At 46.5% G+C, this 535,229-nt stretch overlaps 168 protein-coding genes and 2 non-coding genes across 170 annotated transcripts in view; 78 read left to right on the top strand and 92 right to left on the bottom strand.

The window, feature by feature from the left end:
- JR316_0006888 (Cell surface mannoprotein MP65) overlaps window positions 1-887 on the bottom strand; it is a gene marked incomplete at both ends in the record, with an annotated part of 1,275 nt that extends 388 nt beyond the window's left edge. Inside the window, 5 exons of the mRNA XM_047892633.1 lie at window positions 47-158; window positions 216-264; window positions 323-401; window positions 456-487; window positions 543-887. Coding sequence (XP_047747915.1) covers window positions 47-158; window positions 216-264; window positions 323-401; window positions 456-487; window positions 543-887 — 617 coding nt within the window. The remainder of the gene's footprint in view (window positions 1-46; window positions 159-215; window positions 265-322; window positions 402-455; window positions 488-542) is intronic.
- A 5,202-nt stretch (window positions 888-6,089) lies between these two features.
- On the top strand, window positions 6,090-6,983 carry JR316_0006889 (uncharacterized protein; the record flags this gene model as incomplete). Its single annotated transcript, XM_047892634.1, has 2 exons — window positions 6,090-6,200; window positions 6,663-6,983. 2 exons carry the CDS (start codon window positions 6,090-6,092, stop codon window positions 6,981-6,983), a joined length of 432 nt encoding a protein of 143 aa, XP_047747916.1.
- Window positions 6,984-7,157: 174 nt separating this feature from the next.
- On the bottom strand, window positions 7,158-9,861 carry JR316_0006890 (Transcription elongation factor SPT5; the record flags this gene model as incomplete). The annotated part of the gene is made up of 5 exons (XM_047892635.1): window positions 7,158-7,896; window positions 7,945-8,017; window positions 8,303-9,344; window positions 9,409-9,704; window positions 9,777-9,861. The coding sequence occupies 5 exons, from the start codon at window positions 9,859-9,861 to the stop codon at window positions 7,158-7,160; spliced, it is 2,235 nt and encodes a 744-aa protein (XP_047747917.1).
- Window positions 9,862-19,513: 9,652 nt separating this feature from the next.
- Window positions 19,514-22,981, bottom strand: JR316_0006891 (uncharacterized protein; the record flags this gene model as incomplete). The annotated part of the gene is made up of 15 exons (XM_047892636.1): window positions 19,514-19,776; window positions 19,830-19,992; window positions 20,054-20,390; window positions 20,465-20,566; window positions 20,618-20,704; window positions 20,771-21,031; window positions 21,088-21,279; window positions 21,339-21,422; window positions 21,475-21,612; window positions 21,659-21,958; window positions 22,039-22,131; window positions 22,204-22,326; window positions 22,398-22,448; window positions 22,660-22,824; window positions 22,887-22,981. 15 exons carry the CDS (start codon window positions 22,979-22,981, stop codon window positions 19,514-19,516), a joined length of 2,454 nt encoding a protein of 817 aa, XP_047747918.1.
- A 1,018-nt stretch (window positions 22,982-23,999) lies between these two features.
- Window positions 24,000-25,130, top strand: JR316_0006892 (uncharacterized protein; the record flags this gene model as incomplete). The annotated part of the gene is made up of 5 exons (XM_047892637.1): window positions 24,000-24,104; window positions 24,167-24,300; window positions 24,354-24,731; window positions 24,794-24,932; window positions 24,987-25,130. The coding sequence occupies 5 exons, from the start codon at window positions 24,000-24,002 to the stop codon at window positions 25,128-25,130; spliced, it is 900 nt and encodes a 299-aa protein (XP_047747919.1).
- A 3,592-nt stretch (window positions 25,131-28,722) lies between these two features.
- Window positions 28,723-29,320, bottom strand: JR316_0006893 (uncharacterized protein; the record flags this gene model as incomplete). The annotated part of the gene is made up of 3 exons (XM_047892638.1): window positions 28,723-28,889; window positions 28,942-29,109; window positions 29,161-29,320. The coding sequence occupies 3 exons, from the start codon at window positions 29,318-29,320 to the stop codon at window positions 28,723-28,725; spliced, it is 495 nt and encodes a 164-aa protein (XP_047747920.1).
- Window positions 29,321-30,360: 1,040 nt separating this feature from the next.
- JR316_0006894 (uncharacterized protein) lies at window positions 30,361-32,915 on the top strand (the record flags this gene model as incomplete). Its single annotated transcript, XM_047892639.1, has 6 exons — window positions 30,361-30,444; window positions 30,495-30,546; window positions 30,595-30,657; window positions 30,711-30,727; window positions 30,787-30,824; window positions 30,881-32,915. 6 exons carry the CDS (start codon window positions 30,361-30,363, stop codon window positions 32,913-32,915), a joined length of 2,289 nt encoding a protein of 762 aa, XP_047747921.1.
- A 2,901-nt stretch (window positions 32,916-35,816) lies between these two features.
- JR316_0006895 (uncharacterized protein) lies at window positions 35,817-37,865 on the bottom strand (the record flags this gene model as incomplete). Its single annotated transcript, XM_047892640.1, has 4 exons — window positions 35,817-36,047; window positions 36,305-37,071; window positions 37,153-37,382; window positions 37,606-37,865. 4 exons carry the CDS (start codon window positions 37,863-37,865, stop codon window positions 35,817-35,819), a joined length of 1,488 nt encoding a protein of 495 aa, XP_047747922.1.
- A 5,379-nt stretch (window positions 37,866-43,244) lies between these two features.
- JR316_0006896 (Protein SOK1) lies at window positions 43,245-46,112 on the bottom strand (the record flags this gene model as incomplete). The annotated part of the gene is made up of 3 exons (XM_047892641.1): window positions 43,245-44,540; window positions 44,632-45,263; window positions 45,386-46,112. 3 exons carry the CDS (start codon window positions 46,110-46,112, stop codon window positions 43,245-43,247), a joined length of 2,655 nt encoding a protein of 884 aa, XP_047747923.1.
- A 575-nt stretch (window positions 46,113-46,687) lies between these two features.
- JR316_0006897 (Vacuolar ATP synthase subunit B) lies at window positions 46,688-49,114 on the bottom strand (the record flags this gene model as incomplete). Its single annotated transcript, XM_047892642.1, has 9 exons — window positions 46,688-46,899; window positions 46,976-47,105; window positions 47,172-47,359; window positions 47,488-47,638; window positions 47,793-48,094; window positions 48,172-48,315; window positions 48,458-48,728; window positions 48,825-48,844; window positions 49,027-49,114. 9 exons carry the CDS (start codon window positions 49,112-49,114, stop codon window positions 46,688-46,690), a joined length of 1,506 nt encoding a protein of 501 aa, XP_047747924.1.
- A 409-nt stretch (window positions 49,115-49,523) lies between these two features.
- On the bottom strand, window positions 49,524-51,268 carry JR316_0006898 (Tubulin-specific chaperone D; the record flags this gene model as incomplete). Its single annotated transcript, XM_047892643.1, has 9 exons — window positions 49,524-49,590; window positions 49,654-49,744; window positions 49,811-49,899; window positions 49,959-50,039; window positions 50,097-50,323; window positions 50,377-50,512; window positions 50,583-50,952; window positions 51,016-51,100; window positions 51,164-51,268. 9 exons carry the CDS (start codon window positions 51,266-51,268, stop codon window positions 49,524-49,526), a joined length of 1,251 nt encoding a protein of 416 aa, XP_047747925.1.
- Window positions 51,269-51,360: 92 nt separating this feature from the next.
- Window positions 51,361-54,206, bottom strand: JR316_0006899 (Tubulin-specific chaperone D; the record flags this gene model as incomplete). Its single annotated transcript, XM_047892644.1, has 12 exons — window positions 51,361-51,624; window positions 51,696-51,821; window positions 51,882-52,035; window positions 52,099-52,199; window positions 52,264-52,488; window positions 52,558-52,815; window positions 52,873-52,991; window positions 53,050-53,266; window positions 53,323-53,404; window positions 53,453-53,735; window positions 53,790-53,985; window positions 54,039-54,206. 12 exons carry the CDS (start codon window positions 54,204-54,206, stop codon window positions 51,361-51,363), a joined length of 2,193 nt encoding a protein of 730 aa, XP_047747926.1.
- A 384-nt stretch (window positions 54,207-54,590) lies between these two features.
- JR316_0006900 (Protein bud22) lies at window positions 54,591-56,404 on the top strand (the record flags this gene model as incomplete). The annotated part of the gene is made up of 5 exons (XM_047892645.1): window positions 54,591-54,647; window positions 54,797-54,885; window positions 54,937-54,997; window positions 55,054-55,886; window positions 55,993-56,404. The coding sequence occupies 5 exons, from the start codon at window positions 54,591-54,593 to the stop codon at window positions 56,402-56,404; spliced, it is 1,452 nt and encodes a 483-aa protein (XP_047747927.1).
- Window positions 56,405-59,680: 3,276 nt separating this feature from the next.
- On the top strand, window positions 59,681-62,705 carry JR316_0006901 (Lactose permease; the record flags this gene model as incomplete). The annotated part of the gene is made up of 18 exons (XM_047892646.1): window positions 59,681-59,881; window positions 60,023-60,156; window positions 60,217-60,261; window positions 60,384-60,400; window positions 60,477-60,537; window positions 60,651-60,718; window positions 60,864-60,963; window positions 61,026-61,119; window positions 61,185-61,234; window positions 61,300-61,448; window positions 61,517-61,591; window positions 61,713-61,830; window positions 61,885-61,892; window positions 61,958-61,965; window positions 62,019-62,203; window positions 62,260-62,364; window positions 62,424-62,458; window positions 62,518-62,705. The coding sequence occupies 18 exons, from the start codon at window positions 59,681-59,683 to the stop codon at window positions 62,703-62,705; spliced, it is 1,641 nt and encodes a 546-aa protein (XP_047747928.1).
- A 3,647-nt stretch (window positions 62,706-66,352) lies between these two features.
- Window positions 66,353-68,445, bottom strand: JR316_0006902 (NudC domain-containing protein 1; the record flags this gene model as incomplete). Its single annotated transcript, XM_047892647.1, has 2 exons — window positions 66,353-68,082; window positions 68,172-68,445. 2 exons carry the CDS (start codon window positions 68,443-68,445, stop codon window positions 66,353-66,355), a joined length of 2,004 nt encoding a protein of 667 aa, XP_047747929.1.
- A 795-nt stretch (window positions 68,446-69,240) lies between these two features.
- Window positions 69,241-70,590, top strand: JR316_0006903 (uncharacterized protein; the record flags this gene model as incomplete). Its single annotated transcript, XM_047892648.1, has 2 exons — window positions 69,241-70,030; window positions 70,112-70,590. 2 exons carry the CDS (start codon window positions 69,241-69,243, stop codon window positions 70,588-70,590), a joined length of 1,269 nt encoding a protein of 422 aa, XP_047747930.1.
- A 1,097-nt stretch (window positions 70,591-71,687) lies between these two features.
- On the bottom strand, window positions 71,688-73,627 carry JR316_0006904 (Alpha-protein kinase vwkA; the record flags this gene model as incomplete). Its single annotated transcript, XM_047892649.1, has 7 exons — window positions 71,688-71,735; window positions 71,810-72,199; window positions 72,284-72,591; window positions 72,742-72,780; window positions 72,841-72,921; window positions 72,985-73,370; window positions 73,593-73,627. 7 exons carry the CDS (start codon window positions 73,625-73,627, stop codon window positions 71,688-71,690), a joined length of 1,287 nt encoding a protein of 428 aa, XP_047747931.1.
- A 517-nt stretch (window positions 73,628-74,144) lies between these two features.
- JR316_0006905 (ERMES complex Ca(2+)-binding regulatory GTPase gem1) lies at window positions 74,145-78,457 on the bottom strand (the record flags this gene model as incomplete). Its single annotated transcript, XM_047892650.1, has 15 exons — window positions 74,145-74,349; window positions 74,443-74,567; window positions 74,664-74,735; window positions 74,811-74,942; window positions 75,019-75,316; window positions 75,423-75,571; window positions 75,677-75,761; window positions 75,954-76,183; window positions 76,329-76,430; window positions 76,576-76,695; window positions 77,220-77,321; window positions 77,742-77,884; window positions 78,122-78,203; window positions 78,314-78,372; window positions 78,421-78,457. 15 exons carry the CDS (start codon window positions 78,455-78,457, stop codon window positions 74,145-74,147), a joined length of 1,941 nt encoding a protein of 646 aa, XP_047747932.1.
- A 211-nt stretch (window positions 78,458-78,668) lies between these two features.
- On the top strand, window positions 78,669-80,557 carry JR316_0006906 (uncharacterized protein; the record flags this gene model as incomplete). Its single annotated transcript, XM_047892651.1, has 3 exons — window positions 78,669-78,776; window positions 78,824-80,302; window positions 80,543-80,557. The coding sequence occupies 3 exons, from the start codon at window positions 78,669-78,671 to the stop codon at window positions 80,555-80,557; spliced, it is 1,602 nt and encodes a 533-aa protein (XP_047747933.1).
- A 3,015-nt stretch (window positions 80,558-83,572) lies between these two features.
- JR316_0006907 (Cell division control protein 25) lies at window positions 83,573-87,778 on the bottom strand (the record flags this gene model as incomplete). Its single annotated transcript, XM_047892652.1, has 7 exons — window positions 83,573-83,681; window positions 83,750-83,870; window positions 83,948-84,073; window positions 84,160-84,283; window positions 84,363-84,455; window positions 84,516-87,206; window positions 87,257-87,778. The coding sequence occupies 7 exons, from the start codon at window positions 87,776-87,778 to the stop codon at window positions 83,573-83,575; spliced, it is 3,786 nt and encodes a 1,261-aa protein (XP_047747934.1).
- Window positions 87,779-88,641: 863 nt separating this feature from the next.
- JR316_0006908 (uncharacterized protein) lies at window positions 88,642-90,951 on the top strand (the record flags this gene model as incomplete). Its single annotated transcript, XM_047892653.1, has 1 exon — window positions 88,642-90,951. The coding sequence occupies one exon, from the start codon at window positions 88,642-88,644 to the stop codon at window positions 90,949-90,951; it is 2,310 nt and encodes a 769-aa protein (XP_047747935.1).
- A 1,386-nt stretch (window positions 90,952-92,337) lies between these two features.
- On the top strand, window positions 92,338-92,696 carry JR316_0006909 (uncharacterized protein; the record flags this gene model as incomplete). The annotated part of the gene is made up of 2 exons (XM_047892654.1): window positions 92,338-92,520; window positions 92,574-92,696. The coding sequence occupies 2 exons, from the start codon at window positions 92,338-92,340 to the stop codon at window positions 92,694-92,696; spliced, it is 306 nt and encodes a 101-aa protein (XP_047747936.1).
- A 235-nt stretch (window positions 92,697-92,931) lies between these two features.
- On the bottom strand, window positions 92,932-93,876 carry JR316_0006910 (Opioid growth factor receptor; the record flags this gene model as incomplete). The annotated part of the gene is made up of 4 exons (XM_047892655.1): window positions 92,932-93,248; window positions 93,311-93,531; window positions 93,618-93,671; window positions 93,731-93,876. The coding sequence occupies 4 exons, from the start codon at window positions 93,874-93,876 to the stop codon at window positions 92,932-92,934; spliced, it is 738 nt and encodes a 245-aa protein (XP_047747937.1).
- Window positions 93,877-112,178: 18,302 nt separating this feature from the next.
- JR316_0006911 (uncharacterized protein) lies at window positions 112,179-113,679 on the top strand (the record flags this gene model as incomplete). The annotated part of the gene is made up of 2 exons (XM_047892656.1): window positions 112,179-113,445; window positions 113,498-113,679. 2 exons carry the CDS (start codon window positions 112,179-112,181, stop codon window positions 113,677-113,679), a joined length of 1,449 nt encoding a protein of 482 aa, XP_047747938.1.
- Window positions 113,680-133,574: 19,895 nt separating this feature from the next.
- JR316_0006912 (Vacuolar protein sorting-associated protein 45) lies at window positions 133,575-138,180 on the top strand (the record flags this gene model as incomplete). The annotated part of the gene is made up of 20 exons (XM_047892657.1): window positions 133,575-133,664; window positions 133,738-133,933; window positions 134,017-134,096; window positions 134,151-134,378; window positions 134,430-134,633; window positions 134,688-135,008; window positions 135,065-135,223; window positions 135,278-135,385; window positions 135,442-135,572; window positions 135,621-135,785; window positions 135,839-136,073; window positions 136,387-136,467; window positions 136,537-136,579; window positions 136,641-136,799; window positions 136,856-137,142; window positions 137,200-137,422; window positions 137,481-137,659; window positions 137,723-137,834; window positions 137,892-137,973; window positions 138,048-138,180. The coding sequence occupies 20 exons, from the start codon at window positions 133,575-133,577 to the stop codon at window positions 138,178-138,180; spliced, it is 3,216 nt and encodes a 1,071-aa protein (XP_047747939.1).
- Window positions 138,181-138,666: 486 nt separating this feature from the next.
- Window positions 138,667-140,421, bottom strand: JR316_0006913 (uncharacterized protein; the record flags this gene model as incomplete). Its single annotated transcript, XM_047892658.1, has 5 exons — window positions 138,667-138,789; window positions 138,884-139,711; window positions 139,782-139,958; window positions 140,024-140,044; window positions 140,131-140,421. 5 exons carry the CDS (start codon window positions 140,419-140,421, stop codon window positions 138,667-138,669), a joined length of 1,440 nt encoding a protein of 479 aa, XP_047747940.1.
- Window positions 140,422-141,565: 1,144 nt separating this feature from the next.
- On the bottom strand, window positions 141,566-142,606 carry JR316_0006914 (uncharacterized protein; the record flags this gene model as incomplete). The annotated part of the gene is made up of 5 exons (XM_047892659.1): window positions 141,566-141,663; window positions 141,715-141,871; window positions 141,929-141,995; window positions 142,052-142,322; window positions 142,384-142,606. 5 exons carry the CDS (start codon window positions 142,604-142,606, stop codon window positions 141,566-141,568), a joined length of 816 nt encoding a protein of 271 aa, XP_047747941.1.
- A 314-nt stretch (window positions 142,607-142,920) lies between these two features.
- On the bottom strand, window positions 142,921-144,392 carry JR316_0006915 (Citramalyl-CoA lyase, mitochondrial; the record flags this gene model as incomplete). The annotated part of the gene is made up of 8 exons (XM_047892660.1): window positions 142,921-142,983; window positions 143,042-143,151; window positions 143,215-143,275; window positions 143,347-143,525; window positions 143,603-143,618; window positions 143,685-143,912; window positions 143,973-144,062; window positions 144,132-144,392. 8 exons carry the CDS (start codon window positions 144,390-144,392, stop codon window positions 142,921-142,923), a joined length of 1,008 nt encoding a protein of 335 aa, XP_047747942.1.
- Window positions 144,393-147,366: 2,974 nt separating this feature from the next.
- On the top strand, window positions 147,367-151,097 carry JR316_0006916 (putative di- and tripeptidase DUG2; the record flags this gene model as incomplete). Its single annotated transcript, XM_047892661.1, has 20 exons — window positions 147,367-147,400; window positions 147,449-147,588; window positions 147,640-147,748; window positions 147,808-147,824; window positions 147,880-148,410; window positions 148,470-148,646; window positions 148,699-148,770; window positions 148,822-148,962; window positions 149,018-149,123; window positions 149,176-149,312; window positions 149,366-149,475; window positions 149,512-149,740; window positions 149,807-149,841; window positions 149,906-149,981; window positions 150,036-150,106; window positions 150,271-150,431; window positions 150,487-150,629; window positions 150,682-150,804; window positions 150,856-150,930; window positions 150,984-151,097. The coding sequence occupies 20 exons, from the start codon at window positions 147,367-147,369 to the stop codon at window positions 151,095-151,097; spliced, it is 2,601 nt and encodes an 866-aa protein (XP_047747943.1).
- A 2,707-nt stretch (window positions 151,098-153,804) lies between these two features.
- On the bottom strand, window positions 153,805-154,925 carry JR316_0006917 (putative arabinan endo-1,5-alpha-L-arabinosidase A; the record flags this gene model as incomplete). The annotated part of the gene is made up of 7 exons (XM_047892662.1): window positions 153,805-153,816; window positions 153,868-153,906; window positions 153,964-153,989; window positions 154,056-154,116; window positions 154,180-154,261; window positions 154,323-154,572; window positions 154,874-154,925. The coding sequence occupies 7 exons, from the start codon at window positions 154,923-154,925 to the stop codon at window positions 153,805-153,807; spliced, it is 522 nt and encodes a 173-aa protein (XP_047747944.1).
- Window positions 154,926-156,723: 1,798 nt separating this feature from the next.
- JR316_0006918 (Medium chain reductase/dehydrogenase ucsI) lies at window positions 156,724-158,018 on the top strand (the record flags this gene model as incomplete). Its single annotated transcript, XM_047892663.1, has 4 exons — window positions 156,724-156,887; window positions 156,941-157,571; window positions 157,623-157,815; window positions 157,876-158,018. The coding sequence occupies 4 exons, from the start codon at window positions 156,724-156,726 to the stop codon at window positions 158,016-158,018; spliced, it is 1,131 nt and encodes a 376-aa protein (XP_047747945.1).
- A 319-nt stretch (window positions 158,019-158,337) lies between these two features.
- JR316_0006919 (uncharacterized protein) lies at window positions 158,338-159,139 on the bottom strand (the record flags this gene model as incomplete). Its single annotated transcript, XM_047892664.1, has 4 exons — window positions 158,338-158,442; window positions 158,512-158,852; window positions 158,913-158,965; window positions 159,018-159,139. The coding sequence occupies 4 exons, from the start codon at window positions 159,137-159,139 to the stop codon at window positions 158,338-158,340; spliced, it is 621 nt and encodes a 206-aa protein (XP_047747946.1).
- Window positions 159,140-159,860: 721 nt separating this feature from the next.
- Window positions 159,861-161,014, bottom strand: JR316_0006920 (uncharacterized protein; the record flags this gene model as incomplete). The annotated part of the gene is made up of 4 exons (XM_047892665.1): window positions 159,861-160,581; window positions 160,639-160,787; window positions 160,839-160,916; window positions 160,967-161,014. The coding sequence occupies 4 exons, from the start codon at window positions 161,012-161,014 to the stop codon at window positions 159,861-159,863; spliced, it is 996 nt and encodes a 331-aa protein (XP_047747947.1).
- A 308-nt stretch (window positions 161,015-161,322) lies between these two features.
- Window positions 161,323-163,762, top strand: JR316_0006921 (Vacuolar fusion protein MON1; the record flags this gene model as incomplete). The annotated part of the gene is made up of 10 exons (XM_047892666.1): window positions 161,323-161,728; window positions 161,904-161,967; window positions 162,031-162,220; window positions 162,296-162,410; window positions 162,464-162,606; window positions 162,658-162,739; window positions 162,797-163,128; window positions 163,203-163,387; window positions 163,454-163,565; window positions 163,622-163,762. 10 exons carry the CDS (start codon window positions 161,323-161,325, stop codon window positions 163,760-163,762), a joined length of 1,770 nt encoding a protein of 589 aa, XP_047747948.1.
- A 176-nt stretch (window positions 163,763-163,938) lies between these two features.
- Window positions 163,939-165,276, bottom strand: JR316_0006922 (uncharacterized protein; the record flags this gene model as incomplete). Its single annotated transcript, XM_047892667.1, has 1 exon — window positions 163,939-165,276. One exon carries the CDS (start codon window positions 165,274-165,276, stop codon window positions 163,939-163,941), a length of 1,338 nt encoding a protein of 445 aa, XP_047747949.1.
- A 526-nt stretch (window positions 165,277-165,802) lies between these two features.
- JR316_0006923 (Protein FYV4, mitochondrial) lies at window positions 165,803-166,461 on the top strand (the record flags this gene model as incomplete). Its single annotated transcript, XM_047892668.1, has 3 exons — window positions 165,803-166,125; window positions 166,192-166,281; window positions 166,380-166,461. The coding sequence occupies 3 exons, from the start codon at window positions 165,803-165,805 to the stop codon at window positions 166,459-166,461; spliced, it is 495 nt and encodes a 164-aa protein (XP_047747950.1).
- A 382-nt stretch (window positions 166,462-166,843) lies between these two features.
- JR316_0006924 (uncharacterized protein) lies at window positions 166,844-167,924 on the bottom strand (the record flags this gene model as incomplete). The annotated part of the gene is made up of 2 exons (XM_047892669.1): window positions 166,844-167,723; window positions 167,776-167,924. 2 exons carry the CDS (start codon window positions 167,922-167,924, stop codon window positions 166,844-166,846), a joined length of 1,029 nt encoding a protein of 342 aa, XP_047747951.1.
- A 787-nt stretch (window positions 167,925-168,711) lies between these two features.
- Window positions 168,712-169,868, bottom strand: JR316_0006925 (Smad nuclear-interacting protein 1; the record flags this gene model as incomplete). The annotated part of the gene is made up of 5 exons (XM_047892670.1): window positions 168,712-168,770; window positions 168,824-168,918; window positions 168,991-169,042; window positions 169,114-169,224; window positions 169,292-169,868. 5 exons carry the CDS (start codon window positions 169,866-169,868, stop codon window positions 168,712-168,714), a joined length of 894 nt encoding a protein of 297 aa, XP_047747952.1.
- A 1,530-nt stretch (window positions 169,869-171,398) lies between these two features.
- Window positions 171,399-172,679, top strand: JR316_0006926 (uncharacterized protein; the record flags this gene model as incomplete). Its single annotated transcript, XM_047892671.1, has 1 exon — window positions 171,399-172,679. One exon carries the CDS (start codon window positions 171,399-171,401, stop codon window positions 172,677-172,679), a length of 1,281 nt encoding a protein of 426 aa, XP_047747953.1.
- Window positions 172,680-172,959: 280 nt separating this feature from the next.
- Window positions 172,960-174,781, bottom strand: JR316_0006927 (uncharacterized protein; the record flags this gene model as incomplete). The annotated part of the gene is made up of 3 exons (XM_047892672.1): window positions 172,960-173,346; window positions 173,400-174,336; window positions 174,399-174,781. 3 exons carry the CDS (start codon window positions 174,779-174,781, stop codon window positions 172,960-172,962), a joined length of 1,707 nt encoding a protein of 568 aa, XP_047747954.1.
- Window positions 174,782-176,930: 2,149 nt separating this feature from the next.
- Window positions 176,931-178,220, top strand: JR316_0006928 (Prohibitin-2, subunit of the prohibitin complex (Phb1p-Phb2p); the record flags this gene model as incomplete). The annotated part of the gene is made up of 8 exons (XM_047892673.1): window positions 176,931-177,096; window positions 177,150-177,183; window positions 177,238-177,286; window positions 177,336-177,414; window positions 177,466-177,650; window positions 177,701-177,889; window positions 177,941-178,118; window positions 178,174-178,220. 8 exons carry the CDS (start codon window positions 176,931-176,933, stop codon window positions 178,218-178,220), a joined length of 927 nt encoding a protein of 308 aa, XP_047747955.1.
- A 1,708-nt stretch (window positions 178,221-179,928) lies between these two features.
- Window positions 179,929-182,074, bottom strand: JR316_0006929 (uncharacterized protein; the record flags this gene model as incomplete). The annotated part of the gene is made up of 4 exons (XM_047892674.1): window positions 179,929-180,052; window positions 180,122-180,285; window positions 180,341-181,342; window positions 181,484-182,074. 4 exons carry the CDS (start codon window positions 182,072-182,074, stop codon window positions 179,929-179,931), a joined length of 1,881 nt encoding a protein of 626 aa, XP_047747956.1.
- Window positions 182,075-182,694: 620 nt separating this feature from the next.
- JR316_0006930 (Cytochrome P450 monooxygenase 98) lies at window positions 182,695-184,841 on the bottom strand (the record flags this gene model as incomplete). The annotated part of the gene is made up of 11 exons (XM_047892675.1): window positions 182,695-182,770; window positions 182,836-182,948; window positions 183,002-183,035; window positions 183,092-183,214; window positions 183,270-183,294; window positions 183,353-183,599; window positions 183,655-183,846; window positions 183,905-184,169; window positions 184,224-184,412; window positions 184,463-184,592; window positions 184,643-184,841. 11 exons carry the CDS (start codon window positions 184,839-184,841, stop codon window positions 182,695-182,697), a joined length of 1,593 nt encoding a protein of 530 aa, XP_047747957.1.
- A 1,815-nt stretch (window positions 184,842-186,656) lies between these two features.
- On the top strand, window positions 186,657-188,851 carry JR316_0006931 (Cytochrome P450 monooxygenase 98; the record flags this gene model as incomplete). Its single annotated transcript, XM_047892676.1, has 12 exons — window positions 186,657-186,879; window positions 186,937-187,066; window positions 187,123-187,314; window positions 187,366-187,633; window positions 187,694-187,790; window positions 187,850-187,863; window positions 187,927-188,173; window positions 188,223-188,247; window positions 188,301-188,432; window positions 188,494-188,527; window positions 188,590-188,705; window positions 188,767-188,851. The coding sequence occupies 12 exons, from the start codon at window positions 186,657-186,659 to the stop codon at window positions 188,849-188,851; spliced, it is 1,563 nt and encodes a 520-aa protein (XP_047747958.1).
- A 175-nt stretch (window positions 188,852-189,026) lies between these two features.
- JR316_0006932 (Putative epoxide hydrolase) lies at window positions 189,027-190,647 on the bottom strand (the record flags this gene model as incomplete). Its single annotated transcript, XM_047892677.1, has 8 exons — window positions 189,027-189,189; window positions 189,249-189,426; window positions 189,484-189,740; window positions 189,805-189,872; window positions 189,931-189,959; window positions 190,022-190,064; window positions 190,118-190,275; window positions 190,329-190,647. The coding sequence occupies 8 exons, from the start codon at window positions 190,645-190,647 to the stop codon at window positions 189,027-189,029; spliced, it is 1,215 nt and encodes a 404-aa protein (XP_047747959.1).
- Window positions 190,648-191,741: 1,094 nt separating this feature from the next.
- Window positions 191,742-193,385, bottom strand: JR316_0006933 (Putative epoxide hydrolase; the record flags this gene model as incomplete). Its single annotated transcript, XM_047892678.1, has 8 exons — window positions 191,742-191,904; window positions 191,966-192,143; window positions 192,200-192,456; window positions 192,518-192,585; window positions 192,645-192,673; window positions 192,742-192,784; window positions 192,848-193,005; window positions 193,067-193,385. 8 exons carry the CDS (start codon window positions 193,383-193,385, stop codon window positions 191,742-191,744), a joined length of 1,215 nt encoding a protein of 404 aa, XP_047747960.1.
- Window positions 193,386-194,368: 983 nt separating this feature from the next.
- JR316_0006934 (uncharacterized protein) lies at window positions 194,369-196,685 on the top strand (the record flags this gene model as incomplete). Its single annotated transcript, XM_047892679.1, has 12 exons — window positions 194,369-194,419; window positions 194,482-194,609; window positions 194,669-194,675; window positions 194,725-195,138; window positions 195,190-195,258; window positions 195,309-195,382; window positions 195,444-195,732; window positions 195,786-195,857; window positions 195,915-195,958; window positions 196,010-196,025; window positions 196,111-196,227; window positions 196,281-196,685. 12 exons carry the CDS (start codon window positions 194,369-194,371, stop codon window positions 196,683-196,685), a joined length of 1,686 nt encoding a protein of 561 aa, XP_047747961.1.
- A 105-nt stretch (window positions 196,686-196,790) lies between these two features.
- Window positions 196,791-201,135, bottom strand: JR316_0006935 (putative beta-galactosidase C; the record flags this gene model as incomplete). Its single annotated transcript, XM_047892680.1, has 20 exons — window positions 196,791-196,932; window positions 196,990-197,043; window positions 197,099-197,369; window positions 197,421-197,440; window positions 197,500-197,605; window positions 197,660-197,690; window positions 197,750-197,852; window positions 197,916-197,970; window positions 198,020-198,105; window positions 198,165-199,064; window positions 199,128-199,345; window positions 199,397-199,460; window positions 199,511-199,616; window positions 199,673-199,717; window positions 199,772-199,890; window positions 199,943-199,962; window positions 200,021-200,157; window positions 200,273-200,419; window positions 200,548-200,765; window positions 200,819-201,135. 20 exons carry the CDS (start codon window positions 201,133-201,135, stop codon window positions 196,791-196,793), a joined length of 3,159 nt encoding a protein of 1,052 aa, XP_047747962.1.
- Window positions 201,136-202,945: 1,810 nt separating this feature from the next.
- On the bottom strand, window positions 202,946-205,064 carry JR316_0006936 (uncharacterized protein; the record flags this gene model as incomplete). Its single annotated transcript, XM_047892681.1, has 15 exons — window positions 202,946-202,999; window positions 203,160-203,292; window positions 203,623-203,682; window positions 203,738-203,838; window positions 203,911-203,950; window positions 204,031-204,046; window positions 204,140-204,151; window positions 204,207-204,231; window positions 204,288-204,322; window positions 204,375-204,400; window positions 204,458-204,483; window positions 204,537-204,554; window positions 204,610-204,619; window positions 204,672-204,754; window positions 204,975-205,064. The coding sequence occupies 15 exons, from the start codon at window positions 205,062-205,064 to the stop codon at window positions 202,946-202,948; spliced, it is 729 nt and encodes a 242-aa protein (XP_047747963.1).
- A 719-nt stretch (window positions 205,065-205,783) lies between these two features.
- On the bottom strand, window positions 205,784-207,679 carry JR316_0006937 (uncharacterized protein; the record flags this gene model as incomplete). The annotated part of the gene is made up of 19 exons (XM_047892682.1): window positions 205,784-205,807; window positions 205,859-205,930; window positions 205,982-206,154; window positions 206,213-206,270; window positions 206,324-206,351; window positions 206,405-206,464; window positions 206,521-206,621; window positions 206,681-206,720; window positions 206,776-206,791; window positions 206,852-206,863; window positions 206,921-206,945; window positions 207,001-207,031; window positions 207,086-207,189; window positions 207,241-207,258; window positions 207,317-207,326; window positions 207,378-207,422; window positions 207,477-207,536; window positions 207,586-207,599; window positions 207,653-207,679. 19 exons carry the CDS (start codon window positions 207,677-207,679, stop codon window positions 205,784-205,786), a joined length of 918 nt encoding a protein of 305 aa, XP_047747964.1.
- A 73-nt stretch (window positions 207,680-207,752) lies between these two features.
- On the top strand, window positions 207,753-208,744 carry JR316_0006938 (uncharacterized protein; the record flags this gene model as incomplete). The annotated part of the gene is made up of 3 exons (XM_047892683.1): window positions 207,753-207,922; window positions 208,182-208,300; window positions 208,701-208,744. 3 exons carry the CDS (start codon window positions 207,753-207,755, stop codon window positions 208,742-208,744), a joined length of 333 nt encoding a protein of 110 aa, XP_047747965.1.
- A 2,421-nt stretch (window positions 208,745-211,165) lies between these two features.
- Window positions 211,166-212,543, top strand: JR316_0006939 (Pectinesterase; the record flags this gene model as incomplete). The annotated part of the gene is made up of 7 exons (XM_047892684.1): window positions 211,166-211,196; window positions 211,287-211,486; window positions 211,538-211,834; window positions 211,893-212,013; window positions 212,068-212,154; window positions 212,227-212,236; window positions 212,294-212,543. 7 exons carry the CDS (start codon window positions 211,166-211,168, stop codon window positions 212,541-212,543), a joined length of 996 nt encoding a protein of 331 aa, XP_047747966.1.
- A 789-nt stretch (window positions 212,544-213,332) lies between these two features.
- Window positions 213,333-213,988, top strand: JR316_0006940 (putative pectinesterase A; the record flags this gene model as incomplete). The annotated part of the gene is made up of 2 exons (XM_047892685.1): window positions 213,333-213,584; window positions 213,653-213,988. The coding sequence occupies 2 exons, from the start codon at window positions 213,333-213,335 to the stop codon at window positions 213,986-213,988; spliced, it is 588 nt and encodes a 195-aa protein (XP_047747967.1).
- An 857-nt stretch (window positions 213,989-214,845) lies between these two features.
- Window positions 214,846-216,690, bottom strand: JR316_0006941 (Elongation of fatty acids protein 2; the record flags this gene model as incomplete). Its single annotated transcript, XM_047892686.1, has 9 exons — window positions 214,846-214,896; window positions 214,946-215,114; window positions 215,169-215,233; window positions 215,293-215,617; window positions 215,672-215,802; window positions 215,855-216,007; window positions 216,057-216,107; window positions 216,163-216,336; window positions 216,400-216,690. The coding sequence occupies 9 exons, from the start codon at window positions 216,688-216,690 to the stop codon at window positions 214,846-214,848; spliced, it is 1,410 nt and encodes a 469-aa protein (XP_047747968.1).
- Window positions 216,691-216,968: 278 nt separating this feature from the next.
- Window positions 216,969-218,429, bottom strand: JR316_0006942 (uncharacterized protein; the record flags this gene model as incomplete). Its single annotated transcript, XM_047892687.1, has 4 exons — window positions 216,969-217,084; window positions 217,153-217,605; window positions 217,661-218,095; window positions 218,150-218,429. The coding sequence occupies 4 exons, from the start codon at window positions 218,427-218,429 to the stop codon at window positions 216,969-216,971; spliced, it is 1,284 nt and encodes a 427-aa protein (XP_047747969.1).
- A 565-nt stretch (window positions 218,430-218,994) lies between these two features.
- On the top strand, window positions 218,995-220,241 carry JR316_0006943 (m7GpppX diphosphatase; the record flags this gene model as incomplete). The annotated part of the gene is made up of 6 exons (XM_047892688.1): window positions 218,995-219,249; window positions 219,320-219,412; window positions 219,473-219,573; window positions 219,630-219,913; window positions 219,965-220,062; window positions 220,128-220,241. 6 exons carry the CDS (start codon window positions 218,995-218,997, stop codon window positions 220,239-220,241), a joined length of 945 nt encoding a protein of 314 aa, XP_047747970.1.
- A 943-nt stretch (window positions 220,242-221,184) lies between these two features.
- On the bottom strand, window positions 221,185-221,841 carry JR316_0006944 (Dual specificity phosphatase ibp1; the record flags this gene model as incomplete). The annotated part of the gene is made up of 5 exons (XM_047892689.1): window positions 221,185-221,244; window positions 221,305-221,403; window positions 221,460-221,478; window positions 221,532-221,737; window positions 221,809-221,841. The coding sequence occupies 5 exons, from the start codon at window positions 221,839-221,841 to the stop codon at window positions 221,185-221,187; spliced, it is 417 nt and encodes a 138-aa protein (XP_047747971.1).
- A 406-nt stretch (window positions 221,842-222,247) lies between these two features.
- On the bottom strand, window positions 222,248-223,522 carry JR316_0006945 (Aquaglycerol porin AQY3; the record flags this gene model as incomplete). Its single annotated transcript, XM_047892690.1, has 7 exons — window positions 222,248-222,257; window positions 222,293-222,669; window positions 222,728-222,865; window positions 222,920-222,970; window positions 223,029-223,121; window positions 223,177-223,300; window positions 223,359-223,522. The coding sequence occupies 7 exons, from the start codon at window positions 223,520-223,522 to the stop codon at window positions 222,248-222,250; spliced, it is 957 nt and encodes a 318-aa protein (XP_047747972.1).
- Window positions 223,523-224,387: 865 nt separating this feature from the next.
- JR316_0006946 (Intron Large complex component GCFC2) lies at window positions 224,388-227,424 on the bottom strand (the record flags this gene model as incomplete). Its single annotated transcript, XM_047892691.1, has 10 exons — window positions 224,388-224,489; window positions 224,713-225,009; window positions 225,078-225,341; window positions 225,406-225,948; window positions 226,001-226,364; window positions 226,421-226,529; window positions 226,587-226,787; window positions 226,835-227,031; window positions 227,085-227,158; window positions 227,221-227,424. 10 exons carry the CDS (start codon window positions 227,422-227,424, stop codon window positions 224,388-224,390), a joined length of 2,355 nt encoding a protein of 784 aa, XP_047747973.1.
- A 184-nt stretch (window positions 227,425-227,608) lies between these two features.
- JR316_0006947 (uncharacterized protein) lies at window positions 227,609-229,487 on the top strand (the record flags this gene model as incomplete). Its single annotated transcript, XM_047892692.1, has 6 exons — window positions 227,609-227,876; window positions 227,931-228,051; window positions 228,108-228,284; window positions 228,349-228,595; window positions 228,658-228,805; window positions 228,862-229,487. The coding sequence occupies 6 exons, from the start codon at window positions 227,609-227,611 to the stop codon at window positions 229,485-229,487; spliced, it is 1,587 nt and encodes a 528-aa protein (XP_047747974.1).
- A 381-nt stretch (window positions 229,488-229,868) lies between these two features.
- Window positions 229,869-231,803, bottom strand: JR316_0006948 (mRNA-capping enzyme subunit beta; the record flags this gene model as incomplete). Its single annotated transcript, XM_047892693.1, has 5 exons — window positions 229,869-230,051; window positions 230,300-230,418; window positions 230,605-230,953; window positions 231,106-231,155; window positions 231,446-231,803. The coding sequence occupies 5 exons, from the start codon at window positions 231,801-231,803 to the stop codon at window positions 229,869-229,871; spliced, it is 1,059 nt and encodes a 352-aa protein (XP_047747975.1).
- A 252-nt stretch (window positions 231,804-232,055) lies between these two features.
- Window positions 232,056-233,042, bottom strand: JR316_0006949 (Mitochondrial outer membrane protein porin; the record flags this gene model as incomplete). The annotated part of the gene is made up of 3 exons (XM_047892694.1): window positions 232,056-232,529; window positions 232,579-232,953; window positions 233,007-233,042. 3 exons carry the CDS (start codon window positions 233,040-233,042, stop codon window positions 232,056-232,058), a joined length of 885 nt encoding a protein of 294 aa, XP_047747976.1.
- A 598-nt stretch (window positions 233,043-233,640) lies between these two features.
- On the top strand, window positions 233,641-238,820 carry JR316_0006950 (CBL-interacting protein kinase 6; the record flags this gene model as incomplete). Its single annotated transcript, XM_047892695.1, has 14 exons — window positions 233,641-233,739; window positions 233,794-233,945; window positions 234,006-234,110; window positions 234,259-234,381; window positions 234,478-234,601; window positions 234,685-234,855; window positions 234,928-235,120; window positions 235,250-235,546; window positions 235,599-236,564; window positions 236,663-236,764; window positions 236,923-237,129; window positions 237,388-237,501; window positions 237,560-238,129; window positions 238,192-238,820. The coding sequence occupies 14 exons, from the start codon at window positions 233,641-233,643 to the stop codon at window positions 238,818-238,820; spliced, it is 3,852 nt and encodes a 1,283-aa protein (XP_047747977.1).
- Window positions 238,821-239,850: 1,030 nt separating this feature from the next.
- Window positions 239,851-241,581, top strand: JR316_0006951 (putative tRNA-splicing endonuclease subunit sen54; the record flags this gene model as incomplete). The annotated part of the gene is made up of 6 exons (XM_047892696.1): window positions 239,851-239,978; window positions 240,081-240,230; window positions 240,299-240,629; window positions 240,682-240,916; window positions 240,978-241,149; window positions 241,215-241,581. 6 exons carry the CDS (start codon window positions 239,851-239,853, stop codon window positions 241,579-241,581), a joined length of 1,383 nt encoding a protein of 460 aa, XP_047747978.1.
- A 385-nt stretch (window positions 241,582-241,966) lies between these two features.
- JR316_0006952 (Pepsin A) lies at window positions 241,967-244,165 on the bottom strand (the record flags this gene model as incomplete). The annotated part of the gene is made up of 12 exons (XM_047892697.1): window positions 241,967-242,067; window positions 242,121-242,269; window positions 242,331-242,476; window positions 242,539-242,685; window positions 242,742-242,853; window positions 242,907-242,917; window positions 242,970-243,131; window positions 243,189-243,296; window positions 243,356-243,383; window positions 243,454-243,757; window positions 243,829-243,881; window positions 243,933-244,165. The coding sequence occupies 12 exons, from the start codon at window positions 244,163-244,165 to the stop codon at window positions 241,967-241,969; spliced, it is 1,554 nt and encodes a 517-aa protein (XP_047747979.1).
- Window positions 244,166-245,247: 1,082 nt separating this feature from the next.
- JR316_0006953 (FAD-linked oxidoreductase OXR2) lies at window positions 245,248-246,816 on the bottom strand (the record flags this gene model as incomplete). The annotated part of the gene is made up of 9 exons (XM_047892698.1): window positions 245,248-245,300; window positions 245,369-245,402; window positions 245,457-245,783; window positions 245,844-246,205; window positions 246,259-246,346; window positions 246,403-246,456; window positions 246,514-246,554; window positions 246,611-246,674; window positions 246,730-246,816. 9 exons carry the CDS (start codon window positions 246,814-246,816, stop codon window positions 245,248-245,250), a joined length of 1,110 nt encoding a protein of 369 aa, XP_047747980.1.
- Window positions 246,817-248,343: 1,527 nt separating this feature from the next.
- Window positions 248,344-249,821, top strand: JR316_0006954 (uncharacterized protein; the record flags this gene model as incomplete). Its single annotated transcript, XM_047892699.1, has 3 exons — window positions 248,344-248,452; window positions 248,600-249,258; window positions 249,399-249,821. The coding sequence occupies 3 exons, from the start codon at window positions 248,344-248,346 to the stop codon at window positions 249,819-249,821; spliced, it is 1,191 nt and encodes a 396-aa protein (XP_047747981.1).
- A 437-nt stretch (window positions 249,822-250,258) lies between these two features.
- JR316_0006955 (N-acetylglucosamine-induced protein 1) lies at window positions 250,259-251,309 on the bottom strand (the record flags this gene model as incomplete). Its single annotated transcript, XM_047892700.1, has 5 exons — window positions 250,259-250,318; window positions 250,376-250,707; window positions 250,771-250,968; window positions 251,020-251,108; window positions 251,167-251,309. The coding sequence occupies 5 exons, from the start codon at window positions 251,307-251,309 to the stop codon at window positions 250,259-250,261; spliced, it is 822 nt and encodes a 273-aa protein (XP_047747982.1).
- Window positions 251,310-251,687: 378 nt separating this feature from the next.
- On the top strand, window positions 251,688-253,061 carry JR316_0006956 (uncharacterized protein; the record flags this gene model as incomplete). Its single annotated transcript, XM_047892701.1, has 5 exons — window positions 251,688-251,935; window positions 251,994-252,045; window positions 252,102-252,201; window positions 252,266-252,322; window positions 252,376-253,061. 5 exons carry the CDS (start codon window positions 251,688-251,690, stop codon window positions 253,059-253,061), a joined length of 1,143 nt encoding a protein of 380 aa, XP_047747983.1.
- A 147-nt stretch (window positions 253,062-253,208) lies between these two features.
- On the bottom strand, window positions 253,209-254,506 carry JR316_0006957 (Ran GTPase-activating protein 1; the record flags this gene model as incomplete). The annotated part of the gene is made up of 2 exons (XM_047892702.1): window positions 253,209-254,246; window positions 254,309-254,506. 2 exons carry the CDS (start codon window positions 254,504-254,506, stop codon window positions 253,209-253,211), a joined length of 1,236 nt encoding a protein of 411 aa, XP_047747984.1.
- Window positions 254,507-254,911: 405 nt separating this feature from the next.
- On the bottom strand, window positions 254,912-258,354 carry JR316_0006958 (High affinity potassium transporter; the record flags this gene model as incomplete). Its single annotated transcript, XM_047892703.1, has 22 exons — window positions 254,912-254,945; window positions 255,011-255,056; window positions 255,110-255,219; window positions 255,285-255,394; window positions 255,454-255,506; window positions 255,569-255,653; window positions 255,722-255,759; window positions 255,818-256,130; window positions 256,187-256,293; window positions 256,349-256,682; window positions 256,738-256,768; window positions 256,824-256,966; window positions 257,035-257,065; window positions 257,117-257,195; window positions 257,248-257,349; window positions 257,404-257,473; window positions 257,525-257,636; window positions 257,687-257,703; window positions 257,756-257,913; window positions 257,964-257,997; window positions 258,044-258,192; window positions 258,255-258,354. 22 exons carry the CDS (start codon window positions 258,352-258,354, stop codon window positions 254,912-254,914), a joined length of 2,256 nt encoding a protein of 751 aa, XP_047747985.1.
- Window positions 258,355-260,100: 1,746 nt separating this feature from the next.
- On the top strand, window positions 260,101-261,088 carry JR316_0006959 (Maintenance of ploidy protein mob2; the record flags this gene model as incomplete). Its single annotated transcript, XM_047892704.1, has 5 exons — window positions 260,101-260,123; window positions 260,178-260,419; window positions 260,485-260,578; window positions 260,628-260,755; window positions 260,817-261,088. The coding sequence occupies 5 exons, from the start codon at window positions 260,101-260,103 to the stop codon at window positions 261,086-261,088; spliced, it is 759 nt and encodes a 252-aa protein (XP_047747986.1).
- A 594-nt stretch (window positions 261,089-261,682) lies between these two features.
- Window positions 261,683-262,655, top strand: JR316_0006960 (CBK1 kinase activator protein MOB2; the record flags this gene model as incomplete). The annotated part of the gene is made up of 4 exons (XM_047892705.1): window positions 261,683-261,935; window positions 262,034-262,127; window positions 262,189-262,316; window positions 262,384-262,655. The coding sequence occupies 4 exons, from the start codon at window positions 261,683-261,685 to the stop codon at window positions 262,653-262,655; spliced, it is 747 nt and encodes a 248-aa protein (XP_047747987.1).
- Window positions 262,656-263,182: 527 nt separating this feature from the next.
- On the bottom strand, window positions 263,183-264,177 carry JR316_0006961 (uncharacterized protein; the record flags this gene model as incomplete). Its single annotated transcript, XM_047892706.1, has 6 exons — window positions 263,183-263,546; window positions 263,603-263,639; window positions 263,690-263,813; window positions 263,872-263,887; window positions 263,955-263,996; window positions 264,062-264,177. The coding sequence occupies 6 exons, from the start codon at window positions 264,175-264,177 to the stop codon at window positions 263,183-263,185; spliced, it is 699 nt and encodes a 232-aa protein (XP_047747988.1).
- A 502-nt stretch (window positions 264,178-264,679) lies between these two features.
- Window positions 264,680-265,517, top strand: JR316_0006962 (putative thymidylate synthase; the record flags this gene model as incomplete). Its single annotated transcript, XM_047892707.1, has 5 exons — window positions 264,680-264,793; window positions 264,848-264,961; window positions 265,018-265,146; window positions 265,210-265,381; window positions 265,432-265,517. 5 exons carry the CDS (start codon window positions 264,680-264,682, stop codon window positions 265,515-265,517), a joined length of 615 nt encoding a protein of 204 aa, XP_047747989.1.
- A 194-nt stretch (window positions 265,518-265,711) lies between these two features.
- JR316_0006963 (uncharacterized protein) lies at window positions 265,712-266,830 on the bottom strand (the record flags this gene model as incomplete). The annotated part of the gene is made up of 7 exons (XM_047892708.1): window positions 265,712-265,765; window positions 265,829-265,957; window positions 266,025-266,090; window positions 266,156-266,185; window positions 266,277-266,474; window positions 266,595-266,624; window positions 266,687-266,830. 7 exons carry the CDS (start codon window positions 266,828-266,830, stop codon window positions 265,712-265,714), a joined length of 651 nt encoding a protein of 216 aa, XP_047747990.1.
- A 143-nt stretch (window positions 266,831-266,973) lies between these two features.
- Window positions 266,974-268,968, bottom strand: JR316_0006964 (uncharacterized protein; the record flags this gene model as incomplete). The annotated part of the gene is made up of 3 exons (XM_047892709.1): window positions 266,974-267,231; window positions 267,263-268,310; window positions 268,502-268,968. The coding sequence occupies 3 exons, from the start codon at window positions 268,966-268,968 to the stop codon at window positions 266,974-266,976; spliced, it is 1,773 nt and encodes a 590-aa protein (XP_047747991.1).
- Window positions 268,969-269,691: 723 nt separating this feature from the next.
- On the top strand, window positions 269,692-270,513 carry JR316_0006965 (Acetylxylan esterase; the record flags this gene model as incomplete). The annotated part of the gene is made up of 3 exons (XM_047892710.1): window positions 269,692-270,027; window positions 270,083-270,179; window positions 270,254-270,513. The coding sequence occupies 3 exons, from the start codon at window positions 269,692-269,694 to the stop codon at window positions 270,511-270,513; spliced, it is 693 nt and encodes a 230-aa protein (XP_047747992.1).
- A 556-nt stretch (window positions 270,514-271,069) lies between these two features.
- Window positions 271,070-271,926, top strand: JR316_0006966 (Short-chain dehydrogenase; the record flags this gene model as incomplete). The annotated part of the gene is made up of 3 exons (XM_047892711.1): window positions 271,070-271,100; window positions 271,154-271,256; window positions 271,323-271,926. 3 exons carry the CDS (start codon window positions 271,070-271,072, stop codon window positions 271,924-271,926), a joined length of 738 nt encoding a protein of 245 aa, XP_047747993.1.
- Window positions 271,927-272,817: 891 nt separating this feature from the next.
- Window positions 272,818-275,300, top strand: JR316_0006967 (Aldehyde oxidase GLOX; the record flags this gene model as incomplete). The annotated part of the gene is made up of 4 exons (XM_047892712.1): window positions 272,818-272,928; window positions 272,983-273,077; window positions 273,138-273,709; window positions 273,763-275,300. 4 exons carry the CDS (start codon window positions 272,818-272,820, stop codon window positions 275,298-275,300), a joined length of 2,316 nt encoding a protein of 771 aa, XP_047747994.1.
- Window positions 275,301-275,543: 243 nt separating this feature from the next.
- On the top strand, window positions 275,544-276,961 carry JR316_0006968 (60S ribosomal protein L4-B; the record flags this gene model as incomplete). Its single annotated transcript, XM_047892713.1, has 6 exons — window positions 275,544-275,586; window positions 275,644-275,718; window positions 275,777-275,919; window positions 275,995-276,560; window positions 276,614-276,807; window positions 276,867-276,961. 6 exons carry the CDS (start codon window positions 275,544-275,546, stop codon window positions 276,959-276,961), a joined length of 1,116 nt encoding a protein of 371 aa, XP_047747995.1.
- Window positions 276,962-277,228: 267 nt separating this feature from the next.
- On the top strand, window positions 277,229-278,246 carry JR316_0006969 (Esterase LipI; the record flags this gene model as incomplete). The annotated part of the gene is made up of 3 exons (XM_047892714.1): window positions 277,229-277,243; window positions 277,322-277,396; window positions 277,449-278,246. The coding sequence occupies 3 exons, from the start codon at window positions 277,229-277,231 to the stop codon at window positions 278,244-278,246; spliced, it is 888 nt and encodes a 295-aa protein (XP_047747996.1).
- Window positions 278,247-278,398: 152 nt separating this feature from the next.
- On the bottom strand, window positions 278,399-280,492 carry JR316_0006970 (uncharacterized protein; the record flags this gene model as incomplete). Its single annotated transcript, XM_047892715.1, has 1 exon — window positions 278,399-280,492. The coding sequence occupies one exon, from the start codon at window positions 280,490-280,492 to the stop codon at window positions 278,399-278,401; it is 2,094 nt and encodes a 697-aa protein (XP_047747997.1).
- A 403-nt stretch (window positions 280,493-280,895) lies between these two features.
- Window positions 280,896-282,084, bottom strand: JR316_0006971 (G patch domain-containing protein 4; the record flags this gene model as incomplete). Its single annotated transcript, XM_047892716.1, has 3 exons — window positions 280,896-281,735; window positions 281,789-281,864; window positions 281,924-282,084. The coding sequence occupies 3 exons, from the start codon at window positions 282,082-282,084 to the stop codon at window positions 280,896-280,898; spliced, it is 1,077 nt and encodes a 358-aa protein (XP_047747998.1).
- A 1,374-nt stretch (window positions 282,085-283,458) lies between these two features.
- JR316_0006972 (Lipase 1) lies at window positions 283,459-285,832 on the top strand (the record flags this gene model as incomplete). Its single annotated transcript, XM_047892717.1, has 14 exons — window positions 283,459-283,616; window positions 283,679-283,869; window positions 283,926-283,990; window positions 284,044-284,056; window positions 284,120-284,147; window positions 284,216-284,290; window positions 284,342-284,415; window positions 284,475-284,544; window positions 284,595-284,862; window positions 284,913-285,018; window positions 285,071-285,122; window positions 285,180-285,433; window positions 285,489-285,526; window positions 285,584-285,832. The coding sequence occupies 14 exons, from the start codon at window positions 283,459-283,461 to the stop codon at window positions 285,830-285,832; spliced, it is 1,641 nt and encodes a 546-aa protein (XP_047747999.1).
- A 205-nt stretch (window positions 285,833-286,037) lies between these two features.
- JR316_0006973 (Protein MSP1) lies at window positions 286,038-287,788 on the bottom strand (the record flags this gene model as incomplete). The annotated part of the gene is made up of 9 exons (XM_047892718.1): window positions 286,038-286,154; window positions 286,203-286,382; window positions 286,440-286,596; window positions 286,648-287,029; window positions 287,088-287,141; window positions 287,197-287,308; window positions 287,369-287,392; window positions 287,446-287,468; window positions 287,530-287,788. 9 exons carry the CDS (start codon window positions 287,786-287,788, stop codon window positions 286,038-286,040), a joined length of 1,308 nt encoding a protein of 435 aa, XP_047748000.1.
- A 3,272-nt stretch (window positions 287,789-291,060) lies between these two features.
- JR316_0006974 (GDP-Man:Man(3)GlcNAc(2)-PP-Dol alpha-1,2-mannosyltransferase) lies at window positions 291,061-293,053 on the top strand (the record flags this gene model as incomplete). The annotated part of the gene is made up of 9 exons (XM_047892719.1): window positions 291,061-291,269; window positions 291,324-291,459; window positions 291,521-291,692; window positions 291,744-291,927; window positions 291,977-292,255; window positions 292,307-292,487; window positions 292,543-292,665; window positions 292,714-292,795; window positions 292,857-293,053. The coding sequence occupies 9 exons, from the start codon at window positions 291,061-291,063 to the stop codon at window positions 293,051-293,053; spliced, it is 1,563 nt and encodes a 520-aa protein (XP_047748001.1).
- A 2,669-nt stretch (window positions 293,054-295,722) lies between these two features.
- On the bottom strand, window positions 295,723-297,384 carry JR316_0006975 (putative lactate 2-monooxygenase PB1A11.03; the record flags this gene model as incomplete). The annotated part of the gene is made up of 7 exons (XM_047892720.1): window positions 295,723-295,889; window positions 295,950-296,126; window positions 296,181-296,235; window positions 296,296-296,710; window positions 296,767-296,975; window positions 297,044-297,168; window positions 297,222-297,384. 7 exons carry the CDS (start codon window positions 297,382-297,384, stop codon window positions 295,723-295,725), a joined length of 1,311 nt encoding a protein of 436 aa, XP_047748002.1.
- A 2,541-nt stretch (window positions 297,385-299,925) lies between these two features.
- Window positions 299,926-302,913, top strand: JR316_0006976 (uncharacterized protein; the record flags this gene model as incomplete). The annotated part of the gene is made up of 4 exons (XM_047892721.1): window positions 299,926-301,599; window positions 301,655-301,771; window positions 301,831-302,188; window positions 302,240-302,913. The coding sequence occupies 4 exons, from the start codon at window positions 299,926-299,928 to the stop codon at window positions 302,911-302,913; spliced, it is 2,823 nt and encodes a 940-aa protein (XP_047748003.1).
- A 992-nt stretch (window positions 302,914-303,905) lies between these two features.
- JR316_0006977 (Beta-hexosaminidase 2) lies at window positions 303,906-306,175 on the top strand (the record flags this gene model as incomplete). Its single annotated transcript, XM_047892722.1, has 11 exons — window positions 303,906-304,433; window positions 304,508-304,545; window positions 304,604-304,655; window positions 304,719-304,868; window positions 304,929-305,046; window positions 305,117-305,275; window positions 305,324-305,471; window positions 305,533-305,695; window positions 305,749-305,809; window positions 305,882-305,964; window positions 306,023-306,175. The coding sequence occupies 11 exons, from the start codon at window positions 303,906-303,908 to the stop codon at window positions 306,173-306,175; spliced, it is 1,653 nt and encodes a 550-aa protein (XP_047748004.1).
- Window positions 306,176-306,533: 358 nt separating this feature from the next.
- On the bottom strand, window positions 306,534-308,608 carry JR316_0006978 (ENTH domain-containing protein; the record flags this gene model as incomplete). The annotated part of the gene is made up of 8 exons (XM_047892723.1): window positions 306,534-307,222; window positions 307,275-307,595; window positions 307,646-307,861; window positions 307,917-308,055; window positions 308,106-308,187; window positions 308,309-308,347; window positions 308,401-308,471; window positions 308,534-308,608. The coding sequence occupies 8 exons, from the start codon at window positions 308,606-308,608 to the stop codon at window positions 306,534-306,536; spliced, it is 1,632 nt and encodes a 543-aa protein (XP_047748005.1).
- A 643-nt stretch (window positions 308,609-309,251) lies between these two features.
- On the top strand, window positions 309,252-312,389 carry JR316_0006979 (uncharacterized protein; the record flags this gene model as incomplete). The annotated part of the gene is made up of 6 exons (XM_047892724.1): window positions 309,252-309,756; window positions 309,901-310,622; window positions 310,723-310,768; window positions 310,866-311,483; window positions 311,569-312,234; window positions 312,295-312,389. 6 exons carry the CDS (start codon window positions 309,252-309,254, stop codon window positions 312,387-312,389), a joined length of 2,652 nt encoding a protein of 883 aa, XP_047748006.1.
- Window positions 312,390-313,234: 845 nt separating this feature from the next.
- On the bottom strand, window positions 313,235-314,104 carry JR316_0006980 (DNA-directed RNA polymerase III subunit RPC9; the record flags this gene model as incomplete). The annotated part of the gene is made up of 4 exons (XM_047892725.1): window positions 313,235-313,519; window positions 313,594-313,752; window positions 313,817-314,029; window positions 314,099-314,104. The coding sequence occupies 4 exons, from the start codon at window positions 314,102-314,104 to the stop codon at window positions 313,235-313,237; spliced, it is 663 nt and encodes a 220-aa protein (XP_047748007.1).
- A 1,635-nt stretch (window positions 314,105-315,739) lies between these two features.
- On the top strand, window positions 315,740-318,161 carry JR316_0006981 (General negative regulator of transcription subunit 2; the record flags this gene model as incomplete). Its single annotated transcript, XM_047892726.1, has 7 exons — window positions 315,740-315,752; window positions 315,809-316,716; window positions 316,845-316,946; window positions 317,000-317,006; window positions 317,064-317,451; window positions 317,506-317,715; window positions 317,825-318,161. The coding sequence occupies 7 exons, from the start codon at window positions 315,740-315,742 to the stop codon at window positions 318,159-318,161; spliced, it is 1,965 nt and encodes a 654-aa protein (XP_047748008.1).
- A 1,862-nt stretch (window positions 318,162-320,023) lies between these two features.
- Window positions 320,024-320,557, top strand: JR316_0006982 (Geranylgeranyl transferase type-1 subunit beta; the record flags this gene model as incomplete). Its single annotated transcript, XM_047892727.1, has 3 exons — window positions 320,024-320,155; window positions 320,217-320,322; window positions 320,385-320,557. 3 exons carry the CDS (start codon window positions 320,024-320,026, stop codon window positions 320,555-320,557), a joined length of 411 nt encoding a protein of 136 aa, XP_047748009.1.
- A 1,106-nt stretch (window positions 320,558-321,663) lies between these two features.
- JR316_0006983 (uncharacterized protein) lies at window positions 321,664-325,035 on the top strand (the record flags this gene model as incomplete). Its single annotated transcript, XM_047892728.1, has 9 exons — window positions 321,664-322,019; window positions 322,075-322,290; window positions 322,440-322,750; window positions 322,803-322,862; window positions 322,921-323,007; window positions 323,307-323,333; window positions 323,392-323,703; window positions 323,754-324,329; window positions 324,383-325,035. The coding sequence occupies 9 exons, from the start codon at window positions 321,664-321,666 to the stop codon at window positions 325,033-325,035; spliced, it is 2,598 nt and encodes an 865-aa protein (XP_047748010.1).
- Window positions 325,036-325,353: 318 nt separating this feature from the next.
- On the bottom strand, window positions 325,354-326,026 carry JR316_0006984 (uncharacterized protein; the record flags this gene model as incomplete). The annotated part of the gene is made up of 3 exons (XM_047892729.1): window positions 325,354-325,553; window positions 325,615-325,896; window positions 325,954-326,026. The coding sequence occupies 3 exons, from the start codon at window positions 326,024-326,026 to the stop codon at window positions 325,354-325,356; spliced, it is 555 nt and encodes a 184-aa protein (XP_047748011.1).
- Window positions 326,027-328,278: 2,252 nt separating this feature from the next.
- JR316_0006985 (uncharacterized protein) lies at window positions 328,279-329,071 on the bottom strand (the record flags this gene model as incomplete). Its single annotated transcript, XM_047892730.1, has 2 exons — window positions 328,279-328,934; window positions 328,987-329,071. 2 exons carry the CDS (start codon window positions 329,069-329,071, stop codon window positions 328,279-328,281), a joined length of 741 nt encoding a protein of 246 aa, XP_047748012.1.
- Window positions 329,072-329,816: 745 nt separating this feature from the next.
- JR316_0006986 (WD repeat-containing protein 7) lies at window positions 329,817-335,062 on the top strand (the record flags this gene model as incomplete). The annotated part of the gene is made up of 20 exons (XM_047892731.1): window positions 329,817-330,673; window positions 330,727-330,883; window positions 330,938-331,136; window positions 331,187-331,551; window positions 331,601-331,708; window positions 331,762-331,853; window positions 331,903-332,165; window positions 332,221-332,428; window positions 332,482-332,637; window positions 332,691-332,873; window positions 332,923-332,999; window positions 333,052-333,277; window positions 333,329-333,453; window positions 333,514-333,636; window positions 333,691-333,789; window positions 333,844-333,949; window positions 334,007-334,349; window positions 334,401-334,534; window positions 334,589-334,902; window positions 334,956-335,062. The coding sequence occupies 20 exons, from the start codon at window positions 329,817-329,819 to the stop codon at window positions 335,060-335,062; spliced, it is 4,242 nt and encodes a 1,413-aa protein (XP_047748013.1).
- A 169-nt stretch (window positions 335,063-335,231) lies between these two features.
- Window positions 335,232-337,584, bottom strand: JR316_0006987 (Beta-hexosaminidase 2; the record flags this gene model as incomplete). Its single annotated transcript, XM_047892732.1, has 13 exons — window positions 335,232-335,402; window positions 335,458-335,540; window positions 335,600-335,660; window positions 335,710-335,746; window positions 335,804-335,844; window positions 335,897-335,981; window positions 336,038-336,086; window positions 336,145-336,508; window positions 336,563-336,583; window positions 336,636-336,785; window positions 336,838-336,889; window positions 336,942-336,979; window positions 337,030-337,584. 13 exons carry the CDS (start codon window positions 337,582-337,584, stop codon window positions 335,232-335,234), a joined length of 1,707 nt encoding a protein of 568 aa, XP_047748014.1.
- A 1,067-nt stretch (window positions 337,585-338,651) lies between these two features.
- JR316_0006988 (DDB1- and CUL4-associated factor 4) lies at window positions 338,652-340,188 on the top strand (the record flags this gene model as incomplete). Its single annotated transcript, XM_047892733.1, has 10 exons — window positions 338,652-338,668; window positions 338,723-338,807; window positions 338,870-339,010; window positions 339,056-339,090; window positions 339,147-339,200; window positions 339,260-339,336; window positions 339,386-339,486; window positions 339,541-339,717; window positions 339,767-339,862; window positions 339,919-340,188. 10 exons carry the CDS (start codon window positions 338,652-338,654, stop codon window positions 340,186-340,188), a joined length of 1,053 nt encoding a protein of 350 aa, XP_047748015.1.
- Window positions 340,189-342,247: 2,059 nt separating this feature from the next.
- JR316_0006989 (Anthranilate phosphoribosyltransferase) lies at window positions 342,248-343,692 on the bottom strand (the record flags this gene model as incomplete). Its single annotated transcript, XM_047892734.1, has 3 exons — window positions 342,248-342,967; window positions 343,037-343,452; window positions 343,569-343,692. The coding sequence occupies 3 exons, from the start codon at window positions 343,690-343,692 to the stop codon at window positions 342,248-342,250; spliced, it is 1,260 nt and encodes a 419-aa protein (XP_047748016.1).
- A 489-nt stretch (window positions 343,693-344,181) lies between these two features.
- On the bottom strand, window positions 344,182-346,917 carry JR316_0006990 (Aorsin; the record flags this gene model as incomplete). Its single annotated transcript, XM_047892735.1, has 16 exons — window positions 344,182-344,237; window positions 344,295-344,320; window positions 344,370-344,388; window positions 344,444-344,507; window positions 344,565-344,712; window positions 344,764-344,886; window positions 344,945-345,069; window positions 345,123-345,169; window positions 345,225-345,309; window positions 345,368-345,523; window positions 345,577-345,653; window positions 345,715-345,840; window positions 345,896-345,951; window positions 346,007-346,058; window positions 346,117-346,398; window positions 346,455-346,917. The coding sequence occupies 16 exons, from the start codon at window positions 346,915-346,917 to the stop codon at window positions 344,182-344,184; spliced, it is 1,905 nt and encodes a 634-aa protein (XP_047748017.1).
- Window positions 346,918-348,273: 1,356 nt separating this feature from the next.
- On the bottom strand, window positions 348,274-351,148 carry JR316_0006991 (Aorsin; the record flags this gene model as incomplete). The annotated part of the gene is made up of 17 exons (XM_047892736.1): window positions 348,274-348,329; window positions 348,385-348,410; window positions 348,471-348,489; window positions 348,547-348,610; window positions 348,685-348,794; window positions 348,856-348,872; window positions 348,933-348,964; window positions 349,020-349,110; window positions 349,158-349,282; window positions 349,331-349,377; window positions 349,437-349,521; window positions 349,578-349,706; window positions 349,842-349,918; window positions 349,975-350,141; window positions 350,216-350,267; window positions 350,330-350,614; window positions 350,689-351,148. The coding sequence occupies 17 exons, from the start codon at window positions 351,146-351,148 to the stop codon at window positions 348,274-348,276; spliced, it is 1,842 nt and encodes a 613-aa protein (XP_047748018.1).
- Window positions 351,149-351,871: 723 nt separating this feature from the next.
- Window positions 351,872-352,929, bottom strand: JR316_0006992 (ATP phosphoribosyltransferase; the record flags this gene model as incomplete). Its single annotated transcript, XM_047892737.1, has 3 exons — window positions 351,872-352,254; window positions 352,378-352,733; window positions 352,910-352,929. 3 exons carry the CDS (start codon window positions 352,927-352,929, stop codon window positions 351,872-351,874), a joined length of 759 nt encoding a protein of 252 aa, XP_047748019.1.
- Window positions 352,930-354,060: 1,131 nt separating this feature from the next.
- On the top strand, window positions 354,061-355,459 carry JR316_0006993 (uncharacterized protein; the record flags this gene model as incomplete). Its single annotated transcript, XM_047892738.1, has 3 exons — window positions 354,061-354,361; window positions 354,423-354,832; window positions 354,893-355,459. The coding sequence occupies 3 exons, from the start codon at window positions 354,061-354,063 to the stop codon at window positions 355,457-355,459; spliced, it is 1,278 nt and encodes a 425-aa protein (XP_047748020.1).
- A 1,161-nt stretch (window positions 355,460-356,620) lies between these two features.
- On the top strand, window positions 356,621-357,132 carry JR316_0006994 (uncharacterized protein; the record flags this gene model as incomplete). The annotated part of the gene is made up of 4 exons (XM_047892739.1): window positions 356,621-356,685; window positions 356,745-356,966; window positions 357,022-357,053; window positions 357,104-357,132. 4 exons carry the CDS (start codon window positions 356,621-356,623, stop codon window positions 357,130-357,132), a joined length of 348 nt encoding a protein of 115 aa, XP_047748021.1.
- An 878-nt stretch (window positions 357,133-358,010) lies between these two features.
- Window positions 358,011-360,981, top strand: JR316_0006995 (Aorsin; the record flags this gene model as incomplete). Its single annotated transcript, XM_047892740.1, has 18 exons — window positions 358,011-358,476; window positions 358,533-358,814; window positions 358,873-358,924; window positions 358,980-359,035; window positions 359,096-359,221; window positions 359,291-359,367; window positions 359,422-359,449; window positions 359,516-359,631; window positions 359,693-359,777; window positions 359,825-359,871; window positions 359,929-360,053; window positions 360,103-360,199; window positions 360,259-360,290; window positions 360,344-360,360; window positions 360,418-360,548; window positions 360,601-360,664; window positions 360,725-360,743; window positions 360,801-360,981. 18 exons carry the CDS (start codon window positions 358,011-358,013, stop codon window positions 360,979-360,981), a joined length of 2,001 nt encoding a protein of 666 aa, XP_047748022.1.
- Window positions 360,982-361,861: 880 nt separating this feature from the next.
- On the top strand, window positions 361,862-363,230 carry JR316_0006996 (uncharacterized protein; the record flags this gene model as incomplete). The annotated part of the gene is made up of 5 exons (XM_047892741.1): window positions 361,862-361,888; window positions 361,966-362,316; window positions 362,365-362,466; window positions 362,522-362,587; window positions 362,640-363,230. The coding sequence occupies 5 exons, from the start codon at window positions 361,862-361,864 to the stop codon at window positions 363,228-363,230; spliced, it is 1,137 nt and encodes a 378-aa protein (XP_047748023.1).
- A 254-nt stretch (window positions 363,231-363,484) lies between these two features.
- Window positions 363,485-366,032, bottom strand: JR316_0006997 (Peptidyl-prolyl cis-trans isomerase cyp15; the record flags this gene model as incomplete). Its single annotated transcript, XM_047892742.1, has 11 exons — window positions 363,485-363,701; window positions 363,762-364,118; window positions 364,173-364,288; window positions 364,350-364,465; window positions 364,515-364,845; window positions 364,897-365,043; window positions 365,096-365,201; window positions 365,257-365,344; window positions 365,400-365,596; window positions 365,667-365,769; window positions 365,828-366,032. The coding sequence occupies 11 exons, from the start codon at window positions 366,030-366,032 to the stop codon at window positions 363,485-363,487; spliced, it is 1,983 nt and encodes a 660-aa protein (XP_047748024.1).
- A 307-nt stretch (window positions 366,033-366,339) lies between these two features.
- JR316_0006998 (Thiamine thiazole synthase) lies at window positions 366,340-367,501 on the bottom strand (the record flags this gene model as incomplete). Its single annotated transcript, XM_047892743.1, has 5 exons — window positions 366,340-366,494; window positions 366,550-367,015; window positions 367,068-367,145; window positions 367,203-367,308; window positions 367,365-367,501. The coding sequence occupies 5 exons, from the start codon at window positions 367,499-367,501 to the stop codon at window positions 366,340-366,342; spliced, it is 942 nt and encodes a 313-aa protein (XP_047748025.1).
- Window positions 367,502-368,727: 1,226 nt separating this feature from the next.
- Window positions 368,728-369,889, top strand: JR316_0006999 (putative chorismate mutase; the record flags this gene model as incomplete). The annotated part of the gene is made up of 5 exons (XM_047892744.1): window positions 368,728-368,953; window positions 369,025-369,046; window positions 369,103-369,392; window positions 369,473-369,762; window positions 369,812-369,889. 5 exons carry the CDS (start codon window positions 368,728-368,730, stop codon window positions 369,887-369,889), a joined length of 906 nt encoding a protein of 301 aa, XP_047748026.1.
- Window positions 369,890-369,962: 73 nt separating this feature from the next.
- Window positions 369,963-372,566, bottom strand: JR316_0007000 (Neuronal-specific septin-3; the record flags this gene model as incomplete). Its single annotated transcript, XM_047892745.1, has 7 exons — window positions 369,963-369,976; window positions 370,438-370,552; window positions 370,606-371,288; window positions 371,365-371,660; window positions 371,715-371,761; window positions 371,821-372,132; window positions 372,189-372,566. The coding sequence occupies 7 exons, from the start codon at window positions 372,564-372,566 to the stop codon at window positions 369,963-369,965; spliced, it is 1,845 nt and encodes a 614-aa protein (XP_047748027.1).
- Window positions 372,567-373,134: 568 nt separating this feature from the next.
- JR316_0007001 (Septin-like protein spn3) lies at window positions 373,135-376,303 on the bottom strand (the record flags this gene model as incomplete). The annotated part of the gene is made up of 8 exons (XM_047892746.1): window positions 373,135-373,481; window positions 373,577-374,155; window positions 374,341-374,668; window positions 374,751-375,465; window positions 375,528-375,565; window positions 375,639-375,897; window positions 375,935-376,124; window positions 376,183-376,303. 8 exons carry the CDS (start codon window positions 376,301-376,303, stop codon window positions 373,135-373,137), a joined length of 2,577 nt encoding a protein of 858 aa, XP_047748028.1.
- A 564-nt stretch (window positions 376,304-376,867) lies between these two features.
- On the bottom strand, window positions 376,868-378,352 carry JR316_0007002 (putative transcriptional regulatory protein; the record flags this gene model as incomplete). The annotated part of the gene is made up of 3 exons (XM_047892747.1): window positions 376,868-377,268; window positions 377,336-377,704; window positions 377,761-378,352. 3 exons carry the CDS (start codon window positions 378,350-378,352, stop codon window positions 376,868-376,870), a joined length of 1,362 nt encoding a protein of 453 aa, XP_047748029.1.
- Window positions 378,353-378,529: 177 nt separating this feature from the next.
- Window positions 378,530-382,728, top strand: JR316_0007003 (Putative dihydroxy-acid dehydratase, mitochondrial; the record flags this gene model as incomplete). Its single annotated transcript, XM_047892748.1, has 11 exons — window positions 378,530-378,652; window positions 378,696-378,772; window positions 378,823-378,837; window positions 378,890-379,143; window positions 379,276-379,478; window positions 379,534-379,728; window positions 379,992-380,181; window positions 380,269-380,443; window positions 380,770-380,963; window positions 381,520-381,613; window positions 382,476-382,728. 11 exons carry the CDS (start codon window positions 378,530-378,532, stop codon window positions 382,726-382,728), a joined length of 1,773 nt encoding a protein of 590 aa, XP_047748030.1.
- Window positions 382,729-384,375: 1,647 nt separating this feature from the next.
- On the bottom strand, window positions 384,376-386,532 carry JR316_0007004 (Serine/threonine-protein kinase rio1; the record flags this gene model as incomplete). The annotated part of the gene is made up of 5 exons (XM_047892749.1): window positions 384,376-384,474; window positions 384,533-385,427; window positions 385,483-385,763; window positions 385,814-386,247; window positions 386,304-386,532. The coding sequence occupies 5 exons, from the start codon at window positions 386,530-386,532 to the stop codon at window positions 384,376-384,378; spliced, it is 1,938 nt and encodes a 645-aa protein (XP_047748031.1).
- A 129-nt stretch (window positions 386,533-386,661) lies between these two features.
- Window positions 386,662-387,350, top strand: JR316_0007005 (uncharacterized protein; the record flags this gene model as incomplete). Its single annotated transcript, XM_047892750.1, has 3 exons — window positions 386,662-386,746; window positions 386,808-386,907; window positions 386,963-387,350. The coding sequence occupies 3 exons, from the start codon at window positions 386,662-386,664 to the stop codon at window positions 387,348-387,350; spliced, it is 573 nt and encodes a 190-aa protein (XP_047748032.1).
- Window positions 387,351-388,755: 1,405 nt separating this feature from the next.
- JR316_0007006 (MutS protein-like protein 5) lies at window positions 388,756-393,202 on the bottom strand (the record flags this gene model as incomplete). Its single annotated transcript, XM_047892751.1, has 21 exons — window positions 388,756-388,966; window positions 389,024-389,119; window positions 389,180-389,492; window positions 389,612-389,723; window positions 389,838-389,875; window positions 389,930-389,973; window positions 390,025-390,032; window positions 390,244-390,397; window positions 390,450-390,613; window positions 390,894-390,973; window positions 391,031-391,112; window positions 391,169-391,276; window positions 391,323-391,382; window positions 391,437-391,514; window positions 391,566-391,813; window positions 391,862-391,938; window positions 391,988-392,023; window positions 392,081-392,193; window positions 392,244-392,527; window positions 392,583-392,686; window positions 392,994-393,202. The coding sequence occupies 21 exons, from the start codon at window positions 393,200-393,202 to the stop codon at window positions 388,756-388,758; spliced, it is 2,619 nt and encodes an 872-aa protein (XP_047748033.1).
- A 564-nt stretch (window positions 393,203-393,766) lies between these two features.
- On the bottom strand, window positions 393,767-395,480 carry JR316_0007007 (Serine/threonine protein kinase, AGC; the record flags this gene model as incomplete). The annotated part of the gene is made up of 10 exons (XM_047892752.1): window positions 393,767-393,807; window positions 393,856-393,955; window positions 394,014-394,255; window positions 394,308-394,382; window positions 394,432-394,592; window positions 394,643-394,705; window positions 394,756-394,824; window positions 394,880-395,073; window positions 395,124-395,412; window positions 395,464-395,480. 10 exons carry the CDS (start codon window positions 395,478-395,480, stop codon window positions 393,767-393,769), a joined length of 1,251 nt encoding a protein of 416 aa, XP_047748034.1.
- Window positions 395,481-395,648: 168 nt separating this feature from the next.
- On the bottom strand, window positions 395,649-395,948 carry JR316_0007008 (Serine/threonine-protein kinase YPK1; the record flags this gene model as incomplete). Its single annotated transcript, XM_047892753.1, has 1 exon — window positions 395,649-395,948. One exon carries the CDS (start codon window positions 395,946-395,948, stop codon window positions 395,649-395,651), a length of 300 nt encoding a protein of 99 aa, XP_047748035.1.
- A 3,331-nt stretch (window positions 395,949-399,279) lies between these two features.
- On the top strand, window positions 399,280-404,521 carry JR316_0007009 (ABC multidrug transporter atrD; the record flags this gene model as incomplete). Its single annotated transcript, XM_047892754.1, has 23 exons — window positions 399,280-399,485; window positions 399,549-399,621; window positions 399,690-399,858; window positions 399,913-400,086; window positions 400,143-400,326; window positions 400,379-400,593; window positions 400,653-400,691; window positions 400,751-400,834; window positions 400,888-401,589; window positions 401,640-402,071; window positions 402,127-402,238; window positions 402,296-402,423; window positions 402,477-402,505; window positions 402,562-402,718; window positions 402,774-402,814; window positions 402,870-403,178; window positions 403,241-403,545; window positions 403,607-403,655; window positions 403,714-403,922; window positions 403,975-404,030; window positions 404,098-404,156; window positions 404,215-404,339; window positions 404,407-404,521. The coding sequence occupies 23 exons, from the start codon at window positions 399,280-399,282 to the stop codon at window positions 404,519-404,521; spliced, it is 3,972 nt and encodes a 1,323-aa protein (XP_047748036.1).
- Window positions 404,522-404,839: 318 nt separating this feature from the next.
- Window positions 404,840-406,522, top strand: JR316_0007010 (Vesicle-associated membrane protein-associated protein scs22; the record flags this gene model as incomplete). Its single annotated transcript, XM_047892755.1, has 6 exons — window positions 404,840-405,062; window positions 405,112-405,203; window positions 405,390-405,494; window positions 405,561-405,707; window positions 405,769-406,413; window positions 406,482-406,522. Coding segments are annotated over 6 exons (1,253 nt in total), but the record flags the coding sequence as incomplete, so codon positions are not given.
- Window positions 406,523-409,082: 2,560 nt separating this feature from the next.
- On the top strand, window positions 409,083-409,906 carry JR316_0007011 (Superoxide dismutase [Cu-Zn]; the record flags this gene model as incomplete). Its single annotated transcript, XM_047892756.1, has 5 exons — window positions 409,083-409,208; window positions 409,263-409,399; window positions 409,460-409,657; window positions 409,715-409,736; window positions 409,793-409,906. The coding sequence occupies 5 exons, from the start codon at window positions 409,083-409,085 to the stop codon at window positions 409,904-409,906; spliced, it is 597 nt and encodes a 198-aa protein (XP_047748038.1).
- Window positions 409,907-410,367: 461 nt separating this feature from the next.
- Window positions 410,368-416,993, bottom strand: JR316_0007012 (Chitotriosidase-1; the record flags this gene model as incomplete). Its single annotated transcript, XM_047892757.1, has 29 exons — window positions 410,368-410,655; window positions 410,706-410,840; window positions 410,906-411,257; window positions 411,329-411,395; window positions 411,456-411,845; window positions 411,898-412,334; window positions 412,391-412,458; window positions 412,509-412,535; window positions 412,587-412,646; window positions 412,721-412,777; window positions 412,830-412,838; window positions 412,891-412,983; window positions 413,045-413,089; window positions 413,151-413,531; window positions 413,583-413,751; window positions 413,956-414,221; window positions 414,277-414,380; window positions 414,432-414,620; window positions 414,676-414,753; window positions 414,805-415,092; window positions 415,152-415,451; window positions 415,508-415,630; window positions 415,681-415,741; window positions 415,801-415,986; window positions 416,050-416,244; window positions 416,296-416,595; window positions 416,646-416,800; window positions 416,858-416,936; window positions 416,961-416,993. 29 exons carry the CDS (start codon window positions 416,991-416,993, stop codon window positions 410,368-410,370), a joined length of 4,935 nt encoding a protein of 1,644 aa, XP_047748039.1.
- A 1,840-nt stretch (window positions 416,994-418,833) lies between these two features.
- Window positions 418,834-422,110, top strand: JR316_0007013 (LysM domain-containing protein; the record flags this gene model as incomplete). Its single annotated transcript, XM_047892758.1, has 5 exons — window positions 418,834-419,188; window positions 419,291-419,657; window positions 419,715-420,358; window positions 420,415-420,674; window positions 420,728-422,110. 5 exons carry the CDS (start codon window positions 418,834-418,836, stop codon window positions 422,108-422,110), a joined length of 3,009 nt encoding a protein of 1,002 aa, XP_047748040.1.
- Window positions 422,111-422,475: 365 nt separating this feature from the next.
- Window positions 422,476-424,119, top strand: JR316_0007014 (uncharacterized protein; the record flags this gene model as incomplete). The annotated part of the gene is made up of 4 exons (XM_047892759.1): window positions 422,476-422,783; window positions 422,840-423,131; window positions 423,191-423,478; window positions 423,538-424,119. The coding sequence occupies 4 exons, from the start codon at window positions 422,476-422,478 to the stop codon at window positions 424,117-424,119; spliced, it is 1,470 nt and encodes a 489-aa protein (XP_047748041.1).
- A 173-nt stretch (window positions 424,120-424,292) lies between these two features.
- On the bottom strand, window positions 424,293-428,746 carry JR316_0007015 (Ubiquitin conjugation factor E4; the record flags this gene model as incomplete). The annotated part of the gene is made up of 21 exons (XM_047892760.1): window positions 424,293-424,408; window positions 424,463-424,612; window positions 424,667-425,313; window positions 425,365-425,446; window positions 425,504-425,548; window positions 425,607-425,727; window positions 425,786-425,903; window positions 425,957-426,049; window positions 426,111-426,313; window positions 426,363-426,523; window positions 426,578-426,701; window positions 426,757-426,855; window positions 426,919-427,035; window positions 427,092-427,193; window positions 427,249-427,669; window positions 427,723-427,841; window positions 427,897-428,014; window positions 428,069-428,144; window positions 428,203-428,281; window positions 428,350-428,628; window positions 428,705-428,746. The coding sequence occupies 21 exons, from the start codon at window positions 428,744-428,746 to the stop codon at window positions 424,293-424,295; spliced, it is 3,312 nt and encodes a 1,103-aa protein (XP_047748042.1).
- A 217-nt stretch (window positions 428,747-428,963) lies between these two features.
- On the top strand, window positions 428,964-429,346 carry JR316_0007016 (Putative mitochondrial ribosomal protein new15, mitochondrial; the record flags this gene model as incomplete). The annotated part of the gene is made up of 2 exons (XM_047892761.1): window positions 428,964-429,158; window positions 429,212-429,346. The coding sequence occupies 2 exons, from the start codon at window positions 428,964-428,966 to the stop codon at window positions 429,344-429,346; spliced, it is 330 nt and encodes a 109-aa protein (XP_047748043.1).
- Window positions 429,347-429,674: 328 nt separating this feature from the next.
- JR316_0007017 (2,3-bisphosphoglycerate-dependent phosphoglycerate mutase) lies at window positions 429,675-430,811 on the bottom strand (the record flags this gene model as incomplete). Its single annotated transcript, XM_047892762.1, has 5 exons — window positions 429,675-429,902; window positions 429,954-430,499; window positions 430,550-430,557; window positions 430,614-430,659; window positions 430,716-430,811. 5 exons carry the CDS (start codon window positions 430,809-430,811, stop codon window positions 429,675-429,677), a joined length of 924 nt encoding a protein of 307 aa, XP_047748044.1.
- Window positions 430,812-431,064: 253 nt separating this feature from the next.
- On the top strand, window positions 431,065-432,196 carry JR316_0007018 (AN1-type zinc finger protein 2A; the record flags this gene model as incomplete). The annotated part of the gene is made up of 4 exons (XM_047892763.1): window positions 431,065-431,272; window positions 431,341-431,516; window positions 431,576-431,889; window positions 431,938-432,196. The coding sequence occupies 4 exons, from the start codon at window positions 431,065-431,067 to the stop codon at window positions 432,194-432,196; spliced, it is 957 nt and encodes a 318-aa protein (XP_047748045.1).
- Window positions 432,197-432,766: 570 nt separating this feature from the next.
- Window positions 432,767-433,816, bottom strand: JR316_0007019 (MRG/MORF4L-binding protein; the record flags this gene model as incomplete). The annotated part of the gene is made up of 3 exons (XM_047892764.1): window positions 432,767-432,885; window positions 432,950-433,445; window positions 433,580-433,816. The coding sequence occupies 3 exons, from the start codon at window positions 433,814-433,816 to the stop codon at window positions 432,767-432,769; spliced, it is 852 nt and encodes a 283-aa protein (XP_047748046.1).
- Window positions 433,817-435,334: 1,518 nt separating this feature from the next.
- JR316_0007020 (uncharacterized protein) lies at window positions 435,335-436,060 on the top strand (the record flags this gene model as incomplete). The annotated part of the gene is made up of 3 exons (XM_047892765.1): window positions 435,335-435,422; window positions 435,480-435,678; window positions 435,730-436,060. 3 exons carry the CDS (start codon window positions 435,335-435,337, stop codon window positions 436,058-436,060), a joined length of 618 nt encoding a protein of 205 aa, XP_047748047.1.
- A 1,869-nt stretch (window positions 436,061-437,929) lies between these two features.
- Window positions 437,930-438,641, top strand: JR316_0007021 (uncharacterized protein; the record flags this gene model as incomplete). The annotated part of the gene is made up of 3 exons (XM_047892766.1): window positions 437,930-438,017; window positions 438,073-438,274; window positions 438,332-438,641. The coding sequence occupies 3 exons, from the start codon at window positions 437,930-437,932 to the stop codon at window positions 438,639-438,641; spliced, it is 600 nt and encodes a 199-aa protein (XP_047748048.1).
- Window positions 438,642-439,466: 825 nt separating this feature from the next.
- On the bottom strand, window positions 439,467-442,366 carry JR316_0007022 (putative E3 ubiquitin-protein ligase hulA; the record flags this gene model as incomplete). The annotated part of the gene is made up of 10 exons (XM_047892767.1): window positions 439,467-439,494; window positions 439,567-439,881; window positions 439,942-440,232; window positions 440,286-440,579; window positions 440,631-441,747; window positions 441,800-441,862; window positions 441,925-441,995; window positions 442,047-442,191; window positions 442,254-442,288; window positions 442,350-442,366. 10 exons carry the CDS (start codon window positions 442,364-442,366, stop codon window positions 439,467-439,469), a joined length of 2,376 nt encoding a protein of 791 aa, XP_047748049.1.
- Window positions 442,367-444,060: 1,694 nt separating this feature from the next.
- JR316_0007023 (60S ribosomal protein L17-A) lies at window positions 444,061-444,904 on the bottom strand (the record flags this gene model as incomplete). The annotated part of the gene is made up of 6 exons (XM_047892768.1): window positions 444,061-444,255; window positions 444,308-444,435; window positions 444,489-444,617; window positions 444,669-444,740; window positions 444,800-444,841; window positions 444,901-444,904. 6 exons carry the CDS (start codon window positions 444,902-444,904, stop codon window positions 444,061-444,063), a joined length of 570 nt encoding a protein of 189 aa, XP_047748050.1.
- Window positions 444,905-445,791: 887 nt separating this feature from the next.
- On the top strand, window positions 445,792-445,880 carry JR316_0007024. Its single transcript has one exon. It is a non-coding gene; the product is annotated as a tRNA-Pro (tRNA).
- A 93-nt stretch (window positions 445,881-445,973) lies between these two features.
- JR316_0007025 lies at window positions 445,974-446,058 on the top strand. The gene has a single exon. It is a non-coding gene; the product is annotated as a tRNA-Pro (tRNA).
- Window positions 446,059-446,391: 333 nt separating this feature from the next.
- JR316_0007026 (Target of rapamycin complex 2 subunit ste20) lies at window positions 446,392-451,689 on the bottom strand (the record flags this gene model as incomplete). Its single annotated transcript, XM_047892769.1, has 28 exons — window positions 446,392-446,788; window positions 446,841-446,986; window positions 447,039-447,183; window positions 447,233-447,339; window positions 447,386-447,566; window positions 447,620-447,708; window positions 447,764-447,842; window positions 447,895-448,133; window positions 448,183-448,234; window positions 448,287-448,391; window positions 448,440-448,555; window positions 448,604-448,738; window positions 448,789-448,968; window positions 449,018-449,135; window positions 449,186-449,334; window positions 449,386-449,514; window positions 449,561-449,688; window positions 449,745-449,832; window positions 449,885-449,967; window positions 450,020-450,125; window positions 450,176-450,342; window positions 450,392-450,612; window positions 450,658-450,789; window positions 450,845-451,088; window positions 451,144-451,221; window positions 451,283-451,364; window positions 451,415-451,495; window positions 451,546-451,689. 28 exons carry the CDS (start codon window positions 451,687-451,689, stop codon window positions 446,392-446,394), a joined length of 3,921 nt encoding a protein of 1,306 aa, XP_047748051.1.
- A 151-nt stretch (window positions 451,690-451,840) lies between these two features.
- On the top strand, window positions 451,841-452,740 carry JR316_0007027 (NADH-ubiquinone oxidoreductase 21 kDa subunit, mitochondrial; the record flags this gene model as incomplete). Its single annotated transcript, XM_047892770.1, has 5 exons — window positions 451,841-452,195; window positions 452,246-452,396; window positions 452,453-452,526; window positions 452,578-452,593; window positions 452,647-452,740. The coding sequence occupies 5 exons, from the start codon at window positions 451,841-451,843 to the stop codon at window positions 452,738-452,740; spliced, it is 690 nt and encodes a 229-aa protein (XP_047748052.1).
- Window positions 452,741-454,081: 1,341 nt separating this feature from the next.
- On the top strand, window positions 454,082-458,341 carry JR316_0007028 (CSC1-like protein; the record flags this gene model as incomplete). The annotated part of the gene is made up of 9 exons (XM_047892771.1): window positions 454,082-455,410; window positions 455,470-455,592; window positions 455,643-455,973; window positions 456,028-456,072; window positions 456,387-456,409; window positions 456,623-456,701; window positions 456,757-456,773; window positions 456,826-456,920; window positions 456,979-458,341. The coding sequence occupies 9 exons, from the start codon at window positions 454,082-454,084 to the stop codon at window positions 458,339-458,341; spliced, it is 3,405 nt and encodes a 1,134-aa protein (XP_047748053.1).
- Window positions 458,342-459,120: 779 nt separating this feature from the next.
- On the top strand, window positions 459,121-461,245 carry JR316_0007029 (Glucan endo-1,3-alpha-glucosidase agn1; the record flags this gene model as incomplete). The annotated part of the gene is made up of 7 exons (XM_047892772.1): window positions 459,121-459,572; window positions 459,636-459,695; window positions 459,765-460,044; window positions 460,096-460,467; window positions 460,522-460,705; window positions 460,757-460,908; window positions 460,973-461,245. The coding sequence occupies 7 exons, from the start codon at window positions 459,121-459,123 to the stop codon at window positions 461,243-461,245; spliced, it is 1,773 nt and encodes a 590-aa protein (XP_047748054.1).
- A 1,604-nt stretch (window positions 461,246-462,849) lies between these two features.
- Window positions 462,850-464,971, top strand: JR316_0007030 (Glucan endo-1,3-alpha-glucosidase agn1; the record flags this gene model as incomplete). Its single annotated transcript, XM_047892773.1, has 8 exons — window positions 462,850-462,893; window positions 463,109-463,324; window positions 463,391-463,450; window positions 463,508-463,787; window positions 463,846-464,193; window positions 464,253-464,439; window positions 464,494-464,645; window positions 464,705-464,971. 8 exons carry the CDS (start codon window positions 462,850-462,852, stop codon window positions 464,969-464,971), a joined length of 1,554 nt encoding a protein of 517 aa, XP_047748055.1.
- Window positions 464,972-465,153: 182 nt separating this feature from the next.
- Window positions 465,154-466,466, bottom strand: JR316_0007031 (V-type proton ATPase subunit d; the record flags this gene model as incomplete). Its single annotated transcript, XM_047892774.1, has 5 exons — window positions 465,154-465,764; window positions 465,817-465,995; window positions 466,054-466,225; window positions 466,281-466,380; window positions 466,446-466,466. The coding sequence occupies 5 exons, from the start codon at window positions 466,464-466,466 to the stop codon at window positions 465,154-465,156; spliced, it is 1,083 nt and encodes a 360-aa protein (XP_047748056.1).
- Window positions 466,467-467,178: 712 nt separating this feature from the next.
- On the top strand, window positions 467,179-469,111 carry JR316_0007032 (putative transporter; the record flags this gene model as incomplete). Its single annotated transcript, XM_047892775.1, has 14 exons — window positions 467,179-467,276; window positions 467,332-467,379; window positions 467,436-467,456; window positions 467,516-467,534; window positions 467,587-467,670; window positions 467,775-467,890; window positions 468,016-468,080; window positions 468,132-468,192; window positions 468,249-468,336; window positions 468,399-468,578; window positions 468,632-468,678; window positions 468,734-468,852; window positions 468,912-468,941; window positions 468,999-469,111. 14 exons carry the CDS (start codon window positions 467,179-467,181, stop codon window positions 469,109-469,111), a joined length of 1,089 nt encoding a protein of 362 aa, XP_047748057.1.
- A 658-nt stretch (window positions 469,112-469,769) lies between these two features.
- Window positions 469,770-473,140, bottom strand: JR316_0007033 (uncharacterized protein; the record flags this gene model as incomplete). Its single annotated transcript, XM_047892776.1, has 16 exons — window positions 469,770-469,946; window positions 469,999-470,064; window positions 470,124-470,495; window positions 470,552-470,671; window positions 470,728-470,828; window positions 470,878-471,007; window positions 471,067-471,396; window positions 471,445-471,819; window positions 471,881-471,905; window positions 471,960-472,076; window positions 472,125-472,234; window positions 472,286-472,378; window positions 472,441-472,461; window positions 472,513-472,623; window positions 472,676-472,855; window positions 472,931-473,140. The coding sequence occupies 16 exons, from the start codon at window positions 473,138-473,140 to the stop codon at window positions 469,770-469,772; spliced, it is 2,538 nt and encodes an 845-aa protein (XP_047748058.1).
- Window positions 473,141-473,446: 306 nt separating this feature from the next.
- On the bottom strand, window positions 473,447-474,314 carry JR316_0007034 (NADH dehydrogenase (ubiquinone) complex I, assembly factor 6; the record flags this gene model as incomplete). The annotated part of the gene is made up of 4 exons (XM_047892777.1): window positions 473,447-473,575; window positions 473,631-474,050; window positions 474,102-474,200; window positions 474,258-474,314. The coding sequence occupies 4 exons, from the start codon at window positions 474,312-474,314 to the stop codon at window positions 473,447-473,449; spliced, it is 705 nt and encodes a 234-aa protein (XP_047748059.1).
- Window positions 474,315-475,298: 984 nt separating this feature from the next.
- On the bottom strand, window positions 475,299-476,420 carry JR316_0007035 (uncharacterized protein; the record flags this gene model as incomplete). Its single annotated transcript, XM_047892778.1, has 3 exons — window positions 475,299-475,747; window positions 475,815-476,201; window positions 476,258-476,420. 3 exons carry the CDS (start codon window positions 476,418-476,420, stop codon window positions 475,299-475,301), a joined length of 999 nt encoding a protein of 332 aa, XP_047748060.1.
- Window positions 476,421-477,505: 1,085 nt separating this feature from the next.
- On the bottom strand, window positions 477,506-478,259 carry JR316_0007036 (54S ribosomal protein L4, mitochondrial; the record flags this gene model as incomplete). The annotated part of the gene is made up of 3 exons (XM_047892779.1): window positions 477,506-477,697; window positions 477,752-477,921; window positions 477,974-478,259. 3 exons carry the CDS (start codon window positions 478,257-478,259, stop codon window positions 477,506-477,508), a joined length of 648 nt encoding a protein of 215 aa, XP_047748061.1.
- Window positions 478,260-478,535: 276 nt separating this feature from the next.
- Window positions 478,536-483,642, top strand: JR316_0007037 (DNA repair protein RAD50; the record flags this gene model as incomplete). The annotated part of the gene is made up of 23 exons (XM_047892780.1): window positions 478,536-478,922; window positions 478,975-479,150; window positions 479,199-479,539; window positions 479,589-479,767; window positions 479,820-479,990; window positions 480,047-480,151; window positions 480,202-480,515; window positions 480,567-480,656; window positions 480,715-480,842; window positions 480,893-480,992; window positions 481,048-481,180; window positions 481,235-481,447; window positions 481,506-481,711; window positions 481,768-481,969; window positions 482,027-482,196; window positions 482,255-482,576; window positions 482,641-482,760; window positions 482,812-482,864; window positions 482,915-483,000; window positions 483,053-483,120; window positions 483,171-483,367; window positions 483,426-483,533; window positions 483,585-483,642. The coding sequence occupies 23 exons, from the start codon at window positions 478,536-478,538 to the stop codon at window positions 483,640-483,642; spliced, it is 3,927 nt and encodes a 1,308-aa protein (XP_047748062.1).
- Window positions 483,643-484,790: 1,148 nt separating this feature from the next.
- JR316_0007038 (Adenylate-forming reductase 03009) lies at window positions 484,791-488,781 on the top strand (the record flags this gene model as incomplete). Its single annotated transcript, XM_047892781.1, has 17 exons — window positions 484,791-485,352; window positions 485,405-485,458; window positions 485,519-485,607; window positions 485,665-485,851; window positions 485,907-485,965; window positions 486,023-486,249; window positions 486,303-486,332; window positions 486,389-486,452; window positions 486,504-486,545; window positions 486,605-486,777; window positions 486,829-487,404; window positions 487,468-487,606; window positions 487,661-487,819; window positions 487,870-487,966; window positions 488,018-488,110; window positions 488,169-488,555; window positions 488,612-488,781. The coding sequence occupies 17 exons, from the start codon at window positions 484,791-484,793 to the stop codon at window positions 488,779-488,781; spliced, it is 3,108 nt and encodes a 1,035-aa protein (XP_047748063.1).
- A 2,377-nt stretch (window positions 488,782-491,158) lies between these two features.
- JR316_0007039 (uncharacterized protein) lies at window positions 491,159-493,020 on the top strand (the record flags this gene model as incomplete). The annotated part of the gene is made up of 5 exons (XM_047892782.1): window positions 491,159-491,545; window positions 491,614-491,783; window positions 491,849-491,920; window positions 491,988-492,445; window positions 492,599-493,020. The coding sequence occupies 5 exons, from the start codon at window positions 491,159-491,161 to the stop codon at window positions 493,018-493,020; spliced, it is 1,509 nt and encodes a 502-aa protein (XP_047748064.1).
- Window positions 493,021-495,181: 2,161 nt separating this feature from the next.
- JR316_0007040 (putative nucleoside diphosphate kinase 5) lies at window positions 495,182-497,112 on the bottom strand (the record flags this gene model as incomplete). The annotated part of the gene is made up of 4 exons (XM_047892783.1): window positions 495,182-495,657; window positions 495,729-496,603; window positions 496,712-496,803; window positions 496,885-497,112. 4 exons carry the CDS (start codon window positions 497,110-497,112, stop codon window positions 495,182-495,184), a joined length of 1,671 nt encoding a protein of 556 aa, XP_047748065.1.
- A 915-nt stretch (window positions 497,113-498,027) lies between these two features.
- On the bottom strand, window positions 498,028-499,477 carry JR316_0007041 (Phosphatidate cytidylyltransferase, mitochondrial; the record flags this gene model as incomplete). The annotated part of the gene is made up of 3 exons (XM_047892784.1): window positions 498,028-498,149; window positions 498,208-498,775; window positions 498,860-499,477. 3 exons carry the CDS (start codon window positions 499,475-499,477, stop codon window positions 498,028-498,030), a joined length of 1,308 nt encoding a protein of 435 aa, XP_047748066.1.
- A 92-nt stretch (window positions 499,478-499,569) lies between these two features.
- Window positions 499,570-502,250, bottom strand: JR316_0007042 (Dolichyl pyrophosphate Man9GlcNAc2 alpha-1,3-glucosyltransferase; the record flags this gene model as incomplete). Its single annotated transcript, XM_047892785.1, has 9 exons — window positions 499,570-499,869; window positions 499,922-500,051; window positions 500,104-500,619; window positions 500,672-500,834; window positions 500,889-500,973; window positions 501,029-501,203; window positions 501,264-501,426; window positions 501,531-502,033; window positions 502,087-502,250. The coding sequence occupies 9 exons, from the start codon at window positions 502,248-502,250 to the stop codon at window positions 499,570-499,572; spliced, it is 2,199 nt and encodes a 732-aa protein (XP_047748067.1).
- A 120-nt stretch (window positions 502,251-502,370) lies between these two features.
- On the bottom strand, window positions 502,371-503,437 carry JR316_0007043 (Putative esterase C31F10.02; the record flags this gene model as incomplete). Its single annotated transcript, XM_047892786.1, has 6 exons — window positions 502,371-502,430; window positions 502,479-502,516; window positions 502,574-502,639; window positions 502,694-502,861; window positions 503,098-503,161; window positions 503,408-503,437. The coding sequence occupies 6 exons, from the start codon at window positions 503,435-503,437 to the stop codon at window positions 502,371-502,373; spliced, it is 426 nt and encodes a 141-aa protein (XP_047748068.1).
- Window positions 503,438-504,665: 1,228 nt separating this feature from the next.
- JR316_0007044 (uncharacterized protein) lies at window positions 504,666-505,615 on the bottom strand (the record flags this gene model as incomplete). Its single annotated transcript, XM_047892787.1, has 3 exons — window positions 504,666-505,199; window positions 505,252-505,480; window positions 505,530-505,615. The coding sequence occupies 3 exons, from the start codon at window positions 505,613-505,615 to the stop codon at window positions 504,666-504,668; spliced, it is 849 nt and encodes a 282-aa protein (XP_047748069.1).
- A 109-nt stretch (window positions 505,616-505,724) lies between these two features.
- On the top strand, window positions 505,725-507,144 carry JR316_0007045 (uncharacterized protein; the record flags this gene model as incomplete). The annotated part of the gene is made up of 7 exons (XM_047892788.1): window positions 505,725-505,938; window positions 505,994-506,028; window positions 506,079-506,142; window positions 506,198-506,317; window positions 506,378-506,475; window positions 506,528-506,623; window positions 506,677-507,144. 7 exons carry the CDS (start codon window positions 505,725-505,727, stop codon window positions 507,142-507,144), a joined length of 1,095 nt encoding a protein of 364 aa, XP_047748070.1.
- Window positions 507,145-510,805: 3,661 nt separating this feature from the next.
- JR316_0007046 (protein transporter tim9) lies at window positions 510,806-511,231 on the bottom strand (the record flags this gene model as incomplete). The annotated part of the gene is made up of 4 exons (XM_047892789.1): window positions 510,806-510,831; window positions 510,885-510,966; window positions 511,021-511,116; window positions 511,166-511,231. 4 exons carry the CDS (start codon window positions 511,229-511,231, stop codon window positions 510,806-510,808), a joined length of 270 nt encoding a protein of 89 aa, XP_047748071.1.
- Window positions 511,232-511,601: 370 nt separating this feature from the next.
- Window positions 511,602-512,989, top strand: JR316_0007047 (Phospho-2-dehydro-3-deoxyheptonate aldolase, Phe-sensitive; the record flags this gene model as incomplete). Its single annotated transcript, XM_047892790.1, has 5 exons — window positions 511,602-511,705; window positions 511,767-511,859; window positions 511,910-512,405; window positions 512,458-512,577; window positions 512,753-512,989. 5 exons carry the CDS (start codon window positions 511,602-511,604, stop codon window positions 512,987-512,989), a joined length of 1,050 nt encoding a protein of 349 aa, XP_047748072.1.
- A 659-nt stretch (window positions 512,990-513,648) lies between these two features.
- Window positions 513,649-514,545, bottom strand: JR316_0007048 (Cytochrome P450 monooxygenase mpaDE; the record flags this gene model as incomplete). Its single annotated transcript, XM_047892791.1, has 1 exon — window positions 513,649-514,545. The coding sequence occupies one exon, from the start codon at window positions 514,543-514,545 to the stop codon at window positions 513,649-513,651; it is 897 nt and encodes a 298-aa protein (XP_047748073.1).
- Window positions 514,546-514,842: 297 nt separating this feature from the next.
- JR316_0007049 (Cytochrome P450 monooxygenase mpaDE) lies at window positions 514,843-515,733 on the bottom strand (the record flags this gene model as incomplete). Its single annotated transcript, XM_047892792.1, has 1 exon — window positions 514,843-515,733. One exon carries the CDS (start codon window positions 515,731-515,733, stop codon window positions 514,843-514,845), a length of 891 nt encoding a protein of 296 aa, XP_047748074.1.
- Window positions 515,734-517,284: 1,551 nt separating this feature from the next.
- Window positions 517,285-521,488, top strand: JR316_0007050 (Sterol 3-beta-glucosyltransferase; the record flags this gene model as incomplete). Its single annotated transcript, XM_047892793.1, has 17 exons — window positions 517,285-517,920; window positions 517,973-518,201; window positions 518,253-518,399; window positions 518,458-518,907; window positions 518,959-519,701; window positions 519,760-519,798; window positions 519,855-519,876; window positions 519,932-520,024; window positions 520,073-520,112; window positions 520,166-520,231; window positions 520,347-520,473; window positions 520,528-520,580; window positions 520,640-520,809; window positions 520,861-521,123; window positions 521,175-521,245; window positions 521,304-521,349; window positions 521,408-521,488. 17 exons carry the CDS (start codon window positions 517,285-517,287, stop codon window positions 521,486-521,488), a joined length of 3,276 nt encoding a protein of 1,091 aa, XP_047748075.1.
- A 242-nt stretch (window positions 521,489-521,730) lies between these two features.
- Window positions 521,731-522,171, bottom strand: JR316_0007051 (uncharacterized protein; the record flags this gene model as incomplete). The annotated part of the gene is made up of 2 exons (XM_047892794.1): window positions 521,731-521,886; window positions 521,947-522,171. 2 exons carry the CDS (start codon window positions 522,169-522,171, stop codon window positions 521,731-521,733), a joined length of 381 nt encoding a protein of 126 aa, XP_047748076.1.
- Window positions 522,172-522,644: 473 nt separating this feature from the next.
- Window positions 522,645-525,565, top strand: JR316_0007052 (Protein artemis; the record flags this gene model as incomplete). The annotated part of the gene is made up of 6 exons (XM_047892795.1): window positions 522,645-522,992; window positions 523,052-523,152; window positions 523,205-523,439; window positions 523,492-523,620; window positions 523,671-523,961; window positions 524,012-525,565. The coding sequence occupies 6 exons, from the start codon at window positions 522,645-522,647 to the stop codon at window positions 525,563-525,565; spliced, it is 2,658 nt and encodes an 885-aa protein (XP_047748077.1).
- Window positions 525,566-525,999: 434 nt separating this feature from the next.
- On the top strand, window positions 526,000-526,413 carry JR316_0007053 (uncharacterized protein; the record flags this gene model as incomplete). The annotated part of the gene is made up of 3 exons (XM_047892796.1): window positions 526,000-526,066; window positions 526,116-526,157; window positions 526,208-526,413. The coding sequence occupies 3 exons, from the start codon at window positions 526,000-526,002 to the stop codon at window positions 526,411-526,413; spliced, it is 315 nt and encodes a 104-aa protein (XP_047748078.1).
- Window positions 526,414-528,373: 1,960 nt separating this feature from the next.
- On the bottom strand, window positions 528,374-530,618 carry JR316_0007054 (uncharacterized protein; the record flags this gene model as incomplete). Its single annotated transcript, XM_047892797.1, has 8 exons — window positions 528,374-528,703; window positions 528,759-528,972; window positions 529,028-529,126; window positions 529,183-529,454; window positions 529,507-529,636; window positions 529,693-529,819; window positions 529,875-530,406; window positions 530,472-530,618. 8 exons carry the CDS (start codon window positions 530,616-530,618, stop codon window positions 528,374-528,376), a joined length of 1,851 nt encoding a protein of 616 aa, XP_047748079.1.
- A 691-nt stretch (window positions 530,619-531,309) lies between these two features.
- On the bottom strand, window positions 531,310-532,701 carry JR316_0007055 (uncharacterized protein; the record flags this gene model as incomplete). Its single annotated transcript, XM_047892798.1, has 7 exons — window positions 531,310-531,533; window positions 531,586-531,638; window positions 531,694-531,754; window positions 531,807-532,104; window positions 532,160-532,357; window positions 532,408-532,538; window positions 532,611-532,701. 7 exons carry the CDS (start codon window positions 532,699-532,701, stop codon window positions 531,310-531,312), a joined length of 1,056 nt encoding a protein of 351 aa, XP_047748080.1.
- Window positions 532,702-533,981: 1,280 nt separating this feature from the next.
- On the bottom strand, window positions 533,982-534,697 carry JR316_0007056 (uncharacterized protein; the record flags this gene model as incomplete). Its single annotated transcript, XM_047892799.1, has 5 exons — window positions 533,982-534,034; window positions 534,090-534,125; window positions 534,177-534,309; window positions 534,363-534,492; window positions 534,540-534,697. 5 exons carry the CDS (start codon window positions 534,695-534,697, stop codon window positions 533,982-533,984), a joined length of 510 nt encoding a protein of 169 aa, XP_047748081.1.
- A 366-nt stretch (window positions 534,698-535,063) lies between these two features.
- Window positions 535,064-535,229, top strand: part of JR316_0007057 (Ribonucleases P/MRP protein subunit POP1) — a gene marked incomplete at both ends in the record, with an annotated part of 2,924 nt that continues 2,758 nt past the window's right edge. Inside the window, one exon of the mRNA XM_047892800.1 lies at window positions 535,064-535,229. This exon is cut by the window's right edge and continues 47 nt beyond it. Within this exon, the coding sequence (XP_047748082.1) occupies window positions 535,064-535,229 (166 nt within the window).

The raw sequence follows: 535,229 nt of genomic DNA on the forward strand, positions 1-535,229 counted from the left end.
GATTAGAGTATTAGATGTGTCGGCTTGAGACAAATCTTATGCTTACTGTGCATTTGCCCCAACAAAGTCGGCACCACACAGGGCGGGATTGTTTCGAATGTCAACCCAAGTGTGTACAGTGGAAACGGGGGTTGTAACGCCCACCGATCCGAGGTACCCTATTCCAGAGCATTAATGAACGGCATAAAGGCTTCATAAATTTGTATAGGAGTTACCTCGGACGTCGTATACTTTTGCCATAATGTTACCAACAGAATCTTGGACCTATAGAAATGGTTAACTTCTTAGATCGCAAAGAGCTTCTATCAATGGTGGTGCCGACCTCATTTCCAACCGTCAATCCGACATATCGGCCTGCTCCATATTTAGTGTATGCTGCACGGAATGTTTGCACATCATTGCTACAATCAATGAACTGTTAGCGCAAATACGCTAAGATAGAAATGCAACTGTACTTGATTTGGGTCATGCTAGCTGCAATAGTTCCCTAAAGACAAAGAAAGGTTGAGACCAAGGCATAGAACATCGTACAACTCATTTACAGATTGTGCATAGATTCCTGCCATGATTTGGAGGCCTGCAGAGGCTGCAGCTGAAGATGCAAGGTCAAGAGCATTGCAATCGAACCCGATGATACGTATTATCTTGAATCCCTGGCTTTTGGCATCGTTGGCCAGTTGATTCCACTGAATGACTTGGTTACTAACCGGCATCGAGTTGAGCAAAATACATTTACATACCTGAGCTTGAGAACGGCAGCCATAGGTCGTCGTTCCTCCTGGACTGTTCGAGACAGCCAGGCCTGACATATGGTTAGTCGCCAGTACAGGCGCCGTGAAGCTGAGAAGAACGGTAATTGCGATGGCGGTGAAGGTCCTGTGGAACATCTCGAAAGCTACAGTACATTTACATTGACTTACCCTGTATTTATAGGGTTCGAGAGGTCGAGCACAGGCTTGGAGTGATTCTTGCACGGATCGTAAGTCGTAACAGATGTACTGATGTAAAAAACGAGACAGTATGTTCGGACCGAAGCATGTGGTCAAATTATGAAGACATGTTAGACGAGGGCAAGGCCATTAGTGCATTGTTGCAAAGAATCCATCAAAGCGGAGTCATTGAAAGATCCATCCCATGCGGGAAACCCGAATAGACGCATCTCATGGCTAAATGGTAGCATCGTTGATGAGCTCGTACTATGCTAGCCGCACTTGTACAGGATCGACGTGAAAGCGTTCGACAGGTACGTCGTGTTCGTAGATAGCAAAAGTTTCTTCACAAACTTGGCTTGGAAGAAACAGTCAATGTTTAGAACCCTGCCGATACCAACACTCACCACTTACCACGATTGCTACCTTGCTACTCAACAGTTCCTAAAACAGCCCATAGGTTGCCAAAGTTGCAGGTATTGGCGTTGGCCATATTTAGATCTACTCGGGGTCGTCACACATGATCTAACTTGAGTTGAGGGCCGTTGCTTCGCACGGCGATACGAGTCCTTGATTTCCCTCACCCTATGATAAGATTAGATACTGATATCATCATATTGTATAATATAAATAAGAACATCATAAACATTACGTAAATATTTATGTTAAGTTGCGTGTACTGTAAACGCCAGTTCAATCGTCGAATCTAGGCTGCTTCAAATTACTCCAATCCCATCTTTCGCGATCCCATGAAGGAGGCCTGGTGATAACGTCAGGATGACATCGTACAGTATACTGATCCATCAAATTCTGAAAATCTGTATTTGCATTATAATTAGACAGTGTAGAGTACGAATTCGTGTTTGGGAAACCTACAGTTGCCTTTGCTAGTTACTATCAGCCTCGTTGACGGTAGTTGAAATGGCTCTTTCATCGATAGTGAAGTTGATGAGGCTGTCTCTTGAATTGAGTTGCTTGAGGTTATTGGCCGTGGAGGCACTGATTCTGTCATCGACCTCGCTGACGACTTTGCCCGACCGTTGCAGTTACTCTTTTTCCGTCTGTTGATTTGAATTTTTGAACGGCTCTACACAATGTATGTTAACGAAAATTAAAAGTGTCCTTAATGATGGTTCGCACTCACCTTGTGGTTATTCGAATGTCTCGTAAAATCGCATCTCTTGAGATGCTTTGTCCAATGTTGAGGGTCGAAGGGCCATTTCTTCGACAGTAATATGCTCTTCCCGCAACTTTTACACTCCACTGAGTTCTCAGTGACCGATGCTGCCAAGGGGTCACTCAGTAGGGCGTTACGCCTTGCGATAGCTCTTTTGTAGGAACTACTTTCCGTAGCGTTGTCGTGCAAGACGTCCATGTAGAAGTAGAACTTCGCTAACCAGATGTTTGGTCGTTGACATATGCAAGCACGTGCTACGTAGGCTTTTGAAGTCCGACGCGATGATATCGTTGCCTGCACCGATGGGGCGTGCATACAATCGATGTTATGGAGCGGTCGTTAGTTTGCGCGGTCGTGTTTTGGTATACCGTTGATGTAAGGCAGTGACAGTTCTCCTGAATTTTTTTTTTTCAAGGTTAACGTGGAGGCGTTTCAATCAACAAGACAGCGAGGAGCAATTCACCTCGCCACGATATTTTCCCCATATCTGTTAAACTGGGTGGATGTTCGAAAGCATGATTTTGTCAGACCTGTGTCAACAGATGTTGAGATAAGCTGTATATTATATGGGCCGAGGTTAGCACGTAGAACAAACTTCGTTTTGACGCCTTCAGTGAATGCAAACGCACATTCCGTTCAGGCGTGCAACAATCCTCCCGTTGCCCGTTCAACTCATTAACTTTCTGTTAATTCGTAGTACAGTATATGTTCTGAAGGATAGACAGCCAACGTGCTGTCAACCGGCTTCGGTGAGGGTCCGTTTATTTTCGTTCGTTCGATCTCAGTCCAAGCTCGTCTACAGTCAGGAGTGTGAGTATACATCGACTTTCACCGTGCAATCGGTCTCTCACCTGAATCAATGTATTCCAGACAACTAATATCGATTATACCCGTTGTACCGTATTCTCTCAGTAGTGCATCGAGGGGATTCGGTCATGTTATAGTGTCTCATACCACTCGATACAAGTTTGACCGCAGTAGACCGTTGACGGAAATGAAGAAAAGTGACTGGTATCGCATGGTTTCCACCCTAAAAGTTGCTTGAGGTTATCAGTGGCGCAACAATCTAAGAGGGGGAAAGTTGTTTGGGTGCTACTTACTGTCAGGATTCTTTTGTATTGATAGAGAGGCGTACCGCCCAGACCGTCGAGGGCACTTTGAAAATTGTTGATCACACTGCATTTATAAGTCAGTTGACTCTCAAATACTTTGGCATAAAACTAAACGACTTCATGTTGCATTGCGTCAGAAACCACGGAGTGTACGGAAGAAGATCATAGCAGGATGTGAATGGAATATAGGAGACATAGAGGAGTGTACGCAATGCACACAACAGAACCCCGGAAGCGGACTGAACAGGCATGTGATCTACCAAAATACCTACTGTCCACTTCCGTTACTCAGAACTGCTTACAGGTGTTACCTTTGTTTCACATTTGCTAATGGCCGTACAATTGTGTGCACTAGAGGAATGTGCGTCTTCAACAGGCAACAGTGCCCTCATCAGCACGCAGTCCTTCTACCTCGCACCTTCAGTACACTCCATCCAATGATACTCTTCACCACAAAAGATTCGCCCGCTCCCTCATCCTCCAACTTCTCCAACCATAGTTGATCAACAGCTCGTAACCGTATGAAGAGGATGGAAGAATGTACCGTGATGCCTGTGTTACCGTGAGTGTCAATGTATCCTCTGAAATATACTTTCATTTGAGTGCTCGTGTCTCTTTGCACCATCCATCCACCTTGGTCAACGTCTTTACGACAAACGAACGGATAGGTGCGAGACTGTGAGATTAATTGCCGTCTGCTAGGCGCTCGTGAGTTTCACCCTATATTGTCAACATAGCATGGCACTCACATACAAATAGAGATCCGGGTTCGATCAACCAGTCCGCAACACACTTACTCATACATTGTCGGTGCACACCTAACTGGGACAACGTCAATAGACGCACCGACATATAGCATAGAAAATGCGGTCCGACGGACGTTAGCGCGTGTATTGGTTTGGAATTCAGCAACCGTGCAACCTCAAATCACCCAAACAGAGATGGATCAAAGTTTCTTTGTACACCGCCTACTCTTCAACCCATCCAGTTTCCGTAAAAAACTGCTTAAACGGGAGTCGGTGTTTGCAATGTGGCACGTCGAGCGTACTGTCGTGAGTTTCAATGTGTTCATAGACCTTCGTCCGAGACATGCTGAAAATGGATGGGTCGTCTAACTTCAGCAAAAAAACACAAGACATTTACAACGCATGGGACGCGAGATACGGATTAAGACGGCGTCTGGCCAACTGTTAAACGCTAAAGTCTGTATGACTTGCTGTGTATCCACCGTATAGTTTCGCACTCACAATAATAGGTAGTTCCAATAAGAGGTGTATACAACACGATACGACCCGGCATGTTGGAGAAGTTGAAATTCCTAGATCAAAGTTGTATTCCATGGTACGTACCCATATTTGAAATGTCTAAATGCGGTGGCTTAATGCAAAATCTGCAGATGTTATTAGTTGGCTTCGTACGTTGTCAGTTTTTTTTTTTTTACGTGTTCGTGAAGGAATCCCAAGTAAGTCTAGAGAGGGTGATACAAATAACGTGAAAAGACTTACCTCTGTGTCAGTACTTCAACATGATAGTCCGCCTCTTGACTATGGACATTTATTGGGGTCTTTGTATCTGCGGTGTAACGTCAGGCAATACAATTGCGCGCAACAGGGCACTTCAATGGACCAAAATCATTATGCCACACCTATGAACCATACACCAGCATATAAATGCGCTTAAGAATAAACCATACCTACGTCGTAGGTTTGTTTCGAACAGGCTATCCGAGCTGAACGAGTATTCAAGATGACCTATATCAAACAAAGCGTTTCCGTAGCACCTGCACCGCATCGAGTGTGACTGATATGGCTTGTAGTGGTTCGTTCGGATAAATATTCGTTTGGAGGTCGATGCAGAGTCTGAGTCTGTTCATGTCGGTATCAAGATGGCCTTCGTATCGATGACCTGGGCGATTCGGGTGAGTCTTCGACACCTGGCGATACTCTCGATTATGACACTTATCTCAACTCCTAGCAACGGACACCATATACCAGAATGCCGTTGTATATTGGACAACATCTCAGGTAGGTCGCCTGGTGTAAAGTTAAAGTTTATCATGTCCAGAGTCATGCGCGTATGACATCGTAAGCTTTTATATCCTGATTATGTTTGAAATTTACTCACCATCGCCTACAAGAGGGCGTGATATCTGTCTCGGCTTTCATTCAATCATGGCTTCTCATGGTCTACAGCGTCTGAGTCGCTGATTCGATGTTGTAGTAGCCCGTAAACAGCATTATCAGCCAATGTTCGCTTGTCCGATTTCCGTTTGGAGCCCGCGCTCTGAATGCCGAACAATCCGTGACCAGCGACGAAAGTCCATATATGGTGGCCTTCCCATTTTCCATTTGCCACGTAATTTGTATCCCGCCAACTTCTTACCATCACCTGCATCTGCGGCCCCTCAAAACCAGCGAACAAAGAATGGACGTAAATATAGGTAAGGCAGCATTCTTCGTAAACCTTTTCTAACAACAAACTAACGAACTTATTTGTTTCCTCTTTATTTTACAGTCGCAGCATACGGATTGGCTTTCAGCCATGCCTTGGCCATTTTTTTGGTCGTCTTCAGGCTCATTATCAGGCGGTGCGACAAACGGTGTTGGTACGACGATGGGCTGGCGGCTGTGGCTGTGGTTGCAGACTTTGTCATTGCCCTCACATTGTTTAAATTGGGTGCGTTGTGATACTTTTTTTTTTTTTTTTTTTCTTTTTGTAGCCAGTCTTTTTTTATTTTACATTGATTGACATATATCATGGGGTTGCTATGTATAGCCATCGACACACCTACCGCCCTTCCTGTTTCCTACCGAGTCGAACTATTTGCGTTCTTTATAGTTTTGTGGTGCGTAGTCACTTTCCACAACAAGCATGGCCACTTATTACTACGAATGCGCTGTCCAGGGTCTCCCGCGCCAGTATAGTGCTATCACCGAATCGACTGCACAAGGCCAAACAACTCCGTGTATTATGGGGCTGGCTGTACGCTGTCATATTCATCGCAATCGGCATTATCTTCTCCACTTTCGCCATATTTGTGTGCAAGGTCAACACCGATTGCAAGTCGGATACTGTGTGTCCATGCCAACCACCTTACATTCTGCTGTTGTTTTCTCTTATAGGTAAGTCACACTTCATCTAATCGACTGCCCATTGCTGACTGCTATATAGCTGAACTCATTGCTGATATCTTGATTATTCGACGAAGCTGGACTATACTAATAGTAGAAACCCGCGTGTCCTTTTTCAGACTGACGCACCGTTGGCGTGCCGTCGCGTTAGGTTACAACAGCAGCGTTTTCATAATGCTGTCCAGCGCCGTGTGGTTCGGGATTTACGTCAAGTTAGCTCAACAATATCCAATGTTAGTTGTGTATGCATTAAGCGCTACTGTGAGTTCTTTATCTACACCATCATCTACAACATTGCTTCATTCTGCCTCAGGCCCTCGTGTCCTTATTGGCCATCAATGTGCCCGTCATCACGGGACCTCCAAGCAACAAAGGTCGTCGCACCCGCCTTCCAGTTGCGGGGCAAGACGTCATTCAACTAAATCGTCTCCAACCAACCACCGCTGCAGGACATGATGTTATTCAACACAATCGTCTCCAACCGATGACCGATGCGGTAAATCACGAAACATTGGCAAATATAGCAGAGGCAGTGGATCGCAACGCTTCCAAGATATACAGTGACAAAGATTCAGGCAAGGACATACAGTTTAGGGCGCCCAATAATTCTGTGGAAAGTTTGTTCGACGACTAGTAAACCGTATGCCAGTGCATGGTATCAATCCACACAATTAGCGCAGTCGATACATGAATGTTCAGTGTTATATAGATAGTTGCATGCTATATATATATTTTATAACTCGTTGATGAGGATGTCTGTATTGGTTACATTGTAGAGCATACAACACATATGACATACAGTAAACAATTATGGCAAATGAGTACTAATGTAAATATCGTGTTCGTGTCTCATCTGATTCCGATTAGCATTCTTTCTCTTTTGAGTTTCATAGGCCACACAACAATTTTCGGTTGGCGTCAATAGCTCGCCATCCACTATTTGATCAGCTCCTCGATCAGTGGGCAGTACTTGTTTGACCACCAATACCACGCCATTGGTATCCTTCCTAGAATGCACACGTCTGACGCATTTACCCGCGTGTTCTCCTTCAATGATGGCTAATAACCCAAAGTCGTGCTTGATGGTAGGATGTTTGGGCTTTATATGGGTCGATTCAATCCGTAACGTCCGCTTCGAATTGGGTGTAAATCGCATCATGCACAGCTGCCCATCCACGTCCTCCTGAACGATTACAAACAACGGAGAAACGTGTCCATCGACGGTTGCCTCTTCCACCGTCAAAGGAACTCCAATCAGCTCTCGTTTCAACAAAAGATTACAAGGAGTGGTTAAAGATGCAACGTTGGTACCGTCGCTTGAATTTACGACGACGGTTCCTATGCTAATGCTTGTTAAATCTTCTGAATGGTCAGATGGATCCCACGCAGGCGAGGTGTCCTCAATAGTATCAGGCAATGGTGTATGTCTGCCACTGTCAGCGCTTTCAGTTCCTGTGGTTATTATGATCGATGGGTTGGCGAAGTTACGAGACTGGTGGACAGCGTTCGAATCATACGTCTTCGACAGGCTTAGAGGCTCAAAGGTACTACAAGCCGTGAGCGCGAGTACAAATCGGTAAATGAAATACGCTTACCTGTATTCCAGTACGTCGTCTCTGTTCAAAACAATTTTCTTGAAGGGATTCGACGGATCATATCGAGTCGGCTCTACAACTAAACGCAACTCAGGTTGACCTGTTCTTGGGCTTACGGACTGTAGTACCTCGGCGACAATGCCGATTAAGCCTTTGAACGTATGATGTACCTTGCTCACTATCACAGTTACACCTTTCCAACGATGATATCGGGTCGTGTGTGATGTTGGGATAAGCGCGAGGAGCGATGAAGGCTGACATGTCGTCGCATCTCCCAGAGAAACGAAATTCCTGTGCATATATATAATCTGAGATGTATGCATGAGCCAGAGTATATATACGGTTAAATGACAAATACTTGCCTCCAACATCGAGTCGGCTGTATTGATTTGCTGGTCTTTTGTAGTGCCTTGCTTATCGATTAGTTGTATTTCATCTCCCTTGATGTCCACGACCCAACCCGATCGTCCAGCATTAACGCCAGCGTCAACCCCTACGTAATCCCCTATTTCGAAATGTTTTAAGATGTCACTCCATACGGTGCGTATTGTTGTCAACAGCTGGGTCGTAGTTGTATCAACTCTGTGGATTTCAGTTTCGTTGTAATGTTGACCAGTTTCGTCATGGTCGCAGCCTTTGTTGTATATATCGACATCGACCATATTATCGTCGTCGGCTTGCGCAATGACTCCGAGCCAACCTGTAGATCTCATTACCACCCATTCCATGGTTCGCATGATCCATTCCTTTGGCTTTGGTATCGGCGCGTGATGGAGTGCGGGATGCCCACTCATACAAAATGATGTATACGTCACGTAACTCAGACCTTCACGACATGAGGCAACGTGTCTGGGATCGTAGTCCACCCGGGCCAAACCATGCTCAAAGATCAGATCACCTACGCGATAGACAGATGCTCTGCCTGATTCTATGTATAAATGAGAGTTACGAAGGCCTGTCGGATCGAATAGCTTAGGCGCGGGCACCGCAGTGTATGTCTTCCGTTTACGAGATGACTTCGTTTTGGTGGACACGTACTCGTAACGGGGGATCATAAGCATTGACACCCCCCACGATCCTTTCGAAACGACAAAGCCTACATCGCCTTTGTATACACCTCGTTTAACCTTGAGCCATTTTCCGACCGATAGGTTCGTAATGTCCCCTCCCATGTACAACAGTTGCTGAGCCTCATTCTTATCGATCGGACTCAGGAGCACGTCCGTAGTTTTTACGATGATGCCGGGCGATCTTTTGATAAGGTCAATCATAGGCTGATCCATCAAACATTCCAAGTATATGTATCCATGTACAGAACTGCGTGAAAACGCGGACCGAATATGATGTTCTCGGCGCGAGTTTTTGAGTAAAGAAGCGACCGCGATTTCTTCGTATCCGACCTTACGTATTGTTCATCGATATGGTTGGCAACACACAAATTTAATTCGATGGTATTAAACTTACTTTACATCCAATCCTCCATGTAGGATAGTCCGTGGGCAGATTTTCGAAGCCCGAATCAGTGTTTCCGTGCGGTGACAAAACAGTAGGATTGTCAGCGTTTGAATACAATGGTTCCACACCCCGGTACATATCAGAGGCGGGCAGTGAGTGAGATCTACCACGTGTTCTCTCTTCAATTTGTTGAATTACGAGGGCCAGTCGGTCTCTCTTTGTAACAGGAATGGGTTTGTCCATTGCCACAGATGATGAACCGTCACAATCTTCATGGGATTGAGTTCCGTCGTCGATGAAGCATTCTGCGAGTAAATTTGGTTTATCTCGTATGTTGGAATGACATGAGACTGAGTAAAACGAAATATTATGCGCACCAAATTCGTCAGATTCGGCTGAACCATCCTCTGAATCTCCGTGATCGACATTCGCTTCTAAGTCCAAGAATGGGTTGGGAGCCATAGGTAGTCTAAAAAGAAGCAGAAAAAAAATTAAAAATTTGCCGTTTATATGTATAGCATTGCGTGAGTAGATATAGACATACTAAAGCAACGACTCTGCAAAGCAGTCGCTGACAGGTTTAAGGTGTTCTTCAAAATGAACTATCGATTTGAACACATTTAGAATACCATCAATATTTCTATCATATATCGTAATATAACCTACAGCCTAACAAATATTGTATATTAGCCTTGAAGATACGAATACTGGTACGATGTGGCAGCAAATGACAACGTCGAAAAAGGTGTTCAAGTCGGATAGGCACAGTTCTTAAACAGAGCGGTGAACGAAATTTCGGCAAGTTCCGATATCCCTTTGATGCGAAGGTATTAAAGGAACATGTACGACATTCTCCCACGCTTTTGGATCGTCCTTTCAACCACACGATGCTCGATGCAATGTAGTCTATGGGTTCAGATTATACAGCTGAGTCTAATAGACTGATACGCTGCGACACTATCGAACGATAAATACCATACTGATATGAATATAAACAGTTGTTATCTGAGCATGTATCAACTGAGGCCTCCATAACCATAAAACACTTTGGATAAATTTTCATCTTATTCCCTCGCGTAAATAGCATACAATGCATGTTTCAAGTTTCCCCCATTTACGGAAATGCGTAGCCATTGAGATACATCATTAACAAGGTCATGAACATTACCCTCCTTTACGCATCTATTTCCAGTAGTAATGCCGTCGTGGAACCACACGTCCCCTTGCAGGTCAACATACCGAGAAACAAAATGATGTTGCCCGCCGTAGACAACCCCAGTAAGCTTATACTCTACGTTGAAACTATCCGATTTGAACATAATATCAGGGTTTATAGCAAACCGTGGCGAGCATATATCCACTGTCATAATGTAAGGTAATCGTTCAACCTTATGGCATAGCGACATATATACGATATGCTGATTTTGTGCACACGAAGGGCAATTCTTCGAACTCAATCGTTGAGCATCGCTCAGGTTAAAACCTAAACTGTCTGAAATAGAAGACACCTCCTGGGAGTCGTCGTGGAAAACGCCAGTGCGTGCCACACTTATATATTCGCCTAGTCGCATTACGGGTCTTTGGTCATTGTAGCCGCATTTACTGCACACGAGAACAGACATTCCAGAAGATCGCTGGCCCATCACAGCGGTCATAACTCTGTCAATGTATGTCATATTTGGACCCATAGGAAAATCAAGCGGGCTGCGTGAGTGCATATCGTTTCTGACGTCGTTTCGTGCGCTCTCTAGAGAAATTGATCCATTCTGCACAAGTGCGAATTGTCCGCTGAGTCTGTCTAATAACGGTGTCAAATCACTGAATCTATTGGTCCACATCTCAGGTGCACTTATCCATAGGTTATATAACACGGTAAAGATGGAGTCGTAACTGCAACTGTAGTTGTCCGCGTCCCACTTTGTACCTACAGGTAGGACCGCAAACTCGGAGGGTGTGCTTAGCAACATTCGTTTCCTCGGTCCTATACAGTCTGAGCGAATTGGTTGGCGCTTATTGCGCTTATCTTTTGCCCTGTCGGTGACAATTGCCTTAACACTGTTGAGAGACCAGGTGCCGTCCTTTTCCGGAGTTCTGATAAGCTGCTTTGATGAAGAGACTGCCAAGGTAGGATGCCAGTCTGTACCAATGGATTGCGATACGTCGAGAAGCATGAAAGACCGAATTGTCGGATTCCTTAATCCATGCAACACGCCGTCTGGAAGCTGTCCATTGTATTTCATGGTGGTGATATGATCTAATATATTGAGTTCACGGAATTCCTGGCGCAGGTGCCCACTAATACCCTTTGTAATCTTAGACGCATCGAATCTACCGAGTAAGATGGTACCACTGGCGTTCGAACTTCTAGATACACAGGTGTAATAAGACGAATGATCCTTACAATGATCTAAATGTATCAAGTTATAATCTCGCGTCTTACCTTGAGACGAATAATCGGTCATGGCAAAATTGGGCAGCACTAATACCTGCTGGCGGTTTACATTGATTTTTGTGCCAGACTTGAGAGTACATGTTACTCGAGACGACGTTCGCGTAAGTGGAACAACATTAACAGGCAAGTCAGCTAATGATACAGGGTTCGGCGGTCTGATTAATTCCACGAACAGCGTATCAAGTACAGGTCTACCAAACGCACCAACAGAAGATTCCCATCCTACGACGACAGCCTCCTGTCCTTTAGTGATACACAACTCTGTGGCGTCGTTATGCCGTATCATAACTGGCAGACCTACGCACAGAGAAAGTTTTGCTGGCACTTGTTCGCTAGAACAGGCGCTGCGACCCCATAGGGCTTCCTGAAGACGCTGGGACATCTTTGTCTGTTTGGTTGCTTTAGACGATCCTGATGGTCGTCCGCGAGGCCTGCGAGTTTCTCCTTCTTGTGTACCCAGACTATCGACAGAGAAAAAATGATGCAATGTACGTCCGCTCTCTTTAGCGTATCTTGCGATGCCCTGCTCATTGAACCTATCCTTTTGATTATTCCACGCAGTGATAACAGATACGTTGCGAAAAGCAGGGTCAGTCAATATAGGTTTACCTTCAATAGTCGTCAGTTTAGAAGCTAACCTTGACTTGAGGAACGATATATCAGCGTCTGTACAGGCGGCATACCGCATGTTTTCAAGTGCAGTGCGCAACTTTGCGTCTTCCTCAGTCTGCGTTTTTTGTCTCATGTTTTGTTTTAGAATAACGACAGTCGTGAATTGGTGCCAGAATATCTTGCCTAGAGTAGCTTCTTGCTCGGACACCTTCATGCGAGCGTCTTGCGTATGTTTAATGGAAGGACTATAAAAGGGGAGATTACCTACCGGCGGTAGCTGAGCGAAGTCACCAGCTAAGATCATTGATATACCTCCGAACAGTGTATCGTCGTTAAACACTTGTGACAGACGTCTACTAATGGCATATAAATCCCTCGACGACAGCATAGATATTTCATCAATAAAGATATACTTGACACCCTTTAATCGAGCTCGTACGTCATTTATTACTGCGACTTCGTTTTTTGAAAAGTCTTGACCACGATCCGACTTGGACCGTATTCCTAATACACTGTGATAAGTAGATCCGTTGAGGAGTGCAGCAGCGGTACCTGTGGGTGCGAGAACCACAAATCGGTGAGATTCGCCTCTCGACTCAAACATATGAATGATAGATTTGATCACTTGACTTTTGCCAGTACCGCCCATGCCACCGAGATGCATCCTCAGCTGACCAGGCGACAGCAAACTAGCGTGATTGGCAACAATACGGAAAGCCCTTTCCTGTTCCGTATTCAAGGTGAAATCGGCGACTGTAGAATCTACTAACACATTATGTTCCATTTGCTTTGCCTTGTACGACCTGAGCAGATAATCCGAAGAAACTACTTTGACGTCATTAGTAGACTCTTCGTTGGAAATATGAATGTTTGTTATATCATCTGAGGGATCTGAAGGCACGTAACCGGACAACTTCTGTTTAAACAGTCTAATTTTTTCAGCTTTTATTAGAGATGCCCAGCTCGTATGCGTCTTGTATTCAGCAGGCCTGAACATGCTGACTTCTTGACATGTAACATCGCTAGAGGCGTTAGAAAACAATCCTGCAGATTGTATGATGCCATCTACTTCTCGCTTTAACAACACCTCTCTGCGGTATGCCTCACCAATCTCTTCATAATCTAAATGATCTTCACCGAATTCAAGGCCGACAAAGTCGTTGTATTGATCGTCGAGACCGCAACCATCAGGATAGAGTTCATCCGTGTAAACATCTTGTTGTTCTCCGTCTTTCCTTCTTAACTGTGCGTGAAAATCGTCTCTGTCGTCTAAACATTCATATCGCAGATTAAAGTTATCCATTAGTTTCAACTGTCGGTCGGAAAAAGCGTAAATGGTGAATGCATGTTCCCAAGTCTGATGCAATGATTTCAAATCTAACCCAGACCTCCAAGGTTTGAACAAGGTCAGCATACTGCAACAATAATACTCTCTGTCGCCTTTGTCGCGCCGTGGAAGGGGACCGCCTAGAAAATTGGGGACAATATTGTGCGCTCGGGATGAGTCACATTTGACTACGTGAGTGGAATAAAGAGGGTGCTCCTCAGTGAAACGTTCAAAACTTCTTTTGTTTATTTTAATATTTTTTCGCACACCGTCATATTTAACACGTTGATCAGAATCATCATCTGCAGGTATACCAAGACATGCATCAATGAAATCTTCCATCCCCCCGCCTTCACGTATGTCGGACGCATGATCATCTTCGAAGGTGAGTGTTTCACTACGCAAACGCTCCATTTCATTTTTAGTGAGCTTACGGCGCTCATAAGATCTAATCCAGTCGAATAGAGACATGTCTTCTTGAGTGACTGGGCGGTATTTATAATCATCTACATTACTAGAACCTACATAATGACCGTCATGTCGAGCTAATATAACTTTCTGTTCTTCATCTTCAGCATTTTCTAGATCCTCTACGGTAGGTAGGTGGGCGGCTTGGTCATCAGTGATACCGGATTTATGACTGCTCCTTGCGTCACTTACAAAACTTCTCCACCAAAAAGGTACAAAGGTATGATCAGTGTAATGATCAGGGTTGCCCAATAAATACAAGGAGGCCATCGGAGAACCTATCTCCATCTTAGAAGACAGAGAGTTGACAATTTTAAGCATCAACCTTCTGCCTGCGTCTTTACCTTCAATCTTGACATCGTCTTTAACTTTTTTTTCTTCACGTTCAAACACGTCATACATAGAGGTAAATATCTGATACGTTTTCAATGCGGGTTTGCTAATATAGTCTGATATATAATATATTATTGCTTTTATCGAAGTACCCGACAACAGACATGTCACGTCGGTATTACTTCTTGTGAGGTACGACAGCGGAAGAGTAAAGGTATTTAACATCGCTTCCAACTTTTTCAAAAATATGTGACCGTCGACGTGATCGACTTGAGACTGTTCGTACAGCCTTCGCGGAAATCGTGCTTTACAATTTCCATTCCAATCCAGGCAACCTTTCGGGCCCTTAGGCATATTTTTTATACCTTTTGATCCGTCAGGGTCATCAATTTGCTGACCGTATGAAACAGTGCATCTGTGCACATTGGACTTCAATATGATATCATCGACTGTAGTTTCGTAATTGTCCCACCATTCAGCATTAGAAATGCATGATGTGCAGTGGTCCGGACCATTGGAATCTTGACAAGCATGTTCTACCGGTATAGGGAGTGTTAGAGTCGGATCTGCGTAACTGGAATTTACAGCCTCGTCATCCTCTTGTATAATTGAATGAAGTCCATCAATTTCTTTGTCGTAAATATGTGGCACGCGAGTCTTTAACAGTCTGCATGTTTCCTGTAAGAAATTCGCCTTGATGACAGCCTTCCAAATATGATAGAAGGCTCGCCTGAAATGCAGAGTCGTTGTTCATAATACGGTCACGGATTTGCTGTGGAGACAAGCAATTCTCAATCCATAGTAACATATGCAAATGTAAGGTGAGTCTTCCCTGCTGTTCTACCGTACCATAGTACGCTGAAGTTTTACCATACAAACCTCGATGAATATTGGATCCGACGCCTAGCACGTGTTTAATAAACAATTCAATTATGAGATGAAAAAAACGGGCAGCCGATACGGGATTCTGTGCAACCAGTCTATTCCTTTCAGAAGAAGGTAATATGTCTGGTGTAAAGGTCAGCTGTTCTTTGGCATAATATATTGATATAGGATGTCTGTTATCGGCAGGTGACAAGGTTATAAACCATATTGGGCAACCTTTGAAAGAAAGCAAAGACCATATCTCATTGCGCATATACTTTTTAGACGTGATTGACCCTTTAACATATCCTCCAACGTGGTCAAGATCATCTAAAAGTTTGTAACAGTCTTTCTCACTGTCTGTTTCAGGTGATACATGGTCCCCATTTACAAGACGAGAGGAAATGTCTTGAAGAACCGTTTTGTCTATAGAGAGCAATCTTTTAGATATCGCATCAAAATTACGGCGTTTTGCAACAAGAAAGCTACCAGTAACGCCACCTTTCAGTTGCTCGTGATTGAATGCAATAATAGGAAAATAAAGGTCGCGCTGGAAACGCTTATCATGGTGCATAAGCAGTATTCGCTTATGTTCTGACTCTGAAAGTTTACGCTTATGACAATGCTGACCTATTCCACCATAACCGTAAGGAAATAGCCAAGGGAACATCTGCGGATAGGCCTGAGGATTATCGTACATAGACTGCGGTTTTGGATCATGCCCAATAGCTAGCATTTTGCCTTCATTTTCTATGTGTTGCAAGGCTTTTGCCTTCAAAGCTTGTATGGACATATTGCCATAGTCTGTTCCACTCAAGCCATGGACAGTAAACGGACAAGGTCCGTCTACAGTTCCTTCATCTTCGCCTTCGTCGTGTAGACTCATTGTAGACTCCATACGATTAGTACCGTTGCGCTGTCTGTAGTCTACAGCTACGGGGACACCTATCAGCGGGTAAGACTGGAGATTTTTCTTGGATATTTCAAGATCAATATAATCCTTATGGTTAAGTTTCAACCATTCCAGAGCATCTGCGACCTTATTGCGACGCACTAGCATTGGACTACGCTTGAACTCTTCTTCCGTGGGTTGGGTTGGTCCTGTAAATATAAAGGCAAGTACCTCGTCAAGTTCTGGCTTTGAAGGAGGTAATTCATGATACACTTTCAGCGTTGGATTAGAGTACATGATGACATTTGCTGTCATTTTAGCCCGCCCAGAGGAAACTCTGACCAGACAGCGATTATGCCGAATGCGAGCAATCATCATGCGCTCTGCAAACGAAAGATCTTGCAGCTGAGAAGGTATTTTACCTAACCACAAATGATTTGCAAGCGAATGTCTCGGCACATGACCTTTTTTCAACGCAGCAGAGCAAGTATCGCATACATGGTTACATGCAGGATCGATCACAGGGCCCGGGATGTCCTTCACCGGGTCGTCAGGATGTAATCTCTCTACACGGGTAGCTCCCTCAACTGCGAGTATGTCAAGGGGATGATCAAACATAGACAAGTGAGTTAAATTATGCAAAGGCTGCAGCAGACCGCAGACCATGCAGCCTGCTTCCTCCAGTAGAGATGCAGATGAATCAGCGCAAAATCCATTGATGATTTCCTCTATCAGAAGCTTTGACGGTGGTTGTGGCGGAAACACATGGTCGTTTGAAGTGTGGTCAGAGTCTGATGTGGATACAAAAGCATCACCGTTGAGCATGTCAACATCGGAATTAGCAGATTCTGCGCCTGCCTGCCTCTGACGTTCTCGAGATGCTCGTTTATGTAGAACATTTTGGTTACGATTATGCATGATTGACTCTTCTGAATTGACTGTACTAGGTATTGCCTCAAAGATATATAAATGAGTGGAACATATACCACATTCATGACCATCTGTTAATTTTATCAGAGCAGATTTTTTGGTCTTGGAATTAAATGATGTAATACCGTGTTCTTTCAGTACATCCCGAAGCTCGCTTGAAGTGAGCCATTTGGTTGCACTTTGTATAGAAAATCGACAAAGAACTAGACGGCGTTTGTGGGGTGCGGACGCTTCGGCAGAGAGAAATGACTCTAAATCACGTATGTACGGCATATACCTAACGAACTTGTATGTATCACTATAATTAAACGATGCTGTGCCACTATAGGGTACAATATGACTTTCTATTAAAGCAGATGAAACGAAGCGAGAAAAATTTACAGCACTGTCTGTAAGTTCAAACTGCCGATCTGGATTACAAGAAGATGAATTGCTCTTAATTTTTCTATCTGACACTGATACCACACGTTCAAAAATACAGACATTACGAAGGCAAGTTCCGCACACATGATCACGCAAAAGTTCAATGGCATTGCCTCTATTTGTGGTTGAATTGATGCCGTACACTCCATGTAAACTTGCAATAGACCTAATTTCAGAAACAGACAGCCAACTAGCAGTGTCAAAGAGAGAGAACCTAGCAACTATTAAATCAGATATATTGTCAATGGAAGTTGAAATGTGAGCGTCTGTAGCAAGGTACTTCACAAATCTGTATTTAGTTTTAGCTTGAACGGAGGCACATCCCGTATCTTGTACCACACGGTATCGCAAAATCTCTGAGCTGACAACCTTTGAAACACCGCCACCTCCGCCTTGCAAGACATCGGAAGGATGATAGTATGAGCATTCAGAAACATTAGCAGTAAATGAGATGTAGTGGAAATAGTTGAGACCGAATAACCAGGAACACTGAAACGGATACATTAGAACGCCCTTCGATACTATATTAATGAAGGGATATTTCTCTGACCAAAGACGAGGTTGCGTGTAATGTCTGTCGAGCGTGAATTGATGCAAGGCGCATCTTGGCAAAATGGCTACCAGGCACCTATTATATTCCCACTTCCTGAGATGATTACGTTGGAGCAACAGAGATACTAAAATAGAAACTCTACGTGTATACGTTGCAGGCGTGAATCTTAACCACAAATAAGCCGACATTGAATGACAATCAATATATATGAAGCGGCGAAATTGCGAGTGCAACAAACGCACATTTCCATACGAGTGGGACTGTTTGACGGGTATCTCAGAAGCGGACGTAGTAGTACGATTCAAGCAATGCATAACATGAACTAATACTACAGTAAGACGCACTCTACAAACTTTGTGCCCACTTGATACGCTGCTAGATCTAGTACATGTACGACTACGCAATAGATTATTGCCAGGAAATCGAACATCGTAGGTTGGAAATTCCCCACAGGGTAAGCAAAAGTCTATTGACCAATTATTTGTTTTAAACAACTGTTGATTGACAGCTATACAACTACTAAGCATCGATATTGTTCGAGAATCACCAGCATAATTGGATGCGTTCAAGGAGTGTACATTAATGCAACATTGTATGTGGCCACATAGGATTCCTACAAAATAGCGACAAATGTCAGATCATACACAGTACACATAAGGAGAAGATAACTCACCCCAACCAGAAACTAAAATAAAAAGAGCGTAGAAATGAAGTGATGCGGCGAGCATATATAAAAGAGTAATGTAAGTTTCAAGGTAAATAGATATGTTCACTAGTCTGATGGATATGAGTGTGAGATCGATCAAGGGGGGGGGGGAGGAATGTGTAGGAATAATTAAAGGAATCGCATCGAGGACCCTCGATTTATATAAGTAGACACTGACAACAGGTAACACCGGGTAACTCTGTGTAGCGTACGATTATTGACAACGGGCGCTTAAATTTTGGCAGAGGGGACACGCAAAGGAAAAGCATATGTCCAACTGTAATGCCATGATAATATGTATGTATTATTATATCGGGAGAAATTTGTACGGAAGACAAGTAGAATATGATACGAAGCAGTTGATAAGACAGAATACTAACTGGATATTCAAAGATACAGGAAGCAGAGTACAAATGACACGAAGAAAGAACAAAAACATTGAAGTAATAGACTACGCGACGTATATGATACCAAAAAATAACAACAGATAGCAAGGAGAATGTAAATAATACCATAACTATGTGTATTAAAAGACATTAGGTTTAATGAAATATTCAGTCTTCATCAAAACCTGCAAAGGACTCCTGTTCTGCCTCTATGTCGCTGGTATCGTGTTCCGTACCGAACACAACGGCATACTGTATGTTGGTACACAGATGAAATGACCGTTCCTTCTCGTATTGAGTCATAGTGTACGCCACCATAACAAAGGAGTTAGGTGGAATCTCTCCGCGACGCCATCTAGGTAGCAATTCGTCTAACCGGTCGAGGTCAGTGTTGAAATTGAAGGCATGGTTACGTGAATCATATATGGGAACTAATATATGACATTGTCAGTGGTTTGAAGCACATACAATGTTGATAACTTACTAGTGTCGGTTGAATCCATCATGGTCTTGAACCTGGTGCTTGATTTAAGTGCTTTTCGGCTTCCTCCTTGGAGTTTGGCATCTTTCTGTCCAGAAAGTATGCCGGGTGTCCTAGGAGGTTTTGAAGGAGAGATTGATTCCCGCTCCGCTATTTGAGTGAGTGTCTGAGTGAGTACAAAAAGAAAAAAAAAAAAAAGTAAGCATATGTGCCCACTGACATTTAACTCCCATAGTGCCAAAGGTGATTGCCTTATCACGGATAGAGGCTACCATAACCTGATGTCCGAACGCCATGCAAGCAAATCCAGCGAAGCGTTCCCACTCCTGGTGCATCATGTGACCAGACAAAAATTTGTTACACAGTCCTTTGGATATCGGCTCCAATAGATACGAATCGCGGGTGAGAATTGCACTCAGGCAGATAGCAGGCACCGAGTTGCACTGCAAAGTGGCACGCTTACGATCGTTTCCCATATACAGGATGCTGACGTCCAGAGGCGAAACCCGCGAAGGATTGATAAAGTTCTTGTTCCTTACAAAAGTCACAGCGTCATAAGCGTTTCTATATAACATAGTAGAGAGAGTAAGCAATACGCATCATTAAGTAAAGTATAGCAAAGGCTTTACGAAACTCACTCAAAATTCATCTCAGGGAAATTCTCACCGCAGAGAGAAAAAGAAACACAGTCGACTGGTGCCATGACATTAGGCGAGTTCCATTGCTTGAGAATACCATGCCTTGAAATAGTCAAAACAAAACATCGATTATCTTAGAAGGTAAAAACTTACTGAAGATTGGGAAGGTCAACGTAAGTGCTTTCTAAAAGACTATCTTGTAAATCTGTCTTCGTAACTTCGCATTTCTTCGGCAGATGTCTTAAGGTCAGACACAAATCAAGTCAGACAACAGATTGAAGATGACATATGGGTACGTTAACTTACTTGACCGAGAAGCGCATGGTATCCTCCATCAGAGCCGGCCCGTTCAATCCAAGACTGGGAGTTTTGTTCACAGGACCGGCAGGCACAACATCCTTGAACTTGCGGGGAACTCGAACTGGAGTGACAGGTGTAGGGGGAGCTTCAACAGCGGCATTGATTGGAACAGCTGTCAAAGAAGATTGAAACTGCACTTGTCGAGTTTTTGGCTGTTCAGAAAGACTGGCCATAACCACATCAGAATGCGCGTCGATAGATTTGGCACTGTTGAATAAAGGTAGATAAAGACGATCACATATATTGGCATGACGGATATTTACCTTATTACAGACGCCTTAAATTGAACAGGGGGGTCCAAAGTCGAATGTTCGGTTTTAAGAGCATCTGCTTCACTGTACTTTTCATACGCATCATCGAGCGCTTTGAGCAACTTGCTAGAGGAAGGACCGCTGGGGAGAGCATTGGAAGATGGATAAGTGGTCTGATGCATTCGACTCTCTCTGACCGCGTGCCTGATCAAACCCGATTAAGAAGTGATAAAAGAAAAACACCACAAATGAACATTACTGACGCAAACATCATAGCTTCATCTTCGTGAAGATCGATTGGACCGCTGGGAAGAACAATGCGAATGGATTTGCCTTTTCCTGGAATTCTGTAAATCAAGTTAAGTGATGCTCACGTAGACTTTTAGAGCATACACATACTTGGTGCCCAAAATGACTTCAGGTGACGGCAAGAAGGGGTTGATATCAGAATCAGCATCACCCTGCAAAGTAATGGGTGGAGACAAAACAGCAGATCCAGAAATTTCAGACCCAATCTTCAGCGGAGACACCGACAGACTAAGAGCAGGACGTCAGTCAATCGCAATGTGGAATAAAAGAGAACGGTACTCGCTCGATCGCAGCTTCCGAACGCCGAGCGGATCTACGAATCCCAACAGAGCCCTTCTTTGAAACGGATGATTTTCCTTTGTCTTTCTTTGTGGGGGTGGACGCAACGTTATCCGGTGCAAGAGGGATATGAACATCGACAGACTCTTTCTTAACCATAACTTCAGAGGGCAATACGGACGTGGGACGAGCAGATGCTTCTTGCTTTATGACAATGCCAGGCTCTTGTTTGATACGGACCGTTTGGGGCATTGTCTTCTGTGGCTTCTTGCCTTTCTGTTTATTCGGTTTTGCTCTGACAGGAGCACGAATTGTAATACGCGGATGTGAGAACGTATGACATAATAACATAAAAGATGTAAATGATAAACATACCCGCTGGTAGGATGAACAGAGACCATTTCATCCGCGGATGAATCATCGACTAATATGGCATCACTAATACCCTTCTGATATCGGGCGTTGGCTCTGTTCAGAGTATCCAACGGTATTAAGCAGAACGAAATAATGGCGAGATTTGATACAAGCAGTAAAACTTACGAATTATCGACGACTCGAATGACTTCGACCGAAGAATCACTCGAGTAAGATACGTGATTGACAGTCGCATCAACGTTCGCGCTGACGGATGTACGACTCTTCTTCGGAGGGGAAATTCGGGCTCTGAGGTAAATATATAACAAAACCAAAATATCAGCATAACATAAGGGTTATCAGATTGCAATTTCACTAACGGCAACTCCTCATCGGAACAAACGAGCGCAGCATCTTCGATATCGCGTTTCCTATAACGACAATAAAGTAGTCAAAACAAAAGAAAAAAAGTGCGGAATGTGCAGCTAAAATCATACAAGCCACTTGTTGACCTGGTCTTCCTAACAAAATTGTCCAACGCATCTGATCCGCTGCAATACAGAGATAAGAAAACGGAAGGAACGCATGTAAACGACGTGCGTGATTGAAGACACAGGGTAAGATAGTATGGGATACACGTACGCAACAGTCTTGTTCCCCGGTTTGACGACCTTTGCGGCAGCAATGCGAGAGGCGACGCTGTCTAACGGTCCGTCATCAGAGTCAGTGGCAACAGAAAAAGAATCTTCTTTGTTGTCGGGTTTGACGTGGATTATGACGTTGCGAATGCCTTTTGCAGGACGATGTCTGTTACAACGCACAACGTTTAAAATCATAAACTGTACATAGAATAACATGGAACGGCTTACTTGTATTCAGCAGAGGGCGAGCGATCACCAGCAACCACATCGGCATATGTAGGCTTGGGAGAAGCAGGAGCATAAGCAGAGTTGATGGAAACCATAATGTGATTGAAACGATAAAGAGACTTAGGAATACTGTAGATGATAGAGCTCGAGGCAGGTAGAGCGTCGAAGATGGAAAGCACTAAACAAAAAAAAACCAAGGTTTTATAGAAAAGGTTATGAGACAGCATCACAAGAATTCAACATGATAAATACTACTTGGAGAAACATGAAAAACAGAGAAAAAGGATAATAAAATCCATGAGTTGATACGGAGTAGAAAAATGCAAAGACTAACGCTCGGTACGATAGAAAGCGATGAGTGGAAACGCCTTTAGCGAATACCATACACACTCCCGAAGCCACTGAGACAAGCAAGTCAGCACGAATAAGATATTACGCGTGATGAGCGTACCAAGAGCAAACACCATTGTACAGGAGCGATTGCCTTAAGGGATTAAAGACGCCAAAAAAAATGATGGACCAAAATTTGATGTAAAAAAAAAGCCGACAGATGATGGTCGCACTACGCATAAAAACACGAAAAAGGTGAACTAGGCGAAGCGACACGTTGATGAGCAAAGGCAAAGAGCAAGCAAAGCAAGAGGAGCTCCATGAAACGAGAAAAGTAGGCACTCGGTACACCAAATCAAGTTAAAGAACAAATGCAATTTAATGAAGCGCGTCATATGAGGAGACGACAACACCATAGATGAACAACCGACCTAATGCCGCGGTCGAGAACAGGAACACCAGGGAAGAGGAACATATGAGAGCGAAGTAGACAGGGTCAAAACGGCGCCGATAGCGAATAAGCAAGGAGGAAAAATATATGAAAATTTTACAAAATGATCGGTGGTAACAACAACCGGAGAGGAGACAAAACATTAACAACCAGTACGAACCAAGCACGACGATGAGAACGGAACAGTAGCAGATTTCGGACAGAAACGGAAAGATTACACAAGAGGGACACACGAATACGAGTCGGAAAGCGAGAAACATCATAAAACCAAACGGTCAAACAAGGCCAAAAAAAAAAAAAAGTGAAACAGAATCCCACCCTCAACCAATTGCATGGACCCAAACTATAACCAATACGCTGCGCAGGCCCTCATGGACCAAGGGTACTGCGACGCCCGAAAATCGATACACGATGCTATGCCGGTGGTAGACTTTCAGGTATTTTACATATTCATATGGATGGACGAACATACTGACGATTCCAAAAACACGATTGACAGCTCGAAGATCATAGAGTGGTCTACGTAGAACAACCTCGCTCGTGGAGAATTACACGAACGAATTCCACTGAAGAACAAAACTTCTACGTGTACGGCGCAATATGCAGAAACGAATTGCCGCCTATTAAATTAAGGTAAATGATATAACTATATATACAAAATGCATACCCAACTGACCCAATCGTAGTGACGCAACACCGTCTATGAAGAAGAAAGCGATATATCTTCGACAGGGAGTTAGAATTACCGGACTGCGGAGCAACGGATTCAACGACGATGCGGTTAGTATAAAGCATGTACACGAGATGATGAAGACATACCTCAAAAAGGAAGACATAGAGGTAAAGCCGTGGAACTTAAGCATGTACGAAGGTCATTGGGCGGTCGACGCAAGTACGCGTTACTTCACACCTAGAAAGCATGCGCCGACAGAAGCAGGACTGGCGTTCGATATGGGTGTAGATCCAGACGGCGTGTTGGCGCACATGAGAGGAGACGATCTCATACACACCATGGACAACAAGGTCGACTATTTGCGAGAAGTCAAAAACGATAACGGTACAAGGTGAGCTTTGTGGTACATCTCATACACAGCGGCATACTAACAGTATCCGATCAATGACTCAGCACATCGCGTGTGGTTCCCAGCGTGTTCAAAGTTGGAGACATAGTCCGAGCGACCATAGCATTCATAGGAGTGATGCACAAAGACAAAGCTGTCGCGATGACCACAGTTCTGAGAGCGCTTACGCTCATACATGATGTGGTTAGTGAGGCAAGCATGTTCAGGGAAAATGAATAACACTGACCTCACAAACAGCAAGACGTACGAAATGGCCCAGCAGAGTTCATAGAGAATGACGCAGAAATCGCGAAGATACCCGTCATGAAGCGCCGTCGAGTGTATGACGAAGATAGAGAAGTAAGACAAAAGATGGAGGACATGACCATACACAGAGAATAGAAGAGAAATGAATATCTTATATTAAAAACATTAGTTGTTAGTATATAACTGCACATTACGCTGACAGAAAGACATAAACAGTTGAAAGACTACATGGCTATCAGGATGGAATCTTCACATCAACATCATTTAGAGCGCGATAAAGCAGATAAAGCAGTAGACATATCCACGAGAAATAGACGGCCTAACAGAGACGCATATTGAGGCAGCTTATGCACAATAAGTACAGACAAGTACATAAAAATATGGTACTGTAGCGAAAACAAAGGAAAGGAATCAAATATAACGACAACGCGCACAGACGGCAACTAACATAGAGGATGAGGAAGAGAGAGAGAAAAGGGGAAACAGTCTCACGGTGCGGCATAAACGAGCAGCTCGCGAAAAAATTTCGGCAATAAGCGAATGAACAAAAGATCAGAATACATAAGCAGAACATTCATTTTGGGAAATAAATTCCCGCGGAAACGCATACCTGACATTGGCCACCTGAGAAAGGCCTGGGAAAAAGAACGAGTCTATACTCCGTATAGGACTCGTAACACCGAAAATATCATGTTTACTTGGCTGCTAGTAACGTAACGCCGACTTGAAGCGAAGCGCGCATAGCACACAAGTAAGTAAGCAGATCACTCATGATCAGTTGATGAGACTTATTTGCCTCATGAGCCTGTGTAAATTCAATTTGTATACGAAAAAACAATTATTGCAGTGCAAACTGGAAGGAAAATCAAAGGAAAATCTGAACACCTCCGAGTCGGTTAAGCTGGGCCCTACTCAAGCGCGCTCGGCCCTTATAAATCTTCAAATGATTGTTCAAAACTCGGTTTATTTAAATTTTATAGAGTCGACATGTAGCGTAGCCAGGACCAGGACTGCCGCCGGGGTCCGCCGCTCTCAGCGGCGCGTTGAATCAGACGCAAACAACAGAATATTCTGCGGGAAGGTTAACGCGTATTTTGATTGGGTACACCCAGTAGTGGGACTGGGAAGTGGGGTCGGAGATCACGGTATGTTCGGGAGAGACTTCAAACCAATCATCGAATGAGAATACAAATAATGCGTTGACAGGTTAACAGCCAATTCCTGAACATCATGAACCATGAGTTATCATTGGATAGTCGGCTATTATCCAGCGGGGTGGTAGGCAGGTACATGGCCAATAGTGGTCTCCCCTTCAGCTGAAAATGTTTACTTATTGGATTACCTTAAATTACCCCGAGGGGAATTCAAGACGATTCCATAACATAACATAACGTACACCTAAGTTACACGCGCAGGATAACGAAAGTTCCTTAACCCATGTTCTGATCATGATCACAATTATGATCATAATTAACCCTCTTTGACCCTCAGAAAAGCTTGAGTGCGGTGGGAACCCGTTGAGCGGTTCAGCCCTGCTCAGCCGGAACCAGGCGCGCTGTCCGGTGTCACCCCTTCGCCATTTGGTCTACGCGATTTCGGAACACGGAGGGTACGTCCGAGGCTCAGGGCTGGTTTTATGTACGACTGCCGTATACGAGCTGGGAGAGTATTATAATATACTGTTAATACGCGTTTTTTGTGATGCATATGAGGGTTGGAGGTTTGGATTGAAGGTTAGATTTTGAGCGCCGAATGGGGGAGTGATTTACATAAATTCAACCTTAATAGCACCCTTCATGATCATTTCTTTTAGATTTACATCTGTTAGTATCTAGTGCATGGAATAAAGAATAATGGAAGCACTGACCATGATTGAATTTTCCTGAGTCTGCGAGCTTTCACTGACAATCAACTTGAATAAAAGCCTGGCTTGTGATGACTACTATGCCAGGGATCCGAGTCGGACGTTCCGTTTCCGACGTCTTGCACGAAGTTGAAGCGTGAAGTGCATCCGTTCTATAGTATCTATCATCAATATTTACCGTTTACTTGGAGCCCCCGTCGAAGCGAAGCGCATGCATCATAATACTACGCTCATGATTTCATCCATGACGATGACGAACTATCCAATATCGAAATAGAATCATTCCAGATTATGTTGATATGATATGATATGATATTATTAACAACTCAACATGAACAGACGCTGGGGCTGTAGGCTGCAGGCTCCATTATGATAGGACTCCATCATCATGTGTTCGGAATTCAGAATACAAAAATCAGAATTGAGAACCAAATTAACAATAACTAGTACGAGCTTTAGAAGTCCTTCCATGCATCTACCATCTACCATCTACCATCGACCATCGACCACCTAACAGTACTAGTAAGTAAGTAGCAATCAGTAGCACCAGTAACAAGCACTAATACTAATACCAATACCAATACCAATACCAATACTAATAGCAGCAGCACATTACTTTAGTTCAAGTATCTGTATACCCGACCCAAATCTAACATTCTAATAATACAAATTGAAAAAGTGCGATTTACCCGGGCATTCAAGAATCGAAGTTAGCGTCGTGTATGGATTCCGTTGACGGTTGCGGGGTCTTTGGCTGGAGCCCTGGGTAAGTTCTAAGTTCTAAGGCAGGTGCGACTCCGAGGTATATATAGACGGGGCTTCTTTGATGCATATGACAGCAGTGTGCTACTTTTAGAACATGGAAAATAGTAATAATATAGAGCAGCCCGCGTTCAAGTTCTGCTCAGGCTGAGTTTGGGTTTAGCTGACTGACTGCCAGATTACTAAATTACTAGAGCACTAAAATACTGGTTGGTCTAGTGATGCGCTGTAGAATATGTTGGGTATTGAGGTATGCGCCGCCTTCAACAATTTCAAGTTCAAGTTCAAGCAAGTACGAGTTCAAATTCTTTTTTTACTTTCTTTCCTTTCTTATCTTTCCAACGTTTGGGGATAACATGAGACACCATTTGGTCCACTCAAATACAGATACAGACACAGGCGCAGACGCAGACGCAGAGAGACCTGGAACCAGAACCGTCTGGGCAGCCAGTGGTAGCTGACCTACATCACTACTAGTATTATGAAAATGTTAATTCTGGGCTGGGTTTCTGGCGGTACGCTGGCATAGTACGCACGGTACGAATGGCGTTTTAATTTTAATTTTTAATTTTTAATTTTGTGTGGGTGCGTATTTCATTTGTTCGAGACTTCGAGACGCTCGTGATCAGAGGCTTACTGGCACTTTCTTTCTTTCTTTCTTATTACTTGATTACTTCCTTGCTCTGAAAATGCAGTTCTAATTTCATGGCCGGATATCACGCTATCACGTCTCTTCTGTACCTACTACCCTACTACCACTACTCCCACCACACGCCATACCATACCACGCAGAGCCCGCAGACACAGAGCCTGTACCTGTACTAGAGTTAAAAATGAATGCTGACTATTTTTATCCACACTGACACTCATCTATTATTATCAATTCTCATAGAACCTACCTAGACCTAGACCCCATGGCCATTGTCATTTACAATGTTACATACATACATACTTCAATACTTACTACATACAAACTAACTTCTTCCATGTTGTCTGTCCTGTCGCTGTTTGTATGGTTTATATGGTTCATGGAGTGTAATGGGGGTATCTCAGTAGTTGCGCGTGGGTTTTGTTATGCCAGCGTACGCCGTATGTACAGTACTATCTACTATCGGTACTTGAAATTGAAGTATTAACGTTGAAGCCGTCGTCGTCGTCGTCGTCGTCGGGGAGCAATGTGATTGTTCTCAGCTCTGCACTGCTCAGCTGTGGCGACGACGGGACGGTGGTGCCTTTACGACCCGTTCGAATTTGAAGGAATTTCATACCTGCATACTTATATTATAATTAGGGGTCATCGTGGTAATGGATATAATGGACGTGAGATGCACGAGGCCGATGCGCGATGTGCGAGGTGTAAATTCATATTCATATTCATATTATAATAATCATAATCCGCCGAGTCGTCGCTCAGAGCTTCAGACTGCAGGCTGAGGTAGAGGTAGGGGTAAGGGTACCTAACACTTTTCTTGTCTTGTCTTGTCTTGTCTTGATAGAGATAGAGATAGAGACAGGGGTAGTATGTGACTGTGCACTTACTTATCACAAGCGCCAGCACTGCAGTCCGTCCGAGTACCTGCATATAAATGAGCACCACAAAGGCACTAGCCCATTGATGGTCCCCCAAGGCCCAGTCCCACGCACGCGAGAAAACATTGTCCATGTCAGTGCGTTTGCGTTTGTGGTTTAGGCGCGCCATCCTGTAGGCTCTGCGTAAGGCCTAAGTGATAGCCGCCGTGAGCGTGGCCTGTATACTTGAACTTGTCTTAGACTTAGCCTTAGCCTTCGCGTGGGCGTGGGTGTGCGAGCGCGTTGCGGATGAAAGTTTGACAAGTAAACAGAGCTCAGAGGGAGACGGCCCGATGTACGGTACAGTATACGAGAGAGTAAACGACTTGCGAGTCGTGGACGGCACAGCTTGGCGTTGATGTTGAATCCGTTGAATCGCTGATGTGCATTGGCGATGATGATGTTAATGATGATGATGATGATAGACTTAATGCGCCCGGAGCGAATCTGCAACTGCATACTGCACGCACCGTTGGCGTTGCCTGCCAACTTTGAGACTAAATTACAGCACGCAAAGCAGGTCAACTCTCGAGCGAGCGGAGATGGCAGAAGAGACGTGGACGTGATAAATGGCGGTTGGCAAGAAGAGTGAAAGGCGAATTAGTTGCGGTATACTGGATTCTCCTGCCAGTGCAATGGTGGAGGTAGTATACCTATACCTATCTTTACACAGTGCGGCGGCGGGAGTGAAACGCCGAGTCGCTCGCAATAAGATTAAGACTCAGAGCCAGGGCAGGATTGAGGGAAGCTCGAGGCTCAAGGGTTAGCGCAGGCAAAAAGGATTTTTGCAGACGTTGAAATGAAATGAAATGAAGTGCCAAAGCTAAAAACGTGTTGTGAATGGAGGGAGAGCGTTGTTAAGGAATTGACGATAAGGAAATATTTGGGAGGAAGATTGATGGGATGTGGAGTTGACAGGAGAGATGTATCGGGGTGGATTGGGAAAGGACAGGCAGAGACCTTGACGAGATTTTCATTGATGATGTGATATTTAAGCTTTAAAGCGATTCACAGGGAAAAAGAAAAGGGAAAAGCAAAGAGGGGAGCCGAAAAAGGCTAGCTCGCTTCGGTCTTCGCTTCAATCCAACCTCTTATTATGACCCTGCCTTGGCTTCTCCTTCCTCTTTTTTTGGCCTTCCCTCTCCCGCCATATCCCTCCCCCCGCCATCCATGTCCTCCAGGATTCACAAAAAGTTTATACATACCCAGCCAAAGACCTACAAACTCACCCTCAACGCCGTTCTCTCCTTTCCTGTCCGTATCTCCTCCCCCTTTCCAGTGCCTGTCCTCACTTTCACTTCCAGTTCCGTATCTGCAATCCGCCCCCGGCTGTGGGCAAGGTCAGATCATGCAGCGGTGAGCACCGACCGTTCTCATCGCGTTGCGTTTGCTTATCGTTCCCAGTGACCCCCCTGCTACGGGTGCGCCTCGAAGATGTGTTGGACAGGAAACATCTGCCCCCGCTCGGTCAGTTTGATCTTTATCTCGCGTCTTCATATCCACTAAACGCTGCTCTCCAGGCCTCAAGGACTTTGAGGTAACGCTAAGCGATACATAGAATGAATGACGCACGAGTTAATAAAACACAATTACTAGGAATGGCTTCTTTTCGTCGAATTGAGCCCGGAAAATCTGTGCGTTCATTAACCCATCTCACCTTGCTTGGCCCATGTGCTCATCATCGCCAAAGCTACTTCATCCTCTGGCTGCGCGAGTACAAGCAGCGGTACAACCAATGGAAAGCCCAGTCCGCGTTCCAAAGCAGAAACGCGCCGACGGACGACTGGTCGCAGCAGCACTCCTCCCACCTCGCCATGTTCTACACCCGCGCCAAGCAGACCTTCCTCACCCCAGGCTCCGAATACGAGCTCAACCTCACCTCCAACCTCCTCGCCCCTTTCCACACCCCGAACCCCTCCTCCCCGCACCCGGACCCCGCCCTCTTCCTCGACGTCGAGCTCGAGACCTTCCGCACCCTCGAAGAGAGCCTCCGCCGCTTCGTCAACGCCCAGCTCAACAACGTCGGCAACAGCCGCGTCCTCTGCGGCATCATCGCAGGCATCGTCTTCTCCCTCGCAGGCGCCGTCCCGCCCCTCGTCGTCAACTTCACCCGCGGACACTCGCGCTGGTCGCGTCTCACCGCCGTCCCGGGCCTCTGGCTCGGTCTCACCATCGTCCTGGCCGCATTGCACGGTGTGTGTCTGGCGGTGTACATCTTTGGCGATCTCCGCCAGCTGCGCAAGTTTGAGCTCGCGCGCCCGCCGATCTCGAAGCCGAAGCCGCTGCCCGCGTTCAAACCCAACTCGTTCATCCCCGCCACGCGCCCGCTATCCTTTGCCGACCCCTCGACGCTGCCTATGCAGCAGCGGCCGGGGACAGGAACGACACCTGGCGTGGTCGTTCCGACGCCGATTACAGACATCCCGCACCCGATCGTGGGGACGCAGACGAGCAACATTGCTAGCGCGCAGGGCCACACGCGGTCGCGTGTGACGTCGACGACATCGACGCGCGTGAGCGAGGAGAGCGCGCGGACGGAGTCGACGGACGACCGGATCCACATCTCGCCCGCGTACTACGACGAGGAAGACGACGACGACAACGACGAGTGTCTGTACTACTCCGCGCCCGAGGAGAAGGGCGGTGCGTCCGCGACAACGGCGGGGGCGGCGGGTGCTGCCGCTATTACACCGGACAATGGTGGGTTGAAGGAGGGGGCGTTCAGCGCGACGGCTGCGTTTATCCGCCCGTTTGAGCCGATGACGGATGATGAGTATGAGTTGGACAGGTCGCTTGCGATGCCTGCGAAGCATCAGGTTATGACCTCGTTCAACTTTGACGCGCTCCCTAGCAGACCTTACTTTCCCGACTCTGACGACGACGACGACATCCATACCCACCCCCACACACGCAGCGCAACCAGCTCCAGCACCACCAACACAATCCCAACTCCAATACCATCACCATCATCACCCGCAGCAGCAGCACTACCCCCCTCACTCTCGCACTCCCGCCCGCCCCTCCCCCACATCAACACCTTCCTCCCACCCCAGCACACCCACATCGCAATTTCATGCCCCCCAGAACCAGCCGCATCCCCCAGCTTCATCGCGCGCATCCAGGAGCGGTGTAATATACCCAAGTGGCGCTTGCAGACGGGGTATTTGGAGCCGAGTTCGCCTGCTAGTGTGAGTAGTTCTAGTCGGTGGACTAGTAGAGGCGCAGGGAGGGGTATGGGGGCAGGGAGGGGGACGGGGACGGGGACAGGGGGAAGCCCGCTGCCGCACTCGAGCAGCCCTTTTTGGACGCAGACGCATCATAGAGCGAATGCGTATTCGACGTCGTCCATGTCCATGTCGATGTCTGCGTCCATGTCCATGTCGTTACCTTCTCCCTCCCCACTCGTGCCTAAATCCGAGTCTGACTTGGATCCCACCGACGAAAAACTAACACGCAAATCCAAATCCAAATCCAAAAGCAAAGAGAAAGGGAAAGGAAAATCCAGAGGCCCAGAAAAAGAATCCAAAGTACACCGCCGCTTCCGACTCATGAACGCCGTGCCGGCGTTCGCGGTCCCGCTGACGCGCGTGCTGAGCCCGGTTATTGTGCGTGGGCAGTGGGAGATTGTGGTGAGGTCGGCGGTGGTGGCGTTTGTGGTTGCGTGGGTGCTTGTGGGGAGTTTGTTGGCTGTGCCGCCGGTTGGTGGGGGGAGGGGTGGGACGTAGGGTGTGTGGGGGTGGAGGAAGAGGTTGAAGGTTTGAAATTTGAAGCTTTGAAGAGGAAGTGGTGGTGGTGGTTGAAGAGGAGGAGGAGGGAGGAGGAGGAGGAAAGAGCGAAGTTATGCTGATAATTGATTTGCGTTATACGTTATACGTTAACGTTTCACTATTAATTGGTGAAACGTACGCACGGTCGGCGTCGACCATCGTTCTTGGAATAGCGTCTCTTCAGGTCGCACGAAACACACCCCCGGCCCCCCGCTCTGTCAAGAAGTTCTAAAAATAGGATGGCTTTTCGTCCTTTGGCCTAACCGCCCGCCCGCCCGCCCGTCTGGCATAAGGGGTCTCTCTGGTCACCTCACCCTCACTTGCGACACTGTCTCTCTTTTCTTTGTTTTTCTTTCTATGCATGCATGCTTGTTTCTCTCATTTTCCAGTATTCACTTTTTTCATTTTTTTTGGCTTCTGACGTGCTCAATTTTTTCTCTTTCTTTCTCGGTCGCTGTATCAACAACATCAACAACAATCTGGTTCTGAATCTGAAGTTTGAATTTGAACTCTCACCACACTGCACTGTATCAATTTTCAATTTTTTTTCTCCTCCTTGTCCTCCTCCTTCCTCCTCCTCCTTCCTCCTCCTCCTCCGACGATGGCTCTTTTCTCTTATTTTATTCTCTTTATCGTTTCTTGGTCCTTGAATTTTTTTTTGTACTACATACACCCTCCTCTTTCTCTTTCTCCTCCTCCCTCCCTCTTACCACTCCTCATCATACCCCCGCCCGCCCCCACCACCACATCGTTATCGTTATCGTTATTCGTATGAACAACCTTTGACTCGACTCGACTCTGAAGACGACACCCATCCACCCCCATCCATCCACACACACATACACACACACAGAGAGAGACACAGACAGTCATACCCACACCACAACTCTACGAGTACGAACGCAATATGACCGTGCATACCCAGCCTCTGCCCCTGCCCGTGCGGCGTGTGGAGTGTCGTTTTATATCCTTGATATCCGTTTGCGTTTGCGTTTCCGTCTCGTCTCGTCTTCGCACTGCATGGTGCACCCCTATCTTTGTCCATAACCCCTATCTCTATCTCTATCCTCGACGATCCGACTATCCGACTGCCTGATTACCCGACTACCCACCTACCCCTACTGCACTACCCGACTGCACTACCCTTCTGCACTACCCGACTACCCAACTGCCTGACTGCACTACCGAACTGCACTACCCCTTTTGCACTTTTTCATATTCATATCTCATTTACCAGAACCAGAACCAGCACGCACTAGCACTAGCACGATACGCTTTATAGTACTCACTTATACTCACTCTCTCACCTCACTCTCTTCTCACTCACTCTTTCTTTTTTTCTTTCTTTGCTTCAACTTCTTCAATTTCCTGACACTCAGCACTCAATTCAACACTCAATTTCATCCACCTTTTCCTTTTCCTTCCAATCAAAAACTTTGACACTGCACACTGCACAGTTTTTCGCCGCTCATTTCTTTGTTTTAAAGACATACGTATTTTAACTGCTTATCGTTATTACCCTCTCTTTCTCTCTCTTTCTCATTCTCTCTTCCTCATCCTGCTTTCTTTCTCTTTTTTTCTCCTACTCCGAGTCATTTTCCTTTTCTTTTTTTGTATGCACATTGCAACTTGTACATATTGTCTTGTATGCAACGCGACTGCGCAACTTGGCAAATTTTGGACCTGGACCTGGACCTGGACTTGAGATCTGAACGATATTGATTGTGTATCATATCCTATGCTGCAGTACAGTGTCCAGCACGCTGCGTTAACACTCAACTTCATGACACTGCACATATGATTTTCGAGGTGTATTGCTATTTTGTCTGAGTACATGAAGACGATATAAACAGCGACCATGATCAATAGCGTTGACTCTGAGTAAGTAGAGTGGTATGCACAAGTTAGATAGATATTCACCTGCCTGTCTGTCTGAATTTTGAAAACCTTGTCGAACGCTCGCTGAATTCATGTGTAACGTGTTGTTGTTGCTGTACTAAATATTACCTTACTTACATCCGTTCTTTTTTTCATTTTAGATAGCATAGCTCATTAATTAAACTTCCATTTGTCATTGTATTTTTGTTGTTTTATCATAAAGATGGATAGAAACTGTCATTAGACTACCATGGGTTTATTATAACAATGATCATGATTCAAAGCATCTCGACAGTCCACCTGGCATGTAGTAGCTTTCACATCTTGTAAAGATACCTATTGATACATACATAATACTTTAATGTATAGTACTATAATACCTACTGCGTTTCAATTCAATTTATTTAACCAAGGTGGCAATTGTAATTATAAAGAGATTAGTACATTTACACAGTGCCAGTGGACAGTTGATATTTGATCCTGGCTCTCAGGACAGCACAAGTCTGTTTCATGAATTATGAATTATGATTTATGAATCGTGAATTGTGAATCGTGATCAAGGCCCATTCAACACATTGACGCCGTGACGTTCAGCGCTGAGCGCCGTAAGACCGACACCACACGCGTCCGAGCCAGGCTCGAATTCGAACCGAGTCCAAACGTTTGAACGGCTGATTGTCAAGAAGCCAAGTAGTCAAGGAATGCGATTGCACGGGTGTTTGAAGATGTAGACGTAGACGTAGATATTGACTAACCTGTAGCATGATCTACAGACTCGATGTGCGCATACCTGAGTTTCTCAAGAGATAAGCGTAGACTCGGCGGGATTGTCAACAACCTTTTTCAGAGACGAGTGACCAAGTTCAAAATCCTCCTATTCAAGAGCGCCGTAAACCACCTATCATCTACCCTACATAACAATAATCATATCAAATCAAAGCATCTGAATTCTGAATCCTAGCACCCACTACAAAGACACTCTCACCTAGGCGCCAACCACGCCGCACCGCGTTTGCACGCGACGACTCTGCCCGCCTTGATCGTCGTGCGCTCGAACGGCGGGTTAAGCACCGCGCTCTGTAGCGAGGCGCGTTTGTGAAGGATGACAAAGTCGGCGGTGTCCCCGATGGACGGCGTCAGATCGCGCGGAGTTGGGTTTAGGTAGGGGAGGTCGAGGCCCATCGCGCGTTTGGAGGTGAGTGTGACGGAGCGCTGGGAAGGGTAGTGTTAGTACGATGTTGGGTGGTAGGGTAGGGTATGGTAATAGTTAGAATTGGTCATTGAGGAAATGGGGATTAGGGAGGGGGTTTGCAGGATTGGAAAGCGGTGAAACAAATTGATCCTGCAAGGATGTGGCAAGTCCACGCCAGCCCTGTACTTGTCAATTACAACCCCACAGAGGCTAATATCCCATTACTCGTGCAAAACGAAAAGAAAAGGATGTATATGGCAAGATATATGCGACCTACCACCAAACTTCGAATAGCAGCGGGAGTAGCCGCCTGGAAGACGCCTACCCCAAACGTACACAAGGACAGCGGATCGAGCGAGCCCTGGGGCGTAAACGCGTTCTCGACGTTATTGACCGACATAGCAATCTCAATACCGTATTTCTCGTGCAGATACGGCACGCGCAGGGTGCCCCGCGGCGCGCCTAGGGGAGCGTCCCAGAAGGACCGCCCTTGCATGTACATATCGGACTGGGGCAGCCCCACAAACACGATGGGCAGGTCAGATATGGCGTCGATAAGCGCACGCCACTGCTCTGGCGAGAATAACTGCAAACGCGTCGCGTGCCCTATGGTGATGCGCGGACAAGGACGTTTGCTGGGAGAGGTGGTGTGACTAATTGGGGCGTCCGCTGCGTCCTCGGCGTCGATGCTCGACCTGGAACTGCTGACCATAGCCTGCTGCGAACCGTCCGGATCTCCGCGCGGTGTAGTCTGGTATCGCTTTTTGGCCTGTGCTATTACTTCATAAATGAGCGGTTCGGACTCTGGGTCGAGGTTATAGTCCAGGTGGAAGTCGACGTGATCAATGCCCCGCGCGTCCGCGATGTCAAAGATGAGCCCAACATTCATTTTGGCCTGCGCGATACTGGGCTCCACGTACGGCGCGGAGCCGACGACGCTAACACCATGGCGTAGAGACGCCTCCTCCAGAAGCTCGAAATTGCGACCTGGTTTCCGATGATCCACAGAACCCCCAGAATCGAAGAGCGGTTCCTGGGCAAATACTGCAAGTGGATTGCTATATCAGTCCGCAACCCCCCTCGACACGGAAGGGATGAAATGAGAACGAGGATTAAATCGCGCACTGGCTATCTGCACGTCACAATGCGCGCGGTACTCGCGCTGGAGCGTCAGCGCGGCTTCGAGGCAGGCGAATCCGACCGAGGTGTCTATTTCGACGTGTGCGCGTATGGCTGTTACGCCATGTTCGACGCTTTCCTCGATTATGCGTGCCCCGCGGGCATGCAGGTCTTCCAGCCGTTTAGGAAATTCCGATTTTGCAGCCTTTGTGACCTGCATGGCTTCCCGGAAATCGCTGCGCATGATTCAAATATGTAACGGTAGGAGTTAGTACCCATTGCTCAGTTTGAACAAAGAAACAAAAAAAAGATGCCCCAGGTGGAACCTTACCCGTCAACGAGGTCCCCACATTGGTCTAGAATGAAGCACTTGTCGAGATGAATGTGTGAGTGGCAGAACCTCGAGCTTTCGGGTAAATCGACATATTGCATTAACTGCTATGTAAAGGCTGGGCTCACGAGGGCAACACCAAGCCGCCTTGTGCATCCACCGCTGTGCAAGTAGATGGATCCCTAGACTCGGGTGTTCCAACTGCGTCATCATCGTCGTCGTTTGAGGATGATACTTTTACCACCCGGCCTGCGTGGATCTCTATCGCCCATGTCTTTGACGACTCTGCCTTGTCAGCAAACGGTAGTCGCGCGTTGGTGATGATAATATTGCCGTTTGAATCATTAGCAATGGATATGTTTGAAACCCCTGGCAAAAGTTGATCCATTCTCCGCAGTGGTCCTGATTGTGTGTGGTAAACCTACAAAACGCTGATTCATTATCAGAGGACCCTGTGGGGTTTCTGACGAGACTTCCCAACGATGGTACAGCGTGCGATCGCTCCGGACCGTTGCAAGAGAAAGGGGCCAGCGTGGGGGTTTCGCCACACTGGGCAATTTGCTGCAATTGGCGACGCCTCACACGCCGGACAAAAATGCTGACCAGTTAGCCTGGGTGTTGTCCTGACCAGTGACGTGACTAGTACCGTGACCGATTACATAGTGTCACAAATATGTTGTCACGCTAGTTCATTATTAGTAGGCTCGACAGTAAATGGCAAATTACTTGATTGTCTTGCGTTGGAACTCAGTGCGTAGTAAGAAGAAATACTAAACAATCAAGTAATATGTTATTTACTGTTGAGCCTACTAATAATGAATTAGCGTGACAATGTATGTGTGACACTATGTAGTTGGTCACGGTACTAGTCACGTCACTGGTCAGGACAACACCCAGGCTAACTGGTCAGCATTTTTGTCCGGCGTGTCATGTTCAAGGCCCTTCAACACATGTCCAAGTAGAGAAGTTATAGGTCCAGATAGCCGTCATATGGTCTTGCACAACGAGGCAAGTATTGATTTCTTCTCCGGTGCGGGCTGATTGATAAGATGAAATATGCGGTCAATAAGGATGAGAAGAAAACAGTTGTGTTGGGTTATTGAAGGTGGTGGTGGCGAGTGGGCATCAGTGGCCCTTTGATTACCGCGCGGTGCCGCGTGTCTGTTCTTCTGACCACAACCACAACCATCGGCCTTTACCTCAGGTTCAATAAAAAAGTTCATGCACCACCACGAAATCATCGCCAAAAGGAACAATGCGTACTCTTTGGAGAACCTCCACGCCCGTCTCCCCCCTGTCAAGGAACAGTCGCTTATTTAGGCACCCTCAAAGAACTAAAACACGAGGCAGAATGCACTAAATTCCTTCGATGGTTGGCATTGGCGTACGCATACGACACTGCAGCAGTGCTATTGGCAATAGATTCCAAGGCTTCACAGCCGAATACGGGAAATCTTTTGTTGGATGGAAGATTTCTTTTCGCTCATGGGCTGTCAGGCGAGGCGCTGAAGCTTGCCATGCTACTGCCACGACGTGGGCTTGTCCTACAACTTTCCTTTCTTGTGATCCATCTCGGCTCGGGGATTGGATTTACTTTGCTCCATTTCCTAGCAAGACTATTACCAATAAAACACGCGGCTCCGGAGGTTGAAGTTTTTGATATCGGAATGCATCGAGGTGAGTGTGATCTGTGTTAGTTCCATGGACATGATCTAGCCACGATGAGGGCACCCGTTTTCAACACAGGGTCATATCAGACAAATATAGCGGAATATCAGGTTCGCGGGAAGGGTAAGCGCGTGTGCTGGATGCATTATGGATACACAGGACGCAAAAAAATTCTGTATGCAGGGCGACAACGAGGTCGATAAGTAAATGTATCACTAATTCAATTTTCGATTGGAGTTGAATGGTAAGCTCGAAATCTAATGAACAAGCTTCATCGGACCACGGTTGTCACTCCAAGGGTGTCTGGCAAGACAAATATACCTTCGCATTCACAAACATAACCGATGCTCAAAGGCTTGCGAAACGTTACTTCCCACTTGATGTCTCTGACATTCAGTCTACCAAGAGGTACTTATATTTACCCCACACACCGTGCCAAAGTAAGCATAACTAAGCTCAAACCGTATTTGTTAGATGATGCCTCCGACCAGGCGTTCCCGAATTGCCTTTCCAGACAAGGTTAGACAAATAAAAGTACACTTTCACTTTTACTCACAATTTCTACAATGCTCTAGAATGTTAGTAAACGTTCCGGGACTGCGTCGCACCGCGCCGCTCATCCGGTCATCCTGTACGTACATGAAGACAGTCGCGGTGCTAGCAGCTGCTAGTTGTTACATCTCGGGCCCCAATAAGCATCATCGCCCATGAATTTCCCCATGACTCATGATCTCCAACACGTTCGGGGGTGACTTCGTCGAAAGCTACGCCAGTCCATCAAGTGTCCTCTGTCATGCAAGTATGGCAAACCCCTCGAAGAAATTTCCGTAACAAGCTAAAGCTTATCATCCACTGCCAGATAGCACTCATCGTTTAATTATCGGTAGAGTCCTATCTCTCTCACTGTGATAACAATTGACTATCAATATGCTCCTTATGAAACCAAGTTTAATACCGCTCTCTGCCGGTGCAAGGAAGGACTTGCTACGGGTCTTCACTCTCCAGGAAGCCGTTTTGGCCGGGTGAAGCTCGTGAACTTATCGCGTCCAATAATTGTTTTAGGGCCGCCGTGCGCAACCGAGCCATAGGATTTCATCATCCCATTCAAATTCTTTGCACCTCCCGCCTTGAGGAAGCGCATTCAAATCACTTCGATATTGTTTGCGATATTTGAAAGGATGGACACATGACAAGCCAGTGGCCAAATTTCGACTTGGTATTTCATTTCTTTTTGACTGGTAACTCTCGCAACATTTCATTTCGTCGCTCCAACGACCGCTTTCAGTCTAATGGCATCTATTCACGACACTGGAGTCAGACGGGACCGTGAAAGTTCATTTGGCATTGAATGAGCTAGGCACCTCGCGGTGCCACAGAGTTCTTGGTTTAGAAACTCCTTCCAAAGGCACTGTGTTCTCCGTCCTGAAAGTAATTTTGAACCCAGCAGTTTTCCCCCGACTGTCCTTCTAATCAATTCCATTTGATTCGCTCATTTCACCACTTGCCTATTGCGCAAGGGTTCTGAAATCCCCGAGGTGCCTCTCTTGCCTTGCCGAATCCCTTAACCTTTCGTATCTAGTATGGAGAACACACGCCATGATGTTCTCACCACGAAAGACACCTCACCAGCGGCAGATGGGCCTTTTTGTGCTAATGTTACACGTATTCGGGCCAGCTTTACCTTGATGAGCGAAATCAATCATATCATTAGAATTATATCCACCTACCGCCCTCCACCGTGCCCCCGTCCCTCGTCTCTCACTGTCAAATCTACTATATGTAAGTACGTATATCTTGCACCTATATTCGTCTGAGAATACCTCGGAATTACGACGTACAAGCTCTGGGGCAGTTTTGCTCATACCTGGTGAGCACGGCCTAGCAGGGCATTTGCAGGAGTTTTCCTTTTCGCCATCTTCTTTTTCTGACGTATACTTAAATTACGGCCGCACATATATATCTCGCTGTATGATATATCCCCGGAGTCCGAAAGACGGCTGAAACTTTGGTATGCATTTATGGCATTTCTCGAAATAAGTCTAAACTGTATTCAAAAAAGCTGCCACGGCAAGTTTATCTTTTCCAATCCAACCCCCATCTTTTTCCGCTTTTGATCAGGGCTTCTCTTGTCATTTGGTTAGCAGTCTTGAGTGGCAGCAGCCCACCAGGCAGGATTCAGAAATGGGCAGGGCAGCACCAGCGGAGAATGACAAATCGGTGGTGGCTTCGCCTGTGAAAAAAATGACGATGGCAGGCATTGATCAAACGGAATGCAATTGAGAATCTACTCTGGAAGGCCGCAGCAGCAGCCTGCTGCCCATGGGCCACGAATCTAATCAATGTATCAGTCCAACAAAAGAAGAAGAACGAAACTCGAGGAACCCGCCCATGGAGTGACCAATGTGAAAAATGGCATCAGCGGAGAAACACCACTGAGAAAACATCAGAATTCTGGGTTCGTACCTTCCATGTTCCATCTGCTATCCACTGCATTTAGTGGGTACCGTGCTTGCGCGCGTTCCCCTCGCTAGTTAATCGATCAATTTCTTCCGTCATCTCGCGTCGAGCCATCGAAGGTTTTTGGAACGGGAGTGTGAGAGAATCGAACGGCACAAACTCGAAAATTAAAACACACACCCCGTCCGTTCCTCTCTCTCAAGCTTCAAGTGCCATGGATGATTTCATTCGGACGAATCGGAGGTAAGGGGAACATGGGTTTTTTACCCTTGGTTTGCACCTTCTTTATGTGTCCAGATGTATATGGGCATTGACACCACCGCATTGCACCGTATGTGTGAACATTCAAAGGATACGTAACACCTCGCTTTTAAATTCGAGAAAGTCTGGAATTCCATCGAAGTCAACGCTTGCAGCTCCTTACACGTCCAAAAACACACTAGATAGATATCAATGAATTTGCAAAAAAAAAAATCTCTATATGCATTGCATAATGTCACAGTGGATGAGAGGAATGGGATACAGGATGTAATAACATAACATAACATAACGAACAAGAAGAGGAAAAAAAGCGACGAAAGAGGTGAAAACTAAAAACGAACAAAAAGGAAAATAATTGGACAGACTTGGAAACGATTTGCAAAAAAGGTGCGTAAAGTAGGCTTAGTGACAACTAATGTAAAGTGACTTAGCGAGAAAGAGAAAGCTGAGGGTACCGAATAAAAACGGGAAGGAGAGAGAGAAGAAAAGTATAGCCAAAACAGAAAGCCCGACAACGATGTTCTCAAGAATGAAATATGCCAGTGTATGTGTGTCCATTGGTTGCCGAGTGGGGGTATAATAATTGAATGAGAGAAGACAATGGAGAAAAAAAAGAAAAAAAAAACAGGTAGGAATAGAAGACAAGGTTTTGTGCATCAGATGCATGGGGAGTATTTATAATGACAAGGATGTTTCTGTTACTGTACTGCTTCTGATTTATTTCTTTGTTTCTGACGATTGATCTTGTTGTGCTTGTGTGCTGTGTGGCGTGTGGGTGTGTGCTTTTAAGGTTACGGTTGTATGTTGTATGATGGATGCTGCGTTATGCAAGCGTGCTTTATGCGGATGGGAGGAATATGAGATGTATGGTGCGGGAGCGGTACGGGTAATGACGAAGTCAAAAGTCGACTGGAATGACCGGATGATCGTATGCAATAGTGTAGAACTGTGAGGGAAAGAAGGGTTCAGAAATGCGGCATGTGCGAAAAGAAACAGTCAGGGTTCTGAGAACGTGTGGAACGTGGAATATGAATGGATGTGTCGCTCGTGGATATGTGCAGGACGTGAGAGTCGGGATAAAGACATTTTGTAGGCGCATGAAGTTCGGGAGGAGAGTGGAGCCCGATCTCGTGAGAGATGAAGGGAAAAAAGGAAGAGAAGGAAGAGGAAGAGGAAGAAAAAAGTTGTAACGTCAAGGCTTGGTATTGGCCTGGCGAGAATGTGTGGGTGAGGATGAACTGTTTTCGAACTGGGCAGAAGTTTCGTCGACGAGGTCGAAACTCAATGGTCTTTGCGAACCATTCCGTTGCCGCGTTAGATGGCGAGTAAGAGCAAGATGATCATTGCCAAAATTAAGCCGTCTCAGCTGCCGCACTAGGCACTACGTCGTAGGGAAGAACCCATCACCTTCGTACAGCGGCAAATGCGTATTTAGGTGAATCAGCGCAAGGCGCGCTGCGTCCTCTGCAACGCGGCGTATCTCATCGGCAACGCTCTCCATCCCCGCCGCCTGCACCACGCTGCCAAGCTGTGCCGGAGTCGTGGCCATCATCGGGGATGACGACGCGGACGAGAGCGTGGCGGATGAGGAAAGATCTATGCCCGTTGACGGTGTGGATGACGACGACGATGACGCAGAGCAAGGAGATGGATACGCGAGGCACACAACCGCGTCGAACACCACATCGCGCATGCGCCTGTGGAGGAGCGTCGCAAGCGGTGCGCCTGCGCGCATGTTCGTTGCTGCCCAGCGCTGTGCCACGCCGAGCAAAGCCGGGTCAGGGGCCTCGCCTCCTGCAACCGTAGCACTGGTGCTACTTGCGTCACTGGCCAAGTGCGAAACAGGGTGCTGCAACCGCCGCCGCGTTTCGCATGCCCGCTTCGCAATCTGCAGCACAAGGGCCTCCTTTACCTCCTTCATTTGCTCCGCATCTTTGCTGGATGCGTCGGAATCCGAAGGCGAAGGAGATGCATCCAAACACCCTGCCAGACACGCTGGTCCGATATCTTTGATCTCCCTCTTCAATTTCACCATGTCCGCCTGCACCACCTTCTCCCTCCTTATTTGCGAAAGTGGGGAAGTTGATGAGTCCGAACCAGGGTTGAACACTAGCTGCCGGAAGAGGAGCATAAACATATACAGCGCGGTCGCGCTGGCGGCTTCTTGCCCGAGCGGCTGTATGCGCGTTTTATCGAGGTAGAGCGTCTCAGGGAGGGCAAAACCCCCTGCGCTGGGACTGGTCGGGGATGTCGGTGATGTAGGCGCTGAAGAGCATACTGGAGATGGAGATGGGTCTGCGGGAGAGACAGGCGATAATGGTGGGCTGCTGCTGTTGGAAGTGCTAGAGGATGAGGATGCCTCAGCATCAAATATCAAATCCACAACGCCCTTAAGTGCGGTAAGATATATTTGCTGGTTCCTATTCAGGTCCTTGTAATACTTCGTCGAGCTCGTGTGACTGAGAGAGGAGGATGGATGAGAAAGCGAAGGGGAAGTGGAAAGGAATATGGGTCGCGGGCGCTCGAGGAGCGAGTGGTGTGCGGCATGTAGCCAACGGCGGGTATGGTGAAGTGAAGCGTCGGCACCAAACCGGATTTTGAACGCCTTGACCTCGAACATGCCGGTGTTGCGCAGGAGCCATGGGCGTAGTTGCGTCAATTGGTGGTTTGCAATGTCCTGAAGTCCATATTAAATGACAAAAATGAAATAAGAGAAAGAGAAAGTTAAAAACTCCAGAAAGATGAGCAAAAAGTGAGTATATGCGCACCAGTTTCATAAGTTCCAAGAGCTCCAGACATGTCCTCACCGCCTTGAACGCCTCCAACCCCGGCCGCTGCGCCATCCTCACCATCTCCTCCACCGCGCCATCCCGCATTGGTGCACAATGGTGCTTGAGTGTGTCGCCAATCTGCCTGAACAAGCCTGCAGGGTCAAACACGCCATGCCGCAGCTCCTGCGCAATGAGCTCGGGGTCAAAGATCGCGCGGAGGTATGCGGCATGCGCGGAATGCTCCTGGGCCTGCTCGCGTATCGCCGACGGGTCTGTGTACACTGCCGTGTTCGACAGCGGCTGGATAACAAACACCATCACCTCCAAAAACTCCTCAAGCAGCGCTGGGATGCGCGACGTCTGTCGCAGCGTCACGAGGTGCTCTGCGCCCGGTATGCGCATATATTGCTCTGCGGGTGACTTGGGTGGTGACACGAGCTCTTTGCCGTTGCGGAAGCGCGAGCACACGCAGATTTTAGGGAGGTGCAGGGACTCGTCCCGGGTGTCGATCGTGACGCAAGTGCACCCCGTCTGCAGCTCCTCCCACACAGCGGCCCAATACCGCTCAAAACGCTCTCGCTTTCGCCGCGGGCGGAACTGCAGCCCAGGGTCAAATAATAGATCGTGCCCTGCATATATGCGCAAAACAAAAGAGGAGATGTGAGAAATGGATCAAATTAGGGGCGTGTGCGGGGTAGCGCGAATATGGAATTGTGAATGTGGGGAATGGAATGGAGAGAATGGCACGCACGAATGACAGGGTTGCGGAGGATAATATCCAGTTCCAGCTCTTTTAGCGTTGAGCGGTTGATGAGGGGCCTGCTCGGGGGGATACGCGGCGAGTTCAAATGTACCGGTGGAATATAGTGGGAGCGCGGCCCTTGCACTGGCACTTGCACTGGCACCGGCACTGGCACCTCGTAGCTCAAACTGCACACCGCATCGGGTGGGGAAGATGAAGAGGAGGCTGAAGCTGACTTTTGCACAACATAAGTCTCATAGAGCGGTGCTGTGCGACTGGCACTGTTGTGGTGATGGTGGTGGTGGTGGTGGTTGCGCAAAAGAGAGCCTGATGACGGGCCGGGGTCCGCGGTGGACACAATGCCAATGTCTTCAATGTCACTGCCCTGACGCACCCCAGAAGTAAGGGGCGCGGGGAGGATTTTATGATGGTGTGCGGCTGCGCGGGTGCTGGCGGAGCGGGTGCGGGGAAGGGGACCTGGACGCTTGGTGTCGAGGGCGTCGAGACGGGGCCGCTTGGAGGAGGCAGAGGCGGAAAGGGGGCTGGATACGGAGGGGGAGGTGGGGGACGCCCAGTGGTCGTCGGCGTCGGCAGCGGGGAGCCAGGGAAGACGAGGGGTGTGGATTGGGTTTGGGTCGCGGTGGTCGTCCTGGGGGACGGTGGGCTGGTCTTGCTGGTCGGGGCAGTCGTCCTGGTCCTGTTTGCGCTTCCTGGTGGTGTGTGCAAGGTCGTCCATGGGGCTGGAAAGGGCGAATATGTTTCTGGGCGGGAGTATATAAGAGTGTGAACACATGGTATATTTCCCAAGAATGGACACAAGACAGGGCGTGTGGCCCATCACATTCACACTAAAATGCAACGCGACACCCACCACTCCCCAACCGAGATTCCTCCAAACATCCCTAATATGTCCATATGTACACGCCTCGAGGTACTCCGGAGATCACCTCTTTACCTCCGTAAAAGAAAGAAAAGATATTCTCCAATTGCAAAACACATCCACCAACGCCGACAACAACTCCTAAACAGGCTGCCACCGTCCCCGGGCCACACTTCTCCTCTCGCTACCGAGCTCCTTTCATATCGGGCGAATCTCTCCTCCCACGTTTTATGCCCTCTGACAGCCATCCAGCGGGAAATGAATCAACATACTTTCTGACATATCTGCACATACCGTAACCTCCCACCAAATTCAATAAATCCACTTCAATTAGGGGCTAGCAGACATACGGCCTAGCTTCATTCATGTTTTCTAATCAATGCATAAGCAATTCCCGTCCATGTCCTGCCATAATCCATTATGTACTTCAATCATATCTGAATCAACTTCTCTTCCTCGTCTTCTTCAGCACCAGCCTCGGCACCGTCGGTTGGCCCTTTTCTGGCTGATCCAGACGGCTTTCGGCCGTAGAATTCTGCTATGATCTTAGGGTTGATCCGATTCAGCTGTTCCTTAGGGAAGATGCGCAGGAGCGACCATGCCAAATCCAGCGACTCAAAGATGGTGCGCGACTCATATGCGCCTGTTCATACAAATAAATAGTCAAGTCAGTCAACTCGCGCGATATGAAAAATGATCCCATGCTGCCAACTACTTACCCTGGCCGACAAACTGGTGCTCAAACTTGTCCAAGAACTCCAACGCTAGTTTGTCTTCTGCCGACAGTGCCTCTTCACCAACGACAGCCTTCATCGCCGCTGCGTCGCGACCAATGGCATACTTGGCGTACTACAACATAAAAGCCAATCCATTAATGCCTTCATATGAATGCCAGTCCTGTTCTCTAACACGTACCAGCTGGTTAGACACATCACCATGGTCCTTCCTCGTCAGCTTCTCTCCGATGGCGCTCTTCATGAGACGCGACAACGACGGAAGCACATTGATCGGAGGGTATATCTGCCTGTTATACAATTGCCTGTCAACAAAGATCTGACCCTCCGTAATATAGCCCGTCAGATCAGGAATAGGGTGTGTGATATCTGTTCAACAAGTTATAAGTAAGCATAAGGATAATGAAAGCGCGCATATAGCACACTAAGTAAGTCAAAATGAAATCTTTTCATAGATTGTTCTGGCTGTTCTTGTGGTGTGAGATAATGAAACTCACCGTCATTAGGCATCGTCAGGATCGGAATCTGGGTGATTGACCCGTTTCGGCCTTGGACACGTCCAGCACGTTCATAGATAGTCGACAAGTCCGTGTACATGTATCCCGGATATCCACGACGACCTGGGACTTCTTCACGAGCCGCTGAGACCTAGTGTTCATAGAATGGTAAATCAGAACAGTTAGTGAGTATACTTTCCGACCCTAGCGGTTCATATATCGCAATAATGATAGATGGAAGAAGGAAAGAGCAGAAGGGAGATAACCCAAAGAAGCTAAAAATGATAAAAAGAACAAATACACACCTCACGCAACGCATCGGCATACGAACTCATATCCGTCAAAATAACCAACACATGCTTCTCGAGCTGGTATGCATAATACTCTGCTGTTGTCAGCGCCAAACGGGGGGTGATGATTCTCTCAATTGTTGGGTCATTGGCCAAGTTCAAGAACAGCGTGACCCTATCAAGACTGCCGTTCGACTCAAAGTCCTCCTTGAAGAAGCGCGCTGTCTCCATGTTCACACCCATCGCAGCGAAGACGACCGAGAAATTGTCTTCGTGCCCATCATGTACGTCTTTGGTCGGTCGCTTGACCAAGCCAGCTTGACGCACGATTTGCGCGGCAATCTATTAAGGTTTGGGGGATGAGGTTGCATCATTGTAAGTTGTGCAATGGTACTTGCCTCGTTATGGGGCAGACCAGCAGCTGAGAAGATGGGGATCTTCTGTCCACGCGCGATTGAGTTCATAGTGTCGATAGTCGAGATACCCGTTTGGATCATTTCCTCAGGATAGATGCGGGAATAAGGGTTAATTGGAGACCCTATTAACGCCAAATTGGACACATTAGTTCAAACGCAAAATGGAAATATGCACGGGAAGAAGGAAAGGAAGAAGTGAGAGTAAAAAGGAAAAGGAAAGGGACTCCCAATGCAAGAAGCGGCAGAAGCAGTAAAAGAACATACCATTGATATCAAGATAATCCTCTGCGAACACTTTCGGTCCGTTGTCGATAGGGTTTCCGGAGCCGTTGAAGATACGGCCCAACATGTCCTCTGCAACGGGGAGCTTCATGCTAGCGCCTGTGAACTCAACGTGCGTCGCTTTGACATCAACGCCCGACGTGCCCTCGAACACCTGCACAATCGCCTTCTTGCCCTGCACCTCGAGCACCTGCCCGCCACGCTTCGTCCCGTCCGGGAGCGTTAGCTGCACAATCTCATTGTATGAAGGGAACTATTCGATTGTTCGATTAAAGAATATTGAGCGGAAATTAGAAATTAGAAATTTCATTTTTTTCACAAATAACAGGCCAATGAATTAGCGCCATACCTTGACATTATCCAGAACCACTAGCGGGCTACAATGATAAAGAAGGAATGTAATTTTGAGTCAGACAATATGCAAAGCACGACAGCAGCAAGTCAGCGAATAGTCACCCATTAATGGCCGAAACAGTTCGATAGTCTATGTGGCACCACCATAAGCACAGTGCTACGCCATCCCGAGCCATAACAATAAAGACAACACGCACCGAGATGAGGCTTAATGCGATACTCCCTCGTCACCGCAGCGGCGTTGATGTTTGCCAGCTCCCTATCACTAAGCCTGGCGTTCGTCATCGTTGTCTGCTTTCCTTCTTCACAAAAAAAACCGCTACTTGAACACTAGCCGGCGGAACGGGGCAAGATCAGGTCACAGAGGGGCTCTCTCAAGCGGGAGACACTAACAGTCGAACTAGCAGTAGACCGCGATTCAAAGCGGTGAATTTGTTATTTCTCTTTTTTGACGCGCGTGTTTTGGGTGGGTCGGGGAAGGATGACTGCGTTGGTCAAAGTGCAGCCTTAGCGCAGCAGAAGATAACGAGAAGAGGACCGTTTGCGGACACTCGTGCGTTGCTCCTGATCATCATCATAACCCCAATTTGCTCATAACAAAACTTTCCCACGCCCTTCCTTAGGAGCCAAAAGCACTTCAGCGGCCAACCTAGTATTATTTGTACAGATTAAACTTGTTGTAACAGAGAACGTGCTACGATGTGAAGAGCTGTATAACCTCCTTTGCAGCCTCAGTTGCAACTTCTTTATCACCCGTGGCCCTTTATAAAATGCGCGTCAACAGGAGAAGACGATAAAGGAAAGAAACAGCCGCAATAACTCACCATTCAGTCTCAAGAAGAATGTCCTCGATCGCATCGGTCTCGATACCAAAGTCCGCACTTTGCAGAAGGACATAAAGATACTCTGCGGAGTCTGATCTCACCTGCATCCAAATTCATTAGAACGCGGCCGCCCCAGCACCATATGCAATGAAGAAACTTGCCTTTGGGAATGGATGCGCAAGGAAGTCACTAAGAAGCGATAATTTCTCGTTTCTGATTTCTTCAAAGGAAAGCAAATTAACGAAACTGCATGTAACATCAGTTTCTGAGACACATTTCCAGAAGAATGAAACCCCGGATCTTACATCTTCATAGATTCGTGGATGCGCTGGACGCTCTTCAGTTTATCAACGTTCTTTGTTGTCATATGCACTAAAGTTTTGAGACTGCAAGAGACACGTCAATTTTCATCAATCAGGGAATGAAAAACTCGCGTAGGATACCTTTGTAGCCCTGATGGTTCATTGGGAACCTCCCGTAGGACGTCCGCCTCGAGCAAGATCGTAAAAGTTTGGAAGACAGGCACCACAATGGCGTTCGAAGTCATATTCGCTTTTGCATGGTTAATCAGGTCAGACACCAATTCCAAAAGGCTGTATCCTGTGCCAGGATTGCTGACGAGTGGTATTTCTTGTGCGTATTTCACCAGGCTGTTGGCAACAGGTTTTTGCTACGTAAAAGGTGTTAAGGAGAGTTAGGTCTATGAATGTCGAAAAGACTTACCGTGCTGTCTGTTTTACTCCCGATGCTAATGACAATGCCGGAAAGCACGTCTTTACGATACTGGGGCACTTCTAACAAGGACATGGCGCGAGGGAATAGCCAATTTCCGTCGTTCCATCCACTCTGATCAGAAGCGCTGCGCCAAACACATATCCATATTAATCCATGATGCGCATACACGCACTGAACGAGGCAAGAAATCTCACTTTTGGAATAATGTATTCATCAAATCCAGCCCAGGCAAACGCCACCTCTCCGGTCGCTCGACCAGAGGCAAAGGGGCATTCAGAAGCCTCACAATGCTTGTACCCGCAGTTTGCCGCACATTATCGAGCCTCTCGACACCCTGCTTGAGGAGGCCAGTGGCAACAGCGTGATACTTCCCGGGCGCAAAATAGCTTTCGAAGTCGGGTAAAGATCCAGCGACGCCGAACAGAAGTTCGGCGATCCTCGTCAGACCCTGGATGCACGCGATCCTCACCCACGAGCCCACATCACCCCGCTCATCAAGGGTATAATCATCCAGTCCAGCTAGCATGGCGTCGAGAAGCGAGTTGAAAGCATCACTTGACAGGACTGGGAAAATTGTAAACCTTTATGAGCGGATTACCCCGTGTGGGCAACATTTTGACGACTTACGTGAAGAAAGCTGGGGTGAAATTAGGGTCAGAATCTGGGGAATGGCCTCAAAACAGCTGCGCCGGGTCTCGATATTAGCCTTTGCCTGTTGTGGAGCAAGTAAGCTGTACGATCGGTATAAAAAATGGGCCGGAATTGCCTGACTTACCGCAGGCTTCACTGTATCCAGCAGGTAGGTAATAGCTTCAGGCAGACTTTTAGGGTGATTATTATAATTAATGACACCAAGTAACCTGGCAAGGCCTTGTTGCATGGCTGGTGGTCCTCGCTTGAGTTCAGCGATCAGTGTAGAAAAATCAAAACCTGATGTTAGTGTCGCAAAACATTACAAAGCGCAACAAATACTCATCTAGTGATATCAGCAGAGCAATCAGTGAGGTTGCTTATTTCCTGCATCGCAAGAGCAGCAGCCTCTTGGACGAGGGTGATGCGATGCTTCAAGCCGTTGTCTACTATTTTCTTCCATCCGGGGACGGAAGATTGTGGCCCGAGGTTGATCTCAGTGATTGTGATAGAGTTAGCAATCAGACGACATGCTGCAGAAGCAACAAGCTCATTGCGGGTCGTAGTTAAGGTCTTTAGATCCACATGTTTCAAGTGTTGAAAGATCTGATGATGAACACAATGAAATGAACATGTGTATGCGTGAAAACGTGAAAATCGTCGAAAATATGACTAACACTTCGTAAATGTTCTTCTAATGCTGAAGGATCGGACTTCGATTGTTTGTATGCAATGGCAATTTCGCTGAGAACAGTGAGGCCTCCATGCACATCAGCTGTATCTAATGACTCCAAGAGCTTCACCTATAAGCAAGTCAAAATGTAAGGCGGTGTATAACCCATACAGGAAAGTGAAAAGCTCACAGATTTCTCTATGGCCCGAGGCGCTAGCACGTGCAAATCGAGTGATATGATAAGACGTAATGACTGTGATCCAAGTTCCCTCATTGAAAGGTCCCAGTGGCGAAGCACGACATCCAACAGGTGATCAAGGAGGAAATCCCGGTACTCGACGTGCCTTACAGCAGACAACGTAATTTAGAAGACAGTCACAGTCCTTCGAGGAATACATAACACTCACTCGGCAACCTGAGGTGCGGCGACTAAAAATGCTTGTTTCCTTATACTAACTGCATAGAAATCTGTTTTGCCCAATACATCGATACCATGAGGGAACAGGCCCTATACATCGGTCAGCAACAAAGAAAACACTACCAAAAATGGGCTGATTAAGAAAACTACGTACAGTCCTTCCTACATGCTCTTGGAACGCTGCACTGGCAGCACGGCGAATATGAATCTCTCGATCATAAAGGGCAACTGCAGTAAGACGCTGAGCCAGGTTTGTCGCATGAGGAACCAACGCTGTCTGATCTTGTGTTCTCGCAAGCGCCCACAAAACATAAGCCGCAGCATCTCGGACGTTCGAGCCGATAGAATGTGCACCTTTACGGAGATCAAAATAGAGGGCCTGCCGCAAGGTTTCCGTTTAATAAAAAAGCAAAAAGGCTTTTGCCGCAAGATAGTCGCTGCAACGTACCTTTGATAGCCAAGCAATTAATTGAGGCAGATGGCCAGGCTCGATGAGACTCCGTCGTGCCAACTCAGCGCACGCCAGACACGCACCGTGCCACGTGCCCTCTGCTATCGCAGGGAGGTCATATAAGCTGGCAGCAGCTACCGAATGGATCTCAAAAAGTCCCATGATAGTCTCTAGCACCTGCCCAGCAAAGTCTCTTGGAAGTCGTTGGGCAATTCTAGCCACTCCTTTAGCAGCCGACCAGCGCACGACGGTATCCTGGTACATGAGTCAATAAGATTAAGTAGCCATGTAAGATGATTGAGTGGAGATTACCCTATCTTGCAGTGCTGCGAACGTTTGCTCTAATATGTCCTCTATTTCTTCCGGAACTTCTATTTCATCCTCTCCTCCACCATGGCCATTATGTACCTCTTCAGCGATAAGTGTACGAGCTTATTCAACATTAATCTTTGAGCTGATTTCTGAAGAATTATAGTAAGGTGGAGATACCTTGTCGCTTGCTGATTCCTGAACTAGTTGGAAGTAGCCTTAAGCCTACTCTCGATATCAACTTTGTCCTTAATTTACGAATGATAGTATTATTCGCATAGGTTGTAGTCTCTTGGATGATGGTGGCGATGGCGCGGAGTGTAGTAAGCTCGTCCTGGACCTGTTCTGCGGAACCTGACTTGACGACCTCGCAAAGGACCTTCAGGAGTCCTATTGCCTACGAATGAGCAATCCCATAAGTCATGGTTCCAGATGGTCCACGGTAGACCTCACTTTGAACAAGTCGTTTGTAGTCGTCTGTAAAAACGACCGAGCTTCTTCTACAAAATGATGAAACCCTTCCCCAGTGTCCTTTCTGCACAAATTGGTTCAACATTAAGAGTTGAATGGACAGCTGACACACCTGATATACAACCTAGATAGCAACAAAGCAGCGGCTTCTTTCTCAAGACCAGCAGCTCCTAGATAAGTCTTTGCTACGGATTCCAGGGTTTTGGCTGTATGTCCAATTTGGTCGACTTCATCAAATTGCGCGAGGTCAAACGGGATTAGACAGATGATATAGAGCCATAAAAGCATCACATATCGCACAGGCCAATGCCAATGAGACGTGACGAGCCCATTTGGGATCAACATAAACTCCAAAGCAATAGATAAATCCGCAATCTCATGAGGGAAGAACCTTACTAGGGGATCTCAGTCTAGACCGGTAAGCGCATATAGCTCTGAAATCGACTGACCGATGGTTTTGTACCCTCGGAACTTGACGTAGCAATATAGCACGTTTGCAGTACGATGGGCGTGCCAGATGTCGCTTCTGTCTGATTTGTTTGAAATGGAAATCTTGACATACTCCTTCAGTGTCTCGACCACAGGCGCGACGAGTTGTTCAAGATATGGATCAAGCAAGTAAGATTGCTCTTGATATTCATCAAGCTTTATGGCTACATGTGAGCTCAATAAACCGAGATGGGGTTGTAATGGCATACCGTAGTCGTGAACTTCTGGAAGGTAACGGACCTCTCGGTGTGTTCCTCTTCAGATAACTTCTCGTCATTGTTATAGCGTACATTTAACACTTTATCCTGAAGATCCTTCAACTGGGTGAACGCTTCGAAAGTACCAAAGGCTTTCTCTTCCTGTATCTCATCGGCCATGGCTTAGATAGACTTGTTCAAGCTGATGATGAGGTAACACGTCAAGAAAGGGTGTCGTTGGCCGTTGTGAGAGACTTTCGAGTTGATAGTGATACACAAAGGAATAAATCGACGGATATTCGGCTGGTTTTCTCGGAGATCGGATTGAATTCGAACATGACTCGAGACCGACGCGACATTGTGGGAGTCGCGCTCGCGGTGAGGATCTTCTTTGTTTGGATCGAATGAGGCTGCCAAGCAAATTGTAGATCACCGGAAAGTTCGAAGGCGGCAATGTGCAGCTGGGCTTCCTGGCGTCCTCTTGACTGCAAATCATTGATATCGATACCCTTTTATCCTCTCACTACTCTGGAACTGCGAACTTTCTAACGCAAGAACAACAAAATGGATACCTCATCCAATCCGCAATTAAAAAGGAAGAGATATGAACCTCCTGAAGAGGTAAATTTTGACGTCTCTTCCCAGCTCAACTCCAACTGAAAATCAGCTTCCTGAGTAAAGGAACTAAGCGTCAGGATTGCTGGAAAACTTGTTTGTACTTCGAAAGCTCGCGTTACCTGTCGTATTTTGACGCGTTTTCGGTTGTTTAGCATCATGAGGTTAAAGAAGTCCATAAGGCTTCCAAGAGGGCCAAAATTTTTGAGACGCAAAAAGTTATCAAGCGTCTGAAAGGCCTTCGGTATATGCTTTTGTATCTTTACATTTCATTTTACTAAACACTTGTTGCCAGCAAAAAAGACGAATCCAACAAGGCCATTGCAGATTTCGAAGCAGAGTTAACTTCACTGAAGGTCATTTCATCCGATATTAGTCGTCGTGGGATAACTTATACGAGCTTTCCATATAGGAAGTCCACCACGACGCCATTGGAAACTCTGCTCTCCGATCCAAAGTTCTCAAGGATCATGCCCTTCGCGACAACGAAGACGTTAAAGCTGCCATGACAAAAGAACTTGAGAGCAACCTCATCACTCCCGCGACGCCTGGAACGACTCTCGCCAAAATTCAAAGCCGTCTACTAAGCTCAAAAATCCTAGCTCAGCAGATCACAGCAACAATAACTTCTCTGAAATACCTACTCGATCCTGCTCTCAAACAACGCGTGAAAGGCGGGGACTCTGAAGGTCTGCCCTCCACAACTGTCGACCCTGACTCCGAACGTCCGTCAAAAATTCGCAAGGAATCATCTGCTTCTGATGCCGTGAAGACGAAAGTGAAAGCTGAAAAGGTCAAAGCTGCTGCCGTTGATAGTGACCGTGAAGAATTTTCAGATTCAGAAGAGGTTGATGAAGCTGGGTGGGAGTCTGGGACAGTAGACGGAGATGGTGGTGGTGGCAGAGGCGACGACGACGGCTGGGAGTCAGGCTCAATTGATGGCGGGGACGGTGCAGCGGTCAATAATGATAGCTCCGACGAAGATGACAGTTCCGAAGAGGGTTCTGAATCCGAAAGCGAAAGCGACGATGAGCTAACCGTCAAGAAGCTAGACTCTAAACCAAAAGCGCCCACTGCAAAATCGGCGAAATCGGCCACGTCCACGACAAAAATGGAATCGACTTTTTTACCCTCGCTTTCCGTGGGCTTCGTACGAGGTTCTGATGATTCGGATTTCAGTGAAGGAGAGGATAAATCGGGCGGTGCTCCTAAGAAAAATAGACGTGGTCAGCGAGCTCGCAGGCTGTAAGTTTGCACCCATTTCTCATCAACTCTAATGTCTTCCGCTGACATTTCATTGAAACTTCTATCTCCTTGTGATTTCCCATAACTTATTATTGTCTGGCTACAGTATCTGGGAAAAGAAGTTTGGCAAGAACGCGAACCACAAGAAAAAAGAGATGGAAGCGAGCGCTATGGCCGCTGCAACGGCACCCCGAAATAAGGGTCACACGAGCAAAGTAAATACGGGGTCGAACGCCATTGCTTCGCGTCAGTTCAACGATGCCGGTTCCAAGAACGCACCGCCAAGAAGCAAAGGTACCCAGCAACATCATCAACCAGCCGATGCAGGATGGGGCGGCCGAACCAACCGCGCATCAGTTCCAGCTCCATCTAAATCTAATCCTTCTGTATCAAAGCCTGTACATAAAAAGGATGGTGACAAGCCATTACACCCTTCCTGGGAAGCCAAAAGAAGGCTGAAGGAGAAAGAGAGTGCGGGGATTGTGGCCAGTCAAGGCACAAAAATCAAGTTTACATAGTCAGGTGGGCGCTTTTTGTACATCTAGACAGTGGAAAAATATACAAGGCAATACAGCGTGTCTATAAAAAAAGACCCCAACGAAAGAAATTCTAAACCAGGAAAGCAATAACAAATCGAAGATCCGCGTGTATACATATGTGGTAATTATAAAAGCCTATGAAGAGACTCACAATGCCGAATTCCAGAGTGGATAGGATAAGAAACGGACGGGGAGGCACACAACAGGCCAATAGGCCTAAACAGAAAGCCCAAAAGAAATATAACCCGAAATGAAGACAAAACACACTTTAGAAAAGCTGCGGGACTTGTGACCTATTGAATCTTTGTCGTAGAACAAATGTGCCGCTTTCCATCCACTAAACGGCAAGATCTTGAACACCACATGTCCCCACATTTGGCACATCGAGGAAAGTCGGTGCCTGGTTTGCGGCAGGTGGAGCAGTGGGTTACCCGGGTGCAAATCCTGGACTTGCGTTCCAGACTGGCAAGTATAGGGTGGAGATCAGAAGTTGCGTTTGATGAGGTGCGTACAGAAGGCGATGACGACGTTGGAAACACCGGGAAGACTGGAGAAGATAGTGTGCGCGTGATATAGGGAACTTCTGGAGAAGGCGGTGAAGATTCCTCTGAGTCGTCATCGTCGAACTTGGGTGCTGATAGACGTCTATCGTCGGAGGCAAATGTTACTCTTCTCCGACGCGTAGCTGGTCGAAGGGCGGTGGTAATATGTGGTGCAATGTTCTTCAAGGTGGATGCGGCTGAGCGAAGGGGTATAAATGACCCCCGCGCTTCGTGTGCCTCTGGTAGTTGGCTAAGACTGGAAGTAGATAGTGTTTTCGATAGTACGATAACTGGCCCAAGCGAGATGCGAGAGGAGTTGGATAGCAAAGATGATGTACGTGTCCGTGGACGCGATGGTGTGGTTCGTGGTAGGTCCTATTCATTAGAAAGAGCCAGTGAGTTGTGCGCGTCAGAGTAGCATTAGAGAGCGTTGACTCGCCATGGCAGTGTGTAATGGATTGGTAGAATGGATCAAAATCACGTAGGCCAAGGTCTGGCGTACCGAAGAGATGGTAGGGATTATATATGGCTGAAAGTGAATTCTCACCTAGAAGTTTATTTAGAGTTCTGTCCCTTGGACCGATATTTAATGGGACGGACACACCGAATAGCAGTAGCGCAGGAAATGTGGATTTAAGTCGATGTTCGGTATAAAGAAGGATGTACGGTATCAAAAAGATAGTGTGAAAGTCTTATCCGCTAGCGAAAGTAGTCGGCGCTGTATTTGGTTACGAGCGGCGTGGCCTGTTGATAAATATGGTAGGAAAGCGAGAAAGATGGTCGCAGATAGCAATAAAGTGTTGGTTGAGAGCAAGAGGCGTAGGTGGCGATTGAAATGCAGAATTTGTAAAAGGTTGGCAGGTCAAGACTTTTGCAGACTTTTGCTCTAGGAGGCAGATCTAAAAATGATTGCCCAAGTGCTGACATCACATGCAAGCTTCGATCACCCAACGGCCAAGGCGACCCTTCGGCTGTCCGCATGCCGCGGTAACCAACTCTTCCCCTAATTCGATATTTCTGGTCGTGTGCATCTGCTTCCCTCATCGTTCGCCGCCTTTTGCGACAGCGATGACCCCAGATTCCAAGATAACACTCGCCGTCTATAGTTGTTATCGCTCCCGTTGTGCAACGAGGCCTTGATCCCTTTTCTCACAAATTTTCATGTTTTCTGTCACCGAGCCTGAGGTAGATCCGTTCATTCATACGGCTCGGGACATACTGAATGGATCACAACATAGCTATGCTGTGCTACAAGTGCTCTAGTCGTTCAAAGGGGGACCTCGTCAAAGTTCTTCCAGCGTTGTCTCGACTCTGATATGCCAGCTCAATCACCTATGCGCTGCTGCAGGGCCGACCCACATCGACCAAAATAAGGAAAGATGCTTCATGACTTTGTGTGTGTAGACCTGCAATACGCGTCCCTTAACTCTGGTTCGGCTTCACCGTGGGCCTCCTGGAAAAGGCTATGGATATCTTCATCTCTCTGTAGGGTAATGTTGTCAACATTTGCTCTCTAACCCTCGTCGTCATCCTCTTCCAACGCACGACTTTTAATTTCGCAAGATCCTCGCTGCGTCATCGACTCCTATTGCGCAACCTTGCATCGAAGTTGATCGCCTTGTTACACCCGTCTGCAAATCGTATACATGGTATTCTCGTTTCCTACATTCGGGGTCTCCTCCCGCGAACGTTCGAGGCAAATTCTACTCACGAAAACTATAACCACCCAGCGCCACAAACAATTTGCAAGCAAACGAGGTCGAAGGTTGGGACGGGCCGGGACACATGGCTCTTCTATACATCCGAGAAGAACAATTTTTCTCAGCCTATTAATAGCCACGACTAGGAGGAGCGACAACTCTCACTCGAAAATCCTTTCGCACCTTCACTTTCCTGGCCTCTGGAACTCAATTGCTACAACTGAGGTTGCCAAGCATCTTGATCACTTGAAAAGGTCATATGTGGGTCCTTATTGGACCTTTGGGCGCTTAACTTGTCCCAAGACTTACCCAAGGCATACTGAAGGCGCAGTGTTGAATCCAGTGCCTGATTTTTGCTCTTTAAATCCCGTGACCCGGGCCAACTTCGGCGACATTGATGTTAACCATGGATTCTTCTCCTCCATGAGGTCGTGTAAAACCCCACACTACCAGCAAAATGTTCAAAACTTCACCACTTCCTTCCTTCCCGCATCACTCAAAAGCACCACCTGACACCCCTTTTACGAGAAATATATACCCAGGCTGTCGTCATATCCGCACATAAGACTGTATTGGATGGAATTATACCATTTAGCGGTCCACTTCCACCGTGCCAACGTGCTACAGAATGCTCGAAAACCTTGCGTTCTACCTCCAAAAGGTCGTTTTAATGGTTGTTCAGACAGATAAAATTTCCGGGCGGAATAATTGCTCCAGCATTATTACATTCCACCTGGCGTAGCCGTACGGCTCCGGACCATATCTTGCAAATGCTTCGTTGTTCTACTATGCTGTCTGCGTAAGATAGACTCTTGGCACCATTTAACGGACATGGCATTATTCAAACATTAGGTGTTTGGGAACTTACTAATAAGGGCATCTGAGAGAAGCTGCATCGCAAGTTGGGGTTTTCTCGTTCCTTGACTTCTTCCTATTATATTGCTTGGTCTCGAACAACGACCTTGCAGTTGCAATCGCAGCCCCTTTCCAGCTCCACATACAAGCTAAGCGAAATGGGGACCCACAGTCCAACCCACTCTTCTATCGACAAAGACCTCGATGCAAAAAATGAAATCGAACACATCGACTCGCACGATGAGAAGCAGCGCAGGAAGCCGATCTTGCCGCAGACACCGATGGAGAAGCAGATGGCTCTACAGGAGGCGTTGAAGGTCGACCCGGGCGTCAGCAGGTTCAGCTGGGCGGCTATTCAGGTGAGTGATAGCTGGTTACTCGCTTTTTGGTCTGTGCAATCCCACCCCTGTTGGTTTTGGCTCCACTGTGTTGGGTGGTTATCGTGCTGACCGCCCTCTACGGGCGTCTTAGAATAGAATGCGCGTTGACCTTTAGCGTAGATGTATCTGGTGACGTTGGTGGTATGCTGCTGTTCAGGTGATAGCGGTTTCGATGGGACGGTTATGGGGGGCATCAACAGCATGGTTCAGTACCAGAAATATTTTGGGCTCAATGGCGTCGGAAGCAAGACTAGGTACGACACTCTACGCCCACATTTCCCCACGGAATGTAGCTGACGATGGATTCATGTTAGCATTGTTTTTGGAATTTTCACGGTGTATGTACTCGTCTCCGTTTCGTTATCTTGCGCTTATCAGTCGTTTGACTTGTGCGTTGCCCACAGTGGTTCTATCGTGTATGTAACAATTCTATTCACTGGAAACGTAAGCTTGTGTCTGATGCTGCTTCTGATGTACTTAGTGGTACGATCCCGGCTTGTAAGCGACATTCTCCATGCTTCAAGGACCTTTCCAGGTCTAAACCAGAAACCAAATTAATGAATTTCTTTCATAGCGTACTTCCCGGACAGGTTCGGTCGTCGGTTCTCTATGTTCTTCGGAAACGCTGTCTTGGTGTAAGTTTATTTGAAGTTTCTATTCCGTTTAAACTCCCTTCATCTGCACACATGATTTTTTTAATGAACTTAATGAAAAATGAAAACTAACCACAAGTATTACGAACTAACAGTGTCGGAGCCGTAATCACAGCCAACGCCAAAGATAAAGGCATGTTCCTCGGCGGTCGTTTCCTCACAGGTAAGCGCCTACAGTCCGATGATCGGTCTCTCTCGTATTGCGTGCACACTGCATCAATAAAAAAATATGATCATGATCCATCATGATGCTGCCCAGACGGAAAAAAATAAAAAATCTAAAAACGCACAACTGACTTCCTAATCAGGACTCGGATCGTCGTGTGCGGGCGCTTCTGCGAAATCATACCTAGCGGAGATGGCCCCGGCCCATTCGCGGGGCGCTTATCTTGGGTTTTTAAATTCGTTGTAAGCGAAATATAATCATGTGAATTTAGAGGTAAAGTTGGGGTTTGACTGCGTGGTTTTAGCTATTATGTTGGCCAGATGACTGCTACTGGGATGATGGTGGCCACAGGCAAGTTCAACAGCGAGATGTCTTGGCGGCTTCCTTTGTACATCCAGGTGCGTTGACTTTTTAGTTGACAATTAACTGTCAAATGTCCATGTAGCTGATTCCTTCATGATAGCTTGTACCTGGTGCTCTCAACGTCATCTTTGTGTTCCTGTGCCCGGAATCGTGAGTGCTAGAGTGTTCTGTTTATAATTTCTACATTGATTTTCTAACCTGTTTGGTTGAAATAGCCCCAGGTGGTTGTACAGCATTGGCAAAACTGAACAAGCGAGGAAAATTCTGGCTAGGTTCCACAGCAGCACGAATGATCCCAATTCTCCTCTTGTTGACCTGGAGATGAGGGAGATTGAGGAGAAGATCCAAATTGACGGCGCTGATAGTAAGCTTTAATTTGCCTTTTACTTTTAAATTGGTTGGACGTAGTTAACTGGCTTTGATCGTTTTTAGAAACATGGTGGGATTTCAGGCCGTTGTTCACTACCCGTGCGGAGAGATACAAGGCTTACATGGTAATCCTCATTGGTGAGTGAAAAATATAACAATGGTCTGGCTTTAGCTAACACATTTGGCCAGGTGTTTTCGGTATGAATCTTGATACTAGGAACATTGAGAGGATATCTAAATTTTATATCGTGATTAACAGGTCAACTCAGTGGCAACGGATTGATCACATACTTCCTCCCTATTTTGCTCAAAGATGCGGGGATAACTTCACAAAACAAACAGTTAACACTTAACTTTGTGAACAGTGTTACATCCTAGTGAGTGATTGACATTTGCTATTAACGCCCATCCGTGTGCTAACAATAGTCTAGTATCGGAGGTAAGCTTTAAAAATGTTTGATTCAGAAACTCGGACTAAACTTGGAAAATTTGGGGATTGTACAGCTCTGACAGTGAGTGCAGTCTTGCTAAATAATTTTTTTTTCCGGCGCTTATGGTGACACAGGGATCTGCTGTCGTTGACCGTTTCGGTCGTCGCAAAGTGCTGCTGCTCGCCACTAGCATTATGGTGGCCATTCTAGCCACGGTAACTGGCTTATTGAGCGACTTTGGCAGTGCCGCAAGAGCGAACGCGGGTATCACATTCATCTACCTATTCATGGTCGTCTTCTCGTTCGGATGGACGCCCATGTGAGTAACCGCCTTCTCGGCTGCGCAGTACAGCCTGGGTACTGACGGGTTTACAGGCAGGCACTCTACCCCGCTGAGGTACTGAGTTACCAGGTTCGCGCAAAGGGGCTTGCTTTCCTGGGCATAGTCGCCCAAGTAGCGACACTGATCAACACATTTGGGTAAGCCTCGGATGATGAGCCTTTGATAGCGCGTATTGATGGGGTGCGAAAAACTGTAGCCTTCCTGTTGCGCTGCAAAAGCTCGGGTGGAAAGGTGCGATAATGCCGGCTATCTATAACGCATGTTTACTTAAATATACATTGGCCGCACAGTTTACCTGATTTTCTTGATCTGGGATGTATTCGAGGTTATCGTGATCTACTTCTTCGTGGTTGAGACGAAGGGTTTCACCTTGGAGGAGATCAATGAGGTGTTTGAGGATGATAGTCCGCGAAAGTACAGCGAGCGACTCCAGCGCGAGATGCGCGAGTCCCGAAAGAGAGAACAAGGCAGTGCTTGAAGAAACGAAATAGTTACGAGAGTTCATGTACACGATATATCCCTATGCGCAATTTTTTCATCGAAATGGAGGAAAAGAGTGAAATTGTAAACAGCCGCAAATACATAGCTGATTGTGATGCAATCTGCAGTGTCCATCTTAGCGGCCTTTAGGGTACACCACGCACCACACGACCTGCCTCATTCTTTTCTTACTCCGCCTCTTCCTTCAGCTCTACGACTATCCCCCGAGACTTGCATATACCACTCTATCCGCCTACCCTCGCATCCCATATCCGCAATGGTTAGCCATATTTCTTCCTTAGTCCATCTCCGCGGGCTAACCCATACGCTCTATGCATTAGGGTCAAACTCTCTCCTCACCCGGTTTGTTCTTTTCTGAATCTACATCTCGTTCTGTGCCCTCATGCGGCGTATCGCAGCGACCAAGAAAACGACGGAGACGGGCAGCAATAAGCGCTTTTTCTATGCCATCTCTGATATGCAAGGGTGGAGAGTTAGTGAGTCATTTGCCTCGATGCAGCACACCGGCTGCACCACTACAATCCAGATGGGCATCAGACTAACGGTCCTGTCTAGCGATGGAGGACGCACACGCCGCAGTCCTGGATCTGGACGGTACAGGAGACAACAGCAACACCTTTTTCGCCGTATATGATGGCCATGGCGGTACGATAACGGGCGCTCCATTTTTACGATCCCGTGCTCATCATTTTGCCCAGGCTCGACGGTAGCGAAGTTTGCCGGCCAAAACGTGCATAAACGATTAGTCTCCGAAGAGACGTACAAAGAGAAGCAGTACGATGTCGCCCTCAAAAAGGCGTTCTTGGGCACCGATGAAGACCTTCTTGCAAGTGTGTGTTTTCCTCGTTGGTACCTTTACTCTATTCATCCATTTTTATTGCCTTTAGACCCCGCGCACACCAGAGATCCTTCAGGATGCACGGCTGTCGCAGCGTTAATAACTTCAGATAATAAACTATATGTCGTATGTCCCTTTTCGATTCATCTGTCGATCGTATGCTCACAATATCAGGCCAACGCCGGCGATTCACGGTCAGTAATTAGTATTAAGGGTGAGGTGAAGCCTCTCAGTTTCGACCACAAACCAACAAGCGACAGTAAGCCAGTCTCGCATTCATTTAGAACCTTATCCAACGCATTGTAGCTGAACGGGCACGAATTTCGGGTGCTGGTGGATACATTGAGTATGGTCGGGTTAATGGTGCGTCATCATGTTAATTAGTTGTCATCGGGATCCACTCTGACACATTTGCAACCCAGGCAACTTGGCCTTATCGCGGGCGTTGGGAGATTTTGAATTTAAAAAGAATTATTCACTCGGACCAGAGGCACAGATTATCACCGCTGATCCCGACGTAACGTGCCACGAGATAACAGACGAAGACGAGTTCCTGGTGTTGGCTTGCGATGGTAATTGATCTCACCAACGGAGCCATCTTGATCTGTGCTCAAGCCTTTTTGAACCTTTTATTCAGGCATCTGGGATTGCCTATCGTCGCAGCAAGTCGTCGACTTCATCCGGTACCAGGTCTCCGAAGACAAGGAACTAGAGGACATCTGCTCAGACATCTTCGACCACTGTCTTGCGCCGGATACGACGTCCGGAGCTGGAATCGGATGTGACAATATGACGATTCTCATCGTGGCCATCACACACGGCCGCACCAAGGAGGAGTGGTACGAGTGGGTAAAGAAGCGTGTGCAGACCAAGTATGGGTATGACACCCCAAGCAAACCACCACAGCTATACTCTCCGAGCCGTTTGTTGTCGTTCCGCGCTAGGCAGGAGGCTATTGAGGCGAGGGAGCACATGCGTTCGCAGAACAAGACACCTGAGGAGACCTTCGAGAGCGAAGATTTCCTGCGCCGGTATGGGTTGACCGTGACGACGTTTTCCCCGTCAGGGGGGATCTCGTATAGGCCCGGTGCCGGCATCATCAGTGACAGCGGGCAGCTAATGTTCGGGAGTAGTGACGACGACGAAGACAGCAGTGATGACGAGCGGGAGATGCCCGGTGGACAATCGTTTTTCACGGAGACGCTGGGACTAGGACGAGCAGAGTCGCCGGACCCGACGAAGAACCTCAAGGCGCAACTGGACGAGTACGAAAAAGATATCCAGGGCGAGAGCGAGACAGATATTGATGCGAAGCCCGCGGAAGGGCAACAATCTTCAGGTTATTGGCTTTTCTTTTCATCGAGCTCTATTGCCATCATCCTATTATCTTCCTGGTATTTCCGCCGTTGACCCATTGATTTATTCATCGTCCCCTCCTCGCTCCTACCCGCTTATCATTTATACCCTTGCTATCCCCTTTGCCTATCCCCTTTGCTGTCGGTTTTGCGATTTAGAGACATGATTTTGACTATCGCCCTTTTTGTTTCCCTTTTCATATAGATGCCTCACAACCTTCAAAACTGCCGAATGGTGATTCAAAAGGAACACCAGAGCATGAGACACCCGTAATCGAAATTCCCGAGTTGGCTAGCACCTAATGGGCTGGTTAGAGGAAGGGACGATACATGGTACCGGAGGAAGAGTCTGGCAGAGAATGGGGGTTTCTTGCTGAGTGGGGTGGGGATGGGAGGAGGAATATATTCGTCGTCGTCATCATCATCATCATTCATTCATCACCTTCACCACCGTCATCATCTCTTTTCTCGGGTGAAAACGATCAATTCGAACAGGACTCTCTTGTAACATTTCTCGTTTGTAAAATCTGTTCGTTTGTAGTGCGGGGGTCGTGTATTTTATGTATAACCCCCCACTATGCTTTTGTCATCATACCTTACTGCCTTACCACCCCTCTCCTCATCGTGAACCCCCATATCGCGCCATTCCGCACCTTCTGTACAGATATAGTTGTAGCCTCCAGCTTGCCTTTTTTCCTTACGTTTTGTTTTCTTTTTCGTTTGGGATCGACCAGGTCTTTTTTTAGCTTATCTATCTGGTGGTAGTTAGAGTACCATGGCATGCGTTCATGATCTCTATCGTGTTTTTTTCTTCTCATCATTTCGTTTACACTCTCCCCATTCACAACCAACATCCCTCTTTACAATCATTGTATCGCACCTGCTTTCTTCTCTCTCTCTCTCTCTCGTCTCCCCTTCGTTACGACACCCAGTCTCACGATCAGTTTTGCTCTGCTCCATACCTTTTATGATAATCCAATGATTCTCTCTCTCTTCTTCTTTCATTCAAGTTCTTTGATTTTGCATTTGCATTTTTGGGCATAATTATTTCTTTTTCCTCCATCTCATCATGCAGTATCCGCATCTGCAAACCACTCGCGACAATGCCTTTTGAAAATACCAAGGTCTGTCTGACGCCAGTGATTTAAAAATCAACGAAACGACGATATGCTCGTTTCTTCAAGATTAATACGTATGTAAGTTATACTAAAAAATGGGCGAGATCTGGGTAGAGTGATACGCGATTTGTGTTTATGTTGAAGAACATGTGTTTGGCTGTTGAGATCTTTGACATGGTGCCCATTGAGAGCAGCAGGCTTAGCCAAATGTCTGGAGACGGTGGTTAACGCTGAAAGGGAACGACGGGACAGACAGAAATCCTTCAAAAGGACCTTACACAGGTTCGTGTCGTTCGGAGAATCATTATCAAATTTAAATCCCGTTGATGAGGACCAGTTCTCCCTCTGTCAAGCACACCACTACGACATCACCATCTCCTGTTTTTACACATCCGACTCCCAACAACGCGCCACTGCTCCCGTCATCGACCTGCAGCACCGACTGCTTCGCCCACTTGTCTTTGCCGCTCTTGGATGGGCGGTAGATGTACACATTGGCTCCGCGATCGCGCAGGCTCCCGCCCTCGAACGCGAGCACACCGCGCCTCGGGATGTGGTGCGTGAACCGCGTGTCCTGCTTGGACGCCAGGACAAACGCGAGTGCGCAGTAAGTTGACGTGTGTTGCCAGGTAAACTCGGGAGCGGAGTTGGCTGGGACGAGGGAGAACACCGCTCCGTCTACGTCTTGCTTCAGGATGAGCTGCAGGTCCGCGATGGATGTTGGTGTGGTCGAACCTGGAATTGGGGTGGATAATAGCGTGATCGGCTCGTCTTCCCAGTTTTCTTTCTCTTTCTTGCCGAGCAGCGAGCTCTCGCGCGTCCATGTTGGTGTGTGGCCGTTGATGTCCACCCAGGTTGCCCACACCTTCCTGCCAACAGCTGCGTCGGCCTCTTCGTCGGCCTCGCCTTCGACAAGACTAGGCACGCCCCTTCCCAAACCCAATCCCGACGCGTCCTCGCCCGACTTGAGCGCAGCCGTGTATTTCTCGAGTGATTCGCGAATGTGCCAAAGCTCCGATGGGTCCAGCGTCTCAGGCACCTCTGGGTTTTCTTCATCATGGGCCAAGGAGGAAGCGGCTGCAGCAAATACCTGCATCCACCTTGTACCCTCATTTTTCTTCTCCATGTGCAGAGTCAGCAATCCATATGCGTGCTCGGCTTCGCGGTCCCATGTCCAGAAACACGATGTAGTGTTCACGCTGTCCCACAGAGCCTTTGCCGAGTAGTGAGGGATGGGAGCAGGGGTGTTGTCGCTACTTTCAAGCGGGAAGGAGTCGACGTGTAGAGTTAGAGTCTGGGTTGTGAATAAAACCTTGATTTTGTTTTTCGGCGTACTGGAGGGCAGAGGGAACGCCACAGTGACAGCATCAGGTGTTTGAGTCCATGAATAAGGGTGAGGTTTTTGTGGTTTGTTCGGTTCAACATCATTCGGAGTGGTGGTAGTGGTAGCGTCGAGATTTTCGCCCGCACGCGGTATTGGCGCGATTTCGTCAGGAGTGGGCTCATAATGTTTCGCGGGGGGTTTCGCATCCGGATCGGGGTAGGTGGACCCACCAAGGATGAGGAAGGAATTGACCTGTTCGACAAAAGTAGTGAATGTGGGGACGTCCTGGCCGCGTCGATGCCATATTACTTCGAGTTTGCGCGGTTCGCTATTAGGTCTGAGGGAAAAGATGTTTATTTTCACTGCCCAAATGTCGAACTCTGGGGTTGAATTGGATGCATTTGAAGTAACTTTCTTTGCCTCGGGGTCGTAATGTCGTGAGGAGAGTAACAAGACTGCGGTGACCGGGGAGGACCTATAAAGGTTATGTATCCTGAACGGCGCGTCGACAGCACCGCCTGTGGGCAAGGTAAATATTCCTATAGGTTCGGAGGTCTGGTTATCACGAATGGGCAAGACATATAGAATCCCATTTCCATCTGTTACGACCACAGTAGTTGGGCTGAGGAATACAGATGAAGGATATTCTCTCTGGATAGCTGGGACTGATGATGTATCCATTGGAGTGGCCATCTGGTAGACGATTTGGAAAGAGGGTCCTGTGATACCCTACTTTGGTATGAACAGTCGAGTAAGTATACATGGAATAGATCTCAACCTTGATTTAGTACAAGGAAAAAAGGTTGACTCACCCCTGGCATTGGGATCCCAATCAAACATACATTGAATTCTTCGTCGACATAGATCGCCCGGCCAGTCTCACTATCAACGGTGAGATGATTGTGGGTGATGCGACTGCGCATTTCCTGGAAGGTTAAAGGCACCTTCCCTGATGCTGTGGCTTGGGTAGGTCTCCGCGATAGCTTGTATCTGGCAACTGCCTGTTCTTGATAAATGGGTTCCAGTTTATATCCTTCGAATTTTGGGTTCAAGAGAGATCTGTTGGCTTTGAATGAATCCATTTTTGTAGTAGGCAAGAATATACGTTAAGAAAGAGGCAGTAAAGCTCGAAATTTCAAGATCAAAGGTTTATAACATAGATAAAGAGTAAATCGCAGTTGATGTGATCTCGAAGGTTCTGAGAGTGATAGTAAATGTAACATTTATGACGTAACGTAAGTGTGTCACGTGAATGTTAACTTTACGAGCACGTCAGATTTGTTCTTCACCACCACAATTGCGGTGTCCATCCCTAGGCTACTACCCAGCTTTGCAGTCGAATTCTCATAGAATCTATTCTAGTATCTGCTCTAACCTGGGGTCGAAGTATCATGCTTCCAGCCTGTGCGTTACTCTGAATTGTGCCTCTGTTACCAATCACTTGTCGAACTATGTGCGGCACATCCTTATGTTGCTGTTGGACGCGTTACCGCTCGCCTGTCGCCCTGTTTTTAGATCCATGATCCGGACAATAGGTGTCCTTCCGAATTGTTTGGATTATACTCTGCTTGGCGTGGTCCTTGCCCTGCTCGACACAGCGGGATTCGGGCAGTTGGACCGTCCCTGCGACTTGCAAATGATTTAATTGGCTAGATGGGTCAGCAGAACTCATAACCTTACTCTGCCAACCACCGATTATGAACTAAACATCATTTGGTCACTAGCTAAACGATGATGCCATTTGTCATCCCCCAAAGTAGCACCGGAAGACACCACGCCGCAACCCTGGCAAAATCTCAAAACGCTTTATCACCCTTCTCTTCACTTTCATGACGCAGTCCGTTCCATTTCAACTTCGACGCGCCTGAAGGCAAGAAATGGATCGAGACCACATCCGCATTCCCATCGAAATCGCGTTCATGGTCATAGATGAGCTGTTCTCCACAAACGAGCTCAAAACACTATTTGCCCTCTCCGAAACATGCCACGCACTGCACACACCCTCTCGACGACGCGTCTTCTCCAAAATTGCCCTCGGCATCCACGAGGAATTTCTAGAGTCTGGAATTCTCTCTCTTACCATCTCGAGCATGGACAAATTATTCAGCAGTGCTCCTGCCGTCGCGACGTACATCCAAAAACTAATTATAAATATCACAACCAGCTCGGGCTTAGACGGCGACCTTCTCTTCCCCCTCTTACAAAAATTATGTGCGCTTACAAGCCTGCGTCTCACCTCCGAGATGGCGTGGAGTGTCCAGCTTTCGGAGAATTGGAACGACATGAGCCCTGAGATGGAGCGTTGCGTACATCATCTTCTGCAGACACCGACACTTTTTGAACTCGAGATATACCGCCTTCAACGAATCCCTATTTTGTTGCTGTTTGCTGGCATACCCCAAGTCAGACATCTCCGTTTGCATGCATCGACAATCGCTAATCGAATACCAGAAAACCCTTGTCCAAACCGTATAACTTCACCCTTGACCTTGCTGGACGTACGAAGAAAGTCGATCAATTCCCTTCATCGTATTATATCACACCATCCAGATGTAGACCTTTCCGGCCTCAAAGAGCTCTACATCAGCTTGGAGGAAAAACAAGACATGGTGTTCCTCTCTAAATTCCTCAAAACCATTAGGTCGCTTGACCTCCTCTCTATCAACAGTATGTTCTTTCTTGAGTTCATATCCTTCGCCTTACTAACCCATTTTCGCCTTCTCTACATTCGCGTTGTTGTCCACTAAGCTACCTGCCTAACATCCGAACACACCGTCGCGGACCTAATGTCCGCCCCCTCCCTCGCACACATCCGCGTCTTGCACCTGGAATATCCAGAAGGGCGATGGAACCGCCCCGAACACCTACTCAAACAAACCGTCGACACTCTGCTTGCGCTCCAACACAAACACGCACTGCAAAGGCTTCACATCCACATCCGGTGCCCGACACTCACACACAAGGTGAACCTCGCGGAGGGGCTTGAAAGCCTGGACGCGCTGTTGGCGGGTGACGCGTTTTGTGGGTTGAGGCGCGTCGTAATGTGTGTCGAACCAGCGTTCTACCTCGGAGCTGGATCTGGATCTGGAGTTGGAGCTGATTCAGAGGGTTTTGTTACCACGCTGACCAGAGATGATTTACTAGTCCATCTGAGTCGGCTGAACAAGCATCCAGATAGACACTTTACACTGGGGTTCAATTTCAAGCACGTTTCTCCCGGTGGGTAGCATAGCAGGCTTCTGGCACATAGGCTTTCGATTAGCTTTCGAATCCAACTTTGTTAAATTTTGTAAATATGCTTTCGGGTACAATCAATCCTCTGACATCAATATCAACGTTATTGATTAATTAAATAGACGCCTGAACAACAAGCGCCGAACCCCGGCTCATTTTGAGCCCGTTTCATATTGTTGAAAACCAGGTAATAGGACAAGCAAATTATCATTAAAGCCAATCCAATCATTGACCACTCGGTTTTTGAGTATGGCTACAAATATATAAACGAAAAGAGAGGCAAAATCGAACAGAGGAGAGAGAGAGGGGAAGAACAAAAAGAATTATATGTGGTACATACAACAATCATTATCATCAGAATCCATTCAATTTCGTTACTGTAATTGTTATTGTTACTGTTTGCTACGTATGAATGAGTAGGAATGGACTGGAGAGGTGGGTTACAGTTACATTCATCTACAACAATCTCTGAGTACACATGTACATGTACAAATCATTGAAGCATCTGCGATTCAGGGTTCGCTAATCGACGTGTGGAGTGTGGAGTATTGGGTTTAATTTGAATAACAGGCAAGCGTAAAGATGTGTGTGTGTGTGGGAGGTGATTCAATGGGAGAACGTATAAGATATTAATCGAACTTGTGTGTCTGTGTCGGCGTTTGTAAACCTTGGCCAGACGTCGGATGGTGGAATATTGATGCTACGATGAGTGTGCATGTGCATGGAATTAACATGGATTGGCATGGGATTGGATAAACAAATTGTACATGGATGTGTTGGATTGGGTTGTTGGGTTTGTTGGGGTTGATTGATTTGGTTTGGTTTCTCCGGACATGCTCGCTCCAATTTACAAGCGAGCGAGCGAGTGTGTAGTAGTAAACAACATTAGAAAAAAGAAAAGAGAGAGAGAAAAGAAAAAAAAAAAGGAGCGGAAGAGAACAGCATGTGGGAGGGAAGTGAGCAAAAAATGCAAAAATGCAGAGCCAAAGCGAACAAGAACAATGAACCAAAAAAAAAGAAAGGAGGGGAGAAGGAAAGAAAAAAACACCAGCGTCTCCAAATTTCCTTCTTGATCTCTCTTTTTCTTCTTTCAAGCTCGTGCACTTCTCCATGCGCTCTGCATCGCGATCCGTCGGGCCTGTATTTCATAATGAGATTGTCAGATAACGCAAACCTCGTCTCCAAAGAAAAAAAAAAGACGAAATGCCGCACCTGATCCAACGATATCGAATCCTCCCTCAACTCAATCTTCTGCCTCCCATCGTCCTCGTCCTCATCCTCATCATCAAACGCACTCCTCCCCGCGCCTATCCGCATCCCACCAAACGCCGCCTTGCCACCCGCGAGCGAGAACGGCGTCGACGCAACAGCCGTCCCAAACACACTCGCCGACTTGGGCGCCCCGAACGCCGCAAAGTCTGTCACGACCTTGCGCGGCGGCGACGCTGGCGGCACTGCGCCTGATTTGATGGGCGACGACGGCACGCTCGCCCGCGTAATCGATGGCGATGAGTACGATGGGCTGCTGTACGATGTGTATGAGGACCGGCTGAGGTTATGCCGCATTTGCAGGTATTTCTCTGTGAATCGCGTGCCGTGTACCTAAAACGAATTCAAATGTTACACGAGTCAGACCCAGAGTAAGAGTAGAAGAAAAAGAAGAAAGGAAACGTGGTCGCCACGCACCCGCTTAAGCAACGGCCTCGCATCTTCCAACGTCGGCGCCTGGGTGAACACGGCGACATTATGCTTCGCCTCCGCCGATTCCTTGTATATGCTCTCAATCACGACCTTCTTCGTGCTCTCGTTCCTCAGCAGCAGCTTCTCATGCAGCTCGCGCGCAACGTCGTCGACGCTCTCGTTGTTGCCCAGGATGCGCTGCGCGACCGCCGCGCCGACCTCGCGCACGAGGCGCTCCATGTCCAAGTTCTCGAGCACGCTGCCGACAATCGCGTGCGTCAGCAGGTCCGCGGTTGTCAGTGGGAGCATCAGCCCTGAGGTGATAGTCGTAATCGCCTGATAGAAATCAGTCGCATACTGTATTTGAAAACCATTGCGTGAGTCAAGTGTACGTCAAATACGTATATAGCATTCATGGAGTGGCGGGGTTTATTTATAAGTGTCTTGGAGAGGGGAGGACTTACGGAGTATCCACTGAGCGCAGGCTCGCAGGCGACGAAGAACTGCAGAATAGAGTGTTTGTTAGTGAGATCGTGCAATATCAGATATTATCCAGAAATGACTTGCCAGAGTGATCCCCTTCTGCGCCATCGCTCTCGCCAACTGCAATGGATCATGTCCATCAGGCGACCCATCGTCAAAGCCTTCACAAAAGCAAAACATGATTCAATCGTCCGCAAACGAAACAACAACAAAAAAAGACGCACCATCACCGTACTCCCCAATGCCATGGGGCGGCGCATCCGCAATAAGCACGACCATCTTACTCGCATACTCCCTCCACTCCATATTCAGTGCCTCCGCAAGGGCAGCCGTAACCGCCTCCGGCCCATCCCCGCCCCCACTCGCATACAGCGTGGACAGATGCTTATGCACCTGGCTGATATCCGACGAGAAGCCAAAGTTCTTCGTGATGTACGTGTGGTCCTGCGGCGGGTGGTCGCGGAACGCAACGAGGCCGACGCGCAGGTCCTCCGCGCTCTGCAGCCGCCCCGACTCGAAGATGTGCGCGCAGATCGCCTCGATGTTCTTCGTTGCGGACGAGATGTACGTCCCTTGGCTCCCCGTGCAGTCTTGCACGAACACGAGATCTCTGTGTGATTTGCGAGATGCGAGATGGGATTTGGGATTTCAGATGTGATATGTAGGATTGTGCATGCGGTGTAGAGGTAAGAGAGATTCATGTATGTGAGCTTTCAGGTATGCAGATGCGATGAGAGAGAAAAAGGGTACTTGCAGTTGTTTCCGGGTCGGATCGCCCTGCGGGTTGGCAGTCGGCGCAGGCTGCTCTTGAAACGCAGGCTGCAAGCCATACCCCGATGAAGCATCCATACTCATATCCTCATCCATCATAAACACAAGCTAGCAATCGTCGTTCAAATACCCAAAATCGCAATCTATCTGTGTCTGTTTACGTCGTTTCGTATTAGGGTCGCAGTATTAGTTTTGAGAGGAAAGTCGTCGTTCGTACCCCAAAGCCCAAGGTCAAAGTAGCAGAACAAGAGGCAGATCAATATCGATGAACACGAGCCTCCAGGGGGAGAGAATGGGAAAAAAAGGGGGGCGGCGGCGATGGGGGGTTACTTACAGCTCAGGGACCTTTTAGATCCAAAGCAGGTTTGCACAAATCGAGGGACAGAAAAGGCCACGAGTTTCTGTCCAGATTCGGATCTTACACATCGGCTTTCGGATTTTGCCACCTAATCTTTTCCTTTTCCAGCCACACTTCAGTGACTTCAACCCCCTTTGAACCTTCCCTTCATCTCGCTATTTTTATTTTGACACACAAAATATAACTTTTTGTCGTCACTTCACTGTTTTTAAATCCCAAATGCAAATCATCTAACCACCGTCTACCGAATATCATCTATCGTCTACTGCCTCCCAGGAGCCACGTCGCCCACGCCGGTGTCCAGCTAGGCAGCCCGGGCCCACCAGGTCTCATGAGCGTCCTCACAAGCATCACCAGCCCAGCCGTGCACCCGCCCAAAATCGCCGTCACAGAGACATACATCCGCAGCCTCGCGGCAGCCGTCATCGCGCGATCGGCGCCTCCTGGTATCGCACTCATTCTATTACATTACCATTCAAAAAAAAAAAAACACGACGGTTAGAAACGTGTTGCTGATGATGATGATGATGCAATAGAGAAGAAGGGGACGCACGGGTTCATAGCAATGCTGCATATCTGATGGAACACGTCCGCCGTCTGCCCCGTCTTCACACTCACAGCCACAGGCACCTGCAGCCCCAACCGCCTGCAATACACATCCGGCTGCACCTCATGTCTCTGCACCCCCCAAAAAAAAAAGAAAAAAGAAAAAAGAAAAACGTGAATACATCTCCAAAAATGAAACTCAAAGAGTTGACAGCAAAGCACACGCACCTGAAGCGCCAAATCAAGATCCGATTTCGTCGCCACAAACAGCGTAGGTATATGGTCCAAACTATATTGTTGCTGCAAACACGCATATGCGAATAGTGTGTTAATGCTCCAAACACACAAAGCCGAGAGGAGGAGGGGATTACTCACGCGTAGATTGCTGATATACGAGAACGAATTCGTATCGCTCGAGTCGTGCACATACACAATCACATCCGTCAAATCCATCTTTTTCGAGTTGCGCAGTGTCTCGGGTTCATACCTCGACCCAAACTCCTGCAACTAAAAGCAACAAACAAAAAACACACACCATCATCAACAACCACAGTTCAACAACCAAAAAACCACAAGAACTCACAACAAGATACTTCTCCTGCCCCCCAATATCCACAGCATTAACCGCACAAACCACCTTCTTCGTAGGCTCATACTCCTCCTTAAACCCCTTCCCAGCAAACGCCCTCAAGAGCGCCGTCTTCCCTGCCCCCGCCGCACCACACACATAACACAAAAACACATTCCGCTGCACGCGCCCTTTCCGCCGATCAAGTTTACGCGCGCGCGTAATCTGCAACGCCGACGTTCGCGGTTCCGTTGGATAGCCTAAATGCGCGAGGTAGGCGAGTGTCGTTTTGTGGTCTAGCAGCGTCGTCATGCTGTGTATGGTTTTGAGTTTTAAATAATTAAAATAAAATAATGATAATATAAACAGGTGACGATGCGAGAGAGAGAGAGAGTGTGTGTGCGTGGTGAGAGACGTACCTCCATTGCGCGAGCCAGCCTTGTAGCGTCACAGCACCCGTCTCATCCGATAACGTCGTGTCCGGGAACTTTTGCGCAGCCCACGGGTTACCAGGCGACGTACTGAACACCTGCTCCAACTCCGACTCTTTCAGCGCGCCATCTTGATCCTATATATCCCAATCCAAAAGGGAAAAAAAGATAATATAACATAGAGAATAAATAAATTAATGATGTGCTTTATACTTGAAGGAAGGAATGAAATTGCTGCGCACCTTGTCGAACACTTCGAAAATGTCCGTGAAGAATTTATACCCGAGCGGACTCAGCTCGACTGAACAATCCGCCGGCACATCGAACCTTGCAAAAAACAAAACTATCGCGTCAGCAAGCAATCCCTAATCCCTCCCTGCTCTCCTCCAAAAACCCCCTCAAAATCGCAAAAAACGCCAAAACCCTCCCACCCCTCCAAAAAGCCTCCAAAAAAAACCCCAACCACCCAAAAACCCAAACCCAAAATTCCAAATCCCAAAACCCACAAAAAAAACTCACTTAGGCAACAAAAACCCCTCACTCAACCTCAAATCCTCCCCATACCCAAACTTCCTCAACACCGTCCACGTCGTCTCCAACCTCCCCCTCTGTATGAATATCGTATGAAGATAGAGGAAGCCTGATTCGGTGAGGCCGCCTGCACGGACGCCGCCCGAGGCGTGCTCGGAGACCATTGCTCGGATCCCTTCGAGTTCTTGTTGTTGGAGCGGGGCGTCGAAGCATTTGCGCTGTGTGTTGGTGGTTGGTGGTTTTTTTGAAATTTTGAGAGGGTGGGTGGAGGTAGGAACAAGGTGAAGAGAGTAGATCACACAAATTAGCAAAAACCACTCCAGAAAAAAAAAAAAAAAAACAGAAAAACGAAAGCAGACGTACCTGAAACTCATTAAGCTCCGCCGCATCCAAAATCCCATCTTTATTCGTATCACAAAGCTTGAAAATCCGTTTGAGCGCTGCTATACACGCCGGTTTCAGGACCTATCATGCCTCGCGTCAATTCAAATTCAACTCAAAGTCAAAGTCAAAAGGCAAAAGAAAACCCAACGAAAGAAAACCCAAGAAGAAGTAGAAGAAAAAGATAAAAATGAGAAAAAGAAAAAACAAAGAAGAAACAAACACGCACATGCTCTCGCGAATCATACAGCGGCGCCGTAGGATGCAACACCGCCTTTTGCGCAAAGTAGAAGACTTCGGATACGTTGAGGGGCAGCTTGGCGGAGCATTCGACGCATGTTTCGACTTCCTGTTTTTGGTTTTTCGGGTTATTTTTTTTGGTGTGGATGGTGTGTGGTGTTTTTTTGGTGGTGTGGTAGTGTGGTGTTTTTTGGTGGTATTTTTTGGGTGGTGGTGGTGGACGGCGCGGCGCGTCATGGGTCATACCGCGTCATGTAGTTCGAATATGCCGTAACGTAACAAGTAGAATGAAAATGATTGCACGTCGTGTCGTATCGTGTAAATTGCAAGCCGTATGCCGTATCGTCCATGTTCATATTTCATAATTCATATTCGAGTTCATATCCACCAAGCAAAACCAATTATTCGTGGTCAAGAAAAGAAAAGAAAAGAAAAAGAAAGCGCGTCAGCGTCAGCACAGAACCAAAACCGAAAAACCAAAACCACAACCACAACCAAAACCACAACCACAACCAAAACCACAACCAAAAGCCCCAACCAAGCCCAAAAACCCAACCAAAACCCCAGCCAAACAAAAAGAAAACCACGACCGAAAAGAAACGAAACGAAAAGAAAAGAAAAAATGAAACGCACCTTGAACTCATTCATAATCGGCACAATCTCATCTTCGAGCGCCTCATTGGTAACTTCTCCCCCGCGCAGGTCGATTTTGTTGCCTACTAGGATGACTGGGACCTATAGATTATAGATTATGGGGTATGGGGTATAGAAATCGGAGTAGGGGTGGAAGATGGCGTTGGGCGTTGGGGGTGGAAGATGAGATGGAAGATGGAGGAGGGTGTTTGGAGTAGAGGTGGAAGATGGAAGATGGAGAAGGGGGTGAAAAATGAAAAGAGAAGGAGGGAAGAGAAGAGAGGTGTTAGTCTTGGATTCTTTTCGGAAGCGAAGGCAAAGTTCGGAGAAAAGGAAGCGAGTTACGCGACGCAACGCAGTATAACGCAACGCAAAGCACAGCGCAACGCAACATAACGCAACGCAATGCAAACGCAAAGCACATAAATCCCATCCCATCCAAACACAAAAAAGTAAACCCAAAAACCCCAAAACCAAAAACCAAAACCAAAAAACCAAAGCAAGAAAAACACACAAACGCACATTCACACCCAACTGTCTAAAATGCGGCAGCCAATAGGTCGGGATGCGGTCGAAGGAGCCGGGGTTGTCGATGGAGTAGACGACGCAGATGACGTGGGCTTTGCGGATTTCGGATTCGAGGCGGACGCGGTCTTGGGGGCCGGCTGTGTGTTGTGGGCGGGGGCGGGGGTGTGGGTGGGTGCGGGTGCGGGTGCGGGTGGGTGTGGGTGGAAGTAAGTGAAGTCGGTGTGGAGGTTGGTAAGTGCAAGTGCAAGTACAAGTTGATGTGTGGGTGGGTAGGGCGTTAGCGGACAACGAACGAAACACCGAAAGGCAAAAAAAGCAAGTAAACAAGCAGTCAGTCAGCAAAGCGCGACGCGTCTGGGTAAAAGCGAACGGACCTCCCGAGTCGACAATGTACGTGGTGACGTTCTCCGGGGTGACTTCTGGCGGGATTGTGACCTCGGGCACGATATGCTGGACCTGGGTGTGCGGTGTTGGTTAAGCAACGCAACGCAACGCAAAGCAAAGGACATGGCAGGGCGGGGCAGGGCGGGGCATGTCCTGTATGCACACTGCAGCAGCGTACTCACATGGGGCACGAAGGACTCTTTGATGAGGGAGGTGACGATTGTGCTCTTCCCTACGCCCTCTGTAGACTTGTGTTAGTAGGTAGACGCAATGCAAGGCAAAGACGGACCGTCGCCGACTAGAAGAATACGGACATCCCTTCGCATGTCCCTTGCGTGTATATATTTTAGAGAAAGTAAAGAAAAGAAATGGAGGGGGTATGTATGGGGAAGAGGTAGGCAGCGGGTTGTCCGACGAGCCGGCTAGCAAATATAGAAACACGTGATGTAGGATGAAGAAGAGTCGGCGACGGCTCCGAGTGTGCTTTGAAACGATTATAAGCTGATCTTCTCCTGGCTGCCACCTATCCATTCCGCTATGAACCTGACCGCTCTCCCTGTTGAGATCCTCATTCTCATTCTCGACCCTCTTGGAATCCACGAGCTCGCTGCTCTCTGCCTCACCAGCCGTGCCCTCCACTCCCTCGTAAGATCCCCCTTGACTAGTCATAATCAGCAGCTCACCCCGCACAGGTCACAGAATACGGCTGGTCGCTCTACCTGCACAACCACCCGCGCCCTGCCCCGAGCCTCACCGCCGCCCGTGCCCACTGGTGCCCACACACCCGCGTCCGCTTCGACGCCCTCACAGACGCCGCCTGGTCCGCCGCCCTCGCACAAGCCCCTGCCCTCGCCTCCTTCATCGCCCGCCCCCTCTCCCGCACCTGGGCCGGAAAACTCCAGCCCGTCCTCGCACTCAGCCCTGCCCGCCTCGTCGTCGCTGCCGGCAGCACTCTCTACTCGTACGCCTTTGGCGCAAGTGGAACTGGGGAATCCGCCGCGCCGCGCGTGTACGCCGAGGGCGCGGTGTCGCTTTTGAAAACCCCTGAGCGGCCGCGGAATATCACCGCGATCACATTCGTCGAGGACGGTGCGCAGGACAGGACGCTCGACGTCGCTTTCCAAGACGGCTCTGTCGAACGCGTCTACCTCACCCCCACCTCAGACGACTCTGGCTCCAGTCTCTCCTTTACCCGCTACACACTCCCGCCGATCCCTCACTCCGATTTCATCGAGAGCTTCTCTGCACACTCCACCACCCAGCTCTCCCTCTCCGCCAACGGCACCGCATCCCTCCACTCAACCACCTCCCCCTCCCCCTCCTCCCCCACCTCCTCCATCTCCCTCGCCACCCGAAGCTGGACCGCCCTGCTCTCCCTAACCTCCTCAACACCCTACACCGCCTTCGGCTCCTCCTCGCGCACACCACTAGCCGTGCACGCCCTCAGCTCAACCGGCGCCCTCCTCCCGCGCCCGCTCGCCCTGCTGCATACCGCCCGCACCGCCGACCTCCCTGCCGACCGCCTGCCAAGCAGCGCCGTCTACGGCCTCGCCCGCGGTCCCATCGGCGCACCATGGGGCGCGTCCCCCATGGTCCTCGCAGCAGGATGGTACGACGGGAAAGTCCGCGTATACGATCTCCGCGCCGCGGATCGCTGTTCCCCATTCCCCTTCTCTTCCTCCCCTTCTTCTCCTTTATCCACGTCAAGAACACCCACACCCACCCCTCCCCCCGCGCCCCTCCGCCCAATGCTCACCCTCGCTGACCGCTGGTCCCCCGAGCCCATCTACGCACTCGCATGCGGCGGAGGCGGCGGCGCGGCCCATATCGCAGCTGGCACCGCGCGCCACAGCGTCGTCGCGTTCTGGGACGCGCGCGCCGCGTCCGTGCCTGTGTCTTATCTCGACGCCAGCTCCGGTGCTGGGTCTTCGTCTTTCGATGTACATGCAAATGCTACTGCTGTTGGAACGAGTGGCGTAAATGTAAATGGGACGGATAAAAGTGCTGCACAAGGACAACCGCAACCTCAAATGCCAGGTCGAGGATGGAGCGTGCACGCACCAGGCAACGACGCGTCGCCCGTGTACGCGCTCGCCCTCGAGAGCGCGCGCGTGTGGGGTGTGACGCAGAGTCGGCCGTTTGTGTATGATTTCGTGAGTCGTTTGTTTCTTGTTTTTTCTTCGTTTCTTCGTTTCTCTTCGATAATCCGAGTTTTTTCTTCGTTTCTCTTTGTTTATTTTATCTATTTGTTCAATCTCTTCTAATACTAACTCTCATTTTCTCCCTCCCCCTCTTCTCAAACAAAACCACCCCCCAAAACCACCCAAAAACCACCCCCAAAACCCACCCAAAAAAAACACAGGCCCCAACAACAACAACATGCACCTACCCCTTACTCCCACCCACTAAAGGGCTGGACGGCCTAAAACGTCAACGGGGCTCGCACCGCGCGACGTATTATACGCTGCGGTATGCGCATGGGGGGAGTGGGCTTGCGGTTGGAGGGGTTGGTGGTGTGTGTCGGGAGTATTAGGTGGAGGGTGGAGGTTGAGGTTGGGTTGAGGTTGAGGTTGGGTGGGGTGGGGTGGGGTGGAGGGTTTTGAGGTGTTGAGGTTGAGGTTGAGGTTGAGGTGGGGTGTTGAGGTTAGGTTTTGAGGTTGTAGGGAGTTTTAAGGTGAAGTGAAGTGAAGGGTTGAGGCATTGAGGTCTTGAGGGGTGCCACCGGCTGGGGGTATCAATATTAATATTGAGGCATTGAGTTAAGGCATGCCGATGTAACTCATCACGCCCACGCCAACCTCCAACCTCCAACCTCCCGCAAACACCCATACCACTCCACCCTCCAACCTCTAGCCTCCAACCTCTAGCCTCCAACATGTCAACGAACACCAAGACGCGCGGTGCGACTCCATGAGTCCGTCACACCATCACACCATCGACAGCGACATCGACAGCGGCAGTGACAGCGGCAGCACGGATGGGTTCGCAACACGTAGCACGACACGACACGGACGCGACACGAGACGGACGCGACACGTAACACCGAACATCGAACACTGAACACTGAACACTGAACACTGACACTGAACACTGAACACTGAACACTGAACACTGAACACTGTACACTGAACACTGAACACTGAACACTGAACACCGAGCACCGAACACCGAACAACGAACATCGAACACTGAACATCGACACTATTACGATAATACCTAATTCATAATATCTACCACACGCATCGCATCCACGCATCCACGCGTCTTTCGACTCCAAACTCCAAACTTATGACTCCTACTTTCCAACCTCCTACCTCCTACCTCCAACCTCCGACCTCCAACCTCCGACCTGCTAACACCCGACTCTACCCCTCTCGTCAGGGACTGGACTTTCAGCGTAACCGTTAACCGTTAACCGTTACTGCGCCGTGCTACATGCAACAGTGCCGTGCAGTGGACCGTTGGACGTACATACATACTTATACAATTGCTTACTGCACACTGCACACTGCACACTGCATATTGATGCGGGATATGCGATGTGCGATGTGCGATGTGCGATGTGCAGAGTGGGGATGCGGGATGCACGCAGACGCTGACACGGACGCTGATATGAATATCGACAAGGACATGGACATGGACATGGACACTGGCTCTGTAGATTAGATGTACATGTACAATGGACGTAACCTGTAACCTGTAACTTGTAAAACTATAACCTGTAAACTATAAACTATAAACTATAAACTATAAACTTTTGTATATCGCAAGTTATAATCCCCGACTCATGTTACCCTCAACACTGGACACTGGACACTGGACACTGGACACTGGACAAACTATAATGCAGCATCTCACAACCAAAACCAAAACCAAGAGCTAAGAGCAAATGGCAAATGGCATTGACTTCACTCTCTGTGTCTGTGTATATTCGTATTCGTATTCGTATATATGTGCACGTAGGTAGGTATGTAAAATTGTATGTATGTAAAACTAAAGTTGTAAACATAGTTGATAAATTGTAAATTGTAAACAGTAAACAGTAAACAGTAAATGAAAATTGTGAATTGTAAGTAGTTGGGCGGGGGCGGGGGTCTGGTGTTGCAAAAGTTGGGCAGTCGGGCAATTGGGCAGTCGGGCGCGGGATAATCATCGTCCAAGTGCATATTGGCATTGGAATCTGAACTGGAATCTGAACTGAAATTGAAATGGGAATCGGAAAGTGGATTGGAATTGGGACTTGGAAAGTGGATTGGAATTGGGATTAGGATTTGGATTTGGTGTTCGTCACGTCATAGTTCGTAGTTCATGATGATGGTCGTTCCAAAATATAGAAAGTAGAAAGTAGAAAGATAGATAGATAGAAAGTGACGAGGAGTGAGGAGTGATGAATGGGGAATGAGGAGTTGGGAATGAGGAATGAGGAAAGAAGAATGAAAAAAGCACCGTTGAAAAAGTTAAAGTTGAAGTTGAAGTTGAAGTTATACTTGAAGTTGAAGAAAGAAGAAGTTCGAAGTTCGAAGACCGTACACCACCCAAAAGAAAATAAAGGTAAGATAAACCACTTAAACTCAACATCCAACACTCAACAATCCAATCACCAATCACCAAGGGCAAAAAAGTCGAAAGTCGAAAGTCAAAAGTCAAAAGTCGAAGGTCGAAGGTCGAAACATTTCAATCAGAAAAAAAAATCATGATAGAAACACCGAAGAAATGACAAAAAAAAAAAAGAATTTGAGGAAAATAAGGAAGCTACAAGCTACAAAGCTACAAACATACAGACCTACAAATTTCACATTCCACATTTCAATCCACAAATATTCATATTCAATACACATTCACAAAAAAGAGAAAAGAAAAAGAAAAAAAAGAAACGAATCCGAAATCGAAACCGAAACCGAGGGTGATGTGTACTATACACGAAGATTGAAAAATTCCCCTTTACCAAAAAAAAAATGACAAAAAACAAAAAAAAATGAGGAAATGAGGAAAAATGAGGGAAATGAACGAAGAAAGATGAACGAAAAAAAAAAGAAAAAAAAGAACAAAAAAGAAAAGATGAAAGATGTGTAGAGAGAGAGACAGATGATAGAGAGAAATAGAGAGAGATAGAAATATAGACGAAAGAGAATAAATAGCTTATAAAATGAAGTTTTTGCAAGCCCCTGCAAGGTCATGTTATGTCATGTGTCTTTTTTTTCTCTTTCTTTTTTTGTTGTTTCGATGTGCGTTGTGCGTTGTGGTTCTGGGTTTGTTGTTTCAGTCAAACGCAATGGTGCAGTGTGCGATGTGCAGTATGAGTGTGAGTGTGCAATGTTCCAGGATGTAGGCGATGGCAATGGCAATGGCAATGGCAATGGCAATGGCGAAGGTGAGGGCGATGCGATGCAATGGTGTGAGCGTGAACGTGAGCGGCGGGTGTGTGAATGATGACGATGATGCTATGAAGACGACGTAGCCTGCGACTGCGACCGCGTCGCCCAATTAAACAACTGCCGCATATCGCTCGTGGGCGGGTTATCAGACGACTGTTTCGGCTCAACAAGCAAACTAGGTAACAAAAAAAAATGCATTAGCTCACGCCTTGAAACAATAAGTAAATAAAACTATGAACGCACCTGCGCCGATACAGGTCCTGCAAGTCTCCATGATGCTTCGACTTTTCAAACGCCACGTTCAAATACTCCTGCACCTCCGGGATCGCTTTCAAATTATACGGAGCCTGGAACCGCTGCATATCTATCAAACGCAAAAAAAGAAAAACCATAATCAATCCCAAAAATAAATACTATTGACACAACACCAAAGAAACGGACCTTGTACAATCCTCGCAAGTTTATGGTACTTGTTAAAATTGAGGAGCTTCTTGCTCGGATCGGTCGGCGAAGCGCGGTGGGATGGGTTGCCCTCGCGGCAGAACGTGACATCAGTAAGGTACAGACCTATCACACCACAACGGTAAAGAGAAAAAAAGGGCAAGGTGGGTCAAGTTCCATCCGCTACAACCACATAACAAGCAAAAACTCACCCAAAAACGGTACAGCAGGGGGCGCCGTGTTACGTAGTTTGCTGCGATACTCGTGGTAGTTCCGACTGTGATCAGCCAGTCTTCTGAGTGACTCCAGCTGCGCCTTGTACTTTTGAGATAAGCCCTGCAAAGAAAGGAAAAAAAGGAAACGTAACCAATGAGCCAACGAAGGATAGCCAGGTACAGGTGTTGATGATACTCACAGACCAGGTTTGATGCAGACGTGATATCACAGACGAATCCAGCGCCGCCAGTATTGATCGTGACGTGCTAAAGTTATTCAGGCCCGTGCAGCGCTAACAGAAGGTCAGCGAACTAACCTCGAAACGTTAGAATGCGAACAAAAAAAAACATACATCAGCAACTTTGACAAAGAATTTGACCAGCGACGTCCGTTTCTTGATATCGGGCTCGTTCAAGATGCTCTCTGCCACCCAGCCAGTGATGACCGTGCTCAGCGTGCTCACAGCTCTAACATTGACAGGCCGCGTCGCGCCCTCCTGCCCGCTCTCCAGAATCTCTTCCGGTTGAATGGCGCAGTACAGATTACACTCCATAATAGTCAACTGCCGCGCGAGCTCCAGCGCGTCAAAGTCGGTGATCACGATGCTCGCAAAGTCCTTCTTCCTCAGCGCGACCAGCAGCGTCTTGGTCATCGTCGGCCGTGGAATCTCGCTGTTCAGAACGAACGTCGACGGGGGGTTAATAGACATCCCTGGATCGCGCGACCGGTCTGCCTTGGGGCTGACAGTTTGGTCCGTCGCCTGTCGGCGCATTTCGAGAAGGTCGAGTATCCGTTTCGCTGGGCCAGGAAACAAAACGCCCAGGCCGTCGCGCGTGAACGTCGTCAGCGCTGACAGCGCGACATCATCGACGCCCTGCCGCCAATAAAGCTCCACCCACATCTTAATAAAGTTAGACACTCGCAGCCGTACTGGAATGCCTTTACGCTGCTGCCATAAATGAATGTCTTCATTTGATATACCCGGCGGTGGCTGGAGGTTATGCCGTGAAATAATAGCATCGACCAGCTCGGTCGGCGAAGAGAACAATCTGAATGTCATAAAGAAGATAGCAGAGAATGCCGGATCGACGATGCTATCGTGCGGTGTCATCTTCTCAACTAGGACGTCCATTGTCGCACCCACAAGATGACCTTCGCTGTTATAAGCTACATCGTCCATCGAATAATCATGCCCAAACATCCAAGAGGAAGGATCCTGCAAAAATTCCGGAGCGGGATTGAAAGGCACGTTGGACAGTTCTCCATGAATGATCTTCTCTTCCAGGTCATTCGCAGGGAGCCCTCGCAGGCTTCCTTCCCAAGTCGTACCGTCATCATCCGTGTGCGCCAACGAAGTAGGCGAAGGTAAATCCGGCTCGATGGGTGTCCGGGATGCAACAACAGGAGCCAACTTGCCCTGACCCCCTTCATCTGGTGAAGTGGCACGTGTCTCGTCCGAATGCATGTACGAAGACTTGGAGAGGGTGCTAAACTCAGACCCGGAGGAAATTTCCCGTGATCGTAGAACAGGCGACGGCGTTTGAGCTTGGATAGTAAGGTCCTCGTCCTCCATGCCATTAAGATGGTACCCATTCGAAGTACCGCCGCCAAGTTGACCCGCAGAAGAACTCGATGCTGCCGCCATAGAAGGCTTGATAGGGGTAAAAGGGTGGGAGATCATACTGTCAACATGGGGCAAGTTGACGATGAAGGGTTTGTCGCCGACAGAGCGATTAAGGCAGACTTTTACGGCTGCCACACAGTCGGCCCCTGCTTTTAATGCCCCAGTCGCTGATCGTAGAAGAATTTGCTTTTCAGCTTCTTCTGATGTGGTAGGGGGGAGAGAAACCGTTAGAAGCCTTACTGACTCGGCCAAGGAGCTGGTGACGTTGTAAAGTCCCTCCTTCGCGGACCTGAGGTTGCCCACCCGGTTGGGAGGAATATCAGGATGTTGCATCACTGCCTCTACAATGGTAAGCAGTTTGCAGACCATGTCCACGATTTCCTTGACTAGGTCATATAGCACGCCTGTACTTGATGCGTACGATGTCCGAGAATGAGAATGTGCATGTCCAATGAAAGCGGCGATAGTAGATAGATAGTGGTCGTGAGTAAATCGTAGAGCCTCCATCACTTGAGCTGCAGTTGAGGGGCCTTGAGGAAACGGGGCTGGAGTTGTCGGTATTGATTCTTGGGACGACATCGAGGATATTGAGGATATACTATCAACGGATGGTCCTGATTTGTGACGCATATAGCCGCGATCTCGAAGAAGATACTGTTCTTGTCTCGCACGAGCTAATGATCTGGCCAATCCAGGACTATTAGCAGGTTCTGGGGGCCGTTCTCTGGAGCGCGGGCCAGCTATCCGCACGCCAGGCCTAGGCACGATAGGATTCGTTGACCGACCTCTATATTGTGTTGGGGTTTTAGTCGGTGAATCTTCATGTTCATCGTTGTCGGCATGATATGCCTGCCCAGCAGATGAGGCAGGGGTGGCAGTCCTCATAGACTCCTGCTCTTCAGGGAGCTCTACTCCACATTTTACCGCGACCGCCAGAAATGACCGCACTTGTGAAAAAACTTGGCCTCCGAGCCGTAACATTTTCTGAACTTCGCTTTCTTGAGCATCGCCAACCAATTTGCCTTCAGAAGCCTTCTTGGCCTGAGAAACCAAGTTAGCTAGAATAGTCAATATCTGTTTGCGCTCCTCTGCTAGCACCGAAAATCGCTGTAGAATTGGGGCATCTCGCTGCAAGGTTTCTGTTGAGGCCAAAATAGCACGGACGCAAGATATGATACATGCAGTCGACGGTTGAAAATGGGCTATACGATTAGAACGCACGGCGTTCTGAAGAAGAGACAAGCCATGCAATAAAGGAATCATAAGAGGTGGACAATATGGATCATCAGGGTCCTGTTCTGATGAAGCGGACAACGATAAATTATGTTCATGGCGGTCGTGTCGTGTGTTGTGGTTTTTCGATGCTACAGTGGCCCATGATGTCGCAGAAGATCCAGATTGGCTATGACTGTGACCACGCTGATTTTTTATAAGTATTGATTGACCAAGATCAAGAAAAACTAGCTTACAGAATTTATTCCTATAGGTTCCTCCTCCGTAAGAGGTGTTATATCTGCGTTGACATAATTGCTCGGAAACCATCCACGCCGACCTTCCAATTCTCCATCCCACCACCCACTTGGGTCTCGGTTGAACACATGGATGACCTGACCCGTTCGAAAAGATAAACAGGTGGCACTTTGTGATTGAGGAGAATAATCGTGCATTGCGAGAACGTAATCAGGCCCTAGCCGGACCGTTTCGTCGATTGCAGGACTAGGTGACCGTGATCGCGAGCTCTGTCTTGAAGATGGTAACTTGAGGGATGTTGCAGATGCATTTGTCGACGAAGACGTTGGGGAAACGATGGATAGTGAGGAAGCGGTTGAAGCGTTAGAAACGCTGCGTCCTCTTTGCATGTGGAGAAAACCGTTGCTGGGCCCTGCAGAACCTGGTGTGGGTGATACACTTCGCTGGCGATGGTGTAATTTAGCGGAAGATGGTCCTGCACTCATTCCGGTGGTCGTGTCTATGGCAAGACGCGAATGCATGGTGGTGTAGTAGTAGTCTGTGCAGAAAGTCTGATTGATAACTGCCTATCATTATAAAGTACATAAATAAATCAGGATTGAGATCCGTATATCATTAGGACGTACAAGGAGATAATCAATCCTCTCTACTATCCAACAATCTTTGTCTCCTTAAAAGTCGAAATTGTCCCGAAGAAGATTGAAATTGGTTGGTTTAAATGAGGATCGACAAGGCAGACAGAGATGCCGTTTTTTTACAAAACGAAGGGTATTAAGAAACGAAGAAACAGCCAGAAGGCAGGGCGATTAACGTAGGATGAGCTAGAGAGATTGAAATATATCAAAAATGGTGTTTTGAAATACAATGTCCCTTCCGCGCGAGGTGGGTAAAATTCCTGAATTCGAGGGGCCGAGAAGCACAAAAGATGTTACAAGGGAACAGGATGGTATAAGCGCGAAAATAAGAAAAAGTTTGAGAGCCTGTTGGAGCCTGGTGTTGGCCGTTGCTCTAAGGCCCGCGAATCTCTCGACCACAATCTGCGCCGCAATCCGCATACCAACTTGACCACAACATTGCCAAACACCGCCTCCGCCTTATCCTTGCACCTCCATCTTCTTTTCTCGCCGTCTCCGATCCACCTGGATAATATTCAAAAAGTGCACTTGGGCGCGTGTACTGATATACTGTTTCCAGAACATGCATGCCACAGAAGCCTGAGCCATCGCCGAAACTCGCGGCACAGTTAAATGAATGCCACTGCTACATGTAGCCGCTAAGGGTGCCATGCAACACCAACGCGCAACGTACAAGTATCCAGACTCCAAATGTTTCCGCCATCTCTCTTGACTCCTTGAGTCCAATTCTTGTACTTGCTCATGCGGAAATGGCAGAGCATCTTGACTATCAACAACGTAGTCGAGTACCTTCATCAGCCCGGCCTCATGAGGGTCTTCCAGGTTCATTCCCTAGGACAAATCGGTATTCGCATCACAGCGTCGCTCCCAGCACACGAAATTGGGTGACAAGTACTCAGCAAAACCCTCCTGGCCCCCCTCCTCCACAACCAATCAATGTTCCTTCCCCAGTTCACGTCCCTCGACCGCTCCCGATTCCCCGTGGCCAAGGCCCCCTTCATGTTGTTAACAACCCAGAACCTAAAAAAATGGACGACAGTAAACGACCAATTGGAGATGCTCAACCTCCTCTTTTCACACAACAGCCAACGACTTTCGATCCCAGTTTTGGAGCTCTACGGCCTCGCAAAAGGAAAACTTTCGTTGGCGGATTCGTTAGGAGGATTCGAAAACTTCCAAAAACTGTTTTTGGATATGGTGCAGGATCAGGCAAACCTGACTTGGGGAACACTGGGCCTCATGCTACCTCAGACACAGGTACTGTAAGCAGCATCACTGGAATGAGCACTGGGAATACTCTTCCCCTCTATACTTCAAATCCTACAACTCCTGTAGTTCCAGGCCAAGTACCTTCTAACTTGACTGGGTACCGCAGACCTCAGCCTCACATGATGACATCGGAACCGACCATTCCAGAGTCACCTCTTCCGTCCGTTGTTCGTCTAGATGATAACAGACGTCCCAATCCAACTTTCAGAATTTCGCCACCCTCTGCAGAAGTTGAGCCTCCCCAAAATGCGCGACTTTTTGCAGCAGATGGCGAACCTTTCCTCGATCATTCTGTGAGTGATGGTCCTCCCACCAACTCTGCTGACAGAACGACGTTTCTGGTGTACAATGAGCCAGAGACACAATACCACTCCAGAAATTCGCATGCGCCTGGTCTTACTCCTCCACCAGTCGCGCGACAAATCAGCAGTCCGGGACTTTCGTATGTCAGTTCTGAGCCTTTGGCACCAATCAGACCGACGTCATTTCATAGCACGCATGCTCATGTCCCTCCAGCCATCGAGACACATCAGACAACTTCAACCTCGGCGCCTGCGCCTGCGCCTCGCACATCCTATTCATCTCAAGCCCCTACTCCTCGTGTTACTCCTCCGTCTCTAATACCAGGTGCAGTCAACTCCTCGTCGGGCAATGTTGTCCAAGACCATTTGTTGGATCTCCAGCCAAAAAGTCAGCCAATTGAACCCACTCAGGTGACAGCTGAGGCTATTCAGTCCCCAGTTAGCGTTCATCCAAACCCAGCTGCGGATTATCTCAAAATGTCGTTGTCCCCCGAACCTACCTCGAATGGCACATTGACTTCGGGCACCTCCTACTACGATCCCTCTTTCTCATCGGACTTGAACCCTGTCGAGAGGTTTTTCAAGGGTCTTTACAACATGCCTTGGATTTCGCATAACCGCGTCACTGTTGATTATTTTCCTGGGGAAGGATTAGGCAAGATGAAGAAGAAGAAATTTAGACCGGCCACATCGTGGTACCAATCCATCTTATCGAGGTCTAGACGAAGTAGCGCTTCTCTCGACCTGTTGAGTAGCGGGATGAACAGTGAGGCGTCGCCACGGCATAGCTTAGCGACGGGTGTGGCGCTTGCTCTGGGCTCACCGCTTTCTGGTTCTCGGCGCAGCAAGACGGCGTCTGACAGAAATCGGAGCACTCACAGGTCCCGTCATCAGTCATCTTCTGGTCGACGCGACCGCCGCCACCATCGGCACCACCATACCAACAACGGCGAGAAAAAACGTCGCCACACTGCTACCACCATGGACAGTACAGACACCGGCGTGAATCCGAAGTACGCTGGGATCAAAGGAACAAGTCCACTGATCCCGTCTGCGTATCCGTTCCAATATCCGCCATATCCGTATCCAGCTTTCCCTACATTCCCAATGCCGTTGACTTTGCCAGCTTCAGCTCCTGGTGTCCTTTCTGGACATGATCCGAATCAGCCTCCGCAAATGGCATTGCGCCCCGAAGACAGGCCTACTGTTCCACGTGGACCACGTGTTGAACAGCAACCTTTATTGTATGCACCGGCTGGGTACGCGTTGAATTCGTACCAACCTGTGATGCCGCCTCCTCAGTTCTATGTTTTATCATCTCCACCTCAAGCCAACGCGTCTAATCTGTTTCATAACGCTGCCACGGTTTCGAATAACAACGGAAATTCCAGCGCTGGCGCTACTGCCTTAGCGTCCCAGGAACCCCAACAAACCTCCACCCACACCGGAGTGATGTTCATGCAGACTATACCTGGGTCGTTCAGTTAAGACTACTATATCCCCTAGTTTATCCTCTTTTGTGTCTAATAATAATATCATGTATGCAATGAACAGACTAAATAGTAACTTAATGCATCCCCTTGGAATCATTCGCGACTTATTTTGTTATCTCGCCTCCTCCATCAGCTTTCCAGGATCGAAAGGTCTGTTTTTTGACACTGGATCCATGTACAATTTCGTTATCGAGTCTGGGATCTCCCTACCAGTTCTTTGGGGTCGGATAAGTGGACCGAGCGAACGCGACTATCGAATGCATGTCTCATCGCTGCACCTGGAATGGGTCGGGACAAAAAATATGGACCAGAACTGGAATGTCCGAGATTAGATTTTTCTGATTTGGTATGTTGCTCAATAGAATGGATGATGGTACAACGAATTTACGTACGGTGGATGCAGTTGTGAAAAAGGTATTAAGCATACCGCGTGCGAGAATAGGTAGAGAGCATACTACATACGAATTACAATGCCAGATATTATCCGGGGTTCCAACCTCTAAGGGGTCGTTTCTGCGGCTCTTTCAAAATTTGTTCAGAAGAGAATTCTGTATCGAAGAAAAGAGGCGGGTTCTCGTCTCAGTATGTCTGTGCGTGTCTTCGGATATACCCAAAATGTGAGTGAACACCAAGTCGCGGTAGCGATTGGAGGGAAGAAGGTAGGCGGGAAAAGAGTAGGAATGGATTTTTGTGCCCACACTCGCTTTCTCCATCATTGAATCCCTGCGCTGACCGTATGCATCCAAACCTTCTAGTCTGATGAAATCGGTATTCCGTCGCATAAATTCTCATTGACACTGACAGAAATATACTTGGAAATTCATTTACTCATAGAAAACGTTGAAGTCCTGAGCCTGCAGGCGGCCCAATATAGCTGTGGCCGGCTGATAAGACAAACAGGAACACAGTGTCACAGTCGACTGCAACCCTGAATTGCGGATTTATTGAGCGCTAAGACTCGGAAAATTCAAGTTGCATTTCATTCGCTCTCGCTGGGCCGTCTTGGAGGCAACTATGGTTGTGAGATACAAGTTTTCAATGGGGGAAAACGATAAAAGACGATATTTGCGGTAGATCCCGATCCCAGCTTCTTCAGGATTCCACCATCCGTGCGCACGCCGCACCACAACAGAGCAATGCCATCACCTTGACCTTCAATCCTGCGCTATCTCATCGCAAAGACCGTTCTCGCTTAGCCGACGTTCTGTGAGTTCGCATACACCCTGGGAGGCTACAGCGATTCAGTGTGACATTAACGACTAGTTCGATAAAATCTCGATCAAAAAAAATGACGCTAGCCGAGATATATAACTTGTGTTGTGTCTCTGTCCATGCATCCAAAAAATTAGGGGCCCTATTCGATCTGCGAGGAAAAAAGACAATGACTGTCTCGTCCTCGTTAGCATCCTTTTGTCATACAGAGCTACACAGAGCTTTGAAGGAGCAGTCGTTTGGAATCAAAAACTTCACCTCCCTTTCCTCCTCTCCTGACCAAGCTACTGCTGCTATCGTCCTTTTTGAGGGTCACAAAATTATCGTCCAGCTGACGACAAGAGGCTATTCGGTAGGCCTCCTTTTATGTTGGCATTTTGATTTTATTTGTTCACTCATCTGTAGATTATTGAAGGCGGTCCTTCCACAGTGCACGAAACATTAGAAGGACTATTGAGCTCAATAAGCTCACTATACTCCAAGAAACGCCAGGAGGTCCTGATGGCCAAATTATCCAAACTGACATGATTTTAACGAAATGTATGTGCTCCAATTAACTGTCTGCCAGAACTGTCAAAATAATACTTACTATAACAATAATTGTTATAGATCGAACTAACGGGTCTCACATAAGATTCTATGCTTAGATTTAGACGGCGCTGCTGCGCCTAGACATATGTAATATACATCAACAAAATCACCCGCATTTACGTATATGTCTCCTCGTTGCAAGGACTCTGAGAAATTTTCTCTGTATTTCATCCTAGATTCCCAGTCGTCCTGTCTCACTCCTATTTTGAATGGCCTTCTCATAGTCTGCCCGTGTAAACACGTAGTCGCTCGCCTCGGACGAACGGACTCGTTTGATGAGGTCCCCAATCCAAGTCCTCTCTTCTTCGTTTCGAATACAATTAGCCCACCAACGATCCATACTGCTACGAATTCCCCAGGAGTTCAATTGATTTGACTCGCTTTGTTCGTTTAATACATGCAACAAGAATCCCGCATTGAATTGTTCCAATCCCAGTTCAGAGAGGCATTTCAAAATACGGGAAATACGAAGGTTGTTGTGGGACGAGCCTAACGGCCAGAGACGGTTAAAAATCGGATCTAACGATGATAAAAGTGGGCACGGTACTCACGAACGAGATTCTGATAACGAGCAGTGTAATTCCGGGGAGGTAAAGCTCGATCCAAAAGTCCTGTCTCGGCAGAAACAAGTCGCATACCATAAAAGTCAAGCATGAGATTGTACGACTGCACAACTCGTTCTATAATTGCAGGGTCCGCCTCCATCTCCCGAATTTCATGAGTTTGAAGAGGCTGTGATTCATAGTTCATCCCGTACTCGCGAATAGGGAACCTTGAATGAATCAAGGAAACGTAAGACACATGCCCATTGATACTGCATCCAGACTCCAAATAAAAAATTGAAGTTTAATTACTTACAGCCACTGTATATACCCATGCTTAGATTCCAATTTTCCGTAATCGCCGAACCAGCTAAACGGCGGGCAGTTGACGAGTAAGAGGGCATTCCCATTGAAGCATCCTATACCCACTCTACGTGTATTTCCTCGATGGTACAATTATCTGGTCTACAGCGGAGCTTGTTCGAATAAAAATCGAGGTTCGCTTTGCATGAGGGATCATCGTGGACACCAGGGTATTCATCAAGGAACTCTTGGACATCTCTTGGGATGGACATGGTGCAATCTGCTCGTGATCGAGTCCCTAAGCGTAAGAAGTTGCAGGAGATGAATGAGCCCCAGTATCTGCCTCGTAAAATAGTAACAGAATTCAGGATGAAGTAGATTAAAGGAGGATTTGCGCGGATGCTTATCGGTGAATGGGAATGAAAGGCACCAAAATTACGCGTCGGATATTAGTATCGATCACGTGAACAACTATCAACGGCCACCCCTAAATCCGCGAGTACAAACTGCGCATTAAGCTCAAGAAACAAAATCTGACGAAATCCCTCGGAGACAATAAGTTTTGATCAGGTCTTATTTCAGGACTATGCGTGGTCATTTATCGGTAAATACCATTATGATTACTACCCTCAAAAGTCTATGTATTTATAATTTGCAAATTTCAAGTCTTCCAAAGCACACCCACACTGACCCACGCCGACGACACTCAAATAAAACGTGAAGATCGATACGAAATCCCAGAAATCCTTTCCCCATTTTCTAGAATTTATTCTGGGCAGATTTCTTTTCAGAAATCGTGTTCAGACCAAGGAAACAATATCGTTTGTCGCGCGGTCATCGTGTCAATTTATTCGCATTTTGTTCTCTGCTTTTTGATTATCCAGGGTGCAACAGAAATGAATGTAATCTAGAATGTACTTACGGATGGCTAGATTGGCCAGACTTTATTTCGTTTGTATATTAACATTTTAAAAACTCAACGGATTATCAGATTGTCAATGGCTCGTAGTAACCAAAGCCGCGCATCGCTAGCATCCCCATGGTCCGCGCGTGCCAATGGCATTACTCAGATGAGAAATACTAATTGGGTTGGAGTTTTTGCAGAACTTTCAGGCTAATCCATCGGCCATCCGTTTTCCACAATGAAGTTTCTCTTATGACATTTTGTCGAAAACAACTGATGACATCTAGAAGTTAATGATTTTTCTAAAGGCCTATAACATCTCTCAGTAGATAACCATGAAATTTTTCGTTTGCTGTCATTTGTTACATCAATACAAATGCAGATACCGCCTTTGGCGTACCCCACTAAACCTTGTCCGGCGCTATTGTAGTAAGCGCCGCTCTCCGGATACTCTAGACCAAAAGAAGTCGAGCGGACTGAATTAACTGTTAATGTTATGAATCTAGGCCTTGCAGCTCCTTATGTCAGGCAGATAGGTGAGACCACCAAGTTTAAGTATTAAATGATGTCCCTCTAGTAGTTGCTTATCTGATGCGTCATTGAATGTAGAGGATTGGACAAAGTGTATATACATTGCTGAAATAGCAGCGACGCAGCAATTTACAAAACGTCAAACGAGGGCTAACTTTAGGGTGTATCCTGCCAGATACATGTATTAAATCGGATGTGATATGTATGTCTTTTCAGAGTTGCTTTCTATGACTAATCGAATTGTTGAGAATTTAGTCTTGCATTCTCATGCGGTGGTGGACTCTATGTAGTTGTGCCTTTCGTATAGACAAGTCATGAATAAACCTGTAACTTCGTGTAACATTCACATTTGCCCTTGTGAAAGGGATGTTATGATGTCATTCAAACGGTAAGCAGTGCCACCATTTGACTGGCCTGAGAGTGTGAAGACTACATGCTCGATTTAAATACATTTCCTAGCTTTACATACAAAATTTTATGAATATCAGCTTTGCTCTTTGTACGATGTATTGTTGTAGACAACTTATGACGGTATACTACATTGACCACACGGATAAATCGGCGATCATACAACCGATTCGCCAAGCGCTGATTGGATACGGCCCCACAAAACGTGGCCTTTTAGTCGATCTCCGCAACGTGGCGGCGGAAGCAAAATTCTAATTGGGCAATGTCGTGTATGTAGTCTCGTGTAGACGGTGTCCTTGATCAAGTCGAATTATAAAAAGATTGGCTCACTACCGTACGAGTCGAGACATATCATTAGGAGACTTCACGTTATCTCCATCTGAGGCCACAACTTCTAGGTACTGCTCTGGAATAATCTGGGACTTGTAAATCTTCTCTACGATCACATCGTTTACTGGGAATTGACCTGTTTAAAAGCACGAGAATGCGCTTTAAATCGCCAAAGTTTCAGGCCACAGAAGTAGCTCATTCCAATTTCAAGAGTATAAACATACCGAGGATCGTAAGTAAATCAAGAATGCGGGGTACTCCTTGTGGGGAGTGATCCAGTCACGGTTGGATGTCTTTGTGAGCATAACTCGCACATACGTTGAACCATATCCCTTATATCGGGTCAAGTGAGAAAGGTGTGCCTTTTGTATGAGCTCCCAGGAAGCCACTAACTGCGGACGATTTGAGCACCCTTGCCCCGGATCAGGGTGGGACAGATTAATACACTTGCAGTACTGGGTATTCATGTGTCCCAGAACCAACAGGTCCCGCTGACCTTCAGAATTGAATTGACTTTCCAGCATCGGGACAGACTATAAATGGTCGTCTACACACTGTGCCCATCTGAGCTCAGAGCAAGAACCGTAGAACGGGTGACTGGCAAAACTATTCCGAATGAAGTTGTGAACGATTACACGAATATGTTGCGACATTTAACCCTTCGACTTGCCTTCCTCCCGTTGAATTCCACGGCGGACGACATATGATATACTCTTACAGTTGCGAATCCATAGTTGACAGCAACCGAGGCCTCCTGATCCTGGTTGGCTCGGAAGCGAGAGGGTTGTTCAATCGGCTTGAAGGTAGCAATTATATCTGCCGTCGCCCATGATTGAGACCTAAAATTAAATAATACAACTTGCATGGTGAAGTCAAAATTACGGGAGCGCATAGGGAACCAATCGGAACATGAATTGAGGTATCACACCACGAATTTATTTGGGTATAGGACGAAGCGGTTTAGGTTTAAAAGGGACCTCCACAGAATGTTGTCATTCAAATAAATGAATATTTTCAAAGATTGTAGATAACCCACCCATAGAGACACACGTGCGAAGTTGCAAAACGTTGATATACTTTTGCTTCATCTGGCATAGAGGTTTCAAGCCAATGTGGGGGTAGTGGAGACTGCGAGTCCACTGAGACTACACCGAGAGGTAGGTGCGAGTGTGTCCGAGTAGGGGGCATCCGATGGGTAGTCATGTAGCTTGTTGGGTTTTGTGAGCGTCATATGCCCGGAGCAAGACATTTTATCCAATAACAGACGCGGCACCAGTACCGCACGGCAGTTTGGCCGTCGGTCGGAACACTGTAACTCGGGCTAGAATTATCACTGCTCTTCGCACTTGCAATAGAAAAAGGACACACACCTACGGGGGTGGAGAATCAAAAGAGATACAGTACAAGGATCAGGTGCACTACACCAATGTCCAGCGGCCGGAAACGATGGTCATCATTATCCTCCAAAATCCGGTGGTGCCCGTTCTATCACGAGTTTCGTCGCCTGAACGAAGTGACACAAAACAGTAGTGATGCCGCCATTTATTAGCTGAAAGTGGTAAAATATTGTTTTTCTTTGAGCGCCGCGGAAATTTCATGCGCGAAGATGAGAGGAATCCAATAGAGAGTATGGAAGGAGAGTTAATACGAACTCATGAATGAGTCAAATTGGATTGAAAGGCTCGCGCCTGAAGTACCGCGGAGAGCAAGGCGTAGGGTAATTGAGTGGGCGAGGGAACGCCATTCACTTTTTTCCTTGTCTAGTAAAGTTCCATATCCGCAGATACAACGTCTTCGGCAGGCAAACATCCGGTGTGGTATGGGGGTTCAATGAATTGACAACTTGAGATAGGCTGTTGAGACAGAGCGGAATTCGCATTATGATTAGTTCTTGTTCTGGCAGGCATGTCCTTCAAAGTATACGTAAGGAAACACAGGTCCTTGTTAGAAGTTAGATGGAAGGCTGAATAATTCCAAAATGGTCGATCGTCGGTATTGGATAGTCTCTGACGGACACGCTGTTCAAGTCAACATCAAGCTCCGACAGATCAACAATCAACACTTCTCTGTGAAAACGTCTTGATTAAACGCCAAGAGATTTTTCTAAAGAGTAATTGTCGTAACAGCTCACGGATATAGGTTCTTGGGTGGAACAAGCAGTAGTCAGTGATTGCGAGGGATGAAGCAATAGGACGTGGCAGGTGCCCAGTCTCATGGAATTTTCCGAGTCCGCTTTCCCACAATCAAACTATTATCATTCTGCTGGTACAGAGCTCTTTACGTTGATTAACTGGTTACAAGAACGCTTTAGAAGAAGTATCTGGCTATGGTGAATAAATTATTAACTAATTAACCACCTTTGAATTTTATTGCAGATAGAAATCGGCTACACGAACTTAGATGCGTTTTTGACTGACCGATTCAACATATGAGTCTGAGTCTGAACAAAAAAAAATGTCATAGCTAAACTTGGTCAACGCATTGACCCAAACAATGCCCACCGGGCCACCGTTCATCGTACAGCAAAACGGCGATGGATAAAATGTCGGCTCAATGTAGTAACACAAGCTATACCATGTCAAAGTTGAGTCCTACATCCTTCAAGTTCTTTCCAACTCGACCAGGAAACACTCACTGATCATGTTTCCCATGTAAACCAAATTCTCGACACATGCCACTCGGATTGCACTCGGAGTTCCAGAGATAGACCGACGTATATTGCTCACAAATACCCATGTTATTTGATATGTTGCAGAACCGTAGGACAATGAAGGATTCTCTACAATGAATAATCAGAGAAAGTGCACGAGAAGTGCATAGGTCGATCGCGCCGCATTCTTGGGAGAGAACTCCCGATATATTGTGGAACAGTGGGGTACGCTCAAGTAGAGAAGCTGCCTGAAAGGCGGCCGAATCTGCAGCCAATGGTGAGATTTGCGGCCCCAACCTATCAGCCGGGTTCAGTGTCTAATCTATCCTCATGATTGGTTTCAAAGCTGGTTCCGTGGATTCGTTCCCACCCTTTCTGCCGGTCCCCATTGACGGACTAGATGCGTGCCTAAGCGACTGTCTTCAGGTACCTAGTCTCCTGAAGTGCGATACTCCACGTCAAACCAGCTCAACGTGTTTACCCTCTCACGACCCCCTCATTCTTTCAATTGTACAATGACCTAATTTCCACGCGACGTGATTTTTATAAGATACTGATTAAATGTCCTCATCAAAGCCGAGAAACAATCACTTTGGATGAACATTGATGGCTGGGGCCTGGGCTACGACATTGCAAAGGTTCATCCGGCGTGATCGAGTTCAAGGCATGAGGTGCTGACAGATGCACATGTAGTGGTGGTAAGGGGCCGCTAGTTGTCATTTCAATCAAGGAGTCGAAATACTTTACCAGACCATTCAATTCCATGCACTTTAAATCTTCCAACATCAAAATCCCCAGTACTTGCTCGTAAAACGGCTGATACTAGATAGTTTTCAGTCAAAGTAAAACATATAAAAAAGGAACTTCGGCGCTTGGCTTTAAACGTAGATTAAAGATGGTTACACACATTTTACATCGGTATAATTATCTCTGACAACCCTACTGCCATGTTATTGTCGAGAAGCGTGGATATCGGGGATTAATACCTTACCACTTATATGAATTCAGCCCTGAAATCCAGCAATGGGCGTCTATCAACCAGAGGTGCCAACCCTGAAGGTCTTTAAGCGCGTGTTTAATCCAAGTCTTTCAACTTCAATTTAATCACTTCCAAACACTTAGCAGGGAATTGTAACAATTGTCTCTGATAAGGAGCAGATGTCTTGAGAGTGAGCATGCATTGCCTTAGCAATTATTCTGTTTGAAGTTTCATGTGGCGTCTAGATTTCCCACTAGACAAAACTACTTTGGCAGAGGCAAGCAGCCAAATAGATTAATCGATAAACTGAGATTGAGCGGTCATGTTAATCATGCATGCCTGTCTCCGTTCAACACTTGTGATCTTCAACTCCTGCTGTACCTTTATGTCACATTAATAGCTCCCAAACGCGGAGAAACTTCGTGAAAACGAGGAGGCATAAGAGGGGCTGTCTGAGGCTGTCTTGTGTCCGGTGTTTATATATGCCACTGAAATTCTAAAACGTGGGAGAGAATTATTTGACTTGAATAATTTTCAACTAAACCAACAGAATGTAATACCTGTTATAGACTGCACATTTAGCATCTCTCAATGGCAATCACTTATTTGGCCATGTACGTGGACTCAGAAGGAGACTACAAAGATTGAATCCCTTGGGGAGGAAAGGCATTGTCCATTATATACACACCAAATATAATCACTTATAAATGCCATATATGCGCCCCTTGCTACCCCCAAGTGTCGTATGGTGTACGTGATCCTGATGTATTTGCCCTCGTGCTAAGTAAACGACCGTAAGTTTATATTTAGTACCCACGAACTATGGCCTTTAAAACGAATTCATCTACATCATCCCCACGTCCATCCCGGCACGTATGCTCCCCTTTGTCACTATCCTTGCATTACATCAGTCCGCAGATTTTCTAAATCAGGTTGATGTAACGTTCTCCAGGTGCCGGTCGTGCCATTAGTTGTAGCCGTAGTGACTATGGAGAGCGGCAATTTCAGGGGGTGCAAGTAAATGTCATTGATGTTTCCAAAGGTTAGGACGAAGAGGGGAGCATAAGGCTCAATACTTTCTCCGCGAAGGTTTAATTGTATGCAAAACATATTGAAATGTTAATGAGGCGAGTTATCGTGGTGGCCCTCAAGTTGTTGAATTTGTAAAGGTCATCAATAGATTGTATTTTGTGCCAAAGGTCGATTTTTGCAGGGGCTGCACCGAAATTTCGGGAGTGGAAAGAGGGGGATAAATTATGACAAGACTTCGTTTCCAGAGTCAGCGGCCAAGTGCTATAATAACTAATAACATATTTGTGAGAGATGAATTTCCCCCATTTTGATTTCGCGCTTTTTCCCCTCTTGTAAAAATCACCGAGGCAACTCAGACTTGACTAAACGGGTATTTGTGTTCACATCCCCAGAGCAGAGTATTTTGGTCTAATGCACGGATCTAATGACATGTTTATACCCTCCAGGAAACGGACTCGGCGTACGGTCAGTTTGACTGATGGTGAGTATGATGATCCTCATAACCTATCAACTGTCTCCAATTGCTGAGCTGCTTGTTAATTGGTATTACTGCACGGCCTTGCCCTAACATTACCCCACAATACACATTTATTACCCACTTTGCAGATAATGCTGTCACAGTAATAATCAAAATATATTTGATTTACATAGCTCAAGTATTAAACCTCTGACTACCATCTTCAATCTACTTGCCAAAGTCGTAGTGATTGATCGGAGTCTCGGAGCATTTGCTCTTTTAGAGTTGTTTAAATGTTACTTAGAGTCTGATGAATTTTACTCCGTCAAATGGACAGTGTAATAACCAGACTGACTCTCATGGAATACTCTGATATGCGCTCGGCGGCTTCAGTGGATGATATTAAGCAGAATAAAGATAAGCTAACTTTAATTACTATTCTACCCTAACCCAGAATTACTTACCCCAGAGCCTGCGGTAATAAATCCAGATTCAATCCTCCTGCTTCGGAGCTACCAATTCAAACAAGGCAATAATTGCAACTGGGTGCATATGGCTCACGATCAAAAGATGGTCATGGCTTGGACTGCATCAGACTCGGAGGGGCTTGGACATCTTACTTTATTCTGTCATCATCCGTTATCTTATTCAGCTTTAGACTTTATGAGTCATTCAAAGGTGGCAATAATCAATGGCCAATTCAAAAGTTGAAACACCAACATCCCTCCGCTCCGAATCAGAATCCAAGTGGACCTCCACTCCAAGAGTTGTTTGTATAGCATGTCCTAGAGCGGCTCTCGAGAACTGTTGTATACGATATGTATTGTCAAATCTAATTCGCGGGGTGTTCGGAGTGCGTGGTCGACGGCATTGTACCACTCAATCACTCTGCCTCTGCTGCTTGCAAATTATTTATATAGTGGCACTGTGCCAGTGTTAATTTAAAATGAGTCTAAATTAACAGGTCCATACTCGTCAATAAAGTTCCATTTGAGAAAAGTTACATGGGCTCCATGACACACGGCAATTAATTACCTTTCTAGTTTGGCATGAATGAAGGCCAGAATACAATCTCCTATGAGTCATGCTTAGTAGATTAATATTCTTGCATAGTTATCCTACCTTCCAATCTCGCGGTTTGCTAGATGTATGGATCCTCAGAGTGCAAACGGAATCAAGGTTGGACTCTAGCAGAACAACTTGAGTCGCATGGCAAGCGCCTTCAATTATGACACTATGGCAAACCCTAAAAGTTGGTGAGTTGTATTAGATTATCAGTATTATATACACTTGTTCTGTCCTCCGCTCATTTACTTCACTGAGTGCATGTACGGTTGCTAAATTGTTGTACACTAATGAGTCAGAATGGTCTTAGTATAGGACCTTCCATCAAGGTCATTAATTTGAGAAAAAGAAATAGAGTGTTCAACTATCCGAGTGCTTTGGGAACTCTGAAGAGTCTGTTCCAAGCAATGACGATAGTATTCTTTAAGTCGTTTTAACTCTTTCAGAACCATCGCTAGTCTCGATTGCAAACAGTGAAGTCTTAAATAACATTCCCCAATTACAGGGATGTTCAACCGAAATTGAAAAGCTATTTTGAAATTGCATGGCGACGACGAGGAACCCCACATTACAAGACACAGGAACATGAGCTGACATGGAGTTACATGAATATGGGGACATTACATCCAACTTTAGCCTGAAATATTTTGAAAACCCCAGTTTTGAGAGTCGAGACTCGGAAACAGAGTCGGAGCACAGGAGACGCCAAGCGCCCAAAATTAAGGTCAAGAATCCCCGCTCGGAAACAGCCGCGTCTATCCCCAGGTTGCCCCATCATACAATATGTACATTTCTTCAAGCAACGGCAGGCAACGGCTCACCGACTCGGCGGCGTTGGAATCGCAATAGGCTATAGCAAAGCACACCAGAGGTACTCCGAGTTGAGTCGGAGGGTGCGAGGCGTCGCACATCATCAATCTACCATCCACTCAACCAATATTCACTTGATTTGCTTCTTGCAGTGCATTTGCCATTGGCCGTGTTCCACATCGACCGTTGATTCAATTGTATTGATTCTTCTTTATTCAAACACTACCATTGCCGGAAAGGCCAATAAAGCTGTGGCAACTCAGTGAAACCGGATTTCATTCAAAAATCAGAAGCCAGTGGCCAAAATATACACAGACAAGTCGATTGAATCATATGCACTGTCTACACTGGCCGACTGAGCATTATAGATGCACACCTTCATTGTACAGTCAAGATTTTGTGGCTGGCACCGGCTCTTGATCTCCACCGCAAGTCGTGGCCACTGTCAACAGGCAAACATGCAGCAACAGCAGCTCATCTATGAGCATCCAGCATAGTGCGTGCGGTGCGCGCAGCTCATGCTGTGCTGCATGTGCACATAGCAGTTGCACTTATCTCTGTTATCGCATGAGCTGGAAGGAACTTGGAACATCCCCGTATCATCACAACATCGCTAACTAGAATGCGTGCACTATGGTTATTGGGGGGGAGCGCAAGCCGACTCCTTGGTGTAGTTGCCAGTGGTGCGTTGCCTCAATATTTGAGTATGGAGACAGGGCAACTCGTCGTGCCCGCCTCCCGCTGGGGCCTGACCACGGTAACTTCAAAATTGACCCGACGCTCTTGAATAAGCCTAAATCATGAAATAATCCACATCGTGATCACAGCTCATATCGCCCTCAATAATCGCCTATGATCTCTCGCGATTCGCCGGTGCTTGACCTTGCCCAACTCGAGTCCTATTAGCTCCAAGCAGATGCGACGCACAGTGATCCACCGCCCTCTGTCCGATATGGAAGTTAGAGCAAATAGGAGGTGGGGTGTAGGAGGACCCCTGACAATAGGCCCAGAGGACGTTCCCGAAAAAGGTCGATTTTTGGGTTTTTTGTCCGTCGCGATTTTCAAAATTTCTGTCCGGATATAGAACGACCTACCAATTTTTTCAAAAATTTGTCCGGAAATCGGGAACAACCCTCGGGAGGCCCAATTTGTGTCCGGACAGGCCTAAAAATCGATTTTTTCGCCGCTGCGCGCGTTCAGCTGAGTTCAGTCGCAAATGGGACGCTTCAGAACAATGTTAAGAATCACTGTAATAAAAAAAAACCTGCCTAGTACAATACAAAACCATAAAACGAGTATGCGATGCAAAAAAAGCTATGTACTACTATCTAGGTTTCGCTTTGCAAACATTTTCATCGCTTTTTTGATGCTCCCTACTCCCTCAACCAATGTCTTGTAAAGCGAAATATCTTGCGCATGAACTTCAAAACCTGCTGCAGTGACAGACAAGGGTTTATGATAGAGGAGGGTGAGTAACTTGCAGGAAGGCAGGTGTGCAAATTCAGATACATTGAGCAAGGCAGTTTTGGTGGGTCTTGCAGTGAAGTAGAGGCCATGACTGTGCTCGAAGACTTGAAAAGATGCTTTTGAAAGGGCACAGACATTGGTAGTAGTCGCAACCGGCTGGTTTCGTGAGTGCTTTCCGTTTGGTTTCTCACTCAAAGCAATGACTAAAGTACGGCGTGATCATTAGTCACTACATCGAAACAGCTCCAACTGATAGTCCACTTTACCTTTGCCAATCTGAATCCTATCATCAAGAAAAAGGAACTACAATTGAATGTGTGATGCAGAAAATCTATGTAATAATATCTAAATTTCGCTTTGCAAACATTTTCATTGCCTTTTTTATTCTCTTGAACTATGGGTTTACTAAGGGCAAAATACTAAAAAGGCGATATTGAGATTAGAAACAACGACGTAGTATCACAATACGAAGGGCGGGAGCGACTACACGCTCAGCCTCTATACTAACCGATGACTTATATTTTGAGGGTCGTTGATCACGATATATGTCCGGTTTTTGGATCGACCTCGGCGGTCCTGCAACTTTTCTGTCCGGATTTTTGGAACGACATTTTGCTCAAAATCTGGGATTTCTGTCCGGTTTCGGAACGTCCGAAGGGGTCGATTTTCAAAATTTTTGTCCGTCCGACGGAACGTCCTCTGGGCCTATTGTCAGGGGTCCTGGTGTAGGGGGCGGCGGACTCACCCGCCGTGCCTCATTCCGAGCCTCGCATCAGTCATTCACCGCACATTTCCAGGCAACTGACTCCTGAGGCCTCTCTCTCAATGCTACTTTCCTTGGCCTATGACGCGATTGAGTGTTGCACACTGTACACCAGAGGTGTACTACATCGCTTCGCGGAGAATATCGGATAAATTGCAGAAAGAAAAACGTGTCAGTGTTAAACACAAGCCCATTCCAAGTAAATTGCGCTAACTCACTACGTCGCCGGTCGCGGGGTATATGTGCACCAGCACAACTGTGTTTAAGATGCCTTGCTGGACAATCAATATCATTTGATATTTCAGCAACCCGTGCGTTTTGTTCGCGGAATGATATGCTAATTAGGCAACAGCAACATTGAGAGGATGGCGGGACGGGAGCAAATGTGGAACCCCAACCTCAGAAAAGACGATCGATCGGTTGTCGTCGCGTGGCACGGCGTATCAGAGGAGGCAATAGCGTGTTTATCACAGCAATTGTTCCTTTCCTCCATTATAATATGCAAACTTGGTAATAGAATTGGATTGTGATTTTTTTTTCTTCTGAGGGGTTGTACCCTTGAGGTAAGAGGTAAGCGCTTGAGCACTGAGACATTCGATTTTTGATTTTGGTGCACGTACGTTTGGAGAAATTACTTGGAGGTTACGGTTGTTTGTTATTGGAGGCCAAGACCATTTTACGGTGATGGTGACTTTGTTTCTAGTATAGTCTTGTCTTGACAATTTACGTGTGCTAGACGGCGTATGTGTGTATTACTTTGGTATTACTATTAATGTGTAAAGTACAAGAATTTGATACGCATCAATGAATAGAATAAAGTCAATTTAGGACGCGAATGTTGCGGCATGCCAACGAACGAATTGAAAAAAAGTACGTACATGGTTTTGTATGGTTTGCTGGCAAGGCCTCCTGAACGGCGGGGAAGGCAACTGGAGAATCTAGTACTCTTGGTATAGGTACCAACGGGCCTGCCTCGCCGAGTGCCCTGCCAGCATTCTGCGGGATTGTAAGATACCGTGACGGTACGGCATCCGACATTGTACGCAACATTTCCGTCGGCCCTGTGCGCCTACAATGCCTCGAGGTCATACTGTAGGTTGTAACTGCGGCTGAACGCACGGGTGTGCTGGACTGTTGCATTTTCGAGTTGCGAATTCTCGTGCCGTGGCTATGGTCGAGTGGCACTGTGGCCTGGCGTGTTCGTACCGCAAACGGAGTGGCGGCCGACTCAACCCCCTAGATGTCGGGCCTTCCAGCGCAGCGACGAGTATCTCGCCGTGATTTGTCGGATACAGATCTACACCGACAATAGTCATGTATTATAATATGATTATATTACTTTATACAACTGCATAACAGGGTACAAAGCTCACGCCATCGTTAAACTCTCTTCAATAGTAAGTAATTGAATAGTGGCTAACATACAGTACTATAGCACCCTACGTCATCGCACAATGAATTTTCTCTTTTCTCTTCGCGTTTTTGTGTTCAAGGTCGACTACCGATCGAGCTCAGTGAGCCCCCCCTTTTTTACTTTTTGTCAACTCACAAGTCGCGGTGACGATGCTCGGGCCCCTAATCGTTGGTCTATATATGGCACGCGATCATTAATTTCTCGATCACTGATGGATTATGTACTCACGGTTCGAGTCCAGCGTCAGCCGCGCGCGCGCGCAGCTCTTGAAGCTTACAAGCCGGACGAGGTACGCTGTCAGTCGAGCTTTTGACGCAGGACAGGACAGCGATCGCTCGTCATACGGATGGGCCTCTGCGACTATCCGCCGGGAGGGCACGGGGGTTGTGATCATGATCATGATCAGACCCGCTCTTACAAACTTGAACTTGATTGAAGGCAGCGGCGGCCTGAGGCGAACTTGCCGTCGATTGACACTGTCGGTGAGCTTGAGGTTTTGGTTTCATGGCTGTTGATCTGACGCTCGCACGAGTATAGGGACTATTAAAGTTGTCAAGTTTGACGGCGCGATGCGATGCGATGCGGACGCGGACGCGGCGCTGGGCGCTGACCGTCGGGACACTCGAGTATCGACATCCCGTGTCGACGCAACCACTGCGCATCCGTCCATCGATTTTTTAATTATCCAAATTCAAATGCATATCACCCCGCGCGGGGCTCCGCCTCGGGTGATGAAACTTTGGATACGCACCTACACTTGGGGACATAGGGCCGGGTACCATGGTGATAGCGCCCGTGCTATATCTACTGGCGCTATTCATGGACTCACAATTTCCAACTTTACCTCTCTAAGTTACTATACCTCTTTGCATCTCTGACTCTAACTTTGACTCAATACAATCAAAGTTAATTATGGCGCTTAAGGTGCCGAGTCAGCCTCTGTGCCAGTGTACCAGTGATTGATCATGGAGATTGATGGCCATCTGTGCGTGGGTGAATCAACGACTATTGGACCTACTACTTTTACTTTTTCTTCTTCTTCTTCTTCTATTGCTACCACCACGACACGCAGCTAATATAGCCACAACAATCGTGTGAGAGGCAGTCAACTCGATGACTGGATCCATTGTCGTCGGATCGGAGCTGATCGATACGGATCCTACTATGCGCATGCTCCAGGCCGATGTGATACTAACATGACTTGGATTGGCATGGGAGAGCGCGAGAAGGGGATGTTGTGGGAAGTGATATACTGTTAGTGGTACTATTACTAGTACTAGTAACTAGCAAGACTTAGCAGCTTTCTGGCAGAATGGCAGGGCGGCTAGCTGCGGGGTATTGTCCCATGACCTATCTCCGAGTTTAAAAGTGCATGTTAATCGCGTCCTACTACGTCGGCGAGTGTCTTTTTTGGAACTGTTGAAGACGCGCGCGCTTGATGCGCTATGTGCGATGTGAGTGTACAGACAGGTAGACATTATTCGCCTGCGCCAGCCTTCGATGTTGAAGCTTGAAGCTCGAGGCTTGATTCCTGATACTGGTATTGCTTCTTTTACTTTTGCAAAGCGCCAGTAGGAAATAGCTGAATAGCGCTGAGATATTATTGTTGAAAGACGAACCTAACCGCTTGAACCGCAAACTTAATCCGGCGCCATTCCAATCGAAAAATCATGGCGGGGCATCACGAAACTGGATACTGGGGTAAATTAGAATACGATGCACCCATTATAAGACTGGAAAAAGATATATATCATAATACGCTCACCATCGACAGTTGAATGGAGCAGAGAACATCCGAGTCGCATCGCATCGCGTCGCGTTTTTCCGAGTCCGAGTCGGATTAAACCAGGATATTCTGTCTTTCATGTTTATCTTTATGGTTATGGCTATATTTACGATTTTATCTTCCATCTCACCTCTTACATCTCAGCCTATCTCCCACTGTCTCCCGTCTTTGACGTCTTGACCTTGAATCTTCCATCAGAATCATCCCCCCTCCCCCATCTTTTGTCGAATCGCTATCACCATATGATACTGTAACATCCTCCCTGGCCCTGGCGTAATCGGTCAGTTTTCCTTTGACAATCACCCCCCTTGCCCCCCTCTCTCCCCGGCCCAGGGTTTTGTTTTTGATATTCGGTGGTGGTTGATGGGTGGTTGGTCGTGGGTTGGGTTGGGTACAGGGCTGCGCGGTGAATTGAAGTGTGATCTCTTGACCCTGGCCCCGTCGAAACTCAATGGCAGAGGTAAAATAAAATTAATGAATTGCGGTAAGAGGCATACCCGTCCTGATTCAGCCATTATATCTGTGTTCATATCTCATTTCATACCATTAAACGGTCGGTGGACGGAGGGTCAAGGGAAAAGGGACAAGTTAAAGTTGGCACTTGGCTTGGATTAGACGCGACTCGGAAGAAGTATAGGTATAGTATGAAAGAAGGAGTAGAAAGGAAGGAAGGACAAGAAAAGAAATTAAAGTTCAGAGAAGCGAGCGAGCTGCTGCCTAGTCTAAACCTATTCATATCCCTATTCCTAGTCCCAGTACAAGTCCTATTCCTATTCCTAGTCAAAGGGAATTGTTTAACAACGGTGCAGGGTGCAGGGTGAAAGGATTTAATTTAAATTAATGAAGTCGCATCATTGACGACTATCGATCCGGGATCGATGAAAGGTCCAGGACGTACAACACGTTGATATTAAAGTCGTTTTGTGCCTCTTTGAATGGTGATAGAAAAGGGATGATGGTTTTGGGATTTTGGACTCGGACTGGACTCTGAGTCGTGAGTATTTTTTTTACATTGTCAAAAAAAGGAAAAAAAAAAAAAACGGCGGACAAAAGGGAATGAATTCAACGGGTATACTAGTCTAGCACATGAACGTGAACTATCGAGCGGGTGAAAGCAATCCCCATCCAATTCAATTCAATGCGTCCTATAGTAAAATATGTATAACACTCCCAGGCTACAAAGAGTCAATGCAAGAGCTAGGATAATACAACACACGCTCCAAAAAAGAAACGAGATTAAATAGCACCCTGAGGCTCTTTTTTAAATAAACAGGTAAAATGAAATGCATCCCATGGTATTCATTCATTCGAGATGAAAGGAGAGGACGGGAAAGGAAGCGCGATATGATATGATATGATGATCATGATCCATAGGGAGGACATTGGCAGAATCATGATCAGGAGTCGATGTTCTGCCAGTCCTATGGTAGACCCTGGGGTAAATAGTAAACGGACGCGGAAAAGGCGCGATAATCAGTATCCGCCATCAGATCGCGTCTGGCGCTGGTATTCCTCTTTCTGCTGCTGTTGTTCAATATTCAATGCTGATCACTGATCAGGAGCCCATCGTGTCGGGTCAGGCGCCGCGCGCAACGAGAATGTGAACACTAAAAGGTGTAAAGCGGACTCGGACTGCAAGTTGAGCGGTGATGTCAATGTGACGACGCGGTACGTAGTACGGGAATACGGCGCTGCGTAGATAAGGCAAGTGCAGGTTGCTAGCTAGTATGTACAAGAAGTCGTGTTTTGGACTACGTATAGGCTCGAATCTCGGGTGGCATATGACCGGGATGATGATGCTAATTGATATGTGTGCACATATCCTTATATCCATATATTATCATAGGTCATAGGTCGGGACTCTGTGGTACAAGATCACTGGCACTTACTGCGTAGTTCCTGTACACATACGCAGACGATACACGTACCCTCAACCCTACCATGCTGCCCTGCCCGAAGGCATCACACCCACCCTACCTGTAGGCGTCATGGCTAAGCGAGGCGACCCGCGAAGCCGAAGCGCAGGGACCTCGCACAGTAATTCATTATTCAATCAGGAGGCCATGAATCCAGGGATCAGGGAATCAGGAATCAGGAATCAAGGACCGGACCGCCTAGCTTGCCTGCCTCTCCCTGGCTGCTTGCTTAGCGGGAACACCCATACGCGCACACACGGGTATATAAATATACTTTATATGTACTGTATTTGTATTGGATTAGATTGGGAGCGAGCTGTACACATGTACACTGGTACACTGCTGATATATGCTAATACTCAAACTTGGTTACCCTTTTTGCGGGGGCAATGAGCGGTGCGATGGGAATCAAGTGATACCTGTTTTTTCTCTTTGTTGGTAGGGTGCGACGAAACGAAACGAAACGAAGGGATACGAGGTGAGGTGAGGTGAGGTGAGGTCAGCGCGCGTGATTGGGAGTGGTGGATAGGGAAGGAAAGGGCACGAAGAAGGGGGCGAGGGGTGATTGAGAAGGGAATGGGAAAAAAGATGATCGGTGCGTATTGCATCGTGATGCACTTGCACTCACACTCGCAGTCGAATACAATCGAACGCGGTTGATCAATTTCCTTTTTCCGTTTTCCACTTTCGAATTGCGATGACAGCAACACCTGAGCGGAGCGGAGCGCTAGGGTGTATATGTATATGTGTATATCACTATCAGCGCGGTGAACCGTGGACGTCATTATCGCATGCTGATTGGAGTTGGACGTTGGACGCTCGGGTTCGGAGGGATGTGGACACACGAATAACAGTGCGCGTAGGGTGCGGGGTATTGTATTGTAATTGTATCATGCTATGTATATCCGTGAATCAGCCCCCTCCCTCCCCCCGATCGTAAGTAGCGAGTGCGGTATCGAATCAACAGCGTCATACGTTGTCAGCGTCTGTCTGGGTGATTGAAATGAGATAATGAAGTGGATTCGGATGATTTCACTAGGTAGCAGAGGGGATGATGATCGCTATTGCCATCGCCATCGCCATCATGGGACGGAGACGGAGGCATAATTTCAGATTGAATGCAAGAGCTGTTGTTGTTGTTTTCCAAGAATATTTCTCGGAAACAAAAACGGATGCGTATGGCGTCAAGGTCAATATCACGCTCACAGCGCTGCACCCTGATCGCTGGGACAACTAGACCTAGAAAGATAGTTTTATCAGCTGTCGCCCGGGTCTTGTGGTGTGGTTGCGATAACCTGGGTTTCTGGATAATAGCCGCTGAAACAGGGAAATATGTACCACGCAGTAAACGGTGATTAAAGCGGTTGACACGCATTGCAGATTGGACTGGCGTCATACGCATCCTGTGCTAGATAGACTGATCTGGATAATCACGCAGAATGAATTGTTAGGTACCCGGATAGCGGGATATCATGAGGAGCGTGAAGTAGTAGTGCGAGTGCGTGCGCATGCGTGTGGACGGTGTGGACTGAGGCGTTATAGCGCATTCTTGTTTAGACCAGTATGGGATGATCATTCATTGTGTTGGGGAGGATGTATGGACGAATACAATACAATTAACACAACATGAACGAAAAAGAGGAAATTAAATCATCGGAGAGTTCATTTGCGGTGTAGGACTAATAGGAGAGGTAGTCGAGTAGGGCGGAGTGGTGTGGGGTTGCTGAGAAACGATGTTGTCGGAGAGCCGTGATAGATGGAGTTGGATGGACACGGGGTATGGGATGCGGGGAAGGGCCTGACACGGAGAGATGGCGGAGAAACACGGCAGACAGCGAGAAATATTCGGCGAGGGGGGGTCTGTGGTGGGTAAAAGAACCGCGGACCCTCGGGTACCGTTTGGGGAAGAGAGCCGGCTAGCCGGTGCGAAAGGTTTGTGAATGTGGCGCACCATGGAGGTAAGACCCGATCTGGATCTGAGATCTGGGATTGGATGGAAGCGTTTATAACGAATCCAACTGGACTCTGTCTCTTCCTTCCTTTTCCTCAATCAAACCAACAAATGGATTTCGACGCCGCTTGGTGTCCCGCCTGCGACAGGCAGATACAGCCCAAGCGCTATACCATCTCCGTTCCAGTCACCTCGAACTCCTCCACCACCACCCCGCCCCCGCCCCCGCCCTCATCACCCCGCAAGACAAAGGGCAGGACTGGCGGTCTTGTCAATGGCACGGGCAGACTCCGCCATAATGGCACCATCAAGCCCGCGCCCCCCGCGGTTGTCCTCAAGCAGCGGCTCGTCATCGACCAGGGCCCGATCCCCCTCTACTGCTCAGACGAGTGCCAGATCGCCGATCTCAGCTCCCACCGCCGCGAAGAACACGCCCCGCTCGATCCCGCCCGCGAGGAGCCAGCGAACGCCCAACCATTATCCCCTTCCCCGCCCTCCTCCGCGGACAAGTTTGTCCAGATGTACAACCTCCCCGCCCTCCCCCCGCCGATGCCCACCTTTGACGAGGAGGCAACCGCCGTCGTCTCCGAGCCGACGCTCGAGTATACCAACGGTATCATCATGGCCGGCCGTCTCATCTCGTCCCTCTGCCCGCCTCCCGCCCCGCCGCACACCGGCAAGTACAAGCCCGCCCGCGAGCCCCGTCAGCCGATCCCTGGCTGGAACGACGGCTCGAATGCCTGGCGTGCCGCTGTCTACAGCACGGGCAAGCCGAAAAACACGCTCCAGGATCCTTTCCTTCAGCATCGCCGCGGTGACTCTGTGACTTCCCCCTCTCCCCTGCGCTCCGCCTTCTCCGCTGCCGGATCTGCCCCCAAGCGCACAGCGTTCACCCGCAAGGCCATGTCCTCGTGCTCCCTCAGCCTCGCCTCTGCGCCGGCAACCTTCCACCACGCCCCCAACCCTGCCGCCCTCATGTCCAAATTCTCCGAAAACTTTATCCGCCGCTCCGAGTCCCGCGTCTCCCTCTTCAACCCGTCTTCCCCGCCTTCCGCCCTTTCCACCGCCACCCCATCCTCTCCCGTATCTACCCACTCCATGCCTCTCCCAACCTCGCGCAGAGAGAAGGAGTTGGTCCACCCTAATGCCAAGGGTAAGCTTCTGGTACCCGATGTCAAGCTGCGAATGAGGGGAGGATCGGCGTCAAGTGTTTCTAGTGCATCACTCAGCAGCGCGTGGAGCGGCCCGAGTACCGTGGCGAGCTCCAGCTCGCCGAGCAGGAGCGCCAGGAGTCCCCTGTCGGCACCGAGCGATAGCGATGAGGACACGGAGCGATGCGATACCATTCTTCCCCGCCCTCGCCGCCCAGTCGAGACCAGTATGTTGATTTCCGCTTTTCTTCCAGTCAATCATGCTAATCCATTCATTAGCCCGCTCGTGGTCATATGACAATGTCAAGACCTACGATATGATGCCGATCCCGCTGAAGAAGGTGAAGAAGATGGAGAAGCGGATAGTGGACGGTGTCGAGGTCGAAGAGGAGGTCGAGGTCGAGGTGTACGAGGAGCCCAAGCGCCTCTTTTTGTTTGCGCCGACGAGGATATCGGAGTGATTTGCTGGGTTTACGCGAGTTTCTTTCGGGTTTTCTTTTGGCATGTTTTTTTTCTCTTTTGCATGGGCTTCTGGTTTTTTTATAACTCGCATCACACACTCGCATCCACGCATTCGCACTTGCACATTCGCATCGGCATTCCTCATAACATCAAACACATCGGCATATCCGCATCCTCATACCCACATCCTCGCACAACCCAACTCAAACCCTCCTTAATACCCTCCACCCCCTCTTGAAAATCCCAAAGCACACGACACGACACGCCACGAACCGCGATGACCCCTTAAAATCAATTATTCATTATTTCATTAACGTCCCTCCCACCTCATCTATCCGCCCGCGCCTTCGTGGTGTCTCGATTCACCCGCTACCTTATCACTCCTGTCCTTGTCGCTCTTGTTATCGCTCGCACTTGCTCTCATCGATCTCGCTATCTCCGTGCCTTATCCACCCCTGGGGCCATTTGCTTTCCTCTTTCAACACACGTCTTTGACATTGCTCGTTTATCCGCTATCGATTGATTAACCTTTTCTTCATTGTGTTTGTTTGTATCATCCTCTTTTTTTCATCTCCCTCCCCCTGTGTTCCCAGTCCTCCTTTCCTCGTCGCCGCCTTATCCTGTACCCACGCGCACTGTTCACCCGCACCGCCATCGGCATCTGTCACATATACCAATACGTATACCCTGTCCGTCACTGGCATGCATACCCCCTCCCGCGCGTATACCCAACCCTCACATCGAACTGGAACCCTGTTGTATATCATCACTTCTCCCTCTACCCATTCGCCTCTTTGATACCTCATTTTTTTCTCTTTTTTCCCTTTTGGATTTGTTGTACTTTTTTCTTCTTCCTTTTTGTGTATGACTAGTGTACTTTTATCGCCATCGCGGCATCGCCATAGCATCGACGACGTCCAACAGCAACAATAACCAACAACAACAACAACGATATTACTCGACTACCCTATTCTACCTGCCTGTCTACCTTTCTACCTACTTCAATCCGTGTTTTATTTTATTTTATGGTCCTCTTTTTTCTCTTCTTGCGTCTTACTTTTTTCTATTTGATACCGAACTTCGAATTCTTTTGTACCACCACAACAACACTGAACTTGAACCGAAACATCCATTTTCTTTACTCTTTTTTAACAACTACATACCTTAATGAACTCCACAACAAAATTTGCGCTGTGTTAGCAGTACTACTATGTCTACAATATTTGACTAGTTTTTTTTTCTTCCTTTTTCCCTTTTGTGATGAAATTTTTGAGTTTGGCTTGCGTTGGGGTAATGGAGTTTGGGGATCTTTTTAGTTTACGATTGATATGAATGAATGAATGAATCATGGATTACGAATTGCGATGAAAACGCTTGTTCCTTTTTTCTTGAGTCTTGTGTGATTTTTTTTGACCCCTTGATTTTTAATTATCGATGAATCGTTGACGTTCATATTGGTTGCTGGTTGGTTACTATATACCCCGAGTCCGAATACGGGTAAGTTCATTACAATTTGCAAGTCCGGTGTCTACTTGTACTTGCCGTTTTTCACTAGACTTGCTTATGCTTTATGCTTTACTTTTTACTCCACTTACTTATCTGTGATGATGAACGTGCGTATATTTGTGTTTAGTAACATGCTGCCAGTACCATATGTACGTACGTATGATAGGTAATATTACTGCCTATCTCGTTGCAGTGCGGTGCGGGGGCGTTGTGTTGGCGTTGGCGTTGGCGTTGGCGTGGTGACTCACCTCACCTCGCTCGTCCACGCGTTGACGGTTGACGTGTGCGTGTGCGTGTGCGTGTGCGTGTGCATGGGGTTCAAACTTCATGCTTCATGCACGGGTACTCGGATGTCGAAATTAAGGGCGCGCTGAGATTTTTATATTCAGCCCTGGTTCTCACAGCGGTCAGCAGGGTGATTGGTGAGGGTAATTATGTACTTGTGGCTGTATGGTCGCCCTTCCTGCCAGTGCCAGAGCTCGCTATCTTTATCAGTGTCATTATCAGTGTCATTATCGTATTCGCATTCGTGTTATTTCTATCATTATCGATATCATATCGAGCGTCGCATGCGCATGCGCATGTGCATGTGTTGTTTTCCTTTTTCTTTTCCTCCCGAAGTTAATTAATATTATCATTATCATTGTACTTGTCAGTGATCATTCATTCTTTTGTTTTTTTCTCGTCCGACGGGAGGGTGGAGTCGTAGAGAAATTAACGCCGTTCATATTCTTCCTGTCATCATCATCATCATCGTGATAATTAGTACGTATACACGTATGCGCATGCTTGGTTCCTTCAGGTCAAGTTCAAGTTCAAGTTCAACGTTCAAGCTTCAAGTTTTAAATTAGCTCCACTTTGATATAGCACATACTATAATATAAAAAGCCATGATGCTAGTGTATTCAGGTCAGCCTTCAGCTCACAAATCGCTCGGGCTCCGAGTGTGCTTTGCAATGCTTGTGCACTGTATGTACCCTATGTATCATAATGGTACCATGCAACAGGGTAAGTAGGGTAAGTAGGGTAAGTAGGGTAAAAGGGTAACTTTGTAAGGAGGGAGGGACGCTCCGGCGCGAGTTGACCGAAGTTCTAATAGAGAAAATATAATAAAACAGACCACAGCCGCGCTAGTACAGTTGAACCCCTCTTAACCCATACCTCTCAAAACCCATAACCCCTGGTAACCCATAGCATCAGCTGTCCACCAACTTGGTTCGCAGGGAATTGCACACCATAACCCATAAGTCCGCAATAACCCATAACCCATACCCCTTCACTCTCAAAACCCATAGGTTTTACCTACCATATATAGGCTGGGACCTTTACTTTTGTGTCAAAATTTAGTACCCCGGTGGCTTATTTGGGTAATGTACCACTGAAACCTCCTCGTAGCTACAAAAAATGAAAAAATTTTGCCGGAGGCTCAACACACTGGCTTGGAAACTTCGGCAATCATTCGGCAAAGAATTTTTCAACCCCGCTCTGTTCTTACCAAATACATCAGCGACATGGACAATCCTACTGCCCGTACAATTGAAACACTTTTGGACTCATTAAATAGAAAACTGCACCTTGAAGAGCCAGAACAATGAAAGATACTGTAGTAACTGATTATTTTAGATCATAGCTAGTAGTACCTTGAATGTATCTAATTGGTATCCGTCTTATCATCGAGGAATTTTTTGTGTATTTTTAACGATTTTTTCGCGGAATCTTCAGGCCTGTTTTTAGCATACCTCCTGAAACCCATAACCCCTGATAACCCATACCCTGAGCCGTCCACCGAGAGGTATGGGTTAAGAGGGGTTCAACTGTACAGTGCGGAATGGTATCATGTGTTCTTGTAAGTCAGTAAGAAGCTACTTGGGCTGGGTTAGTACCCGTCGGGTTACATCCCACTTGCTCGTAATTACATTTATCATTAAAGGTGCTATATGGGGCGCTAATTTAATATCAAGGCTAAATCCAGACTTCAGTAGATGTTAAAGCGACATACACAACCCGACACGACGAACGACTGGGCATTGACAAGCAAGGGTTAGTAGGCAGGGTTCATCCGCAAGACAAGGAGGGCAAGGAAGGACAAGGGCACGGCAAGGTACGCGATGATTGATTCTTTGTTATATTGTATCCTAGCATACCAAATTACCATCATCCCCCGAATTTATTTACACGGGAACTCGCGAGCTCGCAACTCGCAACTCGCGACTTTTTTGGCGAATAAGCGGTGCGGGTGCGAGTGCGGAGAGGGGAGAGGGCCCTTGCGCAGCCCCTCTTGCGCGCGTGCAGCGCTAACCGCGCCAGTCATCGAAGCGCGGCGCGGGGTTCGGTTTGGCTTAATAGTACGGAAAAGTGCGTTGTGTGCAGTGTACGGTGTGGACGTTCCGAATTTATTTAATTGGGTTGACCTTTGGATTTGGTTTGGCGAGTCGCGAGGAGATGCGAGGTGCGAGGTGCAAGGGGACCCCCCGTTGTTGCTGGCGCTTTTTTCTTTACTTTTTTGTTTTGGAATGGATGTGCTTTTGTTTTGATTTTTGATGTTGACGTGTGTACATACGCGCGATTCGATTCCACTGAGAAGGCGAATAAAAAGAACTGGAGTATAATAATAGATCATGATAATGATAATGTAGCATTAGGAAAAGAAAGGGAGGGTTCAAAAAAGTAGACAATTATCAGCTATTCAGAATGAGGGAGGGTTCATTCCACGGTCAACGACTACTTATATATTGGATTTGGGGGAGTGAACATGGTGATCGATGACGCGACGCTATCGGCGCCGCGTCGTTCGCTGAGGACTGATCATGGATTCAAATGATCACGATCAACCGAGAATGATGCATGCTCAGCCCCTCGTTTTATTGCGTTCTTTTTGTGAGTGGGATTTGGGGTTAGGTTGCTACTATATAGGCTTGGACCCCTTCTATATACTACTGCAGAAGAGAGAAAGCAAGAGCATTGCAACGCGATCAGTGATCGAGGGGTCTAACCACGAACTTGGACACTGGAAGGAAGCCTGTGATTTTATCTCGGACTTGAAAGTTGCAGAGGTGTACTTTTCTGTTTTCCAAGAGAACTGCTCTCGACTGGGTCTTTCAAGCCGAAGTTTCGAAGCGCTTACAATGGGAAGGGGGGGTCGCGCTCCGGACGCGGATTATCTACCATTTGAATAAAATAAACGGTCGTATCCGAGTGCCTGTCAGAATCTTCCGTCGCGCTCTGTACGGGCGAGTATGGCGTATGGTGATACAACTACGGCGTCCTTTCAACACCCCATTCACAAAGGTCCCGCGCCGGCCATCTGCCCTCAGAGTCATCATAGGCCATCATTCTCCGAGAAACATTCTGCCACGCGAGCAGACGCGCGAACGTTTCTCTTGACCCCTTGGCGAGTGGTACAATCTCATCTCTCCGGGCAAATTCCACCCAATTGCACAAGCGAAACACATCATAATCACGGTCATACAGACCAGCGTACATATGCACACCTTGCACAAGACATAGCAATTAGCTTGATTGCAATCCACTTGATTTTCTAGTCGCGAATCTTCGATTTGCAGGAAATGTGAAAAGGAAAAAGTAATTTACGAATGAATCTAAGTATAACCAATGTCTGATCACGATAAGTTTCTCCGAAAGTTTTCCGGTGTTGGGAAACTGAGGAGGTGTGCCGTTTTGGGCGGTTATCCCGAGGGCGCGGTCGCGCGTCGGAGTGTCCCGACTCCCCGTTGGGATTCATTATATCCATCCGATGGGCGTATTTCCGGAATTTCTGGAGAGAGAGTATATGGTTTATCCACTTATCAGGGCTGAGTAGCATATGAACACACGGCACCAGGGTGATGTGTTAGCCTGCGGTGCGTGGGCTTGGTAGGGCGGTTTGGTTGATGTTCTTGCCAGTGAGTTGGATGCGCATATCAATAATCAGCGGCTTGAGCGAGTCTAGAATCGTTGATATAAATTGAATTCTTTTACAAGCTCTATCATTGATTGCACACAAACTCAGGGAACCTGTTTAATACTTACTTACTTAGAAGTTGCCTTGTGCCAGGAGAACAAGTGCGCTATAGCGTGCGGTCGTCAACTGATGTACACACGCAGTACTGTACCGTGGTTGTGGTTGGCAAGGGTCCCATCTGTTCTAAAAGACTGATAACTGCCCAGTGACGTCCTGATCACTTGCTACTTGGTATTCCAAGTTCCCATCCAAGGTAATCTTTTTTTACTTCTCAAATTTTAATTGGATCGACTGCTAGAAATCCGTCCCAAGGCTTCCCTCGCTAAACGTGCACCACCTTATTACTCAGATGTAAGCAAGTTTTATAGTGGATGACGAGTGTGGCTACATCCTATCCGACGGTGTTGTGTCCAGTGTACCCTGCCCTACTTATCTATCGTAAATTTTTCTTATCTATCTACTTCTGGCGTTCGCGTCGTGAGCCGTTCCAGTCGACGCCAGACTCGGATTCAACGGGCATTATATCAGTGAGTGAGTCAGCTTATAAACTTATAGACAAATTAAAGGAGGAATGCATATGTCTGTTTTGGTACGCACACCCGCCGCTTGCGAGTGCATGCGTTCGATGATGCTAGACGCACTATGTCATCACAAAAGAATGTGTAAGTAAGGGGAAAAAAGGGACAAAGTAAAAAAGCTAGGCAGGGTATTGGGCCGGTGGTACTAACAAACGTTGGTCGGGCAGGCCTGCGCGATATGATAGGTCAACCAAACATTGACTTTGCCCAAACGTACACAGTTACACGCGCAATTGAGCTGCTGCCAGAGCCATATGCCAGTTCGGCGAGCCCGTACCGCCCAAACTGAATGGGATGCCTTTTCGGATATCCGAAAGTTTAATCAGCCCAGTGTGGATTGCACTGCAGATTTGCGTGTACTTTATTTACTTGAGCCTCCTTACAGCAACTCGAAGAACCCTGCGGGATCAGCGACGGCGTGCATTGCTGGGGACCCACGAAAGCACGCATGTACAAGCATCATGGCAAGTTTATTCGACATGCGCCTGACCAGTTAGAACAAGAAAGAAAACCATGCTTGAACGTTTTCGGATTTTCGGTCAGAGGCTGAGGGGTGCTCTAATCTCAAGTAATATCAGTACAAGAATAATTAAAAGAATTTTAAGATATACTCTTCTTTTTCATTTAATTCTAGGCGGCGAGCGAGCAAGAGAGAAAAATGTGCAGGCCTCCTTCCACATTCTTTGAAATTCCTCCTAACTCCTTTCCGAAATCCCGAAATCCCGCTGATTTTTACTTAAAGAGCTCAGTTTACCTATAGCCTTAAAATACCCATGAGCCTTAACCAGATATAGCATACCCACCCACCACATGAGGAACCACGACGCAGCGGCGATCCCTCCGCCTGGGCTTCTCCTTCCTCATGTACGAGCAGCACTGCGCTATCCGGGGTTCAAATCCACGACAGAGTCCCGAACATACAGTGTGAAGTACGGTATACCGTAACGTCCCCCTGTCAAATGGAGTGGCTTGGCTGACGAACAAGTACTCGCCGCTAGCCTATAGTAATACTAGAACGGGACTTTTTTGACTTTTAGCGGCCTTTTGATTGCGATATAACATAGCCTTCGTGTGCGTGGGTAACATCCTCGCGAACCGAAGCAACGAAGAAGAGAAGAAGCCGCGTCGAGTGTTGGCCCTACGACGTAGCTGCCTTCGGGATCCGGGACGGAGTGAGCGTCTTCCAGCAGCCATTTGCACGTTTTCATTGGTTGAGAAAAAAAATTGGTCGCTAGATTGATTGCGTGTGTACGTACGCAGTATGCTGGCGGCCGATAATTGAATTATTCGAAGGAGACGACGGATAGCTGGTGGGACGGACAGGGGTGAATGTGCTAGAACTTGCGAGCACTGTCAACGAGACAGGCCTCAGGAGTTTTCGAATTTTTGGCTGCTATGTAGTGCGCGCTCTGGAAACAAATTGACACCTCGTCGGGATTGGCGAAGTCGACACACAGCTGTCTTCTCTGGACCTTTCTCGAAGCGGAACTACTGCCATCGACAGTAATTATCTGTATATGGGAAGCCGCTCGGTAATAAGGAAACTTGAAAGAGTCAAGAAAGAACAGGAAAGAGATAATACAATCACCGCACCCCAATTCTTTTCGAATGGCGATGCAATGAGATTACTTTGACGCGGCGGCAGACGCTATCGCCTCAAATTGAATTGAATTGAATAGAATACAAAGTCTCTGGCCTTCTCGAGAGAGGTTCTGTACCGGCGGATGCTTAGGAAATCCATCGTCGTCGAATACTGGCTTCCGCTTCCGCCCGCATCGTCGAGGTCGTAATTGAACCAAGTCGCTTTAGTGTTCTTGGATATTTAATGACAAGTCAAACACACCCATAGTATTTCAACACCTTTATTTAGGTCATTATATTTAGTACGCCGGGCTTCACGCTATAATCACAAGCTACGGCAAGTGTTTGTTCTTTTATCAGCTTACTATCTACCAATGGTTGAGTCAATTGACCTCCTCTGACATCGGAGAGTTCGGTGCTTTTGGTGCTTACTACTGATACTTGCTCCACCAACAAAAGCAGGCCGGAGAGTTTGAGTCAAGGAAAACCCCAGGGTTGAGGATGATATCATTCAATCAGATGATAGTGATAAATCAAGAAAGAAAGCTTTGGGGGGTGTTGCTCGCCTATGGAAACGAGGACGCGACTTGTGAGGTCATACACGCACATCTGAAGTTGAGAAAGTAAGGTCACAGGTAAGCGTGAATAAGCTTTACGATGACGCAAATGACATACTGTGGTGGTTTTGCGTGGACGGACTTTTGGTTGATCCCCTGGTGTTTCCAAAGCATCCGTTGGCCGTCTCCTAAATTTTTCACAAGTCAGTACTTGTTATCCCCAGAGTACTTTATGAATTGTTCGAGTTCTGCACAATGAAAAAATTGCTGTTAATGGCACAACAAAGTTGATGATTGTTAGACATTAATAAACAACTTGCATTTCTCCCATGCCAGCGGTGCACGTCAGCCTCCAGGGGCCCCCGGACTTGCCCCAGATTTTCCCGGATTGAAAAATAACCGAAAAAGGTTGACAGCGTTGCCATATATAGCCCCGGGCGTCCGGGGTGAGAAATACATACCGAGGTAGGGACTCCCCCCAAGAGGCTACAGAGTACTGACCTATGGGACAGTGAGCTTGAAGAACATCCGAACAATCTTGCTCCGCGTTGAGTATCAAAACGTTAACAAGGTGGACTTCGAAGTTTTAACGTTAGGTTACTTGCTTCAACGAGATTCCACCGCATCCGATGATGCATTTTCATTGGTCCGCGTCGAGCAAATGGTATGCGGGCTCTCTGCATCCACCGTGAAGCATGGTACGAGTTTACAAGTCATTTTTTGACGTGCGGTGGTCTCAGTTGGTCGCAGAGGGGCAATAATGGAGGAGGTGCGTTGAGCACGTCACGGCATCTCGTACTGCCCGAGGTAAGGCCGTCAGAAAGGTGTTTTGACGGTGAACGGTACACGGACATTGTGAATTTGACTTGCTGCATTGTGATTGCTGACGAAGGCATTAGGCAGATGCTGTGAATATGATCGCAAAAGTCATGCGTCGCAGTCTCGCAGATGCGTCGCTCATGGGTCAAGCTTACCAAATTCGATCTCACGCGTCTGGGGCAAACTGCACATCTCTCTCCTATACAACTCGTACATCATTCATCTTAACACTGCCATGCTGATACCAGAACGATAAAGCTTTTTTGAACACTGTCAGCGGGTGCGTGATTATGTCCACGGTGTTTAGACTGGCCTCTCGAACGAGACGCCTTAGAGCCGTGCTCTTCACTCGCGCACTGCCTCACGAAGGTTTATACTATGGTTCTAAGCACTAATAGGCATTTCAAGAGTTATTCGGTGTGAAATTTGACCAGAGGAATTGTTGACCGAGTTTTCTCGCGCTTGCAGGTCCCAGGATGAATTCCTAGTTCTATCGCCGCAACTGAATTGACGATGTGTCTCTTCCTCTGTAAGATTCGAAATGAACACCTGTTTCTCTCAGGACTAACTCGTCTATTCATTGCACTTTCACTGATAATTAGACTCCCAATAGACTGCAAGACAGCTGTTAAATGTTAATTAGCGCTGGTCTCGCGCGAAGAATGAATCAATATGTTTTAATCAGCCTATTCAATCTCTCCTTTGCGATATAGATTTCATCTATTAACCACTGACCATCATACCTTTTGTTGTCTTTTTAGAGGCCATCCTTTCATCGTCAAATCAAACCGAGAAGAGTCTAACGCGATCAGCAACTTCCTATGGGCTTGGCACTTCGCAATACTTCGTGTGAGTGTGCCGTTTATAGATATTGTTTAATCTCCGTGTCCGAAACTTCGAGGTGTGTTTCTCTTTGTGCATCGTGGAGATGTGCCATCCTAATGTCAGACAAAACGTTAACGCCACCCCCAACATAGAGCCTTTTCCCGCACTAATTCTAGGACCTGTGGGGGGAGAAGGGGGGCCGTCGATTGTGCAAGAATATGGACTCAATATCCAAGTCACCGGACCTTTGCCCGCATACCAGGTACTTGTATTTACTGAAGAGATCCCCCTGTGCACTTTACTGGACTATACGCACCTGGGCACAATTCCTTTTTCTAGTCCGACCTCCGTTCTGTCCGCCGTAGCCCGGTGAAGCCATTACAGGGTGCCCTTCTAGCATCGATCCATGCCATTTGGATCGATATATAGTGGTATCATCAAATTGAAATACGCGATGCGATGCGAATCATCCTGAAAAAAAGCACGCCCGACAGTGTGCCCCAAGAATGCGCGCTAGTATCGGCCATCCAGAGTCGAAAATTGACAATAAAGTGTAAGCGGCGCGCATCCATTGGCACCGGAACAGACATATTGGGCACGAAGCGCTGTGCGGCTGGACAGTCATCGTTGATTGAGGTACTGAACGCGTTCCGGTCCTCCGAATATCCCATTACTTCCAAAAACTGATTTCTAGTCAATAAGTGGTGCGTTGAGTGAGGTACTGATATCTACTGATATTACGATAAGGTTGATCATGCGGGGCAGATTCGCCATCTGGGCAGTGTATCCAAAGAGATTGCGCACTGCATTTCCCAGCCAAATTTTTACATTCGGGGAACACGCAGGTACGTCTATGACTCGAATCCCCTGCAGGCAGTGACTATACTGATCAACCTTGGTTCATGTCCATGAGCGACGTCTTGTTATTAGTACATGTAAGTAAATGCTCAAACGCGGAGCAGACTTGGGCTGCACTTCAACCCGGACCTTGAGATGAGGTGTTTTTTTACAGTGGCAGGTGTAACTGATCACATCGCTTCAATTTCGACCAATTACGCATCACTGACAATCTATTTGTTGTCGTTAACTAGCGGATGGGCATGGTGGAATTTTCCAACAAGTATAGGTCAGTTGACCCCTTCCTTTTGGGATATGGGCGCGTATCTGTACCAAATCAGTTCATATGATGATACGATATCTAACTGCGCTATGGATATCTTCGGGTGAACGGTGCTGAATGGGGTCACATTGCCCGTTAGAAGTAATTCACTCAATGAAAGTCTACGTCCTGTGTGTAGTTTGGCAGTTTACACTGAAGAATCTCCATGTCTATTTCCAGCGACAACGCCGAAATTAAATTGGCGTTGTTGCAGCTAAGAATCGAGCATGGGGGGGGGGGGGGGGGGGGGGGGCGCTAATTGGTATGCACGCAGGTGAGCACATTCAGCAACGAGCATTCAACGCTCAATTGAACAACCACTACAGTATCACCCTTAGCCTACGATCGAAAAGTTACTTTAACCATTTTGTGACTTGCCTCCGCAAGCTAAGGCCTCGTGGATTTTATGTCTATGGTAATGGGGTACAAACTTCTATGGGGTCGCTTGTATGAATAGAGAGCACTAGCGTCCATTCATGCTACTTTAACCTTTAGGCGTCTCTTGGAGTGAACTAATTAGTGAGAAATCTCGACGGCAATTAGGGGTAACAATTTGATATGCATGTAGCGCTTAACACACATGGTTAAATTAGAAACAGATGACGCACTGACAAATCAGCACTGCAACTCTGTGGAAATGCCAGGGATCTAAGTATCTGTATTGCATGAGAGGAGTTTATTGGGGTAAGAAACCAATGTACCTCGTGTATCAGGCTGTGGGATATTTCGTTGTGTTATTCCAGTACTGCTGCACTGCACGCTACGGCTAAAGACACTGACCCACATATATCATACATACGCGTTGTCCGAATCCCCAAGAAGACATCCGAATCTAATAAAATCTGTCTGCCTCGGGAAAAGCTCCACGGATATATGGTATTGCCTCTTGGAATGGTAAGTACGAGTGGATCAACAGTTTTTATTTCTACTAAATTTTAGCATGCGCAGTGATATGCAGTGATGCGTCTCCGTCTCTGCAACAACCTCCCTGACCTACAGAAAATTTGTCATTGGCCACCTGGGTTTCCAGAATCATGGAAATTACTCGTTGTGGTTTAATTTCTTTGAGTTGAGTGGAAATATTAGTATTATCCGAACAACGACAAAAATGGTTATGTTTGTTCAACTAACTTGTGCAGAAAGCACTTTTGAGGTCCCATTGGACTCATGGTCACTGCAATAAAAAAAGTGCGTAAATTCGTAGGAATATAACACCCAGTAATATCAAAGTGACGGCTGCAACGATACTGCTGAGACGTCCGCGGGCGTCAAGTTTGTGTCTATCAGCTAAGATAGCTCAGAAAAAACCAGGTACTTCCTCTATGCCCGTGGGAGGGACCAGTCAAAGCTGATGGACACGTAAGCGGCGCAGAAACTTGATAGCTGAAGCAGTCTGCGTGTGGGTGTGGGATGATAATGTAAAAACTTCAACATTTGAACCATGGGGTAGCTATCGCTCACGGTGGACGGAGCGGAGTTTCAGTGATTAAGATTCAATCCGGCCGGCAAGCTTCAGTGTCGACTAATGGCAAGACTCATCACATTTATCATCAGAAAAATGTTTGACGCCTTGAATTTAGAGCGACAAGCAGTTCCGTAAAGTTTTTGAACCGCTTCCACCCCAAATGTGGGGAAAACGTGTTTCTTCGGAGCGGATGGACACCGAAACATGTCGACCTATTAGGATAACGGTAATGCCGTCAAATTTTGTAAACCCCCCAAAAATTTAATCCGAACAAAGTAACCAAGTGTTTAAATTGTTTATGGATGGATTTCTCCATACACCCCAGGGTCGCTGCAGACAACGCAGGGGTGTTGATTTTAGGGCAATGGAACCCATCGGGCCGCGGCTCGTATATCTCAATCCTAAAGATGCCGGCGGAAAGATGCGAAAATGTTTGATAAGCGATGGAGATGCCGTATACTTTTCCTCCACAAGATAATGCACATAACATGGCCGTACTTAATTATTACTGTAGGTCTCTTGCTTCTACCTCATTTCTACCTTCTACGGCTGACCAAGAATATTTTCTAGTCAGAAATCCGACCCACTCAATCCATTAATCCAACAGTTGTCATGTTGGTTGGACCTTTCAGCTGTGGCGTCCTAGAATCTCCCGGATCTGCCGCTCATTGTCATCAACGTACATACTATCTAGGCTCTAGCTGTTCCTGTTTGTCGCGAAGGGTCTTTCCGGAAAATCTTTGAACCTCATATTCTGACTACGGTTTGTGGACCGCTGTGCCGTGGCAGCGGGATTGGTTACTTTTTTGATATCCCTGACATTACCGCAAACAACGAGGAACCAAAACATAAACTGTAAGGGTCTGTCTACACAAAAATGCCTGCGGCAAGTTCAGAAATCTAAACATAGATGACTTATATGTCGATGTCAAGTTGAGGTAGTATCTTGAATATACAAACGGCTTTGTTTTGTATTTTACAAGCAGGCATGCTCTTGCCGAGTATTAGTCTAAGTGTTGGTACATACGAAGAGGCGCCCACACACCTGATAAGTAGTTTACATTATTCAATGTTCAAAAGTGTTATATATATTATATACTTGTACTTTGACTATCTATTGGACAGAAAGACACATACTTTGGCAAACCAGAAGGTGCAGTTATCTGCTTTTGGAACACCGAGCTACGGGCACCAGGCTCCCGGGACCGAAATCTTTGACCAATGCTCCATAAATGCATTCTGCCTACCGATTGTTGGACGTTCCATCTGCTTATCTATTCAGCGCCCAGGCATTCGGTGTTACCGTGTTAAGAATTTCTCCGGATGGTGCCTGTAAAGTATTATTAACTTGGTGGGATTCGATGCAACAGCGTTGTATTTCACGAAAGAACGCTGCAATTAATAATAATAGTAAAGCATGTTTAACAAGCTAAGAGGGGTGCTCCACCCATCAACTTAGTTCTCTTTATAAATAGAAGCTTTTCCTACATGCTATCAATGACTTCAACTGAAATTTATCATGGGACGAAATAAAACGCATGTGGAGAGTCCCTATTCAGTTTTCAAGCGAGTGAAAGTAAATCAAGTTACCCGCTTGATTTATTGAACATGGGTGACTACACTTTTGCTTTATAATTGAAAGCTGACAATCCAAAGTGCTTACAGGCTAACCACAACAGTCTCGGTGTACCCGGCCATTTCACTACTTGTGTGCGTGCAGAGATGGCGATCTCTTTGCGCAATGCCATGAGTGAGTTGATAATAATAATATTGGGCTACATACCTGAACCATTTGACCGTGGGGGACATTGCAGCGGAGCCTTGTGGATCCTTTCAAAAGTTTGCTCGAACAACAGTGTGCTGTGTTTACTATAAAGTGAAAGGCGCCTTTGAGTTCAAAGCTACCGCTGTCACTTCGTATCTCCGCAAACTAAACAAACTGACGCCGTGATCCTCGCTATACCGCCAGATGTTCATCGAGGATGGTTCGTTGAATTGATACACACCCGAGACGAGGGTCTGGCAACTCTACAGTTTAGTAGAATCCCTACTTCCAACATCCAAGAAGATTAAGCTTCGCTAGCTCAAGAGATACAATTGAATCATGTTAAACACGATTCCCCGCGGTATTACTAGCCCGAAAGGCCATATACTTTAGCTTGTCCAAAATGGTTACAAGCCAAGAGGTCGGCGGGAGAACGTCGGCCAGTCATGATCATGATCGCCGCGCCTAAGAGGGTGCAGCTGGCTGCCGTTTGTTTGACAACTAGACATGCATACCACGGAGTTATTGGGGCAGTCTGGAGCTTATAAAAAGTAAGAACAGGGGCGAGTACCAATAATATATCGTTCGATGGCAGTCAAAGTTTTGACCGTTCATCAGAACTGCTGATGGCTCGGTGTGTGATTGCAGCGCGACCTGCAAAAACACATCGACCCCCTTTGAGGAATCCACCGTAGCATGTACGAAGTGAGGCACAGAGAAGCCAGTTTCAATTCACCTCTTTGTTAAGGTTCATAGAATGAAACAAGCGTATTGAAAGTGACGGTGCCTTCGATGTCAATTGAAAGGCGATATGACAGGCCGTGCATCGTTCGAACTTTCAATGAACGCTCTAGCAATTTTAAAGCTTCACTTATACAGAGACCAGCCCTTCACTCTACACATGACAGGCAAATTGGGCCAAGACTCCCACAAGAATACTGCTTGAGAGTTATCTGCAGATACATTATCCGACCTCAAATGGTTGTTTTCGCCGACAATTTAGCCTTCGATCGCTGTTAAAGTGACTTGTCCATGGGCCCTTGATGGCCACAGAGATACACATAGATCCAACCTGCAGAGCACGAACATGAAAGTCTGGGTAAGAAAAGCGGCTCGACTGTAGACACAGAAAATAGTAATGCAGCATGCAAGCATCTCGAAATCATTGAAGCCTAGTTCATTAACATTCCGATGTTGACAGAATTATTATTAATAGGTCGACATATAAGTCCTCAACCGAAGTTCTACGCAGTCGGCTGACATGTAAAAGTAGGCCTGGTTCTATATTCCCGAATTTAGAAAGCTACCGCAGGAGAGCACCTTACAGAACATAGAAATACCTTCAGGGAAGTGCCAAAGAGTTGAAGATTTTGAGGTATCAGAAGATTGACAGTGCCAAGGTTGTACCCGATGCAATACAACGGGGCAAAGAGAGAGATAACTCGAAAATACAAGGATCGAGGCTAGGCGAAAATGTAGCAGTGTCAAGGTTCATATAAATTAATTTGTGGAACGGTTGTGTCGAGCTAGAGATAGTCATTTGACAGTGCAGATGTATCTTCCGTGACGAGTCCCAGAATATGCAACATAAACTCGTCTTCTTATAATGCCGGTAGAGTCACCAGATAGCGCTGAATAAGAAGGCATGACAATCGGGCAGGATACTCTCGAGGTCACGTCCTGTTTCTGAGAGTATATTCCCGGGAGCGAGAATTTGTGTTGTGTTATCCGCTCGAATCAGGGGTCGTACTACCACGCCTCTACGGAGCCGCATTGTCTAGCCTCGTGTTCAGTGGGAACATAGAAGACTTAGCCGGATGCGGAATGGAGAAAGCCAATAATTTCGAGGCTCGAGGGGAAAACATAGCCGGGCACATTGAAAGTCTCACATGAGATCAAACACGCACCCGTGGATTGGCCCGTCAACCCTCGTCTCCAGGATCAGCAGCCAATGAGATAAAGGCGGTCGCATTCGACATGCAAGGATATTGCGGGTTCTAAGTATATTCCATCGCGCTATTTTCTGGCCGTTGATTCGTTGCGTTACGATCGGATTGTACGCTTCCTCGTTGTCGTTGTTAAACAGCCACGGGAGTCCAGTGAGAATGTGGAGAGATAAAACGAAACGGGCGCCGGTAGAGAAAATAAAATGGAGATTTCATGAACAAACATTTGTTTGTGCAAGATACGCAGCCGCAGGAGCATAACATCACACCTGAGTGACAGCTCTAGCTATTGCATATGCACCACAACCCCTCTTCGACATAAGAAACCAGGCCCAGGAGTCGCAACATGACATTCCAGACGTAAGGGGAACGTCAACACATGATTGACAAGTGGGATCCGAGACTTCGATAGTGCTGGTACCGGCAGTAAAGGCTTGCGAATATTGGATGAGGACTCACAAGCCTTGATAGGTAAGTGTGGCCCACACCGTCCGAATGAGCTGGCGTCCTCGAGGTTGGTAACCTGCTGATCCGAGGTGGCTGTGCCATAGCCAGATATCGACAATTAAAACTCAGAATTGCCGAGCGGCATGGCCGGCGGTTTGCCGGAGTGCTTGTACTCCCTTTGTCGGAGAAGAAAACAATTCGGTTTTCCATACGTATATTTAGAAACTTTGAGAACCCCCTTCTCTAATTTATGTTCACCCAAAATAAAATAACTTGTAAGCTTCAAGATTCCGATCTAATTTGTTGAACCTGTGAGAAGACATCCAGAGGTTACTTATATCTCAATATCTCATGTTACACTTTGACATACTAAACTCTTGTAGTATCTGGCGTTTTGTCACGGTGCTTTGATATCGTGAAATTAGAAAGCAATCCGATTCCGGAGATTATGCTCGCTACTAGCTAACAGCGGAGCAAGACACCAATTTAGATAAAAATGTCGTTGCCGAGCGCCAACAAGTTAGAGGCAGTGGCAGGCGTCTACTTGCACCCGCTTCGCTTGTGGTTGTCGAACTGATAAAACAAGAGATGTAGGACTTCGGCCCCGGGGACAGTTGGCTTCTAAGATAAAATGTCAATCATTCTGCGATTTCACTATTACTTTCACCACTCATTTTAAAACATACTATCTATCTAGGTGGGTATGTTGATTTTAAATGCGATTGGCCTGTTTCCAGCCAAAATGGAACATGAGGCTTAAATCAACTTGAGAAACCAATGTCATGTTCAATAATGTATTCATATAACATGGGGTGAGAATGGTGTCAGTTGATAGGAGTAGGCTTTCCTCATTTCAATCGCAGATGAATGTGGAAGTAACATTACCTACAGTTGTTCGTCGACGAAATGGAACTTAGGCCCTCTGATTTCACATCGCTGCTTGTCCATGAGAAAAAATGGCAGAGAGGCTATCATATCCGATGAGGCGTCGCTCCATTGAGTTCCAACGTCACGTAAAGCGGTACCTAAAACGATGGATCAAGTGGGATAGGAAGATGCAAAATTGGAGCAATAGTCGGCTTTATTGGATACCACTTTTGACCCACTTGCGTGCTTCACGATTGACTAAAAGAACATAAATGTGTCAAGTGATTATTTAAATCTATTGAACGCAGGAAGGGAGACAATATGTTTTCTCCGAATGACATTTGAATTGTTGCTCGAGGTCTGCCAAATATCGTCGATGTCGCCGGCGGAGAAGCTGTACGTACTACTTGGTGTCGGTGCGCAATTCAATCGAGCAATCAGGTATTCATTGAATACAACCCATGTGGAACGTGGAACTTTGTTGGTGGTCAGAACCATCGCCGTTTAGGAAGTATCATAACGGACTTTGAGAGGTGACCTTGGGGCGTCAAATCACCTTTGGGATACAAAGACAATTCAGTGCACGGATAACGGGTCCGAGACATCATTGATTGGTTGTGTCCCCTGGAAGACCCTTGGTTATGACGTCCTCACGTACAAATTCCAGCTATCGTAGGGGATTAGTCTTAGTCAGGCTATAGTGACCCAGGAATTTAGGGCTCGGGGAGAGTAACCCTGGATAAAAACACGTCTTTTGACAGATTTGATGGCAGTTCTGTCAAGCGCTTGCTTGTACCTTGGAGCCTTGATTGTGAATTAGATACAAAGGAGTGAGCTTTAACTCATCCCTAAATCACGAGTGTATCGGACCAAACTGCCGGCGGTTAGATTGTTACCTTGTACTGTGTAGCAGAGTAGGAGGCATTAAAGAGATTCGGATAGAATCAGGATAGAACGGCCGCTGTTATGGAGCATACTAAAGCAAGCGTCTAAACGCTTGTAGAAGCGGTTGTTCCCTAGTATGATATCGAGGATTTGATTGGTTGGTCACGAAGGAATGAATGAGAGATAATGACAGTGGGACGTACAGATTGGGTTCACTCGCAGACTATGGCGTCCCTGAACAGTTGTCATTGGACGCGGTATCTATCGACCAATCGGGGAAAGTTAAGAGTAATAGTTAAACGATCCTTTGAATTTTTCCAGTTTTTGTGCGAAGGGCGAACCTTCAGAAGCTAAAGCTATCCAAGCCACCCAATGTATTTTAAAAAAGGAATCACACAATTCATTGAAGCCTGAACAGCGGATAGGGCCAGCGACTCTGTATTCAATTTCTCCGCAGGAGGGACAATGATCTATAAGATAAAAAAGGTAATCAAGAATAAAATCTTTCATTGTGAGCGTGGAATAAATACCCAGAGTTAGAGTTTTGAGAACATTTGGCTGCCCGATTAGAGGGTGTGTCATAGCGCGTAAAATGTGCCGTGGAAGTAGAAGGTACCACTAACCGGAGTTCGACAGAGGAAATCAATGAAAACCAGTCGTATCTAACATGGAAGTGTGCCTTTTTGTTATTCCGAGTAATTGGCCTCGTATACGAGCTTAGGGAGTACAGAAAGGTGTTTTGCTGACTTGAAGTTGTGTCCTGTTGCTGGATGGGTTTGATGGCCTTCACATGGCAAACTCTAGTGAACTTTGTATCTTTTTGCATACTTCAGACAGAGTCACAGAAGTATAGCAGTAATTTGTTGTGTAGATGTTCTGTGAACTGAGTTATATCGAATATTTGCCGAGAATCAAAAGCGCCCAGAGGAAGCTCAAGAAGCATAAACGGAGCCAAGTTCGACTTTCTTCCGGAAACAGTAAGAAATTCGTCCGTCGGTCCATTAGACGAGGGGTACAGACTATTAATGCCTTCATTTAGGTAGACGAGCGATCTCGAACAACACGGAAAAAGATACAGTAGTTCAAATGTAACCTGTTAGATATATCATGAAAAAAACATGGACCCCCGAGGTTGGAATTTTTCGATTATGTGCCTGCCAGACAAGATTGGCCAGTGGCAGTTTCTACGAGTGCAAGAGATCCGTTGCATTTGACTGATATAAGGGAAATCAATCAGTGAAGGGATAGTATCTTTGTTGGTCCAATTCAAGAAGATTTCGGTGAAGATGGTGGTTGGCTTCCAAAACGTTGTCCAACCGATGATGTGGTTTCTCCGTCTCAGGGGCTTACGCCAAGGCACTGATCACGTGGTTTTCATTACCGTCATCAGTGGGATCTTCGAACGATGCACTGGCAGCCGCGCAGCATTCAACTACTACGTCAAAATCGCATATACTGAAAGCATATCTTTTAGAAACGTCACACTCAAAATTTAGCACATTCTATTAATCACCCTTCGATATTTTCCTTACCATGGATGTGGTTAAGGCTGTGGAAACTTATATCAACAAGTTGGTCTCAACACCCTCGTCCATGAAAGTGTTGCTATTAGACACACATACGGTACGTACCATTTCCAGGCAGGCATGATTTTAGTGATTTTAGTGTCTAACTTCACGGATATTCCACTGAATAGACCCCTATTGTGTCACTAGCAACAACACAATCCTCCTTACTCTCACATCAGGTCTATCTGACGGACCGGATAGACAACAAGAAACGAGACCGCATGGCACACATGAAGTGTGTCTGTTTTCTACAGAACAGCGAAGACAGCCTCAGCGCGCTAGAGGAAGAACTGAGAGAACCTAAATACGGAGAGTATTATCTGTGTCAGTCGGTGAATCTCTTGGCTGTTGTGTTGCACTTCTTAATGTCATTGCCCTGCTTACTGGCTTTCGCGTGCTTGTTGCAGATTTCAGTAACATCTTAACTAAAACTGCGATTGAAAGACTGGCCCAGGTGGATGAATTCGAAGTCGTGCGCGAGGTGCAGGTGTGTAATGATAATTCACGACCTGTCTCTTAATATTTAACTTGTACGGTCTAGGAATATTTTGCTGACTATGCTCCAATATTGCCATGCCTCTTTTCTTTGAACCACACACCCTCTGTAGCCAACCCCTTGTATGGATCAACGGTCAATTCATGGGACCCTAGGGCACTCGAGCTCGCTATGCAAGGTATTACGGCCGTACTCCTAAGTTTGAAGAAGAAACCTGTGATTCGCTACGAAAAAATGAGCCCTATGGCGAAAAAACTGGGAATCGAAATCCAGGTATAGACTACGAACTTCACTAATTTCTATTTTCTCTGACATCTATCACAGCATCGCATGCAGTCTGAATCATCCCTTTTCGACTTCCGTCTAACTCAGGTCCCACCACTCTTTCTCATCCTCGACCGGCGTAATGACCCTGTCACCCCACTGTTATCTCAATGGACATACCAAGCAATGGTCCATGAGCTTTTGGGAATTCATAATGGGAGAGTCGATTTGAGCAAGGTTCCTGACATTCGACCGGAACTATCTGTTAGTTGAAATTTATCTGTCTTGCTAGTTTCTGGCTGATTGGCTTTGGACAAGGAAATTACTCTTACAACAAGTGTTGATCCGTTTTTCCAATCCAACTATCTCGCAACATTTGGCGACTTGGGATCTTCCTTGAAAGATTATGTTCAAGAATACCAGACCAAATCATTGGCTCAATCCCCATCTTCAATCAATTCTATCGCCGATATGAAACGATTTGTTGAGGAGTATCCAGAATTTAGGAAGCTAGGAGGAAATGTCAGCAAGCATGTTGCTTTGGTCGGGGAACTGAGCAGACTTGTAGGCCGAGACAAGCTGCTAGAGGTCGGTGAAGTCGAACAGGGACTAGCGACAAGTTCGGGAGCGGATTTAAAGGTATTTTGCCGAATACTTTTATTGCCTGTTATGTTAACATTATTGCTCACCATCAGGCTGTTCAAGATATGATCACCAATACCGGAGTCCCACCTTGGAACAAACTGCGGCTCGTTATGTTGTATGCTTTGCGCTACCAGAAAACGCACACGGCCAACATCGCGTCTTTGATTAATTTGATGCTGGAGAATGGTGTTACTCGAGAAGATGCCAAAGCATGTGTTTCTGTATTGTGGGTCTCTCGAGATAACGCTGATGGAACTTAACAGCTGGTTTACGTGCTCCTTAACGTTGCGGGAGCTGACCAGAGGCAGGATGACCTTTTTTCAACAGAGTCATTATTGGCGAAAGGTCGTTCAGCATTGAAAGGTCTCAAGGTTAGTGTTTATTTACACCCCAAAGTACAATTTATCTGATTTACACCTTTCTATAGGGTGTTGAGAACGTGTATACCCAACATACACCACACTTGTCACAGACCCTTGAAAATCTGTTCAAGGGGAGATTACGAGATACTAGCTACCCCTTCTTAGATGGCTCGGGGCCCAACGCTGCATTACAGAGGTAGTTTATTGTCCGTGATATTCATCTCTCACCTCTGATACCTTCCAGGCCACAGGACGTTATTATTTTTATGATTGGAGGTACCACATACGAGGAAGCTAGGACTGTCACTCTCTTCAATCAAGACCCGGTCGCTGCGTCCAATGGCGGTGTCGTAAACCCAGCAGGGATACGCCTTCTGTTAGGCGGTACATGTGTGCACAATTCATCATCGTACGCACTGTTTTCATATGAAATCTACGGTTGTTATAACATTTGTGCATTAGATATATTGAAATGTTGCGGTCGGCAGCGCTTAAATTCCCAGCGTCAGTGTACGACCCGCCACCGGAGTCTGCTACGAATGCGCCGATATTGAATCTTAACCTCGGAGGAGTAAATGTAAGTTTAGGAGGCGCTGCTGGCACTGGAGTATATCGATCCAGCGGGGAAGGTGTTGGCGTCCAGGCTGATGGGATCCGGGATGGGGTCATGAACCTTCTTGGAAAGGTGAAGCAGGGAGTTGATCGCATCGCTATTCCATGACGCAGGTCTTCTATTGCATGGACAGCTGTTGTTTAGTAGTAGTTTTAGTAATTTATTTCAATATCTGGCTAAAGCTCGGGAGGTCGTTGGGACATTGTGGTGGTCGCCTGGCAGCGAAGGGTTCCACGTGCACGAGTACGCGAAGGTGACACGTCAATAGAGATCACGCGATGCGCTCATTCCTTTCCGTATGCTCGCTGTCATAAGCACAAGTTGCTATAACACACTCCTTGACTTACATCTTTCCTCTTCTTTTCCATCTCCTCCTTACATATACCTCCCTCCATAGGCTGTACGCCCGGAACAGGTATCCTTTTCAATGGCGAAAGGTCTCTTTGCGAGTCTTAAGGGCGTTGATGCCTTTGGAAAGGTATGGTCTATTTCAAATCGGGTTTCGCACAATGATATTGAACGTGGCAATCTTATTTTCTTCTACTAGACTACTGAGGATGTAAAGGTTAAAACGAGGACTGGGGCCCTTTGTGAGCACAAATTCTTCCTTCTATCCTGCGATGAGTTGAACAAAATGTTGCGTTTCTCTAGTAACGATTATCTCGGCCGCTATTATTCTGTCCGTCACCATGATTGAGTTTCTCGACTACCGCAGAGTAAACGTCGACACATCGATTGTCGTAGACCGAAGCAGAGGCGAGAAGTTGACTGTCAATCTTAATATCACCTTCCCAAGAGTACCCTGCTACCGTACGTCATAACTGCTTCCTTCTAACTAGGATCTCATGTTTACAATCTTCAATTAGTCGTCAGCGTAGATGTTATGGATATCAGTGGAGAGCTTCAGAGAGATATCTCACACAATGTCCTCAAAACACGACTTGACAGTCTCGGCGTGGCGGTTCCCAACTCATTTAACGCGGAACTGAGAAACGATTTGGATAAATTGAACGATGTCAAGAAGGATAATTACTGCGGGTCCTGCTACGGTGGTTTGGAGCCGGAAAGCGGATGCTGTAATACTTGTGAGGAGGTCCGGACGGCGTATGTGAACCGTGGATGGAGTTTCGCCAACCCAGACGCTATCGAACAGGCAAGCAGGTTCCTAACGCATTCGTTTGATTTTCTTTTCTCATCCCCTCCAAAATAGTGCAAAAACGAGGGATGGGCGGACAAACTAAAGGAGCAGGCTGATGAGGGCTGCAATATCTCTGGTCGAATTCGTGTCAACAAGGTCATTGGCAACATCCATTTCTCACCCGGCCGCTCTTTCCAGACCAACACCCGAAACTTATATGAACTTGTTCCATATCTCCGAGATGACCAGAACCGCCACGATTTCTCACACACTATTCATCATTTCGCCTTTGAGGGTATGCTATCTGACTCAAGTTCAAACAACAACTTGGACTGATTGTTATAATCTTTCAGGTGATGATGAATATGACTACTGGAAAGCTGAGGCCAGTAAGGAGATGAAGAAGCGAATTGGAATCAACACCAATCCACTTGACGGGTCTGTTGGCCGCACCGTAAAAGCCCAATATATGTTCCAATACTTCCTTAAAGTCGTCTCGACGCAATTCCGTACCTTGAACGATGCTCAGATTGTATGTACTTCACACCGTTTCTGGTTTTCTTTTTTTTGACTGAAACGACTGCCGCTGTTGTAGATCAACTCGCATCAGTACAGCACAACACACTTTGAGCGTGATCTCAGTGAGGGTATTAACGGAGATACACCCGCTGGTCTACACGTTCAACACGGTGTCACTGGTCTGCCAGGTATACGTTACTACGGTACCATTTGATAATTCATTCATCTAATCTTTTTTCTCTCAGGCGCTTTCTTCAACTTTGAGATCTCGCCTATCCTCGTAGTACATGCTGAAACTCGTCAATCATTTGCGCACTTCCTGACATCGTTAGTTCACCTTTTCATCAACCTTTTGTGGTCATTTTTGCTGACGCTGGAGTTTTTTTTTCTTGTAATTATAGGACATGTGCGATTGTCGGAGGAGTTCTCACCGTCGCATCTCTGCTCGACGGCATTCTCTTCGCCACAGGGCGCGCGCTGAAGAAGTCAGGTGTTTCATCATCAGGCGGCGGGTATGGAGGAAAGCTCATGTAAATTATGCACTCATACACGCGGAAAAGAAACACATCGACGCAATTTTGGGGTCGTCTATAAATTACTTGCATAGCTCGAGTACACCCACCCCACTACTCTATTGTGCGCCCCAGGATTGTTCTTGTTTCACCATGTACCGTATAATATGGATTTGCGTTTGTACCATATATCCACTGCTAACACATTGGTTTTTATTATCTTTTTGTCGTCCTGATGCAAGCACAAGTCGCGAAGAAATTGAATGTCAGGCAACGGAAACCATGGTCTCAACCCATTTGCACGATTCATCTATAGGGGATACAGGTAGAGATAAATCCGGTAGAGTAGAAAAATACAAAATTTACACGACGGGAAACGAAAGCAAAGGAAACAGACGAGAATAAAAATAAAATAGATAGAGATGCAGAAACCTGAGATTCCTGATTGGAGTGCCATTTCTGAGGTAGCAATATTATTGATGGGAAGAGGTCACAGTTGATGGGGTTTTCATCGACCGTGCACTTTACGTCTTTTTATCGGAGTTGGGACAGCGTGAGCATGCTTCTTGGACCGGCCGTTATCATGGTTGGTTTCGACGCGCTGTGTGCCGTACACCTCTTCGTGATTATCCTGAATAAGTTTGCCAAATGATTAGACTGATACATGGAAAAAAGGAAAAGAAAGGAACTGTCATTGAAAGAGAGCCAACGAAATAAAAACATACCTCGGCGCCCATCATCAGCTCATCATCTTCGTCCTCGTCCTCGTCCTCTTCCACTTCGGAGTCGCCATCCTCTTTATAATTTATACGATTCCGTTGCCTGAACCTTCGCTGGCCACTTTGTTGGCGTGGACGACCAGCATCAGGCCATGCACCCGAACCAGAGTCGACGATCTGGGCATCAATTTCCTGCTCATCTTCATTCTGCTGCTCCTCATCCTCTGATTCGTCTTCAATGATTTTTCGGCGCGGCGTTCGCAGATATCGCTGATACTCTTCAGACTCCTCTTTCTTTTTGATAGTAGTGGTTGATGTAGTTGCGACATTCTGATACGTAGGCGCGATGCCTACGTTATCGCGTAAGAAAGCCTCATCACCTGAGCAGCTCTCCTCACGCTTGACGTGCACAACGGCTTGCACCCTACGAATGACTGTAGACGAGCGTATAGTTGCTGGAGCATCTTCCTTAGGTAATGCTGCCGGTACCGCTGATTGCTGTACACTTGAGGCAAGGTTTTTCTTAACACGTTTCACGCCTGTGGACGACCCTTCTCCTCTATCGTTCCCAGCCTGTAGGGGGCGCACATCTCGCTCGTGATCGATATGGCTTTTGGCTCTGCGTTTGCGTCGTTGGGGGTTTGTGCCAGATCCGGGTTGGGATCCAGGTATTACGGTGGGAGAATCGAGCGATGACGGGCTCGGTGGAGCGGGTGCCTGAGTTGGCGATACTGTCGTCTCCAAAGGCCCCTTCGACGAGGGCGCTGAATTTGAAGTATTGGAATACTTCATGGACTTGGGGGTCTGAAGCGCCGCTGAGCTTACCCTCTGAGGCTGCTTGTTATCGTAAGAATAGGAATGTTAAGTGAACAATACGGATGTTTCGAAACAAAATCAAGCATACCTGAAGCTTCTCGACGACCAGCTCATCTATCCTCGATGACTGCGCACATCGTTCCTGCTCGACGCGTAGGAAGTGTTCTTGCCAATTGCGCGACTGGTCTTTCCATTGGGTCACCTCACGCCGGAGTTGAGTGATCGTCTCGATCTGCCCAGCGAGCGTCTCTGCTTGATGAGCGATCTAGTAATATCATCTTTAGTCAGTGATATCTTTATCGAGCAAAGATCACAGAAAATAAGACGCACTGTTAACTCGGCTTGGGAGAGCTATGTATCCATGAGTGAGAAGCGTTAGCATCAAAAGCTTAATTAGACAAATTTAGGTTTCTCAATGGAAGAACATGGGCACGCACAGCAGCTTTCGTCGAAACAATCTCTTGTTTCCAACCTTGTGCTTCAAGTTGGAATACATGCAGCTCTCTAACTGCCTTATCTCTATCCGCTTTAGCTTCTCGTAGCTCAACGCACATACGTGCCACCTCCAAGCGTGACCGCGCCTCGACATCCGCGAACTGGCGTAGTGCCATATTACTAACATAGTTACACCATTTATGAAGGGCAAGAAGACTTACAGCTTGGTAGGCTGCCTTTGAAAATATTGATAACGATTCTGCGAATGTCGCTGATGGAGTTGGGGACGACATAATGGTTTGGCCCACTGTGATTCCAGTGTGATTCACGCCGAGGGACTAAAGAGACAGGCGCGTGACAACGTTCGTCGCCACTGGTCACATATGTGACACGACGTGTACAATGGGTATGCTTTGATTTAGGGTAGGTCAAATGTCTTGGTACTACTAGTACTACTATTACTATAGTACCAAGTTGAATAAAAATCGACTTATACTTCTTATTGAGTTTCAGGTCAATTTTTTGAAAATTTAAGCAGCGTAATGACTTTGATTTGTCAACGCATCTTATTATTTTATTTTAACGTCGTGAGCAAGAAAACCTGATTCCTTTGACTTCCGATGGAATACTATCTCGTTCCCATAAAAGTGAACTTTGCTGCAGGGACACTTTCTCCTTTGTGGGACGAGACATATTGCCAACGATGCATGTTTGGGAAAATGTTGTTGCATCTCTCCTTATTCAGTGATAACTTGATGACTTTTGTCCCAATAACAAGTTTCCTCATTCGGAAATGTTTATGCCTGAAATGGTAAGCCCATCGTGCCAGCAGGTTCCTCAAGTACACTAGTCTACTGGGTATGATACAGATTCTATTGTGGATATAATTAACTTTTTCTGGGAAAGAAATTTCTACTGCATTCATTGTGTAAAAATCATCTTTCAGGCCGCAAATTTAGTGCAAGCAGGCCCGTTGTGCAGTACAGGCGCTTATATGCACAAGAAGGAATATGTCCAATATTGCGCTCTCCGACATCGCAGCCATTTGTCTTACGTCACACATGTCGATTATCCATCAAGTGAAGGGCATGCTTGATTTGGGAAACCATATTTGACAACTATTTTGGCTCCATTAATATAGAAAACCATTTGACGTATCGATGATTGAAGGTTGAACGTAACGACAGTGAAGAAACAGCAAATTCAAACATTACCCCGACGCTCCCATTTCTCACATGCTTATTTTATATTGGCGTATTGATTCTGTTTATTGGGTGTTACAATTAAAGCTGGGCCTGCACGGATGAAGTTGAAGCGGAAATCCGTTGAATGTAGTATCGTGGTTACCTCACCTCCTTGGTCAAGAATCAGTAAGTATATCTAAAACCAATCGTTGGGTCGACGTTATCGATGCTGACCTATTTTTTCCGAATTCACTTATTTTTGTTGTCGCTTTGCACACATTTGAGAGGCAGACTCTTTCATAGCATCGGACCAGTGGGCGTCCCAAAACTCTTCTTCATTGCCTTTTTGCTCTGGTTCGTACGCATTCAAATATTAGCACAGCGTTAATAGAGAGAACTCACTAGAACCGGGTTTACGAATAAGTGAGAATACAGAGTGGGCAAGATCACGACGCTCGACCAAGGTCAACATAGCGTCGATAGATTGGTTCTTGCTTGCTGCGTGGACCAGCAGCTCTTTCCACATCCAAGCAAGCATGTCTAAGACACACTCAGAACTCTAGACGTAGTGTCAGACTTTATCGACACATGTAATATTTCAAGCGAATATATGCACCTTATATATGACATTCTTGTCGTCATCGGTGATTTTGATGTTGAAGGGCAGGTCAGTATATTCACATCTTCGTCGAATAATAAGTAAGTAAATGCGTTTGCTGATTCGAACTTTTCAACCTACCTGCTGTTACATTTTTCCATGCCTTTGACGGTATCGGTACACAAAACAAGTGCCTGCTGTATGCGCTTAAAGTCAGGGCCTTTCACCTTCGTCATCAGTTGCCAGAGTTTTGGAAGCCACTTCAAGATTTCTGCGCTGATATCGGTCATCATTTCGGCTTGCTCCTCGTACCCATCCGTACGGTCTCGTCTAACGTGCTCTTTCAGGTCTTTTAAACCAGATTTAAGCGACTCCTTGTGTTCAGCATATCCGATGGCATTCTCAATCGACTCTGCCGGAAAATATTGAGCCATTCATCACATACTCCGGAAGACAACAGAAAAACTATGTACCTTGCGTCGATTTTTTACTTGGAGCTACCTTGGTAGTCTTGGAAGTAGCAGGGATATTTTTCGGCTTCGAAGACGCGGATTTGCGGGCTGTTGTGGGCTGTGCGTCTGAAGAGGAAGACTCGGTGCTTATGCGAGGTTTTTTCCTAGTGGGCTCGGTTAAAGTGAGCGTAGCCTCAGAAACAGGTTTTTCAGCTCTGGTCCTCTTTTTTGCAACAGTAGGCATTGAGTGCTGAGCAGGGGAGGGGTATGATTCTTCGATGTTGTGTTGTGGGAGGGAGCAAGTTATATCCTACAAAGAGCTTTCAAATCTGAGCTCGTGACTACATCAAGCAAAAGCTGTCACCAACAGGCGTGAAGCTGTCCGATCCTATTGATTCAATGATTAATTAATTCTAGATTGTTCATTGCATTTCCATAAGTTACAATGCAAGTGGTTTCGATAGCCTTCTTTACTTGGTTGGGCACAGCGCACACAGCATTAATTGTTCAACAGGTTGAAACGATAATGCGTTACAACGCTGGGGACAACTTCGGCTTTCACTCAGGGAGGTGAGGTATGGTGAGACCAGCAGTTTTCGCAATCTGCAGAACTTTGTTCGCCTGAAGTAGAAAGACGCGATTAACACCTCGGATATGGGCAATCGATTCATATCCTGACCTGCTTAATCATCGGTGCATCTATCATCTTCCCATTCAAGTCAGCAGCACCCTTCTGTGATTCATGAGCACGTTTCATCGCCTGAATAATTTGGGATGCTCGTAGAATTTCTGGAGAGAGTAGAAAATATTAATTTAACGAAAACAGTAAACCAAATTTCACCGAGAACTTACCTGCATTCGTTGGCACGTATGTAGCGTTAATTACAGCAACCTGAGAGGGGTGGATTGCTTGCTAAACAGTACCGTTTATGAATAGTTAGCTTTGTTGAACATAATCATACTCCAAACAGCCAAACGACACACCTTGCCCGTAAAACCCAGCTGTCTCCCATCATCACATTCTTCCCTCAAAATGTCCAGATCCCGAAAGTCGACACAGACCATGTCAATGGCTTCGAGACCAAACGCCTTTGCCGTGATAACGATTTGGGAGCGGGTGTAGAGAAGCTCCCGCCGCGAAGTAGTGCGAATGATACCAGTGTCTGCGCAATCTTCAAGACGTTTGCAAGCTCAACCGTCGCATTTCATCCAATGACTTGCAAATCGAAGTAACACTCACAATCTTCTGCGGCGAACTACATTGATAGAAACACCATCATCAGAGGAACAAGAGCACAGAGATTTGGTGCATTTGTACTCACAAGAAGAGCGCTTAGACTACCTCCTGTAATGCCTCCGCATGAAGACCTCCATGACGCGATGGATCCCAAATTCCACATTCCCTTCGCGCTCTCGATACTAGGAATGACATTAAGGTGCGGTGTTTTCAGTCGGCGTCGAGCAATGGAGACGGCATCTGATATGTAGTCCAAGTCTGTGGTCGAGTGAATTTTTGGTAAAATCATTGATTTAACCAAAGGGTGCGACACCTGAGTTCGACGGGGGTGCTATGAGTTCTCCGCTTGGCTACTTTGGAACCAGGTACATACGATCTGTGTGATGTCCTCGCGAAAGAACGGCGTCGTAACATCATTCACTCGCACAGCGACGTGTAAACCATGCAAGTCCGCGCTTCGCTCCTAGAATTCCAGTGTTGAAATATGTCAGGAGCCAGAACGACACAACAAAATTCAGTTAGTATGACCAACTTCTAGGAATTCCCGCAACCGCTTTCTCGCCGCGAGTTTATCAGCCGGGGCAGGGGAAACGCTGTCCTCCAAATCGTATATGATTACATCCGAGCCTGAGGTGATGGACTTGTTGAGCATGCGATCTGACGATGTGGGGACATAGAGATATGACCGATGTAGTGACGTTTTGCTACTCAATCTCCTTGCCTTGTTAACTGCAGGATTGCATTTCAAATAAGACTTCGCGTTTAGAAGGGGTCTTTGCAGAGTAGAAATCATTAAAGAGATACAAACAGTAAGTGTATAGCGTGTAGGTGAGAGTTAAAATACAACGTGGGAATGGAGACAGTAGCTAGTGATGGTATGTATGATGAATGTAGGTTGTAGATTTCCGAAATAGCAAGAAGATAAACCCTATGGATATGATAGTAATGTAACGATAAAGTATGCAATTGTCCAAGCAGCAAGAAATAGAAACCCTATGAATATAATACAGTGAGTAGATTGCAGCAGAGATGGCTTGAAGATTATGTACAAAGGAAGGTAACAGAGATTGACCACAGGCCAAAAAGCATGAACAAAACGAAAACAAGAAAAGCAGGCAGACCAAAAAAACTTATTCTGAGTCAGGGTAGAGAAGCTCAAAGTCGGAGAGATTGAAATCGTCGTCGTCTTCGTAATTTAACTTTTGCATCAACGTCGATAATTCAGCGGAGGGAGGAGTCGTGATAGTGGAAGGGGAGGAGGGCGTGGTTGTAGTCGTGGTCGTTGCGGAGGTCAGGGAGGCGGTGGTATTATGTGTGGACATGGGAATATGACCAGTATCGGTCTCGTCAATAGTGTCAATGGTACCAAAATTATCGGTATCTGCGTGTTATTCTTTTATCAGTAGCGATTCAGATATAATTCATAAGATGTTTACCGATCTCCTTGCTCGTGCTTTCATTTAGATGGGTTTCTTCATCGACAATCATCACCCCGGACGAAGGGATTCTCGAGTGCAGAATTTTGTCAGCATATTTGATATTCGAGCCTGTTGTGGTGGCCAGTGGTGGATCGGTAGGGTAGATGTCTGCTGTTGTTTTTTCTTTGACAACTTTGGCAGACCGAGTTGGAGATGCCATTGGAATATCCATGTCGTTATTAACGTGTGGCCGAGTCGTGACGTCGCTATCTTTCGGCGCTTGGATCAGTGAAGGAGGCGAGCTTTGCTCGAGAACATGGACGCCTGTGATAATCATATCTTCAGCGATATCTGGAGGTGCTTGTGTTAGAGGACTAAGCGGTAGGTCATTTATCGCGTCATGAATTATATTGGTTGTCGCCCTCTCCTTTGGGGAAGCAGTTAGCTGGCGTTCAGATACGGTTGCAGCCTGTGTGCTAGCGGGATGCGGAAGAGTATTCAATACAGGCGAAGCCATAGGACTTCCAGAGTACAAAGGTTTAGGCTTCTTTCTTTTAGCCTTCATTTTGGACTTCTGCCTGATTGAATCTTGGGTGCGACGAAAATAGATTGGTGTATGAAGATTAGTCGATGTCACAGTCTCGTCCTTGTCTATGAGCCTAATGGCGCGTGGGCGAATGAAATTGGAAGATGAAAATATTGAAGTCCTCTGGGAATTTGCTCGTCTGGAAGGCCTAGAATTCATCATTAACTCTCTGTACGAGCGCTGAAGTTCGTCTAATGTTGCCCCAGAGGAACGCGTGGCCGAGTCTCCGGGGAAGATTTGTGAAGTTTCTTCTGGGTCCGTCCGTGCCATTGCATTGGGAGTGTCGTGAACAGGACTCGAAACGTTCATTCCTGAGTCACTAATATCTACTACCGGACTGTCATCATCACTAGATTCAATCACAAGGACTTCGGCATCCTTATCAAGCACGGGTTTTTGGGGGCGAGATTTCGAAGGAGGGATATCGTCGTCAGAGCACAGATCGATAACTTCAACCGAGTTGGATGCCGCTTTTGCAGACTTTTTCGGTTTTTTTCGAGGGGGTGCCTGATCATCACTTTCAGAACTTGATGTGATCTCAAAAGATCCCAAATGTTTGACTATTGGGCCAGCAGTTCATTGTAGGCCTATATGACAAGCGAAGAATCATTCCTCACCTTTTGGTGGTAGTGGTGGTGTCGTTCTTGATTTTGGTTTCGACTTTGGCGTACTTTTAGCGCTTGAATCCGCTTTATAATAGAATGGTTTGTATTGAGCGTGAAAAGCCTTTGAGAAAATAGGTGAACATACTTTTTGGGACACGATGCCTTGGTAGCATGACGCCAAAAGGAAGGCCATCGGAGTCAGAGTCTGAAAGACGGTTTTCCGTCGCTTGGCCAGACCTTTTCGGTATTTTCAGCGCTGCTGACTTTTTCATGGTTGGTTTAGATAGCCGTCCAGCTCGTGTGGGAACGGGTGCATCGGGGGTCGACATTGGGAGAGGAGAAAAATTCGGCGAAGACGCGACAATTCGTTGCCTGGGGGTGGAAGGGCCAGCCTCAGCGTTGGGTTGACTCCTGCCCACACGTTTCCTCTTCTGTGTGGAACCAGGAGTCGCGTCGTCGCCCATCGACACGGTCCTCAAGGATGGAGACTGGATAAGAGAGTTGTCAGAAACGAGGACCTGAGCGCCTTTGAATAAGAGCACCTGCCACCGGGCCGGGCATCTTCTCTGACAATTTGTCCTTCAGTCCTGTAAGCTTTTGAGAGTAACTCGGAAGACTTCCATTCAAAGAGATGCGATTTCGTTATGGCTTTACTTTGAGAATGTAATGTAAGTCTGAGTTTTATCAACCAGTGTAATACTTGTCTAGTTAAATGCGTGCTTGGCAAAAGCATGCCCTGGAATTCGATAAAAAAAGAGTGATATCAAATGATTCAAATCAAGGAGTTTTAAAGTACAACTGCGAGGGTGTTCGTCTATTCTTAAAGCTCATCTCCGACTTGAAACCATCGACTTTACGCCGTTCCGTCGCTGTGTCTATCTCCGAGTCAGAATCCGGAGGCCTGCCAGCAACGTACGGGAAGATATTGCGCCATCGACCTATAGCTATATTGTCATGTTTCACCAGTTGTCACTGAACCTATTTATTCTCAGCAACCGACTTAAGTCAACACTACACCGGAAAAGGCATCACCATTTTGATTCACGATATCGAATATAAGCATAGGAGACTCTTTGATACACCATCGAATTGGATTTCGTATATCCCTTATCTGTCCAGGGACAAGAAGGGCTGTTTTTAATTTCGCTTCAGCAAGAAATGGACTCGCCCAACTCGCCTAGTATACCCCACCGTACGGTCTCCTCGTTGTCTTCTTTAGCTACGCTAATGTCCAGTCAAGCATCCCTCAGTCGCTATCTCCAATCAAATGTCCCTCCGCCTGTTCTTATTCACTCCCTCCATGAGTCGCGAAGCTCGGTGCTCAGCCTGGCTTCCAATGAGCGCTACATTTTCTCGGGTAGCCAGAACCAAGATATCTCAGTGAGCCTGTATTTTAATACTGCTATTCTGCCGTTTGATGTGTACTTGTAGGTGTGGGACAAAGAAACCTTCCAGCTGAAGGACACGTTGCGGGGCCATACAGGAAGTGTTTTGGGCCTAGAGTATGCAAAGGACAAGAAGTGGCTGTTTAGCTCCTCAGGTACGATGATTTTTTCTCATAGAGGTGTATCTGTTTCTTAAGTGGACTCGATTCCTCAGGCGATAGTACTGTGCGGGTACGCATGTTTTGCTGTGATACTATCTTTGAGTCACTCACTCACATTCGCACAGGTATGGTCAACGGAGACTTTGGAACCACTATACATCATTCAACCATACATGGGAGAGGGCGCCGGTGACCTCTTCTCTCTCGCCTGGTCATCAGCCCTCCAAACCATCTTCATTGGCTGTCAAAACACCTCCCTACAATGGTTCGATTTCCGTGAACCTATCTCGCGATCCTCCTCTTCATCATCACTCCGCCGCGAATCTGAAGGCACGCCTGCTCTAGGAGCAGGAGCGACATCGGGGACCTCAACTCCGAACAAGCTAGCTACTGCACGACAGGCCCACAAGTTCTTCGATAGTTACCCCCAATATGAGCGGAAAGCCGCCGACATTCATGCGAAGAACGGGAAACCTGGTCGAGGCAGCCCGGACTCTGATAGGTCAGATGCATCTGGCCCCGGGGAGTATCTCTGCATACCTGCTACCAATGTCATCGACTCAGCGCATTACGGATACATATATACCATGACTATCCTGACCGGGTGGGATCAGGGAATACACTTGGCTACAGGCAGCGGTGATGAGTTGGTCAAAGTATGTTGACAAGAGTTTCTTCTTCGCATCTGGTATTTATCTCTTATCTCTCTTCGCAGCTATGGGCGTGTGATTCAGGGGTTCCAGAACTAGTCCACGAGTTTGAATGCAGTCATGGCGCGGTTTTGGCTCTAGTCTCTGAAGGAGACACCATATATGCCGGTTGTCAAGATGGCTATGTTCGGGTCTTTGACCTTGAGACAAAAACGTTTGTCAGGACTATAATCGTACAAGAGGTCTGCATCTTAGGAAATAATCCAATTGGTTTAATATTGACTACTCCCACAGGGTGTTGACATTATTGCAATGTCCATGTTGGGCTCAGATCTCTATACTTGTTCTGCTGACGGTTGGATCAAGGTATTTAATATGGTGCTTCAAAACAATTCCATTTTTTATCTTGACACTTAGCGATGGTCTGCTTCTTTTGATTGTACTGCCTCATGGAAAGCGCATGACGGTATCGCTCTTTCCTCCATCATCAGTAGGAGAAACACCTATGAAAGTAGTGGATTCTATCTAATCAGCGGAGGGAGTGACGATCATATCAAGGTACTCCAAATGCGGATGAACATCCCTTTCTTTCACCTTATCATGCATTATCTAGGTTTGGGGTGTTACGCCGCCGAAACCACGTCGCTCGGTCGCCTCCTATGAAGACAATGACGTGGAAAATCCGAACAAATCATGTATCGGTTCTGGAACATTTTTTGGTACACTTTCTTGACATAAATAGTCGTTCAGCACCTCTGACAACGTGCACAGATACCATGGTTTATGCCCTCTCTAAATTTACAACGATTCCTAGTATCAGCTCTATACCTGCGCATAGGGAAGACTGTCGACAGGCTGCTATTTGGTTGAGAAAGTGCCTTGGACAACTCGGTGCGAAGACATCATTGGTAATGTTTTTGTCTTTCTCTTACCCTTTTTGTTGCTAATGATATGGAAATAGTTACCCACCGGTGAAGGAAACAATCCCATCGTTCTGGCAACTTTCTCTGGCGCAAAAGGCGAAAAGCCAAAACGCAGGGTACTTTTTTACGGGCAAGTCGAACTTCTGTTGTAATGCTTCTACTACTAAACACGTATCTCCCATAGACACTACGACGTAATACCTGCACCACCCGAAGGGTGGCACTCAGATCCGTTCATCTTGACTGGGCGCAATGGATACCTATATGGAAGAGGCGCCACCGACAACAAGGGGCCCATTATTGCCGTTGCATGCGCTGCTGCCGACCTCCTCTCACGCCGTGCACTTGAAGTTGATTTGGTATTCCTTATCGAGGGGGATGAAGAATGTGGAAGCAAAGGATTCAAACAGACTGTTCAAAAGCACAAGGCTTGTCATACAGCTTTCCCAATTGCAAATTGATTTTTACACCCAATTTAGAACGCGATTGGAAACATCGATGCTATCTTGGTTAGGTGAGCCTCAGTCTTTTTTGACACTCCGCATTGGTTACTGGGTACTGACATCTTTTAATTCTAGTAACTCGACTTGGATAGCCGATGCCCAGCCATGCATTACCTACGGTCTACGCGGAGTTGTACATTGTTCAGTGGAGGTAAAGAAAGGACAGCTACTTCATCTCGTTTGTCCACTCATTTTTACTTGACAGATCAGCGCCGATAGGCCTGATTTGCACTCTGGAATTGAAGGCGGTGCTGTAGCGGAACCTATGGTCGACATGTATGTAATTTCTGGCTTTTTAACAAAGACACCAGGGAAATCTTATTTCTTCGTTTTGCTTAGGGTCAGGCTCTTGGCAACCCTCACAGATAATAATCAGGTAGTACAGATACCTGGTTTTTGTCAGTATTTCCTTCTTACAATCCTCGATAATCTTACTGAAGGTACTTGTTCTCAGACGACAAAGTTCGTCCGCAAACAACGGAAGAAAAAGACTTGTACAAGCTTTTATCAGCAGTAACCAACAGGCCTGCATCGCTTTTGTCATCTCGCTGGCGCGAACCATCATTCACAATTCACAATGTTGAAATCTCTGGCCCGAAGAGTCTGTTTATCTCTCTTTTACTATAGGATTAAACTAAAATTTAAAACATCATCAGATGCTACTATTATACCAAGCAAAGTAAATGCACAGTTGTCCCTGCGTCTGGTACCGGATCAGAGCCTCGAAGATATCGTCAAATCTCTCCGTGAGCACCTACAGTCGTCTTTCAACAACCTTCGCTCGCCGAATAAGTTGACTGTATGCGTGTGATCATTCAAATATGTGTGCAACAAACTTAATTGTTACTTAGGTCAATGTCAAGCATACAGCAGATTGGTGGCTGGGTGATCTGGAAGGACATTGGTTCGAGTCGTTGGAGAGCGCTGTACAGGAAGAGTGGGGTGTTGCTCCTCTTCGTATTCGTGAAGGAGGGGTGAGTTCGCCTGTTACATGCACTGTTTTTTGCTCACTAATTTCCGTCCAGTCTATACCTTCAGTGCCTTACTTAGAAAAGGAGTTCGGATGTCATGCCCTCCATCTTCCTATGGGCCAGAGCTCGGTTAGTTGGCCCCCTTTCCTGGTTTTGTCTTGTGCTTAACTTTGTCTCAATAGGACCAGGCCCATCTACCCGATGAACGCATTTCTCTCATCAATCTCCGTAAAGGAAAAGCCGTCATCGAGCGCTTCTTACTCAAAGTTGCGGCTAGTTGCAAAGATGCTCAGTAGAATGACCGTCATCTTGGGGTACCGGATACTCCAAACAAAACCCACTGCGAGCTGCCAAATTTACTCTCCATACTTATAATTGACTTGATACCTGTTCGTCCTCGTTCTTTTTCGCTATCAATTTCTTTTACACGTATCTACATTCACATTAATTTTGTGTTTCCTACTTTGTTGTGTATTATATCGCAGTCAATCCACCCTCTCATATCAGTTTGTTTTTGTTTAGTAGACCTAATTTTAGCTTGTATATGTTGTTACTTTGGTTCTGGATGAAACAGTAATACATTTGTTCAGACAATGATCTGCGGAGAAGAAGGATAATGAGCTCTAGGGTAGAATGTGTCAGACATCACCTAAACTGACCGGCCACCCGCTGGAGAAATCAAGTCGGTTGATACCGAGCTACAACGTAGTAATATGCCAGAACAGATACATCAATTATCAACGGCATGGTGTGCATCGGAGTATCATTCCACTTACAAAACTACCGGACGGCGTGGAGTAGTCTGCGCATATAGATCGGTGCCAGGTATGTTATTTCAGTTACAACAAGCAGAACAGTCAAGGTTTGAAGCACTTACGGTAAACGATGATGGGTCCGTCATCATCGTCTATCAGGTCCTGGCCTCCAGGGCCAATAATCTGAAGAAATAACATAAGAATGAAACCTGATTCGGAGAACTTTGGTACATGATTATACATTATCGTGGCTTCCAAGAACAAGTGTACCACCGCCCGAGGTGAGCGAAACCCCGTCTTGATCAACAAAGCCGCCCGTTGCACTAAATGATGTGTGGTATTAACGCTTCGAGGATCAGAACAGTGAATATGGGAAGTTATACCTGGTCGAGCGTCCTACACGAATGTTATAGGTGCTATTGACGCCTCGGCAACATCTGTCCCATGATGTAAAGAGGTAGTAGTAAGCGCCGTTTTTGAACATACAGCTGGCTTCAATAGCCTTTGCGTTTGCAGCCGTGCGCTGTGCCAGTGATAGAATTTTGTTGCTTGTAGTTTTCCCGGTCGATGGATTTATCGCCATTTCCTTGATGCCGGTCCAGAAGCTGCCAAAGGATAATAACCAGTTGGTTCCATCTGAAATTCGCAAATTGGCTGAGGATTGAAGTACTAGACAAAAGTAGACAATTTATCGACTTACCTACAATCAAAAGGCTAAAGCCGGCTTTATGTGAGTATTTGAACTTCAGAAATATAAGGACATCTACTTGGGGTCAATAGCCTGGCATCAAAAATTAATAATTTACTTCAGTTTTCTCAAAGAAACAACTGACGTTGTAATTGTCAGCCTTTGAAGTCGAGATAACCAAACCCAGGTTGTCGAAGCTTCCTGAAGGAAATTCAGATTTGTTCATTGTATGCATGCCTATACTGCAAACCTGGTTGGCCTGTCGATGATTTTGCGAGAAAAATAGCCGACTGATGAGGTATAAATCAGAAACAAGTTTCGTCCCGTAATCTGTTATACTTACGTGCTGAGATCCAGAGGTCGATGCTGCATAGTAAAGCTACTCATTCGGTTCGTAATTGAGATTAATTCAAGACGGGCATATATATTCTCACATAAAATTCGCCGTTTATGTATGTGCAATCTGGTGCCCACAATGCCCTGTCATGATTGAAAAATGGTCGAGAAAAGGCGAGACATCATCTTGACTATATGCCTCACCTATTTGAAGCATTGGTGTATGGGTCTGTCCAAGGAGCCCCATCAGGCCAAACCGTCCCAATTAGATTCCAGGTGACGCGATCCTTCGAGGTTCTGATCTGTATTCCAACGGCAGACGCTGTAACGAACTTAGATAGGAATGTACCGATATGTTTACTGAATTATACGCATAGAAAATAAAGTAAGTTCCGTCTTTGTCCTTGCAGATGGTCGGGTCATGAACAGCCGTGTTTCCTTTCACTGGCTCAGGATTAACAAATGCGCGCCCCAGGGTTACAAGAGCAAGAGAGGGCAAAAGTGCAGTGAACCAACGCATTTTGGGAAACTGTTTGCGGTGGAAAGTCCAGTCTGCCAGAAATTTATAGGGCTGCCAGAGTGTGGCAGCTCCAATCTGGAATTAGATGAAGTTGGAGAATCTTGGAGTCGAAGCATTATATACCCTACAATGACGGGGTAAGTCCAGTCATAAGAACGAGCAATCCGTTCGTTGAAGGCTTTGCCGAGGCTTTTAATGGCAGTGTGCACTGAACGTTGGTGAATGAACTGGCAGGAATGACGCGCTTCTGCGTTCAGGGGACAGACTTCTGTGCTTTTCATAGTTCATCGAAGCTCTTAGCATCAGATTAATATCCACCTCAAATGAAATGATCGCCACATATAAAAAGTCAAGGAAAACGTTGTGGGCCGAGTCTAAGGAAGCATACTAGATGATTAACCTCAAACAATGTCGGAAATAGCAAGATACCATTCATGCACTTGTGAACGGAATTGGCTTCATGTCACTGCAACGGGATCCAGCTGTCTTGGGACTGAAGGGGAACGGTGGAAGAGGTTTTATGGGTTTTGTGCCGGATCAGGGGAATGAGACAATGAAGGCAAGGACACTGTCCCGAAGACAATATAACCCACCATAAAAATAAACCCAGGCTTTTTGCCCCACAATATATTCAATATGTGTGACTACAACATAGTGTCCTTTTGTCCTAACATCATCAATGAACGTCAGGATCATGAATTCGATTACACGACGACCTAAGAGAACAGTGTGAGCATATAGAGATTTCCATAAATTGCGCTACTAACTGGCCATCCGCTCGAGAAATCAAGGCGGTTGATACCAAGCTAAGACAGAATTGATTGTCAAAGAAATACAAAAGCATCCCTGATTTAATTACTTACGAAACTTCCGGAAGGCGTGTAGTAATCTGTTCATTCAGGATCAAGTAAAATCAACGAGAAGGAAAACAGAATAAATATTGTAATATGCTTACGATAGACCAATATGGGACCGTCATTGTCAACCATTAGGTCTTGGCCACCAGGTCCAATGATCTTCAAAGATGAAAAGAATCATCAGCAGCACGAAAATAGTCAGATAATTTCAGTACTGGTCACCTTGTCATGACTCCCAAGGACGAGCGTGCCACCGCCTGAAGTGAGCGCAACGCCAGCCTGATCAACGAATCCACCTGTCGCCCTAAAATCGATTTTAATCGTCGTTAGTGATTAATAAAAAACTACTATTCATGTGCACATACTTGGTAGACCTTCCTACACGAATATTGTAAGTACTGTTGACACCTTGGCAGCAGTTATCCCAGGATGTAAAAAGGTAGTAGAAATTGCCGTTCTTGAAAATGACACTGGCTTCGATAGCGCCGTTGTTCGCTGTGCGCTGTGCAAGCGCGGTAACGGTGTTGCTTGAGAGTTTTCCTGTTGACGAGCTGAGTGACATTTCTTTGATACCGGTCCAGAAACTTCCGAGGGACAGGAGCCAGTTACTTCCATCTGCAGAAAAGATTTCAATGATCACATACACTCAGTCGGAAAATGTGTAGGCGCACCGATCAAAAGGCTGCAGAACCATGAGCATATAAGGTTATGCACTAATAATGTGAAAGGCATAAGGTGGCCTTACTTAGGATCAATAGCCTGTCCTCAAGGTCAATTTAAACAAATGATTCTGGATGGAATGAATCATCATACATTGTAGTTATTAGCGCTTGAAGTCGACGTGACCAAACCCAAGTTGCTAAAGCTTCCTTTGGAACATTTAGATCTATTTCCCGTGGAAAATGATAAAGCTAACCTGGTTGACCAGTCGAAGACTTGGCGAAGAAGATGGCTGACTGACATGACATGGCTTAGGACGTAAATCATCGACGACGGTGAGGAGAACTCACATTCTGAGAGCCAAAACTTGAAGCGGCATAATAAAGCTATATCGGTGTTTTAGACAGCTACAGAAACGATAGAACTGTGTTCTAACATAGAATTCCCCATTCAAGTACGTGCAATCAGGCGCCCACAGGTTTCTGGATTGATGAGTGAGAAGGCCAAGAGAGGGTTCAGGATGCTGTTGCGATCTTACCCGTTGGATGTTCCGGTGTATTGGTCTGTCCAAGGAGCGCCGTTAGGCCAAACTGTTCCAATCAGAGTCCAAGCGGTACGGTCTTTTGAGGTTCTGATTTCAATTCCAACAGCAGTGGCTTTGGGAGTATTTAAAAATATGCATCCGAATTTTGAATGAATAAACGTACAAAAAATGAAGTAAGTCCCATCATTGTCCTTGCACATGGTCGGATCATGGACAGCTGTATTTCCGGTCACTACTCCGGGACCGACGACTGCACGTCCTAGAGACGCAAGGGCAAGTGAAGGTAGAATTGCAGAGAGCCAATGCATTTCGGGGAATATAATGGGGGGTCTTGGTGTGTCTGCATTTCCAGAGATTTATACAACGAGATTCGACTTCTCTCCGAGGTTAGTAGGACAGCTCCAAGAAGCCCGACTAAAATCACAGTAAAGGTAGGAAAAATTTGGAGTGAAAACATCGGAAATTTTGCCAGCATGTAGTCACGCAACCCGTTGAAAGGATCCGTACGTCGGTCCAACCTTCGCTGATGCATGCAATGACAATGAATGACATACATCTGGGTATAGCACATTCAGCACCACACCGCAACAAAGGTCACAGGTTCATTACACCAGTTCTTGTCCAATGGATAGAGAAGATGGATTGTTTAAAGCAACTTCCCGAAGAACCTCGTACATAACTGCCATACCGAAATAAAAGTCAAGGGGCCGCGAGCAGTTGCATGGATGAAAACCGAAGATAGACAGACGGTCCGGGTCCGTCTCATGAGGTTGTTGAAAGTGGCTGTGTCAAGCTCGTGATCGCCATTCGTTCAACCTGACATCTTGCAATTTGGTGCACTGCCAGCGAATTTCAACCGTACAAGCTGAGCTTGTAACACAAACAACTTCATAAAGCAAGTTATCTCGAGTTTACGATTTCCTAGCTATCCCTGGTGGCCGACTCCATTCACAGTTCCTCCTCATTACAAGTTTAAGTGCACACTTTCTGCATACTTCGGGTGCAATCCGGGCGCGTCATATTTCTCATACCCGGACTAGACATGAGTGGAAATGCAATAAAGTCAACGAGCGCAGTCCCTGTTTTGCTTTCCCGCTCCTCCTCAAACCCCTTTCACACAAAACATGACTACCTTTTCTTCAACTGGCCAGCAAAAGGCAGTCCGATGGCATCCACCTTCTTATGATATCCGTGTGGAAACGGTCCCGATCCCTCAGTGCGTCATTGGCGATTGCCTATTCTTGGGAAATATTGCTTTCAGGGGCTAATCGCGCTTGGGCTATCGTTCCAGGATTTTACAACCTGACGATGCGATCGTCAAGGTCAAGGTTAGTGTCGTCCATAATATACTGAATCTACTCTCGAGGTTGATTCATCTGCTTGCGATCGCAAAGTATGGCGCGCTTTGTGGTAAACTTTCAATTTATTTAAACCTGTGGTGGAGATGCAATGAATGATCTCTCGACTCCAGGAAGCGATTTACACGTCTACCGCGGTCACGGAGGGATTGAAGCGAAAGTGTAAGACCTCAGAACAATGAAAGCTTGTTGGATCGTTATTCAATGATTGTGTCTAGGCATATATGCGGTCACGAATTTATAGGCGAGGTAGTTGCTCTTGGAGCTAGTTATGGTGGGCACTCACCAGGACGACCACCGCTCTATTCGAGCTTGAAGGTTGGAGACAAAGTGGTGTCCCCTTTCACTGTGAATTGTGGCGAATGCCAGTAAGCGATGATATTCCATGGTAGCCTTAATATGCTGAAAGACTATCTCTTAGTGTCTGCCGCCTTGGATTTACTGGACGATGTCCAGAAGGTTTTTTGTTTGGCTCTCCTGCCCTTGACGGGGGTCAAGCTCAATATGTCCGGGTACCCAAGGCAGGCGGGACGCTCTTTAACCTAAGCGACTCATCCACTTGGTCCAGCAACCTTCCAAAGGAAGCACGAGAACAAGCCTTATCTAATCTCGCAGACAGCTCGCTCCTCATTCTGGCGGACATTTTGCCTACAGGGGTGTTTGCTACCCTTCAAGCGTTGAATCATCCAAAAGTGGCCCCTGTCCTCACAGGCAGGTCGTGGCCGCTTTGCTTCGAAAAGGAGGTGTCTGGTGGGAACGAAGTCAGCTTTACTGATGAGGATAGGGTGCTGAACGTTGCTATCATTGGATTGGGCCCCGTTGGTGTTTGCACCACTGTCAGCATGCTTGACGCAGTTGCGAACCGGAAAATTTCTTATAGGATTGTAGCGGTTGACCCAAATGAGTCTCGGCGCGAGAAAATGAAGGCCGTCTATGAGGCTATTGATGCCTCTGGAAAGGGCACTGGTCAATTCGCCGTCTGTGATATTGAAGAGTCCAAGAAAGTGGTCAAGGAATGGACATCGGGAGTAGGATGCACTGCAGTTCTAGAGGTACATTATTTTTTGAACTGTATTATGTGGATCTAATCAGAATGTCGACAGGTTGTCGGAAATACTAGTGCAATTAGTCTCGCATATGACCTCGTTCGTGCCTTTGGCGCCATCGTTTCGGTTGGGGTACATGGTGCTCCTCCTCTTCCTTTGACAGGAAGTCAGTTATATAACAAGAATGTGTCATTCGATTTTGGAAGATGTCCTGCACGCGCCATGTTCCCTCCGGCTTTTGACCTGCTGGGTGAGTCGTCAAATTCAAAGCACCAGAAAACAATCATGACTTATCTTTGCCTAACCACAGTCCGGAGACAGGATGTCTTTGGAGGCGTAGGAGAGAAGGCTAGTTTGATCGACAAAATCGTTGGCTTTGACGAAGCCGTTGAGAGCTATAGGGCATTTGACAAAGGAGAAGTTGGAAAGGTTATCTTCGATCCTTGGAAGTAATCTCCCGCTCTTTATTCAAAAGACGTAACGAAATAAGAACAAGAACGTTGGAAAAGAGTTTTGTTATATAGGGTGTATTCTGACTGATTTTTAAACCTCACTCAATTGCATGACTTCAATAATTTTTCAGCTGCACCACTGATTTCTTTTCCATATCCAGGGGCCTGAGCGCGCTCAAATAAGTCTATTTTTATTTCAATGATGACAATCTATTTTTATATCAACCTCATCTACTTTTCATAATTCATTTTCATGGTAGAGTGCAAGGTTTAGCTTAAATTCTCATAATACTTATGCAGCTTCAAAATACAGTATCTCGCTAAGCTTCCTTCAAAACAATGTGCTTAAAATCCATATGGGCAATCCCAAAGATCTTCCCACCCAGAGCAGCTACAGAAGGCGTTTGGATCACCTTTAAATGAGCCTAACAAAAGAGGCACCATTAGCAACTTGAAATTCGCATTTAGAATAGCACCCTTTCACATAGACACACCTCAATGCTGTCCCAACCAGCAGCTTGGGCATAGTCAGATTGATCAGAATTTACCACTGGGCCTCGAACTAACGGCAGATGAATACCATCCTGCCCAGCCACGCCCGCCTTGATCAACTCTGCCACTTCATCAATCTCAGCTTGTGTATGTCCCTCCTTTGGTTTGACGATTGCAAACTCTGTCACAGCCGCGCTGAAGGCGTTCGTCGGATCGTTATCATAGTCTATGAGATGGACGGATGGACCAGGTGCTGTGAACAGCTTTGAGAAGAGTGGCATGAATCCAGAGTGAAACTCTGGATGTTGTGAGGCTTGTTTGTGCAGTTCAGGTGATTTCCATACTGTCCAGAATATAGCCGTCCGTCAAATCAAACAGTGTTGTAGGAGGAATTAATACGAACAAACGAATATATGGGCATGGGTGGGCTCTTGCACCTCAAATCCCCAGAACACCCTACAAGTCAAAATTTAACACTCTGGGATTAGCGAGGAGAATGAAGAAGTACTTCAAAAACCCTGTGATATTATTATCGAGCCATACTTTTAGTTGGTCAAACAGAGATTTGTCTGCAAGGAATCCCTCCGATGCAGTGAAAGCAAGGTGTTCAACATATGATCTGTTTGCCATAAAGTTGTTGATTGGAGGCACAACGGCTTCAGGTTTAGAAAAACGTGCTGAGAATTGAAGGGTGGGCATTCAAAGGGCCATATCATCTTGTCTTTATACTATTAACAAAACGAAATGGGCCCCCTGTTTCGCCAAATGGGCGTTTGTCATCTGACCGTCGGCTGTCGGGCGCCTGTGGGTCTTCGACAATGATCCGAGATACCGATTCCGCATAACCCGACAGGTAATCTAGACGCACACGCTTCATCATCACTTTACGGCTTCAACTCAAGTTAGGTCTGATTAAGCGAGACAATATCGCTGCTGAGTACGCTGACAACGATATGCATGATTTTAATTACACCGTGAAGACTGTTAGCAAGTAGACCACTTACTGCGCATGAGCCTACATTGATGAATTCTGCGTAGATAAATAAACAATCTTGTAAGACCAACCGAATGATATACACGAACCAATTTCATGTCCTTGATAGTGTCATTGTCCCCTACATTGATTGGAGTTGTGCCGGAAGTTGAAGAATGATAGCCAGACAAGATTAGTCCGCTAAGGTCGTAATAGGATAGGATAGGATAGGTTTCGTGATGACATTTGAGTCACAGGTATCAAAATGAGTCAGATGGTATAAGCAATTTGCATCGACTGGGACGGATGTTGAAACTCGGAGGAGAGGAAGACAAGATCTAATGAGAGAGAGAAAAGAATAAGGAATAAGAGTGCACATCACTCTATACGGTCCCAGGAAGGCAAGCGAACGACAGAGGGTAAATTGTCCCAAACTTCTTGTCGAAGCAAAGAGGTTTCACGAGCAAAATCCGAGCGACAACGTTTACATATAGCAGAATCTGCTGAAACTCTGTTTATAGTTTGCAACATAAAATGCAAGGGTCCAGTCCGCAAACTCCACGACCGACGCAGTTGGGAAACTAAGCGTGAGAAGGCTTTCCCGCAAGTATCAATGCTACTGGGCCCACAGCTTGGGGTTATGATTCGCTTGCCACAGAAATCTCGAATGAAATCCTCCAGAATCTGAAGTCGATGTTGATACATGAGTGAATAGAGTAAGATGTCAGAAGGTGCCAGTATAGATGACGGTTTTGAGGGGTGTTCAAGCAGAAGTTTTGGATGATCACCAGAAAGAATATCAGACAGCGAGTATAGAGATAGGAAATAAAGAGCAGAAGGAACCACAATATTGATGTCAGTTTCCCTTGCGAGATTAAGAACGTGTAAGGGATGTACGAATGGGTAGGTGAGCCCATTGACTGGCTGAGAATTTAAAGCGATCTCGACCATGCTGTCGTGTCCTTCAAGCGTTGAAGACCACGTCTGTGTAAGGTACTTTATTGCGCTTTGCCGGGGTTGTTCAATCATGTATTTTGTCGTGAGACGTAGAATGCCAGCCAGGTAAAAAAAACCGTCCGCGTCTTGGTTCGTAAAATTACTGGAAATGTACTAGAGTCACAAAGTGTATCCTGAGCATTGGGACATCTCGACTTACGGACTGTCATATATGGCATTGAAGAGATTTGACAGTTCGAGAGGCAAGTCGTATATGTATACGACTTGGCACCCTTCAAAAGACTCTGCTTCTGAATCCAAAACTTGCGGGAGTTCAAACATATGACTGAATACTTCCGAGTGCCTCGCCTAGACGGAACATTAGGCTTTATCCACACTCATTGCAATTGTGTATCATACAAGCACTCCTCGATGGAGCCGAAAGGCAGTTGGATCTTCCTGTGTGATGAGCACAATGTTTCCGTCATCAAACCACGGCTTGTATTATATCAGAAGATAATCACACAGGGACCTAGTATGAAACATACCTCTCCCCGTTTAACTTCACGTCTGCCCAGTGACACTCTGCGGTTCATGAGATGAATATATCCCGACGAATCGAGATTTGCGTGAATAGGGTTGCTTTTCTTAAAGAGTGTTGCTACAATTGCAGACCCCAGAATATTAGAGGAGTGATCCAGCACCGTTTAACGCGTAGTGCAATGGTTTTGAAGCCTGTATTCGTGGCAGGTGATGGTCGACATTGAGAGGTAGGATCCGGTCGCGTCAAAGTTGGGTTGTTTGGGTTTAGTTGGCAACAACCTCCGAGAAGGTGTTCAGTCAGTGGCAAATGACTTTGATCTGAATTGTAATCTTGTTGAAGCTCAGATAATAATATTAATTCATGACCGACACTCCTCGTTCTCGTTCAATATCCAGGGCAGGCACCCCTGTGCTAGCTCGATCCTCCCCTTCTCGCTTATCCATTCCGCCAGCACTACGGCCCACCCCCTCGCTCTCCAATTTGCATATCCATAGCCACACTACAGGTGCATCTTCGTTGCAGTCGAATCCAGATACACCCATGAAATCAGCAGATAATTTCCTGGATAGTTCCGCGTCTTCGGTCATAGACATGGAACCTGCGGAGGGGATTTTGATTCAAGATATCGACACCGACATGAACCACACAGATACAGAAGATATTGAAACAATAGACAAAGCCGCTGTGTCCACTCAAAATGATGGAACGAAGCAACTTCTAAGAGATCAGCTTCGGAAGAGTCTGACGTACAAGGTTGCCCATGCAGGTTAGGGGCCACTCCGTTCTTACCTGCCAATTCCCGCCTTATTGATGATATAGCAGCACAACCGGGTCCTTCAAGGTTGCCAATGCCAGGCTCTCAACCAGAAGACAAGGAATTGAATTTTTCGGGGGGTGAATTCGCTTTCCACCTGAAACGATAACCATTGATTCCATTCCAGTTTCTGTATATCCTCCTAGAGAGTACTTTGTTCTTACTGATGCTGGCAAGCCGGTGTTCATAAGGTGCGCTCCCACATTATTACTCGCCCATATCTAATGATGAGGTCTGAATATAACGCGTTATAGCCGACCTGGGGGTGTAGATCAAGACGCTATGGCCTCAACAATAGGTATCATGCAAGCTTTGATCTCTGTTTTCCTCGACGAGAACGATAAGATAAGGTCGATAAATGCTGGACGGACGCGTATCACGTTTGTGTTACGGTCCCCGCTGTATTATGTGTGTGCTTCTTCATGGGGCGAGCCCGAATCCATTGTACGTGCATTACTTTGTTTTTGATTCGTATCGTTGATGAATTGACCTGCGACGTCTTCGAATTTGTGAAGGAAGACAAGATCGCATCTTGAATATCTTCATCTTCAAATTCTGAGTATTGTCACTGCCTCACAGCTCAAACGAATATTTGAGCGAAGGACAAATTTTGACTTGAGGCGGCTTCTAAATGGTATGCGCTTCTTCAAGTTTTGTGCACCAGAGGCTTGACTTCGATCCATTAAGGCGCAGAACCGTTTATGAACTCTCTGCTTGTCAGATTAGAAACCGACATTGCAATGACGACGTCGTCTTTGAATTGTTTAAAGATGGAACCAGGTCTTCGGAAACGTATAGCGGAATCCCTTGTTCCGAGCTCCAAGATGAAAGTATGTTGTCGATGGAATGTCATCCTTGGCCTACTATTAATGCCAAACCAGGACATGCTATACATCATTATGATTGCGAGTAATCGTGTAGTGACGTTAATACGTCCCAGAAAGCATTCGATACATCCAGCTGGTGGGTTACAATCCCAATTGTCCTACTCACGTTAACTAAACACCATTCCGCAATCAGACCTACATATCATCATGAACACCATTCATTCACCGTCTATATATAACTCCCCTGCATCTGCATCTTGGATACCCGTTTGTCTCCCAAAATTCAATCCCTCTGGCTTCGTGAATGCATACATCACCTTTCTCCGCAAAGACGATGCCGTTCACCTTAACGAACCTATAACATTCGCTCCAACCCCAGACCCGGAGTCGCCATCATCAACAGAAACTATATCCAATAAGTCAGATCCACAGGAGGGATTGAACGAGTCTGGGATCGCGCTTGTATGTATCAATGGAGGCGGGGAATTGGAACTGATCAGAAGTTGGTGTGATTCAGTTGTCAAAGTTAGTATATTATATTTTTTCCATGCCATTTTCGAGTCCGTGGGGTGATTCTGTGTGTTGACTAATCTTTTCAGAAATTGACTTCTGATGGGACGTTGACCGCCCTCCTCAATGCTTACCAAGCTAAAGAAATGGACTACTCGGTATCCCAGCTAGGAATTCCTGGGCTGCGCCATTTTGTGTACAAATCGCGAACACAAGTACAGATCACGTTGCCCATTTTTGAGGACCCTTACGACCAGCCAAATGCCAGGAAGAGGTGAGCTGCATTTCCTATGGCTCTCGTTTTAGGATGGTTATGTCGATCTCGTCCCCCACATTCTAGGCTTATCACACTGTATCAAAACATACACGATGCAATACATGCAAAATCGGGACAGGAAGCCGGACTAAAGCTGCAATATATCAGAACGGAATCGGAGAGCGTGATGGGTTGGGTAAGCTTTTAACAGTCCGATTTGTGCAGCGACCTGAATCTGTCATTTTTCAACAGATTACTCAGCCATTCGAGCTTTACATTTCCATTTCACCTTTGCTACCGAAGAGCGCTGCAGTCGGTGCTGCCAATGCGGTCGCTCGCTGGGTCAAGAGGGAGGAAGCTCGGTTATTTTTACGAGACGCGCCTGTGTTTTGAAGTGGCTGTAATGTCATTTTTGTCAAAGCACAGTTATACATAAACGAAAGTCAATCATATGAACACCTTTCAAAAATACAAGATATACCAAAAGGTGAAGTGGATAAAGCACGGTTAAAGGGTGTGATATGTACCAAAAGTTTAGTCATCAAGTTAACCAAACACAACAATCATTGTCAATCCTTGGGCAGTGGAGTCGTAGGGAGAGGAGTAGCCGCATCGAATGAGTCCTGGAGTTTAGCCATCCCATCCTTCAACCCTTGTACAAAATTGTTCTTAGCCGAGTTTTCGACATAGCTCAGTCGGTCTTTATGCCATTTCAGCCAATTCTCTGCACGAACGCCATCGATGGACTGGTCCAACAATCCCACCGAGACGTCGATAACGTCGGGACGCCCAGCCTGCCACCAGAATGCAGTCGCGCCGCATGTTCCACAGAATTCATGATAACGTCCAGGGCTAGAAAGGTATTGCTTCAGGCCCTTGGGTCGTTCTTCCTCCTTGGACACTACGATAGGTTTGTCGGACCCTTTTTCAAAAACGTTTGTGCGAGAGACAAACATCCAGCTCTGGATGTCGAATCCACAACCTTGTCGACAATGTGAACAGACACAATGCCCCGCCAGGAATCGAGTACGTGAATGCACAGCAGGTTGTGCTTCTCCCAAAGTAGAAATCTGAGCAGGTAAATTGCTGCCGGAACCAGAGCGAGATCCGACTTCGCGGCTACCTCCAGGAGAGGGACGGACGCTCGCAGGAACGAGCATCCCTATCGAATTCTTGCGCACCGGCGGGTCAAGCCACCACTTGACGTCACTTTTGTTACGGATTGTCGACAAACGTGTCTGCGGGAGCGGGTACAGGATGTCTGGGTAAGGTGCATACGGCTGTGCCGATAGCTCGTTCGGGCGGGTTACATATATGTCAATTGCACCACAGTGGCAGTAGGCACGCATTTTCTGCGAGGTACGCGATGAATCCGTGCGGCTTTGAAGTTTGTCGGAGCGCCAGCCAAGGGGGATTTGCTCGCTGCCTACGCGCTTCGAGTATCGCGGGAGGACTTTGCCATCGACGACTTGAATCTGATCTGCCAGGCCACCGTCCATTGTGTCGGCGACATTGATATGGCAATACAATTCCGTTAACCCTTCTGCCTGCCTCAAAGATCCGCCTGAAACAAACCACTCCGAGTCCCTCGTCAACAAAAACAGATGGGCAGAACAATTGTGGCAAAAGTACCACGCCGTGCTCGCAGAAGTTCGGTACTCGGTGAGACTGGAGTCTTTACTCGGGTCGATGGGTTGCATAGCATATGGCCCACCAATAGGGGGCCCTTCTATGGGCAAAAAATAAAAGGCCATTTCACCTGAGACATGGCGGCAGATATCGCAGTGGCAAAGGAAGTTGGTGACTGGTATGCGAGATTTCGCAAATGCAACCTGGAAACTGCCTATTCCGCAATGGCATTGTGATTTGATGTAAATCGTATTTTCGTCTTCCATAAAGGTGGACATGGATGTTGGGGGAATGAATGTATGCGAAGCGAATCAGTTTTGAGACTTTCGGGCCATGATATCATAACCTCTGACCGTGAAACGATCGTCTTGGGAAGGCGAACTGCGGCTAACGATGGCAACGGGAATGCCGGAGCAGGCTTAAAAACGTATAACTATGTCTGGTTATCTGAAATATCTTGCTGAAAGGGTTGAAAGCCATTGTGCGTACGGTGAATTGCCAGTATGGCATCATTTTTAAGTATCTAGCAGCCAGGAACTGGCACATACAATCCAAATTAGTCATCGATACAGCGCGTATTTTCGAGTATAAAACATTGTGGTGCAGACGGTATCGGTGGTCATTGGTGAGCAGAGTCAAGAGCTAGTCCAAGTTTGCTTCGAAGAGTTCAAGGTTCAGCGACATCACTCGTCGTACGTATACGACGCGTCAATGTCACGCATAACACACCATGACGGCGTCAAGACCGTGTCACACAACTGTGGACGGTTTTGTTTTCTTCTCTCAACAACGGTCTCCTCAATCATGGCCTCAGTTCTCATGAATTTTCACCGCGGTCTGTGTCAACGGATTTATTCATCTTCAACAGTATTTGTCGCTGCCAGGCGTACTTTCGTGTCCGCAGACGCCCCCCAGCGTGTGCCACCACCACGAGACCCGTCTTTATTCCAGCTCGGACACGGGCCCTCCGCAAGACCTGCGGAGAACATCACGACAACAAAGAAGTTTTTGGAGTCTATTGGGCGCGGGATGCAAGAGAAAGTAGATCAAAATATGAGCTGGGAAGAATTATGGAAGCTTGACGGAAAGGCATTGCGGAAAGCTGGACTCGCTGTGCGCGATCGGAGGTACGCACTATTGTTTCCTTTCTCAAAAATCTATCATTTATCGGCTACATGGGTCGATCCGAGAAGGTATCTTCTCTGGTGTATGGAAAAATTCCGTCTGGGCTTCCCTCTGAGCGAATTTGTACATGAACCAACTCCAAAAAAGACGATACGCGGGTAAGTAGTGGCTTGACATCTGAACTCTCTTTCTCCATAACTCTTCGGTGCCGGGATGTTCGCTAATGTGTACATCTTATCTCTTTGTCTTGTTACAGTTGGGGACCTAAAGTACAGAATGGGAAACGGATACGTTCTCGGCGACTAAAAGACAAGTCAAAGAGAAAGGTCACCACATAAATTTCTTTGACTAATAATAGATCCGCGCCTTTTTTATGCATACCATAGTTTTCCCTATTCAATTTCAATCTGAAACGAATGCAAATCGTATCTTTTGAGGTCAAAACAAACTGAATATACATTGTACAACAATTGATAGTAGGTAAAGGTGCAATGTCACTAGTAAATGTTACAAGGGCAGGTCAGGGATTAGACTATACAGTAGGGGTGGATCAAACAGAACTGAAACTATAACGAGATCGAAAGGCATAGAAAGATGTAAAGAGCAAAACCAACCAGTGACGAGAGAAATGAGGTGTAGCAATGTCCATAACATGTTACGAAAATATTGATGAGGAAGAGAGAGTGAGAAACCGAGTTTTGCAACGATCACGAGCGACATCTACGCCTTCCGAGTCGATGCGCCATAACAGACGCAGATCGGATCGTCCTTATCCTTACAGTCACGCTTAAAGTGACGACGTAATGCGTCACTACGGCTGAAGGATTTCCGGCACCCTCCAACCCAAAGCTCTGCCCCATGGTCTTCTTCGATGGTATATACATCTTGTAACCTCGGTCCCTTGAGGCCAAACATATGTGCGTCCGACAAACGCACCCCGATGCAAATAGGGTTTTTGGCCTTGTTGAGCACCATGTATTGGTGGGTAGCCAAATGCCTCGTGAAGTCACTGAGGCGCTTGCTCTTGCTATGGTAGCGGCAACCATTGACGCGCTGAGGGCAAACAAAATTGAGGGCGACAATAGAAGATTTTGATAATGGAGTGCGCTCTTTGAGTTGAATGTTGCGCGGTGATGGTTGACCACGCCTTGTGTAGTTCCGGGGCTTGTGAGGGGTGGGACTGAGAGATTTTGCATGCGTAGATGCCTGTTGCTTAGTTTGAGTGGGGGAAGAAGGCGCCGTACGAGCCAGGCGCTTCGCTGGACGTTCCTCCTCAACAAAATCTAGGGGGGGAAAAGCAGATGAACGCCGACGCTTTAAAGCGGACGATGGTGCCACGGAGGCGGGAGCCTTTGACGGGCGTGGCTTGACAAATTCAACGTAGTCGTCGTCATAAGTCGCTTCATTGTCGTTACTGTCTGCATAGACACTACTTGTGTCTTCGTCTTCGTTTTCTTCACGAACTGGCTCCTCCTCTTGAGGGGCTAGAAGGAGAGGATGTAACTCGTCCTTGTCAAGCGGTTCATGAAGCGCCTGGGGTGCTATGCCACACGAGGAGCCAAAAGAAGAGTACGCGTACGAGTCCAATGCGTTTATATTCCTGATGAAGAAATTGAGCAGGCAGTAGCCTATAACGAGCGATGGAACCTTACGGTAAAGATAGAGGCAAGTTAAGCCCTTCCGGGGTACAGAACTCCGAGCTCGTTGAAGAGTCATCCGAAATATTGTTGGAGGTGTAGAAAGTGTTGAGCGGAAGTAGGTCGTAAGGAAGTTCGTCGTCTACGTAGAAAAAATTAGCCATGGTAAGGAGAGATAGTATGGGGGATTAGACAAAACTTGATAATGGGCGAGTTTTATTTATAGGGGGGAATAGTGATAGTGAAGCATTTTACGTTTTGGGACGAAGGCGATAATTGGACGAGGACGGTGGGCCTTGGTTGTTACATCGAGGCTTCAACGAGGTCCCAACTCTCCCGCTTCCCACCCCATAAATGGTAATCCCCGCGTAACAATGCGCGCCAATTTACAAAGAGCACAAAAGGCTCTCATAGTTACTCCTTCCGCTCTTTGCAACAAAATACAATCGTAGTCAGAATCTGCATTCCAGAAGATATATGCTGTGCATTTTATCGAGCTGTATTCGCAGTAGTTGTTGGTCACTGAATATTTTTCAGTTTTTGTGTATCCTTCGAGAGCAACGGTCCAAGAACCTGCCGAACATTGCCGGTAAAAGAAGACGACATATCGGTACAGCATCAAAGGCGTGTAAAGCCACTTAAGAATCACCACGGAATGCGATTGGTTTTCAATGACAGAACAGTGCCCAACCGCTATCAGTAGATAATCAAAATCGTCAGCGTTTCCCACTGAAAGACAAAGAAGAAGGAGCACTCACCGGAACTAGACTAAATGTTGACTCGGGACCTGGTTCCTCATATCGCGTGATATCATTCCTTGGACCTCTTTCAAACAAAAAAATCGTCATTGAAGTACAAACAATCAACAGAGCAGGACAAAGGGAAGAAAAGTGGGCTATTCTATCGCTAAGTAGAAACATTGCTTTCGTCGTACGCATCGTTTCGAATTCGTCAAGATGCCTCATCATGTAAGAGAACATATTCTTTGGTAGAAAGTCCAAATTTAATCACTGAGAAATGTTTTGAGCTTTGTATCGCTTTCATTAAGCGGAGTCAGACGCACCATCTCCTGCCTTCAATTCGTAATAGCGAGCAGGAGGAATTGTCTCATCGTTGACGAGAGTACCGTTCGTCGACTCAAGATCTATCACAAAAGGCCTTCCGGGAAAAATGAGATCAGAATTTCTTTCACGAGCATGTGTTAGAAGGCAAGACAAAGGGCAAGCTTACTTCACGACACCTTTAGAACTTCCAAACTCATCTTTTTCTTGCACGTAGCGGTCTGGCGAAGTCAACAATCAATTCTTTTAGTCCCCGACAAAAAGTCGCACAGTAGTCCCGAGAAGAACGTACATTGGAATACAGCATGTTGTTTGGAGCAGGATGGATGATCGACTGCTATATCTGCGACCAGGCGGTCTCTGCCCACTAAGTAGGCACTTTGTCGGTGTATATGGAGAAGTTCTAGATCCGATCTCATCAGCGTCCATACGGTCTTTTTACACCCGTTATTCGAGAGTTAATGACTCACCGACTTGCTCTGCGTCTTTGAATACATATAACCTCCATCCAAGCACGGGCTTTCGTGCCTCTGGAGGCTCATTGTATTTGAGAACTGTGCTCGTCCCGTCAACCGCTTTCACGGTGTTTGTTTCCGCAGCCAAAAGGCCAGAGGGCGCAAAATTCGGCTTAGACTTGTCCGCAGGGTCCTGCCCTGAGGGAGACCCAGAACGCGAGCCCCGAGACCTAGGGGAAGCAGACCGGCGCTGGCCACGAGACGAATACCGATCCCTATCGCGTGCGCTATCATACCTTTCCCTATCCCGCTCACGCTCGCGCTCTCGCCGTCGTTCATCGTATCCCCTGGAATCGCGCTCCGACCACCTGTCCTCGTTCCTCCTCGATCGGTGGTGATAGTCTCTTTCCCTGTCCCGTTCGCGGTCGCGGTCAAGATCCCTATCACGTGCAGACGATCCATAGTCTCGTTCCCTGCGCCTACTTTCATAACCTCCACCCCGTTCCCTTGAGCTGCCTCGTTTCACGCTGCTACTCAGGGCACCGTCCTCGTATTCGCGGGACCTCTTTGGTGAACGAGAACGCCTAGACATTATACTTCAGAAATCTCTGAGACGGTAGCGCGTATTACCCTTGTTTTTATGCAAAGTTAGATCCCACAGTGGGGTATATCAACGAAACTCAGGATTGAAAACGAGTAGGTTTGTCAATTGATGAACGCTCGACTCAGTTCGATTCGACCAGGTGCAGGACAACTTTTGAGTCGGAGTTTGAACCGAGTTGAACCATCGGCCCGAAGTTGTGTAGTCAACTGTAACTGCAATGATGTAGTTCGTTCGTTTGGCTAAAGAAATGAATTAATGACATGTCATACCGAGTTAATGAGTATCCAACCGAACCTATAGAACGTATCACCTGAATTAGTTTGTAATAAAAAAAATTGCATTCATTGTTGGGTCGCCATTTGAGCTCAGAGTAAACCATTCAATGCTTTCAAGATTCAAAGGCTCAGCTCGAGACGCTCATTCGAATGAGAGACTGCGGACACATGCAAAGTAGAATCAAGAGGCGAGCAAGATCTAAGAAAGTATCGCAGTGGAAGAGGTCGTCTCGTCGATTGTATGGCTTCGCAGAGGTAGAATGTTAACAGCACGGTTGTTCATTATCTTTAAGGTAGACGCCTTTCATGGGTTTCACGAGCTTCCATGAGGGGGATGATAGATGGAAATATTGATTATATTGGCTCATGGCGCACCTAGTTCATCGGCATGAACGCTTGATACAGACATGGGGGGGCATTTGAAAAGGAACGGTTGAATGGTCATTCCAATTCTTGGTGACGAGGGTTTAATAATTGTATAGTTGAAGAAACGCAACTTCAAGACTTAACTAATATTAAGCATTTAAGGATACATTTAGTACCTGATACAATCGTACACTTGAATGATGAGCATGGGCGACAGTGACTTGAAGTTCGGGAAACCAGAAGTAGGCTAGCACAGTATGGGGGGAATTTCCGCTCTTCCACAGCAGAGCGAATTAAATAGGGAAGTCGTGGCAGTAGCTCTGGTTCTGTGGAAACTCTCAGGCAAGACAAAGAAATTAGAACACGCGTGAGAGGCGCCACTCGAAGAAGCTGGTATTGCACTGAGTGGAGGGACGTGTATACCAATGTTTGATACTTTCAGTGTTTCTCACCCTAGGGCAGAAGCTTGCTATGAAAACACGGTTATTGATGTAGTTGATGTAGAATATAGAGAAAGAATCGTTTGGGGCAGCAGAGGGAACAATAGTCAATAGCCAAAACTACATCAGTGGCCAAGGCAAAATCCCCAGCAGCTAACGGAGCAAGTGCCCTACTATGCAGCCCAAATCGGGGTACTTTGTGTGCTGTATGCAGAGAGCTTTGGTTTTAAAAGAAACGTAGCTGTGAGGTATCTCTAGTAGTTTCGACGATCAAGGGGAATGAATGGGAATGATCATTCATTACAATTTGCAAGGAAAGTTCAGATGCCGTGTGGTGTACGCTATTTCAAACTCCGAAAGCGTTACGTCATCATCTGTAGAGCTAACTCAAGCTATCCTTTGTTGAGTAAAACGCCTGGATATCTTTTCTTTATTTCATGGCTACGGTCACCCATCATATCCGTTCATATTATAATCCAGAAGACCGTGAGACTTTGGAACTGGAGACAGGGCAAGACCCAGGATGCATTAACCCTGAGCTGGAAACGGTCCGAATTCTTGACCCAGAAGAAGAATGGAGGCAGGAGGCGGCCAGGATACCCATACAGCGTCCACAACGTGCCCCACCGCAATTTGTACCCGCGACACTCTCCTACGACGAATGGAGCTTCTCTAAACCAACGCTGTCGAAAGACGAAGCATCGTCTTCGAAAACTCTGGGCAGAAACCTTTCTGGGTGGTATAGATCTCTAACGAGCAAACAGACGAATTCGAAAGCCTCGAGCTCCAAGCAGCAGGATACAAAGCATGGCGTTTATGAATCGCAACCTCTTGTTGAAAATATCCCAAAACCTGCTCCGATGAAAGTGGATTCGCGGAACAAGAACAACTGGTTCATCATGAAAGCGATTCAGTCCGAGGCACCCTCTGCCTCTTCTTCGTCATCCTCGACCCCGACGTCAACTCTAGCAGACATCCTTTCTAGAGAACCTCCTCCTCTTCCTTCTCAGGAAAAATTTACCCCTCCTGTTTGGCTTGAGATAGGTCCGTCAAACAAAGGTTTTGGCATGCTCCAGAGGTCAGGCTGGAACGAAGGAGAACCCCTTGGCCCTGATGTCATTCGCCGAAAACCCGTGAAGGACTTGCTTCCAGACGAAGATATGATCTCATCTAGGGAAAGAGGGAAAGAAAAAGCTCGTTCCTTTTCCTCCAACGCCCCTTCTCGGCGTGAGGTGATGGAAATGAAGATGACAGAATTTGACGACGTGAGTGAGCTCCGGAGTGTTGACGTGATAGACCTCACCCTATCAGACTCGGACTTGGATGACGGCGAATCTCTTCCAGATTTTGACAAAGACCCCATAAAACACGAAGAAGAATCCACTTCAAGAGAGATGGATCCACCCAAGCCGGTTGACCGCATATACGAGGACGTTTCTTCGCCGTATCGACGGAAAGCTCTTCTCACACCTATTGCTACCGTGCTCAAATCTGATAGATTAGGCATCGGACTGAAGGCAAAAACCGAGGGGATTTACAAGTCATCGAAAAAACGTGTTACCCATGGACAGGCGGCATTGGCCGCGCACGTCAAGGCAGCGGAGGAAAGTCGGATACGTCGAAAACATTATGGCCGTGGCCGTAAAGGGTTTGAGAAACAACACCGGAGGGAAGAGGAAAATCGCAAGGCTATGCTAGCCTATTTGAAGGGCTCATGATGTGTCTTTTCGCAAGTTCTGTATTCACTAGAATAGTATACAATTAGAAATTGGATTGCAGAACACTCAACTACGGTTACACTTATGGAATAAGTAATTGCGACAAGACTTGGAATAACAACATAATTGCAAGAGAAACGTTAGAAATATCCAAAGTCGAAACTGAAACTCGTTATTATTTGTCGTAATATGTTGAATAAAGCGGTCTAATGGGGGTATACTTGCACCGGAACATGGATGGATGAGTTGAAGAGAGAAGAAAAGTTGAAGTTGAAAGGCGTTAAGGCATGGTGGATTGGCCCCACACTCCCTTTGCAGATTCGCATTTGACTGAGGCGACGTACATACGTAACCACTGGATCATCTCCTGGCTGATTTGGTTACACCTCGTCACGTCGATCATCTGGATCCGCTGGGGAGCGGCCAGGAGGGCGCCGTGGGGATTACGTTCCTGGAGACTTTTCATGCGCACATAATCAGCCGCAGCTGCAGATGCCGAAGACATCTTTGGAGCAGTAGAATGATGGTAGCGTTTGTACGCGTGGGGGTCAGCAGGGAGTCGGGATTCGATGAAAGACCTGAGAGAATCCCATGCGAAGGATGTACATCCATCGAGAGTCACATATTCAAGGTGGGGACAAGTCCACGGTTGAGGAAGCGATAACGCCTTTGAAATACAGTAAGGAATCGGATTGACCACAAAGGGAGACGATGTCATACCTTGAAGAAAACATTGGAGATATCCTCAACTTCCACAAACTCCAAAGTGACCAGTGACGGTAGCTTGCGAAGAAGATTCACAAACTTCATCTCGTTAAAATTACAAGTTTCTATGCGCAAATGCTTGAGTGGCAGTCTCGTGAGTGCCTGAGCATAAACCAGTTGCACCAACGATGTTGCATCCTCGAGGTAGCCAAGATCCAAGGTTTCGAGTGCGGGAAAGGATATATGGCTCATGATCTCCCGTGTAAAGAAAATACCTGAATAATAGAAAGACATTTTTTTCAGACGGGGTAGATGGATTTTATTCGTGACGGGCATATCGTAATCATCTATTCGGGCAGGCGAGCATGGATGGGAGTCGACATTGCTCATGTTACGCAAGTTGAGCTCTTCAAGCTCTGGGCATTGACGAAGTGCATCGAGCATAATGGCGACGGAGGGTGTAAATGAGTTGAAATAGCCCCCCAATTTGAGTACACGGAGCCCGGTCATTAATTTCAGGTCCCATCCAAAATTGAATGACGTCAGGGAACATGAACGAAGCTTCGGCGTGCATCCATTAAACAGGGAAAAGCGTGGGTTGGAACAGTGATCGTCTATGGAGTGGTACACCTGGATGGTCAGGCTCTCGAGAATAGGGGCGTCTTCTTGACACCGGAGGAGGGCAGTGTAGGCATGCGGTCGATTGGGCACAGTGAGGCTGAATGATCTCGTACGCCACATCGCCGGTCGGAATAAGTCCATTGCATGCATGATTTGCTCGTTGACGTTCTGAATATATTCGTTACGCGGGCCAAAATTAACTGTGATATCCAGAGGGCATGACTTAGATCGCATGAGTCGTCGCCTCGCCTTCTCCAGCGAGTTGTGCGGGCTGACCGAGATCTTCGCCCACAGAACAGGCGTATTCAACGCCACGTCCGCCCAGTATCGACTATTGGATAATACAAAAATATTAGTCCCGAGCATAGCGGATACGTCAATTTTGCCACACACCAAACCAGCATTAATGTGGGCACCATAACAGGGTCCTCGTCGCCCATACCGAGAACTCCGATAGTAAATATGCTCGACAGAAGCTCACTGGGTAGCCGAAGGACGGGGGACTGTAATCGTACTGCTGTCTCTAGCTTCGACTCGAGCTCGGTGCGCTCCTTAACCAAAGCAGCCATCTTAATGTCGATTGATGAGAGCGCCTCGCGCAAATAGGCTATCGACATGAACGTCGGGGTTCGAGGAATGTAGACGTCGTCAACATTGCTCACTCGAGTCTTCAAGGGGGGTAAAGTGGTATAATTTTTGAGTGATGATTTCCTTCGCCTAGTAGGATTTGTAAACGTGCTAGCAGGTATTCGTGCAGGATAACTTGAAGTTGACATGGAGGGGAGAGCAAACAAAATAGGGCACGACGAGATCGAGGCGGCCAAGGACAGCTTCCCAATTTAAGGATTATGGGTCCAATTGGGTAGTATAGAGTCCTGCGTTGGTATCGGCACCACACCAGCCAGATGCAGTGTGTGCAGAGAGTAAGACCAGCGCTCAGGCAACCTGAGCAAGATTCATTTCCGTGTCAGTGGGTGAATAGGGATATCGGCGGACGTGGCGCACCGAGAGCTCTCTAGGATCAGCGCAATGGAGACTGAAGACGAGGGTGAAAAGGCGAGATCCATACGGACATGCGCTGGCTTATAACGATTTGGGCGATCGCGTACTGATAAAGACGTACCTACCCAAAGAGCTCGCCTGTGTTCCGCAAATGCACGAGGCAGAAAGCATGCCAATGGCTTTCTCGCAGCTGGACAAGGATCCAGAAAAACCTGATGGCTGACCTGCAACGTGGGATTTTGTAATGAACATCGAGGGCACGAGGAAGGGAACGAGGCAGACTCAGCCCAAGGCTTCAACATTATTTCGTCTACTTCGGTCTTCCAATCTCCTCGCAAGCCGATTTCCCGGGCCAAAACAAACATTTATGTCCCCAATTCCCATTTGGCTCATTGTCGCTGATACATGACTTCCAATTCTTCACTTGGATATCTCAAAGACTCAATGGCTTCGGCCATGTTTACTTTGCTTACTCTGAACTAACTACTATCACAATCAACCTCTCTATCTTGTCTGAGAAGACACCTCGTCTGTGTATCGATAATACCAAAACTGGCATAGAACCTGACATTTGGAGTGAGTACAAACCTCTCGAAATGTACTCAGAACTTACGAAGATATCGAGGAAGACTGTCAGCATACTCCCTGTGCGACGTGCCATTAGCTATAATTCCAGCCTACAAATTTATCTAAGCGCACCAGCCAACCAGCCACCGTTTGTGATGAGATAGTGTTTATCCATACTTTTAGCGCAGATCGACAGAGCATACGTCGAATTACCGAATATGGCAAACAAGAATAGCGCAGGAGACAAGCCTTCGCATCGTGTCTTGAAATTTTTTACTAATTGCAAATCAGAGTTAGTGCATGCCGAGAAATGAGAGGGAGCGAGGCAAAGTTCTGACATATTTGCGGAACACGAGCGCCGAGCTAAAGCCCATAATGAATTAAAAGCGAATGAATCCAGTGGGCATTGTGGACTTACGAAAAGCAAGGCGCTGGACCAGCCCAGTATTTGTATAAGCCACCACTTCTTATCTTCCTCGGGAGGCACAACGAGGTCTGTATCTTCATCCTTAGTGATCCACCAGGCAGCCACACCCACGCCGACCACGAAAGCAATAGTCAGAATGTAGCGTATAGTCAATTTCTTCGTGAACACGGGTTCTTCATGAGAACGGGAATCGCCTCCAAGTAAAGGGGTGTTTTCTAGTGGCGCTTGTGAGTCGCCGCTGATTCCAGTAACCAAACGGTTTCTCTTCCAGCGATAATAATAGATCTGGAATAGCAGAATGGAGTCGCATGTGGTATACTTATGGCGAGATAATGAGCACACATATAACTGCTTGGAGATACTTTATGTTTGGTAAAGACTCACATACAGGGCCAGGAGAATGACCGTCGGCAAAAGTCCACCTAGAAGTGCACCCACCAAATTGGTTAGGTCGCCTAGAAGCCATATGATGACGAACAGGACGCTGAGGCCTTCTCCGGATTGCAGTGTATAGTTCTCATAGACTTGCGGAGAGTAAACGACGACCCTAGGCACAGATTCAGTTCTTATTCGGTCCTTAAAATGGACAAGGCGAGTGCATTACCAGCAAGCAATAGATATCCATCCTAGCTAATTATTGATGCTTTCAAGCTCAAAGAAATGCAGCGATAGTGTGGGGGAACATACGATGCTACTTAAATTGTCACCAGAAAGCATGATGGCATGGGCGTACAAAGAGGAGTTTTACACGAAAGAACTCTGCGATTTTCGTCCAGGGGCCAGCGGCTTAAATTAGAGCAGTCCGAGCCGTAAAGTTAAAAACGGCCTGTCACAGTCACGCTCACGCATGTGAGCATGTGACCGGACGGCACCAGAGTGCGCGTCCAACAAGTTACAACGCCTCCGACCGACCCAACACTTCATTTACCATGAACGACGGCCAAGAAGCCTTCCGACGACTGGCAAAACAACTTAGAACAGTGGGCGGAAGTGCCAGGGGAGGAGGACCCGGTGGAAAGGGCCTTTTCGCCGGAAGTGGACTTCTCGTTACTCTCCTCGCTGGAGGATTCGCGTTGAACTCCAGTTTGTTCAATGGTGTGTCATTTTCTACCCTTTTTCAGCTATAACGGAACTGACTGGATTAAAAGTGGACGGTGGTCATCGTGCTATCAAGTACAGCAGGTAATAGTAAATCTGAAGCTTTGCTGGGGTATCTGGTTAATTGGTTATTTCAAGGCTACACGGTGTGAAGGATGACATTTACAGCGAAGGAACTCATTTCGCAGTGAGTAGAATGATCAAAATTACTGTGCAAATCTCATTGCCACAAATAGATTCCTTGGTTTGAAACTCCCATTGTGTTTGATGTTCGAGCTAAGCCTCGCAACATTGCCAGTTTGACTGGAACAAAAGGTGCCTCCACCCACTGTTTCCTTCCTATATATTTAACATAGAAATATGCAGACTTACAAATGGTTAACATCACTTGCCGTGTACTATCAAAACCAAAGATTGAAGGACTGCCCCAAATCTACCGCGAACTTGGCAAAGATTATGATGAAAGAGTTCTTCCCTCTATTGTCAACGAGGTGCTCAAAAGCGTCGTCGCCCAATTCAATGCCAGCCAACTTATTATCCAACGAGAAAATGTGAGTGTATCCCTCTGAGGTTAAGTGCCTCCTGCTGAATCCAGATGAAGGTTTCCCGACTTGTACGAGATAATTTGACAGAACGTGCTTCCAAATTCAACATCGTATTGGATGACGTTTCAATTACTCATGTTGCTTTCTCTACCGAGTTCACGCACGCTGTTGAGGCTAAGCAGGTCGCTCAGCAAACGGCTCTTCGTGCCGCATACCTTGTCGACCAAGCTATCCAGGAGAAACAGGTATACTTATTGCGTCTGTCTTGCATGTATATGCTAATCCTATTTCCCCAGTCAATCATTGTCCGTGCTCAGGGTGAAGCTAAGAGTGCTGAGCTTGTCGGAGAAGCTCTCCGTAAAAATAAGGGTTTCCTTGAACTTCGTCGCCTGGAGGCCGCACGCGACATTGCCAATCTCCTTTCACAATCACAGAATAAAGTCATGTTAGACTCGCAAAGTCTTTTGCTTGACGGTTAGTCTCTCTAGTTATGTTGGTACGGTGCTTTATTGACTCTCCATTCACATAGTTGCTGGAAATGATGCCCAGGATTTGTTGAAAGTTACTACAAAGTGATCTGTAACTCGTGCAAAACTGATTATGGTGCCACTCCTTCTCCGATGCTCGAATTGAGGGTCTTGGGTGGTTTGTAAAAATGATGACAATTTTCTAGACTTCACCGTCTTATCAATGTCGTTAGGCTTCGCAGGATGGTGTACATCACCGTTCTCTGAGGCTTCTTGAACTATGGTCCGCGCAGCCCCTTCTGGTGCTACCGTAGGATAAATTACCATATTCTCGCCCGATCCGTTGGACATATGTGTCGTTTGCTTGCGGCGCGAATGGACATCGTGTCGAAGCTTTTTTTTTCAAGCCTTACACACGTGGTTGTGGTTGAAGTTATAGAGCAAAACCCACTTTGAAAGTTGCAAGTGCGGCTAGCTTGCGAAGTGAATTCAGATATGCTGAGGCCTGGCAAATGCTCATGACCAAATGCATCCGAAAAACTCAATACTAAGCATACAGGAGTCGGATATGATATACATGCATGTCTCCTGCTTCCGGCCCTCGACCATATCTTGAGCATAGCCGGTAAGTGTAATGTTGTTATTTGTCGGGAATGACACCCATGGGACTCTATTCCAATCGTCTTGGAGCTTAATGACTGTCCACATTGTAGAACGAACCCCAGAACCGACGGACATGTGAATCTATGAACAGAACCGTGATTCTCGGGTCTGAGTTTGTGTGGAGTATATATTCTTATCGTGGGCGTTGAAGGCAGGGACCCTTCAAGGGGACGGGAAAGCTAACGAGATTAATTACCACGAGAAGTATTTTCGAACCTTCAAAAGTGAAGTACGTTTGACATATTCAGACCTCTGGGTCCCTACTCCTGAGACCAATAGTGGAAGGACAATAGTAACGCAAAACTCCAGCTCTGTGAATCGATATAGGACACGAATTTCATCATCCCAGTGGTCTTTTACGGCGGAGTGGCATATTATGCCAATCTGGGGCGATAATTTAGAATATTGAGGGAGCTACTATTTCCGAGTGTTGAATAGTCGCAGGAAGCAACTGATACACGGAAAACACAAGTCGAGTTCATCGTTGATGCTGGTGAGGACATCGGGACAGGATTGTGCAGTAAGTGGTCAGTGAGCGCTTAGCAAGCGCTTACAGTGTTCTCCTGGCTATGAGTCAATCGTTTTCCTTGAGCTTAGCTAAATGCCTTTATAGTCTGGTTTACATGAATCCTCGCTCATTGATTTGGCACAGATGTAGAATTGACGCTATTAGCGTTCTGTGCTGCTACAATAAATATTAAATATATACAGAAACAAATTGAACTTCTCTCTCTCTCGCGGAAGTGAGTTTGGTATAATAATTTTACGACATAACTATGGTAAGGATATAACGCTATGTGCCTTTTATCCAACCCATAAGTGATCCGCCATGACAATTTTGTGGATTGGGGTGTGGGGCCAAGTTGTCGAAGGAGTTTGAATGATTGTATGATATAGCACAATTGCGGCAGTTATAGCAGCAGCTGTTACAGTAAAAGTTGCTGACGTCGGAAAGTGGGCGTACGATGTGTTGAAAATTGTACAATAGATGGGTATGTAGATATCAAGGATATAACATGTTGTGGATCACCAAAGCATTGAATATGAAAGCATATCGTAAGCATGCGCCTCTAACAAGGGCAATGAGCATGTTGTCAGCGATATGGAGGTGTGCGTGGTATTGGCAGGCCAGACCAAGAGATTGGATGGCACGATCATATTTTTCCAGCGATGCGGTCTTCGATCAGTTGCGCGACGGCGGCACCATCTACAGGAATAAAATTCCCTTGGAATCCCTCTGGGTAATCAACGTCGGGTTTATCAGGGTATGTTCGGTACCTATAAGGATAATAAAATGAGGAATTGAGCCTACAGAGTGGGGAAACAGGGCAAGACTAGATTACGCACCTATCTTTCCAGAAAGCAAAATGGCGCATTCCCAGGGCGCGGGATGTCCAATAATAATCATGAGCAAATCCTCCTGGGTAGAAGATCTCTATGACAGTCGAAAAACGGTTCGGATCCATGAAGACAAGATGGGTTAGACCATTGCCATGCACACCCAGCATAATCTACACAGAAAATGAGCATTGAATGACAAGCACATAAAATGTCGCGACAACATACTGTAGTGCGAGCAGCAGCCTGCACCTGCTCGTCCTTCGTCATATGTTCGGCGATAAGTTCGTTGAACTCCCAAGCCAAAGGCACTGATTCATCTCCTGTCGCAGTTTTCTGCCCATGCAAACCATCCTTCGCCGTTAGAAAATCGCTGCGTTCTTTGTTTTTCCTCGCAACAAGCTCCTGAATTGCTTTAACCATACGCTCATGGTCCTCCTTGATCAACTTGCGATTCCTGGCTGACTGACGACTTATATAACTGATGACAATCTTCTCTGGCAGCGGCAAAAGGTTCTGGTGTGATGCGCCTACATCTACTATATCCGCCGGTTGAATATTGGCATCCATACCCCTAACTTCTGCTTCTTCTGACAGGAAAGGAATCATTGCCAATGGCTTCTGCGTGCCGTCGACCTCCTTTACCAGTGCTGAGTTTCCAGACGTTAACTTTGCGACTCCCTCTTTCGCACCGGCAAAGCGCCAAACAGCCTCACGCAACGGCGCCCACCATCCGCCAACATGTAGACCTCTTAGTCTGACCTTCTTGCGCATGAAGTCCCATGCCTCGGACGCAGTGCGCTGAGTATTGGAGCCGCACATCCAACCGCGGTGGGAAGCACTACGATCAACGAGAAGGACTATTGGAAAATGCCATGCGCGCCCAGGCTCTCCTGGTTCTGTTGCCGTGGCTGTGATGCGGTCGTTCCAGTCTTCGATGTGCTCGACGATGAGAGAAGGAAGTGCCGCCCTGAGAAAGTATGAGTTGAAGCCTGGGCTATCGCGCCATCCATCAGCATCGCTGTGGGCGAAAATGGCGCGGTGCATTGGCGGCACAGGTGGGTGTGTTGTGGAAAAGTGAACGCTACTCAGGGAGTCGGGTTCGTCCATTTCTGTCGGGGTGATAGGGGGAGAGAAAGCACCATGCCAAAAAGCTTGTGCTCCAAAGAAGAGCTCGGCAACAAAGTGGTAGTAGTGTCGCAGGAATTGCCTTGGATCGTTGAAAAGAAGCTGTATACAGAAGACGTGAAGTCAACGTCAGTATCTATGAATATAACGTGTGCGGATGTATTGATGGAGAAACAGGATTTGCATAAGAAATTAAAGGCAAGATGCCACGTTTCGGAATGAGAAATCGGACATAAAACGTACTGTGTTGCCTTCAACTGTCCATACCCGATTCAAATGTTGCCCTTTCTTGTTTGACGTCGCTAAAACCCATCGCCTGTTGGCCTCTTCTGGTGATATGATTGCCATGTTGTCGTCTGTGGGTTCCCTCATTGCAATATTTTCTGGTGTGTTCTCAGCTTCCAGTCCTGTGCTCGTCATCATGCGGATTTCGGGAAAGCTCTTGCGAGCATCATCGTCTGCCACGATATATAGCGTCCCGTTTGACATGTACAAATTTCGGAAAAGTGTCCATCCAGGAGCATGAGCAAGTAGCTCTGTAGAGGGAAGTTCATCGAAAGGCAAAACTGGGGTGGACACCCTCGTCGTAGGGGTAGGTAAGGCAGTCACCACCACCGTTTCCGTCTTCGTTCGCAATTTCGTGCGGGTCTGGTGCCGGAAAGCCGTGACTGTGGCCTTGGGGACATTATCCTGGACATTGGTGTTGATGACAATAGACTGATCGTTGACGCTTGACGGTTGGCCAAAAAGAACTGACCAGACGTGCATAGAGGAAGCGCCGATCAGCAGGAGAAGCGCATCGCGACGGGAAAGCGAGCCATTGCGGAATAGCATCCTGAGGAACGCGACGGCCTCAAAGGAAGGTAGAATGGGCGGGAAGGAAAGGGTTTATCACTATCAAGAGGCAGAAAGCTTGGTGAACGGCAAACGGAGGTGGCGGTTGGGTAACGCTGAAGGATCAACTGACTAGAATGAATAAAATAGTATGTGATGCCCGAAGGCCTAATTATAGTGTTATATGTAGAGTTGAAAAACAAAGAGAAAAGGAGAAAGTGGACACAGGACAAGCTAGGACAAGGTGTAACAATGAACAGAACAATTTTCGGGGTTTATAGTATTGCCATATTAAGACCTATTTCAAACTTTATGTTTGTCTTAACCAAACGAGTTCTATCTCCTGAACACATCAACTTACAATCCTCAGCAAGACATTACTGTCCTTATATATACCGTTGTTATTATACTCTCTGGTATCTTCACAAGAAAATGAAACATCTTTCCATCCTACCATACAGGCAAAAGTTGCTTTCGAACAATGATATACAAATTGTTCAAATGTGCAACAAGATTCAAGGCGGCCAGACTCTGCATTAACGCTCTTCCAAGACTATGGTGCGTTTTTTGAATCAAAGCCTTTCGATATATTCGCATTGTTGTATCGTATACATAACCCATTAAGACGATTCCAAAATGAGTCTCTCGAAGTCGGGGGAACGGACGTTGAATTCACAATCAAACTTGCATTTGCGCCTGTGACGACGACGAAGCACCCAATTCAGTTCAGGTTTTCTTGACGTCAACACGGGAAAACTCACACAAGCAACGCGGACTCTTCGTAGTCGTTATTAATTTCGACTTCGTTGCCGTTTTCGTCCTTGGCTTTGTCAATGGTAAAGCAGGCAAGAACAGACGCGATTTGTAGCCACAACTGTATGATCGTGGGTTTATCGATACCATTTCATTGATTTATCTATAACTTACTGAAGAGCTGGCGATCGCTTTACCAACACATATCCTGCAAAGAGGCCAATTCAACAATATCTCTGTAATCTCTATTGAAGGTGAGCTTACCTGCGTCCAAAACCATACGCCAGAACCCTATCGTCATTATTTAGCTTGCCGTTTTCGTCGAAAAATCTTTCAGGTTTGAATGCGAATGGTTCTGGATAAACGTCTTCATCATGTGTCATAGCCCTTGAGAGATGATGCTGCATCAGTTTCTGAACAGTCAAGCGTAGTATTGCCATACCAAATATTGGGGAAAACAGTGGTGCCTGAGTAAAGAGTCAGTCAATGACAAAAAACTGGCATATTTTTCATTGAGTTTGGTACCTTCAGGAATAAAGTATCCCTTGAATGTGTCATCGGTAGTGACAGAGTGCGGTACACTGATGGGAATAGGAGGTTTGAAGCGCAAGACTTCCCGATAGATGGCCTCAATGTAAGGCAGAGACTTGCGGTCCGCCAATGTCGGAAGTCTTTTTGTTCCCAGTACGCGATCTAATTCGGCCTGCGCTTTTTTCTGAATTTCCGGATTGAGAACCATTTGGTGGAAGAAGGTCCCAGATGCGGATATCGTCTGTAGACTGTGATTAGTCTAGCCTTACTGATAGAGTGTAGCTCTTTTGACATACAGTATCCGAAGCCGCTTTAAGTGGGTACATATGTTCATCCTTAGACCTCCGTGATATCACGATAATACACTCACCACCATAGACTGTATAGGCAACATTCTTGATTATAAACTCCTCTTCGTCAGATCCACCACCGGCATACTTTTTCTCATAAAAATCAGTGACTAGAGACGACACAGCAGTTCCATCCGCCTGTAAAAGTGCCGGAATTCGCGATTTGCATCTGAAGGTTGGAAATCAAATCACTTACCAAGCTTTTCTTTACAAATTCCGTTGGGATTCTCACCACTTCGTTGGTTAACCTTTTCACTTCTTCGGCCGCATTTCGCGATATGGCTCCAGGGAACCATAGTGGGACATGACGAAGAAGAGGAAAAACATTGATGAGGCTACCGCCAGGCGCCATGAGGCGACCTCCAAGGATAGTAGCCGCTTCCGCGGTTTCAATGACTGGGTCGTGAGGAGATTTGATGTCATAACCATACATCATGGCCATTGTCAGACCGATGGAAAGGCTGGAGACAGGTTTGTGATTAGTAAATAGAAGGGTTGAGGAAATCGTTATTTACACGTTATTATGAGCATCGTAGTCTTTCGGCGTCTTGAGGAGGGCTTGAAGGAATTGATGAGTTTTAGTCATTTGTATCGATTCATATTTCAGAGATGCTTGGGGGTTGAAGTTTTGTTGGCAGATCCTCCGATGCTGTCTCCATTCATCGCCGTAGCTTAAGAGTGCTACATTATACTCCCATCCCATACTAAAAAAACAAGATGAGAATGACAAATTGTTGCCCAGATATATACTTACAGTTTGATGATTGGCATCTGAGGTCTGTCGGAATATATTTTTGCGCGCTGCTCGAGAAGTTCAATTGCATCCTCGCGTTTATTGAGGATTAGAAGGTGGTTTCCTAGAGCTTCCGCATGAAGAATGGGACCTATGAAGTAGTTCAGTCAGATATCAATATGCTGTAGCCAAAACACTGACTGTCATATTTTTTTCCCCAATCAGCGTATGTCTGCGCAAATTTGTTAGGAGGAATATCAAAAATATTCCCCAGCAAAGGCAGCGGTTTGGGGCCAGGAGGATAGGGTGACCTTTTGGCATTGAAAAGTAGTAGGCTTGCCAGCTTCTTCGCTGCCCATATAGCCAAAACGACGTAGATAACGGACGTGGAGATACTCATGATAACAGAAAAGGATCCAATGAGAGAAAATGTCCGGTCCTTCTTGGTTGTCCATGCTTTATACCTAACATATGGAACTTCTCACAGAAACAGCCCGCCCTGCACTGAATCTATCATATTTGGAAACCATCCTGCACACGCTGACAGTCGGAAGCCCAAGCGAAAGGCTCCCAGCCGATGAGAACAATAATTCCATTGAAATTCATCCATAGCGATTCCGAGGTTCGGACAAGAGAGTGTCCACGGAATTGGTTTCTTTACAGTACGGTTTGCCGCCGAAAAACGGGTGAAACTGACACAACACTGGGTATAGTACCATTGTCTGGAAAGCCTGCGCACCGTATTGTGTCAAAATGATTTGTCTGACTAAAACGTAAGACGGACGTTGAACGTAAGATAGATGTTGAGTATTATTTCAATAGTATCTGGAACGCTTACGCAGTCTTTCTGTATGTACTATGTCTTCGTCTTCAAGGGCTTCTCGGGTGTCGAATATTTCATGGTGAAGACTTGGATACTTGGGTAGTCAACAGGTAATAAAAAATGTCAGCCAGGTCCAGGAAAAATTAGTAAATATCATCCAGCACGAGTTCAGAAGAAAGGATGTAGATTAGATCCAGACCTGGCACTCCAACTCACGGGTCAAGAACGGTTCTCAGCCCTTTTGCACGTCCCAAATCCCGGCACATGATCACTTCTCATCGGCACGTGCAAGTTCATGAGAGTCGAGACGGGACTCATTGACTGAAACATAACTATTAGTCAATGACAGTAATTGCCATGGCGCTGTGCACCTTTACGCACCTTATTCTTTTAACTGTATCATTGACGGCTGGCCAATCAAACGACTTATCTCGAAGACTCGCACCTCCATTCAAACATTTATGCAATCAAAACCTACCATCCGAACTTGCCAAGAGTCTCTTTGCCGTGTAAAATTAGTATGAAAATATGACTGCCGCAGCCTGCTAGCAATACCCATTGCTTCTTTGATGTGGACCATCTTCGCCATGGCTATTTCTTGCTGACTTATGCTTCGCGTTGACTGCCTATTCCGCACATCTTCGGTGTTATGCATATATATTCAAAGAAATGTCGTCTGCAAATTGGTCCAAGCTATATGCCAGTGACCCTTCGACGGGCAACGACCTGACTCTGCCTGGTCAAGATCCCTCACAATTTTCGACAAAAAGAATGGGTTAAAAAGTAAACAGTCTGCGACTCAAGGATACAAATTAACCGACAAATACCCAGTTACTGTGAGCAAAAAGTATGCATCATTCGATATATATCATTGCTGGGGATACTACTATACCTTCTCTGTAGTGATACTTCAAGGTGACAAATGAACTTGCACCTATCCGGGCTCATATCAACGACAATCAACTTTTTCATCAGAAATTGACGGGACGCAATCTTTTTTGCGCCACGCATACCATCTGATCGTATGTCCTATTACAGCCCTTTTGGGAGTTTAGCAATTATACTTACTCCCTATGTGTGGGGTGGGGTACATAACAGTTCTACCGAAAGATCAGAAATTTTCCAAGAATGGAATACCGGCAATTGATACTTATCAAGCGGCATTGACTTTTGGATGTTTGCGGTACGGTCTGGTACGGTAAAATCATCCCAGGCACCCAGTAACCAACGTCTACACACTCCCACGAACCGTAAATCAGCTCATGGATGCATATTAAGGAGCGACGGGGTGAATCTAATAATTGAACATCTCGTCGAGGGATTCAAAAGGAAGTCACGCCGGATTAGACTTTATAGAGCTTGTCTCACCAGGGCTTCTCTTTGCAAACCGTAATGTCTGTTGCCGACCTACTGCCAATGTCCTTCCAGCAAGCGCAAGGGGGAGCTCTTATTCTCGCAATAGGCGCGTTTTGTTGGGCGTATCTACGAACTCGGCGCTCAAATCTTCCATATCCTCCTGGGCCTCCACCAAAGAACATCATAGCAGGGAACCTGACCGACCTTCCTCCAAAAAGGGCATGGGAGACCTACTCGAAATGGGCAGAACAATACAATAGTGAGTATCTTTTGCCAGTGGTTAATTGCGCTAACACACATCTCATTATTTCATTAGGTGATATAATTCACTTCCGGGTATTTGGACAACATATGGTTATCTTGCAAACCCTTGACCTCTCTCGAGAACTACTGGAAAAAAGGTCTACCGTGTATTCGGATAGACCATACAACGCTATGATCGATCTGTAGGGCATGCCACACGTAGTGTTCCATCTGATAACACTAACCTGTAATCTCTCAGCATGGAGTGGGATATTGCGGTGGGATTCAAGCCCTACGGTCCCGAATGGAGGCATCACAGAAAGCTGTTTCAGCAAGGTTTCAGGACAGGTACAACAACCCTCCGGTACAGGGCCATCCAGACCGATAAAGTGAACGACTTTCTTCGTGCTCTCCTCGACAATCCTAACAAATTCAGACAACACTGCAAAGCGTGAGCCTTATCTAGGGTCATGTTCGGGTTTCGTAAATTGACTTTTTTCAGGCTGTCGGCTGCCGTCATCATGCGCGTGATATATGGATACGACTCCGCCCCTGAGGAAGACTATTTCGTCGAACTTTCGGAAGCAGCGATGGTGAAAATGTGTGATTCGTGGGTCGCGCCCGGGGCTATGGTGGTGAACACTATCCCTATCCTTAGACACCTTCCCAGCTGGTTCCCCGGAGCCGCTTTCAAGAAATATGCTATTGAAGGTCAAGAATTGACGAGAAAGATCAGAGATGTCCCATTTGCGTTTGTTACGAAAAGCCTGGTAAGTATCACGCCTTTCTTTGCACGTAAACTAACAGTATGTGAACTATGAAATTACCAGGCCGAAGGAACAGCCAAACATTCAGTGGTTTCTGAGATGATTGCAAACAACGAAGAGCATGAAACCATTAAAGAAGTTGCTGCAACCGGATACGGAGGTCTGTCCTCTGTTGAAGAAGCTTATCTATCTAAAAGTCTTATAATTCATTGTTGACAGCTGGAGCCGATACGGTAAGCACTCTCCTTGGCTCGTCTCATTCTTGCGGAAAAATGATCACTTTATTTGTATTGTAGACTATGGCCACCCTAGCGTGGTTCTTTTATGCTATGATACTTCATCCTGAGGTTCAAAGGAAGGCCCACGAAGAGCTTGATAGGGTCATTGGAAATAAGCGGCTTCCGACTTATGATGACCGCGATTCTTTGCCATACATAGAAGCCGTGGTCAGAGAAGTTCTTCGTTGGAGGCCGATAGTTCCTTTAGGTTTACCTCATGCCACCTCTTTTGATGATATCTATAATGGCCACTTCATCCCCAAGGGTACGTACTGATATCACTATTAGTAGTACTTAATAATCATCTACAGCAGGCACCATTGTAATGGCTAACCTTTGGTGTGTTTCCTTTCATCCTTCTGCGATTGTCGATCTCATTTTAACGCTAACAGGGCCATTGCTTATGATAAGAATATCTATGAAAAGCCAGAGATTTTTAATCCGGACCGTTACTTTAACAAGGATGGCACATTAACTACGGAAGGTATCCATTCAGAAGTATGGTCTTTCGGATTTGGTAGACGGTTAGTACAAATCTCACTTGACGTTATTTTTTTTTTTCAATGCTGATGACTCCGTTTTCAGCATTTGCCCCGGTCGTCAGTTGGCACTTGACACGGTAAGGACAAGTTGATTTAATTCTCAGCTGGACGTTGACATTTATCCTTTTTTCCAAATTAGATCTGGCTGGCAGTAGCCACTGTTCTATCTACTTTTGATATTCTAAAAAAGAAAGACGCCAACGGGAACGTTATTCCTGTTGATGAAGATATTGAAGTCGCTGATGGACTTGTCAGGTGTGTCCTCAATTCAATTCGCACATTGTTTGCCACATCAATCTAATTTCTTCGTTCAAAGCCATGCTGCAGACTTCCAATGTGCAGTAACACCTAGATCAAATGTGGCCAGACAAGTCATCGTTGAATCTGTTGCGAAAGAATAGGCGCACTGACTACAACCGGGATGTATAATGTCCAACGATGGAAGAACATGCACGAATATACACAAGACTAACCTGCTGCATACCAGAGACCGCACTGTGTATAGAGTATCCTGCAAGATACTGTTGGTAAAAATTCTAGTAACTAGTATCAATGTAAGCCATAGTTGTTCGCAAATCAATCGTATCCGTTTTTGCCTGGAACGACACCAAATGCAGGTCCTCCCCGTCCAAACATTTTGCGTAAATCACTGGCCAATTCATGTGGTTGCTCGTGCGCCGCAAAGTGGCCCCCTTTTTGGTGGTCAGATTCAAAAACTAGGTTGGGTGCTTTGAGCCACCTGAGAGCGTTTGAATTTAATCAGATTAATGATATGCACATATTATGGCTTCAACGTACTTGCGAGGAAGGACAATGAGCTCTTTCGGGAAATAGGAGTGACCCATTGGGGTGGTTGTTGGCTGAGGGGTAATACCGGTAAGGAATGTTGGATTCGCATTAGAAACCTCGTAATATATTCGCACTGATGCTGCGGGCCCGGCGCGCGAAAACCAGTATATGGAAATCCAAGTTAACACTGGATATAACGCTCAACCTCAAGCTGGACAGGGAATATAGTTGGGAAAGTTCGTACCTTCATCATCCTCCCAGGGATAATTGTCAGTCCATGTAACCAACTTTTCGTATATCCATCCTAGCAGACCGACAGGAGAATCAGCCAAACTGTAGCCTAGGGTCTGTGGCTGAGTCGCCTGTTCATGGAAATATCCACTCGACTTCTGATGGTACCACTGTGATCTTTCGAGACCTTTCTTGTCAGCTGCAGTGAGTCCCGAGAATAATTGAGAAAGATAGGTTAAAGGATTGCGAATTGGATGAGGAGGCGGTGCTCTTGAAAAAAAAGTTCCAGCCCGTAAGATACTGAGACGATGTTATTTAGATTGTCTATACTTACAAAGCGATATTTGTATGCCATGCTTTGCAGTGCTTTTGACCATATAACTGAACCAACCGGCGAGTGATCTGTCAATGCATTGTACGTTAAAGCCGAGACGTATTTTGCGCAAAGTATTTGACCAACAAAAAAGCCCCAATCCCCTCCTTGAGTGACTGTCAATTTGAAAGGCAAAATAAACAATGGAACGTTGTTGATTACTTATGGCTGAACGAACCGTATTCGTTATACCCGAGAGCGAGCATCAACTTATTTCCAACCTAAAACCTATTGCGTCAAAATAATACAACTAACAGATGTCTGATAACGATACCTCTGCGAATTGGACAAGTTCGAAGCCTTTCTTCTTGGGGGCTTCGGAGAATCCATATCCTGGAAGACTAATAGCGACAACATGAAAACTGGGATGGTCTGAAGATCCTTCGGTAAGCAAAGGCAGCATCTTGCGTATCTCATAGAAGCTTCCAGGCCCTAAACAGTCATTCAATAAAATTGCAACAGGATAGCTAGTAGATTCCACTTACATCCGTGAACGAACAACAGGGGAATGGCATCCGTTACGGCACTTTTCTTATGGACGTAGTGGATGTTGAGTTTTCCGAAGCCGTCGACCTCAATATCTCGGGTAAATTGTGGTAATTCTTCATTGAGTTGTGCCTCGTGTTTTTTCCAGTCATAACCATCTTTCCATCGTGCGACCAGGCGCCGCATGTCAGCCAACGGGGGACCGTAGTCCCATCCAGCCCCATCTAATTCATCTGGGAAGACAGTGGCCTCCAGCTTTCGACGAAGTTGATCAATTCGTTCGTCCGAAACCGCAATTTTGAATGGTGCCTCTGTCATGGGAGATTCCAGGCGAATATCTTACCAGTACTACTTGTGGAGGCAGTGTATACAAGGAAGACCGGTGAGACTGGGTTTGGTTATTGAAAGTTCGACAACAGCTATTTGTATACGGTCAGAGAACACCTTGAATTTCTCTAATAGAAGCACAGAAATAGGTCTTTCGCTTCCCATCCCTAGGTACCGAAGGAAGAATTTTAATAAACTGTATAGGAACATTCATAAAGCACACACACACAATGAGAAAGCAAGCACATACCACACCGTTAGGTAAAAAGAAGATGCGATTTTTCGTAATATGTAATTGATATATGGTATTCTGAACAAGATGGTAGTCGGTGAACGTAAAACAATAAACTAGAATGATTTGGGCTTTGGTTAGATGACCTGTACAGTATAACGCAAGTATGAGCCAACTGAAAACAGCAACAGATGGTGAAAATGGGCGTAATTAGCATTGATTCGAAAAATGAACGGGCCGAAGCAGTGCAGTGTGTAAATCTGCCAAGGGAACGCGTGTTACAATTAGTTCTCGTTACCAAAACTAAAGTACATGACACGGCGAGGGGTTAATTTCCAGCTCTATGTGATTCCAAGGGGCCCTCCCCGGAGCTTACCGAGAAATCAACCCTACCCTTGAGGTCAAGGGAGTGGCTGTGTTGCTGGTGCAGCAGAGCCTGAAGCTTGAAGGCCTGACAAGTCACAAGCAAACTACTGCCGTTGCACATTGGTTCATGTAGACCTATGTGAATATATTGTAAGGCAATGAAGCATGCACTTTCTGTCGTCAATATTTGAGGTATAATCATTGGATTGTCGCTCAACACAGCCACTCCCTTGACCTCAAGGGTAGGGTTGATTTCTCAGTAAGCTCCGGGGAGGGCCCCTTGTGTGATTCTATTTGCTTGACAGCTAAACGAAGCAAATGTGGCCAAACAAATCTTCGGTGAATCAAGAATGGGTATTGTCCAACTATCGAGGAATGGGAACGAATGTATACTAGATTGATTCGTCGCATACCAGAGCTGCACTGTGGACCCAGAGTACATTTCTGTTGCTAGAATTCTGGTTAACAACCCGAGATTTCTCGCGAATTATGCATATCCGTTTTTCCCTGGTACGACTCCAAATGCAGGACCTCCTCGCCCAAACATTTTGCGCAAATCATTCGTCAACTCCTGCGGGCTCTCGTGCGACGCGAAGTGGCCACCCTTTTCGTGGTCAGATTCAAATACCAGATTGGGCGCTTTAAGCCACCTGAGAGTGTGTTTGCATATGATGAGTTTAATTATATGTGCATGATATGGTTGTAGCGTACTTGCGAGGAGGGATGACGAGCTCTTTAGGGAAATAGGAGTGACCCATCGGAATGGTTGTTGGCTGTGGCGTGTTACTGTAAAGGAAGCCTGGATATGCTTTTGAAACCTCATAGTATATTCGAATAGATGCTGCAGGTCCGGCGCGAGAAAACCAGTATATGGAAATCCATGTCAAGACTGAATATACTCATTAACCTCAAACCGGATATGAATAAAAACGAAACAGGCCATACCTTCATCGTCCTCCCAGGGGTAATTGTCGGTGCAAAAAACCAACTTCTCGTATATCCAACCGAGCAGGCCAACTGGAGAATCAGCCAAACTGTAACCCAAAGTCTGCGGCTGCGTAGACTGCTCATGGAAATATCCACTCAATTTCTCGTAGTACCACTGTGATCTTTCCAACCCTTTCTTTTCAGTTTCAGTATAAGCAGAGAATAGGTGAGACAGATAGGTCAAAGGATTGCGGGTTAGTGATGGAGGCGGTGCGCTTTATGGAGAGTTAGTGTATAGCAATGGCAAAGGTAATGTATCTAAACCATTTTACTCACAGAGGAAGATTGGTGTGCCATGCTTTACAGTGCTTAGGACCATACAGTTGTGCCAACCTACGAACTATCTATCAATTTACGCGTGTTGTTAGTATTATGGCATGACTCTAGCAGGATTTAAACCAACGAAAAAGCCCCAGTCTCCTCCTTGTGCAACTGGCATTGATTGACAGAGATGTGAGTCACAGCATAAAGTCGACAGTTCATTGTGTGATGCAACGAACCATATTCATTGTACCCAAGAGCCACCATCAATTTATTCCCAACCTTATGTTTTGGAGATATTATGTCAGATTATTTATATTGCAACGCGAGGTTTGAAAACAATACCTCTGCAAATTGGACGAGTTCAAAGCCTTTCTTTTTTGGAGCCTCAGAAAATCCAAATCCTGGAAGGCTGAAGGCGACAACATGGAAACTGGGATGATCTGGAGAGCTTTGGGTAAGCAACGATAGGATTTTGCGTACTTCATAGAAGCTTCCGGGCCCTAATATTTGATAAGAGTTAATACAGAATCAAAACAAGATGGCTCTTGAATTTTCACTCACACCCATGAACAAATAGCAGCGGAATGGCATTTGTTACTTCGCTTTTCTTATGGACGTAATGGATGTTGAGTTTTCCAAAGCCGTCGACCTCTATATCTCGGGTAAACTGGGGTAACTCTTCATTGAGTTGTGCTTCGTATTTTCTCCAATTATAACCGTCTTTCCATCGAGCAACAAGGCGTCGCATGTCGGCCAATGGGGCCCCATAGTCCCATCCAGCTTCATCTAACTCATCAGGGAAGACGGCATCCTCTAGCTTTCGACGTAGTTGGTCGACCTGGTCGTCTGAAACGGCAATTCTGAATGGTATCTCTGCCATGGGAGGTATCAGAAAGAGAATTTTTCTTCTAGGAAAACAGGCCAGTATATATCCAAGTTTCCGAAAAGGATGAGACTGGTGGGTATAAACGCTGGCATTGTGATTGTTCTAAAGCAACCGGTAACCTTCTTTCTTGAAAGCGATACAAGAATAGTTGATTTGCTTCCCATCCAGGTGTTAGCGAAGCAAGGCCTTCAGACAGACTGTATAGAAGCAACAAATGTCATGAGAAGAACAGAGCAACTTACCAGACATTTTGACAACGCAACTGATCAGGTGGAAAGGAGTTGATGACTGGAGAATCATTGCAAGATATTTAAAAGTGATACGCTGAAGCATCCATTCATCCAGGATTAGGTCTGAGGTCAAGTTTGGGTCCATGTAAAGTTCTGTTAAAACTTTAATAAATTGATTTCGAAGTTGCTTCGACTACGATATTGTAGCGTGTTACGCAGGTCTACGTACGTACGTAGATGAACAACTGTGCCTGGTTTAGATGAGTACGTACATGCAAATTCTTTTGTTGATAACCAACGTTGTAGCAAATTGGTGCGCCCAGATTGTACGGAAAGCCGACAGCTAATAATCGGTGATTCGCTGAGTGCGTATAACGTGTCATTATGGAATGAAGGAGGTGTTATGGTGGCCCATGACTCTCGAAAAATGGGAGTCAAAACTTGCATAGGTATCTTTCCACCGAAGTTCAGAAAAACTAGCTGTTGCTGAGGATAGCTGAGGATTCGATTATGAAGAAAAACAAAGATGGCGGCGGCGGCTTGGTGGCGGTTGCCTAGAAGGGCGGCCAGGATAAGCGGGCCGTTCATTGATGGAAATGCCGCCGACCGCCGATCGCGACCCATTATCGCGTGCAGTTGCACAACGCCCAACAACGGGTTCACGACCATGTCAAACATTCTCCGAGCATTCTTAACATCTCTACCACCACAATTTTGAACACGTCTAGTTTATCACCTCTTCCTGGGATGAAAGTCGCTGTGGTAGGCTCTGGGGTGTCTGGGTTAGCAGCTACATGGGTGAGTGCACAGCGTGCAGAGACCTGTCATCAAGCCCAATTGAATTCTGACAAGAACGCTAGCTCTTGAACGAGTACAGCGACCATGAAGTACATCTTTATGAGTCAGACTACCGACCTGGCGGGCACGCCAATACCGTGCACTATGTACCGAACGGGAAGGTTTGGGGCGAGGGTGTTGATGTCGATACGTAGGTTGTCCTTGTTGAGACATCGATGCATTTGGCGAACTGACGTCTTGTTCTTGCAGTGGTTTTGTAAGCCTTTCAGCTCAGAAGATGAACCTACCTCATATATGCGTGTTAGATCGTGTTCAACCCCTCTACATACCCGAACTTTCTACGTTTCCTTCAGCTCTACCCCACCAAAACGGAAACACGACACAACCTCCTTCCTTCCTGGATCCATACAGAGAAGGGTCCCGGTGGCAATAAAGGAGACCAAGGAATCCATATTCTCCCTACAGAAATGACGTTCAGCGTATCCAGAGACCGCGGTATTTTTGAATGGGCAGGTAAAAATCTTGCGACTGTATTTTGCCAGGCCCGGCGTCTGGTCGACCCATCAATGTGGAGAATGATTTATGACGTACTTCGCTTCAATGTTTGCGCCCGACGAATGTTACTTAAGGCACCGGACTTGCAAAAAAGCGAGATGTCCATTGGAGAATATTTGCAACAAGAGGGATATTCAGCTGCTTTCCGCAACAACTATTTAATTGTACGTCTTCTGTTATCTCTTATCGACAAGTAGAATTTAACCCACTCGTAGCCAATGACTGCAGCAATCTGGAGTACCCCCCCAAATAGTTGCCTCCTTGATTTTCCTGCTCGTACCTTGGTATGATGAATTTGCAACAACGCGATCACTTCAACTGATCTCTTCATAAGATCCAATTTCTTTACAACCACCATCTCTTGCAAATCACGGGCAAACCGTCCTGGCTGACGATTAAAGGAGGCAGGTTCGTCATTACCACAAGTAATCGCGGTTTTTTCACACTTCCTCGCATTCATGTCTTTTAGCCACAACTACGTGAATAAGATCTTGGAGAAGCTTCCTGGCGAGCAATTGCATCTAGCTTGTCCAGTGGAATCTGTTAGAAACGTTGAACGCTCCGATGGTGGCAATCCTCAAGTTATCTTATCGACGAAATCTGGGGAAGAGATAACCTATGACCATGTTATCTTAGCTTGTCACTCTGATGCAGCGCTAGACATACTTCGTAATGGGGGTATAACAGACGAAGAAGAGCGAATTCTCAGCCAATTCGAATGGAATCGAAACGAAGCTGTTTTACATTCCGATGTCAAGGTTTGTGGGTTTTCCGCAGTTCATAGATATAACAGGACTTAATCAAGTATCAGTTGATGCCCAAGAACCGCAAAGCTTGGTCATGCTGGAATTATCTCTCATTCACAAAGCCACTTTCTTCTAATGTGGGTCGTAATGTATAGACTGACCGTCCGGTTTCAGAAACTAATCATTTTTGACAGGAAAAAGCTATGGAAGAAAGAGTAGAGATTAATGAGGTTTCCTTGTGCGTTCAATCTTAATTATGTTATTCTATAAGATGCTTTACTTATACCAGACAAACTCTAGAACATGTGAGCAACGATGTTGGAAATTTGAAAATTAACCGACTTTATAACTCAAGGAATTCTAAACTCAGATGGCATGAATGATCTGCAGCACCTTCCGGAGTCGAAATATGGACCTATTCTTGTGACTTTGAACCCACCGTTCGAGCCTGATAAGGACAAGATTGCAGGCAGGTGGAAGTATGACCACCCAGTCTTGGATACAAAGGTACTGTCCGTTGTTACTGAGATAAAGTGGAATGTTTCTGATGGACTTCTTAGGCTGTACGGGCGCAGAACGAGATGTACAAGATCCAAAATACGCGTTCGATATCCTATGCAGGCGCCTATCTTAAGTACGGCTTCCACGAGGACGGCTTCACCTCTGGATTATTGGCTGCTTGCTCCATTGATGATGACCAGAACAGTTTGCCTTCTGCCATCGCCTTCACAGCTACTCTCAGCAGCATGTCTATTCCCGTTCGTGGGCTAACTGTTCGCCCACCATTCGATATTCAACATGCTGATCACCATCTTCAATTAAGTCGCAAGGGCACTAGTAATAGTTTTTACGAACGACTTGGCTGGCTGTTTGACTGGGTTGAACAATCCGGAATCAGACAAATGGTGGGACTTGTCGGTAGTCTTTTCTTGACAGTGATTGGGTGGTTTCTTGGGATTAATTAGAGATGGTTGATAAGGTTCACCCCGAGTTCGGTCAAGGACAAATATCATATTTTTGTTGAATATCAGTACTTTACACTGTTCCAATACAACCACCGTTTGACTTTATTACGTACGTCCTTGAGGAGACCATTTCGGGTTGTTTGTCACAACATTGACTCCACCGTCGTAGACACCATCAAGTGTAAGCTGAAGGTTTGGAGAAATCCCTGTGTTCGGTTCCATGGCCCACAGCGCGACAGCAACGGTACTGGCCACATGTTAGAGCAACAGATAGACAAAGTGATGCAACGATAGTGTGGCTTACTTTTCGCCTTGATAATCCAATATACCTTCGTGGACCGGGAATTTCGATTGAGGCCTGCCGCAAATCGTAAATTGTGAGGTCTTTCAAGGGTATCTGTCGTCGAACTCACCCTAGATTTGCGACACGTTTGCCCATCATCCATCCATTAACAAACAAGAATGCTCTGTATGGCTGGCCCAAAGGCTCCTCAAAGGTAAAGGACAGCATTACATCCAGGCCCTTTGGAATGTTCAGTTTGAATGTAGAGATGAAAAATCCGACCCCAGCAGCGTCATTGGGGAGGCCTTGCGAAAGGTCGCGCGATATCCATCCTTTGGTGGAAAATCCAGGGAGGTGCCATCCCTGTCGCTCGCCGAAAAGTCCACCTTCATTCATAACGCCTGTGACAAATGTCAATATACAACAGCCAAAATATACTGCGTCACACTTACCTCTAACTTTATCGGGGAAGCTGAAGAATATAACTTATAAGAATGCGTTAACTTTGAGCAATGATATATCCTTGCTTACTTCTTGTAACCGCCGATTTTACCTTGCACTTTCCATTCTCCAAATGTGTTACCGTCCAGAGCAAAGCCTCTAATTCCTCGAGGAGCTTTTGAACTGTCCGTGTTGGCTAGCAAAGTAACGATGAGCTGACTATATCTGTGTTTTCTTGTGAAAATCTTACATCCTTGAGTTTCATTCAAACCCATGTTATCCTGATCAAATCACTAGTTTCAACAGACAAAAAAATTAACTTGAACTTTAGATGAGTTACCTGTACAACTGTGATTATATTGTCTTTACCAGGCACTAAAGCGCCTGATGGGAAGATGAATTTGTCGTCAGTTTCTTCCAGAATGCGGCGGTTGTTGGTCGAGCTAATTCGTAGAAACGATATTTTATAAGTATGTGAGCATTCACAAGAAATCGATGCCACACACTTTCCAAACGAAGTTCCAAGGAAAACATCGTTAGCCCAGACACTCGCAGCGAAGGCTAAACATAGTTAACTTAGTCATCGACTCGCACAGATAGAATAACCTACCTTCGCCTCCATTAATGGACAAGTTGACGCTCTTCTCATTTCCGGTGGCAACAAAATGCCCTCTCCAGAGAACGGTATTTTCGCAGCTAGTCAATAGATCCTGTTAGAAAGTCTTCACATGATTAGTCTCCCAAAAATAACCTACAATCCATAATCACATCCATAAAGAATCCGTCCATCTCCGTAATATGGTTTCAGAGGTATGTTGGTCGTGGTATGGTCTGCAACCGTCCAAGATTGGTCGTTAAAAGATTTCTGCACCTCGGGCAAGCTATCTTTGAACTTCCAATTCGTTAATTTTGGGATACTGACGCCGCTGAACGATTTGCTGAGTTTGAGCTGCCCTACAAATCCTCCGGAGAATGTGAGAGTAGAAGAAGCTGCCACATCTCCAGTTACGCTTTCGCCATTCCAAGTGATGGATCTAATACTCTTCGGAGCGATTACCGATAACCGGACGTCTGTCTTGAGATCTCCTCTGAGAGCAAGCTTCGAGCCGGTGATAGTTGCCTCACGGACAAGATATGGACCTCCGACCAATATGGATTCGTTGGTGCCGATCCCCCAATAGTTTCGGTGCGGATCATTCTGTGCTCCTGCTATTACAGGAGACCAGAAAGTGGCAGCTGTATCCGAGTCTGCGAATAGGACCAATTGTGTGTCAGAGTCCCAAACTGTGACCAATCCTTCAATGCCGTGCAAGAAGCTGACGAGAGTGGTGTTTTGGGCTAAACCGGTGTTATTGGTGAGTTGAACAAGGGACGCAGGTGTTTGGTGCAAGTTGTTTGGTTTTCCTGTCAACTGAAGCGCTGCTTCGTGATCCTGTGTTGAATTTCCGTGGAGGAAAAGCACATCGCGCCCATCAATTGTACCGGCAAAGAATATTTGAGCTGTAGAGAAGGCAAGTTTGGAAGATGCTCCAAAGGCGTAGTCCGTTACAATGACTTTTGATTCCCGGCCTCCAAGGGTTATAGATGGGACGACAATAGGAACCTGCAGGGGTTCTCCTGAGACTGTGACATTGAGCTTAAATGTAGTGGTCGCGCTAGATCAGATAGTCCACTATTAGTAATTTGACCATTTCAAAGCAGTAGTATTAGCTACTGACGTCGACGTAGAATCAGTTTGCCTGGCGATGTAAAAGCCAGCACCAGTGTCAGGGTTTTGTAGGAATGTCACGAAGGCAGCACTATTAGTAGAAGCTTGAAGTCCAGTAGAAGAATCTGCCACCCAGTCGGTCTTATAGAATTCACGTGAACTTCGAAGGAAGAGAGCTTGACGTTTGAGTTCATCAGCCTTGGACGTCAGTTCTCGGGATTCAGTAAACTGCGATTTTAAACATTATTTCGAGAGAAAAAAACAGAACAAAGATCTCACTGTGGCGCCGTAATCATATGAGGTATAAACGCCATGGAAAGGGAGGGCACCCCAAGACGTTCCCCTAATATCGTGTCAATATGACAAACAAAAATTGTTAATAGAAAGACCGACCCATAAAGCATGTAATAACTGATCAACTTTGCATTACTGGCCCAAAGCTGCCGATTAAAAACAGATTGGAAATCTGGCCCAGTCAAAACACGACAACCCGCGTAGCCTACAAAGAAATGCGTTTAATATTGAAGAAAAGCAATAACTTGTATGTGATCATACCTGGTGCGGTTGGACCCCATGCGTCAAAGGACCCGCCCTGGAACTCTGGGGAAATAGTAATATGAGACACATAGTTTATAAATGTGTATATCGACTTGCCTGGAATGTACCATGCCTGAGATGGATTGACCTGGGCATGGTATTGATGGTAATTTGTGGTGACCCCATTCCATCTCGTGGGGTTCGAGCAGTCAAATCCTTGTGGGTATGAATCAAGCCTTCCAGCAATCTTTAAGACTCAAGCATAGCCAATGAATAAAAGGGAAGTACCCATATAAGTCAACAGCACCCTAACAGGAGTCAAAGTTAGTCCAATCAGACAAATAAGAATCTACAACGCCAACTCACGGTGCCATTTATGAAGTTCCTTCCTTGTCCGGGGTCATTATACGTCAAAGGAACTACAATATTGGAACTTCGATAAACATCCTCAAGTTCAGCGAAATATTCCGCATGTGAGCTGGGGCTTTGGGAATATTCATTATCTACATTAGTGTAAGCTTCCGCCAGTCAGAAAGCTGTGGTAACAGGACGAACCAACTTGAATAGCTATGGTACTTCATTAGTGTGTTACGTTCATAAACTAAGTAAACAACGTACCAATTACTGGTCCGCCATTATTGATTTGGTTTGGAGCGGTGACTTCGATAATTCCCTTTATATAGTCTTGCCATGCAGCTTGCCAATCTGTTGCATTGGTGCGAAGTTGACCAGCAATTTCAGAGGTGGCCCAGTGGGCTATTCCCCCTGCCGTAGTTTCAGCGTTGATGTACTGAAGATAATAAGCCTATGCCATAAAGGTCTACACATTCCACTTACGGGACCTACCAATCATCTCAGTATTTGGTATGCCGGGCATGATTTATTGAACCTACCAGGGCGAAGGACAATCCAGATGCCTGCTGCTTTTGCAGCATCATAAAGAGGTTGCAATGCTCGGAAGCCTCCGAAGTCGACTACACCAGGAGCTGGATTGATCAATCCCATGTGAGTATAAACACTAAGCGCATTCATTCCAGCTGCTTTAGCCTTTTCAAGAATGTCTGGCCATAGTGACGGTACGGGGAGCCTAAAAGTATGGAACTCCCCTGAACTGAAATTGTTTATTGAAAACGAACAAGGTATAGAGTAAAAAAAGTGTCGTACTGTAAAAAGACGCGCTGGCCTTTGAGAATAAGACTGAAGTTGTCGAATTGGACATCAGGTGTACGAGCAAAGCTATTTAATTGCTCTGTTGAGGATTTGGTGGGTATAGTATCAGCTACAGTTGACAATCTCGCTGATATGAATGATGTTGAGCGGGCAACAAACTGTGGGATGTTCCCAAGATTGAACGAATTGATGGGGTATATGTGAGACGTTGCAAGGACAAGGGCAACAGACACCAAGCAGGTCAAAGCAAAGAACTTCCCTCGTCTTCGCTTTGCCTGGCCTTGTACGACCGGTGGTTCAAAGCCTGTCATTACAGATGCCCAGTAGTCAGAAGTCGAGGATTGTGTAACTCGATGAAGTCCTTTTGTCTGGAATAATGAATTAAGATCATTTTCAGTCCAACTCTTCTTCGTTTTTGTATCAGGACAGAACCTGGGACCCAGTGACGTCCTTGGGGTGGTTGAACCCGTCTCATGACTTGCTGGCATTGTAAAGAAGTCGAACACAAAGATAAAATGAGGACAAAATAAAGGTCATGGAGCAAGAAGCTCAGTAGAACCGGGCAGATTTCGGTACAACACGGTCCGTCGGTGGTAACAACGAAGAACAACCTGTACTGTAGAGAACGTCACCGTCAGTGGCAGCGAACTAATTATTTGATCAACATGCCCTAAAACGGAGTTTGAATTATTCAAACACTATTCCATCTCAGATCTGAGATACCCTTGACCAGAAAACATCGCTTTTGTCACGGTCCCTGAATGCTTTATTTACCAATTGAACTAGTAGTGACTGGGCCGGTCTTCGAAGTGCCGTACGATTCTTGTAGATGTATCCCAACCATTCGTAAGTACGAGCACACTTCGACACGTATATAACTCTTCTTTAGAAGCCGGTATAATGATTGGTTTTGTAAAATTCAGGTCTAGACGACAGAAGCTGTTGAAGCTGATGAAATAGAGTTGACGAACTAAGTGTCCAACTATGCATAGTGCTTTTCATGATCACCAATATACCGGTGTTCTTTTGCCTTCTATCAGCACAACAAATGCGACATTTCACCCATCTCCTTACTCTTTCCATTGAACAATCCAGGACAGCGCTGAGGTTCGGCAATTATCCTTCAAAATGATACCGGATCGTAAGTCTGACAGGACATCTTCATTTGCCAATTGTTTGCCATCGACCAGCTGTATTTTTACCGTGATATACATATGGCTTGTTTGAAAGTTTCTCACCGAGGACGCAAAGAATCACATTGAGAGACGCTTCGTGCGCTCAATCCACATTTGGCTAGCCAACGCAGCATGTTCCAACTTTGGATGGACAGCGGATCTCAATTCTTATCGGAAAATTGCGCAATGTGTTCCAAGAAAATTTTGGGGGATACCACCGTATCCTCCACAAGCGGTGAAATTTCTCCTAGGCCGTAGAAAATTTGAATTCAATTGCTGATATTTAGTAATTATAAGTCTAACTCTTTTGCAGAGCGGTGAGTTGGTGGTTGGTTGGTGGTGAGGCAAATGCTTCACTGTTGAAATGATGTCGCGTGGGAATAAAATATACATATAGCTTTGCTACTCAATTTCTCTGCGTTTTTCTCTTAGACAGAAACACCGACTCGGATAGCATAAAAACGATATATGAGCGGTGGCTCGTATGATCGCAGTCTCGCTCAAAATGATGCAATCCCAACAAAGGACCGGCCAGGAACAACATTTACTACAAGTCTACAATCGCCTGGCCCAGGCGAAAGGAGAACACGGTAACATGATCCATTGGGCTCGGAGCGGAGCAGAAATACACATGGTCGATGGACTTCAACGTCGCTTGACCCACTAGAGCCCCGCGCCAACAGCCAACAAGCGGGCGGTCCGTTTCAAGAAGCCAGAGATAAACATGGCGACAAGCTACTAATGACTACTGTCACTGTGGCAGGTATAACACCAAGACTGCAGATGTGACGGAGGTTCAGAGCTCGACAACGAGAGACCCTAGACGCTTGACCTATAATCGAAGAACTACAAACACCGATATCGTTCGATCTCCATGTAACAGTAGCCTCAAGCCAAATGGTAGCCAGAGGACCAACGAGATTATATTACACTGTCCGATAGAATACTACCGCTGGAAAGCCTTCGTTGGATTGTCGTGGCCTAGCATTTGGCCCATGATCTTGAAAATAACATAAAAAATCGAATTTAATATGCATGTCCCATTCCTTCGTGGTGTTTACTTGGAGGGAATGCTTGGACTTGTTGTAAAATGAATGGAGGATCGACCTAGCACGCAGTTAACATTGAGAGTTTGATATGCTGAATACTGAAAAGGGTACCTTATCCCATTGCTCGAGATCGTTAGGGCCCATGCTCGGCATACGCGTTCCTAGAGCAAATAGATTCGTATGGTTTGACGTTTCGCCTTGCTTATCCGTCCCGCGTCCTCGGACAGTCCGTCGAGTATTCAGTCTGCGAAGGTGTACAATCAAACTCAAAGAACCTAACGTCGACATGATGCTACTCACGTGGCCATAAAAGATATGGCATACACTAGAAGATCGGTTTAATAACTGGAGCTGTAGAACAACACGTTACACTTACATTTGCTCAGGATAAAATACGTAGCCACGAAATACAAATTTCCTACAGACATAACATTATACTTCGCGAGCCAGTTGTAAGCCTTTGAAACATAGGTATTGCTCAAAAAGACTTTACCAAAATTAATGTTGCGACGCTGACAGTGCTACATGAAAATCGCATAAGAGATAGAAGACTGTCAAAAGACGTTTCACGAACCTGGTTAAGACGCCGGTGTTAATGGCGTAACTGCACAGATTGTCCACCAAGCTGTCTGATCTGATAAAAATTGACCGTAAGATTTTAACGACGTTAAATATCAGAAGTTACATACGATTTCAGGCCGGTTCTTAATCGGTTCAAGTATAAGCATAGCGCTCCAGCTGTCACAATGTCTGTTACGACTCCCACTCCTAGAGATACCGTACCAAGTGTCTGTAAAAATTGAGAAATCAATATCACAGCGCACATAACTACATTCTGAAGATATGAGAACGAAGAACAGACCTGGAGATCATGAACAGCGAAAACGCTCGGTAATTTGAATCTGTGTTTAATTGAAAATGGAATTATAAGTGATTGATCCCGAACGAAATCATAAGGTTGTCGGTCATGTGAAACACTTACGCTTCAATGGAAAAAGCTGAAACGTTACAACGACAGAAGCGAAAAGAGACAAGAAATACGTTAGCCAGAACACCTGGAAATAACTGGTGTTAGGGCAGAAAGTGCGTACCCAATGCAAGGCCTGAAAAAACGAAGACATTCAGTGATAAGTTCCAGCCCAGTCAAGTAATGCTGACCTAGTTGGCCAAAAGTCAAAAGCATCTTAACACACATATGTATAAGCCATTAAATCAAACGAAATATCATCAAAGACTCACGATTAACCCTGTAATCCAGATATTTCTATCGCTGACTGTTCCCCGCGTTAGCCATCTAGAATCATTTTGCATTGAATGCGTTCTTACATCGCCATACTCGAATGCCGAAGTAACTACGCAAGAGACCGATGAACATGTATATTCCGAGATCAAGGTTGTAGTACACTCACGTTTTTACGATGGTGCCAACCATAGCCTTCGCGAGATGTCAGAGCACGAATGTAAAGAGTTAACTAACATGAAACTCACGCCTACGGTCAACTGAAGCTGTTTAGCCGCATCTAAATGAGCTATTGACCACAATTCTTCATATTCGACTCACGATGAAGGACCTGAAAAAGGGGCCCTCAGGTATACCCTTCGGATAGAAGATGCTAAACTCACCATGTTGTTGTCCCTTGCGCTAGGACAGTAGGGTTGGCGTAATTGGTGATGCCGTAGAAATACACAAGGTGACCAATGAAAAACTGATCCACGGTTTCCAACAAACTATTTGTTTATATCACGGATGTCAGGCCATAATATCACGAAGTAATCGATGGTAGGTGTTCAGTCCTCACAGAATTAATACAACCTAAATAGAAAGCTTGTCAGAACATAAGATAACAGATAGAGCAATCTATAGGAGCGCACAAGGCATTTAAATATCGTTTTATCACCAGGATAACTCCGAAAGTATGTGAAAACTTGGGCAGCAAGGATGCCGTAGACTCCACACGCGAGCGCAAACCCTACCAAAACGGCACCCAAGGTGCTGTGAATTGTCAGGGCGGCCATCTCAGCTGAAGAGTGGTTTGGGAACAAAAGAGTGACGGTGGTTGAGGTTACGAAGACGGGGCCAATTAGATGACCCGAGTCCAAAGATTATAGACATCTGGTCGACGCGCGGGATCATTAGTGGTACGCTGATTCTACAACAGGCAATTCTTTGGGGTCAGGCGGGTCAGGGGCTTGCTGACTGCTATATCTGATGCTTAAAAGTAAGATGCCGTGCCCAGACCACACAAGTCAAAGAAACACAGTTACTGTTGGAATGCAAAAGAAAACGTCCACATGGAAAACGACAAATTTCGAATGATCTCAAATTGTAAAATCACCACAACAACCAACTCACACTCGTGAACGCCGAATGACCGACACGCTGCAAATCAGCACTTCGAAATCTTAAATCTAATACTAGTAAAAGCTATCTAAATGTAATTGATTTTACAATTTTGAACCACGGCAATGAATGAAAGACAGAACTACGACTAGGAATGTCACAGAGCAAACAACTTTAAAAAAACGACTACAGACCAAAGGCAAATTTGACTACCAATGGATGTGCTAGAAAACAAGGACGACTGTATAAAGCAAATACGAACTTGATAAGTGATACAATAAAAACCGGAAGATGAAAGTGTGAGGTAAAAAATCCAGGGAGTCGAGTACAATAGAAAAGACAATAGGTGTACATGCGGAAAATACAACTTGCGAATGAGGTTTGGGTTTATATACTACTTCTGAAAGCCTAAATGGAACTACAGAATCGTTAGAGACAGGAAAACGAAGGAGGTCAAATGAATATTTACAGAGTTATCCTGGCGGGCATTTTCTATATCCATTCTCACTGACACTTCCTGATGTATATCAATTTCCATACTCTGTTGAAACGTATGTTGAGAAACCATGCAGCTAAACTGCAAACTTCTCACCTTCGTTTGAGACGAGCTGTACTCCAACGGACGCGGTATGCGGCCACCGTTTGTGACCATGAAAAACGTGTTCTGCATGTTGCTGGTATTGCTGGTATTTCCTTCCTGGTCGGTTCCCTTTCCTCTCAGTACCTTTCGAGTATTCAAGGCAGCCATAAAACAAATCGCGTATACTGAGAACGAAATTAATTGATAAATGTTAGGCAGAATATAGGAAGATCAATAGCATACAATTTCCAAGGGTAAAATATGAGGCCATAAACCAAAAGGTGTCAGGTGAGATGTTGTACTGGACCGAAAGTCAGCTCTGCTAATGATAATTCGGTATTTCTGGAACTATACCAAAACGAGGGTCACCAAACTGATGGCACTGATCCAAGAAAACTTTAGTACATGGTAATCACCGAAGAAAAGCAAACATACCCCGTTAGTGCTCCTGTATTGACAGCGTAAAGACTGAGCGTGTTTACAAGTGTATCGGCCCTAAATAAAACTGCTTTAGTAAATTGCATGATAAGCAAAGACGGCTTACAACTTACTTGCGTATCCCCGTTCGCATTTTCTGGAGGCAAAAACACAAAGCAGCTGCTATCACAAAGTCTGTTAGGAGACCAGCACCAAGTGCCAAACTCGCGACTGTCTAATAAACAGAAGTAATCGCTCAGTGTCAGTTTGTAAGATTCGATTTAAAAAACTGACTCTAAGAGTATGTACATCGAGCAAGGTTCGCAGTTGGAAGCTATTCCGAAAGGAACGTTAGACGAATAGACAACTTTTTTGCGTATTGTACTCACGCCCGTATGCAGTAAACTGAAAACAAATGAATCATGGTTCAGTATGTCGGCAAAATCGTAATGCACAATTTCTTACGAATGGCAAGTCCTGTCAACAAGTCAAAAACCTAAAAATGAGCGAAAAAAATAGCAATAAAGGACTCACCGAATTGGGCGAGAATCATGAGGATCTATACATTGGTCAATCAATGATTGAATAAAATGACGGTGCCGGAAAAGACTCACAATCCCACCAGTGATATAGTGATTGTGTTTACTGACTGAAAGGCCGTGAGATGTTTATTAAGGAATAAATCATCAAAATACCCACATCTCCACACACGCATGGCGAAGCAACTTTATGGCATCGGTAAGAATATATAAAACTATCGCGCGAAAAAGAACTTGCCATTTGACAATAGTCCCAACGAGACACTAATGATTGATCAGTAACTGGACCAAAAGGAAAAGCAACACTACACTTACCCCCATGACGATTTGAAGCTAAGCCGCAGACCAGAATTTTAGATAATGGGCTCCTTCAGAGCTGAGATGTGCTTACAATGAGAGACCTGGGCGTTTTATTAGCAAATGAATGGCGTCAGCTAATAAAATCCACTCACCAAATTATGCGACCTGTAGTCAGCACTGCAGGATTCGTGTAGTTTCTGGGTATCATGAGTCAATTTACAATTCCGGGTCAAATGAAAAGGACGACATACGAGACCATGTAGTAGTACAAGGAATACGCAATGAAGATCTGATCCACCATTTCCAGCGACCTAAGCCATATTAGCAAAAGAGAGTCGGAAATTGACAAGGGCGATGTACCATAGTGCGCCAACCTGATAACTGTGAGCTTCGAACAGTATACTCAGAAAAGAAAAGTAAGCTTTACCAGAGCCTTGTATGCGATCCTGTCCATTGGAAACCGTCGATAAAAGACGAAGGCTTGAGTTGTGAGGATACCAAAGACAACACAAGATACAGCGAAACCAATGAAGGCGGCACCGAGAGTGTTGTCGACAGATCCTGCGGCCATTCGAGTATGTTCAGAAGGCGAGTTGCTTTTGGACCTGTGGGATTTCCCTGGTGAAAACTCTGGAAGCTCGGTTAAGTATGTCCACTGGCAGGACGCTCGTGGATCTGAGAAAAAGTGGAGGCAAGGGTTAGCCTCTGTTCCCTTACATATAATTAGATCTAATTAGATTCGATGATCAGATTCGAGCGGATGCATATGCTGAAATTGAAATTTTCACGGCGTTTTAGGGCATACCCCAATGCGCAAGAGAAATTCTTCACATGATGGGCGCCTTTGACAACGGTGTCGGCATGAGATTAAACCCATGTGCGACTATGAAAACCCATAATTGATAATGTAAGCATCTATAAATGGTCCACCAAAATTTTGCTTTTTCTTAATTGAGTAAGAGCTTATGGTTGGGCTGTGCAACCAAAACATGGAATGTCCCTGGAATCCTGGAAAGCCCGAGCGGCACCGACATAGTATCCGTCTTCCAGGCTTCCAAGCCCAACGGATGGCATGGTGAAAGTTGGAAAAACTGGGTGGCGTATTTTGACCTCAACACTAGCCAAGCACGTCCTAGTTCAGCCGTTAAATATCAGTCTAAAACGGTCTTTCCCCTCCGACAGTCCGACCATTGACAGTACTCGACCTCGTCGACTAAAGAAAACTGGGTCACAGTCCACTCACGCCTACTACCTGTTGGTTTTTTGGTTATACCTGTCATCTCGTCAAATGCGACCTGAATCAATAGGAATTGATGATAATCACTGGGGAACGCTCTTAATCCTTCAAGTCAAGGTCAAGTTTTTTGATTTTAGTTGGACGAATCCCGCTCTCAGACCATTGCTTTCATAGATCTTTAACAATTCGTTCGTAACCTGAAAATACCCTTGTGGCGCCTACTTCAACATGACCGTAGGCCTAAGAGATCGTTATGGGCAAGGTGCGGACCCCATTGACTGAAGTCCATTTTTATTGTGCAAAAAATGAAGTAAAAGTAAGAGCAGTTCAGTAAGTTCACATACTTGCCAGTGACTATCAATCTAAAAAAGAATGAAGTTATTCGGTTCTCCAGATCTTTACCCCGCATAAATGTTATCGGAACAAAGTAAAAGAGCCCCCAAAACTGTGACGGATCAGAATTATCATCACCGTCGATTGGGTGGGGAGTGAGACTGGAGTGAGCTATAGAATTTGATTCTTCCCTCATACAAATTGGATTTTGCCTTGGTGAAAGTCGACAAGAGTTGATGCTAGTTGTGTGTAAGAGAAGTGTGTTTGTCAAGCTTTCTTCAAAGTTCGTGCTTCAATCAGTAATTCAATAGGCGCTTCAAAGTCAGACCACGATGCTGACTCATCCTTTCAACAGGGCCTTTAGGCCTGTTGCGAGTTGCAGCATCTTGCTGTGCCAGGTGCACTCTTTCCTTCCTGAATGACCCCGATAATGAACTTCGCATTATAAAAATTCTTTAATATCTTTCCGACACGCTTCTAATTTGGTTTCACCACAATGATATGGTTTTCAGCGCACGTCGACAATTCTCATTGATCCAGTGAAAGAACTTCGAGTATTTCCTGCTTGTCTACGTTCCAGGAAACCAGCGTACCCTATATTATCATCGATCATGCACACTAGTAAGCTTCTAGAGCGATTTCCGTCCGGTCTGTTACCAAAACTTGCAGTGTTTGTCACCGTCCTACAGAGATAAGGTCTCTCTTTGGATCCGAAATCGAACTTCTGTATTCTAATCATTTTTGGAGTAGATTATGCGAAGTAGGATCATTGGTTTTAAAGATTAAATCTGTAATTTCAAGCTCATTCTCCAAAGGCACCATCGTTACTGACCTCCTAACCCATCAATCTACAGGTATATGCACATTTTCTTTATATCGGGCGCAATGAGCAACGCATGTTCAACTTCGGTGGATTGCAGGTAGTTTCAAGTTTGAAATACATAACGTGCGAGATATATCAACACGTCAGTATGGCTGTCCGTTTGCACATTTAATACCAATATATAAACTTCTTGTCCCATACATATAAGTCATAATTGAATATAATTCCAAATGCATACTTTGGTGTCCCGGGTATAGACAGATGGTTTCCGAACATATCAATCCAGTACCCATATATTCATAGGTTGCACCCTCAGATACAATTTTGAGTACCATACATAAAGTTTTGATGCCCACGTATACAAATTACAATCCCTTACATAGAAAAAAACACTCCTTTTTGTACATATTTTGTTCCCTTACTTGTATCTGAAGGTTCCCATATGATTGTTCTTACCTTTCTTCATCCCGAAGATATATAGTCATTTTTTGGCATTCTGTCTATGCCGTGAATGCCTAGACATCGTGAGAATCGGCAAATCTCGGCAAATGAGGACACAAATTACACTTCATTGCCTGTATGCCTGTCGACATACGCTGATTGAACATTGAAATTATTCACATTTATCCAAGCAATCAATATCTTTCTGTGTAGGCTGATTGCATAAATAGCTTGTCTTCATAGTCTAATACGAGTGCTTTGACCACTCCCAGTCGCCGTTCTAAGGCTTAAAAAGGCCTAAAGTTGAGGTTGAAGACAGAAAATTGCATTGGAATAGCCTATATGTAGTCTTATGTTATTTTAATGTATGAATTTATCCTCCTAATGAATTGTATAATCTTGTAACTACCGTCCTACTGTCTTCACAAGTAGCAATCCACTGCAAGCGGGACGAAAGTCGAGTTCCCACGCCTCTACGGCAAGGACGGCACGCGTAATTTTCATCTGGACAACTCTATATCTTCGGACAAAAATTGAGGTAGATGCGGAGAGGGTCACAGAATATGGTACTAAATTTTTTATGTACGGGTAACATACCCTTATGTGTGCAGCTCCCATTCAAACTGAAGGGCATGCAAAGTCAATGACTGGGATAATTTCTTCTATGCTCGGAAATTATTTCTCTATAACCGGGACACCAAGGTATGTAGTTGGGTTCAAGCAAAATTGCGATTTATATGTATGGGGATAGAAGTTTATACTTTGGCATTAAATGTGCAAACGGACAGCCATACGTCAGAAGATAGTACATATTCCCCGATGAAAATATGTTGTTAGGATCCGGAGAAACGTTTGTGGTCGTCTTCTACCATTGACGGTAAACGCCGAAATAACACAATATCCGCGCCCTTGTCTTTATAGGTCCAACGAGCTATGATCACCTTCCCTCGTGTCACCATCGTTCTGTTCTCCGGAATGTGGTCAAATGACATAGTCCCTCCTTTGGGATATAGCTTCAATGGCTCACAGACTGCTCAATTTCGGTGGAATCACAGTTGCAAGTCTAGTTACTGAATCTTCAGGCATGACTCCATGAGAACGTATAAATGATCTTCTTCAAGGATGATTCTCAGCAAAGTTCGCCCATCAGAAGAGTCCTCTGCGTTTCACTCCACTTCAATTGTATCATGACGATTCTTTGGCTTTTTATTCTTACCGTTTTTTCAGAGTCAGTCCTAGGCGCCTCCAGAACGTCACCTCCCTCCGGGGCTGTCATTGTACGCGCAGGAACGACTACCTCAGGAGAATTTAGCACCGTTTCAAAAGCCGTCAACTCATTGCCCAATGATAATTCTGCCAGGACTATTTTCATTTTCCCCGGTACATACACAGAACAAGTGAACATTACTCGACCCGGACCTCTCACGGTAAATTGTTTCACGTTGTATTGTACACTAATCCTCATCGGTTCATTGTAGATATTTGGGTCTACTACAGATACGTCAACATACTTGCAAAATTCAGTGACAATTCAATTCGGTCTGTCTGCCAGCACTGCCGGCTCTGATGATGTCAGTGGAACCATGCGTGTTCACAAGAACGACTTCAAGATGTACAATGTGAATGTCAAAAACACATTCGGCCAGGGTTCGCAAGCCATTGCCATCAGTCAATATGGAACGCGCGTCGGCTTTTACGGCTGCGGATTTTTTGGCTTTCAGGATACCGTTCTTGTTGAACAAGGCACACAGGTCTTTTTGAGAGGTTTTATCCAGGTATGAACCTTGAGCAACCAAGAGAATCTTTATCGGCGTCACTCAGTTTGATATGCAGGGGGCAACAGACTTTATTTTCGGTCAGAGAGGACAAGCATACTTTGAAAGAAATATAATATCGGTTACCGCCCACGGTTGCATCACGGCCAGCGGCCGCTCTTCGAATGATAATACGAGCTGTAAGTTGTAGTGCCCATTGCTTCCGTTTATGTTGGGGCTTACTTTACTTCAAGATGTCTTCAACGAAAACACTATTGTTATGGCAAGCAATGCTCCATCAGGTACCGCGGGCAATGTGTTTTTGGGACGTCCATGGGCGGGTAAGTATGCTGAATGTCTTTGTACCGTATACATCTAAACATTCACTTCGTTTTTCGACCTTTGTGTTACAGATTTTGCCAAGTCAGTTTTCACGCCTCTTTCACCATGTCCTTTCGACATCTCTAACATATGTTTTAGGGTTATCTTCAAAAACACAGTAATCACCGCGCCACTCAATAAAGCATTATGGTCGATCTGGAATACTGGAGACGAACGAACGGACAACGTCACCTTTTTAGATTACAACAGTACAGGATCAGGGATCTCGGGTGCAAGTCGTGCCCCTTTCAGCTCTCAACTGACCTCCAGTCAGGCGGCTGCTTACACAATCTCTAGTGCCGTTGGAAGTGATTTTGCGACATGGGTGGATACCTCATACCTGGCTTGAAAATCTAAATCCTTTTGTAACCTATTCATCCTTGTGTGTTTCTCCCGAGGCTTACTTCCGCGTTTGACGTGTGCAAGGATCGAATCCCGTCGCTCTTTTAAAACATTTGTAGTTCAGAGGCATACATAGTGCCAGTGTTACATTCTGACATGAGCTGGGATGTCATGGTGCGCAGTGAAAAAACTGAGCGGACCGGCCCAAAGACTTGCTATCAATATTAAACGTAGGCGGACCGTACAGTGTTGTATAGTTCCATGGTCCGATATTTTACAGAACAATCCCGTGTCGACCTTGGGGAGGGGAGGCATTATTGTTCCTGCTTTCAACTCCGCCGAGCTACACTATAAAGCTTTTCAGGCCTCCTATATCCCACTCCAGAAAGCTCCGGAATCAACGAGATGACTCGAACATATCCGATACGAACTGAAACCAAGGCTAAAACGTCGCCTTTGTATATTTTGTTCCGGGCATCCTGCATCCTGGGAGAATCCCAAGGATGCTCTCGCGGACCGCACTTAGGACGGGCCGTATATCTAACTGCTTCGATCTGTTTTATTCTCGAACTTGATGACGACTTGCTGAATCATGTAAAGCGTGTCGACAGCGATCGTCCTGCCTCATTCGACACTCGCCCCATGACAGATCCAACCAAGATCATGAATCATTCATTCAATCGTAGGCGTAGGGTAGTGCTGGCGCGGAGAAATCCTGATATAATAGTGACAAGAAGTTGTACGACTTGAAGCGACAGACGCAAAACGAAGCACATACCACTAAAAACGACACTGAATGAAGTATTGGTGGCTTGCTTGCTTAGGGACTCTATGGCAAAGTCCAAAATATGTGCGAGGAGAGCAACGCACAGAACCACCTCTGGGTGCTTTGTCTGTGCGAGCGGGAGCATCCCCAGCATCTGGGATGTTTGATACCATTACGGGAGCCCTAGATGCCCTTCCCAACGACATGTCGAACCAGACTATATTCATTTTCCCGGGTACTTATAGCGAGCAAATCAACATTTTAAGGCCTGGACCCCTGAGAGTGAGTACCTCGACCAAATGATTAAGATTTCCGTACCGTCTAGCAATGTTAATAAATGGGTGCGATAGATCCTTGGGTATACTATGGACACGTCCAATTTCGCTGCCAACCAGGTCGTTATCGAGGCAGGAGTTCCGGCAAGTGTTGCAGGCTCAGATGACGCTAGCGGTACACTCCGAATTCACAAAGACAACTTCAGCATGTATAATGTCAATGTAACCAACACTTTCGGCATCGGTTCTCAAGCTATCGCGATCAGCCAATACGGTAGCCAAGTTGGACTGTATTCGTGTGCATTCATTGGATATCAAGATACCCTGTACGCCAACCAAGGAAAACAAGTTTACCTAAAGAATTACATAGAGGTGACGACGCAATCCTCAAATAAACCTGATGCGAATTGAACTTACTGTTTTGATAGGGTGCGGTAGATTTCATATTTGGGCGGCATGGTTTAGCCTACTTTGGAGGAAATACGATTGCTGTTAAAGCACCGGGTTGTATCACAGCCAGTGGAAGAGAGTCGGCTGACAACGGGAGTTGTACGTGTCTACTTGAATGTTAAATAAATTGGTATCTGGATTTGATCGTCTTATCAGATGTGTTTGACCACAATACGATCGTACTGGCCGAAGACGCTGCGTCTAATACCGCTGGTAATGTCTTTCTTGGAAGGCCATGGGGAGGTAGGTCGAAACCTAATCGATGATTAAAGCTAGGCTGTTTAACAATGCAATAATCAACGCAGATTTCGCTAAGTGAGTATACTCAACACCAAAAGCCACGCATTGATGTTGAACATCATTCCAGAGTTATATTCAAAAATACGGTCATCACTGCACCATTAAACCAGACGATCTGGTCGATCTGGAACCCAGGAGATGAGAGAATCGACAATGTTTTCCTGGCAGAATATAACAGCACGGGCAGCGGACTGACCCAGCCCATGCGCCCTTCATTCTCTACTTTGCTGTCACAAAGCCAGGCAGACGCTTTTACCATCGGTAGCGCGGTAGGCGACGATTTCGGAACCTGGGTTGATCTCAAATACTTGCTCTAGAACAGGGACAGACGAAGCGTTTAGCAAAAGTTTCATAATGTAGCAATTACAAACATGAATATAGCCAGCTCAAACTGTGCGTCGAGAGAGCCAAAGCGATACGAGAAAATTAAATCCATGGACTTCTACAAATACAGCAAAAAAAGGCATACCACAACAGCGAAGAATAAATAAAGCAGTGAACATGTTGTCAGAACGACATCACTTTTTCCGTGGTTTCTTTACACCGCTACTTTCAGCTTTTTCGTCGCCCTGTAACGCGATTAGAGGGGCGCAAAGCTTGAACGCAAAAAAAAAAAACCTTTCGCTTTGTACCCTTCCCTTTGGCATCGGATTTGCCCTTTTCTTTCCCTTTGGCAGGAGGAGCTTTCTCTTTGGGTTTCACTGTGAAAAAGCCGTCGAGACGCCCTTGCTGTTTACTGTTGAGGAATTTGGTGAGCTTCTCAGCGCCTTTGCGGACACGATCCTCGCTGAGTAAACTATTAGACGTAGATCATGGAATATTTTGAAAAACCGAAGCGCACTTGAAGCCTTTTTCTTTCACTAGGAAGTCGACGAGACCATCTACATCCGGGTTTTTCCATTCTAACTAGAGAGGGAGCAACAATATTAGAGAAACGACATCGGATCATAAGAATCCAAAATCACCTCAACCTGGTCTGCAGGTAGCACGTCGGGTTTTTGAAAGATTTTTTTGGCATCTTCCCATAGCCATTCGTCAGGCACTGTTATTCCCCCTTTGCCTTTCCCCTTGCCTTTCCCTTTGCTGGGTACAACTTTAGCCTTGGAGGCGAGTTTTTTCTTTTTTGGTGCTTCCTCATCAGAGGTCCCCTTTTCTTCTTCTTTCTCCTTGAAATCTTCGTCGTCGCTATCTTTGTCAGGCAGTTCGACATCCGAGGTGGGGGCAGCCTCTTCCGCATCCGAAGCAGCATCTTCAGGCTCGGAATCCTCAGCGGCCTTTTTGGTCGCTGACCTTTCAAAAGGCTAAGAATAATGAATATGACATCAGATGAAATGGAAACCTCACTTTTCCCGGAGATGTTTGATAACTGCTTTCAGGCTGCCATGCTCTTTGATAAGTTTGAGCGCTGACTTGGGGCCGATACCTTTTATAGGTTCAAGATAATCGCAACCCAAAAGTATACATAGGTCAATAAACTATAGAAACATGTAAGAGTGCGTCATTTTCAAATTTCTAGTTCGGTTATACCTGATCCATATTCATTTCGAGACCATCCAAGGCAGCTTGAAGATTGATTTCACTAATAGGTTGTTTCTTGGCTTCTGAGAAAGTGAGATGGCGGAGAAGAATAGGCGCGTTGAACGTAAGGGTATCCATATCTTCTGAGCCTGCCGCGTAAACCTGGAATTTAAAGTAAAAAAAGCACGCGTCAAAAGCTTTCTGCATGTACCTTTCCACCACGAGCAAGTTCAGCACATTGGGCTTCGGCTTCCGATGGGGCCTTGACGCACGTTGGTCAGTCAAGAAAAAATTCTCAATAAAGAAGTCAAACATACGATAACAACAGGAATACCCATGAGTTTCAGTAGACGACGACACTCTTCGTTATGCTCACGCGTCACTTTGACCGTTCTACGCGAAAATCGATCCAAATCTTCTGCAGTGCCAGTTTCTTTCGCTTCTTCACCTTCTGCTTTAGCTTCTTCACGTTTGGCAAAACGTTGGGAGAGCTATATGCATTGAATTATTAGTATATGAACCAAATGACATAATGCACGCAGTGAAATACTCACCACTCCCTTTTTCATCTCCGGGGGTTTTCCATCGAAAACATACGCTGGTTTAATTCCATTTTCCACTATACGGATTGTTCGATAGAAAAAGCCCATCAAATGACTCGTCGTCTCGCCAGCATCGTTCTGCAACATTTCGCCGTCCCTTTGGCGAACAGCGATGAGGAATTGGTAGATAGACATGGAGGCATCTATCGCAACTTTTCGACCAAACAAAGTTTTAATTTCATGTTCCTTGATGGCATTGGGAGCGTGTTGGGAGAGCAAAGCGGTCAAACCTTTAATACCCATGGATGGAAGTTGAATAAGACGAAGCAGTGACGCACCCTTTGGGAGGGCGTTACGAGGGGAAATCGCGTGATCTGTGACGTAACGCGCTGACCTTCGTCACTCTGGCTGCGATCGGTGCTAGGATGGACTCTTTCGCAACTTTTCCAAAGCTCTTCGTCAACTTTGGTCACCATTTCAACATCAGACAATTCAGTTGAGTATACAACAATCCAAATATTTCAATACATCAAATGGTACATAACATCATTAATAATACATTGGCAAATATTATACCCTACTCAAATCCAACTACCTCTCAAAGATTCAACAGGGAATTCGTCTAGGTTCAGTCCCAATTCGTCGAACACACTCCCCAAGGATTCACGGGCCTCTTTTTCTTCCATCTCAGTTAATGCTACCAGTACCATATATCGGCTTCAGCTTCACATTGCCAAAGGTTTTGTAGCTGAGCCAAGTACTTACCTGCACCCCTTCCGTCCCCTAAGCTCGTTTCCAAGCCTTCTTCCCCATCTCTTGCGGCGATCAACAAAAGCTCTGCTCCTTTATAATCCAATAACTTTGGAGTCTCGCAGCTCGCAAATCTGAGACCGTAATGCTCTCGTCCTCGGGATTGTGCTTCACACCCTTTACCGGCTCCAAATACACCCTGCATAATCCAATCTGGGTACTCAACAGGCTTTGAATGCGCCTGTTGTGTATTTGCCGCGGGAGCAAGTGGATTCTTCACTTGGATGATGAACGATGAGGCCGAAAAAATGCCAAGGGATTTTTGGACGTCGCCCATTTCCACTGCTCCTGGGTGAGAAACATGGTAGCCCAGATGTGTTTCTCGCTTTGATGGCGTCTCTCCTTCTGAATTGACAATAGCGTACCCTCCACGGGCAACGAGACGAGCGGGACCCTCATGACGCGTTCCTTGACAGAATGGTGTAATTAGGTCATATTTCTACTATTAAAGCCAAAATCAAACCTCGAGTCTTCGTTTCGTAGCTTTTCTGGCCAAGACCTTTCACCAAAGAGTCGAGGTCGTTGCCCACAGAGGTAACAGTTCCCCAGAAGGTTTCCTTTGTCAGCTTACCTGTTTCCTTCTTTGCTTCAGGATTAGGCAGCCTCTTCTTGCCGACAGTGATCAACCTATAGTTTTTCTTACTCGAATGAGCCTCGTCTGGGGCCGGTACCGCGTCTGCACCTGGAGCTAATACGTTCATTTCTGTTTTGCCCATATCCGAAGGATCTTGCTTCATGGCCCCCTCATCTCCGGATGACGATTTCTGTCCTTGTGCAAATTGAGGGGGACGAGGAATAAGAAGGATATGGAAATTCCGTATATCATCGATTGTCCGCGCCTCGTTTACTTGCACCCGAGGCCGGTAAAAGAAATAAATATGGCCCCGCTCGATAGTACCTATTGAGCTGTGGATGAACAAAACGAAAGAAATATCCATCGAATGTAACCTACCGGATTGATATTCATGCTTCTGTCCATCTATCTGTTGTTTGGTGCTATTAGATTCCAGCTTGGGTTTCTTTGCCGCATGGTCCTGAGCATCGTCAACGTTTCGTTTATTTGGTGTTGGTGCACTGTTTCCCTGTCTTTGGGGTGTATCGTCTGCCGATTGTGGTGACACCTGCTTTCGAGATTTTCTTGTGGGAACCGCCTGTTTCTTCCTTCCCTTGTCATTTTCGGTGGGCTTTATTCTCCCCTCCTGAATAGCAGCTTGTCTTCTTGTGGTGGGCATTATTCGTGGGTGTGTTTGTATACAAGCGTTTCTGTGCAGATACCCACTATGTATACGTCTGTGATGACGTCACTGACACAATATTACCCGTATTGTTTAAGTGACGATATGGAATCGAATAAGAATATTGGAGCTAGGAGCACCAGTAATGATCCAAAAAATCAGGAATCTCAATATTGATACGCAGACAAAGTACATGTAAACACCCAAATAGTATATCAGCTGAGCTCTAATTTCATCATTCGCTGAGTCGTTGCTGACTCGGAGTCGTATAGTAATAGAGTACGCATTCATAGTGAGCTTAATACATTTGATAAAGTGATACATCCAAATAATTCTAAAGTATTCTAGCACATATTTACCCTCTACAAGTTATATGGATAAATTGTTTTCGATATATTCAACTTGCTTCTTAGATAGGGGTACATGTACATGGGAGGTGAGTGGCGAGTAACACGATCTGTCACATCAGGTGATAACCATCACAAGTTTACAACTGCAACCGGACTCATTTATCGATCAGGTCAGCGCTTAATTTGCCCATTGGACCACTGCGCTCATTATCATGGCCGATCCCTCATGCCCACAATCACTCTCAGCTTTGAATAAATTCGCTTTCGAAAAAGTAATAAACGAAGATCCTTCCACCCATTCTCTCATTCTTTTGGGCACCCTTCCTGCAGGTCCACAGGAGGCGGAGGCCAGGGTCCGCGCAATAGCGAGAATAGAAAAGACCGCTCTTAGTATTGAGGATGCACCAAGACTTCTTGGGGAAAAGGGTATGGTTAATAGGGCTGAGCTGGGTGGGAGCACAGACATTGTTCGTTGGTTGATAAAGATTGAATTAGTGGAATGTTTGTAGATGCCGTTCTCACCAACTTTCTTTCTAGTATACGTGGCTCTACGCTTGGCTCGGGGAAAACAGGGAAAGGGATATTAAAATCAACGTTATATCTCCAGCTACAGATGTGCACATTAAGAAGGTATAAGCTAGGCACTCATCTTTTATTGCGGTTTTTGAGCCAGCTCAATTTTTTTAATAGTACACCAAACAACAACAAGTCATGGTTCATGAAACCCCCGAGATATATGAAAAGTTTGTCAAGCCATACATTGCGTCCTTTCCAGCCTCACGTACACAATGGTAAGCCAAATGTATCCCAGTAATTGAATATACGTATTACCAATGACTCATAACAGGGTGGAGAACATATTGACGGGCATCTCTGAACAGGATAAAATATTATACTCTTCCTCTGATTTTGTGATTCTTCCTGACATGAAGTGGGACCTGAAGACACTAACATCCCTGTATCTCATGGCAATTGTCAAGGACAAGACTATCCGCAGCCTTCGTGATCTTCGCCGAAGCCATCTAGGTTTACTGAAATCCATACGAGAAGAGGCGTATAAAATCGTTCAAGGAAAATGGGGTCTTGGCCGTGGCTCGCTCCGAATTCACGTTCACTATCAGCCTAGTTATTGTACGTATCGTCTTTGGGGATGAAATACGGACCCTGATTTACGAACTACAGATCATTTCCACGTTCATATCGTGAACGTTAATCATGTAGGGAGCATGCTAGGGTTGACCGTTGGTCAGGCACACCTTCTGGATGATTTAATATCTATGGTGAGAATCATATCAATGATGCTCATTCTTACAAGAAATATTTAATCTACTTTGCTTGTCTGCAGCTCGAGTTAGATCCTATTGATGGCCCAGGCATTTTTGAGAGGATAACTCTGACATATGGGCTCGGCGATCAGCACGGGTTGTTCCAAATCATGCAGAAGAACGCCCTCGCATAGATGTTTATTTACTATACCATAATGTCTTGCTTTGCCTTTAAGGAAACATCGACATTTTGATCTTTTTAATACTGGATTGTATTTGTGACAGTGCGGCATAATTTGATGTTCAAGTGATAATATATTTGCTACGATGCACATAGAAAGAGAAAGATAAAAAAAAAGTAAACATGGATTTTGATTTGAGGTCAAAATTACTGAGTGCTTGAAGACTGGTATTTTGTGAAAAATAATCTGAAGTCTCGTCGCCGTTCGCGACAAAAAGAAGCATCACGTGAAAATCGGGATTTTTGACATTCGACCCACCACCGGCGACCACCATCATGTCGAATAACGCGTCGACGTCCCAGCCCCCCACCTTACCCTCGAAGGTTCCTGCACCAACAGGGAATTTGGTTCACGACTCAATTGAGGTCTGATGCTATGTAATGCTGCTTTCGCATCGAGTTTAGGCTGATACATTTGTTATAACAGAGTGCCAAACATGTCTCTGACCTGCCATGCGCTCGGAATGCACTGTTGGCAGGTATTGCTAGTGGAGCAGGCATGGGAGTAATACGAGGAATATCTGCAGGTATAGCTTTGGTGTCACAAGCAAGACGCGCTGTTTATGTTTTTTCTATAGGACCTATGATGGCCGGACATTGGGCAATAGGCACATTCGTCCTCATATCACTCGGCTCATGGCATGTTCTTCCAAAATCATTTTGGAGTATCAACTAACAGCACCCTAGGCACATTTGTCAAAATCAGTACGCAGAAGAACGGAGGAAGATTGCGCAAGTCATCGAAAGTATGCCGAAACGGACATTGAAGGAGAGCAACGAGTCTTCGACTGCGCCAAGCACGTCCAAATCATAATTCCTCTATATGATAGTCATGCACACCTGTAAATTATTTCCCTTGCTTATATTCGTATCTACTCTCATGCCTGTGACAGGGCCTAGCTCCAATCCGATGCCCACACATTTTTATCCCACTTCTCCACCAAGTCGGCATCGTCCTACATCATTGAGGAATCAGCCATGGTTTGCGGTAGCATGAGTCGAAGAAGCAAGTCCACCTTATATTTCACTTGGAACTGTGAGAAACCGTCGCGGAGGATGGCTACTTCATGAGGAATATCATTCGAGAGAATGTTCTTTCTGGTCTCGGAATAGATCTGCAAGGGAACAGGGTTCAACGTCTGGGTTCCTTATTTTGAGCACGGAAGAGTACCCTAGCAGCTTTTGGACCTCTTGATTTGGGTTTAGCATGAAATGTGTAGCTCGACTCACAAATCACGCTCACCGAACTTGTGATAGAGTACAGTGAAAGATGACTAACGGAACCTCCTTGGTCACTTTGACCAGTTGATCCACATTGCCCAGAAACTCTGCTGAAGGGTAGTTTACGCTCCCTTTAATATTCCCGCCGGCGTAGTCATCGTCCCTAACGTCAACGACGACAAAATCCTTCTGAGGAACTTTGCCACTTTTCATGATATCGGCCAACTCCTGCAGGTAATAGTGAACTTTGTTAGCAATCCTAATTTTGAGTAAGATAGTGTCTTGAAGAGAGGGCATACATCCCCGTTCATGTAACGCAACGTTTGGGCCATTATAGATCTTAGTCGTTGAGGATGCGTTATCGGCGAAGCTGGTCGATGCAAACCTTGTCCGAGGCGATAATTGAACAAACAAGTCCTAGGTAACAGAATCATGGCTTATGTCATCAATTTTTTTACGGTCTTTCGTATTGCAAATTGACTTGGAAAATGGCTGACACTCGTGTACAAGTTTTCAGCGACTTGAGACCTGTAGACACCAGGTTGGAAGTTCTGGTAAAACCAATGAGCCTGAATTATGCACCGTATAGGGAGGTGTTCCGCAGTGATCAATAACTTATAATCTTAAATAACTAATGTACATATGGGTGAGATAGAAGGCGATGATCAGTGTTCTTTTGCTTCAGTTCATACACCGCCAGCTAAGCGGCGACGCATTGACTTTGAACTAAATATGTGATCAGATTTTACTAGATTAATGAAAGGTAAAACGAAAAGGACTCACGGCCTATTTATGATACTGTCTTTGCCAGTGTACAGCATGGAATCGTATACAAGAGCCCCAACTAATGCACCCAGGATCGGTCCCATGATAGGACACCATATCCAATATTGATTACGGAAAGTAAAGACTTCTTTCCCATAGCCAGCCATTGCAGTAAACAAACGAGGACCAAGGTCACGAGCGGGGTTGATAGCGTAACCTGTCTGCATTCCAAGAGCCGTACCGATACCCGTAATCAGGATGAACAAGACAAGAGGACCAAGGCCTGCCGGCGGTGGGCTGTTTTCGGCGTCGTTCATTGCAAGGACAACAATGGCGAGGACGGCGGTGCCAAGGAATTCATCAAAGAATGCAGAAACATTAGTCATATAGTCAAGCTGCAGTCAAATGTGGCCATTAGCTCATAATGCAGTTCATAAATAGGAATGGGCTTACTGCATAAGTTGAGAACAGGCCGGCCGTTGCAAGAGTGCGAACGCCTGGGCCCTCAAAGAGATCGATGGCATGGAAATAATTTGCATAAACAATGGCAGCACCGCAAAGACCTCCCATAACCTGCGCAAAAATGTAGATCTAAGTGAATGTCTCAGTATCCTGTTCTAGTCAGCTGTACACAAAGCGACGTACTGGGACTTTCTTCCATGGGAATCCTCTGAAGACAGCGAACAAGATGGTTATCTAAAATAGACGAGGTTTACTCATGATGTCAAAAATCTCGAATCAATGCATGACCTACAGCAGGATTAATATGGCCACCGGAGATTCCACCAGACACCCAGACTCCCATTGCTGTCCCAACTCCCCATCCGATGTTGATGGATAGATAGTCCTGCGGGATATTGTATTAAAGACATTTTCAAAGTTACAGATTGGATAGTACCCACTCCTTTTGGCGCAGAAGTGACTGCTGTACTACCCCCAAGGATAACCTGACAATCAACCCCATTTCCAAAGATAATCAAAATCATGACACCGAGAAACTCTGCAAAAGGCTCTCTTATGTACTCGCTGATAGATACAGATCATTGAGCATGGACGTCGACACGGACAACAAAGAGCAACGCACCGATACCGCGCCCATTTGTTAGGGTAATCTAAATTATCTTCGGCATCCGTAGTTTCCAAATTACTAGCGTATTCCTTGTGCGTTGCAGTAAAATCCTTTGAATTTTGCGACGCTGGTTGGACCGTAGAGTTTCGACGACTCTCTAAAGAAGGGCGACGGGACATCTCCGACACAGATGAAAGCGAGCGAGAGGGATTCGCGGGCAAGAGCTGGAGATTGAAAAGTGTGGGGTCAGATTAGCCTTTTAACTCGGCCAGGCTCCTGCAAACACAGGGAAAATCCGGCACGAAAGGAGGCCAAATTAATCTTGGGGAGAGCAAACCGGGACGCGGAGAGGGGGAATAAACGAGGATAAACGTATGGAGCATAAAAATGATTGATTTGATCATAGCAGAGTCGTAATGGGCTCGCTCAGGGCCTAATCCCAAGAAGCGCAAGAAGCGTTTTTGAGAACGATCGAAGCTTAGTTTGGTAGATCCATAGCATGGACTACATATGAATAGAAAGTGAGTGCCTCACAGAAAATGTGGATAAGAATAGCAAATACTTGAATCACAACGAACCTCCACAGAGAAAATATAGTCCAGCCAGGCAATACCACACGTCATACCACAGAAGAACTATTGTTTGCCTGCCACAGAGCCGCCTTTCAGTGGTACGCATGATCCGACACCACCATGGCCAGCCCGTTGACCGCATTTGGTATCCGATAAATATCGGCGCATCGAAGCCTAAAATTATATGCCGGGTCAGGTGAGTGATGGCGTCCGTATGCAATGGTTCTGAGGCCGCACAATAATACAACTTTGGCGAGTATATTTTTGTTTTGGGTTCGAAAAATGCATGAACACTGACTGACAATGAGACGTACTGAGGGAGAAAACCTTTGTAAGCGCAACTCCGTCAAAAATGACCTTGACAGGCCTCAGAATACATCAAGGAAATAGCCGTCTATGCGAGATGCTGTCTGACAACGGAACGAGCCACTCACAGCGAAAGGTGTATCGCAGATTGGTACAACTATGAGGGTCATTTTGTTTCATATCGATATTCGAGCCATGACTTTGAGGCAACAGAGTGAGGATCGATGATAGAATCGATGGCGCTGCTGCCTTCGGAAGACCACATGAACTCGGATACGAAAAATATAACTCAAGGACAAACTGAAAGTGGCATCTCACATATGCATTCGGGCCGCACCTCAAACAAAATAAAGCATTGACGTTCAATCAGTCGGTCAAAGACGCGTTAATTGGGAAGGAATCATGTCAGCAGGCAACATTTGGACGACCTGTGGACACGGAGACACAAGAAGTCCATAGGCGCTCTTGCAGCAAAATTTCAAATTACTCACCTTTCGGGTCACCTCTTCTCCACCCACATCCCATCCCGTTCTCGCCACGATCACAATGTTATCCTCGACTAATTGGTTTACCACCATATCTATCCCGAACCGGTCCCCTATGTATTTTCTCCAACGTAAGATGTTTTTCAATAGCTTCACACAACGATTCAAAAATCGTCTCCTTGAGGCTATTGACTCTGGGTTAAATCCTGGCACCGATTTGTGCAACCGAGAATATTTGTCAACGGACTCCCTTATTTCCGTGACCGCATTTTGGAACGAGTTAAATACGGATCTCAGGATGAGCTGCAATGAAGTGAAGCGTCGCACATAAGCGAAAAATTTAACGTGTATGGTACCAGCATGGTACTCACTTGAAATTTAACCCCTTGAGTACCAATGCTCGCTTCAATTTCTTCTGCAAGATCAATTATCCTCCTCGTGTGCTTAGATGAATAAACATCTAGTCCCCCATTGTCAACAACTTTGCAGATGAGGGGAATAATAGCCGACGAGATCATTGATGACACAAGGTCACCATCTGGCCCGAGCGCTCGCTCTTCAATGACACCTTCCCCAGGTCGGCAGTACTCGTATAAACCCTTATACCATTTGAAATCATGCAAACTGCGCGCTTCCTGGTTAATGAGAAAATAGAAGTGATTAATCATCAAAGGGACAATACTGAAAGGAGCGACGGACCTCCACAGGATTCCAGCCAAGACACTCAAGTCGAACCCAAAACTCCCAAACGCTGACCACACCCAGCCCACCCCAAGCGACGACATAGCTTTCAGCATACTTTTCCCTCCATGCGCTCCAGCGTCCTTTACCCGGATCTTTGAATTCCGCCGCCTTGACATCGGCCAGAATCTCTTTCGACCTGGTCGAGAGCGACTGCAGGGCTTCACCATACGCGGATGTATCTTGAGGTGACAGTGATGAATCGGTGGAAAACCCTTCGTCTTCTTCACCTGGTGGCCTCACATGACGAGATTTCCGAATTTGCCGTCTAGCAACCCTGGCGACGCGTCTTGCACGACTTTCTTCAACTGGATCCGGTCTACGTACTGTTCGGCCAAGTTCGTCTAGTTCTCCAGATTCTGGTTGAGGAGGAGGAGGAATAGGACCGAGGAAAGCCGCCAGGTCGTCTTCGGAATCCTCCCGTCGACGCTTGCTGATCATGTCAAACCGCTCCTTTAACAACGATAGCCGCTCTTCCTCCAGTTTTTCAAGAAGGGGATACTATCACGACGTGTAAGTCGGCTTTCGGTGAGTAGATCTCGGTGTGCCATACCTTTTCGTCAAGGAAGACCGCGACGCTTTCCGTCCATTCTCTGAAGTCAGTAAACCATGCCCTCTTTTCCTCTGCTTTTTCAACCATTTCTCTCATTTCCTTCTCCCTATCTTCAACTTCTTGCCGTTCCTGGGCGAGTGAAGTAAGAGTCGAGGAGTTTTTGGCATGTGATGTGGTTAATTGTGTAAGTCGCTCTGATAGTCGCGTTATTGCTGCATTTAGCGTTGGCACAGGGGTAGCCACAGGGATCGGGGCAGGTTTATAAACCTGTTTCACATTGGAAGATGATGGATCTGGTGTCCTATGTCCACCGCGGCGGAGTTGTTCTTGTTCCCATTCGACTGTTTCTTCGTCTTCTTCTTCGCTGAATAGGATAGCGTTAATGCAGTCTGATATCAGAGATATGCGACTCATACTTACGCATCAGCGATCATCTCCTTCATGGCATCTCGTCGCTGGCTAGCTTCCAACTTGCGAGATTTCTTGCCCAAGGCTATTCGTTCCTGAGCACTGGTGTACTCAGCAAATTCTAATAATTGCGAGAGGATTAGTGGTAAGCGCATTTGGACTAGAGGCTACCACATACCGTCATCTCCTTCTCCGAGCTCATCCTCTTCCCTCATAAGCCGACTTTCAGGGTGTGGACCTTGTGGTTCATCACTTCGCTTAGTTACAGAAAGCGATATAAAATCTTCTTCTCCACTGGCTAGCGAATTGCGCAACCTTTCACGTTTCTCTTTGGCGACTTGAATGGATGACTGCGAAGGAATGAAAGACGCGCTTTCCTCTGGACTGAATTTAGAAAGAGGACATTGAACTGGGTGTCAAACTAACCTGAATCTACGATGATGCTTTGCATAGACACGTCATCAACGTCGATGGACATGTCCGCGTCATAGGAATCGATATTAGCGGGCAACTTGGGTCTTGATGATGGGGTATTGGCTTTGAGCTCTTTGAGATATGCTGCGTCATATTTAGGACTGTCGTTAGTAGATATGGTAGCTTGATCCAATGTAGGGGGTATAATTCTAGTTTTATTCTTTAGAAACACGATTCAAGGTCATGAAACAAACTGACTCACGCAGGATGCGTGCCAAGAGCCATCTTTCGACTCAAGTTTGACTTCTTGACCTTGAAAACCTCGCCATCGCCCTCCTTTACAATTCAAGATTTTAACAAACGATTTGAACAGAAAGCGAAAATTGAAAAACGCGTACCTCTTCTTCGTCTCCACCAAAACTCAATCGGGATTTCACCTTTGCCCGCTTAACCTTATTCTTCAACTTGAGCGCCAAAGTGCTAGGCGACTCCTCAGGTGTCCCTGCCGCTTTTTCAGTGCCATTTTCCGGCGACGTTTCTCTCGCTCTCGCAGTCGCCTTCGCCTTGGAGCGCTTGAAGATGACGGGGGGAGATGGGTCCATAATGTGCGTTCCTTTTAACGTCCATTTTTTTCAAATTAGGGCCATCCCTGAATTATTCATCGTCAAGCAGTTCCCGTGATTTCCAAGCGTTGCATCACGTGACTCTTTAATGACTTTGGCCGAAATTGCGAAATTCCCACGCACAATTTCCTCTTTTAAGCAGTCATATCCGTGTGCCGACAAGATGGCTGAACCACAACCAAGCGCGAACCGCCCTAGACCGAGACCGCGTCCACGGCCCCGCCCTGCTGCGAGTCAGGCTAGCAATGACGCGTCGTCTGCGACGCCTGACACGCCGTCCTCGTCGTCCTCGACGTTGAAGATACCCCTGACGATCACTGGTCAACAAATTGTGATCGAAGTCAATAACTCTGACGACATGTTCATCCGGAATAAGAACCGGACTTTTGAGCAGTGGCAGAAACTTGATAAGATTGACAGGGCTACTTCAGGTGTGTGTTGTTGCGTGTCTTTAAGCTGTTGTTTATGTTGTAAACTTTGGGCAGAGTCGAGAAAGTCGAAACCTGTTTCTAGTGATAGCGAGAATGGCACAACTCCCCGAAAGAGCCATAAGAATAAACGGGTGAAGCAGGAGCAGGCATCGCGAAAGCACACCCCGACATACAGGTGCGTCTTGGATTCAACTACGCACTCTTTGAAGTATTAACCCCGCTTGAATGTAGACTCCATTCAGAGGAGGATTCAGATGATTCCGACCTAGAAGTTGTTGGCAGTTCATCATCTACAGACGACAAACCATACGGGAAGCGCAAGCGTCAACAACACAGTCGTTCGCGGTCCATCACGCCCCCTCCAGACGTCCCAATCCACCAGATTCAAACCGCAAAGAACCTCGTCCGGTACGTCCATCCCTCCTACCCCACTTTTCCTTATTAACCCAAACCTCCACTCACCTTCCTTCAGAGAAGCATTCCGATCAACGCCTCGCCCCGCATCGCCCGCATCCGAGCCAGAAGATTCCGGCGAATCCATCTCCTTCCAGCCAGAGGTCACAGCGATCGCACGGGAAATCAAAAAGCAGTCTGAGAGGCAGGACAGCCAGGCGCCGGAAGCGACGAGCGACGACCAGGTGACGGTGTCCATCAAATGGCACAAGCATCCTCTGTCGCACGCCGCACCGATTCCCAACGCGGAGTACCAGATGGCGAGGGTGCGTTCATAGGAGCTTTGGTGGTTATACCCCCATCTGACTCGTTTTTGTTGTTTGCGCAGACGGACACGTTCCGCGACCTCTTTGAGGCGGTTGCAGAGGACGGGGCCATCCGCCCTGCCAACCTCATCATGACATACCAAAACAAACGCATCTTCCCTTCCGTCACACCTGAGATTCTCAGAATATGGTCAGACAACATCGAGCTCGGTACGCCTCTTTCCCTTATGACCTTTTTTTCTTATGTTAATCCAAACACTTTACAGAGGCATACGAGGCGTCTGCATACGAATACATCCAAGACAAGGCCGCAGAAGCACTCCGCCAACCCGTGATACACCCCCCTCCCACCACCGCTCCCTCTTTAAAAGTATCCCCAGCCGGCGTCATCGAGATCGACGACTCGGACTCGGACTCGGACTCAGCCTCCTACTCCCCTCCCCTTCCTCCCGGCGGCAGCACCTCCCAATCCCAATCCCAATCCCAATCGCACTCGCACACAAACCCGCACAACTCGGACGCCGAATCCGAAGCAGCAGGCGAGAAACTCAAAGTGACCATCCAGTCCTCGCTAGGCAAAGAAGTCCCGCTCGTCATCCGGCGCACGACGACGTGCGGCGCGATTGTGAAGGCGTATTTGAAGAAGGTCGGGGTGGCGGAGCAGTATCCCGATCTATTCGACCCTCCTGCACCGGCCGCCGCCCCTGCGGCTCCGGCGAAGAAGGGCAGGGGCAGGAAACCCAAGGCCACGCCGCCTGCGCCTGCCCCGCCCGCGCGGCCGCCGCCGGGTAAAATTCCACAGTTGTCGATTGAGGGCGAGAGGATGGACAATGATGCGGTTGTCGGAGAGGACGTGGAGGATGGAGACAGGATCGACGTCGTTGGGCTCTGAACGGGAGTCAGATCTTTTTTTTCTTTTTTTTTTCAGAATTTTTCAGTTTTGCTGTGGTTTTGTTGCTTCGTTATGTTATTCATACCTACATTAAGTTTACGCGTTATTTCATCTTTTCTATTTCTTCTTTTGCTATGGTATTAGTAGGTGTTTTATATTATTACTGTATGATTTCTTCGCTGTCTTGTTATTTCCTGTTTTTTTTTTTTTTTTTTTTTTTTTTCCTTTACGCAATATCAGCCAAATTACACAACCTATTTTCCGAGAATCCAAGCACTCAGCACACAACTTCCACAAATACAACAACCCCAAACCAATAAATACCAATACCAAAACAAAAACAAAAAAAAACAATATAATATAATATACAACACACAACCCTCACTGCCACCCCTCCCCCGAATTCCGCACCAAAATGCGCGCATTATTCACAAACGCGCGGATGAGCTCGTCGAACGCGCTGCGCTCGTGCTCGGGCGCGGCGGGGTCTCCCCGTTTGAGCGCGGTGGCGAGGAGGAAGTCGGGCCGTGCGATTTCGAGTTCGAGTTCGTGGAGGGTTTGGGGCTGGTTTTTTGTGGTTTTGTGTTTTTGTGGTGGGGAATTGGGTGGGTGATGTGATGTGGTGTGGTATGTCGTAATAGCAATAAAACGCAAGTATCCAGGACGCGTGCGTAAAGGTTTCCAACGACAAATCGAACGAACAAAGTCAACAAAACGCATATACAACAAAACAAAAACGAAACGAAAGATGAGGTAAGGAAAGATGAAGGTGAGATGAACATGGAATGAAGAAAAACCCGACTTTTACTCACAGGCGCATTGGGCGACATCGAAGATGTAACCTGTGTCAAATCAATCTTGAACTCTTCATGCGAATAGCTTATACGGTCTTTCCGTCTCGTGTGTGTTGAAGTACCGGTAGGCCGGGGTACTGCAGAGTACACCGTACACCGTACAAAACACCGAACACGAAATGCGAAACGTGAAATGTGAGGTAGAAGGACATAGATGAAATGAGATGATGAAGAAAGTACGCGTCAGTAACCCATACTCCACACACAACACCAAACACCAAAAAAATAAAAGTAAAAGAAACAAAAAAAAACAAAAAACGCACCAGGAATCTCCAAATTAACACTAACCCTCCAATCCGCCTCCCTCTTCGGACTATACACATTCAAATCCCCAAGCCTAACTTTGCGCACGCACTCGATCACCGCTTTCGTCTTTTCGTCCGTCGTCACCCGCACCTTTTCCCCTCTCTCGCCTCTTTCCCCTCCACCTCCCATACCCATACCGCCGCTGCTACTACTACTACTAGATGCACCAGCGCCACTGGAGGAGGAGGGATCAAAAGCGTAAAAGCTGTCTATGAGGTAGAGGTGGCTGTACCCCAACGGGCTCGCGCCGCTCGGAGACTCCATTTTGAGTTTGTTGAGCAGCGTGTTGAAGTGTTTGTGTTGGTGCTGTTATGGAGTTTTCAGTATTCAGATGTTATATTCGGGTGGTAGATTTTGTGGACGTCGGATTTCGGAGAGAGAGAAAAAGAGGGTAGGTTAGAAAGCAGACGAAATGAGATTAAATTAGATGCGTAGGAGTAGGAATAGGAGGGACGTACGAGCGACATGTTAGACTCGAAGCGCGTGTCTGTTGCGCCCGGCGCGAGGACTGTGCGGTGCGGTGCACGATTCATTCAGCGAGAGCATCGGGAATTAAATTATTTTGGCGCCGAGAGAGAGAGAAACGAGAGACAAGGGACGACGGATGACGGAGGTTTGAGGTGTGCAGAACAACCGCGAACGTGAGCAAGAGCGAGAGCGAGAGAGCACGAGTTGTAAGGAGAGCAAAGCGCACGACGAGAACGCACACGACACACATAGAAAAAAAAAAGCAAAGTCAATCAACCAATCAATCAATCACCCCACCCCCACCCCCACCCAAAAAAAAAAAAAACTCACTAGTCTCAACAAGCACAGGCAACACCACCCTCCCGCCCGTCGCTCTATCCCTCAACAGCCCAATCTTCGCCTCAACCTCGACGCGCGCGGCGGGGTACTCGTGCGCATACGGGCGTGTGACGATCATGTGGTGGATAAAGTCCGCGATCTCCTTGATGAATTCGTCGAGGGGCTCGACGCCTAGGATTGAGAGTGAGAGTGGGGGGAGGGAGGTGGTTGTGTTGGAAGAAGAAGAGGCAGAGGTAGAGGCATGCCCGTTGGTTGAGTGAGGATCTGAAGAGGTGGGATAAGGCGGTGAGTCTGTTAATGTCCGCCGGGCGCGTTTTAGAGGAGGCGGCGAGGACGAACGTGGTTGCATCCTGACTGTTCACAAACAAAAACGAAAAAAAAGATATTCAAAGCTGACAGTAGTGCTCGGTGCCAATGTGAGTGCGAATGGAGAAATAGGTTCACTGCAGATCTCTCGCGTATGTATTATGTAACCAACCATTCTACAGCCACGTATACGTATGCTCATAAGTAAAATAATGGGATTTTTATATACAAAGTGGGGTCTACAATGTGGTAATAATCAACGGATAACCACCTTCAGTCTCCACGCAAACCCACTTCATGAGTCAAAGGTGAACGAGACGCCGACCTTGTGCGCAGGGCCAGAGGGGTTGGCGTCGTTCAACTTTTGGGTGTCAAGAGCAAGACCAAACGAGGCCTTGACACCAGGGCGCAGTCCCTGGGTGTATCCAAGCGCAATAGTACCCGAGTTGTTGATCTTGGCCTTGATAAACGCGGACGAGTCAAGGTAAGCCTTGGTGCCGACCTCGAGAGCGACGCCGCCGTGGGTGGCCTTGGAGTCGTAGACGGCCTTGGCACCAGCCTCGACGTCGCGGCTGACGCGGTGGTAGTAGCTCGCGGAGAAGGTGTTGAAGTTGTTCAGGCCGTGCACGGTGACAGCGTACTCGGGGGCGTTGTAGCCAATGGCGGCGGCGTAGCGGGTGATGCTGCCGGTGGTGACGTTGTACGAGGTCTCGGCGCCGACGAGGAAGCCATCACGGCCGAAAACGGTGTCGGCGGTAAAGTTGGGGCCCTGCAAAGGTCAGTGAGACGGGGGGAATGGAAAACGAACACGGACGGACCTTGAAGACATCGAGAGAGGCGCGGGTGTGGATGCCAGACTGCTTGTAGGCAGCGTTGAGAACAGCGGTCTTGGCGCCCTTGTCGGGGGTGAGAGAGGTTGCGAGGTCGAGCTTGAGGCCCTTGGTGATGAGGTTGTCTACCTCGATTTGGTTGCGGAGGACGTTGGCGGTTGTCCAGGTCTGGGTGAGGGTGAGGTTGTGGACCTTGTCAACCCACTTGCCCTCGATGTCACCGGTGATGAGCTGGGACTTTGAGTCGCGGGTACCCTGGACCTTGAAGGCGACATTGGAAGGGGTCTGGGTCTTGACCTCGAGGGTTGCGCCGTTGTAGTTGTAGTCCTTGGTGAGGAGGTCGTTGGAGGACTTTCCGAGATCCTGTTAAGCAGTATTTAGTGTTGTAGTAGCGGAGAAAGAATGAAAAGTGGAACCTTCCAGGAAGGGGGGACTGGCTGAGGGAGAGACATTTGTGTGGATAAACAGTGGTGGAGAAAAACGTATGGTTGGCAGAGGAAATTATGAGGAGCAGACCGTGGGAATCACGGGAAAGAACCGGATGACGACAGCAATTGCCAATCCACGCTTGTCTGCCCCAATGTAAATATATGTTTAACACTGTAAAGTATTGCCAGTCCAAATTGTAAAGCCTTGCCAGTGTACACTGTAATGCCTTGCTAGCTACACACTGTAAAGACTTGTTGGCTGTAGATGCTCTCCAGCAGTTCTAATAGACGCGTGTCTGTTGGTTGAACGCGATCACGTTGGCCAGTAGAACGTCATGCCCAGCACGGAGGCAAAATGCAATTTGTCGTCACCACACCCCGCATCGAACACTCAATGAACGTTGAACTCTCATACATGTAGAACAAAAAAGACAGGCGCCTCATGTAAAGCGCATGTATGATACGCGACGCGCCGTTTTTTTTCTCACCAGACGCGTTGTTATGCTCTGTTGTGACACGGTTCAAGATAGATCAAGCCGAGAAGTTTCAACAAGGGAGTCCCCTGGTTTCTCCCTGCTTGTACTACTAGTCTGTCGCTGTCGCTGTCTGGCATCTGCCCACCATGGACACCATCGCCGCACAGCTGCAGAACCAAGACTCCAACGACATCTTTTCTCTCACTGACCAGATCCTCTCTGACCGCCTCGAGTTTATAGAAGAGGTCCCTCTCTTCCTCTAGTACTCCCTACACACCGCTGACCAGCGCCCTCCACAGATTGGCTTTGGAAACTGGGGCAGCGTCTGGCTATGCAAGCCCAAGCCAACCATGACCAAAGACGGCGTCCTGCGCCCCATCGGTTCCAAACTCGCCGTCAAGCTCGTCCACAGATCAAAGACAGCAACAACAGCAGCCCGCGTGCGCTCTCTGTACTTACCCTTCCCCTCCTTTCACTTCCCGTACCTACAGCTTATTTATGTGTTCAACAGGTGGAACGAAATGAAGATTGTTCGAACCTTCAAATCTGACCCGCACCCGTCTATCATCCCCTTCCACTCATTCATCATAACGCCCTCCTACGCCCTCATCACAATGTACGTCCCTTCTCTTCCCCTTACTCCACACACATCCCGACGCGTCAAATGACGCCCGCCCTCATATTCTTCGCCCTAACAACCGCACTTTTATTGTCTTGTTTAATTAATATATTCCATTGATCGCCTCATTTATTTTACCCCACAGGACGTACCTCCCCACTCTCGTCCCCGTCGAAGTCGACGAGCCCAAAGCCCGCGAATGGTTCCGCTACCTCCTCTCCGGCGTCGAGTTCCTCCACAAGCGCGGCGTCGTGCACAATGATATCAAGTGCGCGTCTTTTCCTTTTCCCTTTCCCTTTCCCTTTCCCGTTCATCTTCTCGCGACATTCATGAGCATAATTAATCATTAATCTTTCCATTACAGACCTGCGAATATCCTACTATCACACAAGAACGTACCTGTCCTCGTCGACTTTGGCTTTGCCGAAAAGTACGATATGGACTCGGACACCGCGTTCCACAGTAACCTTTCCTACGGCACACCAGAGGTACCCTTCCTTCCTTCCCTCTCACCTCTCTGGTCATTGTCATTACCAACGCTAACCTAATAAACCTCACCTCACATCAACAGTACCTCTCCCCAGAGCGCGCGCGTGGTTTACCACACGACACGCGCAAATCGGACGTCTGGTCCCTCGGCATCACATTCTTCGAGATCCTCGTAGGACGCACACCGTTCGAGTACTCGGACGGCGAGCAGTTTAGTTCGAGCGAGGATCTGGAGAAGTATTGGGCGCGGACGGTACGTTCTCCTCCATTGAAATTCGCGTCTCTAAACACTAACACTAACACTCATTTATTTCCCTCTACACAGCTACGAGGCAAGTGGGTCGGCACATGGGACTTTTCGAAAGGCATGGAACGCCTTTTGCAGCGCATGATTGCGCCGAACGCGGATTTGCGGTGTACGGCGACGCAGGCGGCTAAAGACGCTTATTGGCTTCCGCCCACCTCTACTTCTACTTCTGCTTCACGTAGGGACGCTGGTGGTGCGAATGTTGCGCATAGTAAGTTACTTTTCATTTTCACTTTCCCTTTCCCTTTTTCGTGTCGTGTCGTGCCGTGTTTCGCGGTATTTCACGCGTGTTGGAACTTGTGATGACTGATGGCTAATGTACGTGTTGTTTTGTATCTAGAGCGCGCGTCAAGTTATACATCGTCGGTGGTATTCGAGAAAGACATGGAGAAATTGCTCAATATGACACCTTCATCATCATCGTCCTCCTCGGCGGCTGCAACGTGGCGTGGCGGGAAGGAGAACGCGCGTGTGCCGCCTGGGCTCGGGCTTACGAGTCCGCATTCCAAATCAAAGGTCGATGTTTTCAGAGATGAGCAGGATACGTCGATGTCGATGTCGCTTTCGTCGGCGACGAAGAGGACGCTTGCAAAGTCAAAGTCGCAGCCTCGTGTGGCTGTCGCTGTTGCGTCCAAGAGTACGTCGTATCCGCATTGCATGTTTTAAATCCCTACTCACTCGTTTTATAGTCGTCCAGCCGAGGAAACGCGCGGGTGCACCGCCCATGATGGACTTGTCGCCTATCAAAGCCTCGCCGAACAATTCGCCGCACCATAATGTCAACGCTAATCCTAGTCCGGCGACGACGGCGAAGGAGAATATTCTCTCGTTTAACAGGCTAGCAGCTACTGTATCTCTCAACTCTGAAAAGAAGAAGGCCCAGCAGCAGCAGCAAAGACCGCGTACTGCCGAACCGGGCTTCAATAGCCATAGCCATCATAATCATAATCATGGCAATGAGAAGGAGAACGACGCGGGTAATATCAGCATCTCCAACACCAACACAAACGCAAACGCAAACGGGAGCAAATTGCCGCGGAGAGCATTCGGTGCGCGGGACGTCAACGTGCCTAATGCTGTTGGAACGCCAACGGGCGCAAGAGCTGGTTCTGTGCTTTCTAAAAAGCCATCTGGAAATACGTACGGGCTGAAAGCTGTCAAAGTCCTCGGCGAGTCGACAGCCAGCGCGAATGTGAGTGTGAGCCTTGACGGCGGCGAACGCAAGCTCGCAAAAGAAAAAGAAAATGGGAAAGGGAAAGAATCGACGAGCGTGCGCGATCGTATGCGCGAGTGGGAAAGAGAGAGGGAGAGGTTGAGGGAGATGGAGAGGTTGGAGGAGATTGAGAGGGAGAGGGATGAGATTTATAGGAGGGAGAGGGAGGATAGGCGACGGAGGGAAGCTGAGAGGGAGAGGGAGGGCAGAGAGGAGCAGGAGGAGGAGGAGAGGAGGAGGGAGAGCTTGGAGAGGGAGAGGAGGAATGCGTCGCTTAGGCAGATCAAGATTCCTTTGGCGGGTGCGGGTACTGGTACTAAGAGTTCCGATTGGGATAAAGAGAATCCCGGCACTGGCGCGGGCGCTAATTATGCTTATACGGGCTCGTCCGCGTCGTCGCCTATGCTTCCGATGTTCAAGCCTACATCGCCTTTGAGCAACGGTGAGTACTTCTTGTTTGGGGTTTATGAATGTATTTTGGTTGATACTCGTACTCATCCTTTGCCTGTTTTTGTTTTTGTTTTTGCGATCTATTTGTAGCGATCCTCAATATCGGGAGGAATAGCAGTCAAACGTCGTTTGCCCGTGTTGGGAAGGAGTCGAAGCAGAACATCTTCAAGCATAGCATCAAAGCATCTATAGGTAACTACCCCATTTCCTTTCCTTTCCTTTCCTTTCGAACACACACACACACACACCCCGGCGTCCCGTCCAACCAAACGCATTTACCCCTTTCCGGCAATAATTAAAAATACACATTTGCACAGAAAGCTGACGACATACTTTTTTTTTCTTTTCAGATAAAACGGTGCAGTTCTATAAATCGTCGACGCTGGGCCAGGCTGCTGCTGCTGCTACTTCTGGAAGGTCCACTCCGGCGCGCGGGTTCTCGTTTGACGTAACTAGGCCCAGTAATAGTGAGGTTAAAGTGTCGACGAAGGAGGGTAAAGAAGTGGCAAATGCGACTGCGAATGCGAATGCTTGGGAGGATGAGTTGGTGGATGAGAGTGAGTCATTCTTTTTCTCTTTTCTGTTCGTTTTCTGTAAAGTCGATCGATGGTGGGATACGAAGGTTCGATGCTTCTCCCGCGTTTTCTTTTTCTGTGATGGGCGCTTTTTATTGGCTTCTTGGGGTGACCTGACTCGGTTGTCTCTGGAAGTGCGCGCGCGATTTGGTTTTCGTTCATAAAGAGGCGTGTTGCGAGGCGTTTTACTTGGACATGAGCTGACGGTTTTACTACCTTTTCTTCTTCATATGCCTATAGTTAACTCGCCACTGCCGTCGCCGCTGCCTGTCATCAAGAATGCTGCTGAGAGCGAGCAGATCGCTGCTGACTCGAGGATGGACAGGATGACCATCTGGATGCGCAACGTCGAGAGTATGTCGTGTCTTTTGCGTAGTGCCGAGGTTGTTGCTCATTTCTTATAAATAATCAGAGGTAGTTGAAGACGCGAAACAGAATTTCGCTGCGTCGTCGTCGCCCAAGGATACACCTCTACCTGCCCTGCCTCTTCCTCTCTCCCGAGGCCCATCTCAGAACAGGACGTCGCGCCTGCCGCGCCGCGTCCTAGCCGCCAGCCAAATTTTCCAAGCGGACGAGAATGGCAATATCTCGCCGATGGTGGATCAGAGCATGGTGTCCACTTCCAACTCTGTGTTCTTCCGATCCTCTGGCGACGCGTCGAAAGCGAGCATTGGACGAGCGCCGACGCCCAGCTCCGCGCCACCGCAGCAGCAGCCTACTACACCTGCGAAACGGACCTCGCCGCTTCCGGATGAAGGCTCGAGTAGGTTTGTTATACCGGAGATTCATACGCCTTCGAGGCAGAGACGCGCGACTGTGTCGACGCGCTCGCCGGAGCCTAAGCGCGCTGCTAGCCCTGTGGCGGATGATGCTGAGGGCGTGTCGCCTTCGAAGAGGAAGGAAAAGTCAAAGTCGCATGGGAATTTGCTGCAGAGGCATATCGTGGCGCCGATCGCACTGCTTGAGGCAGAGCTTGAAAAAGGTGCGTGTGTTTTTGTTGGTGTGCATGATCTCTATACTCATCTCATGGTCGATGCTTTCCAGTTCCTCCTCCCGAGCCTACTCCTCGCCTTTCGGAGGTGCTGGATAGGAGCTTGTTCATCAGTCCTATGGTGAGGTCGCAGGACGACCTGCTGGATAGGACGCTGGAGAAGCACAATGATGTGTCGCTGGACGATCTGCATGCGTCGCCGTGCCACGTCGAGCCGTACCCGCAGCGCGCGCGCAACAGCCACGACGTGTCGATCCCGGACACACCCAGCCGGCACCGCATCGAGGGTGTATACGACCGCTTCCTCATGGCTACCTCCGGCGTCAAGCGTCTTGGGAAGGGGTACCAGTCGGATAACGTGGGTCCGGTAGGGAACAGCGGTCATTCTGGCACGGGTCTAGGGCCACAGCATAACCAGCAGCAGCAGAGCAAAGGGCGCTCGTTTTACTCGACGAGGAGGCCGATGCCTGCGCCGGTGTCGAGCGAGGATTCGCAGCGCCGCGCGGCGTCTGTGGATGAGTTGGGGTTGTTTGGCCCGATGGATCCAGTCAGTGGCCCGGTGTCGGCGAATTGTGCGAAGGAGCAGTCGACGGGTGCGACGTCGACGCTGATGCGTAAAGCGATGAAGCTTATCGCGCCTAAGGCTAATGCCTCTAAACGGTTGTCGCGAGTCGTGGGCTGATTTTTTTCGGATTTGGCCACGTCGCGCGATGATGTCTGGTCTGTTTTCTTTTTTTTGGCGGACACAATTCCTCGGTGTCGTCTCTGTGTCGTGCTCCATTTGTTCTGGTTTTTTCTCTGTTCATATTTCCTCGCATCTCGCATCTCGCATATATGCATCACATTTCATTTCATTTCATTATTTCTCTTCTGTTCTGGTCCATCAATCTGTGACACTTTCATACAGTCTCAGTTTCTTTTCTTTTTCTTCTTTTTTCTCGATTATGCTATCCCTCACTCGACGTGCTTTCAATTTGTTCTCGAAACATCGCTATCCTACAAACCAAAACTTTGCTCTGCTGTCTAACTAACTATCTATCGTCCTCTTTTTTAAAAAAAACCTTGCTTTCTTCACTATACTTCCTGTTTTCTTTTTTTCCTACTTTTTCTTCATGTTTTTTTACGTTCCTCGTCTGTCCTTTCCGCCATCCGTTTTGTTTTCTTTTACTTCCCAATCCCCGATTGTACACTATGTACATACACCCACCCCACCCCGTACACCCCCGCACAGGGTACACCCACACCCACATCTACGCGGCACCCTGCGACGCGACGGTCTTTCACGACTTGCTCACGACTCACGACTTTTGATCGATCTATAACGAGTCACCACTGCCCCTTCAACGAACGGCCAGTCCCGAATCTCATGATAGTTACGAATCTCTCTTTTACTCGTTTACTCAGACTTTTTTTTTACTGTTACGTGTGTCTGTTCTTTTTCAATGTATATTTACGTCTCTGTTATGCAATGACATTGCTTTGTTCATGATGACTGGAAAACTGTCGACCAAGTTCATTTTTATCAAATTTTTTATGTCAGTGAGCCTTTGAAACGTATGAATAGGGGCATTGTGTGGTTGTGACCTTGGAAGCAAACAAAGTTACGCGACCGAGTCAACATTTTCCAAATTGAAAGGAATGAAAAGCGCTCAAGTGCAATCTATCACTAAACTCAAAGCCCGCGTCAAGATAACGCAATATACTGCTCGGGCATGGACGATAACCTAGAAGCCCCTTCATCTCTTCCTCCAAAAACGCCTCTCGGGGATCTCCCACCAGACGCGGACGAAGATCAATCCTCAGACGAAGAAGATGGCGGCTTGGACTGGACAAAGCTACTGTAATATCTGGTTTCATTTTGTTGCACTTTCAGACACCCAACTCATCTCATTTCATCTCGTTTCATATCTTATATCTGATGCTCCTACATACATACATAAAGCCCTGCGGCGGCACGACCTGTTATCCCCAAACGCGGCGAAAAGGAATTCGAACCGCGTCAGGGCGGCGGAACGAATCTGCAATTGCACGTCCTTGATCGGTCGAGGAACGCGATGTTCGAGACATTACGCGCTACACGGACTATATCCAGGTGAGTCCACGTAACATTTTCCCGTATCGTTCGGTCAGGTAGCTAATGTCGCTCGATGATACCTTTAGCAAAGTTGTCAGCTATGCGACTTGGCATGCAGATATTGGGCGCACGCACGTTACAGTTGCCCGTGGTATCCATTTCTCGAATATGGGGCATTCTGCTCCTAGATCAGTCCTCGGCGAAGACGGCACAGCTAAAATTCAAAAACGATTAGAACTGCTCCCAGAAGAAGCGATATATCTAATCGAACGAGGCTCTCTTTTTTGTTGGAAGGATATTGATTTGGATATGGGGATCATCCCAGGGATGACCGAAATCAATGGGTCTCCCATGAGCGTGCAGCAGGCTTTTAGTGAAATGATTGGCCGTGAGGATCTGACTCTGGAGAAATTTCAGGTTCGTGATCTACGCTCTCGTCTTCAAATGTGTTTTCTGACTCTTCCTGTAGGTTTACTCCTACCTTAAGAGGCTGGGATATGTTGTGACTCGAGCAACTCCGCCTGATACATATTATCCTGTCCCACCGCCTCGCACAGTGTCCAGTCCAACGTCCTCCATCTTGACTCGTATAAAATCTCTATTTCCTCTCTGGGTTTCCTCCATTTCACGCACTCTCTTTGGTGGGTTCAATTGGTGGAGACCTGTTGGCATAAGTCGCTGGTTCAGCTATGATAAAAGCTACCGTGAGTGTATATACTACAATAAATTTACAACATCAATTCAGACTCACAAAATAAACTCTAGCATCACTCTTCCGCGCCATGCGTTTCCTCCCGGCGGGACATGGTGTGCCTCTCAACACTGTTGGCCAAAAGAAATCAACACCCTATCAAATCTTTTACAACCTTTACAAGCCATCAACCCCGTTCAAAAAATCTGCTCCTCCCCCTCCTGATTTCCAGATTGTAGTAATCAAGTTCGTGAACACATATAATTATCTGCTCCAGACAATCAGCTCATGCTGCTCTCTTTATTTTCTAGTGCCCGAACTACCCCCATGCCGACATTGCAAGAACTGACAGACTTATTTGACGTCCTTCCAGAATCACCTCTACCTCCTCCTCGACAACGACGACCGCCGCCCGGCACTACAGCCAACGCACCTTCACCTCCAAAAATTGAGCCAGTCGTAACCCCGGCACCAAAACCTTCATGTATGCAAAGAGTATTCCCATGGATCTTCCCAACACCACCGCCCATCGCAACTACACCTGCGCCTCGAAAACTAAACCCTTTCATGGCCCTGAAGACAGGGAAAAAGATAATCGTCATTGCCGCTGTTGATGCCAGCAACATCAGCTTCTTTAGGTTCGGCCAGGGGGAATTCACTGAATGGCCCATGGTGTAAGAACGCTACGCCGGATAACCTCATCCACAAGTCCGGTGGTGATGATGATCGAAATGTTGTGATCAATTTTCGTTATTTACCTGAATAACCAAGGCCGAGACACCACCGCTAATTCACGCTTTGGTATCTTTCAACTTCTATGCATTGCATGCGACAGGGCGTGCGACTACAGGTATACGTGATAATACAACGGCGGCGGCGATTATAAAATGCTACAATGATGGATCTCTACTGCTATATGTAGTGATTGGTGTACAAAGGGCGGTCAGGCTAGGGTCCATGGATGATTGGTATGTAACTAGGAGCAGCAGAAGCAAATTGTCCATGCGGGATTCTGCCTTTTCCATCTATTGTTGGCGTCAGAAAAAACTGTTTGTGGGAATTGTTACCAAACATTCGATTGTACTCCAAGATACTCGGTGCCCGTGAAAACGGTCGTCTGAGGCTTTAGCGCTGCACTGGCGGTTGGAGCGTGTTCTACTCCATCTACGAATTGCTCAGCATAGTACTAACGCCAATGTTTATGAGATGCTACGAACTTGGGAAATTGCCACCATTGAGCTGCGCTTTGCGGATAGCCTCCTGCAGAAGCTCGTTCGCATTTTCTGGCACTGTGGACAGGATTCCAATGCGGGGCGGGTCCACTGATGGATGTGTCAAGTTTCCGAAATGGAATGCAACAATATTTCTAGAGATGAACCGATGAGTTGTTGGAAATTGACCCTACGAATCATGACACCGAAACCCACGATCTAAAAAATGGTGTCCCAAGACTCCAGCGAAAGAGGGCCCCAATGGAAGGAGGATCTGTGGGCACGAGATTGTCCGCCTGGCAAGCGACTGCGTTGTCTGGATCTAATTGACTGATGAAATCTCTAGGGTCGATGGGAAACATCTGCAAGTTCTCCGTTAAATTGTGATATCTTATGTCGAACAAGTGAATTTTCTTTTGCATACCTTGCCACCAATCTGGAATGCAAGCGAATGTGGGATATGACATGGAAGCTCCGCAACTGGGTATTCGTCAGTCCGGTGAAACGCCTGTGAAACTGATCCTAGGACATTGGACACCACATCCTCTGGCCCTCTCAACACCGAGTTTCCCTGTATGTTGTTTTCAGCATCGTGAATAGTAGTATTCATGTACAAAAATCATGTACCGTGTCAATAAGAGCTGAGACTCGATGACTATCAACACCGTTAGCTGGAATAGTAGAATCTGGCAATCTCTTGCCGTCCAGGAAAACACCATCGATGTCGATTTCCCACCGACTAAACAGCGACATGTAAATTTGCAGTATGCACACCAAAAATTCTTCACGCACTATGGATATATCTAATAAAATTTTTGAGCAATGATTTTGGCAAAAGAAAGGGGTTATTCGCACCTCTCCAGGAGCAAATGAGGGGGCTATTAAACCGCCCTCATCAGGTGAGTACAACCTGACGGGCACCCAAGTCAAGGTGGAATTGTCGATTCCCTCTGGAAGTTGTCCAATGGTAAGAGCACCTCGGCCGCTGGTGTCAATAGCAGTCCTTTGAGATTCGATCTATCTCCCAGATAAGCTGAATTAAAAATGTCATGGACAATGTGGTACAGTACGCACGGTAAACATTGGGTGATGTAAAGCACCACTTGCAGCCAGCCGCGAAAGTATTGGACCACTAGCAGGTGTCGCTTCTACAAAATGATCTGTTTGTACAAGGGCGCCAGTCTGTCGAGAATGCCTATCATGAGCCAGACGTACACGGTACCGCAACAGATAACAGTCACCTTTGCAGAGACTTCCTCTTGGATACGACTTCATGAAGTTACAAATAACCAACTAAAATTAGAAGCACATTTCAAATTGAAAGCTAAATTTACATTACCTCGCAATGGGAAAGCTTAAACCAAAGATCCCAGATACCTCCGCAGTGGATTCCAAGATATGGTTGGTTGTATCGTCAATTACTGCAAATGCCTGGTCGAGCATAGTTATGCCTGCAACCGACGCCTTATCAAAGGCCACAGTTCCGAAGGCGTACGCACTTGTCGAAGAATCGCCGTAATGCATGTCAACGTCAATGCCAGATGACACGGAACTGAAACTCATGTATCTGCTGCCGTTTGCACGTTCGCAGGAATTTAAATGGCAATTTTCGGAGAGGACCCAAAGGTCGCTGGATCCAGTATCTGTGAGACACAAAATGTCAGAATAAGGGTCGAGCGTAACGTAATTGAAGAAAGCATTATCATCTACGCACCTAGTTGAAGGGCGAACGTTTTCTGACCCAACTGAACCGGGACCGTGTACATTCTGAAAGCGCATTTCGGGATACTGAGAATACGCTGAGGTGTATTGACTTACAAGTCTATGAAATTGCCCAACCCCACGGAGCCACTAATTGTGCTAGCTCCGTCTCCAATTTGTATCCTTTGAGACCTCTCATTGGTCATGTTCAGAGGGTTGATAGGTGAACATTGGGTGGTCGAGTGGCCAAACAGGTACTGTGCTCCTACAAGGGCAACCAATTCGAGGATCCACGAGTACTGAATCACATAAGTTGAAATAAGTCCGGCATAAGTAAAGCCTTTAAACATTCCAGATGTTCGATAGATATTGAGAGTCGATTCGAGTCGTTAATAAACCTTGTTTTGAGACCTAGGGTACCAGCTAGGAGAGGGGGTTATAAAGGCGCACAGCGCAGTCGTGGTCCTTGAAGGTGGGGTTAAAGAAGGAACATCAGTTGCTATGAGGTACATAATAAACCACAGGACTATTCATGGAGAAAAATCTATAGACTTATTGAGAACTCGGTTGAAATTTTCCAAGATTACACCACATACGTGATTTGGATTTGATGGAATCAAGGGCCTCTCAGTTCTATGACATTGGATCGAGAGATTCACTGCATTGGTTTGGTGAGTAATATTAAATGAATGGGTGAGATGACGATATCTCAAAACACCCTTTGATGATTTGCCAATCATGAACTCCGGTGCGCGCTGATGACTGCTTGGTCGGTTGAGGTGTTCTTCTTTCTCACGGCGGTTAACGCGGATAAGCTATTCGATATGCTAAAAGCTCATTACAGATCCTGACGATGATAAGTAGATAATTTGAACTGGATTTAATGAAGCATGACTGCGCATGAGCGAACCTTTGTGATATGCCAACAAAACAAGGCAATGCTCGATGTACGTATATAGTTTGAAACCCGCCCAAAAGATAAGTAGAGTTCAATCATCAATTTGTGCCGGTGCCATGTGCTATTTGCGCGGGCGGCACTACGGACAAATGGAACTGAGATAGATAAAGTGAAGTTGAGCACATATTGTAGATGGATCATCATGGGTCAAAGTATAACTCGCGTTATTTTGAGAGGATAAACAGATCCAACTTTGAGTCTGGGTAAGGTATCGCATAGACAAGATCTTGAAGAAATATTTAGTAAACAATATAACATATTCTTCCACCCCTCAGAGGTAACAAGAGAATCGCGGTGATTTTGGATTCCATCCAACTAAATATCAGCGGAGCAATAAATTATACAACGACCAAGTTTTGATAGAAAAAAAACATACCACAGTGCCAACAGTCAAGAAGGTGATCGGGATCGCTACACGGTTAACCAGTGTTCAATTTGCGAAGCACTAACGCGGTAGATAGATCGACCAACTCACTACTTCGCTTTGATACGCAATAGCTCCGGGTAGTGACTCCCCCAGAAAGCAACTAGAAGAAGGTAACGATTTCAATGCGCAGTCTGATACGCATACAATTGTTGGTGGTCAAATACTTACCTTCGTGATTTGGTTCATACGTATCAGCCTCGTTCTGATGACAGAGGTTGTTAGCTTTGCTTCAATTGAGTACAAGTTGTATACGTACGAAATAAGCTGCATCTGGGGTTATTTCGCGCAAATGATCAATAGACGCGCTCGCGGATTTGTATTGAGCGCTTTTTTCCTCCTTTGTCGCATTCCAACCCCAAGGGGCAATGGTTGTTACATGATACAGACTTGAGCGCCAGGCCTCAGTCACACTTGTCTTTCCATAGGACGGAACTGACGCTGGTGTCGTCATGAGAATAATTAAACCAGGAGTTTCTGCGTCAGTCGCAAGCAAGGCAGCGGTTAACTCTTGTCGTTTCTCCGGAGTGTCAAAATTAGATTTGCTTATCAGGCGTGAAGTCAGCGCCAGACTTGATCCAACTGTCTGAAAAGATAAGAAAATTAGTTGCGCTGTTGTTTCGGTATAATTTTGGAAGCCACTCACTGCAACGAAGTCTTTCGTGAACGCATCAAAAAAATTTCCCCAGGATGGAAATTCTGTGAGGATTATTTTGAGTCCTGGTACTCGCATACCTTGTAGCCTTTCGCCAAAAGTGATCAAGACAGAAAGACTTTGTTCTGCATCCTCTTTGCTAAGTTTAGGATTGACCATGACCACAACAGACGACATAGAAAGGCCTCCCCAGCCATCGGTGGACCACTGCACGCTATTGTTCACCATGATGGACCACAGCTCTTGGGTAAGAGTGCGATTTGAACTAAATTGCAGTATGAATGTCTGCACCGTAACCCGTGGTGACGCTAGAACTGTTGCCTCCATTACCACACCAAATGTCCCTCCACCACCTGAGCTATTGCCATGAGTTTCATGACGATCTCAGGAACTCGTACCAACGTACCACCACGGAGCGCGAAGAAGAGGTCTTTGTTTTGGCATTCATTGGCGACTCTGTATTTTCCATCCGGTGTCACGACTTTGTATTGAAGCTTTGGTTTTATGCGCAAGATTTAGTAATATGGTTATCTTAAAAGTATATACTCACTACTCGATCAACGCCAAGTCCCATTGTGTTTGATAGAGGGCTGTGACCGCCTCCCTGTTTAAGATCAACATGAGCTGGGATATAAATTTGTTCAAGATATTTATTTTATACCTGTAACCATCCTCCTACAGCGCCTACAGCCTTATCGGAACCTGATTTACCCATCAGTACACGTATGAGGTGGAAACGATTCTGAAATATCATTTACCGCCCACAACAGTGACGTTGTGTTTCTCTGCAAATGAATACGCCTCTCCCCATTGTACGCCAGCCTGATAAGCAGCATCATTCAACCGAAAGACTCAGCACACAGTGAAATTCACATACCCCAATCGTCATTCCAGAGTGCACATCTGTACACCTTTCTGGTGTAAACCGGGAACTATATGTTATCTTATGGCATATCCATATCATTAGATACTCGAGTCACTGGATAATGAAGTGGTGCAATTACGTTTTTGAGCCCGTGTGTCTGTTACAAAATGAAAAATTGGGATGAGATACCAGAGCCGCAGTAAAGATGACTTTGCTAACCCATAGCTGAAGAGAACCAGGGGCACTACTTCGCCCATTATAATCATGCTAATGAACACACCCGCCATCTGAGCAATATCCGTGAAGCTAGTTCTCAACTTAACGACTTACCCCTGTATTTTTAATCACCAATGGAATCTTGGTTGCTCGAGAGAAGTCAAAGGCGGCGGTAATATCTGTCGATTTTTGGACCTCAATCTGAATAAATACGATTCCGAAATGAATTCCAATGCTTGGAGCATAGATCCAATAACGTTACCCACGTAGTGTGTTGAGACGCTACCTTGCGAACAATTTTGTCCAGATATATGCGTCACATTTGGCGCAAGGGGGTCTATAAGGCACCCTGAACTTGTACTTTGACAAGTCTCCCATTGTAGCTGAATGTATGCGGCTGGATTTTCGGTACGCGTAACTATATGCATACAAGTTTAAGGAAGAAGATAGAATGATGACATGTAAATACCTTCGTCTCTGTAATCGTTCATGACTCGAATACAATTAGGGGAATTGAGTGGTAGAGAAAAGCACGGTGCCGCGAAAGGCTTCAGCTGGAACAATCGTCCTTCGACTTGGTCGTTGAGTTTATTCCATGCCGAGTGGATTTGTGTGAGTCTCTGCTGATTATCAGCAGCAGCAAATGTAACCAACGCAAAGGCAGAAAGAGTATAGCCAAGTTGCATTGCAAGGGTGACTGTCGTTTTCCTATCAAATATGCAAGGTCATTTATATTCCAATCTTTTCGTGTTCAAGTCCTTTAGTATCGGCGATGTCGTCTCATGTCTTCCTCGGTAGAAAAGGTTTAACCAGAGCGCTGGGATGAGTAGTGGAGAACAATCGTGCATACGGGAGCTCGTTTTCTCCAAATCATTCTAGGGTCACAGGAGGTGCGTGACCATCTCGGTCCAACCAGGTGATGGCAATCGCAAAAACAGAACACAAGCGCTCGAGCATCCATTAGAGTTTATGGTAGACCATAGGCTTCACTCTGCCACATTCAGCCTAATGACAGGTTTCTGCATCAAGTCGGCCGCCAATTCAAGATGAATTGTGACTCGGATGCCGAGATTCAGAGACTGAGAATCATTGAAGCTCTTGGTCCAGGGGCATGACACGCAGGGTAATACATCAATATCAGCCATAGCCTATTCTTGTTTCTTGATCGTGAAAAGGGTGTGCAGTCGAAAATGTTAGAAACTCTGCCAAATCGGATGGCCATTTCTGCGTGATGTTTAGACCTGCGTTGGACCTGCGACAGGTTCTCGTATGAGGTCGCCGTGTGACAATATGTCACTAGAGCTTGCGAGCGTGACTAGATAGGGGTATAAGGTTTGTCCACCCCTGTGCACCCACACTATTTCTGAAAGCCCTTATTCACATCTCATCCAACATCCGATATCCCCAAACATGCGGCGTGGATTTCTCAACAGCTCCAAAGCGAAAATTCGATCTCTATCCACTCAGAATCAAAATAATGGCGAGATTCCGATTCCTGTAGATGCTGATGCTCCTCAAAGTATGCACTACTGGTCATCCCTGAGCGATATCTGTGATCCCTCGTCGACGCCGTTCCTAATATGACTAAAACAGACAGGAAAAAATTTGAACTACCCTATGGCAAAGTGGAAAATACTGGTCAGGCCTATATCATTATTGTGCGCAGCTGTACAAAATCATGACACTGGTTTTCTTCGCACTGCAGCACCCCCAGAGGGCTTTAAGCTGCAGGAAATGGTGGCCAAAAAATCGGACGCACTTAAAACTGATTATTCTAAGGATGCAATAGTAGTGACCACCATCCCTTCTGTAATCTACGGGGATCCGCCTGATCCTGACGGAAACAGTGAATGGATCGTCATGGGCCCGACCAAGCAACTTGTCTTGAAAGCGCCGGGATATCCACGTGCTGTACCCAAAACGACTGGCTTACCAGCGTATGAGGTGCGCTTGACGCAGGACATGGGATTTGGAATTTTTGCCACTCGTGATATCGAAGTGGGCGAACTGATTTTCGCTGAACGACCACTGCTCGTCATGCCGGTGAATTTCAAGTTACTTGCTGCGGATGTACCTCTCCCAGATAATTTTGAGGATATTCATGCCACTCAGATGGCGATATTGTTGCAGAGCGAGAAGGTTATTGAATATGCAGTGGCCAGGATGACTCCAGGGAATCAGGAAGCGTTCAAGGCGCTTGCGAATATGCATACAGAGGACGGGAGTGGGCCGCTCGCGGGTATTGTCCGCACAAATGGATATCTTATTGATTCCCTCTACGATGGCGAAAAACTAGTTGACCCGCAACAGAATGGCTATATTGGGGTATGTAATCTTGGGTCTCGTATAAATCACAGGTGCCTTATGTCTTTGATTTTTTTGTGCATTACTGTACTGAAAGGTTGACGTAAAGCTGCATGCCCAACCTCGATACCGTATTCTCTGTGGCCTCTTTTTCGTTCCAGTTTAGGGCATCACGAGACATTGAGGCCGGAGAACAGCTTTTCTACGGGTATTGCGACGATGCTCTCACTGCAGTTGAGCGAAAGGCCAAACTCGCGCGGTACGCCGTTGTTTGCTCGTGTGCTGCATGCATCCACGCGACGCCGCAGACCGACCGATTGCGGCAAGAGTACGAAGGTCTCATCGACGGGCTCCATAACCATTTGAAAACCTTTCCCGAAGACAAAACCTTCGATAACTCTGCTCTTGAACGGCTCTTGGAAATCCAGAAGATGTTAATCAAGGAGGGTTTGCATGGAACGAAGAAGTACGGGCTCTTTCTCGGGGTGTTGTCGCGTCTGTATTTGAAGCTGGGTCAGTACGATAAGGCTGAGGTTTGTTTGAAGAAGCTTAAGGGGTATCATAATCTTTCGTACGTTGACTGACTTGCGGACTGTTGAACGTTGAAGGACGGTTCGTTCAGTTTTAGTCATATAGGTCACTCTCGTTCGTTTGGTCTCTTCTTCTCTTTGACCTTTATTCATTAATTTTCTTTCCATCCTCATGATTCCTTTCGTATCATTATTTTGCCTTCATGTAGATGTTTACACTTGTTCTCAATAGTGTCCATCACTACACTTAAGGTAGAACAATTATAGTTATTTTCTTTCAGTCACTGAGTGTCTAACACTATGCTTAAGCTCTCAAAAGGAATTCTGAATGACTGTCCAATTGAAAAATTGCCGTCATATTATGGAGACAAAACTTACCCAAGCTGCTACACAAATAGAATTTTTAATCTTCGCATTTTTCTGTGAAAGTACACCTTCTATATTTCTATTTGATGTGTGCTTGACAATATCTAAGGATCCGATTCGGCAATCTATATCTTGTGGCGAGCAAAAACGTGAACGTGTGCCAGCCCAGGTACACTTTGTAATCTCTAAGTATGATAGTTAGGAATTGTAAAGGAGTGAAGAAAACTGAAAATTCGGCTTACAGGAGGATTAACAAACCATGCCGTTTCCCATTCACTCTCTGCCCATTTATTCTTGACAAATCTATGAACTTCTTTGCCTGCCCTTTCTATAAGTGCTGCCTGGGCTGGAGTAGGAGGATCGGATTTGATCATTTTGTCTGCTGTTATGCCCCATTCCGAAAGCGAAGGCAAGCAGGACGGAAGGTTTGATGGAGATGGCGGCGGTTCATCATTTCCTGTGAACCCCCACAGCCCGTCCTGATCGATTCTTGGCTTTACAGAGCTATCAACAAGGTCGGGGTGATATATGGGAACCTTCGTCCAGATTAAAGTGTGCTCTATTTCGGGTGGGACTGTTAACACAAATTGGATTATGAACATCAATGTTGTAAAGGAAGGGTATGAGTTTCGCTCACCTGAGTAAGGCCAATCGTTTTGAATGATACTTATATAACGGCGCGGAGTTTCCCAAGAGAAATACGCGGGAGGCTCAGATTCCACAGTAGACGTATCATCGACCAAAGCGTCGACAGTCTCTTCTACCAGATCGGACTTGAGAAGCGACAAAGTATCCCGCTGACCCCAACGTAGCCTGTGATTAGTAAGATAGTTGACTACAATTTTATTCAATTGCATTCACATATCAGTGAAGATGTGTTTCGTACCCATCGATCCATGCTGTGCTGTTATCCCAACGGCCCATTCATCATAACGTTTTTGAAGTGTCCTATCGCGCTTAAGCAACCCGAGATCCCTGGGTACAGGTGTTATCGATCGATGGCCTTGACATGAACACAGGCGACGATACCCACCCTGAGTTGACGAAGGTTTTGAGTTGATTCCATGTAAACTTCGCTGGATAATGTACCAACAACTCCTCTTTTGTCGGAGGTCCTTTACGAAGGGGCACGCTCTCCTTGTCCAGTTGAGTTGCCGCAGCTGCTGAAGTGACCATATTCCGACGTTTGTGGGCAATAAGTTCAAGTTGCCGTCGTGGCCGTTTCAAAGTAGGCTATCGCGAATTCCGGCAAGGAGAACTATACAGAACCCCGAATTTGATATGCCAGATGTAGGGCTTGTTGATCAAGTGAGTATTGATATACTACTAGTATAACCAAGTCTCAGCGACGCAGAATAGATGAAAATACTCTGAGAACATGTCGGGTCGAAGTTAAAAGAAAATGAACGTTGACAGATTGCCGTAACCCCTGTCTACTGGCCGGGTCACGGGCCGTTTTGTCTGGTCGATTCTAAACTCAAACTACCACCATTTACTCTGACCGCCAACCTTCAAACTTGCATCAGAGCATAGTGTCTATGCACTGCACTCACGATGTCAGATCAAAGAGCTAGAGGAAGAGGTACACCTAGAGGTGCCGAAGGAAGTTGGCGAGCTCGCGGAAGAGGTAAAGGAAGAGGGTCCACTTCCCCATCTTCAAGCTGGCATACCAATGGCCCCATTCAAAGAGATGCCTCAGTTAGTGCGAATCCTACTGCCTCTGCGTCTGTATCATTCAGAAGACGAATGGACCTCATGGCCTCTGTGAGCAGGAGCAGCGGACTGGAAAAAGATGGCGATGAGTACGATCATCTAATTATCTGACGTTGGCTGGCACATGATATATCTACAGTTATCCAGCTTGAAAAATTACAAGACACAGGAAGAGTATAAACATTTTATAAAAGAGAAGGTGCATCATCATCTTCTGCTGTGTCTTCCCTGCATTTATCCCAGTTCGCGATATAGGTCGAATCAATCTTTAAAGATCACGCTCGGTCTGTATCTGAATCCGAGGACGACAAAAAGAGACGGATAGATTCACAGGAAAATGTGCTCATTCTTTTCCGTGAGTTTATGTTAATTGTGTGGTACATTCAATTTATTATTAACATTTTACGTTCTACCTTTAGGGAAGCTTAGAGAGGGCGTGTCCTCTTCCAACAGAAATGACGCATTTGCCTTGGAAAGTTAGTAGAAATTGATTATATGTGGTTGGTTTCTCACCTTGTTCTATTTCAAGCCTATGAAACCTCTCTCTATCTTTCAGCTCTTTTCGATTCTCCGAAGCAAACGATATCCATCATCCCTCATCTTCTACCAGTAAGACATGAAGACCCCCCGAAATTTACGTCGCACAGTCCGTCGGGGTACAGTGTTATGATCTCACTCTTACATCACCTCGTTGCACAATATCCGTCGCAGGGCACGTACTTTCAACAACGAAATTCGCTTCCCAGTGGTTTACTACATACCTATTCTGAAGGCATGGAATGGCTAGCCTCTCTAACCAAAAGCCTACGCTTCAGAAATTACGCCAAATTCGCAATGCTCACACAGCGATCTCATGTAATGGCTCTTCTTCAGCGATTCTCGGACAACGACAAAGCTGCATACAATTCACAGACGGGACTTAAATCCGATAGCGACCTCGCTATAAAAGCCATTTTGAATCTACTAGATTCTTTGAGAAAGAAAGTAAGCGAGACTGCTTGGACTATCATTCGCGCTACGTATCGTGAACTTTCTTGCGATTCCACTCCTAATGAAACGGGAGCATGGCTTTCACGATCATTATGCCTTGAAAATCTTCTCGATAGCCGATTCAGCGTCGATGCAGAACGCTGGCTTGTCGACAAAATTCCTATTGGGCATGTTCGCAGAAAAGAAGGTGTTGAAGGAAAGTGGGTCGTTTGCAAAGTTAGATGATCTTTGTTCCTAGTTCGGTATACGAATCTCTATACTTCAACCATACGAAGTCCCTGTGTTATTGAGATTCTCTTTGGTATATCCATGAACAAAATGCGTGAAGGTAATACAGTAAAATTTGAGTAACCAAGAAGGAGGTGAAGTAGTCTATTCTTTAATCCCAACTTTGCTCAGGAGATCCGCGAGATCATCTGCATCGTCCTTGGGTTTCGTTGAGGTTTCGGGTTGTGGGGCACCTTCATTGGCCTCTTTATCAGCCTCCCTGGCCTCCTCCTCTTTCTCGGCCTGATCTTCTTCCTCTTCTTCCTCCTTCAGTTCCTCCTCCTCTTCATCTTCTTCATCTGATGCGAAAAGTTTACCACCTCTTTGCTTCAATCCCAAAGAAAGGTTTTCGAGATGCTCATCATCCTCTTCAACATCGTTCCATTGTAGTTCTAAACGCATAAGGCTGTTAAGGCCTTGGCTGATAGCGTTGGACAAGACAGCGAAAGATGCGGTTTCCAGATTGTTATTCTGGATTTGAAGAGTGTGCAGTTTCGGGTTTGATCCGCTGGCTAGTTTCTCGATAAGAGTGGGTACTTCTCCATCTGCTGAGAGAACACAATCCGAAAGATTGAGGGTATGTAGGAGTGGCCATGAAGAGAGTGCCTCCGTCCAGGCTTCAACACCGGTTAGTTCACCGTCGACGGTGAAGGTGTTATCCTGAAGATCGATGTGTTGGATATTAGGGTTTTTCGCCAATCCTCTCGCAAGCTGTGTAATTCCTTCCATGCGAATCCCATTCTGCACCATCCGCACCTCTTCTAGCGTGCCATGTTCCGCAAATGCGTCGGCCCACGCTTCCGCGGATCCATTCTCCAGACGATTGCGGCCACAGATCACGACCTTCAAATTCGATTTCTTTCCCTCAGCTTTACTCAGTTTAGCTGATTCGTGCAGGGCTTTGGCGATGACTTCTCCTCCGGCAGGGCCTAGTCCATTGTTGTTCAACCTCAGTATCTGGAAACTCCTGTTGTGCGTCAAGAACGACACCATAGGATCGACGGATCGTCCTCCGAACGCGTTATCACTCAAGTTTATTTCGACAAGCGACGTCTTGTCCACCAGGGCATCGCAAATGGCAGTCAAAGCTTGAGGAATCTCTGAGATCAAACGACCCGTGAAGATATCGGCGAAATCAGCAACCTTAGGGGTAGCACAAATCAGAATAAGACCTCATGAAAGGTTGACGGTATACATAGACATACCTTTATGGACGTAGCCTTGGCAAGGAATTCTGCCAGTGCCTCCGACGCGTCGACACCAATGGTATTCCCTCCAAAGTGCACTTCTTCCAGGATAGAGGGGTCAACATCCTTCAAGTACGGCTCGATATCAGCTCTGGTATCGAGCTTGAGGCCTTTGCCATGTAATGAGAATATCTTTGGGTTAGATGTAGAAGCCATTAGGTTAATGATGATGGTAGTGGTGTAATTAAGAGTCGATATCGAAATCAAATCAAATTTCCTCCCAGGATTATCAGTCTCACGTGATCGTCTTTTGTGGTAATGGAGTGGCACGCGTTTGGGCGCTTATTCCACAATTACCCCGGAAAACGATCTTCCAAATTGCGATATCGGGACGTTTCACAATTCTAAAAGTCGTTTAGCTTGCTTGTAGAACTGATAGATATAAAAATGTGAAAAAAATGATTCAATAGCAAACGTGGTACAAGGACGTAATAATGTTATTGTGACCGTAGTGATGTGAATATTTATCATGAACGACCCAAGCCCACAAAAAGACAAACATGGTAAAGCTAGTTGAGAGAACAAGGGATAAGCAACCATTCGAATCTATCCTTCGTTCTTCTAGATAACTGCATTGATTCCAACGTGAATAATCCTGAAAAAAAGAGAAGTGTTGAGTTAGTTGAATTCAACTGTCCCAAATCTGTGCTTGTAACTCACTCATCGGCCGATGTTAACCAGTTAGCTGTCTCCGGGAACATCGTTGCTAAATTGAATATTTCAGTATTTATGAGAAAATAAATATATATAGGGTCTTACCCAGGCGACGGTAAATCGATTCAATGAGAACAGCTCTGAGGTAGTTGACAACGGGCGATACCGCTCCCCATCCGTTTATCTTTTTGGACACAACATGATAGTGAGGAGCACTGAATTATACAAATGTAAGTACGGAGTATTCAAGTAAAATCTTCAAAAGCGATAAACAACGTACACATGTGTAGCCGTTCTCGAAACAGTGCGGATTTCTTGAAGCAACGTATCGCTTACAGCAGGGTTCAAACGCCTTTCGAGGTCGCAGATCTTGTCAGTTAAGTCGTTGATCTGGTCAATTTAAATTTATCAGGAATGATTTGTACTTTCGTAGGATAAATTCCTTTTACCTTCACGTCGAAATCGTCCCGGAACCCAATATAGTAGGTGACACCGTAAAAGCCTGCGAAAGCAATCCGTTATCAACAAAAGAGTAGTCACAAGGTAAATCCATGCTAATCGTACCCTCAATGGTGCGAACTTTAGTCACAACATATCTCTCTTCTTTGGGAACCCGAGCAGTTGGAACAACGCAGACTGAGAGGAAAATCTAGTGAGGTATGAGGTTCAATATACATGAGCAAACCATGGCGTGTGTTATAAAGCAAATATACGCACGACGACTCGGGGAAGAGCAGGCCACTGTCGAATAAATCCTGAACAAAGACATTAATTAGAAGCTTCAGATTCCGACATATAAGGGCCTTTACTCACCAATAAATGTATGAGGAACACCAGGGCCAGACGCAATCTTGTGGAAAACGGCACATGAGGGTATTCTCTGAAGCTCCTTCTTCTCGCTGTGTTTCTCGTCAATCTTGCCATCACCTCTCTGGAGCTCATGTATATCAACGTGTTTCTCATCAGCAAATTTGGCATCATCCGAAGGTAATTCCTTCCCTAAAAAGTAATACGACATGTCCTCCGATCCGCTGTCGTCATCGAGACTGTGACCATTCTTCGATGTTTGGTGGATGAAGTGTCGAAGGTTCATGCGGTTCTTTCCATCAAAATTGTCTTCGTGTGACTGCGTGTACCAACATAAATTTGGATGATGACATAAAAAGATTAAATGGAACTTACCTTAGCCCATACCCAGAGAACCATGATCAACTCTAGGACACATCCAATGAGCAGAGGTACCCATGCACCGTGTGGAACCTTTTTGAATGCCGCTCCCCAGAAAAGAGCTAAACCCAACCATTATCAATGGAAGAGCCATAAAACTTGGCCTCGACCACTCACCATCGAAGAATCCAAATGTCAGGAAATAGCAAATACCAACAATAATCGGCCAGTGTTTGACATAGAACATTTGTATGGACAAAAGCAAACTTGTGGATATCATAACAGTGGCGACGGCAAAGCCATATGCATTGGTCAGGTTAGCGAGATTTTTGAATACTCCGACAATGACGACAGTGGCGATCAACAGAATCCAGTTGATGGCAGGGATATATACCTGACCCTGGATAGTCTCCGAAGTGTAGAGCATCTTAATAGGAGGGAAGGCCTTGCTATTGATAACTTGCTGGACAAGACTGAATGTGGCGGTAATAAGAGCCTGAGATGCGATGAGCTGTGTGAAAACCATAGTCAATATACGGTTTTTGTACAATAAAATAGAAGTCTACCGTAGCAAGCACAGCGAAGACAAACATGATCCTTGAAGTAGATTTGTCAGTAGCCTCCTATGCCAAAATTGTCTGTCCGTAATCACCAGTAGAGAGGACCATTAATTGGTCCGGGAATGGTAGTGTAAAACATGTTGGGAAGAATCGCCTCTCCACCAACAATGAGGCGGGCCCCTTGACCCAGATACGCAAATATCAATGCGGGATAGACGAAGATACAGAATGATAGCTGCGCGTAGCAAATACGACAGAAGGTCAAAGAAAGAATCACAACATAGTAAACTGAAAAAAACATACTCGTATTGATGCAGCGTTAAATTGTCCAAGGCTATGGGGTCACAATGAATGGGCAGTCGAAAAGTAAAATAAACCAACAGACTTTGCAAACATGGCTTCACACCCTGTCACTGCCAGCAAAATTCCAGCAAGGAGGTCATAATCCTTTGTCCTGACGAATACTATCGAGGCAGTTATGAATAATATAAGACAGATTTAAGTGATCACACTTACGCAAAACCGCACGGGAAGGGTCGAATGCACGGAAGATTCCTGGGTAGAACGTTGTATTGTAGATACCAGTTCCGAGGAGGAGGAGGAACCATAGAAAAGCAACTGTGAGATAGTCAATGAATAATGTCACAAACTGCCATTTGGGTGCCTACGTACCCGGCGAGAACAAAAACGACAAACGCGCAGTTCCAAATTGTTGTACGAGGAATAATGCAATCAAGAAAGCCTGTTTTATATTTAGAGGTCGATCGAGGTTCGAGGGCGGCGTGTAGCTTACAATAGATATTCCGGTGATATCACCAACAACAGATGGTTTAGCAACCCCGATTCCGGCAACAGCGCTAGTGACCGACACGGCAGGAGTGAAGATACCATCTGCCATGGTTAAACTATAACACGATTAGCCTATCGATGCCTTTGATAATTACTCTATGCTTACGCGGTACCAAACAGACACTTTGCAAATCATATTCAGTGTTGTATCACAACGTGCCATTATAAGACGTACCCATAGAAGCAACGGCCAACGAATTTTCTCCTTAAAAGTGCTGGGTTTCTGTCTCTCTTCTCCATTAAGAGTTTCTCCAGTGAGTGTACGATCCGAATCAACGTCAACTTCTTTGGGAGGATATAAGCCTTGGTATAATGCAAAAGAGCCTCCCTCTCCTGCAAAACCGGTCAGAACGAGGAAATAATCGTGTCTCTGGAACGCTCGCCTTCTTTGGTGCCGAAGTACAGAGAGATGCACACCTAATAAGCGTTAGACTGGAGGGTTATTGGGATTGTCTGTGCGTACATATTTTAACAGTGGGAGGAGGGTGAGGGACCATATAATGGCACTGATGCCCCCAATAACGTCTTCCGTTGGGGGAACAGGACCTGACGCTGGCCAGATACCATTCAGGACATAAAGAGGAGACGTTCCAATATCGGAGTAGATGATTCCTGAAGGCAAGAGCATTGTGACCATTTTAGCTGCGAAGTGAGATGGCTTGTTAGATACTTACCAAGCGTCTGGAAGCTGAGGGCAACGAGAGGCAAGCCAGTCAACTTGACCGCCTTACGCTTCGCATTCAAGCCCAGGTCTGTAGGTTCTCCAAAAGACATAGTGTCGAGAATGGCCAGGGAAGAGCTCGAGCGCAGTTTTTAGCCCCACCTACGCAGCGTTATATACTAGAAACAATAGGATAGTCAGTAGCGGCGGGTCCCTGATTCACGTCAAAAGCATCAAAATGCTGTCTGAGCACGAGAATCTGAATCCAAATATTATACGATAGACAACCGTATTTCCGAAGTTTAAAGGAATGGCATAATTCGCGCAACATGGGAGATAGGGAAAGTATTTGGATTCAGACTGAGCGATTAAAGCCATAGGTGCGTCACAAGTGACAATCCTAAAATTGAGATTTAGTAGCGCCGATACAAGAGCTGTTGGATTTCCTCATCAGCATTCATAATCGGGCTAGATGGGGATGTATGGTGGATTTCTTTCCTATAACTTAAGAGGTATTTCAAGACAAACAATGGCCCTACACTTATACATACCAGGCTGTGGTAACAGGCTTCGGATTTGCAGTGACGTGATTGTTTGAGAGCAAGTTATAAATAGAATGAAGGACGAACCAACACTTGGAAGGTATGGCAGAAAAAAGTGTTATCCGCGTGCCCTTCCAACGATTTGGGGATGTGCTATCATCTGGCCCGGCCTCGGCTTCAACTGAGACAGAACCAGCGCACAAGTTCTGTGCAATCATGGTTGTCGGCCCTTGAAACTTGATTGATCATTTCCAAGTCCAACGGCCCCTACGCGGAAAAAGTAATGCATCCGACCTAGTGCTATAGTACAACAGGGACTTTACTCACGGCATATTCGCAAAGCTTAAAATTGTAGCGTGTAGTTTTCCGTAGCATGAAACCGCACAGTTCACTGTACGGCGTCTTCGGATCTATTTTCAGATGGAGGAGAGTTACCCAGCCTCTTTATGGAGTGGTCAAGAATGCCCATCCCATAATAGATCCAGCAGTGGGATAGCCATTCGCATATCCTAGTCGCTCTAGTGAAATCAATTGCCAGGCTGTCCAAAGGGAAATCCGCCAAAGTGCTGTCTTGGTGATGGAAAATGGAGGACTAATTGACAGTGTGACAAGGAAAGTCTTTCTGCCCTGCTAAAAGGGAGTATACAGAGACTAAAGGCGTGCAACCCGATGTCATGAATGAGGTATTCGGACTGTATCATGATCATAAATGAAAATGAAGTCAACAGGTCGCCGTGGTCTGTTTTTACTATCTTTTGACAGATCATTATTCGGGTATGTGTGCAATGCGGACATTTTGCTATGGCTGTCAGAAACCTGTTCTTGGACGCATGAATAGAGCAAAAGCCCACGAATACCAGTCATGCATTTTTGTTACAGCTGTTTGCATGCGACCAAAAGCAGCTGCAAGGCATCTCGCATCTAGACCCTGTGCCAGGAACCAGTACACACGACTGACAAGACACTCTGGAGACGTCGCAGCACAACCAGATGATGATCTTTTCCGTATAACTCGAGCATCCTCTTGTTGGGACATGTTGACGATGGCCGTTGTGTGCAGAGATCGAGAGCTAGGCGGTGGCGGTGTGGGGCAATGGCACGTGACAGTGACATGAAATTCTCGTGCCAGGGACGTCGCTAGCGAGTGTCAGTGCGCGCATCTTCAACCTGCCTCGACTCAAGTTCCCACCAAGAGTCAACGCGTTCATATTCAACTTCCACCATTCTTTGCCATCGGGCTAACTATCTGTTGCTATTTTCACCCCTTTCTTTCCCGGATTTCGTGCAACTCAGGCTGGTTCACTCAAACGCACAACAATGTCATTTTTCAACTCGATCAGGTCTGTATTTTGCGCTGTACAAATGCTGTCGATGAACTTTTAAAATTCTAGCAGGTCTATGACGCGCTCTCAGCGTCCTCCTAAACGGGCAACTACACCGACTTCTGCAACCTTTTCGCCTACGGAGATGTTACCTCCTCCCAGCCCTGTTGTCTCGTCGCCAAGAACTCCTCCAGTTCCGAGGCCCCTGTACCTGTCCAGCCCTTTTGTTGAAGCAGCGCTAGTCAAGGGAAACTTTAAGACAATCGTCATGCTACCAAAATACGTTGATATCATGGAATGGGTGGCTTTGAATAGTGCGTTGTCATGTCTCGTCAGAGATTGTACCGAACTCTGATTGTGATTTCTTACGTCAATCAAGTCTTCGACTTTTACACCAACCTGAACGAGTTTTATGGTGTCATCACGGAATGCTGCACACAACAATCTTGTCCTACAATGTCTGCTGGCCAGACGTACGTCCCGCCTTGCGAAATCACCCGAGTCATGCTAACTCTATTGTAGATTGAATTATACCTGGATTAATCACGACCGCAAAAGTGTTAACCTTCCTGCTCCAACATACATTGACTATGTTATGACATGGATTCAAAATTTACTGAACGATGAGGCAACATTTCCTACGAAATCAGGTGAGTATAGTAATATATCCCCTTGTGAAGCAGATGATCAGTAACTGACTGAATCCTCCAGGTCACGATTTCCCTCCCTCATTTCCTTCTACTGTGAAGCACGTATATAGACAACTTCTTCGCGTCTTTGCGCACATATACCACGCACACTTCCATCAACTTCTCCACCTCCGCTCCGAACCGCATTTCAACTCGCTATTCGCCCACTTCTTGGCCTTTGGCCGTGAATACGAATTGCTTGAGATGAAAGATGTCAAGGGCTCACCATCAGCCCCGGTTGGTGTCGGCCAGCTCTGGGAGAAGTGGCGAGACATGGGCATCCTGGAGGGTTGAAAACCCTCTTTCTTTTTCGTTTGGGTTTTGGGACTAAATTAATGTTTTCCTTCTCTTTTCATCTGTCTATTTATCCATCTGCCGTTTTCTTTCCTACGTGGATAGGCTCTACTATAATACCACCAAGGCACTTTGCTATACCACACTTTCTGTAGATTAGATTGTTTTCACCATTATCTACTAACTTCAAAAGCGAACATCAGAGATGAAGAAATCATCATTTACTTTCATATTTCCCGCAAGCATCTGAGTTTCCAGGATTCTTACTTCGAAATCGACCATAGATCAGTAAGAAAATCAGACTTGGGGGACGACCCGTATTAATTCACATATTACCCCTATTATCAAAGCGGAGGGTCTACCACACCATGTACAGTCAGTCCTTCCTTCGTAATCTATATCAACAGGAAACGAATAAATTCGAAATCAGCAACGGTGGCTAGGTCAAGTTCTAGGATCGCAACGAAGCGAAGCCTTGGGTCACCATGTCGCTTGTCAAAGTTTTCTTTTTTCGTCCGGATATAGCACCGTAAACCCATATACGGGTGTTGCAGCAACCCTCGCTTCCTTCCTTGCAACACTAAACCCCATCCCATGTTCTCAACCAACCGCAATCGCGCGCCGCGAGCGAGGCGGTCGCCGACGCCCTCTGGTGGCCAGGGCCCTGTCAGGAAGGACTCTGGTGGGCCGCCGCCGTCGAGGTCGCCGTCGCCTGGTGCCCAGAACCCCTCGAAACCCCTGTACCTCTGCACACCCTTCGCTGACGCTGCCCTCGTCAAGGGCAACTTCAAGACGATCGTCATGCTCCCCAAGTACACCGACATCATGGAGTGGGTCGCTGTGAACAGTGCGTGTTTCTGGGTGTGGCTGCCCCCCCTGTGTGCAGGGCGTTAGCGCCGAGATAGGGCGCGATGACTGATTTGCTGTCGTTGCATCCTCGTGTAGTTTTCGACTTTTATACCAACCTGAACGAGTTTTATGGTGTTATTGCGGAGACGTGCACGCAGCACTCGTGTCCGACGATGAGTGGTGGCCCCTCGTAAGATTTTTATTCTTCTCGTTAGATCGCCACTGACCTCATCACCACGACTATATCGCAGATTAAACTACGTGTGGACACACCAAGGAGGAAAGCAAGCAAACCTGCCCGCACCTACATACATCGACTACGTGATGACGTCCATCCAGAACCTCATCGACGACGAAAACATCTTCCCCACAAAATCAAGTACGTCCTCCCTCTCCTATCCCGCCATCCTCCCCAAAGCTCACGCTACGCCCCACGAACGCCGCAGACCAAGCATTCCACCCCTCCTTCCCCGCAACGGTCAGGACGGTGTACCGCCAGCTTCTGCGCGTCTTTGCGCACATCTATCACGCGCACTACCCGCAGATCCTGCACCTGCGCTCCGAGCCGCACTTCAACTCGCTCTTCGCGCACTTCCTCGCGTTCGGGCGCGAGTACGAGCTGCTCGAGGTGCGCGATATCAAGGGCGAGCCGAACGCACCCGTTGGCGTCGGCCTCCTTTGGGAGCGGTGGAAGGAGAAGGGCATCTTGGAGAGCTGAGCTTGACCGTGGTCATGTACCTTTTGCATATTCTACCTGTTTCTGTTTCTGCTTTTTTGCTTTCTTCTGTTGAGTGTCATCAAGAAGAGGACGGATTGTACGGTTTTAGTTTTCTTTTCTTTTCCACTTTCAAACTTTCAATACGCAAGCTGAGGACTGGAATGAATCATTACACGTCGGTGACCACACCGTGTTTTCCTAAGTGCTCAGGGGTTTCTTTGCAACCTTGATTTCTTTTACTCTCATCATCATGATAGTGAAATGTGATCAATTGCTTGCGTCGGTAAGGAGGGTAATAAAAAAGAGGCAATCGTGGACCGGTCCTATCATTAAAAAAAATTCATCCCCAACTAAATGGAGGACGAATACACCGAAATCAAGGTGAAGTATGTTAAAAAATTGGCGGGGCGGAAAAGAACAAACTGGGGGTTAAGTACACTAGGTATCAATAAAAAAATGCATTTCCTCAAAGTCCTTGCAACAAAAAAATGAACAAAAAGCCGAAAAACAAACAGCCTCAAAGCCTATCATAGCAGGAGGGAGGCGACGCCAAGGGCAGCGAGGAGCGTGGTCGCGCGCTGCACGGTGACGGCGAAGCCAGCAGAGGCAGGGACGTTGCCCTGGTTCGAGCTGTCGGTGGTGGTGTTGCCGCCGGTACTGGGGGTGCTGCCGACGACGGTGGTGCCACTGCCCGCGGGGGTGTTGCCGGGGGTCGGGGTCGATCCCGAGCCGCCTGTAGCGGGGGTGGTGGCTCCGCCGCCCGTTGCGGGGGGTGTGGTGGCGCCGCCGCTGGGTGCTGGGGCGGTTTCGCCCTTGGCGGTCGCCAGGAAAGTCTCGAATGTCCTTTCGGCGGTGGGGTTGATGGCGAAGACCATTCCGGCCTTGCAGTGACTAGCAAAGAAATTAGGAATTGCGGATTATGATGTGAAGGAATGAAGAGCACTTACGCTCCCTGGGCACAGTAGAACCAGAGAGGGGCGGTCACTATATTCGTGGTTAGATTTTGTCATAGAAACCCAGTAGAGAAAACCGACCATTGTCGATCTGGATCGTCCACTCAGGGAAGGAGGTGGCGCCAGCAGCAACAGGGACATAGCCAGAGTCAACACCATCAGGCTTAGCAACGCATGGGGTGGCGAATGTTGATTGGGTGAGAGTCTATATCCATGTGTTAGAACAACAGGAAAATAAACACCGCAAAAGAAAGAACGCATACGTGGTTCTTGGACAAGCTGTTAACACAGGACACACATGTCAGAAAAAACGAGTTAAAAATAGAAAAATAGGCGCTCAACGCACAACTTGAACGAGATCTGGTCACCAGCCTTGACACCTGTGATGCTGCACGTTATTTATAGATATCAGTGTCTATCAAAGGTAATGTGGGGAAGGTGTAGGCGCCGTACCTAGGGGGGTCGTAAGTGAGGCCGTTGTTGGGTCCAACTGACACAGTAAACTGGGCAGCGGAGGCGACAGTGGCGAGGAGGGAGGCAGAAGCAAGGAAGGAAGTGGTGAAATGCATTGTAGTAGTGGTAGTGATCTTTTCCGAAAAATGTAGTGCGATACTTCAACGAAGGTGTGACAGAGACGATGATTGCCTGAACGAAGAAAAAGAAAGTATATAGAGCCTGCAAACAAAACAACTTGAGTCTCCCCATCCAGTGGTGCCATACACAGCCGCTCGCAAAAAGGACTCACACTGCTCTAAAAAATAAAAAGAAAGAGGGAGGAAGTTGGTGGGGGGGAAACAAGAGACACGAGGGCGAAAAACGGTTGGCATCGCTGGTTCATATACGAAACTTGGAAATTGCCGGTGATCGTGGTATTTGATTCGTGAAAACCTTGACAACGTCTGTGGTCCAGCGATGCTTGGCTTTTGCAATCTCCATGAGTCCAGCCGACCAATTTTGCTTTTTTTTTCCATCAGGGGCTTGGCGCTCGGCGGAGGGCCGGCCCGCTATGTCCGTAGGGGTCACTGAGCCCCTGACTCAGCACCACCGAGCACTTTGCTCTCCAACTCCATCATGCCCTTCATCGCGGAAGATGCTCGAAGGCCAGGCCACACTCATGTCCTCCTAATCACCACCGGAAGCGTTGCATCTATAAAAGCTCCATTAATCGTGAAAGAGTTGCTGAGTGTAAGCTCCTAACCACCCTCTACACCTATCTCCTCAATCTTTCAACCAGATCAGTATTCCAATGTCCTCGTGCAAGTAGCCGCATCCAAATCTTCACTCGAGTTCTACAAAAAGGAGGATGTAGAACGAGCAGGTTCGAGGGTATGGACCGATGACGACGAATGGACGGTACAGACACCTTTATATCCCTGCACCATGCCTCATAAACTGAAGCAATCCTTCAGGGAACCTTCAAAATCGGCGACCCTATCCTACACATCGAACTTCGCCGCTGGGCAGACATCGTCTTGGTCGCCCCATGTTCCGCAAACACACTGTCCAAGATTGCCCACGGCCTGTGCGATAACCTCATCGTAAGCAAAATCCCTACGCTTGGTTTTCGCGTAATTCTGCAGGCTCAGGCAGGTGCGTATTAGACATCGCTTATGCGTGCGCTCTCGCCATCGACGCCGACGTATCTGTTTCCGGCGATGAACACGCTGATGTACGAGCATCCGCTGACTGCAGAGCATCTGAGGGTTGTGAGGGACGTCGTGGGATATAACGTCGTTGGCCCTATTGGCAAGCATCTCGCTTGTGGAGATATTGGTGAGTTTCTTCTCTTTCTTCTCATGTAAAGTGCGCTGACCGTAGTCAAGGAGTGGGAGCTATGACTGAATGGAAGGATATAGTAAAAATTGTCGTCGACCGTTTTCAACTTGCACCGAAGGAATCAGCACCTTGAGTACCACATACCTGAATGCTTATTAGACTTTGAAACGAGTTCACTCCAGGCCCGTCCAGCGTGCCAACAGACAACCACGATTCACGCGCCGCTCGCCCATAGCGACTCAAATAATTGTATCAGTGTTCAATTAAAAAAGAAGCACGAATAACAATATATGTCTATTCCATCAAGCAGCCATGACATCAAATGCCTCAGGCGCTGTCCTCCTTCGATTCCTTCGCGTTATCTAAAGGTGTGACACCCTCCTACAGAAACAGGAAGCAAAAGTGAGACACAGACTATCTGGAACCCGAATCTGGAACACGTACCACAGCTTTCTGCTCGGGAACTTCCATTTCGACAGGGCCTCCCTCGCCCTCCTTTTTGAAGCTGCTAGCTTTGGGTATATGTTCGTGGGCATCACCATCGCTACCCTCCTGGGCGGGTGCACTGGCGGGCTAAAACAGGATTGCGGTTTCACATATTACAACACGATCTCTAAAATGTACTCTATTTGCCAAATACCTCGCTCTTTTGCTTAGGGACACCAGCCGTTTCGGCGTCAGTGAGTAGCTCAGCCTGTTTCTCCGGCTATATTCCGTTTCGTCAGCGACCCTCGCGCAGCAGAAATGACGTCGACGTCAGTTAGCACCCACCGACTGAGATTCTTTAGGGACATCGCTTCCCTGTTAGTCGTCCAAGGACAAAAACAAAAAGGTCGGAAAACGACGTCATCAGGACACGGTCTCGAAAACAGAGACATCAAATCATCCGCACCTGCGACAGCGCAATGGTGGCGCCAACATTTGCCTCCGTGCCCTCGTCGTCTGTCATGATCTCCACGGGCGCGGCGGCGGCGACTTCTTCAGGTTTGTGGGGCGCGGCGTCATGGCGCTTAAGAGTGGGGTGCTCTTTCAGGTCGTTGTGGACACTCTTGGTAGAGTTTCTGCCTGTGGGGGAGACGAGGTAGAGGAACTAGATAGAGCCATCCATAAATAAAGGGCATGGCATCCCAATTGGGACGTGACGGGTTCGAAAAAGTGACGTCGTCAGCTCAGCTCATGAGACCACGCAAAACAGAGAGAGCGAACGCACGGCAGGACCGAAAACGAGGGTGGCGCCAACCTAGAATGCAAGAAATCAATAACGGTTGTCGAGAGGGCAACGGAGAAGAAAGAGCAGCTCACGATCCAGGGGGTGTCGCTTGACTTTGCATTCCCGGAAGCAGACGACATGGTGCGCCTGGATACGCTGCTTGCCGACGAGGAGAGGGTGGTCTGTGCGCGGCGGGCGGCGGACTGGAAGGCAGAGCGGGCGAGACGGGCAGACATTTTGCGGGCGAGTGAGTGAGGGGAGAGCTGAGCAGGTCTAATAGAAAGAGAGAAATACGAGTCGTGGGCATTTCAGGCGCGGGTCAGACCGGCAACTCAGAATAGGTAATATATGACGTCGCGTAATTATAGACTATTGTGCTCTACCACTCGACTCCAATCCGCGACAGAAACGACAGCCCCATTGCTGCCTGGAATGGATCCCGCGCCACTACGTCCTCCCCAACAAGCCGCGCCTTCAGCTCCTCGTTCACCACATACATTCCCTGCTCGTCTCGGAACTCGTCTAGAATGTGCGTCAGGTACTTTACCGGCGCGTGCAGTGGGTCCAGTGGGTGCGGCTCTGCATTGTAGTAGTTTGACTGCATGTAGTTCGTGTCCTGTCCACAGTATATCTTAACCTAGGTCATTGGTCAACACAAGCAGGCGCACCTGTTCTACCGGTTGGAACGGGATATGGTTCTCCCAGTCAAATGCAGGCGCCAACGAGGCCTGCGGCATTTGCGCGATACTCCCAGAAGGCAAAGGCGAAGAAGGATCAACACTGAAATAGTCATAAACAGCTGCAGGACACGCCATAGACTGGGCAACAGAAGGAGCATTTTCATCCAAAGGGGAAGACATATAGTTCGACGGGCCATTGTTGTAAAATTGCGTCCGAAGCACTGGGCCTTGCTGGTAGAACGCTGCCCTCTGATTTTTCGGAGCGCGTGGTTGAGCAGGGGAATCATGGGTCACAGTGTCGTGGAAATCTCCTCCCAGAGGGCTTGCCTCTGCATGCGAAGGCGCATATATATTGTGCGATTTTTTCGCACCAGAGACACTAGACCTCCTTCGAGTTGGCCCTCCATGATTGACACCAGTGGCCATAGGAGACCTTTTGGGCGGACCCAGCATAGGAAGAATATCTAGGTAGCTAGCGGATGCAGTAGATCGAGAACCAGAAGACGTAGCCGCAGTCTGAGTCTGACCGTGATTACCACCGGGATACGCACCCATGTTTGCAGCCGACTGGTTGTCTGATTGAGAGGGACTGTCGGCGGCAGCAGAAAGAGACAATTCAATCAGTTCCTTCTTTACACGTGGAGATTCAATTATAGCAGGTCCTTTGCGTCTGCTCCTTAAAGACCGAGTGGTAGACGACGATGTATTTCTAGGTCCAGTTCGTCGTCTATTCTGGGAAGATTCAATAGTAGGCCCAGGTTGCGTCAGGTCAAGCACAATAGAAGATGAAGAAGCAGACAACGTAGTCGCGTATTCAGATACACTTGTAGCACCAGGAGACGACGCCAATGCGCCTATGGGATCTCCATCTTCAAGTTTAACTTGAAGAATGTCCTCAGGGGAACGCATGACGTCCATAGATCCACGCCCAGTGGCGCCCAGTCGAGTAGACCCTTTACGAGTAGATGTTTCTGGATTGTTTTTGCGATCTTTGGTCCTTTGGCGTGCAAACCACTGAGAAACCCATTTAATCGTTCTACAGAAATGGATCAGAAAAACGCCTACTCCAGAAATACCATGTGGAGCATATAGCCAGCTAAACCAGCGTCAACAAGAAAATGGTGTGCACAGTAGCACATGGTGAAGAGTCACATATATAGTGTATACAATATCGCTTTTGCACCCGGTTGCGAATCGCCCAGTGCCAAAAGGCGAAAATGTACTCACAAACCAGTCTGTTCGCTCAAAGCCGCCAATTGCTCCTGGGTGGGTGATCTGACAACCAAATATAACGCCTTTAGAATGGCAGTTTGCTCTGGACTGGCGCGAACTATAGGGCGACTTCTGGCAGCTGAAGCGCGCTCCATTTTTAATTCTGGGGGCATAAAAGCTTTCAGATGAAGAAACGCAGCCGAAGATGATGATATTCGTGTATTATTGAGGGCTTCCGGGCGATGTGGGTTGTACCGGGTATCGGCCCAAAAGCAATCCACGTAGCTGTCACTGATGATGCTTGCCTTGCTCCAAGTTAGGCCATTTTTACAAGTATTTAGTTGGGCGACTTGGAATAAAAAGTTGGGGAAGAGAGCAAGTTGCTGAAGCGGGTGCAATAAGAGGTCGGTTCCGTCGGTCTTTGCCGTCTCAAAAAATACACAGTCACATGATGCTCTACTTTGTTGACACCCTTCCTGCATCTTTCTGATGCTGGTTTACATTGACACATCTTCTCGATGGGTTCTCTGCGCACACTCTGTTCTACTATATTCACTGTGGACGACCTATTGTATCTGGACGCGAGAGGCTCAAGTGACATTGCTACTGTCTTTAATAGCTGGAGGATGACCTCGATCTGCACCCGTACACCACTCGAACGCGCAGTCTGCCACCCCAATTATAACCAGAACTTTTGTCAGGCTTTCATACCTCCCACAGTAGCCTCTGCATAGCTCCCGAATGTTCTCATGCTCATTCTCTGTGCATTTTAATTTCTGTCGCTGATGATGCTAGTACAACCGACGTACTTGAACCATTCCGCTTCGAATAAGCGTATTACGTCAAATGGCCTGCTTGCAATACACGAAGTTGGTCTCTGTTCGCTTTGTGCTATCATTTCTGTCGGATATTACATGCAGCTTGTCTCTCTGAGCAACTAAGAGAGGGTAATTTTACTTTATGCTCTTTAAATGTCAAGACACCAGTACGAAACTCTACGGGTGCAATTTTACAACTTGTCTGCAGGTCACTCTAACCCTCGGAGATTCTCAGCACTGTCGAGTTGACCTCGCTATTAAAGTCATATCCAACAATTATACAACTCATCCATCCAAAATAACCTCGCATATCCTGAAATAGATGCACCAGAATCTCTATAAAGGTCTTGCTTACCGGACAGGATCCCTCATTCGACTTGCACAAAGATGACAAAAGCACTTTCCGCCTTCGTCCTTGCAGCGTCCGTTCTCGCAGCGCGCGCAATCCCAACAGCCGCGCCGACCAGTCCCTGCGCGGATGTACACATCATCGCGGCGCGCGCGTCGACTGAGGCTCCTGGGCCCGGGATCATTGGCGCGTTGGTCACGCAAGTCCAGAATGCGAGCAAGCAGACTATATCCACGGACTCGGTAGTATACCCGGCGACGCTCACTAACTACGCGAGCAGCTCTGCGCAGGGCACGCAGGCGACTATCAGCATGCTCACGGCGCAGGCGAATGCTTGTCCCAGCCAGAAGATTGTCCTCGTTGGTTACTCTCAGGTATTATTTCTATGCAACTCCGTGCTCTTGGGATTGTGTGTTGATTGGGATATAGGGTGCACACATTATAGGAGACGCTGTTGCAGGAGGAGGAGGAGTTGCTGGTTTGGGGCCTGCTACACCCCCAGTGGCCGCCAGCATCTCCGACAGAGGTACGCATTCCACTCACCATCACTCTCAAAACCCCATCTTTCTAATCGCACTATACTTTCACCAAATGCTACAGTCGTCGCCATGATCCAAATGGGAGACCCACGACACGTCCCCGGCCAGTCCTTCGACCGCGGCACCTCCCTGCGCGATGGGCTCTTCCCGCGCCTGCCGAGTCAGCAGTACAGCGCAACGCTCCAGCCGCGTATACTCTCATTCTGCGACTTTAACGACCCGTTCTGCGACTCGGGTGCGGATCTGGAGGTCCATTTGACCTACCTCGACCGCGATCAAAATACAGCTGCTCAGTTCATCCTTTCTCAAATCGGAGGGTGAATCGTGATGAAGGTTTAATTGATTATTAGTAGGTGAAAATGTACTCTTTAGTTTCGATATCCTGTTGTTGTAAAACAAGCTACTCAAAATGAATTCGTCGTTATTGATGTCCGACAGAAAATGTCTTTAAGCTTCAACGAATCCATAAACGGGTGTTTCTTCCAAGTGACCGCTCTAGATGCGTTATTATACCCCAAAAATTAATCTCTGAACCGAGGAAACCAGATTGAAATGCTGTCCGACATGACATCCATTACTCGCATAAATCAGAAGCAAAACACAAAGTAGGAACATCTCGACTTGCCCCGTAATGAAAAGAAAGTGATGGATCGCCGACTCGGAGGTTTATTATTAGTTCGAAGCATCTGGTTGTACTGCTCACGATGATACAATGTGAGGCGGTCTATCATGACAGTTTACCCACCAGATAGTGGTCAGGTTATTAAAAGAATAAAATACTGACTAATCTACGGGTATAAAGTCTCGACAGGCCGGAGCGCTATCTCACTGGAAAGTATCCCATTCAACACGCATTGGCAGCATCTATAGAAGTTAAATGGCAGAAACCAAAGTCATTCTAGTGACAGGTCGGATGTTGTTCAGGCGTTGGTCAGATTTATTGTTTTGACCGTTTTGGCAGGCAGTAATACCGGAATTGGATTCGAGTTGGTTCGTCTTCTTGCAGAGAAAGGCCATATCGTGTATATAGGAGCAAGAAACGAGATTGCTGGTAGAGGAGCACAGTGCGTGATATCTTCGCATTTATTCCTTGTCATAGCTCTGACCTTGACCGTGTCACTTCGGTGCAGACAGACACTCAACGCAGACGGCCTAACAAATGTCAAATTTGTCTTGATAGACGTAAACAACCACGAGACCGTTAAGCATGCAGGAGATGAAATCGAAAGGACTGAAGGCCGACTTGACGTGCTCGTAAACAACGCCGCAATTTCCAAGTTTGAGGATAATCAGCATCCTTCAAGTATTTCGGAATCTACACTTCGAGAGGTGATGGAAACCAACTTCTTTGGCCTCGTTCTGACGACGACCGTCTTCGTTCCTCTCATGCGGAAGTCGTCGGCGCCTGTCATTTTGAACGTGTCTAGTGCCTTGGGCTCAAACACTGTGCAGTCACATACGGCTGCTAGGCTTGGACGGCCGGTGGTTGCTTATCGCGCTAGCAAGGCCGCCGTCAACGCATACACGATCGCGCTGTCGCAAGAGCTCCAGTCTGAGGGATTCAGGGTAAACACAATCACCCCAGGCCTAGTGTCATCTAAGATAAATGACTTTGCAGAGGAGGGTAAGTCTCTGAAGGAAGGTGCGCTCTCTTTGCTGCCCTTTACACTGCTGGATAAGGATGGTCCAACTGGAAAATTTTTCGACTGGGAGGGAAAAGAGATGCCTTGGTAGATATCACATAGGGACATTCAATTGTTGCCTCTGAGTGAGGAGTTCAATATGCTCGGAGTTGTAGGAGTTTCTCAATATTTTAAAGTGGTAACAAGAGGACAAGGAGTAAATAGCCCCTGAATGTATTCGTGAGAACCTTCCCGGGGATCAACCCGACCTCACGAAGGAGTGCGGAAGCAGGCTTGAACACGCCCAACGACGACAACAGTCCGAACCCAACATATCAACCCAAATGAATGTGGAATTAATCCAAACGTATATCACTCTCATGTTTCTCATTCACTATCGATAGCCTCTCGACAACAGCCAAATGAAACTCGTCCTGGCACTTTGTCTTGCACGTATCACCGCCGTGAACTGGTTTTGCTGCATGGTATTGATATCCTCTGGATGGCGTGCAATCAAACAAAAAGCTAATCTCATATAAAAACTACAGATGTCGTGTGGACATATTAAGCGAAAGACTGCTACGGTCTAGATTTGAAGATGTTTCCGGTCAAGCGGCAGAGAAGCTTCAAGTTCCAGTGTGTTCAACGTTGAACGTCATTGCTCTCAAAGTGACAATTAAGCCTTAGCACTTTTGGAATCTCTGGAGCGTGGATGAAGTCAAACAGCCTGCATCAGGAACCTTATCATCCCCTTCATATACTGCGACGGAGCTGCATGCACCCTGCAATGCCTATACTTGAAGCATGCCACCTGCTTTTATCGCTTCTTCCCTATAATTAGATGTGAGAACAGGCCTTGGAGTCGCGGTCATACTGCCAACGTTTCGGCATTCCCATCCTTTTCTAAGTAGCAGTCATGTCTACCCCTTCGTCTTGTCTTCCCTTGTTCCTTCATCCTCGTTGTCTTCCTGGCCTTCTCTGAACGCTGAGCATCCCACTGAGGATGTTTCTCACTCTCTCCTTGCTTGCGTTATGCTTTGCTCTGCACCCAGCCCTTGCGGTAACGGCTGGATCTTTTGGGGATGGAGGTCAGACGCTGATAAGTGCGATGATGGTGATTTTTATTTTCGATATGTCGTCATAGTCCAAAGCTGATCTGGCCTTCAAGATGTTTGTAGGAAATAACAAAAAGGTGTATATGCTTGATAAAGCAGAGGGTAATGCAGCTCAAATCAATGGACACCCGGCATGGGGTGCCGTTTGGTGCGTTTTTGAGAAGGTAGAATACGTGCAATAGTACTGACTGGATTTATCAACTGTTAGGGACATGGATACCCACGAAGTAGCTGTCATGGACGTGAGGACAAATACATTTTGCTCTTCAGGGATGCATCTTCCGAATGGATCATTTGTTACGTTTGGAGGAAATGGGGCAGTTGGACGGGGAGGAGCCTTGGGGTCACAACTCAATCCTGGAAACGTTTCAGCGGCATGGGACGCCGTATACCAAGATTTCGACGGGACCCGGTCAATCAGAATTCTGAATCCGTGTACAGATTCTGACGACTTCTCCTCTCCCCAATGTGCTTGGTTCGATGAGCCATCGATTCTGTCGATGCAAAAAAGTCGGTGGTACTCCGCTGCAGAGGCGACGGGAGATGGGGAGATTGTGATCATTGGCGGCTTCGTCAACGGTGGATATGTCAATCGAATATACCCAGTTATTGACCCAGCGGCAAACCCTGAAGCAGAGTATACATATGAATATTATCCACCAAGGCCAAATCCTCCTCAAACCTTCCAGTTTCTGCTTAACACGTCTGGGCTCAATGCATATGCACATACCTTTTTGATGCCATCTGGAAAGATGTTCGTGCAGGCCAATTTGTCGACAGGCATGTGTCCTGTTTTATTCGAAGCTGGGGAAACTAACGCTACTCTTACACAGTTCTATGGGACCACACAACCAACACAGAAACGCCTCTTCCACCCATGCCTAATGGTGTGGCTCGCGTGTATCCCGCCTCTGGTGCAACTGCGATGTTACCACTCACCCCGGCAAATAATTATACACCAACAATCCTTTTTTGCGGAGGTTCTGCTATGACGGAATTTCAGTATGGCGATTACCGCTTTCCGTTCAGTGATACCTGGAATATTCCGGCGTCCCAAGATTGTCAACGAATAACACCTGAACCACAGGGGGGAATGGTTCCAGCATATATCCCAGACGATAATATGCTGGAAGGTCGGACTATGGGTCAGTTCATCATACTCCCCAACGGTCTATTTTTATTGGTAAATGGGGGCCTTAATGGTACGGCTGGCTACTCATCGAATGGAACATTGACTACCCCCGACGTTTCGCAAATGCCATTCGGGCAATCTCTGGCCTCTGGGCCTGTTGGTACTCCGGCTATTTATGACCCCAATGCTCCTGCGGGTAGTAGATGGTCGAATGAAGGGCTTTCGACATCCAGTATTGCGCGACTGTATCACTCTTCTGCAATTTTACTGCCAGACGCTTCTGTCCTGATAGCGGGGTCAAACCCTAATATTGATGTCAACTTGACGACCATTTACCCTACACAATATCAAGCAGAAATTTTCTACCCACCCTACTTTTCTGCACCTACTCGACCTGTGCCATCCGGCGTACCGACAACTTTGTCCTACGGAGGCGATCCATTTGACATTGCTATTTCGGCGAATTCGTACACAGGTACCGCGAACGATGCTGCTAATTCAACGACTGTTGTTGTGACACGAGGAGGCTTCACTACTCATGCTATGAATATGGGTCAGCGATTGCTTCAGCTGAACAACACGTTTACCGTTAACAGTGACGGTACTTTTACATTGCATGTCGCTCAGCTTCCACCAAATCCCAACTTGTTCCAACCTGGACCAGCATTCCTCTTCGTGAACATTCACGGTATACCCAGTAATGGCACCTATCTGATCGTAGGCAACGGACAAATCGGCGCGCAACCTTTAGCACCACTTAGTGTTTTGCCTGATAGCGTATTTCTTGATTCTACGACTGGTTCGAACTCGACGACAAGCAGCGATGGTTCTACCCCCGCCAAGAAAACCAATTTAGCTGCGATCATAGGAGGCGTAGTCGCAACTATCGCAGTACTGGGTGTAATCGTCTCTGCCGTCAGCATATGCACGACACGAGAAAAGCGGCAGCCTGTGCCAACGGTTTCGTATCCAATCGCTCAAGGGACTAATAGATTTGGAAGTGGGCTACCCAGTGGCGGTGGAGATACGATGAGGTCAGAAAGGAGTGCGCTTTTCCCTCTGCAACAACAGCCCAATGATAGCTATGGGTGGAACCCAAGCACAACTTCTAACTACCAGCAGCCATATTCTGACGCTGCCAGCCATCAGCCAAATTATGAGTATGACCCATATGCGAGCAGTCCTTATCCTGCGTTTAGACAGGCCCCTAAAAATGGGGGTCCACCGTACAGGTTTTGAGCTTTCTTTACTTCTTCACCAAGTCAGCTGTAGAATAGATAATCGAATAATTTTGGCCGGTAGAAGCCTGTGTGCCGAGCGGCAATCATTCAAAATTTCCATATTCGGTAACAAATAAGGTTTAAACAGATGTAATGCTGTACAGCTGTACCTCGGCACATTCGGCTGAATTCTAAATTTCATGACTGACTACACAGATTGAGCTAGTCGCCTCAAGCACGCCTCAAGACACATCCCACAACGATGGCCTCAAGACCCACTGTCAACGTCCACACCTCCTCCGGGGGTATGTCACCATGATGTGCCCAACGATGAACTCGTATTGACTTTTTTTTCCGTACAGAGGCCTCCACCTCCCTTCCTCTCCCCGCGGTCCTCACCGCCCCCATCAGGCTCGATGTCGTCCAACAGGTCCACAGTGCGTAGCCTGGAGTAGTGTTGTCTGGGAGATAACGGTTCTGATTGCGTTTACACAGAGAGCATTGCTAAAAACAAGAGACAGGCCTACGCCGTGAGCGAGAAAGCTGGTCACCAGACAAGTGCTGAGTCCTGGGGTACTGGTCGTGCTGTTGCCCGTATCCCCCGTGTCGGAGGAGGAGGAACCCACCGTTCCGGCCAGGTGCGCAACCATTTTTGAAGTTAAAAGGCAGCTCATCTCAATTTTTCGGCATATCTGCCTTTTCTGTGTTCATAGGCTGCCTTCGGTAACATGTGCCGTGGAGGACGCATGTTCGCCCCCACCAAGACATGGCGCAAGTGGCACGTCAAGGTCAACCAGAACCAACGCCGTTTCGCCGTTGTTTCTGCCCTTGCTGCCTCTGCCCTCCCCTCGCTCGTTCTCGCTCGTGGCCACCGCATCGAGCAGATCGAGGAAGTTCCCCTCGTTGTTGAGGATGCCTCTGAGTCTTTCACCAAGACCAAGCAGGCTGTTGCCCTCCTCAAGTCCCTCAACGCCTATGCCGACGTTGTCAAGGTTTCCAACTCCCGCAAACTCCGTGCTGGCAAAGGAAAACTCAGGAACCGCAGACATCGCCAACGCCGTGGTCCTCTTGTTGTCTACAATGAGGACAAGGGCATTGTCAAGGCTTTCCGCAACTTGCCCGGTGTTGAGCTCGTCAACGTCAGGCGCCTGAACCTCCTCCAGCTCGCTCCCGGAGGACACCTTGGCCGTTTCGTTATCTGGACCTCCGGTGCCTTTGCTCTTCTTGACGAGGTCTTCGGCACCACCGAGAAGGCCTCCACCTACAAGAAGGATTACATGTAAGTACTCCCCGTGATAAATGTGTTATGCATTCCTCATAGATGTTTTACAGCCTCCCTACCGCTAAGATCACCAACCCTGATGTCACCCGCCTCATCAACAGCGACGAGATTCAATCCGTCGTCCGCCCTGCTGGCCAGAAGGTCCAGAAGCGCCCCTGGACACAGAAGAAAAACCCCCTTGTCAACAAGGCCGTCCTCTTCCGTCTCAACCCCTATGCCAAGACTCTCCGAAGGCAAGAGATCCGTGCGTGATTTTATTTGCAATGATTGGTCGAAACCTTGCTGACCTCAATACTTCCTCAGTCAAGCAGGAGCGCTTGAAGGCCAAGAACGCCGCAAAGCCCAAGCAACCCGCTGCCGCTTCCAAGACCTTCCTCGAGAACCTCTTCGCTCCCTAGATTGTTCATGGTGGATAGTTTGCTGGAAAAAAGATGTTGTCGACTTTGATTATGGGTTGCTTCTTGAGGTCTTTACATGCACCATATGCTTTAAGAAACATCAAATATATTCCGCTTATGCTACAAAGATTGATCAGGTTTGAAATGTTCTAAATTCGTTGTCGAGTATTCTCATAAGCCGGCGCGTTTTCATCCTTGTCATCTGACCGTGTAGTTGACATACTTGCCATCTGAGTCACAGTATACTGGAAACCATCGAGCACTTGGATGGCTTCATTTCGCGTGAAAGATATAATAAACCCAAGTCAGTTATTCTCATTTACCTCACAACTGGCTAATGTTCGATCAGGCTATCCTTAGCTCGAAAACAATCGCAAGGAGATCGAAGCTATAGAGAGAGAAACGTTTAGCTATGGACCACTCGAAGTGCACAAGGTGCGAGCAGATAAACACCTGTTTGCGAAACTTACCTTGCAGAATCACCTAGCTTGACGTATATTACCCTCCAGTAGAACCAGACTCAGTGACCCCTGTGTTGATATTTTTCTATGGAGGCGGGTTCACCAGTGGCTCGCGTTCGTCGCCGCCTTCGAATCTAGTCTACAACAACCTTGGCGCGTTCTTCGCCTCGCGCGGTGTGCTCACTGTCATACCGGAATACCGCCTCGTTCCGTTAATTACATATCCGCAGGGTGCAGAAGACGTGCAAGAAGCTATTAAATGGGTAGCTGAGAGGTTCAACCGTTCGGTGGACAGTAACGGCGTAGATTTGCCGAGGCGGCGGCGACTATTCGTCATGGGCCACTCAGCAGGAGGTGTGCACCTTGCAAGTGTCATGCTCAACGCAACTCTCTTCGCGCCCATCGCGCCCGTGATTCGGGGATGGGTGCTTGTGGGTGTGCCGGTTCTCATTCCCCCACAGGGACGGCCGGGCTTTTCGGCTGCTGCGATTCAGTATTATGGCAGTGTGCAAGCGATCAAAAGATATCAGCCGTTGGGGCTGTTGAAAAGCTGCACCGTTCAGGATCCTGACTACGTTGGGAGGTTGCCGCCGCTGCGCTCGCTGACAGCCGCTAGTGAGTCGAGATACATTAGGAAGGGTATGCAGGCGTTTGCGGAGGAGTACAAAGGGAAGGGAGGAATGACAGAGCAGATTATGCTTGAGGGGCATGATCATCTCAGTACTGTGCTCGCACTTTCAACAGGAAGTGGTGAGGAATGGGGTGTTCAGTTGGTTCAATGGATGATGAGTCCATTAGATGAACCTCCTCCTGTCGACAAATAAAATGTCGTTACACCTGACTGAAGCTTTTGAGGAAGGAATACGTTTGAATATATACATAGTATAGCGTTATACATAAATAACGCTTCATTACACAGCGAGCCAAATGCTTAAGGTATATTTACACCCCCTCTTCAAGATATTGCTGAATAATTTTAATCCAAGCCTCCTCCTCCAGCGCGGCCCCCTCTACCTCTACGTAAATGGCGTGCAAGAGGGCTGAACAAGGGCTGTCCGTCCTCATCAACGACATCGTCGGGCTGATCATCTCCGTCTTCATCGTTGTCATCATCATCAACATCATCCTCGCTTCTTTCCTCTATGCCAATGATATCCAGTTCATCGTCGTCAATCTCCTCCTCCGAGTCAGAAGGTACAAAAAACTCGACTTCTTTGACGTTCGCGCGCAACCATTTCTCCTGTTTCTTCGAGACAGAGTCCTGTTCGGAGATGATGACCGAAGTCAAAGGCACACCGCGGTCGCGGCGTGCGATGACGAGATTCTTCAGCCTCGCCCCAGATACGCCGTTTGTTGTGATCGACTTAAGCTGGGGCAGGAAGACGGAGGGTAGAGCGGGTGCTGTGCTAGAGCCAGCGGCACTCGCCTGAGAGCTCGACGACGGTCCTCTTGCATTTGGGACCAACAGCTTGTTGAAGAACACTTCCTCCTCAACACCCACGACCTTCAAGTTGAGCGCCTTCAGCTTCGTCAGCTGAGACAGGAAGACTTCGACGCTGGCTACGTCACATGGCAGACCGGAGATCTTGAGGTTCTCGACGTGCGACAGCACGCTCTCGGTGCGCCCCTTGACGGGTTTCACGATGGTGCGGACGAAGGAACTATAGTCCTCTTCATCGAAATTGAGCAACAGATCCGTTAATCCAGGCATGTCAAGGTGTTGCACCAAGGCCGACGCTGTTCTGGGGTCCAGGAACTGGATCGCGAAATCCTTCAGCGAAGGGATGGTCAGAGGCGTAGGACCCCACGCGCCCTCTTCTTCCTCTGGGTCGGCATCGAACCTGACACCCTCGGGCAAAACGGGGCCAGAGAGTGATATTGTGAGTGAGTTTAGCTCCGGGGAGTTGTTGATCATATTCGCGAAGGATTGATAGGAGGGTCGAACATCTTTTGCGTGGTAAGAAAGCTCGAGTTCTCGCAAGCCCTTTAGGAATGGTGCGTCCCAGTCAATATGCACACCCCAGAGAACAATGTCCTTTAAGAGAGGTGCATCTCCATGGAAAGGCAAGAAAGCAGTTTTATCATCTCCGCTGAAGAACTCGTAGTCCTCACAATCTTCGAAGTGGCACACCTGGAATGATTCGAGTAATGGTGCGCTCGGTAAAGCATGCAGACGCGAAAGAAACAAGTGAACGTAGCCGTAAGTACTAGCCCGGAAATCGAGTTGGCGCCAATGAGATACTTCAGGTTCGATGAGATCCATGATTTGGGTAAGTTGTTTTTGTGACAGGAATTGGACATCAAAGTCATGATCATGTTCGTCATGGCCCTCGCATTCCTCATCGTCGCATCCTTCGGCGAGAGATTTTTTGCGTGCTACATTGTCATGGTACAGAGGATGATCCGGGTGGTCTTCCTCGTCGACGTCTTCGGGGAATGTACAGTCGATAAAGATGTTCAAAGGAAGACCCTGAGCACGCGATATGTAAACTTGTGCCTTTTCGAGGTTTGGCCTCTTGGAGAAATCAAGGAAGGTCCACAAGACGTGCGAATCAAGGGCAACCTCGCGCCAGCGCCGGCATACATGAGAAACAAGAACTTGGAATGGAACTCTGGGTTCATGTTCATCTTCAGAGTCGCTATCACTAAGCTCCAATCGCTCAGCAGCAAAGTCCATGGCGGAACCGTTCTCGGAATCTTCATCTTCATCTTCATCTTCATTAGAGTCAGAGTCATCGGATTCGTCATCATCTCCTTCTTCATCGGAATCTTCATCCACCCATGCATCTTCGTCGTCTTCCCACTCTTCCTCCATTTCTTCTTCTTCAACGCCTACAGAAAAAATGTAGCCAAGGATTTCGTTTGGAAGGTCGTTGATCGGGCATTTGCCGTCTTTGGGAGGTTGGAAAGGGTTGTTGGTCAACATTTCGTTAGTGACCGTCCACATCGCCTCTTTTGGTGTCAATTTTGGGTTGGTTTTCAGAACCGATGCGAGCGACGTTGAAATTTGGCTTTGCATGCGCTCCTCAAGCCGTGCATTGTGGGCGAGAACGCGTAATTTAGGCGCCATTTTAACTATTTTTTGGTATTAATTGAAGAAGGCTGCCGTAGAAGTGAAGGAGTGCGATTATGAACGGAACGGCCTGATGGTGGTATAGGTTAATGATTAGAAAGGATCAAAGCAGGCAGTGCCTCGCAGTTTTCAAAGTTTGTTTGCAATTCATCTTATCAGAGTCACGGGATTATTTTGATCGCATCACTCGATTATCGATCATTCTTGCCTAAAGGAGTGTGCGCCTTCGACCAATAAGAGGCACTAAAATATCACATACCGTTCGAGGACAAGGTAGTTTAGATGATTGAGATTTATGGATTGTATTCATCCTTTTCAAGCGGAATTATTAACAAAAGCTTAACAGATAACACTACCAATGAATATTGAGAGAACGGATGTGCAGTGGCAAAGCCAATAGCTAGCTAGACTCGTCAGAGCTGTTTCGTCTCCGTTTCTTCCTTTTCTTGTCAAAATTTTCGTTTTCCTCTTTGTCGGCGTTTGGTGACTTTGAATGTTTCTGTTTCGAGGCTTTGGTTTTTGTTCCATTACAGTCAGCCTTTTCCGCATCTGTAGGTTTTATGTTGACGACATTTAGTTGCTTTCGCAGTGCTTTAATTCTTCTCTTTTCTTCCTTTTTCCTCCGACGTTCGATGTTGTCGACAGAATCGCTCTTTTTTGAAGGTGAATGGGATGAATCATCTGAGGACTCGAGAGCAGTTTCTTGCTTTGCCCTCTTCTCCTTCCTTCGCCTCTGTTTAGCCATGTTCTTTTCCTTCATCTGCTTCTCTTCCTTTCTCTTCCGTTTACGCTCTTTTCTTGATGCCTCATCTTCCTCTTCCTCACTTGATGCCTCCTCTGCGCCGTGAACCTTCCTTTTTCCGGTTGACGAATTGGAAACCTCGAGGTCAATCACCATTTTATCAGTAGCAGTCTGAATTTCAATGTGTTCTGTCACGATCATGCTCTGAACAGCAGAATGTTGCTTTTCAAACGTTTTCGAAACAAGGTCGGCAAGTCGTTTCTCTTCCTCGGCTATAGCTTCAGGTCCAAGAACGGGCCCTCGGAAGAAATTGGCGTACAATCGACGTTTGGCAGCCTCACGCTGAGCCTGCGCCATCAAAGACAGACGGGGGGTCTGGGAATCTGAATCCCCTTCATTTGGTGTTGTATTGCCTGAATGCGCGGGAGCTCCATCGATGGGACGGCGAGTGGAAAGAATTCCAGTAGCAGTCTTCCTCAAAGGTGCGCTTTTGGAAGTCTATGTGGGACGTTGAGTACTATATATTGAATAGAAAAATAGCCGGCACGCACTGACGCCTCGCCACCGTCTCCTTCGTCGTCGCTGACATATTTAATCGTAATGGACTTCGCAGCCGCGGTGTACAAGCTACGACGGAAACCTCCTGTAAGGATTGTGTTCAGAGGCAGCCGGTTTTGAATGCTCACTGGTCCCAGAAGGGAAACGCTTCGTCACGATCCTTTCCAAGCCCTGCTAGATTTTTTTTCATCGGGATCGCTATAGGTCTGGAGATAGCTCCTTGTCGAAGCCCAGTTCCTTTTCCTCCCCATCCTTGAGAGACCAGATAGTCGTGTGCTTCTAAAGGCATTTTACAAGTGTTTGAAGTTTATTTATTCAGATGGGTGTCATGAAGCTAGTATGGAGAATTGGGAATCTAAGGAGCCAGGGAGAACGACACAGATCTAGACAAGAGTTAAAGCTAACAAGTCGAAAGTGCTTGAGCGATTTCCCATTGGCTCAGATCAGACGTGGTACACGTGATGACTATTGTTTACTACTGCATCCGCAACCCGGACTTGGTTTGTCCTCAAACGCTGACCATGGCTTACCATGACCGTCATCGCATGACCATTTTTGTGTCCTTTTGATCCCACCTATTCAACCACCGAAAAAAATGCTTTACATAGTCGAAAATCTTCGTCAAGGTCTACCAGGCGCTTGTCAAGGCAATAGAAGAACAAGTTTGGAATAACCAATAACAAACCGCCACTACCTTTGCATCCACCGCTCGTCATGACAGTGGTAAATAGCTTAGGTGGGGCCAAACCTGAGTGTGGCCACTAAATTCCTACTATCTGGGCTTATGGAACCTACGGCGGCTACTTGTTTTGACATATCCGTATTACGCTGTCTTCGAGTCGTTATTCAGGTGCCAATTGTTTGTGTTCCGAGCGGCTCTGTGTCACTACAAAATTAGCCCTATGTTTCTCAGACGATCTCCCCGCGATGTATTCTATTTCTCATGATACTTATTACTCCAAGGATCTATTGATCTCTTGTGATTTGGCAGCTGGCATGCCCGTATGCCCCTCCATACATGCTGCGACCCTTGTCCAGTCTCATGACTATATGTTCTGTACAATCCGAGAAGGTTTATACTCTGACAAGCTCTTCGCCTACCTTTGCAAAAACACGAGCTATACCGGCCGCCTTTGTATCCTAGTGTCTAATTCATTCCACTTCTTACGGTGGCCGGTTTGTCGACGATCAAGCACCCATACGGTAAGTCGTCATACTTTCCTTCTCATGCTTCTGAGAAGACCTCATTTTTAACCTTGTTTTTCCGTAGGTAAGTTGACCTTGGTTCACAACTTGCGCCAATCCACTCGTTTGATATAAGCATCTTACAGAAAGGGGACCAGATAATGCATTGCTCTGATGCATTAATAGCAGGAGAATATTGCCTTCTAGAAAAGGCGCGTCAGCAATTATAACGGGGAGCAACTGCGATCATTCTCATACATCCGCTTTCGTGTTCATGCGTAGTGTGCAACCGAATTGGACACCGCATTGTCCCATAGTCAAACCAACTCCCTTCGCACTCCTGATTCCGAACTTTCCCTGTCAGGCGACACGGTAGTGATTCAATGCCACTAAAAGCTCGTGTTAAGTGGTATAATATATAAAGAACATGTTACTTGTGCATCTGTAAAGCGTGGTAAACCTTCCCTAGTCTTATCCAATGCTCCTGAAGGAACTACTTAGCCTTGCCTCTCTATTGGCGTTGGCCAAAGCCGCGCCCGCTGGTGCACCAACTGTGAAGCTTGACAGTGGTACCTTTATCGGGGTGAACGATGGCTCAGTTCAGAAATTTCTAGGCATCCCATTCGCACAACCTCCGTGGGCACTGATTTTCTCGGTGATCAAAACGTACCAATTAACCGCCTACAAAACATATCCAGTGTTGGAGACTTGCGATACCGTTTACCACAGGCAATTCCTCCTTACAACGGATCGCACGATGCAACAAAATTCGGCCCTTCATGTGGACAACAAGCAATCGACTTGCCCATTGTCCAGGGGCTGGTGGCCGACGCAGCAGACTTTTTGGTTAATTCTATCTTTGGCCAAATATTTCCTGACTCAGAGGATTGTAAGCATTGTTGCAAGTCAGGTTATTAGTGTATATATATTAATATTGAAACAAAGGCCTGACATTGAACGTTGTCAAACCTGCTGGTGCGACTTCGACATCCAAACTCCCCGTTCTAGTAGTAAGTCATTTCGACATTTCCAAATTTTGCTACTTCTGACGCGGTATTTGCAGTGGATTTTCGGAGGTATGTTTTTATACTGTACATCTAAATCAAAGCAAAGCGTCTAAATCGATAAACCTCGAAAAGGTGGGTTTGAACTTGGCGGCACGTCGATGTGAGTCCAATTGGTAAACCACTGCAACTGTACACATTGGCTAATCTAATACAATTTACTTTTATAAGGTATGACGGTGGTTTGGTGGTGTCCCGATCTATCGCGTTGGGGAGCCCTGTTATATATGTCAGCATGAACTACAGGTCAGTCTATTTTGAATCAAATTGTCTCAACATTTTACGAATAATATATAGGCTTAGTGGTTTTGGGTTCTTACCAGGGAAGGAAGTAAAAGCTGCCGGTGTTGGAAATCTAGGTCTGCAAGATCGTAAGGATAACAACACACAATAACTCGATAGCCCAGAGTGGCTGACCGATCCGTCACAGAACAGGAGGCATTTAGATGGGTTCAAAAATATATCACCCAGTTTGGAGGTGATCCAACCAAAGTGACAATGTAACTCCGTATTTTATCGATTTACTATGAGCGCTAAAGCATTTCTCCAGATGGGGAGAATCAGCGGGAGCAATCTCTGTATCTCTGCACATGCTCTCAAATGGAGGAAATCCAGGTGGCTTATTCCGAGCAGCGTTTATGGAATCCGGTGCTCCTATACCCGTCGGCGATATAACTAATGGGCAGAAATATTACGATGCCCTCGTTGCAGATACCGGATGCTCCGGTGCTAGTGACACTCTAGCATGCCTGCGGACGATACCATTTACAGACCTTAAGGCTGCGATCAACAAGTCGCCGGGGATTTTCGCTTTCCAAGTGGGTATATGCAGAGTCAGGCAGCCTGTTTCTAACATTTTAACAAACAGTCTTTGAATCTTGCTTGGCTTCCTCGTACCGACGGGGTCTTCTTGACCGAAAATCCACAAGCATTAGTCCAGCAAGGCAAAGTGGCAAATATTCCGTTCATAACTGGTACGCCGGACTGGAGGCTCAACAGATATGGTTCTTATCTGTTTCCTGACAGGAAACTGCGACGACGAAGGAACTCTGTTTTCTTTATCAACGCTGAACTTGACGTGATTTCTTTGGGCTTCTTTTTCCTGCCCACCAAACAACTAATGCTTTTTTCTCAGGACGGACGCTCAAGTCATCGACTACATAAAAAATGTTTTCTTCCCCGGTGTAACCGACGATCAATTAAGCCAACTTGCTACCTTATACCCCTCTGATATCCTCCAAGGATCTCCATTTGACACTGGTATCCTAAACGCGTTGACGCCGCAATTCAAAAGGATCGCGGCCTTCCAAGGCGATGGGGTGTTCCAAGCACCTCGGAGATGGTTGTTAAATAATGTGGTTCCGAAGAACCCAAATGTATGGGCATTCGGTATGTCCTTCATCAATCAAAAATCTGTGCAAATGAATATTTACACGATTTCTAGTCAGTAAGCGGTTGAAAGCATTGCCAGTTTTAGGGTCGGTCAGTAACAAAATGTTCATACTTATTCGTGCTATTGAAATCAGACCATATCTCCAGGTACACGGATCCGACCTTCTGAATGTTTATGGCGGTGGAGAGATGCAGGATTACCTCATTCGTTTCGCCACTAATCTGAACCCCAACTCGAACAGTTTGCTGAGCTTCCAATGGCCCAAGTATGAACTCAAGAATCGACAGCTTCTGACATTCTTGGACGGCCTTATTCCATTGGCAATCACAGCTGATACATATAGGCAGGCTGCCATGAACTTTTTGACAACTGTGACACTTGCAAACCCCGTTTGACGACAAGACTATCCTGTTGCACCCATCCAGCTACGGTTATTGTTGCAAGAAATAAGGCGGTATAGCAATACTGCTTTGATGCTGTCCTTCGGATGATAAATATCTTTGATTATCTGTTGTGTTATTAAAAAGCAATATCATATATGTGGTATGTCGTTGTAGTCTATTGATACCGGAAGTGGGGATAAAAACGGTCCCGAAGCATTCAATCTAAAGGTTCATCGTCTAGCCGTGATCGGTTCTCATTAAATGCTGGAGGCAAAGGGCTTGATCCATCGTGAGCAAAGAAATCTTCGACCGTCAGAGGTCTTAGATCGAAACCCTACAATGCTGTGAGTATGACAAGTATAGCCATTGGCTAAAAGCATACCTCCAATTGACCCTTGGCGAGTGCCTCGTGGTTATTAGTTGTACTTTTCATAAATTCTCGTACAGGGACCATGGCTGCATTTCGACATAACTCTCTCAGATCGGAACCAGAAAGACCTTCTGTCTGCTCTGCCAGTGCTTGCACTGAGAAATTAGGTGCCAATTTGGTATCCTTTAACATCTGGAAGAAAGGAAATGAGCACAGGCCAAATAACGAAAAAATGAGTTTATTACACACCAAATCAAGAATTCTTGTTCTCTGTTCTACATTAGGTAGTCCGATAGCAAAACGCTTAGGCATGCGACGCAGAATGGCAGAGTCGATGTCATTTGGTCGGTTTGTTGCGCCAAGAACAAGAATTCTGTCCGATCCAGAGAGGAGGCCGTCCCAGAGTCTGAAAAAAACTTTGAGTATGATATCATGACTGCATTTGCACATAACCCACGTCATAAACTCTGCTTTCATCATTCCCGTCACCTCGTGGTCGCCCTTTGTGCGCTCTCGGAGGAAAGAGTCGATTTCATCAATAAAGATGATAGCAGGCTGTGTCTTGCGGGCAAGGCTGAACAATCCCGCCACTAACTTGTTCGACTCGCCGTACCATTTGTTCGTCAGAACCGAAGCTGCGATGTTGATAAAAGTGGCCCCGGATTCTTTGGCCAAGGCTTTGGCAAGCATAGTCTTGCCACACCCCGGAGGTCCAAAGAGGAGAACTCCCTTGGGAGCCCCAAGAAGAGAGGAAGACGAGGTGAACAGATTGGGATACAGGAGAGGGTAAATTACGGACTCCCGTAGAGAGGAGATAATAGGGTCGAGACCGCCCACGTCTGAAATTTTTCGAACGTAAACTGACAGTTGGATATATATTCGCGGAATAAGACTTACCTCCAAAGGTGACCGGAATGTCATCGGGATGAATTACTTCATTCGCAACTTTGCCTGGATAGCCGGAGATTGTCAATATCGCGCCAGTGGGGCAAAGAAACCAACGCACGTTCGTATTCATCCAACTTCAACTCGTGGTGTCCCAGGCGTTTCAAAGCCGCCATTTGCTTTTCTTTCACTTCTGCATCTTTCTTGTCTGGAGACACCGCGTCGAGGACCCACTGAAGATTTATGGATTAGTCCGGTGCTACCGCGATACGAGCTGTTAAATGTCGACATACCCGCAAGGTGTAATATAAGGCTGCCTTGCATATGTGCTCAATAAATGTCATATTGAATGTGAAATAAAAATGCCCACTTGAGATGCGAGGAAAAGTGCAACTAGAAAAAGAACAGAAATCCTCTGGTAAGCATTCATTTTGAGAGAAACCAAGGGTCTGACCTTCGAATGCCGCTCGTTTTGTGCCCGAGGAGACCATTTTCAGCCTTTCACTGAAATTTAGAATATCGGGCGCAAGACTGAAAAGATTAGATGACCTCAGTTCCACTGAAGTAGGTGGTTTGGATGCAAGCCGGACTATGATACACTGTGTGATTGGCACATGATTCAATTTGTGATTTTGGTAACGTAAGCGGTTCAATGACAGCCAAGGACCGGGGACTTGCAGGGTCTTGAGACGAAAAAGCGGTTTGCCCATCATCTTTTTTCATTTATACCTCAGCATATGTCTACTACAAAACCCAAGTTTCCTGCAAAATTAAATATCTGAGGAGGTCACCTTTAATCAATCAAAAACCAGTCAACTATGGCACTCCGCCGGATTCAAACACCGTATATACAGGTATTATTTCAGAGTTAAACTGGCACCTGTTCCAGCAATACTTTCACAAGCGATTCCGCCACCATGGTCATTTCCCTTTGGATTCCTTGCCAGGACAACTGTAGAATCCCAGTTCGCCAACCCATTACAAGAACCAGTGAAGGTGCAATCTGCTATATGCTCTTGAGGGTGCCTCGCAATCCGAACCAATATAACGCATTGGTGATTCAAACCGACACTCGGGATACGATCTCACTCGTATCTGAAGATTCGTTTCAACCACGATCCAGATCCAAGCACTCATAAGCGTTTCGGGAGACTAATTCAAGCTATAGCTTAGCAAGATTGAGGAATGCGCGTTCAGACTCAAATACTACTAGCTCGTTGTGTATCAATTCCTTGACATCCTCCAAGGAGTAAATTGTGCGTATCCTTGTTATGTTATTTCCTCTGTGCTGGGTATTTTTAACCTTAATGTCAATGTCTCCTCGAATCACACCACGGCAATGCTTTTTATTTAGAATCGATTAATCATCCACCAACTAGAGTTGTACTTGACAATATTCGACCTATACTTGCCGAACATTCGACACCCTTCATCTGTACCTCCTAGGAAGCCCTCCTGGATCTGTGGCGGTCTCCAAAATTAGTAACTTCGCAACTGGGTGGAGCAGACCTCAAGAGAGAAGATAATTCCACCGGAGTCAAACTATCTTGAAATATTGCACACCTTGTCACTGGTCAGTCAGCTTCGACACAATACTATCCTTTACTCCGAGTCAGCGGGAATGGCGGGAGAAGCGTCTTCGGACCCATCTCAGGCGGGTATATGGAAACCGCACCTCGAATCTCTGTCGTTCATTCTTGTACCAAGAATGGTTCTCTTGCCTACAGGTTATAATGCAGATGTAATTTGGTTATGACCGTGAACATTGAATATAAACACAAATAACAAGATATCGGGTTCGATGCAGGCGAATCGCTGCTCAAATTCTGGGACATTGCTTCTTCTCCCAAGGATAAGGAATTTGCTCAATCTTCAGGCCGTCGAATGCGGACAGAAACATATCTTCACACAGATCCGGAACCCACAGCGGTTCGTATTCACGGATATGTGTCGCAGCATCGACGCCGTTGTCATCCATGCTCCAACTGTGGTTCCTCTTCCTTTCGCCTTCAACAGATCTAAATTCTGCTTCAAAGCTACGACGACTCGCAGAATTATTTCGTTAAACTCAGTGTCTTATGACAGAATGGCAGTAACAATCGGAATAGCAACATGTTCCCTACGGTACACGTTGCTCACATTACTTACGGCTCGCGACGGACGTTGATTGTTATTGTGGATCCGTATCCCTCGGGAAGTAGACGGTTTTTATATATTAGACGCCGAAGGAGTCTCATTGCTTATACCCAATCTACGAAACTATATCAATCATCATATCACCGTTCTGAAGAAAGATTCAGACATATGACAGATAGTGTGCATATTGGCAGCCTGGAGATAAAGATGGAGTGCAGGTCTATATACAGTCAAACCGATCAGGATGGCGTAGATACTGGAATAAATTTCTATTAATTGAATACACGATATAGGTCACTGTACATAGCAAATACAAATAGCGATAGCGAGGTAGTTCGAAGGATGTAAAGAAATTGGAAGTGTTGCGATCTAAGGGCTCTACTAATGTCAGGTCATAGCGTAATTAACCAACAGGAAAGAATGATGGCATAGAAGAGCGAGCCAGCCGACATAATATTTCATCAGCATAAACAAAGGTAACGCAAACAATGTTAGACGAGAGTGGCGACCTTTACAGAAGGGGATAACGAAAGAGAGATACGCAAAATACACTTTGCGAAACTGTTAAACGACACCACGAATACATCGGATGAAAGAAACGACATACCAGAACGGGCAAACATGACATCGCTGATGGATGGCTACGTTTATTTACACGGACTTGACGTGTAGTTTGAAGATGCTTCAGATAGGGGAAACACCAACAGCACGACCCGAGAACCTTGTCCTGGTTCGTGCGTCAGCTGGCCGAACGATCTCCTCCTGAACGACAATGGTCTCTGAAGAAACTGATGCCCTAACGAGGGGGTAGGTCGAAGATGTGATGGAGCAAGTTCGACGGAGAGGCCGAGTACCCATCGTTGGGTGGATGAGCGTTGAGCGGGGGATATTATACATAGGCGTCGGTTCCCGCGGCCTAGGCTGGCATCTTCGATAGATGTAGAAAGCCAGAAAGGCAGATACAAACAGCACTGCGGTGGTGGTGAGGAGAGTGAATACAGAGGGTTGGAAGTGTCAACGCCACTCACAAATTGCGATGATCATAAGCTCAACAGTACGAGGGCTCATGTGGGAGTTAGGTGGATTACTGTCTGCATCCCGACTCGACAAAAGAGGTGAAGCCACAGTGACACCCACGCAGAGAAATCCACAGACAAAGACTGTGAGGAGGTTGTAGAAAAGAAAGGTGTTCATCACACTGCTGGCTCAAACGACGTTGGGGAGAGTCAAGTTGATGGGTGGAAGTGATGATAGCTCGAGAGTAGGATGGAGGGTTGACGACTACGAGATTGAGGTGTTTTTATATTGATTGAAAGCAGGAAAGATGACTTGGATCTGGGCTAACTAAGATTCCCGAATCTCAGATTGGGATCTTCGCAGACCAGATTGAACGGAGAGTTGGAATACGAAGAGACCTGCGCTCCTCGAAGAAAACCCTTTCGTTACCAAGCCCTCGGACGAGGTATGGTAGCCGCTTTCGGGATTCACAATCAAGCTGAGCGGAGGCGTTAATGAGCTATAGGCTTTCGAAAAGATATCATGAATACCGAGGAACTCCCCTCATTTTGCCCCAGTAAGTATAAGGCTGGAGAAAGAAAGAAGCTGGAGACCACGCAATCCGGCCGGGGAATGAGAACGGAGCAAATCCGATCTACGGTAGTCTACTCGTCAATTGAGATTGACGCCCAGGAACAAGATTGGACTGCGGCTTGGGGAACAGCCTGCTCGATTCATCACGTAATACTCGGAGGCCACATGACCGCTAACCAGTTACCACGTCGGCATCATGGTCGTAATTCACAACTCTCCACTGTATTGCCAGCCTTAGGACGCTTGTAATCCGCGTCTAATGAGTGTGCTGTCAATAACGATTTGCATCTGCTGGCGCCTGCTCCTATCGTCTCTGTTTCTAGCTGCCTTCATCTGGATATGCTTGCGAACCGTCTACAGAAGAAGCCTTCAGTCCGCTAATCACCAACGTCGGAAGTCATTGCTCAATACTCTGGGATATACAGACGCGGAAAAGAAACGCGTAGTGGGATTTTTTCATCCTTATTGGTGAGGACAATTGGTGCCATCTTTACGGCGCTCTCTGATTCTACAAGTCACAAGCAATGCTGGCGGGGGCGGCGAACGGGTTCTTTGGACCGCCATAGCCGGGATGCAACGCACGGATCCTGATATTGTCAGTGTTGTGTACAGTGGAGATGTCGATGCTACAAAAGAAGAGATTATCGCAAAAGTCAAGGTGCAACTTTGCATACAACCTAGGCATTTTCATCATCGTGCTGATGTTTTTTTTTTTCAAGTCGAGGTTCAATATCGAACTGGATCCTACACTTTTGCACTTTGTATTCCTTCGTTCGCGATACCTGGTCGAAGATTCTGCCTGGCCCAGATTCACGCTACTCGGCCAAAGTCTGGGTTCCATGCGCCTTGCTTGGGAAGCCATGCACCAACTCATACCAGACCTATACATTGGTTAGCATCATGCTGACACGTAACTGAGGAAGATCTAATTGAAACGGCCAGACACAATGGGATACGCGTTCACTTTTCATATCGTTTCTTTGTTGGGCAAAATACCTATCGGAGCATACGTTCACTATCCTACTATCAGCACAGATATGTTGGCTCGCGTTGAATCCAGGAAGAAATGGCACACAAATACAGATGCAATCTCATCTTCTATTATTTTAAGCCGTATAAAGCTTCTGTATGTGTCTTACTAGGATTCATATGGATTTCAATTGAATACTTGACAGGTATTATCGCTTATTCATGTACTATTACGCCCATTCCCTCCGAGCGTGCAATTTCATTATGGTCAACTCCTCTTGGACGAAGAACCATGTCGATTCTATTCTAAACCACTCCGACACGCTTATGGACGCACTTCACCCTCTACTCGCCTTCAAGTCTCTTATGACCAAGAATGCACCTGAGCACGCCAGAATTGTGTATCCGCCTTGTGATACCAGCGAAATGGCCCAATTCCCTTTATTACCCCGCGAACGTATTGTGTTAAGTGTCGCCCAATTCAGGTAGCATTTTCAATTACTCTACCATGTCAAGTCGTGTTCAATATACATCAGGCCAGAGAAGGATCACAAAGAGCAACTAAACGCATTCCATCTGCTTCTAGAAAAATTCCCAGAATACAAGGGAGAGGGGGGAAAGGGTGTAAAATTGGTGGTTGTAGGTGGAAGTCGTAACGAAGGCGACGCGAATCGCGTCGCAGAACTTCGCAAGCAAGCTCAGGAACTTGGAATCGAGGTGAGTTAACAATAGCACACTATGTTAAGAGACTTCCGAATGAGCGATTTGATAGCCATATACAGACTTTATTATCAATGCATCTTATCCTATTGTCTTGGACTTGCTATCAAAGGCCAGTATCGGACTCAGCACCATGGTGGATGAACATTTCGGAATCAACGTGGTAGAGTTTATGGTGCGTTCTTTTTTGTCGCTTTGTACATGTCATTTTACTTGCTTTCAGGCTGCTGGGGTTATCCCCATCGCACACGCTTCTGGGGGTCCATTGAAAGATATCATTGTCCCCTTCAACGGAGAACCGACTGGTACGACCATCAATCTTCTCCCGATGTCTAACCAAGGACATAGGCTCATTTGTGATACCAGGATTTCACGCTCGCACTACGCAGGAGTTTGCGGATGCAATGCACACCGTTTTATCTTTGAACCCTGAGGAGGAGTCCGGGATGAGGTGGAGAGCGCGTGCATGGGCGGTTCAAAGATTTTCAGAAGAAGAATTCGAAAGGGGGTGGAACGAGAGCGGTTGGCGATTGTGGCTAACATCTCCTCGGAAGGTCGAGTAATTGCATTCCTATTTGATTCAAAATTTTGACTAGTGAATTGAGTTTCACGGCGTCAGGCCGTTGACGGTGATTGCCACCTACTGACATACGAGTACATATGCAAGTCAATGGGACCAGCACCCTGAATCATCATTCTGTGGCAATCAAAAATTATTTTCTGCTCAAGTGCTGTGCATTCGACAATGATATGTCAAGAATTTTCGGAAGCTTGCCGATAAGTTGTGTGTCCAACAACGAAGACAGAGACAGTTCACGTTAACGCCTCTCGTACTCATTGAGGTGATGGAGGAATCTCTAGGTTGCTCGCTTGCTGGACTGTTACCACTAGCGGAGATAGCACATACTCATAGGAACAAATAGATCGAAGAACGTCTTACTCGAATCCCTGATGTTATTCACGTTTGATTTTACGACCATGCCGTTTACTTTATTGGCGGTACATTAGGTGGTCCACTGCTGGAGCCGCTCTGCTTATTTTCAAGTTGGAGCTTATATCACTGATTAGTAGACCGTATTACCGTGAAGCGTTGGAGTGGGGACGGACGCGATGGTATGACGGTCAGTCCAATGAGCTGCCAGGTAGGGAACTCGCCTCAACGGTCCAAGGTGAATATTCTCATCGGCAAAAGTGACCAAGTCCCCAAATGCCTTAGTAAGGCATTTGGGGACGCCCAAAGGCCCCAAGGCGCAAATGGCCTTTTATATCGACTAAGTAGAGACTCGCAATTTTGAAAGGCTACAAATCCTTCACTAGAATGAATGTTTTATCAAAATCTAAATTTAATGAAATCATTTCGGTAAAATTTGGGAGACCCAAAAACATTTGGACAACATTTGAGTTGCATTTGAGAGACCCAAGATTTGAGGTTCACACAATGCTACAGCTTGTTTATTCTTATTTATAGCAGCCATTTCCCAATAATCACACACTTTGGAAATACTAACACAATAAAATTTGATTGACTACAATGGAGGGTACATAGAAACGAGTACAGATGACGATAATGGTCAACCAGACCCTGGGAGACTCCGTGTGACCAGGTCACAATAACTCGTGTGATTTGAGATCTGGATCTGGATGTGTCACAGTGAGTCATGGTAAGCAAAATGCAAAATGTATGCGCATTTGATGCGCATATACTCACAATTAATTCAACATGCATGTCCGTAAGACTGTAATCTATACTTGATGGAAAGATGTATCAAAGTCGAAGGAGGAGCAAAGACATAAAAGAAATTGTCAGTTGGGTTGCACTGGCAGTTGGGGATAATTGATTTACCTTGTGAGTTTAACTTTCAGGCCTATGTCATGTGCATGGGACACCAGAAGATTGTGTTGTCAGAACCAGGAGACATGAGAGTGAGGAAAGAAAGGAATTCGGGGCATGTCTCGAGTTATTATACACATAACATTGATTCAATCTCCGACTTAATTTGTAATCAGACCTGGGAGGCTCTTTGTCGATGGCTAGACAGAAACGGTGGACTTTGCCTTAAATTGACATTGTGCGATGATACTGTGAATAAATTTTTACATTGAAAAATCATTTTTTGCGCACTCTAAGGCCGGTAATCATTTGAGTGCATGTCAAGTTGAACTCAAGCTTTTCTTTTTCTTTTTATTTATGATCAATCATTCACTCTAAGTTCTATGGCAAACCAATAATTGAGAAATAAGTGTAAGTATGTGAAATATTTAGTAATAACTTTTGGGCTCTACAAATGTTTTTGGAGCCTCCAAATGCCTTCTAAATGTTTTGGGTGCCTCCAAATTTTACCCAAATGTTTTGTGTGACATAATTATGTCACATGAATCATTGGCCTTCCTTAAAAGGCAGCAAAGGCATTTTGGGACTTGGTCACTTTTGCCGATGCTATTCCCCGTGAGAAGTCCTTAGTACTTGATTTAAAACCAATACTAATGACCGAGTAAAATGCAGTGTAAAATTTTTAATTTTAATTTGAGCATTAAAAAGAGTAATATTCATATGGCGAATGCTTCAGGAATGCTACCATACTTTCCTGTTTTAGCAATCTCGGTCGAGTCAACATTTTGTGTACTTACGAAGCTAACACCGAGCCTCAAGCGCGGCTACAATACTACATTACCCCATTGGGATCAAAGTTTATACACAGCCGAATTGGTGCTTCTTTTCGTGGTTCTACTGAAAGCTGTGTTTTTAAATGTTCGCGGATATCAACTTGATGAACTTGAAGCATCAGCTAGATATGTTCAGCCTTGTAGTCTCTATGACACAGTGCAGAATGGAAGTTTTACTGCGGCACAGTTCGTGAAACTCGTATCGTCCTCGAGTGCACCGTCCGGAATTGCGGAAGTGAGAAGTTTTAGACACAATAGCTGAGAGGGTGAGTCATTTTCTTCTGCGCTCTATGGATCCACAAGATTCATGAGGCTGGAGTTTTTTGGAGGTCAGGGTAGTACAATGAGATTCAAGTGAATCAAGAAGCTAAAAGCTACATCAATACAGATTAACGGACGGAACATAGCTTCTTTGTAGAGACAAATTTGACAATCAGTCAAGGTTCAAATGTTCAACCTGAGTTATTCACGATGGAAAGGTCAACCTTTCGAAATCTATACCAGTAAACGAAACGATAAAAACATGAAGTAACTCAGTCGACCAGGACACGAGCTAATATTCTTCCATTTAAGTGATCTTCATAATGACTTCCTCTCCCTTGCCTTGTATCTCAGCAAGATTCCTATATCCAGCCAGTCCAAGAGAAGTGTCCAAATCGGCCAAAGTATGTCTAATGACTTGCTCGACGCCAGCCTGACCCGCGAGAATTGAACCATACAACCATGGCCGACCAACTACAAATCGGAATTGAACTTTGGTGAGTTATGAGAATATATATATATATGATAACTTACGAAGCACCGCCTGTGCGCCCAGCGCCATAGCCTTGATGATATCGCTCCCCGTTCGAATCCCAGAGTCGAACAAGACAGTCAACTCTCCCGCTTGTTGGGCCGCTCTAACCTTTTGAGACTTCATGATAACTTCCAGAGCCAGCAATGATGGTATTGCTCCATCAAGCTGCCGTCCGCCTAAATGACACGATTGATTATTCGCAGATTTACAAACATCAATCAATAACATACCATGGTTAGAGACAATAATTCCGTTGACGCCGTGCTCTAAAGCCTTCTCAGCATCCTATAATAGAACGAAAAGCTCATCGGAGGGAACATCTTTTATAGGAGTTGAAACACGTACGTGAACGCTTTGAATACCTTTCAGCAGGAGCGGGCCTTCCCAATTATCTCTGATAAATTTTAGATCCTCCCAAGAATGATATAATCCGGAATTTGCCTCTTTCAACCACTCTGAACCAAGGTAAACATCTTCACGAGCTTTGGGATCACCAGCCGCGAAGGCCTTATCTATTTTGGCTGGGTCATAGGGGAACACCGGGTGTTCGTGCGTCACTTCCTTTCCGTGCTTTGCCATGAAGACAGGGTCAGATTTTCCGATCTGAACCCCTACCCCATGAGCAAATGGAATGTACGAAATCGCAAGATCATGGGGCCTCCAGCCAATAGACATGGTGTCTAGGGTTATGACAAGAGCTTTGAAGTTGTTGTCCTTCGCTCTCTTGAGGAGAGATAAGGCGACGTCATGAGATTTAGGCCTATGTCCATATATTCAATACAAAGGAAAAACACGCGAAGATCAATCTTAACTAACCAATACAGTTGATACCAACGGTACCCGTCTCCGTTGGCTTCTGCCACTTCCTCTAATGACCTGCTCGACGCTGTACTAGAGATGAAGGGTACTCCAAGCGCCTTTCCAGCACGCGCAGGATTAAACTCTCCATCTGGATGGAACGTCGACTGCACTCCGATAGGAGCGAGGAAAATAGGGGACGAATGAGTTACGCCAAAGATAGTGACCTTTTTAATGTTTGTATAATGACCTAGATTAGCAGTGCACAAGCGGTGTGATCTACCAGCCCTTTCACCTCTAGCGATCGCCTGGTAGCATCGACCAACATCCGTGGGATGATTCCCCACTTTTCGAAAGCTTTCAAATTGGCTCGGTAGGTCGAGTTTGTACCAGCGCTACCACCAGCGTACATAAAAGCACCTGAATCGATTGTCATGCGATGTCGAACCATCGTCCGATGTACGACTTCTTACCTTCGTGGTCCTTAAGTTTCTCCTTTGCTTTCGCTTCGATCTCCTCGAAAATCACTGTTCCCAGGGGCTGAGGACCAACCCTGCCCCGATAAACGTCAGGCATATAGGAACTCCATGGATTTCCCCCAGGCAAGATCGCAACTTCAGGTTTTTCGTCGGCCATGGTCACCTGTAATCAGATAACCACCAAATGGCAAGGAAATGGAAGACAATAGGCCGATTTCCCATCCTTATGTAGTACACCATTCCGGTAGAGTATGGCCGAAATTAGAGATCATGAGATTTAGAGCAGAGAGGGCTTACAAACATTCAATTGCCTGTTGTAGCATCATATTTTGTGCACATGTGACATCGGATATTCACAGAGGGACTATGGGGAAGTTGCACTGTTCCACCGCCAATGCCGCTGATGAATTGCTGATGAATGGTACAACGACGTAACAGCGCAATGTCTTTCTATAAGGTCCCAATGTACGTAGAATCTTCTAAAACCAGCGCGACAGGTCACTCCGTTCGATACTATCTCGCTGCTGCTAGTTTCAACTTCCCAGCTTTCAGACACCCCTCCCGATAATAATTTTAGTTTCTGCAATTCCGTAAGAGTTCCGTATCGGTATCGCATAATTGACATTGCTACGTATGTACTAGCTCATAAACATAATGGAAGATTTAAGTGACGCACGAAAACGTGGCTTTATGTCATGCTTCCTCAGAATGGAAGATGCTGATGTGCCTTAACTCTTACCTGTTGGGTTGGACAATGGAATGGAGAGAGATGGGGGGCTGGGACTGGCTGGGACGGATTATTCTATTCAGAAACCCCAGAAACCCTAGAAACCCCATAGAAACCCCCAAAATTCATAAAATCGTTATGAATGTTGTGATGAAGGTGTGATGAATGTTCAGAATGCCGTTTCGGCGGATTAGGTAGGAGCTTGTATTCTCATGCGGGCCGTTTCAAGTGGCCACTCGGGTGCGTAGGTGCAACTTCGCTCAAAAATGGAAAAAGCAGTAAATTAACAAGTTAAAAGCCTAGAAACCTCTGTATGATGTAGCTCTTTGTACCTACCACCACTACTATACTCTCTAGTAATTTTCTTGTATCTTATAGTACTCTGGATGCCCTACCTCGGTGTTCATAAACATCAAATATGATATCCCCTCGAATAAATAACCGTTAAACGACTCGAAAGTCCACTGAATGTGTTTGGTGAGTTTCATTGGCACTATGGCTTGCATTAGAAACGTTAGCGTAGAGGAATTTAACAATTGAATGTATTTACATGAAGACGATCAACTACTGATTCAAAAGCAATGACGACGGCACGACACGGCAGACCAGAAAAGCTAGGTCGGACCTTAGACCTCCCATACATGTTCAAGCAGGGGTTTAGAATGTTGCTTCGAGGACTATTCAGAAACCCCTGGGGTTTCTAGGGGTTTCTAGGGGTTTCTGGGGTTTCTGAATAGAATAATCCGGCTGGGACCACAGCAATCTGTCACAAGAAAACGTGGAGGACATCAATTCATAAAAATGGACAATGATGGGACCGAAATCCCATCTACCAAAATCCCAATTCACAAAGGAATCCCAATGAATCGTAAATTGGAAACTTGGTGCTAAGTGGACATCGCTGAGAAATAGTAAATGTTTCACGACTTTATTGATGCATCCAAAATGACTGAAGTAAGATTGAAAGAAGTGAATCAGGGGTTGGACAAGGTTCGATGATTAAGGTATTGTGGTGAGCTTGTTTTAGGCGTTATGAATTTGAAAATGAGGCTCAGCTAAGACCTGGTATGACAGAGACGGAGCCAATCGATTAAGTATAAAAGGTAAATTTACAACAGGTAGGGATTTCTGGTGACGTAGGAGCAAATTTTATAGTCTTTGTATCCATTAGCCTGACCAGAGTAGAAATCGTTGCCCGCCTACCAACGCAAAAACAATGAGCAAATAAAGAAAGCAACAATTTACGACACTTACTAGGATTGCACTGGCAGCTATTGGCAGTCATTGCTATCATTCGCCCCATTACCAATACATTTATCAAAATACGGCTTCCAGTAGAGTGATATTGTTGTATTGCGAATTGGGAACCTGCATGGCAGCGTTGTACGGAGTTTTGCAGCAGCGGTCAAGTAATAATCCTTGTTAACATATTGGCGTATCCAATGCACAAGAGAAGTTGTCGGGGTGCTCCCAGATCAGCATTTCCCTGTCGATAGGCGCCTCCGAAATTGACCGCCAAGCCAGGTAGATGTATAGATGCAAGAGAACTGGACTTTCTGCAGGAGTGTATCGCCTTTCCAGAAGATTTGGAGTATGTAAAAATGACATGCATAGGTATGCTAGCTTCGACTTTGAGCTGGACGCGCATACGAAGATATCTCAAGTTCTAGTGCAGCATCTTGTAGGCACTCGATGGAATTGTGCAGCATTTCAACGCGCTTTGTAGTGCCCAATCCAGTCGATGACGGCGTTGAATAAGATGAGTGCGATGAACAACAGCCTAAAGTGATTACAAAGCGGGAGTGCAGAACACCGTTCACGTTGTGTACCGTGACGGCCAAAAATAACCGGGGTGGTCATACAGAGCGAACCTACGTGTCTCCCTGCTGGACTCTCATTATTTATTGCTGGTGCTCGCTGTCAGTCTAGTCCGCCTTTGCTTGTTGTCATCAGCAGCGCTGGCGACTCAGCATGCTCTCAGTGCTTCCTGTTTCTCTCCTTCTTTTACTCTTCGCCTCCCCAGTGTTCTCAGTTCAACCAACATCATCTTATGACTCCTTCAGGGCGTTGTCATTGCAGAAGCCACAACAGCCAGACAATCCCATATGTTGCTTGAAACCATTGACGCCGTTGGAGCCTGTCGATGATGGCATTTTGCTCTCGTTTGAAGAGTGGAAAATGAAACAATTGGCAACCCAGAGTGCCGGATTCACCACAGGAACGTTCGATAAGGACGCGAATATAGGTTCTCCACAAGTGGGAGATGGGGTTCCTGCCAATGATGTGGGTAGTACTGGCAGTGAGTCTACTGTCCCACCCGTCGACACTCCAGCACCTTCCGGCTTCAACAGTCCGGATCAAGTGCCTTCGGGCCCTCACTTCAGAGTTCCTTTGACGGATAGATTCAATTATGCAAGTTTGGACTGTTCCGCGCGCGTACACACGGCCCATCGCTCAGCAAAATCTCCGTCAGCTATACTTTCGTCAAAGCGAGACCGATACATGCTTAGCCCCTGTGACAAGTCCAAGGAAAACCAATTCGTTGTGGTTGAACTCTGTGACGACATTCGCATTGATACAGTCCAACTTGCCAACTTCGAATTCTTCAGTGGGGTGTTCAAGGATTTCACTGTTAGTGTGGCCAAAAACTATGACCCAGATGGCTGGACACCTGTTGCGACATACAGAGCTAAGAATGTCAGAGGTGTGCAGTCGTTCCATCCTCCTCGGTCATTGAGGGATTTCTATCGTTTCATACGCATTGACTTCCTGTCTAACTACGGAAACGAGTTTTATTGCCCCGTTTCCCTTCTCCGCGTATACGGGCTCACTCATCTCGAGGAATGGAAGTGGGATGTTTGGGAATTGGAGAGTAAATCGAAGCAGGAAGAACTAAAACGAAAGAGACAGCGTGTCATCGAACCGATTGCCATTCCAGAACCAATCGTCGTGCCTCACACCGCCGAATCAAGTATAAACACCAGCAATCGCGTTGCCTCAACAGCTGAGGATATCGAAAAAATCACGACGCCTCCGGTCAACGCTGATGCGGAACGCACTGCAGACACCCCTCCTCCAACCCAATCGCAAATTCAGAATACTTCCAATATTTTATCAAGCCAGCACTCTTATCGCGATTCAACATCCCCCACAGGAAACGATTATCATAAATCCATACCATCTCAAAAGGCAAATGACGACCTATTTACGCAAACGGCAGAAACACCTGTACCATCACCCATATCCTCTTCTATACCATCTGCGTCTGATGCCAATCGTCAAACGCAACATATACCACCTTCCATGCCTGAATCTTCATCTACCGGAACATCGCTATCGTCACCTCCATCGCAAGCTAATAACAATGTACAATATACTGTAGCATCCTCATCATCTGACTCTTCTTCTGGAACACCGATTATCATCACCTCTGGTACCCCATCCAGTGCGATCATCCCTTCCCCTCCTATGTCATCTCACCTGGCCGTCAAAGGTGGTGAAAATATCTATCGTACAATCATGAATAGGTTGGCGGAAGTTGAACTCAATCAAACTCTTTACGTGCGGTATATTGAGCAGCAGAATCTTGCCGTTAGGGAAGCCATCAAACGGTTGGGAGAGGATGTAGGCCGATTAGAAGGAATAGTGAGTTATCTAAATTATTGGAAAGATCCCGTATACCTGAACCATTTTTCGATAGAGTCGAGCCCAATCCCTGACATACCAACGAACACTCGCTGAATGGGAAAAGCAGAGATATCAACTGGAAATGGAGTACGGAGATCTAGTATCTAGAATTGAATATTTATCGCAAGAGGTAAATTTGGTTTTCGTTCTTTAATTCAAACGCTGTTTCACTGACATATTCAATTCAAGATCATTTTGGAAAAAAGACTAGGCGTCGCACAACTGTGTCTGCTTCTAGCAGTCCTTATATTCCTAGGGCTTACTCGAGGTTCGAGAGCGGAAGCGATCATTGATCACGGGTCGCACAGACTGAACCAATCTGTGAGAGAATGGGGGAAACGCCATTTCAAGCTCAGCGGTGATTGGGCAGGACGGTTCAAAGGAAAGGATGCTGTTAATACAGAGAAACAAAGCAGCTCAAGTCGAAGTCGAAGTCGAAGTCGAAGTCGAAGTACAACCAGTCGAAGTCAAACACCAATGCCGAGTTCAAGGCCCAAACCTGTGTCGGTCAAATCATACCCGCCCCACTTGCCTTTACATCTGCAAGGTTCGTGTAATAAATCCAGTGTGGATCATTAACTAATTCATGTATCATCAGACGACAACGATACCATGATTACATTCCCGTCAACATCGCGCCAATACAGACACAAAGAGCCTCTTGAAACGATACATCTTAACACTGCTCCTGCATTTTCAGAGAATCAAAATCGACCTCGTAAAACTTCGAACCCCCGATCTCGTGCCCCCTCATTGCGGTCGACGCCTGCTAGTCGTCGGAATTACGTGGTCCATGCAAAGGTTACAACACCAACAGTAGCCAGCTTCCGCCCACAAATGTTGCAACGTTCCAGTTCGCATGGAGTAGCCATGGCACAAACGGGGTCTTGGGGCTCAATGAGTGTACCCAAAAGCGCCAAAAAGTGGGCAAGAACAGCACATTTGCATGAGGTGAAGACTCCTCGAGTTCTATTTCCCCCCACCACCTCAGCTTTGGCTGCGCGGCGGTCGAAAAAAATGGGAGATGATATCAGTCCGACGCGACATAACCGAGATCAAGAACGAACTCCGAGAGACGCAGGGTCGGATAGGGAGAATGAAGGTTTCTTTTCGTTTGCGACCAAGCAGGCGGTTAATGGAAAGCAGCCAGTTGCTGGCTCGATGCCCCCGCCTGATAGTAGTCTTCTGTTCGCTAAGGCAGAGGATGATGGAGATCCATGGGTGGATAGTGATACTACTAGCATCGATGGGACAGAAGGGTTTGGTGTATAGTTTGAACATGGATGTTTCCATTTTCCGTTCTTCCTCAACCCCTTCGGCGCATTTCATCAATGCTGACGAGTTATCCATACACGTCTACTGTCTGGTGCATGTTCAAGGCTGTCTTGATTCAAATCCGAACCAGACACGTTGACTTTTTGTCGGATATCAGTCCAACATACATACGACTGAGTATCATATGAGACCCTCGCAATAGGTGTTGGATCCTTATCCAGTCTATTAATGGCACTCTCCGTGTCGATTCATGTGCGGATGGGTAACATGACGGACTCTTATGTCCACTCAACATCCTAGCATTTTGTTATCTCGCTCTCCCTATTGTCCGACGATATGTCCATACTCATTCCAATTTATGTTTGGGGTATCGGCGCTACTTCAATATCTAATGTGATCCATTGATGGCGTCGTAGTTGTAGATACCTAGTGGTCTTGTATGCAAATCATCATGTGTACTTTCGCCCCGAAATGATGTGCACTCGCCAAGACAAGTTCTTTCTCAAAACCTTCATGATTTATGATGATGTTGGCAGAATTTGTGAACTCGTACAGGTGAGTCTATTAAACATGACAAGATAACGACATTCTCGGATTGAAAATTTCTCCAGCAACCTTGTAGTTATTTTTGTGTTTCTGACCTTCTGACTATGGATAAGCATCGTGTGGGTTCTGGTGCTTCTCCAGGGCTCGAGCAACCATTTGCTGACATCCGTCGTAGCATGACCAAATGTTTCTATTGCACGATCAGCTTCGCTTCGCTGTAAACTATGCCTACCTGGCCTTCTCGGCTCCACTCCCCGAACGTGGCTTCATACAATTACTTACGGTTTGAAGTACGACGCGTTTAGAGTAATAACCGCGTGAAACATGCTAGACTTCGAGCTATAAGTACCTCCGTTCTACTAGGAGGGTCCTTCCATACGCTAACTTCGCTTTTGCCACTTCGACAACAATCTCGACGCATCGCGCAGGACTGCATCTCCGACATGCATACTCTTGCGGTACTTGCACTCTTCTTGAGTCTTTCTCCAGCGTTCGCGCTGTGGCCCCTCCCTCGTCAAATATCCAAGGGCACCACCGCTCTCAAACTTTCACCAGGGTTCAATATCAAGCTTTCTGGCATCAGAAACGCGCCAAAAGACCTCACCGACGCTGTTGCGCGTTCGTCGAACTACCTCCGCAACGACAAGCTCCAGGCACTGGTAGTTGACCGCGGCGCCTCCTCTGCCCAACGCGTCGCTTCGGCAAAGTCGCTGAAGACATTGACCTTGTCGCTCACCTCTTCAGCCAAGACTGTCAAGAGCATCTCGGAAGACGCTGTTCTCCCTTTGGAGTCGCGAGTCGAAGGATACACCCTCATTATACCCGCCGATGGCTCAGAGGCGACTTTGACAGCTAATTCCACTCTGGGTCTGTTCAGAGGTCTGACCACCTTCGAACAAGTGTGGTATGAGTGGAATGGCAACAGTTATACACTGGAAGCCCCTTTCAATATCGAGGACTCTCCTGCATACGTGCGTACTATTTGGAGACTCTTCTTTGCTTGAGTCAAATGATTGATTATTTTGCTGCTCTTTTGTGCCTGTAGCCTTACCGCGGATTTATGTTGGACACTGCGAGGAATTAGTGCGTAGACACCCTACTAATGAAATTCGCATCAAATTTACCATTTCCTTGTCCTCAGTTTCCCCGTATCGGATATCAAACGCACTCTGGACGCGATGAGCTGGGTGAAGGTGAATTTATATTCACCACAAACTCTTTAAAGAGAAAGAAGTCTGATACACTTGTTATCTTAGATTAACACTCTTCACTGGCATATCGTAGACTCCCAATCCTTCCCTCTTCAGGTCCCTGGTTTCCTCGAGTTGTCTGAAAAAGGTGCCTACAATGCCCAATCTGTATACACCGCTTCAGACGTGAAGGGCATTGTCGATTATGCTGCAGCAGTGAGTTTTCAACTGCTAGAGGATTGAAAGATAATCATGACGAATCCTTCATTCAAACAGCGTGGCATTGACGTTATCGCGGAGATTGACACACCAGGCCATACATCTGCCATCGCGAAGTCATTCCCAGAACATATTGCTTGTCCCGAAGCTTCTCCTTGGACTCAGTTCGCTAACGGTACATACATTTAATCAAGTTTTCGGTCATTTCAGGTCTTAACAAATTTTTATATTCACAGAACCCCCAGCTGGTCAACTGCGCCTTGCCAATCCTGATACCGTCAACTTTACAGCGTCGCTCCTCACTTCTGCCGCGTCTCTTTTCCGTTCCAGCTACTTTGGAACTGGAGGGGATGAAATAAATACAAATTGTTATACTCAGGACAACCAGACCCAAGCAGAGCTTGGTAAGTCTGATGGTTCACGAATAAGTCAAGTACTGACCCTTGATCTAGCTGCCCAAGGCAAAACTCTAGATCAAGCCTTAGATGAGTTTACTCAAGTCAGTCATAAAGCTCTCAAAGCAGTAGGAAAGACGGCAATGGTCTGGGAAGAAATGCTTCTAGTCCATCCAGTCAACCTCGCGAACGACACACTTGTTATGTAGGCTGCTCATTCCATCCAGAATCCACGACATTCTACTAAATCTCGGTCCATCTCTCAGGGTTTGGATATCACCCGCGAACGTTGCGTCCGTCGTTCAAAAAGGATATAAGGTCATTCACGCAGCCAACGATTACTTCTACCTGGACTGCGGTCACGGAGGCTGGGTCGGCCAGAACGTCCTCGGAAATAGTTGGTGTGATCCTTTCAAGACATGGCAGAAGGTATTGTACTTTTGAACATTGGGCCACTCCCTAAGCTGACTTGATGAATGTAGGCATACTCTTTCGACCCGCTGGCTAACTTGACCAGCGATCAATACCACCTTGTACAAGGAGGTGAGCTAAATCAACTATACACGTCATTCACCCTTCATTGTTGAATTGACATGATGTGTACACTTCAACCAGGCCAACACTTATTGTGGACCGAACAGTCAAGCCCAGCAAATTTGGACAGCATTGTCTGGCCCCGCGCCGCTACATCTGCTGAGGTACAATATCAGCGATCCTTTCCCTGATATACTTTTGCTGATAATAAATCATTTTTAGGTCTTTTGGTCAGGACCAGGGGGTGACGTTGGCGCCGCCCTTCCCCGACTGCATGACATTGCGTATCGCTTCAACCAGAGAGGCGTGCAAGCAATAGCTTTGCAACCAGAATGGTGCGCGTTGCGTCCTGGTGCATGCGATTTGAATGCTTGATTGGGCGTCGCAAAAGCTGGTTATTACACCTATGGTTAATTTATTCTTATATCCAATATACCTTGTATTTGGCTTCGTCGAAGTCAAAAATTATAATTTGTTGGTTTTCGACTGAAGATACGCTTTAGGAAACATGCTGCGCTGAAAATGACAAGGCTTGTCTGTTGTAGCAGGTTACACATAACTGAATGTGGATAGTAGGACTCGATCCTTTTATCAATAAATTGGGAGATCCACCAGAAAAGAAACGGAAAGGAAAAAGAAGATGGAAACATCATCAACATATCTATTGCCAGTCGTGGCACATATTACAGCCATCCATCCATATTTTTAACCAAGGGAGCATCCTGTATTGAGATCACAGGAGAAGATCATCGTTGCCGGCCGACGATGGTGGTGCAGCAGTGCCAAACCCACCGAACGCAGGCAAGGGAGCAGAACCAACCGGCTTCGCCTGTCCAGATTGTTGTTGTCCTCCCCAAAGTCCCGCCATCGCTTTCTCCTTTTCTAAATCCTTGATGGACTTACCGGTTCCAGCAGCAGGCTTGGATGTCGTAGTACTTCCCAGAGAAAGCGACCACAAATCATCGAAATTCGCGCTTTTAGCGGGGGCGGCGGCACCCCCAGCTGGCTTAGGTGACATCGACGAACCAGGGGAGAATCCAGATGGCGTAGATTTCATAGGCGCCATAGGTGTGGGTGCCATTGGGGCCGAGAATTGCCCCGGCTGGGAGTATGATGGTGTTTGGCGGTGTCCTCCCATGCCCATGTTCATTCCGCCCATCCCTGCAGGTGCGCCTCCAGCCATACCCATGCCCATACCCGGATTTATGCCCATGTTCATACCCATACCCATTCCGAACCCAGTAGACGGTTGTGCAAAACCGGTATTGACAGGTTGCTGTTGCTGCTGTATGGGTGGCGAGGTCGAGTTGAGCATATCCATAAGAGTAGGTTTTTTAGTTGCGGCAGGGGCAATTGGGGTACTGGCAGCTTGTATAGGTGCAGCTTGTATAGGCGCGGCTTGGAAGTCATTGAAATCGTCATCTTATATTGCCAATTTTTAGTTTAGTATTGTAAGTGAGAAGACATGACTGACCATCAAGGCCAACACTGGGATTTGAAACGGCCGGGAGAGCTTTGTTCATCGCCAAGGGCGCGGGCGCGGGTACTGGTGCTCCAAATGTGTCGTCGTCGAGCCCGCCTAGTAAATCTGCAACTGGAGCAGGTGGTGGAGGTGGAGGGGGTGCTGTATTTTTCCTAACGGGTGTACGAACAGAGCTTGTTCGTACAGGGCTGGGTGTATGTGACACTTCATCATCTCCAGCATTGTATTCCTCAAAGTTGCGACGTGAGCTACCACCGTAGGAGGAACTACCTCCCATATCCGCACGACTGCTGCTGCCCCCAGCACGATAATCTGTCCACGTGAGCACCGTACAATTATATGACGGGTGTATATTTCCTCACCATTGCTATAGTTGCCATACGTTGAACTTCCACCTCCGCCGCCCAAGCTGTCACTGCCGAAACCGCCGTAACGTCCACCTCCACTAGACTCGAAGCTCATGCCATCATTGCCAACGCCAACATACTTGTTTTTGTTGGCCTTTGCCTTGCGGCGCTCCGCCCTAATTTTTTCTACATCTGACAGTAATTCGACCAATTCACGAGAACGGTTGCGGACTGTGCAAATGGTTGAGTTGACAGAAAGAGGACTATAGATGATGCAGTCGCTTACCGTTGATACCCTCGTCTTTCCCTTTGTCATCGATATAATGGAAGTTTCTAAGCATTTTGAGTGTCGATATGTGGGATCGTGCATCATCGACAACCCGTTCCGAGCCATGTTTGATCAAGTATTCAAGAAGTTGGAGAGCCTGTTGGTAGATTGGAAATGCAACCGTATATCTAGCAAAAGCTAACGCACCTTGTAAATTTGACGCCATTGTCGGGCTTCTTTCTCCATGAATCGTGAGTAGATGCTGGGCATGATCTCGTTGAAGTATTGGCTACATTTAGGTAGATCAAAATCTGAACGGCTGGCATAAGTAGTAGACTCACAAATGAAAAGTTCTGACGTTGATTTTATATTAAAATAAACATCTGTAATAAGTTGGTGCTTGTGCTTACCCTTGAGCGATCTCTTGCATCAGGGTCGAGCTTGCACCCCTACAACGAAGAATTAATGATCAGTTGACAGGTATGCGTAATGAATGATATACCAAGGATCATCGTTAGTTGCTTCTCTAACTTTTGCCTCCATCTCACTGATGTTGAGGACGACGTTCTTCGCCTAAGCTCTACCTCGTCAGCACCGGACTCATAACATTATCTAGAAGCAACAGGAGCACCGACCTGGTTGTACATGCTCTTAATATCATAGAGCGTGATATTTTGGAGAGTAGACGACAGGGATTCGAGTTTGTCCATGGCGGCCGACTATTACGCTGACAGGACGGCGAGGGCTATTAGCTGTGCGTTCTGGTCAACCTTGACCTTGGTACTGACGGTCGCGTTGCTGTCGTGACCATTGTCACTTTAACACTTATCAGACCACGTGCTCAAAGCATTAGGGGTTAAGCAGCTTCAAGGCTCCGACTCAGACGCAAAGGTTTTCCAACGATTAAGAGAACGTTACATATTCTCTACAAACAGTGAGTATATGCGCTCAAAAAATATGATCAGTCAGTTAAAATAAGTACAAAACATATACAATGTGCAACGTTGTAAACAGAGACTGAAATTGCAGGTTTGAGCAAGCCAACTTGGGAGGTCTGCATATCTGTTGGTCCCTTCCGTTATTGATGTCCTCATTATTCGCAGAGTACGTGTAAAATAGAAACAAACGGGTATGAAGGACCCGTCAAGAGGAAGCGATGAAGTGGGTCCATCGAGTTTCGATTTGAGTTTCGATGCGCCGCTGTTACATAAATAGCCTGCTGTTCTCTTCCACCAGAATACTACGATTGCTCAAGCGACAAGCATTATCTCCACCTGGCCGCAAACATAGGTAGTTTTTAGCCAGCGGAATGTCCTTAGACATACCGCGGTAGCAACGACCTATCATAAAACAATGCTGTTGCTGCGACGGGGGAAAAAAGTCGACAGGGTTGTCGACAATGTACATCCATCTTTGATGGAGCAAAAAATACACCCTAATCTCGACTCCCTAGCAAAGGAGCTCGAGATGTCTCAAGCACACCGTTACCATCTTCCAGACAGCCAAGAGTTCGGTAGAGAACGTCTCGAAAACGACATGGCGGGAATTGGAGGGCTCCAACCCAGCACGAGAAGCCGAAAATTACAAAAGGAAGTGCTTTGCATGGTCATGGACAATAGCGGGCCCGTGTCAGATCATTATTCGCCTGAGGAAGCAAGAGGTGGCCTGGTAGAAGGGCACAGTGGTCTTTCGCATCAGGATCAAAAAGGGCCACAAGAGCAAGATACAATAAAGCATAGCCCTTCTCAGCATTCGGACAGGATTCATCTAGGAGTCGATTCCTCCCAAGCAGCGACAAAGACCAGCACTATCATGAGATGGTCAACATTCGGTAAACGTCCCGAATTTGGTGGCCGCAGTACGTCAAGTCTTTCCAGCCTGAGTCAGTCTCAGAGTTTCGCAACGTGCCTCCCATACGCGTCCACATCAAGTATCCATCCCCGAACGCCCATATCTCAGACAAACTCTTACCACACATCAACACCACATTCCTCTTCCACAGCATCCAATAATCCTGCGATAGAACAAGACATTCCTTCACCACACACATTCGGCATGCCTACGCCCCCACAATCGTCTTCCAAAAGCACTTCGTACTTTACTTTCAAGGACGACCCTCCTCCACTGCCGCCGCTAGATCATCCCGCTTTCCAAGGAGGGTCAAACACAATTAGGGTCGCGGCACACATGCATAAATTTCCCGAATATCCAGAAGTAGATGAACATGGCGCCGTCTTAGGCAACTATAGGCGATTCACTAATTCACTCCCGACATCAACACGCCCGAACATTGCCACAGCGTCGATATTTTCAACTCCAAAAGGTATTGTCAAAAAGCAAGCGAGGCCAAGATCCAAATCAAGTTCAGCGGAGGGAAAGGCAAGAGTAGATAGAGAAAATCCCATCTCAGCTGATCGTTCCCCTCACCCAAGCAAGTTCAAAGTGCACAGAAGGAACCAGAGCAAGAGCAGCATTGCGAGTAGCAGAAGATCCAGCGCCGAGTACAGTGCGAAACAAGCATCGTCCATAGGACACGAGCAAATGGAAGATGGATGTTGGGAGATTCAGGTATCTAAGGAGATGGTCCGACTTGCGCTGGGACTCGAAGGAATACAACAAAGAGTTGTTGAAACAAAACCGTTGAAGTCGAACAGGTTCAAGACGCGACCCAGTCAAAGCGTGCCTGGCTTTGGTTCCGCATATGGAAGGGCACGAGGCGAAAACGTGAGTTTCTCTTGCACATCTAGTGTCACAATATCGCCCCCTCACATCCGCAACCATTCCTTTCATCTTCCTCGTTTTTCTTTATTAATTTTTTTCGCAGTGGACTGGAGAGGCGACGCGACTGGGCTCTCCCTTTCTTCTGCAAGGTGAGTGCTTGTCTTGTGGCATTTCTACTGTCATTCTTCAAGTCGAATTCCTCAAAGACTCCGGTTGACCTATCTTTGCTTTGTGGGAAATTCACAGATACCCTCTCAGATAATTTAACGGATAAGCAAGTATCCAACGACCTTATTGCAAGGCTCGGGTCGACCTCTGGACGCAGAGTATCGAGCCTAGTCGCAGAAAATTGTTCACGAGACGACGTCATGTCCAATGGAGAATCGAAGATCTCCCCCACTGGCTCTTCAGCAAACAACAAAACTAGAAATGAAAAGGAAAGGATGGGAAGCGGGGCTACTTCCTCTGGTTCTCAATCGCGTAAAGGAGGGATCAGAGCAAAAAGTACACCTTCACGAACGCGGACGCCATCGCCACAGCCTTCAAAGCTTGACACTGGCTCCCGTTTAGGCTCCATTCAAGGCTCTTCTTCGCTTCTCGTACCACCCTCACTATCGGTCATCGCTGCTACTCCCGAAGCTTCGCCTGTGTCGCCGTCGCGCAGGACGTACCACAAGTCGACCCCGACCATGCCTACCTCTTCGGTCTTGAAGACGCCAAGCACCCCGCCTGTCATTGAAAAGTCACATTCAAGTGGGTCGGCGTCTGGCAAGCGAAAGGCGGATGAAGCAGGTGTGGGTGGCGATAAGACACCGCCCAAGGAGCCCAAAGAACCTCGCACAACGTTTGCACCTGAACCTCGGAGTACGTCGTATTGCCTTTTACTTTCTTTATTGAAGTTGTGTGCGAACCTGTCATTTATATTTTGATCCCCTTTTCTGGCATTTAGCCCATCGAGCTTCTGGACATTCTGCGACCTCGACACATGCCCCATCGTCATTCAATCGCAGTAAACGAGTGCGTCTGACTAGTATACCAGACGGTCGGCCAGGTTCTCGGTCGGCCTCGCGCGCTGGCAGTACTCTTCCCACACCCGATGACAGCCCGCCGAATGCCAAGTCCACGGGGTCATGGTCTAGCAAAGGAAGTCACGGACCGATGTCAGCGTCGTCCCATGGTTATATTAGTGGTGGACCTCCTCCAGCTCCGTCGGCGAGTTATGGGTCGCACTTGCATGGTTATCGCGCGCCGTCCAGGCGAAGTCTTTCCCAGGCGTCAATCCCCATATCTGCACTGATTTCTCCTCATGCGCCTTCCATCAGCCATAGTGGAACATTTCACATGCGGGACCCACGGAAACCAAGTCCAGTTCAGAGCACTCCGTGGTCACTGTCGTTCCCTTCGTACGTACAGGAAGGAGAATCGCGGTGGTCGAGGTCGGGATGGGCGGAAAGAGGCGGAAGTCCGCTGCATGCTTGGTTATTTTTCATCGGATTTCTCATTTTCCCTCTTTGGTGGGCCGCTGCGTTATTTATTCCTATCCCCTCTACGCGACGGCTCGGAGGTACAGATGCGGAGAAAGGTGTAATGCTGGACGATCCTCAGGTTGAACATGGTAAGAGACCTAACCGTTCGTTGCTTGTGTCCGGAATACTAAGAAATAATGTTTCTGTAGATGCCAGGTCATGGCGAACCCGATGTCGTGTCATGGCTATTATCTCTCTGTTCACTTATATCCCTTTCATCGTCCTCGTCGCAGTCTTTGCGTAATGGACTTTGACCGCGCCGCGTTCTCCCCCATTATTATTTATTATGAACAGGGCCGCAACATCGCCCCAGCATCTCTTCCGCTGTAATGTCTAACACCGCAACGACGACCACTTCCCGGCTCACTTAACCCCACGTCCCTGATCATCCCAGACTCTACTACCAGTTATCGACATGACATTTCGTTCTCTACCAACACCTCAGTACACCAACTCCGCGCCTCTGCATGCTCTTCTGTCTCGTTTGTTCTTGCATTAATTCATCTGAACACAATAACCTCCATTCTCCAGTCACACATAACCGTTTCTTGTTTTCTCTCTCACTGTCGCGTCCCTACTCAACTGATCTCATCCCAATCATCCAATAGCCATTATTCAGAATGGACTACTAGCCTGTCCTTACCGACTCGAAACCAGTCATTCTTTTCTGTCAAGCTCTCATTACCATACTGGTGCATTATGTTCTGTATGGGGCTGATGTCTTTGTACTTTAGACCATAGACCTTGTTGTACCTCTTTCCACCTTTTTCCTTCTTACTGTATATGATTACACATTATATCGGTAGGATAGAAGACAAAATAATAATATGTGATATGTAGTCAGATTCCACACGCTGCAAGAATCGTGATGGGCTGGAGCTGATAAGCTTCCTTGGTCGATAGGTCGCTCAAAGGGCACTCCTTCGAAAGACAAACTTTTCTTGGGTTGCATTCTTGTTTGCAGAGACAATTTAACGTCTCGACGATGGATTGGTCGCGAAGGGACTGATAGCGGTCCAAAAAGCAAGGTTTGCATGGATGGACAGGTTGAGAGGAGTATAAAAAAAGCATGTCAGTCTCCTCGGTTCATTAATCTTCGTCCATTTCGAGATCGCCTTCAACGCCTGCGCCTGCTCCCGTGTCGTCATAAACTTCTTCGTCATACACGGCGTCGGCATCATCGTCCCAGGTATCGTCATTTTCAGTGATCATAACAATGTTCTCAGAAGAAGCCGCATCCGCTGCATGGTCTTTTATTCCATTTGTGGTGACAGCAGCCGGGTCGGTTTTGTCTATGGATGGGATAGACGCCTTGACATGTCCTAGAATTTCGTCTATCTGGTCGCCTAGTCTGTCTTCGAGCTCTTCGACAATCTATAAGTTGATATTTGAACGAGTCATGTGAGCGTCTCTCGTCGCGTAATGGGAGTGGACGATGTTGTACATACAACATAAAGTTCTACAGGAAGAGTTGGGGCGAGGTTCACGATCTGCAGCTTCTCTGCTTTGGTCAGGGAATATGGCGCAAGCTTTTTCACGAGCGTTGTGATTCCTTCCTCAGTCTGAGATTCCGTTGGGAGATAGTCCGCCGAGAGATATTTAATAGCCTATAAGCATTATGTTTAGAGTTGAAGTTAAAAAGAATTTGAGTTATTTACGAGTGGTACATACCTCAACCTCGATGGTCCGCAAATTTTCACTCGCCTCTAAGTGTGGGTTTCCACCCATATTCACCGGCAGCGTTCCGCCATTCGCAGCAGCAGCTTCTTCCTCTTTTTTCACTCGCAGGGCGGCCTTGGTGCGTACAAGATGGTCGGATTCAAGTTCACGCAGGAGCGTCAGTACTTCATGATTAGATAGAAGTGCAGAGCGGGGGTTGAGAACCTATGAATTTGGAGGGAGATGATTTTTATTCGACAATGCAATGAAAATTTGAGGTGGGGATGGACGAACCTCCATGTCGGTCAGGAACTGACTCGGTCCGTAGTCGCGGACCGCGCTGGCGTCGAGCGAAAGCGCGTATTTGGTACTATTTATTTTGGAGCGTATTGGACTCTGGGACTTCCCGAAATAGTAGCTGTAAACTAGTACCACACAACTTCGCTCTCAATCGCTCCTTCAACAATTCTCAATTCAACCACCATCAGTATGCGGCTTCCACGACAATTCAACCCTTAAATGGCCTTTTCTTCTTGTGATATCATTAAACACTTTAGTCTTGGACGAATTCTTCAGATCTTATGAGGCGCCGCAAAATCAGAATCTTTATCACCTTCCACACTCATCCTGCTATGCTCAACAACTTGATCGCTCCACCTGCTTTCAATTTTCTAATATTCTGATATCTCTGGAGGCTGTAATCGTGGTAATCGTGGTTATGAACCTCAAATGTTAATTGCTATGGTCCTCATCATCCTGTCACCGAAGGCCTAGCTTCCAATCCAGTGATGTGTACTAGTAGTAAGCCATACTTGGTCGACAAATTTAGGGCGTTTCGAAGACAATGAATGCTTTACCCTTTTAATGACACCAGGATCAAAAGATTAACATACTCAGTCTCGATGCTATAGTCCTTTCCAATGCCACAATCGGGACCTGCGTCAAAGACTCAAAGGCACAAACTCGATTGACCCTACACTCAGAGCTGGAGATATTTCGGGAAGAATTACCTTTCTACCAACAACGGTCTTCAAATTAAAGAATGCACTTACATGGCAAGGCTCTGTTTCATGTTTAGGTGTTGTTACATCACGAGAGACATAGGGTATTCTCGGATTTCTATGGTGTGGGACCAGCGCTGGGGGAGTTGAGCGGTCAATACATTTGTTATCATAATCGCAGAGGGATTCTGTCAGCATCACTTCTTGAATCTAACACTTATGACGAAGGCAGCGGTCAAACTACATGCCAACAAGACCCATTTGCGACGAGTTGTTGGTCATTTTCTAATCAACCCGCAAAGCCCATACTATGCTGTGCACAGTAATCCGCCACTGAGCAGATTGGGTTTGATGCGAACAGCCCTTATTATTTTTGGCGTGGTTGGTGCTTGCGGTGATTGTGCGTCCTAATTGTGGCCAACGCCACATATGCACGTCGCGTTTGGCGATCCAAAAGGTGAGCAAGCTTTACCTCCACCACACTACCGAACACGTCAAACCACTCAGGGCAGCATTCTGAGGGAGCAGCTCCTGGTCTAATTGAGAGCGAAAAAATTTGAAGGCAGATCATTGACCCAGACAGAACGGACGCGAGCTAATACGAAGATAACCACACATAGAAGAATTGCGTTTGACGTGTATGATATTAGAACATTTTGGATCAGTAAAATGTCTTCCCGCAGGCACAATAAAATGAGCACAAGTGATGGAGGAAAGCAAGAGAGGATAATTACGTAAAGGATGACCGCCAAACAAAGGCTCAAACAAAGCACACCTCGCGATCCCAAACTCTTCCAATTAGCTGGGAATATCCACTCCAGTCACCAACCAATACATACAAGGTCCGTCCTCTACAGCGCATACATCTTTCCACCGTTCACCACAATTTGTAGCAGACCTTTTTTTTACCATTCTCTCGTCGCTTTCAATCCACATGAATCGACCAGGTCAGAGCAGTTACAATGTATCTTCTTCCAGTCTTTTTACCGGCTCAATCTTCTAGGCCAACCTCAACAGAGAGCTCCGAATCTCACAGCAAACCCTGCGCTTTCAAGTCAGTTTCGCCAGGCGTATCCGGGATATGGCATGCCACCGCGCAACGTCCTCCAACAGGCTGGCTCGGGATACGTTCCTACCATTCAACCCAACACCCATCGAACAACAACCCAGCAAAACCAGGTACCAACTCTCTCTTCGCAATCAAGCCAGGGATTCAACCCTCCGAGGGGACAGGGCAACTACACGTTCGGACCTGGAGTACTAGGCCAGCACCAGCCATCATCGGTTCTACAGCAACAGCAGCAGCAGCAGCCACCTCCATCACAGCAGCAGCAGCAACAACAACCACCGCAAACAAATGGGGCGCAGAGTACATTGTCTTCGCTAATGGCTCAAACATCTGGTATGGGCGCGACTCCGGCGGCATCGTCAGCGGCAGAAGTTAGTCTGGATCCGAACGACTTCCCGGCTCTGGGCTCTACACCTACGAATACGTCCAGTATCAACAACAACGGCACAGGCCAACCTACTACAACAAGCTATGCTAGTCAAGCAGGCACAGGGATGTTGTTGGGTGGTACAGGGGGCTCAGGCAACGCCGCTGGCAGTTCACTAACGGGAGCGCAGACGCGAGATTTTACTCCAGATGATTTTCCAGCTCTAGGAGGCCAGGCTCCCTCAAATCAAACTCGTGATTCCTTGCAAAATCAACTTTCTGGCCAGGAAAATCTGTCTCACCCACCAGGACTGAATGGATTCCCTCCGTCTGAACAGCAGCAACAGCTTCGCCAAAATATGATTGGAAACTTACAGCAAGGCACACCAGGCATGCTTAACTTGGGGCCAACACAATCGCGGAATATACACCCCGGATTCCAAGTCCAATCGGAAGCGGAGAAACAGCAACAGAGGGTGGGTTCTATTTTTCGAATTGAAACGAATGTTGTTCTCGGCATGGACACTTTTCTGTTTACCTCGTGTCTTTTCAAACGCCTTTGTTTCTTGCGTGAAGAACCTGGGCTGACTGTATTAATCCGTAGAATAACTATTCTTTGAAGTTGAGCCAAGCATCACACGCAGCATGGGGTTCTCCAAATGTCAATCCAAACACTCAAACACAGCCATCTGGTGTTGTGGCTGGAGTAAGTTCCTGTTCTGAAATGCAAAAGGAGAAAACGCTTATATTTTTTTACAGTCTAATGGTAATGCCGCAATCTAGTTATCACTTCTTTGAGTTATTTCCAATTTTCATTCTCCAGGTGCTTTCTCACAAAATGAGGCTACACATACGCCCGGTACAACTGCAACCACAAATGCCCCTACTGCAGGCGGGCCCCCTCCGTTATCATCCAATGGTCTCGGTAATGTTGAATCGCATCCGAACACAAGCATACCAAACCCTAACGGAAGCTCGAATCCCATACCTACGACAACTGCCAGCGTGAATCCAACTTCATTACCAACGAACCCTTCACGACTGCAACATCCACAAACGCCAGCACAACAGGTATTAATTAGTGCAGCCGATCGCTGGGGTCTACTGTCTTTGATCGCGATGATGAGGAATGCTAGCGCTGATGCAGACCATGGCTTGAGCAGTATAGGGACAGATTTGGGAACGATGGGGCTAGATATGTCATTCCCTGGGTAAGTGCCTTTTTGTCGTCTCGAGAAATTTATCTACAACACACGCACAACTAGCAACCTCTATTCTACTTTCATTACACCATGGGCAGATCAATCAGCAGCGCGTACAGTGGAGCCAGACTTCCACCTTCCTGCATGCTATCTCAGTGTGCAAGCACCTCCGCCAGGGCCAACGAAGGCCAATATGTTCAGTGACGAAACCCTTTTCTTCATGTTCTATTCCAGTCCAAGGGATGCTCTCCAGGAAGTTGCAGCCCAAGAATTGTACGTATTTTTACCTAGGTGTCATTTGCACCATTGTCGAAGGGTTACATACCCCTTCTTTCCCTCATTACTTTCACTCTGATCGCTGATGAACTGCATCATTTTATAGATGGAACCGGAACTGGAGATACCACAAAGGACTTCGGCTATGGATAACCAAAGAAACGGGTACTTCACCTTCACAGAAAGTGCAAGGTGGTGGAGGCGAACAGGGCTCATATACAATTTGGGAACCCGAAAACTGGGCCAAAGAACCCAGGAATCTGACGGTGCTATATTCAGACCTCGAGGAAAAGTCCCATCCTGCCTTCGTCAACACTGCTGGGTTGGTTCTCGCAAATAACCAATCGCAGGCTCAAGTGACACAGCAGCCTACACAGATGGCGGCCCAGCCTCAGCTGCCTTCGAGGGGTCCTGCCTTCCAGATGGGTATGGCCGGATTGTGATAATTTTTTGTTTTCCGGCTTTCCTTCAATCCAGCCTATTTACCATTTTTACCTACTTTTACCATCGTCGTATTCTCGTGTTTCCTCTGTGATTTGCAGACCGCTTCGTGAACTCTGTACTATTGTACTTTACCCAGCTGCTCTGGCGTCCCATTATCCACCTTTTTTGAGTCGATTTGGCTCATTTATCTTCTTTATGAGTCTGTTTCCAATGTGGCCACAGTGAGATCTACACGTTTCTTGAGAGTTGATTATGAAACGCCTTCAGGTGGCGCTGGCTCGGTTCTCAATGTTCATTTCTCGTTGTCTTTTGCCTTGTTAGTTAAATTGCTGGCCTTTTTCTCGATGGGCTGCGACATGAATTTGTAAATCTAACCTTGCTGCGTTTGGAGCGAAGCATTAACACTCCGCGCATACTGACGAGCCTGACTACTGGGTTCTTTCGCTGATGATCGACCTCTCCTCGTTCACTTCTCCGTCAAGCTGTCGACTGCAGTAGCGGGAATTGGTACTCTGGTCGATATACACCTTTCAAATCGGAAGTAATACTATGGCCGGACAATGATATAAAAGCAGCCACGACTTGCCCTGTCAAGAAACTAGAACCTTGCGAGAAATCCGGCGTAATTGCAACGACCACTCACATATCAGCGCCTCTTTAGATTTATTAAACTCGGTTGGCCGCTGGTGCAGTGCTGAATAATTGAATTCGAAATAGCGCGGATATCTCCCAACTATGACCGACCAGACTACCCGTCTTCCTCGTCTTTCACGCGTCGCGCATGCGGGCCACTGTAAACGCTGTCTCTCGGGTGCGTCTCCCGTTGCTTGTTGTATTGTCATAGATGTCGATGATGGCTGACTGGATTGCTCTGTTTCTCAGGGTTGCCAGCTTCTCAAACCGATGTCGATGCTTCAAGGCAAGACGATTCACTCATAGTGTTTTTGTTGCCTTGAGCTTTACGTCTTACTCCTGTTGGTTCTTCGACAGATTGGCACTTGCTTTCTACTGTATAGGATCTTTAGATTTGCTTGGAGTGCTTGATGAGCATGTGCCGGGCTCAGATCGCGAGGAGTGGAGGGAGTGGCTTTGGGGACAGCAAACGAGTGGGTAATCATTATGTGGTTACATCTACCGCTCACGCCGCTATTTTTCTAGGCGGCAAATATGGCTCGGGCTTCAGACCCAGCCCATTCATGACGGGACAACGCAATTCCAGTGATGGCCAGCCAGTACGCGCCCTACTGTACCTCATTCTCTTAAAGGCACAATCTAACTTTTTCCTCTCAGGCAGAATACACAGATTACGACACCCCACACATCATCATGACATATACTGCCCTGCTCTCCCTCGCAATTCTTCGGGACGATTTCACGAGATTAGATCGGCCTGGACTTCTAAAGTTTCTTCGAGCGTGTCAACGAGGCGATGGAAGGTATTCTTCCCAATTCAAATTTGAGTCACTTATGGCACTGCTCAGGCATCAGTCGTTTTAGCTTCTCGACCGTGCCAGGAAGCAATGAATCCGATTTGCGCACGCTATACTGTGCCTTTGCTATCAGTAGTATGCTGGATGATTGGTCCGGAGTGGACATTCCTCGGGCAGTCTCATTCATCGCGACGTGTAGAGTAAAGCTGCTTTGCATTTCTTGCCCGCGATGGATCACGTACTGACCTCGGGTTATCAGACGTACGAAGGTGGATATGGCCAGTCACCCTTTTGCGAAGCTCAAGGTCTTGTTTTTATAACTTGTCTTTCCCGTGCATTTGGACTCAATCTGTTTACCAGGTGGCACGACATATATAGCCGTTGCTTCACTGGCGTTGGCATCGGCAGGAGCTGACCGCGTCGACTCCACCATGTCTTCCTCTGAACGCCAGATCACCATCGGTTGGCTCCTGCGAAATCAGGATGAGTCTGGTGGTTTCTGCGGTCGGACCGGGAAGGATGCAGATGCATGCTATTGCTTCTGGTGTGGTGCCGCTCTGAAGGTGAGAATCTACTTCCCTCTTTCAATGAAGGGCAAAAATGATAATAGAATTACGATGCTAGATACTTGGAGCGGGGGACCTGGTCGATTCCGACAAGCTCGCTGCGTTCCTTGCGCGGTGCCAATTCAAGTATGGTGGCATATCCAAGGCACCTGGCGAAAATCCTGGTATTCTCCTTTTTCCTTTCTTCCCGACGGTTACTCGTTATAATGATTTGAATGTTTACTAGACCCGTATCACACTTACCTTTCGTTGGCGGCCTTATCCATGTATCCTCCATCGGTAGAAAGAGCCGGTGACAATATAAAATCCTGGGAATTTCAACCTTTAGACCCCTTGCTTAATGCGAGGGAACAGACCGCATTATGGATCCGAGAACATGTACCAGCGAAACTCGTGTAACCGCTTCGCACCAGTGGATTGTTTGCAATACTCTTGATCGAAGCGTAGAGTCTAGGATATGAATACGTCGTTTACTTGATAGGGTTCCCTCGGCGTATGTTCTAGTACTATATTATTTTCTTGATTGTGTCACATCTTGTCTTGATGAATTGGTGTACATAATATTTTAGAGTACAAACAACCAATTTCGCCTTCAAAGGTTGAGATATGATTGAGGTAATCGGTCGGAAAAGTGGCAGGATAAACACAATACCGAGAAATAGGCCTATCAGTAACTTTCGAAAACAAAGATATACGTGCGAATCTGAACCAATTGTTTGGATGTCCTCCTCGTGTGTTCGATTCGGGCCCGGATCGACATCACGGTTGCAGTTGTTTTAATGAACGCCGTTAAATGCTGCTTGTCAGCATCTTGTTTGTGGGCGAGAGGAGGACCAAGGCCACTTGTTGCCAGTTCCGGTACTCCCTGCACTCGAAGTCCGAGCAGCAGCGGTTCGTATCGGCAAAGTAACTTCATTACCGAGGGATGAGGGTAATGAATACAGAAACAAGTGTAGTGCATAGGTTCCTGTTACTCTTAAATGTAACTTGGTAACAGTATAATTGTAAAAACTGTCAAAGCCAGGTTACGTGCAAGGCACAAAAGGCAGATAAAATGCAACTCGAGTCAACCATATTTGTGGAGTAGTTGTAAAGCCAATTGTGAGCTAAGGCATAGAAGGATTAGAAAGGGCCCCAATAGCGTAGGTTGGATGTCTGTCAGATAGGTAAGATCAAGTTAATAAACCAGTACGACGCACCGTACTGGGCAGTATGAGATGACAAGTGCAAATATGGTGTCCAGCGTTGACATTGCCACTCTGGAAAGTCTACCATGTTATTCTGCCATCTCGTCTCGAAGAGTTAGCTAGTAAAAGGTGAAACAAGTCGTGGACACTGGACACAGTGGTCAGCGGCAAGGTTAGCGGCCAGCCGCCAGGACTCTTATTTAACGTGGGAATCCGGCGGCAGCGCAGCCTCAGCAACTTCGGTCCACGGGCAGACTGAACCGTCAGTACTCACGGCTACGCCCTGAGGCCACGTCTGGTCTAAACTCAACCTTCACCATGGATTCCGATAGAAAATCGACCGTTTCGTCCTTCTATGGTGGAAGGAAACCCTCTTTAGACGTTCTTAACCAAGACTATCCTCCTCCTCAGGCAAGAGCAGGGGGTGCAAAGCCTGGTCGCGATGATGCATCTTCATTCTTCAATCCGGAAAGGAGCTCTATGGACTATCTCACACGGTCTTCCGCAGGCTATAACAGAAACTCCTTCGCGCCTGGAGGGAGGGAAGAGCCCATAAAGGGTGGTAGGGACGAGGAGGAGCATCAGAGAGAAGATGCATGGGATGTCTACGCAGATTTTAACAACACCGGCCCTCGCTATAGCTCTGCTTTTGGTGTAGGGCAAAACGAAGCAGCGTATGTCTATGTATCACACTACTCATTCCATCTTCTTACGAAATTCTGGACTTAGCTATTCGCAAATACCAGCCATGCCCTCTCCGATGCTTAAGGACGAACCGGTAAATGGGAGCAAGGTGGAAATGGTCACCGTTCCTGCGCTTGGTGCAGAATGGGGGAAGGATGAGCTGTACCAATCAACGAAGGCTGGAAAAAGGGAGAGGAAGAAAGAAAAAAGGGCACAATTTTGGAAGGCTTGGAATCGCGGGGAACGAGGGCTCTGTGGCAGGTACTTCACGCGAAAGGTCCTCGTATGGACTTTGTTTGGACTTTGTGTGGCGTGAGTTCATCTTGATCGTCTTTCGAAGCTCATCGTTGATCTTTCTTTTGGTAAAGAATTGCAATTATTGTTGCATTTACTATTCCTCGTGTCCCAAGTTTTACCTTTAATACCGCCACACCTTTAGAAAAGGCCACAGGATCATGGGCAACGGCTGTTCCTACAGCCTTTGCCCCTTCTGTTGCCAACTTTTCATTCCCAGCCTTTGCGGCGGTACAGGTCGACACTAATAGCAACTTCTTGCCAATTAGGCTCTCACATATGAGTGCAAAGGTTTTTGATACCGACACCAATCGTCAAGTAGGGACTGGCGATTATTCTCATTTAACACTCCCTGCCAAATCATTTCCACAGCTACTCCTCCCTCTGAATTTCACTTATTTGGCCGCCAACTCTAGCGACCAAACATGTAAGCTCCTCTCAATGTTTTATTATTCGCTGCTGAAGTCAATATATAACAGTCACAAACTGGTATAGTGCCTGCAAAAATAGAGGCCTGTATCCAGATGGGAAGCGACCATGTAAGGACTCTCGATTTCAATTTATCTACGCATCCAAACTAATATCTTCTGGATCAAGCTTTAAAATTTCGTTTAGTTTTGGAAATGAGCATCAGGGGCCTTCCCTCAAAGCGCGGCGCCTCACTCCAAACGCCAGACGCAGATTGTCCAATTGAACTGGACATAACTGCTGCTTGATTGTTTTTCTTGCTCCTCATCTTCGTTGACCATTATCTGGAACATTTTTACTATGCACACGGACCTCTATATCACCATCCCACGATCTTTAATCCCACATGTTCTCACCATCAGCGTTATGCCCTTTCATCGTTTTCCTAGTCCAACGGACGGTATAAATCAATAATAATCTTTGGTCAGGACTGTTTTCAATTTTATTCATAAATCTAGCATTGTTTCGCTCTCTGTTTTTTTTAATTGTAAATACATGTGCATACTGATACACAGATACGAAAGTGAACATTTTCGATGATGGTATGTTAACGTTCCAGTCAGCCTCCGGTCTCGATCGCAATTCTGTAAACTATTTCAGGGGAAGAATACAACGAGATCATTAACTCGGACTCCTTGGTAGGCTTCCAAGATATGCACCATCGTACACCTTCTGCATTCAATCGAAAAGTCAGCTCCAACGTACGAAGACGCTCGGGTGGTGCAACGTCCCTCAAGAACCGCGCCGATCGTGCACCTGCTGGCGAAGACGATTCATTCCCCAGCGTACGCTCACAACCAACTGTAGCATTCATGTCCCGAGGCGATCGCTCTGCCCGTTCCACCGTAAACCTCGATGCATCATCGGCTCGGACTCAGAGGGAAGCACCTCCATCCCTCCCTCGCTTCGAAGGTACGAGAAGCGTGTTAAAGCTTTGCGTATTTTTGTTGATTTCAAATCAGATCAAGGCTACCATGTATTTACAAGCATGTGTACGTCGGACGAAGCCAGCGTGAGCGAGTATAGCGGCAACTCTCGTTTCATCAATGATGAAGTGGCCTCTGCTTCTGCCGGAACTGCGTTAGAAGGCGTTAGTTCTGGCCAAATCGCTTCGTCTGATACATCTCCATCTGAAGACCCTTCAGTGTGCATCTCTAGCGAAGACTCGAGGCCTACCGATAGCGCAGAACCGCCCAGTGGCAATACGAAGATGATGCCAGTCGCTACTACTGATCCGGGCCATTCTGGTTTGATCCCTTCGATTGGAACGACGAACAAGTTTACGAACAAATGGCCTAAACCGACGACGTTGAAGTCTTTTGAGGTCCTTCCTAAAGGTTCGAAAGGTGTTTTCATTGGAGCTATGGGGACTTTTCACACTGGAACTCCGGCTCTCGAGAAAGGGCAGGGAGCTATGACTCCCAACAATCCTACACCCAAATGGTCAGCATTCAAGTGGTGCCTTTTCATATCTATCATGTCGGTTTTTGCATATGGAACCATGACAATGATCACGGCATTAATGACTTGGTTTAATGGTCAGTTGTGATTTACCTTCGCCTTACTTTTATTAACGCTTTCCAATACCAAGCATGGGAGAAGGCAAATGTAATGGTCGTGGCTGACAACGACATTCTTATTCTAATGACACTCTCCGCTTCTGCACTCCTTTTAACCGCAAGCTTTGGCATTGCTGGTATATTCCTGAACTCACGGAAAATCCTTGCGATTTACACCTTTTTGCTATGGCCAGCATTCTTATCCATCCTTGCCGTTGGTTACAATAGCTATAGGCGTTCCCATCTTGCACTCGACCGCAAACTCGATTACTCCTGGAGCCGCTTTTATACATCATTGGGAAGGCGTATGATCCAAGATGCCCTACAATGCTGTGGTTACTTCAGCTCTATGCACGAAGCTACTCCAAGCAAACGGTGCTACTTGCGGACGCCTTTGCCGGGGTGTAAAGGTGGCTTGTATGCCTTTGAAAAAAGCAACCTTGGGATGATTTCAAAGGTGACATTTTCTCTAGCGCCTCTTCATCTCGTCAACATGGTTGTGGCCTTGTTATCTGCCAACCATGTCACCCGCGTTTTCGGCAAACGAATCATCCCAAAGCAATATCGTCTAAGCCCTAACGATGTGAAAGCAGAAGCTGAGAAACTCCTTGGCCCTGCTTTTGTGGAGTCCAGCTATCTTGTCGAAGGCGATGATAATGACTCGGAGCACAAGTCTAGGGGTTAGGGACCTAGGGCCGTAATCGAGCTGTAAGATACATCGCTGCTCAACTCGAATGCAATCCCGATCTGCGAATCTCTGCAAATATAATCTGGTTCATGCAAACATTAATTTCTTTGTACAGTATGTCCATCATATAGTTCAAACATCAAATGGAAAGAAGCTTTCTAATGTGAATAAATTACGTTGGGCTCGTTGCTAATATATCAAACAATACTCGGTCCCTGCCTGAGTATGTGGTTGAATGGGGTAAAGCGTATAAGATTCTGCTTATTGCATTGGAATCTTTGCTGAACTAGCCAGATAGGTACTTTTACCGAGGCTCTACGGAGGTGTAACTGCAGGTTCTGGTGGGCACGGCTTGTTCCTGGCATCGCAGATTGGACTCGGTGTTTGGGTTGTTGTAAAACCAGGGAGCGTAGAGCCGGATCCTGAGAGGCCAGAGTCTACGTTGGGGTAGCAGTATACATGATGTGACTCGCACAAAATGGGGCGCAAAACAAGGTCTGGCACCGAATGTACTTCTGGTTGAATAATTAAATCCTTGTCAACTAACCTCATCTGGTATATTTATCTTGGACTTACTGCCACGGTTTCCCGAGTCGCGCGAATCCTCAGCCTTTTCCATGTCATGACTGGCATGATCTTTCACAACTTTGGCAGTTTCCTTGCCGTTCGTTTGATTTGATTCAACTTCATATATCGCGTACGCGACACCTCCCGGAAAACATGACGATGGGGTTGAAGATACAATTCTCAGAGCCTCACATGATGTCCAACTGTGGGTTCTTTGCCTCTCCCTGCGTCTTTGTAATATATGAAGCCCCACCACCGCTAAAATCAAAAAGCACAACACAAATACCAACACTGGATATAGACATGATTATTTCTGTATATAGGGAAGGTACGTCAAAGAGAACTTACCAACTAGAATAATGTCGATAATGGTGTCTTGCAGAGAATCAGAGGACAGATTCCTGCGATGGATAGCAGACATGATCGCTGAGAAGTTGGGATGGTGAACTCCAGTGATATCAATTGCTCTTTGATGCCTTTATAAGAAGAGAATCCTTGCTTTGACCTTGCACAGGAATAAACGGCCTCAGGGCTGGTATTGGAATACAAACAGAGATGAATAGGATAAATTTACTACATTAGGCTCAGCTTCACCAGACATGGAGCATCATTACCCAGGAATGGATATATGGGCGCCTAATTCTTTCGGAATAGGCAAGGAAATTTTGAAAGCTGTTCGTCGGAACTCAAAACATCAATTCCGAGATAAGTAGTATTATTTCTTAATAAGGGTATAGTTTATAACTCACACAGTTCCGGTAAAACTGGCAAGAAAACATAATCTCGCAAAGTAAAGAGGCTTTAGCAAGAAATAGTTGAAGATGAAAGAGAATTTGTGTAATCGACGTACACGAATGAGATTGAAGGACACTTCGCGAAGGGTGTATAGAGTGCATTAAAATTTAATTAGGGATCATGTTCGCAGCTTCAAAGATGTGCTATGTGGACATGCACGGGGCCTGATTGATGGACTGTAGGTGGCAGATTCCACTTTGCTAAGTACGAAGTTCCCGATCCGTCAATACACTAGAGAAGGAAACAAACGAGCAGGCGTGTTGGAAAAGATACATGTATTGTCTTCAAATGACATCGGTAGTCGTTTGACTCCGTGATACTCCCCCTAAATACGGAAGATGTCTTCTTATTTGATGACAGGTTTGACTTACTTGTGACAGTCGCTGTTTGGAATATATCCCCTCGAATACGCCTAGTATGAGAATGTGGAAGCTGATGTTAGCTTTGATATTAGTAGTCATAACGCAATTCAAGACAAGTCTTGCGTGCTTTATGGTACGACGCTATCAATCAATCCAACTATCATTGTACTATGACATGGCCCGTTAAGCAGTGTAGTAACATATCTTTGGATAATATCGTCGTCCATTGCCATTATTATTGATTGGTTTACAAAGTGAGTCATTATTGATCGACCTTCGAGCCGCATTCTTAGCTCTTCCATATTGCAGGCCCGGCTGTCTGGCGCTCAGCGGATATGTTTGGATTTAAGCGCCCATAAAATCACTCACGTGCCTGGTATCCATCAGGATGTTCGGGTTGAGTGACTCAACCCGAATGAATGTTGTATATTGGTTGTATAGTATGTCTGTTATCATTGCATGAATTCCGAGTCATCAATAACGTTGAAAGTGACTAACTGATAAGAGCTCCAGAGTAAGCGGCGGCGCCTGAGTGATTCATCTCAGCACAACGATCAATAGATTAGTGGCCAGGCGTTGCGGCCTTCGACATCAAGATTGGACAATACCTGGGAATGAAACGAGTGGTCCAGCAGTTCCACTACCTCCTGCCCCGCTTATTTGAGCGCACCCAATATAAAACTGTAGGTAGGGAAAAGCACATGAACCATGGTCCCAACATTCAAACCTACCTTTACATGGTCTAATGATTTGCGAATATGAAATCCATATGGAATTGGTCATGGTGCATCATCGTACGCATCTTTTAAGTTGCTATACTAATTTGTGATTTTTCAGAATCGTACTTGAAGTTTCTACCTATAAGAAATATAGAGGGGTATGGCTATACGACCAGGTCATCATGATACAGATCAAAGGTACTACTATAACCCATACACTAAAGCTTAAATTTCAATTTTCAGAAGAAACGGAGCACGGGAAGGTGGATAAACCGAATCAGTGGTCAAACCGAACGTCTGGTCAATGATAGTATGCCTGAGCTTTTGTGTCAATGCAATACCAATATATATATATACTCAGGATTTGCACAAGCGGAGGTTAAAGCACGACACTCGTGCTGAGGAAACGCAAGATAGGAACGGAGAATCGTATCCAATGGGAACACTTGGAGGGACTGACCACTACCTGCGATGGATGTCGCTAGCCCTAAACAAATACTGATATTGTCACGTCACGCCGACCAGTAATTAGATCTGGTGGCAACTCATCAATATAATCAAACCGACATTGCTTTTTTGATCACCCAAAAATTCGAAATATGCCTGAAAATGTTGTAATCGAGGCTGAAAAACACTGTAATTGGGCCTGAAAAATATGGTAACACTTAGTAACACTGGAGAAATAACATAATAAATTGCAGCCCAACTTTCTGTGCAAAGCACGGGTACACTGCTAGTAAGTTATAATTTCAAAAATACAGACAACATAGCAAAGAACTTACGTTAAGCAAGTGATGTTACGGTGTCCCGACGTCCGGAGGCCTTTGTATCACTGTCATGGGGCATTCTCGAGCTAAGATTTCAGCGTCCACAGGAATTGGAATCAGCTGGAACCCAGTTGCGGCCATATCAGATGTCTCACCTCTCTGAGTAAAAACGGGATGATCTTCGGGAAGAAGTACCGTGACTAACCTGTATCCAGCACGCTCGTTACCTCCAAGCCTGCTGTTACTTCTTGTTCTTTCTCGGTTACTACGATTTTCTCTTCCCTGGGCCAATGGTGGCGGGGTAACTATTAAGTGTTGGCCTCCGACCGGATTTACAGTTGAGGCTATTTCAGGAGGACGAATATGTAATGGGGTGGAAGTGGAAGGTTCGTCCCCGCGATCAAGGTTTGCTGTTAACAGCGGTGATTGAATAGATAGTTGAGGACACGAGTGCAGAGGTGACTGCGATAAGATGTCTCGTTCATTTTGGTCATGAGAGGAGGTCAGAGTGATTGGACGTCCTTCAACATGTGGCCGAGGTGCAGAACTTGGTATCAGGGAATCGTCTTGTGGTCGTACATGGGGTAGTGAGATAGTTTCTGTACGACAAGAGGTGTCCCGCCTCTTTCTAGAAAACCAATCTTTAAGAGAGCAAAATATGCACCACAAGGTACAAATTGCTGTAACTAATAGTGGCCGTCAATGGGTTGCGAAGTGGTAAATGTTAAGTTGACGTACGACCAGCGATGACCATGAGTATCAAGAATGCCCAGACCACCATCAGGCCACAAGGAGGGAAGGGGAGCAAGAAGGGAGACCTCATATTGAGTATTTGCCAGCCTTAAAGGTACCTGCTTGAAAACTGTGACCTTACTAGTAAACTACGAACAGCCTTTTACACAGCAAGCAGAGAGAAAAGGACAGCTAAAACAGCAAATGCATAGCGGATTTGTAGTAAGAGATATGCTGACTACTGAGCCTCAACTTGTGTTGCATTGCCTAGGCCCTGGCCCATTAAGGAATGCCCTGCCTGTCAATGATGATGTTCCTTTGCGAGATATCACAACCAGTTACAGCAATTGTAGGGAGAAGCATATAGAAGTTGCTAAAGTTCGAAATTTGAAGAGTCCCCTCAAAATACTAGCATGGGACCAAAGTAAACTGGTTGAAAGGAAAGCAAAGCAAGTCGTAAAGGCGATTCGAACCGGAAGCATAATCAAACTTGACATCACACTTTCACGTGACCTCTCTATGATTCCAACGCGTAAACGGCTCGATGCTATTCTCTTCCCAGCGGACAGTCACCAGTATTTAATGTTCCGACGCTGATCAGGATATTCATCACTGGGCTGATACAGTCATCCACTTTTTATATCTTCTGTTAATCTTACCGGCAATCTCTGGCACCGAAGTGTTAGTTCCATGGAGTGCGATCGTATTTACACAGTTTTAAGCTGATCACTGTGGTTCTTGTACATTTCGTTCAGGAGCCATCTCTGATATCCAAGACACTCCTCGACTTCTATTTCTTTTTACTCAAGGCTTCAAATACCTACACCTAGTGGATCATGGAGAAGCCAACACCGCCTCAATTCAACATACCGCTCTCTTTCCCCAGCATATCTATCCTGAGTAATGGTTCATACACCTCTCAACCCCAAACAAGCGCTTTGGAGAAAAGCTTAGCAAATTCTACTCCGACAGCGTCAGCTTCATGGGGTTTGTCGAAATCGGCAACGTCAAACAAAGAGAGGAATAAGTTGGTCGTTGTTGGCTGTAAAGATGGAACGGCGTATGTTTTACAGACTTCATTGCCATCGTTTTCTACTCCAAGTGACCGATCCCAATCCAAAGAGCTCCCAAGTTCAAAGAGTGCCACACGGACAGCCAAGTCTTTCCCGTCCAGTTCAGGCACTTCTTCCCCAACTCTTTCCTCTTTCCCTCTTTCCCCGACTTTTAGCGTCACAGCCAAACCCCGTGTTGTATCTGGAGTCACCACTGACTCCGTTGAAGCACCCAAAAATTATGTGGATTTTGACGACGAGCCTGATAGATTGAAAGACATCCTAAAGGGCAAAAACCCTCGAGATCGACACAGCATTTCAGAGAATAGCTCTGACAGAAATCCTAGATCGGTTACACCATCCATTATTGAACCAGTATCTGTCTCGAAGCGTAAAGGCGCTGCGCCGAGGTCTTTGTTGTCAGCCACAAATTCTCGGGCTCCCACTCCGACGTCTTTTTCTTCTCCTAATTCGCCCATGGAGTCGGATTCGGTATCGAACTCTAATCCCGACCTTGCTCGTGACGAGGTTTGCACTTTGCTCTATCACGTAATTCCATCGCAGTCCGGCTGTGGTTATCCTGTGCGCTCGATCATATTCCTCCACGACGGAGATCTTTTTGCAGTTCTTCAAGAAAATGGGTAAGTCATGATATCTTGGTATGTCAGGATAATAAATCATGTTCTTTGCCCAGAAATCTGTATATATTCTCGTCAGAGGATGGATATTGTGTTGCCTCCTTTAAAATTGGCGAGGACATCCAATCAAATTCACAAAAAGGACACAAGGAACGTACTGGACCTAGAGATGTATGGTCGTGGTCCAGTATAAATATCGCTTACGTTGAAGAGGTGCAGCCTTCGTCTGACATACTTCTTCTATAGCAAAGGTACTAAATTGCACAGTCAGTTATTATATTAGCGACTGCTGCTAATAACAATGATATATCGGCTCCTAATTCTGACAATGAGGGCGTCTCTGCCACTTCACTATGCGCGCTCCTCGAATTCGTACTCACACCATCGGGTGCTTCTCTTCATAAACTTGGACAATGGGATGTCAATGGTCCCGCTAGTGGGAACGGTATTCATGGGAAATCTGACGGTATGTGTCGCTCGCCATTTTCGGATTTTTTGAGGACTTATGTTCAACAGGCACGTTTACCTTTTTCTCGACAAGCCATAATGGTCACTTGATTCTGAAAGAGTTGAACCTCAAGGGTTTGCCTTCTCCGCCTGTCAAAACCACATCAGAAACTGAAGGAAACCACTACGGGCCACATCTATCAACACTTCCCATTCCAAATCCATTCAAATCGATGATGACGCGTTCTACGGAACACCTGGTCACTGACAGTAGCGAAATCCATATGCCTCCAGTAAACGGGTTCAAGCCGACGCTAGGTGAACCACACGATATTGGAACCATTATAGAGGATACGGCACTGTCAGGGCTCGTAACACGCCACTCAGCGGATGGAAATTTTTTTGCTCTAGCTTGGTCTCATAGAGAGCTTGCCGTCAGTCATTTTTTCTGCCAATTCTTTGCTTTTGTTGAATGTCTCACAGATGTTTCAATTCTCACATCAATCAATAACGGTACTTTCTTGCATTCCTGTCAATGAAATTGAAGATGCAGCATGGGTTAACGATGAGATCTTCGTGCTATCATTCGAGGTAGCTTTCCACTTCTATGCCTTTTAAATTCTGTTTAAGTTAATTTTCTGCAGGAAAAATTGGAACAGTATCGACTAAAGTCCGTTAATTCAGATAATGACAGTGTTGATAATGTTGCATCGGCCAGCTCCACTGCGCATCTACAGTACGTCATCCCTTAACTGCAGCAATTGCAAGTGACTTATTTACTGTAGAGCAGAACTCATTTACACTCTGAACGTCGGCGAACACGATACTATCAATTTCTGTCACGATTCTGCGGTACTTACGAAGTTTACGAATTTCCCACAGGAGAAACAATTAATCGCGTACAACCTTTCAAACCACAAATTCATACGAGACCCACACCAAGTTCCCAAGGTTCTCTGGAGCGTGCCTGCACCGACAACCCCCCCTTCAAATCCGTTTCTCACGTCGATGCTCTCTTTGGAATTAGAGCTAATTATCCAAGGGTATTGTGAGTCTTGTTGAAGTTTAACTTTCTCTACTCTGACCTATCTTTGCTATGCAAGCCGATGGACTCTTACGCCAGTTCTCATTGGCTCAAATGACCCGCAAGACTGATACCTCGTTAATTGAAGCTTCGTCCTCTTCGAAGACGTCAGACCGTCGTTTAAATGGATCGCTTGTCGGGTTGCATTTAGTCCAAAACCCCAGAACAAGGGAAAAATTCATAGTAGGAGGTGCAGATGATGGCTCTATTGCCTTCTGGTCATTAAGGTCATTTTACCGTATTACATACACTTTTTTTTGCTTAACTATGTTGTTCGCAGTAAATTCGAGCTGGTTGCCCGATGGACTGTGTTCGTTACGCCTCTGGCAAAGGTCATCCAATTTGAAGCGGATACTACTGGCCCTTTGCGTGGTTGTGCACTATGCGTTGCCCGTGATGGGACCATTGCTGTTATAATTGTCGACGGGTTTCATTTGTAATTATTTCATTCGTCCACAATTAATGATGAACCTAACAGTTGTATTACAGCCGCTATCTCATCCCAGGGTCAGTTGCTCCTCTGAAACGCGTGTGCCTCGGAGGAAATAATCTGTTGGTGATTTACGAAGACCGACGTGCCCGGTTATGGGACTCTCAAACTAAGGAGTTGTGGCGTTCCTTTGGAGAGGACAAGGTCGAGGAACTGTTGAGTCAAGGTGGATGGATTGATATGTAAGTCGACCTTCACGATGTAATTATTTTTCTAGATAAAGCTTTTTAGGTCTTTGGACAAAGATGCATCTGTTCCAAAAAGTGTTTGGACTCCTGTAGGGGATTCAATTGACAAACAAGATGCTGGTGAGTTTTTTTATATTCATTTTCTGTCAACACTCACCCAGATACTTGTTAGCTGCTTCACTGGTTCTTAACCTCGAGAAAATCATAGTTGACTCAATTCAGGTTACGAAAACTATCAGCACCAGCCGGGATGAAGTGCGCGAGATTTTACTGACACTTGAAAGACTCCGCCTCCTACTCTCGGTTCTTATAACACCTGGTCTTAACTCCGATGTGGACTCGATCTGTTATGGAAAATTAGGTGCCTATCCCTCGTCCGCGTTGGTTGGGCTCTCTAGGTCAGTCACAATTCATGGGTTTTCGAATCGTCAACTCATATCGGTTCTTAGTCCTGGGTCCACAACGCTTGTACAGCATGACCGGCCTCAAGACGTGTGGCGGATTTCAAGCGTTCTAACGGCATCTCGAGCATTGGCAATTATTGCAGTCCTCCGTGCCATGAGCCTCTTTGAAGGTATTCAATTTTCTTGACTGCCTGAATCACATTTACCAAACTAATTCATATTTTATTAAGATCTAACCGAAGGGGCAACAACAGTCATATCATTTTACTCCGCCTCTCTTTCGACTTGTGTTGGTTCCCAATTTAAAGTCCCAAGTCTGGAGTTCCTTGGAAAACTTTGGTTTGAAGCTTCCAGTAGGTCTAAAGACAATTTTGCAAAGATTAACACTTATCTTGAATTTATGGTAGATGAACTAAGACAGCCAATTCGAACTCTTTTCAACGCGACTGTCTCCAACATGACAGATGAAGAATCTATTGCGATTACGGAGAAGTGGCAGCATTGTGGTAAGTGAAGATATTAATTATTTTCTGTCATGGTCCTAAACCTCCTGTTTCTAGTACCTTCACTGCAACCTGATGCAGAGAAGGAAACCGAGAGTGCTGCCTTGGCCTTGTTTATCTGTGGATCTATTGCGTCAGAGAAGTTTACTCTTCTATCTCCTAGGTGAAGCTCTTTTGCATCGTCGTCTTTTTTTCTCGTTCTGACGATATAATGTTGTAGCGCATTAACAGATATATCGAAATCTATCAGTCTCTATCTAACTGATGAAAAATCTGTCTATCGAATATTAGCCGTCGACCTCTGTTCCCGTGGCTTCAATGTTTGGCAACACTACATTGACGCAATGGATATCCTTCGATCGTTATTTGATTTGGCCACGAGCGTGCGCAAGGATTCGATATCTGTGCAAAACATAGGGACGCAAGCAAGATTAGCGGTTTTGTCTATTGCATCAAACAATATGCCCTTATTCATGGGCACACTTTGTCTGGATATTCTTTCTCCACCTTCCGTCGAGCACCAGCGGTCCGTATTACAAATTCTAGCCTTTTTGATTAGAAAGGTTTTTCGTCTTTCTCTTGATATTTTTACATCTGTACTAATCGCATCTCAGCGACCGTACATCTTACAACCTAGCCTTCCTCGTTTGATGGAGGCCGTCGTGAAATCTTTGGATCCTAACTCGACGTCAAATCGTGAAGTAGTACTGGATACCGCCACCGAGATCATCGGTTATGTTGTTAAAACGTGGGCATTTTTCTGCTCCGCTTAGCTAATATTGTATTGAAAATATGGATTTAGATACCCATCGGTAGACTTTCATATGGCTACACAAAGGCTAGCCGTGGGTACGAATGAAGGAGCCGTTGTGATGTACGATTGCAAGAACGCTATCCGATTATACGTACTTGAAGGGCACAAGAAACCTATAACAGCTTGTAGCTTCTCGCCTGATGGAAGAAGGCTGATTACAATTTCGTTGAAGGACTCTAGTGTCCTTGTATGGAAAGTCGGCTCGAGCTTTGCGAGTTTCTTCAACCCTGGCGCTCCACCCCGACAAGGCCATGGAGGATCACAACCATTCAAAACACTAAACTTCAATATCGGCTCTGAAGGTTGGCCATTATTTTCACTGGATAATATCCCCCTACTAACGAAAAAATTACAGCCGACATGACGACTGCGGAGACACTGGAACTAGTTCGAATCGAGTGGATCGCAGATAGAAGCGTTAGAGTCAAGATACGTCAAAGTGTCATGACTTTTAGCACTTGAGCTTGGGTTATTCCTACGGCGCACCTTCGGACACTTTTGCTTCCTTCTCCTGCTTCATCAATTTATTCAAATTTCGTTATTTACAGAGACCTCTTAATTGTACATATACCCCATTACATAGTGGACACTTTTAGTTTAGTAATGCAACAGGACCAGAGGAACCATGCTCTCAATTATCGAGGTTGCACTGCCCATCCCTCAAAGCACACCATTGGGGCTGAAGAGCGATAGCATTGATTCCTCTTTGCACCATCCTGAAGCGTAGGTCGTGCAGGCGAGGCAATGCAGATTGGCCATTAATTGGAGTGCCGTCAGGGAGTTTTGCGCCTGTCCAAAATATCTAGACAAAGGAGAACATTAAAGGATATTATAATCTAGTAGGCATATGATCATACCTCAGCAGAAGCTGCCGCTCGTGGCCAGACGATGCTGTCAAGATTTTCCGGTGAAGATTGTTCTGCCCATAAAAGTTGCTCTCCTGTAGTGTAATACCGTAATTAGCGATTCTATCGTCTTAATCGGAAGGAACCTGCGTACCTCCAAGAACAAGAGGCACTTCAGCAGCACTGAGATTGGCTAGAGGGTCGAAGGTGTATGCCTGCTTTGATTTTAGCATGCCTGACTTTAAATGAAGTGACTGTTTATACCTTTTGCCATGACTTGAAAGGGTCACACCAGCTATTTCTGTTAGATTGAAAGCAGTTTGAATATCAAGTTTAAGTGGGATGTTGGGTCTCTTACGCCGTTGCGTCTTTTCCAATCCATTCCCCAGCACCGCAGTCCTAAAATAATCATTAAATCTAGTTTTTTTAATGATAAAAGACGTAAACGAACCAGATAGAAGAAGTCAGAAGGTCCATGAACAAGTCTGAGACCCTTGGCAGCCACAGCTGCTGCATTTTGAGATGAAATCCAGACCCTATCGACGTAGGATTCCTTCAGATTCAGTTCACCCTGACAAAAGGCCAAACCTACATAACAACTGTTTGATTTGACAAGGTAACATTATGCTCAAGTGCCATCTCTAGAATAAATATCAATGTATCAAGATACTCTGTTCAGATATATACGAAAGGTCACACCTTCCCAAACAACGGGAGTCTTTCCAATACTTTTTAGGGCATCATGCGTTGCTTGTGTAAACGTATCAAGAGCTTGTTCCAAAGTTTTTCCAGATGCTTTGAGTTCTGCTTGGGTTTGGGCATCTTGTGTGTAACAGTTAACGTTGAGCTCGTCACCACCTGTACTGAACATTGTTGATGGAAGTGTCTTTGCGATGGACGTGATTAAAGAGGCAGTGAAGTTGGTGGTAGCCGCAGAGGCAAGGCGTAGCTGCCCAGCTGGCGGTTCATTTGCAAATGACTCCCATGGTGTAGCTTGAGCACATGCGATATGCTCTGGATGCGAGGTCGATATTACGGCTGTGTGTCCAGGTGTGTCAATTTCCTGTTGCGTGTTGAATAAAATAAAAACAGGATGTTAAAATAAGTAATAACTTACTACTAGAACATCAATTCCCCGCTTTTAAATCAATCAGCGAAGAGGCCTAACACGGATGTTCCACAATACTTACAGCACCGGCATAAGTAACGATGTCCTGAACATCTTCACTAGAGTAAATCTCTTGGCTAGAATATGCCCCTTTTTGTGACAATTCAGGAAATCCGGGGATGGTCAATGGGAAGCTCTGAGAGTCGGTAACGTGCCAATGGAATTGGCTCATCTAATAAAAAATTATTAGAGTAATTGACAGTTGATTGTCATGATGCACCTACTTTAACCATGCTCATGGCATCCAAAGTCCGTTTGATGTCGCTAACAGCGAAGCTGGAATGGGTTTAATATGAGAGTAAAGCACACATCACTGTTTTAGTCTTACAAATTTCGCGATGTATCCAACATGAAGCCTCGGTAAGGCTAGACAAAAATATATAAGGATACGAACCAAACACATTTAGTTTACGTACGTATGCTGGGGAGTCATTGGTAATGGTCACTGGTGCTTGGAAAGTGTAAGTGACTCCTGTAGAATCGTCGTAAAACAGTTGCTCAAAGGTGGTTAATCCGCGGAACAACCCTAAAGCCGAGTTAGCAGTGATGGTAGCTGTGCCTCCATTCGAGCTCGGTAATTCTAAGGAGTACGATTCGCTCCTTTTCTCAATATCTTTTGTGGCCTCTTGCATAATGGAATTGATGGTCTTTCCGGCACTTGATGTCAAGGAAAGAGTCAACTTTGAAAGGGATGGTGCATGTGCTAACGCAGCGCTATCAGTAGCACCGCGCCCAACAACAAGCCTTTGAAGTTTGTCGGATCGCAAACGCGTTTTTGTACGCGAAATGGCGTCCTGAAGATCCTGAGGCACCTTCGAGATTCCATTGACGTGAATATCAAATCCAGGAGATAATTTCACCAGAGTAGAGCCTGTTTGAAGTGAGCGAGGAATTGGCCATAGTGCAAATGCCGAGTCACAAATGCCCAGGCTGAAGGTGAGAAGAAGTATTGGACAGTTCAAAATCTTCATGTGGAGGATAATGATTAGGGGCCAAAGCTGGTACCACGACGTGGCCTAACGTTTTATAGTACTTAGGTGGCGAGATAGTTCGTACGTACGGCAGGCAGCAAGCGGTCAGCCGACCCAGACAACTTGGTAAAGTAATCTTAAAAATAGAAAACATTGTGGAGGTCGTTGTTGGCATATCTTCTATCTGTACTTCTGTGCGTATGGAGAGATCAGAGAAGCATCGTAGTCGACGGCAGCGTGAGTAAAACATACCCCCAGAGCTAAGTCGAATTCTATGGCTAAATTTATGGTTGCCTGTCTAGCATCATAGTTGTATTGTGCAGTATTTGACTGTAGCAAAGTGTGCTCGACTTTAAACCCGAATGGATGATATTTCATGTTTAAAAGTCAGTGCCAGCGTGGCACCCGGTGTCCACACTGCGAAAGGTTAAGTAGAAGCCCGATATGAATAGCACAATCCATGCTGCCTGCACGCAGCTAAGCAGAACAAGAGTGGTGCCCACGGCTGGCACCCATGCCTGACCACGGTGGCCACGAATTACAAAATTGCTTTGGAATGGCAACCGTTTTGTAATGTCCCGTCTACTCGTGTGTTTAAGATAGGCTGAAGTGCGCACGTCATCGTAGTCTGTCTGAAGGGTGTCTTCATGTAGATCATTTAGGTTGCATCCAAATTGGCAAAGCAATAGTAACAGAACGACTGTGAAAGCAAGCCCTAAATCTCCGCTTAAAAACAATTATGTAAGCCACTTGCGCGAAAGGTTGTGAAAGTAGAGCTGAGTCTTGCATCCTTTGCCAAAGATTCATATTCAACCCTTCATATGCCAGCAGAGCTTCCTGGTCTTTACTGGGACGAAAATCGGAACCGCTACTTCCCTTTATCTTCGCGACCCAAGTTACCACCTCCTCCAGTTAGCACAATTTCAAGCAACCTTCGGAAGGACTGTCAGTCAGCCAAACCACAAGTTAGCTCGCAATCACGTTCTCCCTCATCGAAGAAGAGGAAACATCAAAATGAACCATGGCATACAACCACACGGATGCTCTCTTGTAATGACTACACAAAAATGTTGAAAGATGCACAGTAAGCTAGTTATAGCTCGTATTATCCATTGGTATTTGCTGATTTCATCGTCAGTGAGTTTCTCTGCTTTCAATACGCATCTACCTCCCGTGTAACCTTAGAAAGGCTGCCTACACTTGGTCCCATACAGTCCTTTTGTGTAGGTCGGCATTTAGGTCAAAACTTGTCTATGGTTGACTAATCTATGAAGCAAACCTGTAGTCGACTCGTGTTGGGGACACCACTTGGCATATTTGCGGAGACAGTCAAGGGTGGATCTATACCAGGCAAATTCCGAATACCCAATGTGTTGGTGATTTGCACCGTTGGACAGCGGACCCTATTATGAGGTCCTCTGACCCAGTATGTCGCTTCTTTTTAGGCAATATCTTGACTCATTTGGCCTAGATATCCTCAATATCTGCATCAGGATCACATTGCGTGTACGCCTCTGTGCCTTTCAATGGATCCACTGTCAAAGCTCAAAGAAAAAATGCAGAATTTCTTGTTTGGGACCTGGGAAGGTGATGGTGCAAAATATGCTTGATCCAGAGTACGTTTGACCATAACTGTTCAAATACCTTCTAAACTGACGTAGACATGCAACGATAGGCTTCTCTTTTTGTTAAAATTCAACTCTCTTAACGACATATGGACTTGCCACCTTCAAGGATCCTCTTTGATTCTAGGTGTGAATTATCGCAGTCTTTTACACATATCATCTGAAAGGCAAACCAGGGGCCAGCAGAAAGGCTGCTTATATTTCTGATATTGATGTTTCAAGAGTACCTGAGCATTTGGCCACCGGTAGCGATGTTTTCTCTATCACTCGACAAAATGTTAGTCTTCGCAGATTCCTTGCAAACCTGACTCGTTCTGATGGTAGTTCTCAGTCCCTAGTGTATACAGGTTCACGAACAGGGAGCATACATCGTTTTGACCTCCGTACATCCAAAAACAGAAGTCACATTCTTTTTGACGATCGCTTTGGAACATCTCCTAGAAGTTCTGTTGTTCACTTAGATATGATTCGAGATCATGAATTGCTAACGAGTCATTCCAATGGAGACGTAAGTTTTTCCGTGTTGTTGATTGGCCCATTTTTCATTTGTTCTATAGCTTCTTACATACGACGTTCGATTTACGACGAAGTCTACCAAATCATTTCCTGTTAAATCCTTTGAAGGGCATGTCAACTCATATACTCATAATCTAGTTCGTCCCCGCTTGAGCTCCATCGTTCGAACTGCAAATCTAACATAAACCATTAGGGAATAGCAGTCGACCATGAACGAGATCTACTATACGCAGCAGGTCAAGACAACCATATACGAGCTTGGTCATTGCGCACAGGCTTGCCACTGGCACCTCAAATAACAAACAAACGCGGAAACCCTCTCACTACTGCGTTTTCTGACCCGATATTTTCTTTGCAAGTTGCGGACGAGGCTGGAAAAGATGGTGTTTCCCTATGGGCGACTTCGGGTCGTGAGCTGTACGAATTCCATCTAGGACAGCGTGGATTAGGGCCTAAGGGTTGATGTTTCTGGGCTATTCTCCGCTCCCGCCTTTTTACATGAATTCCAGTGAAAGGCCTTCCCAAAGCGGAGCAGGATATATCTATCAGGTCTCAGTGTGTGTTAGCCCCAGCTAATATCAGTTGTGCCTATTTTCCCCAGTGAAGGGGAGCTCATGCTTACATTAATTGATTCATGTATTTAAAGATATCAAATTCGTCTCCTGAGTCCTGTGCGCTTCCGTGGATGAAGACCGGCGATGCATCTAAAAGTAGTAACTATATAGCTATATGAGGCAATTACATCAACTGCAGAAGCATCATACAACCACACAACTGGAAACAGATCAAGTATAACAAACAAAAAGAAGTCCGTGGTCCAAACATCGAAAATTCCTAACCAGGTATTGATAAAGATACGACGAATACTACACAATGGAATCGCTACCAGCAAGTGGACTCAGCAAATTTATTACATCGTAGCTTAGAGGACTTGGGTGCATAATGGGGATTACGCATCAGTTAGTCAATCGGATATGGAAGTGGATAACATACATCAAAAGCTAATAATGCATAGGATGCAGAATGAAATCTCGCTATCTCCGGGAATTGATTAGGACTTCTCCGCGGCTGATGATGTTCGAGTAGAGACCATTACGATTCATATGCAGGTTTAAAAAGGTTGATAAAACTGATGCTTCTTGATTGAAATAATGAAATAATAATTCAATTTCTGTACCGTACTTGGAGTCGGCCTCAATTTAATTCATTCCCGGACCATATTGCAGTGCACTTTGTGATTAGAGATAACGGCTCGTAAAAGAGCCACCCGCGACTGCGACGCGATCACATTACCACTAATACTATCAATTAAACCTGTATTCACCTCTCATTTCTTTGGCCTAGACATTCATAATGGCCTTGCGAATCCGGGCTAGAAGCACGCTATCATGCAGGTGCCAGTGCTACAAACTCCACTATAAATGAAGTTCTAACTTGTTTGAGTATACATAAAACCTGCTGATTCAAAATCTAATAGGTCTAGCAGATTGCATAGTCTGCCCTGAGTAGTTTTTACTGCGGACTGTCCGATGTCATTTAGGATTTATTCGCAAAATCGAGTGCCGCTGACGCCTATCTGGTGGCCCCTAATTGATGGCGCACGTGCCGTAACAAGCCTGCCCTAAATGAGATTCGGGTCGTATATAACAATTTCCGTTTCCTCCGTTTTCCCCAGGAGAGCGGTCTCTCCCAGCCTCAAGTACTCGAGAGATCTACGGTGCGCGATTACGGCTTTCTCCCAATGCATTGTGCATTTCTAACACTTTGCGATGTTTCTAGTCCTGCGATCTCGTAGTGTCATGTTCGCAAAGAGTTACAAGACGGTTGTCGTGGTGAGGGCGTGATACCCCGTGCGTTTCTTGTCCATACTTTCTTCCGAGGTTTTTCAACTCACATTGCTTCTCTACCAGTCACCCGGTGAAATAGCGACTTGGTTGACTTGGGAGAGGTTTATCTCCGTCATCTATCCAGGCGTTGTGTCTGCGGAGCACAGATATTCGGGCCGAACCCAGTTAATGACCGCCCTTTTGGGCTGGGCTCGCGAAACAAAAATCGCAGCTGGCTAGCGTCCGGGCTGTCTGCTCCCCCCGAAGTAATCGGGGTATAAGCAGAAAATTTTCAAATCAAATAACCCAGGCCATCCTCTTCCGACGATGCTGGACAACTTCACCTCGTGGTTTATTCTATGTCGTAGTGTAGATTGCGCTGTTCGGGTCGTTGACTGGTTCCCATTGAACGAATATATGGGTTTCAGAGCAATTTTTCAGTGGGATTATGAGGTGTATATTCTCCAGATGGAATGTTTGCTTGAAACATCTGGATTTATAAAGGCAGTGGGCGCCAATCCGTGCTGATTGATCGACCGTATGCAATGCAAAGGGGATAGGTATTCTTGATTTGGTGAAGTATGTATGGTCATTCCAGTGGCAGTGGGGGCAGAGCAGAGCAGTAAGCAGATACATGGTACATACATTGCTAATCAATTGAGCATCGTAGGATTATAGTGGTGATATCAACTTGGTTTATGAGAAAGCAACTCCACTCTTCCCGGCGTCGCGGAAGATGCTCAACGCCTCCCACGCTTTCCCAGAAGTAACACTTTCACGCGCAAGTTGCGCACCTTCCTTATAATCCTTCGCGATGCCCGCTACCACCAACAACGCAGAGGCATTCATAAGCACAAAGTCCAGTACAGGGACGAGCTTCTCAGGTATGTTTTCCCCAGATGTGAGCAGCGTCGTGAACGTCTCCGCGTTCTCTTGCGGTCCACCTCCCCCCACAGCGGTGAGCGGGTGTGCAGGCAGGCCAAAGTCCGCAGGCGTCAGCGTGGTCGCTGTCACATTCCCATCCTTGAGCTCCCAGGCGTGCGTGGGGCCCGCACAGCTGATCTCGTCAAGACCCTCGAAGCCGCACACGACCAGCGCGCGCTCAACGCCGCCTTCTCGCAGCGAATGGGCGAAGGTCTGCCCGATCTCACGTTCTGCGACGCCAAGGACCATTCCACGGGGACAGGCTGGGTTGATGAGGGGTCCAAGGACGTTGAACATGGTGCGGAAGGGGAGAGACTTGCGGTATGGCGCGATCATGGCGAGCGCAGGGTGGTAATGCGGCGCGAGGATGAACGTGAAGGGGATGCGGGGGATCGGTGTGGGCAAGCCCGGCGTGGGTGCGACGAAGAGACATTCTAGGGACTCGAGCAGGTCGGCGGAGCCAGACGACGAGGTCGATGCGCGACTCCCATGCTAATAACGCATAATGAAAGATGTGTCGGCTAGATTGGCGCAAGATACGATCAAAGCCTAATAACGCACCTTGATAACACGCGCTCCTGCACCTGCAGCCACCACCGCTGCTGTCGTGCTAACATTAAACAGGTTGTAGCCGTCCCCACCAGTCCCGACGATGTCGACCACAAAATCGCCCTCAGCGTCCTGTACCGAAGCCTTCAACGCACGTGCGCGCAACACGCTGGCTGCTGCTGCCAACGACTCCGGCCGTCTCTCCACCCTATGGATATGGAGCGCAGTCAAGAACGCCCCGATCTGTGCTGGATGTAGGATATCGGGTGTGAACAAGTGATTGAGCGCCTGTTTGAGATCATCCGCTGAAAAATACTCTGGTGTCTGGACGAGTTTGTTCAGCAGCGGCCGGAACGACTGCGCGGTATATTCGCTGGCCATGGGATCAGGGGTGGGCAACGTCTGGTTTAGATAGGGATACGACATCGCTGGGGACGTTTTTACGAGCTTTAAATAGTGGAATCGCTCCCAGGCTGACTCCTTGGGATGAAAGGAAACTTGAAGGGTCTTCGGAGGGTCAATAAATAACAGCCCCATTCCGTACCCGAATCGCCGGCCCTTTTACCTTTTCGCACTTGATCGTCCGACAGACCTCTCGCTTCGCTCTCGCATTCGATGAGATTGAGAGACTCATTATTGAGGATGGCGAATAACCTGGCAGCTTCCATATCGGCGAGCGAATTTGAAGATTTCATTTTCACCCAATGAGCTCTGGTAAGTGGCAGGTCTACAAGATTCCGTGACATTGGCTAAGCGTTAGGGCCACAACTTGAGACTTGCGTAACCCGAAATTTTCAATTCATGATACTCTAGTTCAGTAGTTCAATATGCGCACTTTGCCATATCTATCGGGTCTTTACAAAAACCGCCGCATAAGATGTTTCGTAAATGAATAAACATCGAGGTGGCAAATTAAACCCCGAAAGTTTACTTCGTCGCTTTCTAGGGCACTGGTCCTCCGATTCCACAGGTCGACTTCCACAATGAAATCACGTACACTGGGATAGAACCAGATTGCAAGGAATATACCCGAAAAATATTTTATAAAAATTCGAAACAAATCTACTTGCTAATGACAAAAGTCCCTTCCTTATGTATGTAGGTCCTTAACTTTGTGTTCTCCACTCGTATTTCATCCCATTCATTAACTTACCAGCTCACGGAAGAGCGAGGAACAAAGGTAGCAACTTGGAGAAGTTGGGTGTACCAACACCTAAGTCAGACACAATAAGTATCTCACTGAAACACCAAAACAAAAGGGAGTACTGACCAGTGACGGGGTCCCATCCAGTGGTGCTAAAAGGTATGTCAGTAAAAGGGAAGTGATTTGATTCAAGGCACATACGCAGTGAATCCAGCAGTCCCTATCATTCGTGGTCAGTCTTTCCATTAAAAGTCATCTAATTCAACAAAACTCACCGCATCCCTGGTTACCTCCAGACGTGATATCGTTAAATGCGGAGGCAAAGGCAGAAGAGTAGATCTTCAGTGGTGTAAATTATCAATAGCTGTGGTGACTGCAAACCTGAAATCTACGTACCGAAGGGTTAATGAATCCGACAGGACCTTTTCCAGCTGCGAGACGGGCATCGTTGATAAGGGTGATCAGAGAGCCGACCACCGGCGAAGAAGCGGACGTTCCGAAGACAAGGCTGAATGTACCGTCGATACCGATGACATAGTTCGCTCTGTGATCGGGTCGGTACACCTAATTATATGCGCACTTTGTGGCCACTTACCCATTGGCAGAGAGATCAGGGAAGCCTCTGGACTTTCCAGTGCTGTTGAATACGGTAGAGGCAAACGGTGGCTTATGTTCTGTCAAAAAGTTGGTTACTGCTGTTTGCTGGTAGGACGGAATTCTAGGTACGTTGACAATGCTAAGCACATTTATTTCTAGAACCGATTATCTTCACTCACGCAAAGATGTTGGAGAAACCACCACCGGAGAAGATGACTTGCTCGCAGGCACCTTCAGGATCGTTGACAGTGCTTCCTGGATTGACTTGTGTAGCACCAACTGCGGTCACGAAGGGACAGGTGACCTTGATAGGGAATGTTATAGATATGAAGCACGGTAATAAAAACATCCACGTACTGGGAATCCAGGATTGAAGACAGTTCCTCCTCTGTTTACGGGTTGATCTGAACAGCAAATTATGAATTATTGTCACAGTATATATAAGTGGGTGTCACTCACGCTTAGTATTGAGGCAAACGCCGCCTCCACCAGCAACACCATCGTCACCACTACTGTAAAGGACAGTGGTTCCCAGCAAACCGAGCTAACGCAGAATAAATGAGAACATATTTGAAAAAGTGACAATGTAACAAGTGGCGTACCTTAGCATACTCGGTGCATTGGCGGTTAGCAAATGCGGGAGTGACAGAGACTTCGTCTTGGCCGTAGGACACTGAGACGACGAAAGGTGGTGCAACAATACCGCACGATTCCGGGCCTTTGAATCCACCTTTAGCAGGGTCGGGATATATTCCGTCCTACGTGCACATTAGATGATTGAAAATGGAAAAAGGTCGGGCTCAAATCGTACCTGTGTAGGGTCATCTCCACCTTCGAAGGTACAGAAAGAGCCGTCAACAGCATCAAGCCAGTTATCAAACCCAGCACCTATAGACGACTCGTATCAGCTTCAAACCTTTCATGGAGGTAGATACTTGAAATGACAAACCTTCAACGAGATCTCCGGTCTGGAGAAGTGTGATAGGTTGAGGGGCAGTAAGACCCATAGCGTACTCGAGGTCCAAATCACTTTCACCATTGAAATCAAAGCTTTGCTGAGTGGTTTGGACGACAGCTAAATTAAATGATTAGCCATTTATACTACGTCGCTTAATGATCAGTAAACTTACCCCCATCAATAAGAACATTGACAGGACGAACGCCGACGAGGCTTGGGGAGAAATTCCTAAAATCATCAGGATCAATTTGTCATTCCGGATAATCAAACATGACAGTCTTGCCTGAAGAAGAGATCAAGGTCTGGGCCCAAGAATGCCTGAGGAGTGAATTCCACTGTTCAAGATATTGTATGAGCATCTCTTGTGAATGGAAAGAAACTGGAAGCATATACCAATGCCGTAAGAGTTCTTCGCTGTTGCGACAGGGGTGTAATTGACGGCATACAGAGCGCGAAGGCAGTCGAGAGTGATGTTCTCATCGCAGTTCTCGAGAGAAGGAGTTATAGTGACGAGTTTATCAGACTTCTTGGGTCCGGTTCTAGCTGAGGGCATGCCTAGACCTCCTCCGCGTTTCCTTATGGCCAATGGAGATGGACGATGGTTGAATTGAACGGTAGGCCTGATTAAGTCGATGTGATCACGGATGTGGCCAGGGAGGGAGTAGTTGTGGCATCCTAAAATGTGGATATCAGTTGAAAAAAAAATGATGAATGGTCAAGATTTGACTGACCAAACTGCTCGTCACCCGATGGGTGAGTGTATACGTGATATTCTGTGTTCAAGAGTTCCTCAACCTCGGCGGTGGTAGCATCCATCGAGATCCATCCCTTGTTGGCAGAAAGACGTAGGCGATCTCGAGAGAACCCTGAGTCAACGAGCCACTTGGTGACGGCAGAGATTGTGTCGTCACTGGGTGCAAACAGATCTACAACCTCGGCGGGACTATAGTGTTTACCGAAGGTTGGTGACTCTGGGTGAGATACTGCCATCAGAAGCTCTTCGACACGGTGGAGATTCTGCTGGGTAAGCCCAAATCGCATAGGCAGAATCTTGTTTGCATCGAGTCGATGGGATAGCTCCCAGTCGACGGGCTCTGTAGCCCTCTTTTCGTGCACGAAGAGGGGTGCCCTCTTGGAGGGTGCTGCATACGCCACACCCGCAAGAGCTACGAGAACGGAGATGTTGAAGCGCATTGTATGACCTGCGTAGTGCACAAGCACAGCGAAGATCAATATTTGGATTGGTGAAAGCTTTATACCATCGACGGATAAGCCTCGTTCTAAGCACTGAATTGACGAGGCCGGTACATGGATACATGCCGCTCTCTTCCAGTACCGGGTTGAGAAAAATTAACAGCGTATCGCATGGGTGATAAAGACGATAAACCTATCAAAGAATACGACGAGGGAATTAGGGGTCGACATTAGAAACGAGCACGCGCCAATGAGCCTTTTCGTTCACTGCTTGGGAAGAAATTGGTATACTCCCAATTAAAATAGCTGTACTCTTGTAGAAGATCGTTATTCTTGGAAAACCTTTGCCAAAACCGGTATTAGTCACGTATTGTGATGCATGATGGTTGTATTAGAGTATGTACCTTCAGCATATTTATGGCCCGCAGCGCACAAGACCAAGTGGTCCCAAACGTGACAAACCATTGAAGCGATAAGAAAGCTCAGAAGGAGATGAACACATTTAAAAGCCTATAGCTGAGAGACGCCATGCAAAGATAACATCGAAGCATCTCGTCTCGGAGAATTAGAGAGCTTGTTCATGGTTGATTGGTCCTTGAATCAATAGCAAGTGTAAAATCAATGCCAATCAGCAATGCAAACAGTAGGTTCCGTAGTAGTAAAGTCTCAGCCTATCACTTCTTGAAGATAGAAGACCAAGGATGGCCTAAAATAAGGAGTACCGGAAGGTTACCGTCCCCAATTGGTGGTATTTTCGATTTACCATGGGAATATCATGACGCAGAAATAAACACGGAGCGCGGTGATAATGAATCCGTTATGCACTAGTAGCTGTGAGAAGAGCTCCACGGAAAACATTTACGATACGAGTAGCGCGACCGCGTTGCCCTTTGGTGGATCGTGAGGGCACTATGGGTTAAAAGGTTTGAATTTGGATGATGACTTTCGGGTGATGACGTTTAACGTTAAAGTTGAAGACGCCAGGTTATGGATATATCCGATCAGAATTATGTGTGAAACTAGCAGTATTTGGAGACGTGCGGAGCTCTCGGTGCATTGACGACAGTACTCGCGCTGAGTAAACGTTGAACGACGGCAGTGGAAAGACACAGTAGACAGCACTGCCACAATCTCGAATCACATCTGTGCCTGTCGGAGGCTGAAATTTAATCTCACAATCCCGGCAATGTCCGGAAGAAAAAAGAACTTTGACAAGCTGCCGACAAGAACCTCAAACATGGCTTTAATGGCTTGGGGTTAACGTCGACATCAGTCCCTTCCCTTATATTTCCGTCTTATTGAGTACAAGTATGACGAATACGCAGAAACTGAGCAAGTTCTGCTATAAAAATCTTCTCACGGCAACACCAGCGCAAGCACGAGGAGCTTGGAAAGATTTGGTGTACCGACACCTAGATTTCATTGGTCGATACATAGCCTAAAAAGATGAAAGTGCGTGCAGCATACCTGTAACGGGATCCCAGCCTGTCGTGCTAACGTAGAATTAATGGTTAGAAAAACCTTCATTGAAAAATCATGTATCATTCTCTTACGCAGTAAATCCGGGAGTGCCTGAATGGGTTGGCGTCTGAATAAGCCACTTGAAACCCTTTATAACGAGTTACTCACCGCATCCCCTATTTCCACCTGAGGTGATATCATTGAATGCAGGTTTAAATAGTGGGTTGTATATCTGCATATTATAGGTTAATGGAAGACCAGGTTTCAGACGTTAAGAAAACTCGCTAGTGGATTCAAGAAACCGACTGGGCGCTTGCCTATAGCGAGGCGAGCGTCATTGACAAGAGTGAATATAGACCCAACCACTGGAGAGGAGGCTGACGTCCCGAAAACAAGGCTAAAGTTTCCATCGATACCTTAAGTGGAGAATGGGGCTCGCATCGGACAACACAAGAAAGTAACAGGAGCATCACTGACCAATGACGTAGTTGGCCCTGGGTCAAATTTCACCTGATTTCAGCAACAGGTTGACATTTGTAAGTGAAGGAAATTACCCATTGGCGGAGATGTCAGGGAATGCTCGAGCCTTGTTATACAATCAGCGGATGGCATACAATATGCTTAGAATTTATCAGACCCACATTACCAGTATTGTTGAACTCTCCGTTGGTGAAAGGGGGTGGATGGTTCTTCAAAAACGACTTGACCGCATCAGCTTGGAAGGAAGGAAGTCTAGAGCATTTTAGTGCAGCGATGATTTAATCTGAGACAAAACTTACGGGAATATATTAGAAAAGCCGCCCCCAGAGAATATGACCTGTTCACAAGCCCCCTCGGGATCGTTGACAGTGGATCCAGGGTTTACTTGAGTAGCTCCGACTGCGGTAACAAAGGGACAGGATGCCTATGACTCATAAAAATACAGATGCTTTTAGTGGATTGAAAGACTTACAGGAAAGCCTGGATTGAAGACTGTGCCATTATTTTTCACAGGTTGGTCTATAAATAGATGCGTCGTTAACTCCTTGAGCTACAAGTTGACTTGTGGGTATACGTACGTTGGGCATTGAGACAAACTCCCCCGTTTCCGGCGACACCGTTATCGCCACTGCTATGAAACACTGTAGTGCCCATAAGCCCGAGCTACGTATCGATGCATAAGTGTATTAGTTAAATTTAGCTATACAACGGAAGCATACCTTCGCGTATTCAGAACATTGCCTGTTTGCAAAAGCAGATGTCACAGTGGACTCGTCCTGAAGATAAGAGACAGACACAGTATGGGGAGGCGCAACAATGCCACATGATTCGGGCCCTGGAATGGTATCCTATAAGACCTTTGATTCGCACTCAAAGATGGAAAGCTTGCCAGTAAACCCTCCGGGAAGAGTATCAGGGTAGATTCCATCCTGAATAAATTAGCTATAGTTCATATTTTAAAAAGGTAGGGAAGCAAAATTTACTTGTTCAGGATCATCACCTCCTTCGAATGTACAGAAGGACCCGTCAACAGCATCAAGCCAATTGTCAAAACCGGCGCCTAAGTTGGCATGTCAATTTATTGATTTCATAGAAAATTATTGTAATTTGACCAACCTTCAACAAGATCTCCAGTCTGCAAAAGTGTAATTGGCTGAGGATTTGTTAAAGACATGGCATATTCAAGATCGAGGTCGCTTTCCCCATTAACGTCAAAATCTTGTTCAGTGGTTTGAACGACAGCTCCATCGATCAACACAGGGATGGGGCGGGTGCCGACTTGGCTGGGCGAAAAGTTGCTAACATTAAAGAAATCTATTCGGTTATGTTTTCCAAAGGAGAAGATCTGATGACAAACCCGAAAAATAGATCGAGATCTTTTTCTAGGAAAGATTGAGGTGTGAATTCAACTGAAGGTATTGGAGTCGATGTCAGTACTTTTCCATTGAGGAATCGGAAGCAATATAACTACCTATACCATAGCTGTTCTTCTTTGTTGCAACTGGCTTATATTTAATGGAATACAGTGCCCTCAAACAATCTGGTGTGATAAATTTATCGCAGTTTTCCAGAGAGGGAGTGATCGCGACCGCCTTGCTAGCTTTCTTGGGACCAGTGAAGATTGATGGCGCGCCCAGGTTTGGTCCAGAACGCCTCTGCAGGACGTTGGCAGTGGGACGATGATTGAAATGGACGGTGGGCTTTATCAAATCGATGTGTCCTTTAACATGAGCAGGAACGGAATAACTATGGCAGCCTTTGAACCGGAAAATATTCTGGTGTCAGTCGAGGTCCGGATATCTAACAGGACAGTTCCAATATGTAGCTCACCAATTTGTTCGTCGCCAGAGGGGTGGGTATAGACGTGGTACTCAGTCTGGAGAAGCTCTTCAGCTTCAGCTGTGGTAACGTTGAGATGTATCCATCCTTTGTTGGATGAGAGACGCAAACGGTCTCTGGAAATGCCAGATTCAGTTAACCACCGTGTCACTGTCGCAATTGACTCGGCACTGGGCGCAAAGAGGTCCACCACCTCAGCAGGCGTGTAATGTTGTCCATACAATGGTGATTCAGGATGAGATACTTGCATCAACAGCTCCTCTAAGCGATGCATATTTTGCTGTGCCAGGCCAAAACGCATAGGTAGGATTCTGTGGGGTTCAAGACGGCGGGCACGAGTCCATTCAAGAGGCTCGGCTGCTCGTCGTTCATGGACGACATGAGAGCGAGGAGAGGGCACCGCAATGGCACACGCCGCAAACAAAAGGGCTGAAAATGCGGTGACACGCATTCCACAGGCAGAGGAAGAAAACTTCGTTTCTAAGAAAGAACGAAGTTATTGCCGATGCTTGTTTTAAATGAATCCTCTGACAATTATAATCATTCCATTTACTTTGTGTGTCCTTTATCGTATGGCACGCCTATGGTAGCCGCGTTTGGTACAGAGATATATCTGTGAACCCCAGACGGCTGCGCGCCGGGGTCTGACAGCTCGAGGAAGCCAAAATACAGATAACAAGGTGTGCTGCTTGTGACCACATTGAAGTACGCGGGTATCTTCAATGGCTGCAAGTACAAATATTTGGTGAGTATTGCAACGATGAAATGAACATACCGCACAAACTGTCTATGAGTTACAATTGCATGGGTATAATTAAACTCTGGAGGTGATAACTAGACCATTAGTATTGTGTCCATGTGGTATGCCTAGGAACATGCGCATAGCCGTTCGTCAGCACATTCTCCTGGTAGACACAGGTGGGATTACATGCTTACCCCGTATCAATTAGTGTGAGCAAACCAACAGAAATTACACACGAAGTCAACCTGTATCTCACAGAACGAGCGATAAATTTAGCGAACGGCATGACTTGACGCTGGGGGCCGTTATCCAGCTGGAGTAAGGGCCGCAAGAGAATTTGCGCCAGTGTTAGATCGACTGCGCTTTGCGCTTTCTAGAAAAGCTATATTCGAGAACGCGATGACACCGTGCCACACCGTTTCATTTTCTTGGTCAAACTCTACAATTGTCTAGATTGAAAATGAGAACATCTTCAGCGCCAATGGCGACCAGTTCATCCATCACTGTGGCAGCCTTCTTCTTTTCCACCATGCTGCTCACAGCGACCCAGTTTTCTTCTTCCAGAGGGCTAACAGTCGGAGCTCTTCGTCCTGGGGTGATTTGAAGAGCGGCAGTGAGATTGTCACGGGAGATGTTGTATTGACAGATAACATATTTTGCCGCAGCGATCACACCAGAGATTCGTCTCGTGATAAGGTCGATGAGATTCTTCAAGTGTGGGTGTTTAGGGGTAGATGACCGGATAAGAACAGCTTCTGTATCGAGTACAGTGGCTATCGCGTGAAGGCCGGCGGCCCTCATTGTATCGCCAGACTCTAAACAAAGGGTAAGCCACGTCAAAATTTGAGAAGAGGAAAAATACGGACCGACAAGATCAACTGATTGAAGATAAATAACGATAGTTAGACAAAGTAACTTGAGTAACGATCCCAACGTACCGATCCCATCCGCTAGCCCAAGAGCGCAAGCAGCTTCAACACTTCCTCCTACATATTCAATTTTTGTCCTCTGATCACCCTGGAGATTTAGGCGGTCGTCGATCTCCTTGAAATATTGTTCCGAAAGGACGTTGAAGCTCGTAACCACTCTTTTACCCGCAAGATCTTCAACAGTTTTAATTGACCCCGCCTCCGGGACCTGAACCTGTAGTGAACATTTTCCGAATCCAAGTCGTAGCTCCTCAACGACCAAGTCCTGCATTTCTGCCTCGAGAATAACATCGTGCCCTGTGATTCCGAGATCAACGTTTCCTTTGCCAACGAAAGAAGGGATATCTGATGCTGGAAGGAAGACACTTGGGCATGCTTATTAGATAAAATATGGCCAGAAGTGGGACGCGGACTCACAGAGCGATGTTGTGATTCAAAGAAACGCAGACATCTAATCGGTTGGGTCTTCGGAATTGGATATCAGCGCCTGTAATCTATTGTAAGGTCATCGCGTCTAAGTTTATTACACAATTGAGCATACCGGCCAAAAGAGACAGGCATTTTTCGTGTAGTCTTCCTATTCAACCCATTGATTGATGTCCGGACACAGCACATGCCTCAACAAAGGTGTCGCACCTTTCTTTGGGATCGCAAAAAGCAATCGACCATCGAGGGATTCAGCGTCTGATTCAGACAGAAGGTTTAGAAGGAGTTTCAAGTAAGCATAGTAAATTGCTCACTCATTAATGACATTTCCTCGACAGCCTCCTCCCGTTGATGCACAGAGGTATCCCGAAGGTGAAGAGAACGCAATGGAAGTTGGTTGTGACTTATCTCGGCGCGCGTTCGGGGTACTATTAAATTTTGCCGAAATCAGATCGCGCCCGGACCGAAGTTGAGTGGCTGTACACTTCCTCCTCACCAATTACAGTCTCGGACGACATTGAAGTTGTTTCTCAGTGCAGCGTTCAAAACGGGGTTCTTGTTTTCAATTTTTCCAACTCTACGGATTCTTATATCTGTTTTCATCGCTTCTTTCCGGAAATTGCGGAATAATGATGAAAAGCCTTCTTGGGTTCAACATTTCGCCATTGGAACCATCTTGAGCGTGGATCATGTAAGTAACTTGTGTCAGGTGGTTCACAATGGTTCTCCCTGGGTCGGTATTCTAAAGGAATTGGATTGCCATATCCAGACTACGGATAAGAAGGAGAGCTAAAAAAGTTCCAAAATAGGCATGTCTAGCGGTGAAAATCTCGAGGTTTTCTAGGGTTGTTTGATGTGGCATTCACTTTAAAATCTGGACATGACTTCAACCCCTGGGTTCAGAATGCACAAGTCAATGATATGGCCTACCTGATACCTCAGAGGCCGACAGTCATTGAAATCCCTTCTTCTATTAGTATGGTCCTTTCATTTTACCTCATCAGTGGTGCATCTATTACCTTACTACCACATCGGACCAAGCCTTCACTTGAGTAATTTCACTGGCCTGCTTCCTCACGAGAAGGAAAAGAATTCACTCCTCTCTATTCGTGGAGCTGCACCCTTCTAGACTTCTCTGGAAAGACCAACTGGTACCACTTTCCTGCCCGGAATTTGCCACACATGTTCCCATATTTAAGCGCCCAGAGGGATGGTTCATATAGCTTGCTGCCACGTCGACCCTTTTCCTCGTCCTTCTTGGATCTTATGTTCGATAATCCATACCAATCTCCCTGGAGAGGCTCTATTGTTATGGCACCTAGTGGACGTTACCTGGACCAAGCCCCAAGGCAGGGAAGAGCATCCTTACGACTGTCGACAGGCTCTTCTACCAGCGAAGAACTACCACCTGACAGGGACATTATGGAGGGTCTCGTCGATACACCTCTTAGTCCTATATCTGTTCCGGACATAGATTCTGACCAGGAGGAAATTCAAGTCACGGATTGCAGTTTCATTGGTTCTTACAGTTGGCTAAAGGGTGACTCTCCTGCCATACTTGTTCCAGGTCAGCATATCCTGTAATAACTTTATATTATCATTGATTCACACTATCACCTCATCTTCAGGGTCGCCACCGCTTTGGCAAAACAGACCTGTTCCTTACACGATTCCTCCGGACACGGGTGTTCAGTATGTTGATCAAAATGGATTTCGAATGCCAAAACAAATCCTTCTACCGCTCATAGAGGCAGTTAACAAAGTCAAGAAGATGGAGTTCGATTGGAGTTCTGTCGATTTCGTAACAGACAGGAACAATCTCCGTAAAATTACCCGATGGGTTGGACGAGGAGACGTTCGCGATTTCCGGATCGATTTACAGCTTGCTGGGAACAAGACTGTGTTGATGAACCGATGGGAGAAACGCACTCGTGAAGTGTTCAGTGGACGTACTTACGGTTTCAGTTTTGAGAAGGCCTCCACTAGTCACACGCCGGAATGCAAGGATAGTGTGGGTCACCATCGAATAATTGCGTATGTAAGTGGATGGTTACTCATCAATACACTTGTATCGCAAAATTCATGAGACCTTTTTCAGGACCTAAATGGACTAAAAATGGTCGTTAGATTCGAAGTCGATGCCGCTATCCCACCTCCCGCAAAATACCCCCGGAGAAGTATTTCCAGTATAGACGAATTGACAGCGTCGATAAACAAAATCGCCTTGTCTCGTGCTAGTTCACAGTCAGGAAAGCTACAAATATACGAAGGGGGAAGCCAAGTATCTTCGACAGCCGTCGTCGAGCTCACCACACGATCACAGAATAATATAAAATTAAATGGGTTCGACTGGAAGGAGGCATATCCACAGCTCTTTTTCTCTCAAACCGCCCATCATTTTCTTGCCATTCATAACCGTGGGCGTTTTGTCGACATTCAGAAACGTAAACTATCTTCGGACGAGCTCCAAGCTGTCCAGGAAGATTCTCAAGTTGAATTAAAGAAGGTTAGGAGGGCTCTGGATTTGATCAAGCAGGTCGTCATCGAGAATGGACTCGAGGGCCGCATAAGCTTGGTGTGCCGCGGGGGCGAGATGAAAGTATACAAGAGGATTAGCGATGACAGTTGCCTTCCGGAAAACGCGTTCAAATTATTTGAGGCTTGATTTGCCGTACTTGTCTGTCATCACTTTGACCGACATGGGATGTGTATCTGCGGATGACCTTAGGACGACCTGATGGTGTGGAAGATCCCTTTACAGGAAATCGAGCATAGGGTTTGAAAAGTATTTGAATGACCTTCTGTGAAAGTGGATACGAGTTTTTCATGTTGTAGTCACGTTGGAGCCACATATGAAATCATCTTTATGTTTGGATAACATCGAGTGTTGAAAGGACTCCACACGGTCGAGGTTATTAGTTGCCTCGCCACATCGCCCTTGGGTTTAAATCACAACACTCACATAACAGGATCCATTTTACAGTCTTCAAAATTCTGAACGACTTGCCTACAAGAACATGACAGGAAGAACGAGGGAGGAAGAAAAACAACAGTCCAGCGAGCCATATCGAGAAGGTCATAACAAACAAGAGACAACAAACTCATTTAGCCCAATTGCAACATCGACAGCGACAGCGACAAGTCCTGCTTTTCCTGAACTTCACTTTGAATATCGATACCTTTATATCTTCTTATATGCTTTATTCCTGCTCGTGTGCAATGTCATTATACCATGTGTTTTGTTCTACCCGCTCATTGGTCGTGCGTCCCAAACCTGTGATGCAATCTAGTTTTATTTTACTGACCTTCTACGCATATCTTCTCCCTAGTCACCAACCTAACGAGAAAAGCGGTTATTGGAATATCATCAGCAGCACTGGGAATTTCTTCCTGCTTTGATTCACCTGCTCGCCTATATCGACGTACGTGGCCACTTCAATACCCTATTCCACCATTTTTTCATTCCACTTTCGTCTCGAATAGTTGTTCGTTACCGTCGCGATTATGGCCCTCTTGGAGACGATGTCTGGTGGCACCTTGATTTTTCAATGTGGATATATACGATCGCCCTACTCATTTTTGCCATCCCACTTGCAATCGCCCCGGCCATACCCCTATTGTGCGCAGTTCCCGTCTAACTTTCTCAAATAATCCAAAACGCCTTATTCTCAATTTGGTCTACAGTAACTTCTTTTTGATGTCAACAGTCATGCTTGTCGGTCCACTTGGCTTTATATTTTTCATCTCGCTATTCCGGCCCAAGTTGCCCTTCCGTTGTTCCTCTGATCCCGCTGGGGTAAAAATGAAACCCGCGGTTTTTTACGTCATGGAAGATGTCGCTTCCGTGGATTTCAAGCACGGAAGGCAGTTTAGGAGAGATTTACACCAACGGTATGTGTCCCCCTTACAGCTAAGTAATTCTTGTATCTTCATGCCTTTCTGGACACTAGGTGGAATTCATCCCCTCCATTTCAGAAACTAATGATGAATCTTACTATATACTGGACGATATCGGCCGTCATATATTGTGGGGTTACTGCTGCTGTATCTTGGGCAACCCCCTTGGAATTCGCATTTGCATGGACGCTCGGACAACTCTTTGTATGGGCCCGTCTAAGTGCCCTGGGGTGCCGGGTGTTATCGAAGCGGGGCCTGCGAAAAGAAAGGGAGTGGTGGGCCAGGCAAATGGAACATCAAAAGGACCTACAACGTTCTGTGGAATTGAAGGAAAATACCTTTGCCGAACGACATGTATAAATGTTTGTACCTGATTCATCTTTAGCGATACTTCACTTACCCAAAATATCAGGGCTCCTATCTTCAGCTAGTACTATGTAATGATGCATCTATCATACATTCGTTTTCCCAATGGAATTAATTCGAATTGAACAAGAGTATACATGATTTCCTCACAAAGCGCTCGCAATGTCGAATTCGACTACAAGAGGGTGACTAACAAAATAATCACACGGCGTCTCTATTAAAAACGATTACATCTTCCACGATGCGATAATTTTAACTCGTTCCTACTCGTTCTCTGACAAGATCCAAACTGTCGGCCAATTGTCGGGTACTAAAATATACATGAATTCGACTTTGTTTTGACGTCGTCTTCGTCCTCGAGAAGTTAATGGGGCTCGTCAGATTTTCTGCTGCGTACATCCAATGGCAGATGATCCTTCGTCTATCGCACATTACCAATGCCGACCCTATCTCCTTCTCACGCAATCCATTGCTGGCTTGGATTCAATTCGTTTGGGTACAACTTCTTCGTCCGATACTCGGGAAAGATTCAAGGGGAACTCAGCTTCGGTGTTCGATGCTCCTTTTGCCCTTGAGATGACACAGAACAAGGACCACATTGTTATGGAATACCACAGCAGCCACGCGAGCGAGCAAATTCCACTAAGCCGGAAATCGCATCTCACTAGCCTATTTTTAGATGTTCCCAAGAATGTTATTACCCATCGCAAACACCATATGCTAGATGTGCTTCTCGTGAAAATAACTCTTTATCTGCCACTCGCCAATGACTTTCTGCAGGGTGATCACTTAATTTCTTCCCTTGCTGATGGACAGGCCGTTTTCCATGACGGATATGATGCCTGACGTCTGTTATATATGGCCGACCTTGTACTCTGCTCTGTATTTAATCGTTGGGTGTTCACCAACTAGATCCATCGAGCAGACTCGAACTGCTCGCATCTGTGCCCACGATGCGTCGTTCCTTCATTTCCTTGGTGGCCCTTTCTGGTATCGCTTTTGCAATACCATCGCCCCGCTCTTCGCATGTTCTGCACGAGAAGAGGGCAATGGAACCCACCGACTGGGCTAAGAGTCGTCGTGTCGACCCTGACTGGGTTTTGCCTATGCGATTTGGGCTGGTCCAGTCGAACCTGGATAAGATAGAAGATATGCTCATGTCGGTATCTTCGCCGCATTCGCCTACGTATGGTCAACACTTTACCCCGGAGCAGATTCGCGACACATTCGCACCTAGCCAGGACACTATCGACTCCGTCACAGAATGGCTCGTCAGCTCTGGTATTTCTCGAGACCGACTTCGCCTTTCTCACAACAAAGGATGGATACATCTTGATGCTACCACATCCGAGGTCGAGGATCTCCTCAAAGCCGAGTACCATGTGTACACGCACACTAGTAGCGGCGTCGAGCAGATAGGTTACTCATTTTGATTTGTTATTGAGAAGTTTAATACCGACAACCTTTTATTAAAGGTTGCCACAATTATTCAGTACCCGCCCACGTCCAGAAGCATGTCGATCTCATCAAACCTACAATACAATTTAACCACCGCATAGGCGCTAACGCGATGTCGAAGAGGTTTGGTGGCATCGGAAAGCCTTCCATCGGAAATGGACCTAAGAAATCTAACAAAGCCGTTACCATCACCCCAACACTATCGACCTGTGACAAGATGATTACTCTTGATTGTTTAAGAGCGTTGTACAATATCAATTATACGCCAGTGGCTACGGATAAAAATTCGTTCGGTGTTGGTAAGTGTTAGACCTGGAAATTTGTGGGATAGTAACCTGATGTGGCACATTCCTTTAGTTGAATTCACTCCCCAGGCGTTCCTTCCAGGAGACCTAGATTTATTCTTCAGGTATTTTTCGTTTTGGACACTGTCATGGAGCATATACTCAACTCCACACAATCAGAAACTTCTCGCCCAGTCTCGTTGGCGTCAGACCTAAATCTGTCTTAATCGATGGAGGTGTGTAACTTTGACCTATAGTGTCAATAGCAATGCTCATCAATACCTTCTGCATTACAGCCGTCGTTCAGAACACGTCACAGAGTTTTGATTTCAATGGAGAAAGTGACTTGGATCTTCAATACGCCATGGGTCTGACAGCACCCCAAGAGGTGACCCTTCTACAGACTGGAGATCTTTCCCAAGGTTCGTTCTGATAGATATATGCGTGTCGCCATTCTTCTTCAGCAGGTTTATTCTGATCCCGTTACTTAGGGGCTGGATTTGACAATTGGCTTGATGCTCTTGACGGATCATTCTGCACTTTTGATGGCGGAGATGATCCTGAACAGGTCTGTGGACTTGGAAATGATGATCATAAAATATATGTTCACCAAGTTATATAGGATGGAATTTACCCAGATGCCGCCGGATGTAAGTTTTGATTCAGCTTATATATGACTTCATGAATTTTCGCTGATACTCACCGTTATGTAACAGCCCCTGCTTCATGTGGAATCATAAACCCACCTAATGTTGTGTCTATCTCATATGGCCAAGACGAAGCAACCGCCTCGGTTCATTATGCTACCAGACAGTGCAACGAGTACGCCAAGGTTAGCTGGCTTGCATCCTCCTACTAGTTTACTATGCTCCTAATCACTTTTCATTATTTAGCTGGGTATGCTGGGGACTACGGTGGTCTACAGCTCTGGGGACAATGGTGTTGCTGGATTCGATAATATATGTCTGGATAGCAATCGTGAGTTCTAAATGTCAACCCATTAAATACATGCTAACTCTGGCCAGACAACGAGGGTACTACTGCTAATAAAGTATTCAATCCCGAGTTTCCTGTAAGAAATCATGTGTTATATGCCGCAAAGTTTTCCCTAAACATAACTTGGTTTCAGGCCTCTTGTCCATTCGTCACAGCCGTCGGTGCTACCCAAGTTAACCCAGGTGCTAGTGTTAACGATCCCGAAGGCGCCTGCGAGCAAGTCATTTTCTCTGGCGGAGGCTTCTCCAACATCTTCCCGTACGCACCTATGACTAAGTGGAATCAGTAGTTTCTGACCACAATTTAGGATGCCTTCGTACCAAGCAAATGCTGTTAAAGCTTACACCGCGGTGCATTTGACACCGTCTCCGTTCTTGCCCGGTCAGTTTAATGATTCAGGGAATGTAAGAAGACCCTTAGTGTATTTCCTTTCTATGAATGGTGTTACTGACGATTTTTGCAGGCTCGAGCTTTCCCAGATGTGGCTGCTAACGGGTATGTCCATTTCATATTCATTGAAATATGTTATTTGACAGAAATCCTCACAGTGCCAACTATGTTATCGGTCCGTGAAAGCTTTTTTTTCGCAAATGAAGACAGGTCTGAACAATTTTCAATGAAGGCATCGACGGTCAATTTGGCCTTGTATTTGGGACATCCGCATCAGCACCCGTCTTCGCGTCAATGATCACACTTGTCAACGATGCCCGTCTGGCGCTTAATAAGAAACCACTTGGATTCATCAATCCTTTGGTGTGTAGGATTATAACTCTATGCAACCATATGGCTAACGTTAATTATGAAGCTATATGACCCCATTTTTGCACCTGCATTCAACGACATCACACAGGGCGGCAACCGTGGATGCGGTTAGTATAATACATATGACGAGATCAACCATGTACTGATGCACGCCTTCATTGGTCCAGGTACCCCTGGATTCACCGCGTAAGTATAAGCTCTATGTCATTTTGGGTATCCTCTAACCTTGTAAATGGTTTACAGCACTCTTGGGTGGGATCCTGTCACCGGTAAGGAGAAAATGAAATTTTATGATGATTATCCTCTTTCTAAGTCTACTCTCAAGGCGTCGGCACACCCAACTTTGAGAGACTTCTCAGTATTTTCGGCAAATCTATTCCCTGATTTACTAGTGGGTCTTGGTAACATATTCATTGGCATTTAATGTCAGTGATAGCCTGTGGCTACCTGAATAACCTTATGGACTTTCAAGGAAATTTTGTATATATCAAATGTAAATTATTCTAGCTTGAAAAAAAAAATTGTTTTCAGTATACCCCCTCTTTAGTATGGTGATATCGCTTGCACTGTCACCAACCAGTGCAGAACAGGGACCACTTAGGCGCCCAACCATATTTTGCTGATTTGTATCTATTTGTCGTCGATATCAATGTCTTTCCCGAACAACCTTCTTTTTTTGACTCTAGAAAATCAGCCTTTGATTCAATTGAGTAAGTAGCGTCTACTCAGTGCTAAATACCTCTAAATTTTTTCAATTCCCTTTGATATTTGTTAACCTGTCAGCTATCACTATGACCTCTGTTCCAAACCATAAATATGTGAGTATTAGAACTCCTAAATAGCGTGATGGTACAGCTAGGAGACATGTGGATTGAGGAAAGGTTGGACGAATGAACAGACCTTCTTTGATAACGGTCACATGACACACAGAGGTACCCGCAGTGATACTTAGACCTATTATGTGAACAGCATTATCGGCTTGTCAGAAAATTGGTCTATATGAAGTGTAAATAGCTTATAGCTTGGAGGTACCATTTACTCAGTATATCGTGTCTTTTATCAGCTAGTTTGTCAACCACTTGAAAAATAGGGGCTATTTAGGCGCCCAACCGTGGTTTGTAATTATTTGCCGTTGACGTCAACGGCTGTTTCCCGATCAAACCAACCTTCTTTTTTGGGACTAGCGGGTCAGCCTCTGATTCAAATAGCACCCATTGGACGTAAATATGTCTAAATTTCTTCCATTTCCCTCCAACCTGACATTCAGTAGATTTAGTAAATTCGTTATCCCGCCACCTATCATCATGACCTCTGTTTCAAACCCTGATTTCGTGAGCATCGGAACTCGCAAACATACTGGTCACTCTGAGAATCCGAGACTATAACGCTCAAATCTTCTCTTTTACAGACGAATGCAATGGATCGCATCGATTCAGGAGAAACTAACGAATCTCCTTTCGGGTCTAACCTTGTCACCCCAACTGAGGAGGATTTAGAAGCGTACACCAATCGAGGCATCCACCAGCGATTTGACGTTGCTAAAACGATCCTCGGTTATTTCGGCAACAAGAGCATGAATGGCGAAGATGAGCTAGGATATGAAGAACCCTGTTCGGATGTCATCAGACTTCAACCCATGAAGCAATCCGTCGAAGAAGTATCTATCACTGTTGAGCAGAACCATTCTTTGGAAGACGTAGTCCGTCCCAAAGAGGAGGATGAAACTGCGTATGGGCAGGACCCAGATGAATCAAAATTTGTGTGTTCCAAGTCCTCCCTACTTCATTGATGCCTTACCTATTAGCAGACGTCATTAAACGATGATACCATTGATACCATTCCTTCCCCCATCTCCGAGTGTGCCATATCATCTTTATCTAGTACGGATTCCATTCGACCAAGAAAAGGGGTATGAAGTCTCCTTTTTCACAGTTTCTCAAAACATCCTGATGCTCCATCGAAAGAGCATCTATAATTTACCAAACACTCACATTGAGGTAGAAGCACCGCAGACAAGTGGTTTCTCCGAGGTAGTTTGTTCTCGCTATTTACTCTAATGTCACGTTGAAAGGCTTCACACAGACCGAGCTGCTTGATGTAGCAGACGTCGACAGTCAGGCCAAAGCCCAACATTTACTCCACACCGACCATAAAATAGAGTCCGACCCGAGAGCTCTTCTAATTGGCGCGATATCCGAGTGTCTTGTGGATTTCCTCTTTTTTTGTATCCGAGTCTCGTTGTTTTTACCCTGGTGTGTGGCTGTCGGAGGCGCTCTCATCTTATCCCCGGAGCTACTGGAACCTCTTGCTTTTGGAACAGGTTATATCGAACCCCTATCTGGCATCCGCCGCTATTCTCACTGGGCGACCTACGGTTTTCAGCACATCACTTCCTTCTTCACTCTGATTGGCGCGCTGGTGTGGGTGTTTCCTTCCATTGGGTATCTAGCTATCGGCGGCATGCTGGCCCAATTCTGCTTCACTTGGCACGGTTTCCTATTCGACTCTACTATTCCACTTGGTGAAAATGATCTCCAGACAGTATACCTATTGGCCACCACCACTTGGCTTAACCATGATGACACCATTAACATCAAAAAAGTCAATGATTCATATTATTATTCAACTAGGAGCTTAACATCCGATTCTGTCAATGAGTTGCTGGAAGGCTGAGGTTGACGTTACTTGGCATACATGTAGTTTGTACCTTGTTTTTTTACATCCGTTCTGTATTAGTGTATAATCTATTTCTGTGAAGTTCTTTACTTGCATATATACAATCTTTGAAAACCTGAACTTCGAGGTACGTAGAAATAAGATATCGGCAAGATATCCGAGTGCATGGCTTAATAAAATACAATACTATTTGAAAGCAATATGCGGCCAGGAATGCCCCAAGAAGTAGAGGTGTATATACCGAGGTAAATTTACTCTACATCCACGTTGATAATTTTGATATCTTCATATGGTTTATCCAGTTTGTTCGTTTTGACATTTTCAATCGTATGCACAACCTCCAGCCCAGAGAGCACACGACCAAAGATTGTATGCTTCTTGTCCAGCCATGGCGTTGCATTGGTCGTAATGAAGAACTGCGAACCGTTGGTATTTGGGCCAGCATTCGCCATGCTCACCGTGTAAGGGCTACGAAAGTTACAACTATTAGAGAAAAAAATATTACTCGCTGAAAAAGAGAGTACTCACCGATCATGTTTCAAATCATCTGCGAACTCATCCTCGAACTCTTTATTCCAAATCGACGTTCCACCTGTACCATCTCCGAGCGGGTCTCCCGTCTGGATCATAAACTTGGGAATGACACGATGGAAGATGACACCTTCAAAGTAGCCGCTACGAGCATGGCCGACAAAGTTTTCCACTGCTTTGGGAGCTTGCTGGGGGAACAGCCGCATGTGAATATCGCCGACTGTGGTATGAATTGTGGCAGAATTTGCGAGAGGGGATGGTCCGGTGCGTTGGGCGACGCTAGCGGCAGCAACAGTTTGCTCTTCGCGCGTCGGGCGTTCGTTGAAAACGTCACGCTCACCGGATTTGTTGTCCCTGTAGAATGGTTAGAGACAGTGGGATGAAAAATTATCTGAATCGAAGACATACTCAGGTTCTGAACGCGTGAAGAGGTAAAAGCGTGATCTTTTGTAGCCAGTGCAGAAAAGTGTTGGATCTCGTTGTCCTTTATCCGCCAGAATGGGATTGGCTGATGCGGCCATGGCCTATTAGTAGGGAAAGATATCAATGACTAGATCATAGGCTTAGAGGATGTTTAATATGTACCATGGTGGTTATTGACTTTTTAGCCGGTGCTCCCTGGTATAATGTAAGATTCAAAAATCGCACAGCTTCGTCTTTCCCGAGCAACCTAACCACCCGATTTGTGAAGGTGTTCACAACTATGATGCAATGAATAAACGTATTCATATCAACGTACAGGAGACTTACCTTTGATGCCCAGCAAAGAGGGATAGACGATCATTGCACCGCTCTCGTCCCAGACTGCGTTGCTCCAACGTCCAGGGATATAACCATCAGGGCCCGGCAGCTCCAGCTCTCTTTCTACCGCCAATCTCCTTCCAAACTCCATGTCCTCGACACGATACACCGCTGTCCCAGCTTGCTGCATCTCTTGGATAGCCTCCAGTGATTCGTCATATTTCCGCGACATCCTTCCACTAAAGAAGTTGAATACTCGTATTTGCCGGTCAGGTAGAGAAAAAGTGACAAAGGAGGATGAGTCGGGTGAGAGTGTTATGCATGTTGGTGTGGAACGACTCTGTAAAACAATGTTTAATAGACTGCGAAGACCTGATGAGATTGGGAATACCTTCTTGAATTCATATAGATCAGTTTCGCTCTTGTATTGCCATAATTTTTTAACGTTTTTGGGCAGAGCATAAGGTTCGGTGGGCTGCCAATATTCAATGAATCCCCCTTCATCTGCTGATATCACAGTGTCATATCTATCACTGTACTAGAAAAAATAGATGAGTTTGCGTAATTGATCAAAACAAAGTATTACATACTGTCATAACATGTACAGGAAATCGATGTATCGATTGAACTGTCTCCAAGGGTGTGTCGCCTCCACGTCCGTCGTACAGGCGGATAACACCGGACGTGGCATCTGCACTGAACTCGAATAAACGACCCGGAACCATGGATGAGAAGAACGCGTATCACGTACACTGCAAGTAAACCTTGCGCCTGCCCTCTTCTATGCACCCAGCAGCATGACTGGGGCTTGAAGCCAAGTTTTATGATGTTGATCATGTCTAACAAAGTGTGAGGGTTGCTGATGGTGTGCGTAGGAAGGGTGTAGGTACCCACCGAAGTTAACTACATCGAACAGTTTGGCAGTCATATCTTCCGACACTGTTGCAAAAAGCTGGCCATCGGCGCTTGCGGATACAGCAGTCACTGGCACAAGATGTGCGCGGTAGACCTTCACAAACTCGATGCCGTGTTCTTGTTTCTTCCATATTTTGACCACACCGTCGATAGAAGTTGTGATGAGAAACTCGGTTCTGACATGAAGAAAGGAATGTAAGCAGTTATTCCAAATGTAATAGAAACTGAGTTGACTGGAGTATTCACTTTGTCACTACGCAGAAATTGGCCACGTCGCGGTGCATAAAGGATTTGTAGTATTGATTCGCGTCAGGCAAGTGGTTTAAGTAGAGTCGTTCATGTGGAAGAACTGGGAGAGTTATTAGCGCAAGATCTTCATGAACAGACACATCAGTTTTCGATCGTACCCTTTCTCTTTTTCTTGTTGGCACTACCTGCCTCAGCGGCAGAGAGGGGCATGGGACCGACATCGTCGTCGTCGGAATCGTCATCCACTGTCACTTTTTTATTGGCTGGTTCCGAATCTTCAGCTGCATTGTCGTCATTGCCATTGTTTCGCGCCCGTTTCCCCAACACAGACGCGTCGTGTTCCTCTGAAGATGATTCGGACATAGAATTAGAATTGAAGAGGATGTGGCTGGGCCTGGCCATCACATTAGCACCGTGGGAATATGACATGAACTAACCCTGCAAGCGACACGCTTTCGTTTTCTTTCGTGCTCATCACCATTATTATCTCAAGCAATTTCGCTTATTTCTCGATATTTCTATGGATCCGAATCTGACTTGCTCTCTCGGAATATCTTATGCCAAATCTTGTCGGCCGTTTCAATGGTTCTGTCCTTGGGCTTCACTGTTTATTTGCTTTCTTCAACAAATCAACCAGCTTTTCTTTCAACTTTGAACTACGCATAACAACTTAAGCGCTGATCCTTCCGACAATTTTCCCGCCTACAACCTCCACAGTATCCAGGATGCGCTGTGCTTCCTTGGCTGCCTTGATTCCACTTCCGATCATTGCGCCGAATGTGGGTCCCATGCGGTTGGATCCATCGTGCTCAGAGAGCTCCATACCTTCATGTTATAGTGCATTAAGCACACACCCAAGAAACATAATATCGAGACTCACCAGTGAGAATCAATCCAGGCGTCACCTCGCGTGTGCCGTTGACAATAGCAGGCTCTGCGCGGTTCATGTCAAGGCCTCTCATGTTGCCGAGCTCCTTGAGCAGACCGGCGCTCACGAGACGCTTGGCGGAGAACGCTCCCATCGGTCCGTCATGTCCTGTAGCAGAAATGATAACGGGGGCAGTGATGGTGTTGGGGTCCATGCACGACTGCGTGTCGTGGTTGAGGGCCACCAAAGTCCAGTTGGTAACGACACCTGCTACGCGCTGTTTGCCTTCAAAGTCAGAGTGTACGATCAAGTCTTCTACAGCCGTGGCGTTCATCAGGACGACGTTAGGCATGGCGAGAACTTTGGATAACAGTGTCGAGGTGAACAAAGCAGCGTGCTTGACAACGACGAAGGGGCCTTCATCCTCGTAGTCAACGCCGATCTCACGAAGGAAGCGATCAGCTGGCTTGCGGATCACCTAAAATCTCGTGTCAGACCGTTACACCAAGATTTGAATGATTTTTCAATACCATGGGCGTCATCAATTGGCCACCAAGCCATGCACCTCCTCCTGGTGCTACGTTGGCCTCTAGAATGGTGATCTTGAGCTAAAATTGTAATTTTAGTTACATTGGACTTTGATTGGACTCTATCGGGAGGCTCACGTCTGGGCGGTCGTTGGCGAGACGGTACGCGCACGACAATCCAGCACTGCCGGCTCCGACGATAACTACATCGGAGATCGCCCTCTCATACATGGTGTTGAAGTATCTTTGATCATGATCAGTATTGATCAGTTTTTATCAGATAACAGTTTCTATTCTCACCGCTTGATCATAGCTCTAGATACTTGCGCTTCTTCGATTGGCGCGAAGCGGTAGCTGCCCTTGTAATCCTCGAAGATGTCATACTTCTGAACATCAGTGTTGTTGTGGTTGTTCTCAGAGGTAGCGACTGGTGCCATGATAAAAAATTTGGGTGTCTTGAATGGTACAGGCACCTATGCGAATTGATGTCTTTTATATGTTCTCTGCCTGGGAGAAGTTCTCAAATAGCGTCCGTGATAAGCTCTTGGTATGTGTTTCATTATTATACAAAAAGCGCACGATGATAACATCCTCTTGAAGATTATACCTCGTTAGGGAAACTAGACTCTGATATTTATGACTTTGGAGCCACTTGAAGCCGAGATTCGTATGGATTTTATGTTCTTGGACTCGTGCCTACTAACGGATCCGTTCCGACTCAATTAGAATCACGCTTCTTTCTCCTCTTTCGGGTTATGGAAGAGGGTCAGAAAGTTCTTCGTTGTTCTATAGATCTTTCAGGCTCCTGACTCTGCCTTCAATCCAATGGAAGTCCTTGGATTGGCGCATTCCAAGCTTTGCTCCCTGTTTAAATGTGGATGCGATGGTTTGGATAATCAGAGTGGTTCCTGCATTTTTGATGAAGTCCCATGCTAAACGGATCGATAACATTAGGCCTCCCAACGCCATCGAATGTCGGTTTAGAACGGCGTCATAAGAGGATCATTGATCCACCCGATAAGATTTTTTAGAGTACTAATAGGTTCCAGATCATATTCTTTTCTTCTCGGACGTGCTCATATGTTTTGTTTGAGGATCAGGTAGCTGGTGTTTGTGGGCGCGAAGGATATATATTATACGTCCCTATTCACCATCATATCTATGCCTTTCTACAACAGTTATCAATGTAGAGTACAACACATGGAAGGAAGAACGCGACCTCCATTCCCTTTACACCCCTAGGCTTATCTTGACCCATTTATACGGGGGTTTAACTGATTCTCGACTCAATGAAGGTTTCATTACCGTACTCGATGCAGTTATGAAACGCCCCGCACACCCGGTATCGCTAAATTAGTGAGCATTATATAGCCCTATAGCACCCGATCTTGTTCCCATTCTTCACACCATTACCTTCCTCCGTTCCCAGCAGCTGTTGTTTATCGAAAACCAAGATATTGGACGTTTATTCTGACAGCGACCAAGAACTGGCCTGACGAGCGTCTCTATACACCGACTTTGTGCTGCCGTCCGGCTTTATTCGGTCATAACCTATCCAGTTCAGAGTCCAAACCGGCCCCTAATTCTGTCTAATTGTAATTTGTCAACAATTTTGTAGCCGCCCTCTCAAGTCTTTCATTTCGTTCTAGTTGTAAACGTTATCATGCCATCTCTAAACTTCACCACCGGGGAGGATCCACTATCTTTAGACCGGATCCGTTCTGTTTTGGTCAGACTCGAGGACACCATAATCTTTTCGCTCATCGAGCGTGCCCAGTTCGCGCACAACCCTCGCATGTACCAGAAAGATGCATTCAAGGAGCTCACAGATCTGGGGTTTCATGGCAGTTGGCTGGAGTGGTTTCTGAAAGAGATTGAAACTTTTCACGGTAATGCATGCATTGATGCTCATACATTCCGATAGTTTCTGACACAGGCGCACAACGCGCTACTTGTTCAGCGAAAGCAAGACGGTACACCAGGTGAGCAGCCATACACACGCACCCGAGCTTTCTCTTTACTGAGGCGCACCTACTAGCCCTGACGAATATCCATTCTCCTCTGATCTCCCAGCACCCGTGCTTCCACTTTTAGACTTCCCTAAGATCCTGTACCCAAACAAAATCAATGCTAACCCGTCCATTCTCTCCTTCTATACCAACGCGATTGTACCCCGGATAACACGTCGAGCAACACTCTCACTCGCAGCGCAGAAGCGTGCACATGGGATCACCGGTAGCGCCGAGTTTGAGGACGACGGTAATTACGGAAGTGCGGCCACCCTTGATGTAGAAATCCTCCAGTCAATCAGCAAACGCGTACATTACGGTGAGTAGTCGACTACAATCTAGTACCTTCCTGACTATCAGGATGACCGCTCACTGAACCTGCTCTTTATATGTCCTTAGGCAAATTTGTTTCCGAATCTAAATTTGTAGAGAATCCAGCGGCTTTCATCCCGCATATTCGTAGCCGGAACAGGGAGGCGCTGGAGGGTTTGATCACGAAACCCGAGGTGGAACGTAAACTACTCGTCCGACTGCACAAGAAGGCCACGACCTACGCGCAGGATATCGTTGGAGATGGGGAAGCCCCAGTGAATGGTGTCGGCAAGTCGAGTGCGTCAAGTAAAATTGACGTTGATTGTGTAGTGGACCTCTACGAAAGTTATATCATTCCCTTGACAAAGGAAGTAGAGGTAAGTTATGAGACATTGCATTTCGAGTATCATTTCTAAACTGTACCAGGTTGACTATTTACTTTGCCGCTTGGACGGACTCTCGCAAGAGGAGATAAACAATCTATCTAAACCTAAAGCTTCGTGATAGCCAATACTAGAATCTATAGTGCTCCATGTATTTTGAATGTATACGTTTTGGATAAATGGTAGAATTGTTCTTATTTGGGTTCATCTGTATAGACAGGTCAAATGTAGTATGTATTGATAGTTAACATGAGCTGTGTACACGTGGATATACTCAAATAGAAGAGAAGAGATAATCCAGATCCGCAAGTTAATTCCTCCAGGTAGAACTTGAAAAAATATAGCAAGAGAGCAACGAAACGGCAAAGGGAACTGGAAGGTGGTAGCAAGTGTGGTGGGCATACAGCATAAAGCGTGACAGAGAATGAAGGAGAATAAACTAAGTAAACAATGCACAGTCCAATGTCAAGGACGCAGGGGTATTTGTCATAGAAGTGGTAAAGGGGCGAAGTATATCAAAAGGGCAACGAAAGGAAATAATGACAGGTAAAAATAAGAGATGCATAGATCAAACTGATATCACAGAAATCACAATCCTAGCTCTGTCAATCACAAAGTCAGATTCTCCGCTGTTGTGATGTTCAATTGTAGTATTGATATTTTGCTCACCTTCCAACAAACGTTGTCTTTCTTCATCAGTAATATTGCTGGTTGCGCGCCGCGCTAAAAGTTTCTCAGTTCTGTACTTTTCATACAAAACCTCTTTGGTATGTATTTTGAGAAGCTATGAAATGTGTGAGAACGTGTGTCAATGCAAGCCAGCAAAGCAAGACAAACCTTCAAATGAGTAGATAAAACAGCTGTGCGCAACGCAGCAAAGTCGCAATGATTGGGGTCAAGTACATCAACGGTTCCCCAGCGGAATTTCCGGACAAAGACGCCCTTCAAATCTTCTGGAGGACTATGTAAGAATGTATAGTTCCGCACACTATGTACCGAAGCAGGGGTCTCGGGCACGCCTTCGTGGCCGTCCTCAGAGGGCTGAACAATTGGAGAGGAGGGTAGCGCCAAGTTAGAATGCTCCGGCGATTGTCGCCTTGCGCGACGTTTAGTTGGCTCGGGGGCTATAAGCGCGAACGGGAGCAGGGTGGAAAGGTCGGTCTTCGCTACGATATGGGCGGAGAAACGGACATTGGCAACGCTATCCTTATCGTTCACGTCTGGAGACACGGGGCGGCGGTCGTCCTCGACGGCCTGCGAAAGATCGCGGCGGGAGCGTGAACGAGAAAGGGCTCTGTGTCGCGTGGAACGGAGTTTGATGACGGGACGAGATTTTCTTTCTTCGTCTTCCTCGTCGCTGTCAGCTTCCTCAGGAATAGGGCTTGCATGACCGTTTCCATTTGTTTCTTCGTCAGGGAGAGCAAATTGGGTTTGTCTTTTAGGAGTCGCCTTGGGTTCAGCCTTCTTCGTGGGTCCAAACACGCCAAAATCAATTCCTGCTTCTCCAAGACCCGTGCGCACTGTAAATGAAATGAGAAAATTAGAGTAGTCAGCTTCGTGTTCGCATTTAACGTCGAAGAAGCTGTTCAAACTTACCAGCCTCCTTGACGGCAGCCAGTTTTTCGTCAGTCAGGGAGTCAGCACGAGCGATCACAGGTAGGACGTTGGCACGCGCTGTCAGTCTTCGGATTACACGTATTTCAGCGGGAGACATCGTTAGCGCAGAATCTTCTTCATCCTCAGACTCATCCCCAGATGACGTGTCAGCTACGAGGTCTGGTGGCGTTCGTGCAGAGAGCGTCGTTGCCGAACGTGTTTTCGCGGGTATGGACAACGACTCTCCCCTAGCAGCTGCAGTCATGATAGAATCCGGGTCGACCATGTAGATGCAGCTAATTGGGAGATCTTAGTCTACAAACTACAGTGAATGTTCGATTAACACTCACAGGTGGATATGCTGATCTCCCTTGCTTTGTCGTACAACTTTGGACTCCTAAAGGGATACTCAGAATCCAGGTATGGGGCGTCGTCAAAGGTTAATGGGGTACGTACCTCGCTCATGGTATCCGCGTACTGCGCGTCGATATACTTGAGGACATTGTTGACCTGGCGTTCGAGCTTTAATTCATGTCCTTCCAAAAAGTCGAGGCCAGGCGTGTCGATGACTGAAAACAACACCCTATCAAAGCGCGACTCGCATATTTCGATGCAAGCGGTCTGAATAGCTTGCGTGGTCTTCGTCGAGCCCTTCAAAAACCGTTCCACTGCAGCTTTCTGGTCGACTGTGGCCCCGGGAGAGGTGTCCGCGGTTTCCAACAATAGCCGGAGCAACGATGTCTTGCCAGTTCCCTTTCCTCCTACCACCTACAAGTATCCACAAAGGTCGGTGATGCACGGTACAAAGAAAATTCTATGCTTACCATAAGATTGAACGTGGGTGGGATGCGAGCCCGTCGCTGGCTGTACCTGCCAGCCGGTGGAGGAGGGACATGTTTGTCAAAGGTTGCCGGCGGCCCCGCCATATATATGGAAGATATCGCACCAGCACCCTGAGTCGCCCTCCCTGTGGACGGCCGAAACGGTTTATGGAAGGGTATTGTAGCTTCGCTCTGCAAAGAGGTTTTGGCCGCACCTTGTGGGGGAACTGCATCGGGCAGCGACTCCTGGCGTATGGCGGTAATATCCACAAGATCTTCGGGCCATGGGATGCCCTGGCTATTCAGCTCTGGCAGAGAAGGCGAAGTGCGGATGCGAGGCGACTCGGGCGCCTGCTTGGGCTTGCGACGGAAGGAAAACATAACGAATCGCCAACAACTTGTTTTTCTCAGGGAACCAAGTTGTCAAGGCGAAAATGCCTGGAAAAAAAGAAGAAATATAAAAGGGAGAAATAACGAAAGGAGCGTTGGCAAGTGACAGTGATTGGCCACAAGTGAGTAAGTAAGCGGCAAAGCAACTCTGGAAAACCTGACGCCGCTGACGAGACAGGGAATCGGAAGACAAAGAGAGCAACAAAACAAAGCTGATTTTCCCGCCATTGGGTCAAGGCACAATGATTCCATGATTGGATCACACATATATGAATGCCTCCGAACAACCATCTACAATGTCTATCCTACTTATCAAAACACAAAAGCAATAACTATATTTCAACGACAACCATGGTCGGCAAACAAATATACATACAGATCCACTGCTATCAAGACAGGAAGAAAAGAAAAAAGATAGCGAGAGTTACTGCCTATAGAGCCCAATACTTTAAACCCTTGAAAACAGTCAAAACCAAAAACCAACGAGACATGGGGGAGTAGGACAGATGGTGGGGGGAATAGTAATCTACAAACGAGAACAAGTGATTGAAATGGGCGTTTAGGGTATACCAGCAGGCGCCGGGTGATTATCCATCCTCATTTTCTTTGGGGCCCGGCTGATATCGCCATGTTCCATGGGCCTTTTTAAATCAACCTCGTCGCCAAAGTGCATCTCCACATCCCGGCTATCGTGCAAATCATTTCCGGTAGATGGTGTTGGTATCATTCTCGACGAAGGAGGTGACACTGACCGAGGAGAGTCGGGCTTCGACGTTGACGAGCGACGTGATTTCTTTTGCCCAGGTCCGTTCGAATAGGCTGATTCATGCACATAATTGCAGTCGAGCTGTCGACGGGCGCAACTCGCGCACGCGGGATGTGCTCCGTCGCACTTTGTCTTGCGAGCTATAAAAAGGCATAGAAATAGACGTATTAGACTTCATCACATGCGCGCGCAGAAGAGGTACAAAACAGGTATCAAAAGGCCTAAAAACACGCACCTCGACAGTAATTACACGCCACAACCTTTGGTCCGGAGCTGGTAGATTGCCGACCAATTTTTCCGGGGACAGTGGCTGCTCGTTTCCGTTGTGCAGCTTGAAGGTCGGAGGCAGGTCTGATGGGAGGGAGGTTCGGGGCAGACATCGGTGCAGGTGTGGGAGGTTCTGTCATAGGTAAAGTCGCGATATGGGGTACCTCGTTGTCGGGGAAATACCTGCGCGAACTTTCTCCCATGGATGCAGAGTCCACTTTGAGTCGAGAGGAGGAAGCGGCCGAAGAATCATCACGGCGCTCGCTCATGGTAGACATAGACGGTAAAGAAGGTGTGTACCCCTCATGCTGGTGTCGTCCAACATTGGAACTTCGGCGTGAAGGGGTTTGGGAGGGAATTTCAGGAGAAAGAGAAGGCTCATCTGCCTCGGCAGATCTCTCGTCTCCACTGTCGCTGCCGCTTTCGTCGCCTTTCCTCTGTCTCTGTGTCCCACGTCGTTTATTTTGGGGCATATAGTCACAAGGATTGTTACGTTTCAAACATTGGCCGCAAGTAGGACGGCCTCCGTCGCATTTCAATTTCCTCGCTGTAGCCAGAAAGCTTCTTCAGAATGTTGTTGAGAGAGACAGAATGGAAGAAAAGCATACAGCGACAAAAGTTGCATGCAACTGTTATCTTTTTGGAACGTGGCGGCTTTACCCCTAGTAAACCAGGAACAGAAGACATGTCAGTAGATCGCCCACACATAACAGATATCGGATCTATACGTACTGGCCATAGCAGCTCTACCGGCGCTGCTGGCAGGGATAGACTCTGGAAGGTTAGTACGAGGTGGGGGTGCGCTGCGAACATCACCAGGATATCCGTCGTGTCGCTGTTGTTGTTGTTGAGGCGGTTGTTGTTGTACAGTAATAGAACGAGGATGCGCAAGAGGCTGAGGAGCAGTGTCGATAGCCAAGATAGGTCTAGATGTGTGTTGCATAGTAGGGATGTGGGATAGGTGTGAAATGTTGGACGAATGCCGAGAGGTAGGGCGCTGCAGGGTATATTCCGACCTAAATTTCTCAAACAAATATAATCGGGTATAACGCTGTAGAGTCTATCATATCATCAAGAAAGGGTCGGGGGTAAGAAAAGTAACATCAGAGATTGAGATTTCGGATGAGTGTGATGCTTCTTACCTCCATGTGATGAAAAATAGCGGCGCGGAGCGAGAGAAAGTCACTGTGGGCAGAATCCAGAACATCCAGGGTGCCCCATCTGTAAGAGCGGATGAATTTGCCGCGGGGGTAGGGAGAAGGAATTGAATAGTGTGTAGACGGCGTGTATTGTTGCACCAGCTCATGTCGGGACAGCGTCCTTCTAGAAACGCCGTCACTATGAGAATACATGTCTGGAGAAATAAGAGCATAGGGTAGGCGGAGCAATGGCGGCGACGTAGGCGACGTCGGGGGCGTGCTGTTGGCTGCTGAAGCTCCGTTGGGACCGTGCCCATACCCGTTCGAAGAGTCGGGCCTATTGGCAGAGTTTGGCCGTTCGTCCTGGGGATACGGTGTACTATCCGTATCAAATATCCCGAAGCCAATGCCAGCGTCGGCGAGATCCCTGCGTATGGCGAGTTTGACAGCCGCCAATCGATCATTCGATAAGATATCCGCTCTGGCGATCACAGGGAGGACATTGACACGTCCTGACAGACGGCGTATGGCCGCGATGTCGGCCTGGGGGAGGGTAGGACGGGCAAGGAGAGGGTTAGTAGTCACAGGGGGCTCGAGAATTACGGGCTCATGGTCGGGCTGTGAGAAGCTGTTGGTGCGTGTTCGGGGAATGAGCGGGGCAGGAGGCCCCGGAACTGACGGCGGTACAATCTGGTCCGGGTCCAAAAAGTAGATGCAGCTGCGCATTGTGTGGGATGAGGCTGGGCGGTGAGCAGACGATGAGATGCATTGAACACGTACAGATGAACATAACGGTCACCGCTCTGCGCTTTCCATTCCTATGTAAAAGGAAAAATGGATTGTCAATAACGGCGGGGAGGCAGGGGGAAGAGTAACAAATAGGCGCCTCACATCATCAAGACCTTCCGCGAAACGGGAATCTATATGCCGCAAGGTTTCGGTAAGGATACGGTCTGCAGCAACCTCGTCTCGAAAGTCCAGAGAAGGAGTATCGATGAGAGTGAGCCCCAGCGGTTGATGCTGGCCCGTGCCGTCATCGAGAAGAATATCTATGGAGGCCGCCCGTATGTACGAGGTATGGCCACTGCACCCCTGGACAAACTTTGCGACCGACGCCAACTGATCCTTGGTAACCCGCTGGGAGACGACACTGGTATCGAGGATCAGACGAAGAAACGATGTTTTACCTGATCCGAGCGCAAACAGAACGGTCAGCATTGAGGACGGAACCCCGGAGTTTCATAACCACCAGGCCGTGTTGCGCGACGCTTTTGCACGATTCGCGCTCGCAAGACACACCGGGGCGGAATTGGAAATTAGGAGACTGACCTCCTCGACAGCCCGCGACGAGCAGATTGAATTCTGGGCGAATATTGTCTGTTATGGGGAACGGAATATGGGCCAGTGGCAAAGATTAGGCGTTGTGGTAGCTTACCTGGGGCTTCGTGTTTGTGAACGGACCCAGCAGTACTAGCTCCTGGATATTGACCTGGGACGCCCTGCAGCGTTGAACGGTCGTGGTCGTCGTGGCGGATCCGGTGGTCAGAGTTGTTCATGGAGGTGGACAACGAACGGCGGAAGGCCAGAACGGGGAAAGCAGGATTGCCCGCAAACACGCAAAGTGCAAGCGCGGTGATTTCGTCTTGATGCGAATGAACCGAATCTCGCTCTTTGCCACCGAACCAATCGGAACAAATCAAGGTCCACTCCAACTTAACATTTCCGTGTTCTTATGTCCAAATAATTATCAGGGTCTCTCTAAAAAATAAAATAAACTATCTGCTAGATACAGCATGAAAATACAAGTAGATTTATTACGGTGAAAAGTGTCGTCCAGAACACCAAGTTTAGGGTACGAATATCGTGGGAGCGGTCGGTATGCGCCTCAAGTGCGCAAATAAGGGGCTAAGAAAAGAGTGGATAGCAACAGAATACGTAAGTGGAAGACTCCCCAGGAGGATCTGTCATTGGCGGACACCGAAAAAATGAATGTGGGGAAGCTAGAGGCACGGAATCAAAATATTGTTTTTCTGATGCAACCGACTCGAGCACAGCCAACGGGCGGCAGGGTTCGTAGACGTTGAATAAAATGTTTCCCGGCATGCTGATCCGTACCGTGATTAACCCATACTTCGATGTATGTTTTCTGCATCCGTCCGATCTCCAGTGTCTGTTTCCCGTTCACGGGAAGCATAAAGGCCCGGATGATCTTCTTTCGGGGGAGGAGGGGTCATGTACTGCGGTGACACCTCCGGAGGCTGAAAGGCAAAGTTGTCGAGCGCCATCACGGAAGTGTAGGGACGAACTTCCGGGGCGAGAGCATCCAATTCATGCTCGGGCACGGAGCTAGACGGACGGTGGGCAACATTTCTAGATGTTGACATGGCTCTTCTCGAGCGGGTTCCTTTCGGAGCTTTACCAGGACCACGGCGTCGTTGATTAGAGACATACTCGCATTGAAACTTGCGGACCGTGCAATTCCAACAGGAGGGCTTGGCACCGTTACAGCGAAGCTTTCGACCTGTCGTGTGTGTGTAAAAAAAAAAAGTCAAAAGATGTGACGGTTATTGTATTGATATGTTTCTCACCTCGGCAAAAGTTGCACGCTACGGCCGTCTTTTTGATGTTTCTAGATTTCCGAGCGCCCTCGTCAGCGGAAAGAGACTCTGCCCTGCGGCGCTTGCCTTCATGGGCTCCACCGGGGGCAGTGTCGGGGTCAGTGTCGACAGAACGTGGAATAGAACTAGACCGGTACGCAGAAGAATTCAAGTTTGGGCTCCTCAAGTATGCAGAGCTGGGGGCCGATAGAGAGAGAGAACCGACAGGGGCATAAGTATAGGCATCTTGGCGATTAAACATGGACGCGTCTTCCTGGGGCAACATGGTGAATTGCTGCTGAGCAGGGGGGAGACTCTCGAATTGATAAGATGGGTGTTGATTGATGTTATACGGTACAGCTATTTATGGAATCAGAGAGTATAACATTAAAAAAAAGTGGAATAAAAAAACATACCTGAGGGCCAATACTGGTCGGTCCTCTCGAGAAAGTTTTGTTCTGACACACGCGCAGATGGAGCTCGTCTGTCAGAATACTGTAGCTGCTGCTGCTGCTGGGCACTGTCATGATAGGGACGGCGCTCTGAGAACTGGCTCTCGGTGGGCGGCTGTCGCTCGGTCCACGGCAGCCTCTCGGGGTACGGCTCTCTTTCGGGGTACGGCAGCCTTTCGGTGGAGGACTGCCTATACGGCTCCCTGGTGGGGTAGTGATCCCTGGCCGGATAAAAGGCTCTGTCTGTGTAGTAATCCCTTTCGGAGAGCCGGTCGTGGGCCTCCGGAGGATAGAGCCTGTCTCGGCCAGGATAGTAGTCTGGATACGGGTGTGTGGCAGAGCGAGCGAGGGAAGAAGGGCCTGGCTCACCGTCAGCCCAGGTGGGAGAACGGGACTGTGGGGGATAGAGATGGGTGAAAGGGGGTGAGACGGGGTGGTCGGCGTCGTCGAGAAGGGTTGTGCGGGTAGAAGAGTCCCTTGGCTGCTGGGGCGCTGTGTAAAGGTGGGGAATGAGGCTGCTGGGAAGGGAGCTCTGGCGGAACTGGTCGCGGTCCATGAGAGGGCATTGGAGAGTCGCATTGGCCTCGACACATTCATCTCATCCGCATTGCGATCACTCGAAAGACATGTTTGACCATTTCCTATTCTTTCTACCAAGTTGGTCCCGCCTTCCATTTTCGGCTACTTATGTCCGATCCTCTCACAATCCATTTCTCAATTTTCTCCAGTCACCATGCCCAACCCTGCCCGCTTCGTCCGCGCCTTTTCCACAGCTGCGCCATGCAGGCACTCGATGCCCATCATGAACAGATACAGCAGGCTTGTCACTCAGCCCAAGGATCAGGGCGCCAGTCAGGTATGTTGACTTTGTGAAAGCTTCTCAACCTCACACCCTCCAGGCCATGCTCTATGCAACAGACGGCATCGCGTCCGACGAAGACTTTAACAAAGCCATGGTCGGCGTAGCCAGTGTCTGGTGTGTCTCTTCTCCTTTGCATCGTCTCTCTCCAGCTGAACACACGCCAGGTACGAAGGAAACCCGTGCGTCTCGTGCTTCCTCGCGCGCGCTTTTGTCCTGATTTCCTCCAAATAGATGCAACAAACACCTTTTGGGTCTGGGCCAAGAGATTAAAGCTTCCCTTGCCCAGTCCAACTTGATTGGATACCAATTTGGCACCGTCGGTGTCAGCGATGGCATTAGCATGGGCACCAAGGGAATGTCCTACTCCCTCCAGTCCCGAGACCTCATCGCAGATCAGGTAGAAACAGCCGCAGGTGGCCATCATCTAGACGGCATGGTCGTAGTTCCTGGCTGCGACAAGAATATGCCAGGTGTCCTCATTGCCCGTCAGTCCTCCGCTCTCTCCTTATATTCCATCTTCTAAACATATACCAAATCTCCGATCCGTCCTCCCTTCCATGTTTTTCTTCCGTCACGGACACGTCAATCCATACATTCAACAACTTCCGTATCCTCAGTGGGCCGACTCAACCGTCCCGGTCTGATGGTCTATGGTGGTACTATTCGCGCAGGCTCGTGCGAAGGTGCGCCACAGCTCGACATCGTGTCTGCTTTCCAATCATACGGCAAGTATCTCCAGGACGGCAAGACTCCTGCAGCCGAAACTGAGCGCTACAATACTGTCCGACACGCCTGTCCCGGGCCTGGCGCGTGTGGAGGTGTAAGTCCTGACAGTCTTTCTTTTCCTGTTTAGTTTATACAACTGTTCATCATAGATGTACACTGCCAATACGATGGCCTCTGCAATCGAGGCTTTGGGCATGACTCTACCGGGGTCCTCCTCTTTCCCTGCTGAATCAAAGGAGAAGCACGATGAATGTGCCTCTGTGGGACCCGTCATGTATAACCTCATCGCCAAAAACATTCTTCCAAGGCAGATCATGACCCGTTCCGCATTCGAGAACGCAATGGTGCGAACTCTGCTGTTTGTTTTTGAATCACTGCGCATCCTAATTGATTATACCTCCGTTTTCCTATCCCTTTTTGGTCTCCTTTTCGTTCTGTTTCCGTCTGGCTCTCTTTTGTCTCCTTGGCTTCCTCTGGCTCTATTTACTTCCGTGTCCGCTGATCTCGTTGATTTCCGTTATCCTGTCAATCCCAACTATGCTTGTATTTGCTTTGAACTGCGCATATACTCATCATCACCCTCTTTCTCGGTTGATCAAAATGTCAGGTTTTGACTATGGTCCTCGGAGGTTCTACTAACGCGGTTCTCCATCTTATCGCAATGGCTCACTCGGTCGGTATTAAACTGAGCATCGACGACTTCCAGAACGTGTCAGACCGTGTTCCCTTCCTAGCGGACATCAAGCCTAGCGGCAAGTATGTCATGGAGGATGTGTACAAACTCGGTGGTATTCCAAGTGCGTGCCATTTAATTATTATTTATACATCCTGTATCTCTCGAGAAAGATGTGTACTGACATTGATTAACCGAATAAACCTGTTAGAGATCCTTGCGTTCCTGTTAAAGAACAAGATGATTGACGGCAACAACATGACTGTGACTGGAAAGACTCTGGGTGAGAACTTGGAAGAGTGGACTTACAAACACGGAGAACTCGATAGCACCCAAGACGTCATTCGACCTCTGGACAACCCCATGAAGGCTACCGGACACATCAGGTAAATATCTTTGCATCAGGCTAATTTTATCGCCTCTGTCGCCTTTGCCGACCCAAGTTAATGTCTCTCCCGTGTCGCCCTCCCCCTTTGTCATCACGTATGGGCCCCGCATTCTTCTCCGCTTCATGTCGCCGCGTTGTTTCCTGTGCCTCACGCATGTCTGTCCATCGGGGAGATATTCGCTTCTGTGTCGAGTTGATCTGTTGCACGCTTCACGATGTTTCGTATTTTCAAATACCCTTTCACCATCAACCTATTCATTCATTTTTTCATCTTCCAAAAATACGGTGACTGACTATCGCATGGTTCCCTTTCTTTTCTTTTAGGATCTTGAAAGGCAACCTTGCACCAGGTGGCGCAGTGGCCAAGATCACGGGCAAGGAAGGATTGGGCTTTGTTGGCAAAGCCCGCACATTTGACACGGAAGATGATTTTGTCAAAGCCGTCGAGTCCGGCTCAATCAAAAAAGGAGAAAAGACTGTGGTCATTCTCAGGTATCTGGGCCCCCAGGGTGGACCAGGTGAGTTTTCTTTGTCTTCATTCCCCATTATGCCGTTATTTCTTTTTATCTCTCTCTCTTTCTCTTTGGGTCTTTCTTGGGGTTTGTCTTGTGTTTGTTTTGTCTGTTTGACGGATGTCCGGCTGAGAAGACTGAAATTATCTGTGGTGCTTCTGATTTGCGGCGTTGCTTCTTGAGCGCAAGTACAATCCCATTCATCCTTTCCTTGATGAACGTGGTTGGATCCTGCACTGGCATATGACCCTTACCATCACCAAACTGTTCTTGGGTTCCCTGTCGTAATATCTAATCTTGCGTTTTGATGCGACTCTGCACCATTGTGTCGCATTGTTTTTTTTGTTTCCTGTTTATGCGTTCCGCCCCTCTGCTCCGTGTCTCAAGGATGAGCAGTACCCTTCGACGCTTTAACGCGCTTGTTCGTGCTGTTTTACCTCGGCTCCACACACTCTCTGTTTTTCCCGTCGTTTCTTGACGATGTTATGTGATGATATGATTAACTCATATGTGCGAACTTTTTGTTCTTTTTCCATCCTTTGCTCGGCTTGGATGTGAATAGGTATGCCTGAGATGCTCAAGCCCACGAGTCTGATAATGGGCGCCGGTCTCGGTCTCGACGTTGCATGTCTCACGGATGGACGATTCTCTGGAGGGTGAGTGTTTTTTTCATTTTATTTGTCTTACCTTTTTTTTTTTTGGCAGTTTTTTTTGGCCTTTTTTTTTTTACTTCACGGCATATAGATGCCAGTCAAAAAGATAACGATACTTTTTAAAAACTTTTTGAAAGCCTTCTAGTTTCCCTTCCCTTGTTACACCCTTGTCAAATTATCGCGTTTAAAATGACAAGTGACAAGTGAAGGTGACAACGACAACGACACCGGAATGACAGAAACGCATTTTTTTTCGGTGTTTTAAGGGCCTTATTTTGTACCTTGTTTTTTTTTTTTTCTTTTACGGGTTGGCCGAGCGCCGCGATGCTTCTGGCGCATTTTGTTTGTTATGTTGTTTTTGTTTTTTTTTCTCGTGGTCGGTTGGCAACGCCCAACAACGACAACGACGATGACGATGACGATGACTTGTTCTGCATTCGCATCTCTGAAATTCGGATGCTCCCCTCACCCATTCCCCGCCTGCGCATCATGGTGCATCGTGATCCCTCTGATGGTAGGGTATGATGAAACTTGTTATATGCGCGGTTGCACAACATAGAACAACCGAGTTCATTTCCCTTTTTTTTCGTTCCCTCGTGCTTCGGTGCTTCGGATTTTGTATTGCTATTGCTATTACATGAGCGGGAATCGCACACACCGTAACACTTCCTTTTGACACGTTGCGTTTTAATTTTGATTTCATTCCCCGCTTTCTGTTTTTGTTTTTTACAATTTCATCAAACATTTTTCTTTTGTTTGTTTGTCACTTTTTTGATTTTGATTTTTCTATTACATTTTGTCCTGACTTTTTTCCCCGTCTTTTTTTTTGCGGTGCACCCCCCATTCTAATCAACGTTCTTTTCAGATCGCACGGGTTCTGTATCGGCCATGTTGTACCGGAGGCGCAGGTAGGAGGGCCTATCGCGCTCGTGCAGGACGGGGATATCATCGCTGTCGACGCCGTCAAAAACACGCTCGAACTCCGCGTCTCGGAAGAAGAGCTGGCGAGGCGCAGGAAGGAGTGGAAGGCGCCTCCGCTCAAAGTCAGCCAGGGCACCCTGTACAAATACACCAAGGTGGTTACCGACGCCAGCCACGGGTGTGTGACAGATGCGTAAAAAAAAACAAAGGGCAACCCCCCGCCTCCACCCTCCCACCTTTTCGTCGCGCGGTTTTTTTGGTGGGGCGTGTGTGTGTGCTTTGAGGTTTATTTCACCTCTTTTAAAAAATAAAGCTTTTTTTAAAAAGAAGAATCTGTAGATTTGGAGACGGAAGGAACTCGAAAGGCAGTTTGAATTGAAGGCCTACAGCTTAGTACCCCCTATGTCGGGCACTGTTCTGCATTATTCTGGCGGATGTAAAAAGAAAGAATTGAAGAAACATCCGCTGGTCGATCAGATCCGCTCCCCCGACATAGCCACACCCGCACGCCTTGGGTGCTCATTCCTCGTGTTTTTTCCTCTCTGCCTCCATTTCTTCGCCCTGAAGGTTCACGGAGTCAAACTAATGGTAATTCGCTCAGCTCCCGACCAACAAAAATCCATTCCCTATATAAAAGTAATCTTCTTTATCTACTATATTTTTTTCCTCGACTGCTTTTAATGCCGTCTCATGTCCCACATCCCTGTCCTTTTCGAACTCGTTTATGGAAACCAGTGTCGCACTTTAGAGCGGCTTTTAACAAACGTACAGGTTCTAATAAGAGCTCCGGTTATAACATACGAATTTGCTATCGGAAACTCCGGCAGTCTGGATCATGTACATACTTGGATTATATCTGGTGGGTGGAGGCTTTAGGAATAATGCAACCTGCAGGTTTGTGCTTCGTCGATAACATCATTTGTAATGGAATTCTGTTGTCATGTTCGCAGATGGATGGTCTTCCCAGTCTGAGAAGACTCCATTCTTTCATTCTTATTAATGTACCCGACCGTCTGCGAAACTTTGTATAGAGATTAAAGGTGGTGAGACTCGCAGTTGAGACATTGACCGCAGTCGCGGCACAATTGCCTCCTGATTTTTTTTTGACCATGGAACAATTGGCATACCTGTGAATAGTGGGGATGCAGATGGCAAAGCAGTCCAAGTAGCACGAATATTTACCTCCCCGCCCCGAATCTCACGGCGTGAAGAGAAATATAATGCCAGGGAATATAAACCAGATTGTCTCCCGGCGCTTTCTCACAAATTTAATGCTGGAAGTGGCTGACATCCATCCCAGAAACCAAAAAAGCTCCCAAGTATAGTTTATTTTGCTCTGGCAGACTGAGCGACGCGTCACGGGCACTCTCTGTCTCCGACTGTGCAGTCCAGACTTCAAAACCCCATTCCCCAGCATTCCATTCTTTCCCTGAGCAGCGGTGGGGTCGTATGTCCTCTGATATGCGTTTGATGTGTCGTTCGGCTCTCCGTCTCTTTTTGGTATCGGCCTAAGCCATAGATTTAGACGCGCCGATCTGCGCTTGCCTAAATTGATTTAATTTCAAATATCCACACCAATTCCCCCGCCACATGAGGCTCGCAATCGGTAATGCCATCAACTGCAACTATGAAGGAGCTTCGACTTGATTTCCCTTCACTGCCTACTTATGAGATAGGACACATAGATAAGAAATCCTGGGAGACCAGCATCGACAATGAATGTGAGTATCAGGCACACAGTCAATACAAACCGTAGACTCGTTCAAAAACATTGTCGTTGAATCCACAGGAAGAAAAAAGAGGGAGACAACTTGTGCGTACAGAGACAAAAGATATGGAGGATTTCAGCTCTTCGTCTTGCGTACGATGCGCTTTTTTTCTGCCTTTGGCATTTTGTGCTTTCGCTTCTCTTTAGCTTCGGCCTTCACTTGCTTTTTACGCTCCTGGAGAGATAGGAAATTTTTAGGGAGGCAGCTGCCCTCCATAACTTCCCAAACTCACCTTTTTGGCCTCTTTGTCCTCATGTCTGTGACCTCGAGGTTTCTTTTCCACAAACACCTTTTCACCATTTTCTCCTCCGTCTTCATCCTCGTCTTCATCGTCTTCGTCCTCACTGCTACTTTCGTCCACTGTATCTTGGTTCTTGACGTCTTGACCCTCACCGGCATCAAATCTAACTGAAGATATCGGAGCCGCATCAGAATCGTTGACAGATGTCTTGGGTGCCTTAGGTTTACTGTTACTGCCAATCCCCCCACCGGAGATTTCTTCTTTCTTGTCCGAGGATGATACCAGACCGATTGTGTCAGCATATATCAGGCCATCTCCCCTTTTATACTTTTCGACGTCACGTTCAGGGTCGTATACCTCGTTCAGCGTTCGCGGGATGAACGATTGTAAGAACACAGCGTCTTCATGCGCAGTGTCTTCCGATTTGGTTTTTTGAGATGTTGAAACGTCATTAAAGCCTGATTCACCGTCTTCTCCAGCACGGTCCTCGGTTTCTGCGTCTTGGTCCTCCGCCCTTTCAGCCAGCAATTTTTTCAAAACCTCTTCATCGCTGACGCCCTCTTCTTCCGTCAATTTCTCCTTGGTAACAAATTCGAAACATCTCCTCAGACCGAGGCATGTCACGCCTAGTCTTCCGAAGAAATCCTCGACATTCTTGATATCGTTACGCAAGAAATCAAAGGCGGATGGATGGTCATGTTCTACACTTTGAGAAACATCGATGATCCAGAGATGTCCTTCGTGATACATGATGTTGTATTCTGAAAGATCGGCATGAACAAGTTTGCAAACGTGGAACATACGGCGCACAACGAGCACGAGTTCCTCGTATAGCTGTCCTACGTTTTCTGGGGGGAGGGAGGCGTCTTTCATACGTGGTGATGCCCTGGAGATATACTAAGAAAAATGTATGAAAAGAAAAATTTAAACAGGATGCTGACCAGCCATCTTTATCGCCCACAAAGGTCATCACTAAGACGTTTTCACGAACTTCGACTGGGTCAGGAGCACGAATACCAGCGGCCACCAGCCGCTTTAGATTACGCATTTCTTTTTCGGCCCACATCCGCACCATTTTACGAGGATTGCGACTGTATCCCTTGCGAAAACGGAATTCGCCAGTGACATATTTGTCACGGTCTTTAAAGACCAAAATTGATGTTTTATAAATCTTGAGCGCTAAATGTGTCTTTTCGGGTGTCAAGGCGTGATAAACATTGGCCTATGAGAGTGGTTGAGTACGAAAACCCAAACACCGTATAGGTTGCGCACCTCTTTTCCGGTACTAACACAACCATTTACTTCATCGATTAATCCTCTCCCAATCATCTTGAATAAGATCAGACGTGTACGAGGATCGAGAACCTGCTCATTCGTAGCGCGATCGCTCTTGTCCTTAAGGTTAGCATGAGCACTGGGTCCTTTTCTATTCACTCCCACACCCATCACATATGGGACATCGATTTTAGCAAGGCGCGAGTTGTATTTGGCGAGCGCGGCTAATTGATCGTTGGTACGGTCCTTCGCAGTGCCACCAGCCACCTTTGAGGATAGGTTAGAGGAAGATACAGTAGATGTCTTGGGATGGTTGACAGGAGGTAGTAAAGCAACAGCTTCAGACCTGTTGAAAGCAGAGGAGACACCTTGGGCATTGCCTGTGCGCACAGCTGTGTGTTGGCGTAGACGATTATACTGTTTTGTAAAATCTAGGAATGAACTTTCGGAAGGACGAATCGGGGGTATGCATATGAATTTCACTAACCCCGTTCTGCGTTTTCCCAATCCTCGTCCTCTACCCTGTTATCGTAATATTCATCGTCCTCGTCGTCGATTTCATCTTCGTCCTCTGTATCTGGCCAATCCAAAACATGGGCTTCTGTTGCAGGATCATAGGTATCGATATAGGCCTGGCCCTCTCGATTTGTCGGTTCGTTTCCTTCTTCAGCATCATCAAATTGACCAGGGACGATAGGAGGAGTTAGGGATGTCATGGTAGCAATTAACTATTTCTGCTCAATCATGGTGCGCGATTAAAAAAATAGGGTCACGTGCGGATGACTTCATCCGCTCCTAAATTAGGCGATGGCTGGTTTCTTGCAGACTGCCACGACCATCATTCAATGGATACTCTCCGTCGCCGGATTCCATTCAAACTCTCGGAAGATGATGACACAGGACTGGAGAATGACATTCTTGACGAGCAAGGTGAGTACTTACTTAACAGAGAAACCGACAATATTGATCCAGCTCACGGCTACATACTAAGAACAAGAAGAGTTAATCGACGAATTGCGCCGGGAGAACGAAAACGTCAATCACGCATATTCCATTGCTTTGAAAGTTCTTGTTGGTCTTTCATGTATACTGTGCGTCTCATTCTATAAACGAATCCTTTATATTCTTCATGTACCGTGTATGCAGCCACGTTACTACAATCAACCATAACCCGCTATTCTCCATTTTCCCAATTCAGGGAAACGAAGTCTCGATACCTTTGCCCGCAATATTCACTATTCTGGCGCTATACATCCACTTCAACCTCGTCCTCCTTTTCTTCTCCAACGAAATACGTATCCGCTTCAATCTATCCGGCCCAATTGATCCTCTTTCTTTCCAACTCCTGTATTCACTTTCTGCTGTGGCCCCGACATTGTGTCTATTTCTACAAAAGCCATGGCAAATCACTGCGTGGTGGTGTGAAACTGGCCTCATAGTATTCATTGTGCACACGGTGATGGACGCCATCCAGCAGAGTAATCAAGGCATAGCGGAGCTGGAGACGATGAAATATACAGCCCCTGGAGCGTAACCATGTTTTTCAATGGTGGAAACAGACATGCGAATATGTCCAAACAAATCATAAGAAGAAGAATGGACCTAAAACCCTACCCGGGATAATCTGTTGTGCTTGCGGAATCGTTTCAACAAACCAGACCTGCCCGCAAACACTGCATTCGTTCCCAATGCATCTGTTCATGGTGTTACGATTCCATTAAAACGACTACTCATTCGCCATTCAAGACGGTAATAGGAAGGTGGCCATGTGGAATTATTGCTTCTACCATCTATCAAGAGGAATGAAGGACTGTATACTATTACACCTGCTTTGGTGGGGGAGAGCATACGGCTCTATGGTAAACACACGCCACACACAACATCGTCAACCAGTTCTTCCTACCGGCGCGACCTCACCTATGTACCTAATACATACGCCGTGATTAATCGCTGGAGTGCAGTGCATTCTTAAATGGTAAGTCGAGTTGGATACAAAATGGAGGTGAACTTTTTTGTTTTACTGGTAGACGTCGTAAACATCCATGCGGACAACGAATGGCCGTTATATATGAATGAATATATTGGGCCCATTCCTTGAGGATTCCTTCGCTTCATTGATGAAATATATACATCAAGATAGTACATGTGTGTTTGATGCAAGGACTCAATTTCCATGCCTTATGAGGCTATATGGTGCAATCACTTAGAGTCCTCAGTTGGTCTACAAGCAAAGCGGTCTACAAGCAAAGCGTTTCGGAATGATGTATTTCATCCACCAGTTAAAATTAGTTTAACACAATAATCACCAGAGATCAGGTCAAGGGTTAGGAAGTACCGATAAGAAATTGAAGTTTAGCGCATACCTATTATCTTACTCTACACTACTGAAGGCTTAACGTGGGACACAAAGGAGATAAACTGGGAGGTGTGCTATATGAATTCATAAACCTCCAAAGAGTGAGTATTAATGAGTCACGACATCACAATTTAGACTGAATTACCTGCAAATCTATATAGTATAATACACCTTCAAGAAACTACACCAAATGATTCTTGATATACATGATAGAATTCATTGAGAACAAATCTCAGGAGAATTTATCACCGTGAAGTAGGCCACAGATTAAGGCAAATGCAAGTACTACATACTACCTTCAATAATATATTGGAAAATGGAATACGAATAGCTATAATAGGTATGGTTTCGACGCGAGAGGGCCTGCCCTAATGTAGTCAGGTGACTGATACTATTAATAGGAAAGTAAAGCAGCGATTGCTGGTTGAAACGCGCAGTGGAATCGTAACCTGCGCTGCCAGGAGTTGATGAGGTAATATTCTTGTCTTGTGTACGTTGATCCCCCCATCCGAGTCTACAGTGACCAAGTCGGAATATGTTGAATACAATAGGCATACGTTTGCTTGCCACAACAACATGCATCTCAGTTCTGCGGATCATTTGCATCAGTATCCCTACCCAAAACCTTCCCGAGCCTCGCTTTGACTTCTCCATCCCCATACTCTTCCGCCGACTTCAAATCCCATTTGAGGAATCGGCGGCATATGGCCTCTGCATCTTCCAAATCAGCACGTTCGTCACTAGACATTTGCTCATCCAAAAGCAAGCTTAGTTTGTGGGTCGTGAGAAGGTTCCTGTGAGAAAATCAATTGAATGTTCACACTAGACAGAAGAAAGAAATATCAACTAACGTAACATATTGCGCTCGCTCCACTATGCGTGAAGGTATTCCGAATATATGGGCGCATTTTGCGGCATGAGAATCCAGAGAAAGTCCCTCTGCAACTCTGGAAAAGGTGAAACTAGTCAACTGATGTTAATATGCATCAATCAAATCTGAAGAAAACCTATATAGATAAGTAATCTTCTCAGATGGTCGAACGGGAACAGGGTCTTTCCCATCGCCAAAGGTTGTGAATGAAGGTGCAGGAGCAGAACTGGATGTAGAAGGAGAGTGTCCAAGAGAATGGGCTTCCGAAATCATCCCTGTGCCCGAAGTAAACATGACCTGCATATGGCGGAATGACACTGGTACGCGTTCAGGATTGAGGAGTTCTTCATTGAACACATCATGAAAGTGGGTGGCAACTAGGACCTTTGGACATTCCGAACCTCTGTTGAGAAGATGTCGAAGCACACCACAGAATAGCCCTGCGCCATCTAAATCCCAGCAGGTGATAAGTAGACGGAATATAAGAATAGAAAAGGTAAACAGCTGGGAACGATATCCAGTATGCGTGCAGAATTGCTTGATCAGATGGTAAAGAAATGGAACTAGCCTGTAGAAAGTGTGCCTTTCCCAAATTCATCCAGCAAAATCAAAGATCGAGAAGTGCAGTTACGAAGTGCAAAAGAAACCTGAGCCAGATCAATCATGAACGCCGATTGGACCTAGACAATGAAATGAACGCATTAATAATCATGAATGAAAACAGGCATGAGGTACACAGAAAAGGGTGCACTGCACGTCGGACTCAAGCAATGCGGCAGATTACTTGTAATTACTTTTGAGACCGATTCTCGCGTGGCAACGCGTGTAAAAACTATCATGGCCATTCGCATCAAAGGTTGTTCTGGAGATTGAAAAAATGTTTTACTCTTATCAGCAATCCCCAGCCTGGCGGATTCCGCTGGCACGAAGCTGACGGATGGTCAGAGAGATTGAACGTAAATTCAATTTATAAATACATACCAACCGACCTGTATCAGTTTCAGAACATGGGACGAGAGAGGGAAAAAAATAGTCTACTTGTGCCATTATCTGAATAAGGGCAATCTTATGATGCATCAGAAGAATTGTCCATCTAAAAGATATGAAGTGTACTTGTTTCATGTAAACACTCTATGGCAAGATTTCAATCAGTAAACCAATGAGGAGGGGGAGGTGGGCAAATGTGAAGACAACACATACTTTCCCACATGCATTGGCACCTGTGCAAAGCAATACGCTGTTCCACTGCCTGCCATCTTCCGGATAATTGGGGTTTGCCCCGATTCCAGCCCCTCCAATGAGATGAGCATCGTTTGCGACGAATGTGTCAACCACCCGTTCCTGGAGTGGATGTCTAATACGAAAATCAGCTTTATCACTTTATCGGATCCGCTCAACACACGTACCTTCCTTGAATAATTTCCACCAGGTTATCTTCAATGATTTCAGGCCGTCGATAGTCAAAAAGTCTAGAAGCTTCTCCGAAAGACAAAAGACAGTCGAGCTCAGCACATACATCACACGCCTTCGTCATGGCTTCAAAGATAACGAGAACCTCTTCTAAAAGTTCCTGGATTATTTCCAATTCTCTGTCTACTATTGTTGAGTGGAGGTCCCCAATATGTACATCCAAATCTATCCTCGCGGATTAGATTTATTCGTCATTGCACAACAAACATGGGAATGTATCTCACCTCTCATTTCTTGAGATTTGAAATATACATTGGAGCTTGATAATATATCAGCACAGAGCCACAGTCATAGCGAGCAGAGTACCTACTCTGACGAGAACTAATCTCGAAGAATTTATTATATGACAATGAATGTCTAACGATGGATTCGGCACTTACCTGGAATGTCCAACCTTCTAGGGGTTGAATGCCTGCCTCTCCTCTCCATTCTTCCAACATAGGAACACATATTAAATATCCTTGAGTGTATATTTATTATATTTCTCAACAGGCATGAACTTCGCAGGATTTCTCACCTAACTGAGGAAAGTAGACCACGTTCAAGGACGTTGTATAGTCGGCAGGGATAGTTTGAGATATTTGTTCAGCGACGCTCGACTTCGAGTAAAATGTACAAATCATGATATAAAATGAGAGTTTAATGACATTCTTACCAAGACGGAATCGATTCCGTGATAAGTAAATTTGCGGTTGTCTAGGTCCTCGTCGATATGAGGTCTAACACACACCCTGTCGTGGTTGGCCGATTCTTCCCAGTCGATCTAGTCAAAAATGAGCTCTGAGTCCGAGAAAATGTTACCAATTTACGATTTCGTTAATTTTGATGCCGATTTCCTTAAATGTTGGTATGTCTAAAGCGGCGACAAGCTAAAATATAAGATAAAAAAAGGTGCAACGAAACACAAGTTTTTTCGTGAACACCTTCTTTATGATCTCGACATGATCTGGGCTATAAAGCTCCGACAAGGAATCACGTAGCATGGTGACACTAAACGTAAACTGTTTAAAGGGTCAACAGCAAAACATGGGTACAACAATTTCGCAATACACCTTTACGAGCCCTTGCCAATCCATTAGGCGGGCTTTGCCATCTTTCATCAGAGACATGATACGAGGCATATTTTTGATGCCTTTAAGGTGCTTGTGCATGACGTTCGCTACTGCTACATTTTCAGGTCGCACAAAGCATTCCACGGCATCGTGACGAGAAGATATTTCTGAAGGTGATAGGGATGGACGAAGCAGCCAGCCTCGTAGTAGTGCTCGTCCAGCAGTAGTTTTCGTGCCGTTCAAGATACCTGTATGATATTAACAGAGGTGCGAAAGCTAGGATAGAAAAGCCACACTAAATAGAGAGAGGCCTTCCTTGGTTTTCTCGGAATGCACAGAAGCATGACTTTCAGTTTCAAATACCTGAAGGGATCTAAATGGTCGTTAGTGTCAGGAAGAGGGTCAAGAGGCAAGAGGCTTACAACAAAGCATCTGCATTAATTTGCATCGATTTCTCACTACAAACCATTAGATGTTTGGCACTTGAAGGTAATAGGCATGTAATGGTAACATACATAGCCAATGTTTCGATATTTCTGATATCTAAACCTCCGATACCCTCATCATCGCAATCACTGAGAGCCTTTTGCCTGACAATGTGATCGAGTAGCGCGCCAATTGATGCCATCTTCAGAACATTAGGGTTGTTGCTTATGACGGAACATGCAAAGGTCATACACAAAGAGGGGAAAATTCGACAGATGTAAAATTTGCTAGTCTCACGGAGGCGCTCCATCTTCTTGCTGCAGGATCTCCTGTAACTGCACGCCTGGATGTCATGAAGTCATAGGCGTTGGTTGGACGTGAGGATGAGTGAGAATCTATATCTGAGGAGGGAGGTAAATCATCCCCCCCTGGAGTATAGTGATTGAATAGGTTGAGGCTAAGCAACCTGTCGCGTCCTTTGGCTGCAAGAAATTCTTTGAACGGACGTATCTGGAATGTCCCATCTGCTGATTCCACTGTGTCTGGTAAACAACGCGCATATATGCATATTCGACGACAAGATGCGCCTACTGTGTCTATTAAGCATGTCGATAAAGTCATCGTCTGCATGGGAGCTGGTCAACACAAGGTCAGGGTTGACTTGCTCGAGCACTGCATTCACAGTTGAATAGACCCTATAGAAAATGATCAGAAGACCAAAACCAGGCTCTCACATATTTTAAAAAAATCAAAGTGGCTTGTTTCTTGAGTGTCTTCCACTAGGAAAATAATCCGTTTGGCTGGGTCGTAAAATGCACACCCAATTTTTCCGCTTAAAAATAGCGCGAATATTAGAAGGGAAGCAAAGGAATACAGTAAATGGGAAAAGCAGTAGTAAATTTGGCGCATACTGGGAACAGATTGCTGTTAGGCAAGACTAAGGGTAACATCATGAGGTTCTGAGGATCGGTAGTCCGAGCGATTCAAAGGAGACGGACAGACACCTTTTCATTTGTTTGCGGCTCTTCTTCAGAGCTTGGCTCACTATCTTCATTTGTTGTAGTAGTCGTAGCAGCGGGCCTTCCTTCCCACCTGACCTTTTTCCTTAGAGACCGTGCAGAGGGGCTTGTCGATTGACACGAGTAGTCGTCAGAATTGTCATGTAGCGAATCTGGGACCTTGCGGTGGGTTCGTCCCCGTTTATACACCATGATAAAAGTACGAGGTAAGCGTCAGTAGATATGTATATGTTGGGACAGTTGGGCGGAGCAACCGACAATTAGAGTGTCAGAAAAGAATGAAATATTTCGGCCAAGTCAAGTAGCAAGCAAGTTAACTTTTAAGCGCGAAGCTACTATTTGGGATAGTTTGGCCCAAGTTTGGCCGTGCTTCGCGTACCAGGTAACGCGCGCTGAGGCCACGCCTTTCGAAAGTGTATAGATAGAAAGGAGCGGAATATTACTGAACTATACTACGCGTATATATTGCAAGATAAACGGACTGTATGTATATAATAGAATCTGAGGGGGAGAATAGACAAAATGAACAGAAAAATTACGCTGCAAGGAGTAAGGGTATCCTCAACAGCGAAGGCATTACTACAGTTTGGCATTGTGAGGATTTGGTAGTTACTGAGAGCAAGAACAGAGCGGGGGAACATTAGCGATCCGAAACATGCAGATGACAATAGGATATTATGGGCGTGACAAGGGAATACATAATGTAGATAGGTTGATAGGTCGAATCTGAATAGTTTCGAGTCAGTAATTACGAGATTAAGGTGAGGCGAGGTGGGTTCCTCCATTGTAGGAGAAGCCTAAATTCAAGTCAGCAACGAATTATAAAACATAAAAACCAAGCGCACCATCGAATTGAGCCTGAACAGTCTGAGATAATTTAGAATCTTCAACAAAGCTGTCCACTGGCGCTTCCTCCGTGAAAACCACGTCAAAATTGGAAACATCCTATTAAATTAAATAAGTTAGAGAAAATTCGATGAGGATAGTGGTCCCTTGAACATACTACAGGGCTAGCGACACTAGGTTTGAAGGGTGGTTGGATCTTCTTAGCAGCAAGAAGCTTGAAATCTATATGTTTATGGAAGAAAGGATGTTTTTTGATTTCTTCGGCTCCTTTGACTCCAAGCCGTTGAGCTGGATTACGGTTAAGAAGCCCTGTAAGAATGCTGCGAGCTTCTGGGCTGAACTCTTCGCCGAAAATGAGAGGATCATTCAGAATCTTCTCGTACATTTTCTCGGTTTCCTCTGTGAAGATGATTAGGCAAGTCTGATGGTTCACGCAAAAAAACAACCGTACCATCATAGAAAGGTGGAAGACCCGCAAGCATCTCGTACAGGAGAACCCCAAGTGTCCACCAATCGATGGATTTATCTAGTGTTCTCTTAGTTCCATTGAAAGTAAGACGTACATAGATACATACCGTATCCATTTCCACAGAGAATTTCTGGTGCCAAGTATTCAGGGGTTCCACAGAAAGTATTGGTTTTTTCGTTATCCTTCATGTTAAGTTTACACAGACCGAAATCGCAGAGAGCGATGTGTCCTGTATAGTCAAGAAGAATATTCTCTGGTTTCAAATCACTGTTTCATGCTTAGTTACGTGATAGACGCGTTTCCATGTCAATACATACCGATAGACCACGTCCAGCTCGTGAAGATGTTCTAGAGCAAGGAGCAATTCAGCACTGTAGAATCTGGCCAAGCGTAAGGCTGAGAAAGCAAAAGATGATGAGAGTGGATTTACCGTGCACGCTGCTCGTCGAATCTATGCTCTCGTTGCAAATGGTGGAATAACTCTCCACCATTGACAAAACTGATGGATGACAATGAGGATCCCCTCCTTCAACAAAAACAAAAGAAATACATACGCAAGGACTAGATACAGCTTCTGTTCTGACTGGAAACTGAATTTTAAGGGAACAATGAAAGGACTGTCGACTTGTGCAAGCACCAAACGTTCCGCTAGTGTGTGTGTAATCTCATTTCTGTCTACGATATGGGCTTTTCGGATAGTCTTCAATGCATAAATACGAGACGTATCTCGTTTGCGAACTTGTAGAACCTGAGCTATCTTCAATAATTAAACAAGATGGAAACATAAATGGCACATACTTTGCCGAAACTGCCCTTCCCAATGACTGTCATCAACTCGAAATCATCCATAGTCACAGATTGTCCATAACGAGGTTGGTACTGGACACCGATTTGAATCTTCCCAGCACCACCAACGAAATTATACCACTGGTCGTGATTGCCCATTTCATCAAAATTAGGGACAAATTTGAGTCCACCGAGAAAGATGTCGTTGCCAAGGTCGTCAGCAAGGCCATCTCCTCCGCACTTGGGCTCCTCTGCACGAATGTAACATTGAAGCGATATTTCTGAGTTGCGAGACACGTCACTACCAAACATTAATTAGTACACTGATGATAAAATATGATATAGGACTGACAAATGTGCCTGGTACATGTATAGGGGTTTTGAGATATCCCCTCCCAAGGGTGTAATAAGGACTTGATTGACTTCGTATTCCATAACGAGATACGGGAGCCACCAGCACTGTGTTCGCTGCACGCTGTCCCTAGAGACACAGTGATGGGGACTATAAGACGAGAACAATGTTCAGAGACAATATACTTACCTGCTACCTCTGGACCTGCTAGCGAGGCGCTGTTGATTGACAGAGGATGGAGATACGGAGGCAGCGACCTTGGCCTGCTGAGAGGACAGCGCTGACTGGACTGACGCTGGAAGAGCAACTCCTGGTGGCATGCTGATGCCTTCAGCACCCATCACACGGATGGTGAGAAGGCCAGATCGAAAAGTACGCTTTTGCGGTTTCCCATCTGGATTGCTAGGGGTAGGGGTTTTGGACCTGGCTGACTCGTCTGCCTTGAGGTTGTTGACGGACGCTTTCTTGCTTCTGAGCCAAGACATGGGGAACGAGAGAGAAGGGACAAAGAATAAGACAACGGTAAGTTATAAAAGAAAGCCTGCTTTCGAATGTGTCGCAGTGAGGTGGCAAAAGAGTGTGGCCGACTGTATTCGGGTTTTTTGTGGGTTGTCAGTTGATCGTTAGTGTTCTCGTTGTCAATGTTTGAAACTCGCTTTTACAATTTCGGCATCAGCCTAATCAAGTCTTACGGAATCTTTTCTCGCCTCCGTGACGGAGACGCTGTACTATGTCCTCCAGGCTCGCCATTCCTCGCTATGGACGACCCCACCCGATTGAACCAGTATTTCTCGCCTGACTTGACGACGACGACCTCTCATAGGGGCATCTTCTCTAGAGGCTTTGACGGCCTCACTCGCATCCTTCACGATATACCGCCAGAACGCCAAGTGATCGTATCTCAGTAGTAAAAAGGCATCCACTACGTGGCGGGATGGCGTTGTGATATAATTTCTCACCTTTTCCGATGTGGTAGATACCCAGTTGGAGATTGCACATCGTTCAGCGATTCCTGGCGTCACCATGGACGATCCTCTTGTCATTTGTGGTGTACATATTCCATAATGCCAACTATCCCCGCTCCTGACGACCTCGACCCTATCCGTGCCCTTTCATTTCAAAGAGCATGCTTTTCTTGTTGAAGCTACTCAGTACGAAATCCTTGATGCAGGGTTTTTTTGCTGAGCTCTCTCGCTGCCACTAGAGACAATCCGCTCACGGTCTCAACTAAATCTTGCGAAATTTTATGGCTATTCTTCCGTAACTCATGGTCAATTATGAACCATCCCGGATTCTTCGTCGGTCGGCTGTCATCGCATCGTCTGTTATCAAAAGATTTCCATTTGTTATACAATTCCATCCCTGTGCTGACTCGCTTTTTCTCTGCTTTCCCATTTCTCCTGAACATGGGGCATATTCAACTGCCGGCATGTACTTATTTTCAACAGGTCACACTTGATCTCAAGTTAGAGCGCTACTCCAGACGCTCGCTTTCCACGCTCCTCATAGACTACCAACTACACCATCACATTCTGATTTCAAGAAAATTCGGGCACCCCTATTTGATTTCATGATCCAGTGTCCTGAAGGTTCTACAGCAGACCCGTTAGTTTATGCTCGATGGTTGCGCAGTCAAAGGGCACATAAATAGGAGCTGATAATTTTGGCGTACAACCTATAATCTCTCGGTTGCTCGAACACTTTTCAATATTGTATACTGTCACAAGCACGATTCATTGAACTATTTCAGGGCACTTAACATCAGTCAGTAACTTCTCGAAATAGTCGTGCAGACCTTGGGTAACTGATTATTATCATCTCCAGGACAACCACCCGATTATCGTCTCTTCTTCGTACTGCTGCTTGACCTGCCATCATATCATACTTTTGGGGCACTCATCCTATCTCCTGGAATCTGTGATGATGAGAATGGCGAGAGCTTCATTCCTTTCTGCTAATTCCCCATAAATCTCGCTGTCCAGTAACTGAGATACTTTCAGAAATGTGCCCTGACCCCATCAATGTATGACATTTTCGTTTAGGGCCTCTTAAAATCGTATGAAGAAAGCCAAAACTGTGAATACAGGTATTTCTCCGCTTACATCGCTGTCGTCACTGGTAACTGATTCAAAAGATGAAATCTCAAGAGACTCAAGGGTGAATATCTGATATTGACATTGCTTTTATATCACAACAATCGAGCGCCAGATTAGTTGATACACGGAGTGCGACATTAAATAATTAGATGAATGGAAATGTACGACGTTTTTTTCCTGTGCTATGTTGCCGCATAGGAATAACTCGGTGCAAGTATCATAGCGCCAGGAAAGAACCGGATCGCGAGACCAGAATAAAGGATTTTTCAACGGGGCGTCCTGTTTCGCTATGAGAATAGTCGCATCACACCATATTCAACCCACCGTGTTTAGTGTGTCATTCCGTTGACAGATAGAGTCTAAAGCGAATTTCGAAAGGCCGATATACGCAAATATCTAGCTCGTATCTTTCTGCTACAACCCATCTCAACATGGAAGGTAGAGTTTTCACGTAAGCACATACACGAAATCGAGCGTCTAAATCTGTCTAAATACAGTTGGACATGAGACCCAAGAACACGAGTTGGTTATTGATCCTTCTGGAAATATTGACAAGGTTTGCTAGATATATTCTGAAACCGGTGTAGGGGTGTCATACATGATACATACTGCCTCTACGCAAGACACTCGACCGCGCATGTCGTTCTACGGCAGGATTGCTCCTGCGTTGACGTTGCTTGCAATAAGATAGACGAGTGTCGATTAGGGGCGGCTATCACGTTGTTAGTGGAAGTTAGGCACGCGTTGATGACAAGGATCTAATTCGTGGAGTCAATTATGTATGACTGTTTTAGGGTTCATCATATCAATTAAAAGCAGCAGTTCAGTAGCTCATATGAATGATAGCGTATTAGCTCACAGTAACATAGCGCCAGCTACCAGTGTAAGTGCAACCTCAATCGTGTTCCAGGGCGTTCCCCGCTCAGTCTCGCGGGGCATTTGATAATGCGGTTTTTTGTGATTTGGACCAGGAAAATCCAAGAATCAATAAGTCTGGGCAGGGCCTTACCACCACAAATTATTGCCTCGGCGATGTCGGAGATGATCTCCGGGGCTCGTGAGTCATAGGAGCGTTGACTTCAATCGAGCCAACTGGCTCTAAGTTGACCAATTTATTTTTATTGAAGACTTGAAGACTTTTGTTCGATCGAGTTAGACATAAATGACTAGAAAATGGGTTCAGAGGAAAGTGAAAGTCTGGGGGCGAGTTTAGTTATTGTCGGAGAAATAACCAAAGTGCTGAACGTCCGGATAGTTGCCCCGTGATTCGAGGTGGCCCAGCATAAAACATCGTTCGACTTGAAAAAGTGAAATGAAACTATTGTGCTGTAGTCTTTGAGGTTATATTCGTGATTCTAGGTTGAGCGGCCTCTTCGTTGATTGGCCAAAGTTTCATTACCGCCCGAGGTTCATAGATGCGCTATTCTGGATTTCAGAGCTTATTGGTGTTCAACAATCGAGAAGTCCCAAGAAGTGTGCGACAATGTGGAGTTGTAATCTAATCTGATAAGGGAAAGATCTACAGATCCGGCGGCCCTGGTGGGTAATTTCTATTACGAAACGTCAGCCGTATTCCACATTGCCGAGTTTATACATATGGAACCATGGCGAAGGCACATTGCTCCCAACAAAAAGTCAGTTGATATAACTTCTGTCTCTTTCTCGTCCACTCCTTCATATTCATTATATAATTTCGACGAGCCTCCGTCGTCCTTAAACGATGGTCGACTCTAGACCTAGCAGTACAGACGAAAAGGCCACTGTCGTCGCAGATACCAAAACAAAGGGGTTCTTTTCCCGTCCTAAATCTTCTCAGCTAGATGCCGTCACCGACGAGAAGAACAAGGAGAATGATGTAGATGCCGCCCCAGAGGCTGCCCCTGCTACTTCTGATGTCCCCGCTATCTCGTTTACTGAACTGTTCCGGTACGTTTCTCTCTTAGAATAGTCGTTGTTCGATGTCTCATCTGGCGCGTTGGCTTCATGTAGCTACTCCACTAAATTCGAACTTTTCATCGATTTCATCGGTATCATAGCTGCTGTAGCTGCAGGGGCCGCTCAGGTACGCAGGAAGCCTTGCATATATCGTTAAATCGGTTGAACGACTAATTGAACTATGATTACTCTTAGCCCCTCATGTCGCTTCTGTTCGGAAATCTAACACAAGATTTCGTCAACTTTAGCCAGGTTCTTGCCGCAGCGCAGGACGGTGATGCAGCAGCGGCTGCAAATATTCCTCAGGCAGCTGCTGATTTCCGTCACTCTGCTGGCCTAAGTGCAACATACCTGGTGTGCATTGGTATGTGCCGTAATATCCCTGGCATGATACGAAAACACTGCTGACCTCCCGCAGGTATTGGCATGTTCGTGTGCACCTATGCGTACATGTATATCTGGGTGTACACAGGTGAAGTTAATGCAAAACGAATCCGAGAACGTTACCTCAGGGCAGTACTCCGACAAGACATCGCATTTTTCGACAATGTTGGAGCAGGTGAAGTCGCGACTCGAATTCAGACGGACACCCGTATGTGGCTATACTTGACCTTGCAGCTTAAAGTTGATGTCAACAACTTTTTATAGATTTGGTTCAACAGGGTATTTCTGAGAAAGTAGCTCTCGTAGCTAACTTCTTGGGTGCTTTTGTCGCCGGTTTTGCTCTGGCTTATGCCCGTAACTGGCGCTTAGCGCTGGCTATGTCTTCTATCTTACCTTGCATAGCGATCACTGGTGGTGTCATGAACAAATTCATTTCAGGTTACATGCAGTGCGTTTCCTCGTGCAATCTCATTTTACTTGTGTATCTAATCATGAGTCAGGCTCGCATTGAAACACACCGCTGAAGGTGGAAGCATTGCGGAGGAAGTTATTTCGACTGTGCGTACTGCACAAGCCTTTGGAACACAAAGGATCTTGGGAGGACTTTACAACAGTCGCATTGACGAATCCCACAAAGCTGACATGAAAGCTTCGATTTGGCATGGTGGAGGATTAGCCGTTTTCTTCTTTGTTATCTACTCCGCGTACGGTCTGGGTAAGTTTGTAACAATCTTTTCTCTTGAACATCATCTTGACAGCGTCATTATCTCGTAGCTTTTAGCTTTGGTACGACCCTGATTAATCAAGGCCATGGTATGTCTCGTAATCGTGCAGTGATTTTCGGGATCGACCTGATGTTATTCCTTTTGTAGCTACTGCCGGCTCTGTTGTGAATGTGTTTTTGGCAATCTTAATTGGGTCATTCTCTCTTGCTCTCCTCGCTCCTGAAATGCAAGGTGTGCTATCTCGATTCCGTAGAACGATCTTCAATTTTTGATTCTTTCATTAGCCATTACCCATGGTCGCGGTGCCGCCGCCAAGCTATACCACACAATTGATCGTATCCCCGATATTGATTCAGCTAACCCCGATGGGTTGAAGCCGGAGAAGGTTGAGGGTGAAATTGTGCTTGAAGATATCAGGTTTAGCTATCCTTCTCGCCCCAACGTTGAGGTAGTCAAAGGTCTTTCGATTACTTTTCGCGCTGGAAAAACTGCTGCTCTTGTCGGTGCTTCCGGATCTGGGAAGTCAACCGTTATCTCTCTGGTGGAAAGGTTCTACGATCCTGCGGCTGGAAATGTCAAACTTGATGGCGTCAATGTTAAGGATCTTAACTTGAAATGGCTGCGTAACCAAATTGGTCTTGTTTCACAAGAGCCTACTCTATTTGCTACAACAATTCGAGGAAATGTTGCCCATGGCCTCATTGGCACCAAGTACGAGAACGCACCTGAAGAGGAGAAGGAGGCTTTGATCAAGGAAGCCTGCATCAAAGCGAATGCTGATGGATTCATCACCAAGTTGCCTCTCGGTTACGACACTATGGTCGGTGAACGCGGTTTCTTGCTATCTGGTGGACAGAAGCAACGTGTTGCCATCGCTCGCGCCATTGTATCTGACCCCCGTATTTTGCTATTGGATGAAGCAACATCGGCCTTGGATACCCAGTCAGAAGGAATCGTACAGGATGCTTTGGACAAAGCTTCAGCAGGTTTGTAGTTACGGTGATCTTTTTGTTCCCGATGCTTACAATAACATTAGGTCGCACAACGATTACTATTGCTCACCGTCTCTCCACTATCAAGGATGCCGATGTCATCTATGTCATGGGTGATGGACTTTTGCTCGAACAAGGGACCCACGATGAGCTTTTGAAAGCCGATGGTGCATACGCCCGACTTGTACAAGCTCAGAAGCTCCGTGAAGGAAAGGAACACACTCCCGGAAAAGATGCGGAATCAGACTCAGAGTCGGAGGACATGGAAAAGGCTGCACGTGAAGAGATCCCTCTCGGTCGCAAAAACACTGGTACATCCCTTGCCAGCGAAATCCTGGAACAGAAGAGAAAAGCTGCCGAAGTGGCTGGCGGAGGAAAAGAGGGAGATTACAATTTGTTCTATCTTTTCAAGAGAATGGCGCCTATCGTTCGCGACCAGCGTCAGGCCTACTTCTACGGTTCTATCTGTGCCTGCCGTAAGTGATTGTCGCACATTTATTATTTGTATATCTAACATAATATCTTTTAAAGTGAGTGGCATGGTCTACCCTGCGTTTGGTGTCGTTTATGCCAAGGGTATAGAAGGATTCTCTGCACGCGATCCCGCTCAACGCCGTTTTGAAGGAGATAGAAATGCGCTCTGGTACGCATTTTTATTCCTAATTGAAGTGTTTCTGCGTATATAATCCATTTTCTTTAGGATGTTCATTATCGCCATTCTTTCCACATTAGCGATTGGTGTTCAGAATTATCTTTTTGCCGCTAGTGCAGCTACATTGACCGCTCGTCTACGAACCCTCAGTTTCAAGGCCATGTTAAGACAAGATAGTACGCCTTCTACATTGATATGGTCTCTCAGTTATTAATTTTGACTTTTCTAGTCGAGTTCTTCGATAAGGATGAGAATAGCGTAAGTGTTTTAATGAAGCACGTGTTCTGCCATTCCATTAACATTCGGTTATTCAGACCGGAAGTTTGGTTTCTCAACTCAGTGACAACCCGCAAAAAGTCAACGGTCTCGCTGGCATCACTTTGGGTGCAATCGTTCAGAGCATCGCAACCCTTATCGCTGGATCCGTTCTCGGACTTGTCTTCATCTGGAAGGTCGCCCTTGTCGGGATTGGTGAGTGCATACTCGAACAACGCTTGCGAAACCGAAGTTCAATCATAAAATATAGCTTGCACTCCTCTCCTCATCTCCACCGGTTACATTCGTCTGGTATGCTGGTTTTTTATAATAGTTTTTTTTTGTCTATATTCACCTTGTTTTTCAGCGTGTCGTCGTCTTGAAAGATCAGGCTAACAAAAAAGCGCATGAAGACTCCGCTCAGTTGGCCTGTGAAGCTGCTGGATCCATCCGCACAGTTGCTGCGCTAACGCGAGAAGATGACTGTCTCGAATTGTACAGCAAAAGTCTGGAAGAACCTCTGCGCAAATCGAACAAGACTGCTATTTGGAGTAATGCCTTGTATTCGTTCTCCCAATCCCTTGTGTTCTTCGTCATCGCCCTCATCTTCTGGTATGGAGCTACCCTCGTATCCAGACTCGAAGCTACTACTTTCGAGTTCTTTGTCGGACTTATGGTTCGTGGTTCCCTTTAATACACGGTTAAGTAAGCCATTTTTATTGACGGGTTCTCATGCAGAGCACGACCTTTGGAGCTATTCAGGCTGGAAATGTCTTTTCATTCGTGCCCGATATTTCATCTGCGCAAGGAGCTGGCTCAGACATCATCAAGTTGTTGGACTCTATGCCTGAAATTGACGCCGATTCTACTGAGGGTAAGACCATCGACGCGAAGGCTGTTCGTGGTCATATCCGATTTGAGAACATTCACTTCCGATACCCTACTCGACCTGGCGTCCGCGTGTTGCGCGACCTTTCACTCGAGGTTGAACCCGGTACATACATCGCCTTAGTTGGAGCCAGTGGTTCGGGCAAGAGTACGACGTAAGACTTGTTTTGTATTCATTGGCGCGTCCCCTTGAGCTGACATGCGCCCACACTTCAGTATTCAATTGATCGAACGTTTCTATGATCCTTTGCATGGCGCGGTTTATGTAAGTCTAACCCAACAATGACATGGCGGATGGCGCTGACATACGTTTTTCTATGAAGCTCGACGGCGAACGTATCACCGATCTTAATATTCAGGAGTATCGCAAGCATCTGGCGCTGGTTTCACAGGAGCCCACACTTTATGCCGGAACTGTCCGATTCAATATTCTCCTTGGTGCCATAAAACCACACGACCAAATTACTCAGGAGGAAATCGAAGATGTTTGCCGGGATGCCAACATCTTGGATTTCATTCAAGGACTGCCTCAGTATGTCGGATATTCTTCAGTTGTTAAGTATCTGTATTAATTCTTTTTTCAGGGGCTTCGACACCGAAGTCGGTGGAAAGGGATCTCAATTGTCCGGTGGTCAGAAGCGTAAGAATTTTGTTTGCTTCTGTGATTGATAACTAAGGTCAATTGTGACTAACACATCCTTCTCCAGAGCGTATCGCTATTGCCCGTGCTCTGCTGCGCAATCCTAAAGTGCTCTTGTTGGACGAGGTGCGTGTTGAAGCAATGTGATTTGATGTCCAATGTCTAATCTTATTTTAACTATCAGGCTACGTCTGCCCTCGACTCCAACTCAGAGAAGGTAGTCCAAGCAGCTTTGGACCAAGCAGCTAAGGGCAGGACAACGATCGCGATTGCCCATCGGTTGTCGACTATCCAGAACGCAGACAGAATGTACGTCGTGTTTCTTGTTGTTAGGGCGTTGGCCACGTTGTCGCTCATCACACGGCGTGTTACACAGCTACTTCATCAAGGAGGGACGAGTGAGCGAGTCTGGGACCCACGATCAACTACTAGCACAACGAGGCGATTACTACGAATTCGTGCAACTACAGGCCCTAAGCAAACGAGAATAGACGGGAGCACGATAGTGTCACCCTTGTAACGGATACTTTTTTTGCTATATTGTTATAACGATCTTACGAGGTATTTTCTTGTTGATTATTTTGTCATGCATATTTGATTCCCCGCATACCCACCACCCCAACTACTTACAAGTTTTATCGGCCGTTGGCCGTTATATACAAGACTGGCTGCTGTTTCAATACACTCCTTAATACATAATACGTAGACATGCATGCAACACGCGGACTTGTTGAGGACAGAAAGCAAAGATAGGCCGGTTGTATATAATGCAATTGGAGCAGAGCAAGGGCATCTAGTACGCGAAAGCCATGGTGAAGCCAAAGAAGAAAGTGGTCATCGTCGGAGAGGGTCTGGGAATGCTCAATGGACTTGTTGCAGGTGTTTCCCACGACGCTGATGACGCCGGCCTGCGAGACCACGTGGTCAGCTCATTCTTGACCAGCCACCACCGCACCCGCAACAATCCCCCTCCACCGACGACGACAAACATGTCCGTCTCCCTCAACCCCAGCAAATCCCTCGGCTTCCACCGTATGTATATGTCTGTCTATGCGTCTCGATAGAGGCTCACCTCTTCCAGGTCCCTTGACCATTCTTGTCAAGCGCTCATTGACGATTACAAACAACAACCCCCAGCCGGTAGCATTCAAGGTCAAAACTACCGCCCCCAAGGTGCGTCTGTGTCTTCAGAGTATGTTGTAGCGGGGCGCTTATGTCTCTCTGTCAGCTATACTGCGTGCGGCCCAATTCAGGGAGGGTAGAGCCTGGTGAAAGCGTCGATGTCTCTGGTGCGTTCCGTGCTTAGCCATACACGCGCGGCTGCTCATCCGGTGCACGTCATTTTTAGTAATGCTCCAGGGCCTCAGGGAGGAGCCCCCACTTAACACACAATGTAAAGACAAGTTCCTCATTCAAAGCACTATCATCACTCCTGAGAGGGAGCTCTTGCCGCTGCACGACCTTGTACGCAGTTTTGTTTGTTCATTGCCGCACACGTCATCGATTGCTCACATACTCTCTCACACCCAGTGGGCTAACCCCGACACTAATGAAGAGGGCAAGATTTTCCAACAGAAGCTCCGCGTCACCTACCTCCCTCCAGAGGGCCAGACAGTTGAGGAAGAAGACGAAAACATCAATGCGGGATTGACTTCCAATATTACCGCCAATGAGTCTGTAAGTCTTGATTACTATAAAAAGAGCGATACGCTCGATGATACTGATACTGACGGTGTAGCAACATTACGATACCGTCCGTCAGACTCTAGGAAATGGCAATCTATCTACACTCGATTCGCATTACCTCCCCGCCACCCAGTCTCAGGAGCATCCAGATGAACGGGCCCATACACCCAATCAGGAACCTCTGGAACGCGAGGTCTCGACAGATACGGAGGTGCTTCAACAACAGCAGGTTCCAGTAATAGTTGAACCGGGGGAGCACCCATCGTCACCCGCACATGTCAAGGCTGCCCTTCCCGATACACAAGAATCCCGCGAACCCTCACGCTCTGCAGATGCCGAACCTGTCCGGGAAACTACGATTCCCTCGTCCTCTGAACCAGCACATGAACCTACTCCGGCCCCGGCGCATGAGCCAATCCGACTTCCTGCTCCTGCGCCCATCATCATCCACAAAGAGAACCCAGTGAACGAGGAGCTATATGCCAAGTACAATAGAGCGCAGGAGGAGATTGAGCGACTAAAGTCCCAAATAGCCGAACTGACGACTCCTGCCGCCCAGGAATTGCGCAGACGAACAAGGAAGCTATCAGATGCTGACAGCGTGGCCGCCTCTGATGTACAGACAGTCGTGGTCGAGGACGCCCCACTGCATCAAGAGGGTGTTCCCCTTCAGGTCGTTGTGATAATTGCTCTGGGAGTTTTCATTACGACATACCTCTTCTTCTGAGATGCCCGTCTCTTTGATTATATTTAATTTTCCTCCAGTTTGGACAAACACTCCGGGAGATCATCACGCGAAACGGGCTGTGAGCGTAATCGCCGTGTCTCTTCGTAGGCATCTTTTTTTCTATGATTAAAAGTTCATTACACCTCTTATCCTTGATTATCTCTTTATTTCCTTTGTTTGTGTTTTGTGTTACCCTCTTTTTCACACTAGTTTCACTTTTTCGGTTCGCGCTATCTTTCTTGGTTTAGTCTGGTTCCTGCTTATCGATGAACTCACGATCTGTCTGCCATTCGACAACAAGATTGGTTCTCCCCAAAGGTTCTCTCCTATTCTTTCTGTCCCTTTTGAAACCAGCTGTAAATCTTCTTCTACCTACATACGCATACATAGACGTTCGTTCAAAAGAGATTTTTCACCCAGATTAAGCATTCTTGATCATGTTCGGAGACAGACGTACGGAAGAGGTAGTTTATAGCGTATCGGCTCGGAGTTGTGCCTCAATTGCCTCCGCGAGGAGTTGGTGCACTCGCTCTGTGGGGTGAGCAGAGTCTGCATAGGAGTACAGACAAGCGAAAAAAAATTATCATAAGCCTATTTGCGATTTAGCTATCAATGAAAATCGATACTCAACTGAACCAGAAAAAACCTGCCGGATCGGCGCAGGTGCAAAATCTGGGGTTATGTGGGGTAGCGGATCCAAATATACATAATTAGCATTGGGGTAAAACGGAAGCAAAATGCGAAGAGTTGATGGAGAAAGGAACAAATTTTAGGAATTGGAAATAGAGAGGGGTTCAAGTGAGATGGTATATCTGGGATGCTTACCCGGTTGTGTTGGTAAATCCGTAAGGGATAGGATTGTCGAGGACCTTGTTGAACCATGCATGGGCGTCAAAAGACATCACTATCGTGTCTTTTAGGACAACAGGCCGCCATATCAATGTCAGTATGTACAAGGGAGTTGTCCAATGACGTCCAGATACAAATTTGGAAAAGGGGAAACTGACCTGGATTGGATGCTTTAAATACTGAGATATGGTTCGCCAGAATAGCGTTGAACTCGTTGATGTGTGTCTGCACCAGTGACGCCTTTGTGGAATTACCCAAACTGCTTGGAGAACGTTCTTCCGGGGGGACATTGATGAACAGATGGGTACGAAGACCACGATTTGTGGCACTTTGCTATAGGATAGTTAGTTCATTAGTGTCGTGGCTTAAGGAAGGGAAATACGCATACAACTGCGTTGAAGTAGGATGACATCTCCACTTCCCAGAACTCATTGAAATCCGTGATCTGGTGGGTAAAGCAAATAGTCTAAATGAGAAAACTGGACTGCCATAAGAACACCCAAAAAACTCACCGTTGAATTATTAAGTGTGTCTCCTGTATCGTTGATTCCAATCCACCACGTCGTGAGCGTCTGGTCGACTGGATGGGGAATTATGTCTGCTGCAAACTCCAACCACTGTTTCACTTGGTCAACAAGCGGAACCGTGAAGTTGCTGTGCAGCGGCAACCTTCAATCATTTAACGAGTCAGTAGAGTCGTTTTGGAGAAAAACCTAAGCTTCACAAATTTCCATCGATATCAGCCCCGGCGAATGAAAAATCCCACAGCTGTTTCTCGCACGATGAAGGTTTGCCTTCGAAGCAACCCGTTAAAAATTCAAGCTATTTGGTCTTGTATCTCAGTTGAAGTTGACGAATTTACTGCGAATTTCAATACCCAATTCGAGCCTTCAGAGCTTGTCTGATGTATATTGAGAAAAGTTAGCTTGTATAACACCCACAACCCAAAGGTAACTCGTACACTTTTCGGCACTATTTCGTTGGACAGAAGCTGCTGGGGTGTAAATGAGAAGTGCAAAGCATCTCCAATGAAGCTGCATGTGGCAATTAAAGAGAATCAAATATTTTAGCGCTGGAATACCTGAAGTTCGCAAGGCCTTCAGTCCCATAAACGAAGGAATACGAATCACCGAAGGCATGAACGAATTTAATCTGGTCCCAATCGAATCTTGGCCTCTTTCCAGAGGGTATTCCACTGGCAAAAGCTGTCTTCATGGCAATGCCAGCCATACAAGCAAGCTTCAGAAGATTTTTGAAGGCATGCATCTCCGAAGATATGCAATAAAGTTCCGTTCAAAATCAAAAACAGGCATTCACGGAGGAGGACTCGGTCTTTATACCACAAGCGCGTCTATAAATGATGAGAAAAATACGGGGACGGACAAGGGGCCATTGTCAGATGACATTTTCCGCTGGCAAGTCTTCTTTGCTTCGTTCTGCAGTGACTTTGAGCGGTCCGAGCGATTTAGACAGACGTTTTTCCACCTCCACCAGTCTCTCTTGAACGCATATACCGAAGCCTGGGGTACAATTCTGCATAGTAAAGCTAGTTTGTTTTTCGCCGTCAAGTCCACAGAAAAAGTTGCTATGTTGAGAATCTTGGAGAAAGAGCGTAAGCTGAGTGTTTCTGCCCCGTGCATCGACGCGAACCAAGTGCCTTTTCAAGCGGCCCCACGGACGGGCCGAATCAAGTGTGGTTTCATCCGCCAAACCATCAACGTGGGTACTGACTTTGGCGTATATCGCGTCATGCCCTCCCATAGGCCCGTATCTTGATTTAGACCTTGGTCATGGACTCTTATACAAAGCAGAAGTCGTCTGCCAGGCCATTCGTCATCGCTCTCGCCTTTCTTGGAACTGTCTTCCTGGGGTATAAACTTTTCTTCCAGGACACGCCAGTTGCACCAGTTCGCAGTGTGAGTTTAATACGGCTTCGTCGCAACTATTGGAAACTGAGAACTATCCTTTAGGCTGTCGTAGTCTTGAACGGAGAATCTCATGTGACTGGAACTGTTACTTTCCAACAAAGCTCACCCAGCGGTCCTGTTCAGATATCCGGGAAAATACAAGGGCTTTCTTCTGATTCGCTCCATGGATTCCATGTCCAGTGCGTGGCTTGACCTTTCTTGCAGACAATGCAGTCTTGTATACTAATTTTGCGTTGTAGTGTGTCTGGTGATTTAAGCGGGGGTTGCCTATCTGCAGGAGCCCACTTCAATCCCTTTGGAAAGACTCACGGCGCCCCAAGTTCCTCTGTGAGGCATGTCGGTGACTTGGGAAACATCAAAACCGACAAATCTGGCACCGCTAACATTGATTTCTCTGACCACCTCATTTCACTCAATGGTGCTACCTCCATAGTTGGGTGAGTGTTATGATGTGTTTCCTAAACATCATTAACAAAAGTTATTATCCATACCAGACGTTCTGTTGTTGTCCACGCTGTAAGCACCCATGTTTCATTCTCACGGACATCTATCTGGTACTCACAGGTGATTAGGGCACCGATGACCTTGGCTTAGGTGGCAATGAAGAGTCACTGAAAACCGGAAATGCTGGTGGACGAGTTGCGTGTGGCGTCATTGGTTTGTTCTCCATCGAATCTTTAATATAAAACCGGCAGCTCAATGTCCATTTAATAGGTCTTGCCTGAAATATAACATTCACTGGATTGTATACAATTAGGTTTGTAGCCGTTTTGGTAGATGTCTTCAGATGTTCTGCGCGTAGACTTCAATTCATATGCATGTAGACAGTCACTCTAGTTGACGAAATCATTCTATCTTTGGTTCCGAAATGAGTGAATATTTGAAACGAAAGATAAATATTCAAGAAATAAGCAATAAATACATATTGGCCAGAATGTAGTAATGAGTGTGAAGTAGCGAATGGACGGTATTTATTGCCATGCAGGAGTGTTCGAAGTACGACGGGGTTAATTAAACACCACTTCAATCGAAGACATGCTGGGCATATCTGACATAAGTTACTTGACCGTTTTCTGATTAATTCTACAACAAATGCAAAAAAAATAAAAAATAAGTCAATGATTCAAGGAAGTACAAATTTCAGAAATCAATGAGTGGGCATAGTATTCAACCATGTTATACTAGGCATGGCATTTAGGATTGAAGTGGTGAGCTGAGCCCGCGAAATTTGCACGTCGGCCTTCGGCGCAAGAGTGGTATCCCATTGTGTGTTGGGATCGCCGTTCAAATGATCCGTCCAGAAATCAAGCTCTATGGCAAATGAGAGTCTGACGTCTACAGTATCCGTATCAGGTTTTCCAGGATTGAAAGATTGGATCAAGGTTGTGATTTGGCTCTGGAGGTACGGCACAACGCCTGCTAAAATGTTGTATACCTAAAGCAGATTCAGGTTGATCCAACGAAGCAGCGCTAGCATAGACTTACAAAGTTGTCATATATCTGAGGAATATTCACGTTCCCGGGATTGGTGTTAGCATTGGGGTTTTGCAGATATGCGTTATACCAATTGACCCAGGCATTCCGAATGCACGTGTTGTCAGCTTTGAAATTCCTTTGCACCTGTAATTAAGTGTAATTAAGGATTTTTATTAAAGATTTGACATATGCAGTGCCAGGCTACGCACACTGAAATTGTTCAAGTATGACGGAAGACCTGCGGCTGCACGAAGTCGCGCAACCTGTTTCGTAGGACACATACTTGCCCATTTTGTCGGGTCTACAAGGCGGATAGTGTTCCCGTTTCCGGGTACTAGTTTTCTTTCTGTATCATAGAATGCGTAATTTTTGAAAACATTTGCTTGTTGTTCCAACATCACCATGGATGTAGCCCCATTCGAACCACCTACCATTACCCAATATAAGAAAAAAAATAAAGGAGTTAATACAAATTTCTCACCAGGATAGCAATTCTGCACTTGCTCGAAGAGTGAATTTGAACCTGATCTCAAATATTGCTGAACCCATTTACACCAAGATCTATATGGTCGCAATAAAAAGGCAGTTAAACCTTGTTTGCTTTGATTGAAACGACACAAAGCAAAACTCACAATCCGCCCTGCGCGCTGTTTTTCCAAAGATCGGTAAATTGTTGAAGATGATCAATAAACAGAGCAGCTGAGGGTATCGTTCAGTACCAAAGATATTGTAATATAGCAAAGAAAAATCTAAACGCACCCATGCTGACTTCATAGACATGTTCTCTAGCAAAGATTGCGCCATTGGTTTCAGCAGAAGTAAGTATAGGCTGACCATTAGCATCCACATTGATGTTTGGAGGCCACGGATTGTACGTCCCAAGAGTTGGATTCAATTGGTCCACGGGTTTGACGTCAAAGAATGTTCCAATAGATGTACTTGAATATCCAGACATGTCCAAAAAATATGCTGGACACGTTCCCATGGTGGAGAAGCCTCCAGCACGTCTGAATATATGGATATCCTGCTCGTCGTCATCAGAAGTAGTAGTCGCATTGCTGAAGTCTCGAATCATCCTTTCTTCGTACGTCGCCGAAAGGTTGGCGGGTATGTCATTGAACTCTCTTGCTAGAATATCGGCGTATTGGCCTAATATATTTATCAGAAAATATGTTCAAAATACCACGTCATAAATACCCACCTGTTGCACCGTTTAGGTCAAGGTTGTTGTCAGAGTAGCACAAACAATCGATTGAACCACTGGGGCCTGATATCTCGTTACCAACAGTAGGGCAGGTCAAAAATCCGGGCAAAAATGGTATCGCTCGACGATCCAAGACCTCAGTTGCATTTTTGCTGGGATAATTGGGGATCTGGGATGTTGTTGGTTGTTGAATTACAGCGTCGTTCTTCCAAATTTTCTTGGAGGCCGAGGACCTTTTTTCCAGCACGGAATAGGCTGGGATATCGAAATCATGATTCAAAGAAATGTTAGATCCAAGTTGGCCCGACCCATGCGCTTCATATGTATAAAATGGTTCGGCAATGCCTCGTCTGCTATTGCCTGATCCCGAGCCTTGGTTAACTGAACCGAAACATGATCCACCGAAAGGGTAGTCGGCGGAGAAGAAATTTGTGCTAGAGGGTGTAAATTGAATTAAAGAACCACTAAACCTCCAAAATTCGACACCTACACAAGCGGATTCGGCCTCCAAAACAACACCGATCCTGTCAACCCCGCGTTGAGATTGACCCCGTAATGCTTTGGGGATATTAAGTCTTTATAGATGAAAAATCGGTTAAATTACTCACTGGATTGATACAAAACTGGGGTGCTGACTGATAGAAGGAATTAATAGAGGAAGATCATACAGTTCAACACACACTTACACTTTGGCTTACACTTCCAGATATGGACACACCGGCATACATGTCGGCTTCAGCAAATATCTAAAAGGGATAGGTCAGCGTAAGGTCAACGTACAGTTTATGAAAACCGGGGGCTTTCACATAGAGAGACGTACTTCCGCGTCAATAAGAGAACCTCCTAACACGTTGATTCCGAGTTGCAACGATGGTATCTGAGAACTATTGTAAATAATCAACGAGTTGTGCAAATGGGCCATGACTGACAATATGTGCCTAGCCAAAAGTAAGTAAAACATCAAATAATACAGAATTAAAAACAACGAACTTCCAGATTTCCATCCAAATTTACGTTATATCCAATCGAGAAATCGTACCCCACGTTATTACTGTTGGACCCAACGGCGCCAGATGGATCTTCCTACAGGCCAAAAAGTGGTAGGTGTCACAAACTATGAAGATTCTTTACGACCGGAACTGACCTCATCCGGGTTATCGTCAGCTAAACCAAAAGCATAGCTTATAGGCTAACAAAAATCGAATTGTTAGCTTGTTGTGAAGTTAAACAGCGACTGTCGGGACGCATACTGGGAAAGTATATCCAATAGTCGCAGTGTAACGGCCAGATAAACTGAGTTGCCCAACAAGTTCTCCGTAGAGGTGAAGCGACGGTCCAAGGGTCAATAATCCAGGATAATATAGACCTGGAAATCCGAATGTGGCCAATTCTCTTCTGCCACTACCGTAATGCGCTTCGGCAAGTCCAGTTATCGTGAACGATGCTTGGGCACCAGCACCAGCATCAAAGAATACATAGGCCTGCTGAATTGCGGGAGGAACGATGGTTGCTTCAAGGTAATATCCAAATTGACTTGTAATTTGAGCAGTGCCCGTGACACTGATATCAAGACTAGACGAGAAATTGGGACATTGTTGTTCTGCGTGGAAGATGGTATAGGTGTCCGACCACTGAGTTCTGAACTCAGACAAGGTTTTGGCAGAAAGACAGTATGCACTTACATGATAATTTCGACTGACTGTGTCACCGGAACGGACTGTATTGAGCCTTTGCAGCCACGAGTCAAAGGGCCCAAACCAGCGTTTATTGTATTCCGAAGGTTGGTGGAAGTCGCGCCTCCGTTTAGTGGTCGTGGTCCCTGAATCAGGAGGACTGTCGATGATGGCGTCCCTGAAATACAGAATGATTAAATTTCATAGGGCATAATTAAGAAAAGAATGTGCACCAATATCCAGGCATGTTAGTCTGCAGAAGAACGCGTAAGTATATTTGAAAGTAAGCTGCAAGGAAAGGTTATAATCTACTCACTACATCTGCTCGCATCCTTGGATTTATCGTTAGATGAAATGAAGCAGTTGATAAGGAAAAGCTTACAAAATAGGACCATTCGAATCGGGGACGGCAAGGAAATTATAATCGAAGGACAGAGAATAAACTTTTTCGGTCGAACGTTTCCGCATCTGGTGCTCTTGTGGAAGCGAATTTTGATCAGGATGCTCCGTCAGTGAAACAACACGAGCATAAGGACCCAAACCACAGGACTTGGGCATTCGGATTAATGTGTGTTCTGCTTGGGCGATGAAAACATGACCACATCCCGAGTCCTCGTCTTCCATGCCTTTTGAACAATAGGCAAGGACCTAAAAACGCAATAGTGTGAGTGAGGAGAAAAACCTGCATGATGATTTAACTAACTGTCTGTGGCTTGTCACTCGTAGGTGAGCAGTCTGTAATCACCCAGTCAGACGCTATGTCCATTGAGCTGACGGAACCAGGGTTCGGCGAGGAGATAAAGACCTCTGCATACATTATCAGACGCAAGAGGTAGTTTGAAATAATAAAGGACGGACCTCCAAACGCGGAGTCATTTTCATCGCCATCGTCGTCGATTCCGCTAGATCCAGCGCCTCTTGAAGATGTGTCCGATGTCCCAGTGTTGTCATCAAAATCGGCAGTAAACGTCGCAGGTTGATCGATATTGAAGCCATTCCCAGTAGCAGGGAAAACATAACTTAGAGGAACGGGGAGGAATGACGTTCCTAAACAAAGATTATGACCCCTGTCAACTGTATCTTTCATGATTGGTGCACTTACCAGCAGGAGGATCACAACAGTAAAAACGCTTGTTTTTTCCAACACATTGTGTGCTGGCATCTCCTTGCATATCGCTGACTGTGTAACCGGATATTAGGGTAAGCCATTTCAGAGATTTGATAAACCTACATATTGCCACTTGCCCGGCACTACACACTGCATTCAAACAATTAGGTGGATCTCCAACCCATCGACAATTGGTGTAGCCAGCTAAATGAACCAGGCATGAGATACACACAATGTGCGTCATTAGGAAGAGAACCTTACAATTACAACACACAGGCTTCGTATTTGATTGACAAATTTCCGGGCAGACGGCCCCATTTTGTGATTCGCAAGAGATTCCGTTGTCGGCGCTACCCTGTTTGACGTGGGTTTCTACAACATATGGAGAGGCACATGAACTTGCAAAACAAGCTATTAAAGGCATAAGACCCATAAGTCGACATCAATAGGCAGGTTCGTAGGACACTCACACCCGCCAAAGCATGCACCAGGCTGCGGATCTCCTGAAGAACAACAGAATGCCTTGTATCCTTGGATGCATGTAGGATGTCCATCATCTCCAGTTTCATCTAAAGCAAGAACAACTTCGCCGACATTGCATTGCGCATTACAGCTAGTTCCACCACCTCCACGCCAAGAACAATTTTGTGGTTCGTTGCCTTTTGGGCAGCAAAGACGCGCCGGGTTATTTTTAGGACACGAACCTCCATTGGGTATTTGAGTCAACGTGGTAAGCGAGTCATATTTAGGGGGACATTGTTGACCACATCCTGTGAATTTTCGTTAGCATATACTGGAAATAGGAGGCAGGAAACGTCAAACGTACCTGTAACTTGACATTGATTTCCAGATTCGACCGACGACGGTTTATTGATATCTATGTCTGGATACAGGCCGCTAAGAGCGCTGTAATTGCTGTCGTCCTGATCTACCGACCATATCATTGTACCTGAATGAATTCGTTAACAAAAGACAGTACAATTGTTTGTGAGTACAAACCTCCCAGGCAAATGCTATTTGCGTAGTTGAGCTTCATTTGCAACGTCTGAGCATCGTCGTACTAGAATAAAGAATTAGTTGAATACTGCATGGAGCATGGGAAGCTCAAGAAATACATACGGATACCCATTGATTGTCATTCCATGTAATATACTTAACAGCCGCTTCCTGATCAAATACAGGGATGATACTATTCGCTCCATCCAACAGCTTCTCGATTTCCGAGAACATCAGAGTGCCGGAACTCAGCGAACACTCTCCTGGATCGCCACCACCAGAAAACGCGCAGCCAGGTGTATTGCATTGCTAAAGAAGTAAGGCCTTGATCAGCTACTGCAATGAAAGGGCTTAAAATCGTTATAGACAAACCCCGTCAACCAAAGTGAATGAGCGCCCGTAAAAGCCAATTCCCATAACCATCTGCGAAGGATCGACGCCAACGTTACGGAACAGTTGCATTGTATCTTTGATTTCAGTTAAATTTGTGTGGGCAAGGACAAATGGCCCGATGTAAGGATCAGTGCTATCCCATGTACCATGAAGGTCATAAGTCATGATGTTGACCTGAGGGACCTCATTTTAATTACGGTCATGAAAGAACGACGAAGAACGTACCCAATCAGCCGATTGTAGGAGTGCTGGAAGGTCAAAATGTTGGAGATACCAATAACTCGAAGGAGCGGTAAATGTTAGACCATAACCACGAGGCTTAAAAGCTGCTTTGACTCTCGACATGAAGAGCGGGAAGTTTTCCTTGTCAGCAGGCACCCCACCGCGCTCAGGAGCTACAGGATATTCCCAATCAATATCAATACCATCAAAGCCATAAGCCTGCATAACCGCCAGAGCATTCTCAATAAAAGTATTGGTAGCCTGCAGACTTCCAGCAAGATTGCTGAAAATGTGTTGTGTCGGCTACTCGCACTGTTAAATACGATCGACATGAAGAAATGCTAGTCACATACTGGATCGTTAAAGCTCCATCCACCCACCGACAGGAAGACCTTCAGGGCAGGATTTTTTTGCTTCAACGCAGTAGTTCGCAACCATAAGATATTATCGTTGACGGTCATTTCTTGCAAGAGAAAATCTTCCGAAATGAGAGCAAAGGCGAAATTGACTGACAAATTTCACATAAAAAGGTGATCATCAACAGTAAAAAAGAATTTTTACATACCATGAGTCAATGTTTCTGCAGAGATCAGTTCTGGGGGATATGCGTTACAACCTCGACTGTCGCTTGATACCGCCCATGCCTATTGAAGACATGAATTAATAACGAACTCTCGATGAGATCGGCGCTCGTACTTCATAGTAGCCTATACGTCGATGTGTTGCTGTTGCTTGGTTGTCCCCACAGGATTCTTGAGCCGGGGGGTTGCAGTTGGACTGACATCCAGTACCGCAGAACTCTTTAGATGTTCCTTGTAAGAAGATTATGCACCCATATTATCAATACAAGATCACCTTCAGTGGTACCACAGAATCCAAACTATTCGTTATCAGTCTCTTTGAAGGGCTCTAGAATCCTTAGAACAAACCTGACTACAGCAAACATTCAGGGGGCAAGTCCGGTTTTCGGCAGCAGCAAATGGACCACATTCTGCCAAAGCATTACAATTAGAAGTACACGTTCCACCAGAATCAACAGGAGTGCAAAAAGATGGACCAAATCTGAGAAAATTTTGAACAATGCAAACAACCTCGGCTTTTAGATCGACCACATACCCACAAAAACCAGACACCGAGTTGCAACAAGCACCATTGGCGCATGGAATGGTAGCCGTGCAGCTTCCGACAGGTAACCCTGTAACATTGCCTTGAGTAATGACCCCGGATATTCCCCAACCTGTACAAGAATGTTAGAGGGCTTCAACAACAGGTGGCTGGAATAACTCACCCAAGAGGATTGAAAGAGCGGACACCAGCATTCTGGCAAGCTTCTACGAAAACCTATCCCAAGGAATTTTGATCAATCTCGCAATGCATCTGGTTGCTTATAATTGATTCAATTTTCATAAGAGACACAAAGAATAGATGACAGGTCGGGCACGGTTGAAGGGTAGCGTAGCGTAAGATGGGACAAAATTCCCAGTGCATAGCAAAAATGCAGATTCCGGATGACATTCTCTTCGTGCCATAGCGAATACATCGGAGCTATAGAATGGCAAACGCTTTGGCAAAATTGCTGACCAGCACATGTGCATTTGTCCTTTCCCCAAATGCTACACGTAGCACAAGGACCGCAATCTGCCAATCAGAGTTGTTTATGTTCAATGATTGTGCTTCTTTGACGCCCATTGCCCGTGCAGATCCGTTTCTCCCAATACATAGAAAGGCATTCGAGTGTTCCTGGTTGCCATCCTAAACCAACGGATTTCTCGCGATGTCACTTCGAGTACGAGAGAAAGCTTACTTGGACGAACGCTGCTGCCGGAAGAGTGCATCTGACCTTTCTCGGTCCATCCACATTCAACCTCATCGTAGCTCATCGCACATACGGTTCCAAAGCGGCGTTATCTTCTGGTCCGGCCCTGCATTACTTTTCATTGACTACCCTGGGACATTATGAAGTCGTTTCAAAGATTAACACCGACAGAATGACAGAATAGAGCCGTTCTCATCCCGAGTAAATAATGACGAGGAGAAAATAACATTGAAAATGGATGGAACCAGTTAGAAGAGCCTAAGCACAAACAAGCACGTAGCGAGTGCAATTGGTTTGGAGGCCCATAGTGTGTGAAATAAGTACTTAAAACGGCAGAGACGGATCAATAAGTAATTTGTTTATGTAAGTGATCTTAAAATATAGTCGTAGACGATGTCGTCATGATCAATCGGCTGTTTAAGTCTATTAATATATCTTCCAAAAGGGGTATTCCATATCAAAAGGCCTCTTGTAGAACAAACAACAGGATATTACGGAGTGAGGTTTTGGGCGAGTTCATCTGTCAAAACGCAAAGGACCCTCATGGCTACTGTTTGAATCAAAATTTTCACTTAATTCACACGTCAGCTTCAATCTCTAACATAACCTATAGACCGATTTGTACGGCTTCATTTTGAGTGCGACTCTCTCATGTAGTAGCGATCTTTAAGTCCATGGCCTATTTACCAGTGAGTGTTTTATTGCCTCCAACCCCTGCTCACTCAATGGCGGCACGGGCAGTATGTCTCTATCTGCATATCTTCCTTCCCTTGCTACTTTTCCTGGGAGTCGTCGAAGGTTCTGATTTTCATCAAAAGCTCAGGGGGAAAGATAAAGCACACAATGATGCCTTTCATTCTGGTCTTCTCAAACAGCTCGCCGACTCGCGAAAAGGTACCACTGGAACCAACGATACTATTGCATCAACACACAAATCTTTGGATCTAGAAGTGCCCAATGCTTTCATCACGTTCGCGACAGATGCCGTCGTTGGTTTACAGATCTACACTGCGGATACCCTCCCAACGAACCCAGCACCCTCCACTGCGTGTGCATCCGCATTGACAGCAACCATCCCATGTAACTCTACGATTCCTCTTATGGCGTGGGTCTCAGCATAGTTTCATTTTTTGCCTTCACTGAATGCATGCCTATTTAGGCTCAGCCCATATTTGTTTTCAGATGACCTCGACCTCGTCTGCACCAATGACTGCCTTGTTGGCTTGGAGTCATATCGTGCTGGGGTCGTTTCTGCATGCGGAAATTATGTGGTAACTGATTCCAGCAATAATCAATACCCTCCAACACTTGCTCTCGACTATGTCAGCGGTCCATACACTGTGCAGTGCCTCAAGGATCCAGTCAGTGGGGCCTTCTGTGGCCCAATTATCAAGTCGTATAATACCACAAATGGCCTTTTGTCACTACCGACAAGCCAACTTTGCACATATTGTACACTCGAGACTTTGAACGCTACACTATCTAATCCGACAAGTTATTCCGTCGACTTGGCAGGCCTCTTGACAAGCGCAATCACCACGTGCGGAGCGTATGTATTTTTAGCCACATCAACTTGCCCAGCTTTTAATTGGCCCTTTCTCTTTAGCAACTTTAACAACTACAATGTAACGACCGCCCCAAGCGACCAAGTGGTGTTGTCCGTTCCCTTTGGTGTGAATGCGACGGATGCACCAACAATTGATTGTACGCTCACTGGGAGAAATATCACGGCCAGTCAGGCAACGACTTGTGCTGGCGTTGCTGCCCAGTACAGTGTCAGTGAATACGACGTCTTCTCGTCAAATCCGTCGTTGAATGCCGACTGCACAATCCCTGCAGGCTCTGTGCTGTGCATCCCCCAGCAATGTACTACATATACCATTGCAGTCAACGACACATGCCAGTCGGTCGCCAAGCTGGCAGGCAAAGTACCTGGGACCAACTTTGATATCACTGCGTCGCAAATCCAATCCTTCAACCCCGACCTTGGGACATACTGCCAGCTCATGTCACTTCGCGTTGGGAAAAAGATTTGTTTGAGTCCTAATGGAGGGTGGCCATCCGTGGGGGCAACCACCGATGGAAACCCATCTGGCACGCCAACGGCAGTCGCCCCTATCCCAACGCCAACTGTGAGCGGCACAACCTCTGCCTGTGGTCGATATTATTTGGTGAAAGATGGTGATATCTGCCAAACAGTATGTTTGGCAAACTCCATCACTTTCAGTGACTTCCTAATTCTTAATCCCGGTGAATCTCAAAAAATCATCGATGACATTTCTTCTCGCTTACGCAGTTGATTTCAGAGGTTGATGCCAACTGTACCAACTTGTGGCTGGGATATAACTATTGTGTAGCCCCTTATCCGCCGCTTTCGACTATTACTGCTGCACCGTTGCCTACCACAAACTATACCAGTGCGACTATCTTTAGCTATCCTGTCCCAACAGCAAATTATACCATAACGTATACAACTAGTCGTGTCACTGCCGCTGGAGTTGCCGCTCCAACGAACATCGCTGATGGAACTCGTCCGGTCGCATGTGGAGGTTATTATGATATCCAGGTATCTCTTTTTCTATCACTGTTTTGCCGTCAATCAATTGACACGACCATAAGGCGGGAGACACTCTGGACTCTGTCACAGCACTAGTTGGTGTAAATGCTTCTCTCCTTGCGACTTGGAATCTTGAGCTCGCCAGTGGCTCCTTACCACCTGTTGGATCCGCTATTTGCATATTGTTCCCAGAGGGGAATTATACCCTACCTGTGGCCCCACGCCCGGCAAACGCATATGCTAATGCAATTACATCCTGCGCACAATTCTACACTGTTCAATCAGGCGATGGGTGCGGGTCAATCGAGAGCTCCTTCGCGCTGACGAATTCACAATTCGATCAGTTGAATCCCGGTTTAACAAGTGACTGTACCAACCTTGTGCTTGGCCTTGCCTACTGCGTTCTTCCAACTGTCCCCTTCTCGCCACCAAGTTCAACTGGACCGCCAGATAATGTTGCACCTGGAACCATCACGGATGGATGTACATCGTACTACACAGTTCAATCAGGCGATACTTGCAGCGTCATGGAAAACAACTTCAACATTACATTAACCCAAATAACCACGTGGAATCCTGAAATCAACAGTCAATGCACCAACATTCAATTAGGCCTTGCATACTGTGTGGCTTCCAGTTCGTCCCCTCCTTCCACCGGGCCTCCTAGCAATGTGGCACCTGGAACGATCACAGATGGGTGCACAACGTATTACACCGTTGTGTCGGGCGATTCTTGTTCCGCCATAGAAAGCAATTACGACATCACGTTCACCCAGCTCATAACGTGGAATCCTGAAATTAACAGCCAATGCACGAACATCCAAGTAGGCCTAGCATATTGCGTCGCGTCCAATTCGCCACCTTCATCCGGTGGTCCTCCTAGCAATGTTGCACCGGGAACAATCACTACTGGATGCACATCATATTATACTGTTGTTTCTGGGGATACATGCTCAGCCATCGAAAGCAGGTTTGGCATTACCATGACACAACTCACTGCGTGGAACCCTGAAATCAATAGCCAGTGTACCAACATTCAACTCGGTCTGGCGTACTGTGTCGCATCAAGTTCTTCAGGCACATCACCCACAGGCCCTCCAGAAAACCTTGCCAGCGGCTCATTAAGCAACTGCACAAGCTACCACACTGTCGTTTCAGGAGACAGTTGCGCTGCAATGGAGTCCACTGCCCAAATCGCTGCTGCCGATTTCTTCAGGTGGAACCCGGAGGTTTCGACTGATTGCTCAAATATCCTTGTTGGTGAGGCATACTGCGTTGGCGGTGGAGGTAATCCCTGCCAGAAATTCTATGTGGTGCAACCTGGCGATTTCTGCTTTGCCATTACTCAGAGTCAACAGATCACTCAGCAGCAGTTGAACGCCTTGAATCCGTTTTTAGATTCTAACTGTGATTTAAGTGTGGGCGAAAGTCTGTGCGTTGGTTAAGCGTATTTTTATTGCTTTTTATTGCGCCGTGATACTACATACAGTCAATTTTGTGTGTAACATATTTATGAGTCGTTGTTCCTACTAGCCTATATATACAATCGTTTTCCAGATGTAAGCTGCCTCCTTTCAGTTGTATACGCCGGCCGTAGTGTCGTTTGAAAGTTTCTGGACATGAGTTCGTGGTGCCAGGACTGTCATGGAAGACTTGAAGAGGAGCTTACCTCCATTTTGTTGAATTAAAGTTGTGACGGCAAGTTCCTCATGGGGACGTCATTCATCCGCTTTCTTCTTTCCACCACGACCCTTATCAAAATTCTCTATATAACTGCCATTCATAGCAATGTCCTGTCAAGTTAAACATCATGACCACCCCTTGGTTGACTGGCGCTCCAGTTCGCTCTAGAGAGCTCTTGTGGCCAAAAGACGATGAACTTGTTTCTTCTGGAAGTTGGGATCGCGAAGGAATGTCAACTGTGCATGGATTCGTGTTACACTGGTTCTCCTTCATCCAGGATACGGAACGGACGGTCATTTACATTGCAGATACAAATTCTGATGTCTCATCAGGACCAATTATTCTGACTCCGATTGCGAACGAGTTGCAGTATGCCTCGGATCGCGTCGCGTTAGTGGGAACGACAAGGTTCGCGACGGCCGAGTGGATTGTTAGGTAGGCTCTTGGCCATGGATGTGCGCCTGGTGTCAAACTTATATTCTAATTTATAGTGAGAGTACGCTTAAATTCAGAGTCCACCAGCTTGACGGGGTTGTCGAACGAGAGAGTTCGATATCTGTCCAGGCTGCATTTGGTGACCTTCGCGTTTTAGACTCGAAAATTCATCTATGTATTTCATCTGGCCCTACAAATGCATCCAACGCAGTTATGACGCCGCATCCGATCCGCCTCGGTAGCGATATCGAGGATTCAGATACGACTCCAGTATTTGCTGATCAAATTTTGATATGGGATTTCGCGTCTGGCGCGTTTCAGCGCATTTCAATTCCTGAACCTATGCGTGTATGCAAAGATATTTCTTATTTCATCAGAATTTTGTTGATGCAATGCTCTTTTTACAGCATGGTGCAGAATATACTTTCCCTTCGGACCATCAAGTTGTCCTAGCGGGCTTGGTCGAGGACCACAACGGACAAGAGCAACTCGCATTATCATGTTTTAACATAAACCATGAGCCCCAGACTCAATCTGTTGCGCGTTCATTCTCTCCAGGTGGCTCTTCGCACGAACGAGTCCTCAAAGGGATGGGTGTAGCATCGGAGGACAACACGAATTCCAGTGATATCATTGTGCATTCTTTTGACAGAATTGCTGTGTTCAATAAGGCATTTTTTGACAAAGAAGTCGAGGTGAGTTTTCTTCACAATGTGTTGTAAAATATTCATCACCTTATCACTTATTGAAACAGGATAATCCAGTGTCAGGTCGTTTACATTTTCTTAGGTCCATTCTGTTGCAAAAGGATGTCCGAGTATTACCATTCTCCTTGTCGGGTCCCCTACCTGCCGTCGCAAACAATCGAGTACTAGGTTATAGGAGAATCCAAGGGAAATATCAGTTCTTCGTACTGGATTTCGACGAACAACGAGTCAGCGCTCTTCTCAACATGAAACCAGAAGAACGGGAAGCTCTCCGATTACAGCTCGCGGAAGCTGGTTCCCGTGTAACTGTCGTAACACGCCAGTCTTACGCCCAGGAAGAAGGTGTTGGTGGTGGCGCTGTTGATGCTGAATACCCCCCTCGTCGCGTACCTCCAGCATGGATGGCCCATCTCCGTGCACTTGCGGAGGAGGAAAAACAGGGAGGGGCCCTCATCTATGATGAAGCTCCAGAAGACCGCAGAGAAGGCAGATGGGGATTTGTGCAATCGGAACTGCACCTCGGAAACCCAATCACACTTGTGAGGGTGGGTAGAATGGGTCTTGCACCTGATCGCATAGTTCTCATACCTGAGCCGGGGGATAGTGGTATGATCTGGTATTTTGAGTAGAAGTTGAACCCGCAGTCACTAAAAAATTTTATACCACCCACTGCTAATTCAAAGTAGGCCCATGCAAGAATGAAATATATCGACAGCAAGTGCAAATTAACAATGAAAGACCGACTACTGATACAACGACGAATTCCAATTATCAATGTCTATTCTTGACCCCTGCAAAGCTTTTAAGTGCTCTCCATGACGACGTCCTCTTCTGGCAATGCCGGTGGAGGCTCTAGAATCTTGTCTTTGTTCCTTCTTTCAATTAAAAACTCCTCGATGCGAGTTTTGAGCTCTGGCACTTTAAGGAGCTTATGAGGACAAAGTGCTAGCCATGGACATAATATGGTCTTACCTGGAATGACGTCCTCTATGGACAAAGGAGCACGATTGAATGGGTCCTTTGAATCCGACAAAAGATGTGATTTGATCGTGGCTCGGTCAAGAATAGTTTTCGAGGAAGGAAGCATAACAGGGTCTTTCATGACAGTAAACATGAGTGGGTCTAAGAAAAAAGGCATCAAAAAGCATCATATTGGAAAGAACAAAAAAGACATACCCAGGAACTCATCTGGAACCTCACCAAGGTCCTCTTCAGCCTCCAATGTAGCCTTTGCCTCTTCGACGCGGTTCACAAACGCCCTCAGCGCATCAATCTCAGTCTGACTCTTGATTGACCGCTTGATCGCAATTGCAGCAGCCCTATCGAACAATTCCTTCGAATAACTTCGTCCATCGCCCGCCACAGACAGTACGAATTGCTGTTGGTCACTCAAGTTCAGGAAGATTTGGAGTATTTCGCCGAGCAATGCTCGAGGATCGAACTTGAGTTTCTTAGCATCTCGAACGATGAGGTCTTGGCATCGCGGACCTGCCAAAGCTTGTAGGTTATAATTCAACATGGCTGCAAGACGATCAACGATTTCGGGCATCATAAAGGGCGCCTTTGTTTCAGCCGTGAATATCTTCAGCAGTTCAACAGTCGACCGTCCGAGAGTTGTATATCCCGATGCATGCCTCTCGAGCGAACGCAGAGTGCCCTCTCGCTCTCGGCGGTATTCTAAAGGTTTGGATTCCCAGGTAGCCTTGTCATCCATCTCAACTTGAATATTGTGAATCTGGGTTAGTTCGCTCAGAGATTCGTCCATGAGATATGTAACGTCGTTAATCATGAGATTGACAAAGCGAACAAATTTGTCGACATTCCTGCCATAGCATCAGCATACTGATAAATCTAAGGTGTTCAAGAAAGCGTACTTTGCCTCGATATTGAGCGCCTCACGATGCGTGGGGTTGTTCCAGACCACCTTTAGGATATGGGAAATATTTCGTCTTGCATCTGAGAATGCCATTCAGTTCGGTTGTGACCATAAGACATAGTAAGATTGAAACATACTGAATTTATCATAGAATTGGGAGCTGGCGCCAGTCTGTTCGACCTCTGTTGAAATTTTTGTGTTACCTCCTGTCAAAAAGCTATAAAAGCAATAGCAACCGACCGATATAGAAGTGCATCAACGCGGGCATGAGGTGCTTCAAAGCCAATGGATGTGAATTGAGCATATTCCCCAGGATTCCATTCCGCTCGCGGCCATATCCCCAAATGCTCATGAAAAGAACCTAACATGAAAAAAGTTATATAAATACTACAGCTGTGCGGAGATATATGACAACATACATCGTTGATTTTGGATTTGAGGAATGGGTTTTTGATGTACCAAGTTGAAGTCAAGAAAGTCAACACAAATGTCATCAATTCAATTTTGCCCGCCATCTCAAATTTATCTGGGGATGTTCTGGATGATGATGATAAATAAGGACTCATCAATGTGAAAAAATAAATGCTCACTGTACAGCGAAATACAAATAGTCCACAATGTCCTCCACAATATACTCAGGGAGCGCGCGGAATGACATGGGCACTTCCTTAGGCAAAGGCAGCCTATACATGAGAAAAAATGAGCTAAAAAAATCTCGTAATAGTTGGAGAGTATTACACATACTCAACAGGAGGATTGGGGTGCGTTTTCTTCGGGTCTGCCTGGCGGATAAGCCAAGTCGCCAGGAAATTTGTGAATCCAATAGATCGGAAGACCAAGTCCTGCTCCATCAACCCTGCCTCAAAAGTGAACTGCTGAATCCGGACTTTATTCTGCTCCTTCTTTATCATAGCAATAAGTGCTTCTGTTCGAGGTCGCATAGGAGACTGGATAATTTTGAGTTCATCGTTTCAGATCATAACATTGGCAACGCACCGTCATCCACGACCCGTCGCCTTGGACCATATCCAATTGCCGCTGGAGCTCGTCTGAGCTCTTCGACAGGTCGTTGAAAGTCTGTATAGTGCGCAGGTAACCATAATGACTCATCGCCACAGTGAGGTAAAAGATATTCGAGATAAAGTTTGGAGGGGGCGCTACAGCCAATTTTATTTTATGAAAAAGGACTAGTGGATTTGAATAAAGCATACCTAGAGAATTCTTGTTTTCTTCTTCCCACTTGTGAGCTTCTTCACTCGTTGCCTTGATGCGGGTCTCGTCACTGAGGTCAATTCGGTTTGAATGAACGTAATAAAGTGGGTCAATACGGTCCATCTGCAAGTCATTAGATTCGAATTTTTCTATTGCCACTCAATTTTTTGACTCTAACCTTGGTGTAATTCGCATCCATAAATGGTTCCGCAAAATTCAACAAAACACTCTGCATATTCAGCATAAAGCTGTCCGACGCTACTGTTGTGGGGTCTACCTGCAAAGAAGCATGTAGGTGTGAGAGATGCCAAGTTTACTGAGTATTAAAACGGGAGTGTACCTGCATACCAGCGCGTTTGACATTTAATGATATAACACGCGCAAAGTAGCCCAAAACGGCTTCTCTCGTCTCACCAGACGCTCTGACTAAGGCATTGAATATCTGGAAGAGAGAAGACTAAAACAGAACGTGTTTACAAATTCGAACATAGAAAGAGAAGCAGTCTTTTATACCTGTAAACTTTTCAAAGTCGCCCTGAGACTCGAATAAGAAGATTCCACGTCCTCCCTTGTGCGCTGTAATGGTTCAGAGAAATAGGATTGACCAATCGCTGGCTACACCTTTTGTGTCAAAAACCTGGAGAAATTTCACAAAGGCGAGAAAGCGCACCCATTCAGTCCAAAACACGCCAAGGCGGCACAATGGACCCAGAAGCGAAACCCTCTCAAAAGTCGCAGCGGTAGCGTTAGGCGGGTTCCACTCCTCCATGCGCGTGATCATACCCGCAATGCTCTTGATTGACACCAACACCTCCAACCCACTGATAACGCCACGCCAGCTCGAGTCGCCGCCACCGAGGCCTTCAGGACGGAAGAGCGACTCGTGGAAAAGGAGGCCACGGACAACAGGAGCGAGAATGTCGTCTATTTCATTATCTGGTTCAAAGCGACGTGCGAAGTCTTGCAGGAATTGGTCGATGTCGGAGGGAGAAAGCGAGTAGGGGTTTTCTGACGCGTTGGAGAGCAAAGGTGCGGAAAGGGCAGAGAGTGAGAGGAGAGGTTTGATCAGTTCAGCAGGCCCAAGTTCTCGACTAAGATTAGGTAGGCTTAGATTGCGATTTGCATTTAACATGATCATACGCACCCTGTAGGCTGAGGAAACATCTCGGGATCCTGTAAAATATATCCTGAATAGCTAATGACTAGTTGCCTGACTTTCTCCAGCTGGTCAAGAGCTTTGAGACTGTCTGCGGGAGCGTATCCCTACATATCCGCGAAGTCAGAATATCGTAGTTTTGAAGTGGTCAAGGAAACAAACAGTTTTCATCACGGTAGATCTGGCTGCATTTAGCCTCTTCCAACAGCCAACCAAATATTCAAATACCGTTTGCTGAGGAGGCAAAGATACAAGGACAGGAAGGTATTCTAGATCATCTCTGCGGAGGATATCAGCAAACTGTGGAAATGAACAGAAAAAAAGTAAAACGGACGTCATAGTTTGTGGATTAAGTTCTAGTCGCGCAATTAGAAGGCGATCTAATAGGTCGATGGAAAGTTTGTCAACGGCTGAGTCATGAGAGTCAGTACACCAAACCCGCAGACTTGAAGCAATAGCAAGGCGCACGAGTTTCCTCTGCTGCCAACTCCGAAGCCAGATGTTTCAGCCATACGATATCGTAACCACTCTTATCTGCAACCTCTTTCTACATGAAAGCAAACATAGTCACGATCAGAATTCGTAGTGCAGGACTCGGCGCTTAAAGAGACGTACGCTCAAAGTGACTTTGAGAACATTCTGTAGTGTGATATGCTCCCAAGCAGGTAAATCAAATTTCGGGACCTGTGGTTTCTTCTTCGCCAGACCTGACGCAGGCCGTGGGGCGGGGGGAGGTGACGCCGTAGTGGCAGCCGGAGAGGGACGAGGGATCGGCTTGGGTTTAACAGCAGCAGGGGGCGGGGTCGGGGTAGATGGCGCAGGTGTAGTCGTTCCAGAGGACCCCGACGGCGAGACAGCTGGTCTCTGCAGCTTCTCTAGCCTCTTCAAACGGATCTGTTAAATAAAGACATATAGGATGAGGTCCCGGTCTAGGATGCGTATATATGTCCCCACAAAGGGATATACCTACGCGATCGGCATCATCCTGGGGAGTAGGGCCGTTATCGCTCATCGTGAATGAGTGTAGAAGAAAAGAAAAGGACGTAAGAGTTATATAGCGATGATGTGCTGAGCGGGTTGTGTGCTGAGCCGGGGTAAAGCAGATCTCAGCGCCGAGTTGTATTACAAGTACAACTTGCGCTCGCGGAGCCCGCACTCATAATTGGCCTCACGTGCCATCACTCCGTCAGACGGCGGGCGACTCGACCTGACCCTCTCTCCAAGTCTCCATGTTCTCCTTCGGCCGCCAGCTGCTGTGGTCAGCCAAATCATGTCTTCGCGCGCAACAGCAGCCATGGCAGTCCGCCGCCTCTCGTCTCTTTTCCACCACCCAACCTGTTGAAGGAGCGTTGTACAAAATGAAGACCCATTCCGGCGCAAAAAAGCGATGGCGCTCGTTGGGGTCGGGAAGTTCCTTCAAACGCGTATGTCGACTCATATACACGTAGGAATTTCTTCTAACATGTCATTCATTTAGGGCAAAGCTGGACACCAGCATTTGAACGTATCAAAACCACCCGGGCGTAAGAACCGGCTCAGCACAACCGCGTACTCGAACTCTGCTCAAACGCACAAGCTCAAGAAGCTGCTCCTACCATATGGCTCCGGATAGACTTGACATAAAATCTGCTATGTAGATTATATCTTAGTGAGTTCTCTTGTGTGGCTTGTTCCAACTTAATCTGGGCTAATGTACCTCTAGATGAAATAGGAAAAACACTGCATAAAACGTTTTCTGCTGCTCTTTTCACGTCCCGGTTTTCAATCTTTCAATCTGCTATGAAGATGAAAATATGACGAATGCTTTACAAAGGCTGTTAAATTAGGGAATACACGACCGTTGGGTATAGTACAAAGTGCTGTGAGTAATGAAGGGCAATGCAACAACTAAAAAGCAAGTATCGAATAGCAGAGACTGTCTGGTTCTGTTCCGCGAGAATTCAGTACGGTTTTGGCCTGGGTATCACATTGGATACAGCAGGTGCCGACTTTTGTTTTCCTCCTAGAAAACTGCGAATGTCTTTCTGTGCAGGATCATGCGTGGAGCTTCCTATTCCTCCCTTCTGCCGATGGAGATTGGATAAATGCCCGTGTCGGTTTACGCCATTGAGCCTAACGGCAAAGTACGTTTGTATGTCCGAAGACTGGCTGGCATGGTCACTTTCCGGCTGAAAACACCAGTCAGTCGACACTCTAGAAAATAGGAGCGCTGGACGGACCTTTAGAGAAACCTCCAACCTTGTCCAACCTGTGTTCCGCATACCTCTGAGGTCCCGAATGTCAATATTACCTTGATACTCTACATCCCGGCGGGTGATGGCAGCCACCAACTCTCCAATGAACAAACCGTGACTGAAGACTGCCACTGTTCTAGGCTTTCCTTCTGCCCCTTCTTTTAGCAACTCGAGGCGCATGACACCGTCAATGACAGCCTCTGCTCGCAGCGCCATTTCATCCAGACTTTCTCCTCCAGGGAATTTTTGTTGCCTCGTGTGCAGTGCTGGAAACTTTCCCTTTGCGTAATGTGCCACGAGCGACAGACCCTTTTCCTTCTTACCAAATGGACGCCCTTCCCCAGCGCCAAAACTTTGTTCTCTCAGTAAGTCAAGTTCGACAAATGGAACATCAGTTGCACCACCAGCGGTGGTTTCTTGTTTATCTTTGACGGTCTTCGCGGTGAGCTTGGCGCGCGTAAGGTCTGACGTGTAGATGGCGTCAAAGTTAATATTCAAACGGCAAAAATCATCAGCGAGCGCTTCTGCTTGCTTTTGAGGCGTAAGTAGGGTGGTCCTTAAACTAAAATATATGCACTCACTCTCATCCCTGCGATTATACAATAAGCATTTTGTTGTGATTTTGAGCTTTAATTAGAATAATACCATGGTTTGAAAGTGGAGAATCTTTCCAACCAGCCCAAACTTGACGCTATGGTACGTGACGTGAAGTTGCGTTTGCACGAGATCCTAGTTGAACCAACCAACCAAGTTGTCTTTCGACTCTCCATGACGAATCTGCGAGATGGAATGAATACGGATATAGAACAGTAGAGACAAGCGTACGAGTATGAAGGTCACCATCCCCAGTATGCCAGAGAATGCTAGAAAGGAGAGGAAGGAGCGAGAAAGCATCGGCCATTTGGCCGAGGACCAATAATGAGACGCGTCAATCACATGACTAAGTCGCTGACTAACGGCGGTGTAAATGATCGACAGCCACTGCGGCCGTCTTCATTCCTTGGCCTCACTAACTGACAAGGACGCGTCAGCACTACACTCTATACCTTATAAACCACACTCTTTTCTTTCTTATCTACTATATCATACCCACACAATGGATTCCTCGTCCTCGAACCAAGTCCAGGAGCGCGACACCCACATTCTCGACATCGGTCAGCAGTGCTCCCACCCGTCCTGTCTCCTCGTCGACTTCCTTCCCTTCAAATGCCAGCACTGCAAGCTTCCTTTCTGCCAGGAACACTTTAGAGTAGAGCACCACCAGTGTTCCGAGTATGATGACAGCAAATACATCGCTCCTTCCTGTGAGTAACTTCTCCCGACCAGCTTGTCATTTGCATTGGCGCTCATTAGGCGCTCTCGTAATTGCTAGGTCCCCTGTGCAATCAGCCTGTGTTCATCGAACAAGGTCGCGATGCGAACATTAGCATGGACCTGCATCTAGAGAATAACTGCTCAGTAGTGACGGGAAGAGTCAAAGCGAAAACCCTGCCCACCTGTGCTAGAGTCAACTGCCAGAAAGCTCTCATTTCGCCCTTGCAATGTTCCGTGCGTCATCACTCTCTTTTCCATTTTTACCAATCTAATTTTATTTTTCATTTTTCCAGTCATGCAAGAAAAAGTTCTGCCCTACGCATCGGCACCCAGACGACCATCGCTGCCAGCCCGTCCCAACGGCAGCTCCCACCACCAGCAAACCGGTCGCTACATCAAACACACCCAAAGCTCTTGCTAATTTCAACGCTGGTGCCAAGAACTTAAATACCAAGGCCACAGCTGCAGGCACAGCCGCGATGGACGCTGTGAAGAAGTCCATCAACACTACCGCCATACCTGCAGCTCGTAATGCTATCAACTCAGCCAAAGCCTCCGCATCAGCTTCAAAACCCAAGGCTCCGTTGCCATTTAGCAAGATGGACCGGTACGTTGATATGTCAGAGACGTCAAGTACTCGCTCATCAAGCACTAGTTCTTTCTCTCCCTTTTCTGATCATCGTGCTGTGTCTCCAAAATCACATATGATTGTCACTGCCACCTCCGCCTCCGCTTCTTCCCTGACGAACACCACCAATGAAACCACCGTCAACGCCATTACATCTGAATCTGACTGCACGACCGATAATGAAACCGCTATCACAACCACCACTAATTCCAACGAAACTATCAAACCTGCTCCTATAATCGATCCCATGTCATTCATACCACGATCTATATTCGCATTTGCTTAATTACTTGGCATTGTATTCATATCATCATCACCATCTTCATCATCCAAATTGTATCCATATCATGTTTTCCATTTGTTGTATCTGATAGTCGCGCGAGAGCTGAGCGGGAGAGCAAGTTGAGGGCAATGCAAGCGCGGGCAAAGAAAGGAGTGCGTCCATCCATCCCAATACGTATTAATCCTCTGGCTGGCATGCTAAACATACCCGTATTTTCCAGTTGCTGAGTGAGGAAGAGAAAGCTATTCTTGCTGCGGAGGAAGCCGCCGCGCAGGAAAAGAAAGATTGTGTTATTATGTAGACAGTACACCGTCGGTTGGCGACCGGCGACGGGATGCTCACAGTGGATTTGCTATATTTATGTCAGTCCATGTACACTTACCCAATATACCAGGACAGGATCTATGGAGTGGCCTTTTAATTTATTGCCGTGTTACCGTTCCCGCGTGTTCCAATATTACAGAAGGCATTTGAAGAACTTACTTTGCTTAAGACCTTTCAGACCGAGAGTAGAAGCGCGTAGTTGTAGAGAGAAATGAAACAACAATATAGTACAGAAAGCAATTACATGACTCAACGTTTCCTCTTCTTCGCCCCGCGCGTCGAAGGCGCACCCCGCGGTGCGCCTGCACGCCCTCTTCGCCCAGCTTTTGGTGGTCGTCCACGCGTTGGCTTTGGCGATGCCTCTGCCGCTGATAAACGGAACCAGTGTACAATAAGTCTCGAATGAAAACATCAAATAAAAGGCCACAATACCAGGTGATGGTTCGCGCATCTCCGTGTCCTCATCTTCCGCATATTCTGTCCCAGCATCCGTGCCAGTGACCACACTCTCCCTCGGCGTCTCCGGCGCGCCTCCCTCGTCCCCGCTCTCCAGCGTCAGCGCGCTGCTATCGCTGTCTCCACCCACGAGCCCCGCAAGATTCAGTTTGCTCCGCGCGCTCTTTGTTCCGCGCTTCCGCCCCGCCCCGCGTTTGTTGCCAGACGTTGACGCGGATGCACGTGGACTAGGCGCGGCCGTGGCCGCAGTGGGTATAGACATAGGAGCCGGGGAGGTCGCGGGGGTCGAGGGTAGAGACGCGGTAGAGCGCAGGCGACGCTGCGCAATAATAGGCTCAAACTCTTCGTACGGCAGCGAGAACTCTTCGCGGAAGAACGGGTGCGCGGCGAGGTTCTCGGATGGGGATGGTGATCGGATTGAGACAGGTGATGAATTGGATTTGCCCGAGAGGTACCCCTGCGCTTCGATGTCCTGTGTTAAAACATAAAAGAGATGGGCGCCAAAGACAGAGGAATGGGAAAGTTTATTTAATATGCGACGTTTTGAACCTCGCTGCGGGTGCAGCGGTTGTGTGCGAGGGGGATGTGTAGTACAGAAAGACTCACGATAGCATCCAACGCGTCGAGGTCGTAGCACTCGCGCAGCTTCTCCCAGATAGTTTCTACATGGACCGAGCGACCTGTTTCCTTGAGAATGGCATTGCGTATGGCGAGAACGTGGAAGTAGCGGTGTATACCGACGGGGCGGGCGCGCATGATGGAACGGAAGAAGGAAATCTCGCCCTCGACGGAGCTGAGAAATGCATGCTCGTCCGCTCGTTCCCCAGGCATGGCGACTGTCATTGAATGCGGATATTGCAGCGGGCAGCTGGGCGGGCGTGAAAGAGATGCAGTGGCGGGCGTGAACGACTTGTGACTTGGCAAAGGGCGTATATGTTTGGCAACAGCCTTGGAAGGCAATAATATTCTACGCGCACCGTGTCCTGCGCTATCATTTCGGCTACTACCTCGTGCGCAGCCTACTACATCGTGGAAACTACCCCCAGTCCTTTCCTGCATCCGTACGCAAATGACGGAAATTGGTCAACCACTTATCCTTCATCATTCCCAAATAAACCTCTTGCACGAACAATCTGCAGGCGCTGGGTTTTGGCCAATTATCGTGTCTATATTTTGACGCTACAGCTGTGCATACACCCGGTGGCTGTTGGTGCTAAATTTTGATTACATCTGTCTTTCATCCTAGCAGCTTGTAGTTTCTATGGCACATCTTCCTTCCCACTCAACTGGTGACCTTTGTCACGGTCGGCCACTGGCTCCTATTATCCACAGAACCAACTTTCAATATGTACCGTGGCCATCAGTTGCGCTACACAAAACCTAACACCCGCCGTCTAATCGCCCTTCTATGCACCTGTGATCAATAATCAGAGGAGAAAAGTGGAATGTAATCGCTGGATGTACAACGTCCTGGCAACGGTTCAGGTGCTTTAAAAAAAGACACAATTTTGATGATGCACAACCCAAAAGCTTGACAGCTTGATGCATCATATCATTGGCACACAGTATCCGATTCACCTCCTGGATGGATATGTTGCGTACATCATCGTGCTGGCATACGTTCAATCATCTGTCTGCCATGTCCTGACAACAGACTTGAATCCTGTGACGGACCAGAGGCGGTTTCTGTCCAACCCAGGTCCAAAAAATTGTGCTCAACAAACCACCGAGGTTTCGCGAGTAAAAAGCACCTCTTCTCACCCACATTTTTTCAAATGCACTGAGCCCAATTCCTGGTGTATCGCAGATGGCCGAAGGCTGATTTTTCCAAGGTCTGTGGATACGTGTATGTAATACCGGACTTCTGTTCTCGAGGTCGTTGGGCAGTGATGAGTCTATTTTTGGACACACTGATGTCTAATTTTAGGCAGTGCAAACCTTGCCTCACCCACTTTCGAATCAAATTTCCTGGTAAACTGGGCAACGTAGCCTTCGCTAGCGCCCCATTCGCTCGAATCTGATCTCCGAAGTCTCCAGAGCCTCTTTTCGGTCCATTCTTCTCACATAGAATCCCAAAGGAACGGTATGCAAAAATGCCTCCTTCGTATAAAAGCCTGGCAGGATACTCCCATAGTCTTCATTCGTTCTTCTTCTTCCCTTTTCTTAGTTTTTGTCTTCAGACACCTGGCCAGGTTGCCTGTTTCTTTTTCGCCTTCAAACCAGATCAATCTTTAGTTTTCTACTACCCTCTTTCAAATTTCCAGGTGCGTTTGCCCGCTCCTTACTTATCACCTCAGCTCTATATTCTGACCTACTCCACTCAGCCCTTTTTTTTGATTTGACATCATCACCTTTATAAAAATGTTCGCCAAGCTTTTCAAGATCGCCGTCGCCTCTGCCGTCGCTGTTGGTGTTATGGGTACTCCCTTGCCCCAGTCCAACAAGCTTGGTGAGATATCACAGAATTCGAATTTAGAACGGATAACTTATTTATAATTTACCATAGCTGCCCGCTGGATGTCCTTCGACAACTGGGGAGGATTCTCCTCCATGAACGGATTTGACAACTTCTACGGTGCTGAAAACTTCTGCGGCCACATCCAGAGCCAGACCATCATTGAGCAACAGCAGGAAGTTGTCTGCCACAGCCAATCCATCGAGATCATTCAACAGCGTCTCTTGGTTCTCCAAGAGATGGCCAAGAGGTCAGTCGACTGACTCTTTTGAACCATGAACAACGTATTAACATATACTAGGATCATCTCTGAGCAGATCTGCGAAGTCGAGACCCAGACCATCGTCTTCGAGCAATTCTACTCCAGCCTTGGCGACTTCAGCGGTGACCTCTCCCGCAAGTCCGGCCGTCACGTTGGCTACGACAGCAACATCGTCAGCCACTTCGGCAGCCTCCAGAACTCCGACGGTTCGCTGAGCAGCAACGACCTCGGCTTCAGCGGCTCCGACTGCGGAAGCAGCACCATCGTCCCCAGCGGCTCTAACTGGAGCGATGAGTCCTCCCCCATCTCCGTTGGCAACGCGTACAACGCTGCCCAGTCGGCCATCACCAGCTTCCCCTCCTCTTCTTAAATACTTTATATAAGGCCAGGGGAACAGGGGACAGGATAGTAGTGCACGGAACTTCCTGTTCTCAGTTCAGTCGATATACCGGACGCTTCTTCTACTTGTACTTTGGCGCCATTTTTTATTTAGAAACCTAGGGCGGACTTTATTTCATTTTAACGATATACTGGTAGTAGTAGGAGTTAATCATTTTTCTGGTTGTCAATAACATGGCGATTATTTTTCACACTTGGGGAATTGACTGTGGATCCCGTAGAACTGTTAAGCTTTCAGAAGGTAGTACTGACTGTGGTCAGTTTTGACCATGCCCATCGAATTGCAGCAGTGGGGGACAACCGTCAACCGTCAACTTGATTCTGATAGGCTGATAAATATACCTTATCTGCATGATCTTCATCAGAATCAAAAAATAACATCTCTGTTGGACGATCGCCTTTAACTTATTGGTGTATGGTACTCATGATGCGCAATGATTGATGGTCTGTTAGTAGCAGGGGCAGCCAGAGACATTTCTCGCCTCCGACCTACCCTTTGTTCACTCGAGACAATTGCGGATCCAAGTGCGTACCAGGTGCTGAACAGAGCCTAGGTAGTGCTCACTGCTCGTGGTAAGTAACACACCTTCCAGAAAATAAGCGACGTGAAAGCTGTCGGGCCAGAGTAGCTTGCGGTGGCGTGCTATTTTTATTACTTTACTGTGGGAATATCTATAAATAACCTTCGGAATGATCGCGGCAAGCGCACAGCAGGATCATTGCCATCGTTTCAACGCAATCCTTTCTTTGACTCTTGCAGGTGACACTGATATGGATGCATGTAAAGATCTACAAAGGTACTTATTGAACTGGCCGGTGCCTCATTGCTGCTTTACGGACTGTAAGTACCAATAGCTTTAACCTGGTAGTACATCATGTTCAAAGCAGCAGTGGTATCATTCCCCCCGGTAATCAATCGAAGCGCCATTTTTGGTTGTCTAAGGCTACCTGTACAGTGGTATCCTACAGCGCACATCGGCCATATACTGTATCGGTACTTTCATTTTGCCTCAGTTAGATGCAGACAGGCAAAGGTGATTCGTCACATCATGCGCCCTACGCCTCCTGTCGGATTCGAGGGTACATAATGCCATTTGGCAGCGCTGGCACATTAATGCAGACATGACAACTGCTGTGTGTAGTACAAGCCGTGACACTGCCGCTTGTATTCCCCTCGGTTCACTTGCCCACATCTCCCCGGATAGTCCAATGTTTGATCGAAACAGCGCCATTGAGAGGTATTTTTGGTTCACGATCTTCCAGAGCTTACAGCGATTACAACTAATATCTCAGGTATACGAGCAGATAAGCGTTGACCTCCAATGTACCTGCTTTGTTTCTTCGGCATGTACATCTGCATGTGGGTTAGCCTTGTTCACGAATATATGCGTAATTAAACCAGGGGGGTTTACTTTATTCTATGTTCTCTAATAGCTTAACAAAAATAGGCAGATCACCTTCAACAACAAATTTACCTTCGACCGCTGGATCATAAGCAGTGTCACTCAATGACCTGTAATCCATCTGGAATTTCAACCTGTTTCATTGTGTCACTTTGAAGTATGCGCACCTAGCAACTCGGCGCTGTAAAGTCCCGTCCATCCCTATAAAGGAGTCAGCAAAATGGCAAACTTTCTCCATCTCATTCACTCTCATTCCTTCTCTTCTTCGTTCATTTGGCCGGGTGCCTAATTCATTCTTTCGTCTTCGATTTCGAACTTTTACTACTACCACTTTTTAAAAGCAGGTAATGTTAACATCCGACCAACCACTCATCGACTACATATGATTCTTATTGTACTGCAGTTTTTTTTAAGGCCACCAACTTCATTCATTAAAAATGTTCGCCAAGCTCGCCTCTGTTGCCGTCCTCGCCTCTGCCCTCTTCGCAGGAGCTGCTGCCAAGCCTCTGCCAACCAACCGCCTTGGTATGAGACTCGAATTGAGGATGAATGCAATCCATTAACTCCATATATTATTTAGACGCCCGTGGCTTCCACTCCTTCAACAACTGGGGAGGAATTTCTTCCTTCAACGGTTTCGATAACTTCTACGGCGCTGACAACTTCGTCGGCCACTTCTCCAGCGAGACCGTTGTCGAGCACGAGTCTGAGGTCGTTTGCCACAGCGAGTCTATTGAGATCATCCAACAGCGTCTCCTCGTAATCCAGGAGATGGCCAAGAGGTTTGTACTTCTTTCCAGAAAGCAAAACATAAGATTAAAATACTAATGACTTTTTAGGATCATCACTGAGCAAATCTGCGAGGTTGAGACCCAAACTGTTGTCTTCGAACAGTTCCACGCCTCCCTCGGCTCGTTCAGCAGCGACCTCCGCCGCACCTCTGGCCACCAGGTCGGCTACGACAGCGGCATCTCCAGCCACTTCGGTGACATCGTCTCCTCCGACGACTCGCTGTCCACCGACGACTTCGGCTTCTCCGGCAAGGATCTTGGAAGCCAATACGTTGTCCCATCTGGCTCCAACTGGAACCCTTCGACCTCCCCTGCCTCCGTCGGCGCCGCCTACAGCGCTGCCCAGGCCGCCATTTAAAGGATTCACGACCTTAGACGGGCTACCCACCAAGGACGACAAGCATTACTTCATTTTCATTTTCGACTTGACGTCTGGGCAACTTTTTGATGATTTTATGGACTTTTGGGCCGGGCATCATTCTACAGTACTGCTCCGTGGTCGTAATAACTTTTTATACTTGATTTTGAAGACCTTAGATTTTTGAGAATACCATTTTTTGAATGAGTGACAAACCGGGATAGAAATACAACGAGTGGTTTGAAGAGTCTAGACCTTGAAGTCACCAAACCGAGTTACACTGCTTTCAATGTACTCGTTGCATCTGTCAGAAGTAATCATGATTATCTTCCAACAGCATGAACCCAACAGCGCCCAAAGGGTTCTTTTATATCATCAGATGGTTTAGTCGAACATCGGAACTCAGAAAAATCACTCCCACAAATGGCATGGTATGAGAATTTATACATCCATCATGTTATATCAACACATGGTCGGAAAGTGCTCCGTTAGAGGGGAATACTACACTAAAGCAGGTGCAGAACACGGAAAAAAAAAAGAAAGAAAGAGGGGATTCAAATAGCAACCAAAACATGTACATCCATATCCATGTAAAAAAATAGAGGTAAAAAGTAAAGGAGTGAGTTGAAATAGAAAAGTGATGATGACAGCGAAGTCGTGACTATGGATGGGTTCCTCCTTAATGAAGGAACCCAGTAAAGGGAAGGTGGATGAAAAATAGTATCATCATGTAGATACAGACGTTGGAAAAATTAGAAAATATCACGATCCAGCCTCGTGGATACGATACATACGACAAGTCCAGACGAAGGAAGAGAAAATATATCACTCTTGTCCAAACCCTTCCGTCTCTCTGAAAATAGAATTCGCATTCGTCAATACGTCATTCGATACGTAAAATAACGAGTAACAAAGAAAAACGCACTCGATAGCGAAGAGCAATTTTGACTCCAAGCTCTCATAGTCTTGGTATGGCGGTAGATCCAATCGGTTGAAGCATGTGTGACTCCGCGGTAGTCCTTGAGGGTCGCCCGACTTTTCGATGGTGAACCGACGAGGACCATCAGACCCTTGAAGATCTTTGAACCCATTGACAGGCACTCTCGATGTGCCAGTGGCAAATTGCAGTAACCGTGACTTGCGCTCTGCTGGCCACGATCGGATACATTGCCAAAACCATTCAATGACCTGGTCGGTCTTCTCGTAGCCGCGATAGTCGGTAAACTTGGTCCAGTCATCCCTGGACAAACATGTCAATTCAACCCAAAAGACGAGAATGATGCAACAAAGACAGACGTACATGTCAATTTCCGACATGCCCCCAATCAGCAACTCCAGCTCCCTTTCATCAAACACATTGATAAGGTCTCTAGGAATAAGTTCCAGAAGGCCTTCCATGAAGGCATCAAACTGCTCCTTGACACGCCTCGAAATCCGGTATGACACTACCGCTTCCACGTATTCCTTTTTGTTGGCCTCCGTCACGGGAATATCTTCACCACCGGGCTTCAAGTCTATCGTGACCAGTTCACCAAATCGTTCTTCAGTCGTGGTAAACGTCTCGTCCAGAACATCAGTGATGTCGTTCTCCCTGATGAAAGTTTGATTATTCAAATCGAATCTTGCATAAACAAAAAAACTTACAACATCCACACCAACGACCGATGAAGGTCGGCATCGACAGCCTCCAAGTCTGCCAGCGTCATGTGCTTGCCTAGTATCATCTTATAAAAACTAGGGACGAAGTAAGCGTCGAGGAATCGGCGATGGAAAATTGCCAGCCCAAGGCATCGGCCAATGAATTTGAAGTAGCTAAGATGATCGGGATTGATACCGGAAGCTGGGTTGATCTGCAGTGTATAATTGTCGTGGGTAGAGTATTCGAATAACCCATAACTGGGATTGAAGATCTCATGCGACAAGAGGAAGAACCATTCCCTGAAAAAAAGGTTGAGTTCTGTCCATATGCTCATCTACATGCCGACTCACCTGGAAACACCTCCATAATCCAGGCCATCTTCACCTTCAAAATTAACCATCAACCTCCGTTTAAGGTCTTCGCCAGTTAGGGCCATCACTGCTCCATAACTGTCCTCCAATACTCGAGTGCGCCTAACTTTGACCTCGCACTTCCCAGGTAGTACCCGCATTTTCGGCTGACTCCTGAAATAAACAACCTTCCTTCTGTAGTCACGCTTGTACTGCGGAGCATTGTCGTCAAGGTTGGGAGGAAGCCTGGGATCGTCCCAAGACGTCGTGCGGGTGTTATGGTCAACGAAATACACACGTCCGGTGTTTGTCAATCGCATTTCCCATCCCGATGGAAGCGGGCCAAGATTAGGGTTTGTAACGGGTCTCGTTTCTGCGACGGGAGCAGGTTGGGTAGCACGTCTAGGATCTGTCCATGTTGTCGTTCGCGTATGGTGATCGACAAAGTACGGCCGCCCTTCTGGTGTACGGCGTTCCTCCCAGCCTAGGGGCAGAGGTATATCAGCATATGGCCCCGTCTGCGAGACAGGTGTGTTTGTAGCCGGGGGTGTGACTGAAGTGCCAGGGTAAGAAGTGGATGCCCTTGCAGGCCCTTGAGTGATCTGCGATGGCGGTCTAATAACCTGAGAAGGTTGAGTTCCAGGACGGTGCCATGTTGTTTGCCTCGTGTTGTGATCAACGTAGTAAGTTCTGCCTTGCGGATCTACTCTTCGCTCCCATCCCGCTGGCAAAGGATTACCAGCTTCATCATCAAAGAGACGCGTTGTAGGAGGTCCAGATGATGTAACAGGCCGTGTCTCGGTCCTCGGTGGTGTGAAAGTGGTGTTGAGCGTTGTGTGACTGGCGGAAGGTCGCAAAGAAGGCGTGGAAATGGTATTTTGCATTCTTGTGATATCTTCTGGCACATTTAGCTGTGGTGTGGGGTAGGGTGCTGAAATTCTGGCTGGAGGTGCATGGGGATGCGGGGTTGGTTGGTTATGAGTTGGATTTAGAATGGGCTGACGTTCTATAGCAGTCGTGTTGGGTTGGGAGTGAACAGAAAGTACAAATTCGAAAGAAATCTTTCCGGATACTGGGAGATTATTACTTGTCATTGTCAGATCTTTCTGGACAGTGCCTGGTACGCCGAAACATTAGTCAGTAATCGGCAATATCAATAGCGTAATCACCTGTCTGATTTGCAGCAAGCTGAAGAGCCTCCGCAGCCGTAATATTGAAGACACCCAAGAAACCTAAACAAGATATACACCTTGAGAAACTAACGGATAGTCAAGGAGTTTCAATGGAGACCCACCTTGATCACGCTTTTTGAATTTTCTGTGGTCGAATATTTGGATAGCGATCACGGATGACTGACGGACTTTGCTGGAATGCACGGTTTAGCAATGGAATTGTGGGCGCAATGAAGTGCCATACACATCAAAGGCCTCGCCCCAAACAGGGCTTATGGTGCGCCTGGCGATAGCAGTAGTGCTGGTCTGTTCCCCATCAACGGTGAGCACGGCGAATGGATCCGGAAAACTGAGTAATTCCCGCTTGACAAGACCGGTGGCGCCATGGACTTGACGGTAGGCCAACTTTCGATGAGTACAAGCAATATCCTAGAAAATGGCGGAGACTTACGGGTTACTTTGATAAAGCGCTCTGGATCATTCAATCTGGGGGACGATAGGGAATAAGTCTGGACGGTGCACACGGTACCCAGAGAAAGATACTGACCTGCTGGAGCTCGCCATCAGGGGCGGTGAGGAGGGACGGAGGCTGGGGGGCTCAGCCTGCGGAGCCTGGAAATGGGAGTAGTTGGATTAGAGGCAAGACAGGATTGAAGGACAGAGAGTCCAGTCAACTGTAACCACTGCGCTAAGGGAAGACTCCGTGATCCACGTGCTTACCAGAGTTATCATTCTAGACTGTGACCACATCACTGCACGTCACACTGCCTCCATCTTTCCTTTAACATACCCTTGCATTGTCGCTGGTCTGTGGGTTCCCCTTCATTATCGATGGTTTGCAGAGCCATTTGTCTAATAGGCTGCTTGTCTCTTTACTTTTGCCCATTGTTGAACTCTAGTCAATCGCGAATGCGTGCTTTTAATGTCCGTCTAGTTCGGCGGCAACTATCTTGTCCTTGTGAACAACGCACCCATTAAATTGCAGTCAATTCAGACGACCCTAGCGACACCTTTCCATGCTTATATCACGTCTGGCCTCTTTCTTGCATCGTACTTTAGTACTCAAGTGTCTGGCCAACTCTTCTGAACCGTCCGTCATCCCAGGCTAACCTGATTTAACGGCCAGCAGACGGATACTCTGCTTTCTGCAATGATCTTCTGTTCATTAGCAAGATAAGCGCTCGTTCCATGACTGGGGAGCTGTTAACGGGAAAAACGGCTGCGTTGCTGAAGGCTCTTTCTATCCAGATTGTGAAAACATGTCACACTGTCGCTTGTCCGCCAAAAAGAGTTACTGTGCACCAAGACCAAGTGTATTAGTCTGTCATCTCACACAATCTCTCCTGATGCCAACTACTGCCCGTTATACTCGTCTCTCTGGACCACTTATAAAGAACGAAACGCTAGGGGCTTCCCAGATCCACTGTGATTGAGCTAATCGATACAAAGGTCGTGCTGATACCAATGGATTTTGGATACATGCCTCCATGAGCAGCTTTCCCCTTTTCATCAATTGACCGTTGATGTGTTTATTTACACTATTTACATTATCTACTTACTTGCTCTTTAGAACAATTAACATTTAGAACACAAATGTTAATTTGTCATCGGTCACTGCCTTAGGTCATTCACGGACTCACTTAGGTCTACTTAAGTAGGTAAAGTTTAATACTCATTTTGCCCCTGAATAGTGTGTGTGATATGTGTCTCAAAAGCTACACGAATGTGTACTGATCAACTATCTTTCCAACTTTTGGGTTGGCATCTAAATTCAACAATACAATATTTGTCACATTCTAACAAGGGACAGAAGACCAACTCCACGACGAATGTACATCGGCGATAGTTTTACTGACACTTAATTTCGGTTTAAGAGAGTTCATGGTTGAAATATACTTTTCATGCAACAATCATTTCAAACGTTGGGTTAATGAATCAATGAGCGATACAAATTGCACATGAATCTGTTTCGTCAAGAAACATACGGACATTGAATTGATTTTCTTTTTTTCCGCAATTTTTAATTTTTCAACAATCTTGTACTTCACGAATGATCTCAGAGAGCCAATGATGACCACTCCAAGTTCCATAGCTCTATTCGGTGCCATTCAACTTCAATGTCACATCTGTTGCAACGTTCCAAGTCGACAGCCTTGAGTGATTCTCATAGATAGCATATTCATCATAGTCGTGTGCAACAAAAAGGAGAATTCGATATGTGATGGTGAATGAACACTCCTAAAACCTATGTGAGATGATTAAGCGCGAGCCGCCTCAATCCGTCTCCTGGCAACCTGTCGTCTGTTGAGTCCGGCAAGGGTGACAGAGGCAGGGACATCGGTGGCCTTCTCAACTTCGGTTTCGCTGGCGCTGAGGATGATCTCGACGTGGCAAGGGTGGCCCTGATAAGGGTTAATACGACCGTGGGCGCGGTATGTGCGGCGGCGGGTTTTCTTGGGGGAGTTTAGGCTGCAAGAAGATTGATAAAATAATAAATGGACGTACGGGAGCCTGTTCCACAACAATGTTTTTGATGGTGAGATCCTCAACATCGATGTTCTTAGCATCGGCATTTGACTCGGCGTTCTTCAACAGACGAGTGATGAATTTAACAGACTTCTCGGGCCAGCGACCTGAATCGAAGGGTTTAAGAGTAAGTCATTACGGAAGAATTATCATGACGCACCTTGGGTGGCCTTGAACTCCTTGGCCTGGCTCGCCCGTCCAACACCACCAGAGAACCTGCGGAAAGGGATGACTCGCTTGTGGTCCTTGACGTCCGAAAGGTAGGCGTAAGCCTTGGTCAACTTAAGACCTGCAGATATTTCAATCAACCACGTTCAACCGTACATCAACTCCTTCATACCAGAAAGGGCAGCAGCAACTTCGCGCATGTTCTTGAAGTGCGTGCGGAGGTACTCGCCACGGGCACGGGCGGCTAAGAATCATCGTCGTCAATATGAGCTTTCTTCATCGTTTCTGCGAGCATGATCTCACTTTTTTCGGGGTTGGTGGCAAGCGCGGCGGCGGCGTAACGAACTACATGGAAAGACCTATGGTTATTATTGATTCTTCAGCGGAGGGGCAGCAATACTCACCCATCTTGAAGTCTTGAAGTTATCGAGCCCAATTTCCAGAGCCACTATACGTTGGACGGCCATTCCGCGGTGGCTTGAACCTTAATTGTACAGCAGCTGTCGGAGTTTGAACACTAATTTCTCAAAACGTCTTACGTAATCAAGTCCAACCTAATCTTCCGACCATGTTGTGGACACCGTATCTGTTGCTTATGAACATTTTTATTCTCAATTAATCCCAAAATACACCTCTCCGGTTGGAATCATTCCTATTTGTGATCTTCTCTATGATAATACCTGATATCAGCCGGAAGAGTTGAAGCCAAAGAATTTTGTAGTTATTTGACGTGACTGTCTATCAAGCACTACATTACGATGATCATCAATATTATATATCCAATTAGAGTTTGCTGGCTTTTGACAGTATGCGGCCAACAGCTCGTAACAATGTTTTAGATCGTTTGGGTAAGTAACACTGTTATTTGGTTAATAAAATGTAGATTTCAAACTCTAGGTTGTATGACGGATGTCGTTTTAAGACGTTGACGACTGAATACATTTGTTATTCTTCCTGTCCCATGGCGCAAACATGGTTTCAACACACTGCGTCTGTGCGCTTTGCTTCATCAGTGGCACACTGCCTATTTTGGTAAATGTGTATGTGCTTACCATATTTGGACTTGTCAAGATAGCCAGATATCCTGGGACCTGAACTTTCATAAATTCATGTTGTTCATATTCAAAAATAGTTCACCAATGCTTGAATCCATCCGCATCGAAAAAGCCTATAAAGTTGCTAGTAACACTGTTTCACATGCCACCGGAATGTTTTTACTCTACATCGACATTTTCACCGTATCTGTAGTTGTGGGTGCCCCGGCACGTGTCGGCATAGGCGCCCATGGGGATATCGGCCTGATGGTCTAGTAGTATGATTCCTTGTTAGGGCGCGTAAACGCATCGTATCGAGGAGGTCCCGGGTTCAATTCCCGGTTAGGCCCTGAGCGCATATTTTTGGTTCAGTAAGTTGCATCGGGCTTGTTAGAAATCGGAACTCGGAAGAATGTAAAGACACAAGCGCTTAGCCATTTAATGGCCTGATGGTCTAGTAGTATGATTCCTTGTTAGGGCTCCAACCCATAATCGAGGAGGTCCCGGGTTCAATTCCCGGTCAGGCCCACAGTATTCTTTCCTTGTTGAAAGGAGAAGCCTTATTAAAGGCATTTTTTAACTGTTGAAAAAGCGTATAGTTGAAACTTGGAAGTTTTATGACCCTTGGGACTGGTGTTGAAAAGCGGATGGCTGAAGGCCTTATTTTAACAGTGAGATTTCGAAAACAAGCGTATAGTTGACAGTTGGGAAGTTGTATCACGCTTGGAACTCATGTGTCATTCAAATTATTATTGTACATTATCCTACGCTAGTCCTACAACATCCAAGAATATATGAAAAGATAAATAACCGAATCTCCAAGTACATTTGCCACACAACATGCACCAAACAAAAGAGTTCTTAGAGCTCTACATCAAATCCGACAATTTTTTGCAAAGGCTCAAGTGTGATCATTGGTTGCTCCACCGCCGGCTTAGTTTGGGCTGGGAGGGCGTCTATATCGTCATCTTCGTCCGATTCGTCGCTCTCTGATTGTCCACGAGATTTACCAGCTCGTCCGAATACACTCATGCGAATCGTGTCAGTCCGCGGCGGTTTATAGGACGGAGAAGGTTTTAGTCTCTTCGCGGCGTCAGAGAGTGCAGCCACTAGATCTTCATTTAGTTCTTGATTAAAAAGCTCCACAATGTAGCGGCGGACAGGAAGGCGATAACGCTGCGTCGACATTATATGCAAAGCTCTGTAGAACATCTCTGGTGAAGAAAATATGGCGCGGGTTTCAGGGCGAGACTTTATTCTACTCGGTCTGACGTTAACATTGATATGTGTAACGGTAAGATTGAACTTACCTGGCTAATGACCGTGATGCTGCATTGGCGATTACAGTGTTAGCCAGATTCTGGATAGCGGTAATCGTTTCAATCTCTGGTTCAGATATTGGGAGTAGAAGCCGATTATCGGGTTTACTGGGTGTCGTGGCCTTCCATGGGGGTAACTGCAGACCCTTTCATCAACGAAGTCACAAAGCAAGCGATTAAATTACTTACAAAGATAAATCTGTCAATGTCGGCTGGAATACAGAGTCCTGTAGGCATCCCAAGAGGAGACAAAGTTGCTTCCCAATTATAATCATCAAGGATTTCAGCACCTTGAGATGTAGATGAAATAAGGCCCAGGATGAAGAAACACGTTCTAGTGGCTGCGTTAGCAACAGTTAGATATTTCATGGGATCGAACACACCCTCTGACCGAAGGAATGGGAGAATTTTCTGCAATTTCTAGAATGGCTGGTATGATTTCTTCTTCTTCGCAGAAGTGCAGACCTCCTTCGGTTGCACCCACATTGCCCTGCATTACGTGAGCATCAATGTGATTAGGAAACATGTATACATACTACTGCCCACAAGATACTCTTCAGCTTGAGAATAAGGTCTACATCTTCGTTTTCGTGACTGTGATGCTTGATAAATTGTGCAAATTCCGAAAAGTGGCCCTTCTCTTGGAGAACCTGGCACCCGAGTTCGGTCTTGGCCATTTCTCCGTAGAAATGAGCGGGAACTGTTCCATCAAACTCACTGGGGTATTCTAAGTATTTGTGTTTCAAACCTAATAACAACGGTCGACTCACAGAAGATCATCGGCGTCGTCAGAGTTTGAAAGATTGAACACCTTTGAAAGAAAGACCTCCACTTCTACAACGTAATCAATGTTGCGTTCCTAATTCAAAATGTAAATTATTAGTCGTTAAAGAGTACCTTCAACGTCCGCTTACGTTGAACCAAGATTCCATTTCCCGGTCAATATATCCTGCGTCATATAAGTAACGGAAGCCCATAGGTGTAGACATAAATCTGAAGTCGTTATAATGAGCAATTTGATGAAATGGTCAAGGGAAACACACACTTCAGCAATAGTCGATGGCCAATGTCGCCTAAATGGTCCATCGTAGGCTGCATCTCAACCACTAATTGCAGAATTTCTTTCGAGTCACAAGCTTCTTCCAGATACTCTACTGCGAGTTCGCAGACTTCAGGGGCAGGGTCGTACAGTTGAGTCAGGAGAAGGCGCAATGTCCAAGCGTTTGCATTTGGAGATGATCTGATTAAGGAACCTAGATGCTTCGTCGCATACAATCTGATATGCTGTGCAAAGATTACAGACTGGCTTTCAGGCGCGAATAAGTGCAAGTACCTTGTAGCTTGAAGTAAGGGCTTTGGATAACACTATCCGAGGATGTCCATCACTGAAGAAGAGATATGAAGAAGGGACGCTGAACAAGTCCAAGGTTTACGCACATGCTATAATCCAGGTTCTCGATAATGCCTTTAATCAAGTCTTCCCTACTTCTAAGTTCGCTCAGATGGTAAAATGCGGTAAACACTTTGAATTTCTCCAAAAGCCTTGAAAACAATTCAAACACGGAGCATTTGGGAAACAGGTAGACGTACTCAATGCCATCTTTAAATTTGCTCAAAGTGCCGAGCATTTCCAGGTAACCATAGGTAAGTGTCTCAGCCACGCGCTTTTTGGAGAAGATTGGATCAGAGTCTGGTACTCCATTAAACTAATGAATGTGTCAGACAACTTGCCATCTGCAAAGTCAGTGACTTACAGGATCTAGCTGAGCGAAACTCTTGACTATCTGAGTCAAGAACTGATCTTCTGTTGAAAGATATCTGACACCATCAGGGCTTGCCATTAGAGTTGTTAGCAGGGAGCACCCTAGGCGCACCCAGCGTGTGCTTGCCTTACATCATCTTTCAGAATCAAACACAAGTTAGATTTACACAAGCTTACCCGCGTCCTTTTTATGTCGGAGAACCTGTGACTGAAAGGGTGGAAAAAGGACATCAGCCGTCGAACGAATCTTGACACTTTGATGGCCTCTTCCATCCGCTTGGGATTCAGCAAAGGACCTTCGATGAGTTCTTGCAAGGTATCAAAATTCCATTTCAAATGATCTTTTGTGGTCATGACCTATAGAAATGAGGCATGATTATGTCAGGAACTAGATTTCGAAACATACCAGAGTTTCCAACAGTGAAGCTTGGAAGGTTTTATCATCCATTTGCATGCTCATTTTAAGTTTGACTTGCTCTACTTGTCTTTGACCGCGGCGAACGGCATCTTCAACCGAGTTGGCTCTGTAAAGAATTAACAGATTGCAATGCAACAGTATGCGGTCAATTCTTGCCTTTGTCGAGATCCCTTAACAGGTGGATTAGGTTCCAATCGCGTTCTGTTGCGGTTAAAGCTATCAATTGCCGACAATGCTGTCGTGCCTACTATCCGGTTCTCTCCTTGTTTGTAGTCTGTTGCCATTAAAAAAACATCCGGCATAGCCTGAAAAGATGAGAATCACGATAATATATGCATATGTATAAGCCAACATACTTGAATTTTAGCTGCCAGTGACAGTGGAAGAACACGGTTTGCCATTGCTAAAACTTCTGCCATTAATAATGTCGCCTTTCGAGTTAAATTGGTGCCTGTCGTTGACTCTTCCAGCATCGCCGTAAGAGCCTATTTGCTTCAGTTTAAAGAATATATTCGCCAACAAGGAGCTCACTTGAAGCAATCCAGCTTTTGTTAGTATGGCGACAAGCAGTGCAAGATATTGATCCGTTAGTTTCAGGGTTTGAGTGTTTCTTTCGATATCGGGTTGGTAGTCAGCAGCATCCCTTGACTTTCTGTACACTGGATGTCGAAACGATTATTAGGCGCTCATGACAAACCAAAAGGAAAATTTCTACTGGTTAAACGTCTTCCGTCAATAAAAGTTTGGTACCAAGCCGGTGTCTTGATATTCAGAAGATCAAAAAACATGTCCAGAATGATTTCCTGAAGAAAACTAGATGAATGCCCAAAGTATGATTTCAATGACATCACTTACACGAGTCTCAAGAGAGGGTATCTGAAGGGTATTGATAAGAGAACGTATAGCCCGCATATCATCCGCACAGTAAAACATTAGTCCTTAAAGAAAACCAGTGAATTATGACGAAATCGGAAAGTAAAAGAGCCGTACCGCTCCATGTCCGCAGCATTAGCTGCACAACCTTAGCACAACTTCTCATACGATCAGCATGATCTGGACCCTTTCCATACGCGTCTGTTATCGCAGTCAATGCGAGCTGGAGGGTGTTACGGAGGGGATTTTACGTTAAGTACAAATGAGACATACCTCCAAGTCACTTCCAACTTGAAGATAAGCACGAGTCCTTGGAGAATCCACCAGGTGTAAAAACACGGAAGCCAAGATTGGAGTTATTTCGACAGGACCCTCTCCAAGGACGTGGAGCAAGAATCGTATTACGTCCGTCCTTGCAGCAAGGTCGATATCAATGATCACTGAAGACAGTTTTAATGATTACATGAAGTAACAAGAAGGATAACGTACAAATTTCGGCGAGTGTCTGAATACAGATAAGGCGGAAAGGATCTTCTGGATGTTCTGCAACAGCGACAACAGAGCGTACAACGGTTTCGGATAGTGGCACGATTCCTGGCCCACTTTTGGTTTCTGAATCGCGTCGCGTTGTGCCGACCTCAACAATAGCGCGAATCAGTTTAAGTGCCTGTTCCTTTTCTACTGCATGTTTATTATCACGGAGAAGTGTCCTAAGTAACATCAGAAACAGTTAAGGTAGCAATAGGATGACGTACTTTAGAAAATACCAGTCCAACGATACACCTAAGCGCGTTACAGTTTCTTCGTCGACGAGAGAGTAGCGAACGACTCTATACGCTGCAGCACGACACTGCTTGGAGCATTTGTCTGCAAAACAAGGCAGGATGCTGTTCGCTGTTAGAAACTTCACGAATTACAAAGACGGATATGTAGTAAACATACGCGTGGAGAACTTCCCCGAAGTCTAGTTCGTACCGTACGCGCATATTTCGCCGAAGAATATCAATAAGTTTCCCCATGATTTCAATTCTTTGGTGGCTTAAATCATTGGGAGCTGACTGATTGGATTTAGACGAGGAGGAAGATGGCAACGGTGAGGACTGTGATGACTCTGAACGGGTAAGAGATTCTAGATCCCTTATGTGATTTGTCGCATTCTGGAGTGCAGTCCTAAAATCTTCGCCGCCTAGTGAAGTATATAATAAGGTGGTGGTTCATTAAGATTGTCCCGATTGACAAACCTTTATCGTCGAGTTTGACACCTGTAGCGGAACCATTTGGCGTTCTACCTTTCCGTTTTGCCCGTAGCCGGGAGGTCTCTTGTATGAAGTTTATGAATTTTAGCAATTAGTAGTTTGTTTCTGCGGCACAATGACTCACGTATCTCAATTCTCTTCGTTATCGCACTTATTTTACTCTTCGCCGTTTCCAATTCAGATTCCACTTGAAACCGCGGAGTATCCTACATATATTGTCATAAGATATACGACAGAAGAATACAGTTTGACTGACAGGAAGGCCCATGTTTAACAAATTCTCAGCTCCCTCTTTTATTCGATTCTCCAACACCAACTGTCTGTTCAGGAGGTCTAGCTACTGTCGTATAAGTAGTCTGCACTGAATCGAATGTAGGTAATGCTTACCTGCTCCGCTGGTGGCTTTCCTTCCAGTTGAGCAAATGAGAACACAGGTTCTCCACCGGGAGAATTTACCAAGGTCGATGTTATTGAGGTAGAAAGCACATTAGACGAGGTATGAGACGGTATGGCCAGATGAGTGACGGGCATCGTGAAATGTGAATGATGGATAGAGCCCCGAAGTATGAGTGTTTTGTTTAGATTTTTGTTTGTTGAACTACGCTTCAAGAATATTGGACCCTATAAATTGTGGCAAAAGTCCGGTGTGTTAGCTGAGTGAGCAGAGTGCTAACGAACATCGATGATGTGCGCCGAGCGTCCTGTGCCTCCCCCCGGAATGGCAATTCCTCTCAAGCCGCTGCTCGGCCCGAGCAATGACTCTCTAAAGCAAATAAAGACAAATCATAACCCGCGTTCTAACCGTTGGCCAAGGAAGAGGCTACCATCTATTGCTATCATTATGTCTCTGCTGCGGGTTGGTACTTCCGTGGCTTCAGTATCACGAAGAATTGTGGGGAAAGCTCCTCCACGGATCTCGCGAGGCGTCGCGACAGAAGCGCCCACCGTTGTAAGGAAGGAAGAGGAGAAGTCGGGAGACATCGCTGTTCAACCTACTCGGGATGTCCTGGTTGCGGATGTCATCAGCGGGGCTCCAAGTGCTTTTTTTCTGCAATGTTCTCTCTGCGTCACTGATGTAAATATATAGATGAGCTGCGCCACCGCTCTGTGCGCATATACCAACCCACTCGCAACACCATGCAGTCCGGCTCAGGAAAGTCGGAACGGTGGCGCATTGACTTCGATACTTTAGCAGGTGCTGGACGCTGGGAGAATCCTCTCATGGGCTGGGCTAGCTCGTCAGTTCATTAGGATAGTATGCGACAGATCCATGAACTAACCATTGACAATACAGAGGAGATTATATGCAGGGCACCCGTTTGTCTTTCCGAAGCAAAGAGGATGCCATGCATTTTGCTGAGAAACAAGGTATTTTCTTTATTTGCTATTCTGAAATACTGTTTGCTCACTTTGTTTTAGGTTGGGACTACTATGTGTATGTATAAATTACCCCACATATAGTGTTCTTTGACTGATATATGCATACAGGCAACAAGAAACCGTCAAGCGCATTCCTCCCAAGAACTACGCAGAGAACTACGTCTACAAACCACACACTCTCAGAATAATGAGAACTAAATAGACCTTACTTTACCTATTCGAACAACGTGAAACCTTTACATTGCTTGTGCAGACGAGTGTTTCAGATGCAGCTTTTCGTAACCGCTGACAGACAGCTGCTGTAGCGGCGTAGCCAACTCGTTCGCCAGAGTTTTTGCGCCACTGGGGTTTAGTGCTGGACCTATAATTTATTTCATAATCTGGGTCCAGAATGTCTGAGAGTGTAGCAAAGGGGTTTACGTTGGACTTCAAGCTTCAAGGGTTATCAGGTCTGTTATCCAACATGAAGCTATTCCATGCAATTGGAATTCCTCTTGGAGAGCGACTGTGATTTTGAATAGATACTCAATATACATTATATGGTAGTTTCTGTCAACCCTTTTAATGAAATGACGGAAAATCCTACAACATTAACAGGAGTCAACACGTGACAAAGGCACTATGTTAGCCGATCCATTCTTGGTCTAGGAGAAGTACACTGTGCACAAGGCCTGGCTGGTGTCATCTCGCTTCTTTTTCCCGACACTCTTGATGCCACCTCTTGTCTGACTCTTTAACATCCAACTATCTTCCTGAAACGAATGGGTGATATTCAGACGCGGCCGTTTTCCAAGAATTACAGGTTTGATTTGTGGTATTTGAAAGAATACGGGCAGTGGAGCAACTAACTATCTCCTATGTAGTGGTCTAGTGAACCAGTCTGTCATTGCTATTGGCATAACTGTGCTATGTGTTACCGGCCATGAACTCATGAAGCGACGTCGGAGAGGAAAGGCTCTTGTTGACCCACCTCGAGGCTTGGGAAGTAGAGAATCATGGGAGTTTGGCTAGTGCGTAAATCCCCCGATTTATGGGCATACTTTCATATCACTCATACTTTCCAATAGCCTCTATCAAGGTCGATCATGGGCAAGGTCAGCCTCTCCAGCATCTCCATCATAATGCTAGACGTAAGATCGATATCTAATTATGGCCCACTCCAGGTTACCTTCCCCTCCAACGCCTGCTGGTTGGCCGCTTTCCTGGGTGAAGCAAGTGATTTATTTTCCGGAGGAAAAGCTCAGGGAGCTACGCGGCCTTGACGCCACCATATACATACGCTTCCTTCGTGGATGTTGTAAGTAGTTGTTAGAACGCATATGGAGCCAGAAGTTCTAATTTTGGGTTGGCAGTCTGGTTCTCCCTGGCACATACCCTGACCACTTTCCCAATTCTATTCCCCATTCACGTCGAGTTCTCCGATGATTCTATTTCTCCGAAGTCCATGACCCGGGCATCAATATCATCCCTAGTTGGTACGACCAAGGGATTGTCGTTGCTGTGGATCCATATATGTTTGTTGTTTTGGGTCACCCTTTCATGGATGGGGACATTGTTCTGGATTTGTAATGGGGCATTTAGACTTCGGGCATCTCAGCTTCGAGCTGCCGCCCAACGTGCAGAGGAAGTTGCAGCAAATACTAGTGTCGAAGTGGATATGACAAACTATGAACATCCACACCCTCAGTACCCATTCAAAGCCACCCCTTCATCTCTGAAAAACGAATCAAACAAGGGACTTCGCCTTCGAACAATAATGGTGTCCAATCTTCCTAGCTCTCTCAGAAACGAAAAAGACCTTCAAGAATACTTTGAATATTACATGTCGCGCAAGGTCGAAAAGCCATCCATGGGTCTGACATCATCTACACAACCAGGGTTTCTCAACAAGTCGTTTGCCTTCTTGTTCAATCGGGCCAAGCGACTTCCCGCACATATCCCGAATCCCTTGGCTGGTCGACAGGAACACAGTTCTGAGGATAGCAAAGAGGAGAGGAGAAAATCCAAGGGCAATCAAGACTTCCCGATTATCGAACGAGTGGTCGTCGCGCGAAAGATGACTGAACTTGCGTCATTGCTAGCTCGTAGAGAAGAGATACTTGTACTCCTTGAAACTGCTCACATCAAGTTGGCCAACAAGGCTTTGTTGGCGGTGAAAGCGGCTATGGAACGTAAACAGGCACACAAGCCAATGCCTCAAATTACATCTAGAGCTACAGAAATAGCCAGACAACGTAGGTCGATGGGCGTTGACGCTGAACGAGGTGTTCCTCAAGAAGATGGTGCCTTGGACGAAGAAGAGAGAATGGAACAACTCATTGAAGTCCTGGGGCCCTTCGTTGAGCAATTTGACACACAGCGCCCACTTTCCACCCGATCAAAGAAAGCGGTATCGAGAGCTTCGCGACAAGCTTTTAGGAAACTTCGGGCTCACCCATCCGAAGATTCGGACAATTCTGATTCACCGGTCAACAATTATACCTTTGCTTCCTCTAGGAACGTCCCTGACAATGGAGAGAAGACCATCTGGGATGCATTGTTATCCTTGCCACGGACTAGCCTCGACGCCTATCAACCTCTCGTCAATCTTAGCCATCTATTCAGAGGGAAGATCGTCCCGTCGATTGACTATTACACCGCAAAGCTCAACCTTTTAACTTCACTAATAACTGAAAATCGCGCAAAAGCTGTCACAGATTACGACCCTGTATCAACAGCGTTCGTTACTTTTGCAGACCCTGCAGATGCAAGAAGAGCATGCAAATATCTTGCAGTGCACCCCAATAATCCACTTGCATGCTTGGTGACTATGGCGCCTGCTTATCATGATATTGACTGGACTAGGGTCATGAAGTCAACTTACAGAGGAGAGGTGGGAGTTTTTTTGATCTTGTGTACCAATACATCTCAATTCTTATTTTTTTAATTCAGTTCGTGAAGGATTGGGTTGTCAATATCGGTGTTTGGGGATTTACTTTGTTCTGGATCTTCCCAGTATCACTCCTTGTCGGTTTGGTGTCGATTCAGAACATCAGTTTGTTTTGGCCTAGTTTGGTAAACACTCTCAATATCGTTTTACCGTCAATCGCTTACAATCTATTTAGAAATCGTACCTTGACCGACACGCATGGGAAAGTGAAGTTATCCAGTCCTTCATACCCACAATTCTCGTGGCACTGCTGGCCCTTCTTATTCCTCTCATCCTCCTTCTAATCGCAAAGAAGGCTCACACGATAACGACCCTTTCTGCTCTTCACGACCTCATCATGACAAGATACTACAAATTCTTGATAGTCAATGTCCTTGTTTTCTTTTGTGTGGGTACTGCAGCCCTGAACTCTTTCCTGAACGTTTTTCGATCTACCGAACGTCCTAATATCATTAATACGGTTGCCTCGAGTTTTCCTACTGCGGGCCCCTTTTATGTTGGATGGCGTGAGTATTCTTAATATGCCTAAGCGATATTCGAAAACACTTAATATTTTGAAGTTATTTTCACGACTGCTATGCATGGAGGGTTCGAATTGGCTCTATGTAAGTGGACTTTTGATACATATTTTGGCAGCTGAACAATCTGACCTTCCACATGCAGTCGGGGTATGTACTATGCAAAAATATCACCCGGTCAACAACCTTACGCTCGTTTATAGCTACCTTTGATTCTGTACCCCTCCACATCACGACAGGTCACACCGTATGTCTTTTATTGGAGATATCGATTTATACAAACCATTGAAATACCTTAGGCGCAAGCGAGCTGTTGGCACACGACCACGCACATTCAATTTTTATTGTACGACCTTCTGTTTTCTGTATTGCTCAATATCTTATTCTTATTCTCTTTTCAGATTGGTTACCCAATCATACACTAGTCATTCATGTTCTGCTTCTATTTTCAGTTCTGAATCCATTTGTACTACCATTTGGCGCATTATATTTCTTTATTCAATCTGGTCCGTCTCTACAACTTGTGATTACGTGTCTTTAACTCACCGTCATTGTTCTTCCCCTCATAGGAGTTGTAAAAAATCAAGTTAGAATGTCATTATCTTGTCATATCACGATACTAAACAATCATTTTTAGCTTATCCATGTATACGCGAAGAACTATGAAGGGGAAGGCCGTGTACTTATCATCCGAATCATTCGGTACACGCTCGATGGTATGTCTACCTCTAGCAAATATCTGGCAAAACTATCTTAACAATCACAAATTAGGTCTGATATTGTCCCAAGTATGTTGTGGAATCGTGTTGCTGAGGCTCGGTTAATTGATTCTCGACGTAGGCTGTATTTCTTGCATACATGGTCGTCCTCAAAAAAAGTGTGAATGTCGGACTGGCGGGATTTTTAATTGTGTTTACGGTCTTCGTGAAGCTAATGTGAGTTTGACTATATAGCTTAAACTCCTCCTCACCTAGTAAATCATAACCTACACAGAATGACTCGGATGTGCCGTGCCCAGTTCGAGCACGATGACGTTATTGAGGCCGACATTATTTGCCATGGTCATCGAGTGGAACCAACGAACACAGAAGATCCTGGATCACTTGAACTCATCAGCAATCCTCACCAACCATTGACTTCGGATGTAATTGACTTTGGTCGCCCTCAATTATCCGCTCTTACTTGGAAACTGCCTGCCTGGGTGAATTTCTCGTACAAAACAATGAATCGGAGAGGACCTCGAGTGCAGCGGAGAGGAGAAAATCCTTTTAGGCTCCCTCAGGACAAGGAAGACTCAGAACAACCACCATCCACTGCCGTGACGACCCCCACTGTAAGACTCATAAGTGCCCCATCTACCGTGCATACGTCTAAAGAAGAAGGGACATCGAGCGCTGTCAACACTAGACCTGATGGTTATCCGTGGGACACTCAACGACATCATCGCTCCGACAGCATACCATCGCCCGGACCTGTTGTTAAATGCCCACCCCCCATACCATGGGATGATCAAGATCCTATGGATTTACCATATGATAATCCATATTATACCAAGTCCATTGAAAATGTATTATGGCTGCCTAGGAACCCCATGGGAATTCTCGACTTGGATGATACCGTTTACCTCAAGTGCTCAATACCCGTAGAAGTCTCCGCAGGACGCCTCGGCACTTGGCTCGGGCTGGGGGAGACAGCTTCGCCAGATGAACTCTCACAAATCTCTCAGCAACCCTCACCGCCTGAAAACGGACCACGCTCTCCTAGTATACTGCATACCGCACTACCAACATTACCGGATGTCGACGGTACTGAGGATATCGACTTACCCTTTGGCATTGCCAAACGCGTCAAAGCCAAGGAAACTGATATAGAAAACACTCTCCGTCCGAGAAAATCATCTATGTTCCTTCGCAAAGCCAGTGGCGACAAAGCCAGCATCGCCAGTGCATCGATTCGCCAGCGACGTCCCTCCATTCTTGATCGCACTCCTAATCTATCTCCCTATCAAGCCCAACCAGGCCGAGCTCGATCTGCCTCCGTCCTCTCGGCGTTCCCTCTTCCGTCGTCTTCTGCAGTGGAGCGGGCCCACACTCAAGATGAAGTGGGCGTCCGCCCAGACGCACATGCACAGGCAGATTTTATTGCGGCTAACAATTCCTCGTCTCATGTTTCTCTACCATTACCCAAAATATCTCGAAGCCAGAATGTTTCTGCTGCCCAAGCCATCTACCACGAGGTCTTGGAAGAAGAGCGACAAGCACTGCATGAACGCATAGAAGAGGAAACGCTTGAAGCAACGCAAATGCAAACTTCAAAATCTTGGCTTACTTCATGGGCATTCAAGAAAACGGAATGAAAAGCAATGTACTGATATGCAATCTTGTTTATATATTTAAGGTTGTTGCGGATTTGATACCCTCAGAAACTTATAGACTATTTACATAATGTACACTGTATCATAATTGATTTTACAATACACCCTTGGACTCAGGATCGGAGTGTTCGAAATACCTTGGAAATAATACCATACCTAACGTGCGGAAGGAACTGCACACAAAATTATTTTCCCTTACCAACGAATGGAAAAGCCTTGTCAGCCGCACCGATGTGTATGGGTCAAAATGATACCGCGAAGGACCGCAAATTCACGTTGTCGGAACTGGAGCAGAGCTACGCCAAGATCATAGTCTGAATTCAAAGTAAATCAACGCTATGGTATGGCAGAGCATCATAGAACAAGCTTTCTAAAAACCATTACTCTTGTCAATAATTTAGGAATCTGAGTTGAATCTGAGCAAAACCTGAGTTGCTGAGTGAGTGGTGGCAGTGCTATGTTTAGCCTCCATTTGGGCGTCCAAACACAGGCTTAGTCAGCAAGCGTCTATTGTATTCTGGCGACCCGACATCCGCTAACAATGTGAACCCGCCATTGTATTGTCTATGCGTTTACCTCTTTTCCCTTGACAACCTATATATGCGCGGCAGGGTTGTGGTCTATATAATCCTGTATGTCTTCTTTTCTATATCTTTTTTTACCCCACCCGCTAGCCCCGTTATCATCTCTTTTCTCTTCTTTTACTAGATCGGCTGTGCCGTTCAGCTTTTCTTCTTTTTAAATCCTTTTCTGCGTTCAAAATGTACATTCGCTCATTTTTGTTACTTTTCATCACTGTCTGTTATACCGTTAAAGCATCTACCATCCCGATACGAAGAATCAGATTGCCTCCGAATATCGAACGATCATCGAGCGAGAACTACGAGCTCAAACGACGACATGCCAGGGCTTTCGCAAAGAGACAAGATGCCATTAACCTTTTTCCAACTCCTACTTCATCGATAGTGTCCTCTGAGACCCCACAACCTTCTGAAAGTTCGACCGTTGATCCAACCGCCCAAGCTTCTCAACTGCCTACAGACGCAAACAGTCCCAGGAAATATGTTGTGGCTCATCACATGGTCGGAAACACATTTCCGTATACTGTCCAGGACTGGGCGGACGATATAGCTCTTGCACATGCCTCGGGCATAGATGGCTTTGCGTTGAACATGGGAATAGACGACTGGCAGCCGGATCGAGTTTCCGACGCGTACGTCTATTCTTGTTAATTCTTATTAATTACAAAGTATTCTGAATGTTGAATTTCGTGTAGTTATACAGCAGCGCACCAGTCAAACCTCGACTTCAAATTATTCCTTTCCCTTGACATGTCGTAAGCTTTCAACCTTGTAATGTTAAATATGTCGACAGAACATTCATACAACGCGTTTTTTTTATCTAGGTCGTTCCCTTGTGCATCTCCCAATGATGCTCAGGCTTTGCGCGATCTTGTCAACGCCCACGCCTCTCATCCGAACCAACTGCAAATAGATTCCAAAGCTTTCGTTTCCACTTTTGCTGGAGAGGCATGCAATTTTGGGCAGGGCAGCACCGCAAATGGATGGAAAACCCAATTTACTCAGCATCCAGATTTACAAGGGAAAATCCACTTTGTTCCTTCCTTTTTCATCGACCCCGCTACCTTCAAAGACTTCGCGGATGTCATGGATGGCGATTTCAACGTACGTTGACTTTTAAACTCCAAACAGGATGAAACGCTTACTTTGTCGCAGTGGAATTCAGGATGGCCGATTCAGGTTACCACTTCTTTTGCCCAGAGTGCTGAGGCCTCCCATTCTGCAAGTGAAAGCGCGTCTGGATCTTCTGGTCTTTTGGGCATCGTGACAGGTGCACCTATCAGTGCCCTCACCAGCTCCCTAGAAAGTAAATTGGAAACTGCTGTCGCCTCTGTTCTAAGCAAGCTTCAATTGGCGTTAACAAAGTTTATTGGTGCCACTGAAACCGATGATCAGCACCTGGCTGGTCTTGCCGCCCTTTCTGGTGCACTCCAGGCGCGAGATGGGTCATCATCAAAGAAAACTTATATGGCTGCTGTCTCTCCTTGGTTCTTCACGCATTATGGCCCAGATTCCTTCAACAAGAATGTGTGTTCGAATTTGCGCGTATCTGCTTTCCCTATTAACGTTAATTGTTTCTAGTTTGTTTTCTTGTCCGACCAACACCTTTATTCTAAGCGATGGGATTCACTTATTAGTCAACGTGATCAGTTCGATGTTGTGCAGGTCATCACATGGAACGATTACGGAGAGTCGCATTATATCGGACCCATCAAAGGTGACCAGCCTAACAGCCAGGCGTGGACTAATGGCATGAACCATACAGGTAGGTAATACAACTATTCTGCAGATCTCACCAAACTGAACATATGCATAGCTTGGCTTGATCTAACCCAGTACTATGCCACTGCATTCAAGACTGGCCAATATCCCACCATCGAGAAGGACAAAATTGTGATGTGGTCTCGGCCTCACTCTACCAACGCGCAAAGTTCGGATCCTGTCCCTCAACCAACCAACTTCGAGATCGTGAGTCTGTCCACTGGTTGCGTCGTTTTCTTAATTATCTTAATATGCATTTTCTTTCTTTAAGTTTGAAGATATTGTTTGGGCTGTTGTTATGACAACTGCGCCATCCAACGTCATCCTCTCCACATCCCCTACCAACTCTATGACCTTTGAGGTCCCAGCTGGCGTTTCCAAACTCGCGATTCCTATTACACCAGGTGGAACGATGAAGGGTGTTATCCAGCGCGACGGACAGACTGTCGTTGAGCTAGCGCCAACTGCTGATGAATTTACGTTCCAGGGGAGCCCACAGACATATAATTTCAATGCATTCGTGGCTAGCGCCACTGCAGACTGATTGGATTGTCTGGCTTTCGTGCTGGATTACTTTTTTATGTGTTGCCATGACTTGACGTGATGATTTTCCTCGATACTTATAGAGTACTTCTAAAATCCATTGTAGCCTGTAGAAACACTCTGGAGGTGTTTGTTCATGTATTTACCAATTTTCATGTAGTTATAAACTCTGATGTGTGTATTATGTATCATTTGTATTTTTAGCCATTACTTGCTTGTCGGAGCTGCTACGCCATCGTTCAGTCTGCATTTGCACTTGTCAAGATGGTTAATGTCTTCACTAGCGTATGTTGCTAGGAGTCTGAGGGTCAAAGCTTTATGTTACAGCCTAAGTAAAAGGGATCATTGAGTATCTTGGGCGGTTATATCCTTCAGTTTAATCTCCAAGGACGATAGTAACATTTGACTGGCTTTCAAGTTTACACAAAAACTGGCCAGGCCCGAGTAAAAGTCATTTTAGGCTATCTTGCTGTCGATGACATGGATGCCTATAGACGAGATGTACCGCTAGCTGTGAAATTGTCCATGCTTTTGAGTTCCTATCACACCGGATCATCTTACTATTACTACGAGTACTGACGTAGCCTGGCAGAACATACATTGAGCCGGACATGATATCACTCAGTATCTCAACCCTTGCGATGCTCGGAACAAACTGTGGGCAGAAATGGTTGGATAAGGCAAGTAATTGCCGCAGGCACATGTACTGTTCAGTTTCATGTCGAGCTTTGATCATATCTGTAGACAAATGTCAGATAATATCAAAAATGAGATGACGTGTAGTGGTTTGGATACTTGGATCAAAGTCAAGTTATCTTTAGGAGCACACTAATACACGGTTGTGCCGGCTCTGATGTTTTGATTTGTCGATAGCAACAGGTTGAAGGTTAGGCCTTGTGTTACAAAGTGTAAGACTAGCTGGAGTCCATACCTTTGAGTTAACCTCCTCTCAAATACGGAGTCTAATGCTGCATATCCGATATCGAGTTGTTTCTTTACGAAAATTGCCAAGCCTGGTCCGCTACTATAACAGGTATGTTATCTTCCATATTTGATCCGCTGGAGATAGTTATAAATAGAATATCTTGGCGAGCAACAAATATAGAACACTGTGGGGTAACTAATGTTTGTCTGTTAGTTGTCCCTTGAATCAACTGTGATCATGTTCTTGATTGCGTTGAGAGATACTAAAAATGCATGTTAAGTACGAATCACTGCAGACAGTTACCGCCATCTTTGATAACGCAAAGGTTCATTGATTGCTCTAAGTTCTGACACTACAACAGTACTTACCACAACAGAATAGCCGCTGGTCAATAAAGTCCACAAGAGTGTATTGAATCTAGTGACCACCCGACTTGTTTGTGCTTTGAAGGCCCCAAGTAATGTCAAACATCTACTCGAGGTAAATCCCCTTTATGGGCATCTGTAAGCCATATTTGTCCTAATCTTTTCATAGCCGCCGTGTATCGATAGCCGCCTCGGGTTGTGGGGGCAGGAACGTTGCTTACTAATCCCTTTTCTGGCACTTCGGAGTCCGGACCCCTGCCTGTGCTCAACTCCCAGCATCATTGCACTTGGTTTCTGTTTCTCCTCATTTTATCCATGAAGCCTGTTCTTCAGGATATCTATCTGGAGATCTTGGGTGAGTCTGTTTTGTATAAAACGCTTGTACTTTCAATCGTAGTCTTCGCACCTTGACTTCGTTTTCCTTAATTTGCCTTCGTTTTTAATCTTCTTTTCCTTAATTGCTTCGGCTGTGCCGCACCCCTTTCTTTTCTTCTATTATTTTTTTTAATTCAAAGATGCAGCTTCGCACAAAATTTCTCTCTTTGCTTACATCCCTTTCCTTCGGTATTAGTAGCTTTGCTGTCCCTGTGCAGCGAACCCAGGCTCTTCAGGGGAGACAAGATGCCTCGACAACAAAGTTTGTTGTCGCCCACCATATTGTGGGAAACACCTTCCCATACACCATACAGGATTGGGCGGACGACATCACCCTTGCCCACGCCTCGGGAATCGATGGCTTCGCCTTGAACTTGGGACCTGATGATTTCCAGAAAGCTCGTATTGCAGATGCGTACGTGAATCCGATTTGAAATCGTCCGAACTTGATCGAAGGATTAACTCGTTATTGTATCCTTAGGTATCAAGCTGCACAAAATTCTGGTCTTGGTTTCAAAATGTTCCTATCTTTGGATATGTCGTATGTTCAATTTCTTTGGTCGCATAGAATGGTAATGGTAAAGTGATAATCAATCAGAGTTTTCCCTTGTGCCACGCCCGATGATGCCCAAGCTTTGCGAACACTGGTTAATACCTATGTGTCCCATCCAAACCAGCTGCAATTTAATTCAAAAGCATTCGTTTCTACCTTCGCCGGAGAATCTTGTACTTTCGGCCAGGACAGCGTCCCAGATGGCTGGAGGTCACAGTTCACCCAGAACCCAGATCTTCAAGGCAAAATCTTCTTTGCGCCTTCCTTCTTCATCGATCCTGCAACCTTTGTCGACTTTACGGGTGTCATGGATGGCGATTTTAACGTAGGCGATCTTTCCTCAAGCCGTCATTTCAATGCTTGAATTAATAATATCCTATCAGTTCAACTCAGGATGGCCTATACAGGTTACTACCGCTTTTGCTCAAAACGCAGAGGCTACAGCAACGCCTGCAGACAAAGACCCCAGCAACCTTGGAATTGTAACTGACAGTCCAGCAGATGCCGTACCAGATCCTACCATCTCCACCTTGGAGAATGCTGTCGCTGCAGTCATCGGCGACCAACATCTGGCCCTATCCAAGTTTATCGGTTCGACCGACACGGACAATCAGCATCTGTCAGGCCTTGCAGCTCTGTCCGCAGCGGATGGCGGAGTGAAAAAAGGATATATGGCCGCTGTTGCCCCTTGGTTCTTCACACATTTCGGTGCTGATTCTTTCAATAAAAATGTAAGAGTCAAACCAGCATTGATATATGCACCCGATACTCACTCTACAACTTGGTTTAGTTCATTTTCCTAGATGACCAGCATCTCTACGCGAAAAGATGGGATTCTTTGATTGCTCAACGTGACCTCTTTGACATTGTCGAGATCGTTACTTGGAACGATTATGGAGAATCTCACTATGTTGGACCTATCAAAGGCGACCAGCCCCCTCAGAGCAGAGTTTGGACAGATGGATTCGATCATACTGGTCAGTGCCATCTCTGTTTTTCGACCTGACAATATATGTTTAAAAGTCTCATAGCCTGGCTCGAACTTACTCAATATTATGCAACTGCATACAAAACTGGCTCCTTCCCAGAGGTCCCCAAGGACAAAATTGTCATGTGGTCCCGCCCTCATTCGACAACCGCGCAGGCCCCTGACCCAGTCCCACAACCTACTAACTTCGAAATTGTGAGTACTCCTATGTGTATACGGGAATAGATGTTCAACGTCAATTCTGCGATGCTTAGCTTCAAGATGCTGTCTGGGCAATCGTCATGACCACAGCACCTGCTTCCGTCGTCCTCTCCACCTCCGCCACCAACTCCTTGACCTTCCAAGTCCCAGCCGGCGTCTCCAAACTCGCCATCCCAATTGCACCAGGAGACACAATGAGCGGTGAAATTCAACGCGACGGGCAGACTGTCGTCAGTCTCAACCCCTCCGGCTTTTCGTTCAACCCCAACCCGCAAACTTTCAACTTCAACGCGTTTGTTGCTAGTGCCACTGCGCCTTGAATATCATAATGATTTATTACCTTATTTATTTTGTTGCGGCTGTCACATGCATGTATAAAACCACATTACCACATTTTGTTTGACTCCAATGCTTCAAAGTTCGAACAGAGCGCCAGGAAAAGAGGGACAGCGACAATTAAAAGCTGAATATACCGAAGGAGGCAAAGTTACAACGAAAAGCATCAGAAAATGGGTATATAGTCCTGTATCCTGTCCTTCGCATCTTGAGCGATACATTCCGCGATCCAGGTCAAGTTGCGGATCTCCTGCTCCTTCAGTTTCATATAACCATAGAAAATGCCGTATTGGAACTGTTGCAAGAAAGCTTGTTTGTTCAGGTGCACCTCAGTACGGAAAAATCGATCTTCGAGGTAGGATGCGGCGGCATGTTCGTCATATCCGTTCCCGGTTCCATTGCCTTGCGATGAGCCCGCCTCAGAGAAAAAGGACCTGTACTCGGAGACACTTTCGCATGCAATACGAACTTGATCCATCTCGTCTGCCCTTGCGAGTTGGTTGTTGCCTTCGGGCCAGAGACGTCCAATGGAGGGGAATAGCTTGGCGCGCTGCTCCTTTGAAAGCTCGGTGTTGAAGGAATTAATGGTGATGTTCACAGTACGCCGGTCAGCTTCAAATTCCAAAATTTTGTGCATTACATCTGAAGTTGGTGATCCAAGTGTGGTGCAGAAGTTGTAGAAGTCTTCAAGGTAGGCCTTGTAAACAGTGTTACGAATAATCTCAATGTTGAGGTCATCAAGATCAGCAGCAGAAAGGCAATCCCGGAAATACGGAGCTAAATAAGAAGGTAAGAAGGACGGGGGAAGTACAACGGTATTACTGCGCACCAAGGGGGGTTTCTACCAAGACACTTTGGTACAATTCCTCGACATTTGTAGCCACGCATAGAGCTGCCATAGTGTCAAACTCTCCCAGAGGATGGCAGCGTTCAAGCAGCTCGTGGGTGTCGCGTTCATGCAGCGTTCCAGTAATTAGCAAAACGACATTGTCGATCATGTAGGCATATCTGTTCGAAAACCATTCATTTCAGCCACTGTACAACGCCTAAGACAGTTAAAGCGCACGTAATATATTCCAAAAACTTGGACAATGGTTGTACTGCATTGTTCCTCAAATAATTGAACTGGTCAACCAAGATTTGTGTCGCCTTATCCGCGATGGTTGAAGTCGAGATTGGTGAAGGCTCGTTGGCGAGGAAGTTACCGTAGTCTGTTGCAGACAACTGTGTTCGAAAATCTTTCATATTGTTCAACACCTCGTTGTAAGATGCTAATGAAATGTAGTGACGTACCTTCCAGTGTTTCGCACTGTGTCAAGTTATTATATTGGTTTTGAGTGAGGATACCTGCCTTGTAACCCCTTACAATTCCCTCGAGAAAGCCATTATCGACCTGGAAATCAACTTTAGTGTAAGTTTAGCTTATTGAGCGATACACAAGTAAGGGAGACGTGTTACATTGAAGAAAAGTGCTTCCATTACTGTCGAAGTTGTTGAGAGGTTGCTGGTCAATTCAATGACGCCGGGACGCAGCCAGCATATTCTCACGGTCCCATGCCATTCCGCCAAGGTTTGGACCTGCCTCTGTCTGCGCAAAACCACAATCTTCCTTCCACAGTCCTTGCAGTTGAAAGATTTCCAATAACAGAATGCACAATAAAACTGATGCACCTCCATTAGCACCTTCCTCGTAGTTTGGCGACTTGCCTTCAGACTTGACATCAAGATCGTCAATTGACAAACAACTTTGCCCACACAAAACAGATAATCTAAAAATATGGGCCATCAACCGGCAAATACACTCACAGCCGCACAGTAAGTCTGTGAAAGTCGCAAATACTAACATGTCAACGCAAAATTTTGAGATAGCGCTCGGAGAATCGGTCCTTGCTCACTCAAGTTGGCAATCTATTGGATCAGTCTGTTCACCTGACGGCAGATCTGCGGGGGTATTATCACGCTTATTTTTTGCCAGATATACTTAAGAGAAAAATACCTGCTTCGTATTCCTCGATCCACAAGACTGACGTCTTAATTCCGTTCATGGCGCAATTTCAGGAACGTTTTGCGACACTCTGAGTTCTCAAAATGAACCTTTTCTATCCACGTTCACATCGACAGAAAACGTTTATAATGCGTCTACTGGAACTTTGGCCTGATAGTTGCTTTACCTCCCTTTCGCCGCCTTACGATGGCAACTAAAGCTGCGTCTGAGAAAGGCTCCGACACGACCATTAATGACTTCGACACACCTGAAGATAGAGCTCTCGTCAGAAAGATCGACCTTCGGTGAGTGTTCACACAGTCGTTCATACATTGGCCTAATGTTAATCTTTATCTCTAGACTCCTTCCAATCTTGACGTTGCTCTATCTCTTGAGCTTCTTGGACAGGTTCGTGTAATGGTTGAAATCAACGGGACGTTAAATTTACTTTCTTTCTTGTAAAGGACAAATATAGGAAATGCCAAGTTCGTCTATAATATAACTTGGCTAGTAATGTGCTCGTACTGATCGATTGTTTATTCAGGATCGTGGGTCTCACAACGGTTAGAGATTAATTGTTATTCGATTGGCGTTCGTTGCTTATCCAATTTTCAGGATCTTCACGTCTCGCCACCCGAATATAATACTGCTCTGGCCCTTTATTTTGTGGCCTATGTTATATTCGAAGTTCCTGCCAATGTGAGTTCAATTGAAAATCTTTTTCTCGCATAAATTAAAGTGTCTTTCAGATCATGTAAATCTCTTCATGATCTTTTCATTCATAAATTTTAACTTTGATGCAGTCTGAAGCGCTTCAACCCACAAATCTGGCTGCCTACGCTTACGTTGTTTTGGGGAATCGTGAGCATATGTCAGGGCCTGGTCGTGAACAAGGCTGGGTTGTTTGGGATACGGTTCCGTTAGTACATTACCTATTTCTCTTCCCATCATTTTACTAAACACCTATCACTGCGCAGTCCTTGGAGTAGCAGAAGCTGGTTTATTCCCCGGCGTGATATATGTGTTTTCGGTTTATTATCGAAGACATGAGCGGAGTTGGAGAGTTGCCATTTTCTTTGGAGGCGCTGCTCTTGCTGGAGCTTTCGGTGGTAAGATCAAAATATTTGTGCCAAATTTCGTGTCGTCTAAATTTCCAATAGGTATCCTTGCCTATGCCATTGGAAAAATGGACGGTGTTGGTGGCCGCAAGGGTTGGGAATGGTGAGTGACTCCCCAAGATCTACATATACAGCTCAATTGACCATACTATCGAATAGGATTTTCATTCTGGAAGGAATATTGACTGTCGCGATTGCTCTTGTAGCTTACTTTATTGTACCAACTTGGTCCCACAAAGCAAAATTCGTGAGCTTCTCTGATTTTTTTTGTGAAGAATCAGGAACCTGATCGCGGCCACACTTGAATAGCTAACTGAATCCGAAAAAGCGAGGTTGTTTCAACGCCTCAATGCGGACTCTGATGCTGCACTCATCGAGAAATTTGAATGGGTCTACGTTAAGCAAGCATTGACCGACCACCTCGTATGGGGATACGCTATGCTGTTCCATGGCTTCGCGTTCGTGCTTTACTCACTGAGCTTGTTCTTGGTAAGGCCCTTCCAGATCAGGTGGACTTCCATTACTTATACATTTCATTTCAGCCCACAATCATTGCTGGACTTGGTTTTGAAAGCTGGCAAGCACAACTGTTCGTTAACTACTTAATTCTGATAAACAATGCTCACGTCATGTTTCCTCAATAGAATGACTGTGCCTCCAAACAGTCTTGCCGCAATTTCCATCTGGGTAACAGTATGGTTTTCATCAAAATACAACGCACGAGCACCCTTCATTCTTGGAGCTGCGGTCGTTGCAATCATTGGTGAGAATACATTTCCACTCGCACCCTGAAATTACTCATCAAATGGGATTTGTATAAAGGATACATCATCTTGCTGACAACCAAGACAGGTAAGAGCCAATTAGTACGCATTATTATTTTATCTTAATCTTGTTTTCTTTCTATAGCTGGTGCCCAATACGTTGGGGTACTCTTTGCCGCCGCTGGAGTTTACACTGGGAATGCTCTTCTTTTGAGGCAAGTCAATCCATCATATTCATTTCTTTCCATTCTGTGCTAACACGTCGTAAAATTCAGTTGGCCTGGAGAGAACGTTTCTGCACAGACCAAGCGAGCCATTGCAGTGGCAATGCAAATCACAATTGGAGATATCGGAGCCATTGCTGGGTACGATATCTTAGTTGCAAATAATTCTTGCATCCAGAAATGATTTACTTCTCATCCTTCATCCAGTGTGTTGATTTACAGGCCAAACTTCTCAGCCCATCGCTTCCGCAAGCCCCACATCATAGCAATTGGCTATCTCTTATTTTCTGCCCTGGTCACCGTGTATCTGTACACATGGATGACCAGAGAAAACAAAAAGCGCGATGCAGCGGCGGTGGAAGGAAAAGAAGACGAAACCACAGTCGAAGAGAGACAGCGGCTGGGAGACAGACATCCTACTTACCGTTATGTCACATAATAGCAGCATGCACATATACTATAGCATATATAGAACCAACGATCTTCCACGAAATCTTCTACGTATTTAATTAACGAATTGCAACAATTTTACAGGTGCATGTGTGTTTGTATAGTATGAAAGTGTTTGTCGTAAAAGGATTGTCAACAAAAATAGTGAGCTGTACATGTATGTATGAGTGGAAAATGTTTACAAGTTGTGCCTTCGAAAGAAAGCACAGAAGTGCACATAATAATGATAAGTGAAGACAGGTTTAGGCATAAGTGGCGGTCTTGCGCTTCTTTGGTCGCCGAGACGTAGCATAGTCGTCGTCGTCTTCATTGTCAGAGTAATCATCAACAAGGTCATCGTGGGGGTATTTCTGCCGGGTCTCAGCTTCTTGCTTTCGAAGATTACGAAGGCTGTTGGTGAGAGACTTAACAAACTCGTTCTATAGCATAGAGGTTTAGCAGAGGGATGCACAAGATAAAAAAAATAAGAACCTTGTTAAATCTACTTCGCGTTTCAGGATTCGTACAGCTCTCAAGACGCTTCTTTATTTCGGCACACTATTCCACCAAACGTTATTCATCGCCGAGAAAACTTAGAAAATTAGGCAATGCTTTACCTTTCGTGTTTCCACTTTTAACAGTTGCGTAAGATGCTTGATCCACAACTGTAGATGGCTTTCCCTTGGCGCCTTCTTGTCTTCCTGATCGTCGATCAACCGGTCTTCAGCGATCGCCTCGTCATCCGAGTCAGGCACAGCGTACGACCGCACCGACACCGCAGCGGAACGTCGGGGTCGTTTTCTCCCTCGAGACGTCGAAGTGGAGGGTGAGCTAGGAGAGTTAGGAGGCATGGAAACACTTTGTGGGGATTCAGATTTGACCCTCTGTTTGAATGAGGCTGTTTGTGATAGATCGGATTTCGATATGTATTCCTTCTCATCCACGTAAAAAGGTGCTCCAGCTTCAATACTATGATAGAGATATGGATTCTGGAAGGGGTGCGTGTGTTACATATGGTCCGTTTTGCATTGAAGTAATGACTTACAGGACATCTTCCTAGGCGTGCAAGCAGTTGGAAATGCTTCAAGGTAACAGGAATATGCGATGAGGAGTGGGAAGGGATTCCGCCAAAGTAATCACTATGCATCACATAGTGATGAAGCATCTGAATGCACATATAATTAGTCAAGAAAGCATATGTATATTGACTCGAAGACATACATTGCAATTATCATTAATGATAGCATGGGTCATGAAGATCGACATCACAATGCTCTTTGGGTCAAAAATACTTTTGGCCCATTTGCCAACATGCAATGGATCTGCAACAGAGGTTAATAAGAGAAGAGGAAGTCAGAGGTAAACACTAACCTTGTGGGTAGCGTAATTTGGCTTCCGTGCCGGATGGCCCATAATTGTAGAAAATTCTCCTTCGTGAACGAACGGGTGTAATTTCATCGTGTCGTATCATGGCTGTTAAAGACTCTTGAGTAATGGCACCCTGGACGATACAGGCTATGAGTCCTCAATTCACGGTCATGCTTTTGAGCCCGCACTTACTAAGTCCACTATGCTTTGAGCTTTGTTGGTAGAGTGTGGATCTGCATCTTCCTCATCAAGAGGTTGTGCTAAGACTGCTTCGGCGCCCACGCATTTGCCGACTTCCTGAGTTGGTTTGGCATCGGGTTGCAGACTTTCCAATGTATGTACCTCGCCCAATCCAAAGCGCAAAAAATCACGACAAAGTTTGGCGACAAATATCTGTCTTACAGGCGTTTCCTCCCAGCAAGGTAAATCTTCCAGTTCTACACTATACTTCTGGATGATCGTATCTGTGATTGTTTTCAGCAACGAAGGAAACGCCTTTTGAAGTCGATTCAAAAGCTTCCCCTGAAACCAGTATCAGACATGAAAGCATTCCAAACCCAATATGCACACCTTGCACCCAATCTCCAAACACTTCAAGGCAACATCTTCCACCAGGCTGTCAATATCTGCAGCTGACATTCCCTTGGTGCCATCATCCATGATACCAACTTCTTGTTTTGCAAAGTCAAGCACATAATTATAACGTTCAATGAATGGGTTGATCAAAACATTAAAGACGTCTTTCCGCGTCAAAGGCATGACTCCAAGTGCTTCCAATTTGGCTCGAATTGCTGTTGTTGACATGTGTAGGTTATCTGCTGCAAGAAAAACCAACACAAGGACAACCAGGCGTACTGCGACATCTGTCGAAGGAAAATCGGTGAAGAGATGAAGCAGTATATCGCCGGTCGTAACACTACATATTGACCGTGTCGTAAGAAACGTCTGTTACACAGAAAAATGCATACATTAGCGTTTGTCTATTCAGTCAAAGCGCATAACTTACTCGTAATAGATCTTCAACCAATATTCTTGAATAGAAACAGCGCGTCAAAAATGGTCTCCGAAGGAATCAAACAACGCACGATAGATCAAAACGAAGGTCCCCTGACTTATCAAGTTGTTTCAGTGCAGCATAACCAAGTTCGTTTGTTTTTGCTTCCATGCAGACCTCTGCTGCAACAGTGCGTGTTACAAACATACTATCGATTTCATCAGCGTGATTTCTGTATATGATAACTTTGACATACGCAGAATCCAACTTGCACAGCTCCCTCACATTTTGAGCTATATCTTCTGCACGGATATCGCTTGATGGTGAGGGTCGTTCAAACATCTTTCTAAAGACAAAGTCACGATACTGCCGCATGCAATCAATAAAACTTCGGGAATAATTAGGTCGCTGACGAACTTTGTAGTCCAAAGAAAATCCATTTGCAGAAGCATATGGAAGTAGTCGAGGTTCAATAGCTAGAGCCAACGGGAATTGAGACATTATTGGGTCCTAAACTCTGAGTGAGCAATCTGTTGGTATTTCTCCGCTGAGACCGCATATGGGATGCTTACTCGACTGCAGAATGGTATAAACTATGTAATGGTGTGTCAGTTTAACGGAAAGCTACAGCACGAAAGGCGTACATTATATGTGTCCATGAGGGTTTTAATAGTTTCCCAAGTAACTGACTTAATTTGCGCAGGTAATCGGCTTTCCTTTAAGAAAGTCATGAATATAGACCCATCATCTTCGCCCTGCGATCATGATTTAATTATTTTCGAATTTCGAGATATCGGCATGGTTTACCTTTCCCCACGGAATTTGCCCATACCGCTGCTCGGCTAGTTTGAGGAAATAAGCGACGACCTGCAAGGGCATTTGTCGAACCCATGTTGTCTTTACGAAGTGATTTTGGGTGTGGAAGTAATGATGGCCTGCAACTTGAATTAGGTAACGAGAGATATGTGCACCGCTCGTTAGGAGAATCTATGAGAAACGAGGGAGGGTGAGAAAGTCAGACATAAGGCGTGGAGCCGGACAGACAGACAGGAGTTGACATACATCAAGGACCCTTTCAGTTACGACTTTCCCTCGACCCATGGCGTAGTACATGGCCTCCGCTGGACCATAGTGATTCAGGAAGTAGTGTGCCCTGACATATGGGTCTTGTGAGAAGCGGTAAAAACGCTGGGAAACGCGGGTGAAGGGGCTGGGATCGGGCAGTTCGTAGAAGATGAGCTGGAGGACCTCGTCTGGAATTGAGTTGGACATGAGAGCACGGGAAAAAAGGCGCATACACCCACCACAAAGACGCTCCATTGCACGGTGCAAGAGCCTCGCGACAACAAGTGAGGCTGGGCGCTAGGACCTAGCTCGACGAGAGTGTGAGGGTCGACGAGGGCGACGAGGGCGGTGGGAGACTATAGAAAAACAGGGAGCGAGAGAGACTTAAGCGATGCAACACAGTGGTGGTGGGTGGAAGACAAGAAGGCGTCTCTGACAATTCGCATTCGGACGGAGCTGAATTATTTTAGATAATTGGCTACCATATATGGTATGTAATTTAACTAAATTATCTTAAAACTGCTTTTTGTAGAAGCTTGTCCAGATTTGCCATGCAAGCAGTCCATCTCGGCGCTCCAGTTTGGCGTCAAATGCATTGAATCCGGCCTTTTCCAGGCGCGACAAATAATTCGACACTGCGACCTGCTCAATGCACTGTTAGCTGGCAGTCCGACATAACAACGCACGTCCCACGCACCCCAGAGAGGAACACCGGCATCGCTTCTTTAGGCACCCGTCCATCAGTGCCCTCGCCTTTCATGAGCATGTCTCGAGCAGTGTTCAGCTGGTCATGCGCGACAGTCGCAAATTCATACACGGCGTCTTCAATTCCTGCCGCATCGCCTCCGTGTCGAAAAACATCCTCTTGGCTAACGCCGTGACGAGCAGTAATCTCCGCAGGGATCGCCATTCGGCCGTGTTTTGCGTGGAAAGGGAGTGCCCGCAGAAGGGTGCTGAACGTTTGCGCTGCTCCCAGATGAGACGCTGCGTGCGATAACGTCGAAGAAGGTAGGGATAGCATAGACAACAAGAGGTAAAGCACAGTGCTTGATGTCGCCTCTGCATGCGACGTCAAGGAGTCTATTGTGAGGTGTGACGAAGTCTGTAATTCTGCATCCTACTCAAATTAGAATTGCTCGACGTGGAAATGTCTCGTGATAAAGCTTACTCTCGCATCGACTATTCGTTTGAGGTGGTAGGCGGATATTTTTGAGGTCTGCGAGGTTTCATACAATGCTAAGGCAATCGGGTGCTTTGGTGGTCTGCCCTAGGAGACCTGTCATTAGGTGTTCATTCAGTAGAGGCGAGGCGCTGGGCGACGCACCTCGGATATGCCCTTAATGGCATCTCTCCAAAACTGCATCCTCATTTTCCCTATCATCGCTGTCGAGACATTGTCTTGTACTGTGGCAAGCTCCACCTATCCGTAGCCCAAGATTTAACCCCATTGTTACGTGTTGCAGGGCAGGCGACGCACAGAGAAAGCCTTGATAGCAAAAAAGCCTTTTTGCGCGCCTCGAGGATAGAAATAAGAGGTCAAGTAAGAGTCGTAGTCGTGTTTTCGAACAAACTCCCTGCAGTACGCGTGAGGATCGCTGGGTCCGGCAGAACCGTCAATGGTCGAAAGCCATCGCCCTTTGAATACATGCAAGGTGTGTTTGGGAAAAAGTTTTACACGAGTTGGGTCTCCGGAGGCAAATCCTCTTGCTAGCTTCATCTCGGATGTTCCTTGGAACTATAGGTCATAGAAAGAGTCTGCTGTCTAGGTTGACAGTGACGTCCTGAGCAAAGTTCGCGCCAAGCTTCAACCTTCGGAGCCTACTAAAATTACCACGCCTTACGTAACCAAAATAAGCACCCGCCAATAGCCATGTGGCAATTGGTCCGGTCCGACTCAGCAGTGTCACCGAGGTCATGGAAGGAACAAGCTTGAAACCTCATAGACCTCCATCCTCGGAATACAGCTTGACAGAAGCATAAAACTGACCATATGCAATCGAAACCGCAGGCTTTAGTGAAGAACACTATTTCACTATCATATGCATGTGTAAAACTATGCAACAACATTTTGCCAACAAAGTACATGCTCGAGGGTAATTGAAACAACTCCGAGTATTCAACGAGGCTTTGGTTGCCAGCGAGAAGAAGGAAAGAGACTGTCAACAGTCCCGCCAAATCGTAAGGTCATGATTTAGCACTACAGTGCATTGAATGTTACAGAAAGCAAAAAGGATAACAAGTGGGTGATCCACAGGATCTACCATTGGGCCGAATAAGGTTGAGACGCTATCTTGGAGTCAGATTGAACTATATTGTGGGGAGGAAGTTCAAAAGCAGTTCGAGGTATAGAGAACCAAGGAGGATACTAACGAGTGTCAGATAATGGAAACTTAGGGTTTCTTCTCCGAAGGAATCGTCTTCCGAGGACATACGCAACAGAAGCCACCGCCACGACGCCCACGATCGTGCCAATTGCAATGCCAACTTTAGCCCGCGCATTAAGAGATTTGTCAGAGTGCGTGGAGAAAGAGGGTGAGGCATTGGCCGGGACAGAAGCAATGCTATTAAATGATGCATTGTATGTGATGAGATCGATGCCCAAGGCTGCAGGCGCTTGAATGTCGGTGATATTGATAATAAGTGTATGAATTCCCGGCTGGACATCAGCGTGGAATAAATTAATCATGGGAACAGTATCGAGCGTTCCCCGAGGAAGCGCTGCTGCTTTTGTTACGCCGTCGATGGTGTAGGTGGCCGTGATGTTTCCTCCCGAAGAGATGTTCGACGCAATTCCGAACACAGATACAGAAGAGCCTGAAATAGGAACAATCAGAATTGGCGCCGAGGGAGACTTAGCACATGAACATAATCTATATTTCACCTTCAAACTGAAGTTGGAGAGAATCGCCAACAGTGGAAGTCCAATGAACGGTATCTCGATATAAGGAAAGGGAAGAATCCGTGCCAGCTGGGGTATGAGGTGCATTTGACCAGCTTCCAGAATAGAAAATAGAGCTATCTGCATCATCTACAGCAAGAGTGTGATCCTTGAGTGTTGTCGATTTTCCTGCTGCAACTGTCAGATAATCGAAGGCTGGGGGCGACGTGCTTGTGCCAATAGCATAGGTAACGGTATGTTTTCCATCACGCAAGGTGGGCGAGTCATAAGACCCGGTACCCGATTGAGGAATAAATTCGCCGTCATCGATCTTTACAGAATAGCTTGCATCAGCTGTGGCGATGGCAGTAGCAACGTGGACTCCAGTTCCTGTATTAGACACTCAAAAGTGAGAAGAGTTGTATCATGCATTAATGTTCTCTGACCATAGAATGTGTACTGGAACCAGCCTTTGGCGCATGATTCATCCTGTACACTCGACCAGGTGTTATTATAATAGGATCCCGAAACACGTTGGTGGATAGAAGGGCATAAATATTGAATTTGAGGGTCTTGGTCGTCAATGAACAAAGTGATGCCCTGGGTCATGGTCAAAGGATAGGCCTGAGAACTAAAAGAAGGGAAGGGGCAGCTATATTGGCCGCGAATGACTGATGTCAGAGGTGAAGAGTGGGACGGAAAGAAGCCTGGGCATCGTCCATGAAGAGTATGTCATTTATGAACAAATGGCGGCCTCCGAGCAACACCGAGAATGAAAGAACCGTGTGAATCGTGTTACAGCCTTGACACCGGCGGAAATGCGCCCTCTTGCGTTACTTAGTGTCCTTTCAGTAAGTAGATGCCTTCAGGGATGAGATAGCTTCGCCAACTGGCGCCCGAGGTCAAGGAGCCTGGAGGCCCTCAATCGTGATCAATGCGGTATCAAAGAAGTCAAAGTTGCCGAGGCCTGACTCGCGCGACTCATGTTATTCGCCGTCCTTCAAGCAGTTCCACCACAAACAACAACCGTCGCTTTACTTCTTTAAGTCCGCTCTGTCATAAGACCCACCAGACTCATAACTAGGGGTTCACCATCTACAACTTATTTTAGTTGGATCACTAGTCCTGCACGTTTGCACCCTTCGAGGTTTGACCCCACAAGCGGGGTTCCCGGTCGCGTTCCGTAAACATGTCACTTGCAAAATCTGGTCTTCAGAAAGAGGTCCTGCATCTATACCGTAGGCGAGTAATACAATCATATACATTCCTAAGACACTTAATATTCTAAATATTGTACATATAGAGCACTTCGAATTGTGAAAACTAAGCCTGAGCATGTCAGATCGAAATTCAGAGTCTACATTCAGTATACATTCCACGCAAATGCGCGCAAAGTCTCTCCGCGGAATGTTAGCATGGTGGAACATTTGCTTCGACAGGGTCGCAAGCAGGTCGAGCAATTCGAGGAGCCGGGAGTGAAGGATTGTTTTGTGTCCCAAGACATGTCGGAATGGAGTAGACAGAGGCGTGGGCAACAGTAAATTAAACTCATACTTTCACCAACAAAACATGTTAGGTCCTGCCAATATGCTCATTTTCCAACCACTTTCTTGAAGCCAACTTGAACCTGTGAAGAGTAAAGTAGGTATGGAATAACCGCATGGTTTAGAGAGGGTAGTATAAGTATGATATTATTAGAGTTTTGGTTGTGACCGATACTGCACGACTTTGAGATCCTCTTCATCGTACTGCAGTTTATCCGCTTCGATGGCCTTCGCGACTTCAACAGCATGTGCGTGGTCCTTCTCGGCTATTGCACGAGCTCCTTCGTAAGCTAGTCGTCGTTCGTTTAACACCAGTTTAATTCGTGCCATTGTTTTACGACACTGAAAGAAAGGTTCATTCACTAATGCAAACCGTTAACGAGCCCCCAAACTTACGTGTCGCACTTTAGCCATTGGGACCTGTAAGTCGACATGGCTGACCCCCATCCTCCGTACCTCTTCTTTTTGCGTGGCCAATAGATTCTTTTCGCGCAGGCAAACGTACCACAGGGTATGCAAGTCCTTGAAGCTTTTGTTTCGCAGCTCAGAAGCTTCCCAAGCACGCCCTGAAACGACGAATTATAGATACTGATTGGTATGCGCACAGGATGGACATACCCGAAAGCAGTTGGCCGTTCTCTGGTGTTTCGAACACTTCGTATCTTTCCTCTCCAGTCAAATTATCTGAATTAGGCTGTCTCCTAAAGAAACCGTATAAGCCATGGTCTTCGCGAACGGCAACCTTGACGAATGAATTTTCTTTCGGAGGTGGTGGGGCAGGTTCCTTCTTTCTGCGTCTCGAGGGACCGGCCACGTTAGATTGCTTCAAGTTGACGACTTGAGCCAATGATCGTGTCAGGGGGCGTGAAGCCTGCCTTGAGGCATTCTTTGTAAGAGAAAGCATTGACCAAAGGCGAAGGTGTGGAATTGGCCTTTCTACAGAAAATTAATAACTATAGGGTCAACAGACCCAGTTGGACTGTTTGACTATGAGGCTGTCGCCAAATAAAACTTCCCGCGTCTCGCGTTTGATGGGAATACTGTCGATCGCGACTCACTTGCCGTGACTCACCCCAATTCATTAACCAACTCTTACAGCGCTCCATCTTTCATTGTAAGCCACCATTACCGAAAGCTGGTCCTTTTGGCTAGTTCTTGTTGAGGAATCCTCTTTTGACCAATGGCTCACCTCAACAAATTGGCTATTCGTGGGATTCGATCCTTTGACGACAAACAAATAGCCATCATCGAATTCTTCTCTCCAGTAACAGTCATCGTTGGTCATAACGGAAGCGGGAAGACCACAATCATCGAATGCTTGAAATATGCGACAACAGGTGATCAGCCACCTAACACAAGAGGAGGTGCCTTTATTCACGACCCAAAGATGGCGAACGAGAAAGAGGTGAAAGCTCAGGTCAAGTTGCGCTTTCATGCTGCCAATGGCACACGTATGTTGGCTGTGAGGAATCTGAGTGTAACAGTTAAGAAAACAGCAGGCTTGACTATGAAAACACTTGAAAGTATCCTTGCTATAGCCGATGGAAATGCAGAAAGAGGCGGCAAGGTAACTTTACTTAGTACTATCGTCAGTAGTTTACTGACCTCACTTTCCATAGCGCGGGGTTATATCCACTAAATGTGCGGAAATGGATACTGAGATACCTCAGTTATTGGGTGTCTCCAAGGCCGTACTTGAGAATGTCATATTCTGCCATCAGGAAGACTCATACTGGCCCCTTGCAGAGCCTGCTGCCTTGAAGAAGAAATTCGATGACATTTTTGAGGCTACAAGGCACGTAAAACTTGCTACCTTCCTAACATATGACTAAATGACTTGCAGATATACCAAAGCCTTGGACTCGATCAAGAGTCTCCGGAAGGACCGGATGGCAGAGCTCAAAGCGGAGAAAGAACGTCTGGTTTCTCTTTCAAGAGAAAAGGCTCATGCAGATAAATTAAAGGAACGCATTTCAGAGCTCAAATCTAATATAGCCGCCAAGGAAGTCGAGTATGAGGAGACTAAACAGGAATATGATACGCTTGTTGAATCGAATAAGAAGTTCCGCGATCTATACGAAAACTTCAGGGAGACGTATATGCGGGTAGAGAGTTTGCAACAAAATAAGGCGTTGCAAATGCAATACTTAGAGGACCTCAAGCTAAAATATCGCGCAGTTCCTGGTAACAGAAGTCCAACTATACTTTTGAAAGGTTTCTGACACTTCGACAGGCACTCTGGAGGAACTTGAAACACGTGCAAATCAATTTCAGCAAAGGATCGAACAGCAGAAGGAAAAAAGAAAAGCTGAACTACGCAATAAGGAAGAACTTGAAGAAGAGGTGAACTCTGTCCAGGCCACTCAAAGAGACCTTTTTACACAACAAGGTAGACTCGAAGCTGAAGCTGAGGTGAATCCTGTATATATATTCTTTCAATCGTCAATTAATTGTCCGATGTCAGGAACAAAGAAAAAGAATCAATCTACGAGAAAAGGCCATTCACGAAATAGCTGAGGCGCACCGGATCAAAGGCTTTAGCCAGTCTCCTCTTGAACGGGAGCAAGTGCTTAATTTCTTGTCTAAATTGGGTGATGTTCAACGGGTATCTCAAAACGATTTTGAGAAATTGCAGGTGCGATTGTTATTTCTAGGAATCTCTTCGCTACATCCCGTAATTTGCATAATTAGAGCGACCTAAAGTTAAAAGAAGAAGAGTATCACACCAAACTAAGAAAGCTGGATAATGAGCTTGCTAGCCACAAGTCACAGCAGGAACGGCTTCGGGAGCAAACTGTAAGAGTTCAAAATTTCAAAAAGCCTTATAAAATCTAACCCAAATTCAGATCCAAAACAATGATAAAGTTAAAAAGATCGAAAGAACCCTAGGCAACATGGAGGACCTGCCAACAAAAATGCGTGTTCTCCAAGCCAATCTCCACGACAAGACAAGTCGCCTTCAAACGGCAAAATCAACCATGGACTCTTCCAATTTCGAAGCCCGCATGGCTGAATTAGCTGACGGGCGTCGTAGACTTGAGGATGAACGCGACAAACTCAATAACGAGCTCCAAGGTCTTACTTTACAGGCAGAATCAAGAGCGAAACTTGAATTGAAGCGCGGGGAAATCAACACCAAGACTGTGGAAATCGAATCAATGTACGTATCGCTCTGGTCATATCCTTGCAAGGTCGTCTAACGGTTAAATAGTGCTGATTACATTGTCACTAAACTCAACAATGTGGCGTCTCTTGACGTCACTGCAAACGATATTGAATCACAATTAAATAAACTGGTTTCGTTAGTCTTCTTTTTCTAAGTACAAGTGTATATATCTCATTGATCAACATCAACATAGAGCCGCAGAGGATGAACAAAAAAGGCTAGAGAAAATATATAAAGATGCCCAGAGCCAGTTGCAAATGTCCGATGCTGCAATAACGAATTTCAAAGAGGAGCTGGACGGCAAAATAAACGATGCAAAGAGTATACTTCTTTTTGTATCATCGCTGATTCTTATTCAATCCGCATTTTAGTTTTGGAAGCCAACGTTAAGAAGCGAACTTTCCTAGGAGGCGCCAAAAATTTGGATGATGCTATTGACTATGCGAGCCACTTACTGCAACGCTTAAAAGTGTATGTCAATGGCCAGTTTAAACAGCTTCGAATGTGCTTCACTAGAAAAATGCAGGCAAAAGGGCCAACTTCTGGGATCAAGCAAATTATACGAACAGCTTCTGGAAGACGCGAAAACGACGAACGCATGCACAGCTTGTCGGCGGAAGTTCAAGGACCGTACAGAGCTCGAAGTTTTTAAACAAGAGGTGTGTCATTTTTGGTTCATTGAGTTTACGCGACTAAAAAGGTGACAAAAACAGCTAGACACGCTGATGAAGGCGGGTCAGACCGAGAGTCTTGACGATGTCAACGAATCACTTGAGGATTGGCAGGCTGAACTCAACTCACTTCAAGGTTTGCGTACAAGGCAAATCCAAGCCGAGGAAATTCGAGCCAAAGATATACCGGATCTCGAAAAGAAGATGGCCAAGATTGAGACGGTGGTTCCAGAGCAACGGGCAGCGATTGAGAAAGTGGGTCGTCTTTTTATATTTATCTTCTTTGCGGTCGAACCTGTTGTTTGTTTAAAAGGTTGGCGAAGAGCTGGAGATGATCAAAACTAAGCTCAAAGAAATTATCGCCTGCAACCAACAGGCCGCTTCCATGAGCCGCCTGCGTAAAGAAGTCGACAGAGCGAAGCAAGAGGTTGAACAACTCGAGAAAGAATTGACAAGAACTGGCTCCACAAAAACTGCGGACGACGTAAAGGGTGAACTCACTCGAATAACCGACGATTTGTGAGTAAATATATCCATTATGATATTTTTAGTTTTGACTTTGTTACTATAATTAGACGAAAGAACGAAAGAGAAAACAAGAATATCAGTCTTGAATTTGATCGACAGTCGCGTCAATGCCGCGACTACGAGAATGAAATACATCAAATGCAACTTGACGAACGTGATCTATCCAGCAAGCTTCAAGAAAAAGAAAGGCTCGAAGAAGAAGTAGAACGATTGAAACGAGGCAATGGAACCTATGCCACGCAGATCAAAGTAAGCATCCTTACTCCCAATTAGCCCTAGCTTCTAATTCTGACTTCTATTGTGTAGGAGATTGACGGAAAAATCTCTGAGGCACAAGCCCCGATACTAGCTCTCCAAGAAGGACATCAACGCATTCAACGTGACTTGAACACCAAAATCGGAGAAGCGCAGCGACGTTTCGAGGAGCTCAACAGATCCATGGACAAGTTGGTTGACATGAACAAGAATGCGGAAAGGTATGAGGCTTGGTTTGCGGATATTACTACTCAACGGAAAATTCTAATCATTTTTAAGATATGTAAAAGAGAAGAAAGCTCGCGCTCTAGAAGAATGTTCTTCGAGTCTTGAGCAGTGCGAGATTCGACTCAATGAAATCCATACCCAAATTGAAGGTTCTCGTGAGCTTATAGCCAGTATCGACAAGGAAATCAACGAAAGCGGAGCAACCGAATCAAATCTTCGGGATAACATACAAGTACAGAAGCTGACAAGGGATATCGCGAAAACTCAGGCGGAGATTGACTCTTATGATATGGAGGAAGCTGCTAAGGCCCGGAGAAACTACGAAGATAAATATGAACCCACCAAGCGGAAAGAGGTTAAGTTGTCCGAAACGGTCTGTTCCTCTCTTTTTCTCCCCTTCTCCACAGACATTGACCTCTACACCCAAATCTCTTCAGGTTCACCAACTTACAGGTGAACTAGGCACTCTCAAGGCACAATCGAAAACCCTCGACAACGACCTCAAGGAGTATAAAGATGTATATAAAAACTACACGGATCAGCTCATACGAGTCAAGGTATTTGAAAAACGCCTTAATTATGTGGGATATTGAAATCAATTCTTGTAGGTGTCCGACATGGCGAACAACGATCTGGAAAAGTACGCTAAAGCATTAGACAAGTATGTGACCTTTCTTTTCCGACGGAACGCCTCCTTATCGCAACACATAGTGCCATTATGAAGTATCATGGCCTCAAGATGGAAGAAGTCAACGACACCATGAAGCATCTGTGGAACAAAACCTACCAAGGAACAGGTGTGTAGAAACATCGGCCCGCGTATATCTCCAATTAACACATGATCCATAGATATAGACGGGATTAAAATACGATCTGACGTCGAAGGCGGCGCTTCCAAACGTTCCTATAATTATCGGGTGCGTGATCTCACCTTCCTTTAGACATCTCCGTAATCCTAGGAATACAGGTGGTTATGACCAAGGATCAAGTCGAAATGGACATGCGTGGCCGATGTTCTGCCGGACAGAAGATGCTAGCCTCCATAATCATCAGGCTTGCCTTGTCGGATTCATTTGGCCAAAATTGCGGTATACTTGCCCTTGATGAGCCTACTAACGCCCTTGACACCGAAAACATTGATGCCCTCGCGGCCAGCTTGGTGGAGTAAGCCCGTGTTGTTTTCTTAAAATTCCGCGTGCATGGATTTACTCTTACCTCTTAGCATAATCAACGAGCGAAAAACCCACTCAAATTTCCAACTCATCGTCATCACCCATGATGAAAACTTTCTGCGAAAACTCGGACAAAGCGATGTTATGGAATATTACTGGTTTGCTTGCGCATTTACACATTGACTTCTACTAACTCTCTGCTATGTCAGGCGGGTGGCTCGAGATTCCAGACAGAAATCTGTGATTGAGCGGCATCGGTTTAGATAACAGTACGACCCTTGTTTCTGTTCATATTCATTCACCCAAATATTTCAATCGATTTCTTTTCGGAGCTACCCGGTCATGATCTTTTCACGAGATTCGTTTCCAGTAATGTGGGCTACTAAACCTCCGAAGGTGTGGGGAACCTTGGCATGTATTCGTCCCAGAGCTTGGCATGCATACTAAATATCTGAGAAGAGATACACGCCAGATTTGCGACGGTTTGTGTCATCGTGGTAAAGTTGGACCAACCGCTCGCAACCACCAACCTTCGGGTCGGTTTCAAAGTATGTGACCTATTTATAGTAATGTGCGAGTTGGGCTGATAATTATGTTCACCTTATGCAAAATTCTTTGCTTAAAGGCATGTGCATTAACACACGTATATTAGTTCAAGGTGTTCTATACCTCGTGCTACAAGTTTCAACCTCATTCTTCCGAAGTTCGCAAAGACAACTATCCGAAGTTTATGGGGTTTTCTTATCTATTTTGGTCACCCCAGTCGCCTGTTGTCCGAGAGGGTTGATTGGATAACGCCTGACCGCGACCTTAGCTATGTCTAAATATAGACGTATCGATCGTGGGACGGAATGGCCGCCAATGGCCACCTGTTGTTCAAGGAGATGCGTACCAAGCAATAATCATCACCGACGCACTTACGGTCGTGTTGGACACTTCTCCTTTTCTGTTTGGATCTACCTTCTTCAAAGTTCGCACTCGGAATTGAACTCGGTGACTATTTGCTCTTGATACGTCTGGCAGTGCGATCTTGGCAGGCTCCCGCTAAACTATTACGCAGCCGCCTACTGCTTATTCTAATCGTGTTCTCTGTCTGGACCGGCTCCATGTGGGGTTCATTCAGGAATCCAACGAAAGAACTCGCGCGCCCTCAAGCTCTGCCTTAGATCCTATGATTGTTTCTCGTGGCGTCTCGTCATTCGTTATTTTTGTCGCAAATTGGCCATAGATGCCATCTGAGTCAACTAATGGATCTCTCTTTCTGACGGTTGTTTTTCGGAGTGCTTTCATGGATCCTCAACAATGGCGTGGCTGCATTATGTCAAGTCACCTTGGCTGGTCGCTTTTGGCGTAGGTTTATAAGATGTCGATAATTATTATGTTTCCACAATCCGCATCCCCAAAGTTGACTTGCAATGCATCCTCAAGTGTCAACTCGCGATCCACTTCGTGATCTTCCTCCTTCCGACAAAGCCTTATTCGTCGAATTCGGCGTTGGACCTACAGTTCCCTCCCCGTTCCAATGCGTTCACCACGCCTTTGAATCTCATGCTCGCTCTCAACCTGATGCCATCGCAGTTGAAGACTTCGAGCACACAATCACGTATTCCGAGCTAGACCGTCGAGCCAACTGTCTGGCCAGCCGCCTCCAGGACATCGGAGTTGTTCTTGACTCTCGCATCTGCTTCTTAGCAGAACGATCCATCGACATGGTCGTAGGCATCCTGGGGATTTTGAAAGCTGGCGCTGCTTATGTTCCATTGGATGGCAACATCGTCTCTGACAGTACTTTGAAGCATGCATTACGCGGTTCGGGAACATCAGTTGTTCTTGTTCTCCAGAAATTTGCACATCGCGTAGAAGGTCGCCAAACGATCTGTCTCGAAGAAATAATTTGCAAGGAGTCTAACTCTCACTGCACCAAACCTAAAGATCTATCGACATCCAAACATGGTGTGTACGTCATTTATACCAGTGGTGAGTTCTAACTATATCCGTCTGAATATCCTCGTCTAACTCAAACCAACAGGAACCACAGGTGTACCAAAAGGTGTCGACGTGACACACGGAAACGCCACAAACTGTATGTATTGGCTCGATACTAACCTGATTAGAATCTGATAATAATTTTCTATTGATCTAGTGCTCTGTCTCGCACCCGGAAATTTGGGAATGCGACCTGGACTTCGAGTTTCCCAACTCATGAATATTTCCTTTGACATGGCAGCCTGGGTAAATTGATCCGCAGTTTTTCGTAATCATCGTTCTCACAAAAGACATTCTATTCAGGAAATTCTTGGCAGTATGTGTAATGGCAGTACACTTTGCCTTAGGGGGAAAACATCCAAACAGTGGCGCGAAGTCATGAAGCGAGTGGATATCGTTGTTGCGACTCCATCGATGCTTTCGCCTCATAAACCTTCTGATTATCCCAACATCAAGACAGTCGCTGTAGCTGGCGAACCCTGTCCCAAAGGCGCGTTTCATTTTTCTTCGAGAAGTATTCGCAAATTGACGCGTCGTTGGTTTAGCTCTGGCTGATGAATGGGCTCTCCAGGCCCAGTTCTATAACTCTTGTGGCCCAACAGAGGTGACTTTATCTTGCATCTTTATTTTTAGAGTGATAAATAATGTCATTTTCTCATAGATTACCATCGTGAATACTATGCAAGATCATTCATCGGGAGAGTTTCTCACCATCGGCAAACCCACACCAAATAACACGGTTTATGTCCTTGACGATGATATGAAACCATTGCCGATTGGTGCAGTTGGAATTATGTGGGCTGGCGGTGCCGGGATAACCAGAGGATATGTTGATCTTCCTGAAAAAACTGCGGAGAGATACATGTTGGACCCTTTCACCAGAGACGGGTGAGAGTTATTACCTGATCTTCCAATTCATTATATCTGATATCATGCCCAAGAAAAATGATGTTCAACACAGGCGATCTTGGGTACGCTGATTGCTTTCGCATGGGGTGTATAGCAAATTAAATGACCATTCTTTTAGTCGATGGCTTCCCAACGGGACCCTCGAACATCTTGGCCGCATTGATAACCAAGTTAAAATAAAAGTGAGTAAATCTTACAAGACATGAAGCCATATTTGCTCATCTTACACGTAGGGTTTTCGCGTCGAATTGGATGGCGTCGCCACTGCGATGGAGGTGACATCCATGACATCACCTTCTTAACCATGGCACTCATTACTATTATTATTATTTAGACGTGCTCTGGAGTTCATGCTGCGGTCGCTATCCTCATCGAAGGACAATTATGGGGCTTTGTTACTCCATCTGACGTTGCACCTGAAGACATTAAAGCTGCGGCTGCCAAGATACAACCATATTATGCGGTGCCCACGAACATTCTTTGCATGGATTCATTCCCACACACTGCGTGAGATCTTTGCTTTCCTTTCTGTCTTTTCAATGCTTAATCCTAGATTAGTAACGGAAAGACAGACCGCAGAGAGTTGGAGAAGATGGCCCGATTGCATATGTCACCACCAGAAGTTGCCAAAGAATTGACCGTAAGCGCACGTCCGGACACCACCATTACTCCAGAGGTGGTTAAGACGCCAACAAAAGTCGACGCAATCACAGTGCCCATTGCTTCCTATCAACCTAACTCCAAAATCGAAGATCCCGAAGCTGTGCTCAGTCCAAGCTTCGGAAGCCCTGTTGAAGGCGCCGCCAGTGTGTCGGACCTTGGTTCAGAGGTATCTTCTCTTTCCGCAGCAAAACCAGAATATCCTTGGTCAGGATACCAAGATGATGTTATCCCATCGAAAACGCAAGGCAAACTCGTCCGTAATCTCCGCCACCAAATTTTCACACTTTATCGACGTCTTTTTGGAGTTGTTTTTATCACGAATATGGCCATTTTCATTTCAGTTATCTTCAAGGGAGCAAACGCTCAGCAAATTGCAACCATTGTCATCGCCAACCTTTTCTGTGCAATTTTGATGCGTCAAGACTATGTTATCAACGCTTTTTTTAACACCTTTTGCGCTGTCCCTCCTTCGTACGTTTTCAAATTAGTCTTTTATGGTAATTCCCAAATCAGGTTATTGACCCTGTGGCGCAGATGGCCCTTGGCAATTCGCCGCGTCTGTGCTCGTGTGTATCATATCGGTGGTTTGCACTCTGGATGCGCGACATCAGGAGTAGTCTGGCTTGTCTTATTCACCGGACAGGCCACTAAGGAGATGGTGCAAGAACAAAAGGTCTGTCATTGTATCCCGTTCTTTTTCGTACTTTTTGTGTTGACTTTCCCAAAGATATCTATACCCACTATCGTCATCACATACTGCATTTTAACTTTATTGATTGGCATTGTTATTTTTGCCTACCCAACAATACGGTCTAAGAAGCATAATACTTTCGAAAAAATGCATCGTTTCTTGGGATGGACTGCTACGGCTCTTGTGTGGTGCCAGGTTCGTTTCAGCGCGAAATACACTGGCTTACGCGACTAACGAGCATCCAGTTTGTTCTTTTGACAAATGATTATAAAGAAGAGGGTCAACGACTTGGTATGGTTATGATCAAATCGCCCCCTTTCTGGTTGCTGGTAATTTTGACTGGTCAGTCTCACGATATCGTATTCATGCACCGTTACTAAAGATATACTGCAGGTTCCATTATCTTGCCATGGGTGCGACTTCGCAAAGTTCCAGTGAGAAGTGTTGTCCTGTCCAACCATGCTGTTCGCCTTTATTTCGATTACGGTAAGCTTACTGTACAACCTCACAAATGGTGGAGCATGCATCTAACTTGGCTTTAAAGTAACCCCTATCCCTGGCAGCTTCACCCGTATTTCCGACGATCCCCTCTTTGAGTGGCATGGATTCGCAACTGTGCCTGTTCCTGGAGAAAAGGGATATTCTTTGGTTGTCAGCAGAGCTGGAGATTGGACGGCTAAACAGATCCAAAACCCGCCCACACATTTGTGGGTGAGGGGCATTCCTACATTCGGGGTTCTTCGTATTGTTCCCCTCTTCCGCCGTCTCGTCTTTGTTGCCACCGGGTCAGGTATTGGGCCTTGTGCTCCTTGCATTTTGGAAAAACGCGTCCCGATCCGCCTTCTTTGGACTTCGCCCAATGTTCGCGAAACTTTCGGAGACGAATTCGTCGATGCTATAGTTGGTGCATCTCCTGATGCCATGATATATGGTATGGTCTATTAATATCCACTATTCAGCACATTGTTCAATGGTTCAATCTGACAGATACACGCGCTCATGGAAAGCCTGACATGGTCAAGCTTACATATCGCCTCGTAAAAGAATTCAACGCCGAGGCAGTATGCGTTATCTCGAACCAGAAATTAACACAGAAGGTTGTGTACGGCATGATGAGTAGGGGAATTCCTGCCTTTGGCGCGATCTGGGACTCCTAGATCTCCAACAAGTTCGGTTTTTATCTGGATTCAAAGGGCCTCTGCGGTCTAAAGGCATGAACAAACTGTATCAAGTTAGAACAACAGAAAAGTGGGAAGACCCTCGGAAAGTTCGAAAGGCAGAAACAATTTTTTGATATTTATTTCCTGTACATTAGGCTTTACTATTCAATAGCCGTCAACAATTGTAATTAACTTCAACAGAGCACTCTCTTGAATCATTTTTTATTCAAGTCAAATCTTGGTCAAATCTAAGTAATCAACCTAATCATTGGTCAGGCAATTGATCCTAGTTTTGTCTACGAACGACAGTGGAGAGAATCATGTCTGATCTGGTTTGGCTCCCCAAAAACATCGAACTTGCACCGCATTCCACAGCTCGCAACAAAGCCATTGCTAAACTAGATATCAAGGCAGGTGATTCCATCCTATCGACACCATCTTTCGCTTCTATTCTTCTCGAGAGTCAAAAGGGACGACGCTGCGACAATTGCTTTAGGCTACCTCCAGAAGGATGCCCGCCTTTGAAACGGTGTGCTGGATGCGGTTCTTATTGGTACTGCGATGCCCAATGTATGATTAGGTTGTTTGGTGTCTGTGTCGTTGTTAATGCATGACTTGACAACAGGCCAAACAGTGCAATGGAAAAATCATCACAAAAAAATTTGCAAGACGTTCAATTCACATATATCTTCTCTTTCGTATCAAGCTCTTGTGGAGCATGAAAAGCAAGATTCGATCCTGCTCTCTCATGCAGTTGCTAGATTGTCAATGCTCCCCACCCCATATTCCATCGAACAATCAACCTTAGCTACTGTTTTCCTGTCTTTGCTACCTTGCCAGGACGAATCCATGGACACTCTTTCAATATGCCCCATCAAACCACCACCTTCGGACCAACTTGTACGTAGGATGCATTCAAGATTCGGGAACAATAATTTTGCTATTCATTCTCATTTGACGAGTATTGGTCATGGTATTTTTCCTGTGGCCAGTCGGCTCTTCAACCATTCCTGTAATCCTAACGCTGCCGCAAAATATACCTTATCCCCGACTCGGTCAATTGTTATGGAAATAGTGGCCCTCCGCAATATAGTTTCAGGAGATGAGGTACGTTGGAAAAATCGTCGGCTTTTCATTTCGTTTGTTTCTGAGGGAATGCGCAGATTTGTCTTCCTTACCTTGATCCCGCATTATTACAGACGCGAGAACAAATATTGGAAATCAGTTATGGTTTCAAGTGCAACTGTTCTTCATGCTCGTTCCTTGGTCATATCGGCCCACTCGGGGAAATCCCTACGGATTCAAACGAACTTTCAACGTTAGAAAACCAGTTGCGTTCATTCGTGGCTTTTAACCCAATGTCCGATACCAGTTTGCCGGCCATAACAATGGAAGAATTGCCACCAGCTCTACACTGTTTTCTCCGTGAATCATATATGACTTCCTTATCCGAAAAATTCAGCAACGCATCGCATGATGGTCAATTCGATGTCGCATTGGAAAGTGGTGCTACGCTTTTGGCGCTTTACATCGTTATCTATCCCACCAATTACCCCCAAATTGGTAAGATGTTACGGCATGTTTAGCTCGTTCAACAGCCTAACCAGACGAATTTTATCAACGTAAGGGATGCACCTTTTAGAAATGGCCAAAACGGCATGGAACGCCAGAATGACATGTAGTGAAGTAAATGACACTAATTATCAGGCACTGAAGATGCAAGTAGAAGTGTTCCTGACACTGGCGTCGCAAGTCCTCACGGTGTTTGGAGAAGAAGGGGACAAAATCGGCCCTTTGCAAGAAATAGCTCTTTTGCAAAATCTCCTCAAAGATGAGCGAGCGCCTTATTCTTGATATTCGAGTCCGTTCAGATTAAGCTTCAACGAATGTATCTGTTACTCCGATTCTCTACGACTGAGTGAGTTGCATTATCCGTTTTATCGCCGATCTTGTCCAGTCATTCTATAGTCTTTCGCCCTCTACCCTGTATTGACGACGTATGGCTTTTGGTAGCACCACCTGGTAGCACCACCTGGACTTGGATGATCAGCACTACACCTTGAGCTTCATCCTTTGAAAGTTTGACCTCCGGTACGGGCGGCTAGCTCGGGACAGTATTTTTTTCGCATGTCAATACATTTTACCGACTTTACCATTTCTTTAATGATGCCGATGCGGCGAAAACCAAATACAGTCCTAACTGTTTGCGCCGACGCCAACAATTCGAGCGGCCGTTAGTGCAAAACCCACAACCACAGGTTACAATGACTTCTAGGTGCGGCGCTATGGAAGTCTTATATAACTGTTTACATACTAGCCTTCAAACTCAATGCCTGGCTAGCGTCAAGCTTTGCTTTGCCTCAGGACTTCCACCATGCCGTCGTTTCGGATTCCTGCGTTTTTCCGCCCTCGTCACTCTTTTAATCGTTTACGCTCCTTTCACCTTTCGCCAGATCAGGTATCTGGGCTGGCGACCACACAAGCCCCAGTGGGTGGCACAATAACCCCGGAACTCAAACAGAACTCCAATGGAATAGTTGAAAAAATGCGTACAACTTCCATCAAGTCGAAGAGATCCATTGCCCTGGCTCCTCGCCCCTCCAACTTGTCGATACCTCTTCGTGGTAGTACCATCGTAAAGCTCGCCGTTGTGACGTCCTTATTCTTCATTATGTCCATTTCAATGGCTTTTCTTGGCGCCGACCAGGACGAACCTTTTTTCAAGCGCACCCTGAACGATGTGGCCACCAATTCTCCTGGGGTAAATCTCAGAACAACGCCCGATTCATTTTTTATCTTTAGTTTTCTAAGAAAATATTTATTTTCTAGGTGGTTCTCGTTGGCGAAAGCGTTGATGTCGACATCGATGAGCCGTCGATAACCATACGTTGGTCAATCGTAGCATGCGGTGAAGCCTTTATGCTTCCTGGCACTGCTGGTGCTCATGGAAGTGGTTCGTGCGGACTGCCCGCTTCTCCTATTCATTTCTTTGTGGATAGGTGAGGCTCTTCCAAATCACGCGATTGTTGTTACCTCCTCAGCTAATTGTCAATTCATTCACTAGCGATATCGCGCCAACCGCTACATACGATCCAACTACAATACCATTTAATAAAGATACGGGCTTGCGCAGGAGGTAAGCTTCTGAATATTGCTTCTTCTAACGCGAGTAATACCACCGATCGCCGATGTATCAATCACAGTATCCAAAATCTTGTGCAATTTGATAGTGATCACGTCCTCGATGTACACGAAGCACGCTTGTACCCTTTCGATAATTATGTGCTTTCAAGCACAATTCGCGCAGCTTCATTCGATAACCAAACCATCCCTATCCAAAAGATCGCCACCATCGATGTTACATCTAGTTTTGATATCCTGACTATTGACGTCGAGAGTTTCTCAACGACTGGGAATGGCGCTCAACAAGTCAGCCGGGACATCGATATGCACGTCAGCCGACCAAACGGAGCCCGTTTCTTCACCCTGCTACTGTTCGCCATAAGCTGGTTGTTAACACACGTAACAATTGGACATGTTATGGTTGCTCGCAGGCTTTTTGGGATGAGAAATATACTTCCCCACCTCGTCTCGTCCGGTGCAATCCTGATTGCCATCCCTCAGCTGCGCAATAGTATGCCAGATGCTCCCGGACTAGATGGTGCGTAAAATTTTCACCTATTAGAAAGATATCCGGGCGCTGAATATCTCCACTGGCTTCGTCTGCAGGCGTCCTGATCGGTGGGTTCACATTTCACACTACACTTCCAAATGAATGGCTATGTTTAACCCACGTTTTGTTTTTCCAATGCAGACTGTATCGGCTTCTTCCCTCAAATGATAATTGTCTCTATATCGACAATTATTTTGCTCCTTATTCTTGTTGTTCGTGAAATGGATAACATGTCACATCCTCCTCCTCGGCCAGCACCAGTGGTATTCCCTCCTAGACCACCACCGACAGTGTTTCCCCCGATTCCTAGAAGTCCCTCAGTACAAACTCAATTTTCTCGTCCACCCCGGTCACCTACGGCGAATTCTTCTTCTAAGGAAATCTCTCAGTGGGAGATGCACCGAATGCTGAAACACCTGAAGGGCGAGTTTGTATTCCCACCCGTGAAACCCTCCCATCGCATCCAACCATCTGACAAGAGCAGTCCCTCACATCGGAGGATAAAGACTATGTCGAAGATCATGGAGGCTGGCGAAGTCTCCCACTGGTCCGAAGACGAATGAGGACTATGTTTGGACACGGCGCGCAGTGTATTTCAATTGTACCAACACACTACATTCATCCCCACACTCCCTCACCCTCCCAGACCAAATTCCTGTTGTGCTTCTTGCCAAGATTACACCGCGACAACTTCTTGCGAGTTGCGACCTTTCCACGCCCACTTCCTTGGTCCATTGTGACTTTCTTCTTTCGTATTAATAGACCGTTCCGCGGGTAATGTTGACATGTTTTTGACAGGGTTTTGACATTCCTTCGGTCGCTTGTTTGTAAAAATAAGCTAGGGCATATTAAATGCACACTTGTTGATTTCCCCTGATCTGTATTATGTATATTTTTTTATTTCTATTTTACAATAAAAAATTACCGTAGGAAATAGTTCATTCCTCTCCAAACAATCGTTTCCTGGAGGCAATTGTCAGTGAGCGTTTTTCTCTAAAACCGAGACCATGCAAAGGGTAGCTCAGGGGGGAGAGAAAGAGTGCACAACTCACAGTCGGACCGGTGCTTCAGTGAAAAACGTGGTTCCTCCGACCATCTCACGCGTCCAGACATCGCGCAAAAACCATCCCACATGGCCTACAGCGCATCCGATAAGGTCGCCAGCTGCAGCTCTCCACGTTCCGTTAATGACCCAAGAAAAGGCGACAAGGGCAATGGGGAGATAGGGTGCTGTTATTGTAATCAAACCAAACAGAGAAATAGGCGTAGAAGGGTGTCGGCGAGACCAGAGATATATCGGAACAAATGCCAGCGGTGATGACAGGAAGGGAAGATTGACCAGAGGAGACAGGGCCTAATGGTGACGAGATCATTAGAATGTGTAGCTTTTTTTGGGTTTGTTTGAATGGTGCGGGTGTGTGGATAGTATGGAAGCGGTCAAAGTAAATGAGCATTGCACTCACAAGAAGCATGAGTGCAGAGAGAAGGAGTAGCCAGAAATAATCTGCTTTCTTGTTCGCGAAAGAGGATTCCTCAAGCATTCGACTATATCGCATGCTATACGCAGACGGAGTCAGACGAAATAAGGATATTTTGTCAGCGGCGACATTTCACCAAGTCATGAGACAAAGAAGCAGTGTCCTTGAGGCAATACTCACAAGAAAAACATATGAAATACAAAGTCTAAAGATATTGAACCAAAGTAGAAGAACGTTGTCGCGATTCTCCAAGGCTGCAATAGTGCCAGTAACTCGAGTCAGTTCTCACACGTTGTCCGCCACTGGTAAGAGCGTGAAACAAGCACACGCACCTGTGCATTAATGAATGCACTCCTGGGGCTGAAATACAGCTGCAAGGGAGTTACAAGCTGACATTGCTACGAATTTCGAAATACTGGATGTCAGGTACGGGTCTATCTGGAATCCCAATCCAAAGCGACTGACCACTGCCAAACTGGTGAGAACCGAAAGAGCGATCCAGCCGCGGGTTATTGGGGGTATCTGGTGAATCCAAGCTTCAATTCCTACAGGCATGGTAACTTTCAAAAGAGTTCCAGTCAGAGTCAAGGGAGTCGAGTTCAGAGTTCACGCCCCTGATGACGTGAACTGACACGTAACAATATTCACCACGTGATATCTGTCACCAACGCGCGGCCCTGTCACGTCAAAACGCGTCCAAACGCGAACTTTCAAGGCCGCGTATGCCGCATGGGCGGACAACCCAGTTCCAAGGTTATGGACTCTGTCTGAGCAATACGTACACCGATCAAATATATGCAGGAAAATGCATTATCATTTTCTGATGAGCGAGCGTGGTATAACATAAAAAAGATATGCGCCACCCTGTACCAGTCATCTGTGATAGAAATCATTCGACTGAGGGTGACAGAAAAGAACATATAAGGGAGAAAAATATATCCAGAGATAACCAGAACATAGATAAAGCATATAGATCGGCGACCGGCGCATGTTTAAACAAGGGGACAGGGGCAGAATTACCAAAGTCCTTACTGTCCCATTTCTCAGTATATCGAACGACTGGCGTGTTGTCTCCGGATAACTGGAGACATCGACTGATATCCACATCGCTTTCCTAGATACGAGCTTTTGCGATTGTCCCACAAGATCAAGGCCGATGAGAGTCAAAACCCAAATAACAATAATGAAAGGATTGAAGGAAATGTAACCCAGAGATTTTAAAGTCACTGCTCCGCGATTGAAATTATTATGTTGGAATTGCCTTGAAGCTCGACGGTGGCGGAGCGACTCTGCTCGGCCTGGGAGCGGCTTTCTTCGCTGCAGCTGCCAAAGCAGCCGCGTTCTCAGCCTCCTTCTTCGCCGCCCTAAGTGCCGCGCTTTTGTTGGTCCTTGGGGCGATGGAAGGAGCTGCGATACTACTTGGACGTGGCTTGGCTTTGGCTGGTGCTGCAGCTGCGGCGGGTTCTTCAGTAGAACCATCACCGTTGACTGCGCTCGAGGATCCAGCGGTCGCGGATCTCGATGGCGCCCTTTTTGGAGGTTGGGCAGTGGGCCGCGAAGCAACAGAAGACGCTCTAGGTACCGTATACCGTGACGTTGCAGGATTATTGGACGCTTGAGATGCTGGTCGAGGGGCGGGTGGTGCCTTTGAAGGAGATGAAAGGGTTTGTGTTGAAGTCGCCCGAGACAAGGTGGGCGTTTTGGCTGCAGAACCAGCACGGACTGTGGTAGAAGTAACAAATATTGTTAATACGTCAGCATCATTGAAATTAAGGCGAAACATAAAAACGTACACATGAAAGAAGTAGGAGGGGTCTGCTCCTTCTGAGCTCTCAACGACGCGCTCTTATTCAACCTCGGAGCAACCGTAGGTGCTTTAATCGACGCAACAGCAATACTCTCTCTCCTCTTATGCCCAGGAACACCTTCAAACGTATTCGCCTTCGCTTGCTCATCCCCCGTCGACCTCTGCCTCGTCACCGGAGGCGGCAGGGGCTGCCCCAACCTCAACGACGCTGCCCTCGTCATCCGCGGCGCAATCGTCGGCGCAGCCGTAGACGCGACCTGAATCGTACTCGTGCGCTTATGCCCAGGCACATTTGCAAACGTCTCCGCCTGCCTCTCCTTCGACACCGGCGCGCGCGGGCCCGTACTCGTAGGCTTCTCAACAGGCTGCCCCGCGCGCAGCGCCGCCGAGCGCGTCATGCGCGGCACGATGTCCGGCTTGTCGTGCGTCGCGGGCACCGCGCGCGCCTTGAACGGCACCTTCCCGTTCGCGTTGAGCCGCGGGCCGGTCCCGCCTGCAGTGGACGGGTTCGTAACGCTCGACGGGGCGTACCCCTCATCTTCGATGGTGAGCCCGCGGCGGATGGATTCGAGCAGCGCCGAGTCGTCGCTGCGCATAGAAGGGTACTGCTCGTGCTCCTCTGCGGGGAGGTCGGAGGTAGGGAAGGGCGGTGACGACGCGAAGAGGGAGAGGATTTGGATCTCTGCGGTCTGCGCGTCCGGGGAGCCCATGAGGCCGTTTTGCTGTGCGGAGATGCCGTACAGTGCGCGGAGGGAGTTGGGCGTCTCGCGCCGTGCGATTTCGACGTCTGGGTGGCCCATGAGCGTGTTCCATACTTCTACCGCGCGGCGCCGCTCAAGTACGTATACCCACACTGGACCTCTGGTGTTATTAAAGTGCGGGAGAAGAAAAAGCAAGTAAAATAAAAATCAGCTTCGGGCTTTCATGTATGTAACGAGAGCAAAGCATCGTGAAACGAGGTATACTCACTCTGCCAGAGCGTCTGTATCGTCTCCAAAGAGGTCATACAACGTATCGGGGTCCGTCTCCGTGTCAAATTCCATCTGCCGTTCCTTTACAATCTAAATCAATTACAACAAAGTAAGCCTTCAACATTCCCAATGCACACTGGACAATCCAGTGCAACTCTTCCAAAAACTGACCTCGAAACTGGCTTCCTGGATCCGTCTCTCGATGTCAAACCGGTGCTTAAGCGCATGGGGCTTGATAATAGCCACGGTGCGTGTAAGAGGCGCCGTAGACGGCGTCGAGATCTTTACAGTCGCATCTGGTGTATTCGCACCATCCCCAAACACATCCGCGCCGTGTTCATGGTTCAGATAATCTGCATCATACTGCACGTCCGGGGTCTGCGATGGTGGAGTTGGCATTTAAACAAGGGTGTATATTGATCTCGTCAATAGCAAGTAGAAGAGATCCTTTAACGAGTGAAAGGAGGGGAGTAAGCTCCTATTGTAGACCCGGGAGTTTAGCAAAGAGAACCTGGTAAAAGGGCGTCGTCGGCGATTAGTCAAAGGGAGGGCGCAGGTAAAGCTTGATGAAGCGGCGAGTGGGGAAGGGAAACGTAAAAGACAATGAGTGGCGGATACAAGCAAGCAAAGGAAAATGAAAGAAAAAAAGCAAAGCAAGAAACGGACAAGTGTGAGATTGAAGACAAGAGAGACGATGAATGTTTTTGATTTTGGCAGTCGCACTGCTGGACTCATCACATCCGCTTGACTGTAGCCCTCTAATGCTACCGGGTGCTGACGACGGACGGACCCCGCACACTCCAGACCCACTCAATTCCCTCACAGGGCCACACAGAGGTCCGCCAAAAATGAGCAATCTCTCTCGTAGAGGCAGGCGAGTATATAAAGCATAGTCGTGCAAGTAAAACGTTCGTCCTCTCGAGCACAAAAGCACTTCTTCATCTTAGATTCAAGAGGCGCGCTATCCTTACTTGGGGTCTTCTGTTGGCATAGCGACCCTCCAGGTTACCTATAGGCTATGACGCCGGGAGGTACCCGAACTTTAATTTTGAAAATCGAAGCGATAAAAAGGATGAAAAACACAGTGAAATGAGTGAGGTAGCGTAATAGGTACATTGCGGCAACTATTCTGATAATACATGCAGTGGTATTTAAATAGATGATCTAAGTAGTAATATTGATATATATCCAATGTTTTAACAGATTAAATGGACTGGGCTCACAAGACGATCCAAAACCAGAATCGATGAGTCCTTCAGTACCTAATGAGCAGTTGATCCATCCCAAACATAATAGCAGCACAAAAGAAACCTATCACCCTCTCCACCATTTACTCATCTTTGCCCCTCCGTATCGTATCGTTTTTCCCAGTCCAAGACTGATCACGCCTTTGATCGACTGGATCGTCGCTGGGCCCTTCACGATGTTGCTCACCTCTGCAAATAAATAAATAAATCAGCCATTGTCTTGTCTTAAACACAGAAAGACACTAACCGTCAGTGATCACTTTCGGTAGATTCTGATCACCAGCCAGATGAACCCAATACGCGCTCTCATCCGCCTCGAGCTCCGCATTCGTCTCCCCCTTCCTCGCATAGTTCTCCTTAACCCGCCTCAGCAAATTCGACGGCAGCTTCCTCAAGTGGGCCGCACGCGCATGCGGCGCCAAATCCTGCTGAATCCTCGTCCCATCAACCGGCCAATGAACACCGGGTAGCCCGACGACCAGCCGATGATACAGCTCCTTGAACTGCGGACCCTGCTTGCGCACGATGTTGCCCACCTTGTTGCGGTTCTCGATGGGAAGCGCCATGCGCGGGTCGCCGCTGTAGCTGAAGCCCGTGATGCGCTCGAAGAGCTCGGTCTCGGAGAATTCCTCTGGGAGCGTCAAGAGGGCTGCCCGGACGGCCGAGGTCAGGTTGACCTGCTGCGTCAGCCGGACGCGTGCGTCGTCTTTGATGATCCGAAGGGGCTTGTGCATCCTGCCGGCCACATATAAACTCTGCCAATTGAGCAGATCGGAGCATAAAGTATCCACAGTAGTAACCCCATACTTGATAGTCTAAGCAAGGCAAGAGAAAAAAAATCAGTCAGAATGTTCTATTGTCAGTCTGAGACCCAAGTAAAATGGGAGAAACAAACGTACGACACCGTTCATGGGCACGTATGCGTTGAACCAGACGCCCGGTCCAGCTTCCTGTACGCGCGAGACATATGACGAGCCGAGCAAACGAGCATGCAAGGGATAGTGATTGGGATGCTGGTGCATATTGATCGAGTGGAAATGGGCCGGATGTGTGACCGCGAAGATAAAGTCAAGCATGGGTGCATTCGGGTCGATTTCTGTCTTTCCCTGTGCAATTGAGGTGAGCTGGGACGGTACGGTGTAACCGTCCTGTTCAAAGACACCAGAGCCATAGGCGAATGCATAGCGTATGGGAGCGTCAAAGCCCGCTACGATGGATTCCAGCAGCGCACGGGTGGAGTTGGAAACAGGCAGAAGCTGGTTCTTGCCAAAGGATGCGGGTAGCTTGGGCAGGGGAGTGTGGCGATGTGACACGGCTGGTCTTGGTCGCGGATATAGTCGCGGTTTCGTGGTGTTTGCTTTGTGCGGAAGCGGTGGAAGGTCGGTGGTCGTCGTCGTCGTCGTCGTGGAGGACGAGGACGATGTGTGAGTCTCTGTAGCATAGGAACGAACGACGGTGAGTCTGAGGCAGACTTGTTTGGAGACATTGCTACGGACAGAAGGTAATAAAGATGACATGGTGGTTCGCAGCAAAGAAAGAGTGGACAGTGACACAAAACTAAAGTTCAGCACGTGCTTTGCGAATAAATACAGAATATTAAATGATTTCTCTAAGTCTCAACTGACGGCCGCTCTGCCAGACTGACTACGCGGTTCCTCCTGTCAACCCCAGAAACTCCAACTCCCTCACCCCCACCGGCATCCCCCGCCTGCCGAGCCGGCCCCGCCTTGCCCAGTCCCCCCACCGCCCATCCAACCTCCACCCCGCACTTGATACTCCACAACCACGTCAGGAAAAACACAGGCGTGCTGATCAGCACATTCAGTACCGGGTATATATCTGGGTATCTCAAAGGTGGAGAGATCGTCAACTCCAATACATGCAAAGCAATTGCTGCGCCGTACACAGCCTGGAGCACTCGTTAATTATACAACACTTTGCACCAAGGAGAGACGGCATACCAAAGAAAACAGTTGAATAAACGATTTGGGGGGTATTCGTATAGGGTTATATCCAATCAGTCTATTCCACAACAACAACATAGCGAGATATTGGACTCCCAGTCCATCTCTTTTTAGCAGCGGCCACATGCTATTCCAAAACCAATCAGGCAAACACCCAACAGGGGAAGAGCATCACATACCTGAAGACAGCCACATTATTCACCAATGCACCCCATGAATACACAGCAGAGTCGATAGGAGACCCAGACAGCAGAAGCGTGATCGGCATCAAGGGCAACAAGATCGTTTTTTCATGTACCTGGAACGAAAACAGGAAGAACGACATGGACGAAGTAAGAAGCGCATAGGGCAGCAGCGGTAGGAACGGCGTGGGTTCCTTGTTCTTCGTCAAAGATTGCATTTTGAACCCAGATCTAATCAATCCCACCACCCCAGGCAAAAATCCAACAGCTGTAAGCAGCGTCGAGAGTTTGACAAGCGCACTTGCGGATGCCCATGCCTTCCACTTGAACACAACATTTGAAGCACACCAAAAGTTTGCCACCTTGTCCTCAAACAGACCACGCGCAAATGGGAAAATACGCTTTATGGGTTGAGCGATGGCGGTGAATGGTGCAAAGGGTGGTAGCCAAGGTAAGAAGAGAACTATGAAGGTACCAGCAGTCACAGCTGCCAGGCGCACGAACAGTCTAGACCTATTGAGATAGTTGGCTCAGCTGTAAAAGCCTCATGTTCAAACAAGCTTACCCTTCCGTAGGACCGAGATACAAACACTTTGCGATTAGATATGATCCAATTGCAGGGGCATAATACAAAGCCATTTGCTTGAACCCCAGACTGAGGACAAAGAAGAACGCGCCCAAAAGATCCTGACCAGTCGCGAAAAAGTTCATCGCAAGTAATGTAAAACCTTGACCATTACGTCGTTAATCCAGAATCAAATGTCCAGGGAAAGGTGACATACCAAGCATGACGGCATTATACTGGAAATGGCCAAAGTCAATTAACAGCAGGGCAGGTTGTAGAATCAGTGTCAAGAGCGCAAGCTCCTACAGAAAATATTGAGCGATTCTGCTGCATCGCAAATGCAAGAGAAAAGCATACTTGGGTTCGTTTCGAGCGGCTTCCATGCCATATCCGACAGAACATCAACAAAGCCGGGAGATAAACCAGCGTATCTGTCACCAACACACTCATCCGCATAAACACTTTACTTTCCGCACTCTCGATCCCACGAGACTTGTCCAACGCCACCCATGCAGGGTTGATCCAGTGTGCACTTGAGAGATGAGAAAAGCCAGGTTAATGTTGAGAAATGAATTACAGAAGGAGAACATACACAATCCCGCATATCCAGGAAACATAAGCGGTCAAGGGGGGATAGTCCAAGCCCCAGTACGGCAGATCGTAGGTATACCACTGCTTCATCGGGAGATGGACCGTCAACTCCATCCAATGCCTCTGCGCCTCATAGTCGCCGTACATAGGCGGCGTACCCTGGCCTAACAAGAACAGCAAAGGATCGATTTAGCACAAACGCACGCATTTACACGTCTACACCCTCCCCCCAACAGAACAACGCAGTGCTAGGAAGGGAGCGACTTACCGGAATACGACCCCAGACCAATGGCCAGCTTTACCAGCAGCGAGGTGGCGAGGACGGCAGGCACGACCCACGCTTTGAGTCCACGCTTGTGCATCCACCTGATCCACCGCCTGCCCATCGCGCGCTCGTCTGGCTCGTGGCCCTTGTGCGTGTGCGTGTGTGTGGAAGTGGTGCTGCCTACCGCCCTCCCACCAGGCGACACAGGCCCAGACGCCCCGCCCGCCTTGATGTCATGCTCGAACAGCGCGCTGAAGCTGCGCCGGTGCGTCGACGCCGAGATGCGCCGCCGCACGCTGCTGTTATTCGTATTGTGTGCCGATGACGAGGCGCTCGGTGGGAATGGGAAGGGAAACGCGGTGGAGGTTGTGCTCTGCGGGGAGAGCGCGCGGGCGGAGGTGAGCGGGGACAGCGGGGGCGTGTTGAGCCAATGCTGGCTGGCGGAGCTCTCGAGGAGGTGGCGGCGGGGCGTCGGGGCGAGGATGGTAGGCACATCCGAGTGTGTTCTAGTTCGTAGATCAGCGTACAGTACAGTGTAGAGACAGTATATGGAGCGCACATATCAGGGCTTGTGTATGGGGGCCTGAAGGGCGACTCTGCGCGCGTCGTGGCGGGGCTTGGATTGGTGTAGGCGTAGCGGGGGTTGAGGGACGTCGTGCGTATCCTTGTCGAGCGCTTCCAAGAGCCCTCTGGGGGCAGCGCAGAGAGCTCGTCGGCGTCCATGGTTGTGTGCAGAGGCAAAGTCAAAGTCAAAGTCACTCACGCCTATTCACTCCGGCTCACGGCTACTATAGCCTTATACACACAACTTTATACGGCCTACTAAATACATGATACACCTTTCTACTCCTTGTCTACGCCTTCAATCACGCTCTCCCCGTCTTCGCTGAACTTGACGTTCGCCTGTATTCCCAGTTAATATAGTCAGGGGATCAGCAAGGAATGACGCACTTCATGCGAAGACGATTTGCCAACGTATTTCGTATGGTCTACAAGCGGAAATCACAATCCATCCACCCATAAATGACAGACATCAAGTCACTTACACCCATAAGCCACCAGCTCGCCCGCAGGATTCGTAAAGTCCACGCGCGTATACGCAAGCTGCTTGCCTAGTCAAATCCACATTTATATTAACGTCCAAGTCATCCGCAAGACATACGCACCGATACCAGTCAACACCGCTTTAGCATGCAGCACATCCCCGACTCTCCCGGCGGGCCGCACGAAGGACGTGCCAATGTCCGTCGAGACGCCCGTCATATAGTGCCCCTTACTCGCGACAGCCAGCGAGCCAAGCGTGTCGGTGAGTGACAGCACCAGCCCGCCGTGCACTATGTACATTGCATCAACATCAATCGAAGGATTAAAAGGTGGGCAGGGGGCCGTTCAGCAAGGTTATTTCCGAGGAGGAGGGAGTTGTATGTACCTGTCTACAAACGATTCGCAGGTTAGAATTCCCGATACACTGGAAAGCAAAAACACGCACCCCGACTCTATTCACTGGGTAGAAAAGAAAGTTGGTTTTTGCAGTGTTAAATAAGTTGCGTGTTGAAGAAAAGCGACGTACGATTGTACTGCTCAACTTTCAACGACACCTCGACTTCACCAGGCACCGCCCTATGAATCTGCAGCTATAACACGCTATATATCAACTACTATCCCTCGATAATAGCAGAGGTAAACACCAAGCACATTAGGAAAGCACTGCGCATCATGACCTAGATAACATGGGTGAAATCAGAAATCAACACCTAGAAATGCAAAGTCGCGTCGAGACATTACCCTTATTCTCAACGAATGATTTCCAGACCTAGCAAAGAGTCCAATTATCTAAATAACACGAATAACGCGAAGAACCGAGTCGGTTTGATGCTCACCCTCCGCGTAAATCTCAAGCACGCCGCCATAGTCGAGGAAATCAGTAAAAGAAAGAAGATCAAGGGAACCCACACCGGCTATGCTATGTAGTTATACTTATGACTGCTCGCTGACATCATTTCCCAACAGATTTATTCACAGATATATCCTTCAGATCGAAATTGCGCAGATTTTATTGTAACTCGATTTAAAGTACACATACACCGACACCTGCATTACGGTATACCATTTTAAAAAACTTGAGAGAGAGAAACATTGTTTAAACTATAGTACACAAACGACAGCAACTGCACAAAATGCACAGCATGGAGGGAAAAAAAAAGGAAGACAAAAGCAGCTTTAAAGTATTAAGAGTACATACAAGTACACGGTTTCCCCATAAAAACCAAGTGCAAAAAGGAAGGAAAAATGAAAAGTTATCCAGAGTATGAATACGAATGACATCGTTGTTGGGTGGTCGTGAGGGCGGAGGTGCCGGAGACGGTAGCCAAGCACAGAGGGGACATTTGAAATTGACCGAGGGCAAAAAAGAGGCCTTGCCAGTCGACAGATTGAATTGTAGACCAGCGAGAATTTGGTGGCGTGGCTACAAGCCTACGACGAAAGAGGGTGGTTGCATGTCAAGCATGAAAAAGGTTCCCAAGTGCGTAGATAACCAGCGGCAAGACAACCAACCCTCAGCAGCCCCCGAAAAAAGACGACAGGAAAGAGTTGAGAGACAAGATAGTTCTCCTGAGATGACCAAGTGACACCCATAAATGCCTCGTGAAATCCAATTTGCCAGCAGAGCATGCACATCATGAACCGCCATGCATATAATACAGTGGCGTCGCTTATCCGACCATCCGCCGCTCTGCCTAAAAAAGAAAACAAGGGCGGGTGCGGATTGAGGTTTGAATTGCCCACTACATAGCCGCCCGTACTGCACAAAGACACACTAGCCCGCCAAACCCAAGCGCATAACGTACGGGATGCATTATATTTCAAATCACCGCATTACGTGGCTAGAACACCGACGGGTTTCCAACTCAATTAACCAGAGCCGTAATAGTTGTGCGGTGTGGTGAAAAAATACAATAGCAGAGAATAGCTCGTCAAACGGGGGGATAAAAATAGGCCTATCAAGTAGGGGTGATTGAAGGGGTGGGGGTGTGTGGCGCGAAAAAGCAGTGTTGGATGCGTCGTCGATGTTCGTATTTCGTAGGTTTCATGAATTGTAAAGTACACAGGGGTATCAAGAAAAATATGGCGGTGCCCTCAGAGCTCTTCTTCTGGCACGATTGGCATTTGTGGTTTTTGCTGTGATGTATTATTGGTGTCGGTAGTTTTTTGGGACTTTGGCTGGCGGTAGTTGACTCTGGTGACACCGAAGACGAGGTTTGGCAGCGGGGCATCTTCATCATCGTCTTCGTCTTCTGTTTCAATGTCATTTGTGATGGGATCCAAAGCCTTGCCCTTTTTGATTGAGCGATTCTGACAGGGCATGGCAATGAGGACGGAGACTTGAAGCATTTCGACGCGGACTTTGTAAGTTATAGCTGGATTAGGTATATCGGTAGTGGTGGCGATGGCCTCGGCATCGACGAGGGCCTCTGTGTCGTCTGTCTCCTGAGATACAGGATATGTGGGGCGGGTACGAGAAAAGAAACGACGGATGGCAGTTGGTCGGGGAGCAGGGGGTTGGACTATAGTAGGTGGCTGCTGGGGCGCACCCGATATGACGACGCCATCCTTGGGGACGCGACCGTCTCTGTACCTACGCTTGACAAAGACGGGCTGAGCTGAGATGGGCTGTGGGGAAATAGTGAGCACAGATATGAGCGATGGAATGGATAAGAGGGACCTTGATGTGATCCCAGGTGACACCTCCATCGGCGAGCCACGTATCAAAGAGCCTGGGTTTTGCGCCAAAACGCTTGCGCTTTGAACCCTGAGTGCGTGGGGCGAGGAAGCGACCTGCAGCAAGCTGGTCATCCTGTTCTCGCTGGAAACGACGACGAAGAACGTAGGAGCGCATGACAATGGCGCATGATACGAAAAGGAGGAGAAAAAGGGTGGCGAGAAAGGTGACACTGTGTAAGGGGTCAGTAGGTAGACATTGAGAAGAACAACAAGACATACAGATAGAGATTGCTGGAAGTAGTGGGATTCCGCTGGTCAGACTGCTCTGAGGAGGCGGTGGGGGAAGGCTCGGCGGATGAGGACATGGGGGATGAAAAAAGAGTGATGGGAATAACGGGGGCAGTTGGATCAATCATGGGACATATAAGAGCGCTAAGCCGAGATGGATTTCTTACCGTCCCTTCCTTGCCCCCGATGGCCACCATCCAGCTCCCCAACGAGCTCAACCTCTCCCCACATCTGAGCGCCCACAAGTACTTTCTTGTGTGCACTCTCACCGTCGCCGCCTGGGACTCTCTCGTTCTCTCCCCCCGTACCTGGCGTCTCTGGAAGACTCCCGGATGGCCGACGCTCAAGATTCTCTTCCACTTTCTGCGTATTTGGATGCCCGTAGAGTTCATCATCGTCTGTGAGTGTCTGCTTTGGTTGCTGCTGGACGGTCAGGTGCTCACTCGCTCGATCAGCCGTCGCCTTTTTCGACACAAAGTGGCCTGTCTCGGTATGCACGCTTTTTTATCTACCATTCACCCACACTCACAACTCGTCTAGTCTTGCGAAAAGTTTTATCTCTTTGAGCCCATCGCCACCGCCGTTCTCCTCGCTGCCAACTCTGGTATTTTTCTTCTCTTTTCTCTTTTACCTCTTTTTACTCACCCCCTCACCAACAGCCGTCCATGTCATCCGAATCCACGCCATCTACGACAAGAATCGCATGGTCCTCATCCTTATGGGTGTTCTCTTCTTCATCCAGGTTGTCGTGACAGCAATCGCTTGTGGTTTCTATCGATGTCCGTATCGTTTGCAATTTTTTTTTACTACCCCTTTTTCGCTCACACCACCCCATCCAGCCGTGCCTCTTCTCGAGGGTCAGGGTTGCATTGCTGGCCCCAAACACAACTGGGTCGGTATTTACTGGGTCGGCCCCACCCTCCTTTACACTGTTTCCGTACGTCTTTCCCTTTGCTATCCGTTTCAATTTCTCATCTTTTGCAAAATAGCTCGCTTTGGCTCTCATGCGCTCAATCAACTCTCTCAAACAGCGCCCCCTCGGCGCCTGGAAGCTCATGCTCCGTGATGGTCTTAACCTCTACGGCGTAAGCTCAATCTTCCATTCCATCTCTCTCAAATCCTCATCTTTTTCTCTCAGGCTATCTGGATCGTCAACATGGCAAACGTTCTTTTCTGGTTCATCATCACCCCCGACGACGAGGCTGACCCCATCAAAACCATCGTCACATCCATGGCCGCCGTCCTTACCACTTCCATGACCCTCCGTATCATCCTTTCCGTCCGCGGAACCCTCGACCACGGAGGCTCCTTCGCCCTCTCCGCATCAACCGGCGCCACCTCTTCTCGCACCACCCATGTCATCTCTGGCAGGTCCGGCAACAACGCCACCCACATCAGCACCCACACCCCGCACACCTACACCCTCGACGACCTCCGCTCCAAGCCCGAGGGCGACTGGCCCAGCGCAGACGGCGATACCAAGAGCAGCGTCCACGAGGACGCCGTCAAGGGCCTCGCCCGCTCCGACTCCCACAACGCCGGTGTCAAGATCACCATCGACAGGGAGATTGGCTATGACGAGAATGGCGAGCGCTACAGAAAATAAACTGCCACTTGTTGGTTACCTTGCCTTAGGGGGCCGGGTGGATGGGTGGATGGACAGAATTGGGCAAACCCCCGTTGCGTTTCTCGGGTTTCCGAACAATCATCAGCATCGATCGTGGGGGTCGTTTCTTTTTTTCCAAGCTGTTGCATGATGTAGGAGAAGTATCTATTATTACATTTGACCATCGTTTTTGATTTCATCTATGTAAATACCGTTTGTTGTTCGTACATTCTTTGGGCTTTGATACATAAACATTCCTATTGATAACAGCTAATTCTCAGCCAATTCTCATTTGCTACCTCGGTCTCTGCTCAACTCAGAGCTAGGACGAATTTAGACTCACGGTGCACTGGTTTCATCAAAAAAGTTCAAATGATACCTGTATCGAGAAACGAAGCAACTTCTTCTGATCCCAACGCTAGTCCTCACTGAGAATATCCTGGTTATATCAGGCCCGGTGCATCCAAAAGAGCACCGTGAGTGATTGTTTCATCAGATACGTATGGACTATGCCACCAAGGAAAAATCCTATTTTAATGGCGATCCAGTCCATCCAGAGGTATTATTATAAGGCATCCTGTCATCTCACTTGATGGAGGGTTGCCGTTTCATGCCCGTTGCGGCCATTGGGCTTACACCAATCTCACCCTTACCCTTGTGACCTCACCTTGTACGTTTTTAAACTTGCACTGCAGTACCACGCTCACGGGGAGTATCAGGGAAGCACCATCTTCAAACTCTGGAGTCTGGCATGTATGATGTATGATGCATGCACGATACACCGCATCCGTGTTGCATATCCCATAACACACTCCTAACAATGATAACAGCAAGCTGCACATTGCTCACAGACGGGGACAGCGATAATGATAGTGATAATGATATCCATCATTCGACTCCCCGACCGGGCGGTGGCGTCCCGCACACATCTCTCGGCGCTCAGGCGAACCTGCATGTAAAGCTTCGGTGCCTCCAGCTCTCCGAAGATACATAAGAAGCAAAAGCGTCTTCTTTTCCCTCCGCCGCCGTACAGCTATGCACACCGAAAAGCGAGCGTACCGTACGCCGACTCGTTCTACTCATAGTCACACTCAGGAGTCGGTACGTTTAATTGCTGAGATAGAGTAATCTGGTACCTGTCAGTAATTTCCTTTCACCTCGTTTGAACCTATTTCCCTTTTAAATTGTTTTTATTTAATATACCGGAAGGGAAGGGATGAAATGAAATAGGTCACTCATCTAATCTACCTTAGTAATTATATTCAAAATCTCCAAGCTCCCGGAGATTTCTGGATAGCTTGTGGCCCTGTGAGCAGCATGAGAAGGGAACACAAACTGCTATCCGCAAAAAACCACAAAAACCCCTGTACACCACCTCACTTTTTTTTAAAAAAAAGAAAACACCAAAGCACCCTTTCCATCCCTATCTCTTCCAAATTCCGTCTCGCACCATTGTTGCACCTACACCTAATAACCGCTACAGACACCGACAAACATATCCCAAAACCGCAAAATGTTACCATATAAGGGTGTTCGTGGCGCAAACCCGGAAAATTGCAAAATCATCAATCAACAACTCATATCTTCCTTTTGGAAGTCTGGAAAGCCAGGCATTTATTGCACATGGCTGAAGATGGGTTAAGCACAGCTGAGCGCCAAGAGGCTTTTCGGGCCAAGGGACGGGACGGAACGCGGGTCCTGAAACACGATCGGCGAGGCGGAAGGATGGGATGCCTTTATCGGCCTGTTAAAGCCTGTTAATTGCTTGTTCAATGGATCATAAATGGCCCTGTTCAGTAGCGACCTCCCGGATGTGGTCTACCTAGTAATTATGTGAGTGGAAGATGCCTTTGCGCTGAATAAATAATTGCATGGCTCAGCACACAAAAATAGAGACTGTGTATGCTTTCGATAAGAATATTGGCGGACTGGACGAAAGTGAATGGGAGATGGAATGCACCTGCTGGGAATATTGCCAGCTGGCAATGGACGGTATCAATACAGGGAATTGGCGAACATGAACATTATTATTGGTGGACAAACCAGGTCGCTGGGAAAGCATAGACACTGAAAACTAATAGGTCGATACGCCGCGGGATACAGCATCCAGGTAAATGCTTCGACAACTAGAAGGTGTCGAAATAAGAATAAGAAATCAGCCAGAAGGCCAGTAGAAGGCCTGCAGGCCCAATCGGACTGGATTGGTTAAATGGAGCTGCACTCACTCCTTCAAAGTCTGAACAGTTAAAAGAGTCAAACTTTTCGACCACTTGGTTGAAAGGATTTATCGGCGAAATCGAAGAGTCGGCACCGTAAACTAACTTGGAAAGAAAGCGCTCTGCTACATAAGTGAATAAACCTAATCAGACCTAATCTCGTTACGAGTTAACGCTAAGTATAAACAACCGCCACCCATCTCTTTGAATATATATTGCAGTCCACGTACTTGTCGGATATAACTTGACATTCATCTGAGGAAGTAGAAGTATTTTGCGCTTTCCCAATAAATCGCTGAATGGGCTGGGCCTAGATCGATTACAAGTCATATGAGCATGTTTTCGCTACAAAGGCAGAGAAATGAGGGAAGGATGCGACGCTGTGCAGGGATCAGAGGCTGGTCGGATGAAGCTGCATCCATTTCAACAGAACTTATCTTGTGGGAAAGATCTTGACCCAGCCTACACCAAACTGCTCGCAAAATGTCCTTTTCGTCGCGCCTTTAGGTATTCATTTTGGCCGTCTGACTGTATTTTTATCAGATCCTGTTAAGAGTCAATGCAAAAGCCGGACTTCCATTAGAATATTGAATGTTCCCTGTGAATCATACACTTGTCCAACTCCGACATTCCGGTCATAGTTCTTGAATTGCGGTTCGTAGACTAAAGTAACGGCGTAGCGAGCAAATGGAAATGTTTCTGTTGCGATTAAGAGTGAGTGCATCTTCAGTCATCAGATCAAAAGTCGGTACGCGACTGGAGTCAGGTTACGCAATAGTTAACACGATGTTCAATAGTTGCTGGAGGTTTGTGCAAACCGGAAATGAAGGATACGAGCGAAAGAAAAGTATTCCATAATCTCAGTCGATGGGTTAGGGATGATAGGGGTTTAGAAAGTTTTGTATTTATCGGCTTCCATAGATCCATCCGCCGGAATCAGGTTCGAGAATCAAAGAACGATGTTTCGGCACGTGGAGATCGCAAGAAGAGACCCAATCGAAATTCGTCGTTATGCGTCTGCAAGAACGTGGCTAAAATTCGATTTTAAACAATTCGCTCCCCAGATGGCGACGGCCAGTTTTACAGTGAATGAACATATGCTCATGAACGCTTGTACCTACCATGTGACTGGGGGAAGGCATATGAGAAACGGGTATTGCTGCGTATCGAGTATCGGTAGAGAGATCATACGTATACAATGCGGTGTCGTAAAGCTTCTTCTTTTGACGCATGAAGTTTTCAGGGTGTTGACAATTGAATTCTCCAAGCGCAGGTGTGACCAAGTAATCTAGACATCCCTCGTCGGTGATCAATCCTCTGGAAACCAAGTTGGCTCATAAAATAATCCCAAAGCAGTCTAACGTCGACCTTCGGTCGAGCATATATTAAGCGTAAGGTAGTATATGAACCTTGCAGAGTGGGGGCTGGGTAGATGCGAAAGGTTATCAACGATTTTGTGCGCTCATAGCCTCTGTCAGGATAATACATGAGCGCTGAATTCAGATGATACAAGTCGTAACGTACCCTCATTAGCTTCAGCAAAACGGGCTCCAACGCGCTCGGAGTGTTTGATGAATTTCTCCGTACAGTTCATGATACAAGTTTCCTAATATAAATGGATCAAAACAGTCGCGTTAAGTGTAAGTACATTGCGAAAAACCTCTTTAGATGACAGCGCCTTGGATGAGAAATCATTACAACACGTGTTGAAGCACTTTTCAACGAGATTTGAATACATTCGGAGGAAGTCTTGCATCTGACCGAAAATGAAAAGCGAACAAAGGATAGTAATCGGGAGAACGAACCTGCCTCTTCTCAATGACCTTGGTCATATGAGCTTGCTCGGCGGGATTGAAGTTCGAAAAGTCCATGTTGGTGTTTGGCGACGGACGAAGACGAGGACTGTGAACAAAGGTGGTGGTGACGGAGGTGACCGCTCGGGAGTCCAAAGTTCGCGTGTGACGGAATTTGAAATTTTATTGAGGCCGAGAGTCACGTGCAATATTTTTAGAGATGAGATTACCCCCAAGAGCGAGGGGCTTCTGCTAGTTCGAGTCATCTATCACCAGTAATCAAAAACCCCATATCGTTGCCTACGACATCTACCTCGGTCACCAAAACGTGCTTTAACTCACCCAATTAGATCTCCACAACGCAACAAGTCCGTATAACAGTCCTACTCCCACGATCCACCTAGTATATAAGGTCCCTAACATATTTTTAACAGTGGCTGATCTCGACATGGCTCTGACTTTCAAAGATGCTCTCTCTCGCTTGGAAAATAGCAGAGTAAAATCGACAAGACCTCTTATTCCTCCTCAAATTCTCCAGGAAGATCTACCCCTGTGCGTTGGCCGTTTCTTTCCAATGCCAGTGTAATTACTGCCCGACTGACTGCCCATATAGCACTCTGAGCGCTGCTCAAACCGTTCTTCAGGGTCGTCTTGCGGTTGAGCGTGTACTCCGCGGTGACGACGACAGACTTGTCGTCGTCGTTGGGTATGTAGTCTTGTTTTATTCTCACTGCACCAGACTGAGCATGAGATCAGACCTTGCTCTGTTCACAACGTTGAAGCAGCGATCGAATACGCCAAACTCCTCAAAGAATACGCAGACACAGCGAAAGATGATTTGCTCATAGTCATGCGTGTCTACTTTGAAAAACCACGAACAACCGTTGGATGGAAAGGCCTCATCAACGACCCTGAACTGAACGGCAGTTTCCAAATCAACAAAGGTCTTCGCATTGCCCGCACCCTCTTGCTTGACATCGCCAAACTTGGCCTTCCTGCCGGCTGTGAATTCCTTGATACCATCACCCCTCAATACACAGCTGACCTAGTTTCTTGGGGAGCTATTGGCGCTCGTACAACCGAATCCCAAGTTCATCGTGAACTTACATCTGCACTTTCCATGCCCACCGGATTCAAAAATTCAACTGATGGAAGTATTGGAGTTGCCGTCGATGCTTGCCGTGCTGCTCGTAGTGGCCATGTTTTCCTTAGCGTCGGAAAAGAAGGTCTTAGCAGCATTGTCGAAACCACTGTGAGTTATGTATCTTAATCTTCTCAATGATGTCCCATTTATTTTCTTCAAGGGTAACCCTGACGTTCATGTAATCTTGCGTGGTGGTGCTCAAGGCCCTAATTACGCCGCTGAATACGTTCGGGATGCTGGTCAAAAGTTGGCAAAAGCTGGCCTTCCTCAAAAAATCATGGTATTCCACCCTTGTTCCTTGGATCACGGGGGCAAAAATAACTTGTACATTTCAGATTGACTGCAGTCACGGAAATAGCTCAAAGCAACATCAAAGACAGGTGGATGTTGCTGATGATATTGTTAGTCCGGAGTATGCAATACTGCTTTCTTTCATCTGACTGTTTTCGACGTAGGCCCGACAACTTGAATCTGAAGACACAGCTAACATTATCATGGGCGTCATGCTTGAAAGCAATCTCGTTGAAGGTCGCCAGGATATCCCCAACTCTGGCCCTGCTGGACTAAAATATGGGCTTTCTGTCACCGATGCGTGTATCTCTTGGGAAACTACTGTTCCCGTCCTTGATCGCCTTCGTGAAGGAGTTCGTGCTCGCCGTGAGGGAGTCAAAAACAGAGCTAAGAACGAGTAGACGCTGTACGTTTCCTATGTATATTCTTCGAATGATTTCATCAGTGCTAAAATACTACCACTATTATTATAGCGACCACCCAAAAATCTAAGCGTATATAGAATGTAGAAATGTAGAAATAGAAATCCTTGATTATCTACACATAACCGAACATAACTCTAACGATATGTGCTAGAACGCAATGAACTATTCTCGGATGAGCTCAGTAGGACAGCAGTCGGCTTTCTCTATATTTGGACAGGCCATTCTCGGTATTTTCTTCCCCTTATAAACATAATCGTAATTGCTCATGATTATGCGTGTCCTAAATTTCTGCCCTCACGCCTTCAAGCAGATTTCCTATTTCCAAGCGGTTAGCAACACGGCATTACAACCTGAGCTTCTGGAGCGATTGTGCATCGTGGATTGTTCAAAACGCGCTGTACGTAGTAACCCTTAAGATTGTTAACTGGAAGCGCAGCAGCAGGTATCTAGATGCGACAACTCAAAATGGACGAGTCCACCGAATGGATCATGCGCATCTGCAGTTTGAAATGCCAAAGATCCTTATACACTCGACAAGTCGTTGACAAAACATCGGTCAATCTAAGGTCGAAGAAAATCTATCGCTCAACCATCTCATTTTTACTTCTATACAACTCGCACTTTACAGGATAATTTTATAATGACGGAATACTTCCAGGCCAAAAGACCGATCCACCTTTATTGTCTGCGTACCAGTCAAGTTCATGTGCAATCAACACTCGAACGCGTGAAATCTTCAACAACTCGCGTATATGATCGATGTGTTTTTCTGCCAGGTTCTTGTCTATATGAAGGCACCAAGTAGGGTCCCATGGAGCACCGACTTTGATTGAAGATTCGCCTGTAATGATCTTCCAGTGGTGCGTGCTGTCGCCTGCAAGATAAATCCATGCGCCATCCGGAGAGGTCCTCGCCAATACATTTATGTGTCCGGGAAGATGTCCCGGGCTATCGATGATGTACAAACTTCCATCTCCGTAAAAGTCATGACCGCGAGGGAAGGGGCCGATGGTTGGACATTCTGTAAAATCCAAAAATCGTGTCCGGTCCATAGGATAGAGGTCGCTGAAATGTGCCGCGTCAGGTTTGGTAGGGTAGCCTTCGGCGAGGAAGGGTCGAACTGCTTCATTTGAGATGAAAGTGGCTTTGGTGAAGGCGCTGGGGTCCCCTGTGTGGTCCCAGTGGATGTGTGAAATGCAGACGTAATCTATGTCCTCGGGTCTAGTGTTACCTTTGGCAAGGGAGTCAACGCAGTGGTGCGTTGCGTCAACCGAGGTGGAGGGGTTTGCAATCATCTTTTGCACCGCTGGTGGATAACTGTCCAGATTAGGTGGAATCCCGAGGTCGAAGAGGAATTTATGCCCATTGGTGGAATGTTGTATGAGGAAACATAGTGACGGCAATGTTATACGATTAGAATAATCGGGTACTGGATTAGTTATGAACAAATCTTCGGGCGCTGTGATGTGTCCTCCATCGAGTGCAGATACAACGCAAAAAGCTTGGTTTACAACTTCACTGGGGAGCGCCATCACGACTCTGCGCTACAATTGTCAGTAAATACATGTCAAGAGGAGTCCTGTACTGACATTTGTTTCACGTTGCTTGTAAGGTGTGATAAATCACTGAAAGTGCTGGGTATTTGGATCTTACATAGCGCATTATTTATACTTGACTGAATCGTATCCCCCCCGTTTCGGAAGATCGCTTTTTCATAAAAAAACTGGAGATGAATGGCCCAATAAAATAGGTATTACTAAGGAAACGCTAATTGACTATCATGCCACACGTCGTGGGGCGAATAAAATAGTCAATAAAATGGTGCGCGGTTAAAGTGATGCAATTTTTCCAGGCCAAAAAGCATCGCCGCCTTTGTTCTTGGAATACCAAGGTTCATCGTGGGCAATGATCACCCGTACACGAGGTAGTTTCCACAAAGCATTAATGCGGCGGATGTGTTCTTCAGCTAACTCTTTATCCGCATGAGCACAGATATGCAGATGGCCCGGATGTCCTACAGCGACGTCTGATTCAAGGGTGATAAGATTCCAATGATGGGCGCTATCGCCGCCTAAAAATATCCATCCACCATCTGAGGAGGTGCGTGCGAGGACATTAATATGACCTGGAAGATGACCGGCAGCATCGATGATGTAGAGACTTCCGTCTCCGTAAAAGTCGAATGAGCGAGGGAACGGACCGATAGGCTTCCATTCGCCAGGATCTAAAAAGAGCGTGCGGTCACTGGGAAGGAGGTCATGAGAGTAACGGCCATCCGGTTTGTCAGGATATTTTGATTCCTGAAGCAGAGATTGAGCCGCAGTGCCGATCAAGAAAGTGCTGTTGGTAAACGGGTGGGTGTTGCCTGTGTGGTCCCAGTGGAGATGTGATAGGCAGACATATTTAATATCAGTCGGCTGCAACCCTCCTTTTTGAAGAGACTCTACGACATCTTGTTTGACATCTACTGGATATGTCTTCTTCGCCCATTCGACGATAGCAGGCGGGTAATTTTCCCAGTCTTTGCGAATTCCTAAGTCAAAGACAAAGTTTTCGTTGCGTGTTGAGTGGCGAATGAGGAAGCTTAAAGATGGTGCTTTGGTGACCATTCCTGAAACGGCATTGGTGATGAACATGGTGTCAAGCAGGTCGATCAGGCCTGCTTCAAGGGCAGAGACATTACAGTACGCTTGATTCTCTGCTGGTTGAGGAAGAGACATGACGGGCGTGGACTCGCTTCATAGGCTAACAAGTGAGAATCATAACGGCGAAAGGTATGCTGCCCAATACAACTCACCTTATGAATGTTGGGAGAAAAAGAGTAAATGGCTGTTGATTATGCTCCAAAGACATTAAATACCCAAGGACATCCATATATAACGTCGATGATACCAACTTTTCACAGATGACATATTCATTGGAGTCAGGTGGTCGGTTTAACTTTGGCATTCTAGTTCACCTCCCAGCATGGTGTACCTAAAAAGTTGCCATGAACGCAAAAGTTGACCACCTGTTGGTAACGAAAGCAGGCCCGAAGATTATACTGCGACATAACATTTGATTAATGATATAAGTGATTGATTTTCGAGATAGTGATTCGGGGTGCTGATAATCTATGTAAAATCCACACCATGGACTCCTCTGTGAAGCAGCGATAGTGATACTAATCAATGAAAACTGAACTCTGTGGCTCGACACTTGAGATTCTCCAGATGTTGTATACTTGGCAGGGGAGTAAGAGCAGGGAGTAGTCGTGGGAGGTGACCAGTGAGATGATACAGTAGCCCGGAAGATTTACGCATTTTGTAATTACACAAGGCTGTGGACCATAACCGCGCGTTCCTGTATAAGATTGAACAGCAATTCTCAGGCTTTCAAAGAGAGGTTGACTCCGTCAACCGAAGTTGAAGTCATGAAGAATTGTTGAAAGAGCTAGGGATTTGTTGATTGTCCATATGATTTTAGACCTCCCTATGCACACCAAGACAATAGCCCGTTGCGTAGCGTTCGCGTTGATTGCTGTCTATGAAAGAAAAGCAAAAGCATGCGTTGGTTATTGAGTGGGCGAGGGATTTGTTGTCATGTAACAGGTCCAGTCAATGATCACGAAAGCTGCCTGGTAGGTGGAAGTGGGATAAGTTGATGTGCGTGGACTGGATCTAATGCTGTTTAGTTGTTGAATGATACACGACCGCGCGAGGCCAGTCAGTCCTTAGTCGCTGTTTTGGTCATAGTGGACATTGTGCAGCAATGCGCAGTTTTGGACTGTGCAATGGTGGCCAAGATCCGAATAGTCCATGTAGGTGTGGAAGGGCCCTATTCAACTAGTAGATATGTAGAATGTTATGTTATGTTGAGGATGGCATATTAGTGGATTGCTATGGAGCAGTATGGAGCTCATTGAGCAGGGAATGGGTCGAGAAGAGGCTCCGGCTAATTGAATGACAGTGATTCCCGAGGCACCGACGACTCCGCTTGGGCCCGCCTCGGAAAAGACCCCTAATTTGAGAATGCCGCGACTCATTGGCAATGACAAGCGCTCCGGGTCTGCAGCACCGACAACGACACGTATTGTTCCAATTGTAACGTTGGCCACATGGCTTTGGCACGGATTGGGTCTGTCTTCGTCATCCGTTTACTATTACGGCAATTCACAATCGATAATCCCAAACAATCGTCCGTCGTTCCGATGGAGTTCGGAAACAACGCTTGCAAGGACCAGGGTGCACCCAACTTTCTTTTCTCACTAACCACGACCGGCTTTTTGTAGGATGGCACCGAATGTGTCCCGCATATTTTCAAGGCGTAAGCCGACCAAGACTGCCAGCACAGATAGTGGCAAGGGCGACGCGGACACGACCTTGAGCCCTAAGAGGTCACCTTCTCAATCCTCTAGTAGCTCTCAAAGCTCTACGAATTCGCACTTGATATCTTCGTTGTACAACGAAGCTGGAAAGTTTGAAAAGATCCTCCTCTCTTCCGGTTGTATCAGCCCTCGAGATTCGCCCAACGGTACTAGCGGTTTTGACGACCTTGTCATGCGTGATCTTACTAAGAGCGAGCGCGCTTATGCCAATCACGATGCCAGAATTCTAGCAGCCGGAAATTCATGGGTATCCTTAGCAGACTTAGACGAAAGTCTTTTTTCCGACATCGACAGCAACAGTGCAGAGATCGCGAGTGTCACAACGGCATCTACTACTCAGAGTTCCAGTGATGGTTCTGAGCGTCCGAAGCCTGCCATTCATCGAGCCTCAACAATTGACAGTCAATCCTTGGAGTCTATGGAGCCGGAAGACATCGTCAACATACTCATAGACGAGTTTGGAGTCATAGCTGCTCCTGGGGAGGAAGAAAAACTGATTTTGGAGACGGATGGGGCACTTCTACATGATGTGGCTATTGTGGTCAGTAATTTGATCAATTCATACTTTTCCCTCAACTGTGAAAAAAATCTAGGGCGTCATTCATTTAACGACACATCGTTTAACTTTCCATGCCTCTTTACAAGCAACTCGTCCCGACTTATCATCTTTACAAGAGCCAATAAAGGCAGGTCCGGCGATAATGCATCGTAAAGGGTGGAGGACGAAACGCCGTGTCTGGGTCGAACTTACGCATGATATGCTGTGCGCATATTCCTCAAGTAACGAAGACGAGAAAGCACGTCCCTTGTGTTCGCTTCTTCGTGAGTCCCTGTTATTTAATTTTTTGAATTGGCTAAGTATATGTTTGGTAGTGTCATTTGTAAAGGATGTCGTTCCTTACGACAAATCAGCGCCACGGGTCATACGATTCAACCTAGACCAGCATGTCACAAGCGTTAACGAATATGCGGAGTTCGATACCGAAGAATCAGCTCAGGAATGGAGAAGGGAAATCAAGGGTGGGTTTTACATAGTTAAAAGTGTTCACACAAGAACTGAAATATTTTCATCATGAAGGCGCTATCTTTAGCTATCGCCATCTCAGACGGGAGCTCTTTGCAAGCCCAACACCAGAGTCAAGCGGTGTGAGATTCCACTGTCCACTCATACAAATAGACAGCCTGAAATGGGTCCACGAATCCATTTTTGCCTCGGTCGTCTCTATGAAAGTGAAATTAGAGACTTCTGAATTCCGGTTCGACAATGAGAACCTACCTCAATCGCAAGTTTTTGAACTAGGGCCATGCGAAACTATTCCTGCCTGGCAACGCCTGGGCGACTACGTTGCAGAGGCAAAAGAGGCTCACAGAGAGCGAGATTCTTACCCTCCGGTGGTAGTTGATTTTGGGCCGTACAACTTTTTTGAAACCGATTATGGTCCAATAAAATCTCCTGGCAAGCTTTCTGCTCGTGGTGAGACGGCCGTGCGTGTTGCCTTGGGATTTAGTCCCGAGTCAACTGTTTGGAGTGAGTTCTCTGTGCACAGATTTTATTACTGTGACTGACAATTTTGAATAGTTGTAAGGGCTCGCATCAATCGCTCTATATCTTGCACTGGCTATTTTGCTCTCTCGGATACTCATTTGGGATTCTGGTGCAAAAATATCACACAAGCCGACCTCCGCTATCGGTTACCACTTTCCAGCGTACGATCCGTCAAGCCGTTCAGCATGAATTGGATCTCAGTCGAAGGCATTACAATAACCATTGAGGGCAAACCGGACTTGAACTTTACGTTCAAAACCGCACTTATTCGTGACCAGGCTATAAAGAATATCACGTCGTCTATGTCATCACTCCAGATTGGACAGTTAAATCTATCTTCCGTACCCTCTTCCCCCACAAGTACCAAGTCATCATTCAGTTTCAACTCTTATACACCACCGTCATCTCTATCCGGGAAGCTCGACCCGGTCAGCTTCTTTGCCCCCCTCTCTCGTTCCCTCGCTGCCGCTGCTGAAGCAGCAGCACACAGTACTCTTCCGCGCATGGATCGACTAAACCAAATACCAAAAGTTTTAAATTTTCCACGTGAAGTTTTGATCACGGAGAAATATTTGCACTTCGTTTGTCTTACAATCGGTTCACGAGGAGATGTCCAGCCATACATTGCTCTAGGTGTCAGGTTGATCAAGGAAGGTCATACGGTGACAATTGTCACACACGAAGAATACCGGGACTGGGTTGTCGGGTTTGGAATACGACATCGAACAGCAGGTGGAGACCCTGGTGCTTTGATGAAGCTTAGCGTCGAAAATAAGGTATGGTTAAGTTCATTCCAATCGCATATACGCCTTGACTTGAATTTCTTTCTCGCAGATGTTCTCCCCGGAATTTTTCAAACAAAGTTTGATGAACGTACGTACTCATTTTCCGCTAAATAAAAAACAAAAATTGATATCAATAATTCTTAGTTTCGGCCATGGCTTGACCAGCGTATGTTTTAAAATTCTTTTTTTTCTCGAGCAACTTTTTATAACTTCATTTTTAGTCCTTGTTGACTCTTGGGCTGCGTGTCGAGATGCTGATGTATTGCTTGAGAGTCCCTCTGCAATGGCAGGGGTACACATAGCGGAGGCCCTGAGTGAGTAGTGCGTAATTGGTTTCTCTTACTATATTGACTGTAGAACAGATATTCCATATTTCCGAACTTTCACAATGCCTTGGACTAAGTGAGCTCAACTGTACATTAAGTACACATCTTGTGCGACTAACCATTTTATAGGACCAGTGAATTCCCGCATGCATTTTTAAGCCCTCCTGTTGACTCGCCCACTTTCAACGCTGCTTCGTACGTCATGTTGTTTTTCTAATATGTCTTCCTTGCTGAAATCTATATTAGCTATGTCATGTTCAGGTACGGCTACTATGGCCTTTCAGAGTCTAAACGATTAATTTTTTTGTAGTAATGTGATGTGGGCTGCGACTTCTGGTCAAATCAACAAATGGAGACGCAACACTCTAGGACTAGCTAGTACCGATATGGGACATTTGGCTCAATCGAAAATCACCTTTATCTACAACTTTTCAAGAGTTAGCATTCCACTGTATCTTATGTCTTGATTTTGTTCCTCACCTTCAACACAGGCCGTTGTACCAAAGCCATTAGATTGGCCTGACACTACAATCGTCTCGGGATAGTAAGTTTCTAGTTTTTCAGCCACATGCATCCGTAGATTGATCAATACTCAAATTTCAGTTGGTTCCTTGACAATCCGGACATCGGATGGACCCCTCCTCAAGAGCTTTTGGATTGGATGCAGAAAGCTCGTGCAGACGGCAAACCTATTGTTTACATTGGCTTCGGAAGCATTACTGTACCTCGGCCAAATAAAGTTACTGCGACTATCTTCAAGGCCGTCCTCAAGAGTAAGCCGTCGAGTTGATTTATGTTGTAATAATTCCTTATATTCCACCTAGGTGGGGTAAGAGCTATCGTTTCAAAGGGCTGGTCGGCACGAATGAGCAAAGGAGATGACAAAGATCCTGTTGTACCAACACCTCCGGAATGCTTCCTTTTGGATAAAGTACCCCATGATTGGTTGTTTCCCCGCATCGACGCTGCAGTTCATCACGGCGGTGCGGGGACAACCGGCGCAAGTCTCAGGGCTGGCATTCCGACAATCATCAAACCCTGGTTTGGGGATCAATTCTTTTGGGCAGCGAGGGTGCAGGTCTTAGGGGTAAATATTGTCTTTTTTTGGCCTTGCATTGTTCTAAACCTGCTGGGATAGGCTGGACTCAAGGTGTCTTCTCTTCACTCTAATGCGTTAGCGGCAGCTATGGTGAAAGCTACCACAGATCGGTCAGTAATATATTTTAATTCAAACTTACCTTACAACTAATACCTTTGCAATCCCCAGTGCTATGAAAGCAAAAGCCGCGTCTGTCGGTGAAGCGATCCGCAAGGTGAGCTGTTGACTGCTGTCAGGTTGTACAATATTCAAACGTCTCTGTGTATCTTCAGGAGGACGGCGTTCACACTGCTATATACACAATCTATACTTATCTACACCGCGCATCACTAAACAGGGCATCATTGACATAGGGAGTAATACAGGACCAAATGCCCTGGGGGGGTAATTGACTATTGATATGGACACAATATTGACGACTGGCGCTGACGCGCTCTATGACTTACACATTTCTCATTGCTTTTTCGGTTTGTTTTGGATGTTTGTGGTGCCGGAGGTTTTTTAGTGTACTAATAGAATGCCAACTATGTATTTTTCGGAGACATGAAATACTACATATCCAGTTTAATTTTATGGTTATGGGATCATCATAGCATCATAGGAGGGATCGCGGTATGTTGGAAGAGTGCGACGAAGAAGTCGAGGAAGTCAATAGAGAAGCTAGAGTTGTCGACGAGGAGGATGATATAGGTGCCACGGGGATGTCATAAATGACACTTAAAGTGGCCATGCGATCTGCATATGTATCGTGCTGAGAGGGAGCACATAAGATTTCGGGGCCACATAAAAATGAAGATTTAGATGCACTTACTACGTTTTGCAAACGGCGAAGCTCTAATTCTGCTGATACATCCTTTACCCCGTCTACCTTGCTCCTGATCCGTGTCAGAGCTTCACTTAACAGCATGATAGCCTGCGAATACGCAGCGATCGTGTCGTTGGGCTTGGAATCAGTGCTACTATCAAGCTCAACGGCTTGCTTCGCAAATTTGAGAGCTGTCGTAAGAGCCTCGCGAGTTGACGAAATATACGACATGGTAGTGAAACGTATATGGAGAAAAAGAATGCCACTCGAGCGTTGTCGGTTGACAGGGTTTGTCTGGCTCGGGGGACTAAGCCCGGGAGTTCATAAGTCTCGAGGAAATGAACTTGTTAGATTGAATGTTCGGTATTTGTAGCCCAGTTGACGATTGATACATGATGGTCTGGCGACTGATAGGTTCAAGTTGGTGTGAAAACATGTTCTCGTATAGAGTGCTGCTGATTACAGTTGAACGTGGAACGTGAATGTTGAACAACAATCATTACAATTGACAAGGTCACGCGATCCAATTAACACGCGTGTCACAAACCCGTGTACTTTGTTACTAGTTAGTGTGACGTACGGTAAAACAGTCGAAAGGCTCCGAGCTAAATTGCTCTGTTGACCATCATGTTAAGCTTATAATCGACCCAGCATCAATTTGAATCTCCTGATAACGGCACAGCTACTGAACGAGTGACCATCCGATGCCCACAGGAACTCCATATAACTCTTTCATCGCACCATATAGAATTCGTGTTGATGATTTCGCCTCTATTTCCAACACAGATCCCGAAGCGACCCCGTTGCTTCATTTGCTAACGCACACGCACTCAGATCACATCAATGGGCTGTCTGCAAAGTCTTTTGGATACAATGTGATATGTTCTCATGACGCAAAAGAGATGCTTCTAAATCATCAGGTCCAAGCCGAACGGGACCTTGATAGCAAGGATTTAAGGGCCGAAAAGAAACGGACTTACTCTCACCTTAGAATCGAACCTATGGCAAATCCGAATGCACGACAGTATTATAATGGGTCAAGAGATCTTTTGGTTAGTTTTTCTAAATGTATATATACTGCGCATATACTTACATCTAGTACTCTGATTAGCGACCTCTGCCTCTCAACACTCCGACCCAGTTCGAACTAGACGCTAATAACTCTGTGACGATCACGTTGCTCGATGCCAATCATTGTCCTGGATCTGTCATGTAGGTTGTTGCGCAAGATCCTCATAACCATTCTGAACGTTGAAGCTGCCAGGTTTCTTGTAGAAGGCGATCGAGGTGCTGTCCTTCACACGGGAGACTTTCGAGCAGAGCCATGGTTCTTGGAATCAATCACTCGCAACCCGATACTTCAGCCGTACCTTTCTCCCACAGTTGAACCTCAAAATGATCTTTCGACTGAGAGCATGTCACCTGTCTTAAGCCGATCACTGGAAGCGATATATCTCGATACTGCCTGTGTCATGTCCAAGCTCAAAATCCCAACCAAGGTATGCCTCTCCATCTTTCTATGCTTCATTTACAAACATATTTTTTATGTAGGCAGATGCAACGGCCGGGCTAATCGAGTTAATGAAACTCCTACCATCTTCGACTTATTTCTACATAAATTCGTGGACATGGGGCTATGAGGACATACTCAAAGCAATTGCGCGAGAGTTTCAATCCAAGGTGCCTAAATATTCTTTATAAAGTCTTACTTTCTGCTGAAAAAATGTAAGATTCACGTCGATGCTTACAAAAGCAAGATATACCAACGCATCTCGGATCCCTTCCTTCACATCCTCACCACAGAAGATGAAAAATCAACCCGTTTTCATGCTTGCGAGCGGTTCAGTCGATGCGATTTTGTCTCGATAAACGATGACGATACGTTTAACACAGAACCCACCAGTGCTAAGGGAAAACATGTCGTATACATCAACCCTGTAAACATGGAGCACGACAAGTGGATGGAATATTGTAGAGAGATAAAAAACTTTGTGAAGTCGGGGCAGAAAATATATAATTTAGTAAGCAATTGTGGCTTCATGAAACAAGTTCTACTCTTGAAATTTCACAGCTTGTCCCGCTTTCGCGGCATTCATCTCTCCCAGAACTTCAAGAATTCGTTAAACTCTTTAGGCCAAAAAGAGTAGTGCCAAATACCCTTGATCCTCGCTTATTCGGGCTTGACTGGGCGTGCATTAATGCAATGTTTTCGACTTGTATTTCTCCACCTCATAGTCATGTTTCTGATGTGTTCCCCACCTCTCAACATCTCGGTATTTTGGGGAAGCATAAGCTTTCTGAAGTTGACCAAATAGATGGTGATGTGGATCTAAAAAATCTTATTGGGGCCAACACACACAGCATTGCCAAGAAATGGGTGGACCACCAGAGCATTATCAGCAAGTTCAAAGTCATTCGTGACTATGTTAGCAACAGGGAGAACGACATGATTGATCAGTTATTAGGCATTGCGAGGCCGCGCGGACGGCACCCCCTGGAGGCACCTTCATCCGATCCTCCGCAATATCTTGACAAGGGAAAAGGAAGGCAGATAATCATATCCCGATACCATGACAAGGACAGTGATGATGATACCGAAGACAGCCACGATGAACGAGGTAGAACAGCCGATTTTCTTTTTGGCGCTCAAGCAGGAATCAACATACATGACAAAGAAAACAGTTGGCTCTCATCAGAAGCCTCTCAAGAGGGCCTTGAACTTATTGAGAACGTCGAGCATACGAATGTAATACTTCCCATCAAAGGAAAGCAGGGGCCAGCACAAGATGGAGCATGGAGATTGAACTGTCTGACGCCTGAATCGTCGCCAGTACAAAAACTAAAGAAAGCATCAGGATCGTCTCCAACGACGCCGACCCCAATGAAACAGAGACCTCCCGTACGTCGCGCTGGCCCCGGTTCTATAAGTAACCCCTCTTCCCGACATATTCTTACACCTAAAGTCAATCAACCTGTCCGAATTCCGAATAATGCGAACTCTGGTGGAAGCCATTCTTTCCCTATATGTTTAGTTTCTTCTTCCCCAGAAATGTCCTTCAAATCTAGGTCTAATGGGTTGTCCCATTCATCTCCGACAACAAACGGACCTATCAACGGTAGAATTTCAGGAACGCCACCCGAGCCTTCCAGTAGGCAGGCGGTCAAGAGGAAGATAACGACATCGTTCAAAGCTTCCATAGAATATGCTGAGCGCTCTACCATTAGTTCGCACTCTAATGCCAACGCCAAACGGCGCAAACTGGACCCAGTGCTTTCTACGATTACTTCAAAACGTGAACAAAAGTGTGCAAAACCTCCTGCTACTCCCTCTGCTAAGCACCACACAAGGCCCTTGTTGCAATCTCATTCTACAATCCCCTTTATACCATCGGAGAACGAACAACAACAGCGAGAGCGTATCCGAACGTCTGATAACCTTGCGATGCTCTACCCTGACCGTGTTGACCCGTCTTATCCAACCAAAAGAACTAAACAACTAGCAAGGATGGAGCGGAAACGCCAAACTCCTGCGAACGAGACTGCGGTCACGTCGAACTCATTGCTGTCGACGCCTCGTAGGCAATTTCTGTTGCCTGTCCCTACTATCCTGGACATGGATATTTAATGGAAAGATAGATATTGAACAGTGCACTTTTGAAGAAGATAGTCATGAACGATCGCGCAGACATATGTACTGTACTCTGACCCGCAAAGATGATAACAGGAGATGGTTGATAACTTTGCAGATGCGAAGCTATCTCTTTAATCCTGTTTCTCATTGCATATCATTATTTCTATTTATGCTCGCTAAATATCTGCAGAAAATCAATAATTCAGTATCAATCTTGCACTATCCGTGATCCTTGACAGTTAAACATCCTTTTTCAGCAAGCAGTTCTTCACCGTTGTTGAGAAATGTGGAACATCAAGTCTGATGGGGATATTCTTCTCAGGCCTGTTCGTTTAGGTTCCCAGGGAAAGTGCTATGCCCTAATCAGCTTAACTACACAGCGAATGTGGTAGTGAGCTTAGCTCTTCCTTTTACTCCCTTATTTTCAGATGGCAGAGACTGTAATTGTCCTCAGTACAACTGAATTGGAAGGAACCTTTGGTGTGTTATTCATTGGTACGTTTCCCTTAATCTTCGATGAGCTTCGCAAGTGATGTCTTTGCAGGTTACATTTTAACCATGGTGGCATATGGGTTCACTTTCTTTCGTGCGCAATTTTGCCTCCAGTGGATGACTATGCTGATGTCCGGTGTGCAGAAACGTATACCTATTATTCCCGTTTCCCACTGGACCATAGAGGCCTCAAAGCGATGGTATTGGGCTGTGATCTTATAACTGCGTCCGGCGTTTTGCTGATCCCAAAGCCACTAATGGGTCAAAGGTCGCTTGCATCTGGTGTGTACAACATATTTTTCATACTCGGTGCAAATCTTAAGCAAAAGTCAGTATTTTCGACACTTTAAATTCTGCTTTGAGTGAGCGACTTTGATCATCGGCCATCAAATAATCCCAATACCTGATACTCATTTTGGCTTACTCTTCCAGTTTCACACACGTCTGTTTAATATTTGTTCTTACAACGTATACAATTAACATTTTAGCCCAGTTGTTTTCGTTATCTCGTTGTAATCTTTCCTTTAACGACAGGTCTTGTTCAAGCAACGGCGACCTTTTGTGTCTGTACTTTCAGTGTCTCCCAATGAATGTCATCGCACTCACAGCACTCTTAACAGACTGAGATTGCTTTATCTGTACGTCTTTTTTTTTTAGAAATCGGTGTGATGTGCCCAATGAACTCGTCTTTTAGGCTCTTATTATATTTGTTGTGCAAATGTATGCCTTGGTCATCTTACTATACTCCAATCTGAACAAAATGACTCCCCAGATACTATTCATATCGGATCTGGCATGGTGTGTACACTCTCCGTGGAGAAGCTAGACTGGTAAAATTAATTAGTCAATTGACAGCTAGTAAAAACGCGCTCGTAGTGGGCGCCATTGTACGTTTTCGTTTCTCCTTTCAAAGCGAACAGTATTGACTCCTTCATAGCTTCTAGTTTCTTCTACGGCATTCGGTATGTGTCATTCGTACTACCGATATTCACTATCCCCCAGAATTTTTTCTTGCTTACTGCTGCTGCTGCTGCTTTGTACCCTTCAGCATTGGGAATAGGTATGTTGACGTGTTGTATCCGGGCCTTCATTCATGACAAAGTCGTCTACAGTTGGTTCCGCCAGGTTGTCAGTGAAACAAAAAATTCTTCAATACCCATCGAAATATCTGAACGTGGACTCATTTACAGAGCAATTGATCCAGTATTCGCATCACTGTATAATTGGCATACCAAGGTACCGATTCTCAGTGCACCAAACCGTTAGAGAAACCTAATATCTGGTACAGAGAATCGTGGCATCCTCCTATGTGCTTGTCACACTCTCAGGCCTAATTTCTTTCATTGCAAACTGCTTCTTTCTGCGACCCGCACGCGAAAGTTTAGTCTCTTTACCGTCTGTATAACTTGCTTTATCCGTGTTTCAAAATTCACACATGCTTTTCTACAGAAAAACGGTACTCTGCGACATAGCTTGCACATATGCTATATCTAGAGGCCTGTTGGCGACAATCTCCGAATTGTGCCTACTTATAACGGTAAGTACACATCTATTGGCCACAACTTGGGAAAGGATGCTGATGGGGTGATTTCTTAGTTTGTATCAATTTCTACAAAACCTATTTGGATGGTGTTCCATCTCGTAACTAGTAAAGGTACGCATACATTAGTGCTCGCGGTTCAACATGGCCAGTCTCACAAAGTCACACTACGCGCAGTTTTCATCAACAGTCTTCTAAGAATGTTGGACATTTTTTGTTCGAGTTCAGAACATTCTACTGACTGCTGACACTCCCTATATCTAGGTTGAACTCGAGAGAAGTTATTCGTGGGATGGGCGTCTATGAAGAAGATATTAGTACATACAGAACCCAGAGTTCTCGTACCGAAAATGAACATCACGTTAGCTCCAATTTCATATTTGTCGTCCATGGGGAACACGGCGCTCGTTCGACCTGCATTGAATCAAGAACGAACAAAGTTGGATATGACGAACGTAGTAATGCCAATGACTCAAATGAATTTTCCTGGCCAGGTAGGCCTTCTTTAAATCATGTTATTGTGGGATGTATTGCTTAAGCGTGTCAAAAATAACAGAAAACAGCGTCATTACGAACAAAGGCCCTGAAGCAATGTAGTTGAACATGTTTCCAATCCCCTTTTATAAATGAAAATAATCCTACCTGCTGTGGTTGAGTAACGAACAGTGGCATCTGGGATCAACTGGATATTCAATATATGGTAGCTTTGAGTTTTGAAAGGGTATTGCATTATGATATATTGACATAAATATTGTTTGCGATGGGTATCTTCAACAAATGCGAATCCGTCCAACGGAAGGGTCGTGGTCGCTGATGCGAACGCTCAGCGAGGGCGACCAGTTGTTTACATGAATGTGTTCAAACTTTGCACCCCGCAATTTTATGGCGTCAGAAACAAGGGCATGGTCGAGTTGCTGAGAATTCTGGTCAAAAACGTAGCTATACCTCTCCTCGACAGGAATTTTCGCAACTTCGTCGATATCGGTAAGGAGTTTTGTGAGTGGCTGGTACACTGAGCGAGTCTGGATATACTCATTGAAGTCACCGGCAACGACAATATTGGCAAGAGGGTTTTTGGCCAAGATAGCTTTGACGAAGGTCTAGTTTTTGAAAAATTATTCACCTATTAAGGGAGCTAGTATACAGAAAACTTACGGCAACCGAAGTCACTTGACCAGTGCGAGCATCAATTGGCGAATTGACGGGTGGTCTGGCATCACCTTGAGTGGAGCTACTGCCTCCCTTAGAACTGAGATGGAGGTTGATGGTGAAAAGATTGGCCCCCAACTTCGTTGTCCAATGTGCAACGAGGGGTTTCCTGGTAGCGTTCCAGACGGGATTAAGAGGGTCAATACGCCCTGGATTTAAACTAACGAAAGGAGATTGAGTAAAACGACGGAAGCGATTAGAAACTTTTACCAAACCTCAACTGGGGGTTCAAGAAATGACCACTGACCTGGGTGGCGTCAAGTGCACCACCGGCAGGAGCGTTACCGACTAGTTTAAGCTTTTCAGGTCGGTATCTTGGCAAATATTATGTCAAAATCTACCTTTTATTTAAATACAAAAACTTGCTTACAGGAACGCGGTTCTGATATTTCCCCCAGGTTGTCCTCCATCTTGGCCGTCGACTGGATCGATAGTGGTAAAGGAGTATGTCACATTGCTGATTTGAGCAATAGCGTTGACCAGGTTTGACAGGGTAACGTTTGCAGAAACAGTGCCATCATTCGTTGGGCCAGAGTTGTCTTGAATTTCTTGAAGGAACATAATGTCTGGGGTACGGAGAAGGTTCGCAATATGCGACGCAACATCTGGGATATGCTTAGAGGTTGGTGCCATATTTTCTACCTGTAGTTACTGTTCTTTAGCGAGAGTTTCGGTACTTTTCAGATCAACTAACATTATAGTCACCAAATGTGACGGAGCAGAAATCGATTTTGCTGGATGCAAAAGATGCAGCAGGAACTGTGGGGTCAGGTGTAGAAATGATTTTCGGTGCTGTGAGGGGAAGAACATAGAAAAATCCAAACCTGACTATGAATATCAGAGGCTAGCTTTCTCCTATATTCGAAGTTTAAACACGAACTGATAGTGAACGACACCAGTGATGTCCGTCAACCCGACACCAACAGCAGTTTGAGGGTTTTTGGTCGAGTCGAGAGGAGAACCGACGATGATAGTTTCTGGATTACCATCAGGAATGCCACCGGGACCTTGAGAAAATTGAAAGCGTGAGATAAGATAATGGAGGCATAACTAACTGCTTACCAAAGTTAATGGTCAGACCTCCACGACTGTTCTTTCCAGTTACTTTCCAGTCTCCACGTACCCAAAATTCGCCAAAGTTGTTTTGGAATGCGGTGGCAAATGGCTTAGGAATCGTTACCAGTTGACCCTCGAGACTCTCCCAGAAGTCCATACCAAACTTGTCTGGCTGTAAGGTAGCATTCGTTGTCGAGACGAGGCTTCGGTTGTTGGGGACGGAAAGGAAACCATCCGCACCGCTATCCAATACATTAAATTGTTGAGTAGGAGGGCTTCTGTCTCGCCCAAGAATGACTGGTGTTACAGTGTTGTTCGAAGACAGAACCGTGATATTGGAGGGACTTTCAAGTTCAGTAATGAATAGATTGTTGGGAGAGGAGGCCAATCTGAACTCGGATACACGGCCACCTAAAGAAATAAAATCTCCGACGGCCACTGATTTTAACACAGTGGATGAAGTGGAGAAGACAAAGAGACCATTCGACTTCCTGATATCAGCTGATTTCTCTCCGAGGATATAGAATCCATTTGAGGCCTTAATTCAAGATGTAAGTTATTCTAAAGCGTATATATTCTCTGCGAGTGACTACTGTTACGTACCTTCGCTGTAACTACCCCAGTGACGTTCTGAACAGTCTGACCGTTTAAAGGGCTCAGGTAGGAGGAGCCCTGAATGTCCGTCACCGAGACAGAGGAAACAGCGGACAGACACGAAGTCAGCAGAAGGAGAGCGTATAGCCTTGCCATGATCGCGCCGAATACCTCTGAGAGTATCCGAGAAAAACCGCGAGCCAACTGGGTGAACTGCAAGCATTATACGACTATAAGTACGATGGGTATCCGATAATGTTAGGCACGTTTTACAGTTTGAGCACATGCAACATGCGTTATTTCTCCCAACCCCAACATTGCTGAGAAACGATATCTGATGCCGACCGCGTGAGGCGTGTTGGCGCGAGATACGGAAGGAGTTGAGCACCCTGAATATTATGGCTTGGAGTCTACGCTGTCAGACGGCCTGACAGCGTGCAATCAAGGATGCATTGTCCGCATGGTTTGAATCAGGAGAGAGCCCTTTGTGTGGACGATACAAGTGCCATAAGAGGAAGATAGAGAAGCGCACGTGGTAAGTCGAGACTGAGAGAAAGACAATCATGAGCTTATCATCACACAAATGCATTACAACGGTCATGGAGACCGTAGTTATATGTAGTAGTCCAAAGTTCTCTTGGAAATTCACGCATAATGAAAACACTACCCCTGGGTAATTATTGCCACGAAAAAAAAACAGGTACTAATACAGTTGGCATAAAACAACGTACTTCTAATCCAAATAAAATTCAAGGAATTAAAGGCGTATACATAGAATGTCCAGTGAGCCGGTCTGGGCATCTTGTGAGGAAAATATATTCGAAAATCGTGTCACTTTCCACTTCAATTAGACTCCGTTAGCGGCGCGGCATTGGTTAGTTTGTGCGTCGCACTGGCCAACAGTAAGACCTGAAGCCCTACCGGCAGCCGAGTTAGCAACATTGGCACACTGATTGTGTTGAATGTCGCATGATCGTCCAATGGCAGCCGCCTTGTTGAGGAAAGAGTCGGAGCCGGCAACAATGAATCCACGGCCTCCAGCAGTTACAGCAGGTGCAGAGACGTTACCGACTTATACACTGCTTGAGTAATTGTATGTAAGAAGCAACTGGGACAGACTCACGTTTTCCAGTGAAAGCTTGGAGATTGCCATTGCCGGTAGCAGGAGCGTTTCCACTTAAATTTGTAGTTCAGTCAGCATATCAAATCCGGAGAAATTTTGGACACTTACGCAGGAGCAGCGGCTGTGGGAGTCGCCCCAGGGGCATTGACAGTAACAGTTACGATGTTGGCTAAATCATTGTCAAGAATGTAGAAATAGGTCCAAATGACGACCCGACTTACTGACTACAGGGCACTCTCCGCTGTTGTCAACGGTGCCTGTGCCGGTACCAGCGACTGCTGCGTTGATTTCCGCGGCAGTAGCATCCTCCACTAACCGATTCTGCGTGAAAATACAACCGACGGGGTCGTTTAAATCGTCACAAGTATTTCCCTTAGCAGTTGCATCATCGAGTCTTCCTGGTGCAAACGTTCCAGACTTCAGAGCGTCTTGAGGGTTGCCTCCGACTTTGGCAATCTGTTTGGCAAGCTCAAGGGTGATCGCTTTGTTGACCGCCTTAGCATTGGTCGAAGCAGGATCCTGCAAATATAACATTTCAGTAACGTGAGCTCATAAATGAAGTACGAAAGCATACCTGATGTTGTTGTATAGCAGCAATTTCAGGATTTACAGCTTTGAGGCTGTTGCATTTGGCGGAAGTTTGGCCAATGCGACCTGTGTTTCTCTCCAAGGCGCGATAGATTAAAGCAGCCACCATTCCCTGAACGTCTCCACGAGCCTTGGCATTAGTGAATGCCTGGTCAGCTGTAGCTTGTTGAAGACAATCAATATCCTGGAAGCATTGTCAACATATTGATGAATGGATTGAAAGGGACGTCGCACAGTAATCTTTCCAGCTCCTGCAGCGGCAGCGGCATTGCCAAGGAGTGCAAAGACAGGATCCTGAATCTGGTTGGGATTGTTCAGGTTAAGATTGGTTCGAACGGTGGTCAAGAACTGTTCATGTGAATGTTCTACAAATTATTAATAACATCGTTCCATTAGCGTCATTGAAAGATGCTGTCAGAACGGACAATAACTTTTACCTTGGGGAACTTCACGTTTATAAACCGGAGCGGAGAGAGTAGAAGACAGTGTACAGGCGAGAGTAAGGAGTGTGACAAGATTTTGGAACATTTTGGCCAATAACTCTGGATGGAATATATCAAAAGATCGAAAAGTACTCGTTGAAAATGTCAACGTTGGAAAGAAAGGAAACGCCTGCGACTTCAAAGAGGTAGGCAAGCATCAGTCGAAAGAAAACAATGAAGACAGACGAGTCGAAGCTTACAGGAAAATGAAAAAGACGGACAAGAACCTGTCTTGGGTGGCAAAGAAAGTAGTGGAATAGAGATACATATTTTGTTGAAAAAGCCTTATATATGTATCCCGACGACTTTGTTATGCCTTCCTATTGGATCTTTCTCTCGCTAGTTGTAACCAGGGCAATAATTGGTCACGATAGCCGGAATGGCCTGGGTTAGCCAAGACAAGGTGTAGCTAGGAGTTGCTGTGAATGATGTTTTCTTTCCGATGAGAAAACGGCATACGCACATGACGGGAAAACTAATCCTATCATGAACTAGACATAACAGTCTGTTGTCAGGCAGATCGTCCCAAAGTTATCCCAAAAACGTGGGTGAGGCAGCAGATAGGAAGTCCTCATTGATATTTATAGACCAGTAAATCGATACGCCATCCCCGTTTGCCAAAATGGGTCCGAGACTCCGAAATGATTGTACTCGTATATACGGTACGAAGGGGTGAAGGTTGCACGCATAAATTCCGAACATGGGGCAAGCCTTGATCGTTGTCACCAACCGTGTCACCTAGATGTCGCCAGACCTACAGTGACCAGTCAACTTTGATTAGTGATTCACTGGAGAGTAAGTATAGTCAGTATTCACATTTAAAAAGAGGAAGATTAATTTTGGTTGTTAGTACTCTGTAGGTGTAAGGCCTGACGCCTAGCTCATATATGGCAGTAATGTCCATTGTCTGCATTGGACATTGATAAATTGAGGAGCCACTCATAAACATAAGCCACACAAAACTTATATATATATATAAAGAGCGTAAACAGATAACGGCAAAGTGCTCACTATCTGTGCAACTGACACGAAAATTTTGGTCTCAATATCGCAACACGAGGGGATTATGTTCCTGATCTATATTAGTATATATAAAGCAAGAGCTAAGGCCTCTGTTCAGAAGGAGCAAGCAGACAATTAGATTTCAGTGTTCAGTTGTTACAGATCCTGCAGTTCAGGTCGCAAAAAGGTATGTCGTCTGATTTTCGTTCTTTGGGTTGACATCCATTTATTCCACTCACCAGATATCGGATGAGACATCTCACGCTAGTATGTGCAAAAAAACATCGCAAAATAACGGGAAGAAAGGCCATTTTATGATCTAATTCAAATCCGCACTGCGGTTGATTCTTTCTGGGACAGTTTCTGCAGATCTTGTTCTAATAATGATTTCAGTATAGAAAATTATTCAGACAATGGCAAAACATCACATACGGATACCCCATACATGTGCTCTTAGGTCCAAAAATTCTAAAGACATGTCATTTTCCTATAGAGTAAGATGATGTCCATAGTACTTACCAACATGGAGTCCATCGTATAACTTTTTGACTTCGGTTCGCACCCTAGAAATGTCTTCTTTAGTAGCGGAGGCATCAGCCAATGCCTTCAAGTCCTTTTCCACAGATTCTATCCTTCGAACATGGGCAGTGACCTGATAATATATAGTTAGCTCTGCCGACACCTAACTTTAAGAGCAGCAATGACCTTCTCGGTGCTGAGCTTGAGCTCTTCAACGCTAGCCTGGAGCGCGGCTGAGGCTTTCTGATATTCATCAAGTAGGTGGTATGCGGCAAAGGAGGATGCCAGAGAGAATCCAAACAAAAAACCAACAATTCTATGGACAGTACTCAGTACAACTCAATCACGACGTTTATTGCTTACCCTCCACGGAAACCTCCAACTGGTTTCTTTTGGACCTGAACAGCGCCAACAGTTGATGTAGCTTCACTACGCGCCACCGCAGTCGTGTGGATACCACAGCGCTGAGAGACAGGTAGGACCAGTCTTGACCGACAGGCTAAGCGCGCAACAGAAGTCATTCTAGGGTATGTAGTTGGCTATAAGCTGTATGCCACCCCTTCACGAATACATCCGGATTCCGTATTTCGTCCACGTGATTATGCGCGATGTGAGTTGCGAAGTCTGAGTTCCATTGTCACTTCACAGGTCAGTGTCGATTTCTATTGAAACATTGAGGTCCACACCTTCCAGCTTTTCATATATCAGCATTCAAACATCTATTGCTTGTTTTTTTGCATCTCTTGGCTATAATCTTTGGGCAGGTCTTAGTCAAGGTCGATGCGAAAGCAAGTCCCAATATTCGCTGGATCCAAAATTGTTACGACGACGCTTGCCTATTAACGCGACTGGGATCGCACATATTGAACACTTAAGCTACCAGGAATATGCCACCAAAACGAAGGAATGGTGAAGATGCAGATGCGATAACAGGACGCGAAAAAAAGAAGCTCAAAATAAACGCAGCGCGTACGATTGCTGTCCAGCCGAGTTCTCAACGTGAAAGTAGTGCTGCCATAGGCCCTTCAAACTCAGCTACGAATCATTCAAATA

The sequence above is a fragment of the Psilocybe cubensis genome, chromosome 6 (assembly GCF_017499595.1).
Source record: "Psilocybe cubensis strain MGC-MH-2018 chromosome 6, whole genome shotgun sequence".
Classification (NCBI taxonomy): Eukaryota; Fungi; Basidiomycota; class Agaricomycetes; order Agaricales; family Agrocybaceae; genus Psilocybe; species Psilocybe cubensis.